This window comes from Cynocephalus volans, chromosome 9 (assembly GCF_027409185.1).
Source record: "Cynocephalus volans isolate mCynVol1 chromosome 9, mCynVol1.pri, whole genome shotgun sequence".
Taxonomy (NCBI): domain Eukaryota; kingdom Metazoa; phylum Chordata; class Mammalia; order Dermoptera; family Cynocephalidae; genus Cynocephalus; species Cynocephalus volans.
This window is the reverse complement of record NC_084468.1, coordinates 128,949,358-129,512,882: the sequence shown is the minus strand read 5'-3', so window position 1 is coordinate 129,512,882 and position 563,525 is coordinate 128,949,358. Positions and strand designations below refer to the sequence as shown.

General features: G+C 37.6%; 4 protein-coding genes across 10 annotated transcripts; 1 reads left to right on the top strand and 3 right to left on the bottom strand.

Annotated features, from left to right (window-relative positions):
• Nucleotides 1–129,121: 129,121 nt before the first annotated feature.
• Nucleotides 129,122–130,783, bottom strand: POU4F2 (POU class 4 homeobox 2). Its single transcript, XM_063108744.1, has 2 exons — nt 130,502–130,783; nt 129,122–130,063 (listed from the first exon to the last, which is right to left on the bottom strand). Exons 1-2 carry the CDS (start codon nt 130,781–130,783, stop codon nt 129,122–129,124), a joined length of 1,224 nt encoding a protein of 407 aa, XP_062964814.1.
• A 94,350-nt stretch (nt 130,784–225,133) lies between these two features.
• SLC10A7 (solute carrier family 10 member 7) lies at nt 225,134–489,637 on the top strand. 6 transcript variants are annotated; one of them, XM_063108332.1, is made up of 12 exons: nt 225,134–225,399; nt 237,647–237,729; nt 244,166–244,302; nt 247,906–247,981; nt 313,558–313,596; nt 412,581–412,616; nt 436,911–436,994; nt 448,326–448,491; nt 449,469–449,520; nt 460,992–461,065; nt 486,552–486,697; nt 489,585–489,637. In XM_063108332.1, the coding sequence occupies exons 1-12, from the start codon at nt 225,300–225,302 to the stop codon at nt 489,612–489,614; spliced, it is 1,023 nt and encodes a 340-aa protein (XP_062964402.1). In that variant the 5' UTR covers nt 225,134–225,299; the 3' UTR covers nt 489,615–489,637. The 6 variants fall into 6 exon arrangements, with proteins under 6 accessions (XP_062964402.1, XP_062964403.1, XP_062964404.1 ...); XM_063108333.1 differs by lacking the exon at nt 489,585–489,637 and adding an exon at nt 489,168–489,203; XM_063108334.1 differs by lacking the exon at nt 313,558–313,596.
• A 24,334-nt stretch (nt 489,638–513,971) lies between these two features.
• Nucleotides 513,972–525,779, bottom strand: REELD1 (reeler domain containing 1). The gene is made up of 6 exons (XM_063107623.1): nt 525,572–525,779; nt 521,456–521,678; nt 519,487–519,650; nt 515,966–516,278; nt 515,404–515,467; nt 513,972–514,580 (listed from the first exon to the last, which is right to left on the bottom strand). The coding sequence occupies exons 1-6, from the start codon at nt 525,777–525,779 to the stop codon at nt 513,972–513,974; spliced, it is 1,581 nt and encodes a 526-aa protein (XP_062963693.1).
• A 20,203-nt stretch (nt 525,780–545,982) lies between these two features.
• Nucleotides 545,983–559,536, bottom strand: LSM6 (LSM6 homolog, U6 small nuclear RNA and mRNA degradation associated). 2 transcript variants are annotated; one of them, XM_063108668.1, is made up of 5 exons: nt 559,451–559,526; nt 552,482–552,554; nt 551,545–551,648; nt 548,232–548,345; nt 545,983–546,325 (listed from the first exon to the last, which is right to left on the bottom strand). In XM_063108668.1, exons 3-5 carry the CDS (start codon nt 551,636–551,638, stop codon nt 546,291–546,293), a joined length of 243 nt encoding a protein of 80 aa, XP_062964738.1. In that variant the 5' UTR covers nt 551,639–551,648; nt 552,482–552,554; nt 559,451–559,526; the 3' UTR covers nt 545,983–546,290. The 2 variants fall into 2 exon arrangements, with proteins under 2 accessions (XP_062964738.1, XP_062964739.1); XM_063108669.1 differs by lacking the exon at nt 552,482–552,554 and having other exon boundaries at nt 559,451–559,536.
• Nucleotides 559,537–563,525: the final 3,989 nt, after the last annotated feature.

The following is a 563,525-nucleotide window of genomic DNA, read 5'->3' as shown; positions in this document are numbered from 1 at the left end:
GCATTCCTTTCTAGTTCTTTGAATCTATGATTCTTAAGTCTGAGAAAACTCTTCTGCTTTTAAATTTCACTTTACTGTAATTGAATTAAAGAAAATTGAAAGCCAGAATAATCATTACAAGTTTTCAAACCATCATTGTCCCCAATATGATTTGCAGTAAATCCCATATAAATAACTCCTTTACATTGTTTTTGCCTTGATATTGCAAATACCTATAGAGGCAGGGAGTGGGAGGTAGAAAAAAGATAAAGGTTTATGAGAGGAATCATTTCATAATCTCAAACAAAATTACTTCAAAGTTCCGTGTACTTTACAATAAGAATTCTTTAAGGCTTTTAGGAGTGACAAACTGAAGTACAGAATTAAGGAAAACACAAAAGAGATAAGGCCGTGAATTCGGAAAAGGTGTATTTCAGTGATGGGCAATCTTCTTTGACCGTAGTGTCCAGATGTTGTGCAGTGAGGAATTTGGGCTTTGAAGTCAGGCCATCTCTTTGTCTGGCTCCCAGCTCCACCACTTTGTAGGTGATGGACCTGGGTAACTTTATCTTCTTCATATAAGAGGAAGATGACAGTTCCTCCTTCAAAAGGTTGCCTTGACGGTCCAAAGACATAACGCATCTATCCGTGTGGAAGGCCCAGTTAGCTGCCTACCCAGTGGCCATTGCACAACTCCCAACGTGCTAACGGAATCTGATGTGCTCTCACTCCTCAGGTTGCCATGTCCGTAGGGAGAGGCGAGGCCTTTCTCCATCCCCAGTGATTGAATATTTACTGTACAAGCCAGTCACCGTGACCTCATTATATTTGCCAAGGGACAGTTTTAGGGAGGGTGCATGACACAATTCTAGTTAATGCTATAAGAGAAGAAAATCTTCTGAGGAATTCCTAGGAAGGCTCCTTCTTTCTTAAAAAGGAGAGCAAAATAAGGAGACTCCCTTTTTCCCGACTTTGAGTATTGATGTGTGAATATGTGATTTCTGGAGCTGCTGTAGCCAACTTGCAACGAGGCTACCAAAATGCTGGGGATGGCAATGAGAAAGCAAAGAAGGAATCTAGATGCTTAATGATTTCCCTGGATGCTAAGTTAACCAACCTTGTAACTACCACCACCACCACTTTTTATATGTGAGATAAATTCCCTATTTATTTTCCAAAAAAAATTTTTTTAAATTGACAAATACAAATTGTATATATTTATCAGGTACAGCATAATGTTTTGAAATATTTATACATTGGGAAATGGCTCAGTTGAGCTGATTAACATAGGCATTACCTCATACACTTATTTTTTGTGATAAGAACACTTTAAATCTACTCTTAGCAGTTTTTCAAAATTACATTACATCTTTATTAACTATAGTCACCATGTTGCACAATAGATCTCTTGAACTTATTTTTCCTATCTAATTGAAATTTCTCTCCTTTGATCAACATCTCGCCAGCCCCCACATTTCCCTATTTCTTAAGCCATGGTTAGCTGGGGGGTTTTTTTGTTACTTGCAACTAACAGCACAGTAACAATAAAATGTCAAGTAGTACTGACATATGTTATCTAGCACAGAAGACTGTAGTTACTGTTGTAGCCCCAGCAGCTAACACAATGCCTGGCACATAATAGTGCTCAAGGAAAACCTGAACTGTGCAACTATTTCATGAATAACCTACTTTTTACAGTAGAACTTTATTAAATATGTTTTTCAAGTGTTCGGTAGTATCTCAAAATCTGATATTCTCTACGAATTTTAAAAATGCCTTATATTATAAATTTACTTGCCTCTCCTCCTGTATTAGTCTGTTTCTGTTGTTTATAACAGTATGCCTGAAACTGGCTGATTTATAAAGAAAAATATAATGTATTGCTTATAGTTTCTGAAGCTGGGAAGTCCAAAGTCCATCTGTTGGTAGCAACAGTGACCCAGGAATTTCACATTGCAAGATAGTGGAAGCAGAGAGCAAGAGAGAGAGAGAGAGAGAGAGAGAGAGAGAGAGACTCTTCTCTCTCTTCTTTTAAAGTCCTCAGAACCACGTCCCTGACCACCATTTTTAATCCATTCATTAGGGCATTGTCCTACAATCCAATCACCTCTCTAAGGCCCCACCTTTCAATTACCACAATAGGATTTCCCACCATCTTAACAGTCACAGTGGGGGCCAAGTTTCTAATACATAAAAAGACACAATTCAAGCTTCAGTGAGTTTTGGGGAACATAATTCAATCCACTATACCTCCCAACTTAACTCCTTTCCTAATGACAACATGCATTCCTTCAGAGCCTCGAAGTTATGAATATTGTCAGGAAGAAATCTGATTGAACTGATTCACACAATATTATGTCTGAAAGTGCTTTAACCTATTCAGAGAAATTAGGGTTGTCTTTTTAATTTTGGAAGATTACCTATGGCCAGAACTTAAGATAAGTTCTGGACAATGAGGCCAATACATGGATCAGTTTTATAAAATCCAAGAATCTGCTCTTAAATTCAACATCTGCAAGCTATTCCTGAATTTCAAAGCTTTCCTTTCTTCCATATGAACCTATACTGTTAAAAAATAAAAAAGGTTATTAGAATTTTTAAATGACAGATAACTCTCTGATGAATCTGATGAAAGCTAAGGTCTCTCTCCTCTCTTCAGAAAAAGGAGTAGTTATTGCATATAATTTCAGATGGTTAAGTAACCATTGCTCAAGGAGGTAGAAATTACAAGTGCTTACAAGTATCTGGTTCTTTTCTGGGCACATGGAAGATTGCACTTCTCAGCCCCTGCAACTGGCCAGGGCTACGTGACTAGTCCTGGCCAATAGGACATAGGTGAAATTCACTGCTGGGCTTAACCATAAGACAGCTCACCTGAGACCCTGCAGCTGATTCTTTCCCTGCTGCAGTGATCATGGAGGAAGCCTTATTAAAAATAACAGAGCTACAAGATCGAAGCAGCCCAGATCACTAAATCTCCTCATGGAGAACAGTTGCCCTGGAAAGTCACTCATATCTGCAACAGACTGTGTAAACACAGAACAATCCTTTATTGTGGTAAACCACTGAGATCTTCAGTCGTTTGTTACCACAGCTTAATTTAGCCTGCCATGACTCCAAAAGTTTCAGGATTCTTCATGATGACTCCCAGGACAGCAGCAGTGGGAGAATTGGGACAGCCATTTCTCTGTATGACAGTTTAAAAACTGTGTGTTTAGGCTATGGGTCTGTCTGTGATTTTTTTAGAGGCAAAGATCCTTAAAATCCTTTGATTTTTACTTCCATTTCTAGTCACAGAAAACAATTTTGATAAGACAAATGGGAAATATAATGTTAAAATATGTTCTCTATATACTCTAGTGTCAAAAAAGCATAATAAGGATATGCATCTTTTCTGCTAATCTTATTTAAATATAACAGATTATGTAAGTGTATTTATTATCTAATAAATATCAAGAAAGAGCTTAGAGACTTCAGTGACTTCTGCAACAGATAAAGAAAATAAAATAATTCCAAAGGTGAAACATGCTGAAAAAGACAAATTGATACTTAATTGTAACCAAATTTTAAAATAAAAGAGACAGCAGAATTTGAGCTGAATTTTAAATTTCCTCATTCAAATACAGTTCACGCATCTTCATATATTTTCTACAACACAAGTGACAACTTTCTTACTTAAGAATAAAGTATTTCTTTAGAAACTAATGCTCACTTCATTGAGAAATAATAATGCAGCTCTAGATCCCTCAGGTTGAAAGATCTTTTTTTTCCTTTTTTCTTTTTCCTCCCTCTGAGAGTTTCCTTCTCTATCTGCTGCCTTGGTTCAATAAAAGAGAATTCTTGATTGCTCAAACAAAAACTGTACTTCTTTTAGATTCCGCTCACAGTTCTTGGTAGCCGATGGTGTTACCAGTTTTAACTTTCCAATGTACACTGAACTCACCACTTCCAAGAAAAATGTAGCTGGGTTTCTCTAATCTAATTTTATTTCAATTTTGTCTTTAATTGCTAGCTTGAGAAGTTTATGAAAAGTTTGTTGTTTGGATAAGCCACAGAAAAACCAGAGGAAATGCTGGAGCTGTATCAGTGGAAGGGTAGGGTCTGATGTTCTGGGAAAACCTAGTTGTCATTCATTTATGTTGTCTCATTCCCTGTGAGGGAAGGGGTCTTACCTCCACTTCAACCTATGTCTTTTTACGTGTGGTCATGGATTCCAAATACTGCACCAATTTAGCTAACTGCTTTCTACCATTGCTAGAATTTGGGGGCAAAAAGATCCTCTCCGAGGTGTGTTTAAACCTTCTTTGATAAAGCTGTGTTAGGACAATTCCAATGATTCTTGATCCATAAGATTCCTTCTGAAAAAAGAAGTGATATGACATTAGTATTTAAAACATGAACATATTGGAGGTATGAGTTTTGTTGGCTTCTAGTTCTTTCTGAACTTTCCCTAATTTGGAGTTCGTAAAAAAATTATATCCATGGTCTTGGAATTCACTTTTCTTTAAATTCCTTTACTCTGTTCTCCCTATGTTTTTAATTCCCAGATAAAAGTAAATGTTCTATAATCTAGATACTTTAGCATAATTAGTAGAAAAATAACTACTTTTCACAACAAATATTCTTTTAGAAACTATTTCTAATGCCTTATTATGATGGCTGACTTTAATAAGAATCCCTGGATATATATTTCAGTTACCATGGATAACGCCTGCCTCCTGGGGACAGGTATGATTTTCTCAGTATAGGAAATATAAGGCAAAAATCTAATGAGAAGAAATTCTACCATATTTTTTTAACTTTAATGTTAGTCCATTCTGACCAGTGTTTTGACCTTCTTGAAATGAATCTTTGAATCTCTGTGATTCTACCTGAACACATTTCCTTTCTGAATCCTCTGAACTACTGCAGCAATGAAATAAATATTAAAAGCACTAACCAATATTCACCATCCCCAAATCCTTTAACACTACAATGTACTCAGATTTTTTTCTTCCTTTCATTTCATTCTAACCTTCAGTCAAAAACTCTAAGCAAATAGATGTTATTTTGTCATGCCCTTAAGGTAAACAAAGTTGAACTTTATCAAACCAGTAGGGAAAACTAAAGTTAGTTCATTTAAGTACTGTGCCTTTAAGCTATTGCATTTATTGACCTCTAACATGGAATCAGGGACCTAAATTGAAAAAAAGACTGGTTAATTCTATCTAGCCTTTAGTGAGATAAGTCTGATTTGTCTTAAGACTATGCATTGCATTGTATCAGCTGCTAATAAAGTATATTTTGCACTCTTGTCAACGGAAGTTCAGTTTAACATTTTCAAAGGTCATGTAGCCTTGCTTATTCTAGATGATAATACCCAGGGAAGTAATACATAGTTTTCAATTCTCCAGGTAGTTTTAATTCAGATATTAAAATAACAGTGGAGGAAAACAAAGTAAAATGAAGATCCAAAACCAGTAGGAAGAGAATTGGTAAGAAAAATTGGGAGAACTGGGTCAACTAACTATCACAAAATTTTGAGGTTAAAAGATATTTATGCTGCTCAGATGTATTTGGCCCAAGTTTTTACCACCACCCACTAACAGGATTATGAAAAGGGGGAAATAAATTAAACAAGAGGAAGCCATTATGTCCAGTCTTTAGGTATTAATTTTCTTCTATCACAATATTAAAAACTAGTTGTGTTGAATACAATGTGAGCAAAAGAAACAACATTTTTTCATAAAAATTTAGTGGGCACAGATAAGCACACTGATATTATGATCTGATCATAGGAATACTTCCTAAAAATAAAGATGTCCAGATAGCTACGTAACTCTCATCTGAATGAATTCACTTTTTCATTCACCTTAATCCAAGGCTCTACACTGTAATCTCATTTGAAAATTTATATGATGAAACGTGAATATAGTATATTTCTTAGTAATTTGATTGGCAGGATATAGCAAAACATTACAAGCATGGTTTTTTAATAATTTACAGTTACTTACACGAATCTACTAAGGTTAGGCACACAATTATATGACCAATTATGTTGAAAATGCAAGTGGATGCTTAAATAGATGACCGTGCCCTGAGGCCCTTCTAGTTGTTTCGGCTGTCTCATTTAACCATGCAAATGTTATTAAGCATTCTTGGCTAAAAAATTTTAAGCATATGCAAGTGTAATTGCATAGATAATTATGCGTAATACTCTCACTTTCTATATCTAACATCAGAATTTTCCTTTTTTTCAATATCAACTTTTTCCTGAGTAGCTTTTTCAGTACAGATATAATTTATAAAAGGTAAGTAGACAAAAACCAACCTATTGCTCTTCTTCAGGATCTTGTCTTGACTCTCTTTTGCACATTAATTTGAAGGAAAAAAAAGATCAAGCCATATACTAAAATTAAAGCAAGTTTAAAATACCTATAAATGAAACCATCTATACTTACAAATAGACCCAATTGAAAGTATAATTTCATAATTATACTTATGGTAGAATCATAATCATACTTATGTTGATCTAAGTCCACATAAGTATTTATACAAACTTGATAAGAGGGATATAAAAGAACTAACTGTCCTGTTGTAGGAATAAAAGTGTAGGTGGCAAGTTTTTCAGATTTGCATATACTGAAGCCATATGACAGCAAAAAAAGTCCAGAAATTTTTTTTTACCAGCACATTCATGTTAATGAATTAATTTCCTGTAATGAGAACTATGAAGGACGCTTTACAATACAGAAACTTGCCTGATGCTATCCCTTGCCAGGTTGTTAAGCACAGCCCTGCTTACCAAGGCACCTGCTCCCCGTGCAAATTTCACCATGTGCGCAGCTGATTGGTGGAGCCTGGTTCACATCACTCCATCCCAGCTGCAAGAGAAGCTGGGAAAGTGAATATTTGGCTTTTTAACACCTACAGTGAGAACAAGTCTAAACTTTCTGTGGAAATGGAGGTTTAGATGCTGGCTGGCAACCTCTTGAATAGTGCTAAGCGCTATGAAGAAAAAATAAAGCAGGGTAAGAGGATAGAAAGGGATTGGGTTTAGGGGAGACTACTTTAAATAGAAGGTTCCAAAGAAGCCCCTCAAAAGAAGCCTTGTTTGAAGAGAAGCCTGATTGAAATGAGGAAGCAAGGCACGTGAATATCTAGGAAGGTGGGAGAAGCTATCCAGGTAAAGCTAGGCGTGTTCAAGTAACGTCAAGAAGACCAAAATGTCTGGAGCAGAATTGAGTCGGGGGAGGACAGGTAAGAATTGAGGTCTGAGGGGCATCCAGTTGATTTAGGCCTTGTAAACCATGGTGATGACTCTGGATTTTATTCTAATGTGATGGAAAATTATCACTGAGGTCTGAGAAGAAGACTTCAAAAAGATCCCTCTGGACATTGTGAAGAATAAATTGTAAAGCATGACCTTTCTCACTAAAATCTACATTAAGAAATACATTTTACCTTGCGACACAGAATACATAAGTGAATCATCAGTTTGACAAAACAATACTTACTATCTGTGAAGCACTCTGGCATTTGTCTATCGTATTCTAGTCTCTAGTCTATGTCACTTTTTAATGATTTTAAAGAAATTATGAGTAGGAGATTCTTGTGAGGAAAAAATGACATTGAAGTTCATTGGCAACTCAAGATATTTTGCTGCATTTTCTATTTTACACAAGTATTTTAAGATATTCTGTGGAAAATTAAAGTTCACAACAAGCCTTAAGCAGTTTCTCGAAGTGCAACTCCAAGACCACTTATGTCAAAATTATCAGTGAGAGTAGGGGTGGAATTTTTATAAGTATATATTTTAGGACCCTACCTTAAAATTCTTGAATAAGAATCTCTAATGACAGGGCTCAAGAATCTGCTTTTAACAAGCTCTCTAGGTGATTCTTATGTGTGAAAACTGTTCCTAAGTTTCTTAAGTTTTTAAATATCACAAGGTGATAGTGCAAGGTTAGCTTTTCTTCATAAACTTGTGTTATTTCTCTACTATATGTAAACCCATTTAGTGAGTCATAAGATAACATTTCCTTATCTCCAAACACATCAAGTTGTATACATTTAAATATATGAAGCTCAATACCTCAATAAAGTAATTTTTCAGAAAAGGATAACATTTCTTAGTACTGCTGAACATTATATAAATTCACATAGGAAATATGGAAAGCACTTCAAGTCAGTGCTTTTATTCATGCGTCTATGCCTTTCACCTCCTTTAGATATTTATTTTTAAATCATCTCAAAAGTTCCTTGAACTCTTTTCCACCCCAATCCCAAACCTGTATCAACACTTGTCACTTCATATAATTTATCAAAAATACTTATTTTTCTCTGCTTAGTTATTTTTCCTTTCCCCTTCTAAATGTTCCTAAAATTTCACTTCTCCAAGAATCCAACCTACCCATGTTGAAATGTGATTAAATACCACATATTCACAACTCCACAATTCTAAGTAACATTTGACAGGATTATTTTTCCGTAGCTTTGCATGTGACTGATTTTCACTAAACATTATGCTCCACTGTGGCACAGGGGCGATTTTCTCACCATGTCATTCTCCTTAGATACTTTCTGGATACAACAGGTTAGATGATTTCTCTAAAAAAAAGTTTTCAAACTATCATTAAAGGGCGTGGGAAATTTTTCTGTACTTGGTACTAAAATGGAACACAGGAAACCCCAGACAATAGCTATATTGTGAACCACACATGCAAAATCAGGTATCAATTTGGTACTTTTGAAGTTTGGAAGAATGCGGCTTAAGATCTGATGTAATAAAGTCATCATATGAAACGTTTTTCAATGTCACATTTACTTTTACTGTGGATGGAACGATGTCCCCCATTTTAGTGACATCGCTGTAGAGAAGGCTATCACAGGGACATTCTTCTCATCCCGACCTTACCTCAAAGAAATCATCTCCCATCAGTTCACCTTCAGAAACAAAAAAGGGATAGAATTCTTATGTGTTCAAGGGGAAACATGGGGTTAAAGTGGACTGAATTTCAGGAAGTGTTCAGTTGACTTGCTATGTGGTGAAAGGCTGTGCAGTCCTAGCTAATGACTTGTAGGTACTGAATCCTCAGGTCTCTCAGGTGGTTTCAGTCGATCAGTTTCAGCAGAATGATGAAAAGGTGGAGATAAAATAAACTGACAGTTGCTACTCATCGTAGGCAGCAAGCTGTACCCAGGCAGCTGAGACCCTGGGAGCCCTCTTTCTCAAACAAAGGCTTTCACTGCAGTGAGCAATGAACTCCAAATTTAAAAAAAATAAATGGGGGCAGATTGGCAGCTGGTGACCGACAGGAGGAGGGAGAGGAGGGAACTGGAAAACACAACAATTGTTGGCTAATTAGAAGCCATTCCCACCTACTTAATACCAACCCATTAAGCAGAAAACACTTTTCATCTTTCTCTCCTGCTACACATGACATTATGCTCCAATCAATACCCTCCCACTGGCTGCCTCAGTGCCCACAAATGAATACACTGCAAGCTTAAGAATGCAGTAATTGATTTGGGACAGTGAAACTGCAGCTTTCACAGAATATTTTCTGAAGATACTAATGCAGTGTTTGTGGTGCTTAGATAAAGCAGTCATATCTGTAAACTGACAGCTGTCAAAAATTGACAAACACAGGCAAAAACCTAAGCATGCTAGACTTATTTAAGCCTTATTAGCAAGTAATTTTGTAAATCAGTTTCCCCCCTTTGGGGGAAACAACTTAAATACTCAGATTAATAAATTCACTATCACTACCACCATTTCCACCCTCTACACACACACACACACACACACACACACACACACACACACACACACCAAATTTTTAAGATGACATATGGAAAGTGTAATTGGGGTATATAAAATTATCTTGCACTACCTTTTCAGCATTATGTTTGGGTAGAATTTTCATTAGTTCCACTTTAAGACTTTGGGAATTTATCTCAATAACACAGATAAACTACTGGAAATGTATCCTAGTGCAATAAGATGCTACTCATGTACCATCACCTTCATATTATTTTGAACAATTTCCCATCCTCTCTAGGTGAGTTTGATGGTTCTCAGAAACAGATTCTATCCCAAACAATATTTACATAGAAACAAAATATATCTAAAATGTTATTTTGGTTTGTTTCAGTTCCATGACTTTTGTAAAGGTTGGATTTTTTTTTTCTGAGCCTAAATATCAGCTTCTAAATTTTGTACAGATTTTCTAACTGATATTAGTCACTTTGCATCCCTGTGCACTCTTTCTGGGACACTGATCACAACATTACTCTAATACGTACAGATGTTGGAGTAGGGAGAAGAAGAGAAAACAAATTGTTCTCCTAATCTCTGTCAAAATAACTAGGAAAGAGTTGAGAAGCCAACAGGACTTCAGAAACTGAGGTTTACATTCATTGTACAGAAAGCTGCTATATGACACTGCCTGGGGGTTTCAGAGTAGGATCTGAAATAGGGCAGAATTTATTGGAAATGATTTGATCAAAAAAGCAGAGCATGGTGCTATGATTTCACCCATGTGCATAAAACAAGTAAGGTAAGATCCAAATTATCTTTTAATATGTGAGGAAAACAGATTAAATTTTACAAGTTGATTCAACTATGTTATTTTAAGGCACATATTTCAAACACAGGTATGATTATTACTCAGAATATTGCCTGGCAGTGCCAGACTTTTATAAAACAGACACCAGCCACTCAAGCATCACCTTACACATATCTGCAAGGTAAGAGGGAGTCTCTAATAATGGTGCGCTGCAGGAAGAGGAGGAGGGAAAGTCTTGCTTTAAAATTATGGCATGAGTACAAAAAACAACCCCTCTCATCAGTTTTATTTCTTAACAAGTATTTAAACTACCAATATCAAGCCTTATAAGTAATTCATAGGAAAATTCTTCTGGTGTCCCAATCCAAACAAGTTTACAATTTCAATTGAGAGTGTGTATTTGTGTCTGCATATATGTGCTTTAATAACCCAATTGTAATAGAAAGAATGTGGTTTCCTCCGTACTACTCATTTAGTGACCTTTAGTTAAATGCTTAAACTCTCTTATTTCAGATTAACTATTAGAAAAATGCAAAAATATCAAAAGTGTTAACATCATTTTAAAATATAATAACAGAACTGTTAATAGAAATGGCAAGTCTTTTATTATTAGGCTACATTTTGGGTTTTGAAACCAGAGAGCTTAAGAAACATGTGAAAGCATTGAAAGGGATTTACAGAATTATAATGAAAAATTTAATCATTTGGAAAATGTGACACATGACTAAAGGTTGACATTCAGTAGACGGTGGGAAAAGAAGGCTCTCTAACGATCCAGTAACTGGCTTCAAGTAGGCGTCGCTAAGGAAAGAAGACTTTCGCAGCTGTCCTCCCTCTGCTCAGAGGATGCAGCAGGAGAAAATGGACTTACAATTACAGCAAGAGAGGCTTATTTTGAGCTCTCATGTTGATTAGAGTGTAAAGTACCTCATTATCCATCAGTTAAACTTTGATGACGTCAACAAGCCAAACATTGTTTGTTGCTGTTGTTTAAGGCAATTGCAACCTACTTTATAGAAGAGTATATTTACCCCTCAATAAGTATATTAAAATCAAGGCAGCAAACTGTAAACCAAGTGACAATATAATAAATAACAATACGCTATAACTAAAAATAAAAAGATTCAAGCACACACACACACACAAAACCATTCACACAAGCATGCAGCAGTCTGGGGCCATTCTATGTGGGAACCAAGGGACATTACAATCTCAATAGCCTCTTACTATACCACATAATTAGCTTTTCTATTGATGACCCTCAGCCACCTAGAAAAGATTAAATTATTATATTCATTTCAGTCTGTTCAAGAATGCAGGGAAATATTAAGGATTTTTTTTTTTTTTTTTGGTAGAACGTTAGTGATGTAAAAGACTCCCAGATTTCTAGGTCATCCTCCATTTTACAGATAAACTCAAGTTCACAGAAGATGAAGCGTACTACTGTTTTAGTCTATTCAGGCTGTTATAACAAAACACTATTAATGGGGTAGCTTATAAACAACAGAAATTAATTTCTGACAATTCTGAGGCTGGGAAGTCTGATGCCAAAGCAGATTCTGTGTATAGTGAGGTCTGACCTTCTGGCTCGCAGACAGTGCCTTCTTGCTGTGTCCTCACATGGTGGGTACTGTCTAGCACAGATGTAGAGCAAACAATCTCTCTGCGGTCTTTTTTACAAGGGCCCTAATCCCATTCTTGAGGGCTCCACCCACACGATCTAATAACCTTCCAAAGGCCCCACCTCCTAATACCATCACCTTGGACATTAAGATTTCAAAATATGAATTTGGGGGGTCACAAGGCCAAACAGAGTAGGTGGCAGGGTCAGAACTTGAATGCATACCTTTGAAGAGCACATCTGACACTCTTTCCATTTCACAGTGCTGCCTCTAACAACTCTACTATTTTTACTTTTTTAGTTTTGGTACTTATACGAGTAAATTTAAGTTACCTAAAAAGTTTGCCATCCACCTTCTCAAAAGATGTTGGAAAAATAAGGGGATACTATGTTTACTAAACAATATACTATATTAATGTATTTTACATTGTATATAAAAATATAGTATTCCCTTATTAGATAGTAAATATAGTATATATTTTGCATATATAGTAAATATAGTATATATTTTTTATATTATATTATACCTGGAATTTAGGTCCTTGCTCAGTCGTGAAAACTAATTCAAGTACTGAGTTAACTGGTTTTTTTTTTTTTTAATTTTATTTTGTCGATATACAATGTGGTTGATTATTGTTGCCCATCACCAGAACCTCCCTCCCGCCCCCCTCCCCCCCTCCCCCCCAACAATGTCCTTTCTGTTTGCTTGTTGTATCAACTTCAAGTAACTGTGGTTGTTATATCTTCTCCCCCCACCGTTTTTTTTGTGTGTGTGTGTGTGTGTGTGTGTGTGTGTGTGTGTGTGTGTGTGAATTTATATATTAATTTTTAGCTCCCACCAATAAGTGAGAACGTGGTATTTCTCTTTCTGTGCCTGACTCGTTTCACTTAATATAATTCTCTCAAGGTCCATCCATGTTGTTGCAAATGGCAGTATTTCATTCGTTTTTATAGCTGAGTAGTATTCCATTGTGTAGATGTACCACATTTTCCGTATCCACTCATCTGATGATGGGCATTTGGGCTGGTTCCAACTCTTGGCTATTGTAAAGAGTGCTGTGATGAACATTGGGGAACAGGTATACCTTCGACTTGATGATTTCCATTCCTCTGGGTATATTCCCAACAGTGGGATAGCTGGGTCGTATGGTAGATCTATCTGCAATTGTTTGAGGAACCTCCATACCATTTTCCATAGAGGCTGCACCATTTTGCAGTCCCACCAACAATGTATGAGAGTTCCTTTTTCTCCACAACCTCGCCAGCATTTATCGTTCAGAGTCTTTTGGATTTTAGCCATCCTAACTGGGGTTAGATGGTATCTCAGTGTGGTTTTGATTTGCATTTCCCGGATGCTGAGTGATGTTGAGCATTTTTTCATATGTCTGTTGGCCATTTGGATATCTTCCTTAGAGAAATGCCTACTTAGCTGTTTTGCCCATTTTTTAATCGGGTTGCTTGTGTTCTTCTTGTAAAGTTGTTTGAGTTCCTTATATATTCTGGATATTAATCCTTTGTCAGATGTATATTTTGCAAATACTTTCTCCCACTCTGTTGGTTGTCTTTTAACTCTGTTAATTGTTTCTTTTGCTGTGCAGAAGCTTTTTAGTTTGATACAATCCCATTTGTTTATTTTTCCTTTGGTTGCCCGTGCTTTTGGGGTCGTATTCATGAAGTCTCTGTCCAGTCCTATTTCCTGAAGTGTCTCTCCTATGTTTTCTTTAAGAAGTTTTATTGCTTCAGGGTGTATATTTAAATCCTTAATCCATTTTGAGTTGATTTTAGTATACGGTGAGAGGTATGGATCTAGTTTCATTCTCCTGTATATGGATATCCAGTTATCCCAGCACCATTTGCTGAAGAGGCAGTCCCTTCCCCGGTGAATAGGCTTGGTGCCTTTGTCAAAGATCAAATGGCAGTAAGTGTGTGGGTTGATTTCTGGATTCTCTATTCTATTCCATTGATCAGTGTGTCTGTTTTTATGCCAGTACCATACTGTTTTGGTTATTATAGCTTTGTAGTATAGCTTAAAGTCAGGTAGTGTTATGCCTCCAGCTTTATTTTTTTTGCTCAGCATTGCTTTGGCTAGGCGTGGTCTTTTATTGTTCCATATAAATGTCTGGATAGCATTTTCCATTTCTGAGAAAAATGTCTTTGGAATTTTGATGGGGATTGCATTGAATTTGTATATCACTTTGGGTAGTATGGACATTTTCACTATGTTGATTCTTCCAATCCAAGAGCATGGGATATCTTTCCATCTTCTTGTATCCTCTCTAATTTCTCTCAGCAGTGGTTTGTAGTTCTCATTATAGAGATTTTTCACCTCCTTGGTTAACTCAATTCCTAAGTATTTTATTTTTTTGGTAGCTATTGTAAATGGGCAGGCTTTCTTGATTTCTCACTCAGCATGTTCACTATTGGAGAAAAGAAATGCTACTGATTTTTGTGTGTTGATTTTGTATCCTGCTACTGCGCTGAAATCATTTATCAATTCCAACAGTTTTTTTGTAGAGGTTTTAGGCTGTTCGATATATAGGATCATGTCATCTGCAAACAGGGACAGTTTGACTTCATCATTTCCAATCTGGATGCCCTTTATTTCCTTCTCTTCTCTGATTGCTCTGGCTAGTACTTACAACACTATGTTGAATAGGAGTGGTGAGAGTGGGCATCCTTGTCTAGTTCCTGTTCTTAAAGGAAAAGCTTTCCGCTTTTCCCCATTCAGGATGATATTGGCAGTGTGTTTGGCATATATGGCTTTAATTATGTTGAGATACTTTCCCTCTATACCTAACTTATAGAGGGTCTTTGTCATGAATGAGTGCTGAACTTTATCAAATGCTTTTTCAGCATCTATAGAGATGATCATATGGTCCTTGTGTTTGAGTTTATTGATAAGGTGTATCACATTTATTGATTTGCATATGTTGAACCAACCTTGCATCCCTGGGATGAATCCCACTTGATCGTGATGAATAATTTTACGTATGTGTTGCTGTATTCTGTTTGCTAGTATTTTAGTGAGGATTTTTGCATCAATATTCATCAAGGATATCGGCCTGTAGTTTTCTTTTTTGGTTATATCTTTACCTGGTTTTGGTATCAGGATGATGTTTGCTTCATAGAATGAGTTTGGGAGATTTGCGTCCGTTTCAATCTTTTGGAATAGTTTGTAAAGAATCGGTGTCAATTCCTCTTTGAATGTTTGGTAAAATTCTGCTGTGAATCCATCTGGTCCTGGGCTTTTCTTTGTTGGGAGCCTTCTGATAACAGCTTCAATCTCCTTTATTGTTATTGGTCTGTTCAAATTTTCTACGTCTTCATGGTTCAGTTTTGGGAGCTTGTGTGTGTCCAGAAATTTATCCATTTCCTCCAGATTTTCAAATTTGTTGGTGTATAGTTGTTTATAGTAGTCTCAAATGATTCCTTGTATTTCAGATGAATCAGTTGTAATATCACCTTTTTCATTTCTAATTTTTGTTATTTGAGTCTTCTCTCTTCTTTTTTTTGTTAGCCATGCTAATGGTTTGTCAATTTTATTCATCTTTTTAGAAAACCAACTTTTTGATTCATTGATCTTTTGAATTGTTTTTTGGTTTTCAATTTCATTCAGTTCTGCTCTGATCTTAATGATTTCTTTCTGTCTGCTAACTTTAGGTTTGGATTGTTCTTGTTTTTCTAGTTCTTTAAGGTGAAGTGTTAGGTTGTTCACTTGCCATCTTTCCATTCTTCTGAAGTGAGCATTTAATGCAATAAATTTCCCCATTAATACTGCTTTTGCAGTATCCCACAGGTTTTGGTATGATGTATCATTGTTTTCATTAGTTTCAATAAATTTTTTGATTTCCTGCTTGATTTCTTCTTGGACCCATGTGCCATTAAGTAGAATACTGTTTAATTTCCATGTGTTTGTATACTTTCCAGAGTTTCATTTGTTATTAATTTCTAGTTTTAATCCATTGTGGTCTGAGAAGATACATGGGATAATTCCAATTTTTTTGAATTTATTGAGACTTGATTTGTGACCTAATATGTGATCTATCCTGGAGAATGATCCATGTGCTGATGAGAAGAATGAATATTCTGAGGTTGTTGGATGGAATGTTCTGTAGATATCTGCCAATTCCAATTGGTCTAGAGTCTTGTTTAGATCTTGTGTTTCTCTACTGATTCTTTGCCTGGATGATCTGTCTAATATTGACAGTGGGGTGTTCAGGTCCCCTGCTATTATGGTATTAGTGTCTATTTCCTTCTTTAGGTCTAATAGAGTTTGTTTTATAAATCTGGCTGCTCCAACATTGGGTGTGTACATATTTATGATTGTTATGTCTTCTTGATGGATCGGTCCTTTTATCATTAAGTAGTGTCCCTCATTGTCTCTTTTTACGGTTTTTAGTTTAAAGTCTATTTTGTCAGATATAAAAATAGCTACTCCAGCTCGTTTTTCTTTTCTGTTTGCATGGTAAATCTTTTTCCATCCTTTCACTCTTAGTCTGTGTGAATCTTTATGGGTGAGATTGGTCCTCCTTTTTGATCCAGTCAGCCAGTCTGTGTCTTTTGATTGGGGAATTTAAGCCTTTTACATTAAGAGTTGTTATTGAAAGGTGTTGATTTATTCCTAGCATTTTATTGGTTGTTTGGTTGTCTTAGGTGTCTTTTGTTCCTTGCTTTCTGATTTACTGTTTGGTTTCTGTGTTTGTTGGTTCCTTAGGTTGTAGATAGTGTTTTTGTTTGCTTGTTTTCTCTTCATGAATGCCATTTTTATTATACTAGTGGGTTTAGATTTTTCTTGGGTTTTTATGGCAGTGGTAGTTATTTTTCAGGAACCAAACCCAGTACTCCCTTGAGTATTTCTTGTAAGGGTGGTCGTGTGGTAGTGAACTCCCGCAGTTTTTGTTTGTCTGAGAAATATACTATTTGCCCTTCTTTTCGGAAGGATAGCCTTGCAGGGTAGAGTATTCTTGGCTGGCAATCTTTGTCTTTTAGTCTTTTGAAAATATCATCCCATTCCTTTCTAGCTTTTAGGGTTTGTGATGAAAAGTCTGATGTTATCCTGACTGGGGCTCCCTTATAGGTGATTTGACACTTCTCTCTTGCAGCTTTTAAGATTCTCTCTTTGTCTCTGAGTTTTGCCAATTTGACTATGACATGTCTTGGGGAAGGCCTTTTTGGGTTGAATACGTTTGGAGATCGTTGAGCTTCCTGGATCTGAAGATCTGTGATTTTTCCTATACCTGGGAAGTTTTCTGCCACTATTTTTTTGAATATGTTTTCAATGGAATCTCCATTTTCCTCCCCTTCTGGAATGCCCATGGCTCAGATATTTGAGCGCTTAAGGTTGTCTGATATCTCTCTCAGATTTTTTTCAATGTCCTTGATTCTTTTTTCTTTCTTTTTGTCTGCTTGTGTTATTTCAAACAGCCCATCTTCAAGTTCACAGGTTCTCTCTTCTACTTCGACAAGCCTGCTGCTTAAACTCTCCATTGTGTTTTTTATTTTGCTGAATAACTTCTTCAGTTCAGCAAGTTCTGCTACATTTTTTTTCAGGACATTGATTTCCTTGTACATTTCCTCTTTCAGATCCTGTATACTTTTCCTCATTTCATCATGATGTCTAGCTGAGTTTTCTTGTATCTCATTCAGTTTCCTTAGAATTATCACTTGAAATTCCTTGTCAGTCATTTCAAGGGCTTCTTGTTCTATAGGATCTAGAGTTTGAAATTTATTAACTTTTGGTGGTGTACTTTCTTGATTTTTTCTATTTCTGGTATCTTTTTCTTGATGTTTATTCATTGTGGCAGGGGGTTTCACAGTCCACCAGTTTGAGGCTAATGACTAACTAAGATGTTGCTGTGGTTGCCAATTTCGTATGGCTCCCTCCGTGACTGCTCAGTTGGCCTCTAGTGCCTTGTGTGTATGGTTGCCTCTGGTCTTGGGCTTCTCCGGGGAGCCACCTTTCTGGTCAGCTTGGACTCTGCTGGGCTGGTGGATCACGTACCACAGGGTGTGTGATCTCTGTTGAGCTTTCATTTCCTGTGCAGGACTTCTCCCTGTTCCATGTGCTCTGGCTCAGGCTGTTGGATCATGCAGTGGCGATCCCACAGGGTGTGTGGTTTCTGTCGAGTCTCCGCCTCCCTGGCCGCACGTCTCCTCATTCTGTGTGCACTGTGCTGGGCTGGGGCGTGTCTTCTGCAACCCTCGTCTATCAGCTGGGCCTTCAAGACCCTGCTCGGCACCGCCTCGCCCAGGAAGTCTACCAGGTTTCTGGTAGGCACAGATGACCAGTCGCTCTGGGTGCCTTTGTAGCACTGTGTAGATCTTTCTCGGGACTTGTTCACCTTTGTATCCCCCCGGCATGGACCGAATCTAGCGTCCACCTGCAGCCAGCTCTCCGGCAGGTTCAATCGGACCTGGGAACTCTCCTACCACACTATTCCCAACCAGAAATTGGTTAGGCTTTTTTCCAAACTGGTGGCCACAGAGATGGTATCTGCCTCCCAGTAACAGGAAGTTTACCGGGGGCCGGAGTCCAGGGTGTGGTGGAGTGACAGTCGGCCCCGCCCGTACTTCCTTGCCCTCCCGACACTGGCCGGGGACGCCCCACACCACCAGCCCCACCAGAGAACCGCGGAGGGAGTGGGAGGGGGGGCCGGCCCGCAGGCCCCGGGTAGCCCCATGCCGGGCCAAGCAAGTGGGAAGGCTCAGTGACGGCCGAGCCGTGCAGAGCTGCCAGCACCTGGGAAAATGGAGGCAGCCCTGGGGCGGTGAGTGAACCGGTGATGCAGGCGGAAGCCGTGTGGGCATCAGGCCTCTGAGCAGGTCTTGGCCAGGGGTCACTCACAGGGCTGTGCCAGGTCGGGAGCTCACTCTCTGCCTCTGGTTTGTCGCCTTCACTGTTCTCGGCCGTTGCCGCCTCGGGCTGTTCAGTCGGTCCCACGGCGCGGCTCGGGCGCTCCCAGGAATCTTCTTTTATGCCGGCCTGGAACCTCAAATCCTGAATAGGGCAGCTGGCCACCTTCAGCACGGCCCCGGCCTCTGGGATCCTGTCTGCATCCACAGCAGCCCTGGCGCCGTGTTCCCTGTTTAGAGACTCGCTTTTGCAGCTAAGAAACAGTTCTTTTCCTGCTCCACACTTCAAATCTGTTGCCTGCAAATGAGGCAGCCTCTCCTGCTGGGGGCAAAGTGGCAGTCAGCCCCCACAACCGGCCAGCAGCAGCAGTCCTCCCTTAAGAGATGGCGAGAGGAAGGTCCACAAGTTTCCCGGCTGCCTGAGGCCCAGTGGCCGCCTTTTCCACTTCAGCTACTCTGCACCAAACGCCGCAGCCACCGCCATCTTGAAAACCTCTTGGTCAATTTAAATAAAACAAGATTCCTTGCCTTCAGGCTCCTATATTCTGTTCTAAATAATCATCCATAGCAAAGAAATAATTACAGAATAAATTGGTTGGATTTGTCATTTTCTACTCTTGTAGATATTTCCCTGTAGGTGTTACAGAGAATTATAGAGTATTATGTTTGTTTTAAAAACAACAAAATATGGGCTGAGCCCATGGCACACTTGGTAGAGTGCGGCGCTGGGAGTGCAGCAACGCTCCCGCCGCGGGTTCGGATCCTATATAGGAATGGCCGGTGCAGTCACTGGCTGAGTGCCGGTCACGAAAAAGACAAAAAAAAAAAAAAAAAAAAAATACTATAATATACAGCATTTTACATCATGGAATAGTGCATTACATTGATAGAAGAAAAATATTTTCGTCATCAATCACTGTCATTTATTTCTTACTAAGCAAAAACCTTGAGCTGGTTGTTGTATTGAATGTGGTATTTGCTGGTTTATTTCTCTGTAAATTTCTCCAACAAAGTAATGTCAGAAAACTAGTTACATAATAAATATTTTATTTCTTAAGTAATTTTATAGGAACACAATTAACATTTATTCTATCTTGTTCTTTTCTTTTTCTCTTCTCTTGATAATCAATACTCCCTTAGGAGTGAGGGTGTTACATCTAAAGATGCCATGTTTTAATTGGCTAAATAGCATGTTTAATAGCTGGCATTGTTTGGGGTTTTTTTGTTTGCTTCCTAGTGGAAATTGGCCTTGAGATTTGCTTCTGGTTGTCATTTTAGATTTTTGTTCATTGAAAATTAAAAGTCAAAGTCTTCTCTTAGCTATCAGAATCTTCATCTAGTTTACTCTAGAATTTCATTAATACTCCATGCATGCATAAAAACTTTTGTAAAGAGGCACTCCATGTGCACAGCTGGGTGGATTTCATTTCCTCAAGATACCAAAGTGAAAACATTTCAAAAGTCCTACTGTGATAAAAATTTCATTCTGGTAGTCGTATAATAGAGGTGAATAACTAGAGATAATGCAGTATTGGAATAGCATGTTAGTGAGTCTGCTTGTTATGAAGTTCTACCGAAACCAGAATATGGTGAGTTGGTTTTATATAATGCTTGCTTTTATTGAGTAAATCTTTCATAATACAGTCTTACATTAACTTTACACTGGGCTGAGCATACACTACAGCCTACCAGTTTTGTCATGAGCATTTCAAAATTTTAATCTTAACCTCTAAAATTACATGTGTTTTCAACCATCATTTGTTTTGAGATATTGGGATTGGACGATATTTTTACTGTGGTTTGAAAACCTCAGTTTCAGTAGTCTTAAGGATATCTTCTGTCAGAGTTTGATTCTCTTAACCCCTTTTCTCAAGTTTAATATGAAATTAATTCATTTCAGTGTGATGCAGTCTAAATATTTTTATTGGATATATATTTTTTGATTGGGAAAGATGTCAAGCCCTCTAATACTGGATTATCTGATCTAGAAATTCTTCTATTCATATATGGTTATAGATTTTATTATATTTCATTTTTTGTCCCAGACACTATATTGATAGCTGTGTTTCTGAACATGTATTTATTTCAAGAAGCTGATGATGTGTTTTTATAACACAGCATGTCTGGTGCCATTTTCTTTTCCATTACAAGTTATTGCCTTTCTTGTGTACTTTATATTTCACATGCTGTATAACATCTAACATCTAACCAGTAAACTACAGTTTATCTAACAATTACTATCCTCAAGTCCAAGATTGTCAGGATATTTTGATGTTTGTGAAACACATGCAAATCCACAAGCTCCACTCCCCTGGGAAGAAACCAAGAGAAGTTATCTATAGTGAGAAGTAAGAGATGTGGATTCTAATACCAACCCAGCAATCATTTACTATCTGATCCTCCATGTTCAAACTTGTTATATGAGCAAATCATTACAAGTTCACAAGACTGTTGAAAGAATTAAGTGTGAAAAACCCTGATACAGTGATATCTTATACATATATTTTAATAAATATTTGTTCAGCAATTTAAGAGATGAACTTTTTACTCCTGAGAAGGCAAATCTAGAGCTATGAGAAGCTGGAACTAGCCCAAGGAAGAGCATTTAATCATAGAGAAGAAATCCCTACAGATATTCCCCACTATGTACATGCCTGAATGTCTTGTCTCATTTGACGAAATGGGACACACAGTCCCTGGAAGAGAGCTGGAGACTGCTGGCTTCAGGAGAAAATGCAAAGGAAAAATGCTTCTTTTTATTTTTGTGCCTATTAAACAATTTAAGCATCTTAAACAATAAGAACATTTATAATGCAGAAAATGATGGTTCTTCTAACAGCTACACACACACACACACACACACACACACACACACACACACATCAAAGTTAGAAAGGTTCATTCAGAAAATTATTCATTTGACCATGCTATACCCATTAAGATATCCAACCCTGTGTACTACTGAAATGACTGGGACACTGTGGTATCTGCCCATACATGTTGCCCAAAAAGCACTTTGAAAAGAGGTATATTCCACTAAGTTCAATTTGGGGGAAGCTGATAGATTTTTAGCAGATTTGGAAGAATATATGAAATCCAGATATTTTATAACTCTAAAATTGTCCTTTCACAACTGTTTAAATTCAATTAAAATATTTTTAAAGTTCTGCTACAAAGCATAATGTCACATTTGTTCCAAATGGGAGAATTTTAGAAGGGAGTAGGTAACTTTATGTTTAAACATTATTTCCTTTTATCTCTCATATTGAAAATTGATACATACTTCAACGTTCTTTGCTTTCTTTTAAAGCTAAAATTTTTAGTTAGAATTGTGTTTACTATCCTTGACATTTCAAGGATAGTAAAAATATATACAATACTTTCAAATTTTAAAATATCCCAATTTTTGAGTCACTATAGGTCCAGAATTCTAAGTAACTATAAATGTCATTACTAAGATGGGGTCGGGGTGAAATATAACGTCTTATCAGCCAAAAAGATTATTTGAATGTAGTGTTGAATTTAAGATTCACTTTCTAGCTTCAGCTGTCTAGTAATAAGAGGCTCTAAAAGCAGTGGAAATAGCAGGTGGTTCCATTCTACATGAAAACCTATAAATTCAATTTACTTTGACTAGCTTCCAGGTTACTCTTCCACTAAGTGGAGATTCAGAATCAATGTAAAGGAAGTAAAATGAGCCCTTGGCAGTTTCACCAGTAGTTGAGAGCCAATGACTGTGGGGTAAATGTAGTGATGCCCAGACTCAGCCAGACAGGACCTAATCTAATCTCATTCTAACCTATTCTAAAACCCCAGATTGTAACAGGCTGTCATGACAAGAATTAATACAGGTATCATGCCATCTATTTTCTTTTCTTTTAATTAATTAATTAAGGAGATATTAAAATTACTGATAGATCTCAAATATTTCTACCACTGGATCTAGTTTAAGAATGTGCCACATATTCTGCTTGAATTTAATTCATATTATTTCAAAGCTTTTTCTAAGTTACAGTAAATTCCTTTGAAAATGTATTACTCCTATTTGTTTATGCTCTCTCATGCTATACCCAAACATTGAGAAAATTAGAAATTACTTGAAAAAATTGGAAAATTAACTGAAAGGAATCAAATTATAAAGGAAAAGCTACAAATTGTAACCAGAAAATCTCCATTGGGGTTGGCAATAAATTACTATTGCATAATATTTTTCAAAAGTCCTCACAGAATAATTCTGAAACGTGATGTTTATTTTATTCTTACCTTATATGTTATCTTTAAAGGGATCCTAACCAGGTTACACTTGGACCAGGTGCACAGCAGATTTTAGTTCTTCCTATCATTGTGTAAAACCGTTGCTTCGCAGTCCATATGTCTTACAGCAGCATTTCAGAACTGCTTTCTACAAAGTTGCTCTTTGTTGCTCATCATTTCTAGAAACGAACTTCAACATACAGTCTCCTTCTTTTCTGATGGAGAAATGTGTACTCACATATGTACAGATGCAAGCATGGATGTGATTGTGCTTGAACATGGGTAGGAAAGTTGCTGATTGTTTTGTACATATGTTCAGTTGCCTTTCTGCAAAAGAGAGTCTGTAAATCTAACCATGCAGAATACAGAAAGCAAAGTGGGAATGAGATTTTTCAACTTAATTCCCACTGAAAGAAAGAATAAATGACATACTGAAGTTCTCACCCTCTCTGAAAATTTGGCTAGCATCAGGATGATGGCACAGATGCAGTGATAAAGAGAAGCAGACTGATTCAAGATATACGTTTGCATAGAACCAACAAGATTCATTGATGGATTTCATTCAGGGATGAAAATAAAAGAGGAATAAAGGATGACTCCTAAATTTTTGACTTGAGTAGAGGTGATTTTGTCTGGAAAGAAAAATATTGGATAGGAAAAATCAAGGGTCTATTTTGGACATGTTATGCCTTAGATGTTTAAGATGTTTATTAGATCCTCAACTAAATATTTCAAGCAGGAGTTGGAGCTCAGAGGGGAAGACCAGGCTGCAGATACAATACTAATTTGAGAGTTATTGCTTATGGATAGTATTGGAAGCAGTGGTACTTGATGAAATAACCCTGAGAGAGTATAAAAAGAAAAAAGAAAACTGACCAAGTTTAGAGAACCAGGGCATTCTACACATAAAAGTTGTGTTCTAGAGGGGGAGTAGCAGTGGAAGGCAAGAAAGAGCACAGATGACTACCTATCCTGAATAACAATACTACCATGAAACACTTTATTTCCATTAAAACGTGGAACAAATATTTTATAAAGACTTTAAAAATATATGACTAAGCTGAAAAAAACTAAGAAAAATGCCCAGAGGCTTAAAACATGATATGCTTGTATGCTTGAGAAATAACAACGAAGTCAGTTTGGCTTAAGAGGAGTGAGCGAGAAGACAAGTGATAAGATATGAAGTCCCAGTGTTAATAGCTGGGGTGAAGTGGGAATGATGCAGTAGAGAGGGAAGATATCATAGTGAAGGAGAGAGAAGACTTGTTAGCACAATGTTCTTGTTTAGACAAATGGAAATGAGATCAACTATGAAAATGACAAGGATGGCCTTCGATGGCAGCACAGACACATCTCCATAAACTTCCAACACAACTATTTACCTTACAGGGCGAGTTAGGTGAGTAGATGTGTTGGAAGTTTATAGAAGTTATAAATGCTCCAGTTTCCTTAGTGAAATAAGAAACAACGAGAGGAACTGGGTGGCTCCATGTGGCTCCCTCACCCTGCCATCTTGGACCCAGGGAGGGGGGGAGCTCCAGGCCGTGCTCCTGGGCCCTGAACTGGCTCCACGCAGGTGAGCCCACCGGGGGTAGGTGGCAGCAACACCAGCCAATGGAACCATGTGGTTCCATGCAGCCCCTCATCCCACGTCAGACTCAGGGGGGAGCAACAGCCTATGGTTCCAACCCACTGAGTTTGGCCTAGCAGAACTCCACGTGCAAGGGGCTCATTCTATGATCACAGAGTCTAGAATGGGGACCAAGGTGGTTTGACATAACCACCACCACACCTACTTTTAAGCAAAGACAATTCACCCCCCACAGTAGCAACCAAGGCCACTCTACAGCCAACCTCAGTGTAACAGAAGAAGCAAACCCCCTACCTAATGCCCAGGCATCAGCAAAAAAACACTAGAAGCACAAACAATAAAGAAGAAATGACACCACTGAAAGGATACAGTAATGCCCCAAAGTCAGACTCCGTGGAACAGGGAATCCTTGAAATGTCTGAAAAAGAATTTCAAGCAATGATCTTAAGAAAACTTGAAGAAATAAAGGAAGACTCAATTAGAGAACACAATGAATAAGAAAAAACATCCAAAATATGAAGGAGGAAATCTACAAAGAGACTAACACCATAAAAAAGAGTGTAGCATAACTTCTAGAAAGACTCACTCAATGAAATAAAAAACACAACTGAGAGCATGAGCAGCAGGGTAGAGCAAGCAAAAGAGAGAATTTCAGAGCTTGAAGATGGTCTTTTTGAAATAAGTCAGGCAGACCAAAAAAAGGAAAAAAGAATTTAAAATAATGACAGAAACCTATGAGAGAGAGCAGACAACTTCAAGCACTCTAACATCCAAACTGTGGGTATTCCTGAAGGGCAGGAGAAAGGAAAAGGTATCGAAAACCTACTCAAGGAAATAGTAACAGAAAACTTCCCAAGTGTAGAGTGAGATACAGACCTTCAGATCCAGGAAGCTCAAAGGTCTCCAAACAGATTCAACCCAAAAAGATCCTCCCCAAGACATATTATAGTTAAATTCGCAAAGCTCAAAGACAAAGAGAGAATTCTACAAGCAGCAAAAGAGAAGTGTCAGGTCACTTATAGGGGAACCCCCATCAAACTAACAGCAGACTTCTCAACTGAAACCCTACAGGCCAGAAGAAAGTAGAATGATATATTCAAAATACTAAAAGAAAAAAACCTGCCAGCCAAGTATTCTTTACTCAGCAAGACTCTCCTTCAGAAACGAGGGAGAAATAGTGTATTTCCCAGAGAAACAAGAATTGTGGGAGTTCACCCCACATGACCAGCCCTGTAAGAAATTCTCAAGGGAGTCATTCATCTGGAATCTGAATAATGGTGACCATATTCACGAATACACAAGAAAGAGCAAAACACACAGTTAAAGCAAAAATGCCAGCAAGAAAGAGAAAGAAGCTAAATCATTCCACCTTAAATTTCCAACTCACATTGAAGAAGAGAAATAAAGGGGAAATAAAGATCAAAAGATATTTAAACCACCTAAACAAGTAGCAATTAAATGACAGGAATTAAACAGCATTTCTCAATAACTGCTCTAAATGTGAATGGACTAAACTCCCCATTCAAAAGACACAGACTAACTGACTGGATTAAAAAGCTGGACCCAAGTATATTCTGTCTTCAAGAGACTCACCTCACCTTTAAAGACACTCAGAGACTAAAAGTGCAGGGATGGAAAAAGATATACCATGCAAATGGAAACCCAAAACGAGCAGGAGTAGCTATTCTTATATCAGACAAAATAGACTTTAAACCAAAAAACATTTAAAAAGGCATAGAAGGCTATTATGTAATGATAAAGGGAACTATTCAGCTAGAAGACATAACAATCAAAAACATGTATGCACCCAATACTGGAGCACCCAGATATATTAAGCAAACACTCTTAGACCTAAAGAAGGAGTAGGACCTAATACTTTAATAGTGGGTGATCTGAACACCCCTCTCTCAGTATGGGACAGGACTTCCAGGCAACAAGTCAACAAAGAGACACAGGATTTAATCTACACCCTAGAACAACTGGACTTCGCCGATATATACAGAACATTTCACCCAACAGCTAAAGAATACACTTTCTTCTCATCAGCTCATGGTACATTCTCCAGGATAGACCACATATTAGGTCACAAATCTAGTCTCAGCAAATTTTTAAAAAATTGAAATCATTCCAACAATCTTTTTAGACCACAATGGACTAAAACTAGAGATAAACAATAAGCAAATCACTGGAAGCTATACAAATACATGGAAAATAAATAATAGACTCCTAAATGACCTATGGGTCCAAGAAGAAATTAAACAGGAAATCAAAAAATTTCTAGAAACTAATGAAAAAAAAGATACATCACACTAAAACTTGTGGGATACTGCAAAAGCAGTACTAAGAGGGAAATTTATTGCAGTAAATGCTTATATCAAAAAAAATGGAAAGACTCCAAATAAATGACCTAATGCTACACCTCAAAGAACTTGAAAAACAACAACAATCCAAACCTAAATGCAGTAGGTGGAAAGAAATAATTAAGATCAGAGCAGAACTAAATGAAATAGAGACCCAAAAAACAATAGAAAAGATCAACAAAACTAAAAGTTAGTTTTGTGAGAAGATAAACAAAATAGACATACCATTAGCTAGATTAACAAAAAAAAGGAGAGAGAAGACCCAAATAACAAAAATCAGAAATGAAAAGGGAAACATTACAGCTGACACCACAGAAATACAAAGAATCATTAGAGACTATTATAAACAACTGTATGACAACAAATTTCAAAATCTGGAAGATATGGATAAGTTTTTAGACACATATAAATTACCAAGACTGAACCAAGAAGAGACAGAAAACCTGAACAGAACAAAAACAAGCAAGGAGATTGAAGGGGTAATTAGCAATCTTCCAACAAAAAAAAGCCCGGGTCCAGATGGCTTTACAGCTGAATTCTATCAAACTTTTAAAGAGGAGTTAATACCAATTCTCATGAAACTGTTCCAAACAATTGTGACAGATGCCACTCTCCCAAACTCATTCTATGAGGCCAACATAACTCTGATACCAAAACCAGATAGACACAACAGAAAAAGAAAATTACAGGCCAATATCTTTGATGAACCTAGATGCTAAAATCCTCAACAAAATATTAACAATTAGAATACAGCAACATATTAAAAAAATTATACACTATGATCAAGTGGGATTCATCCCAGGGATGCAAGAATGGTTCAACATACAAAAGTCAATAAATGTGATACATCACATCAACAAACTCAAGGACAGAGATGATATGATCATCTCAATAGATGCTGAAAAAGCATTTGACAAAATTCAACATCCCTTCATGATAAAGACTCTCAACAAATTAGGTACAGAAGGAAAGTATCTCAACACAATAAAAGCCATTTATGACAAGCCCACCACCAGTATTATTCTGAATGGGGAAAAATTGAAGGTCTTCCTCTTAAGGACAGGAGCCAGACGAGGATGTCCACTTTCACCACTTCTATTCAACATAGTACTAGCTAGAGCAATCAGGCAAGAGAAGGAAATAAAGAGAATCCAGATTGGAAAAAATGAAGTCAAACTTTCCCTATTTGCAGATGACATGATACTATATATAGAAAAACTATATATAGAAAAATCTAAAAACTCTATCAAAAAACTCCTAGAGCTGGTTAATAACTTCAGTAACATTGCAGGATACAAAATAAATGCCCTCAAATCAGTAGCATTTATATACTCAAATAATGAATTAACAGAAAGAGAAATAAAGAAAGTAAGCCCATTTACAATTGTCACCAAAAAAATACAATAACTAGGGACCAATTTAACCAAGAAGGAGAAAGACCTCTCCAATGAAAATTACAAACCACTTCTGAAAGAAATTAAAGAAGACACAAAAAGATGGAAAGATATTCCATGCTCTTGGATTGGAAGAATTAACATTGTGAAAATGTCTATACTACCCAAAGTGGTCTACAGATTCAATGCAATCCCCATCAAAATACCAATGACATTCTTCACAGAAATGGAAAAAACAATCTTACCTTTCATATGGAAAAACAAAAGACCCCGAATGGCCAAAGCAACTCTGAGCAAAAAAAAAAAAAAAAAAAAAAGCTGGAGGCATAACTCTGCCTGACTTCAAATTATACTACAAAGCTGTTATAACCCAAACAGCATGGTACTGGAATAAAAATAGACATTCAGACAAGTGGAGTAGAATTGAGAACCCAGAAATAACTCATCAGGTTTATAGCCATCTGATATTAGACAAAGGCAACAAAAATCTACATTGGGGAAAAGATTGCCCCTTCAAGAAGTTGTGCTGGGAAAACTGGATATCCATATGCAGAAGAATGAAACTTGATATGCATCTCTCACCATACACTAAAATCAACTCAAAATGGATTAAAGACCTAGGTATAAGACCCGAAACTGTAAAATTACTAAGGGAATATAGGTGAAATGCTTTGGCAGTTAGGTCTGGACACAGGCTTTATGAACATGAGCCCAAAAGCACAAGCAGCAAAAGAAAAAATAAACAAATGGGACTATATTCAAACTAAAATGTTTCTGCACAGCAAAAGAAACAATCAACAGAGTGAAAAGACAACTTACAGAGTGGGAGAAAATTTTTGCCAACTATGCATCCAATAAGGGACTAATATCCAGGATATACGTAGAACTCAAGCAATTATACAGTAAAAAAAAAAAAAAAAAAAAAAAAAAAAAAAAAAAAAAAAAAAGACCCAATTAAAAAATGGGCAAAGGAGCTTCATTTTTCAAAAGAAGACATACAAATAAATGGTCAACAGATACATGAAAAAATGCTCAACATCACTAGTCATCAGGGAAATGCAAATTAAAACCACACTGAGATATCACCTCACTCCAGTTAGATTAGCTATAATCAAAAAGACAGTGAATAACAAATGCTGGCAAGGGTGTGTAGAGAAGGGAACCCTTTTGCACTGTTGGTGGGGCTGTAAATTAGTACAACCACTTTGGAAAAAATTTGGAGGTTTCTCAAACAACCACAGATTGATCTTCCATATGATCCAGCAATCTCTCTTCTGGGTATATATCCAGAGGAAAGGAAATCATCATGTCAAAGAGATACCTGCACTTCCAAGTTTATTGCAGCTCTGTTTACAATAGCCAAGATATGGAACCAACCTAAATGTCCATCAATAGATGATTGGATAAGGAAACTGTGGTACATATACACTATGGACTACTACTCTGCCATAAAAAAGAAGGAAGTACTCCCATTTGCAACAACATGGATGAACCTAGAGAAACTTATGTTGAGTGAAAAAAGCAAAACACAGAGGGATAAATACCACATGTGCTCACTCATATGTGGAAGCTAAGAGAGAAAGGAAGGCAGGAAAGAAAGACCACAGTAGTGTGGTGATCCAAAAGAGGGAGGGAACATTCCTAGGGCTACAAATTAGAGTTGAGGGGAGAGGGGGGTGGGGAGGGAGGTTTGGGGATAATTGGGAGGGGACAAAGGTTACAAAAGTAATTTCTGGTAATGGATATGCTCCCACTATGAATCTGGCCCCCACATCATGGGCAGGAGCGGGTACAATCAGCTTTGTATCTCATGAATATTTGAAATAAATAAACAAATATATAAATAAATAGAGAGAGAGAGAGAGAGAGAGAGAGAAGGAAGGGAGGGAGGGAGGGAGGGAGGGAGGGAGGGAGGGAGGAAGGAAAGAAAGAAAGAAAGAAAGAAAGAAAGAAAGAAAGAAAGAAAGAAAGAAAGAAAGAAAGAAAGAAAGAAAGAAAGAAAGAAAGAAAGAAAGAAAGAAAGAAAGAAAGAAAGAAAAAGAAAGAAAGAAAGAAAGAACATCATTATCTAGAGGTCATACCAGGATGTTTAAAGAGAAATGAGAAGGCATGAAATCATTTTCTGGGAGAATGACAGAGTACGTGAGCTGAGTCCTATATGGTTATTCCAAGGCAAATCTAGTGGGCCACATAGGTGTTCATGAAGGACAAAGATAAAAAGGAAAGTGTAGCTGATGACTCCCAAATTGGCAAATCACTAAGGTATTCCCTGAACCTCCGGTCAGTATGGTTAGCTGCCCACTTGACATCTCCTCTAATATATTTAATATCCATTTGAAACTCAACGTGAGCTCTTGATTTTCACCCCAAATTTTTAACCTCATTCCACCCACCATGTGCCCCCAGACTTGCTCCTTGAATAGTCGAGTCTCAGTTAAATGGCAAATTCACTCTTCTACTTTCTCAAGTCATGACCCCTTGGAGTCATCTTCACATCTCTCTTTTCTCAGACTCCACGTCCAGTTAGTGAGCAAATCCTCTTGGCTTCCATCAGGTTGTTAGCTCAGGAACTTCTCTAAAGTGGGGAAATCCCACAAGCATTCTATTTTAAATCTTGATATAATTTTAGTCATACGAACATTGGTATGAAGTTTCCAAGGCACCACATATTGGAGTTACAGTGCTAAGAATCTAGTAAAACAGAAAGAAAATTAGAGGCTTGGAAAACTGCATCTGGAGAAGAGAGGACTGGCAAAGTATAGATAAATGAATAGGAAACAGCCAAGTGAAATGAAATATGAAGGAAGTAGGAGGATTATGTGGGGGTTTCTTCTATGCTTCTAAAATGCCATCTTAGTTATTGGAACATATACATATTTTGTTTTCTCACTTAGAAATTCTCTGCTCAAATAAGAAATATCCAGGACATATAAATAAGGAAGACATAAACTCCTCTTTCCTAATTAAAACAACAAAAAAGGTCAACATGATATGTAAAAACCAGTTGGAGTCCAGTCCTGGCTCTGGCACCTGGCAGATGAGTTGGCAGTGGCATTTCAACTCTCTGTGCCTCAGTTTTCTCTTCTATATTGAGGAAAGCAGACGTTCTGTGATCACAGAAGTATCTTCTTCCTCAGAGGGTCCATGATTCTAGGAGACAGGACACAGAATAGAGGGGACAGAAGTACCCAATACCTACAATCATTCATCCAGAAAAACCTGTAGGTGCTCTGAATTGCAAATCAGGAGCTTGGTTTAAGGTGTATTTTTCATTATGTAAGTTACAATGAGGTATTTCTATGTTCTATGAAATCTGGGTTATGAAAATGACTCAGTTTTCTTGAAGTCTGATACAAAAGGAGAATATTGACATTTTTATATTTTAATCCAGTGCCCTTCCTGTACCCAACCATCTGCAGGAACTGTTTTAGAAAAACTATCTCTTTTTATGCCCTCTACATTTAAAAGTTTGCAGTTGAGAGAAATTTTATATTTTAAACGATATCTCTTTAAATCTATATGTCTTTAGAAATGCAAGAAGTAGAAAACCTGCTTAGAAAGAAAAATATTTTATTATTAAACTAGCAGTTTCAAAAAATACTGAACTAATGAGATCCAAAGCTTTTATCAGTAACTTTAAGTTCAAGGAAATTAAAAAAAAAATTTTGCAGTCTTGCCATCACTTGAGTTTACTGATCACTTTTACACTTTTACAGACATACCCATCAGTTTTATTAGAAACATCTGAACAGCATATAGTCTTTGACCAAAAGCTGACCATAAAACTAACAACTAAAATCCACACACTTCTTAATAATGAAGGCTTAGCTCTCTGCTCCTGGACATATTCACATAATATGCCTGTAAGCTCTGTTCTGTATCCAAAATTATGATAAGTATATTTAATCAATGGTTCCTGTCCTTATCAGAGTATCAACATATCAAAACAGTGTGTACTAATTGGACATAATAACATCTAAGATTTTAGAACTAATATAAAATAATGACTAGCATTTATTGAGCTCTTACATGTTAGGCCCTATGCTAAGCAATTTCCATGCAGTATCTCTTTTTTTCTTAGGAAGATGTTATAAATTAATTATAAAGAAGCTTTTTGGCAGCAGAGACCTTGGATACCCTGCTCTTCTCTGCATTGAGGAGATTTTGGATGTATTCATTGATTAAATGGAACAAATATTATTATTGCTTCCATTTTACACATTAGAAAACTGAGGTTTACAGATATTAGGGAACACACTGGTGAGTGATGGAGCTGGAATCTGCACCAGGTTTGTTTAACTGCAGAATCTATGCTTCAAACCACTATCTTTCCCCTATTTTTTTATTGACCCCAAATATTCTGAATTTGGAGAATCTTATCTCTTAGGAGATTATGCTTCATTTTGATCTCCTTGAAGATATGAATTCAGTTGAGTGTATTTCTGTTAAGCAGTTTATAGTTTATTTATGTCAAAGAAATTACTGGCCCACTCAAGAAAATATTTTCATCTAATTTCTTAAATATTAAAGAGCCTCTGTTTAAAAATGTGAAGATCTTTTCCCATCAAGGTGGCAATAGAAAACTGATGTAGCTTTATTTTGCTCAAAGCAGCATGGTACTGGCATAAAAACAGACACACGTGTCAATGGAATAGAATAGAGAATCCAGAAATCAACCCATACACCTACTGCCATCTGATTTGACAAAGGTAGCATGTCTACATACTGGGGAAGAGACTGCCTCTTCAACAAATGGTGCTGGGAAAACTGGATATTCATATGTAGGAGAATGAAACTAGACCCTACCTCTTACCATATACCAAAATCAACTCAAATGGATTAAAGAATTAAATATACATCCTGAAACAATAAAACTCCTTAAAGAAAACATAGGGGAAACACTCCAGGAAACAGGAGTGGGTACAGACTTCATGAATAGAACCCCCAAAGCACAGGCAACTATAGGAAAAATAAACAAATGGGATTATATCAAACTAAAAAGCTTCTGCACAGCAAAAGAAACAATTAACAGAGTGAAAAGACAACCAACAGAGTGGGCCAAATATTTCCAAAATATACATCTGACAAGTGATTAATATCTAGAATATACAAGGAACTCAAACTTTACAGCAAAGAAACATATAACCCCATTAAAAAACAGGCAAAGGAGCTGAATAGGCATTTCTCAAAGGAAGATATGCAAATGGCCAACAGACACATGAAAACATGCTCAACATCACTCAGCATCTGGGAAATGCAAATCAAGACCACTTTGAGATACCATCTCACTCCAGTCAGGATGGCTAATATCCAAAAGACTGAGAATGATAAATGCCAGCGAGATTGCAGAGAAAAAGGAACTCACATACACTGTTGGTGGGACTGCAAAATGGTGCAGCCTTTATGGAAAATGGTATGGAGGTTCCTCAAACAATTACAGATAGATCTACCATATGACCCAGCTATTTCACTGGTGGGAACATACCCAGAGGAAAGGAAATCATCATGCCAAAGGGATACTTGTACTCCAATGTTTTTTGCAACCCTATTTACGTACAAGAGTTGGAACCAGTCCAAATGTCCATCATCAGATGAGTGGATAAGGAAACTGTGGTGTATCTACACAATGGAATACTACTCTGCTGTAAAAAAGAATGAAATACTGCCATTTGCAACAACATGAGTGGACTTAGAGAAAATCATAAGTGAAACAAGTCAGGCACAGAAAGAGAAATACCACATGGTCTCACTTATTTGTGGGAGCTAAAAATAAATTTTAAAAACCACACAAACAAATAAAGGGGGTGGTGAAGAAGACACAACAATCACAATTCCTTGAACTTTTAAAAACAAGTGAACAGATATGATGTGGGGGGGAGAGAGAGGGGGGAAGAGGAACTGGTAAAGGGTCATGAAAATCAACTACAATGTATATTGAGAAGTTAAAATTTAAAAATAAAATTAAAATGATGTAGGATGTAAAAAAAAAAAAACTGATGTAAAGGAGGGAAAATGGTCTTAGTACTCAAAGTGTAGTCTGTGCCTGGCAGTGTGGACATTAGCCAGGAGTCTTTTAGAAATGTAGAAGCTCAGGCCCACCCAGCTCTACTGGATCAGAATCAGCATTTTAACAAGATCCCAGGATTCTCAACCGAGCTACACTTAAGAATCCTCTGTGAGCTTTCATGAACTAGTGATGCAGAGACCTCACGTCCAGGGATTTGGATTTAAATGGACATTAATTGGGTGGCATTCAGGCCATGGTATTTTTTTAAAGTTCCCCAAGTGAGTCTAAGGAGCAACTAGGGTTGAGAACCACTAGAATTATAAGCCTGAAAACCAAAAGATCTAGTTCTTTTCTCAGTGTTCCCACTAGCTCAAAGAAATCATCTAACTTCTGTAGGTCTGCTTTTTAATCTAGTCAATGAAAATGTTATATACCTGCGTACTTCAGGGAAGTTGTAACAAATAGACACAAAAAGCTTTGAGAGGTTTACAGCACAATTGCATAATATTATTTTTATTGCACTTAACTACATGTATAATCTCAAATCTCATCATTTGAATGTTAGCATTACCCTTATTTTAAATGAGCTAGAGTGTACAGTGTCATTTTTTAAAAGAAATTTATAAATTATGAAAGCAACTGAAGATGTACAAGCTCCTTAAACTACATGAGGAATAACAGAAAAGTGTCATAACTAAACCCAGTTCTGGATCACTTTTGTGCAACACTGATTATGAGCCTAAAGTGTAACTAAGATGATAGTGAACGCAGGGCAAACCCACCTTGTGAAGACAGGCAGCACGTTTGTTCGGTACTGCTTAACTCACAACAGAAATTGGGACTGATTTTCTCTTGTTTTTAATTACATGTAAGATGCTTTTGCATCTACATCTTTCTTCTGGGTGTGCGTAAAAAATATATATGCTTTATGCCAATTTTAGTATCTGAAAGCTCTCATTAAGCAATAGTAGACCTTTATATGACTCTTCCCTTGTGTATTTTTTGTAGGTATATTTTTGTCAAATCCTGTAATTGATCAAATGAGAGAAATCATTTTTTAAAAAAGTCCTAGAAATCAGAAAAATATTCAAAACATAACTTAAAAGCTTGAGTATTTGATTTTTATCAGATCCAGTGTTTTTATTGCTTATAAGTCAGTGTCTATCTAAAAGGAAGTCAAAAATATTTGCAATGTTATGGCTTGCAGAATTTCAACCTCAAATACTAAGAATTTTAGTAAAAACTGTGAGATTATAGGGCAATAGGTAGTTTTAAAAAAAGAAAGATTTGAAGTGGGGAGAAATACTTGAAAGCAACCGTTTTGTTGCTAAAAGTTAGGCACAGTTAATAGGTTAATTTTGTTTATTGAATAAGAGAGCTGATTGATATAGTAATTTCAGTGTTTGCTATGGCAAATATTTAGCTCATTATCAGTTTTAATAGCATTTTGCAGAACAAGCCTTTTCTTGACATCTAGAAAATACTATTAAATTTCCCTGCATAGATACATTGTTATGACATGCAATAACTACATGAATATAAAGGGGATTAATAATTTAAAAGGTGTTAACAAATTAGGGCCATCATTAAAAATAGACTTTGAACCATTTTGTAGCAAAATCAGATTGAGGTAATGCTCTGCTCTTATGATAAAGAATTACTGCATTAATTCTGCAAAGTGAACTTATTGCTCCTATTCGTCTCCAAAACCCTGGAGCATTAAAAGACAGGAAGAATGAAATGATCACTGCATTTTTTTCAGGCACAACAGCTCTAATATTTCCATCACAGTTTCACAGCTCAGCCAGCCTAGTTGTGTTAATGGGAGGGGGAAAAAAACCCTTCAAAATGTCATCTTTTTCCTTAATTTTGCTTTTAGACTGTCATATAAAATTGGGCCAGATTTTCTTGCACAGTTTATAATAGAGAATTTTCCTTAACAGGGTCAACATCAGTATTGACTACATGGCTTAATACTGTTTTGCATCTGACTTTTTAAAATTTAATCCATAAGTATGTTGATGATGTTATTTCCACATCTGTTATCTTACTGATGGCTGGAGTTAATTTAGCTGATGGGGATGGCTAAGTGGTGTCCCTTTCCTCCTTCCTACTCCATGTACATCCCTCCTAAAACTAAGTGATTTTGGATACAGAAGACAACCCCACAGAAGTTGTTGCTTGATCAAGAGAAATTGGTTGCTATACTCTCCGTTTAACACTCAGTTTTCTGCACTACTTCTTTCCTCCTAAAAACATTACATATCATAACCCATTTTGAAATCCTATTGTACTCAATGACAACTAAATACCCTGTACAACTATTTACATAAACTGAAAAGGAAATGAAAATTGTACAGAAATTGCAACTATGATGCATATATTCATAGATTCATGAAATATTAAAATAAAAATGGACCTAAAAGGGTACCTTCCCCAACCCTTGAAGTTTAAAGGTGAAGAAAGAGGCCCAGACAGGTTAAATAGATTGCCTTAGCACACATAGCCACGAGTGATGGGCAGGACCTCTCCATTGTTATTTCTGCAATATCAGCCATCCTTCAGGACTGAAATTCCAGTATTTCTCAATACTGCCTGAGCACTTTACTGATTACAGCTATGAAGTATAACAAACACTGGACTTAGGGTCAGCTGGCCTAGACCTTGAGTCCCAAATAATGCACATATCCTTGAGAAAATCACTTGACCTTTTGTTAGTGTCAGTTTCTTCATCCACTAAATGTGAACAATAATGCCCTACCTTAGGTATGCTATGTGAATTAACTGAGATTATATATGTGCAAACGCAGCAAGCTATAAATCTGTATACAAATATTGGTTATTATCATTAAGAAGGAGTGTCTGCTCCCACTAAATTAAGGCATTTTGTTATCTGGGAGGGAAATTATTTGTTAGCTAATGCATTAGCAAGGCCCTGAAGCATTGGTACAAAACAATGAATTTTCATTTGGGGGAAAAGAAAGGTAGAGAAAGATCTAAGGCACTGGCAATTAGAACAGAACAGTGAGGGACCCAGGGCAGTTGTCAAAAACAGCATAAAGAAAATGGAGGAGATGGGGAGTTCCATTTTACTGGAGAAAATGAAGACTGTAGAGGTTAAGGAATTTGACCTCAGTGAACCAGCCGGAAGGTGGAAGAACTGGGTCTTTGATTCTACAGACCAATTATGATCAACCACAAAGGGAACGATTAAAAATATCATAAATATAGAATGAAATCTTTGCATGAAGATTATAAGAGAACATTCTTTTTTCGTGTCAAAGCGGAAGTTACACATGAAGGAAATCTAGGAAAGCTCTAGAGGAGATCTGTAATGCCAAGTTACTAAAGCAAAAGCTAAATAATGGAGTAGATGTTTTGTCTACAGCATGATATAATGAATGATTCTAAAGAAATTCCAATTGGAAGTTGTCAATGATAGTTTTTTCTTTAATCTTAAACAATTCATTTAAGAACTGACTAGCTCTAATAACACCAATTTCCCCACTACTTGACTGCTTCCCAGTTCACAATCCTTGTAACAATCCTTTCTAACCTAACTAAAGTCCATATTTCCTTCTTGGGTTATACATTTATTGGGAAAAAATGCATTTAGAAATTTATTAAACCTTGTGATTTCATGCTCTGTCAAAGAACCCATAAAACCTAATACTGACATACATCTATACATAATGTCATTAACCCGGTTTTGAAAATCACTACAATGAAATTTAGCAATTATGAGACTAATGGTTTTATCACAAACCCACTTTTAAAAAATACAGATTCAGTTTTCTTGTTTAATTTTTTTATTAGACAGGTAGTCCATGTGCAATAAATATATTGTCAAAATGTTTATTTAGAAACATTTAGCCCTACCTATCCCCTCCAGACAACGAAGCTGTCCTCATACACCAATACAACAAGAATGTTGGAAAGAATTGTAAGATTTATATTTGAGGGTAACTATTGGTGCAAAAGTAGAGAAAGAGAAGCAGCTATGAAAATGGTAACAAATAAAAGAATGGTAACAAATAATTTGTTCTGTGGTAGATGCCAACCCAAAGACCAGTGCTGTACATAAGACCAGTGTTGATCTCCTGATCAATAGCATCTTTCCTCTAGGGTTGGAATTATTTGTTTACATACATCTTGCTCCTCTGTTTGAGATTCAATAATTAGGTATTTCTGGAAGTCAACAAACATTAGTTTTTAAATGCAAACATCTGTATGAACGTTATGGCCATTCATGTATTAGAATCGATTGGCTTAGTCTGAGCTTTTTAACCCTGAGCTGAGCACAGCTGAACTAAGGCACCGAGTAAATGATACCGTGACTCAAGACCTCTCTGCTCCCCACACTTCCTCCATTTCTGAAGCCTCCGACTTGCCCTTAGGGTTCTGCTCACTCTGAGAATTCAGCTATCTGACCTGCACATGTGTTTATTGCAGAGGCCATGTATTCTGAGCAAAGATCACTTCTAGAGAGTTGAAGATTTAAAAACGTTTCAGCCAATGTTATTGACAATTGATTTATATACTTTGAATTTGCACTCCCGGGCCAAGCTTCTTCTTCTTTTTTTTTTTTTTCCCCAGCCACAGAGTATAATCAACATTTAAAATGGTAAATCTGGGCAAAAAAAATCTTTTGAAGGCTGCCTGTCTAATCAATTCACTTATTTCAGGGCCACAGTACATACCAAATCAACTGGAAGTGTCGGTGCTTACATAGGAACAGGGAAAACCTTGCCATCACTGAAGGATCATGTACCTTACATGCAGAGATGCTTTCAGGAAGAAATTACATAAAATGCTCTCATTTTTGTAGGCAAAATAAAAATCAGAATTTTTTAGTTCCAAACTTAGCTCATTCTTTGATTCAGAAATTAAAACCTGGAAAGTCTAATGCATTTCGCCTAAATGTTGGTTTGTGGCTTTTGGTTTCTTTTAAAGAAATGGCTAGGCATTTAAATTATAATTTAATTTTATAAAGAATGACTTTCTGTTAAAATTGTTAGCTCTTTCATGTGAATTTACCTTAATACACACACTTTAAAAAAATATACTGAGGATGTAATGTTATAAATTTTAAAAATAGCAGACCATTACATTTTAAATTGTATCTACATGTACATGTCTTTAAGATCAACAATTTTTAAATAAGCCCTAAAATTCTTCCAAACTTTTAATTGTATTTTTTTAATATCATAGAATGATGAGATAGTATGTTGAGGTCTAACTAATAACATTAATGAAAATTTTTTGGGAACACATAAAAGATACATAAATAATGCTTATGGCTAAACTTAAAGTTAACAAGCCTGTCATGAAGTGAGATGGTAAAATCAGTAAACTGTAAACTGATGATCTTTGTGGAAAAGAAAAAAAGAAAACAAACCCTCTTTACAGTTGCTGTCACTTTTAGCTGCTCTAAGAAAAAACATTCACATTAGTGGTACCTCAGGACATGATCATCCTGTTTTAACCGAATTTATTCAGTACATTTCTGTTCCTCAGCACCATGTCCCCAAGCATTGCTTTACTCAACATTAAGAGCTGAAGTCTGGCAGTGATCCTTTTATTATATTTTGATCATCTGTAGATAAAATGTCAAGCACAGTGATGAAATAAAAGCAAATGATACCTATGTCTGAACATGATTATAAAAGGAAAAACTCTTATATAACTGAGCCTACGTATATGTACTTTCCTAAACCAATTCTATTTTAAAGTGGTATTTTTCTTTTTAAAATAATTATTCTCATTGAAGTACTTATAAACCAATTAAAACCAGAGAACTTAATGTCAGTAATGCCTTCAGAAGTATTACTTATTGGTGTGACTGAGGCTTGGAGCTGTGGTAAGATATGGTACTCTCTGCCCTCCTGTCTTCCCCTCTGGCCCCACAATGAGAGGGGTAAAGGCTGCATCTCTCTCCAGCAGCCCCTTGAGGTTAGCTTAGAGCAGTGCTTCTGCTTTAGAAAAAGCTGTCAGCCCTCTGGGCTACAGGAATATGCTGTTTCTAATAAGAATCTTGCACAAGACAGCAGCTATGAATTGGAATCTATTGTCTCCACATTCCACTTTTGAAATGGAACCGATCACAAGGTGATTGAATACGTAATGCAAAACTAGCTCTGAACGTTACCAAGAATTTCAAATCCATGTGTTAAACTTTCAAAGAGTGGTTTGATTAAGATGCTTTTGGGGTATATCCTCCACTTTGTGCTCTTGAAACATCATTATGTTTCATCACCATAGCAGAAAGTTTAAATTGTAAGAATAGGTGTCGTCATTGTCCTCCCCTCTGGCTTAGCAATAATCAACCCTATTATTTAGTATGATCTTTTCTCTAGAATAAAGTTTACAACTTGCATGGAGTCAGCCTATAAATATTAATGCACCATATCTGAAAGTGGGATAGGCACAGATTGAAAAGAAGAGACTTTCTGGTGAAGTCTATGAGTACAGCACGTTTGGAGGTCACACTGTATGACTTCCACTTTCAGAACTCACTTTAGATGGTGACTAAGATAAAGTGATATCACTTTTATTTCTGTCATCCTGCTATGCTTTGTGACCTCCATCAGTTAACCACTGAAAGATTATACCTTTTTAAAAAAATGTGTCAATTAACCAAATCTATCTGAAAGTTATTAGATATGTACACCTGCTCATTGTGTTACCTTAAGAGCACTACCCTAAATTCAACTGTTCACACACCTTTAACAAACCCTCTCTGGTCTCACAACACTTAAACCTCACAGAAATCTGAATGTGGATGAGTGGAATGTTCTATTATATCTGACACTGCATTCGGGTGAAAGCAGGGAAGCCAGGCATCTGTAACCACCATGCCATGAGCTGGACTTGGAATTACATTGCCATTAACAAAAATGCCTTGTACTTAGCAAAGTCAGAAATAGGAGAGAACCAAAAGTCTGTGGAGATCAAGAAAATTCTTCATCCATAACCTCAAGAATATATGACTCTTCAACATAAAGTTAATGAAGAGATTAAGAAGAGCTTCTCATTCACTTAACACCGTCATAGTTTGGGGAAGGAGAGAAACGTCAGAAGAAAAACACAAGCAACAGAGAAGAGAATTGGCTGAATTCCACATGGCTAAAGAGCCTTGCAAGTCCTAGGAGACTGAAAAGTTGAACAATTAAAATAAAGAGAGATGAGAAGAGTTTTGGGTACCTAAGTCTTAAGGCTGAGTCACCGAAGAGATGAGCAGAACTATTAAAAACGCAAAGAATTGGTGCTATGAAAACTTCATCCCTAGGGAATTGACCATGAGCCCCAAATCCTGAAATAACTTTAACTAAACAACTGCAGCTCGAAGTTGACATAAGTTTTGTTTGGGTTGTCAAATTTGTTAACTGTTGTAGATTATAGACATATATGTTGTTTATATTTTTTTAAAAAAGAAAGGTGTTCATGTCTTGGAAGTGTATCAGAAATCAGACAAAGTGGCAAGTTGTACCTCGGTTACACTCCTTAGTATTAGACGAGCCAGGCAAACTATGAATCTGAGTTCATTGAGAACTCAAATTCTCATCTCCTTTTTTTACTCTGAATTCTTTTATGACTACTTTTCAATAGGTAAAATTTTTTAACTGTAACAATGTGCATATGTCAAAAGTATCTCCTTCCTTAAAAGATATGTGTGAATTATATGTAGAAACTTAAAATATATATATATACACTAAGTACTTTAAACATTTTATCATTGCTTGAATTATATTTTAGGGGAGGCAGGAAATGTGACTAGGCTAGATAAACTATTCCTAAATCCAAAAGTCTTAAGACAATGATCATGTTGTTAATTACTACACATTTTCTTGAAATCAAAATAGAACATACTGCAGTTAATAGAATTACTGTTTTAGTGAGCCCTAATTGTGTATTTAACAGTTGCCTACTATATACTTTGTGTGAGATGTTTCTTTGTTGACTGTACCAGCAGTGGGATCACAGTAAAAACAGATAGCCAGTTTTTACAGACACAGAATACATTGCCTTAAGAGATACTGAAACCAGCAGAGAAAAAAGAAATTACGCTGATCTGATAGATATACTTCTGAGAGCTTTCTATTATATTCCTATCTCATATGTTGTAGCACCATTAAATTCATACATTCAGGCCTGGGAATAAGACTACTCTGACACAAAGTTTGGCTAAAATGGATCTACTGTATTAGTTTTTGTGAAAATGATTAAGCTCTATGGATTTAAGATCAGTTCTATTTTTCAAGCAGTCACAGCCCTATAAAACTAGGCAAATAAACCATAATATAGGAGACAAAGTGGGAGGAAGACTGTCAGAGATAAAATTGAATCGCAAAGGCAAGCAAGCTGCCATAAGACATGGTTTGAGCAAGAAAACAACACAAGGTCATCAATTTGGCAGAGCTGTTGTTTTAATCTGCTAACAAGCAACATTTCTTTAAAGCCTTTTAAGGAGACTGTCTGTCACAAAGTCATAATTTTAATCAGAATTCTTACAATGTTTCCCAAATTCCTAAAGGCAATCAGCTCCACTCAAATTAGTAACTCAGATAAATCACCATTAATTAGCTAATATAAGCCAGCAGGTGGTTTTGAGCCCAGAGACATTCCATGCTTATTTAAATTATGTATACTACACCACACTAAAAAAAGATTAAGTAAAAGAGAGCAACAAAGATAAGTGTATAAAAAAAATAAAAAATAATCTGTTTAGGGATAAGGCTCAACTAAAATCTCCTGCAGCTTTCACATCTTACCCAGAGGAATACAAGCCCGCTTTAACCCCTTACCTCAAAAATATATATATTATTTACCAACATTCAGCTCTTATTTCAACATTGGTTATGCATGCAGTGTACAAAGTGTGCACTGGAAGCTTACTTGAATGCATTTGTTCTAGAAAGATTGCCAATTACCAAAAGAATAGGAGACGAAGAATTGTTTCTCATGCATAATTTGTGACACAGGAGTCTTCTTCATAATCGTATGCCTTGTGTTCTTTAATCGACCTACTCTAATTCATGACCTACTCTAATTCATGTAACTGAGGGTTATTTCCTAGACTATAAAAAAGAGATAAATGCACTATGTAACTGCCTACCATGTAAGATGGTATTTGTGACTGAATGGATAGAAGATAGTTTGTATTAAAAATCCAACTTGTCCGGATGGAGGCAACTTTGCTTATTCCTTTTAGAGAGCTATCCCTTTACTCTCATTAATGTCTCCCTAAACAGACAGCAAAACTTTGAAGTCTACACAGAATACTTTTTGTACAAAATCATGTTAGACTCCAGATACCTAATTTTATTCTGTTTATTTATAACACTATTCATAGTATCATTTTGATTTGCATGGGTATAATGTCTACTTAGGATTTCTAAAACATGGTGTAATAAAATAAGTAGACAACTAAATCTGACTAAAGGCTTTGCTAAAGAAAATCACAGGGTCTCATTCTGTTTAAAATGAGAGTTGAATTTCAGGAAACTATAGTAGGTTAAGTCTGGAGATACATATTTATTTTAAGGTCAAAACTCATTTTGGATTTCAGCTTCTAGAGATAAACTAGCTCCTGGAATAGGGTAGACTTGGTTCGGGGTCATTCTTTGAGACACCTTTGGACTTGTGATGTAGAACCCTAAATTTATGTCTCAATCACATCTAGAAGGGGGAAGAAACCAGACCAACCTACAGAATTGGAGAAGTGAGGAACTGTTCCTACAGCATTTCTCTAAACACACTTTCTTTCACCTGGGGGAGCGCAGGGGAAGAAGAGAGACAACTCTCCCCACCTCTCACAACAACAGTAAGAATTGCTTCAAAATGGTACTTTTTTAAACTAAAATTATCTGGAAAATACTTGTAAGCCAAGATTTCACTGCGTTTGCATGTTCGCAACAAGATCAAGCTAAACAGAAAATCATGACTATTTTAATTTCTTCAAGTTAGGATTCACCATCAAACTGCATAGTTACTCCACAAATGCAAATACTTAACATCATAATGCTGAGCTGACTGGAAAATCGGTAGTAAGTATATCTGGAATTTGTGGCATCTTTAATACGTCTAGTTCTCGATACAAGTCTCCATCCTTTTCCGAACACACTAATGAGTCCTGCGTGTTATAACCCTGGACGTTCGGAGAAGCAAATGCTGACTTGTTGCTCCCTTCATGTAGCCATGCCCTTTGATATCTTTTTTTTTTAAGTTTGTAATAATGCTGTGACTACTGCTGTTCACAAATATTTTATTTATAAAATCTGTCCTCCCCTAGGGCTGGTACAGAGGATCTATAAGCAGAAGGCTAGTCTATAAACTCCACTCACTCTAGGAGACTGGGCTTCTTTCTCTAACATCAATCGCTGGGCTGGGAGTTTAGACAGAGTAAACTAGCTGTGCTTACAATTGCAATATAAAAAGCAAAGTATCTCTTTGCAAATAGGTTTTCCTGTTGTGACATTCTTTAGACAAAAAGAGAAGTACATTTTGAGGTAACAGTGTCCATTCTTTCTGTGTTAGTGCTAGAGGCCAGCACTTAAGGCAAAAGAAAAAAAAATGTTTTAAAAACCTATAACCATCTTTAGATTAACATTTGAATAATAAACCTTACATAGTTTATTATTTTTTCTTTATATATATTTTTATTGGTTATGAATATTCATGAGATACAAAACTGACTGTCAGCACTCGTGTCCAATATGTGATGTACAGATCCATGCTGGCAACCTTCCCATTACCACAAATTGCAATTATGCCCCACGTCCCCCATCCAATTATCCCCAACCTCCCTTCCCATCCCCTTTTCTCCCACTCCATTTTGTATTCCTAGGTGTTCTCTCTCCCTCTGCAAGTCCAACACACCACTGTGGTCTTTCTTTCCCTCCTTCTTTCTCTCTTAGCTCCCACTTATGAGTGAGCACATGCAGTGTTTATCCCTCTGTGCTTTGCTTATTTCACTCAATGCAGTTTCTCCGAGCTCATCCATGTTGTTGCAAATGGGAGAATTTCATTCTTTTTTATGGCAGCGTAGTATTCCATGGTGTATATATACCACATTTTCCTTATCCAATCATCCATCAATGGACATTTAGGTTGGTTCCATGTCTTGGTTATTGTAAACAGAGCTGTGATGAACACAGAAGTGCAGGTATCCCTTCAACGTGATAATTTCCATTCCTCTGGGTATATACCCAGAAGTGGGATTGCTAAATTGTATGGAAGATCTATCTGTAGTTGTTTGAGAAACCTCCATACTGTTTTTCCATAGTGGCTGTACTAATTTACAGTCCCAACCACTTCAGAAACTAGGTCTGGGCACAGACTTTATGAATATGAGCCTGAAAGCACAGGCAACAAAAGAAAAAATATAATTTAAAAAGTTGAGTAGCCTTTACATACTCCACACTGTTGATACTTGACTATGCTATTACATAAATTATTAAAAACATTAGTACAGCATGAGAGTCTGTGTGGGGTGGACAGAAGAGCACAGCTTGTGTATGAGAAGGCCTAAGGTTTCTAAAGACACGAAGACTGTTCTATCAGCTACTGTTTAAGCAACCTTCCACCCATGGAGTATTATGCTTAGCTATTGTTAATATCTAAACAATAATCTAACCTATAGTTCAGACTTCGGCTAAACTTTTGTTTAATAACTGAAACAGGAAGGAAAATGTGTTCTTCATTTCTTCTCTCCCTGGCGCTCAGCCAAACTTTATCTGCTGCAACCAACAGAGAACCAACAGAGAGTGCTGTCTTGGCCAGCTGAGCCGAGATTATTTCCCCCAAAGCCCAAATTTATATGCCAGTCTCAGCTCCATGACTTGGGATTCTCTGCCCACCTGCCAGCATTTCATTTTCTGTTTCTACTTCCAGAAGGCTTTGGTCCTTGCCAGCAAGTCTCTTATCTCTCTCACTTAGCTGAGAGCTGCAGTTGTCTTAGCCAGAGGTCCTGCACTCCCTTTTCTAGAGGCTCTTGCCCCACTCCTGCTTTACTCATCAGTCCACTGATTTCTGGAGCCCTCCCAAATATGCCACTGTCTTTCTCAGACTCTTTGTCCAATGTCCCCAACTGTGAATATGGCATGCACTTGATCAGAATTGGCAGTAGCCTACTACCCATACTAGACATCTAGATGTTGTCATTCAGCCGTATTTGCCCCCTGAATCCTGGTGACGTGTCTGCTGCTGATGAAGGACAGGGAGTCCTCTCCACTTTCCTGTTAACTTTTCAGGTTTTCACTTCTAAAATATTATAGGGTAGGGGACCCACTCCCTCTCCCCACCTCTAGTACAGCTCACACTATCCTGTGGGGATAGTCGTATAGCCCACTAGCCATTAATTCACCAAACATCATTTGAATACGAACTATAACCCAGACATTTTCTAGGCTCTGGAAATATAAAATGAGTAAAACACGATCTCTTCTGTCAAGGGGCTCATATACAGACAAGTAAGCAGATGACAGCATACTTGGATAGTCGGTAAGAGAGGCATATACATCACCTGTGGGACCACAGAGAGGCTGCCACCCACCTGCTCATCAGAGATATTTACTGTGACTCCACCTGTGCTACTGGAGTAATTCAGTAACTGTGTCACCCACTTTGTGGAACTAGAACCCACAGGAGAAAGCAGTTTGGGAAACTTGTAGACCTTCACTACCTAAATCTCTTTTTATCCTAGAAAAAGATTCTGTGGCTTCTGTGTCTGCTACTGTTTACCTATTCACTCTCCATCTGTCTCCTCTGCCTTCCCTGCCCTGTCCCCTCCCCCTCACACACACACACACACACACACACACACACACACACACACACACACACACACACACATCTCTGTATGGGAGACATTTGACAAAAGGCTTCTTCATTCAGAGTAAAAATGAATAACAGCCAGATACATTGGAATGTCATCTGTACAGACAAGAGTATTTCAGAGGATATCAATACTCTTTCCTTTCTCTTCTTCCCCTACCTTACCCCTCAAAACCGTTCTGGCATTGACCCTCTTCCTTACTGATAAAGCAAGTCTGGGTGACTTAGGTTTGCTGGCATTTGCTCCTGATAGTGCCTGAATTCTTCAAATATCCCCTCTCTGGCTCTCTATCCCTTCGTTCTATGTGAGGGAAGCTCTCATTAGCCAGATTTGTAGACATTTCCCTGTGATCAATCCCAGATGTAAAGGTTCCACACACTGCTGATGGAGCAATTCAGTAACTGCTCCCCCTTAATGTAGATGAAATGCTCTCTCAATTTAAAGTGCTATACAGAGTTTGATTTTTCAAAAGGTAAATAAGCAAAATGCTCAGCAGAAGGAAATCAAAGCCATCTATAATAATCCTCAAACTAGGTACATTCACCCCTGAACTGGCACTTAAAGGAAACTGATGTGCTAAAGATATATGAGTGGAGTTGAACTAAATATTTTTGGGGTGCCACATAACCAAAGGGTGTCTTGTTTTCCATGCTTTGCTGTCTTTAAACCATGAAAGGGGAAAAAATGACCGAGAAAAAGCAGTCTGGCTGTGCTGCTCGTTCACTTTTGAACTCTCCAAACCATCCACCTCTAATTCAACCTGACACTGCTAATTTTGGCATTAGAGGTTGAAATGAAAATCAATATCTGTTTTGAGCTTGAAAACAGAATGACTATACCCTGGGTAGAGCATGGCCAGGCACTTATTTTCAGTGATCTGTAAGTGAGGTAATTGAAATTTTCCATTTTAAAGCATTTAAAACACTTATTCAGATGAAATCTGATTGTATTCATGAAATTAATTACGTACTGCATTCTTCCACCCTTCCAGGGCCAATTATACAATGTTTTTCAAGGTTTCTTGTATGTTTTCTTTTTAAAAAACCCTGTTCCTGGGAATGTTTTCCACTTGGGATTTACAGACTTTGACTGGCCCTTCCTGCCAGGACAAAAGGTCTTTGACTAATGTAGGTGAAGAGTAAAAGGGCTCAGGGTCTAAGAACGGATTTCTCTTGTGAAGTCAGGCTAGAAGTCAGTTAATGCTTTTGCTGAAAAAAAGTCCTTTCTGAGGAATTTGCTTTCCCTTGTGTTTCCTGTTATCTTTGTTTTATATTTCCTTTAAAATCTCTCCTGAAAAGCAAATTATATCATTAAAAGATGTTTGATATGTATAGCCCAATCTAATCTAACCTTTATTTCATTCTAGTACTGAGATCAACTGTTTTGCTTTAAAGCATCAAGGAAGAGAAGGGAGGACAAGCAAAGAAAGGAAAGAAAAGGAGAGGAGAGGAAAGGAACATGGGAAGGAGAGAAGAAGGGAGTGAGGGAAGAAGAAAGGAAGGAAGGAAAAAAGGAAAGGAGAGGGAGAGAGGAAGGAAGATTAGTTCATTCTAATGTGTGTAAACAAAATTTTTTTCTAATGTCTTATTTTTTAGTATTTCTTTTATTTTTAATTACTAGATATATTTACTATACAAACCTATAACTATACCAGTCCTGTCTAAAGGATGCGAGGAGTCTGCTCTCACAGAGACAGAAGGAAAAATGAGAAGAGCCCTCATCTGACCCCTCTAGAGTTGGTTGGTAGCCCCCGGCAATACCGTTCTTTTTTTTTTTTTTTTTCTTTTATAGTCATTGTGGTTTTTTTAATTTAATTTAATTTTGTCAATATACAATGTGGTTGAATCTTGAGGGCCATTACCGAAACCTCCCTCCCTCCCAACAACCTCCTATCTGTTCGCTAGTCGTATCAACTTCAAGGAATTGTAACTGTTGTGTCTAGAGAGCATTATATTAAATGAAATGAGTCAGGCACAGAAAGAGAAATATCACATGTTCTCACTTATTTGTGGGAGCTAAAAATAAACAAATAAACACACAAATACACTGGGGGAGGGGAGAAGGAAGAAGACACAGCAATACAGTTCTAAAGTGCCACAGAGACATTCTTGTGGTCAGGTTGCAGCTGAGTATAGTGTGACCAAGTATGCACTTGCTCATAACCTGGAAGTCAGACTTTGGCCAGGTGAGAGCAGCATGTCCAACTATGCCCTTAAGCAAAAGGGCTGCCACAGAAAGGAGAGGTAGATTGACTAAATAGCCTTAATTTCTTGGCATTTTCCAAAATGAATATGAGACACAATGTTTTTTCACTAGCAAATTGGAACAGCTATTTAGTACAAGCTGGATGCTCAGAAACCCTAAACAGAGTTTCGAAAAGAAAGATAGAAGTGGAGAGAGAAGACTCCATGGAGTGGAGGTTCACTGGGCAAATGGAAGAGTGATGTGAAGTGCCAGCTCTGAGGTCGGATGACCTAGGTCTAAGTCATGGCCCCACCATTTACCAGCTGTGTCACTTCGACCCTTTGGCCGTCGGTATATTCATCTGTAATATGAGGATAAAAAATACTATCCTGATAAGTTAAATGAGATAATGCATGTGAACCCATTAAGTTCCTAGAATGCTGACTACCATTATCATAGAGGTCTCTGGGCTGAAAGAACTGGCTTCCTAGCACAATCTCATGAGTTCTAAAATCAAGGTATGTAGTGCGATGAAGAACAAAGGAGAATCACCTAATTTAAGGGAAAAGCTTCCCAGAGTTGTGATGAAATTTGGGTAGGGATTCACCTGGTAGCTGGAGGGAAAGGATAATCCAGCAAGGGCAAAGTCTCGTGAGAAGCTGTGGCATGCTTGAGTGACTGTAGCTAGAACAGGCAGCTGGAACATGTGGGAAATATGGCCAAACTCGTTGGGAATGTGCAAGTGTAACTCTGTGGCAATATAGAGGATGGGCTGGAGATAAAGACAGACCGGAAGCAAGGAGTCCAGCTAGGAAGCTATTACAATAATCCAGAGAAGAGATGACAACCTGAATCAGGGCAATGTCCGAAGGAGTGGAGAAAAGGGAATAAATAAAGTAAGCAATAAAACCTTTCAGTTCAGCATAAAAATACTTCTGATTTGTCATCTAAAAGTTTTACACTCTACATCTGAAAGAGTATTACTTATGCGCTACGTGTTTGCACTAAAATGGCCTCCTTGTCAATATGTCAAAACACAGATTCTTTCATTTGTGGGGCAGAGTAAGGTCACACTACTGAGTGACTTGTCTATGCCAGAAGGATCAATTCAGACTTCAGATCACTGAGACATAAGACGGTTTAGTATCTAATTTAAATTTTCCCTGACGAATTTTAAGCCTGATATTTTGAATACTTTCCTCAATAAAAATGAAGACTTTGTGTCTATCACAGTTACTTATTCAAATACCCAATCTTTCATCAAATATTGTTTCTGCCTGAGCTAGGTGCTAGGACAATGGTGGGCAAAACAGCCAAATAATTAAAGATTCTTATCACTTACTCTTGGTCTTCTATTTTCCATGCTAAATAATCCAATTCCTTTAGTTCCTTCAACATCCTTTTTCTTTTGAGCTACAATAAAGCCTGAGCAAGCTAATGGTTCTAGCTGGTGTAAACAAGGACATGTTTCTCCCTAGACAGTGAAATGTAGTTTGCAGCCACCATCATTTTCCCTACTGTGTCATTAGTGTAGGCTAGATTGCAGTAATAAACAGATACAAACATACTGTGGCTCCATACAACAGAGGTTTATTCCTTATTTATTTAGTAGGCTAAAGAGGTTCCAGGTCAGCATGTGGAGTCTCTGCTCCTCATAATCACTCAAAGACCCAGATCCTTCCATCTTGTGACTCCACCATCGCTCAGGCCCATCATTGTTTGCATCCAACCAGCCAAACGGGGAAGCACTTAGGAGACTTTTTATAGGACTAGGCCTGTAAGAGGCACACTCCACTTATATTCACATTTCTTTGGAGGGAATTTAGTCTGAGCCACACCTAACTGCAAAGGACAGCTGGGACATGTAGTCTAGCAGTGGTGCCCAAACAGGGAGAAAACAAATTTGGTGACTAGCTAGCAGTCTCCACCCCAACTACCTATCACCACCAGCTGTACAACAGAAAAAAGGGTATAGAGGTGCACTGAAATTATTGTTCAAATGTGGGGACTGTAGGCTGGCCAGTTAGCTCAGTTGGTTAGAATGTGGCCTTGTAACAGTAAGGTGTTACAAGGTTCAGTTTCCTTTACTGGCCAGCCACCAAAAAAGAAAAGAAAAGTGGGGATGGAGGCAAAAAAGTATGAATATGTGAATACAACAGAACCAGAACAGATTTTTAAAAATTAAGTGTTAGAACCAATTGCACCCCCCCCACACACACACACCAACCCATACTCCAAATGTCCAAGCAAACAACAATAACCTTTTTCCAGACAGTGCTGAAAAATCATTCAAAAAATATTTACTGAGAGTTTATTCTATGGAAAGCCTTGAGCTAGAATTTGATGGGGAGGGAGTATACAAACCTGAATCATAAATTCAAGAATTTTACAATCATAATTTAGAAGAAAGCCATGCATACAAATAACCAGAATATAAGGTAGGATGTAATATATACTACAGAAGAGAGAAAGTGTTACAGGAGTTCCAGAAGACAGAATGATCACGTTCAGTTGGATGCATAAGGAATGATGTCATGGGGGAGGGACACCTAAGCAAAGCCTTGAAGGGCACACTGACCACAAGCACGTCACAGAGAAAACAGCATAGGCAAAGGCATAAAAGCAGGAAAACATGAGGTGTGTATGAGGATTAGGGAGTAATACATTCTCGAAATAAATATTGCATTAAACTTCGTAACCTATGAAAACAGATGCTAGACCTACTATGGATTGATGTAATAAGCATAAACAATATGAGAGACTGCAAATCTCCAAAGCCTTACTTAAAACATCAATCTTCAAAGTATAGTATTCCTAAGGGTGATACACTCATATTCCAAAACACACCTCATTCAAATAGCAAAATAAATGCTTGTTGTGTGTGCCTACTGTGTACAAGGTAAAAAATTGAAAGGCCATTTCTTAGATTTTAGCAGATAACACTGAATCTTTCTCTACTAATAAAACTCCATGCTGGGTTAAAATTCTTCATTGTCTAAAATTTCCCTTCATGACTTCTCCCAGTCTCTGGGATTCTTACTGAAGTCTAACCTTAAAATGTATTTTACATGTTTTTTCTGTCCTCAGTAAAGGCAGAAAATCATCTCCTATAGCATTCAATGGATATACTATTTTAGTTGAATTCCAAAACATGTTCACTTTTTTCAGTTTTTCTCATAGTCTTCATCCTGCCAGTGAGCAGTTTATATAATCTAGTTATCTATCCAGTGTGATAGACTTCAAATATCATTGGAAATTCCTTCCTAATATCCTTTACTAGTTCCACTTCATCCTCTTGGTCTTTAAATGTTAAAGCTCAAGCTTTTATTTCTTCTCTTTTCTACTTGCACTCACTCACTTATTAGCTTGTTGATTTCATGGCCTTAAACATCATCTCTTCTCAAAATTATATATCCCACCTGGAGCTCTCCCTTGAATTCCAGACTTGTATACACAGATTCCTGCTTGATACAGAGTACTTCAAAAAGGTCATTGAAAGATTTGTATTATGAAAGAATTGAAAGAATTTTATGTTTCCACGATCTTTTTGAAGTACGCTCGTATCTCCACTTGCATATCTAATAGACATCTCACACTTAGGATGTCCGAGATTGCACTCTAATCACTCACCTCAAGTGGGGGTCCTCCCCCAGGCTTTTATATCTCAATTAGTGGGTGCATCATGCCCCATTTGCACAGATTTGAAACCTGGGTGTCATCCTTAATCTCCTCACACCCCTCATCAGGCCTGTGCACAAATCCTGTCAGTTGTTTCTTGAAAATATATCCAGTGTCATGTAACTTCTCTCTCTCTCTCTCTCTCTCTCTCTCTCTCTCTCTATTGCTACCACCCTGGTCCAAGACCATCCCTTGCCCAGATTATTGTAATAGCCTCCCATCCAGTCTATTCGCAATGCAGTGGTCAGAGTAACCCTTCTAAAATGCAAGTTAGACCATGTCGCTCCTCTGCTCAGAACCCTCCAAAGGATTTTCCATCTCCATGAAGTAAAAGCTAATATCTTCACAATGGCCCATGAGGCCCTGCACGATGTGGCTCTCTATAGCCACCCTGATAATCATTTCCATGACTCCCCACCTTGCTTATAACCTTCTCCCCTCATAGGTCTTCTTTCTGTTCCTGGAACGTACTGAACATGCTCCTACCTCAGGACCTTTGGACTTGCTATTTCTCTTGCCTGTGTTGCTCTTCACCAAGGCACTCCCGTGGCTTATCTCCTTTAGGTCTTTAATCAAATATCACTTCATCAGACCACTAAAAGTTGCAAACCACTGCCCGCATCCACCTGTATACAGTCCCTATACTCCTTTCCTCCATAGTGTATATTATATCTGATATATATTATGTTTTACTTATTTACTCTTTAATCACTAGACTTATAAGCTTCATGAGAGCAGGATTTTTTAATTCTATTTTCTTCCACCACTGTTTTATCTCCAAAGCTTAGAACATAGGCACATCATGGCACTCAACAAGTATTTGTTCAATGAATGAGTAATTGAAAGAGAATGATCATATAATCATCTCAATGGATGCTCATGAAACATTAATAAAATTTATTACCTATGCTAGGAATAATTCTGTTAAAGATAATAGTAAAACAAAGATGCCCACTATTGCTGCTAACAAGGAACAAAGCTGATATACAAGAGCTGGAAAAGCACGAGGAGAACGTATGCTTATTTACGTAAACGTAATTACTTGATCGAAAAACCAAGGAAATCAAATGAAAACCGTTGTAAACTATAAGAGAACTTGATAAGGTGGCTGAGGACAAGATGAATGTGTAAATATTAATATTAGTCTAGCTTCTGCTTGTAAAATACTTGAAAGAGTGTCAATCCCACCCTTACAACAAAAGAAACTTTTCTGGATTCGTAAGAGACCCGAGATTGCAGGGCAACCAACCAAAGTATAAGACCAAAAAAAGGGAAAAACCACAACATACCTTCATAAAAATAAAATATTTTTGCATGACAAAAAACACCACAAACAAGTTTAAAAGATTGAAAAATGAACTTGGAAAAAATTATCTGCAGATGTCACAGAGAATTTATCTCTTTTACATATAAAGATCTCATAGATAAGCAAAAGACCAACAATCCAATTTATAAAAGGAAAAGAACATGGAGAGTTAACTGAAAAGTAACTTTTAATGTGAAAAAAACTCTAAACTTTACTCATGATAAGAGAAATGTAAATTTAAAATATAGGAAGCAATTTTTCAGTTATCAGATTGGCATAATAAAATATGCTGGTGAGTATGTGATGATACAGGATCTCCCACATATTAACTGGTGAGAGAATAGATACAACCTCTACAGAGAGCAGTTTTTCACATCAATATTTAAAATGCACAAAGCTTTGACCCAGTAATTCCACCTTTATCCAACAGATACACTGTCACATTCATTCATTCCACAACTATTTAAGCATCTCTACAAGCCAGGCATTGTCCGAGGCACTGGGGATACAGCAGCATCAAAACAAAACGAAGTCCCTTTCCTCTGGAACCTATTCACTAGAGAAGATCTAGACAGCTAAAAAGCAGATATATATGTATTTATTTAATATATTTACATATTATATATATTTACATACATATAACATTGGGTAGTAAAGTGTGTTATTTAAAAAAAAAAACAGAAACTCCACGTGGACATGGAGTGATGGAATGGGGTGATTCTCTTTTAGGTAGAATGGACAGGGAAGACCTTTCAGAGGAGGTAACATTTCAGTAGAGACCTGGATAAAGTGAAGGAGTGAGCCATAGAGTATGTGGGGGTAACAGTCCAGGCTGAAGAATGAGCAAATTCAAAAGCCTTACATATGTGCAAGGATTGATTTACATCATTGTAACAATAAAAGTTGTAAACATTTTAATGTTCAACAGGACATTTAGTGATTGGTTAAATTATAGTACATCCACATGTGGGCTTTTATTCTGCTGTTACCAATGAATGAAGCAATTCCATATATATGAAAAGAGAATGATCAAGAGACTGAGAAGACAGTTGGGAAGTTTCTTACAAAACTAAACATACTCCTACCATTCTATCCAGCAACCAGACTAATTGGTATTTCCCCAAATGAGCTGAAAACTTACATCTACATAAATACCTGCACACTGATATTTATAACAGCTTTATTTACTTACTTATTCATAATTGCCAGAACTTGGAAGCAACCAAGATGTCCTTCAGTAGTTGAATGACTAAATACACTGTAGTACATCCATACAATGGAATGTTATTCAGTGCTAAAAAGAAACGAGTTATCAAGCTATAAACAGACATGGAGAAAACCTAAATGCATATTACTAAGTGAAAGAAGCCAATCTGAAAAGGCTATCTATTGTATGATTCCAACTACAGCACATTGTGGAAAAGGCAAAATTATGGTACCGGATGTCAGTAGTGGGGGAGGCTGTGCATGTGTGCGGACAGGGGTATATGGGAAATCTCTGTACTTTCTGCTCGGTTTTGCTGTGACCCTAAAACTGCTCTAGAAAATAATGTTTTAAAAAGAGAGAGGGAGAATGATATTCAAGACACACTCTTTCTCAAAAAGTACAAAAATATATATGACATTTATACAAATGTAAAACATCAAATGTATTATATACTTATATGTAAATATATATTCTTTTATCTTTTATATAAATGCATGAAATGTTTCTAAGAGAATATCCAAGAAACAGTAACAGTGGTTGCCTTTAGGAGAGAGGAAGAAAGTAGCTGGGCAGATGGAGGATTTCAATTTTTCACTGTCCATTCTTTAAAAAAAATTGTACCACGTGCATGTATCATCTATTCCAAACCAAACTTTTAAAGTAAGAAATGTGATATACAGGGAATAATCACATAATTCTTAGGGTCGATTATTTTCTTTACTCTTTCACAAAAGATTTAATAAAGTCCTTCTATAATAAAGTCAATGTTTATGGACTATTCTACGTATTTACTTTCCAAAGTTGAAACCCCTTTACCATGCTTAGTTTATATTTTACAGTTTAGAAAAGTGGCCTCATAGAGTCATTGGTGATATGCCTAAAGTAGTAGATTCTCTTTAACATAGTTCCAAATATGTTGTTTGTATACCATCTTAATGAAAAATACCCCTCAACTCTGAGCAAGATAACAGGTGCCCAAAAGAAAACAGTAATTTTATGACAATATTTGAGCAAGAAAATAAGTCAGGCCGAGTAAGAGATAACTGAGTAGGAGATGTCAGGGCAGAGACTATGTCAGGGAAATTTTTTAAATAGGTAGTTTAGGTGTATAGATATGAAGGACTCCATTCAAGTTGACATGTCATTTTTTTTTTACTTTCCCAATATTTATTCAGGTGATAAAAGTTACTGACAAAAGACTACTTTTATGGCTAATCCCATGTAAATGAATTAAGTTGAAGAAAAATTTGGTATCATCTTATCACTGAAAAGCCTGTTTTATATCTACCTTTGTATCTCTCTATCTTTCATCAATGTGCTACCCTGCACTGTTCTTACCATCTTCTGATCTAAGAAACTGAGAATAAAAAACCAAATACAGTATGTAGTAATGCTGAATTTCTCCAACACTGAAGAGCATTTCATCTCACATACTGGGAATTTTAATAGCATCCCATTCTTTAAAGCATAATTTATACAATGTCTTCCCACATAAAATGTTTGGTTTTAAAATACAGTACTTTTTTTTTCTCAACCACAGTGCAATGGAAGTAAAGAAGGTAAACTTGAAGGAGGCAGATTATTTGTGTAGTAAGGATAAACGATCTTCCAACTCTAGTATTTCTTCTCTCTTCTCCCCTCTAGGCCCGTACATACTCCAATTACATTAACTGCAATGGGGAAAGGTGACTTGATACCTCTTAGCTCTTTAAATCAACTGATTGGTGAAAGCTAAGACAGCTTGTGTAGCTAAAACCTGTTTCATTAAGACGGGGAGGAAAAACAAATAGATATTTCTTTAAAATTAAAGAATTGTTTTAAATTATTTTAGGAAGTTAAACATAAAGATCTTATTTATTCTCAGAAGCACTTCAGAAATTGTGACCAAAAGTTTAGACCTTCCCTACTTTACTTGTAAGATGAACAAATAATACATTCAAGAGGAAAACTAGTTCTTACAAACTATTTATTATGTACTCTTTAAAGAGTTATCGGGCATATCAAGTGAATAACTTTGTCTTTGTTGTCTTTTATGCTCTCATCTAAACTTTTAAGAATATTCATTCGTTCTGTCTGTCTTTCAATAGAAATTTACTGGTTATCTGCCAAGCGCCAAGCAATGTTTCATTATGTCACATTTTTAAAAGGAAACCATAAGCTGCAAACTGTTCATTCAAAAACATCTAGTATGGACTGCCTCTAAAATATCATGCAAAGTACTGCAGATACAGAGACAAATATATTGCTTTTCAAAAGAGAAAAGGCTGTAATCTGAAGAGGGCAAAGAAAACCACAAAGAGTTTTTAAAAAATGACTTCTACTTATCTATCAGTTAAAATACATACAGAGTTGCATAATATGCACATGTTGAGTCTTGAGAAGACATCTTCTAACACAGAAATTCTCTGCTTTTCAAACTTTTGACCCACTTATCATGTTATAAAAGAATCTAAGTCCTACCACGAAAAATCCAGCAGGCTATTTTTCCTGAGACAAGCATTTAAATGCATTTATATGTATTCTTTTGAAACCAGTATTAGTTTGAAATCCTGTGCCCACTACTAAATTGTTTTAAGAAATTATACGTAAAAATCTTATTTCTTCTCTGAAAACCAAGCATTAGTAATCTAGAAAGTTATGCCCCGATTACAGATTGATCTCCCCACCACCCCCCTCAGCCATTTACTCTTAAATCCATTTAATTTGAACACTGCTACAAACTGTTCCCCAGCACCAATCCTTCAAATGAGTGTATTTCATTCAGTGGGCATTCAATGAATATCTGTCAAATGAATGACAAATACAGATTACCATTTGTGACTGACACTGTATATTCAACATAAACTAGATCCACTCCTGGAAAGGCAATTTACAACTTGTGTCATTCTAACAGTTATTAATAAGAACTAATAATTAATAATTATTATTATTATATTGATAATGAATTATTTCATTCATTATTACACAAGTGAGATCAAAAATATGTTTAGTTAAAAGAGTATCTGCTGAATAACTGGTTTGCTACTTGGGTTCTACAAAACACATGTCATAATGGCCCAGAGCCAGTCTAAGTGGCATTTCAAGAGTCTTTGTGTGTGATTTTTATTTCTCATTGTCCTCACCTTCTCTGAAAAGAATGGCTGATAGCTTTTCCTTGTGTTATCTTGGTTTTTGAGTGTTGCTGTATCAATTTTTTATGATTACCTTACACTTGTTAAGTGTAATTTTTGCTTTATGTAACATAAAAAAAAAAAAAAAACTGTGACATGGTGCCCCATGAATTAACAAGAGTGGCTGGGGAAAAAAATGAATGTTCATGTTTGATACCTTGGATAGGTAGGCTTTCTGGGGATTTTTCTTTAATGCAACAAAAGTGTACCCTTTCTGTTTTCAGAAGTAGTTTCTTTCAGGTTTATACTGAGCTCGTCTAAAGTCATATAACATAAATAAGGGCTTAGTTTGTACATTAGTATTTTACATCTTGTAGTCTTACTAAATCCTGTTTTGATCAATCTGATATTTAACAGATCTGTATTGATTTCTTCTACACTTGTTTATCATACTTCTTTTGATATATCTAGGATTAAAAGCCAAATTAACAAGTGTAATCAATTTTCTTAGTGATAAAGAACAGTCCTCTAGAACCCTTAGATACATTCATCTAGGGATAAAAAACTCAAGTGAAGATGTTGTAATAAATGGATCAATTTATTCAATCACTGGGCATAAAAACATTAGCCCTGGGAAAGTGTTTTCCTCAAAGAGCTTTAGCTACCGAGTTTCACTTGTGAGACACCAAATGATTTGCATTTTTAGAGAAATTTCATGTCTGCAGTGAGCTCCAATGAAAACATGAATAAATTGCTTTCCTTTTCTCTTTTTCTGACTTTATGAAGCTGAATCCATCAGGGGTTGATTCAAAGTATAATGAAATAAAGGCTATAACTTACATGGTAGAAGCCCTGGATTAGGTTTCTCACTAGTCCAAGCTCCGTTGGCATGGCCTACACATCAGATTAGTGGTTTTCAAGGAGATCCCTGGGGTGCGTGGCTATTTTTTTTAACTGCTGCATTAGAAATAGTCTCTACAAGACAAGGAATTAAGTAAACAAACAATGATTAATAACTAAATAGGCTTGCTGTGGCAGTTCTTGCCACAAAGTCAGATAAATCAACCTCTCCAAGTCTAACCAATGCACTTGACTAAGAGGCTTTGTTGTGATCCACCTTCCCACTTCTAAATTCATTGAATAAATAAGGAGCACTGAAGTTATGAGCACGGGCTTAAGATACAAATTGACCTGGGTTTGGAGCTCCAATGAGCCAGTTATCAGCTGCCTGATATTGAGCAAGTTAATCTCTCCAACCTTTGGTTTCCTTGTCCATACAACAGGAATAATAATACCTAGAACATAAGATCACTGAGAGATTCAACATTATTTTTCATAGAAATAGAAAAAACAATTCTAAAATCCACATGGAACCAGAAACACCTCAAATATCCAAGGCAAACATGAGCAGAAAGAACAAAGCTGGAGGCATCACACTACCTGATTTCAAACTACACTACAAAGTGATACTAATTAAAACAGCATGGTACTAGCATAAAAATAGACTTAGCAACCACTGGGATGGAATAGAGAGCCCAGGAATGAACCCACATAGGTATGGTCAATTTATTTTCCCCAAAGTTGCCAAGAACACACATTGAGAAGAGTACAGTATCTTCAACAAAAGTCAGAGAGACTGAACATCTGTATGCAAAAGAATGAGATTGGACTCTTATCTCATCTCACATACAAAAATCAATCCAAAATGGATTGAAGATTTAAACATATGACATAAAACTGTAAAACTACTAGAAGAAAACATAGGCGAAAAACTACACAACATTGGTCTGGTCAGTGATTTTTAGATTTGACCCCACTGGCACAGGCAACAAACACAAAAACAGACAAGTGGGATTAAATCAAAATAAAAGGCTTCCACACAACAAAGGAAACAATTAACAGAGTGAAGAGACAACTACTGATTGGGAGAAAATATTTGCAAGCCTTACATCTGATAAAGGGTTAATATCCAAAATATGTAAGAAACTCAAACAACTCTACAGAAAAAAAAATAATAATAATTTGATTTAAAAATGGGCAAGGGACTTGAATAGACATTTTTCAAAATAAGTCAAACAAATGGCCAACAGATATATGAAAAAATGCTCAACATCACTAGTAATTAAGGAAATGCAAACTAAAACCACAATGAGATGTCACCTCACATCTGTTAATGGCTGTTATCAAAAGATAACAAGTGTTGGTGAGGATGTGGAGAAAAGGCAACACTTGAACACTGTTAGTAGCAATGTAAATTAGTAAAGCCATTATGGAAATCTGTATGGAGTTTCCTCAAAAAAACTAAAAATCTAAAAGTAGAATTGTCAGATGATCCAGAAATCCCACTTCTGGTTATTTACCCAAAAGATTTGAAATCAGTATGTCGAGATATCTGCACTACCATGGTCATTGCAGCACTATTCACCGTAGCCAAGATATGGAATCAACCTAAGTGTCCATCAACAGATGAATGGATAAAGAAAATTTGGTATATATACAGAATAGAATACTATTTAGCCTTAAAAAAGAAATAAATTTTGTCATTTGTGACAACATGTATGGAATTGGAGAACATTATCCTAAGTGAAATAAGCCAGGCACAAATCACTACAGAAGGAACTGCCATACAATCCAGCAATCCTGCTGCTGGGTGTATACCCAAAGAAATGGCAATCATCATGTTGAAGAGATACCTGCACTCCCATGTTTATCACAGCTCTATTTACAATAGCTAAGAGTTGGAACCAACCAAAATGTCCATTGACAGATGACTGGATAAGGAAAATGTGGTATACATACACAATGCAATACTACTCTGCCATAAAAAGGAATGAAATTCTGCCATTTGCAGCAACATGGATGAACTTAGAGAAAATTATGTTAAGTGAAATAAGCTGGGCACAGAAAGACAAATATCACATATTCTTACTTATAGGTGGAATCAAAAACCATCAAACTCAAAGAAGCAGAGAGTAGAACAGTGGTTAACAAAAGCTGGGAAGGGAGATTGGGGGAAAGGGGAGATGATGGTCAAAGGGTACAAAGCCTCAGTTGGGAAGAATAAGTTGCACAGAGTGGTGAATACAGTAAATAATAAGGCATTGCATGTTTCAAAATCTCTGAGAATAAATTTCAAATGTTCTCACCACAAAAAAATGATAAGTATTTGAAGTGATGGACATATTAATTAGCTTGATTTAATTATTTCACATTGTAGTTATAATCATATAACTTCGTACCCCATAAATATAACAACTATAATTTGTCAATTTACAATTTGAAAATAAAAATTATAAATGAATAAAGTGCTAACCACATTCACTAGTACAAAATATGTTCTCAATCCATGAAAACAAGTTTCATTTTTACTTAAGATCTGAATGTTGCAGCTGAATGAAAAACAAGCAGTTATTACTACTGCTTTTACTGAGTATACTATTTTGCTCCTACATTAAATAAAGCGTAAACAAGAGTAAGGTTATACAAAACAGTGATTCTCAAACTTCAGTGAGCAAAAGACTCACCTTGGGATCCGTTAAAATGCAGGTTCTGATTTACTAGATGTGGAGTGGGGCCTGAGATTCTGCATTTCTAACAGGGTAATATTGATGCTGCTAGTTTGGAGGGAACACTTTGAACAGCAAACATACAGATCTCTTGGGAAATGGAGATTTATTTCAAATTCTTATTTCTCATTGTCATTGTTTTAAATAGACCCATTTATTCTTATGAGAATTTAAAAGGAATAATATGAGTATTAAAAAGGAAGACTACCTCACTTGGGCTCTATAAGGTTTTGATTTTTGGTTTTGGTGGGGAAATTGTTTTGGTTTTTCAAGAAAGTTATATTTCTAGAAACTACTTCGCTGCTGATAAGATCCATATTTACTCATCATTATATTTGGACTGGTCATTACATATCCACAACATCTTCTCTTTGGAAAATCTCAGCATACATTAGAAAATTTTAATTTTTGAAAAAACATTAATTTTTACATCTCTAGATTATTCATTAAAAATATCATCTCCGGTTTCAAGATGGCGGCGGCTGCGGCGGCTGGCGCGGAGTAGCTGAGGTGGAAAAGGTGGCCACTGGGCCTCAGGCAGCCGGGAAACTTGTGGACCTTTCTCTGGCCATCTCTTAAGGGAGGACTGCTGCTGCTGGCCGGTCGCGGGGGCTCAATGCCACTTTGCCCCCGGCAGGAGAGGCTGCCTCATTTACAGGCAACAGCTTTGAAGTGTGGAGCAGGAAAAGAACTGATTCTTAGCTGCAAAAGTGAGTCTTGAAACAGGGAACACGGCGCCAGGGCTGCTGTGGATGCAGCCAGGATCCCGGAGGCTGGGGCCGCACTGAAGGCGGCCAGCTGCCCTATTCAGGATTCGAGGTTTCAGGCCGGCATTAAAGAAGACTCCTGGGAGCGCCCGAGCGGCGCCGCGACTGAACAGCCCGAGGCGGCAGCGCCGAGAACACGGAAGGCAACAAACCAGAGACAGAGCGAGCGCCCGACCTGGCACAGCACTGTGAGTGATCCCTGGCAAAGCTCTGTTCGGGGGGTGGATGCCCACGCGGCTTCCGCCTGCACCACCAGGCCACTCACTGCCCCTGTGCTGCCTCCATTTTCCCAGGTGCGGGCAGCTCCGCCCTGCTCGGCCATCACTGAGCCCATTTGCTTGGCCTGGCGTGGGGCTTTCCGGACCCTGCGGGCCGGCCTCCTCTCCCACTCCCTCCACGGTTCTCTGGCAGGGCTGGGGGTGTGGGGCGTCCCGACCAGTTTTGGGAGGGCTAGGAAGTACGGGCGGGCCGACTGTCACTCCACCACACTCTGGACTCCGGCCCCGGTAAACTTCCTGTTACTGGGAGGCAGATACCATCTCTGCGACCACCAGTTTGGAAAAAAGCCTAACGAATTTCTGGTTGGGAATAGTGTGGTAGGAGAGTTCCCAGGTCCGCTTGAACCTGCCGGAGAGCAGGCTGCAGGCGGGCACTAGACTCGGTTTATACCGGGGGGATACATAGGTGAACAAGACCCGAGAAAGATCTACACAGTGTTACAAAGGCACCCAGAGAGACCGGTCGTCTGTGCCTAGCAGAAACCTGGTAGACTTCCTGGGCGAGGCGGTGCTGAGCAGGGTCTTGAAGGCCCAGCTGATAGACGAGGGGTGCAGAAGACACGCCCCAACCCAGCACAGTGTGCACAGAGGGGGGAGACGTGCGGCCAGGGAGGTGGAGACTCGACAGAAACCACACACCCGGTGGGGTCGCCACTGCACGATCTAGCAGCCTGGGCCAGAGCACACGGAACGGGGAGAAGTCCTGTACAGAAAGTGAAAGCTCAACAGAGATCACACACCCTGTGGTACGTGATCCACCAGCCCAGCAGAGTACAAGCTGACCAGAAAGGTGGATCCCCGGAGAAGCACAAGACCCGAGGCAACCACACACACAAGACACTAGAGGCCAACTGAGCAGTCACAGCGGGAGCCATACCAAATTGGCAACCACAGCAACATCCTAGTTAGTCATTAGTCTTAAACCGGTGGACTGTGAAACCCCCTGCCACAATGAATAAACACCAAAAAAAAGACACCAGAAATACAAAAAATCAAGAAAGTACACCACCAAAAGTTAATAAATCTCATACTCTAGATCCTATAGAACAAGAAGCCCTTGAAATAACTGACAAGGAATTTCGAGTGATAATTCTAAGGAAACTGAATGAGATACAAGAAAACTCAGCTAGACATCATGATGAAATGAGGAAAAGTATACAGGATCTGAAAGAGGAAATATACAAGGAAATCAATGTCCTGAAAAAAAATGTAGCAGAACTTGCTGAACTGAAGAAGTTATTCAGCGAAATAAAAAACACAACGGAGAGTTTAACCAGCAGGCTTGTCGAAGTTGAAGAGAGAACCTCTGAACTTGAAGATGGGCTGTTTGAAATAACACAAGCAGACAAAAAGAAAGAAAAAAGAATCAAGGACATGGAAGAAAATCTGAGAGAGATATCAGACAACCTCAAGCGCTCAAATATCCGAGTCATGGGTATTCCAGAAGGGGAGGAAAATGGAGATTCCATTGAAAACATATTCAAAAAAATAGTGGCAGAAAACTTCCCAGGTATAGGAAAAATCACAGATCTTCAGATCCAGGAAGCTCAACGATCTCCAAACGTATTCAACCCAAAAAGGCCTTCTCCAAGACATGTCATAGTCAAATTGGCAAAACTCAGAGACAAAGAGAGAATCTTAAAAGCTGCAAGAGAGAAGCGTCAAATCACCTATAAGGGAGCCCCAATCAGGTTAACATCAGACTTTTCATCACAAACCCTAAAAGCTAGAAAGGAATGGGATGATATTTTCAAAATACTAAAAGACAAAGATTGCCAACCAAGAATACTCTACCCTGCAAGGCTATCCTTCCGAAATGAGGGGCAAATAGTATATTTCTCAGACAAACAAAAACTGCGGGAGTTCACTACCACAAGACCACCCTTACAAGAAATCCTCAAGGGAGTACTGGGTTTGGTTCCTGAAAAATAACTACCACTGCCATAAAAACCTAAGAAAAATCTAAACCCGCTAGTACAATAAAAATGGCATTCATGAAGAGAAAACAAGCTAACAAAAACACTATCTACAACCTAAGGAACCAACAAACAAAGAAACCAAACAGTAAATCAGAAAGCAAGGAACAAAAGACACCTAAGACAACCAAACAACCAATAAAATGCTAAGAATAAATCAACACCTTTCAATAACAACTCTCAATGTTAAAGGCTTAAATTCCCCAATTAAAAGACACAGACTGGCTGACTGGATCAAAAAGCAGGACCCAACTATATGCTGCCTACAAGAGACCCACCTCACCCATAAAGATTCACACAGACTAAGAGTGAAAGGATGGAAAAAGATTTACCATGCAAACAGAAAAGAAAAACGAGCTGGAGTGGCTATTCTTATATCTGACAAAATAGACTTTAAACTAAAAACCATAAAAAGAGACAATGAGGGACACTACTTAATGATAAAAGGACTGATGCATCAAGAAGACATAACAATCATAAATATGTACGCACCCAATGTTGGAGCAGCCAGATTTATAAAACAAACTCTATTAGACCTAAAGAAGGAAATAGACACTAATACCATAATAGCAGGGGACCTGAACACTCCACTGTCAATATTAGACAGATCATCTAGGCAAAGAATCAGTAGAGAAACACAAGATCTAAACAAGACTCTAGACCAATTGGAATTGGCAGATATCTACAGAACATTCCACCCAACAACCTCAGAATATTCATTCTTCTCATCAGCACATGGATCATTCTCCAAGATAGATCACATATTAGGTCACAAATCAAGTCTCAATAAATTCAAAAAAATTGGAATTATCCCATGTATCTTCTCAGACCACAATGGATTAAAACTGGAAATTAATAACAAACAAAACTCTGGAAACTATACAAACACATGGAAATTAAACAGCATTCTACTTAATGACATATGGGTCCAAGAAGAAATCAAGCAGGAAATCAAAAAGTTTATTGAAACTAATGAAAACAATGATACATCATACCAAAACCTGTGGGATACTGCAAAAGCAGTATTGAGGGGAAAATTTATTGCATTAAATGCTCACTTCAGAAGAATGGAAAGATGGCAAGTGAACAACCTAACACTTCACCTTAAAGAACTAGAAAAACAAGAACAATCCAATCCTAAAGTTAGCAGACGGAAAGAAATCATTAAGATCAGAGCAGAACTGAATGAAATTGAAAACCAAAAAACAATTCAAAAGATCAACGAATCAAAAAGTTGGTTTTTTTGAAAAGATAAATAAAATTGACAAACCATTATCATGGCTAACAAAAAAAAGAAGAGAGAAGACTCAAATAACAAAAATTAGAAATGAAAAAGGCGATATTACAACTGATTCATCTGAAATACAAGGAATCATTCGAGACTACTATAAACAACTATACGCCAACAAATTTGAAAATCTGGAGGAAATGGATAAATTTCTGGACACACACAAGCTCCCAAACCGTGAAGACGTAGAAAATTTGAACAGACCAATAACAATAAAGGAGATTGAAGCTGTTATCAGAAGCCTCCCAACAAAGAAAAGCCCAGGACCAGATGGATTCACAGCAGAATTTTACCAAACATTCAAAGAGGAATTGACACCGATTCTTTACAAACTATTCCAAAAGATTGAAACGGACGCAAATCTCCCAAACTCATTCTATGAAGCAAACATCATCCTGATACCAAAACCAGGTAAAGATATAACCAAAAAAGAAAACTACAGGCCGATATCCTTGATGAATATAGATGCAAAAATCCTCACTAAAATACTAGCAAACAGAATACAGCAACACATACGAAAAATTATTCATCACGATCAAGTGGGATTCATCCCAGGGATGCAAGGTTGGTTCAACATACGCAAATCAATAAATGTGATACACCATATTAATAAACTCAAACACAAGGACCATATGATCATCTCTATAGATGCTGAAAAAGCATTTGATAAAGTTCAGCACTCATTCATGACAAAGACCCTCTATAAGTTAGGTATAGAGGGAACGTATCTCAACATAATTAAAGCCATATATGCCAAACCCACTGCCAATATCATCCTGAATGGGGAAAAGCTGAAAGCTTTTCCATTAAGAACAGGAACTAGACAAGGATGCCCACTCTCACCACTCCTATTCAACATAGTGTTGGAAGTACTAGCCAGAGCAATCAGAGAAGAGAAGGCAATAAAGGGCATCCAGATTGGAAAAGATGAAGTCAAACTGTCCCTGTTTGCAGATGACATGATCCTATATATCGAACAGCCTAAAACCTCTACAAAAAAACTCTTGGAATTGATAAATGATTTCAGCACAGTAGCAGGATACAAAATCAACACACAAAAATCAGTAGCATTTCTTTTCTCCAATAGTGAACATGCAGAAGGAGAAATCAAGAAAGCCTGCCCATTTACAATAGCCACCAAAAAAATAAAATACTTAGGAATTGAGTTAACCAAGGAGGTGAAAAATCTCTATAATGAGAACTACAAACCACTGCTGAGAGAAATTAGAGAGGATACAAGAAGATGGAAAGATATTCCATGCTCTTGGATTGGAAGAATCAACATAGTGAAAATGTCCATACTACCCAAAGTGATATACAAATTCAATGCAATCCCCATCAAAATTCCAAAGACATTTTTCTCAGAAATGGAAAAAACTATTCAGACATTTATATGGAACAATAAAAGACCACGAATAGCCAAAGCAATGCTCAGCCAAAAAAATAAAGCTGGAGGCATAACACTACCTGACTTTAAGCTATACTACAAAGCTATAATAACCAAAACAGTATGGTACTGGCATAAAAACAGACACACTGACCAATGGAATAGAATAGAGAATCCAGAAATCAACCCACACACTTACTGCCATCTGATCTTTGACAAAGGCACCAAGCCTATTCAGTGGCGAAGGGACTGCCTCTTCAGCAAGTGGTGCTGGGATAACTGGATATCGATATGCAGGAGAATGAAACTAGATCCATACCTCTCACCGTATACTAAAATCAACTCAAAATGGATTAAGGATTTAAATATACACCCTGAGACAATAAAACTTCTTAAAGAAAACATAGGGGAAACACTTCAGGAAATAGGACTGGGCACAGACTTCATGAATACGACCCCAAAAGCACGGGCAACCAAAGGAAAAATAAACAAATGGGATTATATCAAACTAAAAAGCTTCTGCACAGCAAAAGAAACAATTAAAAGAGTTAAAAGACAACCAACAGAGTGGGAGAAAATATTTGCAAAATATACATCTGACAAAGGATTAATATCCAGAATATATAAGGAACTCAAACAACTTTACAAGAAGAAAACAAGCAACCCAATTAAAAAATGGGCAAAAGAGCTAAGTAGGCATTTCTCTAAGGAAGATATACAAATGGCCAACAGACATATGAAAAAATGCTCAACATCACTCAGCATCCGGGAAATGCAAATCAAAACCACATTGAGATACCATCTAACCCCAGTTAGGATGGCTAAAATCCAAAAGACTATGAACGATAAATGCTGGCGAGGCTGCGGAGAAAAAGGAACTCTCATACATTGTTGGTGGGACTGCAAAATGGTGCAGCCTCTATGGAAAATGGTATGGAGGTTCCTTAAACAATTGCAGATAGATCTACCATACGACCCAGCCATCCCACTGTTGGGAATATACCCAGAGGAATGGAAATCATCAAGTCGAAGGTATACCTGTTCCCCAATGTTCATCGCAGCACTCTTTACAATAGCCAAGAGTTGGAACCAGCCCAAATGCCCATCATCAGATGAGTGGATACGGAAAATGTGGTACATCTACACAATGGAATACTACTCAGCTATAAAAACGAATGAAATACTGCCATTTGCAACAACATGGATGGACCTCGAGAGAATTATATTAAGTGAAACAAGTCAGGCACAGAAAGAGAAATACCACATGTTCTCACTTATTGGTGGGAGCTAAAAATTAATATATAAATTCACACACACACATACACACATACACACACAAACCGGGGGGGGGGGGAAGAAGATATAACAACCACAATTATTTGAAGTTGATACAACAAACAAACAGAAAGGACATGGTTGGGGGGGAGGGGGGGAGGGAGAAGGGAGGGAGGTTTTGGTGATGGGGAGCATTAATCAGCTACAATGTATATCGACAAAATAAAATTTAAAAAAAAATAAAATAAAAATATTATCTCCTAGGTGTTAGATGTGCTTATGGCATAGATTGTGGATGATTTCACAGATATATACTTATCTCCAAATTCATCAGTTTATATAAATTAAATATATACAGCTTTTAGTATGTCAGTTGCACCTCAATAAAGTGGTTTTTAAAAAATCATTTTCTATATTTTCCTGTGTTCTAAAGTAGACTGTTCATGAAAGAACAGGAACATAGAGGCTGTGTAATATCCAAACTCTGTTATTTTTATAAATGAATCAGGAAAAAAAATCAAATATAACAGCATTTAACTTGGTAAAGGAAAATTAATCTTTGGGAGTGAATAATGAAGTAGTTATTGCTTTTTCATTAACTTATCCTCAAGCCTCAGTTCCAGGAAATATATGAGAAGGATAAGTTTTCAAATTAATTGTTTAAATTAGAGACAGACTTTCTCGTTTTCAGATTTGAGGAATCTTGATTTTCAAATCTTGTTTACTTTTCTCTTTATAACCAGAATAGTTAAAATAAAAAGTGTAAACTAAAATGTAAAAATAAAAGTAATAATAAGCATACATCTTTAATTTAATTAATCTTTAACTATCACAGTCTACCTTCAAGTGACAACATTTAAAACATAGTATAAGAATCTTACAATAATGTACTTCCATTTCTCCCTTTCCCACCTTTGCACATAGTTGTCATGTTTTACTTTATGACTCAACTATATTGTTATTTTTGTTTAAGCAGTAAAATATCATTTAAAGAAATATAATAATTTTTAAAAACCTTTTATATTTAGCCATGTATTTACCAATTCTGATGCTCTGCATTCCTTTGCCCAGGTCCAGATTTCCACCTGGTATCATTTTCCTTCTGCCTGAGGTTTTTATCATTTCTTACAGTGTGGGTCTGTTGCTTATGAATTGCTTCAGCTTTTGTCTGTCTGAAAAGTCCTTATTTTTGCCTTCATTTTTGAAAGATATTTTCATTGGGTATAGAATTCTAGGTTTGAAAGGTTTTTTGTTTGTTTTTCTTTTTCTTTAGTACTTTAAGTTTCTTAAGCTTGGAGTTTGTTGAGCTTCTTGGATCTGTAGGTTTATGACATTCATCAATTTTGGAAAATTTTCAACCAGCATTTCTTAAAATATTTTTTAATTCTCCCTCCATCATCTTCTAGAACTCCAAAAACATGTATATTAGGCTGCTTGAAGCCGTCCTACAGCTCACTGATAATCTCTTTGTTTTTAACTCTTTCTACATTTTATTTTTTGTAGATTCTACTACTCTATTTTCAAGTTCACTAACGTTTTATTTTATCTTATATTCTGCGTCTCTACTTAACTTTCTCAATATTTAAAATATAGTGACTGCTTTAATGTCTTTGTTCCTAATTCTAACAACTGTGTCAGTTCTGGGTCAATTTTAATTAATTTATTTTTCTCTTCTTTATGCTTTTTTGCATGTTTTGTAATTTTTTGGATTAGATTCCAGACATTGTGGAATTTTACCTTCTTTATTATTATTTTTTTTTTTTTGGTGCTGGATAGTTTTATATTTTCATAAATATTTTGAGATTTGTTTTTTGAGATGCAGTAAAGTTACCTGAAAACAGTTTCATTCTTTCAGGTCATTTTTATAAGATCTGTTAGTCAGAGTCAGAACCAAGTTTATTCTAAGGATATTCCTCATATCTACAGCAAGACCCTTCTGAGTACTCTACCCAATGCCCTGTGAATTATGAAGTTTTCTAATCTGGCTGGTGATAACAGGTAGTATTCCCAGTCTTCTGTGGATACCATCTACTGTCAATTCATGTCTTTTGGGGGTTTTCTTCTCCTGTCCTTGGGTAGTTTCCTCACATACAAACTCTGATCTATACTTGGCTGAATACTCAAGGTTGACCTCCACAGATCTCCATAATTCTCACTCTGAATAGTTTTCTCCTCTCTGGCACAAGGGTCTCTGTTAGTTTAGACTGCTATATTATTCATGCAAATTACCTTAGACTAGGTGGCTTAGACAACAAACATTTATTTCTCATAGTTCTGGAGGCCAGGAAATCTGAGACAAGGGTGCTAGCATGATTGGGTTCTGGTGAGGGCCCTTTTCCTGGCTTGTGGTGGACTCCTTCTTGCTGTATCTTCACATGGCAGAGAGAGATCATCTTTCTCATATCTCTTCTTTTAAGGACACTAATCCCACTCCTGAGATCTCCACCCTCATGACCTAACCTAATTAATTCCCAAAAACCCTGCCTCTAAATCCCATCACACTGGGGATTAGGCTTCAACACATAAATTTGGGGGTGAAGGGGGACACAAATATTCAGTTCATAGCAGCACTAGTTACAAACTCTAGTTTCCTTGGTCTCCCCGAACCTTCAGCTGCATTTCCTCAACACAGGAAGTCTGCTGGACTCCTCTTGGGCTCCCACTCCGGGCTATGGCTGAAAAACTATTGAAGGAAGGAAGCTGGGGCAATTGTAGGGTTCATATTGTTTCCTGTCTCTCAGGGATCACTGACTTTTGTTTTCTAATGTCCAGTGTCTTCAAAGTTATTGATTTTGTATATTTTGTTCGGGGCAGGGAGGTTGTTTCAGGAAAGAAGGTAATCTGCTTTCTGTTATTCTATCTTGGCTAGAAAAAAGCACAGGATTTGTAATGTAGCAACCATAGGAGAAATAAAAATAACTATATGAAGACATCAACACTATATTTATCTTGAGAAGGTATTTAATGTCTGGACAGGTTAATAGACCTGAATCAGATACTTTCATTAAGAGTTAAGACACCCAGAAGAAGAAATTCAGTAAAATTCTTTGTCAGTATGGTATCTTTGATGCTTCATCCAATTCTAGTTCCATTCCATCTATTTAAGAAAACAGTGCTTAAGGGAAAAAAGAACCTACAATTTTGAGTTAGAATATACTTCTGATCCTCACGTAAATTTTAGTAGTCTTCAAATATTAACAAAAGTGCTTGGAAAGAAAGTTGCTATATTCCAGAATCTGTAATATGAAAGAACATATGTCAGTTTCTGACACTTAAGAGAGTCTGTCCAAACCTGAAAAATGTCTCCTGCCTGAAAAGTTTATATCTTAATTACTATACTCATCAGATATAGAATTGCCACATCATGGTTTCTACTTCAAAACACAGATAGTACAGATTAACTTTTTGTTTGTTAACAATGAAAAATAGAAAAATATTACCAAGAAAACTCATATCTTTTGATAGAGTGAGATTAACTCTATAGTCTCAGGTTCTGGTGCCTAAAATTTTTATAAAACTGTAATATAAGTACCATGAGTAACAAACAAGTATTCCAAAAAAAAAAAAGAGGAGGAGGCGGAGGGGGAAGAAGAGAAAAGAGAAAAGGAAAGGTAAAACGAAGCACTCAATCATATGCCAACATCAAGTATGTTGACCCTTATACTGCACTTCACGTGACAATTTTTGCTGAAAGATAACATTTGCATTTTGTGATTATTATATGCGATTTGCCAAACACACACAACACGAGATCAACTCTCCCACCTTCTTTGCTCTGTGTCCCAGGAGACTGACTTCGAACGGCATCACACAGTCTCACTTGCCTTCTGGCTCCCTGGTTTGGATTTAGCCAAGGGGAGTCACCAGCAGATAAGAGGTTAGGAAGGTGGAGAGGTTAGGATATTATTCCTCTGTCCCTCGCTTCAGCTCAGTTCTGACAACTGTGACACTCTGCAACTGCTGCTTCTAGATTCAGCTGGGTGATCCCTTTTCTAAATCCCCATCTTCCACTCAGGTTCAATAGCACCATCATCTCCCCCTTACCCTGCAGCCCCAGGGATGATAATGGCCTGGCATCCCTCTATTGCTACTCCCTGGGTGACTCAACGCCCCTTATTAGTTTCTTAGCCCTGCCCTCACTTCTTAATAGTCTCTTCATTAAAGTCTCTTTGATATTCCAGTTGAATGTGCCATCTGTTTCCTCCTGACTGACACCCACTCCTCTGTTGTATCAAGTGGGGTGGCTAAAGGAAAGCAAGAACAAGAAATATTAGGAAACTTCCACTTGCTGAAAAGTTCCCTTGATTAGAGAACAGTGCTAATGAGGCCAAAATCAGTGTCTGGCTGTGTTCCAGGATCACAGCCTGTATCCCTGACCAGCCGTTTTGCACACCATTGGTTATGGGGAAGACCATGCCAAAGAGAATACACGAGGCTATGCCAATTCATCACCATTTCTGGGACATAATTCAAGGACTAGCTGTTCAATTGAGATAGCTTCAAAATCGTCTTTGTACCTAAAGGGCAGCTTTGTAATGTGAGTCTAATGAAAATTTTATATATGTTATTTTAAATAATAAAGGCATACTTGTCAATATCTTTTTCAAAGGAAAACTTTCATTTGTTTCTTATTTGTGGCTAATTCATAATAAAATACATTAAAAGTCAAGCTTATCTAAATATGCTTTTATTGGTAATAGCATTCAGTGTTTATAAAAATCCAATATTTAACTCATTAATATTCAACTGTTGTCATTACATAAATGAAATTATGCAGCCATTGTCTAAAGAATAAACAGTTAAATATTTTTATATTTATTTATTTATTGGGAGTGATTTTTCTGATTATTAAGTATAAATCTCACATTTCTAGTTTATATGCATATTTCCTCAAAACAAAACTCTGCTCTCTTCAGTATAGTGGCCTTGCAAAACCATATTGTAATTAGGCCACTGTAGATGTACTATTATATTTATATTGATATACTGGCTTACTTCCATGGTGTTAGTTTTTTATATGATTTAAGTACATGGTGGAGAAGGGAGAGACTTCTGTTCCTCTTACTTTACTGTCAGACTCTTTACTGCCAATGAGAAAGAAGTACTATTTCTACTAAAACGAAATCTATGACTTGAAGTAAAATGTGCTGAAAAACAAAAGCAAAATATCATCTCATCGTTAATAATGGCATAATGCTAAGATCACCCATAATATATGAGTTTTTTTTATACAGTGTTTATTCTTAATTAGTTTTATAAAACATAATCTGGGTTTTATTTTTTAACAAAAGCATTTGAGTCATTTTGATAAGGTCAGCAGAAAGCACAGTCTTTTAACATTAGGTGATCAACTTTTTGACAATGGCAGGACCAGCATAGCTAATGGAATAATAGCCTGCAGGGTCCAGCTAAATATGATATACGAATGTAATCAACCTCTGTGATGACTATTCAAAAGTAATCCCTTTAGCTTTGAACTGCGACATATATTTCAACAAGGCAAAAACCATATGAAGAAATTCTCTGCAGACCACACTGATACAATACAGCCTTCATATCCTGCTCTATGTGTTTGCTGCTTATAGTGAGTTTTAAATTTAAGGTAATGACTACTGTATATTCATGTGAGCATACAACAATACTTTTGATTTGTTGTGGAAAGGTTGAATCCATTACCAGGGGTCTAGTCTATAAACTCTGATGCAACCTTTATGTATGAATTATTATTTACCCTTTTCCAGCGTAAGGCCACTAAAAATGTTTTGCATGCCAAAATTATAAAAATTCATTTACCTTTCCAGTCACCAAACTACCAGGTAATGTTTCCTCCACTTCAATTTATATTCCTTTACAGATAACATTCTTAAAATCTCATTTATATATAATACTGTGTTATATGAAAATTGTATGCTGTTGTTTTCAAATAAAGGGATGAAATGGTGGCTTTATTGCAATTCAGCACTTGCTGGCTTATTCTATTGCTTTAGTACAGTACAGGCTAAGTGGTGGCATAAAGGAGATCCTTCTGTTGCCCACTTGAGAGAATCTACCATGTGAAAGTCTTTACCATTAGCGACTAAGAAGTGCCAATTTCTACAGAAATAGTAGACAGCATGAGCAAATACCACACTTCAACTTTTTATTAGTTCTGGCCTCTATTGTTGAAGAGGTATTGGTCTCAGTCTTCCAGCTTTCTTTAAGTCTGACAAATCAAACATCTCCCTTAATCCTGAAGTGAGCAGGCTACATTTGTGAGACAGCTTCACAGGCATTGAAGGGGGGATGGTCTTCCAGCTTGTCGCTCTACCATTCCCTAGGGCAGGGTTTCTCAACCTTGTACTGTTGAAATGGGCTGGACAATTTTTTGTTGGGGATGGGGTGTGGAATGACTGTCATGTGCACTGTTGGATGTTTAGAAGCCGGATGCCCGGCTTCTACCTTTTAAATGCCAGTAGCACTTTCCCCTCCCAGTTGTAACAACTAAAGATGTCTCCAGACATTTCCAAATGCCTTGGAGGGCAAAGTCATCCCCAGTTGAGAACCACTTCTTTAGGGTTTTGTCACTGTCTGTATGGTAGAATCTGAATGATAGGGTAATTGCTCCATGTTCAAGATTGAAGAAAAGGGAAAGTTCAAGAAGGAGTGAGTGCCCGATGTCTAACACTCAGACCCAGAATCAGTATATATCACTCTGTCTGCTGTCTGTTCATTGGTGAGAACTTAGTCACATGGTTTCACCTAAATAGATATATGCCAATGAGGAAGATTTAGTGGAGAGTAAAAAAAAAAACTGATGAGTGAGAGGCTGAAGGAATTACTAAAGCTATGTCTTGTGTAGGCAAGCAGGGATGAGATCTAGGGAAAACGTAGGGGGGTTGGCCTTAGTTCCTTGATAGTAACAAGACGGAAGACAAAGTGTATAGCACAGAAGCAGGTAGGTGAGTAACTCTTGCCACAGAGCTCGTGGAAGTTTTTCCCTACTGTCTTTTATTTATTCTGTGAAACTGGAAAATAAATCATCAGATGAGAATGAAGATGCAGATGGAAGGCTAGAGGTTTGAGAAAATAGTAGAGAATTAAATAGTCATCTAGGAGAATGGAAGAAGGAAGGGAATAAGAATGTTTAATAGGGTGACCTGAAAGCATTAAAGGCCCACCTAATATTTGTGGCCATGAAATTAAAGTGAGGCCTCTCAGCCCAGTTGAATATGTTCTCCAGAAATATTGAGCTATACAGTACACGAAAGAAACAAACATGGAGTTGGACTTAACTAGGGTTAGAGTTTTGTTGAATGAGCATGACCAAGTGAGAAAAGGGTCAGGAAGTCAAGGTTATGTGCAAGGGAATGGGGGACCGTGGAATTTAACTTGTATGATAAAGGGAGAGAAGACATAAAAATGAGGAGGAACAATGAAAAGATGGTAAGACTGGAGGTCCCAGTGGGGTGGAAGGAATGCTGGGGTGCGGTGCTAGAGGGAGTGATCTGAAAATATAAAAGGCAGCAGTCAAGTAGCTGAATGCAGGACACTGAAATTGAAGGAACTTGTGGTTACTGTTAAAGACAAGATCTAATTGTGACCGGAGGAATTAATGGCTGAGGAAGGTCGAAAGACAAGATCTGAGAGAACAAGGAGCTCGAGGAACTGAGAGCTAGAGTAGGACAGTCTTCCACATGCACATGGAAATTGCTGAATGAAGACAGCCAGTGATGAAGCCAACTGAGAATGATTTCAGCTGCAGAGAGATCACAACAATAGTGATGAGTGGTCGATTGTACGATCTGATGACATGAGTTTTAGGAAGAAAAAGAGGGAGGGCAAAAGTACTGAAGGAACAGTAGCGTGGAAGGAGGACACTGCCCGTCTCCAGGTCCGGTAGTAACAAGAGAGAAAAACAAGCAAAAAGGGCTTCTGCACTGGTAGCATCCTCAGAGGACAGCCAGATATCTGTTAAAGCAAGAAAGTAAATTTAAGAAAATACAGTGAGCCTTATGAAAAATAGAATACAGGAAATAAGGGCGGACATGACTGGGTCTGTAACAAGCAAGGATAAAGAGCATCTTAGCAGATTAGCCCAGTGGATTCAAGTCAAAAGTGAAAGGGCAGATAGGAAAGTTAAGTAACAAATTAACATGTCTATTTTTTATATATATATAATTTTTATATATTTATATATAAAAAATGTATATATAAATTCTATATTGTATATATTTATATACAATATGTATATAAATATATACAATAAATATGTGTATGTTTAAATATATACAGTATAAAATTTATATACACATAAAAAATTTATATTTATATATAAATTATACATATAAGTTTATATAATATATATAATTTTGTACATACATGAATTTTATATATATATAAAATTTATATATAATTATTTATATAATATAGTTATAAAATTTTATTTACACATTAATTATAAAATTATATATATAATTTACATATAAATAAAATTTATATATGTATTAAATATTATATATAATTAAATTTATATATAATATATACATAATATATATGTATATAATTATATACATAAATTTCTCATGTTTGGCTTCATTATTTGGGTACTTTATATTGCTCTCTAAATTAATTTTCCTTCTGAATATTGTTTTAACAAGTCATCTTATCCCCAAAAGATAGCCTTTCCAGTTCCCGTTTTATTATATCACAAGAATTCTGTGGTTTAAGAATTCAGGCAGGGCTTGGCTGGCCATCAGCTGAGGTCACTAAGTGGTACTCAGCAGACCCATGGGCTGGTTTGAAGGGTCTAAGACAGCTTCACTCACAGACTAGAGCCTTGGCAGGAATGGCTGGAAGCTGGGCTCAGCTGGGACTGTCTACTAGAGCATCTCTATGTGGCCTTTCCAGTGTGGCGGGCTCAGAGTGTTAGGACCTCTCATGTGGCGACTTGCTTCCATAGACACAAGCATCCTAAGGCAACCAGGTGGAGGCTGCATAGTCTTTTCTGACTTTGTCTCAGAAGTCATGTGTTCACTTCCTTCACATTTTGTTGGTTACAAAAGAGTCCGAAGACTAGCCCAGTTTCAAGAAGAGGGGAGTTAGATTCTGCTTCTTGATGGGGGGTTGACAAGGTGATAGTGTAGAGGAACATGTGGAGTGGCAGATATTGTTGTGGCCAACTTTGGACAATCTGCCCATGTTATACCCTTATCATGTAGGGATAGATATCCCTGGAAAGGGATTGTCAGGTTCAAGCTCAAAATAACTCTGAACTGTATTCATGATAAACCACTAAATGTATGTGTCTTATTTTTTTTTAGGGGAGTCTGGAAGATCTGCAATGGCAAGTTTATCTCAAAACTCAGAATATTTACATGAACTCCATCGGTATGCTAAATCAAGTAAAAAGTTTCTTTTAAGTACCCACTTTATGCAACATACTCATTCTCCAAACATAAAAAGAGTAGTTTCATTCAGCACTTGATAAATTAACTCTGAAACACTGCTTTAAAAAACAAACAGAAAACCAGATTTACTTTTAAATGCTGTATAAAATTAAATATTTTTAATCTTTAAGCTGTGTCTGAAAATTAAAGAAAGCAAAATATCTTTCAAAGTAAGTGCGTCTCACTTTCTAGCCCAATAGAAAAGTTAACTTTATAATTTATTTTATTTCAGATTTCCAGATAATCAAAAAAATGAAAATTAAGCAGCTTTTGGCTCAACATCAAAGCAAGAAGAAATTTACCGTGTCACCTTAGAGATTGATACCTGTAATTGGAGCATGGTACAAATAATATAGAGTTATAATAAAACTTACTATGACTATGTTCTCACTGAATTTTTTATTACAGTGTACTACTACAAATTTAGTCTAAAACATCAAAATCCATGAAAATAAAATAATCCCAAATGCTTAGAAATATCAACAATTATCCATAAAATAAACTGTAAAATTTTTCCTCATATCACTACTCTACAAGAAAAAGTGATATCGTAGAATCAATATTTGATTGTTTCTTATGGGAAAATAATTACAAGCTTGAGGAAATCTTCTATGCTGAATAAATGCAGGATAATATTTCCTAAAATTCCAGGGAAACTTTTTAACATAGATAAAAGGATTATAAGCAATAAAGACTATCATATTAATAGGTACTATTCAAAAAAGTTTGCTTTACCTGTGTAAGAGTATATTTTATGATAATTTTTGCTGACAGTACATAATCAAATGTATCCATGTCAATTTAAAAAGTTTACAAAAGTTTAAAAAGTTCAGTCTTAGGAGCATTTCTTAATATGTCTTGCAAGTGAAAGAACACAGCTAAAATGGTTACATGTACAATTTCTGCAGATCTACAGGTCTAGGGAAATCCATGAAGGAAGTACATTACAAACAATAAAAACTTTTATCCCCATTTAAACTTGGTCAGTATACAATTTAATTCTGGTTCTTTGGAATGCTCCATGGTTGAAGGGTAGGAGACTAGCCTTAGAAAACTGTAGTGTGTGGGGTCACCTGCCTTCCACATAATAGTGAAGCATTAGCATCTATCCAAGGAGATGATGCAATGCATCAATGCAAATACCAAAAAACTGTGGCTAAGGTGTAGGGGGTGGGGAGTGTGCGGTGGGTTGGTGGGGGGAGTGCTTTCCCATGTTGTTTATTCAATCGACAGAACTAATTTCTACAGCATCTCTGATCCCTGAATGACTTTTTATAGTACCCACAGACTTCCACAGGTTGTTTTGTCCTAAAATTAGAATTAAAATATGTTTCTCTCTTGAAAGCAACCCCAGATGTCTGACTTCAGGCTTAAAAAATATTGAGACAGAGAAATAAGGTGGTCAACAAAGGTCTTTGAGGATAGACCTTCCATAGTGATCACCAGGTCTTCTTTTTCCAGAAATGTTCTTCTTTTGCTAGGAAGGATCATTTAAAAGGTGATGCTGATTAGGAACAAATAGATAGATACAACAGAAAAAAGCATTCAGAAATAGTCTAAATTACATATAAAAATTTGGTATATGATAAAGGTGGCATTTGAAAACAATGGGAAGAGGATGGATTACATAACAAACATTCTGAGACCACTGGTTATCTCGACAGGAACAAAATCCATAATGTGTTCCCTATCTCACATCATCAAATCAGATTTAACAATAAATATATCAGAATTAAACAGAGGGGAATGTTTGTTTCTAATCTTAGGTGGGGGAACACCCTTTTAAGCAAGAAATCAAGGTCAGGTGCAGAATGAACAACCACTACAACTTCTGAGACTGCCTTTAAAAGATTCATGCAATGGAACGGTCATTACACAAAGTCAAAAGACCAAAGACAGAGCAAGAGAGGAATTGCAACAACAACAAAAAAGCTAATGCTTATAAAATAGAAATAATTTCTGAAAAAAAATTAATAAAGAAGCAGAGAAAAGGAGAAGAAAAAGAGAAAGACAACCTGGAAGGAAAAGGACAAAGCATACAAATAGGAAATTTGGAGAAGAAAAAATACAATTAGTTATACATATAGTAAAAGGTAGCCAACCTGGAACACTTGTGTGTTGCTGGTGGGAATCTAGAATGATACAGGTGCTATGGAAAACAGTATGCCAGTTTCTCAAAAAGTTAAATACAAAATTACATATAATCCAGCAACTGCACTCCATGTATGTACCAAAAAAAAAAAAAAAAGAAAGAAAAAGAAAAAGAAAAATTGAAAGCAGGGAGGGACTTGAACAGATATTTATATACCAGTGTTCATGGAAATATTATTTACAATAAACAAAGGTAGAAACAACCCTAATGTCTATTGATGGATAAATGGATTAAAAAGTGTCATATTTACTACAACAAAATATTATTTAGCCTTAAAAAGGAATGAAATTCTGGTGCATACTACAACATGGGTGAGCCTTGAAAATATATTTTGTTAAGTGAAATAATCCAGAGACAAAAAGACAAATATTGTATGATTCCACTTATGAGAAGTATCTAGACTATGAAAATAGGGACAGAAAATAGAAGTTACCAGGGGCTGGGAGGAGTGGGCAATGGAAAGTTACTGTTTAATGGGTACAAAGTTTCAGTTTGGAAAGATAAAAAATTTTGGAGATGGATAGTGATGATGGTTTCACAACACTTTGAATGTACTTAGTGCCATTAAATTGTGCAATTAAAATGGCTTAAATGGTCAATTTTATGTAATGCATAATTTACCACACCAAGAAAAAAAAAATAGCCAAGCCATCTAGAGATGAAGAAAACGCAAATAACCAATAAAATACATATTATTTTTCATTAATCAAATTAACAAAAATTTTAAAAATTGAAAATATCTAGTGTGGCTAGGTTTTAGGATGAAGGGCACTCCATTATCAATAGGACTGGAAACTGGTAAAGCCTTCTGTGAGGTCAGTTGGGATGTACTTATCAAAATGTTAAAAAATAAATATTCTGTGAGCTAATATTTCTACTTCTAGAAATATTTCCTTTAAAAGTATTCAGACAAGTGCATAAATATTTACATATAAGGATGCCAATCACAGATCATCTTTAATATCGGAAAATTGGAACCATCTTAAACATTCATTAACTTGGGAATAGCTAAGTAAATTATGGTACAGCCATCCTACAATATAATATGTAGTCATAAAAACGGTGAGGTAGAGGTTAATATACTGACATGGAATTGTGTCCATAGTATATTGTTGTGATAAAATCAAGTCATAGTCATATACCTAAATGTAAGAGCTAAAACTATAAAATTTCTAGGAGAAAACATAAGTTGTTGTGAACTCGAATTAGGCAAAAATTTCTTGGTAGACAAAATGCACAAACCTTAAAAGAAAAATTGATACAGTGTAATTCATCAAAATTAAAAATGTCTGCTCTTCTAAAGACAATATTAAAATAAGAAGATAAATCACAGACTGGTAGAAAATATTTGCAAAACAACTATCTGATAAAGAACTTGTTTCAAGAATATGTAAAGAACTTTTCCAGCTCAATAATAAGATAAAGAATGCAATTTAAGAAATGGGAAAAGATTTGAACAAGCATTTTACCACAGAAAATACACATATAGCAAGTATGCACATGAAAAGATCCTCAGCATGTTTAGTCATTAGAGAACTGCAAATTAAAACCACAATGAGGGCCGGTCCCGTGGCTCACTCGGGAGAGTGCGGTGCTGGGAGCGCCAAGGCCGCGGGTTGGGATCCTACATAGGGATGGCCAATGCACTCGCTGGTTGAGCATGGTGCAGACAACACCGTGCTGAGGGTTGCAATCATCTTACTGGTAAAAAAAAAAAAAAAAAAAAAAAAGCCACTATGAGATATTGATACATACCTACTAGAATGGCTAAAATTAAAAAGTCTGACAGGACCAAATGCTGACAAGGACATGGAGCAACTGGAACTCTCAAAATCTCTGATGAGAATGCAAAATTGTACAGCTGCTTTGGAAAACAGCTTAGCAATTTCTTATAAACTTAAATACATACCATATGACCCAGGAACCCCCCTCTGAGGAATATACCCAAGAGAAATAAAAACATATGTCTATACAAAAACCTGTATGTGAATATTTATAGTAGTTTAATTCATAAGAGTAAAAAAGTGGAAATAACACAAATGTCCATCAACTGGTGAATGGATAAACAAGTTGTGGTACATTCATAGTATGAAATACAACTCAGTAATAAAATGGAAGCAACCGCTGATAAATATAACAACAAAATGAGCCTCAAAAACATTGTTTCTAAGTAAAAGAAACAAATCACAAAAATTCCATTCATATTCTGGAAAAGGCAAAACTTATAGGGCAGAAATCAGATTAGTGGCTGCTGAGAGCTAGGGGATAGAGGAAGGAAACTGACTACAAAAGAACATGAGGGAACTTCTTGGGGTTAAGGAATTGTTCCATATCTTGATTGTGATGGTGGTTGTGCATCTTTATACATTTGTCAATGCCAATCAAACTGTAAAGAAAATGAGGATAAATTTTACTAAGTAAATTATAACTGAATAAACCTGACTTTTAAAAAATAAAAAGAAGAGGCTATACAGTAGATTCAGCCTGATCATGTTCCTATTTAAATGTAGTTGTGCATGTTTGTGGTTTTATATATATATATATTTATATTTATATTTATATTTATATTTATATGTGTATAGAAAAAAGGTCTTAAATGATCTAAACCCAAATATAAATTGTGACTATCTCTAGGGAATGGGGTGGAGACAATTTTACTTTTTATTTTATATAAATCTGTATTGTTTAAATTTTTTCCACATACATAACTCTATGTGTGTGCATATTTTTAACAATAAACAACATCAAAGACAAAAGATTCTCCTACCTAAGTGAAAAGTGTTTTCTTAACCATTTACAGGACAAACACCCCATCTCATCTCATTATATTTAAAAAGTACTTTAACTATGAGAAAACTTTTTTCCTTATATAAGTACAAATCTGGCTTTGGAGTTCTAAATCCAAATAGCAAATACTTATTTTTTTTTTCCTCTGAAGCCTTTTCTGTAATAATTACCTTTTACTCTATAACGTCTTCTTAATTTTAAGATCCCTTTAAAAGATGTCTGGAAAGTTTTGTGGAAATATTTTTAATCAAAATGCTCACATCTTTTAAAACACTTCAGGGAATTAAATATATCAAACATAAACCTGTCAGGAAGGTCAACAGAAACTAGAATTTACAATCAAATGCTAAACAGCCGCAGTGCTATCCCTTCTGATAGGTTTAATAGAAAGATTTCTTTGGCGCTAGCTACTTAAATTTCAATTTGAGTCCTTTTTATCTGTGAAACTCAAAACAAATCTGAAAACAAAATCAAGGTTTTATGGATGGCAGATGCAAATCACTATTGTATCAAATGCTGGTTCTTCCCTATGAAAGGTCCTTCCACAAATAACGCAGATGGGTCCACTCACTGAGAACGTGTCAGTATTTACAATGGTCCCGAATTCCATTTTTATCAAAATGACGGTGCCTAAAATGCAACATTGTGTAATGTACTATAATTACAATAGCTTTCAGTTTCTCCTTTTAAAAATTGCTAAGATATCGTGCCTGTTTTGGTTTTCATACCATCTCTAATATGATTCCCTGAAAGTGGTGGAGATACAGAAGCATCTCAGCTTACAGTAAACAAATATGTTTGTGCTCCCACAATTTATATAACACTAAAAAGATCTGGTAGATCTGTCATCTAATTTTTAAAGGTCCCTGCATCTCTCTCTTCTCTTCCACTTCTTCCCTTCTCGGGGTGGGGAATTCCTTTCCTCTCGTAGGATAGTTATAAGTGTATCTGCAACAGATGATGGTATATATCAAAATGTAGAAGACATATATTTAGTTAACTTTCAAGAGTCACACTTAACAGTAAAATATAGGGAGTCCTTAGAGAAAGCAATGAACATAACTAAGATGAAAAGCTTTAATGCCTTGTTTCCAATGTTACTTTATCCTTGTATTTTTAAAGTAATGTTTTATAACTATCAGTACTGATATTTATCTTCCCTCACCTCCCCCCACACACACAGCCCACAGAAATTATAAAGTATACCCTAGGGAGTAATGTGGCCATGAAATGATTTTAAGATTTTAATTTAAAAAAAAAAAAATTCTGGTAGATCTATTACATGATCCAGCAATCCCACTACTAGGGATATATCCAGAGGATGGGAAATCATCAGGTCAAAGGGATACCTGCACTCCCATGTTTATTGCAGTTCCATTTACAATAGCCAAGGCATGGAACCAACCTAAGTGTCCACTGATGACAAATGGATAAAGAGAATGTGGTATACATACACCGTGGAATACTACTCAACCATAAAAAAGAATGAAATTCTGCCATTTGCAGCAACATGCATGAGCCTGGAGAAAATTATCCTAAGCGAAACAACCCAGATACAGAAAGAGAAATAACACAAGTTCTCACTCATAACCAGAAGCTGAATCCATAAATAAATAAACAATACAGACAGAGAGACAGAAAGAAAGAAACAACAATCACAGTAATATGTTGAACTTTTAGAAAGAAAGAAAAGAACTGTGGTTACTAGAGGTGGAAAAGGAGAGGTACGGGGAAAAAGGAGAGGGGCTAATGAGGAATTGATTAACAGACAGCAAGAAAGATTGATACTGTAATGATGAATAAGTTAACTATCCTGACCTAACCACCACACATTATACACAGTTATTGAAAATCAATGTTGTACCCCACACGTGTGTATAATAAATTATCTAAAAAAATAAATGAACAAGATAGAGTCACACACAATATGGATAAACCATACAAACAAAATGTTTAATGAAAGAAGAAACACAGAGAATATAGATTGCCTAAGTCCATTTACATAAAATTTTAAAGAGGCACAACTATATTGTTTAGAGATTATTTCGGGTATCAGGAGAATGATTGCAATCTCAGGGGAAAAAAGGTAGAGTGACCAAGAAAGGACACACTGAAGGTCTGTGGGGATGGATGGATTGGAGCAGAACATTGGTAACGTTCTGCTTCTTGGCCTGGATAATGAATTATCTTCTCCACATAATTATTCATTATACTGTACGTTTATTTTGTATGCACTTTTATGTATGTGTGTTCTAGTTCAGAATTTTAAATTCTATAAAATTCAAACATGCAAAACAAGTTTTGGTGATTGTATTAGTCCATTTCTGTTGCTTATAACATAAATATCTGAAACTGAGTGGCTTATAAAAACAAAACAAAACAAAATTACCTAAATTGACTGAAAATGAAAGAAAAAGACCCAAACAATGTAGGCTTAACTAGTAGGTCATTAAAAATTAATTTTTTCTAATAATCTGACATTGGTATCTTAACTGCTCAAGTTCTACCTTAAATAGTTCTTTGTAAAATCATAGGTATCAATTTTACAACATTGCAATTGATAATATTAAGTTCTCCCCAAATTTTTAGTACATGTGGATTGCCTTAATACTAAACACACACACACACACACACACACACACATTTTCATTAGTTACTTACCTGGACAATCTAGAATTTACCAGGCTAAATAAATATGGGCTCAGAGAACAGAAAGCTTATCACTGCCTATAACCCCTAAATTTTTAAACATGTTCTGTAGTCACTAGTTTGAAGAAATGCAAATTAAAACAGCAATATAATACTAATCTTTTGCCTACCATTTCATCAAAAATTATGAAGAATAGGAATAACTGGTGTTAATAATGGGTAAAAAAGGAGGTACACATGTCAATTGTAAAAAGAAAAAGGTAAATTGTAAAACAAAAAATTTAGAGTAATTTGACAGTATGTACCAAAAGCCTTTAAAAACTCTTTTACCCTGTTATTTCATTCAGTTACAAAGCTGTTTATTGAAGTTTCTTATGCCAGCATAAGAGCAAACAAAACAAACAAAACTTAGAATTAATTTACATATCAGTTAATAAATAATTGGTCAAATAATTTGTATTACCTTCATACTGGGAGTATGAGTTTTCTCTTACTGCTGCAACAAATTACTACAAACTTAGTGGCTTTCAGAACTTATATGAAACTGGGCAATTTATAAAGAAATAAAATGTATTTCTTACAGTTTCAGAGGCTGGCAAGTCCAAAGTCCAGGGAACACATCTGGTGAGGGCCTTCCTGGGGGTGGTGACTCTCCAAAGACATGCAGGGTATCACATGGCGAATGGTCTGAGCAGGAGACAACTAAGCTTCTCACTCGCTCTCCTTATAAAGCCATCATAACCATGCCCATGATCACCTACTAAATCATCAATGGATTAATCCATTCACGAGGTTACTGTCCTCACAATCTAATCACCTTTCAAAGGCTCCACCTTTCAAAAACCGTAATTGAATTTTCACCCTCTGAACATTCTTACTTTGGAGATGAAGTTTCCGATGCATGAACGTTTGAGGAACACATTTGACCCATAGCACACAGTGGTGTTATAGCCAAGGCAATATGCAACACATTACTCGTGTGTTTGTGGTGATGCTGGTGCAAGCAGGCCTACTGCAAAACATGAGGGTACTTCAAATAGTTCATGGAAAAATAGAATTAAAGGATAACATGAATCCTTCCATGAACTTTTTGAAGTATGTTTATATGTTGAGGAGAAGTGCTTAGTTTACCCACAGGTGACCCTCCCAAAGGTAGCTCAGACCTTTAAGATAGAAAGCCATGCATTTGACACATTAGGTCTGACCCCGAGTGGAAGGGTTACTGTTTACTTTAGAATTCTTGCATTTTTTAATGATTCCCATCCATTCTCATAGCAAAATAATAGTTAATAACAGTTAGCTAGTACTCACTGCTTGCTGAGTGCCAGAAACAATCCCTTCCTGTCATTTAATTTTTATAATTTTGTGGGTATGGTATTACTCTAATCTCCATTTAACAGATGAGAAAATTGAGGTACAGAGAGACTTAGTAACATAACTAGAGGGTCAACACTCATGAGACTAGTGGCTAGTGTAGATAATAGGAAAATTTACTGCTGTTCTCTTTCATAATATACTTTATTTAACATTACAACAAAATTGCCTATGATGAGTTTCTTAGAAGGTATCCCCATCATTAAATGACATATGACTGTATATTAGTGAATATGTCTAGGAGCAATTCCTGAAATTTATTTATATTACTGAATGTGAGTAAAAGCAATTTCTAAAAGATATACCACATAACATTAATTATTTCTGAAAGGTAGAATTTCAAGAGACATTAATTTCATTTTTTAAATTTTCTTTATTTTCCAGTGAAGATATATTATTGGCATAATAAAAGGAATATATAATAAAGACAAAATAATTCCTGGGCTTTTCTCTCCACTGACCTTCTATGGTCTTGGGGGGAAAAAAATTCTCATTTCTGAACCTCTGTTTCTTAATTGGTAAAATGAACTATATGATATTTTTCATCCTTTCCAGCTCTAAAAATTTCCGGTTCTAAATCTACTCAGGTTCATCCTGGGTCCAAAAAAAAAAAAAAAAAAAAAAGAAGAGAAGAGAAGAAGGAAGGAAACCATCAGAGCCTCATAAAATTAAGTCTTAATTTTGTCCATTTTACACATTGTAGAAAACCATAATTTCCTTTTAAGATGACATAACTTATTCAAGATCGAGCTTCCTAATGTAATTATTTGTTCACCTTCCCTAATTGTCTAAGTGATCTAAGTTTATTCTGGCTTTTAAACTACATGTCTTAACTATTATTATCGAAGCAACAGTGACTGAGGATAGCATAGACTACAGTGAACAAGACAGACAGCCTACATTCATGAAGCCAACAAGTGCAGTGTCCTAACAATACATAAACAAGTACAATGTCTTAACAGTATGTAAATCAACAAGACAAATTATTGTAGCTTGAAGGAAATAAAGAAAATATGATAGAAAGTAATGGAGAATGAAGTCCTTTATGAAGGGGCCATCAGGGAAAGTGTCTCTGAGGAAGTAACTTTGAGCTGAGACCTGTACATTGAAAAAAATGTAGCAAAATGAAAAGCCAAAGGAAGCATTCTAGCAGAGAAAATGGCAATACAAAGTCTCTGAGGCAAGAAAGAATTTGGCATGTTTGTGGAATGCAAAGAGGATGGTATAATCGCAATAAATCAGTGGGAAAGAGTGGCACCAGATAAAGTTAAAGAAATGGATACCAGATCACATACATCTTTAGAAAAGAGTAAGGAATTCAGATTTTATTCTAAATACAATGGGAAGCCATTCAAAACTTTTAAACATATTTTTAAACATGCTTTTTAAACTTATCTATGTTTTTGAAAGATAACTGGCTGTTGTGTAGACAGGAGATTATAGGAGGGCAAGAGACAAGTTAGAAGAAAAAAATCAACTCACTGAATCATTATGCATATCTGTCAAATTGAACTAATTGCATTCCGTTTTAAAATATTTAATATACACTTGTATATTAAACATTTGTTGTATATAAATGTTTCACACAAAACATGGCAATGCTTTTAGAATTAAAGGCATTATGAATTCACTGTAATTATCTGCTACTTAGAAATTTGTCAGAATTTTTGGCTTGAAATCCTAGTGGCTACCATGTCCCATGACAAAACACTTGGTTTACCTGGAGATCAGTTAGAAGGCAACTGCAGAAGTTCAGACAAGAGATAGACAAGAGTCACTAAGAGTAAAAGAGTGTTAGTGAAGATGGACAAGAGCAAATGGTTTAAAATACAGCATTTTTTATGCCACGAGGCATAAAATTTGCTGATGGGACCATGGTGAAAGAAAGGAGGAAGTCAGAATGGCTCCTAGAGTTTTTTTCTTGAGCAATTTGGTGATTGGTGGCACCATGTACTAAGATGGGAAAGACGGGGGGAAGATCAAAATTTGAGGGTAAAATCAAGAGCTTTATTTTAGACACAAGTTTGAGATGTTTATTAAACGCCCGACAGTAAAGGTTGAAGAAACAATTAGACATAAAAACTGAGAACTCACACCAGGCTACAGATATCAATTTGGAAGTCCACAGAATATGGACGGTAGTTAAAGAATGGCTGAGATGAAGCAGAGACAACCAAAATTTAGGTACAGTAAGTTTTAATATAGAAAAAGGAAATCAATTATGTTCATTTATCTTAACATAAAGTACACCAGTACCAAAAAGAAAAAATAAATATAATTATACACATAATTATATATACATGTTTTTATACATTTATGTATATATAGTTACATATACATATATATACATACTTCATGAAAAAGTACATATGTTATAAACGGACATGTTTGGAACTAAAGTTTACAACCTGGAATTCTTTATTAAGTACCAAACACAAAAAAAGTAACTCATTCTCTGAGAGAAATATTATCTTGAAGCATCTAACTTCTTACCAGCAAATCACTTACCCATGAACAGAACTAGCAAAGTCAAGTCAAAAAGAAACACTGTGAGCCCAACATTCACTATGAGCCCAACATTGCCCTACAAGGTAAGTTTTGTCATGCAACACGGAAGCCACTAGGACTTCAAGCCAAATATTCTGACAAATTTCTAAGTAGTGGATAATTATGGTGAATTCATAATACCCTTAATTCTAAACAGCATTGCCATGTTTTGTGTGAAACTTTATATACCACAAATGTTTAATATACAAAGGTATATTAAATGTTTAAAAATGAAATGCAATTAGTTCAATTTGACAGATGCAAGGGGACTTCAAAGAGTGCATGGAAAAATGGAATTCAAAGATAAAAATAAAAAATATAAACTTTATTTCTCAACATAAGCTCCATCAAGTTCAAAACACTTTTGTAAGCAATGATACCAGACATTTATTTTACTCCTAAAGAACTGAGCTTCCTAGGAACTTAACCATGTCCATGCAGTCTTTTTTACATTATTAACTGAAGAAAAATCTGTGTCCTTTAAAGATTTTCTTAAGATTAGGAAACAAACAGAAGTCAGAAGCAGTCAAATTAGGATTGTAATGTGAGTATTTAATGATTTCCCATTGAAATGCCCGCAAAATCGCCCTGATGTGATGAGAGAAATGAGCAGGAGCATTGCCATGGTGGAGAAGGACTCTGTGGTGAAGCTTTCCCAGTCATTTTTCTGCTAAAGCTTTAGCAAACTTTCTCAAAACACTCTCATAATAAACAGCTGTTATTGTTCTTTGGCCCTCCACAAAGTCAACAAGCAAAATGCCTTGAACATCCAAAAAAACTGTTGCCATTACTTTTGCTCTTAACTGGTCTGCTTTCACTTTGCCTGCACCACTTCTACCTCTTGATAGCCATCGCTTTGATTGTGCTTTGTCTTCAGGATTGTACTGGGAAAGCCACGTTTCTCATCTCCTGTTACAATTCTTCGAAGACATGCTTCAAAGGGCCGAGCCCGGGGCGCACTCGGGAGAGTGCGGCGCTGGGAGCGCGGCGACACTCCCGCCGCGGGTTCGGATCCTATATAGGAATGGCCGGTGCACTCACTGGCTGAGTGCCGGTCACGAAAAAGACAAAAAAAAAAAAAAAAATCATTCGAAGACATGCTTCAGAATATTGATCCCACTTATAAATGTGCACTGAAAGTTCTGCTTTTTTCTGCAGCCAATCTGAGCATAATGGTTTTGGCATCCATCAAGCAGAAAGTTTGCTCAACTGTAATTTTTCAGTCAGAATTGTGTGATCTCAACCAATTGAAATGTCTATGGTGCTGGCTATCATTTCTGCTGTTAATTGTCAGTCCTCTTCAATTAGAGCATGAACAAAATTGATTTTTTCCTCACAAATTGATGCAGATTTGAAGATGATGCAGGCTTCAACATCGCCTTGTACCTTCTTGAAACAAGTTATCCAGCCAAAAAAACAAAACAAAAAGAAATTATCAATTTGTAAACTGCTGATTTCCTTGGGGCATTGTCCTCATAAACTTTTTAAAAAGCATCGATGATTTCACCATTACACCACTCAAGCTTCACCATAAATTTTAGGTTTGTTCTTGCTTCAATTTTAGCAGAATTCTTGTTGCTCTGTTAGGTGCAAGTGGGGCACATGCAGTAGAGATTCCATCTGCCCTGGGCAGCTTTCCTAAGGTTTGGGGTCAAGCTTGCCCTGAATCCCAGGTTTCTGTTGTCCCTTGCTGTCTATCTGTAAATAGTAAATCTGTTTCATGTAATGTGTGGTGTGTAAGGGTGTTCTGCCTCGATGGACTCAGACAACTTGGTAAGCAGTGCACAGTGAACCTGATTCACACCTATCTCATGGGTTACAAGATTTAAATGAGTTAATATTTGTAAAGTGCTTAAATAAAAATATTTGATGCATTGTAAGTGCTATATAAATGATAATAAAAAGGATTTTCCAACAAAGTAAAAGTTTATGTTTTGATATACATGTCCCCCTTCCTGACACATAGCATTAACAGAGTAAATATAAAAATAATTTGTAATACATACAACCAATAAAACATTAAATCTAGAATGAGATCATTTAAATCAATAAGAAAAAGAGAATACAATAGAAAAATAGGCAAAGTATAAGAACAGGCAATTCATAGGCAAAGAATTTGAAATAACCAGTAAAAATGTAAAAATATAAACAACATTTCAGTTAATCAGAAAAATACATAGAAAAAATATACACTTTGTATCCATTCAATTTGGCAAAATGTAAAGAATTCTAATAACCCTAGTGTTGATGAGGATGTGGAGAAATAGGACAAACACTTTAGAGAACAATTCAACACTATCTCGGAGAGCTGAACAGCCTTGCACCCTGTGAACCAGCAATTCTGTTTCTGAGCACATACACTAAAGAATCTTTCTCACATATGTGTAAGGAGACAGACTATTTTTTGCATCCTTGTTTGTGGTAAGAAAAAAGCGAGAAAATATGTATTAATATGAGAATGACTACATGTAGCATTCATATTATGGAAATCATATATATAGCAGTTCATGAATGAACTAGAGCTACACATAACACCAAGGACAAATCTCCAAAAACTTAATTTTGTACAAAAAAAAGTATTTTAGAAAGACATGTACATTATATTATTTTACAAAATTTATAACATGAAACATAATGCTATATATTTTACACATACAGGTAAAATAAAAATAGCATGAGAATGATAACAAATTCAGGGTAGTGATTATCTCTATGGAAGAAAAAAGGAAAACAGGATCACGGAGGGATACACAGGAGGCAACAATTACATCTGTAATGTTGTATTTCTTTAAAAATACCTGACTGAAGTATAAGTACAAAATAATATAAAGATTTACTAAAGGAGAGTGGTGGGTGAAAATTATATTTTTCAAACATATATCTATATTATAAAGAATAATTTTTAAGAAGTAAAAAATAAAATCATGCTTTCCAGTTCTTTTTTAAATTTTTTGAGGAACTTTCTACTGTTTTCCATAATGGCTATACTAACTTACATTCCCATCAACAGTGTGCAAGGTTAACATCATTCTTTAGTTACAGTTTGTTCAATTTAGATTAATCTGCTCTTATAAAAAGGTATTGCTATAATCAACTTCTAATATATTCTTAAACCCATGACCTTTTTAGGAGACATGAACATGAAAAAAGAGCATTCTTTGTCCTTCTTTTACCCAGTTGATCTATCAGAGGCAATTTAGGTGAATAAAACTTAGAAATAACTAAATTTCCAATTTAAAACATTAAAGGAGAAACGTAAGTTTCAGAATTTAGTACAATAACTTAGCTAACAATAGAATGTGATTAGGAAAATTGTAGTCACTCCATCCATAAAGAATAAATAGAAACTTTCCTTTCAAATCTTCAAGATTAACAATTTAATTTTTCTTATGATTATCCAATTAGTCAAAATTATATAGGAGAGTTTATTTTCTGAGAACAGGAATAAGCATTTTGAACATATTTTTAACGGATCATACAATCCTTACTCTTAAGAAGTGTACACATGAGGTGAGGAGTAAAGACTCCAAAAAATACACTTTGGAAACAACCATAATGCAGCACATTGGCAAATCATTCAACTCTAGCACCTTGTTTCTAATATCTGGTTCAGATCTCAAGAACAAAGGCACACCACCATAATTCATATGTATAGCACAAAATTATGGCAGAATCAGAAAGTAGTCAGGAAGTTTGGTTTTTGCGCCCCAGCCTTGTACTTCTGTTACATTTTCTCTTTAACAGCTAGACTCCCTGAAGATTACAGGTCTTTATTTATTTAACATACACTATGTGCCAGGTACCGCTATAAGCATGATAGAAGTAATAATTCATTTATATCAGTAAGATTAGGTTAAGTCCTACAGCAGTAAAAAACGACCCTAAATCTCAGTGACTCACAACAACAAACTTACATCGTAAGTTGACTTTGACTGTGGTTGTGCTTCATTTTCTCTTCAGTCCAAGATCCAGGCTGAGGAAACCCCTATCTAAGACATAACCATTCTCATGGCAGAGAGAAGAGAATAACAGAAACATGCCATGGCTCTTAAATCTTCTGCTCATAAATTATATACATCACTTAGACCCATGCTTCAAAGGCCAGCAATGTGACTTGGCCAAGCTTAACAAGGGAATAGGAATGAGCCATCCTCTCATAGAGAGGGGCCATAACAACTTTGAAAATCCAATGTATCATCATTATGTCAACTATACTAGTGTAGGCATTATTATTATCACTTCACAGTTGAGGAAGTGATATAATAATAATGCCTATACTAGTGTAGGCATTATTATTATCACTTCACTACTTAATATGATTAAGTAGCTAGATCAAAGTCATACAGCTAGTAAGTGGCAGAGCCAGAATTTAAAACCCAAGCAATTCATGCTCTTAACTACTAGACTGTGCTAACTTATTATGGTCTTGCTCTATTCTTTTCACCTCTTCAAAAGAATTCTGAAACTTATTTACACAGAAATATTTGACAGGAAAACATTTAAACAGTAACTACCCTAAAGGAATTTGCACTTTAAGGCAACAAAGCCTGAAGAAAATGTTGCAAAGTTCAGACACCTGGATTTCAGAAGCTTGGTGGAGGAAAGCAGCTTTTCTAATGACCTGAAATCACATCTAATACTTGGTCCCTTATTTTTTTTATACACACATACTTAACTGCTGCAGCTTGAGGTCTCTGCTCAACTATCATCTACTTAGGCCTTTCCTCACAACACTATTTTAAAAACACACATCATCATCACCACTACAATAACTACCTCCTTTATTTTTTATTGTTTTTCACTGCTTTTTTCTTCATAGACTACTTCCTAATTTTATCTTACATAATCATTTGTTTATTTCCTTATTATTTGTCTCCCCCATGTAGTCATAAAGTCCATAAAAGTATGAACACTGTTCATCTTATTTATTGTTGTAACCATAGCACCAAGACAGAAACTGACATATGGTAGGTTCTCAATAAATATTTGTTAAATGAATTGATGAATGGAAGTACAAGAGTACTTCGAAAAGTTTGTGGAAAAATGGAATTAAAAGATAATATGAATCCTTGCATGAACTTTTTGAAATATCTTCATATGAGTGAATGAATGAATAAACTCAATGTCTGATACACATAAAAGTGGAGTAAGACTAGCTATGGAAGATATAATGGGGCAAATCTCAGAGGAACGCAGCAAGACATTGTTCAAATTTACTTAAAACAGTATCTTTTATTGAGTGCCATCTATGTGTCAAATGTCATGACTACAAAGAGACATAAAATGAAAGTTCATCTCAGGGGCTCACAATGTAAGTAAGGAAGCCAAATGTACTTACAAAGAAATTAATAGTAGTAGAAGGGAACAATTTTATGATTAGTAAAATATCTTCAAGTAGTACAAGATGTTTCAACTTTTTGCAATAGGTATATAAATATACATATATGTATATATGTATAAGAGATTTTGGTGTAAATATATTATGAGAGATTTTATAAATTTCATAAATTATTGGAATATAGCAGAAATAAATACAGCAGACCCATCAAGATAAAAAGGATTTGCTAGTAATTTATTGTGCCTCAACAGCTTTTAAAAGAAAAAAAAAATCCAGTCTCTCAAAAATGTATCTTAACAATGTCTGGCACATGATAGTAAATTACTAAATATATGAAAAATTAGGAAAATGTACTCATAACCAAAAAAAAGGCAGGCAATAAATACAGATTGAAATTTTCCAGATTAGCATTAGAAGACAATATCTTTAAAGAAGATATTAACAAATTTGTTCATGAGTTTAAAGGAAAAGATGATCATAATAAGTAAACATATGAGGAATCTCAGCAGAGAAATAGAAACTATTTTTAAAAAAGAGCTGAGTGGAAGTCCTAAGCTGAAAACATATGAGGTATGATTTTTGTCTGTTCTGTTTTGTTTGGTGGCTGGTTAGTATGGGGATCCAAACCCTTGACCTTGGTGTTATAACACGATGCTCTAACCAACTGAGCCAACCGGCCAGCCTAAGCTTTTTTTAAGTTATGGGATGGGCTTAACAGCATGTTGAAGACTGCAGAAGAAAGTTATAGTGAATTTGAAGGCAAATCAAAAAGAATTAGCCAATAGAACAGACAGGAAAATGAAAAAAATTAACAGAGACTCAGTGTCCTATGGGACAATATAAAACAGTAACATATGCATATTGTAACTAAAGTCCCAGGTGGAGAGGAGAGTGACAATAAGGCAATACACACACACACACACACACACACACACACACACACACACACACACACACACACACACGAAGAAATAATGGTCAAAAATTCACCAAATGTAATAGAAAACATCAACTTATAGATCCAACAATCTCAGGGAACTCCAAACGAAACAAACGTAAAAGGCAAAAAGCATCTGGGCACATCAAAGTCAAACCTATGACAGCAAAAGTTAAAGAGCAAATCTAAAAGTAATACACAATACAAATAATGTCAAACTTTCATCAGAAAAAATAAAAGCCAGCAAACAATGAAATGACATTTTAAACTGCTAAAGGAAAAAACTGTTAAAAGAGAACTCTGTGTTGAATGAATATATCCTAATGGGTGTGATAAAGACATTTGCGAATGAACAAAAGCACAGATGATTTAAAATCTGCAGCTCTCAACTGCTAATGAACACTGTTATGAAAATAAAGTCATACCACAGACCATGAGATATTATTTACAATATAAATATATGACAAAGGTCTTATATCCAGAATATTAAAAGAACTCACACAACTTCATAATAACAAGGTGCAAAATTTATTCCAATTTAATAAATATGCACGACTTAGACACCTCACAAAATGTTTATGAATGAACAATAAGCACATGGAAAGGTGCTCAACATTATTAGCTATCAAGGTAATGCAAATTATAAACACAATAAAATTTTACTTCACACCTACTAAGAAGGCTATAATGACACTCCCACATTGGATAGGGATATGTGCATTGCTTGTTCGAATGAAAAATGGTATGATCACTTTGGAAAACTATTTAACAGTTTGTTATAAATTTAAACATGTATCTAGGCTATGACTCTCTAACTCCACTATTAGGTACTTATCAAGAGAAAAAAAATGTATGTTCATACAAAGACTTATATGTAAATATTTATAGCAGCTTTGTCTATAAGAGATAAAAAATGATAACAGCCCAGATCACCGTCAGCAGGAAAACGGACAATTTGTGATATACACACAGTGGAATATTACTCAACAATAAAAAATAATAAACTACAAAACACAAATGAATTTCATTACATCAAATCAATAAATTTTGTGAATTCAACACACAAACCATGAAAGAATTTTAAAAACATTATGTTGAGCAAAAAAAAAAAAAAAAAAAAAAATCCAGACACAAAGGAGTACATACCAAATGAATTCATTTATTTAAAATTCAAGAACACAAAACTAATCTATCACAATAGAAGCCAGAACAGTGGTTGCTTCTGGCAGGTGGGGATTGACTAAAAGGGAACACCAAGGGAACTTTCTGGGATGATAGAAATTTTCTGTATTTTGACCAGGTATTGGCTATGTAAGGTCATACACTTTCAAAACTCATTGAATTTTATATTTAAAATCTTTATTTTATTGCATGTAAAGTTTACTTCAATAAACAAAAATCATGGCAGAATTTTCTTTTTTTTTTTTTTTTTTTTTTTTGTCGTTTTTTCGTGACCGGCACTCAGCCAGTGAGCGCACCGGTCAGTCCTATATAGGATCCGAACCCGCGGCGGGAGCGTTGCCGCGCTCCCAGCGCAGCACTCTACCAAGTGCGCCACGGGCTCGGCCCCATGGCAGAATTTTCAAATAACTTGGCAACTCAGTTTTAAAATTTATAAGAAAAGGCAAAGTTTATGAATAGTCAAGACACTTTTGGGGAAAGAGGAGGAAGAGCACAATGTGGGGAAACACTTTTGACAAAATTCAAGATCTATTATAAACCTATTATAATTTTAAAATGTAGTATTGTGAAGGGATAATTAATCAATGAAATAGGACAGAAAGTTCCAGAACAGAGCCACACAAATATGAAACCTTGATTTATGTCAGAGATGGCATTGAAAATCACAGAAATAGACTATTCATGACTAGTTGGAAGAATTCATTATTCAAGTGAAAATAAAACTGGATCCTTATCTTAATACATACACAAAAATCAGTTCCAAATGGATTAGAGATGTGAAGAACAAAACTTGAAAACTTCTGGAGAAAAATATAGGAGAATATTTTTATGACCTCAGGTTAAAAAGAACTTTTCAACCAAAAAGTACTAAACAAAAGACATAAATAAATTCAACAAATTAAATTTAAGAAATTCTATTTATCAAAAGACACTAAAAGACGAGTGAAAAAAAACAAGCCACAAAATTAATAATAAAACAAGGCCAGGCAGAATTTATGAAGAACTCTCACAAAACTATAAGAAAAAAGATACATATATCCCAAAAGAAAAGTGGGCAAAGCAAATAAACATTTCATAGAAGAAAAAAGTAACAAAGAAAAACACAGAAGAAAAGATGTTCAATCTCATTAGGAACATTGTGAGGTCTTTCTTTTTTTATTTGTTATACCTTGGAAGAGGGATGTTTTAAAGTAGAGGTGCACCAAAGACAAATTACAGAGTAATGCTAAATGAACAAATTGTTAAAGCCAATATTTGGCCAAAACCAAAACCAAAGCCTAAGCTCGTTGATTGAACTCCTCAGAGATAAGAATTTTACCCAAAAAGTCATTTTTTGCTACAATTTATCATTAAAACCAGTTCTAAATTTTTTTAGTTTGACATCATATATGAAGAATCATTTCTCAGTACTGTCAGCTGCTGGATTGCTTCTGCATTCACTGTACAGCTTATTTGTGATACTAAAAAGATGCACTCTTTTCAACTGACATTGGTAGAGGAACATGATATTTTAGGAGTTCCTCGTTTTTCTTTAACACTTTTTTCCTTTATTCTTTATATTCTTTGTTACGTCTAGATCAAAGATGATTTATCACAGATGTTGTTGTACATGATTTGAGTTGTTTTCCTGCCTTGTGAAATTTTAACAAGGCAAACTTAACATTTTGCTTTTCATTCATCCTTCAAGATGTGAATAATTCCCAAAGAGAATTTTTTCCTGAAAGACTTGTGGCCTAAATGGAATTAGATCACTAAAAAATATTAAAGGTACAATTTTAAAGATTATCTTCTTTGATATTTTAATGATAATACAACAAATAATTCCAAAGATTCATTCTAATCTTTATGATAAGATTTCTATTATTATTTCTTATATTATTTAAAATGTTATAAATATCTACCACCCTAATAGGATCAAATGTTATTCTTATAATTTTCTAGCTAACATATTGTCTCTTAACTTTAATTTTTACTTTAAATCTATTTCCTTATACATTTATTATTTGAAAAGGTCTAATTAGACAATTTAATGATCTAATTTACATTTTTTGTATATAAAGTTAGCGGTTTTTGCAATCATCATTAATTATTGTTGAATTTTACCCTTGCAATAACATTTACACTTCAACAGACCTATAGACTGCCAATATTTAAACGTATAGAAATATTTTTCATTTCGAAGTACACATAAAATGCATATTTATATTTGAAAGTGAATATTCAGCTAGTAACAATAAATCTGAATTATGTCTTGTTCATGCTGTCAGCAGTGTTATGCTGATACAATGAGATAGTAACCTACAGATTTACATTGTTGATTCTGCAAAAGTTTAGTAAGAACAGTTGAAATAGGCATTTGGCTAGTCAGGCCTCCAAAAGCTGTGACCTAAGCCAAAGAGAAAATATTTGGCCAAGTACTAAGGTTAACGCCTAACTATGGTGTATTCCTAAAAGAAAGTATATAACCAGACATCTATCTATTAGATAGAACCGCATAGCATAGCCACATAATTACATACACAAATGCCTTATCTCCAAGATTTTAATTTCCATCCATACAAAAAATAAACACATAGAAATGAAATATAAAGGTCCTCAATGAAAATGCTATGGTTGTTCTTGTTGATAACGAATTATTATCATCTGTAACCTACTGCCATCTAGAACACTTTGTGGCAGCTCCTCAGGCAACATTCACTCATATCCAAATCCTGTCCCCAATATATCCCCTCATTATAGTAGCACTCCTTCAGAATGGACTTGGACAAAGTGGGTTTCATGGTGAATTCTGAATAAAAGAATAAAAACAAGGTTATTTGAAGAATAAAAAGCATTAATACAAATGAATGAATCATTGGCTTGAATCAAAATGGTAAAAACAGAAATAGGAAAAGACAAAAAATGTTCACAATGGTTTGGCTCAGTGTGTACCCTATTCTGAAGCAAAGAAATTTCCACTTGTAGAGGCGATTATTGACTCAGAGAATAGATCATGATTATAATAAAATAACAAATAATTTGCTTTAAGTCTTTAGACTTTACCCATGTTCAAATTGCCCAACCCTCAAAGTGTAGCAAGAATATGGTTCTCAAACTGTCTGATCTCAGGGACTTTCAGACTCTAAAAAGTTATTGACGATCCGAAAGAGCTTTTATTTATGTGGGTTATATATATCAATTCTTACCATATTAGATATTCAAATAGAAAATTTTTAAACATGTATTTTTAAAGTACCATAATCCATTACATGTTAACATAAATGGCATATTTTTATAAAAGAACATAAGAAACTAATAAAAATGATTTTAAAGGGGGGTTGGAGTAATAAGGTAGACAGAGTCATGGGTGAAAGACGGACTTTGCAATGTACACCTTAGTAGATTATTCTATTTTTTGTACCACAAAAATGTATTACAAACTCAAGACAAAACACTTAAAATAAAAAACTCACAGTACAATTATTTTTTGTAAGCAAACTGACAATTTAGAGTAAAAGGTTAATGGTACTCATTTCTTTGTTATTTTTGTTCATTTACTTATTTGTGATTTTTCTTCTCATTTACTTATTTGTATTTTTTGAGTTTTCTACAATAAATGCATATTACTTGGACAATTTTAAGTGTTTTTGAAAACTTATCATCCCACTTCCCCAAATTAATGGAGACTAACAGGAACATATCCATATAAGCATTTGGGCAACACCAAAAATCTTATGAATCCCTAGACTCCAGAGTCCACTTTTTCCTACATGTGTTCTGCTGAAGTATACCATCAATGAAAAGCATTCAGTGCTTGTCTTAAAACAACAGACTGCTTAAATTATTTTCAAACTATCAAGAGAATTTTTAAAATTTGACCACAATCAATTTACTTTCTTTCCCTGAAACCAATTTTACTACTTATAGTTAATAAGTAAAAAGTTACAACGTAATTCATTCATATGTATTTCAGATAAACAGAAATATCTAGCTTACATAGACTTCCCTAGAATGGTTTTTATTGATAGTCTCTTCTTTACTGCTTAAACTCATTTGGATTCTCTTCCAATGCATGTCCATACATAAAGATGAAAAGTGTAAAACTATTTTATTAGAAATATTGATTTTAAATTTGAGACCGTTGAGAATAAATTGCTTGTTTAAGAAAAGCCAGAGGGGAAACAGCAAACTCGGGGGTTCTGTGTAAATAAGCACTATTAGGGCATGCCATTCTTATAATTTCTATGAGGAGATATCATGCAATCAAGTGTAATTCATGTCTCTGAACCTCTGCTGAAAAGAATATAAGAAATCTGTGACACAATATTGTCATAGTTGATGTCTAGCAGCAACTTAAATTCATGGCACATACATAATATCTACACAATCATTATCCTCCCTCCTCATCCTCTAAATATATGACAAATAAACATTTTGTCAGAATAAGATAATGAAACTCATTCAGAGAATGCCTGTAACATATTCTGAAGAAAACAAAGGGGGCTTTTAATCAGGTCCAATAAGCAATGATCCAGCCAGCCAATATCCTTCAGCAAACACTGTCCTAGCCCCAAAAGGCCCATTCAGTGAGCAGGAAGGATCCTCCCATCAAGTGTCCAAAGGAATCTTTATCAGGGGGTTCTTCCTAGGACATCCTTCAGTAAAGAGATAAACTCATCTCCAGAAGACCTCCTAGGACTCCACGTGGTAAGGATGGGAGTATTCTGAGAAAGTACAGTTTCCTTAGAAAGAAAGACAAGACATGCTGTACAGGATTTTAAGTGTAAACTGGTCATTCTTATTCTACCGAATGCTACTAATCTGGAAGTTTGCAGCAACTATCAAACAAATACATTAATTTCCCTGTTACGTGTTCCACATAGGTGGCTATTACAACAGAAGTCACTTTAAACATGTAAAAATAATCTATTGCATCACATCTCTATTTTTTTTAAAATGAAGAGTATTACAAAAATAATTTCACTGTTTAATCTATGGAGACTTGTGGAGCTACTATTAAGTCCTATGAAGCAAGGACTGAGGGATGTAGGGCTGCTTGTTCCTATGTACTCCATGGCCACTGATGACTATGCTTTTATAGTTTTTCTATCATCATTTTGCATTTTCTGTCATTTGTCTGCTATTTGTTATTTCAATTTCAACTGACTAACGATAAGTGCTTTCTATTTTCCAAACACTGAATGAGGATGATAACAATTAAAGACCTCCCTAACAGAGCCAAATGCTTGTGCTCTTGGACAAGGTCTTGGTAATCAGAGAAGCATTTACTAATTACTTCTAGGTTTAAGTCAAAATATGTTATAGTTGATATATGACTTCTAGAAAAGTGGTGTACTCATTTAATACAATTCCAACCATTTATGGTCATTGTTTCAACATTCTAATCTGCATCTTGTCACAAAAGACAACATTAACTATATTTAAACCAAAATTCTATGTCATAGTTTCTCAAGGTTGTCATTGTTTTTACAAATGATAGATTCAGCCAGTTTCTCAAACACATTCTTCAGAACACAGGATTTTCGTAGGTGATATAGCAAGTGGTACTACACTCAGAACATGATATGTTGGGCCCCTACCCTGGGTCCTCCCCACCATCCTCAGTGCTCTGGCTTTCCTAGGGCTTGCCCCTCCCCAGCAGCTTAGAAGGGCCTTGTCACCCCTTACATGGGTTGTAAGCCCAAAGGATGTGGGGGAGGAGAACTCAGGAGAATATACTTCGGGGGAAAGGGTTGCAGTGTCCACAACATGCACACAAAACTTCTCCTGGGGCGGGAAGGGAAGAGGGAAATGGGGGGCACAAGCAGAGAGCACGGAAAAAGCTGTTCCTTCACCATCAGGCCACAGACCCCAAAGAATCCAGAGATTCTAAATGAAAGCCTGGCCTTCCGGGTCTGGAGACATATTTTAATAATTTGCTAGCTTAACAAATAGCTTTTAAATACTTAGACCCATGATATGTGGGTGCTGATTTGTACTGGTGCTCCATCACTGGCAAATGACTGACCGACTGTAAATTCTACACATTCAGCGAGAGAAAAGCAATCTTTTATCTTGTTCACTGCTCTGTTTCCAAGACCAAACACACAGCTGATGAAATGTGAAGTGAAAAAGGTGCTCCATGGATTAAAAAAAATGTTTGGAAAATGCTGCCTTTTGCAAGTCCTTTTAGAGAATTATAATGCAAATTAGTACTTTAAGGGTTTTGAGAATCCAACCATTTTAATCAAGGCTCCCCCACCTCCCTTTTTTCCCAGAGACCATCTCACATCTACTCTATTGCAGAAGATTTTTAGGAATTATTCAAACCAATGGCATAAATCAACCAGCTTACTTTGGGAGCAACTCAAGGAATCTGGAATAAATATAATGTACCCTCAAATATGGTCCCAGATACAATGTAAACATTACAAAAAGGTAAGAATTACATGGGATGCTCTAGAAGAAAATAAACATCAGAGTTTCCTTTTTGTGAACAAATCAAGACTCCAATGATAGAAAAGCATTGATCTCTTCCTGGAATTTTTCTACCAAAAAATAGAAAGTTTAGAGAGCAATGGAATGAGAGAAAAAACGTTACAAACCTATCATATTAAATTTAAGGTGAAGAGTAAATGTCCTGTAAACTTTTAATACTCATTTGACATTCATGTCAATTTAAAATGTATTTATTTCTGTTTAAAGTTGTCACTAATCTTGATTTAAGCTACCTGTAACCAATTTAGTATTTTTAGTTTAAGCATGGGTATCCATTGTAATTGGCATTGAGGCAGATTATGATTAGCACTTGGTATTAGTCCAGTGTAGAGTATGAAATTTTACTGTAGATTTCTAATTTAAATTGGAGCTACAGGAGAGAAAGTGGGATGAAAGGTGGGACTCTTTCAGAAATAAGCCACAGAAATCCTATTCAGACTAACTTAATCACATAAAAGCTTTTATTGACTCATGTAACTGGAAAGGATATGAATGCCATTGACCTCAGGAATAACTGAACAGAGAAACTCAGATCTCTCCCCTCTCCTTTGTTCCTCTATGTCTTTTCCTTATTCCCTTCTCCCCTCTCCTTGCTCCCCTTATCCTCTCATTCTCTTTTTCTCATTCTCATTTTGTCTCCACCACCCCAACCCACAATGTCTCATCTCAACTTCTCTCAGTATTACCCTCCTTCTCTCTAATTGCAGTTTCTTCCTTAAATCAGGAATCCTGGCAGCAGACAAGTTTCAAGGTATACCATCATAGCTTAGAAATCCTAGAGGACAGACTGTCTCAAGGTTCAGTATATAAAAACTCAAGGAAAGAACTCTGATAGGCCTAGTGTGGGTCATGTGTCCCCATTATATCAATTGCTTAAGACCTAGGAAGGCATGCTACTGCTTGGCTGTACCCTGCTGCCTCCATGGTCACATCACTGAGGTGAGATAAATCCAGACAGGGCAGGTATTCTTACCAGAAGAGGGGGTAAAGGGATGCTTGACATATAGAATATCAGATGTCTCATGTAGACCATAAACTGTTACATTTTTGGAAAGTAATTTGACAACATATATCAAGACCTGTTAAGTCCATGACTATAATCTATGCTAAGAAAAAACTCCAAACCCAGAAGTCATACATATCAAGAGGCTCTATTTATAATAACCAAGATATGGAACTAACCTAAATGACAATCAACAGATGACTGGACAAGGAAAATGTGGTATTATATACACAATGGACTACTCAGACATAAAAAAGGATGAAATTCTGCCATTCAGAGCAACATGGAGGAGCTTGGGAAGATTATGTTAAGTGAATAAGCCAGGCACAGAAAGAGAGATACTGCATGCCCTCAATCATACGTGGGAGCTAAGAAAGAAAGAAAAGAAGGAAGGAAGGAAGAATCACAGTATTATGTTGAACTTGCAGAAGAAGAGAGCAGAACTGTGGTTACTAGAGGTAGGAAAGGGAGAGGGGGAGGGGATTAGGGAGAAATTGGTTAATGGACACAAAGAATGATTACCTTTTGCAATGATGAATATGCTAATTATTCTGATTTGATCATCAAATGCTGTACACAAATACCAATAGTCAACTCCATACCCCACGAATATGTATAATCAACTGTTTCAATAATTTGTGTTTCAATTTAAAAAAAGAGGTTTATTAAACATCATTTATAATGATAAAACTTGTAGTCAATCTAAGATTCCAATAAAAGGAAAACAAATAGGCAAATTCTGGCATATCCTCATAGTAGAATAAGATGTTGCCATAATAAAGAAAAATTCCTGCTGCCTGGAGCCTGTCTACTACCAAGAGTCCTGACCTAAGGAAAAGAGGAAAATGCAAAAATATATATATACAACCCTGGAAAAATAAGAAGATAGAAAAGAAACCAGAAGAAACAATAAACAATTCCAAAATGTTAGTAGACTTTGGATACTAAGATAATGGGTGATCATTTATCCTTTACATCACTTCCTTGTTTTCTATAACAAACATGTACAATTTTAAGATGAAAAACCATTATCTTCGAGGTTCAAAAAACTATAAAACTCAACATTAAATATATCAGATGGTTGTTCTTTGAACTTCTCATCTTCCCAAGTTTACAAAGCATTCTTCAAAACCAGCCATTTATTTCAAAATATTATCCTAAATTGTATAGATCTAATGGCCTTTGCCTACTCTAGGGAAGGAAACAAACTGAAAAGGAACATACAGAATGAGGTACAAGCTAGTCAATTACAATAGGAGAGAATATTTGCTTCCCTCATCTCTTAAAGTCTATGCTATTCAGAGACAAACATCATTAGGCAGCCTGCACAGCAGGTTAGCTATTTCCATAAGGATGAACTTAAATTACTTAGAATGGAAGAGAAACAACTATGCCTTTGTATGACTAAGGCAAGGTCTAGAAACTGTCTCCCCACCTCTACCCCATCCTTCAGGCCTCCCTATCCCTTGACCCCAAGCCCTGATGTATGCAGACCTCACCGGCCCCACTCCCGGTCCACACGTACCCCTCTTTATTCCCAACCGCAACATAACCCCTCTGCATTGTGATTCACGTCACTCTTCAGGTTTCCACTCAGGAGGATAAGGAAGGTCATTAAGAATCATCTTCTAGTCGAAAGGTCAATAAGGCAAGACAGGGCAATAGGGAAGAGACAGCTTCAGGGACAGAGGCACACTCAACTGCTGCCCCAACCTCATTATTCCACCCAGGCAGAATAGACTATTTCTTTGCCATGGTCTGTCAGAGCTCAGCCTCACCATCAGCAAAACGAAAAACTGCTCTAAAACAAACTCTGGCAGAGGTACAGATATAGTGGTGAATATTTGTAACAATTTATTTTGCTTTTACGGAATCTTAATTTCTCATGTGGTCATTATCTGAAGAAAAAGTACATAATAAAGGTTGGTTCTACCTGAAGTTCAATACCAACTATATTGACAATTTTCTGTGACCCAGAAAAAGTCATATCATCTCTTTGTTCCTATGATGTGAGAAGTTTGTACTAAATCATCTCTCAAACTTTTTTTGGCTATAACGTTTTATTATTCTATAGAATTCTTTTTTCAAAGCTTTAGCTACTGTGCTTCAAAATATGGGGCACAGCAAAGCCAACATCTTTTGTTATTGCTTGCTAACTCTCACAGGATAAATTTGAAGCTTTTCAGTTTACCCATGTGCTTATTACATATACAAAGTCTTTAAGCTCATCCATAAAATCAAAATGCTAGTAATAAAAACAAACAAACAAAAAAGCCCTTTCATTTAGTATTTTCACAGAAAATTTTTAGCTATTAAAATTTAGCTAGATGATTAAAATTAAAATTAAAATATTGGCTATAATGTAAAATAGGTTTCAGATAAAGTCTGTGCTAAGGAGAAGGAGGAAGATAGTTTGCAGGGGAGACTGGATGTGGGGGGTAGGGCAGCAGGATGTACAGGGAAGGAAGGAAAGGAGGAGGCTGTTTATTTTTAGACAATGTGGGAATAGACTTTTTAAAAACTAAATCACTAAAGCTCAGCTAAAACTTTGTCATTGGTATTGGAAAAGTACAACCTGGGAAGTCAACTTTTATTACTTTTTATATCATACTTAACACGTACTAAATCCCCCAGATGATAAAGATCAAATTACTTTTATTCCATACACCCATGGTCTTCAGCTCTCTCCCCGCCCTCTGAACAGAATACAGAAGTCCCCCACAGCTGACTTAGCCGGGAACCACGTCCTTGACTGCCCCACCTCCATTATCGACACCAAATGCTAGTCTGCACTATTGAAGGGTCTGAGACTCAAATGGCCAATACCCCACTGTAGATCATGCTTTATGTCGCCCTAGGCAATAGTCTACTTTCATCCTTTCCTTCAATGGACAAAACGTTGCTTTTGCACCAGACTAACCAACTTTAGATGCTCTCCCTCTATGTGATAACAATAAGAATTCTTATTTATTTTTTTTTTAAGTTGACTTCAGAAACAGTGGCCACTTTACTATAAGACCACTCAAAATTAGGAAATTTAAGTGGGGGTAATTGTATGGAGAACATACCCAGAGCATGGACCCCACAAATCCAATAGTCCACAGGTGTAAGTAACTTGAACGTGTCTAGATACATCCAGAAGATGTAAGCTGAATGTGCTCAAATGTCTTACTACTTTGATAAGCACCGCCTGTGCCTTCCATGCCCAGAGGGTGACTATACTGACTGGAGTAGAGCTTCTAGCTCCGTGAGATGCCTCAGATCCTCCATCTCTATATAAATTCTTGCAGCCTCCTAGATCTGCTGAGTATCTCTGTAAAGCCTTACTACATGTCTATACTATCATCCTTAAAGCTTAGTAAACTGTTTTAATGCCTATTATTTACTGTCAATACATGGCTGGGTTTCAGCATTTAAAGAATAACTGAAGATGTGCATCTCTACACATCCCTACAATACGAAAGGGTAAATTAATTAAAAGCTTAACTAATCCTCCTCACCCGATTTCCACATTGCCTTTTCTTGTGGCCTGGCTCCCAGCCAAATCCTGCAGGGCAGCTGACTGCCAAAGCCAGGTCCCCAGGTGCTGGAAAATGTGGGGCAACTGTAGTGACCAGATTATCACACACTAAAAGCAAATCAGAAATAGATTTTTAAATAGATAACTGGGTCTTATTGACATGCTATCATTTTCTTAACTTTACTAGCACTCTGAGGCCCTCATCATGCAAAACGACCACTGCTCACATCCACAATTGTTACAGCATGCGGTAGCTGTTTCTCTTTCAAATATAACACTTTCCCAAAATACTGAACTGACACATTTTTCAAATAATAAAAGTGAAACATCTTTGAAGTGGTAGCACAGAAAATACAATCATGTAACTCCACAAAAAGAGTAAAGGAGATATTATTTGCAAACTACTAAATTCCTCAAAAATGTATTGATTCTAAAAATAAAACCATACCATTTGTACAAAATAAGGAAAGGAAAATTTTTTCTCTTCTAGCTCTAATATTCTGCTTTCTAGACACAAAAAATTTCTATTTTCATTTTAAAAAAAACGAATAAAGTATTTTTTCATTTAGCTGGGAATGTTTATAAGCCTAAAAGTTTTGAGCAAATGTATCAAAAATGGAAAATGCATGCAACGCTCAAAGGAAAAGCAGAATCTTTCCTTGAAACACCACTATAGTCATCTCAATAATTATAGCTTTACATAAGTCAAAATAGGTTCCAAAGAAAATACATTTTTCATTCTGCCTATGTAAATGCAAGGTATGTGTTGAGAAGTTGAAGGGAAGGGTGGGTTTATCATTGTTTGATAAAATAAAAATTTCCAAAATCTTGGTGGGAAAAAAGCATTATATAATTGGGTGTTTTCCAATTGGGTGTTTTGGGTCTCACATCTCACTCAAACCATAAATATAGCAGCAGAATTTCCTAAATTGCAATACATCCAGAACACACCTTCAAACTCAAATTCACATATAAAGCCCCAAAAGTATAAAGGAAACTGGAGAAAAATACTCTGTTCATTTCATTCCTATGCCCTTGGTGATGGTGTCATATTTTGAAGTACTTCATTCTCTGCATTCTGAACTCCTGCCTATCTGGAACATCAAGGACTTGTTTCTCATTCCCAAATTTTTGACCTTCTAGATCCCAGATCTTTGTTCTGTTTCAGAATCCTGGTTTGCTGGAAGCCTGTGTGCCTGCCTAACCAGTTCTGTTTGGCTGCTATTTATATCTTAGCATTATGCCTCTAAAACTAAAGCAATAATTTACTTAACATTTCCCTATCTACACTGTAACCACTCAAGATAGCATAGAATGTGAGTTCTTTCATCTTCAACTTCTTCAATAAATATACAATAAACATACGTAAAACACTAGTAAAATTCTGCATTTTAATTTATTAATACAAAAACCTGATCATCAAAACTAGGAAAGAAATGACAAATGTCTGAAGTGACATATACATTAATTACCTTGATTTGATCATTACACATGGCAGACATGTATCCAAATATCACATTGTATCCCATAAATAGATACAATTATTAAGTGTCAATTAAGGCAACTTTTTAAGAACTAGAAATGATGTCCTCGGCATATCAAGTTACCTATTTTTAAACAGATGCATATGTGCTTTTTCAAATTTATCCTGCAGATAATACACGAACATTGTCAAATAATTTATACATCAATATTATTAATTTTCTAAAGTGATACAGAATGATTACTTTCTGAATTTTGTAGATAAAATAATTGAGAGAAACTGGATTATTTTCCCACCTCCTGAAAAAATAGAAAATGCAAGATTAACACATCAAACCCTTTTATTATCATAGATCCTACCCACCACCTTCCAAAAGGATTTGAGGTTACATACTATAAATGGAAAGAAAGAGAATAAATATTCACTTAGTACATAAAATGTTCTAAATGCTGTGTTGTCTCAGACAATAATTAAAACAATGTAAAAGTAGTATTGGTCTTATTTTGCAGATGAGAACAATAAGATACAGAGAGGTTCCCTTCATAAGATCACACAGCCAGCCGTGTTAAAAAACCAAGTTTGTTCAGAATTTGAACTCAAATCTATCCAAATCCAAAGCCGATGCAATCCATTTCCTCCACAGTATGCTGACATCAGTGTAATAGATTCAAAAAGCACATAATAAAAAACAATTTTTTTAAACAAACAATAAAAAGCAAGTTATAAAAGGCTGGAGAATGAGAAGATAAATTTTCCAAAAGATCTATGTTGAAAAGAGCTATTGCATTTTAACCCCAAATCTTGGGCCTGAACTGTCAGCCAAGGCAAAGAGGGAAATTCACAGGGGTCATAGCTCTCATTTATCTAATAAGAGGAGGACTCTCAGTTTATCAAGAGAAAGAAACAACTTACAAGTTCTAAGAAGGGTTTCTTGTGTAGGTCACAAACTAAAACTTGTGCAATAGAATCCATTTTCTCCTTAACGTTTTTTCAAAAATTGCAGCGATATCATTCATGTAGCTGTTTCTTACAGGGGTGCATTTCTACAGCCAGGTACAGGCGAACCAATAGTGTGTTGCTAGCATAATAAAAGAAAAATAAGACAATGTCACCACACAAAATTTTAATTTCCTCAAGTTATTAGGTCTGAGTCTTCTCTTCTCATCTGTAGCTGATTATTAGCAAAACATCTTCCTGACAAGAAAAAGAAAGGGCCTGCTGCCTCTCCCAGACCAACTGCTGGTCATTTTGAAGTCATTCAGTCTATCAGTAATCAATCAGTCAGTCAGTGAGTATTTACTGATTGTCCATTATGTGCCAAGTACTGTGCTAGGTCCAGTTGAGCTCAAAAGATCTGGTCTGCTCTAATAAAGTTTTCACTCTGGTGAAGGAAACAAACCACTTAGTCAATAAATATTTGTATTTAAACCCCGGTAAGTGTTATGAAGGCATTACAAAGTGCTATGAGAGCCAATAACCGGGGAACATGAGCGAGCTTGCAGCAGAGGCAGGGAACACGTTAAAAAATGCATCCCCGAAAATGTGGGCTACCAGCTGAGATCGGACTTGCTTTTGTTAGGTACATAATGAATCACCTACATTTGTTGATTACACACCATGTGTACAGAACCATCTTAAGAAACCATGAAGTACGCAAAGAGCCTGAAAATATACATCTTCGGAGAAGTTTAAATTCAATTAGGAAGAAATACACGCGAGAAGTTAATAATACAGTAAAACATTAGAGAAGCATTAAATAAGTAGCACAAATAAGTGACAATGGGACAAAAGGACCGAGAAATCATTTAGCACTGGTGTGACCCAGAAAGAGTTCTCAGAGAAGGTAAGACCTGAGCCAAGGCCTACCACAGTGGTTTTCAAACATTTTTGACTAAAACATACAGTTAGAAATACATTTTACACCATGGCCTAATATAAACATACAAACACAAATAAAACTAAAGTTTTATCAAACAAAACTTGCTCTCATATCATATGGCCTACATTGATTGTTTCTATACTACTCCATTTAAAAAATTTTTTTCTTTATGCCAGTCACTAAATCAAGTTCACTACTCTCTAATGAGTTGCAACTCAAAGTTTAAAATTTCAGTCACAGAAAGAATTTCTGTACACAGAAGAGGCCCTTCACAAAGGGAAAGGGAAAGCAGAAAGTAGTTCTTCCTAGGAAGGAAGTCCAAGCCAACATGACCTCCAGCTCCTTCCCACCCCTCCTCCTCCTCTCACTTCCAGTCTTATAACTACCGTAGCAAGAAGGAATCCACACCCAGTATTGGGCTCCACCACATGCACATTGTAACCTTCTCAGAGCCATTGTACCTCACTCCTCTGCTCTACCACCATCACCCCCAACAGCCTGATTCTCAGACAAAATGTGTTAAGCTTCCTCACATGAATATAAGTGAATAGTGCTACTAGAAATATGACAAGATCAGAATTCCAGATCACACCTACATTTCAGGTCCTTGAGGCTACACACTGAGGTTTTGAATTTATCAATGCTTTTTCTCAAAAATCAAATGTAACACCTCAAAATCAGAGATTTAGCTAGTATGTATCTTCATATGCATTGGTTTGGGGGCCCAATTCAGTTTTCAAGGTGAGTCCTTTTATAATTGACCAGACACCAGTTTTGTCAAGACAGAAAAATAGATTCCATGCAGAGTAGGCCACCAATTTCCCATAAATACTATGATGGTCTCTAATTAAAACCCACCAATGTTGATAAGCTTTTTTTTTCTAGGAAAAAGATCTCATTCTTTAGTCACCCCTACTCAGAAGGTATAGATTTAACAAAGGAGTCAAAAATCTGACTTACAGATTTGACCTAGGACCTGAGACAATAGTGCTGAACGTCACCAGCTTCACAAATACTCCAAAGATATTCCCTAGTTTGTTTGTTTTTTGAAGGAAAAGATAGTTGTTAAAATAGATATATACTTTAAAGTATATGGTTTTTAAATACATATACTTAAAATATATATTAAATGTTAACTCAAAACAAGATAATAATCAGCCTGAATTAGGTGGGGAATAGGTTATGAAATACACCTATTGCATTTATTGATGTAAATGATGGAAATACATTTATTGAGCAGGTATTGAAATTAAAGCCAAAATTGATACACATATATCTTGGTGTCTCAAGATATATTCTCATATTTTGCCCTACCCATTTGCAAGCCTCCTTTAAAAATCTGGAAAAATGGTTATCTTCCCCCCACTGGCGAGCATCTGGGAAGTACAAGAGGAATTCTTTAGCTGACATACAAGCCACTGTTTCATAAGCAGCTTCAAGCCTACCCAGTACCAACATTACCAGTGGAAATCCGAGCTACTTTCTGGGATAGCTTGGCTCACTCTGGGGTTTTGTTTGGGGGAGGATAAGGGGAGTGGGGTGCATGTGTGTGCGTGTGTGTTAATTTGCAGAGTCCTGAAGGCGTTTAATGCTCTAAAGCTGTAACAGAAAGGTGATGCATGGTCACTTCTGTCTAAATCACATCCACTCCAAAGGGCAGCAATGTCCCTACAACTGCCATTCTCCTTAAAATGAAACCTGCAAACCAGAATAAGTCCCAATCTTAGGACTGTCGCTCCTCTAAGCAAGAATAAGAGGGTCTCTCTGGCGACCAGATTCTGAAAGTTATCTGTGAGGTTTTAGTGACTAAAAGGAACTGTTCATGATGAGATTTGAATCAGATCTGATTATTACTTTTTTCTCTAATATCAAAGGTAATGGTTAAGTAGCATTGACATTTTTTAACTTCCATTTCAAAAACGGAGACCAGGTTGTTCGACCCGTTTAAAATATTGGGAGGGAAACGAAGCTCGTTGACTTAGGAATCGCTGTATTTTCCTGCAGTGATTGACAGGGCAGAGCTGGGAAGGCAAACCACTAGTGTCACATCTTTTTGTCTCAAGGCACGGAGAGTTGTTTCTCTCGGGACTCTCGGGACTCTCGTTTCATCGGGTAACTTGTGGGGCCGGCTGGATTCTGCGGGGTGGCCTTGGAGCGGAGTCAAGTGAAGCCCGCACGGGCTCGGGCCGCAGCCCAGAGGTCGGCGGAGGCGCCGAGGGCCGGCCTGGGTTTCCTCGGCCGAAGTGGGTGGCGAAGGCAGCTCGGATCCGCTTTGGGAGAAAAGGCGAGACCAGCCGTCGGCAGCGGGGGAGACGCGAGGGCGAAGCGGCCGCGGCGCTCGGGGGCCGCAGCGGGGCGCAGCGGGAGGCGCGGGCTGCGGGGCGCCGGCTGCTGCCACCTGCCAGTCCCCGCGGCCTGGAGGGGCCCCCGGAAGGCCCCGGACCCCCCGCGCGAGGCGGATCGCGGGGGGCGCCTGTGGCTGCCGAGGCTCGGGACGCCCCCCGCGCGGCTGCCCCCGACGGCAGCGTCGCTGCTCCTCCCGAATGCAATTTTGACCGGTGTGTCCCCGGCCGGCCGCCTCGGGCCACGACAGGGAGGTTGCAGAGGCCGAAAGAGAGAAAGGGAATGGGTGGGGGAGGGGTCGGGAGCGAGGGAGCGGTGTCATTTCCACCAACTGGGCTCTCTCCTGACCCAGCCGCTCATCTGTCACCGCTGTCTCATTCCTGTTATTTACATCTGTCTTTAGCATTCTAATTACTCGCTTTATTACTTTAGCCTGGAGGAATCCTGTAAAAAACAACGGAGATGAGGATCCTACCACACAATAAAACTGCCCAAAATCCCCACTGCACATTATACAGAGCACTTGAGAATATTTGTGCTGTTATATGACCTCAATATGTCCTTAAATTGATCTTATTACATCTTTCTCTCTCCCTTCTCTTTCTCCGTGTGTATATAATGAACTCTTTTAAGGTGTGGAATGCAAGAATAAGCTGTTCAACAAATGATGAAAATGAGATTTTTCTTTGTGGGGGAGGTAGAGAGGTGGGAGGTAGAGAAGGCTGTTGAGGTATTTGGACCAGCCCCATACAGGTCCAGGTCCTAGACTCTTGGTTTCGTTTTTACTTCTGTCTAATAGAGTAGAGCCATTTTCACACCCAAGCTTCTAAAGCTAAAAGAATCATGGAAATTGAGAGGAGAGAATAAAATACCTAATGTCTTTCATTATCTTGCATTAATCTCTGAGTTCCCAGAAGGTCCCTGCCGGAAAAGTGAATATAGAGTAGGAATAGAAGTAAGGTTCAAAAATCATGATGGTTTGAATGTTTTCCTTTTTATAGAAGATTGGGGAGCGGGAGTGAAAAATCTAATTAAACCCCTGATAGCAGGATTCACCAGTACACTCAAGACTTGATTCAAAAGGAGGCTGGTACAACCTACCAGAAAATCCAAGACAGGAATGCAGCTTGCTAACTGTTATTTATTCCTGTTAGTGGAATTATTGTTGCACTCAGTTGCAATTTTCTGCCTGTGCTAATGGTTTTCTTTATTGTGTTTCACTAACATAATCTCCTCCAGAAAGAAAATGACAAAATACATGGATTTTTAGATAAATAACTGAGGTAATTTATTGGCCTTTATGCTCTTCTGATGGGGTGGTTGATAGATAATGTAATAATATGTACATAATTAAGCGGGTTTACTGTACCTCAGTCAAAGTAGGTTCAAGGGCAGCATCTCTGTCTTTAGGCCTATGGTTTTCTCAATGGATATTTACTTCCTCCACCCTGTGGAATAAAAGGGCCGACCTCAGGAAGTAAATAACTAGGCACTAAATAGGAAATGGAGGAGAGAAGAGAAAAAGAAAAGAAAACTGGGGAGTTCTCTCCTGGAGGACATTATAGGGTCCATTTCCCTCCCACCCCTTTCTCATACAGTTCAGTAAGCATGGTAAATATGAATTGAGAAGAAAAGAAGGACATATTGTAGACAAACACAGGTCTTCACAGAGAAATGAATGACTTACACCCAGGTTAAGGAGTGGGCCTTCAAAAATGCCCTTGCAGGACTCAAAGACCTGCTGTCAAGGAGACGTGAAGCTTTCTAGCAAATCACTGCTAGTAAACTTGGTCAACAAATGCCCCCTTGCCCTGGCTTCTGGAGGTTGCCCATTCAAGGCGTGGTGCACTTGCTCTTCCAAACTCATCTAAATTACATCAATAACAGAGCGCACTCTTTAATGAGCTCTCAACTTTAAAGACTTGAAGGATATTAACAAGCCGCTTGACAAATGGTGCTTAGAAGCACATTAAAGACGCTGCTAATGGAGCGCATAATGACGGCTAATTTTCGATCAGATATAAATTAGAGCCCCAACAGTTATTTGCCTTAAGGACTTTATGTAAATGATTCTGTTCTGTATAAACTGAAAAGCGAAGAGAGCCCTGCCATTTTGGCAATCCTTGTGGATATGATTAATAGATCTGCAACAGAACCGGGCAGAGACAACTGATGGCATTTCCATGTAAAAGTCAGAGTGTTTAGGTAGTAAATATGATATCTTCTCGGGTTGACGTGTGCTTATTCTTCAAGCAAATGAGTAAAAATGTCCTTGGCACCTCCTCCACGTGATTCAAGAAGCTCACACAAAAAGAGAATCAAGACCCGTCTCCCTTTGACCTGGACCTCACACCCATCAAGATGCCCAGAACAGCCACAGTTCTATCCCTCACTAGAACCCAAAGCTGCTTCGCATGCTCCTAACCACACGTTCCCCACATCACTCTCAGAGACACAGACCACTTTCCTGGGAGCTAAGCCCTATATTCATCACTTTTCAGAATCCTCTCACTGTGAAATAGCTCAGTCCTAGCTTTGCACGCAATTCACATTCTGCAAGAGTGTGCCAGGAAGGGGAAGGGAGTGGGAGAAAGATGCTGATGGCAGTGTGAAGTGGGAAGAGGGAGGATGGGAGAGAATTTTCACGCAGAAGGAATTCAGATAGGAAAGGTCGGAGAAAGTTAATACCTACCTGATTCAAAGTGGAAGAGACACTGTGGCTTTTTTAAATTTTTCATTTTAATTTATTTATTTTTGGTCTGCTGTAAACGCACTCACCCACTCCCACATTACACAAGTTAAGTCTCAAGTCATTAGAGTGTACAAAAGGGTTAGGGGACCGACTCTTAAATTTTATGTCCTTTCAACCTCTTCCTGTTCTGGTAGTTAATGGGAAGCTGGGAAGTGAAATTACCCTAAGATGGTGTTACCTGAGTCCAGTTTCTGCTTTATACCTACTTGCCATCAGCTGGGGTAAATGTCATGTGTAACACTGAGATTGCTTGGAGCTACATCTGGCTGCAGTTGCAGGGATAGCATCCTTTCTTGAACAAGGGAAAGGGTTTGTATGATTGAGTGTGTGAGACCTGAAAAACCAACTAACTCTAGCTTGTCAATGGTTTGCTTATTATGAATTACAAACAAACAAAAACTCAGCTTTGCTGCTGCAGCAAAACCAAGCGCTATTGCATCTCAGGGTAGCTATCTCTGCCTTCCACATGCAGATAAATGTGGATGTGGGGGGGATCATTTTTATAGGCAGTGTTAGAGTTGATACAGAAATCCTGCCTCAATAAGTGAGCTGTTTCTACCAATGACACCACCTTCTAAGATTTCCTCATCCAAGCCATTTGAGTGAGTAGAGAGGAGAGGGAAGAGGGAGGGGGGAAAGAGAAGGGTGAGGGATTGAGCATTAAAGAGACTTTGCCTAGGCTGATTAAATCATTTTATCTTGCAGTAACTGATACCTAATGGCCACGAGTTAAATGGTGTGGAGTAAGGATGCTTCTTACCATCATTACTAAGTTATGAAGTAGTTTCAAACTGAGGTACAATAAATACGATTGTTCTTAGCTTCCATTAAATCTGACTGCTTTCTCCCTCCAAGCTTCCTCTCCAATTGCACACACTCCAAGTGCTAAAAGGACATGCAGGGAACATCCAGACATTTCTTCTACCCTCCAGTTTAGGATTCTGTAGCAATGGGAGCAAATAGAAAAAGCAGCCTCAGCCTTCCCTCTGTCTGACAGTGGAACCCTGCTCATTTATGTCTTTACTGGCTATTTTAGATTTTGTGCTAATGCCAGAATGGGATGGCAAAAATTATGTTTTGGAAAAATAAAACCTACAGTTATGTTAACAAGATAATTAACACCAAAACTGTAGAATTCTGGTCTCACCTGGTTTTGAGAAGAAAAGTGGCTGAGCTTTTCACAATGAAAAGTGGGGTCTGCCACATCTCAGCTCAGAGAACTTGGTTTGCTTTTTCTTCCACTTCTGCCTCCCACCTAGAGTGAATCATTCATAACACCTTTAGGGAATTTTGTGTTTACAGTGAATGAACGCACGTTGCCAAGACTAGTTACCAGTTATCTGGGTACTTTAGCTCTTCTCATTGGAACAAATTGAATATGAGCAATGGGACTGGTCTGGCTGTCCGCACCCATGCCCTTTCTCTTTTATTTTAGCTCCCTTTTCTTTTGCATGTACTATGTCTACACTGCAAGATCTAAAATAGGGCAGTGGCGTATGTGGTCATTCTTTGCATTTTTCCCTCTCCCTGGGAAGAGGTAGAGATCTCCCTCCTATGAGCCACCCGTGGCCCCTCACACACTTCCTCTCTTTCTTATTCACCTCTCAAACTGAGAGAACCACAGGGGAGGAAATAGTCTTCCTGAAAAGGAAAGCAGTATGAGAGGGGGGGAAAAATCAATGAAATGATTTAGGAAATGGAAGAATGGGCCCCTCTGACAATACTGTAATTAAAAGCTCTCAGGGCTGAAAAGTGTAAAGTTAATGAAAGGAAGTGCAAGTTGCTGACCAATTCTCACCTAACCCATTAGGACCATTCTTCAGAAGTTAGAGACTTTATTTAAGGGTGTGGATCCCAGGGTCCTCAAAAACAATTCTCCCAGAAGGAATCAGGCATTGTAGCTTGACAGCCAGGGACTGGGTTCTCTTCCCTGCAAAGATCTAAGACTTTGGAGGTAGAGGAGAAAGCAGTTGCCTTTATTCTGGCTCCAGGTGAAAAAGCAGTCACCTCCAGGAACTGAGATGAAAAGTTTGTCAGCTCACTCATCATTTGTTGGAACCTCAGAGTTGGTACCAAAATGAGACTTGAAAACAGTTAGCCAGATCACCCTTTCTGGGAGCCACTACAAATCACAGGAGAGCCCAGAGCCTGAAGCACTGACCCCTTATTCTGAAGAGAACCTTTGTTCTAATTCTAGCCCCTCATCCCTGCTCATTTCTGACAAGTTCAGCTGCAGGATGGGTCTTTATGTCCTCCCTGGGCTTCCACCTTCAGAGCCAGAAGTGCAGTCACCAAAAGACACAGTGTTGGGCTCTGTGTAAAAGCAGGACAGGTAGGAAGAACACCTGTAGCAAACAAAAGGTCAAAACCTGTCAGGAAATTTCTTTTTAAAAAGTACACATGGAGGTGAGTCTCAAGCACCTTCCCAGGCAAAGCAAGCCACTTGATTAGACTAAGAAAGTGAGATTTTGGGTGAGTTTGAAGTTTCACCATGCATGCTGGCCCGGGGGTTGGGGGGGATGGGGGATGTGAATGGCCCTGAATATGCCTGTGTGTTGCTCCGTGAACATCTATCTGTGTGTGTACATGAGTGTGTGTGTGTGTGTGTGTGTGTGTGTGTGTGTGTCCCAAGTGAGAAGTTTTGAGGAAGATGCCAGAGTCAAAGTAGAGGATCTTAGAATCTACATCTCTGCGGGTATGTGACTTCAGGCCAAGCCCACAAAGGATCGAGTGTACTCTGTCTATCCTCCATGCTGTAAAATGATTTGGCTCAGGCCGGTTCTTAGAGCATCTTTACAATCCAGACCTTGCTTTGCAACACTAAGGGGCTGGTCCCTAGAAAGGGAGAGACACCTACTCCCACCCACAGTGCAAGGAATAGGAGTCCCCAGTTTTATAATTAGGAAAGCGAGAGGCCAGTATTGCAGCAGAAAAGGTGTCTATTCTGGGCAAGTGTCAGGGGCCTTTCTGGAAAATCTTGCCCTTACATTTTGGGCCCTGGATTGCTATTGTATTTAAAGCATAAGGTGACTGTTTTTTGCAAAGGGACCTTCCCACCTCCCTCATCCCACACAGCAGGGCAATAATTCACCAAACCCAGGACCTACTCTGTCTCTGGAAGTCATGCCAGCACCCCATTTAATCTAAATGCACAGAAATGCAAATTGCCATGGCAGTCCACTGGGAAAGTAGAACTGTCTGGAACCTACAAACCCAAGTCATCCAGGCCTTGCAAATACAAACACTACCCTGAGTGAACGTGCAGAGGGCATAGATTTAAGTCTTTCTAATCACAAACCCATCAGTAACTTGTTTTTCAAAAAGCAAACCCCATTAGTTTAAAAGGACGACTTTGGTATGTTACAATAATTTCAGAAACCAATTGGCTTCTTTCAAAAATGTTGTATACATAGTTATTTTCTTGCTGCCTCCAATTATTCAGGGAGACCTATAAGCTACAAACACACCCCACCATCATCTCCAAAGAAAAAACAAAAATACTCACCAATACACACAAATAAGACTTTGAATATGCTCCCAGGGTCCAGAAAATAGAAAAGTTAGGGGAGAGAAGAAAGAGGAACTATTGTAATGGTGAAAAATTATAACTAAAATTTAAGAAGCACTGTCCAGACCCTATGGGAGGGCGAGGTGGGCACTGGCTTCCGTTAGCCACAGAAAAGTCTGGGGGTGGGGGGAGGGCGCTTGCTTTCTGCCGAGTGACAGCTGGAGTAATGGCTGCAGACCCAGTGCGGGGGTGGGGGCGGGTGAGACCGGCCGGGGGTAGGGGGTGAGGGTGGGAGCAGTAATTACCAGCTAGGCTCACCCGCCTCCCTACTTTAGAGCGAACGCGTTCTTTTTGCACGTCCAGCTGCGCGCCGGGCTCGCTGCTCGGCCTCGGGGCATCCTGGAGCCTGAGTGGGGGGTGAGGTGCGTGCTCGGGGACTTTAAACCGACGTTCCTAAAAGGCTTCTGAACTAGAATCTGCCCCGAGACCCCCCTCCTTGCAGGTCAGAGGAGCAAAGGAAGGCTGAGCAGAGACCTCTCCATACCCAAGTCGCCCCCAACGACTAGGCCCGCATTAGGGACCAGGCAAAAAGTGAGGAAGGGGTCGCCGCGCAGGAAACGATCTGTCTGCACAGGACTGAAACCTTGCCACGCGAGCGGAGGAGAATGCGAGGCCAGGTCCCCACCTCCTCGCACTACCTCCTCTCCGGTTCACATCCCCGAGAGCACGCACAAGCTCCTCGGGGCCGCAGAACCCTGAAGTTAAGTGGACACCAAGGGATCCGCGCCGGGAGGGGCGCAGAGGAGCGGAGAGCCAGGGGGCCTGGGTTCCCCACCTCCTGCCGCCGCCTCCTTCCCGCAGGCTGGAAGCCTCACGTAGTCTGGGATTTTTTTCAGAATAATTGATGGGTCCAGTTCTCCTGAGCTTTCCCGGTGAGAGCGCGGCGGACCGCGCTAGAATTTAAATAGGCGTGATTAGTAAAATGCGAGGGGGCCAGGCGCCCGCGCCTCTCTTTCTGCGGGTTCCTGCCTGCGCGCCTGGCCGGGCGCCCGCTCCCCGGGGCTCTGGGGGCCGCGCGGGGCCGGGGCGGCTCCTCCAGCGCGGGAAGGCGGCTCGGCTCGCCACCCCCCAACGCTTTGGACGCTGCCCCTCACCCCCTCCCAACCCGCCTGTCTCCAGCGCGCGCCCGGAACCCGAGGGAAGGAGAGGGGAGTTGGGGCTGCCAGGGCACCCGGGGCCAGCGGCGCACAGCGTTAGGCGGTGAGCCGAAGGGTGGGGACGAGGATTTTGATTTCTCGGTGCCTCTGGAACTCGCGAGGCCCGCACGAAGCACTGGCCTGCAAAAGCGAGGAAAGCTTCCCGGTGACGGCTGCCCCCGCCTGCTGCTGCTCGCTCTCTCCGTTCCCTTCCTCTCTCTCCATTCTCACCGATGACCTGTCTCCAGGCTGCCGAGCCTGAGCAGCCAGGACCGCGGATCTCTGCACTTACCCAAAGCTCTGAGAAGGTCCCCTCCGCAAAGAAGTGACCTAGACTGGGAAAAGCCTTCGCCTTGGCTCTCTCCCACATCCCTATCTCATCGATTTGTTCCTGAAAAGGGGGCTGTGCATTCTTATAACATCTACAGCCAATTAATATTGCATTAACTCTATTAAAACACACACACACACACACACACACACACACAGACACACACACACACACAAGCACCAGAATACTGCACCCTATCAAAGCCATTTATTATTCACGGAAATGTAATTGGAGACCTAAGATATGTGTGTTACAGGGCAATGGAGGAAAACAGAGTCGTGACAATATTTCAGAAAGAAAGGGGATCCGAGGGTACCTAATATTTAATTTCAAGTCTGTGGTTTTTCTAATTCGAGATTAAAAGCAGTCACGTCTTTGAAGCCAGACAGTTGGTATAAATGTACAGTTAAAATATTCTATTCCACAGTCCCCAGACAGAGCTCTCTGTTCGTCCCAGGCTTCATTAAATTTTTATTATCATCCCAGACTAGAGCAGGGAATGAGCGGAAAGACTGTCCATCTAATTGCAATTGATAAAAAAAAGAAGAAGAAGAAAAAGAAAAAGAAGCTCTTCGATTTCCCCCCTCATTTTAATACGTTAACAACAGTTTTCTTCATATGTCCAGGCTTTCCCAGCCCTGTGATGCACACAATCATATTATCACACGGATACATTTTCCCCTTTCCAACAGGCACCAGGATTTGCCCTCTTCTCTGCCCTTTGAGAAGGCCTGGGGGGTTGGTGGGAGTGGAGGGAGAGAGAGTAGGGGAGGCTGGCTCCACAAAGTGATGCTATATGGAAAAAAAAAAAAAGTGACATCAGTTCTTGAAGCATCTGGCGAAAGATCAACGAGAGACAACATTTGCACTAAGCTGGTTCTTCCTGTGGCAAGATGAAAGCATATTGTTGCCCAAACAAAACAAACAGATTATTAGACTGGGCTGAACTTTTCGACAGCCTTTCCACTGCGCGGGATGAAAGCAAAGACCAATATTTTCACTTTATTTCTTTCTGAATGCTGCCCCTCCCCCTCATCAGGGGGGGGGCTCAAAACGTTTGTTCTTCTTGAGCCTTCTTCACGTGCTGCTAATCTGACTGTCACATCGGTCGACTGTAGATGTGTGTGTGTGTGTGTGTGTGTGTGTGTGTGTGTGTGTGTGTGTGTGTGTTTGGGGAGCCCTTCTCAACAAGGGTGCTTTAAATTTTTTTGAAACTGGTGTAAATAAAGCTTTTCATCTGCAGGCATTTAAAGTGCAGAATAAAACCCACAGTTTGCTTTCGGAGCAGCTTCCTATTATCACATTTCCACTTAATTTTATTTCTATTCTCTCCAAGTTAAATAGAAAGACTGGCTCACAGGGGAGCTGCCATGTGCCTACAGACTGAGGATGTCAAGCAGAGAGACTCACTGTGCAAAGTTAATTTCAATTCCCGCGGAGGATTTCACATTCCGGCTGGCTCTGACCCACAGTAATTAGCTGAGATAACTAATGATTACTTACTTATTCCTTGTAATTATCTGGATTTAATAATTCGCTGTGTAATTTATTAATTCGCTCATAATAGACTTTCGGTGCAGGGAATGGCTCCTTTAAAGGGGCAAAGCAGGGAAAATTTAGCTATTTTTTTCTCATTGCCATAAATCTGTCTCCTGACAAATGTGGACTTCAGGAACACCGCAGCTATTCAGAAACATTTGTCTTCTTTTTTGTTCTATCAGGACACCAATCCAACTTTATTCTTCCTTCTGTTGTAGCCCCTCCCTCCAAAGCCAACTGAAAAGAAAACTTTTACGTTCTAGCATGGATTGTTCACCTAGAAATAAAAATTGTTTTCGCCAAACAATTGCAAAGACCAATTTCTAAACTAACTGTCAGGGCTTGGCTAGAAAATTTGAGCTTCATCCTTCGAATAATATGCATTTTAGAATCAAGTGAATTTTTCAAAGCTTTTTCCATCATCTCCTCAAGAGCTTCTCCAGTAAACAGATCAAAATTAATTGATTTATTTGAGGTTTGAAATAAAGTATTTTTGTCCTTAAAATTTCAATTCTCTTGGCAAAATTCCAACTCTCCTGGCAGAGAGAGGTCCCAGGATCCGTTCTTGGTAGTAGAAAGGCTTAGTAATGCACCGTTATTTATTTTTTAAATGCATTTTATAGAAAATAGGATAGTATTAAACTGTCTGTAAATCCTAATTATTTCATTCACTTTTTCAGATTTTTATTATTTTCCCCCAAGCTATGTATCAATGAAACTTAATCTGATAAAGAATTTGACCAACTGATTTAATGTCAAATATCAAAAAGGAACTGCATTCTTTCTGGATAATGTAATGTTTTGGTGTAAAGAATACTTAGCCATCAACCAGGGCTTACATAATCTTTTCAGTTAGTCACTTGTTCCATTTAAGTTTGGCCTTACAGGATCACATTGACCAAAATGTTGGATCATTTGCTTTTAGAGAAGTTAAAAAAAATAAAACTACATAATTCTGAAACATAAAATTTAGGATGACAAAGTGTTCTAATAAAGTCATAATATATATATATATTTCTAATAAAATAGCAGTTGTGGATCTTGAGGAAAAAAATAGGAAATAAGTCATGAATGCCAATGGATTTGATTGATATGCCAGGGATGTATAGAGACATTTTGCTATTTATCCATTTGAGTATTTTGAAAGTCAACACAGAGTGGATATTTCTCAACAATATATACATGGTTGATTTTATTCTTACCTTTAATTTCTGTCTTAAGATGAACCCTCTTCTCTCCAAATCTCTTTGGTTTGGTATATCTCTCCAACTCTGATTAATAAAAACTTTCAGAATATATTTATTTTTAAATTTTTGCTTCTTTCATAAAGCAGGTTGTAAAAACAGAAACATATCCATCTTGTAGGCAAGAAAGTTTTTTTTAACCCTTGTAAAAACACAGAGAAGATGAACTTAAAATGTGATACAGTTTTAAAAGTCGAGGAACACAAGAGACAAAGAATACTTGGTAAATTAGGGGGGAATGTAAGCCTTCATTCTCAAGTGTTGAAGTAAGTGGAGAGTTGTTATGTCACTTTTCTCACAAAAATCTTGGGCTTGCATGCATACACGGCAAGATATTATGTCCTCCAAAATGTACCAAAAAGAATAAACACCTATTTTATTTCTGTTCAATGTATTTCTCGATTTCTACTACTTTTACAGAATTTCTCTCTTTATTGAAAGATGCCATTTGTCGGAATAAGACACAAGTACACCTGTCTGTCTTTCCTCCAACTAACTCCCCTTTCTCTTAACTTTCATACCCTAGCCCCTTCAATAAAAAAACATGTACAGGAAAGGGAAAGTATTATTTATTGAAGATCATTTTAATCCTAGATATGCAAGCCTAATATATTACACATTCAATCCATTCCATTCATTTTCTCCACTCTGGAAAAAGTAAGCAAGCAGAAAGTTCTCTAGCTGACTAGAAGTGCTTGGTCAAACCTGTGTCCAAATAGGGCTGTCGTGTGGTCGCTATCCATGGTGCTGAAACCAGTACTCAACATAATGACATTGGCTGTTTGGAAAGACTCTGAGGGAAATTGAATCTAAGAACAGGGAGGGAAACTGAAGAAAGAACTTTCAGCCTCCAAAATATAGAAATAAAATCAAACCATCAATATCATTATACTTGAATTCACAATTCTTTCTTTTAAATTGCTACAAGTTTAAATGTTTTCTTAGGCATCTGTGCAAAGTATTTCATAATTTCTAAATGGACAGTTACGTTTTGTTTCTTCAGGTGTCTTTCTTATTTCAGTTATAGAAAAAGAGTTCCCTCCACCCGTTCTCCATCCAACTTTCACAACTCTTACATTTGGAAATTATAATCGTTTTCCAACATTTAATCCCAACTAGAGCCACTATAACAATTTTTATTAACTCGTGGGATATTTCCTGACCTCATCTCCAAAATAAGAAACATCCCAAGGCAGCTCCATATCAGAAGGGTCACAGCTCAGGTTACAAGAAGTTCTCCTGGAGGATGACCTGGTTCCTTCCTCTAGTTTGATCTAAAGATTAATATGATGTCTCACACTAATTAACAGTGTGAGATATTAACAATATAAATATCTAACTCAGAGCCGTAGTGGAAAAAAAACTTTGAAAACCTAATATGTTGCTCAACTCTTGAAGGCAGTGAAAATAGTTAAAATGGGTGGAAAAGTGTCTTTAAACTAGGATCAGATAAAGAAATGTCTGTCTTAAATGGGCAGAATTTTCTTACGCCAGTGCTAGACCAGTGTTTGACAGACTTCCAACAACTCTGTTGTTAGGGTGAGTCACAGAAGGGGGCAAACATTTGCTCCTTCTAACAACTCAGAATTTCTTCATCAGCCCCATTCTGCCTATTGCAGCAATGTGAGTTTCCTTAAAGGTTATGGAAAATGAAAAGATAGACAGATAGATAGATAGATAGATAGATAGATAGATAGATAGAGAGAGAGAGAGAGAGAGAGAGAGAGAGAGAGAGGTTTCCCTTATTTGTAAGACAGCAACCCAGATGCTTACTGCTCTGGCTTGGATCTTTGCCCTCTAGGAGTGGTGACTGAACTGAGAACTATGGTAGGCCAGTACCTGGGCCTCAACCAGGGTGCTCTACTACTACAACCAGGCCTTGGCTCTTGCCACACCCAGTCTCCCAGTGCTGCTGAAAAACGAGTGGAGTTCCTTTCTTCCTTTTACCCCTGGCAGATAGGAGGGAATGGGTGAAAATGTTTCCATCCAATATCTCTGTTTGCAAAGACTCTTTTTGCAGAATCATTGCAGATCTGGAGAAAGGACTCCAAAGGAAGTATTTGGAGTCGAATATCATGATTTCATCTGGTAAGAAAATCAAAGCACCGTGTGAGATTAGCTATGACTATTAAAAAAGCTGTAATAAACCCTTTTATTATACTTTAAATGTACTTTTCCGGAGAAACACCTCTACTAAGTCCCAGCCATACTTTGATAACAACCACTCCCTAATGAACCATCAAAATGTGCTTCTGCCTTTAAAAACCTCCCACAAAAATAATTCCCACATAAATAATTAAAACAACATCACATTTTAAAAGCCATTTAATTTTAATAGCATATTTTAATGGAAAAAGCAGCATACTTTGCCAATAAAACATTAAAATCATCTCTTCAGTGAAAGACAAACAACACCAAAAAATAACTTAATACATTACCATAGTAAATAAACCATCTATTAACAAAAACAAGAAACCAGGTCATATACAGAACTCAAGACTTTGGAGAGCCTCAGATGGAATAGCAATACAGCAAAATTTGTAAGAATATATCTATATGTGCATCATTTTGAATGAAATATTTACAGTAGATAAGGTACCAGTCAACATGTACCTAAATTTTTTGTTCCAAAACAATTCTACCAAACAATGTGAATTTACAAGCAGTGCACTGTCTTTCTTATAGTTCAAATTAGTTTCTCTACAAACAAACCTCCAAAAGGAAAAACTGAAGGATTCCTATAAATGTTAAAATGTAGCCAACAACTGGAAGATTGAAATACCTTGGTGAAATCTTAGGATCTGGAGGGCCAACATCGAGTGCAAATGCACCCAGAGCTAGAAAATGATGCATCAGTCATGGTTTCAGCTGCTTTTTTCTCTTCCGTTAGAGGTGTGTGTGTGTGTGTGTGTGTGTGTGTGCGCGCGCGTGCGCGCGTGTGTGTAAGGGTGAGAGAGCGCATGTGTAGTGAAGACAATGTGGGAATCCTCATTAAATATGTAACGAAGTAAATAATACTTCGGACAGTGAATTAGGTCTACACGATTAAGACATCCATTACTGAGTGTTGACTCACAAATCAGAACACTACCAATAAAAACAACGAAAAAACCATCTTCGTTCAAAGTGAGAATATACAAATAGGCCAAAAGGAACACAGTATAAGAGGAAAACTGTAAAAACTCAGTAAACTCCTCCAACAAAAATTTTTGAATGTCACTAGCTACACGTTTCCCCCATGTTTTCAGTCTAAAGAAGTTTAATTAATTAGAATGTGCACAAAATTAAGTTGCTAGAGAGAGAAATTAATAATTTACAGAGGGTTGTTCGTCAATAATCTAGTAAGAGCTTTCAAGATCAGTGAACACAGCAGGCGCAACTCCTTTCTTAAGCATTAACACTTCAGCAAAGGGGGTAAGAACCACAATAAAAATATATATATAATATACAGTGTAAATGCAGAAAATCTGCCATCTTTTTTTTTTAAATTGAAAATACTTTAGAGATGTCTCTCACATTAAGCATCAACTCTAGTTTAAAGTTTCAATCATGAATCAATTTCTGCTTCTGAAAAATAGCTGTAAAGTGTACTTTTAAACTTGAACAAGGGTGATGTCTGTAAGAATAAAAACGAATCTTACTTGATTATTCTTGTGGACTTTTAAGAGGCTGTCTCGTCTGCCTTCCTGCAAACAGCCAGCTCCACTCGTCCTCTGAAGAAGCCAGGGTGGAGTTAAACGGGACAACTTTGCTACAACTTGACGGATCCCATGTTTTGTGTTTCTTTCCTTGGAGAAACCGCTTCACTTTCTCACCGGTTTGGGCTCAGTTGCTCGCTTGTTCGCTCCCTCTGCAACCCTCGGTTTCTCTGAATTCACATTTACCGGAGCTGTTTCTGGTCGCCAAAAGTGGAAAGAAAAGAGGCAGGAAAGACAGGGAAGGGAAAGAGGGGATGCAGAGGGGGCCGTCCCTGGAGAGGCCAAGGGTCTCCTAAATGCCGGCGGAATATTTCATTCTTTTCTGTTTCTGCCTCTGGTTGCAGAACCAGACGCGCACCACGTTTTTCTTAAGGTCCAGCTTCTCCGCGATGGCTGCGATCTTCTCGGAGGAGGGCCGCGGCTGGATAGCAAAGTACGCTTCAAGCGAGCGCTTCTCCGGCGCAGCGATGGACGTGCGCTTGCGCTTCTTCTCTGCGCCGTTGAAGAGCTCAGGCTTGGTGAGCTTCTCGCGGTGGGACTTCTCGGCCTCTTCGAGCCACGCCTGCAGGATGGGTTTGAGCGCGATCATGTTGTTGTGTGACAGCGTGAGGGACTCGAACCTACAGATGGTGCTCTGGCTAAGCGAGCCCACGCCAGGGATCTTGAGGTTGGCCAGCGCTGAGCCCACATCCGCCTGGGTCACCCCCAGCTTGATGCGTCGCTGCTTGAAGCGCTCGGCGAACGCCTCCAGGTCCCGCGGGTCAGCGTCCACGTCGCTCATGCAGCCCATATGCGAGGGCAGCCCGTGCGCGTGGGCCATGCTGAGCGCGGCTTGGTGCATGGGGTTCATGGTGGCCATGTGCGGCGCGTGAGCCGGCGTGGACACCACGGCGCCGTCGGGGCCCGCCATGGCGCCCAGGGCCAGCCCGGGACTCAGGTGCTCCAGCAGCTCGCCCTCGAGTGCCTGGTGCGGCTGATGGTGGTGGTGGTGGTGATGGTGGTGGTGGTGGTGGGTGCCCGCCAGCGCGGAAGGGTGCGAGATGGGCACCGACGAAGAAGAGGCGGCTGACGTGCACGGGATGGTGTTCATGGTGTGGTACGTGGCGTCCGGCTTGAAGGGGCTGTGGTGGGGCGGATGGTGCTGGTGGCTCTTGCTCTGGGAGACGATGTCCACCGCCGCCAGAGCCTCGGCGCGGGCCAGCAGACTCTCATCCAGCCCGCCGAATATATTGCTCTGCAATTGCAAGTAGAAGGCACACATTACGCTCAGCAGGGAATTGTGCGCGTTCTCTCCGGAAACCCCGGGCCCAGCGCTCGACACCGCCGCCGCGCCTACAGCATTCCCAGAACGTTAAAATAATAATAATACTAATGATAATCCTGGAAATAGGAGGTGAGGAAGAGAAGAGGGAAGCCACCAAGAGAAGCCGAGAGTGCAGGAGGAAGAAAGTGAGTCTGCAGACACAACACAACACAACACAACACGCGCACAGGCAACATCCCAGGTCATAAAAATTAATACGAAAGGCAAGACCCGCTGAATACTTAAGGGGGGGGGGATATTGGTTGGAGGTGTAGGGTGATTTGCTGTGCAGACATGAAAAAAACATCAAGCAGATAAAGGGGGCTGTCAAGATGTGCCTTTAAGCGGTGATTATGCAGAAATACGCACCGGTGGGGTTGGAAGACAAGCTCTCCGCATCGCCTCCGAGCCCCCGCTGCCTCCGCCGCTGCTGCCACTGCTGCTGGAGCTACTGCTCCGGCCTCCGCCGCCACCGCCGCCGCCGCCGCCGCCAGCATTGCTGGAGCTGCTGGGGGAGCTGGCCGAGGGCGCCGCGGCTGCCGAGGAGCCGGGAGAGGCGCTGTGCAGTGCCGAGTACTTGGGCTCCACGTGCAGGCTGCCGCCGTGCGGCATGCTGAACGCCTGCTTGCTGTTCAGGGACATCATCATCATCTTCCCGCCCGCCGGGGCGCTCGGCCGCAGCGCACTCGCTGACCCCGGCTGCCTGGAGCCTCCAGAGAAGTGCCGGGCCGGAGCGGGAGGAAGGGCTGTGCTGAGCTGCGCTCACCCGCCGCCACCTCCCGGCTCTGCCCGCCTGGTCCGCACAACGCGCTCCTCCGCCGCCTCGCCGTCAGTCTGAGCGGATGCCGGGCTCCGTTTGGCGCTGGCTGCAGACCTTGGCGCCCGAAACCGCCCCGGCTCCTCGCGGCAGCCGAGTTATACTCCCCTCGCCCCACGCCTGCCCCCGCGCCCCCGCCTCCCGCGCGCCCCCGCCCTCCCTTGCCAGGAAGCGCCGGCTCCTGCTAGGTTTCCAGCGTCGCCCCTTCTGCCTCTTTGCTCACCCCAGGCTCGGGTCCTTTCTGCTCTCCCCGCACCTGCCTCCCGCTCCCCCACCGCACTCGCAGCCTCCCCTTCCTGCCCCCCGCCGGTGCTCAGATGTCGCCGCCTCTTCGCGGCGCCCCCCTCTCCCCGCCTCCAGCCCCTACACACTTTCGCGCCCCTGCTCAACCCACCCGACTGGCCGGGTCCGCACTCCAGTCGCCAGGCAGTGCCTACCTAAGGGCGCACCTCCAGGCCCTCCTGCTGCTTCTGCCGGTCTCCGCCTTGTCAGGAGAGAAACTCCCAAGTAAAGTTGCGGCCCGAGCCGGCCTTGGGCGGATTTTTCCCTGCACTACTTCGAACGCCTCTTACCCTGCTCCCTCCGCCCCCGCCTCCTGCTTACCACTAAGTTCCAGGCCTCCGCCCCCACTCGCCCCGCCCCTCCCGGCAGCTCTATTGACCCTGATTCCCGGCTCCCGACCACCCCTAAGGACAGCCCAGGTCCTACGCGCTGCTCTGAGCTCCCGCCCTGATGCGCTCCGAGGTCGGCGCTCGGCTCCGCACCCCCTCGGCCCGGCGGGTGCCTGGTGCCGAAGAGACATGGGGTCGGTGGGGCTGCAGAGCTTTCTCTCACTCGATTTCTCGCAGCTCTCAGCGGATTGGACAGCCGGGGAGCCAGCTTGGGTAGCCTGTGCGCATGCGACCCCCCCCCCCGCGTGCTCCCCCCACCCCCACCCCCACTCCTCTTGTCCCCCTTTTCTCTTCCTCCCGATCTTCCTCCTCCTCCTCCCTGTATCCAGTACAGTGTGAGCTGGGTCTTGGGAGGATCCACTGGCAAACCTCGCCACTGGATTTATTATTCTTCATTAGTCACAATCAAAAGAAGCAGGGGCAACTGACAGAGGGGAAAGGAGGGCCAGAAATTACAGAGCGCGTGTGCTGCGAATACCGGCCCCCCCAACACACACACACACACACACACACACACACACACACACACACACACACACACACACACACCCTCGGGGACTGGCACGAGCCCCACTTATCTTCATTTCCACAGCGGCTCAGCGCGGAGAGAGCCTATTTTTAGCCGACACTTGGCTCACACTTTTGTCCTAGTGCGGACCACTTTTCCTAGAAGTGGACACACACTTTTAGTTCCAGTTGCAAAAGAAGACAACATCTGCACACACACACACAAGCGCACACATACCCACGCACATGCACGAACACCTCGCCTCTCTCTCTCTCTTAGTTCCCGTCTTCTCTCCACTTCCCGCGGTGTTGGGGGCTGCTGCCACCTCCCCAGAGCGCGGCAGGAGCGGGGTGGAGCGGAGAGTGAGACGAACCCGCGGCCCGGACGCAGGAACTCGCGGGTGGCCCGACCCGGACGGGGGTGACCGGGAGCAGGTGCAGGCACTGGGCGCCTGGGGAAGGCGAGCAGGTGCGAGAGCAGGCGGTAGGCCTGAGAGGCGCTGACGCTCGCTGGGACAAAAAAGAGAGGGAAGGAGAGTGGAAAGGGGGACCCTCGGGTGGTCAGCGCCCAGAAGCCCCGCGGCGGCGGCAAGTAGGGGGCCACCTGTCCACCCCTAACCTTAGCTGGGCGGAATGGCGGGTTCTGCTTGGGAGCGCTATCCTCGGGAAGGCGGCTGCAATGAGCGTGCGGCGGGCTCTGTCCATGGTCCTTAACTCTCTCCGGCTTTCCTGCGCTTTCTCGGGCTCGACTTTCTCTTGCCTTGTGTGGAGGGAAATAACGCAGAGTAGCCAAGGGGATTCCTGTGAGCAGTGCTCCCGATTGTGAGCCCGGAGAAACCCGGACATGGGACTGGGAGAGGGGGTGTTGACATGAATGAATGTGGCTTGTGCAGGACGGTTCAAGTAAGTGCTTAGGTGTTGAATTTCTACCTCGACAACAGCCAGGGTAATTTTAAAGGAAATTTTAAAAATGACATTGTTCAGCTCCCACTGTCTCAAGCTTCGAGAAATGAAATAAATCAAAGTTAAAAGCTTGAGTATCATTTAATTATGGTGCGAATAGCGCTTTGAAAGAAGTAGAACAACATCTCTAAACAAATTATGACTGGGCCAGGAAGGAATTATTAGATTGAAATTTCATTTTGGCTCGGGAGACACCGCGCTTCACTGTGTAATCTGCTATGCCTCATCTGATTTGTATGCTTAATTCAGCTTGACGAATTTATTAGTTTTCATAATAGTGAAAAAATTGAGCAGCACTATGGGCTAATGCATTGTGTGTACTATAAATTGTATGTCATCGTGGAAAGGCTGAAGTCTGTAGAAATCTTTTATTAATGTCGGTACAGAGGGGAGGATTTTTGTGCAAGCCTTGGAGAGGTTCATGCCAAAACTACTGCTGCTGTGTTTCACTGGTCCATTAACATATCGTCATACTAATTAGACTTCATCAGCGATATAATTTCAAACTTCAAATTATGTTTTAATTAACAAGGGTTGTCCAATTTGTTTAATCTCCAAAAGGCTTTGGATGGTCTAATTAGTATAAACTGTTGAGCCTCTCTAAAGCCTGATAAAAATCCATAAAAAATATTTGGGGTGTGTTTTCTGTCAAGACTGTGTAAAGACTAAAGGGCCAAAGTGAGAGTGGAGGACAGAAATAACTGGAATATAAATGTCCTCATCTACCTAGTTCCGCCAGGTTATGATAATAAGTGAATCATAGGAGAAACTTTGGGTTATTGCAACTCCTAAATAGTGTGTTTATGTGTTTAGATAAAGGCACAAGAATCTCAAGGAGAAAAACCACATGGGGAAAAAATTCTTCTCTTTCATTAGGTGCCTAATTAGATGTAAAGCAAAAAGCAACCCTGAGGAGTTTCCCAAGCATTATTGTGGCAACAGTCTGCTGAACTTGAATTGCAAAATCAAATATTTGGGGTGTTTTGAACCTCTCCCTGTCCCCTCCCCCTTCAATGAGCTTAATTAGTTGCAATCGTTGTTTTAATGTATGTTGTCACCTGGGAGTATTGAGAAATGCATATCGTTAATACGAATTAATCTTGATTTTAATAGCAACTGACAACTGATCTCCAAAATGCTAAACACTTGTCACCACTTCATATGGTACATAAGGTAGTATAATAAATTCATGAAAAAGAGAGGGCACTGTTGGAATGACTGGACAAACTTTGTTTGATATGGAAATTATTGACTAAAACTATTTTAAGCAAGAAAATTCCCATGAGAATATTTTTCTGATGACCAAAATCCATATAGCATTAAGTTAATCTTACTATAACTTTTTACATCTCTCAGATATTTCTCAGTGTTATCCCTAATTCCAGCATGTAAAAAAAGGAGCCCTTATTATCTACCATGATAAAGGTAAGGTAAATTAATGTGTAGTTGTAGAGTAATTCATGAGTTTATTCACCTGTATTTCCTTCCCCCTAGAAAACACATACATTTTTAAAAGTCAAATCAAAGAGTCCTTTTCCCCCTCAAAGTGAAAAATGAACAGCAGTGATTGTTTTGCATTAGAGGAAAATGTGATTCTTCCTTCATCACCAAGACTTGCAATCTTGCAATCTCTCCTTTCAGTGTGTCCAGAATACCAACATGTTGCAGTGATAACAATAAAAGCCATTTCGGTTTTGCCCACAGGCATTGCTGCAAAGTGCTCCAGCAAGTGTGGAAGCTGCTGTTTGAGGAAGAAAGACTCCAGTCCCCAAGTTAACAGGGGCCATCTAGGCAAATGAAAAGTTGGCAGTAAACCCAAGGGGTGGAAGCAAATGGCCCAAAATTTGAAACCTGCTTCCTAAGATCTCAACATATCTTTGTATGCCTGAGCTCCTATCCACATGTGCACAAACTTACCTAGTAAATGGAAAGTGAAGTGGATTTTTAAAAGCAACGAGGTGGAAAATGGATCAACCAGGTGACTACAGAAGGAGTGCCTTTCTTCTCACCAAACCTCTTTGTTTGACAATAGCTCTGTCCTGTCTGCTGGCAGGTGTGTACAGATGTGAACAGTCTTTCTCCAGACAAGGAGGAGTCCCTGGAGGTTCCACTGAGGCTTCCAGGCAGCGGGTCCCTGCAGCAGTCACCCCCCCACCCCAAAATCATCCCTTGGCCAAAACCATCCTTAGAGAAGGAATCACTGTCTTTTCCTTGTATCTGGGTCCTAATTTACTATTAAAATTTTAAGCAGTGCATTCATATTTTACCGGACCTAATGTGTTTTATTAAATTTTAATCTATTAAGGGCAGCGTGATTTCTTTGTATTTCAAACAGAATTAAATTGGACTACAAGAAAGATTTCTTAAAAGACAGATCTGGCCCTCTTTGCACACCATTTCAATCTCGGGTAGACAGGGGCTGGGGGAGGAAAGAGAGAGAGCATGGATTCCCCCATCCCATTTTCAGTTATAGGGATTTCAAGTCAACCAATCTGCTTCGGATAGAATCTGCTTCTGAATAGAAGATGAATGCCCCGAGCTCTCTCTGGACTCTGTGGCTTGAGGCAGAAGCGGAGGAGGGAATAAACCCCAGGGAAGAAAAAAGAAGAGGAAGGAGGGAATTATCCCTGAAACTGAGACATCTGGGGGCTCCCAGGAATCTGGCCATAGAGCAAAGTGCTGGGGAAGGAGGGTATCCCTGGGCTTAAGCGTTGAGAAAGGGGGCTGTGTTCCAGGAATCATCGGTGCATTTTGCTCAAATATCTTTCCTCTTCCAAGTATGTCCACCACTACCTCTGTGTTTGTCTCTAACTTTCCCTCTCCACTGGCTCCCCGTGAGCAGTGATCCCTAAATCCCCCTAGATTAGAGGTTCAAAGGAGCTCTTCTTTCACCCAAAGGTGTCAGGTGCCTCGTATGCCCCAGGGCATGGCCTCCTCTCAATTCCTTCCTGGCTAACTCTCACTCCCAACTTCCCAGTGCAAGCAGTCAGCAAGTGTCTCCAGAAATCTCCACATCCAGCAGTTCCCAGGCCCTTCTAGATCGAAATTCAGGCTCACAACCTCCCTCCCTCTCATCAAAGCCAGGCAGAGCTAAGGGGGAGGAGGGAACAAAAGCAAGTGGCTACTGTCGCTCTAGAGGGCAAGCTCTGAGGGTTGTGAACGACTTGCGCCTAGGCCAGGGGCCTCTGGTCGCGTGGGGCTCAATAGGTAATTATGGACACAGGAAAGCGGCGACTCAGGTGTCAAGGGAAGGAGAGGAAGCACGTTAGAAAGGAAAGCAACGGTTCCCTCTTTTCCTGGTGGAGGGAAGAGGGCAGAGCTCAGTTCCAAAGAAAGCAGACTGGGAGGAGGGGGACTCGGGACGCAGCCAGCCCCTGGCCCTCTGGATGTCTGCGAGGCTCCTAGACGCCCTCACGATTCTGCCTGGTGGGGTTGCTGAGGCTGAGTGTGGCCAGAAACCCACTCGCAGGGGCAGCTGATTGGACCTGCCAGTGTCGTCTAACATTGGGAGCAATCGCAAAATAGTCCGAGAAACTAAAATCTGCCAAGGGAAAGAACTCAAGTACGCGGTGTCCAACTCTGCACTCTCCAGAGCGCAGGGGCGCGAATCCACACATTTACACACGGACACACACTCGTGCTCACACACGCACGCAGGCAGACACACACGTGCTAACACTCACTCAGACGCGCATACATGCTCCTCCCCTCCACTTCCCCGAGCCACGCTGGGGTGGAGGTCAGACCTCCGTGTTTCATCCACAAGCAGGCCCCCCTCTCTTTACTTGTCCCACGAAACGGTTACATTTTTTCGCAGTGAATTTTCTTGGTACGTGTGTTTACCTCTTCTTAGAGATAAGTCCAGTCACGAAATCAAACTTACAGCATTGGAACAATCAATGAAGACGTTTGCAATCCATGGCGCCTTGCGCTTCCTGGAACTAAAATAAATGCAAGAAATCGAAACTTAATTACTTGAAAGAAATCCAGAAATCCCTCTGCATAATTTATCCAGTCATTTTTGGTAGCTTTTGTGTTCGGTGCAGTGTATGTTAACTCTACACTTTTGTCTAAGATCTGGCTCCCTGAGACGGTTCCTTGAGGTTCGCTGCCCCCACCCCGGCCCAGAAGTTTTGTCTTGCATTAGGCTCCTACCTCTTGCCATTCCTCAGAGTCGATCTAGTAAAATTCCTTTTCACATGTCACCAACTGTCACGATACAAGAATCCCTGGGGCTGAGTATTGTGTGTAGTTAAATAATTAAAAATCTCACCCATCTTACTTTGTCTTTTTGCTCACTAGGGCTATCGTGTGAATTTGTTTGAATACTACTAATAATAATTTGTGTTAATACTAGCGTTGAATACAGTCATTTTAGTAAATACAAGCCAGGACTACCTTTTTGAGTAAAAAGCACACCATCAAAATGTGCCACTCTGCTGATGATGGAAAAATTGATAAAGAGCTGGACTTTTTCCTTCTCTCCAGGAAAGTTTTTTTTTTTTTTTTCTTAAGTGTCATTATCTTCCTAATGACAAAGTACTAAGAATTTGTTCTGACCAAACTATTCCTCAAGGTACTTAGCTGGACCACAAACCCTGGACATGACTTTCTTCCTCTGATATCTGCTCCTTTTAAATTCACTCATTTTCTCTTCTCCTTTAGTTTCTAATTGACTGAGAATCTTTATACTCATAAAGTGTTAACGACCTCTCATCTGGGGGGCACTTTGTAAACTATATGCTCCTGTATTCAGCTTAAAGATGCTGGCTAAGATCAAAAGACTTTTGTATACATGTCATGACTCTGACATTGGGCACCACTGAGAATTTAGAAATTTGGTGATGACTAATGCTGTGGCCAGTGGATTTCTATAACTGAACATTACCTGAATCCATTAGCATGGTGAGGGTGACTCCAGAAATGCAAGCTTTTTCATAGACACCTCATAGAAATCTGAAGTAATGTTATGAAAGAATGAAAAATACATTGGGGAACAGCTTGGAAACTGAAGTACATTTTGATTTAACTTACATTAACAGAAATGTAATGTAAAAGTGAAAGGATCTAACAAAACCATTAATAATTAAAAAATAATTACAGATAGTCTATCCTTACTATTCATAACCACTCAACACTTTAGACAAAGAAAACGGAATACTCTTAATGGGAATGAGATGTGAGCAGACTGCTAATGAGAAGTTAACCAAGGACCGTGCATTTGTCAAAGGAGACGAGTTTCCTTGTTTCCTCCACCTGCATATTTTTATTCTCGGAGCTAGCTTGGACCTGAATCTTCCATCAGCATATACACTGAGTCTTAGAGTTTATACAATAGAAATCTCTTGAGCAATAACAATATAGACCTTATCAAGTTCTAAGGATCAGTGGCACCAGGTGGTTTGTCTACTATCCTCTTTGACAAATATTTATAGGTGCCTAAGAGATACATGGCTCTGTAACAGATTTTGGTTGGACAATTCCATCCCATGAGGATTTCACAAAGCAATGACCCTCTAAAGGTAGCAGTTTGTTGCCTTTCTCTGTGTGATCACTTTTTAAAGATTAATCACCTTTTAAGGACTCATCATCAAGCCTTTTCTTGTACTCCTCAGCAAAGAGTTGTGCTCCAGTGTTTTTTTTTAATGTGCATTTTTCTGTTACCTAAATTGGGTTTATCATTTCCAGTATGTATTTTTCAATGTCCAAAGACTATAGAGCAGTATTCTGCATATAATCATGCAGTAAACATTTAGTCATACACTAGACCTTTAAAAAGGTGTTGGGAAGAAGATACAGTGAGTCTATTCTGATTTTTACTGCATATTCTTTTCTATTTTGTTTGAGAGACACATGGGACTGCCCCTAGAGTACTCTGTTGACGTTTGTTCGAGGCACCAGGAGGAAATCAAAGCAGCCTGGCGGAAAGCAAACTTCGATGCCTCTTTTCAGAGATAAAGGGAAATCTTACAAAAGGAATGATTTGCAGACATACAACTGGAATTCAATGAAGTCATGGCTAAGGCATCTGCTGGGAAGCCACCAGGAAGTGGAGACCTACAGCCCATGTCAAATCTCATGCATCTAAAGAATCTGAAGTCTCCTTCCTTCCTTCCCCATCCCCAGATGAGTTAGAAACAAAACAGCATGCCTTTTGTAGGAAACAGAAAAACCTAAGGAGAAATGCTAATAGGTTGACTGCAAAGATTATAAGTACTTCTTAGCTATATAAATATGAATTGAGTACATAAAACATGTTAAATTCCTTGTAGGCATACACTTGATATTTTTTACTGCAACAGAAGTACATTACAGCAACAATGACAATAAACTCACCTTTGAACATTTATTCTTTCTTGAAATTTTATATATGGCCTATGATTTGCCTATAAATCTTACATATACAGAAGTGTGTGAATCAAACATAGAATTATAATATTTGTACCCAAATATGTGTTATTGTTTCATTTTTTCTTGATCTTCTTTCTGTGTATATATAGATCACTAAGACATAGTTCAACTAATATGTGCTCTGGTAGATGCTATAGCTTTGTGCCTTGACTAGTTTTTCCTGATATACATATGAGACATCGATTTGCCCTAGCATCATGACAACCATTCTGTACTTGAAAATATTAAGGACTCTCTTCCTCGAAGCACAAATACTACACACTTTGTGATGTCACATGCTCATTGCACCCCTTCTTTGGCTTTCAAGGCCAAAGTGGGCATTATCAACATAATGCTTATCTGCATATTCCTACCTCATATTTTATTGATTTCTCCTGGCCTCCACTGACTACTTACCTAGTCTGGGCCACATGACCAGTCACTTCCATACTGACCCTGTGAGACAAGCTGATCTCTTTACTCCTTTATTTTTTCCCATATCAAACTACCCATTTTCTCCATTTTTGTCCACAGACTGCTGATTTCACTGGAGAGAGTAAGAATAAGATAGTTTCTCTTTAAGCTGTAATTTACTATACGTTCATGCTATCCATCAGTAACAGATATGGTAGCGTGGAACTCCACACCCCTTCCAACCTCCTCCTGGTATGCCTGCTGTAGTGCAGAGCCTTTGAAGCTAAAAACTACATTTCCCAGATTCTTAAAGCTCAGGTACTGGCTGTGACCAAGAGGCAGAAGTATGGGTCATTTGTTCTCCATTGGTATGAATCTAAGTGGAGTGGTACTTTGAAAACCAACAGTTGTGTGCTGCTAGGATGGCATATTCCTGAAGTCTGTGGTTTCACCTTCCTTATTCCACTCCTTTCGGACTGTGGTAGAGCTCCCAGCTTTCCTGGCAAGCTAGTTCTGCTCTGCAGTTCTGGGAGTCATTCCCAGAAGTTCAGCCTAGAGTCTGCTACTTCAGCTTTTCCAAAGATTTGTAAGCATTTACCTGTATTAAATCTCTGCTTACAATAGATAAAGTGGTTTCTGTTACTTGCAGCTAAACCCTGACTGATATTCCAGCCTTAACATTATTTTCTTTACTGCTCAGTATCTTTATTATTCACCTTTAATTGACTCTCCATTTTATTCCCCACAGAATCTATTGTAAACATTTTCCATTTCTGCCATCACGACTTTAAGCATATAACCTCACCTCACAGTTTACTGAGAAAATAGTTTACTGACACATGTTCCCTTAAGTGCTCTTCTGCCACCTAATCATTTTTTTCAGTGTTTTCACCCAACATCTCCTTTGATTTTCCCGTGAGTGTTCACTTCCTCCCCAGATTAATTCTTTCATGTGCTTATGAGTTCTTACCCTCTCACCTCCTTCAAAAATTTGATCTATCAATTTACTCTCTTTCTGGCACCTTCAATTTCTCCTCTCCAGCCTCTCTTCTTACCCTACACATATATGCAAGCTGTGTGGCTCACAAAATTTAAATAAAACAATAACTGTTTAAATTTCTTTCTTCCAATGTCTCTCTTCCTTCACCATCAAATTCTGGAAATGGCAGTTGCATTTACTGCATCCATTTTCTTACCACACAACAATTTCTTAATTTCTGGCAAGATTATTACAATTATTAACTCTCTACTGGTTAGAGAATTATTACCCCTCTCAGGGTGTCAGTGACCTTTTAGTATACAAATTCTGTGGTACTTTTTCCAAAAGCATGGACTTCAAACTTGGAAATTTGTGCTGGCTCTACCAGCTATTGACTCCAGTTCTCACTTTGCCCCTCTGAAAAATGTGAATAATAATAGCATATTCTTCCCCCAGGTTACTGAGTGGTTTAAATGGCATATTGCCTGTAAAGGGCTTAGCATATTACCTTGTATATAATAAACACTTAATAAATGTTAGCTAATAGTACAAACAATATCAACAATAATCCCTGCAGAAAATGAGGGCTGGCAATTCTCTCATTTTTGAAATGAATTGGCATAGATCTCAGCATATGATCTGTGAAGGCAAGATGTACCAGCCTCAGCAGAACTATTCTTTAAACCAGTCTTTGTCCTTCCTTGGTGTTCTTTTCCCACCTTCTCCTGTCCATCAAATAAGGCCAACTCCCCAGTGGCCCCTCCCCCCAAGGCTATTATATAAAAAATGTGGGATTATATGTCATTTATTCATTAACTCAAAGATCCATTCAGAGGAGGGGGTTAATTGTTACTGGTTAAATACATTACTTTGCTCAGGGAGACCCAGATTTTTGTGATTAGGCTTTTCCCACCAGTTTAAAACCATTCCTAACTTATTCCCTAAAAAAATCTTGTTTGAAAGGAAAACATATGCAATATCTAACCTTGCACATATTCAATATGGTTTCTTTTCTCAAGTCAAGAGTATTCTGCACATCTACCTTCTGAGACACTGGGTTTTTTTGTTTTGTTTTGTTTTTGTTTTCTTTCTCTCCTTTTCCTTAGCTACTCTCCCATTTTTGGAAAGGTAGTAATTGCCTAAGAATCTATCAACTCTTTTCATTTCTCCCTTGCTAATTCTATCCATTTTGTAGCTTCTACTGTCACCAAAATGCCTTTCCAAACTATATCACTCTGACCTCTTCTGACAGTCACGTTCCAACATTGTATTAGTTTTTTCCATCTGTGTATCTTCTTTAACTTCAAACTCATTCCCTACAGACCCATACCAATTTATCAATATTTCACTTATGGAATTTATTACTTTTCATTTGTATATTTTTTTCCTTGTCTGATTTCCTGAGTGAGATTGTGAGATCCCAGAAGACAGGATATATGCTTAATTCTTCCTTGTGGCCCCAACATGCTTAGATGGTGTTCTGTATAGAGCAGCTGCTTGATACATGTTTGCTGACTAGCTGAATGGATAATCATTATAATAGCAAATGATATGAATGTTGTGCATTAAAATCTCACTAATGCTTGTTCTCTTTCTCTGGCACTTGACCTAAGTTAACAGGTAGATGACAGACTGAGGGAAAACATTTGCATTGAATAAAAAATTCAAAGAAAAAACTAGATTATACAAGGCATCCTTGAAAAATAACATAAGAAAACAAATAGAAAAGTGAACAAATTACACAAATAGGCAATTTATAGATTGGCAAAGCCAAGTGCTAACTAGGATTGGAGAGACACCAAATCTCACCAAGTAACCAGACAAAGGCTAATTAAAGTAGTGAGACACCACTTTACAGCTATCACCTTTATAAAACTGGAAAGTTAGACAACATCAAAAAGTACTAAGGATGTGGGCTAGAAACCAAAACATAATGTTGATAGACATATAATTATTGGTATGGCGATTGTGAAAAGCAAACTTTCAATCGTTCGTAAAAATGGTCGTGCAAATATGCTGTGGTCTACCAATTACACTGCTGGGTTATACTCCAAAGAAATTTTTCTATATATCCAAAAGGTGACGTGTTTGAGGATGCTCCTATCAGTGTTTTTTATAATGGCAGAGAGGGAGAGGAAACAGATAGAAGCATGACAATGTGGAAAGGCCTTAAAATGTTGAATGAAAACAGAACAAGGTCTATAATATAACGACATTTGTACACATATACAGAAAAAAGTTGTGTATCTTTCAAGGAGATACATATATCCAAGGACATAGTCAGCTCATTAGAGTAATGTCTTAGTTCTTATGTACTACTGTAACAAAACGACAGAGACTGGGTAATTTATAAAGAACAGAAATTTGTTTGTCACAGTTCTGGAGGCTGGGCGTCCAAGATCAAGGTGCCAGCTGGTGAGGGCCCAGTTTCTCTGCTTCCCTATTGCTGCTGCATTCTCCAGAGGGGAGGAACACTGTGTCCTCACATGGCAAAAGAGCAGATTAAGCAAACCCACACCCTCTGGTCCTTATAAAAGGGCCCTAATCCCATCGATGAGAGTTGTGCCTTCATGACTTAATTGCTTCTTAAAGGATTCGCCTCTTAATACCATTACATTGGGAATGAAGTTTCAACATATGGATTTGGAAGGGACACCAATCATTCAAACCACAGCAAGTCAGTTCTATGGGCTGGAGGAAATAAATGTACTAAGACATATCAAGGGCCTTAAAAGAGTTCATTTCCTCCTACAAATCCAACTTCTAAGACTCTCTTCTGAGAAAATAATTAAAAATGCATGGAATGATAAAGGCAGTGTTGTCTATAATAGCAAAAATTGAAGACAGTCTAAATGTCCAAAAATAGAGAAATAGCTTAATAAACTGTAATACAATCATACTACGGAATAATATTCAGGCACTACTATCATGTTTTCAGAGAAAATTTAATGATATGGGAAAATACTATAAGATAAAACAAACATGATAGAAAACAATGATTCTTTTTGCTCAAAATAAGTATACAGATGCACAGAAAACAGTAAAAAATTTAGTTTTTCATTTTACATGTTGCATTGTGAGATTTCAGTTTTCCAAATTGTCTACCAGGAGCTTTTATTCTATTTCTCTTATTACCAGAATTATTTGCATGCTCAGATTTAGATATAGATGTAACTGTCCCAGCTTGCATACTTTTCATATAAGATTCATTGCATCTCTTATGTAAAGTGCTGTAACAAAGTGATCCATCAGCAAAACCATCAGCAGAACTCATTTACTATCACTAGCTGCAGTGAATATTTATAAATTGGAAATGATATTTAATTGACATGAGAAGGTATTTTGCTATCTAAGTTTTATAGCATATATCTGAAATATGGAAAAGCTCTTATACAGAGAATCCAGTTGTAACTATCACACACTTAGCAGGGGATCCCACAAAAATGACCCTTAAATATGGGCCAAATCATTTCAACTGTAATTCATATTGCCCCTCTGCCTAGTGCTGGACCAAGATGTTCCCCTGATGGCTAAGAGACAGCACAAGAAGGGGTATATTATGAGACTCCTTATTTCCACACTTTTCAATATTTATTGCCAAGAAAAATGCATGCTTGCTTAGTTTAAGAAAAAAAATATGTTACTAAGATAGAGTCCAAATAGCATCTCTCTTCTCAGAGGCAGAATCTATTGTACTCTTTACCTGGATTCTCTGGATGGTATATACTTGGAGAACTTCTGTAAACTAGTTGTTGTGAATTGAAAAAGTAACACAAAATGATGATTGGATTTTTTCTGAAGATGGTACAGTTATTGCAATTTTTTAGCAATCCATTAGTTGCAAACACATAGCAAAGTTAGATAAAATATATGAAAAGAAAGCCCCATAGTGTCACGATGAAGAAGGAAAATTTGTGATTCCATCTCAGACATACCAATGACAAGGAAAGTAGACAGTGATTCTTTTTTCTTAGAAATGAAACACGCAAGATTTTATGTCCACGAGTATCCAGGAGGGAGGTTTCTGTTACTTTTGATTAGCAAATTAGATTTATTTACACACACATCACATGATATCTCATGACAAAAGTTCAAGTGTAAACTGGTGTCATTATGAGGACTCCTGCTGTCTCATCAACTGACAAATTCTGTCAGTAATCATACACACAAGCTTGGGTGGCCAGTTTGTTTTAACCTAAGGCAGGAACAATGTGGTTCATATTTTTCTCTTTAACATCTCTTAATGTCCTTTACTTAATAATTCACTCCAAGTTACTAATCTAAGTTCAAATATTTCTCTAATTGAAACTCATTGTGGAGAAACCTGAAAAACTAAAAGATTCTTCTTCCTGATGCTACTTAGAACCAAATGGTCAGAGAATCTATGGTGAAAAGAAAATGGTGAACTAAATAATTCTATCATGAAATTAATTTGTAACTTAATTTGCTAGATTAACATAAATGATTTTCTCAAATTATCAGCCTAATTTCCTAAATGATTTGTTCTAGATAATTTCTCCACCAATCTTCTTTATGTTGATTCTGAAAAGACAACTATTTAATGTTAAACCAAGTATTTTAAATCTAAATAAAGTCTAAAATTAGATTCAGTCATAGTTAAAGTTTCATTTCATTACCATGCAATTGGCATGCAGGTCAATTGATTTTCTTTGTTCACCTCAATAGTTTAAAGTATGTATTGAGCATCTGCTATGTACTAGGCACTATGCTAGACTACCTTGAGACAAAACAAGTATATGCCTGTGACATTATAGTTGTCTGTGTTTGTGATGGGGGTGGGGCATGAAGAAGCAAGCTCTTGAAGAATTACATGGATACCTAGGAAGACCACAAGAAGGGATGGTTGTTATCTCACTCTTTGGCTGGATACTTGCTGATCTTCTGAATTTTCAGGTCCCAATTGGAAGATATGGTGAGTGCATTTTTGGAAGAGCTTTCTGAAGGTTGATGGGACACTTGAACATAAAAATCAGTGACTGCTTCTTATCTGATGATTTCAGGAGGTGAGAAGCTTGCTAGGGGAGCCCACGGGAGCAGTTTGCAGAAGAATATGGATAATATTTCTATATATTATCTTCTTATTCTATAAAATACCCTTTTTAGCAGTCCATTGCTCCCATTGCAGCAACTAAAACAAAAAAATAATTACAAAAATGAAATTTTTGAAGACAATGGAGAACTGTGGAAGCAATGTACTTTGGAAGAACTAAAATTTTATATAAAATGAAGCCCTTTGATAGAATTTGGAAGTGTTGTCCACCCAAAACTCATGTGGAAATCTGATCCCCAGTGTGGCAGTATTAGAAACTATTTGAGTCATGGGGGCGGATCCCTCATGAATGGATTACTGCTCTCCCTGGGAGGTGGGGTAGTGAGTGAGTTCTCATTCTATTAGTTCCCATGAGAGCTGGTTGTTTAAAAGACCCTGGCACCTTCCCTGTCTCTCTCTTGCTTCTTCTCACTACATGATCTGCTTGTACCCACTGACTGCCTGCCTCTTTCCACCAGGAGTAGAAGCAATCCAAGGCCAGTGCCAGATGCAGCTGTCCCAGAATTGTGAGCTAAATAAACCTCTGTTCTTTATAAATTACCTAGTCTCGGCTATTCTGTTATGGTAACACAAAACAGACTAATACACCCTTATTACCTGAACTGAGATCAAAGGCTCCTTTTTTCCAAGGGGACATTTGCTGATTTGGGGCACTAGCTGTAGATCAGACTTGGACTAAGTAGTGGGGCTCTACTGGGGCAGAGATAGCAGAAGAACTTTCATAGCTGCTTGTGCTAGCATGACAGATTGAAACATACAGGAGCAACAAATCCATGGCTTGTTTTCCACACAACATATTATCTGGGTGCTGGGATGGCCAAGGAGGCAAGACAGCTGGGCCAGAAAGGCAGAATGAAATCTCCTGCCATTTGGTAAAACTTAGGGGTCGAAGTCCTGGTAAATTTTGGGCAGAAGGCCGAAGAGCTAGGGCTAAAACCTCTGAATGGTAGAACTCTGAGGGCTAAGGAGAGAGAAACCTGGTAGGGCTCAATCAAAGAAACCTGGCTTCAGGGCCACCTTTGAGATATAGGGGCAACTAGATATAGGGACAACTATAGCATGGCTGTGTTTACATACACAATAAGAATAAGAAAGCTATTATAAGATTCACAGACCCATGAGAGGTACAGCAATTTATTGAGGAAAATTTAGAATGATGGGTGGAGAAGAGGTACTCTTCTTACCTGCTTGCTTATTGTCCAATCAGTGCATGTGAATATTCATTTTTTTATAGTATGCAGGCACCATCTCTTCCTGTTCATGTCCAGGAGCCATTTCCTCATATTCTTTATTGTTAAATATGCTGTTCCTGGCTGATTTTATATCTCCCATCATAAAGAAAAGATAGCTCTTTGGAACCTGTTTGTGTTGATACAACGCAGATTTTCTTGCCTCTGCAGTTTCCTGGTATCATTCTTTCATGCTGGTTGCATCATTGCTCATGCTGCTGTACCATTCATTCTGCTGCCCATGAATGCCACTTTCCGCCAGGAAAAGTGATTCTCTCAAGTGATTTCCACTGATTCTCTCAAGTGGTGTTATTGTGTGCTGCTGATGATGACACAAATGCAAGTTTTTGCCAATGTATGCAGAAAATGTGAATTATAACTTTTCTGGTAATATAAAATTTACTTTTCAGAATTTTATAAAATAAAAGTGAAACAACATATTTTCTGACCATGTTTTATCCAGAAGTTTTTAAGGCCATCAGTGCCTTCCTGGATTGTCATCTTTTTCAGTGTTGACTGACTTCTACACATGATCACCAGCAGAGAGGATGAGTGCGGCCCATATGGGCAGAAAAGAGTGGTCCCATTCACTCAAGGAGGTGTATCCCTCCTTTAGCGTGGCTTAAAATCAATCCAGGAGGGCATGACATCACCACACCTATCTGGGAACAGATACAAGAGAAGATATTGATAAGAACAGCCCTTTGCCAGTGTGGAGCCGTGGTCTCAAAACCTGTCAGAGGAGAAAGGCATGACTATCCAAGATGCTTGACATGTGGTATGGAGTCTACAAAGAGGGAAGGTTAACTATTCTTGGTGCCAAAAACATAGGGCAAACAGTAAAAGATGCCTGGTCCCCCCTTGCCCTGTTCCACTGCCTTTGGGTATTATAGACTAGAGGTGACATTATGGTCAGAAGACAGATGAGCAAAAGTCAATACCCAGGCCCAGATACTCGGTTCAAGCCCAAAGGTTGGCAGTGGACCACAGTAGTCCATATCCCTAAATTCATTCTGTGTCTCATGTGAGTGAGAGTAGCACAAAATCAGAGTGTCATCAGCATTCTGGTGGCCCAATCTTGTACTATTTTGTGAAAGAAATACTATACTTGCCATCAGTAGTGACCCAATTCCCAGGCTTTCCTCCTGGAATAAGAGTCTGGCTGCAGTAATTTAGGATGATCACTTAGGCTCAAATCCTGGAGCTCTTTGGGGCATCTGACTGAACCCATGTGTAGAGTACAGGATCTGAGAGCAAGCTGAGGAGAGAAACAGGCACTAGGGTCCACATAGTTTCCAATATACACATGGGATGCCGCCCACAACCCTGCTGGTCCGGTCCTGTTCTGGGAACAGAAGAGAAATTAGAAAATTCGAGGAAGTGCTTCTAGCAACTAGGATCCATGCAAGATCAGGCCCGAGCTCTGTCTGGATTGCACTGCTGGTCCTGAACAAACCAAGGCATTGGAGGACAATTTAGAAAATTTCAAGGAAGGCACTTCAAAGCACAGGGTCATGAAGTTTGGGGCCTGGTGCAGTTCCCAATTCACCCTGGTTTAGGAGCAGTGCTGACTGAATGGATCATGCCTGAGGATGAAGAGTTTTCTAAACAACATACGACATTTATGAAAAAAATTGCCAGTCATGCCAGGAAATAGGACCAAATGACCAAAAAATAAAAGGGAGAAAAATAAAACAGATCATAGAATGAACCTCCTAGGTGATCAGATATTTAAATGATCTAATATTGACTTTTAAATAACCAAAATTAATATACTTAAGAAACTAGATGATGGTTGTAATCCATAAAAATAAATCAAATGGAAGTTCTAGAAGAGAATAAAATAACTGAAATTAAGAAATCAGTAAATGTGCTTGATATAAAATTAGATACAGCAGAATTGAAGATTATTGGCATAGAATATGGATCTGGACTGAATCATGGACAGAAAGGATAGAGTATGCAAAAAGAACCACAGCTTCAAAAAGCTTGACAAACTTTCAGCAGAATAAATACAAAGAAAATAATATTTTGACACATCATAGTAAAACTGCTGAAAGCAAAGAAAAAGAGAAAGTCTTGACATAGCCAGAAGAAAAACATATGTAAACTTCAAAGGTGTAACAATAAGACTCACAACAGACTTTTCAAGAAAAATATGGAACAAGAGCTTTAATGTGCTGAAGACAGTGATTGCCAACCTATAACCCAATAACTGAGAAAATATGCTTTAAAATGAAGGTGAAATGACTTTTCAGACAAATACTGAAAGAATTTTTCACCAACAGACCTATCCCCAAAGAAATTCTAAAGTGAGTTCTTCAGCAAGAAGAAAAATGATCCAAGAGACAGACATTAAAATTCATGAATAAATGAAAAGCATTGTAAAGGATTAACACGGGGTATTCAGAATTAAAATATATGACACCTAAAGCACAGAAGGGCAGGAGTGGGTTAAATAGACTAAAGTATTCCAAGATCCTTGCATTACCCAAAAGTTGATAAAATACTAGTGTACAGTAAACTCTACTAAGCTTAAGGATGCATGCTACAGTATTTAGGTACCTATTAAAAAAATAAAAAAGCTAATAGAGAGGGGAAATGTAATTTTAAAGATACCTGATTAACCTAAACGAAGGTATGAAAGTAAATACCAGGGAGCAAAGATCAGAGACAACAAACAGAAAACAAACAGTAATATGGTTGATTTAAATCCAAATATACCAGTATTTATAGTAAGTGTTAATGGACTCAGTATTCCAATTAAACAAGCACCTTTTAGATAAGGTGTTGGCAAACTTTTTAGGTAATTGGCCAGATAGCGTTTTGAGCTTTGCAGGTCTCATATATCTCTGCTGCTCTGCCTATTTTTTATTTTTTGTTGTTTATAACCCTATAAACATGTGAAAACCATTCTTAGCTTGCAGACTGTATAACTCAGGTAAGCCAGATTTGACTTGAGAGCTGCAGTTTGCTAATCCCTGCTCTAGACAGTGATGACAATGGTAGTAATAATAATGGTTATTTATTTAGCACCCTCTGTGTACTGGGCACACTTATAAGAACATTACATATATAAGTTCATTTACACCTCATATCAATAAAGTGAAATAAGCACTGCTATAATCTCCATTTTTACAGAAGAGAAACCTGAGGCACAGAGAAGTTAAGTAACTTACTCAAGTCTTACAACAAGTGGCAAAACCAGGCAGTCTGACTCCAAAGCTAACCTTCTCACTGAGTTGATTAGCAACATTTCTAGGTAATGTGTAGTCCACAAGAAAACAGTAGCAATATGTATGATGAGAAGAATCTTTTAGTTAAAGTCTAGAGATCAGGACCAGTTGGAGACTTGAAATATCCTAAACAAGGTCCACCTTCCAGTAAGAATTATTGGTTTTATTTATTCATTTTGCAGTAGTCAGGGCTGTTGATTTACGTCATATCTGGCTGTACCTTGGAATCCATTTTTCTTTATTAAGTCTAAATTTTTCAGTCTTCATGAAAGATTATTCCTAAGAAATCTATTGTCTCAGCATAATGCTGATCTGAGTTGGTTTTTAAGACAATCTGGTCAACTACCAGTACTGCCTCTCCAATCTTACAGTTAAGCATGAGTCATCTGTATAGCATGTTAAGTCCAGAAATTTCTTGCAGCAGTTTGTCCAAACCAACCTGAAAACAGTATGCAAGTTCATAAAGATGCAGTCTACAATTCTACTAGTAACATTTTTGTGTGTTTTAAAGAAAATAAGTATATATCTAAGTTGTTGTTTCTTGCTCAAATTACAGGGCTAATGTCCTTATTAGGTCATATGAATTGTTTAGATGTTTATGAAAGATCAATACACAAATGGTCGTTTTCAAAAGTTTTTAATGTTTTATATTTCTCAAAGATTTTATAGAAGAAAAGTGGACGCAATTGAGATGTACGGTTTACAAGAAGCAATAGCTGTGAATACTGGTTTTACCTTTTTTTCCCCAGAAAAAAATGTTGATAAAAAAATTTTAATTACTCAATAGTGATAGCATAATGCAGTGAATTTTCATTTCAGGTTCAAATGTTTGAATTAATCATTTTATGTAGCATCATTTGAACACTGAAATATTTTCCTATATTTATAATTCAGGCACTAAAAAATATATCTTAGTAAAATTTCACCATACAAAGCCTTGGATAGGAACAATTACAGGGTTAATTTTACCAATAACATTAAGGTATATTAAGCAATATCTTTATGTTCTTATTTAATTTTCCCTGAAAGTTATTTTAGCTCTTAAATGGGCACTAGTGCTGCATTTTAAAATATTATTTTGAACAGAAATAATTCTAAAAAGAAGAACTAAAGCATCAGAATAATAATATAAAGAAATAACTTTTTTCCTTAAATCTCAGCTCATTTTGTGTAACAGCAAAACTTCTAAGTAGATCCCTTAGATGCTGTGAACCCATTAAGTCAACGACATTTTACCACAGTGAACACAGAAAAAAAGAGTTTGAGTCTAGTTGGTGCTAGATGTTTAAGTGCAAGTTTACAATTTACTTTCCCTTACAGGTGAGATGTTATAAAATCCCTAGGGGTAAATTAATTTAAATTTGGCTTGTTTTTATTCTTCATTCCTCCAGTAACTTTAGTCTCTTGCCAAACAACTATCCCTATCACTTCGCCCACTTTTTCTGGCAACACAAAAAGAAACAGGAAATCGTGGAGATGTTTTTCTGAGACCAAACATGTAGGGCTATGGTGGTTGGCAGTTTTTGATTATTCTCTGCTAACAAGAGCCCTCCAAGAGGTTTTAGAGGCAGCACATTTTGTTCACTGAAAGTTTCCTTATAAGGACATTTTCAATGGGAAGATGTCCTGAATACCTCTTTAAAAGAACTAACTGTATCCTTTGCCTTTTCTCATTTTTCCTCCTGATTGCTCCACTCCCTCTTTCTTCCAGGGCCCTACTGCTCCTCAAAATCAGCTCTCAGAATTGGCTCTGACACATTCACTCACATTAAGATGAAATTGATTTACTGATGTATCAGGCAGGTATCAAGAGTCAATTATCTTTTGTGATGGTTAATTTTGTGTGTCAACTTGACTGGGCTAAGGGATGCCCAGATAGCTGAGAAAACATTATTTCTGGGTGTGTCTGTGAGGAGGTGTGTCTGTGTTTCTAGAGGAGATTGGCATTTGAATTGGTGCGCTGAGTAAAGATCATCCAAACCAATGTGGGTGGCTTCTTCCATTCTGTTCAGGGCCAGAATAGAACAAAAATGTGGAAGAAGGGTGAATCTTCTCTCTACGCTTGAGCTGGGACATTCCTCTTACCCTGCCCTTGAACATTGGAGCTCTTCATTCTCAGTCCTTGTGACTTGAACTGAATTAAACCATCAGCTTTCCTGGTTTTTCAGCTTGCAGACAGCAGATTATGGGACTTCTCAGCCTCCATAATCACATGAGCCAATTTATGTACATATATATTCTGTTTCCCTGGAGAACCCTGACTAATGCCCTGTCCTGTGGAAATTTGCATTTTAATAGAGTTTGAAGTGAATCTCTAGCTGTAGAGTGTCCAGCCTTAGCTAGGAAGACGAAGATAGAGAAGAAGTGGTCCTGAAATCATAAAATGCAAATTGTTGTTTATTCTATTTGTTAGGATACACATGGCAAACAAAGGCTAAACTACTTAGGTTTGCTTGATAAAATGAGAGGAGAGTTGACCTATTGCCAACTGAACTTTAACCATATGAACAGGCAAGATATGAAACTGGAGACAATCATCTTAAAACTTCACCATGCATATTGGTATCTACATGCATATAAGATTGGACAGGAGATAGCACAATTGCAAAGGGAAATATACGCTTAATCCAAGCTGGTTTTTTAGAATCTTAGTAGAAGCCACAACAGCTAATAGCTAAAATTATATGAAATTTCACCCATGTTGACCTTTACTTCATTAAATTATTCTTTGCCATTTTTATGGTTCAAACAATAGAGCTGAAGAAAAACATGGCTTTAACATAGTAAAAATATGAGGGATATAGCTGGAATTCTTAAAGAAAGCTCCTTTCTGTACTTGTGCAGTTTGAAATGGCAGCAATTAATTTCTTTGCAGGACCTAATCACTTGCACAAAAAGAAAACATATCATTTTAGATACACAGTCAGCATTTGATTTGATCAGCAAATTCCTAATTTAAAGAAAGAAAAATAGCTTCAGGGCTTAGGTGGGCCAGAGTAGTGAACCATGCATGTAAAATGCTGAGCCTTTGATTAGGAATATAAATAATTATTAGCTTATACCACATGGTGTTTCTCTTTTTTTCTCTTTCATTCTCTGTATCTGCAGGGTATTTTATAAAATTTAACTGTGGGGAGGAGGGAAAGCTAGCCAAGGGGCCCTTGTCCCCACTTACCTCATGTTAACACAGAATTCTGGATGTCTTGCTTAAATGCAGATTCCTGTTATCAGAGGGAAAAGAAAAATCATAAGTGTCAGCTGAGAACAGAATATATAACATTTTGAAGATTCAAAGAACTTGTGTATAGTTCCTTTTTTCTAAAGTGACAACTAATTGTATATTCAAAAACTGAATATGGACATATTCAGTTTTAGGTAACAGCACTTTTATGACAAAATTACCATTGAGATTATGCAGCCTTTTTTCCCAACTTTTTATTTATGGAATTAATTTTAATCAAGTAATTCTTATTCATCTCCAGTGATGCTACTATCTCAGTTTCTTAGTAAAAGAAAAATAGAGTGTATTTTTGCTAAATATTTTTCTGAAAATCAAAACATTGAAATCTGACGGAGTGAATTTTTGGACTTAAGAAATGTACTGTATACTTAAATCTGAAGAAACTCTGCCTGAATATGGAAATGTACATATAGTGTATATTTAGTGTGAAATTTTGGTAATTACTCAGAAAAATTCAACACATACTCTCAGTCTGTTTCCTCTCATGGGAGAGTTAGTCTAAATACCTCAGGATCAAAATATACTGTGTGTCAATTTAAGAGATGAATCCTCTAAACAGAAATCAAGGATTAGAAAGTCACTTTTTATAGAGAGTAGCTTTCTTTTTCTTAAGGACTCAAGTGTCAGACCAGGCCTCCCAGTTCACCGTCTTAATATCTAAAGAAAATTGTGATTACTCAGATGTTTACAGAGACAACAAATGTATACAATGAATGTAACCCTCTGGATAAGCAGTTTATTTTCAGGTAAGTTAAACAAGAAGTAAGCAACAATGAGCAGTGTTGATTTGTAGTTTACCTCCAAGCCCTATCTCTATGGTATAAGAATTTCTGAACCAATGCCAATTGTAATCTCCTTCTTGACTCATTGTGCAAGTTCTATGTCTCTGGCCCACAATTTTTTTCTCCTCTTTACTCTGACCCACACTTATCTAGCCACTTTAAAATTCAAATATTTTCTCAGTAATTTCATTCATTTTATCTGCAATGTTCTAAATTCTAATCTTAGATTATAGGCTTTCTGTTTCATGGCAAGAGCTCATTAACGAAGAGCTGGCTGGTCAGCTTACTTGGTTAGAACATTGCTTTGTAACATCAAGGTCAAGGGTTCAGATCCCCATACTGGCCAGCAATAACAACAAAAAAGTCAAATGTGTACAATGGAATACATGAGACATGCAAGAGAAAGATTCTCCTGGGCACCCTTTCTACATGATTTTTTCCTCCTATAGTATACTTCCTCAAATTATGAGAGGGATTTTATAGTCTACCATGTATATAGATATGAAGAAAAGAAACCTTTAAACCTAGGGCTGTGTAGATTTTCTCCATTATTCAAAATTTTGGTTTCTTTTCATTTGACACAAGTGTTTCTGCTGCTAAGGCGTGTTTTGCATAGTAAAGAAAATTTGGTGGCCATATGGGTAGAAAAAAATAGTAATACGGTCCATATCTATTACAAAAAAAAAAATAATCTTGTTTGGAATCTTATTTCAGAGGTAGAACATATAATTAGAAAGTTCAAGTATAGACGTATGATATAGAAGTTTTTTTTTTTCCTGACCGATAAAGGGATCGCAACCCTCCACACGTTGTGGTCTGCACCATGCTCAGCCAGTGAATGCACCGGCCATCCCTATATAGGATCCAAACCCATGGCCTCAGCGCTACCAGCGCCACACTCTCCCAAGTGAGCCATGGGGCCGGCCCGATATAGAAGTTTTTAAAGTATAGGTGTGTTTAGAAATATTAAGAGATTTATTTTTGAAAACATTTTCAGTTTGACCAACACTGGAGGGAAATTGAAAAATGGAGTTTTAAAGTGTTATATAATCTTCATACCAGTCATTCAAATAGACATACATTGTAAGACAAAAACTTACAATCATTCACTTGACAAAAATTTATTAAATACCTACTATATTCTCCAGATATTGCTTTAGGTGCTATGAAATCAATAGTGAAGAAAATAAACTTCAGAACTTACATACTAGTGAGATAGCCAGATAATTAACAAACAGCCAAATAGATGTATAAAATCTGATCTTTAAAAAAAAATGAAGATAAATAAAAGAGATAAGAGAGATAGACAATATCATGGCATACTATTTCAGATAAAGTGGTTCTGGAAGATCTATCAGAGAATACATCATTTGAATCCTTCAGGAAGTGAGCAAGTCAGCCCTACAGATTTATGGAGGAAGGGCATCCAGGAGGATGGAAGAGTTATGCAAAGGCCTGAGGCAGGAGAGGACATGATTTTTGAAGATTGGCAAGGAGGCTGGTAGGATTAGAGATCAGTAAAAAGTTGGAAAGGTGAAAGAAGTGTCAGGCCTGAGCTCAGAGATTGCCAATAGATAGAACATGGACAGCCTTGTAAGTCATGGTAAAGAATGGAGGTTTTTCCAACGTCATGGAAGCCATTGGAGGATTGAGAGTAGGAATTTAAATGTAATTTGACCTAAGTTTTGATTTTAAAAGATCAGTCCTGTGCCTGCGAGTGTACACCCTGGAACAGAAACTGCTTGTGCAGACCATGTGACAGCATTAATCCTGAGAGGGACATGTGTCAAGCCACCAGTGAGTGCAGAAACTAAGGATAGCCAAATAGAGTACAGAAAAATACACACAGCCACCCCCACCCATCCCCCAACCAAGAGAAGCAAGGACCCAGAGGAGCCTCTGCCTGAATGAAAGAGGAAAGAGAAACTCCACCCAGGATTACCCATTCAAGCTGAAGAGCTTCAGTACACCTCAGTACACCTATCAGGGTCATGGGACAATAGCCAGGGTGCCTACAAGTCCACCCAGGGTTATCCACCTCACCAAGGAGCATCAGTGCACCCATGCACTTCTCCCAAGAACTTGAGATTTTGCCCATGTCCTCAATGACCCAACACAGAGTCACTCACTTCAGCAAGAAACCACTGAGTAACTTAGTGCCTAGGCCACAGAGGCACTCACAGACAACCCCAATGTTGAATATGGCCAGAGTAACCACATGGAGACTATACCACTCCATCTTCCTAGAACCAAAACTGAAACACCCTAACCAACAGTCAATATAAAACACAACTACAGGAGGGAGTCTCTCTCCTCAAAAGCCACACCAGAACAACAGAAGAAGCAACTGCTCCACAAGGTGACCAGATATCAACATAGAGATACAAGAAATATGAAGAAATAAGAAAATATGACACCACCAAAGGAATACAATAATTCTCAACTACCAGACCTCAAACAGCAGGAAACCTTTGAAATGACTGGAAAGAAATTCCAAGCAACAATTGTAAGGAAACTCAATCTTAAGGAAACAAGAAGACTCAGAAAACACAATGAAATGAGAAAAACAGTACATGATATAAAGGAGGAGATTTAGAAAGAGACAGAAACCTTTAAAAAGAATGTAGCAGAATTGCTGGAACTGAAGGATTCATTCAAAAAAATGAAAAATACAACTGAGAGCTAAGGTAGCAGGCTAGAGCAAGCAGAAGAAAGAATTTCTGATCTTGAAGACAGTTTTTTCAAAATACATCAGGCAGACAAAAAAAAGGAATTTTTAGCAATGAAGGAAAACTACAAGAGCTATCAGACAATCTTAAGTGCACAGATATCTGAATCATAGGTGTTCTGGAAGGGAAAGAGAAAGGAAAAGACATTGAAAACCTATTCAATGAAATCATGGTGGAAAACTTCTCAGGGATTGAGAGAGATTAAAAACTTCCAGAGCAAGAGGCTCAAAGATCTCCAATCCAAAAAGGTCTTCTCTGAGACACATTATAGTAAAAATGTCAAAAGTCAAAAACAAAGAAAGAATCCTAAAAACAGCAAAAGAAAACCATCAAGTCACCTATAAGGGAGTCCCCATCAGACTAACAGCAGATTTCTCAGCAGAAGATTTACAGGCCAAGAGAGTATGGGATTATATAAAGTACTAAAAGAAAAAAAGTTCTACCCAAGAGTATTATACCCAGCAAGGCTATCCTTTGTTTCCCATGCAAACAAAAGGTGCAGGAGTTCACCACCATATGACCAGCCATAAAAGAAATCCTCAAGGGAGTCCTGTATCTGGAATCCAAAAAGTGATAATCACCTCCATGGATACATGAGAAGGAACAAAACTCACTGGTAGAACAAATATGCAAATGAGAAAGAGAAAGAAACTATATCTTACCACCACAAAAATCAAACACAAAGGACAAACTGTAAAAGGGAAAGAAAAGAATGGAAGATATTTAAAACATCCATATGAAAATTGATAAATGCCAAAAGTAAGATAATACTTTTCAATAACAACCCTAAATGCAAATGAACTGAATTCCTCACTCAGAAGATATATACTGGCTAAATGGATTTAAAGGCTAGACCCACTGAAATGCTGCCTACAAGAAATTCGCTTCACCTGTAAAGATGCACACAGACTATTGGTGAAGGGATGGAAAAAGTCATACCACTCAAATAGTAACCAAAAACAAGCAAGAGCAGCAACTCTTATATCAGACAAAATAGACTTTAAAGCAAAAATTATATAAAGAGACAAACATCATTATATAATTATAAAGGGAGCTATTAAGCAAGAGTATATAACAATCATAAATATATACACACCCAACATTAGAGCACCCAGGTATATAAAGTAAACACTATTAGACCTAAATAAAGAGAGAGAGAGACCCTAATATAATAATAGTTGGCGACCTCAGCACACCTCTGTCAACATTGGATAGATCATCTAGGCAACAAATCAACAGAGAAACACAAGATTTAAACTATACTTTACACCAGTTGGACTTGGCAGACATCTACAGAACATTTCATCCAACAACTACAGAAAATACATTCTTCTCATCAGCACATGGAACATTCTCCAGGATAGGCCACATGTTAGATTACAAATCAAGTCTCAACAAATCTGAAAAATTTAAATCATTTAAAGTGTCTTTTCAGACCACAACAGATAAAACTAGAAATCAATAACAAGCAAAACTTTGGAAACTATACAAATACATAGAAATTAAACAACATGCTCATGAATGACCTATGGGTCAAATAAGTAATTAAACCAGAAATCAAAAAATTTCTTGAAACCAATGAAAATAAAAGCACATCTTACCAAAACCTAGAGTTGAAATCAACCTAAATGTCCATCGACAGATGACTGAATAAGGAAAATGTGGTATTATATACTCAGTGGAATACTACTCTGCCACAAAAAAGAATGAATTCCTGCCACTTGAAGCAATATAGATGAACTTAGAGAAAATTACGTTCAGTGAAATAAGCCAGGCACAGAAAGAGAAATACCACATGTCCTCACTCATAAGTGGGAGCTAAAATAAAGAAAGAAAGGAAAGAGAGGAAGGAAGGAAGGAAGGAAGGAAGGAAGGAAGGAAGGAAGGAAAGAGAAAAAAGCAAGAAAGCAAGCAAGCAAGAAAGAAAGAAAGAAAGAAGCACAATAATACATTGAACTTTCAAAAATAAAGAGAGAATAGAACTGTGGTTATTAGAGGTGAGAAATGGGGAGGGAAAAGGGGGTTAGCAAGAAATTAGTTAAGGTTGACAAAGATTGATTATGTTTTGTAAACATAAGTATACTAATTATCCTGATTTCATCACCACTTATTATATACATGTATTGATATTCAATTCTTTACCCCACAAATATATATACTCAATTATGTTTCAATAAAAAACAAAGTTAAAAAATAAAAACCTGTGGGATACTACCAAAGCAGTACTAAGAGGGAAATTTTTGTAATAAATGCTTAAAACAAAAGAATAGAAATACTTCAAATAAACAACCTAATGTTACACCTCAAAGAACTAGGAAAAAAGAAAAGAAAGAACAATCTAATCCCACAATTAGTAGACAGAAAGAAAGAATTAAGATCAGAGCAGAACTAAACAAAACAGAGACAAAAAAAAGAAAAAAGAAACAAAAGTTCAACAAAACAAAGTTTTTTGAGAAGATAAACAAAATAGACAAACCGTTAGCTAGACTAACTAAAAAGAGAGAAGACACAAATAACAAAAATCAGAAATGAAAATGAAGACATTACAACCAATACCATAGAAATACAAAGAATCCTTAGAGACTATTATGAACAACTATATGCCAATAAATTTGAAAACCTGGAGGAAATGGACAAATTTCTGGGCACATACAAAATACTAAGACTGAATCAAGAAGAAATAGGAAACCTCAATAGACCAGTTATAAGCAACAAAATTGAAGCAGTAACAGTAGTCTTCCAACAAAGAAGTGCCCAGACCAGATGGCTTCACTGCTGCATTCTACCAAAGCTTTAAAGAACAATTAATATCAACCTTTTAAAACTCTTCTAAAAAACTGAAACCAAGGCCATTCTCCTAAACTCATTCTACTAGGCCAGCATCACTCTGATACCAAAATGAGACAAAGATACAACAACAAAAAAAATAAAACTACAGGCCAATAGCCTTGATAAACATAGATGCAAAAATCCTCAACAAAATATTGTAAACAGACTACACCAGAATATCAAAAAGATTATACAGCATGATCAAGTGGGATTTATCCCAGGAATGCAAGGATGGTTCAACATACACAGATCAATAAATGTGATACACCACATCAACAAAATCAAGGACAAAAACCATATGATTATCTCAATATATGCAGAAAAAATATTTGACAAAATTTGACATCCCTACATGATAAAGACTCTCAACAATCTAGGTGTAGAAGGAAACTATCTCAACACAATAAAAGCCATATATGACAAACCCACCACCAATATCATCCTGAATGGGGAAAAGCTGATAGATTTTCCCTTAAGAACAGAAAGAAGACAAGGATATCCACTCTCACCACTCTTATTTAACATAGTATTGGAAGTACTAGTCAGAGTCAGCAAGAGAAAGAAATAAAGGTCATCCAAAATAGAAAAGGCAAAGTCAAATTGTTCCACTTTGCAGATGACATGGTCCTATATATAGAAAAACCTAAAGACTCTATCAAAAAACTCTTAGAGCTGATAAATGAATTGAATAAAGTTGCAAGATACAAAATCAACATGCAAAAGTCAGTAGCATTTTATATTACAACAATGAATTGCCAGTAAAAGAAATCAAGAAAGAAAGCCCATTTACAATAGTTACCAAAAAATAAAATGCTTAGGAATCAATTTAACCAAGGAGGTGAAAGATCTCTACAATGAGAACTACAAATTGCTGCTGAAAGAAATTAAAGAGGACACAAAAAGATCTAAAGACATGCCATGTTCATGGATTGGAAGAATTAACATTGTGAAAATGTCCATATTACCCAAAGTGATCTACAGATTCAATACAATCCCCATCAAAATACCAATGACATTCTTTACAGAAATAGAAAAAGAAAACAATACTAACATTCATATGGAGCAACAAAAGACCCCAAATAGTCAAAGCAATTCTGAGCAAAAATAAATAAATAAATAAAGCTGGAGGCATTATACTATCTGACTTCAAATTATACTCCAAAGCTACAGTAACCAATACAGCATGGTACTGACATGAAAACAGACACACAGACCAATGAAATGGAATAGAGAACATAGAAATCAATCCACATACTTACAGCAAACTGATCTTCAACAAAGGTGATAAGAACATACCTTGGGAAAAGGAGAGATTCTTCAATAAATGGTGCTGGAAAAACTGTATATCTATGTGTAGAAGATTGAAATTAGACCCATACCTCCCACCATAACCAAAATCAACACAAAAAGGATTTAAGACTTAAATTTGAGACCTGAAAATATAAAATTCTTAGAAGAAAACATAGGGAAACACTTCAGGGCATAGAACCAGGCAAAGACCTTATGAATAAGATCTCAAAGTGTATGCAACAAAAGAAAAATTAAATAAATGGGATTATATCAAACTGAAAAGCTTCTACACAGCAAAAGACACAATCAAAAGAGTGAAAAGACAACCTACAGAATGGGAGAAAATATTCACAAACTATGCATCTGACAAGGGATTAATATCCAGAACATACAAGGAACTCAAACAACTCATTAGTAAAAAAACAATATGATTTAAAAATGGGCCAAGCTGAATAGGCATTTCTCAAAGGAAGACAGAAATGGCCAACTGGTTCAAGACAAAATGTGCAGCATCACTAAGCATCAGGGAAATGCAAATCAAAACTGCATTGAGATATAATCTCACTCCAGTTAGACTGGCTATTATCAAAAAGACAAAGAATAACAAATGCTGGCAAGAATGAGGAGAAAAGTGAACCCTCTACTCTGTTGATAGGACTGTAAATTAGTGCAGCCATCATGGAAAACAGTATAGAGGTTTCCTCAAACAACTACAGACAGAACTGTCAGCAATCCCACTATAAATAGAATACCATCCAGCAATCCCACTAGTGGGTATATACCCACAGGAATGGAAGTCATCATGTGAAAAGGATACTTGCACTCCCATGTTTATCACAGCTCTATCTGCAATAGCTAAGAGTTGGAACCAACCTAAATGTCTGTCGAGAGACAAGTGGATAAGGAAAATGTGGTATGTATATACAATAGAGTACTACTCAGCCATTAAAAAGAGTGACAATTCTACCATTTTGCAGCCACACAAATGAGCTTAGAGAAAATTATGTTAAATGAGATAAGCCAGGCAGAGAAAGAGAAATATTGCACATCCTCAGTCATAAGTGGGAAGAAAAAATTAATAAATTAGAGTGAGAGGAGAGAAAGAGAAAAAGAGAGAAAGAAAGATCACAATAATATGTTGCACTTTCAAAAGGAGAGAACAGACCTGTGGTTACTAAAGGTGCTAAAGGGGGAGGAGGAGAGGGGTTAGCGAGAAATTGGTTGATGGACACAAAGAATGATTATGTTCTGTAATGACGAATATACTAATTACCCTGATTTTATCATCACATATTGTACACAGGTATTGATATTCAACTCTGTACCCCACAAATATGTGTAAACGATTATGTTTCGATTAGGAAAAAAAAAAAAAAAAGGAAGAAAAAATTAAAAATCAGTTTGGTTGCTTTATAAAGAATGGCCTGCAGAAGATGAAGCTGGAAGGAGAGAGACTGGTTAAAAGTATATAGCTACAGTCCGGACAAGAGATGATGACAGCTCCAATTATGACATAGCAATGAAGGTAGTAAGAAATGGTTGCTTTCAAGACACATTGAGAAAGAAGAAGCTATAGGATTTGCTAATAGATTGAATACAAGATGTGAGAGAAAGAGAGGTCTCAAGGATGACTCTAAGATATTTCCGTAAGTAATGGGATGTATGGACATCCCATTTATTGAGAGAGAGAACACCAAGGGAGGAAGAAGTTTAAGAGAGAAAATAAAGAGTTCAGTTTTGGACTGGTTAACTGAGAAAAACAATTAGAAACTGATCTGTGTATACTGCCTGCCGTATGCCTATTTTTTTTTTCATTACGAAGACTTTTCTATTATAAAATAAAACATCCACACTGTAAAGAACATGACATAAATAAAAACAAAATCTGTAAAATCAACACCCAAGTCATTGGTATTTTAAAGCTGTAGCTGGTTAGCTCAGTCTGTTAGAGATGTTATAGCACCAAGGTCAAGTGTTCAGATCCCTGCACCAGCCAGTTGCAAAAAATCAAAAACAAAAAAACCTTCCCAGGTGGCTTACTATGTAGCCAGAGTTGGGAATTATTATTTGGTATTTGGTAATGGTTACAAATTCAACAAGCAATTATAGTCTCTGAGAAAACTTTGGAAAAATCTTTGAGACCAGAGGTTTGGGTTTTATGAATGCATACAATTCTTTTGAATCTGTTGATCAAAATCTTGATTAAAGACAATATTCTGTTATAAGATATAGTAATAAATTGACTTAATATAGTAATTAATTATCAATAAAGTAATTAACTAGCCAAAATTTGTTTGATTCTTACTAAGTGCTTTGAGATGATATTCCCCTTCTTCTGGTTATAGTAGGAAAGGCAGAGCAACTCTATGTGACTCTTTTTCTAATGTTGAAGACTATCTACATTGCATTGTCCTCAGTTATGGGTGTGCTGCCTGGTGAGAAGGGCTAGCAATGTTTGAATCTCCTCTGAGCTAAATAAGCAACCATCTCTCTTGGACTTAGTAAATTGAGGAATTTTGATTAGATCATAAAGTCCCTTCAAAATCTATGTTTCTATGTTTCATAGTTGATTTGACAATCTGAGTGGTGGCCATAGCACAAAATTTCTTAACAGAATTATTAATATCTGTTGCCTTTGTTAGAATTTGACTTGATGATCTAAAAGGAGCATAAAGAGCATCCAAAATAAATTTTTGATTAATTCAGACTTAAAATTGATTGGGTTTTAGGTCACTGATATTTGCTTATAAGCAAAAATCTCTTCACCCACCCAGGTTAACTATTTATTCTTCTCTTCCTGGCTCTGTTTTTCTTCCTTTTAAAATGTCTCATATTTAATAATTGTCTTAATAATGTGGACATATAGTTTACATGTATGAAACAACAAGTCCAGGATATCTAACATCATTTGATCATGTATTCTTCCCTTATAAAAGGTTCTAGCAATTGAGAAAAAAAAGACTCTACACTCTAAAGTAACAAATACCTTTTTTTAATGGAAATTTACATCTTGACCATTTATTCACTATTATAAACAATGCTGCAATGAACATAATAGTATATACATCTTGTAAAAATGTATTTCTGAGGGGATCTCTAAAGCAGGAAATAAAAAATAACAAATGTCATTAAAAAATAAAAGATAATTTATTACATTTTCCTCCAAAGAGAAAAATAAACCATTGACTTTTCAAAATAATCTTTGTGTTTTTTTAATTACAAAGCCCACATTATTTAACGTTCCAAACACCAGAATTATCTTGAAAATATCTTTTCACCAAAAGTACCATGAAACATGGCAGCAGAACAGTAAGAAAAGTGGGCTATACAAAAATTGTTTTTAAAAGATATCCATCACCATTTTGGGCAATGCCTAGAAAAAAGAGGAAACCTATCAATCAATAGCTACTGCATCACACACAATGCCAGAAGCACCTTCAAAAGGTATTAGGAGAACCAATAAATCAGCTAAGATAATTCTCAGATTATTAGGATGGAAAAGGTTTCCTGGCATTTCTAGCTCATCTTGGTGCGCTGATTGCAGACCCAGAGTATTTCCTCTAAGTCCTGACGTGTTTAGCTGCTGTACCCATCTGACATTGGCATTGCAGCTGTGTCTTCTGGGGATTTTTAACTTCATGAGCAGCCAGTGATGAAGGGGTCTTGCTTGGGAGAAGTTTAAACTAATGTTGGGATATAAATTTCAGTATGTGTTTATTTATTAAATAAAGCTTGCTAATTGTGTTCTTCAAATCTTATGTATGTTTCCTAACTTTTCATCATTTTACCTGTCAGTCATTAAGAGAAAGATGTTGAAATCTCCCATTTTAATTGTGCATTTATCAGTTTCTCCTATCGTTTCATACATTTTTCTTTACATATGTTGAGACCAATTTATTAGAGGCATATGATTTAAAATTTGTTATATCTTTCATTTATTATGAAGTGACCTTTTATCATTATATAATGATAACCCTTACCCTTAATAATTATTTTTTAGGATAAAATCTATTTTTTTCTGATATTAATAGAGGGATACTAGCTTTTTCTCAATTTTTTTTACTTTTTAAAAATTGGCTTTAACTTTTTTTCTGTTTCTTTGTTTTTCCATTTCATTATTTATTTTGTTTCTATTCTTTTAGAGGTAATCTTTGATATCTTACCATGGGCACTTAACAATTTGAAAAAGTTTTAAATTAATCAGTATATTAACCCATCTTCCAAAAAGTAGAAGCATCTTAGATCAATTTTATTCCAATTGCCCACTCCCCAAATTATATCAATTTATTTTTCACAGTATAACTTTGGCTTCATGTGGAGAATGGAGGGTGGAAAGAGAAAAAGTGGGTATGAGGGAGCCAGTCAGGAGGCATTGGCACAGGGCCAGGCAAACAATGGTGCAGGCTTAGATGGATGGGTTGGATGCGGTAAGACAATTAAGTGCAATTGTTTCCCAGCATAGGATGGAATCAAAGTACTACCTCATGCAATGTAGCTGGTTTCAATGTGTGTTACAATAAATAATAGCTAAGATTTATTGAGGGCCTGTATGGGTCAGGCACTGCAGTAGCACTTAAAATGGATTTCTTTTTTAATCCTCACAAATATCCTGTAAAATAGATTTTTTGCTTCACTCAGAGAAAGACCCAAGTTTGCAGGCTAAGTATGGGACCACCCTAATGCATGAGTAAGGTAAGAAGCCAGGCCATGATGTGGACAGCAGAGATGAGGGATTGTGATTCTGCACAGGAAGAAAATCATTCCCTTGGGAACCAGCATCCTAAAATCGCTTTGTTTTGTTTGCTTGTTTGTGTTATATTTCAAAGTAAGGTTAAATACCCTTATCTTTCTGTACATCAAACTACAAGGTACATTACAGAATTTGGAATAATCGTGAAAAGAGAGACTCTCGTTTTCTTTTTTTTTTTTTCTTTTCTGCTATCTCAAGAAAGAGAAATAAATATTCAGTTCTTCTATGAATACACTCTACTGTTGTATAATCATACACGGCATCTAGTTTGCATTTTATGATTATTTCTAAGTTCATAGTCATTGAAAACACCCCTTTGTATTAAAAAGACTGAAAAGTTTGAGAGCTGTTTACTGTCTGTCACACATTAAACAATTTTTTTTTTTTTGGTCAATAGAGATTGTTTAAGAGTGATAAAAAATTTCTAATGAGGTACTGATTATGGGTGGTCCCCAATCTATAAACAGGCAGTGTTCCCAAAATTTGTTTGGAACGTCATTTGTATTTCTGTTTAAGCCAATAATTGTAGTTGGCATGCATAGAGTTCATTCTACGTATTGAGAACAAATATGATGTTTTAGTTTTCCAGGAAATACTATGGAAGTAGGTAGATTACTCCCATTTTACAGATGAGAAAACAAAAGCTGAAAGAGGTTTAGTAATTTGCTGAAGATCACCCAGCTTGTAAATAGCAGAGTCGAAATTTTAACCCAGATCAACTCCAAGTTTTGGCCTCATCCCCAGCAGGTTCAAGAAGTCTACTGAAGTCATAAACACAGCATCAATAATATTTGTTAAGAAATCAGAATTTACCTGCTCTCCCTGAGCTTTTCCAAATCCTGAGCATTGACTGAGATTTGAATCTTGTAAGTTTGAGCAGCCCCCAAACTAGAATTTCTCTAAACCTTTCTATAATGACCCACACATGATAGGTGTTCAATAAATACATGAAGAGAGAATTGAATTGAATTCTTTATGGCCAACATGATAAAATCAGAAATACATTTTTCCAATAGATTGCACTGAACGTGTTTGAAGAAGACAGGGTTACAAAGGTGGTCAGCACTGTAGCACATTAGCCTGTACATCTGCTAGGTTCTTACTTTAAGCAAAATACCCAACTACTTCAATAATCTTACCATCTTTATGCTGAAACATGGGTTGCCATTGCCTAAAGAAGAAAGTGCAACCTGTTAGTCACGACCCACCTGGCTCGCCAAGGTCTTGTCTGTTATGTAACTCTTCCATCTTCTTTCTAGCTGTGGTATCTGCCCCAACCTGTCAATGGACTCCCATGTCTCTACTCCTGCCCTTCTATCTGCTGAGAAAAGTCTTTCATTTATCTTTCAAGATAGATGAGGGTCATTTCCACCAGGTTGAAATCCTTGAGTTTCCTCTGTACCTTCTATCAACTTCAATAGCATATTTTGCCAAACTGGCTATTATAAGCCCATTTCTCTGAACTAGATGATGAACTTCTTGAGACTAAAAGTTACATCTTGTTCAGATTTGTATTCTTAATGCCTACCTTATACTAGGTTTCCAACAAATGTTTATTATTGAATGTCAGCAGCATGTTAGGTAAAAGAGAAAATTATGTCAGCCCTGGGCATTAAAAGAACTTGTTGTTTATTTTTTGTTGTTGCTGTCTCAGAAGCAGTCTAAGGTTTAATAATAAAACAGGAACAGTTTGAATACTTTCTTAATACGATACAACATATTGTACGGCAAGCCAAAGGCTCCATCATACTTCATTCATTCATTTACCAAAAGGGATTTATAGAGCACCTGTTCACTAGGACATCATTCTGAATGAGAGAGACAGGTTCCTGCCCACACTGGCCTCACAGCCAAGCAGAATAAACAGGCATGAGATAAATGATCATACAGATTTTTAGGTCAACAATTAGCTTGCCTGTGAAGAAGTGGAGGGTGCTCTGAGAATTTGTAGCAGAAGAACCTAAACCAGTCTGGGGATCAGGCAAGTCTTCTCGGAGGGATGCTTAAGAGGAGACCTGAAAGTTAAGTAGAAAGTGGGCATATTCTGGGCAGAAGCAAGATACTAAAATGAGAAGGATCTAAATGTATTCTGTGAACAGAGAGGAGGCAGTGTGTCCTCTCAACCCTACTAACAATTAAAGAAAAGTGGGTCAAATTTTTAAAAGGACTGATAACCATATCGGATGAAGTGTTGGGAAAGTGAGCAAACACACAGTGTTGGTGGGAGTGTAAAAATTTTTCTGAGGGTAGCTTAGCAATTTGAAGTGTATATAGCTTTGACTCTAAAATGCCAATGTCAGAAATTTAAACAGATCCAGTCAAATGCACAAAGACTTATGTATTCCAGGCTGTTCACTGGAATACTGTTTTTATTAGCGAATATTTGGAAACAATTTAATATTTATCAATAGGGGATTGATGGATTAAATTATAGAATTTAATGGGCTTTAGGAAAGAATATATGTAGCTATACTTATCAATAAGCAAAAGGAGCAAATTTAAAAACTGCATTTATAATATAATCTCATTCTGTGAAAAATATAGTGTGGATTTCCAGTCAAGAGGGTACTAAAACTTTAGCCTTGTTTATTTGAGGCAACTGTGAAAGGAGGTAATTCTGCAAGGAAAAAAATAGGATCCAGAAGGATAAACAAGGTTGTAAGAAAAACAGTGAACACATAAATTGGTAAAATTAATAATAAAAACAATTGGTTCTAATAAATTATAATTAAATTCCAGACAACAATAACAAGAAAAATGACAGAAGGGTTTTCAATGTGCAGTTAAAGCAGGCCAAGGTCTTTGTCTTATTTAGGAAGAATACAAAAATAGTGAATGGCTTGAGATGAGTGGAAAAGCTTGCATATTAAAAATTTAAATGTAAGCACTACTATTTATAGCTACATAAGTGAGTCTAGGAAACATAATACTGAGGAAACAACCAAACAAGTAGTAGAATAATATAGAGAAAATACCATTTCTCTGAAGGTTAAAAATTTACAAAACCTTGTTATATTATCTATAGGTTCAAACATATGTAGTAAAAATATAAAAACATGGATGAAAATAATACATATTAGCCCCAGATGATGTAACTTCTGGAAGGGAAGGAGGGTGGGAGAGGAGTGGGATCATGGAAAGGTACAAAGGTCACAATAGCACACTTTATTTCCTAAAAGAAACCAATACATATCTAAAGCAGATGTAGTAAAATGTTAGCATTTATTAAATCCTGAGGTGGGTCCATGAATTTTGTCAATGTGAATGGTGGCCTCCGATTTGAGTAATGGGGCACTCTGAGTTGAATGCTATACTTCATTGCAACAATGCATACCTTTGAAATATGGTTTATATACCTGTAGTTAGAGCGAAGTGAAATAGAAATGTGATTTAGGGCCTCGCAGGGTGCTTAACTTGGTGGAGCCAGTGTACTTCAGGTCCTGTGCTTGCCTCTGCAGGTCCAGAAACACGAGTTTTGTCTGCTTACCCAGAGGAAATAATCAGGTTTAGGGTCCCTGAGACACACTAACTAAACACAGAAGAGTCGAGGCATTCATTTAAGAAATGTATAACTATCAAAGGGGCCAGGAGGTTCACAAGGAGAGATTACTCTGCTTCTGTAGGATTATCCACATGGAAAACAGGTATCATCCTATTACATATTATTATATCTGTATTAGTGAATGCAAAGCCAGGGATATTCTTAATGATTAGTATTGTTGACTTGTATCCATTTCAAATAGAAGTAATTTAATTCAATAATTATCTGTTGCATCTTCCATAGCCAGGCTGGAAAGACGCACCAGCTGTGATTACTGGTCTGTGCAGCTTCTTCCCATATTGCCCTGGAGACATAATGACAGATACACTCTCTGAGTCTCTGCTCTCTGATCTTCTGCCACACCCCTGATGGAAGTACCACTTTTTTCAGACCAGCCAGGGTGCGATATGTTAGGTTTAAACTTTTCCAGATGCTATTACATTCCAGCCATGCCTTTGTGTGACTTATCCCCACATCAACCAAATGGGACTTGTGTTCTCAAATCCTCTTAGTAATACTCTACAGATAGGTGCTTAGATTACTACTACAGTTCATAATTCTATTCACTATATTGCTGCTTATTAGATTTACTCAATTAGAATGAAATTATTTTTCTTTTTAAAAATTATTTTTTGTATAGTAATACATACACATAGTATGAAATTCAGTAATACAAAAGGATTACAGTAAAATCTCAGCTTCTCTTCCTCCTCTGTCATCTATTTTTTTAATCTCCCTCCAACATTTTTTTTCTTTCTGTTGCTACAATGGAAACTACTGTCACCTGGCGGGGGGGGGGGGTTAGAAAACACTTTCTGAGTTAGGTCCTCTCCTGTGTGTTCTCCCAGCATCCCATACTTACCCCATCCTTAGCACATAGTTTTTTGTTTACTTGCTTGTATCTACCATATACCATAAGCTTCTTGAGGGATGGATTATCTCTGTCTTATTATTTTATTCCCAACTTCTAGCACAGTGAATGAAATAAAACATGTGGTACAATACATATTTGTTGAATTAATAAATACTATTGGTGACTAACATTTACTAAATGTTTACTATAAAATGAATAAGCTATATCGTACTAAGATTATTATTTATTGTAGCAGATGCTATCAGTGCCCACCCATATCCCCCTTGCCTTTACTATTTCAGTACAGACAAAACCAACTTCCAAATGCATTTCTTTGCCTGAGGGCTCTCTCTGACCACCTGAGCCCAAAATGCAAGGGAATTAATGACACCCACCCCCCTGTAATCCTCAACCAGTGACTGATGGGAATCAGCATATAAATACCAGGTTCCCTTTCCCCTAAGGTGGGATAACTCTGAGGCATGTGTCCTACATTTGCTCCCAGGATTTCAAAGCAAGATGAAGCCCTAGTTACCTTTAATGGTAACTTGTTTGAAAATGTACTACCTGACACCAATTTCCTGAAGTTAACCTTGTTGTCTCTAATTGGCCTCACTTGGTCATGTGCCCCTCCTTGAACCAATCACTATCCCTAGAGGGGGGCAAGTGTTTTGATTGGTCAGACTTATGTCACATGTCTGTCCCTGGAGTCAGGGCTGGAATAAATTCTACCAGAACCACAAGGATTGAGAACGAGAAAGGAAAGAAAAGAAAATCAGAGGCCACTTCCAGAAAGCACTATGATTAGATATGGAAGAGCCAAAGAACAGCTATATTCTATTAAAGACAGGACTGAGATTCACTGAGAAAGAAAAAAGATTTTTTTCATTGAGATTTATAGCTGGTCTGAATTATTTATTAGACCTTCTAAGGAAAATAATATTTCTCTATTTTAAACTTTTCCAGAGAGCCTAAAATGAAAGATTCCTTTTTGAAGTAAGATATTTTTCTTTGGTTGGAGAATGATAACATTCACCTCCAGTGAAGCCATAGGCCAAGCATATGGCTTTTATAAATATATTAAAATATTATTCACCTCTGCAAATATACCTGAATGGGCAAGATTTTTCAAAATAATATTTTAAGAGTTTTCATAAAAAGATAAATATTTTGAGGAGCTAGTCCCAGAAAGTTTGAGGTGTCAGCAACTCAACATACTTGAAGTTTCTCACATTAAAAGATGATTAAAAGATTAAAAAGTTCCTCCGCACTTTCCTCTCTACGGTGTTCCTTTTATGCTGTCAGTAAATTCCTTAAACCTAAAGGATGAATATTCTCACTGAACATTCCTATTCTTTTACTCTCCTATCTTTTTACTATCAAAGAAATACTAAATTGTCAATTCAGTATTTTCAAATATAATAATAATAAGAACATTCCCATCTTCGATTTACAGTTTAATTTGCAGACCCATGGCTCTTTGGCTGGATGGGTTGCTCAGTCTTACCTTGAGACTGGATATTTGGTAAACCAACTCTTCAGTCAAGATGCTTAAGGGAGTGCTATCCTCTAAACACATACTCTGAGTTTTTTTCTCCCAAGTAGGGCAAACTAGAAATGCATGTACACTAAGCCCTAAAAATTTCAAAGAGTGGAAAAACCACATATTCTTTCACTAACCCATTTTTCCTAATAATAGTTCACAATAGCATGTGAAATGTTGGTGAGAAAATGTTGGTTAGGAAATTAGAGAATTGGTCAAATGGCACTTTTCCCATCTTTTGAGAGCAGCTTCAAGGTGGGAAAATGACAGTAATTTAAAGACTAAGTCTCCTTCTTGGGCCTATAAGGATCAAGAGGCTGAGTAGAAAGCAATGACCAGAAAGAAAGGTTATACCATTTCTCCAAACCTGGTGTGACATAAAAAATAAAACTGCAAAAACTCCAAAATGAGGGAGAATCAATAGGGAACACTTTAGTGAAATGTTTCAGAGCATAGAAGATCAGCATGAGGAAAAAGAGACAATTTCTGCAAAAGTTAATATGTGCAAAATAGCAATATTTTGCAGACAATTTTTTATTTTCCTTAGAAAAGTATATACTGAAATCTTGCCCTTCCCCTCCAGTGTTGGCTGGGACATTCGTGTAATTGCCTGGAACAGAATTGAAGCCTGCATATCTTTAATTATACCATTGTAAAGGAGAGTAGGCAAGGAAGCTTTTTAACAGAAAGAAAAGACTTTGTGGGGATAGTAATTGCTGGAATGAAATTCTAGTTTGACATCTGTTCCAGATTCACCTGCTGCTGTTGGTTACCTACTTAGAGGCAGCTGGTGACACAGCAAAACACAAGATATGTGAGAGAAGGAGCTAGGAGAACTGAATCTGTCTGTGCCATCTCCACATCAGAGATGTGAGGTCCCAAGAAGTTAATACTTGACCAAAATCACACTATTAAAATACCAGAGTCAATACTTGAACCCAGGCCTTCTGGCTTTCACTACATTTGTTATAAACCCTGTACTTATGTTAATAAATCTAGGATGCCATTAGTTGGTATCTCTTTTTTTTTCCATTTTTTTTTTGTAACAGCCTTATTGAGATATAACTTATACACCATAAAATGTACATCTGTAAGGTGTACTATTCAATGATTTTTCAGTGTATTCAGAGTTGTGCAACTGTCACAACAACCTAATTTTAGAACAGTTTCATCACTCCAAAAAGAAACCCCATATCCATTAGCAGTCACTCTTCATTACATCTTCCCTCCAGCCCCTGGAAAAATGAGGCATGTCTGTGCAATAGAATATTGTTCAGCCTTAAAAAGGAAGGAAATTCTGATCCATGCTACAACACAGAGGAAGCTTGAAAGCATTATGGTAAGTGGAAGAAGCCCGTCACAAAAGATCACATATTGTATGATTCCATTATATGAAATGCCTAGAATAGGCAAATCCACAGAGCCATTGTTTTTTTAAAAAAATTGTACACATAACAAAATTTATCATTTTTGCCATTTTTAAGTATACAGTTCAGTGTTAAGTACGTTCATGTTGTTGTTCAACCATCACCCCTAACCATCTCCCAAACTGTTTTTATAAACCCAAACTGAAACTCTGTACCCATTAAACACTAACTCCCCACTTCCTCTCCCCCCTGTACCTGGAAACCACCTTTCTCCTGTCTGTCTCCATGAATTTGACTCCCCTAAGTACCTAATGTAAGTGGAATCATACAGTATTTGTCTTTTCGTGACTGGCATATGGTACTTACCATAATGTCTCCAGGGTTTATCCATGTTGTACTATGTGTCAGAATCTCTTTCCTTTTTAAGGTTGAATAATATTTCATTCCATGCATATATCACATTTTGCTTACCCATTCATCTACTGGCAGATGCTTGGGTTGATTCCACCTTTTGGCTATTGCGAATAATACGTCTAAGAACATAGGTAGACAAATGTCACAAATATCTCTGAGCCTTGCTTTCAATTTTTGTTTAGTATATTCTCAGAAGGGGAATTACTAGGTCATATGGTAATTCTGTTTTTAATTTCTTTTGAGGAACTGTCATGCTAACACCATTAGCTTTTTAGGCAGTCATAGGAGCTTACAGCATATGAATGCTTCAATCCTATCTATCATTTGAATGTAGGTGGGTAAAACCTGCCTGAAAATAGTTTAATTCCAGGCTTCCAGACAATAAGGTTAGAAACAAGTAGTCTATTCCCCACCACTAGTGTTTCTTTTCATATACTATCAGGTTAATGAAATGTCTCATTTTTAAAAATTCAGTGACTAAAACTGATTACAATCTCAGTTTATTGTCTGTTAACTTAAGGAAAAATTTAAAGCATTACTCATTTTTTAATGACCCTGTAAATCAAACTGTTCTCCATGCTTGAGCACAGCCTGCCCACCAGTGTTCAGAGGAAAAGCCCGTTTATGAATGGGTGGTTTTTGCGTGGCCTGAACAGGATGCTGTACACTGAATTTTACTCAGAGAGGATTCAATTTGCATCCCCTAATGGTTTACTTGCAGTCATGCCCCAAGGCATAGGATAGACTGGATTTTGTATCACTTTATTTCTCTGACTCATGAGGGAACAGGAAGATTGAAGCAGTTTCTGATTCAGAAAGAGGGAGAGGATTGCTACTCATGCCCCCTGCACCCTCCAGCGCTTTCCTTTTCTTCCCTCCTAAACGTCACTCTCCCTGAAAACAAAAATGTTCACAGCCTTAAATTCCTCAAAGTATCCCTGACATTTTCTTTGCAGAAGCAATGGAAAGAAAACCACCAGATGATCCTGCCAGCATGAGTGCCTGTGGGGAGGTCATTCGGCAACAGGCAACACGAATCATCTTCCTGCTTTCGGAGACACACTTCAAGGCCAGCCCCTAAGGTGGGCTCCATTTAAATAAGCCATGTGAATGTTTTCCGTAAAAATCTGTCTCCCTCTCAATGAAACTTACTAAGTCACTTCAAAATTATTTGTTTCTCAAATTCCAGGCCAACAAAACCAAGAATCTGAAGTTCGCGTTTTGTTTTGTTTTGTTTTGTTTAATTTAAAGTTTGCCTCAATTAGGTACCTTGAAACCACTCATTTTCTTACCAAAGAGAAATCATCTGATCCTCCCTTCCAGTCATGTAGGGTGATGTATGTGCTCTCCAGAGAGATGAAAAAGAGGATACCAGGGAAAACATTTGTTACCTTATCCTTTTAGGTGGAGAAACTAATCTGTCTACGCTCATGGTAGACCGCAAGGAACTTCCCTCTGCCTGTCAGTCCATGGGCCCCATTGCATAAACTGACTGTGTGAAGGTCCCCACAAGCCAAGCGCCTGGGGCCACCATGTTTGCATTAGCCTCAGAGCCATCATCAGATGACAGAACCCTGAGCCCGCAGAGCTCCACCTGCTTCCCTCTGTAATTCACTCTCAGCCTCCTTACGGTCGTCAGCCCGAGAATCAACCAAGAATAATCACATCATATGCTCCATCCCTGTTTTCTTCAGCAACCTCAGGAAGGCCAAGACTCCCAGATCATGCCTTCACCCCAGCACTCATCCCCATCAGCCTCTGTTAATCCCACACTAATCCTACTCAATCTTTTTCCCTCTGCAACCAGGGTTCCCTTCTCTGTTCCCTCTGGAACTTGCATCTACAGATCAACAAAATCTCCTATATTCTCAATCTCATCTTGCTGGAACTCTAACCTGGCTCTCCCCTGAGGACGCTGCCTCCCCTATTGTCCCCTCAGGTGGTGACTGTTTTTGTGTCCTACTACTGGGCCCAGAAGTGCTAGCTGTTCTCTGTGCCATCCTTGCCTCTTCCAGACCACGCTTTCTCCATGCAACTCCTTTGAAGTTCATGCCTTTGTCAGTTCCACCCATTTTCTGCTCCCAGTTGCAGTCACCGACAGCGCTCCAGGTCACTCTTCATCCCAGATCACTCTCCATCCATCCTTGAAAATCCCCAGTCTTGGCTCACTGTCAACCTCTCCAGTCATCTTAACAGCACTGAGATGATCCTTCCATGAATGTGAGTCCTGAGGCCCTTGACTACCTCTCTGCCAGGACTTTGTCCTTCACACTGTCTCAGCCACCTACTTTCAAGGTCACCTAGACCTTGTCTTTGCCTTTCCCAAAATTCATTTTCAAGCATTTTTCTCTTCAACCCCACTTCACTCCCTCTAGTATCCTGACACCAACAGTTCTTCAACCCAACCTCCCAAATCCATTGTCTCAACCACTTTTTTATTCAGCTTTACTCCCCTCATGTCCTTACTTCCCTCCTGACACAGTTTAGACTCAATTATCCTCCATTAAAAGCATTTCTTGCACTGCCTTCAACTCCTTACTCTTCTTTCCTCACATTGTAGCTACACGGAAAAATTCGCACTTGGTTAAACCCAACCTCTCCCCTCCCTTGCTGGTCTCTCTGCACCACTGATCTCAATGTGCACTTAGTACTGCTCTGTAATCCCACTCACTTCCCTGGTCCAATCTCTCTTAGTTCCCCTAGATTGCGATTTCTTACCTCATTCCTTTCTTCTTCCCCTCCGCTTCCTCAACTTTCAGTTGATGACCTTGATTCTTATTTCATTGAGAAAATAGAAACAGTCAGAATACCTTTCCCATTTGCTCTTACAATCAAATGTGCAAACCTGCCCATATTGGTACACACCAATTATGCTTTCTCTCCTGCTGTGAGAAAAAAAAAAAAAAACCCTGTTAATTAATTTCTATTTATCCTGTTTAAGGCCAATCTCAAGTTACTTGCATTTCCATTCCCTCTTTCATTCAAAAACCTCACAGACAACTTTGTCCAGGGATTTTGCTGTAAAGAGAAGAAAAGAATGTGCCTGAAGCTCAGTGGTTATGAGGCATCAATTTTTTTTTTTTAACTTAAGTTGGGTGATATTACTGCATGTGAGTATGCTGATGGGAACAATCCAGTAAAGAGAAAAAAAGTCAATGATGCAGGAGAAAAGACCACTGAGGATCTGAGGGGTCCTCCTAAAATGAAAGTCAAATCATGACTGTCTGCTGCTCGGAACCTTCCCACTCACTCCCAAAGTGTGGTCAATCGCTTTACCCTGGCCAAGAAGAACTCAATATCCCTTGACCTCCCCTCTGACCTTTTCCCTCCATCCCAGTTTCACTGTGTTCCAGCAGCCTCCTTGGCCTTGTCATGGTTAACTCCACACCCTGACACACTCCTGCCTCAGGGCCTTTGTACTTGCAGTCTTCTCTATCTGGAACAGTTCCCACAACAAAACCCACTTGGCTCCCTTCCTCAGTTCATTTCAGTCTCTGGTCAAATGCCACATCCTCTGATAAGCCTTCCCTGGTCCTCAATCCAAAACTGCACATCCACACCATGACTAGCTTTCCTTTTATCCAGCATTTTCTTTTTCACAGCATTTGTTATCACTTATTTGTCTTTACTTTATTATTAGCTAACTAGAACAAAACTTCTAGTTTCACTCTGACATTTCACTTCATGAAAGCATGACTTTTTATTTTCATCACTGTAGATCCCTGCACTCCATGCCCTCACTAAATATTTTCTGATTAAGTAAATAATCCAAATGCTGCAAATGCAGAAAATGTTTTTATTTCCTTACTTTAATGAGGCTTTCCCCAGAAACCAGCACCAACTCTGACAGGAATTATCTATGTTAATATTTCAAAAAATCATTTAATCAATATCCAGTAACTACATATTGAGCACATATTATGTGCCAGACATTATTCTATGGGCTGGGGATATAGTAGCAAACAGAACAGACAAATATTCTGTCCTCGTGGATCTTCTAGAAGAGGAGATTGAACAAATTTGCAAATAAGTAAAATACATGGCATCTAAGATAATGTGAAATGCTAAAAAGAAAAATAATGTAAGGAAGGAGTCAAGAATGCCACCAAGGTGATGGGCCTGAGTACCTAGAGGGAGGGGATGTCTTAAACTGAGGTGGCGAAGGCTGCAGGAGAAGGGAACTTGGGAGTGAATATCAGCTGCTTGATTTTCCATATGTTTAGATTGAGATGCCTATTACAAATGTATCCGATTAAAATGTCAAGTAACAGTTGGATATGGGATTCTGGACAAGAGACTTTTTGACATGAAGTCCAATTTAGTTATATTGTTTTTTATCATTGTAATACAAAGAGTTGGAAGCAGCCTATATCAGTCATAACAATCTAGAAATCTTAAGCAGAAATGAATTATTCCGGGGAGTTAGAAGCTCACACAATTATTGAAAGAGTGAACGTCCAGGAAAGATTTTCAGGAAATCCAGAAATGCAAGAGTCACAGAGAAGCACTACTGATGATAATGTTGCACGAGGTCAGAGGGGTATAAAGAAGGCTGAATAGGGGTTTTGAGGAAGTATTAACTTTTGGACTGGTCATCAAAAAGATGCCCACTAGTGAGCCTGTTCATGGTTTGTCAAACAAATAGCTAGGATTGTGATGTCATGAGATTTCGTGCTATTTTCCTACCCTAGTGCAACTCGACAGACATCTAAAGTAGTTCTGTTTAGAAGCTCTTTCAGGAACACAGCTGCATGCTAGCAGTCAATAAGAGATGCAGACAGAGATTCAACTCGGAGTTTGTAAAATGCAGGTTTTCAGCCCATCCCAGAGTTTTGGATTCATTAGGTCTGAGGTGAGTTCCAGGAGTTTTCAAGTACCATAGATGATTTTTCACACTGTCATAAACACTGCTCTGAGTTGTTGTCAAATCAGAACTGTTGATGGGAAAAGCTACTAAGAATTAGGGGTGCCTTTGGTGGTGCTAGGAGCCACTGTCGCCTAAGATTAGCCTTTGGAAGCCATGGATTGCTTCAGTATCAGAGAAAAAGTCTTATTATAAACAAAATGCTGAAGATTTCTGTCCTGCATTATTTTAGAATAAGTCACCCTTAAGAAAGAAGTAGGTTAGAGTCCACTGTCTACCTAATATAGCCGGAGGAAAAATAGAGATTTCTGGGCTTTTGTTGTAAATCTCAATAAAAAGAAGAAATAGCAGTTCTCACCAGAAAATTTCCCAAGTTAAACTCACAAACTCTGGCCTTTGAATCTTTTGCAAATTTTTAAATAATAATCTGGCACTCATATGCTTAATCAGGATGATGTGTCCATGAGAATCTTTAAAAACATTAAGTTTTTCCAGGGCTAGTATTAACTTTCAACTATATTTGGCCAAATATGAGCTATGAGCAGAGGTAATCATATGGCATTTTTAATTTTCAAATAAATATCAAGCAAAACAACTTTATGTGATAGTTGCTGAACTTTTTCTTGATATGGCTAATTTCATTATAAAGGAGATTTTTGTTTTTCCTTAGAGGACTGTGTAATTGAGGTACAGCTTTACTAACATTAAAGAAAAGCTTCAATCATTTAAATAAAACTGGTATGTCAGAACGTACTTGGTATATTTTTCTAAAAAATTAAAAATTTCTACTTACTACTAGTAACCACTTAACCCATATTATTCAGCTCAACCAATTAAATTAATCCCATGAAATAAAATGTAAGATAGAGACGATAGCTGAAATCATTTTTATTCACAACCGGAGACTATGAAGATTCTTTTCACAAGCCTTTAAAAATCTTGTGGGTGATGTTCAATGTACAAGTGCCTATTCAATCTGAGGGTGGGAGTGGGAACCTCCTGATTTGATAATTTTATATAGAGAACATGAGAATAGAAAACCCTCAAGCCATATAAAGCCTGCTGGAGTTTTCACATGCTCATTACCTGAATTTTCTAATGCTGATCAACTGAGGGACATGAATATGCAAAGCTTATAGACTCTAATAAGCATCTGCCTCTTTGAGCCTCTCCTCCTTCTGAAAAAGGAAGTCACTGTGCCTCTGGCTTTCTAAGTTCTGTGCTCTGAATCCCCAAAACAAGCAGGAGAAGAGAGGGGGTAGATTTTTATTTGCTTATTTGTTTTTATAGCAAAAACTGAATTTGCCTTTTTTAGAGCATGTACTTTCACATAAATGTCTGAATTTAGCCAGGGACTTTTCATGCATTTGCCTACAGAATTAGTGTATGTGGTTGTTCCAGAGGCAAAAGAAGAGAAATCTCATTGGCTTGACATCCTGGACTGTTTCAAGTAGTCTGCAAGTTCTTTCAATTTTCTTCTCTTTCTCTGTTTTTTCTAATCCAAAAAAAGGTAAAAGCACCATCATTTCCACTTCATATATTTCCATAATTATTTCTATGCTTAAGTTTTCTGAAAAGTCCCAGTCCTTTCTGAGAATTAATGCTTGTTTATTCACCCTACCAAATATATATGCTATATAAGAATGATTAATCCAGAAAGGGAGATCTCCTAAATCTACCAGCATCCTTTACATTTTACCAAGTGATAGACACACTGCCTTCTGTCCCTCATACCCAATCTGTGACCTCCTCCTCTCCCCTTCCTCATTTTGTATTGAACTGTGAACAGCAACCAAACTATCTTGGGCCAACACCACCACCTACTGGTCATGGTGGCAAATTACTAAAACTGCTTTTGCATATGAACAAGCCATGTTCTCCCATTTACTCTATACCCAAAACTCAGGAAATTGTCTTGGAAATTTCTCTTCAATTGAATATTTTATACACCCATGCATCTCAGTTGCCAATAGATGCCTCAGTAATTGCTTATTTCTGTAAATCACATCCCCGTACAGCTGTGTCTATCCCATTATATGACCCAATCTCACACCTTTCCCCACAATACAAACTCTTCCACTTTGTCCTTTGAAAGTCACTATTTGTCATCAGCAAAATATCCTATATCTTTGAGGTCTTCTTTACATTACCTTCACTTCTTTATTCTAAGTGAAATCTGCAGCTACGAATACTCACTGCCAGGTCCAGGGCATCCTTCTTTCCTTTTCCCTAAACACCCTTGCTTCCGTTGAAACTCAGCCATGGGTTGCTCCCCTGCTCCATGTGTCACCCCACTTCTCTATATGTCAATCATCTACAAACTTCATAATCATTTCCTGTCATTCCTTGAAGATTCTTATGCTGACCCACTGCCACTCTCTCCAACAGTACTCTTCCCTTACTTCTTGGTTGTTTCAATATAAGTGAGAAGATCCTTACAATAATCTAGCCTCTCAGGGTCTTGACATCTCCTCCCACGACCTTGTCCTCTACATCACCCAGGCTGCCTGCTCTTACGGTCATGCCCTAGATCTTATCATTACAAATAATTGCTCTCCCTTCATAATGTTAATTTCAGACACCCTACACTCCTACCATTGCCTCCCATCTCTCCATTTCATTCTAATCATTTTCCAGCCCCAGGAGAAACATCTATACATTGACTTTAGTATTTATCCCTCACCTCCCCATGTCCTAAATTACCTCTTTCCTCAGTTAAGACTCTACAGCTCAACATGATAACCATTACTCACATATATCCCAATTCTCTTGTCCTTCTCTCCCACCATCAAATTTACTTGTTCTTAGTTAAATCCAGACTTCACTCTCTCATTCCCCACTCCTGAACTGTTAAAGGTGACTGAAAGAAAACACGTACGCTTATGCTGACAGATCTTGCTTTAAATCCTGACTATTAACCTCAACTTGGGTCCTTACTGTTGCCAGGGAATTTTGCTGCCTTTGACTAGTCACTTTCCTCTCTTCTTTCCTAGACAACTACTTTGCACCTTAATGTTTTCTTCAAATCTACAGCACCTCATCTCTATTCTCATCTAATTATCTTTATTCTCACTTTGATGATCTTGCTCTTTATCTTGCTAAGAAAATAGAGGGAATTAGAATAAACTTCCTCATGCTCCTACCACCAAATACACAAACTTTCTTCCCTGTATGCCCCCCATCCTGTCTTCCCTTCAGTTACGTTGAATAAATTGTCTCTGCTCCTACCTAAGGAGAATTCTGTGCATAAAATAGTCTCCTCTTCTACTCAAGAATATCCTTCCTGAAGCTGCTTGTCTTCTCTGCATCACTGATACTTCCTTCTCTAACTGGATCATTTTTGTCTTTAAAGATAAAACCCAGGTTTTGACATTCAATGACATACCCCGCAGATATGCACAATCAACTATGTTTCAATAATAAATTAATAAATAAAAACTTACCTTGACCACACATGCCTCTCTTGGTACTACCTGATTGCACCCTTTCGTAGCAAAAACCTTCAAATGGTTGACTACATTTGCTGTCTGTACTTCTCCTAATATTTTCTGAAACAATTCAAATTAGGCTTGTGTGTCCTGCCAATCAAAGACTGACAGTGATTTTTATGTTACTAAGCTAATGGTTATTTCTCAGTTTTCATCTTCCTCCACTATCAGCAGCGTTTGGGTCACTCCCAACTTCTTAAAATGCTTTCTTTGCTTGGCTCTTTTTTGTCTTCCTGTTTCTCTGGTCGTTTCTCCGTCATATCCTGGCTGGTTCCTTCTCACATTCCAAACCTCTATACTTGACAGTGCCGAAGCTTTGAATCCTCAGATATCTCCATTATCACTCACTCTGCAGAGAATCTCACTCCAGCGTCTGACTTTAAATGCCACCTGCATGCAGGTGACTCCGAATTTCTGTCTATAGTCCAGACCTCTGCCTTGAACTCTAGACTCACATAATCATCTTCCCACTTGACGTCACCATATGGAGGACTAACAGGCAACACAAATTTAATACAGCCAAAACTGGACTCATGGTCCCACCCCTCACATGTGTTACTTTCCTGGTTTTTGCTCCTATCAGTAAATGGCAACTCCATTCTCCCAGTTGCTTGAGTCCAACATCTTGAATCCTCCTTGACTCTCTTTTTCAGCTTTTTGTTATGGACATTTTTACGCATACATAAAAGTAGGGTGAGCCTTGATACCTTTTTTTTTTTTTTTTTGCTTCCAACCCACATCTAATACATCAACAGATCCTACTTGTTCTACCTACAAAGAATTTACAAACCACTTCTCAGCACCCTCTACCATTATTACTCCCTTCTAGCCACCACTCTTGCCTGTCTGAACTACTGCAAGAGCCTCCTGACTATTCTAACTTCTGCACATGCCTCTGTATTTTCAACATAACATCCAGAGTCATTCTTCTAAATTCACACAAGCAAATATCACTGCTTGGCTCAGAGCCTTCTTCTCCTCGGGCTCACCGTGACACCAGCATTCTCATCTGGCTGTGCCCGGCGTCCTCTGGTCCTCTGCCACATGTCTCACTGTCTCTCCTCTCATGTCTCCCCATAGCCTGGCCTCCTTTCTCCTCGAACTCACCACCATGCTGTGCTTTAGGGCATTTGCACTGAGTATTCCCTTTGCCTGGAATACTTTTCCTTTACATTCTTCAAGTCTCTCCTCAACTGTAACCTGGTCAACACATCACTCACTGACCACTTCATATATCGCAGCTGTCTTTATCACCAGCCATCACTTGTATCCCTATTTTTCTTTATTTTTTTTTAATGTTTCTTATCTCCACTGACAATATTTATTTGTTTTGTATTTCTTCCCACTAGAATATACACTTCTTGAGAGTAAGGACTTTATCTGTTTTGTTTTGTTTTTATCCAGTGTTTTGAATAGAGTTTCATGCATACTAGGAACTAAATATTTGCTGAACAAATTTCTCTTTTTCTCATTCTGTTTTTCCAACCTTTGCGTAGTTAGCTGAAAGAATCTCTTTCCTCTTCTCTCTCTCCATTTCCATCTCTCCTTTCCCACTTCTCTCTCTTTCATTACTTTTCTTAGCATTTCTGAGTTCCAAAGGAGGAAATATAATCGAAATTGGTAAAGGGTCACAAGAAAGGATTACACTGTGTAATAATAAATATAGGAAAAATAAATAAACAAGAAGTAAATGCTCCAGAGCCCAAATGGGCAATAGATGTATGAAACAGCTGGGAATGGAGCCACCGTGGAGTGTGTGTGTGTCTTACTCCAAACTATTAAAATTTTCTAAAGTTAAACAACACACCTCTAAGGCAGTCTTTGTCCTGTGGCCCGTGAGTTTACCATCCTTGTCCTAATCACAGTGAAGAAGCCCAGGAATAGTGGTAGTGCTATACAGTTCTTGTATTGAGGAAAATTTCTAAATTAAATTTGACAAACTGCAAATACACAGTAGTCACCTTTAGAACTTCCTCAAGTATCTCTCCGATGCTTCATTCACATTAAAACTCTTATTTTATTTCTGTGGGGGACAGTACAGGGATTGAACTCTAGGCCTTGGAGTTATCAGTACCACACTCTAACAAGCTGAGCTAACTGGCCAGCTGTTATCCATGTTAAATTAAACCTACTTTCCTCAAATTCTAGCATTTAAAATGTTTTCTTCAATTTTTCACTTGCATTTCATTTAATATTATAAAATTATTGGTCTACTATTTTTCATAGTGAATTTAGTATTTTATAGTATTTGGTACATGTGTTTTATAGACCGTTTATAAGGCTTCAGACCCCCTAACACAAACATCCAGTGACTCTTCTTACGGGAAGCAGATTAATGAACTGTGATCAGTGTCTATTTTTCCTAAGCAAAGTAGACCAAAATCTGTGTTTGCTTTCAAAAACATAGGCCACAAGGAAAGAAAACACGTCATGTCTGAAAATGCTCTGCTTAAAGTGCCTTTATTTCAAAACCTTACTTGTTTCTTCCTATGTTCCTATAAAAGAACAGAGAAACAATTGCCCCTTGGCAGCTCTCAACAGGGTAAGAGAGTTGTATTGGATGTTCACACAGGGGCACAATTTCTGTGCTAAGAGCTGAAATGAATCAGAACCCAACCCATCACCCTATCCTTTTATGCCTCCCTCCCACAAATCATCAGCCAGTTATGCAAACAAGTCCTGATCCACCTTCTGTTGTCCCTGCAAAGGCTAAGTCCTCTAAAGTCCCTGGACCATTCCAACAAGGGAAGAATTCCATCATCGGGCCAAAGGTGGGTGCAGTATGGATATTATCTGCTTGTTCCTGGGCGTAGCATTTGATAGGGAATAAAGGTCAGGGCTCTTGTTGTCCAGTAATCTCTGTTTCACTGAAAATTTTAAAAATCATGCATTTTCCATCCTGCCTGCTTCACTCTTAATATTACTTGCCTGATCTTAAACATCTGCATTTTGCATATGGCTTCTGATTTTTAACAGCTTTCATTGGAATATGAGTTCCAAGCAGCTAGCTGATGAATGGATCTTTGAAACATAATTCAAGTATAAATGAGAATATCACTTCTTCTCAAACAGGTCTAAATCCAACAGTAGAATTTTCTGGTCAGGCTGGTTTACTGCAAATGAAGAAAAGGGAAGCTGAAGGATGTTATCAGCATAGGCAGCTGGGATAACCAGGACTTCTGAAACACCTGTTTTTGTTTTTATTTTTTTCCTTCAACAGCACAATTTAATGTTGGGGACAAAGACATTTTATAGAATTAACCAGATAATACTCAGACTGGGTCATAAATAGAACTTTATAAGCAAGTCACTCCAAAATGAACCCTAAAAAAATAGGATTTAGATGCAAAGTCCTGAATAAGGAAATTGGCCCAGTTGTGAAATATGTCGGCAACAAACTTCACTTGATACTGGCTCTGACTCCCGAGCTCAGCTGTAAGACCTTCTACTTCTGAGTGGAGTTCTAATATGCAAACAGAAAAATCAAACTATAAGGCTAACAGGAAATTGTATCTTCTCAGAGGTCAAATTTGCTGCAACTTTTGAATAAGGTACAAAAGGGCAAGAGGACAAAGATTCTGGTGAAATCAGGACCCTGTCCCCTGAAGCCAGTGACTGAGTAGGAAAATAATTTCATATCCTCATGCTTGGATTTTAAGTGCAGAAAGCAATATAGTGTGGCAAAAATATGGGACATAAATTTAATAAAATGAGTTTTATGAGATGGAGCACTGCAGAGCTTCCCTAATTAAACTTTATCCTCACGTTAGGGCAATTTTCTTCTTTTTGAAACCAACCTATCCTTTATTTCTTAACGTCCTGTCACTCTTTTTATTGGTAAAGCAATTATTTTTGCTAAAACCAGTAGACAGAGTTCATAAAGTGACATCGTTTTGCCCACACTCTGCATAGTTGAAAGATATAAAGAATAAATATATACTTTTGGAAGAGAAATAGATCACCCAACTATTACTCGTCATAGTAGATTGTGCCCATCATTATAACTTTAAACTAGGTTTTCTGGATGAAGACTGGAAAAAGTATTTGTTTTAATGTAAAATAAATAATGTTTGCTTTTGAAGACATTATAACAAATAGGTCTTAGATTAAAATATTAACTCATAGGACTAAGGGAAGATGTCTCTCAGAAATCCTTACACACATTCTCTTATGTCAGAAAACTGTATCTAAACCAGTCACAACTGCTAAACCTATTTAATGAAAGCATCTCAAAGTGATTTGCTAGCACTCACAGCTAAAATTGCCACCAGTAAATATGTCTGCAGGAAAAATAAATTTGCTATGGAAGTCACTACAACCGTCTACTGTAAAAAATGTATATCAAGTTTCATCATTAAATAACCTTTTCAGCTAATGAAAAGTCAACCAGTTATATACTGAGCACTATACAATGGATTAAGTAACAGTGAAATAGTCCTTTCATAATTTAAGGCAAAAATCCACATAAAAAGATCTTAGTGACAAATGTTTACTCATAAATCACTTGTTTTATTATATAGACTTAACTTTTGACTAGATAGCAAACAGATATTTAGGAGAGAGTTAAGAATAATGAGCTCTAGTCCCTTCAAAAATAGTTGTGTTGTCATTTGTAGGAGGGGATGGAACAGGTAATACCATTAGGCACAGTTTTGCTGTTTCTTTAAGGTAAAAGACTCTAAACTATGAGTGTAGTAATATAGGATACCACATTTTTAAAGTCAATATTTCTCAATATATCATTGTATTCTACCTGCTGAAATTCTATAAAGAAATGTCCAATAATGTTGACAACAGCCTCAGACTATTTTCCTTGAAAAAATAAGAATGATTCTCGTCTATGGCCCACCAGATGCCATATTGGGTACAATTGTTGTAGGGAGACCACAGAACTTCAAAGCTGCTTGTTCAAGATAGATTCATGAAACAGTCTCCGTTTCCTTAACCTGCTTCTATGGATTGTTTTTCATGAAAATAAGATACATCTGGGGATTTTGTCATCCTGAAGGGTGTGGGGAAAGCTGTGTAGGAAGAGAGTGGAAGTAAAAGTGGGAAGTAGATAGGAGAAAAGAACCTGAAGAAAGGAACTCTATCCATTATCATTATAGCTTTTCTCCCAGAAATAGAAATTTTTGAATACAAATATAAGTAGATTATTTGCTTTGGGCTATGTTAAATGGAACCTAAATAAAATGATGCCGTGTTGATTCAATCAGTATCCTTTAGCATCACAATATAGGCCTTCTTAATTTCCAAAAGTAGAATAAAAAAAATATAAAAAGTGATCCAGTGTTCAGGAATATTTTGCTTACTATTTTAATAAACCTTTGTTTATGCCTAGAGGTGCCACTAAAATACCAGTCAGACATTAATATACAGCATACTGGGAACTGGTGTATACAGTGATTATTGCTGGGTGTTTCACTCAAGGCTCCCTCACTACTGTTTATATGCACAGCTACTGGACAGAAGATTTAAAAAATGTTTGTGCTTCATTTATATCCGAAGATTGTTCTTTTCTATACATGGAGATGAATAGCTTTTGATGATGAGGATCAAATAACCACAATTGCAGGCTTTTAAAAATATTTAATGCATCTTTAGAAAGTCTTTCTGTGCTTAGACAATAATATGAATATTTTTTTAATTTGAAAAAGTGACGGAAAATAAAGTGATTGAGAGTGAATAGTATGTTTTGCCCTATTCCAGTCTGTGGCTAAGAGCCTGGCACAGAGTCCAAGGTTAAGGAACTAGATTAACTGTGGAGATAACCAAGCAGGCACCTATTTCCACCTGTGCAAATATATGCCAATTATTATGTACTTCAGAAAATCAATCCGAACATTGCAGTGAAACCTGAGCCTGAACATGTTTGGTACATTAACTCTAATTATAATAATTAGATTATAAATAATTCATCATGTATCAGTACAATGAGTTAATGCCATTACATTACATTTCTTTGATGGGTGATCTTAATTTTTCTCCCCAGCGTTTAAGAAATAAGAATGCTGTCAAGAAGCTAAATCTTTCTTTTAAGTTTATAACGCAAATCAGAGCATAGAAATTGTATTCAATGATTTAAAATGTATTTTTATACTGCTTTCAGGTGCTGGAAGCAAATATCACAGCAGTATGATGAAAATCAGAAAGCAATGCCAGCAAAATGGAGCCATTCTTCTCTGCTAAATGGAGTGCAGAGAGCATTCTTAACTCAAGAACTGGTGGAACTAAGTGAGTAACTTCCCACTGTGGCTCTCAGGAGCTATCAGCAATAGTTCTATATGGCTGCCTGGCATAGCTTTGGAAACGGGGTTATTGAAGACCTGTTTCCTTCACTTTTAAAATATAGGTGACAAAATAAATGAGCCAGGTAAGAACTGAATTTTTCTAGCACCATTAATAATGAAATACGTCTATTGTAATTACCCCAATTATGTGTGTGCATGTGTACACAAACACTAAAAATAAACATTGAATAAAATGCAAAGGGGAAATATGAGCTGTTAATGTCTTTTGAGAATGCAATTCTGGCCATATCTATTAAGATTACATGTATATACACCTCTGCCCACAGCAATCCCATAAAAATAAAACTATCAGCACATAAGGATGCGTGTGCAAGGATGTTCACTGTAGATTTGTTCATAGTGGCAAAAATGAGACAGAGGGAATGGTCCTCACTAAGGTTGTAAATAAGTGAACTGTGGTTCATCCAATCTTATGCATTCACTAAAGAGAATGTGCTAGACCTGTATTAGTTGATTTGGAGGGATTTTACACCAGGTGATCAAGTGAGCAAAACAGTTTCCTAGCATTTTTTATGGTCATGGTAAAGGGATGGAATAAGAGAGGGAGAGGAGAGGAATAAATAATTTAACAAAATGGTTTTAAAAGTATTCTCTATAGAATACATGTAAAATATGATTCTTTTTATTCAAAATTTTATATGTCTGCATATATAAGTCTAAAGAAATGTATTAAAGGATAGTTACCAGAGTGTTAATGATGGTTATCTCAGGTAATTTTTACATTCTTACTTTTTTGTTTGTTTGTTTGTTTGGGCTGACTACTTTACAATAGCATATTTTATTTGTATAATGAGATAAAAAAAAGAGGTTTAAAGAATTATCAGGAAAGCATCAGTTTCAATGTTATAAATGACATTTTTTAAAAAAAGAAAATAAAACAAAGCAAATAGCATTATTCACAGCAGCCGAAAGGCAGATGCAACCCAGTGTCTGTGGGTGGATGAATAAACAAACAAAATGTGTTATATACATAGAATATAATTCAACCTTAAAAAGGAAGAAAATTCTGACACATATTACAACATGAATGAATCTTAAAGACTTTGTGCTAAGTGAAATCAGTCCATCACAAAAGGACAAATATCATATGATTTACCCTGTATGAAATGCCTGCAGTAGTAAAATTCATAGACACAGAAAATAGAATGGTGGTTGCCAGGGGTAGGAGGTAGAGGTGTGGAGGGGTGAGCCGTGGAGAAGGGCAGTTATTGTTATGGGTACAGACATTCGGTTAGGGAAGATGAAAAAGTTCTGGAGCTGGGTGGTGGTGATGTTTGTACAACAATATGAATGTACTTACTGCCACAGAACTGTACAGTTAAATGGTTAAAGTGGTAAATTTTATGTTATATATATTTTCCCACAATAAAAACAATTTGGGGGGTTAAAAAAAAACTTTAAAAACTGTAAACTACCATATATAAAAACAGATTTTTGAAAGGTCAAAAGTAATGCATGTTTTCAAATATAAGGCTTAATATATACTCCATACAACTAGTAAAAAAAAATTTTTTTTAATTTGGCAGGTTTTGAAAGGATTGAATAAAGAATTTACATTATGCTGATATGTAATGGCCTAAGTACAAACAGTAGACTATTTGCAAACCCTAATCCTATTCAAGGGTCCTTAAAACCAACTAGAATATCTGTTAAAATTGGATATTCAGTCTTCAAAATGTGGGGCTTTGGTATAGAAAGTCAGAATGTCTCAGAACCTGTTCCTCCTGGGGCAGGAACGGACATCTTCAGTTCCTTCCAAAGACTCAAAGCTTGCAAGAGCAAGGTTTCCAGTATGCCCCTCAAATAGATTAGAGTATAACTAATTCTTTATTTTTGGCCATCTAAACATCTGTATATATCACAACACAGTGGATTTGTTCCAGTTTTGAATATAGTGAAATGAATATCTTGGTTGCCATCTGTAGAAATAACAATAATGTTTATCATTTGCTGATCATTAATGTCTGCCAGGTACTATGGTAAGTGCTTTCTAAACACCTAATTGAATGCTTCAAAAACAGGTAGGTAATATTATCTTTGCATGGCTTGTATTCTGACTTCATTCAGATTTTCAAATTTCAAATGGCAGCTCCTCAGAGAGGCCTTCTCTAGTCACTCAGTCTAAATTAGAATATCTCAACCAGGGGCTTAATGGTTCTATCCCAGAGCCTCAAAATCTGTCTAGAACCTCCTAGGCAATCAGTAAATATTTGTTGAATAAATGAATCATTTTTACCTCTCAAATAACATAAACTCATTCTGACAGTCAACTTGACTGGGTTAGGGATACCCAGATAGCTGATAAAGCATTATTTTCTGGATATGTCTGTGAAGGGGTTTCCAGGGGAGATTAGTAATTGACTCAGTAGACGGTAAAGAAGATACAATGTGGCAGGCATCATCCAATCCACTGAGGGCCTGGATAGAATAAAAAGGGGAGGAAAGGGAAATTTGCTCGCTCTACTTGAGTGAAACATCCACCTTCTACTGCCCTCACACATCATAGCTGGTTGTCAGGCCTTCATACTCAGACTGAATTACATCACCAGCTTTTCTGGTTCTCCAGCTTGCAGATGAGTGATTGTCCAGGCCTGTTCTAGGCCTTCAGAATGTACCAGTGGAGAAAGAGACAAAGTTCCTGTGTCCTCAGAGCTTACTTTTAGTCATTTTTTTTTTCACATACTTTTCACTGATTGTCAGAAAAAGTAGTAACAAATGTAAGCACTGTCTTAATTTCCTTCTATGATACTTAAAAATGTAGAGAAGCTCCTGTCATAACTACAGAGATCAGGCAAATTCTTTACATTTAACATTTGTAAATATTTAATTCTTTACTTAAGTAGTATTAAATAACCTTAGAGATAAAATGGATTTACTATAAACTAAAGGCAGAAATGACAATTTAATAAAATCATTGTCCTTATACAGGTCATGATAAAGAAATAAAGGCAGAATTAATTTTGATCCCATTGTTTTCCTATTCTTTAGTTGTAGTAATAAATTTTGACATTTGAAAAGTCGTTTTACCAACTTTAAGTATTTTATTTTGTACATTCCCCTCTTAGGAGAAAAAGAATGCTCTATGCACAAACTTTTATTAGGAATTAAAAGAATGCCTATGAACAAACCTTTATTAGGAATCAGAAAACTTGATTTATTTGTTTTTGTTTTTTAACCCAGTGCTAACTCTCAGCAAATACAGCAAACCACCCTGAGTTTCTTTATCACTAAAATGCAGATAACAATACCTGCTCTGTCTATATTACAGGATTGTGAGAAGCAAACAAACTTATGTGGGTTTTCGTAACTGTAAAATACTACTTAAATACAAAATATAATTTTTTACTTGGTACAATTTTAAGAATACAAAAATGAAGTCTCAATAATATCTGATATATATATAAATAGTTTTAGAATGAGAAAAATTAAATTTAGTGATAATTTCCAAATATGCTTCACCTTAATGAAATGAATGTGAGACTCTAAGAATAAGCAATTTCAAGTCTATTTTCAGTCTTTAAAATGGTATAAGGCCAGGAATGACTCAAGAATTCAATTCATTAACAGACCAATTTATCACGTTCATGTAGAAAGCCATATAAACTGGTTTGGGAACAAATATAATTGACTCTGGCTAACAGAATTTCTGTCGTCTTCTTAAGTAGCTTCACATTGTCATATGAGAACAACCCCAAAGCAACTCAGCCAGAGTTTAGGAATTAGGTCTGGGTTGAATCCAAACTCTGTAGTTTACTTTACTAGCTGGGTGACCTTCAGTAAGTTCTTAATTCTTTCTGAGCCTTTGTTTCTTAAAAGGGAGCATAGGTATCATATAGCCAATTCCCAAAACTCAGTGTTAAATCGATTGCATAGATGAAGTCATCTAGAATAGATCCTGGTACAATAAGGTACTCAATAAATACTCATTTCCTTACTCCTTGGTGAAATAAATAAATTTCCATCATCACCACTTCTCCCCAACTCTTTTTGCCAACATTATGTACAGTTAGCAAAGGATCTACTGAATAAATAGGTGAATCAAACTGATTTAATCCTAGGAAATAAAGTTCCTTAGGATGCTTAATGGATTATCCTAATCACTTGAAAGTGCTATAGAATAAACATCAGTTGGTTACTGTTCTAGAATGCAGGTGAGTATTTCAAAAGCAGGTAACAGGATCAACATTTCATGGGTTCACATACCAGTTTGCCTGATGCCTCTCCTCCACTTCCTGTATTAGTGATAGTAATAACTAGTAACTGGGAACTGAACAAAAAAGAAGGGTCTTCAATACCATGGGCTCACTTGGGACCCTTCTTTTCCCATGCCCCATTCTTCTGCCCTCAAGAAAGTGTTATTGTCTTGCTGTGGTATAATTATTCCCCTCAACCCTTTGCCAGAGTCTGAACCCTCATATACAACCTTAATGGGCCTGTTCTTGGGCCTAGTGTGAGTTCTGTTCTGGTCCTCCAGAAATCCTTTGTCTTGGGCCTTTGTGTGATTTTGTTTGAGCACAGGGTCTACTGATGATGGGGGAGAGCAATATGGACTGCTTTCCTTCATGGAGATGTTATAAGGATAAATGAAATGATATTCATACAGCACTTTAGGATGTTCTCATAAAATGCACCTTTGTAAATAGGAAGTATTCTAAAAGGCCAGTGCCTGCAACTTCTATTTAAAATAAAAATTGCTGACAACAATTTCAACCCTGGGAAGTAAACACATCAGCTTGAAATTGAAGTGCATTTTGCCAGGTATCAGCAGGCTGATGACATATCTGTGTCCTCACAGCAAATAAGGCTAAATGCTAGCGTGGATCACTGTGCACAGTTGCATTCACCCATCCTGCTCTGATATTTTAAAGTGTCTAAAGGCAATGGCCTGGTCCTGCGTTCTTTGTGATTCAGGAAAATCTGGAAGTATGGTTCAGTTTTATAACCTCCAAGGGCATTGCTATCTATCTTGAGAAAGCTGAGATTAGAGACATTTTGAGGACCTTGAACTGCAGCAGGATCCAAGCTTGCTCCTGTGATTAATTGTAGACCCTTGAGGTACATTAAAGCTATCCCATTGGGGTTAGTATGAAACCAGATTAAAGTGACCCTCTGGGAAACCTTCAACCTGGAGACAGGAACAACACTCAGCCCTCAGGTGGCCATGGTCTGAGAGTGAGGCCATGCTCCTGGCACATGTTTGCATATGTATATGCAAACACCATATGTTATCTACTTACAGTATACAGAGGATATTCTAACATTGTCACGGGGACACTGATGTGTTTTATACCATATCAAGCAAAATATGGTCTAGGACTAGAGATTACACACTAACTTAGCATCCTGGGTTTAGAGAGGGATGACCTGGCAGCAATGAAGCCTGTGTGAGTTGACAGTGGACCAAGCCAACAAATGCCATGGGGAGAACTAGGAAGAAAATGAGTCTTGGGGAATGCAGCCCTGGGAGATACCCCAGGCAACTATGCGAGTGAGACCTGGCTCTGGAGTGGCATAGGTTAAAGCCACAAAGATTCAGCAGTGGAAAAGTAGGAATTTCAGTAAGAGGCAGAGAGCAATGATGTCAGCCTCCGAAACAAAGCAGCTTCTCAGACAACCATAGCCATGGCCACTACATGTGAACTTGCCTGCTTTTGACCTCATTCTTTCTCTCCTCTGCTTTTGACCTCATTCTTTCTCTCCTCTGCCTTCCCGATATAAACATACAATAGGGTGTCTATTAAAAAATTCACAAAATTAAAAACACAACCTAAAAATAACCAATTAGTGATTTCACTCCTGGTTGCTGATTCATACACAAATACACCAAGTAATATCTCAAAAATAATGTGCTTGTTTTCAGAATTTTGAACTTCAGTTTTGGAGATTTTGTTATTCTTTTTGGATCTGTTCTTAAGTTACTTCAGAGAAAGTGTTAACATTTTGGTGCTTTACTTCTATGTTTTTAAATGAGAAAATTGTATAATATTTGCCCAGTGCAAAGATTCTAGGAAGGCATTAGATGTCTTGCCATCATTTTGTATTTATCATTTAAAAAGTCTGAGACTTTCATCCTATTCTGCTCCTAAGTCCATTTTACAAATATGGATTTGATGTTTAGAATCAGTTTTGACTTTGCTCTCTTTAAGAAAAGGAAGCAGGACAAAACAAGAGGAAAAGAATGACATTTACTGATAATTAACTCTACTGCTAGGTGCTTTATCTGTATTTAACTAACACAACCACCTTATGAAATAGGTACTATTAACCATGACAAATTTCACCAGGAAGCAGAAATGACCCTTGCCTCTCAATGAGATAGCGTGAGAGTTTATGCAATTCTTAGAAGTAACAAGAACATGTTTTTCCTATGATTTTTGAGAATTCAAGTTTGCCAGATGTCAACCCTGCTCCCTGACTATTCTATTATATCAATGAAAAAATGGACTTGTAACTGTGGTTAGGTAATTTACTCAAATGGTAGATGTGGAGTCTGAAGCCTACAGGTTTTCACTCTCTCTTGCATTTTTAAGTGTTTTAAAGTAAGGCATTTCAAATTGGTTTGAGAAGTGCATTCATCTGTAATCACCACTTAGCTTTCAAAATAAATCTTTAGGTAGATGACTAAAGTGATCATGAGAAAGTCATAAAGCATGAAAATGGAATCATTTAAAACATGTTTATTTGTTCCTTCTTTATTGCTTTTAGAGTGTTTGGTTTTAGAATATTCAACAAGTGGGAATAATACTATGCCATGTGACAGACTCAGACTGTTTGCAATGTGGTATCAAGTGAGGAGACATATTATCTCAAGAAAAAGGGTGTGGGGGGTGGTTGGTGAAGCAGACTGCCTACAAAGTACTTTTGTATTTCTTTTCTCTATGCTCTTTTAGAAAGCAATACAAAAACAGATTTATCTTACTTTGGGGTTGGTTATTTTTAAAGTCTCAAGGTTTATACTTCACTTTCTTGGGTTAGATAGTTGGTGGATTTAGGCAGTCTTCTCAGAACATATACTTCAAGTATAGGGATTCAAGTTGTGAAGAGATCGAAATATTTGTCAAATATTCCCAGCTCTTCTTCAAGTTAATCCAAAGATCCATGACACATATCCAGAGGAAATAAAGATTTTCTTCTTTGAGAAAATCCCAGTCTTCTTATAAGTCCATCAAAGTAGCAAACCAGAAGTAGCTTTTTAAAAAGATATTTTTGTTTAAAACACAGTAGATGGCAAATCCACTCCTAGAGCTCTCTGGGGATTTGGCTACCCAAAACCAATATATCACAGAAACATTTATTTTGTAAGTAACATTAATGATATTCTCAGAGCTCTGTGTTTATTGTTTAATACTGCTATCATTTATTGATGGCTAATGGTCAATAAACAGAGCCCCTTGCCTTTACTCTGGCTTCTAGTCAGTATTTATGGATTAGGCCCATTAGTCTCCTGAAAGCCATGGGGACAATGCAGCTGGTACCCAGATGAAGTGAACTTGCAAAAAAACATCCACTGCTTCTCAGGTGAAGACTAAGAAGTGAGCTTGGATGAAAGATGTACTATTGCGGCCACCAGGATGCGCTAAAATAGAAGTACTATGATGACCTAATTAGTATTCCTGAGTATCTAGTAGTATGGCTTACTTTTTAATTCTAGCTTTTAGGACACTAATCTCTAATAGATTTTATATTCTTTAATGTGGTTCCCTAAGAGATGATAGGAACCAGTGATTGAGACCACTTTAAGGAAAATAGATGTTCAGACAGTTTAGACTGTAGAAATAAAGAAATAATAAGAAAATGTAATTACTGGAAGTAGATGGTAAAAGGAAGATGGTACACAATTCAGAGAGAAATACATTACAAGGAAACAATAATTAAAACACTCAAAAACGTTAATCTGTTTACCATACAAGGAAGAAGAAAAATATTTGTGGAATTTTCCTCTTCTTTAATCTTAACCTGAAGATATTTTTGAGTTCTTAAAGTACTGTTCCATTACATTCAGTTTGCAGCTAGAACATGCACAATTAAAAACTGACTTTATCTTTCAAATGAACTCCTAAAGGCTGATCTTCCAATTGTTAAGAGAACTCTAAATCCTTTGAAAGCTTTTATATTTGCTTTCCTAAAACTGAGTTCTGTATCTAATAATTTTCACCATCAAAAGAGTTTTTCTGGGAGGGCATGTCCCAGTGCAGTGAACATGGGAGAAAGAACATTGATCAGGAACAGTGATTGTCCCAGCTCTGTCACTGCACAGCATGTGATTTTTAGGAGGGACGCAATTGGTCCTTGTTGATATAATGGGCATGTTGGAGTAGAATTATTTTAAAGTTCACCTTCAGTTTTAAATTTCTAAAATTCTAGGAAAATGGTGGCAAATTAAAATAGGATTGGTTATCTAACAATCTTTTTTTGTTAGGCACTCGCAGCAGAAACATCTGAATAACTATCAAGCAGGAATGTCTAACTCCTTACTGCAGTATACATTCTCACATAGCTTATCCTCAAAATCATTTTAAATTGCCTTAATTCTCTTTAACTTTACTTATTTCCCTCAGCCATATATTTGTCTGCTGAATCTTTCATATTTGTGTCCTTGATCTTGCGTTGGTTTGATTACCCTGCAATTTTTTCTGCATTTTAGAAAGGAACAAAAATTTATCATAACATCCTCTGGCTACCCAAGGATATAACTTTCTAAATTCAGGTGCCGAATTCCATTGATATGTTTTTTGGCTTCAAGTCTTTATATTGCATTTTCAGGAAAGTGTTGCTTGTTTGGGGCTGATGTAGGAAAATTCACCAGTGGGGTTTAGTAATAAAGTTCCACTAAAACTGCACCCTGCAGTAAACAAATCCGAGAAGTTATCTTGGGGTAGGAAGGACTGAAAAGTTAAAAATTGAAGCTTACAAACTTTAACGTTTTCTTACCTAAGGTATTATAGTACAGGGAGAGAGGAAACAGCAAACTTCTTTTACAAAGGCCAACCTCTGTAATGGGCCAGATAATAAAAAACACTTTGGCTTTGTTGGATGAGAAAATTTCTGTCAACTACTCAATTCTACTGTTATACCCAAAACAACCATACACAATACTAAACAAATAGGCTTGGCTGTGGGTACATTTCAATAGAAATTTATTTACAGAAACAGGGTTGGACTCAAGGGTGTTAGTTTCCCTGCCCCCCTACAGGACAAAGAATGCTAGGCTAGTAATTAGGAGATATGAATTTAAGAGCTCTACTTTGATAAACTATATCAGTTGGGAAATACCATTGGTCCAATTATTCAATTTCTTGCTTCTAGGGATCTACAACTCCAAAAGCCCTTGAAGTAGGGGAAGGAGAAAGTGATATTTTCCATGAAGAATGGTAGTGCATTTGTTTTCTCCCTCATTGTTCAAGAGTTTAAATCTCACTACCCAGAGTCACTCTGAGGCCAAGAGCCAGCCTCACCAATGATCCTAGGAACCCCAGTGTATTTAAAAATATTATTTATAGATGTCTGGCTTGGTATAATTCTAAGGTGTCTTCAGATATAGCTCTGACTTTCTTCCCTCCAAATATGCACAGATTTGATTTACCAAGATAGGTAAGGCAATCACATCAGCAAATTCCAGCCTTAGTTTTCTATTTAACAATCAATCTATCACCAATGATTCCATTTCTACTGTATGTAAGTTCAAAAGATTGTATGAGTTAAAAGCAATCAATTAGGCATCAGTCAGGGTTGGCAATTCACTTTTTTGAGCACCATTTAGATCAAGATATAACTGCTTGCTTTTCTACTTTTCAGAAATGCATAGCACATGATTTAAGATTAAGCTTGTCTATAAGTAATAGAAAACTCAAAATAATAGTGATAAATAAGATAGAAGTTTGTTCCTCTCTTACAAACATACCTGCCTGAAATAGGCAGTCTAGAGCTGGGCAGCAGCTCCAGGAGGCTCTCACCTTGCTTCTCTGTCAGTCTCAGTGGAAGATGGCTGCAGCAATTTCAGACTGTACATTTGCATTCTAGCCAGCAAAAAGAAGGAATATAGAGGTGAATGTCCACTTCCTTTAAGGAACTTTCTAGAAATTAGGCACTGCCAAGTTACACTCCATTGCTTGAACTTGGTCACATGCCCATTTACTGGCTTCAAAGGAAGCTGCAATCTTTTTATAACAGCCATGTGCCCAGCTATAGGCAGGAGCTCTAGCATTAAGGAGAAAGGAGAGAATGGACAAGAGATTGCCAGCAATCTGTACCACCCACTCTAATTACACAGCCCTTATATCAGTCAACCCAGTCCGTTCTGTGAAATATGTAGCCTTTGGGAGCTCCATGAATCTAGTGTAAGGTATACAGGTCTCCAAATTACAGAGACATAAGGCTGTCCAAGTGTTTAGATCTTTGTTCTCCCTTAAATTGGACATACAATTGCAGTTAATGCTCCACCTTAGAGGACACTCAGATATAATAGCTATATATAATTTTCTAAGAAGAGATAAAAATCCCCTCTGGAGAATTTTAATATGTTTGACACTCCTCTCAGGAATATGAAGTGGGCAACCATTCTATAAATAACCTTGCTCTGCCCTAGAGGAAGGCAGGCAGCTATCTTTTCCCTGAAAACCAACATTTAAGAAAAATTACACAGATAATTATTATACTTTAATTTTTTCCCATTAATGTAAGGTGATGTATTTATTTTAAACAACAAAACCTATGTTATTCTTGCTATTTTACACACACACACACACACATATTTAAATTTTCTCTTTTTACCCTAGTCATCCTTCATTACTGGTGCCAAGTTATGCCTCTGTTTTTAGCTTAGCTAGTTTTTCCAAGTACTTTTGTGATATGGTTATGCACAGAGTGTTGGCTTTATTTCTTTTACTCTCTCTATCCTTCATCATTTATTAATGACACAGATTATGTGATGAAGAGTTGTCAACATTATCATTTTTCTATATTTACAGGTATAATAACTCCATTGAAGTAGATTTGTCATCTAATAGCCTTAAATGATCCCACTCTTTCCAGCTGCATTTCCCTCTGTTATTTACTGTGCCTCCCAATAGCTTATCATCCACTACTGTCTACTCTCCTCTTTCCCCTTAATTCCCTGAGACAGATTTCCACTTAAGAGACTGAGACACTATTAGATAGAGAGGCTCTACAAACCACCAGAGCACAAGGTCTTCTGCAAAGAGACACATTCACCCACTATGGGTTAAAGAAAGAAAGCAGCATTACACCTCCCATGCTGCCAAACCCAGTCACTATCAATGTGAAAAGGGCATAATCACATTTGAATTGAGAGAATCTGCATGTATAACTCTCATTAACACGATACAATAGAAACTAAGTGGCTAAATTCCTGTTCAGAGAAAAGAGAAGTGGTTATACTCTTAGTCTAATGTAAAACATGGCTTCCTATATTTGAGTTGGAATTTTCATAACTGTTTAATATGAGTCTGTGAGCTGTTCTGGGGAGAGGCAATATCAAAGAAGAAAACAGTACTCTATCTCCATAAAGCATTTTAACAACGCTCAGAGAAGCAGACTACCAGACATTTATTTCGGAATCTAGCTAGCTAGCTACAATATGTTTTCAAATTACACATGTATTGGTAGTATTCTGTTGTAACTGGCAAGGCCACTATATATCTTTATCTTTGCTATATTTTAAATACAGGAAAAGAAGGCAGCATTTCCTTTCACGGTAACATTCGGAGCTAACAATATTCACTAGTATAAAAAGCATTTCTAATCAAAACAGTTCTTAAATATGTGTTTATTTGAAGATTACATATGTCCTTATGTATTTTTTAATTTAATGAGTTATTACTTCAAATAATTAAAAAGAATACAAATGACTTACATTTCTCAAAAGAAAATAATAAAATAATTTTACCATGCCATATATAATTTTCAAAAATTATCGCCAGTGATAAATAAATTACATGGGTTGATTATTGAACCAAACACTACCTCTAAATTATGTTTCTATGCACTGTCATGTGGCTTTTTATTTTACTTGACTGATTGGAGTTCTACACTATACTTCCAATGTCCTTGTAAGCCCATGCTAAGATTTGAGAAGTTCTTGACCGAGGGTGTGGAAGTGGGTTGAGTTAAAAGTATCGTGAGGACACAAAAGTGTTGGCAGAATTTGGGCAAATTATTACAGCATAGGCAACCAACTTGAAGCATATGGAAGCAACTAGTTGTTTGACTTTGAAACTAAGAATTGCTAGAGACTAAGTTTTTAACTCTTCACTTATTTTTCATCTATCACTTGCTTCATGTTATTATATACTAATTAGGTTCAGAGATTCATTTGCTTGATAGGAACTTTGTTACTTGAGCGTATACTTATCTTATAGCTGTGGTCTGAATGTTTTTTCCCAAAAAATTCTTATGTTGAAATCTAATCCCCAATGTAGTAGTATTAAGAGGTGGGGCATTTGGGAAGTTGTTACATCATGAGGGTGGACTCCTCATGAATGGGATTAGTGACTTCATAAAAAAGGCCCAAGGAAGCTCACTGGCCCCTTCCAACACACAAGGACACAGTGAGAAGGTACTATCTATGAAAGGTACCAAAGATGGAGTCCTCACCAGAGGCCAAATCTGCTGGTGCCTTGATCGTGGACTTCCCAGCTTTTAGAACTGCAAGAAGTAAATTTCTGTTGTTTGTTAGCCACCCAGTCTATGGTAATTTGTTACAACAGCCCCAGTGTACTAAGACATTCATCATGGGAGATATTTATGCTGGTGTCTACATTAAACACTTGGTATATATGTTACCAAACAAGTGAATTGACAGGGTGATATAAAACTGAAAGAAATAAGTTGATCCAGGAAAATGTTAAAAATGTTGAAGCGGTATAATAATTTCTTTCAAAAAGAAAAACTTTACAAATATAACCAACAGATATTGTAACATCAAGGTCAAGGGTACAGATCTCCTTACTGGCCAGCTGCCAAAAAAAAATTGTGTGTGTGTGTGTGTGTGTGTGTGTGTGTGTGTGTGTGTGTGTGTATAAAAATAAAATATGCACTCCTTGCCAGGCTATATATTTTGCATAAGTATTCTGGGACACAACTCCATGAGTCACATATTTACCAGTGAAGAAACTGAGTTTCAGAGAAGTTAAGTTACTTGCCAAAAGTTGATGGCTAGTAAATGGCACAGCCTAAATTTGAAAGCATTTTCATATCTGTTGAATTACTTAAATAAGTTAATAAATCAATGAGTCTAAAACCAACATTTTCTAACCATTTACACTAAGGCTGTCATTCTGGATTTACAACAAAGTCCTGATTAGATGGAAAAGAGAAATCTGAATGTATGAAATGTACTTCAGTAGGTTCATTTATTTTGTGAGTACTTTTTAATTAGTAAAGGCATAAGAGACTCTTTTGAAGGTCTCAGCTAAGGAGAGCAGGGTCATGACTAGAACACAGATGGCCTGACTCTGTCCAATGCAGTTTCCATCCAGTGCTACTTCACTTCCATCCTGTGACAACTGTTACCTTACTTCAGGATACGTTTAACCATTTACAGATGCCCTCAACTTATGATGGGGTTACAACCTGATAAACCCATTGTAAATGGAAAATATCATGTCAGAAATGCATTTAATACACCTAACCTAAACATTACAGCTTAGTCTAACCTACTTTAGATATGCTCGGAACACTTACTTTAGCCTAAAGGTGGGTAAAATCATCTAACACAAAACCTATTTTACAATAAAGGATTGAGTATGTCATGTAATTTATTGAATACTGTACTGAAAGTTAAAAACAGAATAGTTGTAAGGGTACTCAAAGTAAGTTCTTTACTGAATGCGTATCACTTTTGCACCATCATAAAGTCAAAAAATTGTATGTCAAGCCATCCTAAATTGGGTACCATCTGTAGACCTTGGGAGAAGTTAAAGAATCAAAATACACATCTTTTTTTATCATCCACTACAACATAAGATAAATCCTGTATTTTCTTTTTTTTTTTCCACCTCTACATTGTACCCTCTGATTCTACACCAACTATTAGAGTAATAAATATTTACCAAGCACTTATTACATCCCATGGTACTATTTTAGCTGGCGCAGATGACAGTAAGATGAAAAAAGACATAATCCTTATTCTTGAGAAGCTTCCACTCTAGTTGTAGGAAAGTATGTACACAAATAACCTCATGGTAACTGCAACAAAGAAGGAAACACAAGAGAGGGAAAGATTATTTCTTGCTCAAGAGAACAGGAAAAGTTTTTGAAAAAGATGTAAGATTTTATGTGGGTCAAGATATAAGAGAGACAGTATCATTTTTTTTTGACACTGGTTCTATTGCAGATATATTTACTCATTACCATAAGAATCCATAAGAGGTAGTTACTATAATGATCCCCCAAACTGAGGCTGAGGGATAAGTGACTTTCCTAGAGCCACACAGGTATTACAGAAAGTAGCAAAGTCAAGATTTTAACCTGGGCAGTTTATGCTTGGAGACATACTCTTAAACACTAAGGTACACTGATTGGGGTTCTGAAGTCAGACGTACCTAGGTTCGAAGCCTGACATCATTCAAGAGAAAAACCTTTACCTTATTTTCCTTTGTCGTCACATCTATAAAATGAGGAAAATAATATTTACTGTAGTTTGAATGGTGAGGTTGGAGAGTCACTAGGAGAAGAACACCCGGCTGGCCACCAAGAAGTCACAATTACTGTGGTCAGTTCACTACCATTCAGGGTCTGTTTCCCAGTTTTACAGAATTCTTACCCTGTCAGCTTTCCAGAGCTGATCAAACTCAGGGATGCTGTCTTATAAAAACAAAACCTATTGTGTTCCAGGCACCGTGCTGGGAAGATGTTAAATATGACTTGAGCAGAGAAGTGGTGTAATTAGAGTTAGAGATGGAGAGATCAGTTAGGTAGAGCCCATTGTGATGGACCAGGTAAAAGGGAATGAGAAACTGAATTAGGGTAGTAACATAACAAACAGGAAAGACTGGACAAAAGTGAGTAAAATTTTGGGGAAGAAAAACTAATCTAGGTGACTAGTTAGTTATAGATCAGGAGAGGAGGCAATAAAGGAGAATGCTGTAGTTTAGAGTGTGGGTAACTGAAAAGGGCTATATTTTTAAAAAGAGATAGAAGAAGCTGGTTCATGTTTTAACCTTTGTGTTTAAGCCTCAATATGTTTAAGACTCAATAGATATTCACACTCATATATAACTAGTCAATGCAGTATCTCCTCTTCTGGACCTGTCTTTATAAATCCCTGTTTTGTGTTTCACTTTCAGAAATCTTAAACTATAAGATAGAAATGATCACTCTAAAGATCATGTGGTCAGTTCCCAGGTTAATGTGGTTAGGGAATATAGAGGCTTTGCCTGTACTCTAAATTCCTCCAGGCCTCAGTGGATTGAGGGCAAAATTTTCTATCTTCCCTTCCATCGATATAGAAAGGGTCCATATTTACCTTCTGAAGTACTTGGCTACAGCAGGCAGCCCCTTTTTGAGTTTGCTATTGTTGCTGTAACAAACTACTACAAACTTAGTAGCTTAGAACAATATTTATTACCTTACAGTTCTAGAGGTCAGAAACCTGAAATAGGTTTCACTTGGCTGAAACTAAGGTGTTGGCAGGACTGCCCTAATTCTGCAGGCTCTCGAGGAGAATCCATTTGCTTGCCAGCTATTAGAGGCTGCCTATATTTCTTGGCTGCAACTATTTCTTGGCTGCCTTCTACTAATCGAAACACTTCAAATTCTACTTCTATCTCATATCTCTTTCTCTGACTCTACTGCTTCCCTCTTCTTAAAGACCCTTGTGATTACAGTGGGCCCACAAGGACAATTCAGGCTGCTCTCCCAATCTTGAGATTCTTAACTTAGTTACATCTACAAACAAAACCCCTTTTGCCATGTAAGGTAATGCACTCTCAGACTCTAGGGATCTGGAAGTAGACATCTTGGGGAGAGGGTCATTATTATACCTATCATAACCAAACCAAATTGTTTCTTTCTACTATATTCAGCCAGACTGTAGTCTGGGGCTGCAGTTATCTTAAGATTTCACTGGGGGAGGATCTACTCCAAACCTCAGGTCCTGGTTAACTGTACATATTGGTGACCAACTCAACCGTCGGCCCCTCTCTCCTCCCCAGAGGGGGTGGGGGACTGAAAGTTCCAATCCTCTAAACACATGGTTGGTTCCCTTGGAAACCAGTCCCCATCCCGAGGCTATCCAGGAGTTCCCAGCCACCAGCCCTCTCTTAAGCATACAAAAAGACACTCATCACTTTCCAGACTTCAAAGTTTAGGAGATGTGTGCTAGAAAATGGGACAAAGACCAATATGACATACGTATATTTCTTATATTACAATATCACAGAGCCCCTATTTCTCCTTCATTATTAATGTCTCCCTTTCTAATTAATCATCCTCATTGGCATAGGAAAATTTTCTAGTATCACACATCTTCAAAAAAAAAGCCCTCTGAACCAATCTTTCTACAGTTACCATTCAACTCCTCTGCTTGCCAGCATAGCAAAACTTGATTGAGTTGTCTATACTCACCTCAAGCACTTTTCAACTTTTTTCCAATTTGGCTTAAGTATTAATTATCTATTTCTATGTAATGAATTACCTCCAAATTTAACAACTTAAAGCAAAAGTTTCTGTGGGTCAGAAATCTGGGCTTGGCTTAGCTGGATGCCTTTGGCCACAGTCAAGGTGTAGTCTGGGGCTGCAGTCATCTTAAGATTTAACTGGGGGAAGATCTACTCCAAACCTCAGGTCCTGGCTGGCTGTTAGAGGAAGAGATCACTTCCTTGCCACATTGGCCTCCCCACAGAGCAACGCAAATGATGGCAGCTGTCTTCCCTAAGCAAAGGGGCAAGCCTGAAGAAAAAGCCCCAGACCGAAGTCATAGTCTTTTTGTAGACTAATCTTGGAAGTTACATCTGATCACTTCTGTCGTAATCTTTTTATTGGAAGCAAGTCAGTAAGTCCATTCACACTCAAGGGAGGAAATACACAAGGGCATGGAGGTGGGGATCCATCTGAGAAGCTGCCAACCATAGCTTCCATGCCCACCTTTCATACTAAAATTGCTCTTGTGGAGGTCACTCACAACCTGCATGTAGTCCAATCCTCTCAGTAGTATTCACCCCAGATGGCTGCTCCCTCCTTCATCAAACTCTCTTCCCCATCTTCTCTGACTACACACCCTCCTAATTTCCCTCTACCATTCCGGCTGTTTCTTCTGTCTTATTAACAGCATCCTGTTCCTTTATCCAATTTCTTCCCTTTTCACCAACACACACTCCTTAAGCCATTCAATCCCATGGCTTTAAGTACCATCTATATGCTGATGCTACTAAATGTTTGTCTCTTGGCCAAACTCCTCCCCTGATGTCCACATTCACATATTCGGCTACCTTCCTGACATCACTGTGTGGATATATACTGGGTATCTCAAAGTACACAAGGCCAAAAGAGATTTTGTGGTTTTCCTCAAAACTTGTTGCTTTGATTTAGAAAAATCCAGTTTTCTAATGATAGGAAATAAAACAACAAAAGCCCCCAAACCAAAACCAAAGCAACTAACTAACCAAATTTTAGAAAAATCCCAAGGAATCAAGAGAGTTAAATATATCTTTAACACAAAAAATGCAAAAATGTGAAATGATTTATTCAGTGGTACCATAACTTATGTAATAAGAATTTTTTTGTACATCAGAATCATTGGAGACATATTGACATTTTATATGCATGAAACCTATACTTAAAGCAAAACTAAGTCATATTATTCATTAAAGTAATATATCTTTACAAGTAATTTTTTTTTTTTTTTTTTGCTATGGCTATATTTATTACCAAGGTGGGTGTCAAAGGATGAGTCAGATGTGGAGACTGCCTTCAGTGAGCTCACACTGTCTAGAAAAGATAGTGATAAAATGCTAGGAAGTTAGAGAATAGAATGATTCTTTCATAATTGGGAATGATTGGAAAAACTTCACGGTGAAGGAGACATTCATGCAGGAACTTAAAGGCTTGGTGGGATTGGATTTGGACTTATGGAGATAGAAAGAGCCTTCCTGAGGAATCCAACAACATTTAGAAAAGATACAAGAACAGAAAATCTCACCTAAGAGTGTAAGAAGGGGGCGGGGGGTAACAGAAAATCAGACTGGCTATGTCAATCAGGGTATGTCAGAATAAGGAGTTGGTTTTATTCTACAGGAAACATGGAGCCATTCAAACTCTTTGAGTAGAGCAGGGCTATGCTTCTATAAAGGGGTGGGATCTCTGGAGGGTGGTAGTTAACTTGTATCCCTTTATGTTATAGACTAAATGTTTGTGTTCTCCAAATTTATGTGTTGAACCCCTAATCCCTACAGTGATGGTATTAGGAGATGGGGCCTTTGAGAGGTAATTAAGTCAGGATAGTAGTGCCCTCATGAATGGAGATAGTGCACTTAAAAGAGACCCCAGAGAGTTCTCTAGCTCCTTTTCACCATGTGAAGACAAAGCAAGAAAACAGCCATCTGTGAACCAGGAAATGGGCCCCAATCAGATACTGAATCTGCCAATGCCCTGATCTTGGACTTCCCAGCCTCCAGAACTGTAGGAAATAAATATTTGCTAAGTCACCAAGTCTATGGTATTTTTGTTATAGCAGCCTGGGTGGACCAAGACACTTTATCAATATTTTCTGTACACATTGTCTCTCTGGGTAATCTTATCCAATCCCAGGGTGTTAAGAACCGCTCATGCCAATGACTCCAAATATTTTATCTTTAGCCCTGAGCTCCCTCTGTAAACTGTTTAGCCAACTGCCCAATTGCCACCTGAATTTCTAATAGGCACCTCAAAGTTGTCTCAAACAAACTGGATTTTCCTCCCTAAATCTGAAATGATCCCAACATTCGCTCAAACCTATGGGTTTAGCTATAATTTAGGAGTCATCCTTGATTCCTCTCTTTTCCTCACTTGTCAAAATCCAATACAAGTGCTGTAACATAACTGGAAATGATCTACTTTTCTTCTTTTCCACTATCCCTGTCCCTTTAGTGCAGACCAATAGGATCTCTCCCTCGAACCACCCCAAAAGCCTCCTAATGGGTTTCTCTTCTTTAAAATTTCTCCTCCATACAGCAGCCAGAGAGAGTGGCCTTTTAAGAACAATGTTCTTTCCTTGCTTAAAATTTTCTTACCCTTTCTTGCCACAATTAAATGAAATCTAAACTCCATAACCTGGTCTACAAAGGCCCAAAGGATCTGGAGGATTTGGTCCCTGCCCCCCCACCACTGTTTTCTAGTCATATTGATCTTCTTTCTATTCCTTTAACACGCAGTAGTATACAGATTAATGCCCATTCCCCTCCAAAGATATCCACATCCTAATCCCCGGAACCTGAGAATATGTTACTCTACATGGCAAAAGAGACTTTACAGATATGATTAAGAATACTGGGGTAAGGAGATTATCCCAGAGTATCTGGATGTGCCCAATTTTATCAGTTTCCTAGGGATGCCATAGCAAAGTACCAAAAACTGGGTGGCTTAAAACAACAGAAATTGTTTTCTTATAATTCTGGAGGCCAGAACTGCAAAACCAAGGTGTTGGCAGGGTCACACTCTCTCTTAAATTTCTAGGAAAGAATCTTTCCTTGCCTCTTCTAGCTTCTGGTATTTGCTGCCAATCTTTGGTTCTCCTTGGCTTATAGATGCATCACTGTAGTCACATGTCCATCTTTTCCCCATATGTCTTCACATTGCTTTCCATCTATGAGTGTCTCTGTGCCCAAATTTCCCCTTTTGTAAGGACACCAGTCATTTTGGATTAGAGTGCGTGATAATGACCTCATTTTAACTTGATTACCCCTGTCAAAACCTTATTTACAAATAAGGTCATATTCTGAGGTACTAGAGGCTAGAATCTGAACATATCTTTTTTGGGGAACACAATTCAGCCCATAACGTCAATGTCATTAGAAGGGTAAGTGAAAGTGGGAGGCCAGAGGGTCAGTGTCAGAGGGAATCCTCCTAAGAAAAAGTTGACAGCCCATTGCTGACTATGAAGATGGAAGGGCAGTGAGCTGAGAATGCAGGCAGCCTTAGAATCTGGAAAAGGAAAGGCAATTCTCCCCTGGAACTTGAAGAAAGGCATGCAGCCCTGCTAACACATTGATTTTAGCCCAATGACATCCATTTTGGACTTCTGAACTCCAGACCTGTAAGATAATAAAGTTATATTGTTTTAAGCCACTACATTTGTGGCAATTTGTAACAGTAGCAATAGAAAACTAATAAACACACCAAGACCATTCCCACCTGTAGAATATACTATAAAGCATATGTACTCTACAGGGCCTTGTTTTCCAAAGCCTTGCAGTTTCAAATATTGACCTTGCAAGGACAGGAAATTTCCCTCAGATTATAAGTCTCTGTTGTAAGATAAGGATTGTGGCACAGCAGGTTGGTGGCTCAAAGACGGACTAGTTACTGATTGTTATGTAAAGATATTGAGAAATTGCTATAGGAAGGAATGTTTGCTAAGATCAAACTGTTGCTGATAAGACCACTTAATTGTCTACTGGAATGTCATCTGGCTTGTTTCACTGAAAGTTACCAGCCTATATTGTTAAACTATAACCCCACCTTTGTTCTCTTCCTGTAACTTCCTGGTCTGGAAAATAAATGCAGGAAGAGAAACCCAATTTGGCGTCAATTTCCCAAGGAAGGGATGACTCTCACTTGAGTGTCTCAAAGGGAGATTAACCACTTAGGGGCCTGTCACTGCTCAGTAGAGATGGGCTTTGAGTAATCCTTTGCATCTCCATCACCCAGGGGAAGTGGGGTGACAAATCCGTGGGGGGCAAAGCAACACAAAGCAACACCCACCTTAAGGCATTTCCACAGTTTGTTCATAAGTAGTTCCTTTTGTTTATTTTTATTCTGTTTATTTTCAAGTCAGAGACATGTATATTTGTCATCAAATATATTTCACCTTCAAAAAAAGATTATATTTATATGTTAAATATAATCACAAAATTCACTTGAGACTGATTTGACATTAGAAAATAAATATCTGATGAAAAAAAAGATACTGGTAATATTTCGTGGCAGATTTTGTCTTGTTTACCACGACCTATTCTCTCCTCTGCTAATTTTCTACCTCCTCTTTTATCTTATTTTTTATTTATACATATTTATGAGGTATAGAGCTGACTATCAGTATTTGTATACAGTATGTGGTGATAAAATCAATATTAGTATGTTCCTCATTACAAATAGTAATTATTTCTTATGTCCCTTGTTTGAAATAACAGAGGTAGACAGAAAAAGAGAAAAAAAAATTAAAAACCTGAAGAAAATCTAAGAGAGACAACAGACAATCTTAAGTGCTCAAATATCTGAATCATGGGTATTCCAGACGGGGAGGAAAAAGGAAATGGCATTGAAAACATATTCATTGAAATAATAGCAGAAAACTTCCCAGGTACAGGGAGAAATATAGATCTTCAGATTCAGAAGGCTGAAAGATCCCCCAACATATTCAACCAAAAAGATCCTCTCCAAGGCATGTTATAGTCAAACTGGCAAAACTCAAGACAGAGAGAGAATCTTAAAAACTGCAGAGAGGAGTGTCAAGTCATCTATAAGGGAACCCCTTTCACATTAACATCAGACTTTTCATCAGAAACCCTAAAAGCCAGAAGAAAATGGGATGATATATTCAAAATAATAAAAGGCAAAAATTGTCTGCCAAGAATACTGTACCCAGCAAGGCTATCCTTCCAAAATGAAGAACAAATAGTATATTTACCAGATAAGCAAAAACTGATGGAGTTCACTACCACACAACCAGCTTGCCAAGAAATTCTCAAGGGAGTACTGGGTCTGGTACATGAAAAATAACTATCACTACCATGAATACTCAAGAGAGAACAAAACCCACTAGCAAAATAAAATGTTAACAATAAAGAGAAAAAAAAAGTTTATCTACTATTCCAAGAAACCAACAAACACAGAAGACAAACAGTAAATCAGAAAGAAAGAAACAAAAGATATTTAAAACATCCAAACAAAAATCAACATAATGCCAGGAGTAAATCAATACCTTTCAATAATAACTCTTAATGTAAAAGGATTAAATTCCCCACTCAAAAGACACAGACTGACTGATTGGATTAAAAAGATGGACCCAACAATATGCTGCCTTGAAGAGACCCACCTCAACTGTAGAGACACACATAGACTAAGAGTGAAAGGATGGAAAAAGATATACCATGCAAATAGAAACAAAAAAAGAGCTGGAGTAACTATTCTTATACCAGATAAAATAGACTTTAAAGCAAAAAACCATAAAAAAGATCAAGAAGGCCACTATATAATGATGAAAGGATCTATCCAACAAGAATACATAACAATCGTAAATATATATGCAACATCAGAGCAGCCAAATTTATAAAGCAAACACTATTAGACCTAAGGAAAGAGATAGACAATAATACCATAACACTAAGGGATCTGAATACCCCACTCTCAACATTGGACAGATCTTTTAGGCAAAAAACTAACAGAGAAACACAAGATCTAAATAACACTTTAGACAAATTGGACTCAGCAGATATCTACAGAACATTTTATCAAACAAACTCAGAATATTCATTCTTCTCATCAGCACATGGAACATTCTCCAGGATAGACCACATGATAGGTCACAAATCAAGTCTCAACAAATTTTTAAAAATTGAAATTATTTCATGTATTTTTTCAGACCACAATGGATTAAAACTAGAAATCAATAACAAACAAAACTCTGGAAACTGTACAAATACACAGAAATTAAATAATGTTCTACTTAATGACATATGGGTCCAAGAAGAAATTAAACAAGAAATCAAAAAATATATCAAAACTAATGAAAAAAATGACACATCATACTAAAACCTGTAGGATAATGAAAAAGCACTACTAAGAGGGAAATTTATTGCATTAAATGCTTACTTCAGAAGAATGGAAAACTAGCAAGTAAACAACCTAACACTTCACCTTGGAGAATTAGAGAAACAAGAACAATCCAAACCCGTAGTTATTAGACAGAAAGAAATAATTCAAATCGGAGCAGAACTAAATGAAATAGAAACCCAAAAAATGTGACAATAGATCAATGGAACAAAAAGTTGGTTTTTTGAAAAGATCAATAAAATTGACAAACAATTAGCAAGACTAACTAAAAAAAGAAGAGAGAAGACACAAATAACAAAAATCAGAAATGAAAAAGGTGATACTACAACTGATGCCTCAGAAATTCAAGGAATCATTAGAGACTACTATAAACAACTATATGCCAACAAATTTGCAAATCTGGAGGAAATGGCTAAATTTTTGGACATACAAAATACCAAGACTGAGCCAAGAGGACATAGAAAATCTAAACAGACCAAAAACAATCAAAGAGATTGAAGCTGTTATCAGCAGTCTCCCAACAAAGAAAAGCCCAGGACCAGATGGTTTCACTGCAGAATTCTACTAAATCTTTAAAGAAGAATTAATACCAATCATTTACAAACTATTCCAAAAAATTTAAAAAGTGGCCATTCTCCCAAACTCATTCTATGAGACAAACATCACCCTGATACCAAAACCAGACAAAGATACAACAAAAAAAGAACACTACAGGCCAATATCTTTGAGGAATATAGATGCAAAAATCCTCAATAAAATGCTAGCTAATAGAATACAGCAACATATACATAAAATTATACACCACAATCAAGTGAGACTCATCCCAAGAATGCAAGGGAGGTTCAACATATGCAAATCAATAAATGTGATACAGCACACTAATAAAATAAAAGACAAAAACCATATGATCATCTCTGTAGATGCTGAAAAAGCATTTGACAAAATTCAACATTACTTCTTGATAAAGACTGTCTGTGAATTGGGTGTAGAAGGAAAGTATCTCAACACAATTAAAGCCATATATGACAAACCGACTGATAATAACATCCTGAATGGGGAAAAATTGAAAGCTATTCCTTTAAGAACAAGAACAAGACAAGGATGCCCACTATTGCTACTCCTATTCAACACAGCATTGGAAGTACTAGCAAGAGGAATCAGGGAAAAAAAGGAAACCAAAGGTTTCCTGACTGGAAAACATGAAGTCAAACTCTCCCTGTTTGCAGATGATATAATCCTATATATAGAACAGCCTAAAGACTTGAGAAAAAGTCCTCTTAGTTGATAAATGATTTCAGAAAAGTTGCAGGATACAAAATCAGCATGCAAAAATCAGTAGAATTTCTATACTTCAACAACGAACTAGCAGAAAAAGAAATCAAGAAACCTAGCCCATTTACAATAGTCACCAAAAACAAACAACAAACAAACAAAAAAACCCTAGGAATAAGTTTAACCAAGATGTGAAAAATCTCTATGATGAGAACTACAAATCACTGTTGAGAGAAATTAAAGAGGACACAAAAAGATGGAAAGATATACCATGCTCTTGGACTGGAACAATTAACATTGTGAAAATGTCCATACTATCCAAAATGATCTACAGTTTCAATGCAATCCCCATCAAAATTGAAATAACACTTTTCTCAAATTGAAAAAAACAATCCTAACATTCATATGGAAGAACAAAAGACCACAAATAGCCAAAGCAATTGTGAGCAAAAAAATAAATCCAGGGGCATAACACTACCTGACTTTAAACTATACTACAAAGTTATAGTAACCAAAACAGCATGGTACTGGCATAAAAACAGACACATGGACCACTGGAACAGAATAGAGAATCCAGAAATCAACCCATGTACCTACAACCATCTGATCTTTGACAAAAGCACCAAGACTACACACTGGGGAAGAGACGGCTTCTTCAGTAAATGGTGCTGGGAAAATTGGACATTCATATGTAGGAGAATGAAACTAGACCCATACATCTCACCATATACCTAGGTCAACTCAAAATGGGTTAAAGAATTAAATATATGTCTTGAAACAATAAAACTCCTTTAAGAAAACATAGGGGAAACACTCCAGGAAATAGGATTGCATACAGATTTTATGAGTATGACCCCAAAAGCACAGGCAACCAAAAGAAAAATAAACAAATGGGATTATATTAAACTAAAAAGCTTCTGCACAGCAAAAGAAACAATTAACAGAGAGAAAAGAGAACCAACAGGGTGGGAAAAAATATTTGCAAAATATACATCTGACAAAGGATTAATAACCAGAATATAAAAGGAACTCAAACAACTTAACAACAACAAAACAAGTAACCCAATTAAAAAATTTCTCAAAGGAAGATAGATGAATGGCCAATGGACACATGAAAAAATGCCCAACATTGCTCAGCATTCGGGAAATGCAAATCAAAACCACACTGAGATACCATCTCACCCCAGTTAGGATGGCTAATATCCAAAAGACTATGAGTGATAAATGCTGGCGAGTTTGTGGAGAAAAAGGAACTCTTATACACTGTTGGTGGGACTGCAAAATGGTTCAGCCTTTATGGAAATAGTATGGAGCTTCCCCAAACAAGTGAGATGGAGCTTCCCCAAACAAGTGAAATGGAGCTCCCACAAATAAGTGAGAACATGTGATATTTCTCTTCTGTGCCTGATGTGTTTCACTTAATATAATTCTCTCTAGGTCCATCCATGTTGTTGCAAATGGCAGTATTTCATTCTTTTTTATAGCAGAGTAGTATTCCATTGTGCAGATACACCACATTTTCGGTATCCACTCATCCGATGATGGACATTTGGGCTGGTTCCAACTCTTGGCTATTGTAAATAACACTACAAAAAACATGAGAGTACAGATATCACATTGACATGATGATTTCCATTTCTCTGGGTATATACCCAGCAGTGGAATACTGGGTCATATGGGAGATCTCTCTGTACTTGTTTGGGGAAGCTCCATACTATTTCCATAAAGGCTGAACCATTTTGCAGTCCCACCAACAATGTATAAGAGTTCCTTTTTCTCCACAAACTCGCCAGCATTTATCACTCATAGTCTTTTGGATATTAGCCATCCGAACTGGGGTGAGATGGTATCTCAGTGTGGTTTTGATTTGCATTTCTGTATGCTGAGTGATGTTGAGCATTTTTTCATGTGTCTGTTAGCCATCCATATATCTTCCTTTGAGAAAAGCCTATTTAGCTCTTTTGCCCATTTTTCCCTGGCTTACTTGCTTTTTTGTTATAAAGTTGATTCCGTTCCTTGTATATACTGGATATTAATCCTTTGTCAGATGTATATTTTGCAAATATTTTCTCCTACTCTGTTGGTTGCCTTTTAACTCTGTTAATTGTTTCTTTTGCTGTGCAGAAGCTTTTTAATTTGATATAATCCCATTTGTTTATTTTTCCTTTGGTTGCCTGTGCTTTGGGGGTCATATTCCTGAAGTCTGCGCCCAGTCCTACTTCCTGAAGTGTTTCTCCTATGTTTTCTTTAAGAAGTTTTATTGTTTCAGGATGTATATTTAATTCTTTAATCCATTTTGAGTTGACTTTAGTATATGGTGAGAGGTATGAGACTAGTTTCCTTCTCCTGCATATGGATATCCAGTTATCCCAGCACCATTTGCTGAAAAGGCAGTCTCTTCCCCAGTGTATAGGTTTGGTGCCTTTGTCAAAGATCAGATGGCTGTAGGTGTGTGGGTTGATTTCTGGATGCTCTATTCTGTTCCACTGATCTGTGTGTCTTTTTTTATGCCAGTACCATGCTGTTTTGGTTATTATGGCTTTGTAGTATAGTTTAAAGTCAGGTAATATTATGCCTCCAGCTTTATTTTTTTTTTTGCTCAGAATTGCTTTGGCTATGCATGGTCTTTTGTTATTCCATATAAATGTCTGGATAGCATTTTCCATTTCTGAGAAAAATGTCATTGGAATTTTGACGGGGATGGCATTGAATTTGTATATCACTTTGGGTAGTATGGACATTTTCACAATGTTGATTCTTCTGATCCATGAGCATGGGATATCTTTCCATCTTCTAAGGTCCTCTTTAATTTCTCTCAGCAGTGGTTTGTAGTTCTTGTTATACAGATTTTTCACATCCTTGGTTACATCTATTCCTAAGTATTTAATTTTTTTGGTGGCTATTGTAAATGGGCAACCTTTATTGATTTCTCTTTCTGCATGTTCACTATTGGAGAATAGAAATGCTACTGATTTTTGTGTGTTGATTTTGTATCCTGCTGCTTTGCTGAAATCATTTATCAACTCCAAGAGTTTTTTTGTAGAGGCTTTAGGCTGCTCCCTATATAGGATCATGTCATCTGCAAACAGGGACAGTTTGACTTCATCTTTTCCAATCTGGCTGCCCTCTTCTCTGATTGCTCTGGCGAGTACTTCCAACACTATGTTGAATAGGAGTGGTGAAAGTGGGCATCCTTTTCTAGTTCCTGTTCTTAAAGGAAAAGCTTTCAGCTTTTCCCCTTTCAAGATGATATTGGAATTGGGTTTATCATATATGGTTTTAATTATGTTGAGATACTTTCCATCTATACCTAACTTATAGAGAGTCTTTATCATGAATGAGTGTTGAATTTTATCAAATGCTTTTTCAGAATCTATAGAGATGATCATATGGTCCTTCTGTTTGATTTTACTGATATGGTGTATCACATTTATTGATTTGCATATGTTGAACCAACCTTGTATCCCTGGGATGAATCCTACTTGATCATGGTGTATAATTTTGCATATGTGTTGCTGTATTTTGTTAGCTAGTATTTTATTGAGGATTTTTGCATCTATATTCATCAAGGATATCGGCCTGTAGTTTTCTTTTTTAGTTGTATCTTTACCTGGTTTTGGTATCAGGGTGATGTTTGCTTCATAGAACGAGTTTGGGAGAATTGCCTCTGTTTCAATATTTTGGAATAGTTTGTAGAGAATTGGTGGCAATTCCTCTTTGAATGTTTGGTAGAATTCTGCCGTGAATCCATCTGGTCCTGGGCTTTCCTTTGTTGGGACCCTTCTGATAACAACTTCAATCTCTTTTATTGTTTTTGGTCTGTTCAGATTTTCTACATTTTCTTGGCTTAGTTTTGGTAGTTTGTGTGTGCCCAGCAATTTATCCATTTCCTCCAGATTTTCAAATTTGTTTGCATATAGCTGTTTATAGTATCCTGGAATGATTCCTTGTATTTCAGACATATCAGTTGTAATATCACGTTTTTCATTTCTAATTTTTGTTATTTGGGTCTTCTCTCTTCTTTTTTTAGTTAGCTGTACTAATGGTTTGTCAATTTTATTTATCTTTTCAAAAATCCAACTTTTTGATTCTTTGATCTTTTGTATCATTTTTTGGGTTTCAATTTCATTAAGTTCTGCTCTTATCTTGATGATTTCTTTCTGTCTGCTAACTTTGGGTTTGAATTGTTCTTGTTTTTCTAATTCTTTAAGGTGATGTATTAGGTTGTTCACTTGCCATCTTTCCATTCTTCTGAAGTAAGCATTTAATGATATAAATTTCCCCTTTAGTACTGCTTTTGCAGTATCCCACAGGTTTTGGTATGATGTATCATTGTTTTCATTAGTTTCAATAAATTTTTTGATTTCCTGTATTTCTTCGTGGACCCATATGTCATTAAGGAGAATGCTGTTTATTTCCATGTGTTTGTATAGTTTCCAGATTTTGTTTGTTATTGATTTCTAATTTTATTCCATTGTGGTCTGAAAAAATACATGGGATAATTCCAATTTTTTTGAATTTACTGAGAATTGATTTGTGACCTAACATGTGATCTATCCTGGAGAATGATCCATGTGCTGGTGAGAAGAATGAATATTCTGAGGTTGTTCGATGGAATGTTCTGTAGATATCTGCCAAGTCCAATTGGTCTAGAGTGTTGTTTAGATCTTGTGTTTCTCTGCTGATTCTTTGCCTAAATGATCTGTCCAATATTGATAGTGGGGTGTTCAGGTCCCCTGCTCTTAAGGTATTAATGTCTATTTCCTTCTTTAGGTCTAATAGAGATTGCTTTATAAATCTGGCTGCTCCAACCTTGAGTGTGTATATATTTATGATTGTTATGTCTTCTTGATGGATCAATCCTTTATCATTATGTAGAGGCCCTCATTATCTCTTTTTATGGTTTTTAGTTTAAGTCTATTTTATCAGATATAAGAATAGCTACTTCAGCTGGTTTTTTATTTCTGTTTGCATGGTAAATCTTTTTCCATCCTTTCACTCTTAGTCTATGTGAGTTTTTATAGGTGAGGTGGGTCTCTTGAAGGCAGCATATAGTTGGGTCCTCCTTTTTAATCTAGTCAGCCAGTCTGTGTCTTTTGATTGGGGAATTTAATCCTTTTACATTAAGAGTTGTTATTGAAAAGTGTTGATTTACTCCGAGCATTTTATTGATTTTTGTTTGGATGTCTTAAGTGTCTTTTGTTCCTTTTTTTCTGATTTACTGTTTGTCTTCTGTATTTGTTGGTTCCTTAGGTTGTAGATAACCTATTTTTTTTTCTCTTCATTGTTGGCATTTTTATTTTACTAGTGGGTTTTGATTTTTCTTGAGTTTTTATGGCCGTGGTAGTTATTTTTCAGGTACCAAACCCAGTACTCCCTTGCAAATTTCTTGTAAGGGTGGTCATGTGGTAGTGAACTCCCACAGTTTTTGATTGAGAAATATACTATTTACCCTTCCTTTCAGAAGGATAACCTTGCAGGGTAGAGTATTCTTTGCTGGCAATTTCTGTCTTTTAGTATTTTGAATATATCATCCCATTCCTTTCTGGCTTTTAGGGTTTGTGATGAAAGCCTGATGTTAGTCTGACTGGGGCTCTCTTATAGGTGATTTGACACTTCTCTCTTGCAGCTTTTAAGATTCTCTCTTTGTCTTTGAGTTTTGCCAATTTGACTATAACATGTCTTGGAGAAGCCCTTTTTGGGTTGAATACATTTGGGGATCTTTGAGCTTCCTGAATCTGAAGATCTATGTCTTCGCCTATACCTGGGAAGTTTTCTGCCACTATTTTGTTGAATATGTTTTCAACACAATCTCCTTTTTCCTCCCCTTCTGGAATACCCATGACTTGGAAATTTGAGTGCTTAAGGTTGTCTGATATCTCTCTTAGATTTTCTTCAATGTTTTTAATTCTTTTTTCTTTTCTTTTTTTTTTTTTTTTTTTGTCTGCTCGTGTTATTTCAAACAGCCCATCTTCAAGGTCAGAAGTTTTCTCTTCTGCTTCTGCAAGCCTGCTGGTTAAACTCTCTGTTTTGTTTTTTATTTCATTGAATGAATTCTTCAGCTCAGCAAGTTCTGCTACATTCTTTTTCAGGGCATTGATTTCCTTATACCTTTCTTCTTTCTGGTCCTGTATTCTTTTCCTCATTTCATTGTGTTGTATAGCTGAGTTTTCTTGTATCTCATTTAGTTTCCTTAGAATTATCACTCAAAATTCCTTGTCAGACATTTCAAGGGCTTCTTGTTCTATATGATTTAGAGATTGAGAGTTATTACCCTTTGGTGGTGTACTTTCTTGATTTTTCATATTTCTGGTATCTTTCCTTTGATTTTTAGTCATTGTGGCAGGGGATTTCGTGGTCCACTGGTTTGACACTATTGTCTGGCTAGGATGCTGCTGGGGCTGCCAATTTGGCACAGCTGTCTCAGTGTCTGCTCAGTTGCCCACTGGTGCCTTGGGTGCGTGGTCACCTCGGGTTTTGGGCCTCTCCTGGGAGGCACCTCTCTGGTCAGTGCATACTCAGGTGGGTTGGGGATCGAGTTGGGCAGTGGTGGTGAGGCCTACCTGCTGAGTCACACGCTGGCACCACAGGGCATGTAGTCTCTGCAGATCTTGGGCCTCTCCGGCTGGGCGCCTCTCTGATCGGCATGCACTCAGCCAGGCTGGGGATGGAGTCCTCAATGTACTTATTTAAATGTCACACATTGTATGTGTGTTCACTGTGATCTTCTCATATTTTATACTAACATGTTTTGCTTTTCAAATATTTGTAATTTTTGAGAATTCATTATATTAAAAAGTACTTAATTCAAAAAATTAACTACTAAACTATTAAAAAATGCTCTTTCTCTTTTTGTCATGTGAGGATGCAGCAAGAAGATGGCCCCTGCAAATCAGGCAATGGACCCTCACCAGACCCAGATCTGTTGGCATCTTGATCTTGAACTTCTCAGCCATTTGAGAAGTAAATGTTTCTTGTTTAAGCCACCCAGTGTATGGTGACTTGCTACAACAGCACAAACTAAGACACTTCCATGACTATTCAGTTGAAGTAGCCCTTTGTTACCCTCTTTTTTTAACCCAATTTACTTGACCTTTTTTTAAAAAAAATTACATGGCACTATCAGTACTTGTAACTTTTTTTTCCTTATGTCATTATTTGAACACACAAGGAAAGCTGAAACTTTGTCTCTTCCTTTTCCTTTCATTCCGGTATCTAGACTAGTACATAGTACAGAACAGGAGCTCAATAAATATTTGCTGAGTAAATGAATGATTGAGAATTTATTCCATGCAAGACAGAATTCATACACTAACACATTTGATCTTTTCAACAGCTCAATGAGATTTACTACCATTGCATTAAACATAAATTCCATGAAAGCAGACACAGGTATACCTGTAAATTTTTGACAACAGTAACTGTTCATAAATATTATGAATAAGTAAATAAGCCATATTGAAAGAAATTAAGTAGACGGTATAACAGTTTAAAAGTTTAAAAAGTAGATATCTTCTACATTAACACCTATGACTTCCATAATTTATTGTTGAAGAAGCTCAGAGCTACAGTTTGAGCCAACTCCATTTTCATGAGCTCAAACCCCTGTGTTACCTGTCTTCTGGACAGCTCTATTTACATCTCCAGTGGCCCTTGAACTCAAGATATACAAAACTGAATTTTTTTTGATGTTGCTATTGATTTTATTAGCAGTGAGAAATAAAATTTATTTCAGTATGATTTATCATTCATAACATCCATGTTACCTAAACATACCAGACTGAAATGCTATTTAAACAATTCAGTTATATGCTTCATATTTACATATATTAACAATTTTACATGATTATATATCAAAAACTAAAAACTAACTTTCAAATCAATTTTAAGTAAAGCAGACATCTGAGAACTATAGGATTGTATGTTTAGGGATGAAGAGATGAATAGGACATGATATGGAGGAAGGCATGCAGAGCTTCTTTGCCCTCCCCAGGTGTGCCACCCTCCAGGAACCTCAGCTACCCAGAAGCTCCATAGAACTGAATTTAAGATCTCCTTCTCAAATCTACTTTGTAAAGTTTCACTGGCTGAGTGAATGGCACCAGCACTTATCTACCAAACAAATTCCAGACGTCCTCCCTGTTCCCCTACAGGTGACTGGTAATCAATTTTTATTCTTTTTGATCAACATTTTGTATACTAACTGCCTTTTCTAGCTCCATTGATTTAGTCACTTCTTTCTGAACTATTTGTCTAGAGACTGCTTCTAAAATAATTTCTTTAGCAAAATTGGATATTTTACTAATTAAAAATTTAGTGGCTTTCTACAGTATTTAATAAAATCTAAATCCTTTACCACAACATGAGAAGTTTCACATGATCTGTACCCTGCCCAGCTCTCCACCTTTCTAACATCTAACATCACTCTCTCATCACTGACTAGTCTAGTCACACTGGTCTTTTGATTCCATGGAGGGTAAAACTCTTCCCTGCCTGAGCAATAGCTTTCTCCCACATGCCTGTTCATCCTTTGGATCTCAGCGACACCATCCCCAATCTAAATTATTCTCGACATCTTGCTCTTTTCCTTCCACAAATCACAAGCTGTTTGCATCTGTTTCCTCCACTAGATTATAAACTCCATGAGGGCAGACTTGGTGTCTTCGTGTTCACCACTGAATGCTCAGCACCTGACACGTGCCTGGCATACAGTGAAGGCACATTAAATATCTGTTCCATAAACAAATTTAGTATTTATTGAGTAAAGAGTTTATCGTGTGTGTTTAGAGAAGCATGCTTTATTATTTTTTATTGACTCATAATAGTTGTACACATTTATGGGTTACAGTGTGATATTTTGATATATGTATACAATGTATAATGACCGAATCTGGATAATTAGCATATTCATCACCTCAAACATTTATCATTTCTTTGTGTTCGGAACATTCAAAACCTATTCTTCTGATTGGAATTGTGGTTACTAGAGGTTGAGAAGGGGAGGGAAGGGATGGGAGAGGTTGATTATGGATACAAAATTACAGCTAGGTAAGAAAAATAAGTTCTAGTGGTCTACAGTCATGCTAGGCATCTATGATGAACAATAACTTATTGTATGTTCTCAAATGGTTAGAAGAGAGGAGCTCAAATGTTCTCATCACAAAGAAATAATAAAATTTTGTGATGATGGATATGATAATTATCCTGACTTGATCATCACACATTGTATACATGTATGGGTACTCTGTACACCACAAAAATGTACAATCGGTATGTACTATTAAAAAATAAAATAAAATCCACTCTACTATTTGAAAATATACAATAAATTATTGTTAACTATAGTCACCCTACAGTGCTATAGAATACTAGAACTCATTACAAGTAGCTGTTATTTTTCATCCATTAACCAACATCTCCCTATGACCCTTCCCAACTAGAGAAGCATGCTTTTATGTGTCCATTTTGGTTGGGATGATGTCAAGTGACGTGGTAGGGATAACAAAGAGAGAAAATTGAGGGTAAGAGGCAGGGGAAAGAAAAATAATGACAGAAAAAAAAAAGAGTGAAAGGGAAGAGTGATAGAATTATTGAAGAGAGTAATAGAAGAGGAGGCAGGGAAGAGACTTGTAGTGGGTTGGATGGTGGCCACAACAAAGAAAAAATCACATAAAATCCCTGGAACCTGTGAATACTACTGTATTAGTTTCCTAGAACCGCTGTAATAAAGTACTGCAAAGTGGGTGACTTAAAACAACAGACATTTATTTTTTCATAGTTCAGGAGGCCAAAAGTCTGAAATCAAGGTGTCAGTAGGGTTTGTTCTCCCTGGAAACACTGGGGGAAAATCTGTTCCATGCCTCTCTCCTAGCTTCTTGTTGCCAGAAATCCTTGGCATTCCTTGGCTTGTAGCCACATCACTCTAATCTCTACTTCCATCATCACATGGCATTCGCCTCTGTCTTTCTTGTGTCTTCACATGACATTCTTATAAGGACATGAGTAATTGGATATAAGACCCACCTTAATCCAGTATGACCTCATCTTAACTAATTACATCTGCAAAGACCTGATTTTCAACTAAGGTCAAATTCTGAGGTTCGAGAAGGACATGAATCTTTGGGGGCCACTATTCAATACAGCATGGTTATCTAATTTGGAAAAATGACATATACAGATGTAATTAAATTAAAGATCTTGAGAGATCATTCTAGATTACCAGTGTGGGCCCTAAATCCAATGTCAATTGTCTTTATAAGAATCAAACAGAAGAGCAGGGGCAATGTGAAGACATATGGAGAGACTGGAGTGATATGGCCATTAGACAGACACACAGAGGAGAATGTGATGTGAAGACAGAGGCAGAGATTGGAGCACTGTAGCCACAAGCCAAGGAAGCCAATGAATGCAGAGAGCCACTAGAAACTGGATGAGGCAAGGGAAGATTCTCCCCTAGACCCTTAAGAGGGAGTGCAGCCCTGCCAATGCCTTGATTTGGGACTTCTATCCTCCAGAACTGTGAGAGAATAAACTTCTGTTGTTTGAAAATATCCAGTTTGGGGTATTTGTTACAGCAGCAACAGCAAACTAATTCAAGCCTTAACAGAACAGAATTCACAGTGCACTATATTCTTTTAAGTACCATCAAAAACAAAACAAAAACCTTTCTGTAAGTTAGATTCTGCTTTTAACAGATCAAAGAGTTATTAGTAAATAAGAATTTGTGCACAGCTGTAAAGTTAAACCAGCTCAATTTCTGTAAACATAATGTTAAATGACATTTTAATACAAAAATATCCCTTCAATAACTGAAACGGATGGCTCTCTAACTTCTTTACTGTAAGAAAATAAATATGTTGTAAACTATCTTTCTGTATCTGCACTTATCTTCTGGCTGCGTGATAATTAACATCAGATTTTATCACACCTCATGTTCTTCTCTCTTTTCTGGGTAAGTTGTTTAATGTCATCTGTGTCTCTCTATTAATTTCTTTTTATCTTTGATTAACTTTTCTTTATGCTGCCTGATGTATAATTAGATTGGTACTGTGTAACCTGCAACGAGTAGCACAACTGCTTAAAGTGGCTTAGTTTTTGGACAAGTCATGTGATCAAGATAAAGCTAAATTAAATATAGGCAATTCATGATGAATCTCTTTCAAGCTCTGAATAAATTCAGAATTAAAGTCTGGCATCACTAAACAATCCCTTCCAACCCTTAAGTCCGATAGTTAACCATTTAAGTGGTAGATGCCACGCTACTTCAAAACGTCATACAGTGTTTTATTTCTTTCTGTATTCGGGTGCCTAATAGGGAAGACCTGATGATCCTGCAAGGTCTACCAGCAGTAAGTCCATTCATGAAACTCAAAGCCACTGGTCGCCAGGATACACTTCAAGGAAGAAGCTGGAGTACGGCTAGAATTTAGCACGCGAGGCAGTGGAAGGCAGGACTCCCCACCCCTCAGACTCGGTCTCTGACCCAATTCCCAGAGTTGTCCTGCTCTTTCGGTCGGTCAGCTCTGGGGGTCAAGCGACGGCGGGCACCCGTGCCCCCTCCGGACTCGCCGGCGCGGACCCCGCTCCGCCTGCAGGAAGCTTCGTTGGCGAGAAGGGGACTTGAGCACTCACTCACCACCCCTGAAGGAAGACCTTCCCCGACTTCCCCCTCCCAGGGGCAGGTGTTGGCAGGAGAGGGAGTCCGGGCCGAGCGCCCATCCGCAGGCCACAGATCTGGCGAGGTCCGGCCTGTCCTCCTCAGGCTACAGCGGCTGGAAAGTCGGGGTCCTGAGAACTTGGGCATTCGCCCCGCTCACTATTTCCAACCCACCCCCGGGCCTTAAGCACACCCCAGGAGGAAGCCCCTTTCCCGCGCAGACAGCCAAGCGCGTCTAACTCTAGCCGCTCGCGCGGGGAACCGGAGACCGAGAGTGGCCTCCCCTTCCCCCCGCGCACACGTCAACGCCGGCGTAGGGAAAGCGTCGCAATGCCCCGAAGAAGCGCGCCTACACAAAACCTGCACCCCGCTGCCGCAACTCCAACGGAGAAAGCCATGCCTCGAGCGCACGCCAGCCCTTCCCGCGTGCACCTGGCGGAGCGAAAGAGAGGCTCTCGGTGGAGATATGTTCCAGGGGCGCGGGCGGCTGTGCCTAAAGGTTTGATGGAGCGGGACCCTTGATGAGGCTGGGTGACTAGCGCCACACGAAGTTTCGGCGCCCCGCTCATTCCAAGCCTTCCGCGGGTCTCAGAGGCAGCATGTCTGTCAGCCCTACCCGGCTGCCGCCTCCGTTCACCGATCGCTCGCGCTTGCCAGCCCGGCCCAAGTCTCCTTTTCAGAACATCTGCACTTGGGAGCCCGTGTGGGAGCTTGTGCGCGACTATTAGGAGGCGTGTGGTAGTGATGGCGGCGCTCAGTGAGACTTTCCTGTCACTGGATACTACTACTCCCAACCCTCCTCCAAGCCGCCGAGCAACCTCCTGGTCTTTACTTTACGAGTGGCAATTTGACTTGTTCTGCTGCATGTCTGGAGGGATCGAGGAAAGTGTGGAGACGCCTCGGGGATTAAGCAATCGCCGCTTGAAAAGAAAAAAAGCCAAACAAATAAACAAAACCCACCCACCCTAACAAACATGAGGCTGCTGGAGAGAATGAGGAAAGAATGGTTCATGATCGGCATAGTGCTGGCGATCGCCGGAGCTAAGCTGGAGCCTTCCATAGGGGTGAATGGCGGTACGTATTGCACTCTGCCGGCTCCCCCACGGCTCCCACTTCAGAACTAATTTGTGAGTCTTGGAAAGCAGGGGCGACCCTAAACAAGTGCCTGCCTCCCTCAGGGGCACTGACCAGCCCGGTGTGTTTTTTGGCCCTTTTGCTGATTTTCTAACTTACCCCCAAAGGGGACTTGTAATTAGGAATGAGGCAAAGGAATCTGAGCACAGGTTGCCTTTTCCGCGAAAAATTAATGACTATCCTCAGTGTCAAGGAGTGAGGTTACAGAGAATGGAACTTACTCCTTTTGCCTTCAAAGTAGCATCCTATCCCAAGGGATTGTAGGTGCCAGGAGGTCGTGATCTATCTTGGAATGGACCTCATTACCTAGTCTATTTCCGATTCCTCCCCTCCCCACGTGAAAAAAAAGGGTGGGGGTAGACATAAAAGGAAAAAGGGACAGCCTAGACCCCCAACCCAGAATTTTTGGCCCACATGATGGAGAGTGATCATTTGCTATAGTTGCTGCCGCTCCAGAAACTCCCAAGCCGACTGACACGTCGCCCTCTCTCATTACCGGACACTACTTCCGTGTTCTGCCGAGACTCAGTTGCTGCATTCGCCGTCTAGCAGATACAGACTGTGTTAGACTATGCGTAGAGTGTATTTTGGCAAGGAAATGTAGATGGGCTAAAAACATACTTAAATCTCTGAATAGTGGGAGCCTTGTAATGTGGCAATGGTGGGCATTGTGGGAACTCTGGAAATATCATTGGCCCTTTATGTCCGTTCCCCCCGCCACCCCCCCCCCCCGAACTTCAGACAGTCTTTTTCTGTTTTTCGTAAACATTCATTGACTTTCTTCAATTCATTCGTCTTTTGACCTTGTTTGTCTGTTTCCAAGCTTACTGACAGGTTTAATACATAATCATAGTCATACAGCGTGGGACTAATAAGGACAGAAGTTATTTGTACCTTTTTGGTAAAACATGATGGAAGTGAATGAAATGATCTTTCAGGAGAACAGAGGTTTCTTCTCCCCTTGACCCTCAATTTTTCCATTTAGAAGTAGCTTCCAAGAACATTTTTTAAAGGAATTTGTAAAACAAAGATTGTGGAGAGATTAAAGCTTGCTTTAAAATGTTTTTTCTTCTATAGTCAACAAAATGTATTTATCTGTGAGAATAAAGCTGTTATTCCTCGTGGTTTCTCCCACTAAGGGGAGTTTGTCAGTTTCTTCTTTAACATAGCTTCTCTGTGAGTTTTGGGGAGCTTGCAAACGCTGGTATTTCAGGTTCTGTGAAATGAAGACCCACCTTTCCCTGGAGCTAACTGAATTTCATAGTAAGAATTAGAGTGTCTTTCTGGTAATCTGCAGTGCACACTTCACTAGTTATAGCTTTTTGTATTAGATGTATTTGCTCAGTTTTGAGGTGAAATTACAGGTGATTTATGATCTTTAAATGTAAATCTGCAGAGGCTATGTTTGGCAAAATACCTTTTATTTTACATTACCTAAATGATCTGTGGGAAGAAAGGTTTTGAAAGTGAATCATTTTCCTACGGCTTCCCGCCAGTGGCATGTATGAGACAGATTCTGTAATCTTGTCTGCTTATTCACTTGTATGCTGCTTATTGAAGTTTTGGTACCTTACTGCATCTTTAAAAAGTTGCTTATTTTTACTATTCCTTATTTCATTAATATAGGGTAATTAATTTCTTTAATTTAAAAAAGAGTAGAACTTTAAGAGCTAGAAGAGACTCTCAAAGTATTTTAGGGCAACATGCTTCTTTTACAGTTGAGGATACTAAGGCCTGAGGTGACTCAACCTAGGTTAAGTGATCTGGCTTAGGGATGAAGAACCATTGGAGACCAGAGCTCCCTCCACCTTATTTCCTATCAGTTGCAAAATCCATTCTAATTGTCCTGGCAAAAAATCATTAAAAATAAAATAACCATTATAAAGAAGGGCTCTGTATAATGAAGTCATTTCCCATGCTCTGATTTTTCACTTAAAGGAGCACAGCAAAATCAGGTAATACTAGACAACAATGTACTCATATGATTTCTTTGATAGCTGTCCCTGTGTAAAAGTTACTTTTTCTAAGAACAAAAGTTAAACAGTTGTATGGGATTTCCTATATAGGCTGTCAGGTTAAGTTCTTGATATTTCTGTTGAGCTTTTAATTGACCTTTCCAACTTAAAATATCTTAAATAAAAACAAACCCCTAAAAATATTACCAAATAACACTTCCATTCCAGTAGTTAAAACAATCAAATTCTAAGAACAGGGAGAGGAATAGATGCTGAAAATGCTTCTGTCATAAACTGCTCTTTAGAATGGTCTAAAGCATCTCTCTTGGCTTGTAACTTTTAGTCAAAAGGTTGCATTTATGGGCTTTGAGCACTGTAATTGTGATTTTTAATGCATTCACATTGTACAATTTTCGGATGAACAATTTTCTAGACGTTCTTTTAAGTGGGAAAAGTTTCAGTATTTTTCAATTTGTTAAGATGCTTACTTCATCTTTACCTGGATTGATACCTTAATGACTACACTCTATTTTTAAGTGTAAGACCTCTATACTTAAAGAATTACACATATGAATGCTCTGACCTCCCTTTAAAAAGTCTTTACAGGCAATTGGTGAGTTAGTATGGTAGAAAACTTATAGATGTGGAAACCCTAAATATAGAGAAGTTGAACGAATTTTCATATGGGAAGTATAACAGATATTCTTAGTACACTGTTCTTTTAACTCAGTTACATTTTATTTTCAAACATGTAGAAGGTTGGAAATAAAAAGCCATAGAAGATGTAAATATGTAGATTCTGAGGTGTTGAAAATCTGTTCCAATGATGACCTAGGGAAGCCCTGACCTATTGCATACTTTAGAGTTTATGGGAGTTCAGCATTGTGCTATTCATTCTTGGGAAGAGAAAAGTTTGCTTCTTTGGAAGTACAGAGTAAGTTTCTCATTTCTAACTGCATCTTAAATTATTGTTGTTAGTAAGACATTAATCCTAAAAAAGGAAACTGCTTTGTTTTTCCATTAAAAAACATAACCAGATATATACTGTAAGTTAAGTATATTAGCATGAATATCTTAGAATATCTTAGATTAGATTTGGAAGTGAAATTTACTCTGATGATGAGTGGCTTTTGTAAAATGATGATAGATCCTTGCATTTTTAAGTATTCCAAAACATTTTTTCCCTTCCATTAAAGAGCATGGGTTTTGGAGCCCAAAATTTTTTTCAATTTTTTTCCTATTTTTTATTTATTTATCATTATACAATGTATTTGATTTTCGTGGCCCTTTCCATCCCTCTTCTCCCTTTACAAAACTGGCAACCTCAGTTCTGTTCTCTTCTCTTAAAAAGTTCAATGACTTATTGTGATTGTTGTATCTTTCTTTGTTGTTTGTTTGTTTATTTGTATTAGCTCCGACATATAGGTGAGAACGTGTGGTATTTCTCTTTTAGTGCCTGGCTTATTTCACTAAATATAATTTCATTCTTTTTTATAGCAGAGCAGAATTCCATTGTGTAAATATACCACATTTTTCTTATCAACTCATCCAGTGATGGGCATTTCAGCTGGTTCCAACTCTTGGCTGTTGTAAGTAGAGCTGCAATAAACATGGAAATACAGGTATCCCATCAACATGTTGATTTCCATTCCTTTGGGTATATACCCAGTAGTGGGATAGCTGGGTCATATGGCAGTTCTACCTGTATTTGTTTGAGGAACCTCCATATCATTTTTCATAATGGCTGCTCCAATTTACAGTCCCACCAACAGTGTAAGAGAGTTCCCCTTTCTCCACATCCTCACCAGCATTTGTTGTTCTCAGTCTTTTTGATAATAGCCAGCCAAACTGGAATGAGATGATATCTCAACATGGTTTTGATTTGCATTTCCCTGATGCTGTGTGATGTTGAGCATTTGTTCCATGTTACTGTTAACCATTCTTATATCTTCATTTGAGAAACGCCTATTCAGCTCCTTTGCCCATTTTTTAATCAGGTTACTTGATTTTTTACTGATAAGTTTTCTGAGTTCCTTGTATATTCTGGATATTAATCCTTTGTCAGATGCATATTTTGCAAATATTTTCTCCCACTCTGTTCATTATCTTTTCACTTGGTTAATTTCTTTTGCTCCGCAGATGCTTTTTAGTTTGATGTAATCTAATTTGTTCATTTTTCCTTTTGTTGCCTGTGCTTTTGGGGTCATATTCATAAAGTCTATGTCCAGTCCTACTTCCTGAAGTGTTTCCCCTATGTTTTCTTTTAGGAGTTCTATAGTTTCAGGATGTATGTTAAATTCTTTAATCTATTTCGCGTTGATTTTGGGTGTATGGTGGGATGTACAGGTCTAGTTTCATTCTGCATATGGATGTCCAATTTTCCTAGTACCATTTATCGAAGAGGCAGTCTTTTCCCCAGTATATACTCTTGATGCCTTTGTCAAAGATCATATGGCTGTAGGTGTATGAGCTGATTTCTGGGTTCTGTATTCTGTTCCATTGGTCCATATGTCTTTTTTTATGTGAGTACTGTTTTGGTTATAGCTTTATAGTATAATTTGAAGTAGGGTAGTGTATGTCTCTGGCTTTATTTTTTTTGCTCAGGATTGCTATGGCTATTTGGGGTCTTTAATTGTTCCAAATGAATGTTAGTATTGTTTGTTTCCATTTCTGTGAAAAATGTCATTGTTATTTTGATATAGATTGCATTGAATCTATAGATCACTTTGGGTAGTATGGACATGTTCACAATCTTAGTTCTTCCAATCCAAGAGCATGGAATATCTTTCCATTTTCTTGTGTCTTCTCTAATTTCTCTTAACAGCGATTCATAGTTCTCATCGTAGAGATCTTTCACATCCTTGGTTAACTTTATTCCTAGGTATTTGATTTTTTTTAGTGACTATTGTAAATGGAATAGCTTTCTTGATTTCTTTTTCTGCTAGTACGTTCTTGGAGTATTAAAATGCTACTGATTTTTGCATGCTGATTTTGTCTTCTGCAACTCTGCTGAAATCATTTATCAACTCTAAGAATTTTTTTGTAGAGACTGTAGGTTTTTCCATATATAGGATCACATCATCTGCAAACAGGGACAGTTTGACTTCGTCTTTTCCAGTCTGGATGCCCTTTATTTCCTTCTCTTCCTTGATTGCTCTGGCTAGTATTTCCAACACTATGTTGAATAGGAGTGGTGAGAGTGGGCAACCTTGTCTCGTTCCTGTTCTTAAGGGAAAAGCTTTTAACTTTTCCCCATTCAGGATGATATTGGCAGTGGGTTTGTCATATATGGCTTTAATTGTGTTGAGATACTTTCCTTCTATACATAGTTTGTTGAGAGTCTTTATAAAGAAGGGATGTTGAATTTTGTCAAATGCTTTTTCAGCATCTATTGAGATAATCATATTTTTTGTCTTTGATTTTGTTGATGTGGTGTATCACATTTATCAATTTGCACATGTTGAACCAACCTTGCATCCCTGGGATGAATTCCACTTGATTGTGGTGTATAATTTTTTGGATGTGTTGCTGTATTCTATTTGCTAATATTTTATTGAGGATTTTTGCATCTATATTCATCAAAGATATTGGTCTATAGTTTTCTTTTTTTGCTCTATCTTTGTCTGGTTTTGGTATCAGGGTGATGTTTGCCTGATACCAAAAGTTGGGAGAGTTTGGGAGAATGGCCTCTGTTTCAATCTTTTGGAATAATTTGAAGAAACTTGGCATTAATTCCTCTTTAAATATCTGGTAGAATTCAGCAATAAAGCCATCCAGTCCTGGGCTTTTCTTTGTCAGGAGACTGCAGATAACAGCTTTGATCTCTTTGATTGTTATTGGTCTGTTCAGATTTTCTGTGTCTTCTTGGTTCAGTCTTAGTAGTTTGTATGTGTCCAGAAATTTGTCCATTTCCTCCTGGTTTTCAAATTTGTTGGCATATAGTTGTTTGTAATAGTCTCTAATGATTCTTTGTATTTCAGTGCTATCAATTGTAATGTCTCTTTTTTCATTTCTAATTTTTATTTGAGTCTTCTGTCTTCTTTTTTTAGCCTAGCTAATGTCTTATCTATTTTGTTTGTCTTCTCCAAAAACCAACTTTTTGTTTCATTGATCTTTTGTATTGTTTTTTGGGTTTCTATTTAATTTAGTTCTATTCTGATCTTAATTATTTCTTTTCATCTACTAACTTTGGGGTTGGAGTGTTCTTGTTTTTCTAGTTCTTTGAGGTGAACCAGTAGGTTGTTTATTTGCAATCTTTCTATTCTTCTGATGTATTTATTGTGATAAACTTCCCTCTCAGTGGAATATGTAACAATATATTATATATTTATATAATAAATAATGTGTCATTATTTTCATTAGTTTTAATAAATTTTTTGATAATTTGTTTAATTTCTTCTTCGACCCATATGTCATTCAGTAGAATGTGGTTTAATTTCCATGTTTTTGTATAGTTTCCATAGTTCCGTTTGTTGTTGATTTCCAGTTTTAATCCATTGTGGTCTGAAAAAATACATGAAATAATTTCAGTTTTTTAAAATTTAATGAGGCTCGATTTGTGATTAAACATGTGGTCTATCCAAGAGAATATTCCATGTGCTGATGTGAAGAATGTATATTCTGTGGTTGTTGGATGAAATGTGCTATAGATATCTACCAAGTCCAATTGGTTTAGGGTGCTGTTTAGACTTTGTGTTTCTCTGTTGGTTTTTTGCCTAAATGATTCGTCCAATGTTGAAAGATGGGTGTTCAGGTCCCCTACTATTGTGGTATGTCAGTCTATCTCTTTCTTTAGGTCTAATAGTGTTTGCTTTATATATTTGACTGCCCTAGTGTTGGGTGCATACATATTTATGATTGTAATGTCTTCTTGCTGGATAGATCCCTTTATCATTATATTGTGGCCTTCTTTGTCTCTTTTTATGGATTTTGTTTTAAAGTCTATTTTATCTGATATAAGAATAGCTATTCCTACTCATTTTTCATTTCTATTTGCATGGTATGTCTTTTTCAATCCTTTTACTCCTAGTCTCTGTGTCTTTAGAGGTGAGGTGAGTCTCTTGAAGACAGCATATTGTTGGGTGTATCTTTTTAATCCAATTAGTCAGTCTGTGTCTTTTGAGTGGGGAATTTAATCCTTTTACATTAAGAGTTATTATCGAAAGGTGTTGATTTACTCCTGGTATTTTATTGATTTTTGTTTGGATGTTTTAAATATCTTTTGTTTCTTTCTTTCTGTTTTATTGTTTGTCTTCTTTGTTTGTTGGTTTCTTGTGGTGGTTGGATAAAGTCCTTTTCTTTTTATTGTTTGCATTTTTATTTTACTGGTGGGTTTTATTCCTTCTTGTGTATTCATGATCCTGATGGTTCTTTTTCAGGTACCAGACCCAGTACTCCCTTGAGGATTTCTTGTAGGGCTGGTCGTGTGGTGGTAAACTCCTGCAGTTTTTGTTTGTCTGGGAAATATACTATTTGTCCCTCATTTCTGAAGGATAGCCTTGCTGGGTACAGTGTTCTTGGCTGGCAATTTTTGTCTTTTAGTATTTTGAATATATCATCCCATTCTCTTCTGGCCTTTAAGTTTTCTGATGAAAAGTCTGCTGTTAGTCTTATAGGGTCTCTCTTATAGGTGAATTGAAACTTTTCTCTTGCTGCTTTTAGGATTCTCTCTTTGTCTTTTAACTCTGCCAAGTTGACTATAATGTGTCTTAGAAAATGACTGTTCTGGGTTGAATCTGTTTAGGGACCTTTGAGCCTCTTCAATCTGAAAGTCCATATCTTGCTCTATACCTGGAAAGTTTTCCACTATTATTTCATCAAATATGTTTTCAATGACTTTTCCTTTTTCCTTCACTTCTGGAATACCATAATTCAGATATTTGTGCACTTAAGTTTGTCTGCTATCTCTCTCAGATTTTTTTCATTTTTTAAAAATTCTTGTTTCTTTTTTTGGGGGGGGGGTCCACCTGGGTTATTTTGAAAAGCTTGTCTTTATGATCTGAAATTCTCTCTTCTGCTTGTTCTAGCCTACTTTTTAAGCTCTCTGTTTTGTTTTTTATTTCATCAAATGAATCCTTCAGCTCCACCAGCTCTGCTACATTCTTTTTTAGGGCATTAATTTCTTTGTACATTTCGTCTTTCAGGTCCTGGATACTTTTTCTTATTTTGTTGTTTTGTCTGATTCTTCTAGTATCTCATTGAGTTTCCTTAGGTTTATTACTTGAAATTCCTTTTCAGTCATTTCAAGGACTTCCTGTTCTATAGGATCTGGTATTTGGTAATTATTATATACCTTTGGTGGTGTCATATTTTCTTGCTTTTTCATATTCCTGGTATCTCTATGTTGGTGTTTAGTCATCTGGCAGAGCAGTTGCTTTTTCTAATACTCTGGAGTGGGGTTTGCGGAGAGGGAGTTCCTCTTGTACGTATGTTTTATTATGATGGTTAAATGCAGTAGTGTAGTCTCCATGTAGGTACTTTGGCCAAATTCAGTGTTGGAGTTAAGTGAGAGTGCCTCTGTGACCTAGTCCCTAGGACACTTAGTATTTCCTTGCTTAGTCTGGTGACACTATGTTGGTTCATTGGGATGTAGGCAAGCTCTCAAATTTTGGAGGCTAGTACCTTGGAGTCTTGTTACTCTTAGGTTATGGTGGGTGTTCTTTGGCAGGAATGTTGGCACCCTGGCTAGGTCCCCCTTACTTTGATGGGTGCTCTGGGGTATACTAGCACTCCTTGATCTGAATGGGTAACTATGGGTGGGTTTTCTCTTTTTTCTATCCCCTTTCCCTGGGCTCTACTGGTGGCGCTCCTTTTGTCTATGTCAAAGAGTGGTCAGCAGGTCACCTATGAGGTAGCAGTGGCTGCTGATAAGGCAGTGAGCTGTCCTGTGTTAGCAGTTACTATGGTGGTAGTGTCTATCACAGCCCACTCATTCTGCACTGCTGTTTGCAGCAATAGCAGGAAGTGTGGCTGCTGGTGCAGCTGCCTGTTGCTCCAGTGTGGCCTTGGCAGCAGCTGATTGGGCTCTCAGGGGCAGGGCCTGCTTGCTGGGGTCCCATGTGGCTGCCTGTTGCTCTGGCAGGCAAAATTTTCTTCATTTTTTTTAAGGCCAATTTTATTTTGATTGTACTACCCCCTTTCATTTTTGTTGCTAAACATTTTTTTATTTTGTTCAAATGAAAAGTGAAAACATATTTCCAGTTTGAGTTTTATAGCCATCTTGAGATCTGAATCTGGTTATTTTGCTGATTTGGAGGATGTATTTATTAGCTTGAGGAGGAAACAAATATAATTTTTGTATATTAGTTTCAACTCTCACCTCTGTGCAAATATTTACCAAATTTTTATTTCGGCGTTGGGTGACTTCAAGTTCTGCATTCCCAACTTGGGCAATATGTTAGTTTCTCAGTTGATTATGTGTCAGAGGAGCCTTAGGTTTCTCTAAATCAAAATTAATCACTCTTTCCCTCTTACAGGTGCAGTGTAGGTGGACTTGTAATATCCTCACCATCTCCTTTAATAGGTTAGAGTTGTTTAGATGTGCATCTAATATAGAAAGACAGTATACCCTGTCTCTAGAATTTAAAACATTAAAAGTCATGAATTATTCCTCTGAATCATGCCAAATAGCTAATAGTTATGAGTATTTATGTATGTGTTTGTTGAGTGTTGGAAGAGTTAGCTTCTTAAAAATAAAGTTGCTGGTCAACTAAGATAAATGCTACCTCAAAGAAACATTCAATCCAAGTAAATGCTGTGTATATGCTGTGAAGATGCATCTTTGGACATGTCCCTTAGCTCTCACTTGCAACCATATTGCTAACTCTAACTCCTCCTATTTAGAAATTCTGGAGGCAACACTGTGGGTGGAACCACAATCAAAAAAGAATAAGGTCTCAAAAAGCAGGGGATTGGAGGAAAATAAAAATAATATGTTTAAAAAAGCAGAGTATTTAAAATTCCTGGAGGCCATCTACTTCCAAAACAAGGCACATTCGTTTATTCATTTATTCCTTGACTTTATAATCAGCTCCTCTCCTGAATCACAGTCCTCCTCAGCTGCTGAGGAACTATTTCTTTTTTTTTTTTTTTTTTTGGTAGGTGGCCAGTATAGGGATTGAACCCCGGACCTTGGTGTTATTAGCACCAAACTAACTAAAGGAGTTAAGTGGCCAATAGCCATAGAAATATTACTTCTATGTGTGAGTGCTGAAACAGATTCACTCACAAGTATAAACATAATGTACAGTAAACCCTCCGTATCCATGGATTCAACCAACCTTGAATGGAAAATATTTTTAAAAAACAATAAAAATTAACAATACAACAATAGAAAATAATAAAAATAAAAACAATACAGTATAACAACTATTTACTTAGCACTTACGTTGTATTTGGTATTATAAGTAATCTAGAGATTATTTAAAGTATACCTGAAGATGCACATAAGTTATATACAAACACTATACCATTTTTTATCAGGGACTGGGCATCTGCAGATTTTAGTATCCTTGATGGTCCTGGACCCAATCCCCTGTGGATACCAAGGGACAGCTATACGTCTTTTTTAAAGTTTTTGAACAGCCTCTACTGCCCCCAAATGTAATGCCTTTGCACTTGATGTCCTATGAAAGTTCTGAGGAAGAATCCTTCCTTGCCTCTTCTACCTTGTGGTGGTTGCCAGCTATCCTTAGCATTTCTTAGCTTGTGGAATTATTACTCTAGTCTTCACCTGTCTTCACATGGCCATCTTTCCTGTGTGTATGTCTGTGTACAAATTTTCCTCTTCTCGTAAGAATACCAGTCATTGGATTAGTGACCACCCTCATCCAATAAGAATTCACCTTAACTTGATAACCTATGTAAAGACCCTATTTCCAAATAAGGTCACATTCATATATTGTGGGCAGACATGAATTTTGAATTTCAAACAGACACTGCTTAATCCAGTACAAGAGGATTGAATAGAATGTCAAATATGAGATGATCTCCAATTTTAAAATGTTGGTATATACCAGGGTTTCTCAACGTTGGCACTATTGACAGTTTGGACATGATAGTTTGTTGTTGGAGGGCTGTCCTATTCCTTCCAGATGTTTAGCAGAATTCCAGGTGTGTACCCACTAGATGCCAGTAGTACACCTTATCCCTTGAGGTACAACAGCCAAAGAAAGCTTGCAAACATTGCCAATTGTCTGGTGGTGGGGTGGGGCAAAAATGCTGCTGCTGGAGAACACTGGTACACCAGTATAAAATGGCATTTCTCAGAACTGCATCTTTTAAAAGAATTTTGTTCTTTTGTTAACACATTAGGTCTTCAGGCCAGTTGAGTACAAATCACAAATGATACATTAAATATCAAGAATGCCCCTATTCTCACAGTGTTAACACATTTGTGGTGATGCCAGCCTAAATCCAGAGAGAGTTTTCTGAAGGGCAAGGACTAGGCCTGTCTGGTTCACCACAGTATCCCCAGGGCCTAGCACAATTTAATATAATAACAATAATAGAAATATACCTTAAGTACTGTATATGCATTATCTCATTCATATTATGAATGTTCAGTAAATATTTGTAGAAAGAATACTCTTGGGCAGAATTGAATGTATGCATGTTTACAAGCTTTTATTTCTGGTGTCATAGAAGGAATAAAATGGTATTTGCTAAAGAGAAGGGAATCTCTTCCATTTATTCTCTTCTCTGGGTTTGGGGGTATTTTGATTTTTATCTAACAACTGATACCATGACAGATATGATTAGGACCTACTGGAGTACTTCGAAAAATTCATGGAAAGGTTTTTAGTATCTTTTAATTCTATTTTTCTATGAACTTTTTGAAGAACCCTGGTATATTGGAGGATGTTGCCTACCTGCTCTCCTGTTTACTTTTTTTTCTGGCAGTTGGCTGGTACAGGGATCAAACCATGGACCTTAGTGTTATTAGCACTGTGCTCTCACCAGTTAAGTTAACAGGCTAGCTCCTGCATACTTTTTTATTATTCTGGTCTGAGGATACTATGCTGAGGTGGACAGCCAATGTCCATGACCTCTGGAAAATCCTCTCTGGAGTTAGGCTGCATCACAATGAATGCTTAACTCTGTTAGGACAGGAGAACACTAGAGCAACACTAATATTTAGAGAAGTATTTGTTCTCCTCTGATAGATTCTTCTTTCATACCAAGTTGTCTACTGGAAATTCTTTTCTAACAGTAGCTCATTTCTCTCTTTTTAGGACCACTGAAGCCAGAAATAACTGTATCCTACATTGCTGTTGCAACAATATTCTTTAACAGTGGACTATCACTAAAAACAGAGGTACTGTCACTTATGGGGCACATGAAAAGCTGGGAGAAAATTTTAATCTGTACTTACTGTTTTGAAATTCACTGCCCTTTTGTAAGGCTGTTTATAGCTATACTCTGAAGGCGTCATTATAACAGAAGATAACTTAGACTTCTGCAAAGGACTTGTATTTTGTTCCTATGTATTATAGAAACTTTATCCTTTAGCAGCATGGACCCTGAGGATGTGGTTATAATGAGTATGTTTTAATATGGCAACTGAACTGAAGCATCTATTTCAGGTCTTCCGCAAATTATGGTGGTAACTACAATGGTGTCTGCTGTGCCTGGGCACATCTGAGTTGTTGATGTTTATTTGGTTTCCATAACTTTTGTGGATCACTTTTTGTTCCTAGGACTCATGCTGCTTAAGTAATGCTTATTATGTCATAACTTTTAACTAATTTTTAGTTTTAAAAAACATATTCTTTCCTAGCATATCTATTAAATATTAATAGGTGTTTTAAGAGAAATATTGTTATTTTCATACCAAGTCACAATCTATCATGCATACATTTCGGTAATGTTATTTACTGATCCAGATTTCACTGAACATGGGATTCTTTTGGAAGTGAAGAAATTCAGACATTTTTACTTCTGAGAAAGAAATGAGTAGAGTTTATAATGGAAGAAAAAAAGAGGAGAAAATACCCTTTTGCTTTTGAACAAATCACGTAACGTTATCATTCATGCTTATTCTTATGTAGATGGGAAAATCTTACCATAAGAAGGTTTTTTTTTGGAAATGGCTTTAAAAGTAAAAATTCTGGTTTAGCATAATGTCTTACCTTTATTTATTTTATTTTATTTATTTTATTTATTTATTTTGTATGTAATTTGAATGAAGACCAAATTTGATTACTTCCTTCTTAGATCACCCTCATAGCAACATGGAAAAACCTATGATTCTACTAAATTTATGTATTCTGAAGCTATAAGGTTGGTATAAATCTTTTCATGGGGGTATTTTTTGATATACATAGGATCAGCATGTAATGTCTACAAATGGCAAATTGTCTCAAGAATTCTAAATAATCTTGCTGATTACCTACTGTTCTGAAAAGAATTGACATGGGAAGAGATTTCCTAAATATGTCAAATTCCAGTTTTTGTAAACAGTATTGATACAAGAAGACAATCATTAGTCTCACAGGGTATAGGTTTTTTTCTATCAACACCCAAGTTCTAATATTGGTTCTCAAATGTGGGGCACAGTGATACAGAAAGATAATTACTGCTACCATGGTGCCGGACTGATCTTACTTGGAGGTCTTCCTGCTGGCTTTGGCTAATGCTCTTTGTGGAGTAACTGCCTTATTCAAGTCCTCTCCTTGAGATGTTGCTCTAACTACATCCCCTGTGGCAGCTTAATGTTTACAGCTGTTACTTATGCCATGGGAAATCTGGCAAGACTTGATTTCCCTCACTCCTTAGCTTCTTACTTAATGTTATTCTGGAAAGCAGCTGACTTTGGGGGATGCAGAAATTGAGGAAGGAAAAATGCCACAGCTATCAGCATTTCTCTAAGAACCAACTTCTTCTATAAGCACCCAGGAAACCTTTAGAGTCATCCTGCTAGTTCAGATCTAATGATGAAATGCCTTGATTCTGTGCTTTATAGTGGTATCTAAATAGCCATCAAAGCCATTTCCTCAATCAAAGACCCTTTTCAAACTAATGCAACATTAAGTCATTTTCAAAAGCCATTTAATTTAAGATGTCCTAGATTGCATCATTGTGTAATATTAAACCATCTCTAAGCCCTGCTAATTTCCTGGGTAACCTAACTTGTAAATTAGGAGGTAGCAGTCTTGTTATTTATTTTCTAGTTAATAATCCTATGTTACTTTCAGCTGAGACTGCGATTTGTATATCTTACTAGGTCCTAGAATAATGCATTTCTGCACATGGGAGATGGTAAATTGTTACTGACTTGAGTTTATCTGGAAGCATTTATGTTGCAGTTGGTTAGAGTGCAGTGTTATAACACCAAGGTCAGGGGTTCATATCCCCTAACCAGCCAGCTGTCAAAAAAAAAAGAAAGAAAGAAAGAAAGAAAGAAAGCATTTATGTTGGTCCCATTTGAGTCTGATTTATATTGAACATTTCATGTAGTATTACTCATAAACTGACTTAATGATGTGTATCCTAAAATTTATTTTACTAATTTGTTAAAATTATAAAGGGCACTGTGCTAATGCAATGCTAAATCTTCAGTTTTATAACTGTTGATTTCTAGTTTTGCCTGTTGAAATGGTTTCTGAAATTTTATTGTATTGAAATTAAACAAGGTCACATTTAAAATCTATTTTGTATTTAGCTAACTTCAAACCTACAATTTCAGAGGATTTGTCACTTAACAGACTGTGGCAGGGCCAACTCATTTCAAGAAATACCTATTATGGGCCGATGGCTACAGGGCACAGTGCTTGGTAGCAGGAGGCTCAGGGCCTGAAAAAAGGTTGCAAGTAGTGCAGAATATACAGGTTTTTCTTTATTTTCTTAAACAGATTATTAGTTTTTAATCCCATTAGCTGAAAAGTAACTATAGCAAATTCTAAATTTTAGGCCCATGCTGCTAATTTCAAGCCCAGAGCTATGAGGCTGATTCTCAGAAAGTGAGTCAGATAAAGGTCAAATAAGGGTTAGAAGGGAAATTGGTATATAACGAAAATATTTCTATGTCCTAGACATAGCCCTAGTTTTAAGCAATTTTTGATTCTGTCAGTGAGACACTGGTATAATCACTACATTATGTGGATTATCTCCTTAAGGTTATTTTAATGGAATTTGACCTATATTACATGTGAATAAACAAAATGTCACACAGAGTCAACTTTTCAATTATTCATAATGGCACTTATTTGAATAGGTGATCCTAAATTCTACATAGGAATATATGGAATAAACACTATTTTAGATTTTATGGGGTTTACTTGCTTTTTCTTTTCCAGTATTACCTTATTTTATCTTTTGGTTATATGAAGAAGATATGGAAAACATGACACTGGGTTTTTGTGACAGTCTTAAAAATCTTTCTTAGAAACACTTCATGTCTGTTACTTCCCTGTTGTTAAGAGTCCTCTCATGGCCCAATATGGTGGGCTGTTGTGATTCATTTTGCTGGATTCTTTACTGTACCATTATTCTAATTGTTGGGAAAATACAGGAAAATGGTCAGGGCCCTTCAGATGTTCAGAATCTTGCTGACCATTTGATGTAAATATGCATGTACGCCCAGGTGTTCCTTGGTTATTGTCTAATGTAATTGTGCATGTGCACCCAGGTGTCCTGGGTTATGGACTTAAGTATAAAGGACTAATGGCTCTGATACACGGTGCTTCTTGGGACGCTCCGGGAGGCCACTAGGGCGGCTACTCCTAGCTCTGAATAAAGCCTATTAATTTTTTACCCACAGCTCCCAGGACCTTTTCTTCTTACCTAGCTCGTAGACCTCCACGTGAAGGGTTTGTGATGTGGTCTGTACAACAGGCTCTAGGGGGTCTATGAGCTCTAGCCCTACCTAGCTTTACACTGATACAATGTGAATTTTTTCTAATTGTCATTTATTAGATCAGCTAGTGTTTTCTAACTACATTTTAGTTTTCATAAAATTTTTCTGATTATAAAAGTGATATTTACTCATTTTAGAGAGATTGGAAGTAAAAATAACTGCTATTAACATTCACGTGTTTTTTAATCTCTTTTTTAAAACATGTTTTCTATATAGAATATTTTTAAAATAAAGTATTTTAAAAAATAAAATGGTGTATGTATGTATATGTATACACATGCTTGCAGACATTTACACATACAATCTTATCCTATGTTTTCCATAACATGTATAATAATTTTCATGTAATATTAATTTTTCTTCCTTTATATATTTTAAAATAAAATTATTTACATTTTGCTTACTTTTATGAATGTGTGATTTATTTACATAGTTCAGAGTCAAAAGGTACAAAATTATATATAATGAGAAGTCTTCCTTCCACTCTCCACCATATGTCTGGTTCTCTTCTCTGGAGACAACCATTGTTAACAGTTTCTCTGTATCTTTCCAAAGATATTCTATGCAAAACATACACATATGTATCCCACTCCCTTACAAAATGTAGTGTTTTATACTGTTTGGCACCTTACCTTATTTTACTTAAAATACCTATCTTGTAGATGGTTTCATATTAACGTGTAAAGAATCCTGTTTCTTTTTGTATGCCGCTATTGATGGACATTTAGGTAATTTACAAGGCTATGCTATTACAAACATGTTGCAAAGTATAACCTAAGAATTTGTAATTTCCTATGTTCTGGAACATATGTGAAGGATAAATTCCTAGAAGTGGAATTGCTAGGTCAATAGATATTGCAGTTTAAGTTGTGATAGATATTCCAAATACTTAGAATGGTGCCAGGTGCTCAGTAAGTATTTTTTGAATGAAGGAGTGAGTTGCCAGATTGTTCCTCACAGGTTGTGCCAATTTACACTACTATTGGTAAAGTAGGGTAGAGATCCTATGTTTCCATACCCTTATCCATACAGTTTTTAATAGCTAATAACACTCTAGTTATACTTTAACATTTAATTGTTCTCCCATTTTTGAACATTTATGTTGTTTCCAGATTTTGCTCTAATTGATAATGTTGTGTCAATCAATTCTGTGTATAAATGATTATAACCACTTTTTATTGCCTAAGGAGAAATGCTAAGACATAAAATTTTGGGGTCTAAGAATGTGAATTGTATTATAGTCTTTGACGTATATTCCCAAATTACTTTTCAGAAAAGTTAGGCTTTTTTGTATCCCTATTAGAAGTATATGCAGTTACCTTAGTTAATGCATTCTGGCTAATTATTTTTTTTAAATTAAAAACTATTAATATTTAATATTTATTGAATGCTTCTGAGTATACTTAAATGAGACTTGGTTTCAAGACTTGAGAATTCTCTGAACTGCTGGTGCTTAAGTTTTCTCTAGGGTGGTACTTTTAGAATTCTGATTCGCTGTAAGGATGGCTTGTTTTCTCTTAGGTCTAAGTCAAGGACTTACTTGCTTATTTCAAAGGACATACTGTGGCTTCTGGTAGGCACAGGGTTTCCCAGTGGTCCTAAATTAGACCTAGATTGTCAGAAATTCCTTAGATGTCATTAGGGACGTCTTGTGACCAAACAGGAGCTGCTGTGTGTCTTCACACGGGGAGATAGATAGCGAGAGCTGATGAGACAGATCCCAGAATGTGGTACTCAGTGAATGAGTTAGCATTAACTTACTGTTTATTAGACTGATAAACTTTGGCTAATATCTCTGAGGCTGAGGATTTCTTGACCATCTTACTTGAACTAGGAGACTCCTTGCAGTTCTATGTTTCTACCCAGCGAATGTCCGGCATCTTTGAATATGCTTTAATATTTATTTGCTTATTTCAAAGGACGGTACTTTTCCTACTACTTTCTGAATTTGTTTTATTTCAACTGAATAATCACATTACACAGATTCAAATGCAAATGTTTGTTAGTTTATACATAGTTGAACCTCAGAGGTAAACTATCCTTTTTTAGCTGTGAGACTCATAGCATGTGCCTGGTTTGTCATGTTTAATGTGCTTTTCTTCCCTTCCCTGGGCACCAGTCTAATACAATAGGCGAAGCAGGCCTGGGCTCGATAGCGTGACAGAATGGGTTTGATTCTGATCTTCACTGTACAGTAGCTCTCAACCTTAATTTCCTCATCTGTATAATAGGGATAATAATAACTGCATAATGTGGTTGTTGTAAGGATTAAAGTACATAATGTATGTAAGGTGACAAGCTCATATAGCTGGTATTCAGTAAATATTAACAAAGAAGTCTAGTGAGTAGATTTTGGGGGGAAGAGCCATTTTGAATTATAGACTGTCATTGAGGAAAATATTTTTAAAAATTATTTGTAGATTCAGTAACATCTTGCCAAGTTGAGGCCTTATAGGTTTGGTGTAATGGAGATTAATTACTATATTTAATTAAAATGTGATGGATCCTGCTAAAAAAATTTTTAAGATTAATTTTTTTATATAAGTAAATGTACATGTTTGTTTATAGTGTCAACAATCCTCAAATCTATACTGGTGTAAAGGTAGTTAGCTTAGTTTTGGTCCAGAATTTAACAAATCTAAATTGTTAGGGTATATTGTATATTCAAAAGAAACTAGAATATTTTAGAAATTTCATACAGAAATACTTTATAATCATCATGAGTAATTTTCTTTCTCTTAAAGTCTTTCTCTTATGCATATGCTTATAGATAAAAATTTTAATTATGCAATAACTCAAAATTAAAAACGAACTCATATGATGTTATTTTAGAAGCAGTTTCTTTTCAGAAATAGTTTTCTTACCTTTGTTTATTTTGTGTCCTTCATTTTTTCAGGAGCTGACCAGTGCTTTGGTGCATATAAAACTGCATCTTTTTATTCAGATCTTTACACTTGCATTCTTCCCAGCAGCAATATGGCTTTTTCTTCAGCTTTTATCAATCACACCCATCAATGAATGGCTTTTAAAAGGGTATGTTTATCTTTTGAAGAGTCCACTTTTAATGGGGCGTATCTAATGACATATTGTTTCTATTGCAACTGTGTACAAAAGGGCGTACGTGTGCTATTGTGTAAGGAAATAAAAACACTTTTAACAACAGTGTTTCATGAAGGAGGTTCATCAGAGTTGTATATTAAAATATACCCTCATGCTTAAGGTTCTAGAATGGACACTTTTCTGGGAGTTTTAAAGAGTAGTCTTGGGAGAAAAACGGAAAGGACTAGAGGATTTCAGATCTGTATGCATGTGTATAATGCAGGCTGTCAATTGGATGCTTTAACTTTGCATTCTGTATCTTACCAAATGTGTACAGATAATAGCTGAGTATAATATGTGTTTTTAAAAATGTCATATCAAGAACCAATAGTTACTGAGTAACTGCCATGTGTAGGGCACTCAAAGAATAGAAAGAATACTCATTTTCCTTGTCTTCAGGAAACTTCCATTCTAGTTGGATGTGTAGGACGACAATGAAAAGTTTCTTTAAGGCCAAGCCACAGAATGCCTGAACTACTAGGCTGAAGAGTTTGAGTTGAAGCTGTAGATGATGGATAGTTCTGCAAGTGCTAAAACAAGAGAATAACGTGCTAAAAAGTCATCATTAAGGAACAATAATCTGATAGTGTTGTACTTGGTTTGTTATTAGAAGAGTGGCACTTGCAGTTTCAAAATGCTAAATAGAACAAGCAAGCAACTCTCACCTCAGAAAGTTAAACTTAAAGGAGTACACACTTGCCCTAACTTCCTAGGAGAAAGCTCTTTCTGGCTCACCTTCTTCTTTCTTTCCTTTCCCAGTTTGAGAGTACACACTTAATACATTTAACTTGAGGGAGTGGCAGGCTTCTACCTCAGAATCAAGTTTAAGTCATTGAAATAAAGATATTCTGAGCACATACTCCTTATTTTGCTGTGTTGAAGGGACAGAGCAGAGGTTAGAGAGAGCATTCAGCAGGCATTTGTAAGCATCCAGATTTGGGTGAAAAGCATCTGAACAGAGATGGTGGCAGTAGTTACAGAGAAGAATGGAAATTTGGTTGTGGTGACTGAGGGATTTATGAGGAGCAAGTGGAGTCACATAAAAATAACTCCAAAGTTTCAAAATGAGTCATTAGGTAAAAACTGGTTCCTCTGGTAAATTCAGAGGGGAAATTGATTTTTTAGAAAATATATAAATTCACTCCAGAGATCTATTGTACAGCATGGTGACTATAGTTAATAATGTATTATTTATTTGGGAATTTCTAAGAGAATAGAACTTCAGTGTTCTCACCACAAAATATTGATAACTGTGTGAGGAGATGGATATGTTAATTAGTTTGATTGTGGTAATCACTTCACAATGTGTATATATATCAAAACATCATGTTGTACACCATAACTATATATAATTTTTATTTGCCAATCATACCTCAGTAAAGCCAGGAGAAAAAGAAAATATATACGTTCAATTTTAGACATGTTTAGCTTGAGGTGGCAGTCACAAGCAGCCACAAGTTTGGGAATAGTAGTTAGGGCTAGGAGTGTAAATTTGAAAGTACTTCTACAGATTGAAACTAAGATTGAAAAGAAGGCAGGGGAGGCAGCAAAATAGTACAGTGGGCTGGTTAAAAAGATATGATGAAGTCATATCTTAAAAGGAGATATGATGAAGTCAGATGTATGATGATAACCAAGAAAACAGAGTGCCCTGAGAAGCAAGCATGTAAGCAGAGTGAATATGGGGAAAAGCATACTGGATTTGGTGTTTGGATATCACTAGCACCTTTAAGGTTACTACTTTTATTAGTAGAAGGGACAGAAGTCCCATTCCAAAGGAGTAAGGAGAGAATGAGCTGTGGGGTCATGGAAGTGGAACACTCTTTAAAGAAGGTCAGTAGGGTGTCAGAAGGAAAAAAGTAGGATTGTATCTTGAGGAAGCAACAGTACTGATTTTGTAATTAGTTATCTACATTTGTGTGTTGACTCTTCTGCCTCCTTGAAGGCAGGAATGATGTAGTATCCTACAGAGAAAGAATATATTAATATACAGTTTAGGGATTTTTTTTTTTTTTCAAGATAGAGAGAATTCCGCTTCTTTGTACATGGAAGGGAAGGGGTCAGAAGAGAGGGAAAGATTGAAAAAGCTAGGAAGATAAAAAAAAATAATAATAACTGGGAGGATCTGTCCCTACTATTGGTGGTAGGGGAGATAGAAGGCAGAGAGGTTGGAAGAGGAAGCCTAGATAATTCTTTGACCCTGGATTGTTCAACTCAGGATAACTGGCTTTGTGAGTTTGGGCAAGTTACTTAACTTTTCTCTTCAGCTTTCAGTCTAATGAGAATAATAATAGTATTTATCATAAATACTTGTGAGAAAAAAATAAGATGATATATGTAAAGTGTCTAGAATAGTATCTATTACAAGTGGTAAATGCTCAGTAAGTATTAGTGACGATGGTGGTAGACCATAAGGAAGGCTCAGAGATTGGGAATTCATAATAGGACAGACTACTTTACCCTCACTTAGGAGAATAGACCTTAAGAGAAGACCAGATGGAATTGAATTGAGCTGGAAATTCCATAAAATGTGTTCTATTATGTTTCAATCAAAATGAGTTAAACATTTTTATTTTTTTATTTCAGAACTAATATAAATTCATTGCATAAAGTTTGGATAATTCATTCTTACAAAAGTAAATAAAAATCACAGATAATTATACCCATTCAAAATCTGTTTAATTCAGATACTGTGTCCTCTATGCTTTGTATGAACTTTACACTTAGTCTGGCCAGCTACTCACTCTTCCCAGAATGTATATTCTACATGAATTCTGAATAATGTTTTTTATTTTTATTAATTAGATTTACTGCTCATAGTTTCATTTGCTTATCATGCAATTTATTTTCTATCCTAACCTGAGAGAATAGATCTTGGGAGTATGCACATAATTTAATAAAATCCAAATTGAGAATAGATACTAGAATTTACTACAAAGTCTGAATGCAAGAAGTATATGACTGTGTCATGCCTGATTCTATAATGATATTACAACATGAAAATATCTTTTATGAGATAAAAGTTTGAGAACTGCTGTTTTATAGAAAGAAATCTGAAAATGTAAACTTTTGTTTTATTATATATTTTTAAATTTTGGAAGTGATTTTGAAGCTTTAATTTTACCAAGAGACTCCCTATAAAAAGGATAATGAAAAGGTTTTTACTTTACCTGAAATAATCTAAGATTATAAACACTTACCAAATGATTAACCATTTTGGCTGTCTTTCAATGACTGCACTCACTATAACTTGACTGTTTTTTGAATTGTATAATAAGAGTTTAAATACTTTAAAAAAAATAAAATCACCCAAGTCTGTGGAATAGAATGAGAGCATCGAACCCATGCATTTACAGCATATTCTTAGCCATGTTGCGTCACATAGAATTGTATAAACTCAACGGGGCATGTACATCAATAAACACTCTTTTATTTTCATTTGTCCAGCTCTGCTATCTTGAAATGAATGTAATGAGAGCTATTTGTAACTGAAAAAACAAAAGCCTATTTATAATTGGATTTTCTTTTGTTTTTCAGTTTGCAGACAGTAGGTTGTATGCCTCCCCCCGTGTCTTCTGCAGTGATTTTAACCAAGGCAGTTGGTGGAAATGAGGTGAGTTATGGAGGCTAAACATAAGTGCATGCTGTGCTTTTATTTTGTTCAAAACTATGTTTTGAACATGAAGGAGTTATGTGGCAGGAAACTCCTAACCGTAGATGCTTATGCAAGAAGCGAGAGTATCCGTGTATTAGGATGATTCTAAAATTGATGATAGTGAGTGGAATTCAGGACGTCAAAGAGAAGAGCAAAGGAGATGAATGAAGTAGAGATGGTGATTTTTTTCTACTTCAGTGGAAAATTGGGAGACAAAGGACACAGGAGTCCAAGGAAAGGGACAATTTATCCAAGACTCACACTGAGGATGCCCACTATGGCCATCCCTTAGTTCCTAAAAATTTGTAACAAACTAAATTGGTGGGAAAAGGTTCACTATATTAAAGGCAAGTGAAGATGATATAAAAAAGAATAAATTTGGCCAGGTTTTTAAGATGAATTCAAATAAATTATCTAACTACTAGTGAACTGTGGCCAAAAAATTGTGTTTGTACATTGGAGTAACAATTTTCCATTTTAGAAGGTATCTATAGGTGGTTGTTTCTTCGTTGAAAGGCCCTACAACTTCATACTGAGGGACTTTCCTTTGTGAGAGCTTATTCTTCCATCTCTACCTATATTCTCTTTTTCAGAAAAGAATACTATTGAATAAGGGAAGATGTAATGGGTGTTTGCTTCAAGTTATTCTTAGGATTTTGCATTATTAGCATCTGTTCTTAGGATTCTGCTTTTCTAAATGTCTATTTTCATTTTCATTTTTGTATCCACTTTATTCTTTACAAAAATAGTTATGGAGTACCTTCTGTATGGTTTTTAAAAACACGTTCATTGAAGTATCGTTGACATATAATAAACTGTATAAGTTGCAACAATTTAACATTTTGACATATGTGTAACCTGTAAAACCATCACCACAATCACAATAACGAATGTAACCATCACCTTCAAAAGTTTCCAGTTTCTCTGACATCCCTTCCTCCTGTCCCCAGCATTTCTCTTCCCCAGGCAACCACTCATCTGCTTTCTGTCACTACCTGTTAGTTTGTATTTTCTAGAGTTTTATATAATGGAATCATACCGTGTGTATTCTTTTTTGTTTTTTTTTTCCTGACTTCTTTTACTCAGCATAATTATTTTGAGATTCATATATGTTGTGCTTATCAATAGTTCAGTCCTTTTTATAGTTGAGTAGTATTATTTTGTATGGATATACCACTAATTGTTTATCCACTCACCTGTCAATGGACATTTGGACAGTTTCTACTTTTTGGCCATGAATAGCTGTGTACAAACCTTTAAGTGGGTGTATACTCTCATTTCTCTTGGAAGTACTTAGGAGTGTAATGGCTGGATTATTTGGTAGGTATAAATTTTAGCACCTTTTAACCAAGGAAGAATCAGCTATAAATAGTTACAAATCTCCTGTAAATAGCTTTTGAAGTAGACAATTTCTATCAATATACAAGCACTCTTCTTTTACCCGAGGTATATGTTTAACTTTTAAAGAAATTCTAAAACTATTTTCCAAAGTGGTTGTACCATTTTACATTCCAACCAATAGTGAATGAGATTTCTAGTGTTCTACATCCTAGTCAGCATTTAGTATTGTCAATCTTTTAAAGTTTTGTGTGTAGTGATATCTCATTGTGGTTTTAATTTAATTTGCATTTCCCAGTGATTAATAATGTGGAGTATCTTTTCATGTGCTTATTTGCTATCAGCATGTTATCTTTGGTGATATGGCTATTAAATCTGTTGCTCATTTTTTTTTTTTTTTTAATCAGGTGGTTTGCTTACTTATGATGAGTGTTGAGAGTTTTATATATTCTGGGCATACATCCCTCATCAAATATATGCCTTGTAAATATTTTCTCCCAGTCTGTGTTTTGTCTTTTCATTTTCTTACCAGTGTCTTTTGAAGGGCAAGATGGTAGTGGAGGCAGTAAAGGTGATTGGATTCTAGATATATTTTGAAGGTACAAGATATGCTGATTAATTGGGTGTGGGTGTTAAAGAAAAAGAGGGGTCGAGAATGACTCCAAGGTTGTTGGCTGAGCAGCTGAAAAGATGTGGTTGCTTATATGTAGAAGAGTACTATGTGAGAGCATGTTAGGGTAGTACTAGCCTAGGAAGGCTAGGCTGTGCTGGGATCACTAAGAACTCCAAGATCTAAGTAGCTAGACATATACATTTATGTCTTGCTCATAGTACATGTCCATGTGGATCAGTGGGAAGGTCTTTTGCCTTCCCTGATGAAGACTGTTTGATTGGAGGCTCTACCATCTTATAGGTATACCATCTGGATGGAACACAGAACATTTCAGTTGCCACAGCAGAAAGAGAGATCTGAGAATCATAAATGAGTTTTTGCTACCATGGCACTTCTGCTCACATTAAATTAGCCAGACAAGTCATATGTCCTTACTATTGGTTATCATTTATAAGGACTGAAGGAGAAGAGAACTGGATATTGGAGAATACTTGTAAGGTTGGCCATATGGGTAAAGATCAAGAGTTTGTTTTTTCGATGTGTTAAGATGCCTGTTATATATCCAAATGGAAATACCAACTAAGAATTAGAGATATTAGTGCTGGTAGTGTGTTCTAAACTAGGAATATAAATTAGGGAATCATCAGTGAATAAATGATAATTAAAGCCAAAATTGGATGAGACTACTTGGGGAGATAGATGAAAAAGAGAGGAAGTTCAAGGACTAAGCCCTGGGCCACATTAACATTAAGAGATCAAAGTAATGAGGAATGGCCAGCAAAGACAACAGAAAGCATAGTGAGATAGAAGGAAAAACAGGAAAGCATGGTGTTGGGGAAGCCAGGTGTCTTGGAAGCCATGTGAAAAAAGTGTTTAAAGGAGGAGGGTTGCAAATGGCAGAATTTCATTCTTTTTTATGGCAGAGTAGTACTATATATATATATACCACATTTTCCTTATCCAATCATCTATTGATGGACATTTAGGTTGGTTCCATGTCTTGGCTATTGCAAACAGAGCTGCGATGAACATGGGAGTGCAGGTATCCCTTCGACATGATTATTTCCATTCCTTTGGGTATATACCCAGAAGTGGAATTACTGGATCGTGTGTAGGATCTATCTGTAGTTGTTTGAGAAACCTCCATACTGTTTTTGATAGTGGTTGTACTAATTTACGGTCCCACCAATAGTGTAGAAGTGTCCCCTTCTCTCTATACCCTCGTCAGCATTTGTTATTCTTTGTCTTTTTGATTATAGCCAGTCTAACTGGGGTGAGGTGATATCTCAATGTGGTTTTAGTTTGCATTTCCCTGATGATTAGTGATGTTGAGCATTTTTTCATGTGCCTGTGTGTCTTCCTCTGAAAAATGTCTATTCAGATCCTTTGCCCAATTTTTAATTGGGTTATTTGGTTTTTTTTACTGCGTAATTGCTTGAGTTCCTTGTATATTCTGGATATTAATCCCTTGTTAGAAGTATAGTTTGCAAAAATTTTCTCCCACTCTGTAGGTTGTCATTTTACTCTGTTGTTTGTTTCCTTGGCTGTGCAGAAGCTTTTTAGTTTGATATAGTCCCATTTGCTTATTTTTTCTTTTGTTGCTTATGCTTTTGGGTTCTTGTTCATAAATTCTTTGCCCAAACCTAGCACCTGAAGTGTTTATCCTATGTTTTCCCTTAGTAGTTTTACAGTTTCAGGTCGTATACTTAAGTATTTAATCCATTTTGAGTTGATTTTGACATATGGTGAGAGGTGCTTGTCCAGTTTCATTCTTCTGCATATGGATATCCAATTTTCCCAGCACCACTTATTGAAGAGGCAGTCTTTTTCCAAATGTATGTTTTTGTTGCCTTTGTCAAATATCAGTTGAGCTTGGAGAAACTTATGTTGAGTGAAATAAGCAAAGCACAGAGGGAAAAATACCGCTTGTCCTCATTCATAAGTGGGAGCTAAGAGAGAAAGAAGGAAGGAAAGAAAGACCATAGTGGTACGTTGGACTTGCAGAGGGAGAGAGCATACCTAGGGTTGCAAAGTGGGGTGAGGGAAAGGGGGAGGGGGAGGGAGGTCAGGGATTAATTGAGTGGAGGACACGGGGTATAATTGCAATTTGTGGTAATGGGCATGCTGCCAGTATTGATCTGGCCATCACATCTTGGGCACAAGTGCTGACAGTTAGCTTTGTATCCCTTGAATATTCATAACCAATAAAAAAAAAAGAAAACAAAAAGGAGGAGGATATGTTCAGCTGTATAAAAATATGCTGATATAAGTTGTATAAGATAAATTCTGAGACTTAACCACTGAATTATGCTACATGGAGATTATTGGTAACCTTGACCAGAGTGGTTTTAGTGAAGTGTTAGGGAAAAGCTTTTTTGGAGTGGGCTCAAGAAAAAATGGGAAGAGGAGAGTTAGAGACAGGAGGTATGATGACTGTTCTGAGGGCCATTGTGATAAGAGGGATGAGGGAAATGAGGCTGTAATTAGAAGGGGATGTAGGGTCAAGATCTTTTTTAAATTCAGAAATGACACCATGCTTCTATCACGATGAGAATGGTACAGTAGAGACAGAAATATGAGGGGTCTTCAAAAAGTTCATGGGAAGATTTATATTACCTTTTAATTCCATTTTTCCATGAATCTTTTGAAATACCCTTGCGTAGATATGAGAGAGAGTGCGAGCACACATGCTGGAGTAATATCAAAGGAGAAGGAATGGTATTGGGTTGTATGAGTTTCAGTAGGAGCTTGGTCTGTTTATTCATAATAATAGAAGGGAAGGCAGAGTATGTGGATATAGATGCATGTAGATGGGTAGAAGGGACGCACTTGGGAGTTCTCTTCTGATTACTTAGTGAAGTAGGAAGTAAGATCAGCCGCTGAGAGCAATGTTGGGGTAGGTGGTATTAATGTCCAAGAAGAGAGGAGAAAGTATGCATTTAGAGGATAAAGTTGCCATCTAGTTGAGGAGAATGAATTAGCTTGAGAGTGTGGTTGGATTATCAAGCAGCACTGAAGACCCAGATGAGATCCACAGACATACATTAAAAGTAAAGCCAGGTATAGTGGTTAAGTGTTTTCTCTTAGCTACATTTAGCTTCTTAGTATAGGAATAAAACTGGCAGATAGTTGGATTTAACCAGAGTTTCATTATGCTAGGTAATTATTTTCAGTTGCCACATAGTGAGTGTAGTTATAGGAGCTTTGGACTAGTGCCTACTATGGTTTTCTTTCTATTGCCTTGAAAGAATTTTAGAAAGTGTCTCTTTTGGTATGTCTAAGACCAGTTGTAATTGGCTTAAAGGTGTCAATTATCTCTTTCTTTCTAACGTGATTCCCTTAAGAAGTATATATACACATTGATATAAAAGGCTAAAAAACATTTTTGTTCTCAAGTGACTTTTGGTAGAAGTTCAAAGTTCACCTATTTTCCTGATATTTACATTTAGTCTATGCTCTTGTATATATATACATCTTTATATATAATATAAACATGTTTCAGTTATGCTCTCACACATTAAAGAAAATGTGTGGCTGTGCAGCATATTTGTTTTTAATGATTTGAGGATGTATGAACATATAATAGTCATTTCAAATGATTCTTTTGTTTTTATTTTGCAAAACTTAGAAGGGTTTTTTTTTTCCTGTTACTTATACACCTTTCATTTTAAGTGATTATTGGTAAAATTATTGGTCACAAAAAGATTTTGTCATGGATTGAAAGAGTTATTGCATTCCTTTAAATTTACAGCTTGTACTTTGGCAAGGAATAGCCTTATTATTTTTGGTTAAGGTTAAAAAAAATGATTTCCGATTTTATAACTTAAGTCGTTATTGTTTCAGTGAGCCAACTAGAATTTAGAGTAATTTTTAGCAGCAGAAAGAACTTAATGTACATGCATAGCAATGTATATATACTGAAATGCCAGTATATCTTTTGGGTATTTAAATGAGACTGTTTAGGGGGATAGCTGGCTCTCTTATTTTGTGGCTTTTAAATGGTAAACTATTTTAATTTAAATATTGAAACATGGTTTGGTTCTTTTCTGTAATTGTTATTTATCCATTCCAATATTTTAAATGCAGTTTTTCAAAACTGTAAAATTGTAGAGTGTGCTGTTGACATGGTCCACCTGCTGGTGATGATGGTTGTGCATGTGCATGTGGCTGTCCTTCCTTTTTTAAGTAAATAATAACCTCTGAAAGAAAAAAGAAAAATAAAAGAAAAGCATTAAGAATCATAATAGATAAAAGGCAGGACAAGTTAGGAAGGAGTTTTCAGTCATATCTGGGAGTAATATTTATGCTAAACCTTATGTTATCTGTATTTAAGCCTAAGCCTAGTAATTGGAACCATAGGGATTGCCACCACTAATTGCAGTGTACTGATGATAGGCGTGTTATTTATGTTTGTTCGTTTATTTTTTTTGGTCCTCAAAATGAATTCCATGGATCACTTGCATTAGAATTACCTTGGTGATTAGAAAAATAAACTTAAATTCTTCATATCCACCCTAACCTATTAAATTAGTATGTCTGATAGATGGGCCTCAGAAATTTCCTTCTTCTTAAAATTATGAAATCTATTATATCTATAAAAGGTGTGTAAAACACATATATACAGTCACCATCAGCTTTAGAGATAGAATGTGGTATTCAACCAGTAGTTAAGCATCCACTTAAGACACTGTTTTCAGTGATAGAGAGTAAGAAGAATAAGATCTTGGCAGAAAAAGTAAATCTTTTCCTCCACCATTGCAAGGGTTGTAGTTGACACCCCTATAAAAAAAAAGACAGATTAACAAGAGAAAAGCATAATACATTAATTTAACCAAAGTTTTATGTGACCTAGGAGACTTCAGAAACGAACACCCAAAGACCCAGGGGAAACTGTATATTTTTATGCTAAAAAAATATGAAAGAAGTAGGTGGTTGTGGAGAAATATGATTGGGCAAAAGGGGGTATGATCTAATGGTAATAAACTGGGGGGAACTTAGCAGGGCCTGTTTGTTCATATCCTATTTTGTGTCTCTGAAAGACTTTCCATCTTCGTCCCTCAGGACACCTATCACATGAAGATCTTCAGGGAAGAAGGGAAGAGGTCAGACAGATGATTTTATGACCCATCTCAGGGGAGAGCAATTCTAGTTTCTGTGACACACTTAAGGGAGAGAAAGCAGGGCTGGAGGCAGGAGGACAAGGGAAGGTCACATAGACCTTCTTGTTTCTGAGGCCCTTCTGTCTTCTTTAGCTCAAAAATACACAGCATGCCAAGGTGCCATACTTTGGGATACTATGTTCTTGGCCCCAGAAATCTGGCACCTGCCTTTGAGAAGCTTACATTTAGTGTTGTATTATACTATTCAAAATCTCTATTTCAAGTTAAAAACCTCACAAAGAAAATCAAAACAACGTACAATAGTTCTAGATTGACCATTATCTTTGGATTATTTTTTTCCTATTTTAGCATGGAAAAAAAGCAAAAGGCACCCCAAGTAACTTTAGCCCCATCCAGCTGAATGGGACAGCCAGAACTTCAGTTTAGAGGTCTGAACTGTGTTGGCTACTTGTAGGCAATAGGCTGTCATCTTGCCTAATCTAGGATTAAGACAGTGTTCTTTTAATGTAAACATTTAGCTGGCACTTTGTTAAATTTTATTTAGCAGGTTGAAGTATTTTAGAATCCCTTGATAGTCATGTTGAATTCCAAATACATTTTAAAGAAATGTTTTGATTTTAGGTGTAGAAGAAAGGTAACAAGTAAAAGAGTGTGTGTTTGTGCGCATGGGTGTGTTTAGTTTCATCAATGGAGTTGGTACCCAAAACTCCTCAATGAAAATTTAAGAATGTCTCCTGAGCAGAGAAAATTTTACACGTGGTGAGCTCTTTAAGTCATAGACAGAGGTCATGGCAGTCTGAGTGTATTTAAAAAAGGTTTTCTGTCTGCCTGGAAAGCAAATGAAGTACTCATTACTTAAGTATAGCTATGAGATTTTTACTAGGGGTGAGAGATCAAGATCATCACAGTCCAAATGGAGACTGAAAGTTTTATTTCTGGCCAACAGAGAGGCATGAAACATTTCAGGCTTGTTTTGCATTATCAGTGGGGACTTGGTCTTGCTAATCCAATGCATGAAGATAAGAGTCATTGAAACATTTATAAAGGCAGTTAGAGTAGATCTAATCAGTAGAGAGAGGGGACTTGGAGTGAGAAGGAAATCTGTACTGTCAGTCACTGTCTCGGCTTCAGTTACGTGGCCTTTCTGTTCCTTGCCTTTCTCTTCTGTTAAATGGGGTTACTGCTTTTGCTTGCAGTGGAAGGTTAATGACATCCTGGAGGAATCTTATGTCTGAAAAAGGCTGTCAAGTGTTGAGCCTTCTTGTAAGCTGGCAGATGTGTATTTTTCAGCCTCCAGCCTCATGTGTTTTCTGGGAAATGGTAACAGTTTTCCCTCTGACAGATGAAAGAACAGAAGTAGCATCAGCAATACGAAGAATTTCTATGTCCCTACTCTTCTACCATACCTTTAATTGCAGCCGTATCTTCAGGGTTGGGTTAGAGTTCTTAGGATCTAGGAAAAGCTGACTATGTTTTATTTTAAGCTGCTATAAAACTTGTTGAAACATACCTAGATTTCCCAAGATTTTTGTGTATAACTTAGAATTTTTTCACTTAACCCTAATGCCTCTCAAATTGGCTTCCATTTCTACCACTCTAACCAAAAGGATCACCTTAATGGTTAGCAGTGATTTCTAGTCACCAAATCCAGTGGCCTTTTCTCAGTTCTCATCCTTCATGATCTAACTGTAACCTTTGACACCATGGCCACTCACCTCCAAATTCCTCTATTTCCCTGACACTATTCTCCCATAATTTTCTTTCTACATCTCTCATCACTTCTTCTTTTCTTCTTGTCTGGCTCGTTTACCATCCCAGTGGAAGCATCTTCCAGAGGTCTGATCTTGAAACACCTTGTTTAGTCCTGCCAGATTCTTGCTTCTAGTCCTTTTCTCTCTATGGCTAAAGCATGTGACCCCCACCTTTGGGTCTAACTCTGCCTCAGACATTAGAACCAGTCTTGATCTTGGATGAGAAGTATTTAAACAACTCCGTCTTAATACGCTGTGGTACATCACCACCTTTTCTACTAGGCCACCTGACCTTGAGCCTGCCTTAGAATCAAAGCATGTGCTTGGTTCCTGCTTTTACCGTTACTCATCCAGTGGTCTCAGTAAGCCCTGGAGCACTCTGAGCCTTGGTTTTCTCATCTGAGGAGCAATAATATTTGTGTACTTATTTCACAAGATTGCTCACAAGGATCTCATGAGTTTGTATGTGGAAGTACTTGTAAATTGTGAGGGAACATATCAAGCAAGCATTTTGTATAGGTTTGTCACTGATGAAATCACTTGGTTTTCTGAGTCATTACTATTGCTTTCTCAAGAATTTGATCTTCAAAGTTTACTCATTCACTCCATTCATCCATTCAAAAATATATGTGAACGTTTGCTGTAGTTTTTTATATACAGTACATTTATAGAATTTTCAATTTCTTAAGCTATATAAAACAGATAAGTTGCAATATAAGATGGTTGGTGTTTAAATAAATTTAATAAACTGGGTAATCCCCGTTTATAAGTTTGTATTACAGGTCCTCAATATTTTTGTAGAAATATTTCTTGTCATAACCTCGAATACTCATGTCAGATATCCTAGATAACCCCTTCTGGGAATTAAATGTCATGGGAAGCCAAATTAGTAATTGAAAGATTGCTTTGAGAGGTTTTTTTTTTTTTCCTTTTTCTTTTTCTTTTTCTTTTTTTTTGCTTTGGGAGTTTAAAACCACATAAATGGGATTAAATCAATTTACAGGATGTTTCCCTTAAACAGTAAAGCTGGAAAACCATCCCAGCTCTATTTCAACAAACAAGTCACAAGCACAATCCTTTCAACTGTTCTATATAAACACTGAAAATTTGTTATTAATCTAATTCTCCTTTTCAATATCAGAATTTCTGCATATATTATGACTAACAAACATGTTTTTGATAGTTTGTTTTATTTTAATTAGTTACATTTTAACTATCAGTCTTTGTTTTTAGGGAGGGACCTGGGCCCATTAGCAATTTTGAGGAAACACTGCTCTAAACAACAACACGTTTACACTTTTTCTTAGTTTATCTTGTCTGATTAATGTTTATATTATTTGTATTTCATTGTAGAGAATTTGATTATTTTTGTCTCCTTTATTTCCAGATGCTGGGCATGTACCGTTTTTAGATTCGGTAGCTTATCTGTACATTGACTATATGCCAGTTATACATGTATTTGTGTATACTTATGAAGTTGTCACTATTGAAAATAGGAGACTTATTCTCAATGATATACTAAACCATGGAGTTATGGACATATCAGTAAATTAAACCTCAGAAGACTTAGCTTCTTCTCTTGGCCCCATTCCTAAGTAGCTTTGTGATCATGGGTATTCCCTTTTTCAGCTTTTTAAATAATTGTGTGAAGGCAGGGTAGTTTCAGATGAAAATACTTTGGGAAAAAACATAAGGACCAATATAAATGAAAGGAGATAATCAGTCATTTTAAACTATTTGCTTCTTGGGGGAATATGATATACTTTATTGCATTAATTATAGATCTTTATGCTTTCTACTTATTTTTCCTATGAGATTATTTATTATACACGTGTCTTTCATATTAAGGTGTTTGGCATCTATAAGACTGTTTATTAAGAACATCAAAATTGTGGACACAGGCTAAAGGAGTCAGGCTTGACTCCTTTACTGCATTGCTACAAACTTTGGAAACGACCCTTTTAAATTTTACTTGCTTTATAAGGACATCAGATGGTGTCTTGTAAGTATCATGAGATTATCCTGCTTGGTGCAATAAGATTTTCAAGCAGCTTATTCATGGCCAAGAACAGCTAGGTCCAAACTAATGGTCTGAATACAGTGAGTGGGCTGGGCTGTGTTCTAATCAAGTGCCAAGATACTAGACTTGCCCTCTAAATGAGTGATTTTCATTGCTTTTTTTTTTTAAACACACCACCCACAGATAGAAAAAGAAACGTTTCCCACAATGTATTTACTCCGTGTGTAATTTATTCCCTTCCCCCTCTTTTGTCCCCCCTCTTTTCTCTGCCTTTCTCCTTTTCTTTCCCCACCTTTCATTTTGGGGAAAAAAAAAAAAAATCCTAGTCAGTATTCTTCAAATTGATTTTGGGAACCACAGCTTGAAAAACAATGCCCTAAACTGTATTGGAAACTTGTCATCCATATTTTCTCTTTAGTCAGCTCCTTTGATCCTCTGGATAAACTTTTTGGCCTTTGGTCTATGCTTAGAGGGATTTCTGGCCTTTTATTACTTGCAGACAGTTCCTCTGGTGTTGACCCTTAGTCCACCTTTGAGAACTCTGTCTTCCTGGTGAATTCTTCTGTTGCTTATAGTCAGTTGACTTCACCTGTCTACTCCTATAATACGGACCTCCTCATCCCCCTATATCTACTAGCTGAAGCCCCACCCATCAGTCAAGGCCCAGCTCAAATATCACTTCTCTGCCAGGAAGCCTTTTCCTATGCCCAGTCATAATTAATCTTTTCTTCCTTCCGCAGTACAATACTTTCCTTGTACCTCTCTCATGACACACATCCTTATTCAGATATTTTTGTATGTATTTGGCTCCCCAACTAATTTTTGTATTTTCTTTGCAGGAACTACTTTTCTTTGTATCCCCTTAATGCAGTACACAAGTATCCTTAATAAAAATGGCAAACGAGGGTTTGGGGAAGGTAGAGAATGATCCAGTTTCCTCCTAGTCATATCGTGATCCTAACAGAGTTATTCATAGCAATGATGAAGCCACTTACATTGCAGTAATTTTTAAAACTATATGTTCTCCATCTCTCTTTCAAGGATCTTTTCATGTATTTATTGTGCCAGAATAAAGAGGAGATTGAACAATGACTTAGATTAGATATATTTTCTCATTGATGCAAGTCCATTTTAGATCCTGTTAAGAGAGCTTATCGTGGGAATTATTCAGGGTTTATGCTTGCTCAGTACTGTTTCTCATTTAGTGATCCTTCAAATATGGACCTGAGACAATGTTATTAACAAGATTCAGTGTGATTACAGTTACATTACATTCGCACTGGTTTGAAAATGATATATTTTCTCAGATAGGCAGACCATGATAGTTTAATTCTGAAAAAGAGTATGATAAACTATATGAGGTAAAACATTTATATATACTAACCTTTATTTAAGTGCATAATGGTTAGCCTATGCAATGCTTTTCGACTTTTATGGTCTTCCTTATGAAGAACAACAGGGACTACTATGCCTTAACTCTCATTTGTGTTTACAGTAAGCCCCTGTCAAAATAAGCCATCACAAATGCTTATCATTCATTTATTCTTTTTGTTCCTCCAAAGTGTAATATTTCCAGTTTCCCAATAATTGTTTAATTACCAACTATTCTGTTGTGTGTTTGCACACTTGCTGTTAAGGGTGGGGCCACATAGTTATATTTTGATATGAAAAATGAGAATTGACATTATAATTAAACAAAGAGTCTACCATGTTCAGGTGGTCTATGAATTCTGTTTGATGTCATTGTCTTTCTGTAGATAAATAGAATTTTTGTTGGAGGAGTTAAGTAACTCTTTAAAAATTTTTTATTTTCAAATCGTGTTTGAAAATATATCAAAGGGTAAAAAAGGAACTTTCTTTAAGGAACAGTTTGCATGTGGTCAATGAAGTTTTACAACTTCAGGCCCAATTTACAATAAATTGATTATCAGTAGACAAAGAGGAAAGAAGTTAATTGAGTTAGAAGCTTGTTTGCTAAAGTAGCCTTTTACTGGTTTGGAAAAGCCTAATCTCAGGTTTTACCAAGACTTTTAGAGATGTAAAGAAATGCTAGCATTTTTCTACACTTTCTTGATTTCTGATCTGGAAGGAAAAAAAGAAAGAGCAGCAGGACAGTGGAATTACTCAGGACTGCCATGATGCACAATTCCAGGAGGCACTCTCAACTTTTGTGGGCAATTCCTCTGCCCTAAATGGATTTAGCAAGCTTCTAACCTGCAGAGTAAGCTCTTGCCATCAAAATAGTGAGAATAGCCAGTGTCAGTCCTTGTTCTCAGTGCTTTATTGATACTAATTCCTTTTATCCTTACAATAACCTTTTGAGATAGGTACTATTATTATTTCCATTTACCAATGAGAAAACTGACACAAAAAGAGATTAAGAAACTTGTCCAGGGTTATAGAGCACAAAAGAGGAAGAGCAAAGATGTAAACCAGGCACTCTGGCTTCAATGCCTGTGCTCCTCACCTTCCCTTTACTCTCTCTCAGTTAACACTGGAGGTAGGACAAATGGTGCTAAGAGCTCTCAATCCACAGATAGCGTTGTGCCCAAACTACCTACGTGGGAGAAATAAAGGTTGTCCTGACATTAAACCAAAAAGGCAGTAGCTAGGTAAAAACTGATCCCTAAGAAGTTGTGGATATGTTGATATTTCTGTTTGACTGGAAGCCTCCCTTCAGGAAATTTTCCTCCTCTGTCTTCCAGGGCCCTGTGGTATGTATCTCATTGAGTCACGTTTAGCACAGAGCATTGTAAATGCCTGTATATCTCACTGAAGCTTTCATTAGAGGACAGGGAATATGTGTTTCTTATTCACAGTTGTATTCTCTGTGTCTAGTGTAGTATTGGCATATATCAGGGGCACAGTAAAATGTATTAGAATAAATGAATATTTTTGAAGAAATTTGTTTAAACCTAGTCCTATAAGTGTCTTGATTTAAATATGTATTAAAGCAATAATTCACTTTGTCCTATGTTAAATAAACTCTTATAGAAAAATCACGCTACAAAATTGGCTGGCTTTTAATATTTTTGCTTTTCTCAATTATTCACACCTATTCTGCTTTGTCTAAGCATCAGCAGCCACAGCCTTCTAGGGGAAGCCCCACCCCATCCCCCACCCAGATGACTGGCATAATGCCTGGAGTGAAATAAGACTTCTAATGTCTGGAAGGAAATAGAAGACATCTATAGGGTTGATTGTGTATTTTCAAATCTAGTAAGTGTTTAAAAGCATACACAACAATTTTAATAGCTGAAAGAAATCTTTAGTCTCTTTTCTTCCCTTTTTAATTTTGAATGATCTTAAACCATCTAGTTAAGTAAATATCTCATGTGGGAAAAATGCTTTGGACATTAGAAGGCATTAAAAATTCCTGATAGATTTTTTTTAATGAATGATGAGGTAGAATTTCTTCTTATTTAAAATAAATGGTGATTTCTCTATGGAAGTTTCCATATTTATGGCATTAAAATATATGTGAGAATTCTTAGTAAGATCACCTCCTATTGTGATAAATACATTTTTTAAATTATTGTGCACATTTTATAGAATGCTTTTACCTATATTTTCTCTTTTAACTTTCAACAATTGTATGAAATAGATAGTACTGGTATTATATTACCTTGATTTAGTAGTTAGGCAAATCAGGGTTGACAGGTGAGATGACTTGTGCAAAGTCCCACAGCTGAGAAGTCGTGGACTCTTACTCCAGGACTCTTTCATCTCATTATATATTATCTAAAACAAAATCAGCAAAACTCCAGAAATCAACCTCGTAATATCTAGATCTTGTGTGGGTTCCTTGTTAAAAGTATATGGCTTGAGATTTTTCTAAGGGTTGAATGTCAGTGTACTATTGACTTCAGTTATTGAGCACTTACAATTTACAGAGGACTGAGCTAATACTCTGAAAAGTGAGGAGCTAGAGTACAAAGAGGCTCAAACCTAGTCTTCTTTCAGAGAGGTTGATTAAGAAACGGGGAGAAATTGACAGGAACATAAACAACAGGTGAATGTGAATGAGCAAGTTGGGTAAGTAAGGAGAGGGCGGGGGAGGTCTCTAAAGCTTGAGTCAGGCCCATGGGTCCTGGTTGGAAAGTTGGTATTTGGAAGTGATAAGAGTTTTACCTTCTCTCCCAGTGGATAGGGCATTTTTTGAAAGGCCTCCCCTGTGGGGTTAAGATAACACACTGGCTGGAAGATGTAAGAAAACAGGTCTGATGGAGGGGGTGCTACTCAATAATCCTGTCCTGGTGTCCTGGCCAGTAGAACAGACTTACCTGCCTTGGGATCAGGAGAGCAGGTTGGCTTAGGAAGCGGTTGCAACTTGACTGACAAGTTGCTTCCTTATGGTGAGACAAGGCAGAATTATTGCTTTGCTGTGCCCCACAGATAGAAAATCTGAATGGAATAACCAAACACTTGGGTGGTGTGGGTAGACCAGGGGCACAGGCCAAGGCTGTGTTTCCTGCATCATGGCTGTTGCAGAGTTAAAAGAAAAGACTGCCACAACCTGAGGCCGAGGGAGGTTATACGTGTCCATCTCAGGAACTCCCATTCCCTATAGGATGAAAGGTGAGAGCAAAGCTGAGGTTTTTCTACACCTCAAGCATTGAAAGGCGCTTTGTCCTGAATTCCTTTTCGTACCACAGATCCAAACTCCACCAGGATGCCGGTCCCACCCAGGAACACAGCCACACACATATCCCATTCTAATAAATTTAATAAATGGTATCTGAAACTTTAAGATGCCATGCACATTTTTTCTTTAAAATTTATTTGTTTAAAGAGAAAAAGTGAACTGCAATGCTAGAATCCCTACTAGTACTTATACACTTTCCCCACTAAATCCATACCATAGATAAGGTTATATAAAATATTTCCTGGCCGTACATACACGCTGTTTAGTATTAATTTGTTAAATGATTAAATTAACATGTGTGAACGAAACATTATACAATTATATTATTGCTATTACTATTAGAGGACTGGTTTTTAAAATATTTGTGATTGGAAAATGTCTTTTGGGTATAGTTAATTGGTGATAAATTAATCATTGCTCTCTTGACAGCTTATCTGAATGACCTACAGTTTCTAGTTGAATATTGAATTGTCTTATTGAATATCGTGTTATTACTTTGAGAATTAGGAGTTAAATGTAATATTTTACACCTTGGTTTAGGAAACCATAATTTTAGTATTTTCTCTCTTCCTTGGCTGCTTGCTTCACACATTTCTTTTCACCTCGTAAGGCTAGGAAGAGAGAATAGAGAGAATACCAGAATGGTTTACTTGATTTTTTAAATCTTCTTCAGTTTTCATCTTTTAAAAAAAATTTGTTTTACTTTATGTTGTCTGCTTATTTATTTATTTTTATTGAAAAATAACTGATAAACATATTTGTGGGATACAGAATTGAATATCAATACCTGTGTGCAATGTGTGATGATCACATCAGGATAATTAGCATGTTCTTCATTGCAGAATGTAATTACTCCTTGTGTCCTTTGACCAATTTCTTGCTAGCCTCCCTTCCCCTCCCCATTTCCCATCTCTAGTAACCACAGCTCTGTTCTCTCCTGAAAGTTCAACATATTATTGTGATTTGTTCTTTTTCCTTCCTTCCTTCCTTCCTTCTTTTTTTATTTTTATTTTTTAGCTCCCACTTAGGAGTGAAGACATGCAGTATTTCTCTTTCTGTGCTTGGCTTGTTTCACTTAACAATTTTCTCCAAGCTCGTCCATGTAGCTGTGAATGGCAGAATTTTGTTCTTTTTTATGGCCGAGTAGCATGGAGGTTTCTCAAACAACTCCAGGTAGAACTACCATGTGATCCGGCAATTCCACTACTGAGTACATACCCAAAAGAATGGAAATTGTCATGTCAAAGGGATACCTGCACTCCCATGTTTATCACAGCTCTATTTACAATAACCAAGATATGGAATCAATGCCCATTGATGGACGACTAGATAAGGAAAATGTGATACATATACATTTTTCATGTTTGTATTTTAAAAATTTGTGTCTACCTTCTGAGCTTTTCTCCTTCTCTTTCCTCTCCTTTTCCTCCTTTTCTTTGTCTCTGCCTCTCTTTTCTGGTGAATTTTAGTTACTTCATTAATCAAGTCTTAACCAAGCAAGACTCTTTAGGAAATTGGTTTGGTTATCCTAATTTTTACTCTTATGCTTCTTTTCCTACATTTTTTTTTTTTCCCCTTGTGGGAGCAAGTGGTGGAAGTGGGATGGTAGGAAATCATTGACTCCATCCAGTTCATACTTAAGGTTATGGTCTGGTCCCCACATTTGAATCTATCTAAGGCAACATGGAATGTTAACTCAATGGAAGGATTTGATTGATTCATTTATTTTATATGTACTCAATTCATACTTAAGGAAATAAAGAAAATTATTTTTGTTACAAGGAAATTAATTCTTCGTGTCTGTCTCTTTAATTGGATATTATTTTCTCAAATTGACCCTATTTTAAAATTCTTGTTTTTATCATGGTAATTTATAGATAACTCCCACTCTTTCATCTGAATTAAACTAATTTGATACCAGTAACAGTAATGAATTTGTTTTTCTTTTTCTTTCACTCACAAAGTTAATCTTTATTTTTGTGGAAAGGGCAGCTTTAATCTACTCATTTAGCATGAAACCCATATACAGTGCAATTTTATTATTTATAGTCCTTGTGTTGTACATCAGATCTCTAGATTTGTTCATCCTACATATCTGCTACTTTGTATCTTCTGACCTACATCTCTGTGTTCCCTCTCCCCCTCCTGCTAACCGCTGTTTTGTTCTCTATGTCTGTATATTTTAATTTTTTCTTTTTAGATTCTACATAGAAGTGAGATCATACAATATTTTTCTTTCTGTGTCTGGTTTATTTCACTTAGTATAATGTTCTCCAGGCTCATCCATATTGTCAAATGGCAAGATCTCATTGTTTTTTAGGGATAAGTATATTCCATTGTATATATGTACTAGTTATTTTATCTATTCATTCATCTGTCAAAAGACTGTTTGTTTTTATGTCTTGGTTATTATGAATAATGCCGCAATGAACACAGCAGTATAGATATCTTTACAAGCTGGTGATTTCATTTCCTTTGGGAATATGCACAGAAAAGGGATTGCTGGATCATATTGTAGTTCTACTTTTAATTTCTTTAGAAACCTCTGTACTGTTTTACATAATGGCTGTACCAATTTACATTCCCACCAACAGTATACAAGAGCTCCATTTCTCCACATCCTCACCAACACTTGTTATTTTTTGACTATTTGATAATAGCCATCCTAATGACTGTAATGTGGTATCCCGTAGTGATTTTGATTTGCATTTCTAGGTTAATTTAATGATATATGATTATTCATAATAACCTCTTCTGATCCTTTTTATTTCTGAGGCACCTGTTGTAGTTTCTTCACTTTTATTTTTGATTTTATTTATTTGAGTCTTCTCTATGTTTTTCTTATTTAGACCAGCTACAGGTTTGTCAATTTTGTTTATTTTTTCAAAAAACCAACTCTTAGTGTTATTGATTCCTTCTATGGTTTTTCTTCTCTGTTTGATTTATTTCTGTTCTGATTTTTATTGTTTTCTTCTGCTAATTTTGGATTTTGTTTGTTCTTTATCTGGTTCCTTGAGGTGTAATGTAAGACTATGTATTTGGGACTTTTTTTCTTTTTTAACGTAGGCATTTATTGCTATAAACTTTCCTCTTAGAACTACTTTTGCTGCTGCCATAGATTTTGGTATGTTGTGTTTCCATTATCATTTCTCTTAAGATATTTTCAAATTTCCCTTTGATTTCTTCTTTGGCCCATTGGTTGTGGTACTTTTCCAAGATTCTTCCTGTTATTGATTTCTAGTAACAGTACTAGATATAATTTTTATCTTTTAAAATTTGTTAAGACTTGTTTTGTGGCATAACATATGACCTATCCTGGTGAGTGTTTCGTGTGCTAGAGAAAAAAAAATGTGTATTTTTCTTTGTTGGATGGAAAGTTCTGTACATGTCTGTTCAGGTTCATTTGGTCAAAAGTGCAATTCAAGTCTAGTATTTTCTTATTCATATTCTGTCTGATCGATCCATTGTTGAAAGTGGAGTATTGAAGTCCCCTACCATTGTTGTATTACTATCTATTTCTCCCTTCAAGTTTATTAGTATTTGCTTTATGTATTTAGGTGTTCCAATGTTGGGTGCATATATATTTGGATCTTTTTTATTATTATTATTAATTTAGCCACTCTATGTCTTTTGATTAGATTTTAATCCATTTGAGGTTATTATTGATAGGTAAGGACTTACTATTGCCATTTTGTTCTTTGTTTTCTGGTTGTTTTGTAGCTGCTTTTCTCCTTTCTTCCTCTCTTTTTGTCTATTTTTGTGATTTGATAATTTTCTGTAATGCTAAGCTTTGATTTCTTTCTATCATTTGTATGTCTTCTGTAATGTTTTGTTTGATTACCATGTTTACAATGAGGTTTACATAAAATACTTTATAATTATAATCTACTATTTTAAACTGATAACTTCACTTCTGTTGCATACAAAAACTACAGATTTTTAATCCCCCCCACCCCATTTATGTTTTGATGCACAATTTACGTCATTTTTATTGTGGATTCCTTAACGACTTAATGTAGCTTTACTTATTTTTGACTATTTTGACTTTTGACCTTCATGCTAGAGATATGTATGATTTACACACCACCATTGCAGTATTGTTGTGTTCTGGATTTTTATACTTTCATATGTATTTATGATAGTAATTATTGTCTTTTCATTTCTGCTTAAAGAACTCCCTTAGGCATTTCTTGTAAGGCAGGTCTAATGGTAATGAATTCCTTCAGGTTTTGCTTGTCTGTGAAAGACTTTACTCATATTTTTCCTTCATGTCTGAATGACAGCTTTTCTGGGTATAGTATTCTTTTTTTTTTTTTTTTGTCGTTTTTTCGTGACCGGCACTCAGCCAGTGAATGCACCGGTCAGTCCTATATAGGATCCGAACCCGCGGCGGGAGCGTCGCCGCGCTACCAGCGCAGCACTCTACCAAGTGCTCCACGGGCTCGGCCCTGGGTATAGTATTCTTGATTGGCAGTTTTTTTCTTTCAGCAATTTGAATATATCATTCTGTTCTCTCCTGGCCTACAGGGTTTCTGCTGAGAAATCCACTGATAATCTAATGTGAATTCCCTTATATGTGACTTGATGCTTTTCTCTTGTTGCTTTTAAAATTCTCTCTGTCTTTGACTTTTGACAGTTTGATTATAATGTGTCTCATAGAGGACTTCTTTGGGTTGAATTTATTTGTGGACTTTTGAACTTCATGAATCTTGATATCCACAGCTCTCCCAAGACTTGAGAAGTTTTAGCAGTTATTTCATTAAATAAGCTTTCTGTCCCTTTCTCTGTGTGCTCTCCTTCTGGAACTCCCTTAATGTGAATATGCGTTTGCTTAATATTGTCCCATAAGTCCCACAGGCTGTCTTCACTCTTTTGTATTCTTTGTTTTTTCTCCTTCTGAGTCATGTCAAAAGACCTATCTTTAAGTTCAGGGATTCTTCTGCTTGATCTAGTCCACTGTTGAAGCCCTCTACTGTATTTTTATTTTATTCATTGAATTCCTCAGCTCCGAGATTTCTGCTTGGTTCTTTCTTATATCTACCTTTTGTTGAATTTCTCATTAAGATCATAAATTGTTTTCCTGATTTCATTGAATTATCTGTCTGTATTCTCTTATATCTCACTGATTTCCCTTAAGATTGCTATTTTGACTTCTTTTTTTGACAATTAGTAAATTTCCTTGGCGGGGAGTTAGTTATGGAGAATTCTTGTGTTTCTTTGGTAGTGTCATGTTTTCTTGCTTTTCCGTGTTTCTTGTGTCCCTGTGTTGATGTCTATGCTTCTGGTGGTGCAGTCACATCTTCCAAACTTTACAGGGTAGCTCTTGTTAGGAGTCTTTCATTCGCAGATTTTCCTGAGGGTGCTGATTGGGCAGGGTGCAGTGGCTCTTGTTCCTTATGGGTGCAGTGGTATAGTCTTCATGCAGCTTCTTTAGTTTTGATCAATGTTAGTGATGACTGGAGGTGCCTCAGTGGTCTAGGCTGCTGGAGTTTGTGGTAATGATGGTGGCTGCCTAGGTTATTAGGACAAGGGCTTTAGGATTCTTCCTGTTCTTGACTTCCTCACAGTGGGGAGTCTTAGCTGAGGTGATCTCTCTTGGTGTTGGGTCTGACATGGCTCACGGGCAGCCATAGTAACACCAGGATTGAGGGCACAGGTGCTTAAAACTGGCTGTGGAGCTGGGTTCCTATGCTGAGGATCTTTCAAAACTACTGTAGCACTGGGACTTGAAACACAGGTTTCACTCTCTAAGGCATGAATGGATGTAGTTTTCCCATTAAGTCAAGGTCTGTTGCTCTGAGGCATACCTCTTCCACTTCAGGTGGAATGTAGACATGGTTCTGACCCTGGGGGACAAATCACAGCATTGGCACAGCTCTGGTGAAGAAGAGGTGCTCTAGAGGCTTGGGCCCCAGGGAACAGAGCACAACTGTAATCTAGGACCTCGAACCAACAGGGCACAATGGTAGCTTTGGCCCCAGGGGATGAGTTACCATGCAGTGGTGACTCTGAACCATGGGATGGTGAGACACAGCAGTAGTTCAGGCTCTGCGAAGCCAGGTGCAGCAGCAGCAAGGACCCAGTAATGGCAAAGTGTCATTGTGGCTTGAGCCCTGGTGGATGGGGAGCAGTGTAGTGATGACTCCATGCCCCAGAGAAGTGGAGTGCATCAGCAGTTTGGACTGCAGTGGGGCTAGTCCAGTTCTGGAGAGGCAGGGCACTGTGGCTGTTTAGACTGGAGGATGGAGTGGCATGGCTCAGCCAAGGCTCTGGTATCCTGGGATGTGAGGCAGTGGTTCAGCTAAGCCCCAGAAAGTAGGGCTGCATGGTTCGGCCAAGCCCCTGGATCCCTGGGGCTTGAGGGCTGTGTTAGCTGCAGTTCTGAGAGGTGCAACTGCTTCAGTGTGCTAGAGGCCTGAGGTCCTCAGGGGTCAGGGTGCTGCCTCACCTATAGCATGGAAGGGGACAACTGTTCTGGTGTGTAGGAGGCCTAAGGTCCCCAGGTTGGGAACTGCCTCAGCTCTAGCTCCTGGTACATAACTGCTCCAGTAGGCTCTAAGTCAGGAGGCTCTGAGTCCCCTAGGACAGGGCACCACTTCAACTCAGTCTTAAAGGGAGGGTGCACCAGTAACTGGGATAAAGGGGATGCAGCTGCTCTGTGGTAGCATGGCCCTATTGGGTAGGGCATAGCAGCACCTCTGCTCAGGGATGGTGCACTACCAGGTGGATATAGTGCAGTGGTCTTAGGGATGGAGGGATGTAATGGCTTTTTGCCCTCTGCAGCAGAATGCACTCTAGCAGTCACTCCAGTTCCAAGACAGTACAGAGCAGTCGCAGCATGGGCCATGGGGGTGCAGGTACAGCATCAGTTTCTTCTCTGTGAGTAGCTCAGTGTGTTGATCCTCGGAAGCACCCTCAGCTGGGCTCAGAGCCTGTGAGGACTTCAGGAGTCTGCTGCAGTAAAAACTGTAGGTGTCCATGGTGGTGATGGAGACTGCTGGGTTCTTCTTGCTTACCTTTCCCCCCTGGGAGAAGTTCCTCCAGGTTTCAAGTTGATCCCAACTGGGGAAATGGTATGGCAGAGGTGAGGTGTTTTCTTCCCTTCTCTATGCAGCCGTCCTTGGTTTCGGCACTCTACAGGATTTCTGCTGCTGTTTTGTTGTTCTGTGGTGCTCTCCTTTAGTTCTTTTGGTGAAAATGTGGTTGTTTATTTGTTGCTTTGGGTTTCTTTGTTGAGGAAGAGAAGAGTGCTAGCAGATTTTAGTCAGCCATTCTGCTGATGTCACTTCTCTGGTTGCTTTCTAATATCCATTCCTCCTTCGTCTGTAAAACAGAACCCCAGCTTTCAGCTGGGCACGTTACCACCCAGCTAAATACCATATTTATTAGACATCCTGTTGTTTTATTTGGCCACAGGCATAAATTCTGGCCAGTGAGATATGAATGGAAGTATTGTATATTCCATCCAGGATGTCACGTTAAAAGGGGGTAGTACAGCCTTCATTTTTCCTTCCTCCTGCTTGCTGGAATGTTAATTTGATGACTAAAGCCTGAGAAGCATTCTTGGGCCACGAGACAGCCTGCTAATGGTAGAGGAGCAGCAAGAATAGGACTTTGGGTCCTTTAGACTATGGAGCCGCCATACCAGCCCTGGATTGCCTACCTCTGGATGACTTTTACATGATAGAGAAATGAACATCTCTTATATAAGCTACTGTTATTATTATTATTATTTTTGTATGCAGCTAAAACTTAAGCACAATTCATATAAAATACATAAGGGTATAATTTTCAAGTGATAGATGGTAGTAAACTACACTTACCATTGGAACTACTTTGAATAACTTAAAATAATGTAATACCTAGTGGGCACTTTAGGAGCTAAATTTTATTTTATTTATTTATTTTTTTTGGTCTATTATAACTTAATAGTACGTAGTATTATAAAACAATCTCATTGGTTGTCTTTAATTTTCTAACTCTTTGGATTCTTCTAAATTAATATTGCAAAAATAGTTTTGTTACTCAGCTGCAGTACTACTGATACTAAGTACAAAACTCAGGACATTTAGGTGGAGTTTTGGAAATATTCTGAAATCCATTTTGCTAATGTGTTCTGGGACCAATTTTGTGCTGTTTGTTTGTTTCTTGAATGTTGGTGATATAAATGTACACATTAAAGTGTGATTGGTAATGTGCCTCATAAACTTTATGTGTCTTTGGTCAAGGAGAGACAATTAAAATAAAAATCTCTTTCATATTCATTATCCGAATTCTTATACTATGTTTCTAACATTTTTTTTAATAGTGGTAAAATATATATAACATAAATGTACCATTTTAACCATTTTGAAGTATACAGGTCAATGGCATTAAGTATGTTCACATTATTGTGTAACCACCATCATCTACCTCCAGAACTTTTTCATCTTCTCCGTCTAAAGCTTCATACCTATTAATTAAACAAGAAGCCCTCATTTCCCTTTCCCCCCAGACTCTGGCAACCAGTCAATTTTTTGTCTCTATGAATTTAACTACTCTAGGAACCTCATAAAAATAGAATTATATAATATTGTCCTTTTGTGACTGGCTTATTTTACTCTAACATAATTTTCTTGTTTTTACTTTGGAAATTATTTAATCATAAATAAATTATTATTGCATAATGTTTTTTTTTCTTATGTTCACCATCTGAAAATTTTCATCTGTCATGGTAATTATAATAGATGTTAGCAGAATGGGTCATGTTATGATAAAATAGGTTATTAGAATTGTTACCTATGAAATATAGTATAAGATAGAAGTCACTATATAGTTATATGTTTTTATTCTACAAAGACAGTTAAAACATAAAATGAAGAATTTCTCTGAAAAATAGACCTGAGATGTGTGCACTGGGTATTTTAGCAATCTGGTGAATTTTCCATCACCCTGTAGAACAATGTAAATATCATATTTCAGTGTAACATTTAATTTTATGTATTTCCTAAATCTATACTCATGTATTAGAAATAGGTAAAGTGTGATTTTAAGGTAAAATATCAAAGTTCACAAATTAAGCTGTTTATATTCTATTTGTGTAATAAATGGCAAATTATTTTTTCTTTTTCAGACTTTAAAGATTTTTGAGATTGAATAATAATCCCTGAAAAGGTATTAAGGTGTTGATGATTGGTTGTTGCCTTGGCAAAATATTGATGATATTGTAACTACGAAAATAACATTTTATCCTTAAGTGTTTTTGTTTTTATTTTTAAAGCTTGTGTCATTTCTTCTTGCTCCTTCTTGGTTTCTTCAGAGGCACTTTACAGAAGCCCACTTCAATAAAACTTTTCTGATAGATTAAGCTATTAAGTTTCTTTGAAAAAATCCCAGTTAGAAGAAACAGGATAGGGAGTTGGCTTAATGGGAGGCATGCAACTGTGTTTGCAAATCTTAGACATTGTCCCACAGTTTTGGTGTAACCCTTCAGCTGACAATTAAAATCTTTGTTTTATCAGTCATCACCCAACCCTAACAGATGGGTGAAGAATTAATCTGATTTGTATTTTTCCTCACAACTTTCTCCTACATATTATAATATTCCATTATTAACATTCAGTGAATTCTTAAAGATGACTGATGGGCCTTAAAGATACAATATACACATCCTATTTAAATTATGCCCGAGTAAAACCACAGAACAGAAGAGCTCCTAAGACCCCTGTAGAAATTTGAAGAGAATTTTGATACTCTCATCCACTCAAAAAGAAATCTGCTAATACTGTAATGTTTTTTCCCTTGCCAGGACCCTCCTTGCCTGGTGTCATTTCTTGAGCTCTCCTGGGAGGAGATTAGTCTAAAACAACAAAGTAGCCAGATGTCTGGTTCTGAGAGAGTCCCAGAGGCCAGGCTATGGTAGGCAATAGAAACCGCGTGGGGATGAAGATCAAAGATACCTGAGAATTACTTATGGGCACATAGTATGTGTCATTCCCATTATTAACAGTCTGAGAAAATTTGTTTCCCTAATTAACCCTTTTGTTGGAGTAACCTTAAATTTTAGTGAGTATATTTTTGTTTTGATATGTTTTCTTTTGTGTAGTTTTGAGAAATGCACATACCAAAAAGACATTAAATGGAACTCACGAGCTTCACTGAAATCTCTAAGCTGTTATTCTTATCCAAAATCGATATGCTATCAAGTGTGTCATCATTTATCATGAAATAAGTAGGCATTATGGATCTAAGTTAAAATTATAAATCAATAGTTAGGAACTAGATGGTTTATATATATAAAGAGCTGTCTTTACATCCCTAATCCTTACTTTTAAGCACTATTATTTCAACTTTTTACTGTTTTAGAGTGGGGATTTTTAGATCACAGCTTTCTGGTCTTAAAATGAATTCAGAATAAATCCCAGTGGTGGGAAATCTGTACCTTATTAATAGTTGACCTCTTTCTTTTCACATTGGTGTTACTAATGAAATGCTAATTAAAATTTCTTGTTATTCTTTACCTGTTTGCCTTATGGATACAATTTTAGGTTGTTTAGACATATAAAAATTTGGAAAATATGAGTACATTTGTTATTTTAAGTTATTCTTAACTCCAGAGCCTCTAAAAGCTTTTAGTTGAATTTATTCCAAAGGATGGGTAAAAATGTAATTATAACTTTTGATGTCTTAGCCTCTAGATGAGAGAGTATCAGAAGAGTGAACAAAAGATTGTGGTTGACCTTGCCGCTTGTTTTCGTTTCTTTTCAAAATTATCAGGTAACAAAAGCATGTAAAAGCCTTATTCTTGCTTTCCTTGAAATATAATCAAAAACCATTGTTATTAAGAGCATGATTAGTTAGCTTTAGTGCTTTTAAGTGCTACAACACATTCTTTAACATCTAGTAATATAAACTTGGCATAAAAGCTGTAAAAATGTCTTTAAATCTAATTGGAGATATGTGTTAGCAATTTAGTGCAGAGATTTCATATTCTTTGTGTAGTGGTCAAGGCTTCTTTTAACTCCTTGAGGAAAATGAAGCTCCTAGGAGCAGTTTGTAAGTATTAATTGATTTATCTCTGTTTCTAGATTTAAGTATTGAAGCAAGAATAAAATCACCTTCTTTAACAAAAAACTGGAGAGGCAACTGTATTTTTTTTCAGAGCAGAATTTGTTGTTCCTTCAGCGACAAAGAGTGATCTGCGTTTTCACTCTTTACACCTGTGCTTCTGTTACTGGCTACTTCCCTTGTGAATAATACCGTTTGCTATCACTAAATCAGTCTGGTTATTTGTTTTCCTGTTTTGAATGCAAGCTGAGTCAGTTATGGCCACTGTACTATAAATATTTCTGAGCCCCAATTGATGGATTATTTTAAGCAAGTGGTATTCAGAGTAACAAAACACCTCCTAGTACCACGATATTGTCAATTCCTTGGAGTTGATTATAGTAAGATTTAATGTGAGGGCATAAGAATCATAGTTCTAGGACTAAGGTCTAGTAGCATATGCAATATACTACTCAATAGTGGTTCAAAGAGCTGTTCCTGTTTCCCCTCTTCAGGGAACTCCACGTGAGCCTCCCCTTTGCCCCTCACCTCCAAGACATATATGCGCACATGCGTGCACACACACACACACACACACACACACACACAGAGCATACATTTTTGTTTTTATTCTTTTTCTTTTTCAAACTACTTTTTAAATTGACTTGCGAAGTTGTATATATTTATCATATACAACATAATTCTTTTAAACATATGTACACAGGGGAATGGTTAAATCCAGCCAGTTAACAAATACATTACCTCACATAGTTATCATTTTGTGATGAGAACGCTTAACACCCACTCTCATCATTTTTCAAGAATACAAGATATTGTCATTACCCGTAGTCACCATATTGTACAATAGATCTCTTGAACTCATTCCTCCTGTCTAACTGTAATTATGCATCTTTGACCAACATCTCCCCAACTCCCCTTCCCCCTAGCCAACCCAGCCTCTGGTAACCACTATTCTACTATCTACTTCTATGCAAACATCTTTTTTAGATTCACATGTAAGTGTGATCATCAGGTATTTGTCTTTCTATGTGGGCTTATTTCACTTAACACAGTGTCCTCCAGGTTCACCCACGTTGTTGCAAATGACAGGATTTTCTTCTTTTTTATGGCTGGATAGTTTTCCATTGCAAACACACGTTTTTAAGTGGGCATTGGCTAAGCAGAAGACCAAAAGATAACTCCTTTTTTTGTCTTCCAGTAATTGCCAATACTGTTCTCTACTTACCTTTTAATATGTTTATCTTGGGTTGCTTCATTGGCTGTTGGTGTGTACTCTCTCTCTTCCCCCTCCTCATCCCTCCCTCCCCTCCCCATTTACCTTATGGACCATGGCTGCATGTATCATCTCTTTGTGTAGCTTCTCTTCCACAACACTGTTGTGTACAGAGAGAGTTTGATTATGCTTTTAAAAATAGATATCAAATTTAAGAAGGTGAAGAGTGTTAGTTTTCCAGTGCCTGCCCTTTATTTACTCACTCTCCTTCCTAATTCATATATATATATATGTATTTTTTAAAAATTGCGTCCTCCTCTACCCATTCATATTTTCTTTTTCTTCTTTATCTTTTAGTTCTTAATTCTGTTTCTTCTTAGTATCTGTAGCTTTTCAGAAAGGGCTGTAATTTGAAATAAGAGCTAAATTATAAGAGTAGACATGAAGATCTCTTTTTTAAAACTCTTAGTAACTTGGTGTGTAATGACTTAATACTAGAGTGGGTGTTGAGGTAGTAATCTATAAACTTTTTGTGATAGAGTTTTGTGCTAAATAAAAATGCTTGCAGTATAAATCAAGTTGGCTTTATTACAATGTGATGATTTTAATATACATTTAATTTCTCTTAATTTTAAAAACTTCAAGATTGAGTGTTCAGTCTTAAAATGTTCTTTTTAATCTGTTATAATCTGACTGGTTTTTTGGGCTATTTATTTACTTTTTTGCTTGATAAATTTCTCTAGTTTTAATGTAAAGTTATAGTTATCTTCACCTGAGGTTTGGAGTAATAGCTTTGGAACATCTGCTCCTCTTTAGGATGGTGGTCTTTGACTCGAAGTTGCCTGTGAGGCTGACTCAGCAAAGTGATAGCATTAAATCTGGGAAGATGGGAGGCTCCTTTCCCTAGTGCCAATTGTGGGGTAGCATGCTGCTTGGCAGGGTAGTCCTGGAAGGAAAATTACATTTTGGGTACAAAAATGATTAGTTCTTGTATCCTTGTGACTTCTAACTCTATTGTTAAAATAAAGATCAATATTTGAAAAAGAAAAAATAGAAAATTAAGTATTGTCATTGATTGTATCCATGATGAGTAGTTGACAGAAAATAAATGTTTTAAGTGAATTATTTTTTTCTTTTTTCAAGTAAGATTTACATGATTAACTATGAAATGAAATTACAGCCAATAGATAATCAGATACCTAAGAATAATGTTTGGGAAGCTAGGTTTCCTGAAGATATGAGGCTCTGTTATTTTAGCCTGGGGATTTTGCCTGGGGAAAAATGTATGTGCCTCAACAGCTGAAGGGCTTTTCAGGAAGAAACAAAGTAAAATGGCATCTATTTAATGTGTAATTTTGATATTTCATAGTTAATCTTGTCCTTGGCAGAAATGTCAAAATATACTAGCCGAAAACCATCTCTGAAGCTGTATGTACACTACCAAATTGAACTGGGTAGATAAAGTCCTTATGAATCAAATAGTTTTTATTGGGGAGAGGAGGGTCCTTTCTAGGCAATTCTCTGGAGGGAAGGGAATGCTCTGGTAGAATCAAAATGAAGCTGTGGTTTATTTCAAATATAGGAATATATAATCTGAAGAAACTGCTGGCGGGGATGTGGGGGATAGGGGCTAGAACAGGTTTTAAAATTGGTATACCACACTTAAATATAAATATGATTTCTTTCACATGATTTTCTATTTATATTTATTCCCACTTAAAATTTTTTAAATAACACTTTCCTTCATTAATATTTAGTTTTTCGGTTTTTAAGATTTTAAGCTCATCTAATGTAGAATTGCTACTTTTGGAAATGATACTACAATTCTGTCCTTATTGCCTTCTCTGCCATTCTTTAGAGTCCAAATTATTCTAGCTACGTAAGTTGCTATTTAACTTAAAATCAAGCTCTTACTAATGGAATAGCTAGGTTTCTATTTTATATAAATGCTTTTCTTTTGTTTACCCTAGAGTGTAAATGTATTCCTTTAAGGAATTAAACTGGTAAAGTCTAGGCCACTATTTATCCTCTCCCCATATGGCTGTTGTTTATTGTTTTTTAATCAAAAATCAAGTTTCTGTATTTAATGACTTGGAAGATGCATTATATCTTGTCAAAGTGTAAGAATTTGTGAAGAATAAAGAGCCCCTTGAATCCCCAAAACATCAAGAAGTAGATGTGTATAATTTTGTTGTTTAACACATGTATAAGCATTAATATTTATAATAGAGTTCAGTATTTTGTATTTATACTTCCATCAACATATAATATATTATAGTGTTTTCTTTAGAGACTATTAAATAGCTCAGGATTTATTCACAGAAAAAAAATATTTTTAGTTTTTGGGTTTTTTTTTTTCTCTTTCATTTGAATTTTCCCCAGGTTAGTAAAAAGCAAACATTTTTTTTACAGTGAGGGAATATACCTTGTATAAAACCCTGTTTGGTGTATATGGAAGTCATCCAAAGAACTGACAAGTTGCTGAACAGTCACCATCATCTGTTAATGCAATGCAAAAACTATTAATGCTAAGGTAACAGAAGTAACCGTGTCAGTGAAAATCAGTGACGTGTGTAGATATGGCCCTTGATACTTAATTTTTACTTAATTATTAGAATGTACATAAAATATATCAGGTGGTTGGCTTAAATAATAATGTTAGTTCCCTAACATTTAAAATTCATAGATATGTTAGATAAATTCACTTTTTCTTGATTAGAGTATTCATTTTTTTATTAAAATACCCATTAAAAAATGAAGTGGAACATTTCTAGAAACTCATTTTTTGTTTTTAGAAATACTTGATCAGTAAAAGAATGTTTCCCTAGCCTCATGCTCTATTAAGTAGCATTGTTTAGAATACTTCTGAAAGCTCTTTTTACCATATTAAATTAAACGTCAGATTATGCACCTTCTTTGCAACCTTTTTAAAGGGGAAATTTCAAGGAATGAGACTGCTGTGTTTAATTCACTGAACTGAATTATAATTTCAAACATCTGTTAAGGTGTTTTAAAAATGATCTTGTGTAACATGTGGCAATATACCTTTTTTATGGAATATACTCCTTGGCTTTTCCTTACCTTCTACGTATTGTAGCTTGGAAAGAAAACTCACATGGATCAAAGATTCCAGAAACTGGGCAGCACTAAACTAAAATATGCATTTCATATGTGCAAACAGTAAAAAGTATATCAATAGGACAGCTTTTTTTTTTTTAGAGTCTTCAATAATAATTTGAGATTAAAAGAAATAATTTTATTGTATCTTTTGTGATTCTTTACAACTTCAGCCAATTATACTGATCTGTCCAAACACGTTTTACATCAGGATCAGTGTGCACAAAGGCTTATACTTTATGGTGACCTTAGGATATGCTTGGATTAGAATAAAAAACTACACTTAAAGAAGACATTGGTGTTAAGAGTCCCCTCACTTTTGTCTCTTTGAGGAAATAGTAATGGCTGTCATTCAGGTCTTCCTCATACCTCTAGTCTTCTGTAGTGATTGAAGAATCTTTAGACAACTGGTGACCAAGCAGTTAGCTTTTTACCAATTTGGGCTTTTGTATTTGAAATTCACATATCAGTCTCATTTCTGCCTGCTTGCAGCAGAGTGGCCTTTAGATAACAAGACTTTAAAAAGTTAAAAGGCAATAAGTCAATCTCCTGGAAACGATGCAGAAATGTAGATTCAAATCATAAATAAGGAAATGCATTGAGTACATTAAACAGACATAGAAAAATGAATTTCTGTCTTTTGTAGTAAGGTAATTGGGCACCACTGCTTGGCAGGAGCTGGTGCTATTGAGCCAGCTATAACTGCCACAGGTTGATAGGCAGGTGATAAGGCAGCTTCCACCAGGGTCTGCACAGGAGGCCTACCTAATATGCTGTCTGCCCTAAGGGCCTATGGGAACACAGTTGGATTATTATGTTAATGCATGAGCCTGCTGCCCTCTTCCTTTCCCAGCTGGGTTCCCTGTTGTTAGGAACTGCTTTGCACTGACAGTGGAGTAATATGCTTCATGATTGAAAGGGCAAAGGGGCTTGAAAGAAAAAAAAAAAAAAAAGAATAGGCCTGCACAGATATGTAAATGAGGAAAGAGAATCTGTAGGAAGATTTAACTCTAAGCAGAGAAAGAAAGTTTGTTGGAAAGTTCTTCTCATAGAACTCTGTGAAACCACTCATCTTAATTAATTTCAGGCCTTGCTTTCCTTCCTAACACTGTTACATACATACAGTACGTGGAAGTGTTTTCCAAAACGGGCACTTAGGTTGATTTGTTTTAAACCAAGATGCTGTAATATACTGGTACGCAGGTTATAGTGTTGACAGTAGTGCGTTTTTTTGCACCGTCATTATTCTTTAACACTCATCCCTCAGTTATTCCATTATATTTTACAGAAAAGTTATTTTTTAAGGTGCTGAAGGATTTATATTTTGTGTTGACAAAATATATTTTTTTTAAAAAAGAACACTTTTATTTCCCTTTATTTTTGACATAGGTTTAGAAAACTGCATGAACCTATCTTTGGGAGTGGGTGGTGATGGTGGTAAGGAAATGGTTGGATGGGTTAGTGGGGTATTGCTTGGGTTCATGAATTTGGTATGGGTGGTGATTCAAACATTTTGCAGTTAGTTGAGGTTTGTAATGTTGGCACCTTAATGTAGTGAAAACAGTGTGAGCTTTGATTTCTACAGACCTGATCAAATCCTGGCTCTACTAATTAATTACTAGCTCTCTGATTTTAGATAAATTACCTCTCCTTTACCTCAGCTGTAAAATGGGTGTAATATGAATTTTAAATGGGAGGATAATGAATCATTAAGTCTGGCATAGAGTGAGTATTCATCAAATGCTTGCCATAATGATAATACTTAATTGCCACTGTAACAACTATCATATTCAGTTATGAAACCATTATTTTCATATGTCTGGCTGTATGGATTAAAGATTTTATCTACCCTTTTTCAGCAAGCCTTAGCAAATAAAAGTGACACAGAAAAATATTCAGATAGACTTTATTTAATTAAAGGGTTAAAGGCTTCCCCAACAAAATGCTAGGATATGTTCCTAAATAGTTTTATAATAAGCTATATTTCAAATGCTAAAAGAAAACTGATGAAAGAGAAAATCTAGTTGGGCAAATATTCCAGGTAGCTTCTAGATTTACTTTTAGTGTATGCCTGAATTTGGGAAAGTTTTCAGATATCTCTGTGTGTTAACTGTTTATATGTTTGTTTACTTAAACTAAATTAAAATGGTTGGGCACTGTTTTAAATACACTATTTTACTTAATTAGCACTGCACCTATTGCATGAGATAATGTATGAGCATTTCAAAAAACGCTTATGGAAAAATAGAATTAAAAAATAATACAAATCTTCCCATGAACTTTTTGAAGTGTCCTTGTATGCAGAGGTGACGTATGCATAGTACCTGGCACATATGAGAGATTAGTCTTTGTTAGTAGTGCCACTGCACTTTCTATAACAACATACAGCTTGCATTGGTAATGCTTTCCAGATTTATAAGGAGGAATTTCAGAGAGATTCTTAAGGTTAGAAAATGTAGAAAGTTTGGGATTTGTATAGTGTCTATGGGCTAGTATAGGTTCCCTATGCCAGTAGTATGGTTCCCATATATCTGGTGGAAAAGAATCCACATGATTGCTTTCATGAAAATCATAAGTATGCAAATATCCTTTTAATACTCTTGTGAAAACTATATCAAAGTTTGAAGTAAGTACGTTGTGTTGTATCAGAAAAGAGACTCCTTTCCGAAAGATAATTGTGCATTTGACTTTAAAAATTTAGAATAAAGGGGCAAGGAACCAGTTCTATCTAAGCAATCCTTCTCTGTAGTTACACCTAACAAAATCCTTTTATAACATGTCTTTATATTACCCATTTAGTTATATATGTGGGGGTGTGTGTGTACGGTATATATGTGTGGGTATAGATATGTATGCATGAATATATATGTATATGAATATATGTATGTATATCTATATATGTGTGCATCTATATCTCAGAATCGGAAGTATACCTAGGGATATTTCAAGAGGAGCTCTAGTTGAGCACATTTTTTTTAAAGTGGCATTTTAAATAATGCATTAAATTTGAACAATAGTTGTTAAGTTGTTAAGACAGAAGAAAAGGCAGTAAAGGAAGCAGTAAGTCCATGAGATAGATGGAGAAATAATCAAAGGATTATTACACCTTTTTCACACTCTCTATGCTGTTGTAGTTAGAACACAGTTGTGTGTCTGCCCCAAACATAGCCATTGTACATAGAAAGAAGCCCATTGTAGAATTAATAATAAACTCTGTTTTAAAGGAAGTGTAACTTTAATGGAATGCCTGGTTTTCTTTAAAGTGGCTTTGGATTTGACATATGCTGTACACCCTTGTAGGCTGAAATGTTCTTGAGTCACATCTTACATTAAAAAAATTTTCCCAGTTTTTTATACAGAGTAGGAATTCATCAAATGCCTGGGTGAATAACTGGTTTGTTTTTAATGACAGTACTCTGATTCAAGTAGAAGGATTCCTAGTTGATGTATCCAGTGTCCCTTGTTTTCTCTTACCTAGTATTGCTTTCAAGGAAGCATTCTCCATGTGCCCTTTGGCAACCTTGTGAAACTGCTGACTGAGCTAAACTTCCAACCTCTCTGACACTACTGATAACTTCTGCCTCTCCTGACCATCTTCTTGCCTCCATCAACCATCTGTGTCTCTTTACATTCTCCCTGTTATTATTTTATCAGGGGCCCAAGAAAAGCCAGAGTTGGAAAAAAGGTGGGTTAGAAGATACACTTCATAGGAAAGATGCAAAGGTCTTGCCAGAGGGGTTGGTTTCTTCCCTTGTAGAAGCCATTAGCCTCTCCGATGACTATCTGTCCTTCTGGCTGTGTTCCCCCTTCAGCTTTGTGTTTCAGGAAACTTTAAGAGCATCCTGAATGATTCTTTTATTCCAAACTGCAATCCTAATTAGAACTGTTAGGAGCCCCTCCTGCATAACAGGTTTGTTTTCTCCCTGAGGACTTTCAAGATTTCCTCCCAGTGATGGTAAAAAAAAAATTTTTTTGTTGTTGTGGAATATTTTCCTGGGCCTCATAAATCTTTAATTATTAACAAAGAAGTTCTACATAACAGGTTATGATTTTTAAAAAATATGAATTATATTGTAAAAAATAAACGTTGCATTTTAAAATGCTTGTCCCATACCCTTCCTTCTTCCCACCTTAAAATATTTATTTGTCCGTATGTTCCAAATGTACCAGAAATTTTATAACTCTATTTCTGGATTTCTAATTTGGCATGTCATTGATTAATGGTTCTTACCACTTAGTAATGTGATAATATTGATGATGATATAGTTAATAATAGCTAATATTTATTAGGCACTTTCTATGTTAATGCTTTATGTGAACTTCCTTATTTAATTCTCACAAAATCCTTTAATTATGCCTGTTATTGAGACAAGGAAATAGAGGCTTGAAGTATTGTCATGCTTTGCTTAATGATGGGGATACGTTCTGAGAAGTGCGTCATTAGGTGATTCTGTCATTTTGCGAACATCATGCGGTGTACTTACATATACCTAGAAAGTATAGCCTGTATACACCTTCCGCTCCATTATAATTTTATGAGACCACTGTCATATATGTCGTCTGTTGCTGACTGAAACATCACTATCTGGTTATGTGACACATGACTATAGTTTAATTAAACTTATTAGAGGTCCTCTGGCTGTGGAGCTGGATTCAAACTTAGGTAAATTAAGTTTAGAGCCCTCTGGTGCCTGTGTATCTCACGGCTGTTTTAGGTGGTAAACTACATACTGAAATATCTCTCTTCTCACACTTCCCCTCCTCCAATCTTTGGGTTGTTGTAGAGCTAGGGCTAGGATCTGGAGCTCACAGACCCCTCGAGCCCGTTCACAAACCCTTCACATGAAGGTCTACGAGCTAGGTAACCAGACAAAACGGTCCTTGCAGCCTTGGCTGAAGTAGGAATAGTCTTTATTCAGCACACACATGTCTGAGAGCTAAACAGTCCAAAGGAGAAACTCTGAAATGGGCAAAGTCCAAAGAAAAACTGAAACTGAGCAGCTGCCAGCAGAGTAAACATGCTCTTAGACGTGAGCTCTCTGCCGCCAGCCTGCTTCACAAACTGCAGAACACACACAAGCAATTAGCTAGAAAGACATATGGGTGCACATGCACACCAACTCCACCCACACACAACTTGTTTACATGAAATGTCCAGGGAGCCTGACTAAATTATCCTATTTTCCCCACAGTTGTGTCCAGATCTATTTTTGTACAGGGGGTTATGTCACATTAGGCATAATCACTTCATATAGATCAAGGAAGCTGGATCATGGATAAATGGGGGGAAAATATGCTAAAAAGCACAGAAGTTTTTTTTGGTTTGTTTGTTTAACCCTACTTTTCAGAGTTAACTTGGTAGTGAGCTTAGTATCTTGGTATTATCTCACATTGATGATCTCAAAAGAAAAAATAAGATCTAGCCTAACCAGTCCCTCTTTTACTAGTAAGGGGTAGCAGCAAAACTTGTATGGAAGGTGATTAACTAACAGCAAACTGACAATGGAAAGGAGTGAGAGGCAGAACTTATATTTGCCTTAGTTTCCTTGAAGATAAACCTAGCCCTGGAGGTAACAATCTGATAAGTGCACAAACAGACCCTGAGGATAAAAGAAGGAAGTTACCAAGTGGAAACTGGGCACAGATTATTGCACCAAATCTTTACTTTATGATAAAGCCTGACACTGATTGAGAAGATGGTGAAGTAAGTCTGGCTTTCAGATAGCTCTTGGCCTTTGCAGAAAGGGCCCCGAGAGCCCCAGGAATGAAACTTCTTGAAGCATTCTATCCAAGCTTACCACTAGAGGTGAAGGTGTCTCTGGGGCCACCTAAATCCCAGCAGCCTGTGTGAGAGGATTATTGAAAATTGGAAATAGGTGCTCAGTCCTAGGCTTTCTCTCCTCTCGTCCTCCTTTTGCAGCAATAGTACTGTCCTTTAACCTGACAAGAGCACGGGCTTGGGACTCAAAATCCTGCTTTCACCACTGATTCATTTAATTTATTCTCTCAACCACTTAACTTCTCTGAGCCTTTTAACATTTATAAAATGGAATAATACTAACTTACTGTCTGGCATGTAGAAGGTGCTCAGTGTCAGCTTTTTTCTTCTGCTTATGAAATCCTATTTTGAAGGACAAGTTAAAGAGAAGTTAGTCATTCTATGATAATTCCTGGGTCAGAAAAACAGATTTTGTCTCCTGCCCTTACAGAATTTTATGCTTCATCTCTCATTTCAGACTCTGGGAGCTACTGATCTAGGAGGAAAAACACTAAAATTCAGTTTGGTTAATAAAACATCTTGGAAGGCATTTTAAAAACTGTGATGAAGCTAGGTTAAATGGGAGCCAAGTGGGGCCATTTCCAGGGGTTTTGGGGTGAAGCAATTTGTTTTTATACTTGTATCAGTGCTTTTACTCTTTTAAATCTCATTTGTAATCCCTTAGGTTCCATAATAAAGTCTTCAGTACTATACATTTTTATTAAACATCTTTTATGGACTCCAATTTGCATTTCAGAAAGTATAACAAAATGTGTTTCAAATATTCAGTGCATAATTGTGATTAGAACATGTAATCCCTCAAAAGATGTTAATTGCAATTTAAATTCACACTGAATTTAATTAAGTGAGTTGGGGATTAGAAAGTAGATGTAAAGAGTAGTTAAGGGAATACATTTTTAAAAAGCATTAACTTTTTTTCTAAAAAATGTAAACCTCTTTCAACTTTAAGATTAGAAAGATGAAGGAAATAGAGAAGAGGAGGAAGTTAGGTTAAAGGACATCGTACAAAAATCAAACTATATTCACAGTTTGGATTTTGAATTTAAGCTAATTGTAGTTAGAGAAGCAGTGCTGGTTTGAGTAACGTTCTCATTTACATTCTTGAAGTCTTTCAGTACATGTTAACTCGCTTGGTGTCTGATAAAGACTTCAGTTAAACCGAGATCTTGAAGAGAAGAAAAGAATGATTGGGAGGGCCCTTTCAGTCCAACTGTTTGTTATCTGATGCTCCAATCTTCCTTACAATCTCCTTGCCATAAAACAGTCTGAGGGGATGTTTTATGAATAATTAGATGTGATAGGAACGTAGTGCATAGACAATTTATATTTAAGCAGTACTTTCCATAGAGCTTTCCTGTGAAGACTTCACTATATTGATGCAAGTTAACAGTGCCTTGGAAGGAATGCTGATGTCTTATGTTTCAAATCTAATAGTTAAAGAACACTAAAACTTGGGATTTAAGGTTTTAAAGCAGAAATATCTTCTTCCAGTGATTGGAAGAAGAGAGCGTTTAATTATTAAATGTTGAATGAAAAAGCAGTTTCTCAAAAGGCTATGGGAATAACATTGTGCCTGTAAACCTCATTTTATTTATAAATGTTCCTAGGCATCAGTTTTAAATTAGGAGTCAGTTTTAAGATCATCTAAAGAGTTTTAAAAGTAAAAGTATTATTCTTACTTTTAAGTCATTTCTTTATTATTACATGTGTTTAAAAGAAGAGAGTATTAATTAACTTCGTAAACCTATTTTGAATGAGTCACACCGTGAATGTGATGCACACATTTCTGGAGAGACAGACAGAAAATGAGAGAGAACATGTGCATATTAGTTATACGTACTGGCTGCCTAATACTTTGTTGGGCTCTATAAAAAGAAAATTTTTTAAAAAACAAATTTCAAAGTCTTTTAAAATGTTGCTCTTAGTGGAAACATTTCATGTGATGGTTCAGGTGTGAACCTCTGTCTTTGTTTCATAAGAAATTAAGCATCTTTTTTTTTTTTTTTTCCCCTTTTTGTGACCGGTAAGGGGATTGCAACCCTTGGCATGGTGTCGCCCACACCGCACGCAGCCAGTGAGTGCACTGGCCATCCCTATTTAGGATCCAACCGCGGTGGGAGCGCCGCTGCACTCCCAGCACTGCACTCACCCGAGTGAGCCACGGGGTCGGCCCAGAAATTAAGCATCTTTAAAAAGAATCATGTATCTGAGCTTTACATCTGTGACAGAGTTAGTTCTTTGACTTTATCTTTTCTATTGTAAAGTGTAGTTAAGGAAATACATTTTTTAAATGAATAAATAGTAAACTCTATTTTAAAAGAAATAAAAACTCTGTTTTTACCTAAGATACTATCTGCAGTTTTAAGTTATTTAAACTCTCATCCATTTTGCTTGCAACCTAAACTCATTCCTCAGAAATGACTACTTTGATAATGAATGTCATGGGTTCGTTTTCTAATAACATATAACTGCTGTTATTCTCAATGAAACGACTATTCTTTTGCTTTTGGATTAGGTTCACTTTATCACATGAACATAATTTTTGACGAATGGCATATCAAGGGAAAGGCTTACCATTCACTCACTGTTCTAAAGCACATTGCATTGTGACATTGCCTACTCACATACAGTATTCCTCAGTGACTGTATAATAAAATTTTATGTTCTTGTAAGTCTTAAAATTTTTTAATAACTTTTTTTAATTTTAGCCCTGAATATATCCAACTTTTTTCACTACTAAAAAATAATGGTACGATAAAGATTTTTTTAGAGTCTTTTCTTGGATCCATAATATTTCTTAGGAAAATTTTTAGAAGTGGAATTGCTGGGTCAAAACAAAACATATGTATGTACATTTTTGAAGTGCTGATACTTGCCAGCAAGGTTATAAAGGGTGTGAAGTTACCTTTTCCCTGAACTTTCATCAGTCATATGCATAATTATTTTTAAAAACCCTAGCTCATTTGATGGTTTTCTCCCACACTACTTTTGTTTTCTCATCTCAATGCAAATTGGTCCATATTGTAAAGATGAAGAAACTACATAATATTTTATTGAAATATGTATTTAATAAATGTTTTTATTTCATCCCCCCCTCCAATGTCTATTGCTCATATTATAGAGTAAAATCTAGAGGACAACATTTAATAAGTTGCTCTGTTTCTTTTATTTTACTTCAATTAAAAGAAATACACATTGTAGTTACTGAATGGATTGTTTAACTAAATCTCTAACCATGTTATAAATGGTGCCTGTAGAAGGATCTGGGGATAAGACCTTTAAGCTTTTTTTTTTTTTTTAATCATATCTTAAGATCTTGGAGAATCTGAACTTATATAAGAAGGTTTCAGCTACTGTTATTACAGTGAAACCTTCTGAGAGTATCTTCTTAGGTTATTTTTTTTAAAGAAAGTCACTTACAGATATAAAACGTTTGACCAGAAGAAAGCCTCAGGTTGTCAGAGTTACTTATACACCGTTGTTCAGCTGGGCCTCTTTATTAAATCATCTCTTGGCAGTCCATTAGTTGTGGTGCTACAGCTATTGCATGGCCCACTAAGCTAATATACCTTCAATCACTAACAGAAGGATAACCTTAATAAAAATTTGAAGTCGATTTAGTGCTTCACTGCTTGCTGACTGGTGTTTTACTTTTTAGTGTGTCTGTATAATTTCCATGCCATGTATTTTTGATATTCATGTATATCTTATCTACATAGTATATTAGAGTCAAATAAAGATTAATGGCTTAGAGAAGGAAGAGTGTTTGGGATCTCTTCTTTACAATCCTGACTCAGCCACTGTCACACATCATGTGATCTTGAGCAAGTCACTTCCCACATTGGGCTGCTGTCCAGTCCTATATGTAAAATCAGGAAACTGAGAAAATGTTCCCTCGTATTTCTTTCTGTGTTACTTTAGTATTTGTAGAAAATTTAAACTACATTCAATTGAATATAACACTTTGAATCTTTTTTCTTAACTTCAGCTATGATTTTATAGGATCTAAAAAGAATTGCTCCTTTCTGCCCCCTATGAAAGTTTGAATAACTAGGGATGAAAAAGAGAAGATGCACATTATTCGATTGTAAATGATACAGGAGAAAGTTCACTTAAAACCAGTTAGCTTTTAAAAAAGAATCAACATTTTGTAGTAATTACTGAAAAATACATTCAATTATTCTTTATTTTGAAAAATGAAACTGTAAATTATGAAAATGAGCTTATTTTATCATTCACCTAACAAGTTCAGATCATAACTATTCACTAATTCTTACAGTGAATGAAGAAAGAATCAAGTGTTGTTTTGTGATAGCAGGGGTCGATGTAATTTTTCTAAGAAATTTGTGTGATGACTTGATGCCACATCTTTCAGTCTTGTCTGTTTTTGCAGCACAATCATAAAGGTACAAATTTACAAGAAGAATTGAGTCTTCATGAATTTTCACAGGTGCTCTCATTTTTAAAAATATTTTGATCACTCATCTTTTAAGGACCTAGCTATCTTTTTTTTCTCATTTGACTTTGTTGTGATTTCATTGACTTAATAAATCCTGCATCTTCTGTAGGACTTGCAATTATGTGTAGCAACCTATATGTGTTTTTGTAACATACTACTAGGTGTTTATGATATTGTACAGTAAATCTGACTAAACTAATGAAAGCTGAAGTGCAAAGGTAGATATTGTTGTGACTTGAGTGTGGGTGCAGGAAGGGAAAGGGTTTTCTTGGGGATCATATTAGAAACAGTCAGTTCACTAGTGTACCTTTTGCCACTGTGATGTCTCTTGTTTCCTTGTACAATTTAAGTCCTTTGGGGACTTGGAGAATAAATACTTGTATAAGGAAGGCTTGCTGGGACTTACTTTAATTGATATTTTGTAGCATACCCACTGGTTTTATATTTGCCATCTCATTTAATCCTCACAACAATTTTATGAAGTTGGAGGTGTTATTCCCATTTATTGTAATGAATAAATAGAGATTTAATGAGTTTTCATAGCTCAGTATGTAACCAAGTTGTTTTAAAAACATTTCTTCTGACTCCATTATCAGGGCTTTTTTCTACCATTTCACAAATGCTTCTGTGATGATTTTAAATTTAAACTGTTTATTTACCACGAAATCCTTATTATTTTAAAATACATGTAAAACAAGGGTAAATGTAAAACATTATGTAATTATTGAAAAGAATGACTTGAAAAGACATTTTTACAAATCACAAGCAGAGCCCGAACCTTAATCTTTCTTAGATAGTAAGTAGTTACAGTAATTCTGTGGTTTTGATTCATTTCTGTTTATATTAAGTAAAGTCTTACTTATTTATTGAAATTTTCTGTGTAAACCTCAAAACCAAGTAAATATGAAAAAGCCAAGCCTTAATGTCACATGGTTATATTTTTCTACTTTTTGTTGACATGTAAAATTTTCATAGATTTGGAAAGTCGGTGTTGTTTTTTTTTTATAATTTACAGACAGTAAAATTCACCCTTTTAAAGTATGTAGTACAATTAGTTTTCAGAAAAAATATGAAGTTGTGTAAGCACTACCGCAATCAAGATATAGAACATTACTGTGATGACAAAAAATTCTTTTGTGCTTTTTTTCCTTCTCCTTCCTGGCAGTCCCTGATAGCCAGTGATCTGATTTCTGTTCCTATAGTTTTGCCTTTTCCAGAATATTATATTAATGGAATCATACTGTACATAGCCTTTTGTGTCTGGCTGCTTTTACTTAGCATAATGCTTTTAAGATGCATCCATGTTGTTGCACATATCCATAGTTCATTCTTTTTTATTGCTGAATAGTATTCCATTGTATGGAGCGTAATCATAATTTCTTTATTCATTCACCAGTTGATAGACATTTGGGTAATTCCCAGCTTTAAGCTATTACAAATAAAGCTGAACATCTGAATACAAGTCTTTGTGTGAATATATGAATATCTGTCTCTTGGATAAATACCTAATGGTGGGATAGCTGGGTCATATGGTAAGTATATGTGTAACTTTAAAAGAAACTGCCAAACTGTTTTCCACAGTGGCCATATCATTTTGGATACATACCGGCAATATATAAGAATTATACTTGGTCCACATTGTAACCAGCACTGAACTGTCAGTTTCTTTTTAAGTTTTAGCCCTTCTAGTAGGTGCATAGTGGTATCTCATTGAGATTTTAATTTACGTCTCTCTAATAACTCCCGATGTTGAACATCTTTTCATGTGTTGTTTTGTTATTTATATCTCTTCTTTAGTGAAGTGTCTATTCAAATCTTTTGCCCCATTTTTAAATTGAGTTGTCTTCTTATTTAGTTGTAAGAGATTCCTGTTTTTTTAAAAAATATATTCTGCATACAAGTTCATTATCAGATATGTACTTTACAAATATATTCTCCCAGTCCGTGGCTTGCTTTTTTATTTCCTTAACTGTCTTTGAAAGAAAGAAGTTTTAAATTGTGGTGAAGTTCAATTTATCAGTTTTTTATTTTTAAGTTTATGATATTTGTATCCTATCTTAAAAATGTTGTCCTACCCCAAAGTCACAAAGATTTTTCTCTATATGTTCTTCTAGAAATTTTATAGATTTAGCTCTTATGTTTAGGTCTATGATCCAGTACAGCTTGCTTTTGGTATATGGTGTGAGGTGAGTGTCAAGGTTTTTTTGTTTATTTTTTGCAAATAGATGTCCAGTTACCACATATTTTTTTTTTTTTTTTTTGTGACCCGTAAGGGGATCGCAACCCTTGGCCTGGTGTCGTCCGCACCACGCTCAGCCAGTGAGCGCACGGGCATCCCTATATAGGATTCGAACCCGCGGCGGAAGCGCCTCTGCACTCCCACCGCCGCACTCTCCCAAGTGCGCCACAGGGTCGGACCCAGTTACCACATATTTTAAAGATTATCCTTTCCCCACTGAATTACCCTAGCACTCTTAGAATATCTTTAGGTCTGTTTATGGACTTTCTGTTCTGTTCCATTGATCTGTATCCGTTGTCTCTAAGCCAGCACCACACTGTCTTGATTGGTCTAGATTTATATTATGTGTTGAAATCAAGTTGCGTGAGTCTTCCAACTTTCTTTTTTATTCCAAGAAAAAAATTTCTTGAATAATAAGTAAATAAATAAATAAAATTCACTTCTTAAATAAATAATAGTCATCTTGTCAATTTCTTCTAAAAATCCTTCAGGGATTTTGATTCAGATTGCATTCTATCTATAGATCAATATGGAGAGATTTGGCATCTTAATACTGAGGATTCTAATCTATATCTTCCTAGATTTTTAAAATTTCTCTCATCAACGTTTTGTAGCTTTTAGCATAGAAATTCTGCACGTATTTTATTAGCTTTATTCCATATTTCATGATTTTGATGCTATTTGTAGGTGGTATTTTTACTAATTTCAATTTTAAATTATTTCTTGCTATTATATAGGAATACATTGGTTTTTAATAGAGATATTGTATTCTGCAACCCTGATAAACTCACTTATTTCTTGTAGTTTTGGGGGTTAGGGGGTTTTCTAGGTTGATATAATTTGTAAATAAAAACAGGTTTATTTCTTCTTTTCCAATCTGTATACCTTTTATTTCTTTTTCTTTCATTATTGCATGGCTAGGACTTTCAAGAGTCAAAACAGAAGTCAAAGCAGATTAGCAAAGACAATTTTAAAGCGCATTGTCACATAAAAGAGTAAGTACAGATTTCATTCCAAGAGACTTCAAAATCGAAAGTAGTTAGAAGTTCAAAGGTGGACTGTTAAAGCTGGGCTTATGTAGCAAAAATGGGGAAATTGTTTAACCTTCCTGTGATTGGTTACAATCATGTATATTTTCAGAGAGCAGGGGATTGGTTAATAACAATTATTTTTACCATTTTTGGAAGGTGATTTAAGTTTTATTTCTGATTATCAGAAGCATTTACTAGAAATAGCCCAAGTTAAGTTTTGCTTATGTCTGCAAATCAAGCAAGGTTAAGGTTGCTTTCATGGCCTAATCAGCTTGTTCTATTTAGGGAATTTTCATTCCTGGACTCCATTTTATTTTCCATTAGCAAAGTCAAGGTTAGATGGAGGTAGTAGTGAGAGTATACATCCTCACTTTGTTCCTGATATGAGAAACATTCAATCTTATGCCTTTAAGTATGATGTTGGCTGTTTGGTTTTTGATAAAGATGATGCCTTTTATCAGGTGGAGGAAATTTTTATCAATTCTAGTTTTCCGAGTTTTTACCATGAATATATGTTGAATTTTGTCAAATACTTTTTCTACCATCAATTGAGATGATCATATTTTTTCCTTTTTTAAATGTGTTGATAAGGTGAATTGCTTTGATTGATTTTCAAATCTTAAATTGACTTTGCATCCCTGGAATAAGCCCCACTTGGTCATAATGTGTTATTCTTTTTGTATATTGCTAGGTTCAATTAGTTCAAATTTTATGAGGAGTTTTGCGTCTGTGTGCATGAGGAATATTGTTTTGAAGTTTTCTTATGATGTTTTCATCTGGATTTTGATGGATCTTGGACGTGACCAGCGCCATTGTGCACACAGTAAGCACAAAATAGCCGCTGGCCTTGTCTTCCACTCCAGCACCAAACCTCTCTCCCATTACCCTTGCGAGAGCCCCGTGACTTAAACAGAAACCCTATTGCTTCTGCAAGGGCACAGTTCTCCACCGTGGTCGTATAGTTTCCACATTAGCATAATGCCCCTCCTTGATGGCATCAGTCAGTCCTCGGTGCCCTATATAAGCTCTACCACCCCCACACCTGGTACTGCCTTCCATTTTGAGGGTAGCCCTGGGCTGCCTGTCACTTTGAGCGCAGCCCAGCAGATTCTTTTCCTTTAATAAAGCTTGATCCGTACCTGGCGTCTCAGCTCACTTTCTTTTTTTTTTTTTTTTTTCGTGACCGGCGCTCAGCCAGGGAGTGCACCGGTCATTCCTATATAGGATCCGAACCCGCGGCGGGAGCGTCGCTGCACTGCTAGCGCAGCACGCTACCGAGTGCGCCACGGGCTCAGCCCTTCAGCTCACTTTCTTTCAGTTTTGGAATCAGGCTTATGCTGGTCTCATAAAATGATATGGCAAATTTTCTTTCCTTTTGTATTTTATGGATGAATTTTCACAGAATTAATATTATTTCTTCTTTAAATGTTTAGTAGAATTTATCAATGAAGTCATTTGGTCTTGGAGACTTCTTTTAGAGAAAGTTTTTAACCTCACATTTAAAGTCTTTAATATGTACAATGGGCTTTTTAGGTAATCTTTTCTTCTTGAAAGAGCTTTGGTAGTTTGTGTCTTTCACTGAATTTGTCTATTTCTTCTAAGTTGTCAAATTCGGAGCCATAATATTGTTTAGAATATTCTCATCTTATAAATACCTGAAGGATTTTAGAATGTTCCCTCTTTCATTCCTGACATTGGTAGTTTCTTCTCTTTTTTCCTCCAAGAACAGGAATGGACAAACAACGGCTTGCAGGCTAAATCAGGTTTGCTTCATGCTTCTGTATGGTATGTGAGTTTAAAATGGTTTTTATGTATATTTTTTGATGGTTGGAAAAAAAAGTCAAAAGAATAAAGTTTCATGACATGAAAATTAAATTTTAGTATGCACATATAAATAAAGTTTTATTGGAACACAGCCACATTTATTGGTTTATATGTTACCTTTGGCTGCTCTTGCACTATCACAGCGGAGTTGAGCATTTGTGACCATATGGGCCACAAAGGTTGAAATATTTATTATGTGGCTATTGTATATATATATGCATTTTATATATATACAAATATATATATGCATTTTATATATATACAAATATATATAAATATAAAGGCTAGTTTTATATATAAATCTAGTCTTTGTCTTAGGTTCTTGTCACAGAGCTTAAAAAACCTTTGGAATTTCCTGAATGAGAAAAGTGTCTTTGTGATGCTAATGAGGTGACTCTTGGTGGGTCCCTAGATAGCTTCCAGATGATGGCTGGTCACCAGAAAGATGAAGTATATGATTAAAAGGATGGAACTTTCAGCCATATAACCTCTAGGGAGAGGAAGGGGCTAGAGATTGGTTTCAGTCATATGGTCAATGATTTAATCAATTATACCAATGTAATGAAACTCCAGTTAAAAACTCTGGACACCAAAGCTCAGTGTTGCTTCCTGGTTGGTAAACACATTGATGTTTACTGACTTCATGGAGAGAAGGCATGAAGCTCTGCACTCCTTCTAATATTTTACCTTATGTGTATCTCTTTTAATAAAAGTATAATTGTAAGTGTAGCATTTTCAGTGAGTTCTGTGAGTTATTCTTGTGAATTATTGAACCTTAGGAGGTCATGGGAACACCTGAAATTCTAGATAGTTGGTCAAGAAGTGTGGGTAGCTGTGGGAGTCTTAAAGTACACCTGTGGTCTAAAGTAAGGGCCATCTTGTGAAGGATGGAGCCATTAACTAGTGGAGTTTGACACTGACTCCAGGTTATTAGCATCAGAATTGTGTTGTAGTATACCTAGTTGGTATTAGACCAGTTGGGTTAAAACAGAACAGTGACTTTTACAGAAAATGTTCACCAATCCCTATTCTAGTTATATCAGTTTTATTGATCTTTTTCCAAAGAAACAGCTATTGATTTCTTTGCTTTTCCCTATTGTTTTTCTTTCTTTTTTTTATTTCATTAGTTTCTGCTCATATCTTTATTATTTTCTTTCAGTGCTTATTTTGTGTTTAATTTGCCCTTCTTTTTCTGATTTCTAATGCTTTGGAATTGTGCCATCTTTCCCATCTTGGTGTTTGGTGACATCATGTTTGCAGTTTGAAATTGGCCATTGTGGGAGTTATTTACACCATAAAGTCTGGCCAGTTAGCTTAGTTGGTTAGAGCACAGCCTTATAACCCCAAGGTCATAGGTTCAGATCCACCTACTGGCCAGCTGCCCAAAAAAAAGTAAAAGAAAAAAAAAGTTTATACATCATGAAAATCAGCAAATATCACATACTGTACTTCCCTTTATCCTGAGAGCCAGTTGTTAAACATTTAGCACACTGCTTGTAATGTCAATAACACAGCTCTTTAAAAATTCTCTCAGGGACCTATGAAAAAAATAATCTCAAATGAAAAGTTAATTCAGAAAAGGGAAGAAGTTATTAGTGAAAAATGTGATTTAAAACATAGATTTTAAATCTAAAACTCTTTCAGAAATTGTGCAGTCTTTGATGCTGAAGACATGAAGAAAAGGATAGACAGGCACCATTTGTTAGTGATTTCAGTGTAGTCCTTTCTGAACAAAAGTGCCTTGATTAGATGATCTGCAGAAGTCCATTGCAGTTCTGTGAATCTATGGTAAGTTATTTCCCAGAAGATGGTAGGAAAGTTATTTTATTGCTAATGAAAAGCTGATGAGGGAGTTATTGCTGAGAGATTGATCCATTGCCCTCTTATGAAGCTCAGATTCCCAGACCTTATTGATGGAAAAGAGCAGAAATAACAGAGCTAGGTAGCTACAGTCTACCATTTTTAAAAAACATTAGATACTGTGGCATAGGTTATCACTTATGGTTTGTGGAGGCCCTTCTAAACAAAGTGTTAAGGAAGTTCTTGGCCGATTCCTCTCTTGGTGTGCTGAGAGCTTAGTTCATAAGTTGGCATTAAATAGTGCTTCCATTAATTGATTAGGGAAGTGCTTGTTGTGTGTTACTAGGAGATATTAAAAAGCCCATTTTAAAGGAAATTTTAGGAGTTAATTTCTATGCAGCCATAATTCTTTGATATCATTGATCTTGTATTGTACCTATTACAATGTTTGTCTTCTAGATCTTGACTGTGAGTCCATACTCTTTGGACTTACGTAATAAATTTGTGTTGAATGAATAATTAGAGAAGCATTTTTAAAATTCCTTTTTGACAGAAATAGGAGACCCAAGAGATTCAGAACACTTAAACTCCAGGAATATTGAGAAATTGGCATTTAAAAAGATGTAATGTCAAGTACTATGTAACATTTTAAATAAGTTTTGTTCAGCTTAACCTTAGAAATTTACAAGTGCTTAATAAGCTATTAATAAACGCATAGTATGTATTTTCAATTTAAGAGTTACTATTCTGGGTTATACCCATCGTTTGTTTCTCTGAGTATTCAGTGTTACTATAGCAAAGAAGACTGTTTAGGTAGTTCCTTCTTGGTATTATCCTCAATTCATTCAATTTTTATCAGACATTGATTGAGTACCTAATATACGCACAGCATTTTTGAAGGTATGCCTAAAGATTAAAGAGAGATCCTCTAAAATTCTAATTGTACTTAACATATAACATTTATTGTATGATTTTTTTCCTAATAAATACATAATTAGTACAAAAACCTTGAAAATCAAGGAAAAGCACAAAGGAAAAAGTGTTTATAATCCCATCACTCCAACATAAGCACTATTAGTGTTTTGGCATATGCATTTTTTCTATTATATATTTACAAATGTCTATTAAAAATAATGTATAAAATAGGTGGGTGTCATAGGGGGGATGTCTGGAGAAGAGTTCTAGTCTGGCTTTGTAGCTATCCAATATGACCTTGGGAAAGATCCTTTGCCTCTCTCGAGTTCTGTTTCTTGATTTATAAAGGGATTTTCATAGTATCTAAGGGCCCTTTCCACTTGAAAATTCTGATTTCATTGAAATTGAACACCTTTGAAGACTGATATTTCAGAAGGATGAAATTGAAAATATTTAAATCTATGTTCACCTCAGTTATAAGGCAGATTTATAAATCTTGAACTAGTATAAATACTTCCTGCTAATATCACTAGCTTTCATTATCATGAACCAGTAGCACTAAAGTAACAAATTTCTCCTGGAACTGGAACTCAATCCGAATTGATTAATTTGAGCTAGTAAGTTTTTAGGAAAATGTTAAAACAACTCTTTAAAGCTTTTAAGTATGCTACTAGAAATAAGAAATACAGAATCACAATTTTAAATACATGGTATTTTATCAGAAAAGCATACCAAGGAGAAAATCAAAGCAACTATGTTACTTGATTCTTTTTGCACCTGAAGAAAATTGATTTTGCAGTCTCTCTCCCACTCTATTCATATTGTGAAAATGCAGATTTGTATGCAAGAATTATTACATATTATGCACTAAGGCTTTAAAAGTGTTAAAAGTTGTCTGGTTGGTCTTAGAAGGGTCAGTTTGCACATTAAACAATTTTTGTTGAACAGTTAAGATGTCCTTTTACCATTTCGTACTAGGATTTTTGTATGCATTTTAACAGTTATTTAAGAGTCCCCATGTGCTTAGAAAGGAATCTGAATATATGTGCCTTTTTTATAAAAGCCTCAGTACAATGTACGTTATTCCATCAATACCGTCAAATGACTAGGAGCTGTAGTTGGAGCAATATGTAAAAATACAGCTTGTGAAAGATTTCCTTTATTAACTGTCATCATCCACAGAATATATGTTCAAATAAACGTGTGTAATAACTAAATTTGAGATTAATAGGCCCCTTAAGAAACAGCAAAGTCATTCAGAATAGTCAGTGAAAAATAGGCTGTAAGACTGTAACATGCACATATTGTCCTGCTTACGTGCTCTCTCTGGTGTCATTCCCATTTATCACTGTCGGCCGGCTCTGTTCTCATTAAAACACTCTTGCACAAAAGCAACTTAATTTTCTTAAGAGGAGAGGACACCTGATTCAATTTAGTACCTAGAAACAGTAACTTGAATATATTTTTTGCTCGCCTGAATTGAGATGAATAGTTACAAACAAAAATAGCAACTCCCCGCCACCCCACCCCACCCCGTTCACCTCAAGATTAAAGATATTAAATAATTTTTCCACCAGTATCAAGAAATAGAGCTGGAGAAATAGGCAAGAAATGTAAAAAGCATTGGAAAAGCAGCTGGATGTCAAACATTTAACTTGGAGATGTATAAATAAATAAATAAATATAAAAACTTCTGTTAATTTCTGTAATATTTTTAAATCAAAGAATTAAAATGGTCATTAAGAAGATGAATTTTAATGGTACGTGTTCTGCAATTAATCTTTATTTAAATTGGTAATGCCTTGTAACATTGCTATGGTCTTCTTTTAGACTTCTTTTTGAGAAAAAATATTCAATAATGCTTTCAAAACAATGTTCTAGTTTTTAACCATTGCTACTTAAAAAATATAATGATATATGTAAATAGAATCAAATGAAAAGTGCCCCTTAGATATTGAGCATGGTGTATATTCTTGAATTTTAACCGATGTACTATATATTTACTTTTCTGTGGTACGGCTCAATTACATTTACATGTGATATATAAATGTATGACTCAAATTGTACATGTTATGACATTTATATAGTGAAAATCGTGTCAATTAAGTAGTCAGTAGAAAAATAGCAACTAAGTTACTTATGAGAAAACCAATTATAACTGGCTTTGAAAACAAACAGAATAAACACTTCCTAATTCTTTTTTTTTCTTTTTGCCTTTGTATAATACTATGCATAATACCTTACAAGTAAAAAAAAAAAAAGGTATTTCATGTTTCTATATTTAATTGAAGACCAAAGCTTGGAATTCAGTTTTTGATATTTTAGTCATTATATATTTTTCAAACTGAACCTCTGTTAAATAGGAAATAAATATCAAGGCCAGTTCTTTCTGTGAATCAGAGGCTAGTATGATAAAATTCTCATAGTTGAGGAACTTTTCCAGGGTAAGGCAATTGAGCTTTGATCTCCAACGAGCATGACCAGTAGTCAGTTTTGTTTTGGTTTTTTTTTCTTATTTTGCAGTGATGCCACATGCAATGGGAACAAGAGACAGTGCTAAATAAAATTTAGTATGCCTACTCAAATTTGTATCTTAGAGTAAGCACTTTCTGATTTGTCCAACCTGCCCAATTAGTTGTTTATTATTTTCTCCGTTGTTTAGGAACATGATTGTGTTAGTTACGCTTCAAGTAATAGAAAATCAAACTAAAAGTGGCTTAAACAAGCAGGGACTTATTTTTCTCATCTACCAAGGTGCCTGGAGGTAGGAGCTGCTGGCATTTGTTTGTGGCTCAATGATATTAGAGTGGCTGTCTCTGCAGTGCTCTTATGGATGCAAGATAGCTTTCACTGCTCTAGGCAGGAAGAATGGAAGAAGGGTCAACACAAGAAACTAATCTCCCTAAACCCTCACCATCAAGCATATATCAGTTTGTATCTCACTGGCCAGAATTTTGTTGCATGGCAACCCCTAGCTTTTCTTTTTTCATGTGTACTTTTTGTATCTTGTTAAAAAAAACTGTTTCCTTTTCTGACGGCACAAAAAAAGTTTCATATTTTCTTCTAGAAGTTTAAAAATTTTGCCTTCCACATTTAGGTCTTTAATGTGTCTAGTATTTTTTTCTTTACTGTACTGTGAAAAAGCCAGTTGCTTCTCTTCCCTCACTGCTTTGTAAGGACACTCTTGTCATATACAGCTTTCTCACATTGTATAGTTTTTTACTGTTAGCTCCTCTTCAGCTGAGGTTGTTTTTAACTGGGAATCCACTTTGTTCTTGGTTATTGAAATGACCCCAAAGGGAAGTTTTGCATTCTCTTCTTTACAGGCCTTAGGAGTTTTTCTGGTCCTTGATCTATTTTGTCTTTCCTTTAAATTAATCGTCATTTCAGGATTCTTGAATCACATGTATAGTGTAAATTCAGTCTCTACATCCACCCTTGATGCAGGCCTTCTGTTACTTTCTTGCATTTGTACATAGAGTTTTCTAGCTGCTTTTACCCAGGGTGGCCGTTCTTCCAGACTTCCACTCTTTGCTATTGCAGATGTCTGTACTTCTTGTTTCTGCAAAGGCATGAGTCAACATCAGCTCATCTGTTCCACCACTCCTGTCTTGACTACCTTCTGTATGTTTGGTACCTGTTGTCTAGTTTTGTTTTGTTTTAGCTCAGCTATGTATTTATTAGTTTTTTGCTTTTTTAAATTTTAATTTATTAATATGCAGTGTAGTTGATTTTCATGTCCCTGTACCAATTTGTCCTTTTCCTCCCTCCCTTTCCCTCCTCTCCCCACCCCCATCAACATCATATCTGTACACTTATCTTCACAAGTTCAAGGAATTGTTGTGATTGTTGTGTCCCCCTACCTGGTTTATTTGTTTGTATATTTATTTATTTATTTTTGTTAGCTCCCACATATAAGTGAAAACGTGGTATTTCTCTTTCTGTGCATGGCTTATTTCACTTAATATAATTTTCTCTAAGTCCATTCATGTTGCTGTGAATGGTAGTATTTCATTCTTTTTTATAGCACAATAGTATTTCATTGTGTAGATACACCACATTTTCCTTATCCACTCATCCAATGATGAGCATTTAGGGGGGTTCCAACTCTTGGCTATTGTAAATAGTGCTGCAATAAACAAAGGAGTACAGGTATCCCTTTGACATGATGATTTCCATTTCTTTGGGTATGTCCGCAGCAGTGGAATAGCTGGGTCATATGGTAGATCTATCTGTAATTGCTTGAGGAACCTCCATACCATTTTCCATAAAGGCTGCACCGTTTTGCAGTCCCAACATCAGTGTAGGAGGGTTCCTTTTTCTCCGCATCCTTGCCAGCATTTCTCATTCTCAGTCTTTTGGGTATTAGCCAGTCTAACTGGAGTGAGATGATATCTGAAAGTGATTTGATTTGCATTTCCCGAATGCTGAGTGATGCCGGGCATTTTTTCATGTGTCTGTTGGCCATCTGTATGTCTTCTTCTGAGAAATGCCTATTCAACTCCTTTGCCTGTTTTTTAACTGGGTTATTTGTTTTTATTTTGCTGTTAAGCTGTTTGAGTTCCTTGTATATTCTGAACATTAATCCTCTGTCAGATGTATACTTTGCAAATATTTTCTCCCACTCTGTTGGTTGTCTTTTCACTCTGTTGTTTCTTTTGCTGTGCAGAAGCTTTTTAGTTTAATATAATACCATTTGTTTATTTTTGCTTTGGTTGCCTGTGCTTTGGTGATTGTAGTCATAAAGTCTATGCCCAATCCTGCTTCCTGGAGTGTTTCCCCTACACTTTCTTTAAAGAGTTTTATAGTTTCAGGATGTATATGTAACTCTTTAATCCATTTTGAGTTGATTTTGGTATATGGCAAGAGGTATGGGTCTAGTCTCATTCTTCTGCATATGGATGTCCAGTTTTTTTCAGCACCATTTACCAAAGAAGCAGTCTCTTCCCCAGTATGTATTGGTGCTTTTGTCAAAGATCAGATGGCTGTAGGTGTATGGGTTGATTTCTGGATTCTCTATTCTGTTTCATTGGTCCATGTCTCTGTTTTTATACCAGCACTATTCTGTTTTGGTTACTACAGCTTTGTAATATAGTTTAAAGTCAGGTGGTGTTATGTCTCTGGCTTTATTTATTTATTTATTTATTTTTTTGCTCAGGATTGCCTTGGCTATTCATGGTCTTTTTTTATTCCACATGAATGTTAGAATTGTTTTTTCCATTTCTGAGAAAAATGTCATTTGAATTTTGATAGGGATTGCATTGGATCTATAGATCACTTTGAGTAGAATGGACATTTTCACAATGTTAATTCTTCCAATCCAAGACCATGGGATATCTTTCCATTTTCTTGTGTCCTCTTTAATTTCTCTCAACAGTGATTTGTAGGTCTCATCATAGAGATCTTTCACATCCTTGTTTAACTTTATTCCTAGATATTTTATTTTTTGGTGACTATTGTAAATGGACTAGCTTTCTTGATTTCTTTTTCTGCTAGTTCATTGTTGGAATATAAAAGTGCTACTGGTTTTTCATGTTAGTGTTGTATCCTGCAACTTTGCTGAAATCATTTATCAACTCTAAGAGTTTTCTTGTAGTCTTTAGGATGATCTCTATATAGGATCATGTCATCTGCAGACAGGGACAGTTTGACTTCATCTTTTGCAATATGGATGCCCTTTATTTCCTTCTCTTCCCTGATTGCTCTGGCTAGTATTTCCAACACTATGTTGAATAGGAGTGATGAGAGTAGACACCCTTGTCTTGTTCCTGTTCTATGGGAAAAGCTTTCAACTTTTCCCCATTCAGGATGATATTGGCAGTGGGTTTGTCATATATGGCTTTAATTGTGTTGAGATACTTTCCTTCTATACCTAATTTATAGAGAGTCTTTATCATGAATGAATGTCAAAATCAAAGACAAAAACCATATGATCATCAGCTGTGTATTTAAAATGTTGTGTTATTTGTTGAATGGCATAAATTTAAGGATTATAAACCTGAAATGCCTTCTCAAGTACTCCTGTTCTCCACCCCTACCATTTTTTTGACAGTGCCTCTGTCAGATCTCATGGTCTGGTCACTTTTGGTTACAAAAATAGTTTAATAGTCAGTAATTAGGATTAACTTTTAGATAATAAATCATCTATGGCAGTCTAGCTTAAACTTCAAATTACCTTTTCTCTCAACCTAGAGCCAACCAGTGTTTTTAAAACATAGAAAATTATACTTTTTAATTAATAAATACACACACATATGATAAAAATTTTAAAATAGGACCAGTGGGGAAGAGGACATGGTCTGTTTCACTATTTTTTTACTTTCTCATTGTTTCTACTTCAGGCCTTTTCAGAGCCATGGGGGGAAGGAGAGGGGTGGTAGGACAAGTGAGGCAGTGGGACAGAGTCTTATCTTACTGGTACTGTTGTAATATGGCCTTCAATGCCCTCTGTCATAGCAGGTGTCCACCTGCTATCTCTTTTTGCTAGACAGATTAGGGGAGGGGGTTCTTCAGAGTATACCTCTAGCCCCTGCTCCTATTCATATCCCTTTAGCCTCATTGCTGGAGTCTCTTCTTGGGTGTGGTCTCTCAAAATGAATCAAGTTTAAATGCAATCTTTGGAGGCATCTTCTTGGCTCTTCTGAAATTGACAGAACCTTGCCCCATTGCAAAACTAAAGTATACTTTGTGCAACTCCTTGCTCTTTCTGCTTGCCCCTCCCTTTGTGGTCTGTTCTAGGCAGCCTCCCACCTTGCTCTCTAGTTAGGAAGCAAGTACCTGTCTCTGGTTCATTTATATACCTTTCTGATCCCTGCCACCCCAATTCTAGAGAATGTACCAGATGTTTCCAAGAACTTTAACAGAGTGCACCCTTTGTTCCTTGTTGGGTCCGCCGCAGGCCGACTCAAACAGCCCTAGCCTCGTTCCTTTTGGTGAGCGAGCGAACGGCCCGGGATTCCTCTTTCCCTCCTGTCCCCTTTGGAAGGAGACAGGGGAAGAGAGCTGCGAAGAGAGGTGAGCACACCGCTGGCCCCAAAAACAGCCCAGTTAAAGGACACTCAGACGAGGCGGGGGTTCTGTCCAGCGGTTCCATTTATTACCACACAAGCACTTGCTTTTAAAGGCAAATGGGAAAGGGAGGTTTTTTACATAATCTTATCAGCCTAAAGGTCAAGAGAGCATGCATCCTGTCTCAATGCCTAGCTATTGCAACCACGAGTGCAGAAGCGCGTATTTGGCCAATAAGGGCTAAGGCAAGGTTCCCGCAGACACCCCCACCCTACTTCCTCCCGGCGCTGTCCTAGGCTGCCACATTAATACGCCCTTGTGGGCCCATAATGGTGCCGCTTGTAATGTCACTTAAGGTGGCGTGAGTTTTTAAAGCCCGACATATTCCCCCTTTTTGTTTTAATAAGGCAGCTGGAGGCGGCTAACCTTCCCAGCCTCGCCTCCATTCCCTCTGGTGGCTGTGCCTGTCTTAGGTTGTTTCCCTCTGGAAATCTTACCCCTCATTGACTATCCAGCCAAGCGGGAGTGGGGTGGAGCCTTACAGACTGGCGTTGATTTTTTAAAGGGCCATATTGACCCAAGGGCTGTCAGGGTTTCATTATGGGCCACTTCGTCTACCACCTGGGTGAGCATTACGAGATAAGTGGTGTTGCGCCTTATAAGGGACATAACCTGGCAAATGGCGTAAGGCCCCAAGATGAGGGGGCCTGCCAGGGAGGACAGCAGGGTGGTGAGCCACGGGGAACCTGATAGCCAGCCTTGGAACCAATTACTATTGGCTTCTTGCTCTTTTTTTTTTTTTTTTTTTTTTTTGCTTTTCTAATCTTTCTCTAAGCTTAGCTAGGGAATCTTTGACCACTCCAGAGTGGTGGGCATAGAAGCAGCACTCTTCTTTGAGGGCAGCGCATAATCCTCCTTGCTGTAAGAACAACAGGTCTAGTCCACGTTGATTCTGTAAAACAGCTTCAAAAAGTGATGTTAGTGATTTTTTTAAATGTGATACAGACACCTCCAAGCGGCTTGTATGACCTCCCAGGTTTGGTTGACTGGCTCCTGTGGACCTTCCCCGGTGGTAGAGGCCCTTGTCCTTGTTGACCCGAGGAGGGTGGCCACTTGGAGCATCCACAAAGGGTTCATAATGCAGTCTGAAACATACAAACAATAAACTCCTCAGGGTCCTCAGTACCCTGGGTGTCTGGCAAGAACTTAAGATTTTTGGCTGGGACCCATATAGGGGTTGACTCACTGAGGGGGAAGACACAACCAAACCCTCAACCCATAGTTAGCAACGGGTCAGGGCCCCTCCACTGGCCTGTTAAGGGGTCTTTCCACCACACTTGGACTTCCGGGCGCGGTGGTTGAGCTGACCAGTGTTTCTGGAAGGCAGACAGGGGTTCATTTTTGGAAAAATTTAGGATTTTAAAGTTAGGAGTGCCTGTCCCAACTGCTGATGAGGACTGGTGACTACCTCTTTTTGTTTTAATAATTGATTTTTTAGGCATTGGTGATGCCGTTCAACAATGGCTTGTCCTTGGGGGTTATAGGGAATTCCTGTAGTATGTTTAATGTTCCATTGTATTAAGAATTCTTGTAAGGCTTTGCTAGAAAAATAAGGCCCATTATCTGTTTTAATTTGTGCTGGCAGCCCTAAGGTGGCAAAACACTGCAGCAGGTGATTTTTTGCATGCTTGGCAGCTTCATCTGCGTGTGCTGTGGCCCAACACGTGTGTGAATAGGTGTCAACGGACACAAAAACATATTTGAGTTTCCCAAAAGGCGGGAAGTGAGTTACATCAGTTTGCCACAGCACATTAGGCTTGAGTCCCCTAGGATTGACCCCTGGTGGTTGTAAGGGGGGTACTTGCAGATAAGGAAGGCATGACTTGCATGTGTGTACAATCCTTTTTAGCTGTGAAATACGTATATTTGGAAACCTGGCATGTAGGCCTCGCCAGTTTACATGAGTTAAAGTGTGCAGTTGGCTGGCACTATCTATTGTATATATTTTAGGCACCTGAGAGGCAAGAGTGTCTGCCTGGGCATTTCCAGTGGCTAGAAATCCTGGCATCTCTTGATGACCCCGAAGGTGTTGAACAAAAATAGGGTTATTGCGGCCTTGTAAGGTACTCCTTACTTGTATCATAAGGGAGGAGATGGGATTACAATCTAAGCGAATGTGGGCTCCCGGAAGCCCAGGGAGAAGATTGGCCGCATATAAGCTGTCTGTAAAAAGGTTAATGGGGTCTGGCACCTTTTGCAGGGCAAGGAGTATAGCGAGCAGCTCTTTGTATTGTGCCGACCCATCACAGGGGTGAAAATGAGTAGCGGGGGCCGCTGGTGATGTGGTGCGTGGGGGTTTGTAAATAATTACAGCAGCCCCTGATTTGCCACTGTCCGTGAAGACATTGTAGGCGTCTACCAGGGGTTTGGCGACAAAAAGCTGTGGGTTAGTCCATGACAGCTCTTTGAAGGCAGAGACCCATTTATTGTTGCCATAGTGGCAATCAACAACCCCGAGATAGCCTTCCAGAGCCAGTGCCAGCCGGTTTTGATATTGAGCTAACCATGTAAAATCTGCCAAGCAGAAGGGGACGACAATTTTCTGTGGTTACTTTGCGAAACATCTTAGTAAGCATTCCCTTCCTTTCATTATTAGGTCAGTGGCTTGGTTCAGAGTGGTGTACACCCGGGGGGCCCCTCCTAGGGATAAGTGTACCCATTGGAGTGGCTTCCCCCTTTGGGTTAGGGCAGCCATGTATGTGGTGTTAGTGGCTATGAGCCGTAACTCTATAGGGGACTCAGGGTCATAGCGTTTCAACTGGGCACTGTTTAGGAGATCTTGGACTGACTTTAAAAAGCTGTCGGCACTCAGGCGGGAGCATGAAGGGGGTGCTGGGGTCAGAGGCGTGCAACAGGGCAAACGGGAATGAGCTGGCTGATGGAAAGGGGGATCCATGAACGTAGCCAATTTATTTCTCCTAGAAGCTTTTGTAATTGAGGGAGAGTATACGAGTTGGAGATGGTTAGCTGAGGCTTTAATGGGCTAGCCTTTTCTAAAGTTAAAAGTGTGCCCAGAATTTTAAACGGGGGTTTTTTGCCTTTAGCCTTGGGACATTGGCTTTTAAAATGACCTTGTCTTCCGCAACCAAAACATTGTCCCTTGAAGGGTGGGGAAGTATTGTTTCCTGAGGGGATCAGGGTGGTAAATGCCTTGAAGCCTTCGGTTAAGTTTTGTGTCTGAGCCTGCAAGGCTGAGGATAAAGTCCTGGCCTCAGCAACAGCCTTTTTTAGTTCTTTTACAACGTTGACCGGATAGGCCTGAGGGTCCGCTTCCCCCCACGGGCTGCGGATGGCTGGGGGTTCCCAGCAAGCCATGACAGGAAAAACCTGCGGCTCTGCCGGGGATGTTTTTAAAGGTGGACTAGCCTCCTCCACTTCTTCAGGTGCCGCTTTCTCTCCTTCGGCTAAACTTTGCTCAGGGCCTTGCATTGGCAGCTTTGTTTCCTTTTTTCTCTCCTCATCGAACTGCGCCTAATCCCTTTCTGCCCCTTCCTGATGCTCGGGGACGGAAGCAAAGCTTTAGGGCAGAGATGGTTGGGTAGAACCCTAAGGGGGGGTCTAGCCCGTGACTAATCTCATTCTTTCTGGCCAGGGTCTGAACCGGGTCCCAAGTCTCATAGGACAACAAGCTGGACGAAGGTGCCCAAGGGGCAACCTTCACCACATGACGCCAGGCATTGGTGGCCGTGGAGTCAGATATTTCTAGGCCTCTGCTTTTTAACATGTACTTTAGAGCCTTGCAGGCTGTCTCGTCACTCTTTCCACACACACCTCCCATGTTGCCCCATGGGGAAGGGACAAAGGGAGCAACAGGGCAGAGAAGTGCAGGGACTTCCCCCTGTTACGGTACTCACCCTGACACGCAGGCGGATTACTTTACAGCGACTACCGCGGTTGCGGGGGCCACTCCACTGGTTGATCACCCTTTGTCGACCTTCTTTCAGGACCGAGCAGCCGGGGGTCTCACTTGCTCGCCTTTCACCCACGAGTTTTAAGAAACTCCTCACACGGGGCACCACTCTGTCGGTCCGCCACTGGCCGACCCGAACAGCCCTAGCCTCGTTCCTTTTGGTGGGCGAGCGAATGGCCCAGATTCCTCTTTCCCTCCTGTCCCCTTTGGAAGGAGACGGGGGAAGAGAGCCAGGAAGAGAGGTGAGCACACCGCCGGCCACAAAAATAGCCCGGTTAAAGGACACTCAGACCCGGCGGGGGTTCTGTCGAGCAGATAGAATCTTATCAGCCTAAAGGTCAAGAGAGCATGCATCCTGTCTCAATGCCTAGCTATTGCAACCACGAGTGCAGAAGCGCGTATTTGGCCAATAAGGGCTAAGGCAAGGTTCCCGCAGACACCCCCACCCTACTTCCTCCCGGCGCCGTCCTAGGCTGCCTCCTAGGCTGCCGCATTAATACGTCCTTGTGGGCCCATAATGGTGCCGCTTGTAATGTCACTTAAGGTGGCGTTAGTTTTTAAAGCTCGACAGTTCCTGTGGCAGCCCAGTATAGAATTCGTCCCTTCATTAAACATCCAGCATGGGACAGCAATGCCATTATTACTTCTTCGCAATTTCTCCTATCTCCACTGTTGTAGATATCACCCCCATCTCCAACTTGGGAGGTGTGGTGAACAGATCAGCTTTCTCCCCTAGAGGGGGAAAGTCAAAAGACTCACTCCTCCTGGGAATTTCCTCTTATCAATTTCCTCTGGAATTTCTAGTTTTCACCTGTACAGCCTGCATGTGAAGTTGTCCCTGACCCAGTTCTGGTGTCTTTTTATAAGTACTGAGGTATCTGTTATCTTACTATTGAATAGCAGAATACTTGCCACACATCTTCTTAGTTTGGAATATTATTAAAAATTCTGAGACAACCATACATGTCCCATTTTAACTTTTTAAGCATTTTTGTGTACTTTGGGAACCAGGGTGTTCAACAGCAAAAGCCGAAAATTTCATAAATTAACTTCCAATAAATCAGTCATATTCAATATAAATGATGAATTTTATTATTTTTTTTTTTTAGTAGACTCGTCAGGGCAGGAAAAAGAGAAGTGTTGAACTAGCATTATGAACATTTTTGATTTAATGTCATAAGCAAAGACTTGGGCAGGACCCAGCAGTTTTCATATATTTGAAATGAATTTTAAAAAGGGACTAGATGTATTTATGTAACTCCAGAACATGGAACATGGTCAGTGTGCAGCAGTTATGGGAAGTTGTAGGTTTTAGGTAGAACTTTATAATGTTTAGAGCCATTCAGCAATGGAAAATCTTGCTTTTATGAGTTAGGGAACTCTTTGTTCCCGTTATTTTCAATGGCTTTTTTTGAAAGTCACCTTTTTATTCTAAATAATTCCAAGTAGGTTATGAAGAAATTAATTCATTACTGAACTTGCTCAATTGCCAAAAATAATTTAATAAAGACATGCTGTACAATATATAATGAAACATTAGTGAAATACCTTACACTGGGTAAAATTAGATTCATACCAAAAGCAATATATTTTCTAAAAATGTGTAATATAAAGGAAGCCAATCTACTCAGTATTAAAAAAACAACTCAATATGAACTTGTTTCAGTTAGCATTGATCTAATTATTCATTAAATGTGATTACTCCAAGATTCATACTTTGCACATGGGATTTATAAGTTAATAATGAAAACATTACTATGCAGACATTCAGTAAGCACAAGAAGTATTCGTTCATTCATTCATTCATTTAATAATATTTATTGAAGGTCTGCTATGAGCCAAGTGCTGTTCTATGCACATCCTTGAATAAATTAGACAAAATTCTTGTTGTAATGGAGCATTCTAGAGGGGGATTGATTTTGGAAATTGTTACTAGCAAAGGAAATAATAACAAATAAAGTGCTATATTTTAAAGTCAGTGGACTATCCTAGGTATGGCTTCCAGAAGGCAGAGAAAAGGAATCTTATATCCCATGAGAGTCTGATGATATAACCCAAAGGCTCCTACCTTTGGAAAAAATGATATTTGGTGGCTCATGTTTGATATCAGTTCATGAAGTCTGTATTTTCTGTAGCCATGTTTGTTTGAATATAAAAATAATAGTGGGTTCTTTGTTTATTTTCAAAACCAAATATTCACATGCTGTAATCCCAGAAGATGCCCTCTCTTCATCCTGTGGCTTCTTACACCCCCAGCACAATGATGTGTGATTGAAAGGACACACAACCTCCAGCTTGTGAGCAACCAGCAAGAAATATCACTAACATGCAAAGTAGGCATTGAAATCTTAATTTTATTTTAAATTATTTATTATATTTTTAACACAAAGGAGTTCAAAAACCAAATAATAAATGGACTAACATCTCACTTCCCTGATAATTTTTATTAAAATGTAAAAAGGTAAAATGTTAGAAAAAATTAAAACACCAACAGGACAAATAGAACAAAATGAAAAATAAATGACTCCTATCCAATCCCTGTCAACAAATTTAACCATAGTTAGGAAGTTATTTTATTTTATTTGGGGGGGGATTCCTTTTAGAAAAAGTGGTATGTTTTTATATTTGTGTGTGTGTGTACACATGTTTACACAATAGGAATCATACACGCTTTTGAAATTTGCTTTTTCACTTCAGATATCTTGCTTTTATTCATATCAGCGCATGCAGATCATCCTCTTTTAATGATTGCAAAGTATTCCTTATTAATTCTAGATTTTACTTAACTAGCTCTGTTGCTGTATACCAGTGGTAAGTCTTAAAACATTATGCTAAACGTATGTATGAAAGTATATCATAAGAGTCTAGATCTCCTGTCATAGCTATTGCTTGGTTGTGGTACTAGGTGTCAGATCCAGTCTTCTTTGTCGGCCACCTGTCTTTGGATTCTGCCAAGCACATAGGATAACATAGTAGGAGAGGTAGTCTTGGGCATTTCAGGGAATCCTACTTATTTCAGCAATTCGGTGCTTAGGATGAGTGTCATTAGATTCCATCCTTAGAAGACCTTGGACTGTGGTGGGGCAGGGAGGCATGTAAATAGATCATTTCAATACAGTATGACAAGTGCTATGACAGATATAGGCTCAGGATGTTCTGGCAGCAGAAGTAGAGACATGACTCCACCTATAAGTGTGGATGTGTATGTGGATGATAGGAGATCTGGATTTCAATCTCCCATCCAATATAAGAATCTCTTTCACAACATTGTGTTTTACTTGCTTTAAAATGCCTGAACCTTCCTCTTATGATATACTTACATAAATATGTTTAGCATAGATATTGAGGTGGTTGGAAACTTCTTAGGACAATGCCCAAACTGATTCACTAAGATAAATGAAAGTTCCCCGGGCAGAAGAGGGGAGAAGGGCATTTCAGGACAGGGAACCAAAGAGGTAAGAAATAACATTATGAGTTTGGCGAACTGCAAATAGTTTAATGCTGTCAGAATCTAATATTTGAGGCAGAGAATGGGTTGGACAGAGACCTGTACGTGGAGGGCCTATTACATCATGCTAAGGAGTGAATTCCTCCTTATGTTGGAAGGCATGCGTGTCTTTTATACGCTAATTCTTACTCTTTGGAACTCTGGAAATCATAATCCTTTCATATGCTGCAGCTGCACAATTGTGCTTAGTTATCTGTTGCTATTGAGCCCAAGATCCATGGTTCAGTGATTTCACCTGGTCTTCAGCATATCCAGAACCTTAATCAAGCATTTCACAAAAGATTGCCAGAGCTCACTGCACGGAATGATGGTGTAGCTGAGTGAGTTCAAATCCATCACCACTGTAAGAAAACAAGTAAGAATGAGTTGGCCTACAGCATTTTGGGGTACCTAAGATATCCCATCACTGCCATCACTGTCATTTTATAAGCCGCAGAAACACAGCCAGTTCACATAAAATTTATTGCTGTGTTTGGGTTAAAAAAAGGGAACCAGAGGGAGTGGGAGTATGGCAGTTTGATCTGATGTGAGCAGTAGTTAGTTCCAATTTTACTTTGACCTCTAAGTCTTTTTACATCTAGTGATTCCATGATTCCTTAAATGGTAGGCAAAACCACTAGTTATCTAATATAAATCAGTGAAAGGCACTGGAAAGAAATTAATTTGGAAGAGACGTGCTCAATGGGGAGGACCTCATTCCTTTGCTAAAAAGAGAGAGAAAGCCATTTTAAGCACAAAATAGTGTCTAGATGTAAACATTGTTTGTGGGGAAGGTGCATTTTTGTAGAAAGAAAGGCAATTCCTTGTTAATTTCACCACAACTCATTTATTTATACCTTTTTACTTATTTTGCTCCATACATAAAACTTTTTCCTGGAATCATTCATAATGGAATCCCAGGAAAATGTGTTAAGTATGTTGCTATAGTTTACAGTTGTTACCTGTAATGTTTTATTTAGCTGAATCTTTTTTTTTTTTTTTTTCACTGCTCCCTGTACAACACGGAACACCATATGCCATTGTCCCTGTCAGGAAGCAAAGGTTTCCCTTGTCTGTGCCTGTGCTTATGTTTATGCCACAGAGGAGCTGTGGTCCAGTGCCATCTTTTATTGATAGGGCCAGCAAAGGAGAGACATCTAATGAAATTATCAAAGCTTTGAATTAATTATGAACTGGAATAGGAGAGCTAAGCTCTCTGGAGCCAAGGATCTCATTACCCATTCACTCTCATTGCATCCTCTTCCAGAGCAGAAGGCATTTTCAGCTGTAGCTCTTAGCCTGGCTTTGGACTTTATTCAAACTTACTAAACTGACATTCTCTTTTTACTATAGTTTGGCTGCTAATGTCCATGATGATTAATTTAATTCTGCTCTGGATCTGTAAGAGATGTAAATAGGTTTTCTCTACCCCTCCTTTTACCTTTTATTATTTTTTCCTCTCTTTTATTTTCTTTCATCAAATTGGATGTTATACAAGTTTTTCTCTTTTTGGGGTTATATGAGAAGCTTTCGGGACTCTGGTATAGCTTTATGGAATATAGTGATTGATTTAAAGTTAAGAGCTATATTACATCTATGTATTCCATGGATATTTAGGTAAGCACAAAGTCAAATATTTCTTCTTGTTTTAACAGCATTTTTCATATTTCTAATGTGTGTTGTATGGGGACAACAGATCTCACCTCGTGGTTGTAGTTAACAGGACTTATGCTCACTGATGGGGAGCAATTAATGTTTGCCTTATAATTATGTTTTTCCTTCTCCCAGTAATATGAATTTTTTAAATGAATGTCAGCCTCTGATTGTTTAAAGTCTAGTAGCAAAATCAATAACAACAAGGTTTTGCTTTACTATTGGTGATGATTCTTTTGGTACTATGATATAGGTTCCAGGCATTTCATGGCAAGCCTTTTCTGCCTGCTTTTGACACCTATTATTTATGAATTCTTAAGCTGCAGCTCATCTGTCTTAGTAAACTACAGGCCACTGGCAATTTTTGTAAGTAGTGGCTAACTTTGCTTTATAGAGTCAGTATTTTAAGGTTTTGAATAGTGCGAGACGGTAGAATGATAATCTTTGCTTTTCCTATTTCTATTTACTTTCAGTGAGTTTTTTCACCCCATTTATTTTCTCTGTAGGCAGCTGCGATATTTAATTCAGCCTTTGGAAGTTTTTTGGTAAGTAAACATGATTTAATTTATCTATTATAACTTTTGCTGTGGTGTTATTTGGTATGAAAGATTTAGTGAAAGCTGGACTTCTTTTACTCTTTGGTAAATAAAAAGTTTTTGAATCTTTTCATGTGCCATTATCCATACCCTAAGGAAAATTAATTAATTAATAGAGGAAATGTTGTCTTATATATTTTGGAGGCTTGGGTTTAATATTCCATTTAATGGATTCAAGGAATCAATTAAGCACTATGTGTTTCCTTATAGAGGTTATGTCAATATATTGATCATTTAATGAGGTCTTTTAGATTATTATTATTTTGTGTCATGGGACCAAGGATTTTGAAAAGGAAATGTGACCCAGCTAGTCAGAAAGGAAATGCTAATTTACTTGTTGACATGTCATTTATATTGTACATTTCACCGTCAAAGAAGCTACTGTCCTGGATACTTCTGAGAAATCTATGTGAAAAAAAATTTGAAATGAGGATTAACTCATTAATGAGTTAATTACTGAGTAATTTGCAAGAAACTGTGATATTTTTTAGAGATTTGAACTATAAATGATATGTAAAAAGATTCAAAAGTAGTTCAACTTTTATAACTAGAACCAATATAATTACAAGGATGTTATTTTAGCATTTTAATCATTATTTTTAAATAGATGATATAATAAAGACTTAATTTGTGTTATGAAAGAAAGAGAAAGAAACTAAATGTCCTGCTAATTTAATATTTTTATTTATATTCTAAAACTTAGATAAATTTTTAAGAATAAGTTAGAATATTATATTTTTAGGTATATAACTCATTAGCAAATATGTAATACAGTGATTTACAAATAATTGAGAATAAAACCCAGTGGAGTAAAACTGGTTCATGAGTCGAGGTAAAATATCAATTACCTGTGTTTAAAATGCTCTTTATGTCATTTATTATTGTGTGTATTTAAATGTAGTTAAAGCTTTTAAACATATTATTACATAATGTTAATTCTGCATAGTGCTACATAGCTTTTAATGATGTAGCTTCAACAAAATAAGTGTTTAGAGTATATCCTTTTTTAAAAATTAATTAATTATTTTACTTCATCCAATATATAATGTAGTTGATTTTTGTGTCCCTTTACCAATTCCTTAGAGTATATCCTATTTTTAAAGAGGCAATAATGTTTTTCATGATGCTGTATATTGTTATTTGGTTTTAGAAGAGAGATAATAAGGTCTATTTAACAAAAATGATCTGTTGGACTACTTAGCTTAGACTCAGTAGTATTTTAAGTCATTATTTCATGGGTCCAAGTATTATTCTATGTGTTGTCACAATTGTTTGACAGAATATTATTTTGCTGGAATCCAATTTTTGTATATGGTTTGGAATTATAGACATCTGCTATCAAAAACATAGCTGTCTAAGTTGGGTCTCTTACTCTTTAAAACATCTAGGTTACTTGAGAAAATTAAGTTGAAGCAATTATTTGAGTAACTGTTGCAAAATCCTATACACTGTCCCTTTGTTGGAGAACAAGCTTACTAATCAGTTGGAGCTTTGCACTGACTATGTGAATATATATTTGTTCTATCAGGCACAATTGTTTGATAAGGTCCTGTGAAGTAAAACTTGTTCTAGAGGTTCTTTAGGGTTTTTAATATGTTCCATCACTTCTAAGAAGTTGTGCATTCTTGCTCCTTTGTCTTGCTCTTTTTCCTTTCTTCACTTTTTTCTTACATTAATTCAGCTAATCAATCAAAAGTATTTATTGAGCTCCTACCACACAGAAGTAGTTTTCTAGTAGCTGTGGAGGATGCAAAGAAATGTGAGGTGGGTCCCCAGTATGTGTGGAGATGACACATGGAAAAGAAATTCAATGTAAAAGTCAACAAGCTGAACAAAAGATATTACTAGAGATACATGATAGTCAAATAAATGGCACAGGCAATATGCACGCTGAATCAAGTTCTGACAGAAGCGATTTCTCTGAGCTCGGCCTTGAAGTTATGGGTAAGACTAGCTAGTAGAAAAGAGAGAAGAGGAAATGACATGAGCAATTGCAGAGAGGAAGAAGTGTCTTTTTCCATTTTTCCCCTCCTCTTCCTTTCCCTCCTTTTTCTTTCCCAAAGTTGAAAATTACCACAGGGTGCTTGAGAATGAAAATTATGATTGGGCATGTTTTGCTCCAGTTTTATAAGAGAAATAATTCCATTTCTTTTTTTTCCCCCTCTCTTCACCACGATTACAACAAACCCTGGATTATGAACTATATCAGAATTAGATTCAGCTTATTTAACAGAAAAAAATATAATAGTGACTTATAGAAGATGAAAGGTGATTTCTTTGTTATATAAAATCTGGAGGGAAGCTGTTCACGTATAGTGTAGTGACTTTATGGTTTCATCGCAGCTTGAGACTCCTGCCTTTCTCCTCCAACATCCACAGCATGCAGATTCCTTCCTCAAGGTTGGCTCATGGTCCAAAATAGCTGCTGGACCTCCAGCCAAAACATTTGGCTAGCAAAGTAAAGTAGTGGGAAAGGATAAAAGAGCTCTCTAAAAGCTAAGTCTGCTTTCTTTAAACAGCATTCCTGGAATTCCAACACCATACTTGCACCAATATCTTATTGCAGAACTTAGTAATATAATCACACCTAGCCACTGGAGAGGTTGGAAAATGTGGCAATATGCCAAGAACTAAAAATTGGATTTTTGTTACTAAGGAAGAAGAGGAGAATGGTTTTTAAGAGACAGTGAACACTTTCTGATATGAGCAATAAACAACAGTTATCAAGAACTTGAAGAAAGAGATTAATCTCAGTTGAATGATACAAGAAGACTTTAGGGAGAAGTTGGTGCTTGAGTGGGATTGGGAAGAGGTCTTATCTTAGGGGAGGGAAATGCCAAATTATAACCTTTATGTTTTATTTTGTTATTCTTAAAGCGAATATAATAAGTGTTATAGTTATTTGGAAATTTTCTTTATAAGTGAAAAATATCCACCTATTCTTAAAATTTAGGATTATGGGTAGTAGTATGGTTTCTGGAGTCAGACTGTGTTTTAATCCTTACTTGATTAAATACAAGCCTAACCATATAGCCTTTCCTATTTATAAAATGGGGCAATGATAACACCTAAATTATAGAGTTGTGGTAAGGAATAATCTATATAAAATGTTTATATGATATGGTAGAAATAGCTTTGAGCTAAAAATTAGATCTAGAGCTTTTGTCCAAGCTCTGCTGTGAATTTGTGTATGTGTGACTATGGACATTCATAAAATGAAGAAATTGGTTATCTTTGACTAAGCCCTACAAGTTCTAAAATAATACTGATTCAATGATAATTCTCTGATAATGAGTGATCATTCCTTTTGTAAAACATAATAGAATCTGAAAAGGATGTTTATTTCAGATTAACTTAAAACTTTGAATGAAAGGCTTCTTCTAATTAAAGAAGAATTCTTGAAGAAAGAACTCTGAGCCATTCTTGTTGATTTTTAGGCATCTGGATACACCAAATAAAGTACTGTACATATTTATAGCTAGTTTAATAATGTCCTGGGTCTAATTAAAACACAGTGTTTTAAAGAACTAATTGTTACAAAAAATTGTTGTTGTTGTTTTTTAATGTAGCTAGGCTGTTAATGACTAATCATAGATTAATTCAATTTACATAAATTTCAGACAAACAGAATATTTTAAAGTCATACCGCAGAGGATTGCTTTAAGTTAAGAAGTTAATGTCATTATTTCCTCCTCTCACTTAAATTGTATGTTTTACAATAATTGTGGAGCATAATAGGTGATTTGACATTTTCCTCCTGATGAGGTTTTAACTAAATAACGAAATAATTAAAATGCTATCAAAATTTATATATATATCTATATTTTTTCTATGAAAACTATATTTCAAGTTCAAACATCTCACATATTGCTTCTGCATCAGAAGGATATATTTGAAAAATATTGGCAATGTTTTGAAAAATTTCAGTTGAAAAGCTCTTTAATTTTCAAAGATTCAGTTGTGTTGAAAAAAACTTTCTGAAACTAAATTTAGATAATGTATTTGTTAGAATTTTAGCATTTTTGGTTTGGAGGCTGCATTCAGTGTTTCCATGTCTCTAAGATTTGTAGGTTAAAGTTTCAGAAGAAAAGGTAGCACTTTTTCTTTTTGAACTTCTTAACCTATTTTATTTTTGGTAACTCCTGATCTTAAAGGGAAACCATAGTGAGTGACAAAATTGATCATAACAAATTGTGTTTCTCATAAGTATGTTATATAACATTAGAGCAATCCATGGCAACATAAATGTAACAGTTTCTGAAACAGAAGCAATAAGTTATAAGCAAAGTTATCTCACCATTGTGAATGTATAACATCTAATCTAAAAAAGACCTTTCTTTCTAAATCTCTTCATTTAAAGAGTCAAGGAAATGGTTTCTTTCACATAAATCTTCTCTTTTAAAATACCCATTGCTGGAACTAGCAGAAGCTATTCTAAGATGAACAATTTTTCTTTCAATGCCAAGTCAAAGGTTAAAAGGAACTCCTTGCCTTAAGCTCAAAAACTAACAAGCACATATTTTTCTTCCCTTACCCAATTGTTCTGTCTTCCCTCTTTGTTTTTGCTGGTCCTCCATTATTACCTAGCATTGTAGAAAGATTTGAATAGTTAACTGATGTTATTTTGGTTGCTGAAATAAAAGAAACCCCAAACACAAATGCCATGTTTTAATAACTTGTTTATCACCTTCTTCAATTCTTACTTTCTTGTACAAAAATACACAGCAATATTTAGAACAGTCAGAGAAGGAAGCACATTAACTTTGTTATTCATTGATTGCTGCGTGAGACTGCTTTTTAAAAATTAGAGCAAGAATCTCAAATGTTAACAAAGAGGCTTAAGGGTGATAATAGACAAGACTCAACTGTTAATTTGGTTTTTCTTTCACCTATGTCTAGGATTTAGTTTATGGTTATTAAGTATCTTATTTTGTGCTATATTGAAGACTGTGTTGATTTATTTATTTACTATTTTTTTGGCTTAATTTTCTTAAAATCTTAACCAACCCAAATTATTCGCTTGGGGTCTTGGTTTTCCCCAAAAGCTCATGACTTGTTTATAAAACAGGTTTATATTTTCATTAAACTTAAATGCCAGAACAAACAAACTTAATTTTTAAGCAGTATTTAGTATTCCCTTATAGGATGCTATTTCAAGTTCATCCTTTTACTGCTAAGGACTCAATAAAACCAGGATTTTAAATGGCTCATCCTGAGCTTTAAAACTTGTCTTACGAACTATGTTCAGATAAATGGAGGCTGGTTTCCACCTTTACAAAATGGAGCTCATCAGCCTGCTATACTTTTCATTTGATTACCAATTTGGGCAAATGAACATCATAAAAGCTGGATTGCTGAGAACAGACTACTTTCCCTTTAAAAAATACCATTGGTTCAATTAGCAGTGTGACACAAAATAGAAAAATAGCATACATATACTCAGAGTCCATTAGATTCAAGGCGCTTTTCTAGATACTGAAGCAAATATATAAAACATAAATATGTGAAAAAATAAGTAACAAAGATTTAAGAAAGAGGGAAGATAGGAGCTGCCTTCAATGCAGTGTTTTTCAGCATTCAGGCACCATTATGGCTTTTGCCATGTTAGCATATTATTTGTTAAATGCGACTAGAATTAAATAAGACTTACTTTTAAAATGTAAATTTATTTCAAGCCAAACCACATCAACACTAAAAATAAAAAACTATCTTGTCATGAATAGAAGGTATCTGAAATTAAACTGATGGGAAAAACTACTATTAGTTTGTAAATAAACTCACAAGGCTGTGAGTGTGATACCTACCCTCCTTTTGATAAAGGGTAAAACTAGCACCAGTACCAAACCAAGAACTTTTCCTTTCTGCAACTTGAAGGACTGAAAAAGATTTGAAAAGAAAGTAAGTTTAATCACTAATTCTCTGTCCATGTGTTTTTTGAGTCATGTTGCTTTAACTTACACTTTGGGAAACACTGTTTTCTGAGGTCATTTCTCAATCACTTCATCAAAGAGGTGAATTAAAACCATCTGGGGATGTCAAATTAAGAAACCCCCAGAATCAGGGACTCTGACTACCTGAACATGTTCATATTTCTTTCACTAGAATCTTTTCTACATGACAGCTGTCCAGAAAAGCAGTATGCATGTGTGCCAAAGTGCCAAACATGTTTGCAGAGTTAAAAATATGCTCCAGCATTGGCTGGAATAAGGAAACCCTGTGATAGATGCATTTGGGTTGTTTTTAAAACAAACTCTTATCTAAAGCAGTCATTATAAATAAAAAATGGTCTTTGTTACTTAATAAAAATGTATAGAATCTTTACCTACTCCATTTTAACAGCATAATGTTCTATGCTGTCTGACAGGACTTGCGTAGCAAGTAAATGCATTAGTCACAGTGACCATTTTTCTTGCAAATTTGTGACACAGATTTAATTATAGGAATGACCAGCAACTTACAAATCTAATTTTGGTGGAGGCTGAGGCAACTCTTTTTTTTTTTTTTATTTTAATAATGATGGATTTTTTAAAGCAATGATTTCATTACTATTTAAAGAAATCTACTGGTGTAGAACTAGCCAATTGACTGGAGTTATTTTATTACCCTTTACCAAATGCCATGTACTTTCATCTTTATTTTTATTAATTTTTAAAATGTCATCATTCCCAAATTGGAAAATTATTTGCTCCTATATCCACTTTGGTAAAAATAAATAAATGTAAATTATTCTGGACCAGGATGTTTGTAAAGGCCTCCTGAGAAACATGATCCTAGCATTTGGTTAAAACTGAGATTAAATTTCCTTAATTTGAATCCAAACTACTATAGAACTACTTATTTTATGGCTTTTAGTAGGAGCTACTAATTGATTATAATGTGGCAGATAGTTCTCATTTTCTCTGCTTCTATTTCTCCATACTAAAATCTTACCATGATTAATCTATTTGTTGAGCTAATATTTGGGGAGCCTGGGCATAATAGTGTGGTGAGCCAGACAATCAAGTTTCTTGACTTCATCTGCATTACAGATTCTTTTTTTTTTTTTTAGCTTGATGACACGTTCCCGAAATACATTACAGATTCTTAAAGTGAGAATATCAAGTACCAATTGAATGTGTATGTGTGGTGGTGACAGGGATTGTGTTAAATATTTTCTTAGATCTTCTTGAAAGTTTTTTCCATTTTAATATACCTCATTGACTCAGATCCCACTCCCATTCCAAAATAAATCTGGGCATGTGGAGAGAAGGAGGAGAGAACCTGAGAAGGCATAAATTGTATAAACTTGTGGGTTCTGCCAACCAAAGAGAACCTTCTCTTTAATTTCTGGTCCTGAGTGGTGAAAGCAGTGTGAAGACATCCCAGCTCCATCATGGACTTGAGTTTTCAAGTAAACATTTGGAACTCCTTAAAAACAAGAGTGTGTTATTGGAAATGGCAGATTATAGTTTGAAATAAAAAATAAGATCAATTTTTTTAGTTTGGATTTATTGCATGTTGCTATGTGATCTTATATTAATTTTTCAAATAAAACATTTGTGGACTTCCTACTATGTGCTAGGCTCTGGGTTAGTTTCTAGTACTAAAAAAGTAGTTAAATAATATATGATTCTTGCCCTCAAAGAGCTTAAGATTCATGGATTTAAGTAGTGTTTTTAACAGTGTGATTTCATAGACATACTGATTCTGAATCACTCCCAGGTGATTTGGCACCACAAAGTTTGAGGACCAGTCATTTTAACTACAAAACTTCAGGTAAAGTAGTAGATTATCTTCTGTTATTTTCTTTTAAAAACTGTCATTTTTGTTGCAACTCCAAAGAAAACTAGGTTTTATCCTTGAGTTTTTGTGTCTGCTAATTTAGATGTTTAAAAAAATCAGTTTATCAGATAATTCAGTTTGTAAGTATATCAAAAACTGACATAAAAGGTACCATACCATATATAACTTATTCTGTGGGGTGTTATGTTAAAATTAACTTGTTAAAAGCTATTACAGTTGTAATACATGTTTATTATAGAGCTTTTGAAAAATACATATTGAATCACCTGGTTATAACTACTACCAGCATTTTGGTCTATGTCCTGTATAATTTTGTAGATGTAGTCATAAAAGTGGTATTACATGCATGACAATTTTATTTTCTGCTCTTTCCCTTTAACTACATTTGTGAGCATTTCTCTTTATTCTTATTTATACCCTGACAATTTGAGTTTGTTTTATATAATGGATAATGTTATGTATAATATTATTTTGGATAGAGTATTTATTCTTTTACTTTTTTTTTTTTAATTGCTACAACATTTTTGTACCTAAATATTTGTGGTTGTCCCCTTTAATTATCTTCCTTAGGATAAAGTGAGTAAAATGCTACAAACTTTGAAAAGATTGATATTGCTAAATTACTCACCAGAAATATTGAGCTAATTTATCATCCCACAAAGAATATATAGAAACACTTATTTTCCTGTATCCTCACCAACTCTGGTTATAGTTTTGTTTTTTTTTAATTTAACTAACTGATATTTTATCTTTAATTATAATTTTTTGATTGAGAAAGTTGATCTTTTATTATCTGTTTATTGACCATTTAAATTCTTCTATTATTTATTTATTCATATCCTTTGCTCATTTTTCTTATTAGGATGCTTATTTTTGTTTCAGAGAGCTCTTTATATATTGAAGATATGAATACTCTATTACATAACTTACAAAAATTTTTCCCTGTTTCTCTTTAGCCTTCTAATTTTTTCATTTGTGTGTGGGGGTGAAAAGGGGTGATTTTTGATTGACAGTTTAAAATTTCTTTAAGTCAAATTTTTTGAGGTATAATTTTTATATGGAAAAATTTACCCATTTTAGGTGTACAGTTTTGAATTTGACAGATGTATACAGTCATATAATAACCACCTCAATCAAGATAAAGAATATTCCCATCACCTTAGAAAGTTCCTTCTTGCCCAAAATTTTGTAATCAATCCCTTCTCCTATCTTCAGCCTCTGGCAGCCACTGAATTTTTCCCTGTCCTTATAATTTTGCCTTTTCTCAGAAAGTCACATAAATTGAATCACTCAGCATATACCTTTTGAGCCTGGCTCTTTCCTTTAGCATATGCTTTTGTGTTTCATCTATGTTGCTGTATGTATCAGTACTTCATTCCTTTTTATTGCTATGTAGTATTACATTGTTTATCATTTTATGAACTTTGGATTGTTTCCTATATTTGGCGATTATGAAAGTTGCTATGAATATTTGTGTACAGGTTCTTATGTAAATATATGTTTCTGTTTCTCTTGGAGAAACATCTAGATGTGGGATTGCTGAGTCAAATAAGTGTATGTGTAACATTGTAAGAAACCACCAAATTGTTTTCCAAAGTGGTCATACCATTTTACATTCCTAGCAGGAATGTGTGAGGGATCCAGTTGCTTCACATCCTCACCAGCTCTAGATATTAGCAATATTTCTTGTTTTAGCCATTTAATGGGCGTATACTGGTATGACATTATAGCTTTAATTTGTATTTCCAAATGACTCATGATGCTGGACATCTTTTTATGTGCTTATTTGTCACCTGTATATCTTTTTTGGTGGGGTGTCTGTTCAAGTCTCTTGGTCATTTTTTTTAATTGGGTTGTTTGTTTTCTTATAACTGGGCAAGAGTTTTTAAATATGTTTTGGACACTAGTCATTTATCAGATATGTATTTTGCAAATAAACAGTGACTTTCTAGGAGCAGAAGTTCTAAATTTTTATTAAATCTATTTTTTTCTTTTATGGCTCACTCTTTTGTATTCTAAGAAATCATTGTTTAACCCAAAGTCATAAAGATTTTTCTACTGTGTTTTCTTCTGTAAGTTTTAGTTTTCGTTTTTACATTTAGGTTTATAATCTATTGTCAGTTAATGTTTATATATGGTTCAGTGTATGAGTTGGGGTTCATTGCTTTGCAGGTGGTTATAGAAGTTTAAAGTTTTTATGTCTGTCAAATGTATGCATCTTTTTCTTTATGGGTTTTTCTGTTGCCTTTATACTTGAAAGCCCTTTCTTATCACAATGTCAGATAAAAATTCATATGTATTTTCTTTCAGTTTTATAGTCAAAATGCATATATAATATATGTTGAAAAGCTAAGCCCCTCATATGGGGGTTCAATAAATATAAAATAGTTTGAAAGTAGTTCATCTGGTTATGGTATCATTGGTTAAAGAAATCTATTTCTTTTTCTTTTCTTTTTTTTTTTTTTTTTTTTTGGTGGCTTTCCAGTACAGGGATAGAACTCTTGGTGTTACTAGCATCATGCTGTAACCAACTGAGCCAACTGGCCAGCTCAAAGAAGTCTATTTCAGTTTGTTGCTACCCCTTCTGTCCTTTTGGTTTTTTGGGTTGTTTTTTTTTTTTTTTCTTTTTTTCCATGTAAGTTCAGTCTCATAATGTTATTCTCACATTTACATAGTGATATATATGCTTGTCCCTGAAAATAATTGGATCAATATTCATGACTGTTAAAAATTGTTTCTCTATCTTAGGGTATGACACATGACATTAATACAATTACTTAATATAAAATTGTTTGTTCAAAATGTAAAATGAGTATGAGCACAGAAGAGTGATTGAAAATTATAGAAACCTCATTGTGATCTCTATCAATTTAATTTGTAAATATTCACACAAATTAACAATAAAATGTTCCTATTTGGAGGATTATGGGGTAAGGTGAATAGCTCTCTTAGTAACAGAATTTCAGATAGTAGAGGACTTTTTAAAAATAAAATTAATAATTTCAAAAACCTTGATCAGTTTGATTTTACAGGCTGTACTGATCAGAAGAAGATATTCTAGTGATGTGAACATGGTATCTTGGAAATTAGAGTCAAAACATTGTAGGTCTTCAGACTCACATGAACATTGGTTTATATTTTTATATTTTCAACAATAGTTGTACTCTGAATTTACAGTTTATACATTTTCTTTTCTTTCTTTCTTTCCTTTCTTTTTTTTTTTTTTTTTTTTTCCAGAGCCACACACTTGTTTACTTTTCCTGAGTAATTTTTTTGGTGGCTTTTTAATAAGTAGAGTAATTAAATTAAAAACATCCACTATATTTACAGTTTTACTTTATGATAGTGCTTGGTCTACTGGTCAAGATTTGTGGTTTGGTTATTATCATCATTCAGGCAATTCTCTTGCAAGTAGTTATTTTCTAACATTTTCCTAGGTTTTCACTTGAAAGCTCAGTTAATATTTTTATCCATTCATTTTGGAAGGGTAATGCTTATTAACATTACTGTGCTTTTTGTAATTTCCAAGAGCCAAGGGAATGAATCCTATCTTCTTTCTCACCATCTACACAATGTTGTAAGAAAAACGATCATCACTACTGCTTTTATGTGTCACTCCTATGCCCCAGTGCCTTCAGTAGCTCTTAATTTCCCCCCACCTGGTTGGCCATTCAGGGGTTCTCTCATTGTGCTCATCCTCCGCCCCCCACCCCTTGCCTTTCATTTGTGTATTAACTATTGATTTGCTCATCTCCTCCCCCTCCTCTGACACTTGGGCATTTGCCTGCTCCCTCTTTGCTTCCACTGTTCTCATACTTTGCACCATCCTAGCCTGCCCAAAGCCTGTCTCAAAAGAAATTTCTCCAGCTTTCCTTCTATGGTTACTTAGCTTTTGGAATGACTTGCCATCTAGATTGTAACTGGTTAGCATGGTTACTTTAAAATTCTGACCTTCTCTCCCATCTCTGGCACTTCTTGTCCTCATGGGCCTGCTATTTTTCTTTTTATAAAATACTTCCTTATCTTCAAAATATTATATAATTTATTATGTTTGTTGTCTGTCTCCCCCTATTCAAATGAAAGCTCCATGAAGACAGATGTTTTGCTTTGTTTGCTTCACTCATCAACAGCATCTATGGTAGACGGCACAAAGTAAGCACTCAGGAAATATTTGTCAAATGAATAGAAAGAAATCATCCAATGAATGCTATTTTAATCTCTCTTCTTCATATATCTAAGTTTGTAAGATTGCTTGCACATAATAAGCACTTAAAACATACACTGATTATTACACTTTTACATTTAATTAGTTGACAAAAATTCCGACGTCTCTGTTTAATTGGTCATCTCTCCACCAAATTTTTCTTTGCTATGTTAAAGTGATTTTAAATTATAACCCTTTTAAATCTCAGTAAAACATATGCTACATTTGTTTTGCTTTATATTCAGTATTGATTTAGAATGGCAGTAGAAATTCATTCCAACATCCAAATTTGATATTGGGTAATTTGTAAGATTTTCTTTTAGTAATAACTCCTGTGAAGTAGTTACAGCAGATTATCCCTATGTGAAAGATTATAAACCCATATGCTATTATCACTGAAATAATTGATTTTAAATATCAGAAGGTTTTGTATGAGAAATTGCTACAAGTATGATTACTACATATATTTAAATAGCTACAGAGTTATAAGATACAATAAGTGATTTCCATTATATAGCATTGTAGAGAATGGATAAACTGTTGGTATTAAAGGAAAACATTTTTCATTAAACCTTATTCTTTAACAACTTGTAAAATATATATTAAATTGACAAATGAAAGCTGGATTTTTAGACAATGCTGAAAAAGAAACTGTATGGTATCCCAGAGAAAAGAAAAAATATGTCTGAAAAATTAAAGAACAAATGTAATTACGTATAAAAACTAGATCAAAACCATGTATGGGAGGAATTAGAAGTAATTAGAATATATAGGGGGAAAAAGGAAAGAGAAAAATGTCTTAAAAGCCAAGGTGATAATAAGCAACCAGATAACTTGGGCTTGCAATATGATACGACAGCAAATGAAGGCTAATGCAGTTGTCCTTGAGAAGCATCATGTTACAGCCCTCTGCAGCTGAGTTCGGTAGATTCATAATTCAGAATATTGCTTTGACTTTTGTCTTACAAACTTGAAAGAGGTTAAAATGTGTTAAATGAGATATAGAAAGTTAAGAAAGATGTAACTTGGGCTGGAGGAGCTTTGGAGAGTGACATATAGCATGGAGAAAACAAGAGATGGACTTTTAAGATACTAAAAGAAGAGATGAATAGTTAATCAGATATGATTTTTAATAGGAAAATTAGTTCTATTTTCTTATGATAACCTGAAAAATACATTTGTGACATTTATATTTCTGATAGCAGCCTAAAAAGCCATTCAGAATTCGTGATCAGTAGTTGCTGAGGTATACGAATTTGGAGCAGGACAGATTTTTCAATCTTTTCAATAACTAAAATTAGCAATAGGAAAGATTACTTCTTGTTTACAAAAAAAACCCCAGTAGATTTACATGTTACTTTTTCTCTTTTCTTCTTTAATTTTCACTTCTTTAAACTGAGGAGGAAAAAAATGAGTAGTCATGAAAAATATTATATAAATGTAGAGGCTCCTGCCTTTTGCCCTTTAATTCACAGGTATTTCTCCTCAAAGATGGTAGAATCCTGATTCTACTTCATTAAATTTCTCTGTAGAATGTTGGATCCATATCTCATGTAGTATCAAGCCTAACAATTGTTGAAGTCAAAAGGTTAAATTTGCAGCTCTAAAAAAAATTGAATAAAAACTCTCACCAGTGTACATAAGTGGTTAAAAAAAATTTTTTAACTGTGTAACAACAGAAAACATCCAGATGGGAAGAGTACTTCTCTTGTAACAGAATGCTATTGTTCTTTTTTGTGTGGTTTCCAAGATATATTTAAAAAGTAGCATCAAGGTCTTCCTAAGGAGTAATCTCCACAAACAATCCTTAGTCCTGAAACACATTTTCTATCATGTCTGACTTTTTTTCAGATTCTGTCAACTTGGTGCCATAATAATTAAGAGGTTTCAGGTAGCATTGTGCATTTCTGTCTTAGTCTTCCTGTATGTCACTGACCTTTGTCACTGTAAGTAGTGGATCACTTAAAGAATATATTTTGATATGTGTTTTTAAAATACAAACAAACTAGAAGGGGAAGTTTTTCTCCTTAAAGAAAGAGAAGTTGGGTGCCACATAGTTCTAAAGGAAGTTTTTCTTTCTGTGCTGGAACTCACTCTTGATACCTTAAAGATCTGAGAGCTTTTTCCTTGGCTTTGGTGATAGCATGATGTCACCCCTAAATAGAATCATTTCCAGGAATATATGCTGTTTTTTTCATTGTCAATTTAAATCATCCCACATTTTTAAGATACTGAGCTCCTCATTATCAGGGATATAGGTGGCATATGTTTCATAAATTTGCTATGGTCAGAAACTAATTCTGTGGCTCCATCTCATAGGAATGAACTCACATTTATCATACGCAAATAACGATATGTAGAGCAGACTGCCAATTAATTAATTGATAGTGGGAAAATAATTATGGGAAACTCTTAGACACGTGGGTGGATACATTCCCTCTTAATGGTTAAATTCACATGAGAAAATATCTTAAGAAGAAGTTTATTTGGTGAGACTGGGATTAGAGGAAGCAGAGGTAGGGAGATAATTCCCAAGTTTGATTCTATCAGGCTGTTGTAAATAGAATGATATGTCTGGCTCTACAACAAGGGCATTTTGTCCTTGGAAACAGACGGGTCCATGTTTTGGACCAGGGATCTTCTTTCCTAGATGGTGCTTAGATAGGTGTTTGTAATAGTTGCTTTTAGGTTTTTTCTCTCTGCTTCCACTGCTGACTGGTTTTCCCTTTTTATTGACCCACCATACCTTAAAGAGAAGTCTTCCTGACATTGAAACCATTCTAACGTTTTAAAGTGATTTTGCATGTCTTTGCTGTAGGGCATTTCCTTTATTACCAAGTTCAGGAGGGGGGAAATAATTTAGTATTTCCATTTTGTATCAGCTATAACTGCATTAGCCAATACAGTAACAACAAGGCACATGTGGCTATTTAAAATTAAATTAATGAATATTAAATAAAGTTAAACATTCAGTTCCTCAGTCACACTAGCCACATTTCAGGTATCCACCAGTCACATGTGACTGGTGGGTACTGTATTGAAAAATGCCGAGTGTTGAACATTTTTATCATTGCAAAAAGTTCTACTGAATAGCACTGAAGAGAGAGTTTAATAGACAAACTATATCGTGATTATATATTTTTAATATAATTTTGTGTCTATTTTCAATATGTCTTTATTTTTGTATGTTTATCTCAGGTAATAGCCCAACTTTTCATTCCAATCTTCTCTAGTGAATTCAAAGTTGATCATATACACTTGTTCAGCTGTGCAGGGATTTGCTGTTGTTAAGATACTAGTTGGTTAAATATCTAGCACTCAAGCATTTTGCTTACTGAAAAGTGCTCATGAATTTCATTTGTAATTCTCCTTTAGTTTACTAAGAGTGCTACTTTAGGGCATTAGAAAAAACTCTGATACACAGACAAAACTTTTTTTTAATGGTTAAATTACAATTTACATAATTTTGATTTTTTGCTTTCTTTTTCCAATATCGTAATCTTTTGATAAATTAATAATACTGTTTCAGAAATGCTGATAGTGCTAGGAAAATAAATACAACCTCAAATATATGAGAGATGTCCTTGGGAAAATAGAATAATGTTGTAGCTAGAAATGCTGCCTAAGAATCAGTTCATTTTTATAGTCTAAATATGATTTTATTTTTAACTCATGTGACTTCTTCTGTATTTAACAACTGTTCTCATGGGACTGTTAAATTTTTTTATCTGCTTTAACCCCTCCACATTTGAAAGATCATTTTCAGTAAGATTGGTCTTTCTTACATGGTAGTTTGACTGGGTCAGTGATTTTTTTTAACATTTGGATTTCATTGATACATAAAATTTTGAAAGAAGTTTTAGGAGGTACCTAATGTTTTCAATTCTTTATTTTGTTAAACAAGAACTATCATTTGTTATCATTATTTGATGAAAGAATGATCATTTAAACATAAAATCCGAAAGGATGTATTTCAGAATAATTTGAATAAATTAGTTTTATGACATTCATACTACATTCTTCTTCTTTTTCCCATTTATTCCTTTAGTGCTTCTGACTAGTCCCAAACATAAGCTCTTCACTGTGAAGTTACCAACATTTTTTGGTTGGTTTTCTTTTTCTTCATTGACCTGTTTACCACCTCTCTTTGGTTATTTGAATTATAATTTTGAGTTATATTCTTTGCCATTAGTTAGGCAAAGACTGTCTCTATTCAAAGAAATCCTATACATATGCATATAATTTTTACTTGTAAAATTTTCCATGTGCTTCATGGACTTGTGAAAGAACTTCCTAGAGTGTGTTTATATATATTTAAATACATATTTATTCATCTATATTTTTATATACCACTATTCTTATCGTTAGAAGAGATCACTTTTCTTGAATACTAATTTTGTTGAATACTTAAAAGGTAATGGGTTCAGTGTAACTGCTGGGAGAAATACAAAGATGTCATCAAGAACAAATCCTACTCTCGGAGAGCTTACAGTGTAGTAATTAAGAGTATACAAAAGTACATGTAAAAGATTAGCTCAAGTATGGGTGATTGGGAAGACCTCCTAGAAGAGATGATATGAGAAGAAGCCTTGCAGAATAGGTAGAATTTGGGAAAATAATGATATTCATTCCAGACTAAGGGGATCTTACTATTATTACTGATTCTCTACGCAAAAATCTATCTAGTAGGCTTAACTTACAATGAGTTATAAAGTTATTGCCTATAGACAAAATGCAGTATAATACAAAATAATAATCCAAAAGAGACAAGTAATACATAGAAAGAAATCTGGTATAATATTTGTCATAGCTGAATTTCTGTAAGAAAAGTATATTTGACATGAAAAGCCTGCAAATTCATTTATTAGACTTTTTAGTTAATACTTTTACACATGGTTAAACTATAGTAATGTTCTTTTTAGGTAAATATATATATTATATATATTATATTCGAGGCAAAATATATATACGTGTGCGTGTATATGTATACACACACACATGCACACACACACACTGAATTTTAATCTTTGCTTCTGTTGAAAAATAGTTTTTCTTCTAAATAAGTAAAGACTTAATTTGCTACTATCAATATTATTGACATCATAGCACAGCCCTAGTACATTTGGCTTATGATATGGCCTCTAAATTATGTTCTACAAAGTTTAAGAGTTAAAGAAAAACACTGATGTTTCAAAGAACTTACAAAGAATTACATATTATTAGAGGCAATTATACCATACAGGAGAAATTTTCCTTTTTTATCTTTCCTCTCCATTTACATACCTATACCTTCTCTAGAGTTTTTTGTATCTTCATTTTCACAGATAAATTAGATCTTTGTCTATTATTATTTTGACTTAATATACTTAACTCTTTTCAATACTGCAAGCTATTTATTAAGCACATGCTGTATACATATCATTGAATTCAGTTGGGTTACATTCAGTTGGGTGGTGAGGAAAAATATGAGACAATTTCTGTTTAAGAGACTTAGTGTAATTGAAGAAAGGAAACATGCATAACTAAAACACTTGGAAAAAAACACAGGACAAAATATAATTAAGTGCCCAAATGTGTGGTATCATCAATCAACAAAGGGAGAGCAGGATAGGATGAAGTCTTTAGAAAAGGATTTCTGGTGGATGTTAAGTACAGGATCTGGAAAACTGACAACAGCCCAAGTGGAGAAGGTCAGCCTGAGAGTGGATATGACCTGACAAGTGCAGAGACCATGCCTATTATGCTCATTATTACATCTTCCTATATATAGATGTAACAACAAACATGTACAGTGCCTGGTACATAGCAGGTGATCAAAATATAATGAATAAATGAATGTAAATGAATGAATGGTCAGTTGCAGGTGAGAGAGTGGAAAGAGGGACACTTACTAGAGTGAGCCCATTTTTGGTAACTGGTGAAAATTAGGTGAGACAGTATTGAAGGGGAAGGTCAACTTGGACTTGGTACCATGTGAGGCATTGCTGAGGAGTTTTCAAGGAATATATCATGTCAAAAGTGGAATACTGGGAGAAGTGGCCTGTCAGCAATGTTTTTGTTGGTAAGCTGATGAGTGGAAAACTGATGTGTAGAGTATTCTGAGTTCAGACAAACAATGCCAACACCCCAGCTAGAGTCTTTGAACTGTCTTGCAAAGAAATAATCACAAACACAAAAGAAAAAGGAAAACCTTCCTTAGTCACTTATTCAATTATTTAGACAACTAATATTAACCTATTGCCTAATGTATGCAAGGCCCTGATACAGAATGAGGAGTCTCATTACTGTTTTGAACTAGGTATACTTACCTCCCAGCACTGTCAAAGAGATTAAATAAGATCGAGTCTCTTTTTTTTTTTTTTTTTTGTGACCGGCCGCACCGTGCTCAGCCAGTGAGCACACTGGCCATCCCTACATAGGATCCGAACCCGTGGAGGGAGTGCCGCTGCGCTCCCAGCACCTCACTCTCCCGAGTGCGCCATGGGGTCGGCCCAAGATCGAGTCTCTGAAATGCTTAGCAGTGTCTAGGCCATTAGCAAGCATTCATACATGGTAGGTGCTATTATTTTTATTCAGCTTATTTTGGAAATGGTGTCACTCCAACCCTCTCCATCTGTATGGCTTAAATCCTCTCTATAAGCCTTTGTCTAGACCTTTTATCCAACCCCTGGGTATGCTATTTTTCTAAACCTTAGAAGATGACATTTTTTTATGAGAAACTTTAAAATGTATACAAAGTAGACCAAATAATATTAATGAGCCCTGTGCACCCATCTCTCAACTTCAACAGATGTCAACCCAGTCTTTTTTTCCCTCTATGCTCCCACCCACTTTCTCCCTCCCAGGTATTATTTTGAAGCAAACCCCAGTCATCATATCATTTCAACATGAATCGTGGATAGGTAAGGACTCTTTCTTGTCTTTTGAACATCACTGTGTAATGCTGTTTTCCTATTTAGGTACTTATACTGGCCAAGTTTTTCATGAAAATATCAGGGATATTGTATGTTAGAAAGGCCAGGAAATGTGATGCTGGAGGAGAAGGGGACTGAGAAGGCCTGGTAGCAGGCCTGAACCCACCCCATCCTCTTATCAGGTTCTTGATTCTGCCACAGGAAAGAGTTCAAGGGCAGAGTCACAGTAGGAAGTGAGAACAGGATTAATGTAATGAATAAAAGAAACAGGTTGCACAGAGAGTGTGCAGCCTCGCTCCAGAGACCGATCAGGGCCAACACCAAGTTTAATACAAAAATAAGAAATAAATCCTTAAAATTTAGCACAAAGTGCAGTCTGGCTCAAGAGATGGAGAAGCCGCTTGCTGGAAGTAAGTTTGATACAAAACGCATATACACCACAGTGGGGAAGTGCAGGTTGGCCCCAGGAAAGTGAGAAACCACCCCACCTTCTGCCAGGATTCAGCTTTTGTAGTTTCACCATCTAATACATATTCATGCTATCTAATAAATATAAATTCACTTTACTGAGCATGCTTAGCTATTAGGGTTATAAAGCCGTTTTCTGCCGAGCATGCCCAGACACTGGATTTACATAAGTCAGCCCTGTGAGGTCTCGATTTCCCTGCATCGGTGCCAAAAATAAGTCCAACAAGCAACAGTAACTCCTCTAGGGAAGGGCCTAGAGGAGGGGCCTGAGACCTCATGGAATAGCTTGAAACCCAGAGGACTATCCTGAAGCCCAAACCCAGAGAAACTGAGCACCTCCTCTCTCAAATGCTAGGAACATAAAGAGACCTGAGACCCAAAGATCTTAGTATTAATTACTTTGGTGTCATGAACAAAATAGGGAATTTAGGTGAGAAAATAATTTTGAGTGAGATAATTTGAGTATTTCATTTGTCACCTATTAGTTATGTGGTATCCAGTAGCAGACATGGTTGATATCTGTTCTTTCATGAATGAATCTTTATGAATATATAGTCTTTTAGGTGGACCATTAATTCCTTTCTCTTTTTTCTTTCTTAACTTCTGATCTTACCCTTTCTGTGTCCCAGCCTCCAACTCTAATGCCACATCCCGTCATCCCCACACAGTTTTCTGTATACTTTGTAACCTTACTTATCTATTAATTATGTCTATTTGAGTTTACTATTTTAAAAAGCTTATTTTCTTCTGAAAAAGCCCTTCTGACAATACTTAACACAGTGAAGATTAGGCAATGGATAAATATTTAAATGGAATGGATGACAGCTTTGATTCTGATTTCATAGTGTTTTTAGCTTAAGGTACTTTTCAAAGTAAACATGTAAAACAGAACCATAGACAAAGTTCCATTCATCAACAGAACACATAAATAAATGCCACCAGTTCCTGAAATTAAATTTATTAAATTAAATGTGATACTGTAAAATATGTATTTTGGTCTTAGTCTAGTTTTCTGGCATACAGCTCCTGAAATCCTTGAAATCTCCAGGAGAATAAGAGTGTCTTTTATATGCTAATGTGACTGGAAGCCCCCTAGATAGCTTCAGGATAGGGCCTGATCACTAGAAAGGCCAAGGCATGATTAGACAGTTGGGACTTTCAGTTCCACCCCACAACCTCCAGGGAGGGAAGAGAGGAGAGAGGCTGAAGGTTGAGTTAATCTCCAGTGGTCAGTGATGTAATCAGTCATACCTACATAGTGAAGCTTCCATAAAAACCCAAAAGGACAGGGTTCAGAGAACTTTCTGATAGCTGAATATGTGGAGATTCCTGGAGGGTGGCATCTGAAGTGGAGGACAGTCTTGTGGAACTGAGCCCTCAGACTTGGGACCTGCCACTATCTACATAGATAGTGTCAGAATTGAATTGAATTAGAGAACATCCAATTGGTGTTCGCTAAAGAATTGCTTGATGAAAAGGAACTCTCATACATTGTTGGTGGGACTGCAAAATGGTGCAGCCTCTATGGAAAATGGTATGGAGGTTCCTCAAACAATTGCAGATAGATCTACCATACGACCCAGCTATCCCACTGTTGGGAATATACCCAGAGGAATGGAAATCATCAAGTCGAAGGTATACCTGTTCCCCAATGTTCATCGCAGCACTCTTTACAATAGCCAAGAGTTGGAACCAGCCCAAATGTCCATCATCAGATGAGTGGATACGGAAAATGTGGTACATCTACACAATGGAATACTACTCAGCTATAAAAACGAATGAAATACTGCCATTTGCAACAACATGGATGGACCTTGAGAGAATTATATTAAGTGAAACAAGTCAGGCACAGAAAGAGAAATACCACATGTTCTCACTTATTGGAGGGAGCTAAAAATTAATATATAAATTCACACACACACACACACACACACACACACACACACACAAAACCGGGGGGGAGGGGAAGAAGATATAACAACCACAATTACTTGAAGTTGATACGACAAGCAAACAGAAAGGACCTTGTTGGGGGGGAGGGGGGGAGGGAGAAGGGAGGGAGGTTTTGGTGATGGGGAGCAATAATCAGCCACAATGTATATCGACAAAATAAAATTAAAGAAAAAAAAAAGAAAAGAATTGCTTGATGTGTTGGGAAATACCACACATCTGGTGTCAGAAGTATTGAGTAGTGAGAGAGAGTAGAAAAAGAGCTTTGCTTTGGTTTTTCATATCTCACAGATAAATTAAAAATACTCATAAATGAATATCTTCAATTTAAAAAAAAATACTTAGCTTTCAAAATATTCCTTTCAAAATATCCTTACTATTTCACTTTTGAAAATAGTATAAGCAATTTAGCTTTCAGGCCAAAATAGAGATCTATTATTCTTTTTGATGCATGAGTATCATCATATTAATGCTAATTTGGGTTATGTGTATTCATCAAGAGTAAAAATCAGGCTCATTTTAGTGCCTGATTTAAGCCTGCAGTGGACTTTCACATCAAAATTGTAAACCCTAAAAATTAGAGATTTGTATAGAAAGTGGAGATATATATGCCTAGGACTTCAGCTTTATAAAACACTAGTAATTATTAGCAATGGGATCCATTCTGTTAACATTGGACAGCGTTTAAATGTTTTGTGATAATTTATAGGATTGATTACTCCAGCCTCAAGTGGAAGCTTAGGGAGAAGAGTGGCAAATGGTAAATCTTTGTGACAGTCCCTGGAGCAACGTTTCAGTTTGACGCTCTGAGTTATGTAGGTCTCAACCTCTTTTCCTCCCCTAACCCTTTCTGTGGTTCATCAACATCATCATCATCATCCCTTCAGATAATGTCTGTTCAGAAATCACAGGTCCCCTTGGAAGGAGGGGGGGGTCCTGTTACAAGCACGCTTGCTGCAAACCTTTCACCTTGCTGTCAAGGTGACAAATGTTTGTCCTTAAGGGAACACTGGAGGTTAAATCACCAGTGTTTCTCTCACTTATCTTCTTTCCCATACTACACAAGCTCTTAGCCAAATTTGTAGCTAAAAGAATCAGAAAATGAGGCCACTCTTAATCTTTATGGACCTTGTTCAGAGATACATTTTGTGCAAGCTCAAAGCACTATATTATGTGTTGGTGTCTAAGTAATTAGAATTTGCTAAAAGTCATTATATCAGTACATTTTTATTTCAGGGATTATTCAGAAGCAAGAGATTTGGGAAAGAAACATTTAAATTTTAAGAGATTGTATTGGAAAAACTGCAAATACACCTGTGATACATTAAGCAATGACTTATTTTTACATCAGCATGTTTTAAGGCTTTTCACTTCCTCACATGAGAGACACCAAAATTTGTGTTAACCCTGGAGATGGGAGTTGCTCTGGATTTCTTCATCTCCTTGTTGGCTCATTTTATTCCATTCTCCATATAGTAGTTAAAATGGTCTTATAAGATATAAATTGATTGTGTCGTTCATTTTTCTGCTTAAAATCCTTCAGTGTCTTTCCTGAAATAAATACCAAAATCCCTCATATGGCTTACAAAGTCCTGCATGGTCTATGCCTTGCCTCCATCTCCAGCTTCTTCCTGTGCCACCATCTTCTTCACCCACAAGGCATCTGCCATGGGGGCATACTTAACAGTTTCTCCAGTTCATTCATTTAACAAACCTTCATTGAGCTCCTGCTCTGTATTGAGGCTACAGAAATGTACAAAACAGAGGAAAACTCATGGAGCTTACATTCTCATGACAGAATATAACAACTAAAATATATATTTTTACATTTAAAAAATATATATGTGTGTATGTCATGTGGAAAAAATAGAGAAAAATGGTGCAGGAAAGGGAGAAAGCTAGAGGTGTTGCAATTTTTTTTAAAGATGATTAATATTTGTTTCACTTATAAGAGAGCATTTGAGCAGAGACTTGAAGAAGGTAAAGGAGCAAACCATGAGGATATTTGAGGAAGTAGTGTTCCAGGTTGAGAGAACCCAAAGTCCAAAGGTTCTGAGGCAGGAGAATGGCCAGGACAGAGAGGGTGATGGGGATAAATTTAGATATATAACAAGGGGCCAGATTATATAGTTAGGGGACTTTGGCTTTAAATCTGAATGAGATGGGAAGGCATTTGAGAGTTCTGAGAAGAGCAGTAGTATAATCTCTCTTAATGACCACTCAGTTGGGAATGGACTGTGGAATTAAAGGCAGGAGCCAGGAAACAGTTAGGAAATGGTTGCACTAACTCAGTCAGGAGATGATAGTGGCTTGAATCAGGGTGGTAGCTACAGAGCCAAGGTCATTGCAGCCTCAGCACATGCTTGAAGGTTTCCTTAGATTGCTTTTTCATCTCTTCATGGGGCCAACTTCAGTGATCAACTTCTTATTTCCCAAGTTTCAGCTTAAGTATCACTTCTTCTGAGAAGTGTTCCCTGAGCCTCCTTTTCTAGACCATATTCTCTTACTGAATACTCTCCCTGTACACAGTACTGTTCCTTTGAAGCGCTTATCAGAACTTTAGATGATTATTTGTGTAATCTTTTTTTTTAACACCCGTCTTCCGCCACCAGGACATAACTTCTCTGAGGGCAAGGGCCAAGTCTCATTTATATCCTAGCAGAGTTCCTTAAATATAGTCAGATGAGAAAATTGAAAGAAAGTGAGCTGAGATGCCGGTACCATTCAAGCTTTATTAAAGGAAAAGAATCTGCCGGGCTGCGCTCAAAGTTGGGGGCAGCTGTGGAAGGAAGCTATGCAACCAGGGTGGAGAATTGCGCCCTTGCAGAGAAGCAAAAGGGTTTCTGTTTAAGTCAGGAAGCTTTTCATGAACGGAAAAGAGAAGGGGTTTGGTGCTAGAGTGGAAGACAAGGTCGTCAGCCATTTTGTGTGCACAATGGCGCTGGTAATGTCCAAAATCCATCAAAAATGGATATATCCAAGTTTTCCAGCTAGTTAAGGATTTACCCTTTTAAAACAACTCATCTAAAAAATAATAATTTTTTTACCGCATTTAATAAAAATAGTTTAAAGTGCATTGTATGCTCTCCAGTCTTCTGAAATTTTCTCTGGTTTAATCTTTTGTTGATGACTCTAATTGGTCATTACAGTACTGACAATCATACCGTACATTGACTCATACTAACCATGTGGGCCTCATGGCATGGGGAAATGTTGAGGTTTTTGCCTCTGTATTAAGTGACTCCTACACTGCAGTACTTTTTGAGTTAGGGTGTCTGTGCTTTAATTTTTGCCTTCTCCCTTGCTCTAAGATAATCATTCTCACTCAGTCATTCAGCCAAGTGTCTGCTCCATGCCAGATGCTGGGCTAGCCTCTGAATATACCTGGAGTAGGTGTAGTATGCCTGGGAGAGTAGCCCATTTCTGTTCATTTCTATGGACTTGGAAAGCAGTTTGTTAGAACTGGGTTCAAAAAGGAATAGGTTTGGAGCAAGAGAGAGCGTGGGATTTTTCTTCTATATTTGTACAGTGGTATACTTTTTCTGTCTTTGTGTCTCACTAATTCATAATTTATGATATTTCAAGCTGGGTTTAAATGGGTTTAAAGTTTATCATAAATATTCATACTGCAAGTAATTTTGTGGTACGTGTTTTCAGTATACTTGAGAAAGAAACTCAAAGTATTATACTTTATTGATTTAATTACAGATGGAGTCTGCTAATTTTTAATGAATTTTATCTATTCATTAAATAAATATTAGTAATTTCTTATGTATGTATAACATCTTATAGGTTTCAAAGCACTTTTACATAAGTTTTTTCAGACAAGTACCATATTTTTCCTGTGAGGCAGGTGCGGTATTGCTGAGACTCAAGTTTCCGATGAGATTGATTACTGTAAATTGTAAATTGTACTCCCTCACTGTGACTATTCCCTGTATTGTAACAGAGGAAATTGCAACTATGTCAGCCTTGTGGATTGTTGGGTGGATTAAATGAAGTATTTGGTGTTAAATGTTAACAGAGTACATGGCACATTATTAAATACTCAATAAATATTACCTGCCATTATTTTTGCCATTTAATAGGCAATGAAATTGATATTCAGAAAGGTCAAGTGCTTTGTCCAAGCTTATCCAGCTAGTAATGAGAAGAACCAAAGCTAGAATCCAGTTCCTGTTATTTCTTGTATAGTCTACTTTCTACTATGTCATGTAGCTGAAGAAGTTCCATTTTAAACCAGAGGTTAGTTTTAGTTCAAGTTATAAAATCTAGTAAATGTTTCTTTGTTTTAACATATTCTGTAATTCGAAATTTCCAGTACTCGATCAGGCTCACATTCTTTCCTTCTGATGTTAATCTTCATAAATGAGATTTCCCTATATATCCATCTATTCTTTAAGTTTAGCCTTTTATTTCCTTGAAATAATTTGGACCTCTGTTGAATTATTAAGCTAATCTTTGGAAATTGCTTAATTTTTTTTCTAATGTTTTCTCAACCATTCACTGTGTCCTGTTTTCATCAGGAATAAGAGTACTGACTCTGGGACTATTAAATTAAGATTTTAAGGAAGTTTCTGCTCCTCCACTGGACTTTTCCTTCTGTTCTGCCCAACCACTACTGTCAGGTCTTTTATTGATGAGTAATGCACAGGTTCCTGTAGAAGTCGTGGCCAGATATCTATGCAGGCTCTTAGGCATTGTTTTCTCCTTGAGTTCTGAACACTGATAAACTTGATGTCAGCCCCTGGCTGAATCTTAGAATAGATTAGAAGAATTGTAAAAAAGCCTTATCATTGGTTCTGGGTTGCCATATTTTTCAAGTGTCAACTTGGTATCTCCTTGCTGGGGTACGTAGGCTTGTTTGTATCCTCCCTATAGGAGCTATATTTAATGTTTATTTATCTAGAAACCTTCTTCACCAGTGTGATGGTATTGTTTCCTACTCATGTTGAGTATGGCCCGATGTGAAATTTCTGAGAGTTTGCAGCTTCCTCAAGGCTATATGTGAGTAAGCAGTTGATTAGCTCCAGTGTTCTGGGTCCTGAACATTTCTGCTTCATCATCTCTTCCAAGCAAGGACCCTACTATCTGACCTCCTTATCCTCCCCTTCCTCCATGTCTTTCTGAATTTCCCTTCCTGCAGTTCAGAAGTGTAGTCTGCTTGCTCCCTAGGCCATTAAGAGTTTCTTTTTATCATATCCTGAATTTTCTCTCTCTTTGTTTATGGTAAAGATTGGTATTCAACTCTACTGGATTTGGCCCCTAATCTGTAATAGGATTTTAAGAACTTTAGAAAATCCTTTTTCTCTTTAAAGGATACAGAGAATCTCCTTCTAAGACTCTTTTCCCTCTAGGAACTCAAATAAAACTAATTTGACTGTCAAAACTGGATAATAACTTTGGTTCCATATCTATGTTCACCCTTCTCTGGGTGATAAGCCTAATGGTTTAGCTTGAACGGAAAGGCTGCGAGGGATAATAATTACATTTTTTTACAAAAAGAAAAAGAAATAGTTTAATACTTTCATAATACTTCTACTACACGGTTTTGATTTAGTAAGCAAGATTGCTTTAGCAACCTTTGATTCTTCCTGAGTAATAAATTATAACTTATTAGAAGCAGGACTCTGTAGTGAAGTAGCAGCTAGAATGTGAAGTACTGAAAATTGAAACCAGGAAAGGAGAAAATAAAATCATTAAATATGAGTCTATATTGATAGGTCCTCTTGGTTTAGGGACATGTCGCCTTACCTATTCCACTACCCTCTGAGGGGACCACAATACTATACGGCAGAACATGAGAGTTTAATATATAACTTTCATTGTAAGTCATCAATATATGATTAGATTATATAAAGCTATTTTTTAAAAGAATAGAATGCAATAGAATGTTTGAATGACTCATATTTAAAATACTTGGAATTAAAATGTCTTGGCATCTTAAAGGGATCATCTTTGGTTATGTGAGAAAATCAGCTTATGTAGAAAATATTATTCTACAATGATCCTAGATAAATTTTTTCCATATATACATATGGAAAATTTTTAAAATAGGTGGTCCTTTGGAATCCCTTCAAATTCAGTCTAGTTGAAATTGTAAAAATGTGTTTGTATAAGAAATATTTACTGAGTATTTACTGTGTGCCTGGAACTAAGCTAGCCATTGGGAATATAGTGGTGAAAGCTAGATGAGATCCTTGCCCAGATGAAATATACATTTAAATAGGGAGACAGACAACAGATAAAATAAATAAATTATAATTAAGTGCTGTGAAGGAAATAAGCAGAGAGATGTATCAGAGAACCTCAGGCTTCAAGTGCTTTGCTTGAGTCCTTCATATAAAGTTGTATAATACAGAGCATATAACGTGAGTCATTGACAATAGATTGGCTGACAGTCAAAATTTGGATGATATTTGTGTTCACACATTTAAAACTTTAACTTAGGTCATGTTAGGCAGGTAGAGGTAAGAAAAGCATCATTTTAATAACAAACATATAATAATAACAAGCTTAGAAGAGATATTAGTGTACTTTATAAATGGTATCAGTCATTACAGGTAATTTTTTTCCTCCATTTACACCTAAAACAGATACTCATTGCAGAGGAAGTAGATGTTGTTATTTTTGCTATACACAATTAGTATTAATGTTTGAAGGAGAGGAGTTGTATACAATTAGAAATGACAACATTAATTAAGTAACTTGTTTTAAAATTACCTTTTGATAAGATAAAGGAAAGTACCTTTCAGAAGATCATGTGAATCACTCCCTGTCTCTTTTAGGCCAAGTAATTATATTCTATACTATAATTTTTTTGTTAGATGGACAGAGTAAAGATAAAAGACGACTATAAAGATAACAGTGAACTTCACAGCTGACTGAAGCAGGTGTTAGAAATGCAGATGAAGTGTACTGACTAAAGACTATACAAATTTGAAGTGAAAATGCCACTGGTCTGCATGCAGTGTTCTGCACATATGAAGTTTCAGGTAGTTAAATTATTCATTTATTGTGTGAACTAGTTCAGGAATTAGTGAAAAGGTGCCTTCTTCCTTTTATGTGCACTTCACAAGCAAAATGAACTTCATTTTGTAAGTTTTATTCCAGCAAGTGAATGACTTACATCTCTATATTGTATTTTTAAGAAGTACACCTAGAAACAGGTAACCCATGAACTTGTGACAATATAAAACAATAGAAACCAAAAATTATTTTTCTTCCTCACTTTTGTTGTAATGAAAGCCACTAAAGACAAATAAATGTGAAAGTAGCTATCTAGTTATTGCCATCACCCTCGCCACGAGATATTTCTCAAGTGCCTCTATGTGCATTATTCTGCACTAGGCTAGAAGATTGAAAAAAGTAAACCATTTCTTTTTTAATTTTATTTTGTCGATATACATTGTGGCTGATTATTGCTCCCCATCACCAAAACCTCCCTCCCTTCTCCCTCCCCTCCTCCCCCCCAACAATGTCCTTTCTGTTTGCTTGTCGTATCAACTTCAAGTAATTGTGGTTGTTATATCTTCTTCCCCCCCCGTTTTTTTTTTTTTTTGTGTGTGTGTGTGTGTGTGTGTGTGAATTTATATATTAATTTTTAGCTCCCTCCAATAAGTGAGAACATGTGGTATTTCTCTTTCTGTGCCTGACTTGTTTCACTTAATATAATTCTCTCAAGGTCCATCCATGTTGTTGCAATAAACCATTTCTTATATCTTGTTTTTCAAGAGTCATGATGTTCTTTAAGACAAAATAGATATTTTTAAATACCTTATATGCAATTTTAAAGCAGAGTTACATTTTAAGGGAAATGTCACAATTCCTGGAATTATGTCTTCTCTTTTTGCTTATTTTGCTTTTTGGTCTCATGGGCTGGCCGATCTTGTTATAGGACACCATGCTGGTACCTAGAGGTTGATACTAGTGTCAAAACACCTGCTTTTGGTGAACTTAGATCACTTTAAGACACCCAAAGAAGTTTGACACATGTCTGAGAGGAAAACATAAATGCTTAATCCATATGTAAAAAGTGAATAAGCTATGAACAAGATGTGCCTTTGAAAAAAAAAATTTTTTTTATCTCTGTTAAGATTAATAGTTACTAAACTACTGAAATTTTGACTCAGTCTTTACAAATTTTGTAAGTTTAGAATATCTTTCTTTTTGCTTTTAGGATAAAGGGATTCAGAGTCCAACAGACTTAGATTAGAATCCTGTTTCCATCCGTGATAAACTGCGTGACTTCGGACAACTTCATTAACATCTCTTCATCTAAATTTCTCCACATGTAAAATGAGGATAATAACAGTACCTACTCCTTAGGGATTGTTGTGAGATTGAATATGAGCAGTGGGCCTGGCACATTACAGGAACTTCATGTGTGTCTATTTTTCTTTTCATTAGAGTAGTAGCATAGTAGCTTTCCTTGCAGAAAATCTTGCCTCTGCTGTATTCTCATTTTAATTTTATAGAACCATTTGAGAAGTTACAGAGCTGCATTTGAGGGAGGATGTAGCCTTTTTCCAGTTTTAATTGGCTTTGTAGTTAGAGATTTGGGGAAGAGTTTTTGAAGTATATTGCTTTTAATTGGCAGCCTGCTACATGTAGAAAAGTAATAGATTTGGGGTCAGATGTCTTGGTTCATTTCCTGACTCTGTATGTACTAATTTTAGGATATAGATAGGTCATCTAACTTATCAGGGCTTTATTTTATCATCTGTATATTGGGGAAAATAATAATACCTTAGCTATGTAACTTTGCTGGATTACTATGAGAATCAGATGATAATGTGTGTGAGATACTTTGTAACTGTTAAAGGTTCTTGTTTTAGTCCGTTTCCTGTTGCTATAACAGAAACACCTGAGACTGGGTAATTTATAAAGGAAAGAGGTTTATTTGACTTGATTCTGGGACACTTGCATCTGGCGTGGGCCTCAGGCTGCTTCTACTCATGGCAGAAAGTGGCAGGCAGCAGGCGTGTACAAGCAGATCACATGGCGAGAGGAAGCAAGAGAGAGAGAAGGTGCCAGGGTCTTTTTAAGCAACAAGCTCTCTCAGGAACTAATAGAGCAAGAACTCACTCATTAATACTCCCTCCCCCAGGGAGCTTAATCCATTCATGAGGGATCCGCCCCCATGACTCAATCAGTTTCCAACACTGCCACATTGAAAATCAAATTTCCACGAGTTTTGGAGGGGACAACACATCCAAACTCCATTATTCCGCCCCTTACCCCCCCAAACTCATGTTCCTCTCACATAAAAAATACAATCATTCTATCCCAACAGTCCCAAAAGTCTTAGCTTGTTCCAGCACCAACTTAAAAGTCCAAAGTCCTCTGAGACCAAAAGCAAAAGTCCTTCCAGCTATGAACCTGTAAAAGTCAAAACCAAATTTATCTACTGCCAAGATACAATGGTGGAACAGACATTGGGTACACGTTCCCATTCCAAAAGGGAGGAATAGGCCAAAAGAAAGGAAAAACAGGTCCCAAACAAGTCCGAAACCCAGCAGGACAGACATTAAATCTTAAAGCTCCAAAATAATCTTCTTTGACTCCAACTCCTGCGTCCTGGGCACAGTTGGGCAACTGGGCCCCCAAAGCATCAGGCAGCCTTGTTCCCACAGCTCTGCCAGGCACAGCTCAGTGCCACACTGGTGCCTGTGGCTTTTCCAGGCTTGTGTTGCATGTTACCAGTGGCCCTGGAGTTCTGGGGTCCTGGCGGCAGCCCTGCTGCATTGGCTGTACTAGACATTTCCCTGGTGGGGGCTCTCTGTGGGGGCTCCAACCCCACTTTTCTGCTCAGCATTGCTCTAGTAGATGACCTCTGTGGCGGCTCTGTCCCTGTGGCAAGTCTCTGCTTGGGCTTCCAGGCTTTTCCATACATCCTCTGGAATCTGGGTAAGGCTTCCATGACTCCACTGCTCTCACGTTCTGCCGGCCTACAGACTTAACACAACGTGGACACCACTGAGGTTTCAAGCCTCTACTCTCCAGGGCTCCTGCATGAACTACACTTGGGGCCATTCCAGCCAGAGCAGCTGGGATCCAGGGAGCAGGTTCCCGAGGGCAGCTGCACCCCAGGTCTGTCCTCTGGGACAACTCAGTCCTTCTAGGCCTTAGGGTCTGTGATGGGTGGGGCACCCTTCCAGACTTCTTACATGCCTTTAGGGCATTTTTTCCATTGTCCTGGTTATTAGCATCTGGCTGCCTCACTGCCAAGATAATGTCTTTAGCAGCCAGTTTATCTGCTTCACCCTTGCATTGTTCTCCAGCTTTCTGCTTCTTTACCGCACGGCCAGGCTGCAAAGTTTCCAAATCTTTATGCTCTGATTCCCTTTTAAATTCTAGCTTTACATTATGCCTTTGCTGCCATAACTCAGAGTAGGCTGTTAGAAGTAGCCATGCAGCGTTCTTAATGCTTTGCTGCTTAGAAATTTCTTTGGCCAAATGCTCTGGTTCACAACTCTTAAGTTCCAACTTCCACAAAGTCCAAGGGCATGGCCACAACACAGCCAGGTTCCTTGCTATGGTGTAGCAAGGGTTATCTTTTGTCCAGTTCCCAATAAGCTCCTCATTTCCCTCTGAGACCTCATCATCTGCATGGCCTTTACTGTCCACATTTCTATCAGCATTCTGCTCACCACCACATAAGTCTCTAAGACATTCCAAACTTTCCCTTGTCTTTTTCTCTTCTTCTAAGTCCTCCAAACTCCTCCAACCTTTGCCCAATACCCAGTTCCAAAGCTGCATCCACATTTTCAGGTATCTGTATAGCAACACCCCACTCCTGGTACCAATTTTCTGTTAGTCCGTTTCGTGTTGCTACAACAGAAACACCTGAGACTGGGTAATTTATAAAGGAAAGAGGTTTATTTGACTTACGATTCTGGGACACTTGCATCTGGCGTGGGCCTCAGGCTGCTTCTACTCATGGCGGAAAGTGGCAGGCAGCCAGCATGTACAAGCAGATCACAAAGTGAGAGGAAGCAAGAGAGAGAGAAGGTGCCAGGGTCTTTTTAAGCAACAAGCTCTCACGGGAACTAATAGAGTGAGAACTCACTCATTAATCCCCCTCCCCTAGGGAAAGCATTAATCCATTCATGAGGAATCTGCCCCCATGACTCAATCAGTTTCCAACACTGCCACATTGGAAATCAAATTTCCACGAGTTTTGGAGGGGACAACATATCCAAACTCCATCAGTTCTTAAAAGTTAAATAACTATTATCATCTGTAATTTATCATTATCAAATATATCATAGGTGCCCTCCTTACCAATGGAAGATACAATTATGCTGTGAAATATTAAATTAATTTGTGTATTTCCACAGCAAAGGATATCACTTTTTGTGATTAATTACTAGTAAATTAAGTCTAATAATTTGATAATAATTTGATATCTAACTCAGATATGAAATTGATACCATTAAAAAGTCTTGAATACATGTAACAGTATGCTACAATACAGGATTATTCGTGCCATAGACATTTGTTGCTTAAAAATTTATATAATATGTGGGGCAATTGCTCTATTTCTTAAGTTCTTGAGTAGTTAGAAGAGCATGGATTAACCCAGCATAGAATAACTCTGGTATCTTATCACTTCATAAATGTGCTGTTTCTCCCATTTTAAAATTAAGGTATAATTTACATACAGTAAGTTCACCCTTTTTTAGTGTACAGTTCTACAAGTTTTGATAATTGCTTATTATGTAACCACCACCATAATCAAGATAAAGAACATTCCATCACCATCAAAGTTTCCCTGTGCCCCATTGTAGGCAATGCCTCCCCCCACATCCTACCCCCAGCCCCTGGCAACCACTGACCTGTTTTCTGTCCCTTTAGTTTTGCCTTCTCCAGAACACCATATAAATTCACTTATGTATTATGTAGTTTTTTGTTTGACAAATCTGACTTTCTTTTTAATGTGCCATTTTAAGCACCATTTTTTTTTCTTTTCTATTTGGAAGCCAAAGTGTTATTGCACTTACTTTTTAAAAGAGATTTCCAAACTTGCATTTTTTAGAGTGTGCTTTTCATTTTTTGAGAAACACTGGTTGATGTTCTTGACTCATATATTTATAGATAGAGAATATTTAAATATTTCCAAGTCTTTGCCTGTATAAACCCAGTTAAAAACTCCTCCGTGTGTCCCATATATTGAAAAAAAAAAGTTAAATTATCTTTCAGAATGTCTGAAAATGTATTTGTTCCCAGATTTTCAGTTCAGAGTTTTTGCTTTTGTTTTTTAATAACCCAAATCCTGGAATGTAAGAATTTACAATGGCTCTAGGGATTTCCACATAGCTACAGAATTAACATCTAGTACTTCCATAATGTATTAAAATTTCTAGGAGACTAAGATTTGAGCTATGATGAGTGAAATAGAAATTAACAGCATTAAACCTGGTGTCACCCCAGTAAGGCTCAAAGTGGTGAAGATATTAACAGTAAAGCGCTAGATAATCTGGGAAGAACAGGAGGGCTCATATTCCTACAAAGTTGAGAACTATAGATGTTTCTGAGAAAATAAATTGACTTAAAATCTTCCATCCACTAATGCACATCAGTCAACTTTAAGCAATATAGATATTTTTTATCCCTGTTAATAAAAAAATGGGAAGTAGACAATTGCTTATCTTGGTTCTGATGTTCAACAATGTAATCAGGTCCCGGGGTCTTTCCAACTCTGTGCTCTGCCATACTTAGTTCTTGGTCTTTTATCCTTGTGCTTTGTTACCTCATGGTAGCAAGATGGCTGCTGCAGCTTTAGGCACTGTGTCCTTGTTGAAGGTCGGATGAAAGGGGAAATGCATTCCTAGTAAGCTTTCTTCTTATCTCTGTCCTTTTGTGAGGAAGAACAAGCATTCTCAGGAGGTTCTCAGCAGACTTTCTCTAATAGTTCATCGTCCAGAACTGGATTACAGGATTGCTGCTAGAGGTAAGGAAAGGAGAGAAATTGAGTATCTATCAAAGCGAACAGGATTTGGCTTAGAACCATGATTCCTGACCTTTATTTATGACCCTTTATGGCATAAGTAGGAAATGATAACAGCTGTTGTTTATCCTGAGGGTAAACAGAGTGCTTCTGCTACTCTAGGTCCAGGCCTTCTGCCCTGAGAGTTAAGGAGAATCACTATCTTGGCTACCTATCCTGTATTTCAGGCACACATTGGTTGGAAATGTGAGTGGTTTAGACTAATGGTGAGTCATATCCTACACTGGGCATGTAGTTGCTGCAAAGAAAGCAGGGTTCAGTTAGCATTTAAGAAGGTGGCAGTGGCTATTAGATAGGCAATTAATAGAATCTGGCACAGTAGTGTTTGCTTAAAATTAAGTTTGAGAGATCTGCTATACAACACAATGCCTATGGTTGACAGAACAGTATTGTGTACTTCAAAAGTTGTGAAGAGGGTAGATCTCATGTTAAGTATTCTTACCACAAAAACAAAGAGCAGCAAAGGAGCACAAGGAAACACTGGGAGGTGTTGTATATGTCTATTACCTTTGATTGTGTTGATTGTATCAGGAGTGTTTGCATATGTCCAAAGTCATCAAATTGTACACATTCAAATTGTGCATTTCTTTGTATGAAGGTACTTCAAAAAGTTTATGGAAAAATTTACATTATCTTTTCATTCTATTTTTTCACGAACTTTTTGAAGCATCTTCGTATATCAATTATATCTCAATAAAGCTGTTAAAAAATAGTGATATCATACTGTGAAAGAGGATTGCAACTGGAAAGTTGACTTCTTTTTTAGGTATATTTTCAGCCTCATCTGTGATAGTCTGACTTCTGCATACATTGAGTTATGCTGGTAGTCTGCAAAGGGAAAGCAAGGGGTGGGAAAAGGGCCCATCACCACCTGAATTGGGTTTATATACGAGAATCACATAGTAAACTCATAAGGAAGGATCCTAGGAACCAGGTTTTGAGCAGATGGGTGGTAGGTGCCTTCTTGTATGTCAAGTTGCCAATAGTGCTCTCTGGCAAATTGTTAGGTCTCCAGTGTAGTCAAATAGGACTCTCCTTATAAGTTATCCATAGCAGAGAGTAAAGATCAGTTTTCAGGGCTTGACAAGGCTTTGCCCTGCAGAGTACCAAGGAAGATCTTATGGATGAGGATATAGAACTTTAAGTCTTCTATGCTCCATAATAAATTGATGGGGAGCCTAATGTGGATACAGGAGATTAGTTCATATATTAGGTATTTAGTGATAGCCTTAAAAACAAAATTCCTTAAAAACACAAAATTTGCTCTAGAGTAAGAGTTCTTTAGACTAGAGTCTTGAAATCCTAGTAACTTTTGAAAATTTATATCCAAAATTTATTTTATAATTGTGTATTTTTCTAGAGAGAAAGGCTATAGCTTTCATCTAATTTTGAAAGATTAAGAACTGAGAATCTTTTGAATGCTTAACTAACCTAGACTTGAAGCAGTTTTCCAGGTTTTATAAGTTCCTTTAAGAGAACTACAACTCCTAATTGTTCTGTGAGCCTATAATCTATTCTAAGTTACCTCCATTTGTTGTACAAGGTGCTTATGTACAGCATATGTCACAAATGGCTTTATGGAAAATATATGCTTTTCTCTAAAATATTCGTCAGTCCTGAGTCTGCAAATTCAGTTTTTTTCTGGAAGAATATAAAATATATTTTATGCGATGAGCAAAATTAAGCATTATTTTGTAAGTGGTATTGTAAAGCAGCCATAAAACTCTTCCTTCTGTCTCCAAGATTATGTAGAGTTAAGAGTAAGTTACTTAAAATAAACAAATGCTTAATTATTTACTAGTTCTTGCAGAATTTGAATACTCAAGGTATTTGGATATCTACCTGGTTAGGCTTTTAATTATAACAAATAGAGATAGATAGATAGGTAGATTAGATAGAGAGAGATGGATAGGCAGACAGATAGAGATATAGACAGATAAAAAAGAACTATTTTTCTCTTTATAAAATAATTCTCTCAGTTCTTCATTACCTTCAAAGTTACTTCAGTTCTTTAGATGTGTATGTTTAAATCATTTCCCCCCCGTGATGAAGCTGACAGCATTTTCCAAATTGATTTTCTATCTGTAATATTCCAACCATATTTCAAAATTCATTAAATTTCTTTTCATCATTTCTCTGACTCCATTAGTTATGGCAGCATCTCAAAATCTGGTTTTCTCAGTAAATTTCATTATTGTGGTTACCAATTCATTATAAAATGATCAGAGAACGAGGAGAGAGGGAGGAGGAATTGACACATGAGGACAAAATGAAAGATTATAACTCTTTGGCTTATAAAGTGGAAATCTATCAAATCATGAACAGCATGAATAAGGTGAACATGGACCAAAATGGTAGATCTCAAAATAGAAGGTTGAAGGGGTGTTCTTGAAACTTTCTTGAAAAATAAGAAGTAGCATTACAAACAGAGGCAGAAAACTAATTTTAAAAAGCTTTGGGTGAATTCATTTCAGAACCAATGAGAAAGTAAGATGTAGCAAATCTTCCGGTAAACTCTGAACAGATCCTAATTAATTGTAAGTATTATTATGCTAAACATGATTTCTTATTTTTTTATCATGTTTTTTGTGACATCCTCAGTAACAGAATTTTGCGCTGGTTAGGCAGGATGAGGATCTGACTTAGAAAGAGAATCCCTATACTGTTTTCAGATGAAACTGGCAAACAAGACCATTAATAACTAAAGCCTCTATAGAATACATCAGTAAAGACCACATCTTCTGTTCATTCTTACATTCATATATCAGTGAACGAAGTGCTTTTATATCCAAAGTTCACATAATGAAAAAGCAACATATAGATAGGATTTTTTTATGTTTAATATATAAATAATTTTTACAGATCCAGAAGAAACAAATATATATATATATATATATATATATATATATATATATACCCATAGAAAAATGAGCAAAGATCGTAAACTGGCCATTCACAGGAAAACAACAATGAATGAGCAACAAACCTATGATAAAATGTACAACTGCAGTGCAAAAAAATATTTTCCATCTATAAAATTAACAAAGTTTAACAAGATTCACAAGACTATTGTCAATGAGAATGGAAAGACATGGAAATACATACTGTTGGTGGGTGTATAGAGAGGCATACAGTCTTTCTAGCTGGTAGTCTAGTGATATAATAAAAACTAAAAATGCTAAGAGTAATAAAAGCAATAATAATAGTAGCATCTATCAAAGCCACCATGGACTTGGTGCTGTGCTAAACACTTCGCATGTATTATGTTTTTCTCACAATAACTATTATTACTCCTATGTTAAAAATCAGAAGACCAGGACTCAAAGAGTTTGTTTTGTTTTTTTTTTCTGGGTGACACAACTATTAAGTGCTGAAGTCAAGATCTGAACTTTTATCTTTCCAACTCTAGATTCCACAATGAGAACCACTTTGCTGTTCAGCTTGCTCTTGGTGTTCAGTTTCATTTCCAGGAATTATTGTCAAAAGACTATCATCAAATGCCCAAGTTATACACATGAGTATGTGATAGACTTTGATAGTTAGGTGCTAAGAATACATGCAGATACATGAAATGTAGCCTTGGGCATGTTCAAGGTGGTTGGGACTGAGGCCACTGAATAAACCTGGAAACCTGAAAGGTGCCCCTGAAGGAAAGCAGTACTAGAAAAACTTTACTGATTGGCCAAGATAAGTGAGAGTGTCATCTTAGTCTGGGACTTTGCGTGGGAGAAAAGAAGTCTCCTGGGGAAAAATGGAAACTCCATGCCTGGGCCACAGAGGGTTGTTGGAATATGAATTTATACTATTTTCAAAAACTCCACGCCTAGAAATTAATGTCAAAACTAGTTCCAGATGGGAGTTCCAGAGAGAATAGAAAGAATGGCTGAGAATTTTTCAGAATTACTAAGACATGAATCCTTAGATTGAAGTTCATAAGTCTCAAACAGGATAACTATGAGTAAATCCACACCTATATAAATCAGACTTCAGTACAACAAAGACTACTACTACTACAACAAAGACTACTACAACTAATAGTAATAGTACAGCAAACTCTTAGAGGGTGGTTACCTTGTGTTACTAAGCACTTTATATATACTAACTCACTTATTTATAGGTATTAACTCATTTTCAGCATTATATTGAAAAGAAAAATAATGCACAGAAAAGTTATAAAATTTCCCAAGATCACACAGCTAGTATTTGGCCAAGCTGGGATTTGAACCCAGACAATCTAGCTCCCAAGTCTGTGTTCTTAATCACTTCACATACTGTTCAAAGAGAAAATCTTCAAAACAGCCAGAGAGAAAGACAACTTTCTAAAAATCAACAAATAAAAACAACGATTAGTCTGATAGCTGACTTCTCTGCAGCAGTAAGACAGGCCAAAATAAAATAGAATATCTTCAAGGTGAAAAGAAGTAGGAAAATGACTACAGACAGTCATTCAAGAGGGAGGGTGAGCTCTTTCTCTTCTCCCTACTCCCCTCCTGCTTCCTTTCCTTTTCTCTTCTTTTCTTTGTAAGGGTGAAGACTAGAATTAAGTCTTGTGATGTTGGACTGAGGTATCAGTATGGTCTCATATTTTAAAAATTCACATAGGTAGATAGACATACATACACATATACACTCGTATATCTTTCCTACCTGTCTCCACTGAAAGGGCCTAAAATCAGTTTCACCCCAGTAGCAGTAAGCATACCTAGGACACCAGATCTGGGTCTCTAAATGCTATTTTCCACCAGTGGGGTATCATGTCTGCCACTCATTCTCAGTTAGGTATGAAGATAGTAATTGTGTGTCTATCTGTATACCTCTTGTTCTGGTTGTATAGATGTAATTTTTTTTTTCCCATTCTAAACAGGTATGGTACCTAATTAATATCTAAAATAATACCTATTATTATCCTTTAACCTGTTTTTTTTAAAAATGTATCATAAAGTTTATTTTTATATAATTTTTAGCTTAGCTGACCTTTGCAAACTGAACAAAAAATGCTGTTTTAAAGCACCCCAAATTACAAGTAAGTTACACTTGTATATTATTTGACTTATTATTTTCACATAATTTCTTCTCAATTTAATATATTTTAAACATATGTAACCCACAGTGTTTTATAATGGGAAAAGAAAAGTATTTAGAGTCATATAGACTTGGCTTTACATCCCAGTTCTGTTTCTATGCAGCTGTGTGAATTTGGGCAAAATTTTTATCTCTTTTTTTGTCACAGTTTCCTCATCCATGGCAACTCAGGATTGTTCAGGAACAAACGCATAAACATATGAAAAGCCTAGGCAGAGTTATTGGCATGTGAGATGCGTGCAGTGTGTTACCCTCCTTCATTTTGTTTTTCTTTCTCTCACCAAAAGTAGCCATGCTGGTTTCCTAGGCATAGGGAAATGTAAAACTTATTAATAAGGGAACATCGTAAGAGGGCTCTGTTCCTGCCCTTTTGTTCATATTTGGCCTCTTCCCTTGTATCTCATTCTTAGCTTTATCTCTATAATTAAGTCATCCATCATCATCCAGAAGATGAACCAAGCCAGACAGCGACCACAATTTGGAGGGAGGATGGGAGTAGAGCACAGAGAGGATTGTGAAGCACTAAGGATTACTAAGGGATCAGCAACCAGTGTTAAGTGAGGAGATCACAATAGAGAAGTTCTTTGCAACAGAAGACTATTATTGTCTGCTGTTGGAGTAGCTTACAGTCTCTAAGAAAAATGCTGATTGATCATAGCGGAATAGCGGAATGACTCTAGCCGATGCTTCTCTCTGATTCCTTACTCAGCAAGGAAATTTTAGCTGTTCTGAGTCTTGGAGCCATTCAGTGTTTGCAGTTTTTTCTTTCATTGATACGTTTATTTTTTCTTCTTTTTTAGGTATTTATTTATGGTTAACCTTCTTTACACTTTTATATAGAAGTAGGTATTTTCTAAATGTCAATATACATTTTATGCAATTTATATAGCATATTGGCTCCTTTCTATTTATTTTGTATCTTTTTTCTTTTAATATCTACAAGACCAGACTGACAATTTGTGCTTGAAATAAACATTGTAGAAGTGTGGAGGGTAAAAGCTCTTACTGACAGCCTGTCCACTTGTGTCTGTCACCAGATGTGAAATACGAGTCCAGTAGTACCTGAAGTTTAGCCTACTTGTCTGGTTCCTTGGAACCAAAAAACTTATGGAGAAATTCCACAAGTCTAGGACTAGTTTTTTGCTCCCTAGCAAGAGCTGAGTGCTGAAATTCTGAGCCTATATCCTTATTTCTAGTCTCATTCCTACCACAGTGCCTCACATCTAGTAGATGTTCAAAAAATGTTTCGGTAAGTGTTTGTTTTATCAGTGACTCAACAAATAACTTAAGATCCTGCTTTCTAGCCCAGGTATTTACACTAAAGCCTAGAAACAAAAATAGCATTGACTATGAGCCTGGGCTGGATCATGCTCTTGTAACACCTCCTGAATTTCTCTCCAGCCTCACACTATTTCACGTCTCTTCTTCCAAGCAAAATTTGAAACAGCTGTTCTGATCTCCACTTGTAATGGCACCCCCCTACTGACCCCCACCCAATTTACTTTAATTGAGCCTTCCTAGCACTCTTCTCAGCACTTGATTCTGTTCTTGTCAAGGTCACCAGTGACCTCTGCCTCTCCAAATCCAATGGGGTTTCTCTGTCCTCTTCTTATTCACACACTTGACAGTGTTGCGCACAGTTGACCACTCACTTCTTGTAACAAGTTTTCCTCTTCATTTCCATGTCACCTCCTTCTCTGGGGTTTCCATCTGCTTCACTGATTGCTGCTTCTCTGTTTTCTACATGGATTCTCTATTCTGCATAACCTCTGGATGTGAGAGTGTTTTAGGGCTTGGTTAAGGCTCCTGGCCTTTTTTCTGTCCACAATACTTTCCCAGGAAAATTCATCCAATTCCGTGGTTTCAGTAACATCGGAATGCTTGTGCCACCAAATTGGTATCTTCAGCTCTGACTTTCCCCCCAAATGCCAGAATCATGTATCAGAGTGCCTATTTGATGTCTCACCTGGAATGTCTAACAGGTATTTTGAGCTTAGCATGTGCAAAATAGAAGTCTTGATCACCCCATCCTTAAACTGCTTCTCTCTCAATGTTTCTTATTTCAATAAATAGCTCTACTCATTACTTGGATTTAAGAGCGTTCCTTTATTTCTTTCCTTCCATTATCTCCCCCTCCTCACATGTAATTCATCAGAAAATTCTGTCAGATCTACCTTTAAAATATGTTTTGAGTTTATCACCTTCTTTGTATCTTCAGTGTGACTATTGAAATCCAAGATGCCATCAACTCTGCCTGTTGTGCTGTAATTATTCCTAACTGGTTTCCCTTCTTCTATTCTAATTCCTCCTATTATTCCTTCTGTTCTAATACATCAGCTAAAGTAATCTTTGTAGACTATAAACCTTAAATTGTGTACCATACTCTCTCCCGAGTCTTTCCATTGTTTTCTTGTTGCCCTTAGTATAAAATCTAGACTCCTTACCCCTCACTAGTAAGGCTCTGTTATGTAGCCCCACCTAACTCTGTGACTCCAACTTATACTCCACTTCTCATATTCAACACACTAACCTTGTCTCTTCAAACACACCAAGCCTATTTTGTACTCATGGCCCTTGCACTGGCCATCCTCTCTGTCTGGAACATTCTTTCCTCAAATCTTTACTGGATTGGGCTCCTTCTTGTCTCTCAGTATCAGCTCAAATGGCAGCTCCCCAGTGGTCTTCCCTGAGTACCTCCAGTACTTTCTATCACATCAACCTGTTTTATTTTCTTCAGCCAACTTATCACTATCAAAAGTTATCTTGTTGGGCCGAGCCTGTGGCGCACTTGGTAGAGTGCTGCGCTGGCAGCGCGGCGACGCTCCCGCCGCGGGTTCGGATCCTATATAGGACTGGCCGGTGCACTCACTGGCTGAGTGCCGGTCACGAAAAAACGACAAAAAAAAAAAAAAAAAAGTTATCTTGTTCATTTCTCAATTGTCTGTCAATTCCAATTAGAGTGTAATCTCTGAGAGAGCAGGGTTCTTGTCTGCCTTTTTCATTCCAATATCCTCGCTGCTTATATAGTGTCTAGCACTTAGTATGTGCTAAATATCTATGGAAGAAATGAACCATTTTCCAGGACTCAGCTAGAACAAAAACCCTGGGACTTTGAGGGTCTTGCCAGTCACTGGTCTGTGATACCTATTCACATGCAGGGTTTCACTTTTCCCACACTGGCCATTTTTTCTCCTTCTTCTCTCCTTCTTCAGGATAGACTTATCTTTTGTTTCCATCTTTAAACAGCCTTCACAAAGTCACATTTCATCCTTCTTGTCTTTTGATATCATTCAGAGATTCTTTTCTGAAGTGAAATAATTCCAGCATGCTGTGGTCTGTAAGTCCACTTCTTATTATATCAATTTAAAGGACTTCTGATGACTGGTCCAAGCCTTGTCTACTTTTCTTATAACAAGTGTTCCACTGTTGGTGAGAAGTAGATCTAGTGCAGATTCTCCTTTGGTATTTTTGGTTTTTGTGATCTTAATTTTTCTTCTCTTACTTCTTTTGTAATAAAAAATCTTTTTGGTATTACTTCTCTAACTATATCTTTAACCAGGAAGATAACTAAATATTTAAGCTATAATGGATGTTGCATATTCGTTATGTATATGTGTAAGTGTATATAATTACTACCTTTTCCACGTGCCTTTTCCTTATATCCTAATTGATATTTTATTGGCAAAATAAATGTCAAATTGTAGGACACTGACTTATATAAAGAAGTTTTTTTTTTTTTAGTACAAAATAGATTTTTTTTTTCCCTATTCATTCACAGGCATTTGCTCATTCACGTGCATATCAACATATTTTCAGAAATGTTGAGCTGTTCTTAAGAGTTATTGTGTTCTGATTACATGATGTTTCAGAAAATACCAATGCTGTGTCATACCACTTTGAACACTTGTGACATTGTATACATGTGGGGTGCCTGAAGAGCTGACCGTGCTTTACAACTCCACTTCTTAAGCTTCTGGTCCCCAGGATCCCTGCCCAAAATGAACAACTTCTTTTGTTATTGTTTTATCTAGTTTTTCTTTCAGCTTTAATTTTCACTCTTGTTGAATATTATTAAATCATACTCCAGAGAATTCTTAAAAGTGTCTTTTCTGCTCTTCTGTTTTGAATCTGCCTCATATTTAATCATTGTAAAATGACTGCTTGGTCATCCTGTTGCAATATTTAGTTTGCTCTTCCACAGACTTAATGTTCCCCAACATTACTTCAGTGTGAATGGACTGACCATAATGAAGAAGTACTGTGTGGATGATCTCATTCTGCTACTTGAACTTCAGGAGTGGTATTAATGAGAAACCCCACTAAACAGGGTGTAAAGGAAAGCTTCAAGCTCTCTAACTGCTGAAAATCCTATGCAAACTCTCCCTGGTGCAGACTGGAATATAACCATGGATTCTTCAAACTAAAGGATGTGGTGCCCACAGTAAAGACCAGAAAAGTTACTTGTAATCAATTGTATAAATTATTGGAGTTGTATTTCTAAAGCAGACCTACCTTATTCTGAAATTTCTGGATGATTTTGGTATTGCTTGTAGTTGTTAAGTTGAAGGAAATTCCCAGATGTATGAAAACTTTTCTGATGTTATTTTAGCTGACAAATAGTGTCTTAACTTCATTAAAGTCAAAAGTAATGTTTGGGGAGGGTAAAATCATAAATATGATTCATAAATACTTAAAAACAACAACAACAGAGCTCCTAGTTGAATAGAAATCCCACTTAGAATTGTACTTCATTTTTGAAAGAAAAACTTCTGGGATTGAGGGTAAACCAGTTTTAGGAAAGAAATCAAATATTATGGAATTTGGAGATCTAATTTGGTATATATTAGATTAATGCCCTGTAAAATCCCAAAGTCTGAATTCAGTTAACAAAGTGTTTAACTAAATTCTCTTTCTTTTGTTATTTATTTTTAAATCTTGGTGACTTTTCCTTTTACGGGTTTAAACATTTAGTACTGAATTTCTAAAGGGACCAATCCTTCTCTGCTTTTTTTTCAGTGAACTTTTGAGGAAGTAGTGGACGTGAATTTGTGGGTGTGTGAGATTACTCTTTTTATGAAATATACATAATCCCACAATTTTACCAATGTACATATTTTTGCTTACAAATAAGCAGGGATTTAAAAATTTGGTACATAAAGAGCAAGGTTGATAAAGGCCTTTGCATACATTTGTATCCTAATGTGTTTTTGTTTTTAAAAAATATGCCACAGCTGATTGAACTAAATTTGATTTTGACTTGGGCCACACGACTGTAATTCCTTCAAAAGCATGTCAATATGCAGTATATTTAAGGTGATGTAAGCAGCAATTCCTTCTTTATTTAGAGTAATGTAATCTAAAACTGTCAGCCTTTTCTACTTTCATGAGCTTTTGGCTTTCATGCCATAATGCACAAAATAATTCATTTTATTTAGAGCTTTCGGTAAAATGTCCATCACTGGAGGGAAAACTTTTATTTAAATATGCTTCTTCCCCTGAAGTAGGCTTTTCTATCAGTATCTGTGTTTCTTTCCATGTTCTGAGCCCTTTGAATAACTATTGGCTTAATTAGTTATCCCTATATTTAAAAGTTAACATAATGGTTTATTTTTGTGGTCAAGGAATTGGACCAAGCAGGGTGATTCATTTAGGGAACAGAATGTCAAATGATACCAGAATCTAGTTACCTTATCAATCATCTTCAAATGGACATGATTAAGTAACCTTTTGGATAGTAGGTCTGAGCCAGAGAGAAGGAGGAATGATTTATGTTGGAAAGATGTGGGGTGGGGGTGGAGTGAGGGATGGGGATCTTGTAGATTGTCCTATAATGAGAACAATCCATGATGCATATGCAACAAAAAGAAGAATGATCGTTGTCTCAAATTCAAAGGCTATCTTGGCTTATTTTTATGAGGATATCTTACTGATTTTTATGAATGTTAAGTAAAAGTCCAAATTGGGCAAAGAGAAACAAATGACATATATGGCTATCTACAAGGCCGGGGGGAATTTAGGGGATACATTGAAATATTGAATAGCCAAAGTAGTAACACTCTTCTAGCAATGTATTCATGCTGTGCAATGTATATTCATTCACTTGTTTTGGTTTTTTATTTAAGTTATTGTATTTTAACACTAATGAGCCTGTCTGATGTTAGTGTATGTTGGGAGCGAGTATATATCAGCACCTGGCTCCACTTCACCACAAGCAGCCATGTTCATTTATTTGTGAAGTGAATTGTTCTATCTATTATGTGCATCCATTATGAAAAGTGCTGGGGGGGGTACAAAATGTAATCAGATAAAAAGCCTGCCCTGAATGAACTTCTGCTTTAAAAAAGGAGACGCGTACACACAAATATATGAAGTACAAGATAGCAGAAGCTGTGTATTTTAACAGGGAAGCATGTAATGGTGGGACAGGTGACCTGGTAACATGGAGTGAGAGTTCAGAGATTAGTGGGGAAGATGGAACTGATCAGGGGAGGCTTCATGGGAAGAAGTAGAGGTATTGATTGGACAGCAGTATTCCCTTTAAACATTTCTGATAGCTGAACAAAGTTCATTTATGACTAATAATGCATGGGTTTTTTAAAATATAGATTATTTATTTTAAACTCATGAATATGGAGAATATGGAGATGTGGTTAAAAAAAAAAGGGACTTAGGAAGATGTCTGTCTCTCTTCCCAGTTCTTCCATATTTTCATTTGTTCATGTGGTTCATATTTATTGTGTGTGTACATCATTGGGCTCTGTAGGTTCCATAAATCAGTATATTGCTAAAGATAAAATTTCAGACTTCATACATTTTATATTCAGATTATATTTACTATGGGCTCAATTGGACTAAAATTATGTGACCTCACATAAATGCTGATCTAATATGAATGGCTTTTATATCATGATTTAAAATATAGTATTTGTAGTCCTTGAAAATTTTTTCATGGCGAGCTGCCTCATATTTTCAGCCATTTTAGTACTCATTAACCACTTTGTTGTAGAAAGAAAGAATATGAAACAAGACCTATTTATTTTGTTCTTCAGTCACAGCACTGGTAGATAAAATATTTAATGAGGTAGGATATTGAAATAAAGACTTAAATCAGGTTTTCATTCATGTTACAACCATGGATTATGAGAATTTGAAATCTAGGGCTAACCTTGACCAGTCTCCCCAGAGTCGATGGAATTGGCCTTACATATTAGGTTCCAAAAAATTTGCAGTCACTCTGGTTAGATTTCCCAAAATAATATGGAATAATTCTGACTCTGTTTAGATGCAAGAACTAGCATCGAGTTAGATCTTCTATGGGTCTTTATGCCTTAATTATACATAATTTTTCAATGTGATTTTAAATGTGTTTATACTTTGAAATTGAATATAGAAGCTGTCAAACCTACTCTGAAAGCTATGGAGAACTGAATTTTCAAAAGGTGCCCTGAATAATTGCTCTTATTGGTAGGTGCCACTATAGTTAGATGTGCACACTGTGTTGCCTTCCCCTGAAGACCAGCTTTATACATTTCATATTCAGATTATATTTACTATGGGCTCAATTGGACTTCATATAGTACTTAATAATAATTTATACATATTTAAGCTTTCCAAATTCAGCACTTGGATAGGTAACAGCATATCATGAATTGTTTTAAATTATCTTTTCCTTTCTCTGTGTTAGAAATTACTCAGTGTGCCATGCACTCATTCATTCAATAAGAAACATTTATTCACCTCTGTGTTTCCAGCACAAGCACAGTGCCTGTTCCACAATGAACAGAGTATACACAGCTTCTGCCTTTCTGGAAGTTACATTCTCACGTGGAAAGCAAACATTAAGCTACTGATCATGTGACAGGTGTTAACCAAAGAGTATTGGGTATAAGGAGAGAATGTTGTAGGGGAACCATCTCAGTGAGTTCTTCCTCCACATTTACAAGCTGTATGATCTTGCACATATTTCTTAATCTTTCCGGGACTCAGCTTCGCACCTGTAAATGGAGATAAGAATGCTAATAACTTCAAAGGGTGGTTGTGAAAACTAAATTTAAAAAATGCATGTAAAGAGTGGGGCACAATGCCTAACACACAATAATATTTAGTAATTATTACTATTATTATTGTTTTTGGATTTTTTGGGTTTTTTTAGTGTGGGGAGAGGTTCAAAGAATGCTACAATGGTAGGAATTTGCTAAGTGGAGAACATTTCAGAAGAGAGAACACCATGTTCAAAGGCCAAGAGGCAGGATTGCCCGTGATGTTTTCAAAGTACTAAAAAAAGGCCATTGTGCCTTGAGTTCAGAAAATGAAGGGGAGAATGACTTGAGATGAGGCTGAGATAGGCAGAAATAGCTAGATCATGCAAGTAGCAAGGTCCCATGGGCCTTGTTAATGAGGATTTGGGGTTTTATTCCAAGGGCAATAGGAAGAATTTCCACAGGGGGATGGCATCATTAATTTGAGTTTTCGACAGATTGTTCTAATGTTAGCATTGAGAATTGTTCAAAATCTTTCATCAAGAATTGAGGGTCTTGCTCATTGCTAAAGGGACCTTTTGGGGAAAACACTGGTGCATATTTTTGCTAGTGTCATCTTCTTGGGTAATAGTCTTTGGGATAACAGTGGTGACATAATTGACATGGCCAATTTTTCAATAAATCTGAGGGTCATAGGTATGTGAATGTATGTGTGTGTGTTCATATACATCTATGTACACAAACATATGTAAGGATAAAAACATATATACGCACATATGTATACACACACATACATACACATACCTCTAGAGACAACATGTTTCTCTCTCTTCTTTTCTGCCTTTTACCATTCAATCTAAATGTTTTTGAGTTATGGCATAAATGTTTAAGAGATGAAAGATATATATTTACCAGTTTCTTTAATCTATAAGGTATAGTGACATATCATGATGATTACTTTGTATGTGAGAATGAGAACCTATTACGTTATACATAACAACTTCATAACATAGGATTCAAAAATCTCCGAAATTGTAAAGCTACAGCACAATCCTATGTTCCTCTGCATGGCATGATGAACACAGTTGTATGGGTGTGCAAGAATAGATCATACTGAGCATCTCCTGAGCTCCGTTTGCAGACAAGTCGTATCTCCACCATGACAAAATTCCCACAGGATTTTGAATTATTAATGTCTTAGAATCTGAGAGGTTCAGCAGATATGTTCGGTGTTACTGATGGCAAACTTTATCTCTTTTATTTCTGAAACACATAATGAAATAGGGAGCCCTTCAAGTAACTACAGTTAGCATTTAGGCTAATTTTATAGGGGCTGGTGGGCTTGTGCCTTAACGTGCATAAATGCAATTTTTCTCTCTCACAGCAGGTTGTATGGTAGATAGAAGGAGAGTGAATTGGCACTAATTTATGAATCCTTCTAGCCTTCTTGGTGCAATACACCCTGTGAGGGCAAGCTGCTCTAATTACAATTAGGTCGCATAATGAGAGCTTTTAATGACAACTACTGAATAAAGGTAGAGATGTTTGGGGAACTTAGAAAAGATGTATTGACTTTCAGAAGACAATACTTTATCTGCCTTTTGCATAGTTCAGTCCCTAACAATTGACTAGCCACTAAATGAAATCCAGCTTGACAGACGTGCCCCAAATATCTGAGTGGACTATGAACTGAGGGGCTGAGGTACATTTTATTTCTCAACTCAAATTAGGTCAAAGAGTTCAAGAATTCTGTTGGCTTTTAGCAGTGTTTTTACTTTACGCTTTTTCTCCTTGGTGATGGTCACACAGACTGTTTTTCTGCTTGGTAACAAGAATAACCCATAGTCTAGACTGCTCTTTTTAGAGACATTGATTTGCACCATCACAAATGGATACCTGACATTGTTTTCCTCTTAACACATTTGCGGTGTTCAATTTGGGGGGTCCAATATTTAAAAGCTGTGGTATACTTTATGTAATACGTATATGAGAATTATAGTAAAGATTAAAAAATTAGAGAGAATACTAATTGTTATACTAAAGGCATGAGTTTATATGATCTACCTGTCCTTTTCTGAGCAAAGCAGAAATTTTTGTTATAAGTCAAGATGACATATTATTTATATGTCATCTTTTTGTAAACACTTAGACATTTTGATTATACAATACCCAGACATTTAACTAGCAGGATGAGAGTGCCCTTTCAAGCTTTACTATTTATCTCTCTCCTTAATGAAAATAGATCAAGGTCTGTTAATCTGTTTTGGTTTTTTTTCCCTTTCAAGTTGCTATAATCATTAGTTTCTCCTAAAGCTTTTATATTTCCCACTTTTGCAACCATTTTTTTGCATTTTAAATTTTCTGTCTTTATGTCTGGCAAATCTGAAGTTAGAATTAAAAGCAAAAAGTACTTGCAATGCAGGCAACTTTAAACTCAGTAAATTCAAAAAATTTACAAGTAATACAACTGGTAAGGTAGGAAGGGAAAATGACCCATGTTTTCTTGACTCCTGCTGCTCAGAATCTCCCCAGTTCTAGGATTTTGATTTCTACAACTGTCTTTTACGTATTCTGTATCCTCCCCCATTCTTCATCCATGCCTAGTATATTTTAAGCCTTTGAGAGCTATTAGCATTAGCAATATTACAATTAGTAATTGAAACCATAAAACATGATTGATTGCCTTCTGTCAATTTCAATACTGTTTCTTGTGAACAGGTTTGCCTTATAAAGAGCCTATTTTCATTTATTCATTCAATAAACACATGTATTTATTCATTCAGTGAACACATATATTTGTTGACCGATTGTTTGGAGTAAACTATAAAATACGAGCAAAAATAGTCCTTCAAATAGCAGAATCTAGGCTATTCAACAAATTTTACTATTAAACGGTTAAAATCACACCCCCACACTTTAGCAATGTTATGTATGTTATGTAGTATTATAATTTGCATTATTATAACCGTTAAAACACATTTTTTGAGTCACCATAGGTTGCATCCAACTAACATTTATTTATTGAGCATCTATTAAGCTTGGCAACTGGACTAAGTGCTTTTACTTCCACTATCTCACAAATCCTAATAACAGTCCCATGGAGGAATGGTCAAATACATTTTGCAGCTAATGACTGAGGATCATAGATGTTAGTGAAGTTATTTGCCTGGGGTCTCATAGCTAGGAGGCCAACCCACCAACCCTTTTCATTCTAAGTCTGGAGTTCCTATCTATAAACCAACCATTCCCCCTTCCCACCCTGCTATATTAGAAGCTGATTACCCAACTTGGAGACTGAAACAAGGAGAATGAAGTTCTCTCTGGGGTGTTGGTCTACTACTTGTCTGGGGACTACTTACAGCCTTTTAAACAGTTAAAAAATCTCATTAAGAATATATATTTTCTTAGTTGGTTCAGGCTGCTATAACAAATTACTATAGATTGGATGGTTTAAACAGCAAACTTTTATTTCGTGAAGTTCTGGAGCTAGAAGTCCAAGATCAGGGTGCCAGCATGGTCGGGTTCTGGGGAGGGCTTTTTCAGGTTGCAGACAACTGACTTTTCCTTGTATCCACACATGGCAGAAAGAGCTAACAAGCTCTCTGGCCTCTCCCTATAAGGGCACTAATCCAATTAGTGAGGGCTCCCTCATGACCTACTTACCTCCCAAGGCCCCATCTCCAAATGCTATCACATTAGGATAAAGGGTACAACATCTGAATTTGGGGGAAATAAACATTCAGTCTGTTACAATGTTCAAAACTAAAACACAGCAGTGACTTGGCAGAATGTGTATATAATGAAAGGAAAAATGAAATTTATAAAAATTATTCTACACAGTAACTTTTTTCTTTTTTCATTTTAAGAGCAAAGCCTATCACTAACTTTGGCATCAGACTTTAAGAGAACTGAAATAATAGTGTAGTTATTTCAGGTTCCATGCCTAGCTCAGCCAGAAAAGTTGTATGTAGCCCATTGACTCCCTGACTTGTGGGATCTGGGAGACAGATGGCTTTTTTGATAACAAAGGGCCCTGACACTGGATTCCTGTCCTGAGCTTTTTCCAAGGTAATATAAAATGTTTAGCAGAGAAGTCACAGATTCCTATACAAGAGATTTTGGTGGGATTGACAATTATAAAAGCAGAACTGAAATTACCTTGCTCATCACCAGAAACCCCCCTTCCCACCAAAGAAAAAGGCCCTTAATATTACATATGTTTCAAGCATGTATCTCTCTAAGTATTACTGCTGTTTATGATAAATCAAAATGTTAAAAGCCAAAACAATCTATTTACAGAGTCGCAAAGATTATTATGTCACTTTTTGTGGCAACAGAAAGTGTTAGCTCTTCTTTAGTAATCTGTTATCAAGTCTGGGTTATTTTGTTTTTGTTATTATTGTTGTTTTGGCTAAATAGCATTAGCCATTGAAATCACATATGCCTAACCAGGCACAAAGACCCAATTTCAAACAAGTCATTTTACAAACATTTATTGAACACATATTGCAGGTCAGGCAAACAATACAAACAAAAATTCAAAGGTGAACAAGACAAAAATCATAAGTCAATACACTACCTGTGTTACCTTGAATATGGCACTTGATTTTTCTACACTTCAGTTTCCTTTTGTAATAAGGTAATAAAGTGTTTCTCACAAAGTTGTTTTGAGGACTAAATGACATAATGTAAAGTTTCTTGTCCTAAAAAGAGCTATTATCATCAATGTTATCACTACTAAAGTTAAGTAATTGGCATAAAATCATAAAGAAAGTTGCTGAAAGCGTCAGAAGTAGAATGTAAATCTCTGATTCTCTCACAGCATACATTATTCAGTGATTTTGCTGGTTGGTTTTGCAGCTGTTTATCAAGTATCTCCTATCTAAAAGATGCTATGCTAAGCTCTGTGAAAAATACAACTTGCTATTGGATATGCTTCCTGTCCTCAAATGCTCATGGATTAGTACAGGTTTTGAGACATATACCTAAATAGCTATGTTGCCAAGAAGAAAATGGTGAGCAATGTAAAAGAGCCACAGGTAACAGAGGGAAAACTGAGAAGGGAAGATTTTATGGATTAAAGGGCATTTGAGTTGGGCTTTGAAGGAGAGATAAGATTTGGACATATGGAGAATAACAGAAGTACATTCCAAGGAGAGGAAAACAGTAAATGCGTGATATAGGAAGTGGTAAGAGTTCATCAGCTTGGAGAAAGGATCTTTGAAGGGCCAGGATAGCAGGAGGGCATTAAGAGCTACAGAATACATGAATACATATTGAAGTATTTAGGTGAGAAGTATCACAATGTCACAAAGTCTGCAAGTAGCAGAGAGGGAGTTTTGAGGGAAAGATGTTTAAGACAGAGGCGGCAAAATGTTAACAATTGGTAATAGGTGAATACTCCTATAGGTGAAGAATAAATGGGTGTTCAGTATATTATTCTTATGAACTTTTCTGTAGTTTTGAAATTTTTCAAAAAAAAAAGTGAGGGAAAATATCAAAATACATTAGAAACACCTATAATCAATAAGCAAAGGACAGACCACCTAGTTTAAAAAAATGGGGGGAACATATGAAATGAAATGCCACAGGAGAATATAAGAATAACCAATGAACAAATAAAAATATATTCAGCCTTTAGGAGTTAGAAAAATTTAATTTAAAGCAATGAAATACTACTTGTTGGGAAAATGAAACAATTTGGTCAGGCTCCCCTCACCTAGGAGCCAGTTTAGGGGCGGTTCGGAAAACATTGTGTGGGTGGAGTGAGTGCCCCCGCAGGGAGCCACTTTGGCTGGTGTTTACTGCCTCGGGCGCCAGCCCTGCACAGCCATGTTTTTCCAGACCTGCAGCTTCTAAGGACAGTGTGGCTGGTTACCTGGCTCATAGAGTTGCGTGAAGGGGTGACCCAGCCTGGCATGTGAAGGGTTTGTGACCCAGTCTGTGAATGGGCTTGAGGGGTCTGGGAGCTCCAGACCCAGCCCTAGCTCAACCATCAGCCCAGTCGGTGCAGGATCACCGGCAGGTAAAAAAGCCGCGACAACTAGCGTGGTCCCCTAGCTTTACATCTGGCGTCACGAACAGGATTAAGAGCTAGACAATTGGCGCTGTGAGCAGGATACGCAACATCAACCTTAGCCTTAGCCTCACAGTAGTCCTTAGGCTAGCCAGACACTACTTTTCACACATGTGATTATATCATTTTAAGATGTAGTCATATTGTGGGTATCTGGGGGGAAAAGATGTTAATATCAACCTTCCGTGGTTGCTGTATGGATTAGAGAGCGAACATTTGAAGTGCCTGCCACACAGAACTCAGTAACATCTCCTTCTATTGCTATTACGTAACAAAAGATCATCAAAACCTGAACTAGGGTAGTGGCAGAGGGAATGGAAGAAATGGAAATTTCTGGTTTACATTGCTCACCATTTCCAATAGAAATTATTGAAAATAGACCCATAATTTAAAGATTCTTCTTATATAAATGTTATGTTTTAAAAAATTATATTCTTAACTATATGATATAGTCACATTTTATAAAGTATGTAAAGATAAGAAAAATGAACGTACTCCTCCCCAACCTCTCCTTATAGGTAGCCGCTGTGAAGTTTCTCAGGTTTCCTACCAGAAAACACCTATACCAATACTAGTGTAATGCGTGTGTGTGCACGTGTGTATGATTTAAAAATTCACACAAATGATAATATATCATATAAAAGTTCTGTACTTTGCTTTAAAAAACAAAACCAAAAATTCAATACTATCTTCCCTCATTCTGTTTAATGTCTGCATAATAGTTCACTGGCAAAGTATGCCATAATGGATTTAACCAATATCCTATAAATGGACAGGGTTGTTTTTAGTTTTTTACTATTATAAACAACTGGTCGTGAACATTAATGTGTCTTGGTGTTGGTTTTTTGTTTTGGGCTGGTTATTTTTGGAGCATATTAGTAGCATGAATTCCTAGAAGTGGAATTGCAGGACCTAAAAATATTTATATTTTAAATTTTGATAATTTTCCTCTAAAAAGGCTCTACCATTTTACTTTCCTTCCAACAGTTTGTGAGAGTGCTGGTTTCCCCATACCCTCACCAACAGTGGGTATTACCAACTTGTAAATTTGTTAAAAGATAATGTTATTTAGATGTGCATTTATTAATTATTTATTATGGCATTACATATATGATTTCTTGTCATGTACTTATTACAAGTGATGTTGATTACAAGTTTTTCAAATGTTCATTGGTGTTTACTTTTTTCTTTTTTAGTATAATATTCTGATTTTATATTTCTGTAAAATTATGTAATAATTTTATAAAATTAATCTTCTATTTTTGTCCAAATCACTGTATATAGGTTGTCTGATTTTTCTATTAAACCTGATAAAGAGACTAATCTTAACATTGCATAGTTCATGTATTTAGTTCATCATTGGTTTTTTGATCATCTGTTTTCCCAAGGAACAAAGATAGGCACCAAGGATACAAAGAAATGTGTTCATATCTTTTTATCTATTTTCCCATTAACATTTTACATTTATATTATAAATTAGTCATAAAATAATAACCTATGTGTGTGCATTGCAAATATTATTTCCAGTTATTTATCTTTTGACTGTATGTATGATTTTTTTTGTCATCTACGATTTTAAAAAGTTGTATGATTAATCAGTCTTTTCCTTCCTAGCTCCTAGAAATTATTTTTTCTAAATTACCAAATTTCATTTTATATTCTTTGTTAATCCATCAAATAGCAGTTTTGAGCATAAGATGAGATCTTTGACTTCAGTCATTGACATTTGATTGGTATACAGTTTTTTGACAGCAGGAACATAATTTCATTCTGGTATTCCTGTACCATCCTCTTCTGAATTATTTTATGTAGGAGACTATAAATATAATATTAGAACTCAGAGATCATTTCATACAATACCTTCAATGTGTATCTGTGGAAACTGAGACCCAGAGTGGTTGAAGTAACTTCCCCCAAGTTACACAGTTAATCAGTAACAGCATTTGGACTGGAATCCTGGTCTTCTGACTAGTGTTGTTTTTTAAATAAGTGAATAAATACATTTAAAGTACTTAGAACATGCCTGGAATCTAATAAGTGTGCCTTATTATTATCTACTATCATTACTTTGCTGTTGTCATCAGTATCATCATCATTTTTAATAAAGAGCACAGATACTGGAGCCAGGCTAAGATCAGATATTAATAGTGACCTTAATAGACCTTCCTGAGCCTCAGGTTTCTCAGCTGCAAAATGAAGCAGTAATGGAACCTATCTCATAGGGGATTGAAAGAATTAAATAAGTTTTTATATGCAGAGCACTACCTGGATCAAAGTAATCATTATGTAAGTATTTAGTATTATGGACCTGCTCGGTCTCCTAGAATCAGCTCGAACCATCTAATCTTATCTAGTTGTTTCCACCCCCTGTAAGCAAAGTCTAAAGTGGTCACTGAAACAATAAAAATGCTCACTTATATTGTGTAATGAAGTTGCGGAGCATAATATATGAGGAGGCAATTTGAGCTTCCAGTGGTTTCAGAGGCCTACGTGCAAAAAGATGTGGAAGCCATGCATGGGAAGGTAGTGCCAAGGAAATTTCACCAATATTGACTATATTTAATTCCCTCCTCCCTCCCCTAATACTGACATAATTCTGTGTTGAGATATCCTGGGCTCATAATAAAGAAGAGTTTCATGACTCAAGATTGAGTTTTGTGTTTTTCTCATGTATAAAACTACAAATGTTCTGAAGAAGAAACAGGATATAGGTGGCAGTTTTAAGAAATCTGAAATAAATGATGTGATTTTAAATGCATTTGGAATATTTTTAATTTCTTGTTTCTGAAATGTTTTTCTGGAAGGGGATATTACTATGTGAATCGCTTCATACTTAGTACTGCTTGGTCCATCAAGAGCATCTTCTATGCCAGCTGTTTATCATAAAGTAAATTTCATTACTGGGTTTCAAATATGCCCTATCAGCTTCTAAAATATTGGGGTTCTTGCCATTCACATTTAAGTTGAAGGGAACAATTCAAAGTCGATTTTTAAAATATATAGATCTCACCATTTATTATCCATTCCATGACTCCCCTTCAGTAAATTCACTCATTGAGTGCCAACTATGTGTCAGCACTCTACTCATCACTGAAGATACAAAAATGAAAACAGTGCCAGTGCTGCACTCCCTCCCCTCCCTGCCCCAATCCCCGGGAGTCTATAGTCTATTGGATGAAACAGTCATGTGAACCACTAATTGCAGCATGATGATAGTGCTGTGGTAGTGTAAATCCAGCGACAAAGGAAGAAATGACTGTTAGAAATAGATCACTTTAGGGCCGAGCCTGTGGCGCACTCGGTAGCGTGCTGCGCTAGCAGCGCGGCGACGCTCCTGCCGCGGGTTCGGATCCTATATATAGGAATGGCCGGTGCACTCACTGGCTGAGTGCCGGTCACGAAAAAGACAAAAAAAAAAAAAAAAGAAATAGATCACTTTACACAATCCTTGAGCTAATTTTGTCCTACAGGAGAGTAAACAATAATTAAAAATGCCAACATAACTAGAAATCTTTATCCATTTATGGGTGTTATTTTAAACTATTGCTATAATTGCACAACGTGTATAATTTCCATATCATGATAACAGAACACAGACTACTTAGCATTTTTACAAAGGTAAAGACACAATCTTTGCAACAAAGCCCTTTGTTGGATTAGACTTTTTTGTCATCCCATGAATTTAGGAGATCAAATGCCTTCTCTAAGAATGAGAGGCTATTCCCTTTCTAGGTTTAGAAATCGTTATTTTCTGAATAGTCTTCTGTAAACTATTGATACCACAAACGCTTCTTAACCAGTTATTGAAATGTCTGCTTTTGTAGATTTTACACTCTAGGACTAAGCGGTTTTATGACAAGAGAAAGCAGGCGTAGAAAAAGGTATAAATGCTGTCTAAGGTGATTGATAATTTGGCTTTCTGTCTCAGGGGCTAGCTTCTGGAAAGGGCCTTCGAAGAGTAGTTTTAAGAACAATTGCCTAAGGCCATCTTGGGCTGAGCCTGTGGTAGAAACAAAACTTGCTCCTTTGGGGGAAGAGAAGGCTTTGCATCCCTGAAGACTGATGGCTTCTCTTTGATGAAAGAGTGGCATTGACAGAGTGCAGAGTGGTTGATAGCAAATCTTGCTTGTCTCCAGTGAAGATTTTTCTTTGGCAGGGTGGAGGGATTCAAATTGTGAAGTCTATTTGGGATGAGTTATCTGCAATCTCTCCCTATCCCTGGAGAGAATGAGAATGACTAATTGAAGCATCCCATAACAGTAATTGAGATGGATTGAAAGGGGAAATGAGTGATTAACCTTGAGCCTCCTCCTATGCTGTGCATGGTCATGTTAGAGTACGTTTCTGGGGGGCGGGGATCCTTAAGTAGTTCAATTTCACAAAAGTCCACATAGCTCCTATAATTAACTTTCGGAGAAATATGTTTCCGCTCCAACTTAAATTTCAGAAATTTGTTACTCTGTTTTACATCATGCCATTAATAAAAGTTTTTAATCTATGGCTGAAAACCAGAGACAGATTTACTCAGAAGCTAATGAAGTTTAAGCTTTAGGGCCCTCATTTGCATGGGCCCTTTCTAAGCCCTGGAACTAATTTTTGCCTTCCTTTTTTTTCTCAAAGAAAAGCCCCCAAATTGTATAGGCTTCAGGTCCCACAAAACCTGGATCTGTGTCTGCTGATAAAATTTCAATTATAAATGAGTGAACAGGCATAAATTGAAAAGTTCTGCAAAATGATGGCCAACATTTCTTCACTCCATAGGGATTTTGGAACTGTTTAAATTTAATAAATACTTAGGTTTATATCTGTTTACTCTAAATTATTTATTTTTTGAAATTCTGGGAATTAAGATAAACATCGTACTAGCTAATTACATGTTTTATATGTATAGTGATTACTTCATTCTCTCAATATAGTGTTAGTAATGTTAAAAAGGAAAAATAGAAGGGAAAAAAACCCTATGATGTTATAGTATACAGGTACCAGATTATATATTTGGGTGTGTTGGTACAACAACTATAAATAGAATCAAATGGATTAATTTCAGAAAATCTCAACAGATTTCTTATATTCTGACTTGTGGTGCAATTCATCTTCATGATTTTTAGCAACACCTAATTTAGTACCCAATATGTAGTAGGTGACCAAGAAGTATTTACTGAACTGAAACTAAGTATATGTAGTGAATTGAATTACTTTTAAAACTAAAAAGAAATGTTGGGAGGATCTCGCTGTTTGGAAAAAATAAAACACATAACCTAAATATAGTGGTCTGCATACTGATCGCAAGTAACTTTTATAGAGTAGAGCTCTCTGCTTTCCCAGAAATTACATAATCATCTTTTGGCAAGTACAATTAATAAAATATCACAAGCCTACTACCACATTGTTACTTGATTAGTGAATTCATGGTTAATTCAGCCAACCTATGTGCCTTGTCTGAAATTTTATATATGTTCAAAAGATGGGGTTTTTTTTCCCTTTTTAAAAAAGTTATTATTGTTGATTTTGTTTTCCTGCTTTTGACAGGGTTGTAAATTGATCTGGAGATACTAAACGTAATATATACCCATTTTTAGAAAAAATTTTATTTGACCAGTAGGACTTCTTATTATATACTTGTGTCTGAAAGATATCCTTTGGATAGTTTTTTCCCAGTGGATATCAAATGTTGCTTAAACTGCTTTCATAGAGACAGGAGGTTAACTCTCTCTCGTTTGCTCACTCGTTCTTTCATCCCCGCACATACACAACACACACACACAGACAGTTATTTGACAAGCAGATATTTGTGTAGTATAAATCACCGAATGAACCCTGAACTGCATAATTTGACAAGACCTGAGGCCATTCTTCAAGCTATCAGGAATTTTACATCCCCGAGCTCGGAGTATCTGCTGTATTAATGCAATACACAATGGTCAGACGGTCTAGAAATATTCAGTGAGAAAACATGGTCCCTTATTGCCATGCTCTTTGGAGAGAACAAAAAAATATAAAATGGAGTACATTGTTCAGAGCAAACTACTTAGTTGCTAGTATCCACGTTGCCCATTTAATATTTTTTCTTCCAACCGAGCAATTCTCAAGGTTGGGATTTTCATCTTTGGAGAAGCTTCTTTCACCTTCTTCTGATCTTCTCAGTTATTCAGGCAGTTTCATATACAAATACATGAGACAAAATATTTGTTGCATTTTTGACCAGCTTTCCTAGTTCTGAATATGTGTTTGTTCTGCCAGCAACGGCAATTACAGTATAAAGATAACCAGTAACTTTTTTTATTGGAGATCTTTATTCTCAAAAACCTGTTTGTATTGATGATCTTGCTGCAGCTTCTGATAAATTTGCATCAGTAAAAGACTTTGTATTCATCAATTAGGCATAGGGCTGAAGCTGTAAATACATGTATACATGTGTTAAAGATTGTCACTTTTGATAGGACTTGTTGAGAACAACATAGCCCTCTAATATGAGCAGACTAATATGAACTGTTTTGAGCTGTTGGACCAGCAGATGTGTGAAGAAATAGGATCCTAATGGTTTTGTGAGCTAGAAGGTAGAATGAAAGTAATTTGGGCAGCATTCCTAAGTCTGCAATTCTGTCAGGCCAGTTCAGACAGTCTCCACAGGAAGCGGACATTGAGGTCAGAAGTTGGGTCAAAGCCTTTTAATTGTGAGCCTCCATGATGCCTCTGGGCTTGGGTCAATAGCCTGAAAGGCTCTGTTTGTGGGCCTGGGAAGAGTATATTATGGGGGCTCAGGTGGTCTACTGGACTGTTCTAATGCTCAATTGTGAGAAGCAGATTATCCGCTTTGCAGATTATCTGATCTTCTATCATCAACCTTCCCACTGGGCTTTCAGTTGCCTAGGATAGAGCTAAAATGTGAAGTGCAGGAAGTTAGGCACAGTGGGCACTGTGCAATCGCATTACAATACCAAGTGTAAATCAATCACACACAGCTTTGTTAAGTGACTTTATGCTTATTTGGTTTGGCATTGTCTTTATCTTAATATGTATTCTCTAGAGTTCCCTAAACCTCATTTATTTTATTCTCATCTAGAAATCTTTAGACTAGAAAATAGTTGTGTCATGAAATCCAGGAAAAATGCAATGACTCACCTTAACCTCTTTCATGTTCTCTATAATGTAGGCATAGTATTATGATGTAATTTAATTTCTTCTCTGGAAATTCATGAAATTTTTCCAATCTAGGCTGTTCTTGGTTCACAGGTAATCTTGGTTGATCGTGATCCTTTAAGGCAGCTGTAGTTTGGTCACAAGAAGGATTGGTTATGTCTGTGAGTCAGTTTCTATAAATTAGGAAATCACAGCTATATTTGAATTATGTTTTTATTAAATACAAGAACATTATCATCATTCTCTTGTGTTTTCTGACACAAGGAGAGAAAGAGGAGAGAGAGGGAGAGAGAGAGACTATTAGTCTTCTCTGTGGATAGGCAGGTAGTATCCCTGATAAATTGTTGATAAGAAAGTGGATTCATGCCCTTTTTTTTGGCCTGACAAAGCATCCCTACACACTTAAAAGCAAAATGGCACACTCTTAAATGCTCATCTTTGTTCTCATCACCAGATCATACCTTCCTCCCAAAGCACGACTTCCAGTCAGTCTTTTCCCCCCAAAACACATATTCTTTCTCGTGTTCCATTAGCCCTGACATAGATGCTCTAAGAATAGAGAGAGCATTGATTAGTAACAATGAACAAGAATTTTTGGCTACAACAACTCCTTTGACTATCGTTTAAAAAAAATAATAAATCAGTTTTGATGACTTGGTTTTGTATAAGTAGCATCCTTACTGACAATACTGGTATTTAAACCTATGAATTTTGAATTTTGTTGGCAATTTTGCAGTCTTTTACTATTCAACAGATGTCCATTTCATGCCTACTTTGTGCCAGGCACTGTTCTAGATGCTTGGTATAAACAATTTAACAGAACAGACTCAGATCTCTGCCCTTGTGGAGTTTATATCTGTCATATTGTAGTATAAGAAAATATACATTCATGTGTGGCTTAACAATGGGGATATGTTCTGAGAAATATATCCTTAGGCGATTTCATCATTCTGCAAACATTATAGAGTGTACTTACACAAACCTTGATGGTATAGCCTACCACACACCGAGGCTGTATGGTATAGCCATTATAATCTTATGGGACCATCATCATATGTACGGTTCGTTGTCACTGACCAACACATCGTTATACATGTGACACATGACAGTATTTGGTGTCCCCCCACCCCACCACCCTTCCTGGAACAGAACTCCTAAAACCTTTGTAGGTAAAGGTGCTAGAAGAATCTTTTGTTCTAGTATTTGATCTTTGGCCCCCTATTCCTAAACAGTTCCTAAGACCTTTGCAATTTCCTAAGTGATAACATCTGACACAGATCCTACATCTCTTGGAATTTTCTAGGCGATAGGAGCATCTTTTGTTCTAATTAGGCAACCCTTGGTGGGCTCTTGGATAGCATCAGGAGGGGGCTGGTTGCCAGGGGAACCAACCAAGTGAACTTTCAGCCACCCACTGACCCTCAGGGAGGGGAGAGGGGCTGAAGGTTGAGTTGATCCTCTGTGGCCAGCGATGTAATCCATCATGCCTACATAATGAAGCCTCCATAAAAACTCAGAAGGACAGAATTCAAAGAGCTTCCAAATAGCTGAACATGTGGAGGTGCCTGGAGGGTGGCGCACTGTGGAGAGGGCATGGAAGCCCCTTACCCCTTCTTCCATACCTCACTCTGCATTTCTTCATATATATCTTTTCTAGTATCCTTTATAATAAATGGGTAAACCTAAGCAAGTGTTTCCCTGAATTCTGTGAGCCGCTCTAGCAAATTCATTGAACCTGACAAGGGGATTGTGGGTACCCCAATTTATATCTGGTCTGTCAGAAGCACAGGTAAAATAACCTGGGACCTCCAATCAGCATCTCAAGTTGATTGAACACTCATCCTGTATGATCTGACTCTATCTCAAGGTCGATAGTGTCAGAATTAAATTGAATTAGAGGATGCCCCACTGGTGTCCTCTGGAGAACTGCTTGGAATGTAGGGAAACAACCCACACACATCTGATACCAGAAGTGTTGTGTTGCTTGAGAGTGGGAAAAATACTTGGGTTTTTCTTAGCCTTTACAACATCCTACTGGGAGGAGAGAGACAACTTAGAAAAATAAACAAACTAAAGAAGTAAATTACACAGTTCGTTGAAAGGAGATCAGTGCTAAGGAAAAAACAAAAACAAAAAAGAGAAGAGTTAGGTTAAAGAGGGACAGAAGTGCTGGGGCAGGGGTGGTGAGGTTGTAATTTAAATAGCAAAGTCCTCATTTAGGAGGAACAAAAATTTGAGGGCCATGAAGAAGTTAATCATGAGGATTTCTGGAGAACATTCCAGGCAAAAGGAACAGTGAATGTAAAGGTGAGACGTATTTCTCCAGGTATTCAAAGACTGTGTTTTTACAAAGTGGAGCCAGAATACTTTCCCTAAAATCAGTCTTTCATTATCAAACTTCTGTCTATCCTTACTGTTTTGTTTTTTGAGAGAATTTAACAATATTAGAAGCAGATGATTTCTCTCAATGTATCCATATCTCTAGAAATGATAATACACTGTTTTCCAACATCCAAGACATCTTTTTAAATGTCTTGCATCTTCTGAGAAACATAAATCATAGTATTTGTTAAATACTATGTTAAAATATTTCATGTACTAAAACAAATTTAATGCCCTTAGGAATCTAAATGAATACATCTTACTTTTCATAGTAGCTACATCCAGCGTGTCTGTGTTATAAGATGGAAGAGAAAAACATTTATTGAGCATCTATTATGTAATAGGCACTGTGCTAGGTTTTTTATATATGTTATCTCATGCAATCTCTCCATTATCTCTGTGAAGTAAGTGTTATTGTCTCCATTTTGTATAGGGTTCAAAAAGATTAAATCAGTTGCCCAAAACCTCAAAATAGAAAATGGAGAAGCCAGTTCCATTGGAATCAGAGGGCAATGAATAGCACTGCACTTTGCCCATTTTTCTAGCAGGGAGGACCTCATGGTACTTTTTGCTTCCTGTATTTCTCTCACTCTCCGCAGATCAGTGCATGCTGTTGATTTTGCCACATGAATATCTGTCAAATGTATCCACATTTCTCCATCTCCACCACCCTAGTTCAGCCATCGTCTCTCATAGCCTTTCTGGTCTCCTGACTTCCAATCTGAGCAGTGGTTCTCAACATTGGTTGCTTAATACAATAATATGGGTGCTTTTTAAAAAACTGCTGATGTATGGGCCTCACTCCAGACCAATTAAATTAGGATCCTAGTAGAGGGGAACTTGGACATTGATATCTTTTAAAACCTCCCTGGTGATTCTAATCTGTACTCGATGTGGAGAACGTCAGTAAGAGATCCTTTCATAATGTAAATTTTACCATTAAAACCTCTCGGTAGCCTCCCATTCCTCTCAAGATAAAGACCACACTTTTATTGGTGCTTCTTGACCTGGTCCTAGACCTTACCTCACCAGCCCTTATATCATGCCCTGCCCTTGAATTTATTTGCAAATCACATAAAATTATTTTTATTGTATAACTTCAGAGATGTTTGTTTGTAAATCTAATCAGCCTTTTGCTTAAAATGCTCTTCCTCTAGGCCTTTTGTTTGAATACTGATAAAAAAAAAACCCTTAGGTGCACTAAGAAGCTATAAATGATTTAAATGAAATAAACCATTATTTTGTGAAGCAAACAGGACTTTCTGATATGGCCGATTGATATTCTTTAAGACAGACCTACTGAAGGAATAATTGGGTCCTGGCAAATCAAAATTTATATCAGTATTAAAACCTGGAATTACTCAGATTTCTCATTTTAAAATTTACATTGCTGAATGTAACTGAGAATAGAGTAAATAATGACAAAACATTTTGGCAGTGTAGTGATATTTAGTTTTTTAAAATGGTATTTTCTTTTCCAATGTTTGGTGAAACATTAATTTGCTTCTCTGTCATCTCCTGCTCCTGTATGCTGTCATCCTTGCAAAGCATTTTAGTAACTAATTAAGAAAGAAGACAATCTTAATGCCTTCTTTAAATGAATCAGTGTTTTTGTAAGATTAAAAATAAAATGGAGGCTAGTTATTTTATGAATCTGTTATTATTAGATAAGCTAGGTATTATTTTATTCTGTGAGCAGTAAGGGTAAAACATACTGATCTGACTTTTGAGTAGACTAGAGTGAAAGTCTCCAAATTTGGTTGTTCATCAGAATCACCCGGGAAGCTTTTTTAAAAATGCAAGTTTCTCAGCTCCACCTTAAATTTGTTGAATAAGAACCTCTAGGTTTAGGTCCAGGAATCCCTGTTTTTCATCAGATTCCCCAGGGTACTCTGATGCAGATCCAAGTTTAGGAACCATTGGACCAGAATATATTTCGCAATAGCAAGAGACAGAGAATGTCCTGATAGAAGTAACCCATTCACACATTTGGGATAAAATATTGCTTGTAGGTACTCTAAGTGTATCCAGATGCCTGGGAGTCAAATGGCAGAATAAGAAATAACACTCTGATAACCCACACTTATTCCATTTTCCATATGCCTGAGCCATCCCTAATTATCTGGACCTCTCTAATAATAATATAATACTAGGCCTCTATTAGTAATAGCTCTAACAATAGTAGCAATAGTATTTATTACGTGTGAGGCCCTGTTTTTATTTTATTTTTTTATTAATATAATTTTTTTTTTACATTCTATGATGTTGTGGAGCAGTTGGGAGGGAGGAGGAGAAGGGAAAGGGGAAGAAAATGGGATGGAAGAAGGAGGAAGGAGGAGGGGCAGGATTGAGGCCTGTGTCACCCCCCTCATTCCCACAGGGGAGACCAGAGGATTTCCAGCAGTGGCTTGGTAATTGCCGGGCTAGTTGCAAATGTCACAGGGTGTAGCAAAAGCCCTCACTGACCTTCTCCCCCGCCCCCAGCTCAGGAACCTGGAGCCCTTCTTGCTGCAGCTCAGTGGTCGTCGCTGGGCTGGTTGAAGCCCTGTTTTTATATATGTCCAGTCAGTCTTCTGTATCTGTAGGTTCCACATCCGTGGATTTAACCAACCACAGATCAAAAATATTCAGGAAGGAAAAAAGGATGGTTGTGTCTGTATTGAACATGTACAGACTTTTTTTCTTTGTTATTACTCCCTAAACAGTACAGTATAACAACTATTCACTAGCATTTACCTTGTATTGTGTATTATAAGTAATCTAGAGATGCTTTGAAGTATATGGGAGGATGTGGCATAGGTTATATGCAAATACTACACCATTTTATATTGGGGACTTTAGCATCTGTGGATTTTGGTGTCCGTGGGGGATACTGGAACCAATCCCCCACAGACGCTGTGTAATCTCCATTTAATCCCCAATATACCCTATGACTTATGACTTAGGCTGGCTAACTCTATAATTTATGCTGTTAACCACTTTGATGTGCTGCCCCTGAACATACCATGTGCTTTTTATACTTCCATTTTTTTTTTCTCATGGTGCTCCATTTGCTAGGAATCCCTTAGTTCCCAATCTTCTCTACTAAAATTCTACTTGTTCTCATCTTTACTGCCTTTAGACCAGATGAATTGTTCTTGATTTTGTATACAAGGAAGAAAGCAAACTAATATTTATTAATCTACCAAGGACACTCTATAAGGTAGATAATATTTCCTCTATCTTATATGTGGGTAAAATGAAGTTCAAGAAGGTGGGTGCCTTTTCCTAGAGTCCCTAGTATGTGGAGAAAGTAGATTTGAACCCTAATCTTTCTAACTCCCAATCTCTTTATGCCACACACAACACGTTCTGTCCTATGACATGTTGTTCATGTCATATCACAGCACATATCACACTGTAAGATAATGACTTGTGAATTCCCTGAGGGAAAGAAGCATATCCATCTTTGCAACCTACTTCTAGAAAAAGTGCTGTGCATATAATATGTGGTTAAACAATGAATTCTGAGGTTCTTCCATAAACCAGACCTGGGGAATTTTTATGGTGCCATTAAGCACACAGTTGGCAAATGTGGTTAACTTTACTTCCTCCTTCTTCAAAGTGTACAGATTACTTCTCAAGTCATCATGAACATGCCAAATTAACCTCTGAGGGTAGTTACTAGATCCTCTCTCTAGCCATGATGTGATTTAGTAACTATTTGAATTATGATTTCTCTCTTTTTGGAGGAAACACTTGGGAAAGATAAAGAAAGTAAGAAGAAAACATGGAGGGTAAGAAGAGTGGCTTTAAAATAATTCTTATCTTTAAAGAGCCAAGTTTTCACCCATGAAAAATTTATCTGAACTCTGTGGGGGAAGATAAAAACAAAAATGGTTGAATGCTGGTATTTGTTTTGCATGCTTGAGAATTCTATATTCTTCTCTTTGTGCCCTGAAGTTTAACGTAGAAGTGCAGACAGTTCTGATTTGACCTTAAGTGCCTCACCAATCTGCTCAGGGGACTCCCTTTAGGAATATAAGCTGACACCACCTTGCCTGAGCTTCTTTCAATCAATAACATGGCAGAGTACACATGATACGAATAGGCAGACTGATAAAAAAGAAAAGCATATCTGTTGATACAAATGGAACAGTAAATGGACTAGTTTCTATTCAAGGACTTTGAAGGAGAAATCAAGGAGGGAAAAGATGGCCAAATGTGAACGTGCATCAAATTAATTTTTTTCTGTGGGATGATTTCTTTTTCATTACTTGTGTTCAATGGTCAGCTTGTTCTATGCCTGAAAGGAATTTGTTACTCTGATTCTTGGAACAAGCCTCTTAAGAGTGCATTTTGTGACTGTGAATCTACAGTGGCAAAATTGTGTTAATTTGACTGACTAGAAATATTAACCATATTATATCAAATAACTGCCAGAAATAATTCTCTACCATGCCTTGTGACTTTATTTTAATTGATTTTTTTTTACTTTCAGCTTCTGTGATTTTTGTTTATTCTGACACTTATTTATTAAACGTATGAAGAAAATTGTTTTGCAAATTATTTTTAGTGTCTTTATCTTGTTTAAATTGTTGGGTTAACTCTTTTTCTTCAAAATTTCAACCTCTTTATTTTCAGACTCAATACTGCTGATTTAGCTTTTTGGGCCCACTAATGGCATTATTTTCCACATCAGCAGTCTATACAATTCAGCTGTATGCTTAGCAGTATCAGTTGATGTTTCACAAAGATTTGAAAGTCACTATTGAATATGATTGATTGTGTTGAGATATGTTAATATTAGGATTCCTGAACTATGTTATCGAATAAATCCTTCATTGTAGTAACAAAGATAACGCCTCTAACATTACTCATTTTATGTTACATCAGTAATCAGGCCTTAAGAGTAAACCTCATTTGTCTGCTGTAGAGCCCTCACATTATATGAAGTACAAGGTGAAAGTTCACACAAACATCATTTATGATAGTAGAATTTACCTGTCAATATTACCAGCAAATATATATTCAAAGAAAGATAAGCCCTGTTTCCTTTATCAGCCTGTTTCCTTCTCTCTATTTGCATTGGTTGCTGATGTTTAAAAATGAAGCTGTTTCGTTATGTTTATATATATCCGTCCAGACAAGATCAGGTCTGTTTAGGGTGGTATGGCCATAGACTCATAGAGATGGAAAATAGAGTAGTGGTTGCCAGGGACTGAGGTGCGGGGGGATGAGGAGTGAGTGCTCATAGCTACAGGGTTTCTTTTTGAGGTGATGAAAATGTTATGAGATTAGATAGTGATGATGGTTGCACATATTTGTGAATATGCAAAAGACACTGAATTGTCCACTTTAAAACTGTAAACTTGGGCCGAGCCCGTGGCGCACTCGGTAGAGTGCGGCGCTGGGAGCGCGGCGACGCTCCCGCCGCGGGTTCGGATCCTATATAGGACTGACCGGTGCACTCACTGGCTGAGTGCCGGTCACGAAAAAAAAAATAAAATAAAATAAAAAAAATAAAAAATAAAAAAAAAAAAAAAAAAAAAAAAAAAAAAAACTGTAAACTTTATGGTGTGTAAACTCTATTTCAATTTTTAAAAAATCAAAATTAATAAGTAAATATATATGTCCAAAAAGACTAATAATAATAATAATGTTAACCAATATTTTTTGAATGTTTACTAAGTGCCAGGTAGTGTATTATGTAATTAGCATGTATAAATTTATTTAATCCTCCCAGTAACACTAAAGTGTGGAAGAACTGTTGTTATCCCCATTTTATTGAGGAAACGGAGGCCCAGAGAGGGAAGATAAGTTGTCTAGGGTCACACGGACAGTAAGTGGTAGAGCAAGATTTAAGCGCAGGATGTCTGGCCCCAGAGTTCATGCTCCTTATGTGGCGTACGTGCTGGAGGAATTTTTGAGAAATGTAGTCCCTGTCCTCAATGGCTAGCTTTCTCATTTGTTCATATTAATCATGAATAGTAAATTATAGTAGAAGACAGACTAATAAGTGGCAGAATGATTGCCCCCTGATAGGTGCTGCTGGTATTCAAGAGAAAACAAAAACTGGTAAATGTTAGATAGCTCTCACAATAACTCATCATTATTTACTTAAAACTGAGATGCCCAGGAAAAACTTTAAAATTCCAAAACACTGAAAGTTAATACTCGAAGCACTTTTGTAGACTGCAGTATCTTTATTTTTACATGTGACTCCAGATACCTGTAGTAGTTATCTCTTACTAATTCTAATTTACTCCCAGGTTATTTTGAATATTTATACTTTTAGGGAAAATTTCCATTTGTTCCAACTTTCACCTGTAACATAAACTGAATATACATTTGCTAAAAATACGTTACACAATGCCAACTTAATATCTAGTGGGTTTATTCAGGAAGGAAGGAAGGGGCCCAAAGTTGTATTCTTTTATGGTTTTTAAGTCTTCCTCCTTTAAAGTTTTAGGCTGGACAAAATGATCCTTTGTTTTCTTCGCTTAGTCAAGTCAGTGCAGGGTTACTACCTATGTAAAAATAATAACTTGCTAATTTAATGTCAAAGCCTAGAGTGGATTAATTTCACATGATTTGTTGTCAACGGCTTTGGAGATTGTTGGCAGTTCTGGTTAAGTCAAAGCTCTGTATCAACAGTACCATTGACAGAACATTTGTACCATTAAGCCTTCAGACTCTTATTCAGCTGTCAACACATGGGCACTTTCTGGAGCCAAATACTCTCATGCTGTGCACTGCCTGCAGCTCGCCGGAAGCTCAACTTTGACTGAAAGGGTTGTTTTCTCTTCTCTTACTCTTGTTCTCATTTAGTGTTAAAACTTGCTTAAAGCCCTCCTTTTATTGTGAAAAGTACACATGCATGTGTCATCTCTTAAACCATTCTGATGTTGAGGTAAGGCACTCCAAAGAAATGCAAGACATCTTAACGAATAATTGATTAGAAGGGAGTCTGACCGTGTTAATTGTGAACTGCAGTATAATGAATGCTAAAACAGAGTCTTCTGGGTTTTTTTAAAAACTTGGGTAAAGTTTTTAGCACTAAGCCAAAAGGTCAGTGTACTGAGGTGAAATTTAAAGGAGTTTTTGGCTGTGCTAAGTTTTTTAATTGCTTTTGTCATTTACAATAGTTCTTTGATTGAAGTCTCATTTGTTATTGACTATGCATTTTTTTTTGTTGTTTATTTTATTTTTAATGTTTGTCTGCCAGAAGCCATTTTGTGGATATTTATTAGACGTAATTAGTAAGGTACGTTGAATAGAAGAGCCTAAAGAACTAGTGAAAAAAGAGAGGCACAAATGTTGGATAAAACAGTGAATTCTTTAGTCAACCACTCCAGCATAGCACAATGAATCAGAAACTTTCATTCATAGAGGCTGTGACAGTTTGTATTTTAAATTATTCTTTCAAGGAAGATTGTAGAAAAGAGCACCCAAATTTTATTACATGGAAGACATTACCAACAGTTTTAAAATAAAACCGGCATTCATTGTCTCCATCGAAAAGGACCGCATAAACAATTGGAGTTTTGTCAATCTGCACTAATACGTTAGTGAGTAGCCACATGTGGCTAATTAAATTTAAATTTAAATTAATTTAAAAATTAAATGAAATTTAAAATTTAGTTCCTTAGTTGCACAGTGCTTAATAGCTACATGTGTCTAGTTGCTATTATATTGAACAGTGCAGACTATAGAACATTTTATTACAGAAAGTTCTACTGCATAGCACTGTACTGGGCAATAATAGGGAAAACCAAAAGAAGTTTTTGTTTGTTTTATTGTTTTTGTTTGTAGTTACAACTTTAAAATATTCCTTTTATGGAAGTGGGACCTACAGCTCTTAGAAGAATTAATGTGAGAATTTTGGTATTCACCTTACTGTTATGACTAACAGCTCATGAATCTGTAAATACATTATTTTAGTAACTTGAGAACTGAAGAAATGCTGTGTAGATAAGCTAAACCATGTTTTTAGTACAAGTAGCAAATAAAGCCTTGCTTGTAGGTTGGGCAGAAGAAAAAAAAATCTGAATTGGAATTAGAAGTTTTTTTGTCCGTAATGAATTTATAACCCAAAAGCATTTTCAACACAGGAAATTCAGAAGAATTTTTGTCTATGTGATAAAGGAATAGTCAAGACCAAAAACATCTGGAAGGAAATACAATGACTTAAGAAAGTAAATCTGTTCAAATAAAGTGAGAACTTTTTTTTTACATTTTATAAAGCTGTTTTATTATAAAAGCAGTAAATGTCTATTATGTAGAATTTATAAGATATAGAAAGTGTAGACAACAAAATAAAATTCACTTGGAATTTCATCAATCGAGCAACTGTCTTTTTTAACAATTTGGTGTATTTTTCAGTCTTTTCATGGTTAAAATAATGTTGATAACAAGGACACCATTGGCAGCTAAGCGTGGCTTAGTATGTGCTGTGTGCTCTCCATGCATTTTATCATTTAATATTGACAGTAGCCCCATGAGGTAGAAATTACAGGTCTTCTACTACTTTTTCCACATTCAGAAACTGAAAAACTCTAGAAATCAAGAGCAAAACCAAATGTTTGAGTCAGGGCAACATCTGACCTGAAATGACATGCACCTCATTAAATATGAATACTAATATGTTTGCTACAGAATGTAATGTGTTTGATTGTGAAGTGCTTCCCCAGACCCCACTGGGGTGGTTACTTATATAAATACTGTTTATAACCTTTCAAAAATCTGAAGAATTGGAAACCTATCTGGCCCCATGATTTTTACATAAGAAATGAAAAATTGCCTTATCCAACTTTTATTGAAGAGGACAAAGGACATTAGGTAACTTGCCCAAGTCCTCATGGCTAAGAGGAAATAAGCCAAAACTCAAACATACCTATTTGACTGCGGAATTTGAGTGCCTAGCACATTGTTTCATTTGAGTAAAATTGCTGCATATTGAGGAACAGTAAATAAACACCTATCCATCTTATAGAACCTGAGCAGAACTTTCAGATATTGATAACTTAGTAATCATCACCCCCTTTCTTTATCATTAAGTGTAATAATTTTGAAGTATTATTCATCAGTAGCATGACATTTATTAAATTTATTAAACTTCCAAGCCTGAATTTAATTATTTAATGTCAAAACTTCTGTTAACTATGCATTAAGTAGAGATAAACTTTAATGGAGAGTACAGTCATAAAGTCAGCTACTATCAACCATGATGCATTAAAATAATATTTTGATGTATACTTTGTGATGTTTAAATCACATATGTGCTTTTTGCTGTATTTTACTAAGTTAGGTATCCAGATAAAAATTAGAAATTTAAATGCAAATATAGATTCTTGACAAAAAAGGAAGCAATTATCTGTAATATTACCGATTGTATTCAGTGTTTATAAAAATATAAGATGGTGTTTTGTGTTATCTTTTCTGGGAATACAGAAGATATAATAAATGAATAATCATTTTTTGTAAATCATTATATTCCCTATAATAACTGAATCTTAAGCTATAATAATGTGATCTTAATCTATAATAATCAGAGTGAGAATTATAGATTCCTTTGATATTTTGATCAGTTCATGGACCTCATGACTTAAATTGTTACCCAGGATTGTCAGTCTTCTTTTTGGGTGGTCTTCCTCATTGGATACTCTCCAATAAGAGTGGTATTAAAAAAGGAAATGGGTAGGATTGGGCACAGCCTTGATGAATACAACCCCAAAAGCATGGGCAACCAAAGGAAAAACAAACAGATGGGATTATATCAAACTAAATAGCTTCTACACAGCAAAAGAAACAATTAACAGAGTTAAAAGACAACCAACAGAGTGAGAGAAAATATTTGCAAAATATACATCTGACAAAGAATTAATATTCAGAATATACAAGGAACTCAAACAACTTTAGAGCAAAAAAAAAAGTAACAATTTAAAAATGGGTAAAGGAGCTGAATAGGCATTTCTCAAAGGAAGATAGATGAATGGCCAACAGACACATGAAAAAGTGCTCAGCATCACTCAGCATTCAGGAAATGCAAATCAAAACCACCTTGAGATATCATGTCACTCCAGTTAGGCTGGCTAATATCTCAAAGACAGAGAATGATAAATGCCGGCGAGGTTGCAGAGATAAAGGAGCCCTCCTGCACTGTTGGTGGGACTGCAAAATGGTGCAGCCTTTATGGAAAATGGTTTGGAGGTTCCTCAAACAATTACAAATAGATCTACCATATGACCCAGCTATTCCACTGCTGGGAGTATAACCAGAAGAATGGAAATCATCATGTGGAAAGGATACCTGTACTCCTATGTTTATTGCAGCACTATTTACAATAGCCAAGAGTTGGAACCAGCCCAAATGTCCATCATCAGATGAGTGGATATGGAAAATGTGGTATATTTACACAATGGAATACTATTCTGCTATAAAAAAGAATGCAATACTACCATTCACAGCAACATGGGTGGACTTCGAAAAAATTATATTAAGTGAAACGTAAGGCACAGAAAGAGAAATACCACATGTTCTCACTTATTTGTGGGAGCTAAAAATAAATAAATAAATAAATACACAAACAAACGGGGGGGAAGGGGAAGAAGACACAACAATCACAGTTCTTTGAACTATTTAAGACAAGCAAACATATATGATGTTGATGGGTGGGAGGGGGGAGAGGGAGGGGGATGGGAGGCTTCGGTAAAGGAACACAAAAATCAACTACATTGTATATTGATAAAATAAAATTAAATTTAAGAAGAAAAGGAAATGGAAGAGGCTTCCACTGTGTATTGGCTTTTCTTTTTTTTTTTTTAACTGTGCACTTGTTGAAATTTTAGAAAAGCGAGTTAGAATTAGCAACCTAATCCTCTTTGTGATTTTGCTTTGGTCCCTCCATTTTAATTGGTTTCATCAAAATAATTTTTCTAAAGCCTTCCAAATCCTTTCTTCCAACTTATCTACAAAGCAAGAAATAAATAGAGCATTTACCAATCTAAAAAAAAAAAATGTTTGCATCTGTTTGTCATTGGCTCTGTTTAGTTATGCAGTCATCCCTCAATCTACTTAATACTTACAATGGACCAACAATGAGTGAGACATTATTATACCGGGCAATGTGGAGGAATGTAAAAAGATAACTAGTGCATTTGTTTTTAGGGCACTCAGAGAAGAGAAAGATTAATTTTATATTAACTCATTTAATCCTTGCATCAATCTTATGAGGTAGGGATAATTATTATTTTCACTTTATAAATGAGGATACTGCGGTATATGAAGGTTTAACTATCTGTCAATGTCATGATTAACAAATAAATGGTGGAACTAGAATTGGAACACAGGTAGTCTGGCTCCAGAATCCATACTCGTCTATATTTTCAAATGAGAGGAGACATGAACTATGCCTTGAGTGACAGTGGGGAAGATCATCCAAAGGGAGATGTCATTGTGAGCAACTCTGCTCACAATTCAATAAAGGCCCGTTGTGTGCAAGACACTACAGAAATGAGTAAGATACAGACACTACCCTCAAGTAGTTTATAGCAGATCTTTACAATCTTTCTGATGATCTATTTAGATGCTATTTGGTTAAAGAATATGATTTCTATTTGATGGGTTTTTTGGCAGTTTGGTTATCTGTTGTATTTCTCAATGAATGATCAACAAATCACAAAATATTTTACCAACATTTTTTCCTTAAACTAATATTTGTTGAGTGCCTACTAAAAGTCAGGCATTGTGTGGGTGCCACAGAACAGTAACAAGCAAGATAGATTGTATTCCTCTTTCACAAAGTTTGCATCTGGTGGAGAAAACAAATGAGTGTTAAAATAAAATGTGATACATGCTATAATAGGAGAAGATAGGGAACCATGGGAGTCTATGTTAGAGACTTTAACCTGTTCTAGGGACCTCAGAAGGGCTGATGCCTGAAAGATGAGACAGTTAGGAAAAAGTAGGGAGTAGAAAAAAACATGTTCTGGGCAGAGGGAACAGCATGCACAGAGGCTCAGCACAGAGAATAAATGTGAGGGGTGGGTGACTTGATCAGCTTTGTATAGGTTCATTCCTGAGCTCTGAAGACCAGCTACCACAGTTTGAATGCCACTTTACTCTTTCCTTACTAAATGAACTTGAGAAAGTTATGCTTCCTCTTTAAGCTTCAGTGACTATCTTTTTTAAAAAAGAGAAATACAGTGTTGCCTTCTGTGCAATTGTGATCGTGCTTATGAAGTACTAAGCATAGAATAAGTGCTGTAGAAAACTTAGTTGTTATTGACTTAGAGGAACCACCCTGACTGCATGTGGAAAATGGATTGGAGCAGGGCTAGACTGGAGCTATGGAGATTAATTAGGAGGCAGATATAGTAATTGGAGGGAAAAAGAACAGTGTCTTAGAGTAAGGTAGTGGCAGTGGGGATGAAGAGGAGCAAATATATATATATATGAAAGTTATTTAAGAGAGAGTCCTCAATGAGTGATTAGTTGTAGAAGGTAAGAGGGAGACCAGTTAAGAATGACTCCTAGGTTTCTAGTTCTAGATCACTGGGTAGGTACAGAAAAACAGATGAAAAGTCCAAATAAAACCATGTAATGTACAGTTGTGTTAAATCAACTCTATGGATATAGATGAGCTATCACTAGGTAGTCAGTGACAGAGTGAGACTGGAAACACTTCTGACCTCCTGACTAGCATCTTTTCACTAAGACACACAATCTCCAATAGTAAATACCATGTTTAAGAAAATCAAATTATAAGAAAAGTACATCTTTGTGTGAATTTCCCTAGGGCACTCAATGTATATTCAATAATGGAAAGCCTTCTGGTTCTGTGTAACTATGTCATATCTATAATAAATTTAGCTAATAAATTAACAGTGTCTAATATACTCACTAGGAGGATTGTTCATTTAAAAAAAAAGAAAAGATATACTTCTCAAATGACTCTTCATAGTCAAGCCAGATATGGCTGATTTATTGAATAAGCTAGATTCTGTTGGGTGTAAGCACAAAGCAATATTACTGTCACTTATTAGCACTTCTTTACACTTGGTCTGTGAATTCAGTCCTTTCTTTTTTTGCATTAAATTTCAGAATGAACCCATAGTTTTTCCAGTCATTTTCAGGTATTAAAAAGTACAGTCCGCTAGAAGAAAACATAGAAAACATCTTAAGTCACAAAAACATAGCCATATATGAAGATTAATCAATTGGATTTCATTAAAGTTAAAAACATCTGTTTATTTAAAGCCACCATTAAAAGAATAAAAGGCAAACCACAGCCTGAGAAGAGATTTAGAATAAACACACCCTTTGTCAGATATCCGGCAAAAGACTTGTACCCAAACTACATAAATAACGCATACAAATCAATTAAAAATAGGGAGCACAATTTTAAAAATGGGCATAGATTTGAACAGACACATCATAAAAGATGATATCCAAATATCCATCATGTACATGAAAAAGTACTCAGCATCATAAGTCGTCAGGAAAATGCAAATTACAGCCACAATGAACTACCACTACACATGCATCACAATGGCTAAAATTTGAAAAGGTTGTCACAAGCACGTATTAATGCAGATTTCTAGTAACTGGAATTCTCATACATTGCTGGTGGGAGTGAGTAGAAAATGGTTCAAGTACTCTAGGAAACCATTTGGCAGTATCTACTAATGCTAAACATATGCCTACTCTGTAAATTAGCAGTTTTACTCTCAGTATATACCTCACAGCATGAATGCATATGTCTACCAAAAGACATGTTCAGGAATGCTGATAGCAACTTTTTTTTCATAAGCCAAATGGAAAAAAAAATTAAATGTCCATCATCAGGAGAATGGATAAATAAATTACGTTGTATTTATGTAACAGCACACAAAATATGAATGGAAAAGATGAGCTACAACATGGTTGACTCTCACAGACATAATACTGAGAAAAAGAAGCCAGACACAAAAGGAGTTCATATGTATGATTTCATGTATATGAAATTCAAGATAAGAAGAACTGACATGTGATAGAAGTCAGAATAACGGTACCTTTGGCAGAATTGGTATGGACTGGGAGGAAGTACAAGGGATCCTTCTGGAGCACTAGAAATGTTTTATATTTGGATCTGGGTGCTCTTTAACTAGGTATGTGTATGTATGTATGAGATATATATGTAAAACCTTATACTATGTTTGTTATACTTCAATAAGCAAAAAACCTAGTCCAGTCTAATGCCAAGACTCTAGTCTCTTATCTAATTGAAAGCTTTCCCCCTCTCTTCCCCTCCTACATCAACTCACAATCAATAATCCGCAGTATAGAAAGGAGAATTGTAACGAGTTTCTTCTCTCATCCTTGGGTCACCTCTCCCCCATTTGTGAGCCCCTTTTTATCCCCTCTAGGATCAGGCACATGGGAGGAGCAATGAGAGAAGAATGGGCAAAGTCTCATGTGTCTTGAGTTGTAATCTGGCGTTGATGCCCTCTGAAGTGTAGACATCTCCAAGGACTAATTCTTTCTGTCGCGTGGATGCTTCTGTGAGTGATCATCAAATTATGCCCATTTTAAATCTAAGATATAAGGGAATTGATTTAGTTCTCATCTGTTTCAGGCATTTACTAATGCCTTTGCATTGATTTTTAAATATGTTTTCATTTTTACAGAATTTGGCTGAATAATATGGCATGTGATCTAACCTGTATAGTAATGACAAAATGCAACTCTTACACACTCTTTAAAGTAATATGAAGTTATGATATCTTTGGCTACCTCACAATATTTACATGTCATGTAAATTATTTTATAAAAATCAGGCATTAAAAATTCACCCAGAAAATGCTGAAGAATGAGGATATATCTTCAAGAATGTGCAATTCAGGAAAGTTTACATGTATATAAATGATACATTTTTATGTACTGTAGTTTTCACCAAATAAAATCCATATGCTTTTTGAAAACATGACTCTTAGATGTTTAAAAGCTTGTCAAATACCATACAGGAAAAGAAATAAAGTTATTTTACTTAAGGTAAATCAATTTTCCAAATTTTCTCAAGCACATTTATGTAGGTACTGAGAGAAAACAAGAGTTCTTTTTCACGTTTTAAATACACAGCACACCAGCTGCTACCCCAGCTATCCACTAGAGAAAGGGAGAATAACTAAATTTCTGAAGCAATGTGTAGAACTGAATATATTGAAATCCCAGTGAAAGCTTTTGCTGTATTTGGTATAATAGGGAAAATTCCATAAGATATCTTAGATTACATTTTCTTCATGTTAATCTTCGTAGTTCTTGTGCTCCCCTCCCAGGTCAGTTTGTAAACATGCTTCATTCATTTGGAATGAAAACTCACACCTCAGAAGCCAGCCAGGGTTGGTAATTACAAGACATTTTATTTCAAATAGCATGACTACTCCTTATTGTAAACACTGAATCCACTGAATTTGGTTCAGAGAGGTGGGACCTGGTTGACCCCCATTTGTTATTTTTCCTCAAATATGTAAGTAGTGAATTTATATTCTAAAGTGTGTGGTTTTGATGAGCTAACATCAGCCTTTCTTGTATCTGTTTCCAAAGTTTATATTTCTGGTTTCATTTCAAGTGCTTTTTTGAAAGTCATTCTTCATTTATTATAAGAAGTCAATTTAGGTATGAGAATTACTCATCTTTTTTTTTCACAGAGCTTCATCTTTTCACCTATCCTGTGTTTTCTAAAAGTAGAAACAATCAAATGATTTTGTTCCTCTTAAGAAATCCCTGACAGGCCCATGACACTGGCTGCTGCTGTAGCTGTACATTTCTATACATAATTGATGACTTGGGGCCGAGCAGACAGCACTGGTACACAAACAATATAGATTACCATACAGTCTGGGTTTTTAGGCCTTTGAATTTTCCATTTCTGAATAGAAAGAATTCATTACCAAATAACAAAAATTCCAGAAGGAGTAAGTTTACAATAGTAATAAATATTCTTCAGAGGACAAAGCATTGGCTAGCATAGAAGATTTGGATGGTCTTTTGGATCCTAACTTTATTATCCTATCTTCCACTCTAGCCATTTCTCAACTTAGCAGCACAGGTAATGTTTGGTTTTTCTGACATTTTGGAAGTAATATATATTTTTTTTAAGTTTTAGTACTGAGGAAAGTTGAATTCCAAATAGCACTTTTTATATGTATTCCTCAATTTAATTGCCCTTTCTGTTTCTTTGATTTACCAGAAAATGAAAAGGCTAGTAGATGTAACTGGTTATCTTTTCATGAGGATTTTGTGAGAGATTCGTTTCATGGGAGTGGTGGTTGTTAAGTCCCATTCACTATGCCCCGTCTTTCTTTTCCTCCAAACACCATGAGCACTCTTTCTTGTCTCCAGGCTTTTGTACATGCTGTTCCCACCCTGGACCATTTCTAGTACCTCCCGCCTCTACCTTTCTTCTCTTGGCCATTCCTACTCGTCATGCGAGTCTCAGTTTAGATGTTCCCTCTTTCAGAATCCCTTGCTCAGTCAGGTGAGTTTAAGGAAAGCAGCCTTTCCTGTTGTCTGGCCTTTGCCTCTTTACTTTGCCACAACTAGACTATAAGATATTTTAGGATAGAGACCAGGTTACCTTCATCATTATTTTTCCAATCTCTAGGTTATGCCTGACACAGAGTAATATTTACTAATTATTTGTTGAATGAAACTACAAAGATCCTAGTAATATAAACTTGAACTTTAAACAAAATAATGATATGGATTTAGGTTTTAGATGATTAATTTATAGACTACCTAGATTTTCACTTTGTTTTTCTTATAGTAGTATATATTATTAGAAATGCTGTGATAATAGAAAAAATAGATTTAAATTACAATTATACATTTAATGACTCATGAAACTATTTTGTAACTCCAAATGATCGAGTTAATATAAATAAAACCAGTGTTAGTTAAGAAATAAACATAGCTGAAAAATTGCAATTCAGATTAAACCCTGTGGGGGAGAGGGGCACATATTTATTAATTGTGAGGGTTTAGGCAGCTGGCTAGTACAGGGAATGGAACCTTTGAACTTGGTGTTACAAGGCTAACCAACTGAGCTAATGGGACAGCCCCCTACTTCCTTTCTTAAAAATATAATTTCTTAGAAGAGCAAAGAATTTTTCTAAATCCTAATGTGTACTACCTAAAAAAGAACATCATTTTAGTCATTATTTCTTGGACTGTCCTTATACTTTAATAAAATGAACAGATGTCTTTTCCTCTTTTAACCAATGAAGTGTAGCAAACTGCTAAAGCTCTCACACAAAATGCCTGTTTGTTTTGTTGTTATTGTTGTTGTTATTTTCTTAACTCCACTTAATTTCAGAACATACTCCACAGCTCCCCAATAGAGTCAATCATCAGTTTGCAAATTAACTTCCTAAAGTTTGTGAATCGGTTCATTGATTTCTATAAGGAATAATTTTGAATTTCAATTTTATAAATGGAGATTAGGCCCATAAATGCTTTTTCATCCATAAGAGAACTGAACTACAATATAGTGTTATGGGCTCTAGAATAAACCTGTTTGAGTTCAAATCCTTACCTCAAAAATTGCTAACCTCTGTGTGCCTTGTTTTCTTCATCTGTACATGGGGATAATAATTGTGCCTACCCATTGGCTAGTTTTCAGAATTATATTACACTTGCAAAGTATGTAGAATGGTATCTGGCAGGTATGCTCAATAAATGCTACTTATTATTATTATTTTTTATTAATCAGTCCTAGAAATAAGAAATCATTTATTCCTTTATTTAGAAGTATGAATTGAGCTCCTACTATGTCCCAGGCATTTCACTAAGTGCGGAGAATATCAGATGGAGTAAAAATAAGCATGGTCCTTACCTTGGAAACCTTAAATGTCTACTGGAAAAGACACAGACATTAATGAAAGAAGCACATAAATAAATGGAAAATTGCAACTGTGATATGCACTACAAAGGAGATCCATGGTGCCATGAGAGAGTTGATATGGGTAGGAAAGCTCCCTTGCTGATTGAAGGAAGGTGAGATATCTGCAGGTGAGAGGGAACATAGAGCCCAGTCAAGGAATGGAGCAAGGGCCCATGGCTGGAGTATGAAGAGCCAGGTGGAAAATGGGGAGAGAAGAGTTGGAGAGGTTGACAGAAAAAGATCAGACAGGATGTTGTAGTCCACCATTGGAATAATGGTCTTTTAAAACTAATGGGAAACTAATGAAGGATTGCATTTCAGTGTGGAGAATGGGTTAGAGTCTCCCAGAGTACAAGAGGTAAGAGAAGGTAGAAAAAAATGCTGCCTTCCTAGATGTAGCATTGGTCCCAGGCTAAACTTTGAAATCAGAACATTTGCCATTGCACCCTCTGGACTTCCTCTCCATTCCTTCTCCTACCTGGGTCATTCCACTGAGGTCCACAGTCTTCATGCCACTGTTTACCTCTCTGCATCAAGCTAGTCAGACCCTCTTTGCTCACAACAGTACCTCCTGCTCCAAAATGTTCAACCTTTCCTGCTTCTAACCAAATCTCATTCTGAAAGAAGTTTTAGGTTCATATAAGTATTTAGAGGAAGCATACTGAGATGTGAGCAATTTCACCTCAGGAACGGTGTTTTCAAACTTTTTGGACCCCTTTACATTCTTAAAATTTGCAGAGGACGACAGCACTTTTATTTATGTGGGTTATATCTATCAGTATTTACCATATTTGAAATTAAAGCTGCTAAATTATTAATTTATTTAAAAATAATGATAAACCCCATGATATATAAGCATACATATTTCTATGAAAAAATAACTAGGTTTTTCAAAACAAAAAGAAAAACTAGTGAAAAGAGTACCATTGTTTTACATTTTACAAATCTCTTTAATGTCTGCCTTAATACAAGACAACTCATACCTGCTTCTGTATTAAATCCGTTTCAATATCACATGTCATGTAGCCTCTGGAAAACTCCACTGAACAATAGCAGGAGAATGAAAGTGAAAAAGGTAAATAATGTGTTAGTATTATTATGAAAGTAGTTTTTTTATCTCACTGACCTCCCCAAAACGGTGTTAGGGACTCCTGAGTCCCTGGACCACACTGTGAGAACTTCTGCTCCAGAAGAAGACATGCAATTTAAAAACAAGATGCTTATTAAGTCAAAAGACTCACCAGGATGGCATTTCAGATAGTCTAAAAAGTGAATCGAAAGAATTCAGGAAGTGTGGCTCTAATCTATTTCTGCTTTTCACCACGCCTTCCAGGTGTCTGTGTTTGAACTCATTAAATTCTCTGAAAATTCTGAATAGTTTTTAGTGTTGGTAGAGACTACTGTGAATGTTTATACAATATTTGAAATTCCTGAAATGTGATATTTTTGCCTTGGTTCCTGGTGTAAGGATTATTCCCCATTCAGAGTAAGTTGTGATTCCCACATGAGCATCAGGGCACTTAGCTTTCTGTGACACAGCCTTGCCTAGAGACTGTAGCTTCACTGTGTTTGTCTTTCAAGAAGAACTGATTTGTGAGGTGTACCTAAAGTAACAAGGGGGTTTTTAATCTCTGTGGTCTCTTCCAGTTCAGAAATGACATCATTTTATATTATTTTCTCATGTGACACACAGGCCCTTTCTGAAGGCAGCTAAAAATGTTTGGAATGATCATCATTTAAAAATGATTTTGTCTTCTCTCATTGACACACTTGAAGAACAACGTTCCTTTAGATGAGTTTTGTTACATTTGTTAGAAATTCATTTTCATTTATTTTAATCATAACTTGTACCTATAATATTAAGTTCCACTGTCACTATTAGTGGGAACAAATCCTACCATTTTTCATTTATGTTAATCATGTATTTCTCTCCATTTAATATTAAATATTTCACATTTTTCCTTCACAATTACAGAAATACCTGCAGGGAGAGGAAGACGATGCCAATGGAAAAAGACTGATAAATCTGTGCTTCTCTTTGAACCAGTAGCTCATCGTGGACTGTTAATGCTCTATACCACTACAGTTTATCTCTCAAAACTGTAGTAATTTCTGTTCTTTAAAGAGGGGCATACATGAGGGATAAAACATTCAGGAAGGACAGCTGAAAAGTCATTTGCACTCCTTCATTTGAACTGAAATTCTTGTTTATCTTTGAGATGTATTGCTCCTAGATAAATGGTTAGGAACATGTTGGGCTTGGTCAGAAGTCACAAATGAGTGGCCCCAAAGCCACATGCAGACCACAGATGTGCTTTCTTTGGCTTGCACAGTGGGGTGTGTGTGTGTGTGTGTGTGTGTGTGTGTGTGTGTGTGTGTGTTTGTTCACTTTTCATCTGAATTTGAATGCATATACTCTGTGTTTTCTATGTTGCCCCTACTCCCTATGATCTTACACGTAGCCCAGTTCATACATTTACTTTGCCAGTCTGGCCACTGTCAGTATTTGAATTAGCAGCTTCAGCTCTACAACAAGCAGTTACATTGAAGTAAAAAAGAAAAATAGAGGGGCCGGCCCGTGGCTCACTCGGTAGAGTGTGGTGCTGATAACACCAAGGCCGCACGTTCGGATCCTATATAGGGATGGCCGGTTTGCTCACTGGCTGAGCGTGGTGCTGACAACACCAAGCCAAGGGTTGAGATCCCCTTACCGGTCAGCTTTAAAAAAAAAAAAAAAAGAAAGAAAGAAAAATAGAACCCAAGAAGATAACAAAATATACTGTGATATAATAAGTCACCTAATCGAAAATTATTTGACAAGAATATGTAATTACTGATTTTTAAAAATTCTGGAACATATGAAAAAATAACTTTAAAGGTAAATGAAAAATAGTCACTAAAAGGCTAAAAATGACATTTATTATTATATAAAGATTTTAAAAATAACAACACAGGAGTTAGGGCATATTATTATGAAAGAGGGTTGTGTCTTCCTGAAAGAGGTCATCTATCAAAACTTTGCTTTTGCATTGTTACTTTTGTTATTCATGTGGCATTGGTTTATCTATAAAGAATATTTAATGTATATTTAAATACGTATAGAATCAACCACACAACTAATTTGTCAGGTGCAGAACTTTGCAGTGCTGGTTTATCTGGAAGGTCCCACAGCACCACCTAGTGCCCTGTATTTTATTTTGCATAATATTTTTGTAAATTTAAAAATTCTGATGACCACATTTTAGTATCAAATATGGTACTGAATAAATATATGGCTTGGGCAATATTATAAGTAGAATGATATAAATTAATTCCTAATGTTTAATTAAAAATTTTAAGTGGAACTCTAAAAAATAATGTTTGTATAACAACTATTATAAAAATCTACTGGCTAAAAAAAAATTTACTAGTGTCTCTAATTCACAACCAAAGATACTCTTTATAAGATTGTTACATTGTGTGTAATCTAATGAAGCAATTGGTAAGTTTTTTGTCTAAAGCAGATGCTTACTCCTTTTATTTTTTTATTTGCTGTTCTTTAATAAATTGAAGGTAATTTTTCCAGGCTTTTCGTTGAAGTCCATGAATCCTAAGTCTTCATAGATGACACTAATCACTACCATATACCACAGTCTTATCAATTTCAGACAAAATAGTATAACCACTTTTTAAACTGGAATTGTGAGGTATTAAGAGATGGATAAAATATTTCTACATTTAAAAATAAAACAAGTCAAAAGAATGAGGTGCACTTATCTATTCTTTTATGGAAAGAGCTCTAAGAAATCTAATGAAGTGAGAAAAAATAAAGCTATGTGCAGAATACTGTGTATACTATGATTGTCTTTTAAAAACTGTATAAATTTGAATAACTTAAGAAGGCTAGATGGGTGGGTTGGTAGGTAGAGGAATAGTGTATGATTTTCCTATCTGTAAAGAGTTACCAGAAACTGTTAATGTCTCTGGGTTGAGTGGGATGCTACAGAATTTCACTTTTCATTTTGTACTTTTCTATACAACGAAATTTTTTCTTCTAATGTGATTCATTGTATTACTTTGTTTGAGGTCAACAAGGGTTATTTAGGTATTAAGATATGAGCCATTTACTTTTTCCTTGTGATATTTCCCTGTATTAAAAACAAAACCTAATTTTTGAATTTGAAAAAAAAAGAGACTAGTATTGTGACATAGGGTAAGCATTTATCTTATAAGCTTATCCTTTTAAAAGGCTTTGTGAGTATTTTTTGTTATAGAGCGTGTAAGCTCCAAGCAGGCAGAAAATTTTATCAGCTTTGCCACACTGTATCCTTGACTTCTGTAAGAGTATCTGGCACATAGCAAGTGCTCAATAAATTAGTGTTGAATGACTGAATGAATGAGAACATATTACATTGTGTCCAACTATCATGTAGAATACAATATAGTAATGAGATATATTACGGTAGAATTTTACTCTATTTGCATATAAATAATACATATGTATAGTTACATTCTTATGTTTGATGTCATTAAAACATGAACACTGGTGAGAATTAGTTCAAAGTTTATGTAATATCAAAAACACTCAATTATACTTTCAAATGTTTGGGTATAGCCATTTTGCCTTGTTTTGGTTTTTGCCTATTCTTAATAAAAGACTATGCAGCTATATTTGGAATTCAGTCATAATGAAATTCAGTCAACCTGGTTAGTGAAGAACAGCAGTCTTCTCATTTTCCTTTTATATTTCAGTTACTGATGATTCTATCATATTGGCTTAATGGTTGCTACTTTTAAAGTTCCTGCAGTTACACTTATATTAATCATAAAATGCTAATTACTTGTTAAATATACTCAATTACTAATTACTTATTAAAAATTCCATGATATTTTATAGCTACCTGTTAGTGAAAATCCATTCATAGTCATCAACTGTATTGTTTTATTTTAAACATACAGTTGTTCTTACTGATGAGGTATGCATAGATTTTTTTCTTTTTTTTAACTGCCGAAGTGTGTAGAAGTTGCCCTCTACTGGGGAACTAGAAAAATTATGTTGACATAGATTTTCAGTTTCCTTAAAGACTCTTAGTTAAATTCATTGATGTTATTTACCAGATGATCACTTCTTGTTCTCTGGCACTTTTAAGTTCCAAATATATTGAAGTGCTTAGCAGAGTACATTTTAAAATAAATACCTGAGTGAATATACCTACAGCCATTTTTGATTGAAAATATTGGCTATTCTTTCTTAAACATTTCTTAGTAACCACACTCAATAGTTAAGGTCTAGAAGTAATTGTATTGGGATGAGTCTTTACTGAAACATTAAGGGGAATAATCGTATATAATTATACAATCAAAAATGAGTCAGTACTGTTTTTAACAATTCACCATAGGAATTTTGGGGATAAAGGTCTAAGCATTCTCAAAAATTTTTAGCTAGCTCCTTTTTGTTTTTCTGGGTCATAAAGTGAAATTTGATTATGGTAAAGTAATTTGCTTGTTCTATTAATTGTTGAACTTTTTATACCAGAAAATCACATGATCATAAAATGGCAAAGTCCATCACCAGTTCTTATAAACTGATAAGACAGTGTTCTTCCTTTCTCCATCATTGCTTTTTCTTCTGCCTCCAAGAGTTCTGTCAGGCTTTGTATAGCACTGCCCTAGAGAGGTTCAGAGTCCAGGATCCATCTCTAGGTTGTTCGGACCCCAATATCACACTGTATGTTCTTCTTCTTCTACCCACTGATATTTACTAGACATAAACATGTTATTAAGGAGAAACCTGTTTAAAATTGACATCAATGGTGGGGAGTAGGCAGGGAAAGAAGAGACTCCCAAAAGTCAGCCTGAATATCCAAATCCTACTGCCTCTTTGCCTTGGGGATGGGGGAAGGGAGGGATTTGTGGACCATGATGCTCACATGAGGTGCAAATCTTTCTTAGGACCATCGGTTAATTGCCCTTCTTCTCCTGACTGATGTCTTTTTGAGTCACACAATTCAGGGCCAGTTGTCTAAGCTGTAGGAATGGTTCTGGCTGAGGACTATGATTAAAACCAGAGTAAATTAGACCACTGATATATGAGACAAGGCAAGTGGAGTGCAGCTGTCTCCATTCATTTTGTCCATCTTACACTCAGTATTGATCATCACAGCTAGATATAGCAGCAGTATGTACTGTCATCTACACACGTCCAAAAGGAGTGGATGAGCTGTGCCAAACCAACTCATTTCACATGTGCAGACATGGTCTGGTGTTTTTGTTTATTTGTTTGTGTTGAAGGTTTGTTGTAAGTCTGAACAATAGTTTTGATTAAATCATTATTTTGAATGTCTTATTTAAAAGAAAAGCAATTTTTCATTGTTCTAGAAGTTTATTTTAACATCTAGAGGTCTGCATTAAAAACCCTGTCCTCAAATCTCCAACAAATCACTTTTCATTACCTCCTTTCTCCATCCCCATTGACCTTCATACTATCCCTCTCCTCCATCTTCCACATCTGTACCTTGCTTTTGCAAACTTTTGCAAAAGTGTTCTCCCATAGTCTTGTTGCAATTCATGGACCTTTTGCCAGGGAGTTGGGGGGGGTGGGGTGAGAGAGTACTGTTTTCAAGATTTCATTTCCTTCAAAAAGCCCTTCCCTAATCTGTTCTAATTATCTATGTCTCTTTTGCCTTATATATATGATAAATGATAAAGTGCTGAGTAATAGCTTTCATGTCTTTCATATGTGAGTTTTGCTCTACTCAACTGGTTTGTAGGAGGCAGTATGGTATCAGAAATAAAGAACTGGGCAGGGAATTTGAGATACTTAGGTGCTAGTCCTTGTGTTTCCACTTACTCGGAGGCTGTCAGTGAGAGATACCACCTCTTTGGGCCTCACTTTCACAATCTGTAAAGTAAGGAAGTAAGGAGGCAAATTATCCCTAATGTCCCTTTCAGCTCAAAGTCTTTGATTTCTCTAAATTCTCAAGGAACTCTTCACCAGTGTACAAATATGTACTTGTAGAGACCATGGACTCTAGAGCCAGACTACACGGCTTGCTTTCCATTCTGCCACTTACTGCTTGGAAATTCTGTACAATTCTTCTGTATGTGTACCTCAGTTTTCTCCTCTGTAAAATGGGAATCATAACAGCACCTTTCTCATAATTTGTAGTGAGGACTGATTGAGTTAGTACATATAACAATTCTGACACATATACACAGTAGTCATTCAATAAATGTTAGCCTCATTATTATTACAAACGTTAGGGTTTTAAAGCATTTCAGAAAGTGTGTGTTTCTCATCAAATGGTTATGCTGCTCCCTAAGAGAGGCATTCATTTGTTCATTTGTTCAGCAAAAAATGTATGTGCTAGGCACTGTTCCATTACAGACATTAATGAGCAGAATGGCAGAGACACATTGCGTGTTTTAATCCAGTGGGAATAAATATCCAGTGTTACTCTAGTGACCTAAGAGAGTTATTTGGTGCATTATTTTCATATATTCCTCCACCACTGGCAGGTCATAAATGTAATCTTTGACCCTATGTTTGATTTATATTAATATTTTGTATTGATTTCCCACAATCCATTTCCTGAATATCTTTTTTTTTTTTCTTTAACTTTCCTATTTCCTCCTTCCCCCCTTTTTTTCTTTTTAACATTTCTTCTTCCATTTGGACCATCTCCTGACCTCTCAACATTTGTTTTTATTTCTTTTGCTTTGTTCTGCCTCCTGACACTTTCTACAGTTTAACCAGTCTCTATAAGCTTCTTTTTCCCACCTATAAAATTGGGATAGTCAATTTACTGAAATTTTAAATTAGTTAATGTTTGTAAAGCACTTACCACAGTTTCTAGTACATACCAACAGATGTTGGCTATTGTTATGATGGTGGTATTTGGTGTCAACTGAAGCAGTGATTTTAAAGCATGAAATGCTACAAAAGAGATTTATCTTTTTTGAGAGATAAATTTCTTTTTTGAGAGATAAAGAGATCCTATTTATAGGATCTGAGAACTTTGGCAGACCATTGCATAATGTGTGGAACCATCCTCTTGACATTTTAAAGAGAGCTGTGCTCCTTGTGTATAATGTTTGCTGTGCTCTAATGATGGCTGTCCCATGTATTCTCAGGGACAATAAAACTGCAACATCTCATTGCAGCTGTGTGCCCATGATGGAAGCCTGCAGGCCGAAATGAACCCCAGCACATCTTGCCTTAGCTATGAAAGCTTGAGTCTTTATACTCTAATCAGCAGAAAAATAAATTTTGACTTAATGTCCTTTTGCTGCCACCTTGGTCTAATATATACTCTATAGATAAGCATTTTAAGAAGCTTCTTTGGAAAATTATTTATTGCATGTTAAATCTATAAACTTAGAAGATATATACGTGAAAATTTCTTGGAAAATTCCCTCATACATCCCACTTTGGGCTTTAATTGAATTTGAAATTGTTTTTATCACTCCATCTAGATAGAAAAAGCCAAGTTAATAGTTTAATGCATGTCTATGAGTTGACCTAGCTTGAAAAGAAGATTCACTTTTTTAGTTAAAAAGTTAAAAGAGAAATCATGAGTTTGAATGCTGTTTTTCATTTTTGCCTATGTTACTATTATCATCTATATTATTAGCAATGTACATGTTATTCCTCTTTTGTGTTCTTGTGTTTATCCTTTATCTTTTATACAGCTCTGGATATTATGACCCTGAACTCCACACATATTGCCTGCTATTCTGCATTCTTAATTTCCCACTCCCCACTGGCCCCCTCCCTTTGCTTTCATCATCTTTGGCAAGGAGAACCATCTTCAGATTAGAAATGGTAAAGTAAATATTGGCAAAGGGAAAATAGGCCCAAGATAAGCAGACTCTATCTGCTGGCCCAGATAAATAACTTTGTTGTGTCCTGAGAAAACTAACATTTGAGATTGCTGAATCACTATCTTTGACAAATCATAAAGAAAAGAAGCAGAATCAGCAGCTGGGAATGTGCAAATGTCACTGCAAATATCAAAAAAGGGAAGAGTGGATTTTACAACTATTAACTAGTAATTTTGACAATCAGTCTACAGAAAAATTGAAGGAAGGATAATTGAATAGTGGATTATAAAGAGTTACAAAGGAATGTGCTGTAATATTTAGAAGCAGTATGAGTTCACTAAAAGGCAAGTTATTAAAAATAAAAGTTTGTTACACTTCTTTTTGAAATGTAATTGCCAATTCAAAGCAATTGTTTAGATCAGAGATATGCCAACTACAGCGCTGGGGGCAAATCTGACCATGTCCACTTGTTTACTTATTGTTTTTGGCTACTTTCCAGGTTCAACCGCAGAGTTAAGTAATTGCAACAGTATGGCCTGCAAAGCCTAAAATAATTATTATCTGGCAAAACACAGAATAAGTTTGCCCACCTCTGCTCTAGAGTCTAAGTTCATTCTTTTTGAATTTTAATATGCCTACAAATTACCTGTAGATCTTGCTAAAATGCAGATTATGATATAGTTGTTCTAGGATGGAGTCTGAGATTTGGCAATTTCTCACAAGCTTCCAGGTGAGGCCAATGCTGCTGGTCCTCAGACCACATTTCAATCTAGTGAAGATCTAGATTTCAAAAAGATATTTAGCAGATTCCCACATTTTAGAAAAAGAGAGAGAGAATAAATTATGAGTTGGAAATCGGTTCAGTTGGTTAGAATCTTGCTTATTTGAATGATCATGTCTAAGGAGTGCTAGAGTATCAGTGTCACCATAGAGGGAAGGTTTTTTTTGGTCATTTGAAAATGATTATCTGATTATCATTTCCTTATATGTGGATGATAGCTCAGTAATAATATTTGAAAGGAGCAATAATGAGCATGATAACTCATATATTTAGATGACCAATATCAAATGGGTTGTTGGTCTGCTGGACATTTCCTCTGTTGGAAGACAATTCTCTGTGTGTCTCACATTTCCAAACACCTTATGAGCAGAGGTACTGCCCTTTGTTCTTGACTATCTTTTCAGGGATGTTTGGTACACTGATAGCCTTAAAAGGTGGAAATAGTATCTTCCTGTGGAGCAAAGGGCATTTCTGCCCATTATAAAAGATTTGGGTTCCTTAAGTTCCCCCACTGCATGTGCGGGCAGCCATCTAAGCCCATCTGCATCACCCCACTTGACTCAGGAGCTAGCGGAACTGATGCCAACATCATACCTAGGCTGTGAGCAATAAAACCCTTTGGCTCTGACCCAGGAGTCTTGCATGTCTTCTGCATCATACATGTAAATGTGACAGGCCAACTTATCTTCAAAGTATGGTAAATCTCAGACCCTTCACGATGTTAGACACTCTTCCCCGTTAGTCATAACACATGTTTCTAGTCACTGACTTTCCCTTTCCTCTGCAACCCTCTTCTCCTCATTTTAGTCGAACCTTCCACCTTCTACTTAATAGAGAAAAGAGAAGTTCTGAAATGGAAATTTCTTCCACCTTCAAACATCAAGCATACACGCCTGTCTTCATCTGTATCTACTCTATCCTTTTCTCTTCTTTTACAACAGAGAGGTGTCTGTCCCACCTTTCTACAGTTAAACGCTCTAGCTGTGCACCGGAACTCCTTCCCTGCTGCCTTTTTAGGTGCATTCATACCTCACATTCATTTCCCTCAAGTTTCTGCTCTGTTTTTCACCTCCTCTTTACAGCTAGACTTTTTGAAAGAGTTGTCCAAACTCTGTCTCTTTTTTTCTGTCTTCGTTCTCAGCCCTCAATACATTCCAATTTAACTTCCACAATAGTCATTCCATTGAAATTGTTTTCTTCTAGGCCTCCTATGAGTCTCAATCTATATTCTATATTCATTAACTTCCTATCTTTTCTGTAGCAGTAAACCACCAACTGAGGACTCACTCAGCTTCAGTCCATATATCCAACTACTTAATGCTGTTTCTAATCAGAGGACTTGCAGACTTCACAAACGTATCATCTTCCTCAAGAAAAATTAATCTGTTCATCCCCATTTCTACCTTGGCTCAGTAATTGGCTCTATGATCTCCTATTTGGTCAAGAATCATTTAATTCAGAAAACTAAGAAACTCTTTTTCCTTTTTATCACCCCCCCATACTTAATCAACCAGTCTACCTTTCAAATACTTCTTGAATCTGTTATGTCTATCTTGATCTCTAAGGTTCCATTACCTTAGCCCAAATCAACTCCTACCTAGAGTACCAAATAACCTCCTAATTAGTCTCCCTCCCTTCAATCTTCCACTTTAATCTCTTCTCTAAACTACACCCAGAGTGATTTTTACCTAACCACAGATATCATTATGCCATTGCCACAGGCCACTGTGCCCCACTCCCCATGTATGGCTGCATAAATTCTTTCAGTGACTTCCCCTTACTTGGAAATGAAATCCGAACTCCTTACCATGGATCACTAGGCCTTTAAGGTCCTCTCTCACGGCTGCACCCCACACTGTACTCTTCACTTTCAGTTTCTGTGTGTTCTTCTCACTTCCAGACACTTTATGCAGCCTCTCTCCCTGCCTGTGCTTTCTTTCTCTCCCCGTCCTGTGTTCTGCAACTCTTTTGCCTGAAAAACTCCCACTCTTCTTTCAGTTCTCATCTTGATTGCTCTCACTTCCCTGTTAGGCACTCTCATAGCTCACTGAGATATTCATTTTGAACAGTCATCGTTTTAATTGCTTATCCGTCCTCTCTTAAAGAACTCTGAAGGTATTGATTGTGTATGTATCATTCACCACTGTACCTCGGCATTTAATGTCCTGGCAAAGTAGTCACTAAGTAGATATTTGTTGAATATATCAGTGACAAATTGAAATCTGAAAAGGTAATAGGCCAAATCTAATAAGATAATGTTTAATATGAATATATATAAGACACTTAATTTGGTCTGAAAAAAGTCACAATCTTTTTGTGAGAATAAGATGGTAGAGGTATTTCTTAACTGAACTTAGAGAAGAATGAAATAAAATTGTTTTCTATGATGGTTACTTCTTATGGGAATAGACCATGTATTTACCTTTTCCCTACACAAATCATATCTGATATATAGTTAGTGCTCAATAAATGTTTGTTTAATTAAATGTAATGTCATTGAGGCAAGGCAGCTGCCATTCCTGCAAGGACTCACAGGGTGATATGTAACTTAATGGGGTCACCACAAACCAGGTATAGGTCCTTAGCTCTGCATGTCCAGATACTGTCATTAGCATACCTCAGTGTGGTTATGTTCTAGGAGACTGATGCTGCCTAGTCAGTGTGCTCTCTTCCTATGAGAAATACTACTTGGAAAACAAAATTATGATTAAAAGTTGTCTTGGTAAGCATGGTCTCATACTAGAGAGAATTAACTGGATGGTTTCAGTGGCCAGCCTTATCTAGCTCAAGTAGTTTGATGCAGTTGTCTTCACTATAATGCGCTATTCCTAGTAAACAAACCAGAATGCTCATGCCAGCTGCTAGGATGCCCTATTCCCTTGATAAAGCTGTGAACATACTGCTAACTGTTTAATGTGGGCATGTTAAGGTACTTAGTCTGTGAAGGTCCAGTTTTACAGGGTACAGGCAGAGGAGGGGAAAAGAGGCCCTCACTCACCAGTCAGCCATCACTTTCTTTCCAACTGCCCTTCCCAAGGCTCCTAATGCCTCTTTCTTTCTTCTTTAAAGTTAACTCAACTATACATTTTGACATCCATGCTTATAATATCATATTCTTTAGAGACCATATACCCTGACCATTTTGTTCAAATTTAGGTATCTCCAAAATTCCTCATACCACCTCTTTGTAATTTACTGTTTAGGATTTTTTGGCCAGTCTCACTCATTACATATTGGTTTGACATAATTTTAATCTTGAATAAACTTTTCTCTAACTTTTAAAGATATCGCTATATATTAACCACAGGACAACAGAAGACAGCCTGCGTGTTTTAGTTGGCATTTATCTTTTTTTTTCAAGTGATCTTTGCATTAATATAAGAACAAAAGTTCAGACAAAAGGAGTTGTCAAAGTATAGTTTTTAAAAAGTTAAAAAAATGACCGACTTTTTTACACATGTAGAATGAACACAGGACAAACATTTATTTAACTGAATAATGAGAGAACCAGCAGTATAGTAAAATTGGTTCTGAGGAGAAATGGGGGTTGTACAGTTTGTCAGAAAAGCATACTGAAATAAGTTTTCTAAATTAGAGACAAACTGGCTAATTCCTATAGGTCAATAAAACATAACCTTCGTGGTTTTTTTTTAACCAGACAGAAATCATTTATATCTCTACTAGACAAAACTCTGTAAATTAACATGTAATTTCATAGTCTGGGCCTTAACCTATAGCAAATAGAAGTCAAACATAGGTATATTCCTCTAGGTAGTTAAGTAATCCTTGGATTGGCCTGTTAGATAATGCTCCAGGATGACACTGAAAGGAAATGCAGTCCTTTCTTATGCCTCATTTCCAAGTTTCAGTCAATTTTTATTAAGTGAGTTCTGTGGACCCTAAATTCGTCTGAGTGAGTGTATGTCTAAGAGAAGGTTCAGAACTCTACCCAAAGAGGAACAGGGAGAGGAACTGAGGGATTTTAGCCTAAACGAGACTTAGTGTGGGGACTAAAATACTAACAAAAGCTAAACAATAGCTAAAGAGGGCAAAGATTTTATTTACATCATTCAAGAACATCAGTTAAAAGGCCATCACAAAGAAAAAGGTTGAGACTGACCTTAAATTGCTCCAAGGGGAAGACAGGGCAACAATGGGGTGGTTTGGAATCAATATAAGAAAGAGTTTTCTCCTCATGAAACATCTTCAGCCAGGCCATTGTTTGCCTTGAGAGCAAGAGTGTTTTCCATCTGGAAGTTTCTCTGGCACAGGAACAGCAATGACAGCTCACATCACTGGTGAGGATGTGAGGCAGACAGAGAGATTCATACTTCAGATGAGGACTAGACCAGGATGTCTCTAAGATCCCTTGCAAAACTGAGATTCAGTAATTTTGCAAAAACTGAGTTAATGCATTATCCTGGAGACAGGAGCCTAAGAAGTGAGTTTTAGTATCTGTGTGAGCACTGTGGTTGTTGCTACAAAACCTCTTGATAACATTTTCTATTTAAAAAAATTGTTTACTTTAATTAAGTTTACTTTAAATTTTGCCTTTTTTACAAGTCCTATTGCTGAAAGAAGTACATTCAGTTTTGTTGCTTTTTTGTTATTTGGAGTTGTTTATATTTTAATGCAACTAAATCTCAGTGTCTCAGATTTGACACTTTTTTTTCCTTTTCCACTAAAGTCATCAAAATATATTTACCCAGTTACTCACATCAGAGGTGTAAATGGATTTTCTGAAAGTTTTTCAGGAGACAATGAAAGCCAGTCACTTTGTGACTTGACTTCTGCAGGTGTTGCAATCAGAAAGCTTTACACATCATTCTAATCGCAAGGATGCTAAAACTGTCTTGACCTTGAATCTGCAAGGAGGGGGTAACATCTTTTGCTACAAGTGCTCATTCTCCCCTCTTTGGTTTTATCCATTTGTATGGAATTTACTTAGGAGAGAGAAAGGAGAAGAAATCAAATTGAGCCTTTTTTTATACCCAAGAGAAAATGACATGTTTATTTGACTTTCCAGCTTTCAATGATTGTTGCTGTCACAGTTTAAATTTTTAGTTCACCCTTTTTACCATTGATATTTGCAAAAACTTGACTTTAAAAAAAAAAGTATCAGTCATGTCACACGAAGGCTTATTTCTCAATTCGTTTCATGTTATCAAAAAGACATACTGAGCCTTAAGCTCTTCTCAGGTTTACTCTTAAAATATAACTGTGAGGAAAAAGCATAAGATTGCAAAGATTTTATTTACATTATTCATGAGCACAGGCTCTGGAGTCAAGGAGAGATTGAATTCTTGGTACGTCCTCTTCTTGCTTCCCTCGGTCTCTCTGAGTCTTAGCTTCTTCACCCAGTAGATGGGAATAATAATAGTACCCACCTCCCAGTTGTTGTGAGGATTACATAAAATAACATAAAGTCCTTAGTACAGTATCTGACATAAGCACTTCATAAATGTTAGCTATTATTATTTTAATAATAATTATGATGACTTCACCAAAACTTAATTATGGTGCTCTTGTCAGAGTTAATGCATCACAGCCAACTTATTTCCTAATACAACTGAAAAGTATGTTTCAGCATTATGCAATAAAGTTCAGTCTTAGTTAATGAACTTGAGCAGCCATTCTTGAGAAAATAATTAGGAATATTGAATCCAGAATTAGAAAATACATTCTACTCACTAGGTAACTTTTAATATTTAGGAACAAATATTTTAAGTCCTTGGAAAAGCTTCAAAGAAACTATTGTGTGTTGGTAACTACACATTTGAACTATTCAGGCAGGAAAACCTGTAGATAACAGTGCTCTGCTTTTCAGAATGAGGTCATCTCTAGGAATTGATCTTCAACTTGAAACAAAGATTATATAGCAACTAATTAGTATATACATGTCATAAACAGAAATCTGTAGAAGACCATAGTGGTTGCAGAAATCTGCTCCCCAGTGACCAGTAGTATAGTGGAGTCAGTTCTGGACTTAGAATTGGATGAAGTGGGCTCAAGTTCAGGCTTTGCCATTTATTTGCTGTGTGACTTTGGGTTTGGTTGCTTGGATTTTCCAAACCTCAGTTTCTTCATCGGTAAAAGGGGGCTAATATATAACCCAATTCCCTTAGTAGGGAGGCGTCAAATTTTAAAATGTACATGAAAGTGCTTAAACAAAATACCATTAATAGTACTGGTATTATTACTAATACTATTACCATTCCATTATTGCAAAGGAAAATGAAATGGGTTCCCATGTACTATGTAACTCCAGTGTGGCATCAGCTCCTCCAATGCAAGACAAATGTCCCCAGAGTGGTGAATATGCTCATCCTTCTTTCGAGTGAAAAATCTTATTCTATCACAGATATCATGCCTGTTTCTCAGAAGTGTTATAATGCTATTGATATTTCATAATTAACATCAATGCAAGTTTCTATTTTCTTTTACCTGAATTTAGGTGAACTGATAGACAACAAAGGTAAAACTGGTTAGATTAAGCTAAGTCAAATCCATTCTCCTTCTACTAAGTCATTTACCAATTCATTATACCCTTGCTTTAAGTTTTTCAGTAGGTTTCCATTGTTAATAGGATCAAGTCCAAGCCCTTCTAGTGATCTGGTCTCTGACTTTTCACTTCACACTTTTCTTCTGCCCTGCACAACTTTTTATAGTTTTTGAGTACCCCTTCCTCTTGGAATATCCTTATCCTCTTTCTGCCAGATCAGTTTCCATTAATTCTTCAGCCCTGTTCAGTGTCTCCTCCTTGTCATGAAATAATCACTTCCTCCTTCACACCACTTTTTCCCCTTTGCACCAATATCCTTATGTATCATTCTGTATTAAACTTTGTTCATAGATCAGTGTCCCCTACTGGATTATAAACCGTTTAAGAATAGGGATCATGTCATATTCACTCTTAAATCTCCACTGATGAGCAAAATACCAAGCATATCAGTGGATGTTCAATAAATGTTTAAACAAATTGACTTGAAATCTGATGGCTTCCACATAGACTGAAACAGCCAGATATTTTCATTTCCATGTGGCCCTGTAAAGTTTAGAATTCCTCCTAAAGCATGAACATATTTCGTGTCGTTGAAGGACGGTAGCCCTTCTGTGTTAAAAATTATTTCTCCTAAATGTGCTTATGAGAACCTGTTTTGTAGACACCAATAGAGTTGATAAGCCATAATGCAAATTTTAATAAATAGATTTTAAATTATGGCCCTTAAATTATATTATTGTATTCCCTTCTTTCAATTGCAAAAGTTTGTACAATAAAGAAGTATTTATTCTATTATATATTAATAGAATAAGTCTGTATGGATATTCACATATGTATATGCCCAAGAAAGTCATGGTAGCAATGCTCATATAAGGTAAGCCAGTCCCTCCTGGACCACATCTAAAATGATTTAGTTACTATAATAACAAAAGGACTTCCACATAAATATCAAAAGGACCTTTCTCTAAAAGTAATGAAGTGGTCCCAGACCTGGATCCTGGACACCATCTGGATATAGTGTCTCTCTCTCTCTCTCTCTCTCTCTCTCTCTCTCTCTCTTTCTCTCCCTCTCTCCCCCTCCCCCCGACTCTCTGAAATTTTAAAGTTCCAAGTAGAATTCATTAATAAAAATATGAAATATTTTTTCTTATATAAATCATAATGAAGTGTTGAGAGATAAAGGAAGAACTAAGAGAAGCGAATAATGATCTGCTGCTCTAAAACTGAAACCTGTCATGTTTACTCCCAACTCAAACACTTAGTTTTAAAGATTTACCTTCAAGAAACCTAAAAGCTTGTATCCTGCTTCATCGGCAACAGCTTCAGACTGTTCCCTGTCATTGAAGAAAACAAATCTTTTGCTCGTTTCTGCCTAGAGGAGGCAGAGGGACTGAGGTGGTCCTATGTGGCTGAATTAGATGAAAGACTTGCCTTCCACCATGGAGACATGGAGTCTAATCAAGTGAAATGAGTTTTGAGATCCCGGCTCATTTCCTAGGGGAGATCAGTTCACATTACAAAATCATGACATCTCATTCATCACAATTGACGTGGTCTTTGCTCAGGAGAGGACCCCAACTGGGACTAAACCACCTGTCTTCTCTTGAAAAGGGGCACTTTATCCAAGTTAGAACTGAAAGCCTTGGAGTGAGAAAGCTTGCCAGCCACCAGCTTCTATCCATGTGGATGGAAACTTAGGTTTAAAAAAGCAAAGATGAGTTTAAGGAAGATTGGTGGTTGTACTTTAATGATGCCAAATACAAATAATTGTAATAGAAATGTTAAGGCAATATAGTAGGGAAAGCCAAGATTGGGGTTCCTTCTTTTTTATCTTCTAGATTTTATTAAACGGAAGTGAGAAAGATAAGGCTTTTCATGCATGAGAGTTTAAAATGGCAAAGAAAGTATCTTGCTTTCCAGTTTGATGAATGATCGTCATCTTTCTCATTTCTTTCAGGGCATCGTTGTGACACCCCTGCTACTGCTGCTTTTTGTGAGTATTTCGATGTTGTCTTTAATATCTTTTATGAAAAGCCATGTACAACCTTTTAAGAAATGTCATTAGAATAAAAATGAAAATTTGAATTCTTTTGCACCACGTTTTGAACTGTTCTTCCAGTTGAGCCATGCAAGTAATAACACTCAGACACAAAGAAGCTCTACAGTCTTGTGATCCAAGGATAGCATCAGAACCCGGTTTTCAGGCCTCCAACTCCTGTCTAAATCATTAATTATTACAAATTAATGACCTGTGATACATGGCACAAATGTGCTGCTCTTTATTTTCTCATTAGTGAAACTAAAGTGATTGGTAGTGACCCAGCATTTGATAGTGTTTGACAGAAAGGGCCTTAGACCAGGGGATCACAGGAAGCTTGGCTTCCAAGGCTGGTACTAATAACTAGCTTCCTTACCTTGGGAAAGCTGTCTTGATTTTTTTCATTCATAAAATGGGAAACAATAACACGTACCCCAGTCTTTTTCACATGGAAAATGAAATGCTTTAGAAATAAAAAATCCTAGTAGATACAAGCCACTGGTTAACTAAATAAAAATTGTTCTGAAAACAAGAAATGCTAATTAACTGTCTTATTTCTTTTGGCACTAAGCATATGAGAAATTAGATGAAAGATTATAATAGAAATTAATGTTATCTCATGCTGAGCAAAGCATATGCAATCATGAATGATACCTAAAATATTTTATGAACTGCATTTTTTCATACACACATCTTCCAAATATAAATCATTTTACTTATCTCTGAAATGTAGTAGGGATGCATTTCTGGGAATGAAATGTAGCTGTTTGACTAGCACCATTTGTCAGCGAATTAAAACTATGGGGAAAATTTATTTAATTATAGTGTAATTACCCAAGTTGGAATTCAATTAGAGTAACATAGTGAGGGACTTCATTTCTTACCAGCTGAGTAGAAAATAGGGAGGGATAGATATACTACAAAACAGTTGGATTCTGTATCTTTCATGAAAGACATTACCTTTAAGTAATAAACCTCAGCCTTACCCTCCCTTCTGAAATGTTGGCTCCATTCTGACAACATAAGAAAAGTCAAATAACCAGATCATTTCCCTCAGCAGAACAAACCTCATTAATTTGGACTTTGCCAATTCAGAATTTGTAGTGAATCAGGTTGAAACTAAAGTGAATATTTGCATTGATTTGCAAGAAAAGACTTGATATGTGCTTACCTGCTCACTAGATGTGAGGAACTGGAATCATCCCTCATTGTTTTTTTCTAAGACCTGGGATCACAAGTGAAACTTCCTAGGAGCAGCCCTCATGGGGCACAGGATGCAGATCAGTCTGACAGTCAAGGGACTGGTGTAGAGCCCAGCATCTAATAAGTACACAATAAATGGCTGCATAGCCTAAGTTTTCTCCATTGCAGAAGAGTGGCATCTCTTACTCATGCGACTCATTTAAGAACAGCAGGGGAGAAGTTGCAGCCACAACTCGGTGGCTGAGACTTAGGGTAACACTTCTGAGTATCTCAGAGTCTGGAATCTTCAGGACCCTGTTTCAGCTCATGATTAATGAATGAAATGAGTACTTTTCTCCTTCTCCTTCCCATCTCCATGCCTTAGCAAGAAATTTTCTCAGCTCATTAATCCTATGGCATTATGTTATTACAAGCTTTCCCCTACTCACAGTTTCATGAGCTTGTAAGCTTTGGTTGGTTCAACATTTTAAAATAAGAGAGCTACAAGAATAGTAAAAGAGATTCCAGAACCCTCGACTTAAAAATTTAATGCTGTCCCTCGGAGCCAGATGGGCTGTCCCAATAGGTTCAGTGGCATCAACACGTGACCTCAACAAGGACTTCTAGTTTTATGACTTTAAATCACATGCATAGCATACAACTGTTTTTGTTGCCATACATTTTACAAACAATGGGAATTTTTTAAACATTTGGATTACCAGGCCTCATTGCCTGAGCAAGACAAGAACATTTATCAGTATATTTGGATTAATTCTTGGTATTTTCAGTATTCACATAGTTGATCCTTCCAATACTCTGGCCTCCAAATTCCTGACCTCTTCTCCAACAAGCTTGCCCCCCACTTCATCTCAGCCATCTACCCATATAGTCAGACCCTTGACTTTGTTACTGCCAATAGCTTCATCTCATCCCTCCATAACCCGTCCTCAAATGCCTTCTCTCTGACCAACAACTTCTATTTTCATGACTTATCCCCCAAATCAAAAATTCTTCAGACTCTCTGGGCTGGCCAATTCATTTATGTTATCACCTTTACAATGTTTCTAACTTTATCTATGCTACCATCATATCCCATCTTACCTAACCTAGATCTCGTGGTTCATAATTATAATTTCTTACTCCATACACCATCAACAATCTTGGTCATTTCTTACTGCTTCATATTTACCTGAAGCAGATATGACAAAGCACCAAGTCTGCTGAAATCCAACTCTACACCTTCCTGCATATGTACGTGTACACACTGGAGCAAATGCACACTACCATACTGATTAGTCTCATTTGAAATTCATGTCAACTAACTGTAAGTGAGCCAGGCTGTCCTACTACCTTCACCTAATTAATTTACTCTCCCACTCTCTAGATAATCATTTTACACCCTCTCTTTGCCTCTCAAGTCTCTAATGCCCCTTTTTTCATATCAACAAATGCAGAAAGGAAATTAGCTGATGAAGAAATAAGAAGCAGTCAGAGAACTTTACATGATCTCACCTACCTGCATCCATAGCCATATTCTTTGCTTTATGTCCTGTTTCCATAGATAAACTGCCTTTGCTTCCCTCTAAGGCCAGTCCTTCCAGTTATGCCATTCCTTGTTGCCTACTTGACAATATGGTTTACACAAATATTCCTCTTTCTCCTATATTATCAAATTTTCTCTCTCTACTGGATCATTTCCATTAGCATAAGCATTCTGTAATTTTACACATCTTAAAAATTGAACCTCACTTTATCCTACCTACATTCCATTTCTGTGTTCTTTTTATAACAAATTTCTCAAAAAAAGTTAATTAAACTTACTTATCACTCATTCAGTAATATGTACTCAGTTCTTCCTATATGCCAAGTATTGTCCTGGGTGCCAGGGATATACCAGTGAGCAAAACAGATGTTTCTTTGCTCTTATGAAGGTTACGAATTCGCGGAGAGAAACAACCAACAAATAAGTAAAAAATATGGTATGTAAGACGGATGATAAGTGCTGAAGAGAAAAATAAAGTAAGGAAAGGGAATTAAAAGTGCCAGAGTGCATTGGGGGTGAGGATTGCTATTTTAAATAGGGTGATCAAGTTTGGACTCACTGAGAAAATGATATTTGAGCAAAGGACTGGAGTGAGTTTATTGAGGCTAGAGTGTTCCAGGTGGAAGGAACAGCAAATGCAAAGGTCCTGAGAGTATGCCTGATGTCCTTAAGAAATATCAAGGAGGACACTGTGGCTGAATGAAGTAAGCAATGGGGAGAGCAGATAGAGGTGACATCAGAGAAAGGGTGGGGGGCAAATAATGTAGGACGTTAAAGTCCTTTGTAAGGTCTTGGAATTTTAATTTGAGAGTCAAGAAATCATTAAATGAGTTTCAATCAAGGGAATGGCATGTTCTGATGTACCTTTTAACGGCATGATTCTGGTTGCTGGGTTCAGGATAGATCATAAAGGTGACATGGTATAGTGAGGAAGACCAGTTAGAAAGCTGATGCAGTATCACAGTCAAAGATGCTATTAGCTTGGACCAGGTGGGAAGCAGTTGGAAGCAGAATTTGAAAGTAGAACTGAGAGAATGAATGAAGGTTATGAGGGAAAGAGAGTCAAGGATGACTCTAAGCCTGAGAAACTGGAAGGATAGAGTTGCCATTTACTAAGATAGGAAGGTCTGTAGGGTTGAGAAGTTTGAAGGAATTCATAAAAAATTCAGTATTGGACATGTTTAGATTGAGTTACCTTTTAGATGTCCAAATAGAGACATCAGGTAAGCAATTGACATATGAGTCTGGAATTCAGGGAAGAGGTCTGAACTAGAGATTTACATTTGGGAGAGGTCAGTATTGAGATGGATTTTAAGTTAGAGTGGAAGAGAGTGAGAATAAAGAAGGAATGATAACAGAGGACTAATTTCTAGGGCACTGCAGTATTAAGAGATCTGCAAAGAAGACTAAGGAATGACACCAAGAGATTTTGGTGTTCTAGAAGTCTAGCAGAGAAAATGTTTCCAAAAGGGGAAGTGACCAACTACTGAAAATGCTGCTAATAGTTCAAGTGAAATGAAGTCTGAGAATTGACCATTGGGTTTAACAAGGTGGAAGTCACTGGGGACCTTAACAAGAGCTATTTCAACAGAATTGTGTAGTTGAAAGCCTGATTGAAGTAGGTTCAAGAAAGAATGAAGGAAGAGTTAAAGAGAGTGATAATTGATACCTCTTTGGGGGAATTTTGCTGTAAAGGGTGCGGAAAATGGGACAGTCACAAAGTTAATGAAGGATCAGGAGAGGATTCTTTTTTTTAGGTGGGGAAAATTAGGAGCATATTTGTATCAATTGCATACTCCAGTTGTAGAGGGAAAAATTGATACAGGAAAAAAGATAAGAGAATTCGTGTACCCATGTCCTTGAGTAGGAGAAAGGGAGTAAGCTCTAGTACATAAAGGGAAAGTGTGGCCTCCTAAGCATGTATAGTTCATCCATAGTAATGGGAAGGAGGCCATGGAAAATAAGCAGAGTTACAGGCCAGCCCCGTGGCTCACTCGGGAGAGTGCGGTGCTAGTAGTGCTGAGGCCACGGGTTTGGATCCTGTATAGGGATGGCCGGTGCGCTCACTGGCTGAGCGTGGTGCAGACCGCACTGTGCCGAGGATTGCAATCCCCTTACCGGTCAAAAAAATAAAAAATAAAAATAAGCAGAGTTACAATCGAATTGGCTAATGTGACTATAGCAGCTTGTAAATTCTCTTCCGATTGTCTATATTTTCTCAGTGAAATGGGACATAAGATTAGTGGTAGAAGAAAAGAAAGGCAAGGAGGTGTTGCAGATTTAACAAGAGAGAAGATATGAAATAGTTATGTGGAGAGTAGAGAGTGAACAGAATGGGGATATGTAGTGGGGTCCAGCACTACTAAGGGCCAGCCTCAGAGTCTTTACATTTTCTGTTGGTTCAGCCTGGATTTCTTCTCCTAGATGATCCAAGTGGTTCCTTCCTTCACTTTCATCAGGTCTCTGGTCAAATGTCGCTTTAGGAAAGACACTTTTCCTGACTACCTCATATGAAATAATATTCTCCATCATCCTTTTCCCACTTATCATGCTTAATTGTTCTGTATTAGTCAGCATTCTCCAGAGAACCAGAACCAATAAGAGATGTCCATATACACATATATGGAGATTTATAGTTGGCTCATGTGATTATGGAGGCCTATAAGTCTCATCATCTGCCATCTACAGGCTGGACTAGTAGGAAAGCCAGTATTGTAATTCAGTCCAAGTCTGAACGGCTGACAACCAGAGGAACTAATGGTATAACTCTCAGTTCCAGTCTGGCCTGAAGGCCTGAGAACTGGGAACTGGAAAGCTGGTGTAAGACCTGCAGACCAAAGGCCTGTGAACCAGGATCCCCAATGTCCAAGGGCAGGAGAAAATAGATGTCCCAGCTCAAGAAGAGAGAACAAATTTGCCCTTCCTTTGTCTTTTATTCTATTCAGGCCCTCAACAGATGGTATGACGCTCATTTGCATTGGTGAGGTTGTATCTTCTTTACTCAGCCTACCAATACAAATGCTAATCTCTTCCAGACACACCCCAAAATAATGTTTTACCAACTATCTGGGCATCCCTTAGCCCAGTCAAATTGACAAATAAAATTAAGCATCAAATGTTCCTCTTAGCATGTATTATCACATAACATACTAAGCATTTCTTAATTTGTTTATCTGTCTTCCCCAACTAAAATTTAAGCATCATGAGAGAGGAGGGACTTTATCTGTTTTGGTCACTGCTGCAACCCCAATGCCCAAAATAGTGCCTGGCCATGGAAGCTACTCAAAAACACTTTTTGAATGCATGTTTGGACAAATGAATGGATGCATCTGTCCAAAGAGTTATGTTAAGGCTATTTTTAATATTAGTATTTCCTTGATACATGCTCTACCTTCAGTGACACATTTCTTATTATGAAGCTACTTTGAAGGGACTGAGTTCACTTTCCCTCACACTCTATTTGTAGAGAGGTAGCACAGTATGGTGAAAAAGCTTAAAATTTTTGGTTCAATTTGCAGCCAGTACTCATTGTGTAACAATAGATTTTCTCAACCTTCTCAGCCTTGGTTTTTATATCTGTGTAATGAAGATTATGATAAGATGAAATGAATTAATTTTTGTGGACGTATGTTATAAACTGTAAAAAGCCATGCAAATCTTAGTTACTTAAACTTGATACTTCACAGAGAAAAATAGAAAATGATCCTAGGAAGAACATCAAAGTTTTTTTTTGTTTGTTTGTTTTGACCGGTAAGGGGATCGCAACCCTCGGCACGGTGTGGTCTACACCACGCTCAGCCAGTGAGCGCACCGGCCATCCCTATATAGGATCCAAACCTGCAGCCTCAGTGCTCCCAGCACCACATTCACCCAACTGAGCCACGGGGCCAGCCCAACATCAAAGTTTTTCGAAAGCACTCTCGTGAAATGCAGCAACAGGCCAACTAGTTCAGACCTTAATGATGAGCTGAGTCTTAAAATTCAAAACTTCAAGATTCTGTAATCATATGTAATCTATAGTCTTACAATCTTGTTTGTAAATAAGTTTAATTTTTATCATGGCTAACAGTGAGAGCAGTGAAACTTTTCCTACAATATCACCTTTTACTCCTAGGATCCTGTCTTAGTCAATTTGGGCTGCTGTGACAAAACACCAGAAACTGGATGACTTATAAGCAGCAGAAATTTATTTCTCAGTTCTGGAGGCTGGGAAGCCCAAGATCAGGATGCTTATAGATTCATTATCTGGTCAAGTCTGCTTTCTGGCTCTTAGATGGCTTCTTTTTACTGTGTCCTCACGTGGTGGAAGGGGCAAGCTTGCTTTCTGGGATCTCTTTTATAAGGGTACTTATTCCATCCATGAAGGCTCCACTGTCATCACCTAATCACTACCCAAAGACCCCACTTCCTAATAGCACCCCCTTGGGGGTTAGGATTTCAACATGTAAATTTGGGGGAGGGAGAAACATTCAAACCATAGGAGACCCAAAGTTATTTCACAAATATTACCTCAATTATCTTGATAATGTATCTCTGATTTGGCAAGGATAGAAATCATTGTCTTTATTTATATTGTCAGTGGATATACTTCAGTCCATGGAGTTCGTATCTATGAGGATAAGTTAAGGCGTTGTGCAGCTTTAAAAACTGCACTTATAAATTCATTACTTGGAATTTCAAATTAATTTTCTTTCTGAAACAATGTTACAAGTGACAAGTGTTCACTAGCTTTTAACTTCTACAAGGCCAAGAATTTGCCGTGTCTTATTCCTTACCTTATCTCCAAAGTAAAGTATTTAATAAATATTTGTTGGAAAGAGAGCCATTGGGTAATGAATGATTAGAAACATTCAAATGATAAATGAGTGGTTAGAAGGTTAGAATCTCAGCCTGACTCATAAAAACTTAACTTTTATTTGCTATGAAAATAAGTTATAGTTTTTTAATATTAAACAAAATTTCCATCCTTTTACTCAATGTTTGAGTACCTACTGTGCACTGTGAATGTTACGAAGATTAATCTGACATTGATCCTTCCCTTAAAAAGCTTATTGTTTAAGAGAAGATAGGATATATGCACAAATAATTAAAATCCAAGGTAGAAATTATAAGAATCACAAGTATTATGATATTTCAAAGGAGCTAGAAAACATTCCATTAAGTGGAAGTAGTTTGTTATGATGAATTTTGTACTAAGTGAAAATTTTTAATTTGAAGAGAATGAGAAGGTAGATGGAAACTTTTAATGTCTCTCAAGGCATCTCTTGCTTACTTCAGATTTTTTCATTTGCATGGTTCTGATTCTCTGTTATGTTTAACATCCTTAAAAAACTTGCATATCTTTCCTTTCCTTTGATGTGGTTTCTCACTAACACTGTTTAGCAGCCATTATTATGGTCTTTATTCTGCAGCATATAATAGAGAAGATTGAAGGACAGAATTTTGAAACTTGAAAAGTAGAGTGCATGGTATAGTAGTTAAGATGATGGAATAGACAGTCCCTGGTGTCACTCTTTCCCACAAATCAACCAATTTACAACTATTAAAAAGCAACAACAACCAAGCTGGGGCTGCTAGAGTTCAGGAGAAGAGGAGGAGAGACCTACAGAGTTCATGAAGGCAAGAGAAGCCACATTGAGAGAAAGAAAGGATCGCTCGGACCATTTCAAGCCCTGGCCGCTTCAAGGCTTGAGCTGGTGAGCACACGGAGCAAGAGCTGGCAAAAGCCACAGCTGTGCCCTTCGTATGAAGTTGCTTGGAGGCATCAGGGGAGAAGAGGGCTGTGGTGGCCCCAGGCCAGCAAGACCACTAACCGGGTTCCTGTGGGCCCACATAGGAGCAAGGCGCCACAACAACTGAAAAAAAAGGAGCCACTCAGAGTCCAGTGAGTCATTGCAAGGGACCTGTGCATGGCCTGTCCCATGGGAAGTGTTTGGAGTGTGGGCAGCGGGGGAGACTGGCTCACCAGGGGAACATTAGAGCACAGCATGGACAGCTGATCTGCCCTCTAATCAGCACAGGACCACTCAACGGAGACTGGTCAGAAATATAGAACCGCAGGGGGTACAGTTTGCTGAAAAGACTCACGCCCAAACCAGAGTCTCCACACAACCAGGTGCACTGGACCTCACAAGACCCAGAAGTGCTTACAAGGTCAACAATTAAAACCTGAGCTGCACAAAAAGCATTCCCAGAGAATCAGCAGCAAAGCAGCTATTTTGCTCAACCACAGGGCTCAAGTGCTGGTTCCCTTAGGAAGTTCCCTCCTTTTAAAAGTCACCAAAGGACAACAAATTAGTGTCAGTGTATAAGTGGTAGGAACAGTGAATAATCCAACACAAAACTGAAAGGAAAAACAGAATACTCACATATCAGAGACAAAGTTTGATATTAACCAGTAAAGGTCTAACACCACCAAAGAGCACCTAAAACCTAGAAGGACTGGAAACCCCCTGGACCCCAAGCCAGAGAGTGGGGAGCCAAGGGCCTCAGCCATGCCCCCTAACATTTGCAACCAACCAGCGATGACCACCAAACTGCCACAAGAAGTGCCCCAGGCTCCCAAGCCAGGGTGGTGGGGAGCCAACAGCCTCAGCCATACCACTCTGACATCTATAACCAGCCCAGCGACGACCACTGAGCTGTCACAGGAAGCAACCTGGGCTCTTGAGCCAGGGCATTGGGGGGCCAAGGACCTCAGACATGCCCCCCTGAAATCTGCATCCAGCCCAGCAACAACCAAGCTGCTGCTGGAAGCCCCCTGGCCTCCCCTGCCTGAATGAGGGGTATGCCACAGGCCTCGACCATGCTCCCCCTCCAACCTCCTCCTCCTACCCTATTTCCCTCCCCCTTTCCTTCTCCCCCTACCCCTGAACTACTCTGCAACATCTTAGAATGTAAAAAAAATAATAATATTAATGAATAAATTTTTTTTAAAATAATAAATTTTAGAAACTGAGGTGGCGTGGGGGGAGTGGGGGGGGATGAAAGTCCCTGGTGCTGATTTGGCTGTGAAGTCAGGCAGTTGGGTTATAAATGCTGGTGAACAATACTAGGATAGTTGATCAGGCAGTTTGAAAGACCTTCTTCTGTGGACTTCTGATCCCCTGGAGTCTCCTTCCTACCTCACACTTTCATCCCAGCTACATCTTGCTTATTCTAAGAAGAATGAAAGGAAGCAAAGTCTAAACTTCTCTCTTACTCCCTCTGAAAATTAAGAAAAAGGTCAGAGATAACTGTTCGAACTATAGAAACAGATCAGCTTCTATGTAACGGTGACCTAAGGAAACCTGTATTGGATGGTGTTGTCATGGCCTCAAGCCCCATAATTCTGCAAACCACTAGTTTATTTAAATAAGATCATGCTTGGCAGAAGAAGGTCAATAACACTTTGAGCTTGCCAATACCTTAGGATATTTGGCAAGCATTTGCCTATATGCTCACCCATTCAGTATCATGTAAGCACCCCTTAAATAAGCGATAGCACCACTAGCTCTGCTGTTAAATCAACTGATTTTATACAGTTTGGTTTCTTAGAAATCTGGACCCTCATCAAGTAGATATTTATAAAGCCTTGTAATCAGTGAAAATATATACACGTGTGTGTGCACACACACAAACACATACATACACACAATATATACATACCAGACTGTTTCCAGGCTGTGTGCTCCATTGATCAAACTGTCTCTTCTGTTAGTTTCCATTTCAGTAGTTCTTAAATCCTGTAGGTTTGAATTTTTGCAACACTGTGAGAAACCTTCTTTTTTCAGGGTAGGGAGGAGGTAGAATAATTTTTGAGTAGCTATTATGGGTACTTAATACATAATCCCATCTGATGAGTATGACTACCTTTAGATGCAGGTAATATCCTCACTTTATGTGAGAAAACTTAGGTTCAGAGAGATTTTGTAATTCCATTGAGACTGCATAACTAGTAAAGACAACAAGGAACTTTCAGCCTGGGCCTGCCTCCCCTTGAATATTCCTTCCAATTTATGCTTACAGTCTGTTTTAAGACGTATTATCAGCACTCAATTACTTTTCCTTGAACATATAAATTCTAGGTAACAAATGTAAGACAAAAAAGAATAAAGTATAATAATTGCCTTGAAGAAATATAATGCTTATTTGGGTAAATGGGAATCAAGAATATGGAAGAAATTTAGAGGAAAAATTAACTGCTAAGCTATGTGATTCAAACTGAGTTTAATAGAACAGATAGTTATGGGTCAGAGAGAGAGATCAGGGGCAGGTTTCTAGCCTATAATCATTGGTAATTTCCCTAGTAACTGGCTGCCTATGATGGAAAATCCTTCAACTTTTGATCAGTATAAACAAAAACAATGTATATAGTCACTAGCATCATATACAATACTTGATTATTTTTTATATTTTTTTATTATTTGTTCCCAGTTATGGTTGCATAATACATGGCCACATGTGTGAGATGTATAAAATGATAATAAAAAATATAGCACTTAAAAAGAAATTAGCCATTTGCCCCACATGCTTCACATTGAGCCTCTTTCTCCACTTGGGCCCAGAAGTTCTAAAGCAAGTGAAGAAAAATCTCCTCATCTTGAAGCAGGGGGTAGTATATCTTCTAACTAAGGTAGGGCAAGTATCTGAGCAGTTTTCAGGTGCTCTAGAGGTGGCAGAGGTGACAATGATAAACTCTCTTCCCCATTAATGACCACTGACACTGAGAGGCCAATTCCACTGCTGGTCTGTGACTTCTTAAACTTAACTGAAGTGAGGTGAAGACACAAAATGAGCTTGGGGCAGCACTATTTCAGCCAGGCTTTTTCCTTCCCCTTGGTCCCTCTCCAGCACCAGCTACTGGGGGTGCTTCATGTGCAGTTAGGTTCCACCAGCGTCAGAAAGACACTACTTCCTGGCTACACCCTTGCCTGGTAGCCAAGAGTAGAGCACTTCTGGAGGAAGTTAAATGTTTGTTCTATTTAAGGGAATGTTTATCAATAGCAGGTTCTTTGGTTCCTGAACCAAACTCAGGATTGACAAAGCCAAATCCTTTCGTTAGGAAATTGAGAATAAAATTTGTTCCTAGATGCCTCTGAGTATCTCTGCGTCCAGCCCTCCGTGTTCTGGAAAGCTGTCTCTCCACAGCTTTCTTCCTTGAGTTAGGGATAAGCCAATTTACAGTTCATGTTGGCACATTTCACTAAACAGTCTGTGTGTTTTGATTATAGACATTAAGTTTCCATCAGAGTTATTGGAAGGTAATCTTTTCATCTTACGTTTTAAGTTGGCATATAACGTGGGTGAACCTGGAGGACATTATGCTAAATGAAAGAAGCCAAACACAGAAAGACCAATATTATATATCTCACTTACATGTGGAATCTAAAAAAGCTGAACGCATGGAAACAGAGTACAATAGGGGTTACCAGGGATCACGGGGTAGGGGAAAAGGGGAGATGTTGGTCAAAGGGTACAAACTTGCAGTTATAACATAAATAAATTCTGGAGACCCAGTGTACAGTTAATAATATTGTATTGCGTAGTTGGAATTTGCTAAGTGAATAGATGTTAAGTATTCTCACCACACACAAAAGGAGTTAACTATGTGAGGTGATGGATGTGTTAATTAGCTTGCTTATGGGAATTAGTGCACACTGTATACATATACCAATGCATCACCTTATACCTCTTGAATATATACAATATTTTTATTGAAATATAATTGATTGTACATATCTGTGGGGTATTGTGTTAAATATCATACCTGTGTACAATCTGTGATGATCACATCGGGATAATTAGTACATTCAACATTACACAATGTAATCATTTTTTGTGGCCCTTTACCAATTTCTCCCTAACACCATGTTCCTCCTCCCTTTCTCACATCTGATAACCTCAGTCCTGTTCTCTCCTTTTGAAAGTTCAACATATTATGGTGATTGCTCTATCTCTCTTTCTTTCTTCTTTTATTTGTTGTTTTTGGTTTTTTGGTATTTTGGTTTTTGGTTTGTTTGCTTTTTAGCTCCCATTTATGAGTGAAGATATGCAGTATTTCTCTTTCTGTGCTTGGCTTATTTCACTTAACATAATTTTCTCTAAGTTCATCCATGTTGCTGCAAATGGCAGACTTTCATTCTTTTTTGTGGCAGAGTAATATTCCATTGAGCATGTATACCACATTTTCCTTATCCAGTCATCCAACAATGGACATTTAGGTTGGTTCCAACTCTTGGCTATTGTAAATAGAGCTGTGATAAACATGGGAGTGCAGGTACCCCTGGGCCATGATAATTTTCATTCCTTTGGGTATATATCCAGCAGTGGAATTGCTGGATCTTATTTCAGTTCTACCTGTAGTTGTTTGAGGAACCTCCATACAGTTTTCCATAGTGGCTGCACTAACTTACAGTCCCACCAACAGTGTAGGAGGGTTCCCCTTTCTCCATGTCCTGGTCAGCATGTGTTATTATCTGTCTTTTTGATAACAGCCAGTCTAACTGGAGTGAAATGATATCTCAATGTGGATTTGATTTGCATTTCCCCGATGCTGAGTGATGTTAAGCATTTTTTCATGTCTGTTGGCTATTTGTATATCTTCATATGAGAAATGTTTGCTTATCTTCTTTTCCCATTTTTTAATTGAGTTATTTGTTTTCATACTGTTGAGTTGTTTGAGTTCTTTGCATATTCTAGATATTAATCCCTTGCTGGATGCATGGTTTGCAAATATTTTCTCCTGTTCTGTAGGTGGTCTTTTTGCTCTGTTAATTGTTTCTTTTCTATGTAGAAGCTTTTTAGTTTGATATAATCCCATTGGTTTATTTTTTCTTTTGTTGTCTATGCTTTTGGGGTCTTATTCATAAAGTCTGCCCAGTCCTACTTCCTGAAGTGTTTTACCTATGTTTACTTTCAGGAGATTTATAGTTTCGGGTCTTATATTTAAGTCTCTAATCCATTTTGAGTTGATTTTGAGTTGATTTTGGTATATGGTAAGAAGTATAGGTCTAGTTTCATTTTTCTACATATGCATTTCCAGTCTTCCCAGCACCATTTATTGAAGAGGCAGTCTTTTCTCCAATGTGTGTTCTTGTTGCTTTTGTCAAAGATCAGTTGGCTGTAAGTATGTGGGTTGATTTTTGGGTTCTCTATTCTGTTCCATTGGTCTGAGTGTGTATTTTTATGCCAGTGCCATGCTGTTTTAGTTACTATAGCTTTGTAGCATAATTCGAGGTCAGGTAGTATAATGACTGGCTTTTTTTTTTTTTGGCTCAAGATTGCTTTGGCTATTTGGGGTCTTTTTTGTTTCATGTGAATGTTAGTATTGTTCTTTCTATTTCTGTGAAGAATGTCATTGGTACTTTAGTGGAGATTGCATTGAATCTGTAGATTGCTTTTGGTAGTATGGACATTTTCACAATCTTGATTCTTCCAATCCAAGAACATAGAATGTCTTTCCATCTTTTTATGTACTCTTTAATTTCTCTCAGCAGTAATTTGTAGTTCTTGTTGTAGAGATCTTTCACCTCTTGGTTAAATTTATTCCTAGATATTTTATTTTCTTGGTGACTATTGTGTATGGGCTTTCTTTCTTGATTTCTTTTTTTTTTCTAGTTTGTTGTTGGAGTATTAAAATGCTACTGATTTTTTCATGTTGATTTTGTATCCTGCAACTTTACTGAAATCATTTATCAGCTCAAACAATTTTTTTATAGAGTCTTTAGATTTTTCTATATATAGGATCATGTCATTGCAAACATGGACAATTTGACTTTATCTTTTCCCATCTGGATGCCATTTGTTTCTTTCTTTTGCCTGATTGCTTCCAATACTATGTTAAGTAAGATTGGTGAGAGTGGGCATCATTGTCTTGTTCTAAAGGGAAAGGCTTTCTGCTTTTCTCCATCCAGGAGTGTATTGGCAGTGGGTTTGTCATATATGGCTTTTATTGTGTTGAGATATTTTCCTTCTATACCTAATTTTATAAGTCTTTATCATGAAGCAATGTTGAGTTTTGTCAAGTGCTTTTTCTGTGTCTATTGAGATAATTATATGATTTTTGTCCTTGAATTTGTTTATGTGGTATATCACATTTATTGACTTGCAAATGTTGAACCATCCTTGTATCTCTGGGATTAATCCCACTTAATCATGGTGTATAATTTTTTTGATGTGTTGCTATATTCTGATTGCTAATATTTGGTTGAGGGTTTTTGTGTCTATATTCATAGGAGATATTAGCCTGTAGTTTTTTTTTGGTTGTATCTTTCTCTGGTTTTGGTATCAGGGTAATGCTGGACTCATAAATGAGTTTGGGAGAATGGCCTCTGTTTTAGTTTTGTGGAATACTTTTAAGAGAATTGGTATTAATTCCTCTTTAAAGGTTTGATAGAATTCCGCAGTACAGACATCCAGTCCTATGCTTTTCCTTGCTGGGAAACTGCTGATTACTGCTTCAATCTTGTTGCTCATTACTGGTCTGTTCAGGTTTTTTATGTCTTTTGGTTCAGTCTTGGTAGTTTGTATTTGTCCAGAAATTTATCCATTTCCTCCAGGTTTTTAGATTTGTTGGCATATAATAGTTTATAATTGTCACTAATGATTCTTTGTATTTCTGTGATACCAGCTGTAATGTCTCCTCTTTCATTTCTGATTTTTGTTATTTGGATCTTCTCTCTTCTTTTTTTAGTTAGTGTAGCTAAGGGTTTATCTATTTTGTTTATCTTCTCAAAAAACCAACTTTCTCTTACGTTTATTTTTATATCATTTTGGGGGTTTCTATTTCATTTATTTCTGCTCTGACCTTAATTATTTCTTTCCGTCTACTAATTTGGGTATGAATTATTCTTGCTTTTCTAGTTCTTTGAGGTGTAGCAATAGGTTGTTTATTTGAAATCTTTCTGTGACATAAGAATTTATTGCAGTAAACTTCCCTCTTAGTACTTCTTTTGTAGTGTCCCACAGGTTTTGGTATGCTATGTCTCTATTTTCATTAGTTTCAAGAAAATTTTATTTCCTGCTTAATTTCTTCTTGGACCCATTGGTCTTTCAGGAGCACATTGTTTAATTTCCATGTGTTTGTATAGTTTCCAGAGTTTCACTTTTTATTGATTTCTAGTTTTAATTCATCGTGGTCTGAAAGGATACTTGAAATGATTTCAGGTTTTTTTTAATTGGTTGAGACTTGATTTGTAACCTAACATGTGGTCTATCCTGGAGAATGTTCCTTGAGCTGATGAGAAGAATGTATATTCTGTAGCTGTGGGTGAAAAGTTCAGTAGATATCTGCCAAGTCCAGTTGGTCTAAAGTGTAGTTTAAATCCTGTTGATTTGTTGCCTAGATGGTGTGTCCAATATTGACAGGGGTGTGTTCAGTTCCCCACCTATTATTGTATTGGGGTCTATCTCTTTCTTTAGATCTGATAGTGTTCGCTTTATATATATGGGTGCTCCAGTGTTGGGTGCATATATATTTGTTATTATTATGTCTTCGTGGTGGTAGTCCCCTTTATCATTATATAATGACTTTCTTGTTTCTTTTTATGGTTTATGTTTAGAGTCTATTTTATTTGATGTAAAAATAGCTACTCCTGCCTGGTTTGGGTTTCCATTTGCATGGTATATCTTTTTCCATCCCTTCAGTTTTAGTCTGTGTGTGTCTTTACGTGTGAGGTGAGTCTCTTGTAGACAGCATATAGTTGGGTTCTGCTGTTAGTCTAGCTTTTTAATTCAGTCAGTCAGTCTGTGTCTTTTGAGTGGGGAATTTAATCCATTTACATTTAGGGATACTATTGAAAAGTACTGTCTTACTCTTGACATTTAATTGCTTTTCTTATGGTTGATTTAAATATCTTTTGTTCCTTTCCTTCCTTTTTATTATTTGTCTTCAGTGTTTGTTGATTTTTTGAGGTAGTATGGTATAGTTTCTTTCTCTTTCTTCTTTGCATATCTGCTCTACCAGTGGTGTTTGTTCTTTCTCATGTATTCATGGTAGTGATTATCATTTTGGGGGTTCCAGGTGAAGGACTCCCTTAAGGATTTCTTGTAGAGCTGATCATGTGGTGATAAACTCCTGCAGCTTTTGTTTGTCTGGAAAATAAATCATTTCCCCTTCCTTTCTGAAGGATAGCCTTGCCAGGTATAGTATTCTTGACTGGCAGTTTTTTTTCTTTTAGTACTTTGAATATATCATCCCATTCTTTTCTGGCATGTAGGGTTTCTGCTGAGAAGTCTGCTGTCAGTCTGATGGGGATTCCCTCATATGTGACTTGATGCTTTCCTCCTGTGTTTTAGGATTCTCTTTGTCTTTGACTTTTGACAGTTTGACTACAATGTGTCTCAGAGAGGACCTTTCTGGATTGAGTCTGTTTGTGGATCTTTGGGCCTCTTGGATCTGGAAGTCTGTACCTCTTCCAATACCTGGAAAGTTTTCCACTATTATTTCATTAATGTGTTTTCAATGCCTTTTCCTTTCTTCTCCCCTTCTGAAACACCTATGATTCAGATGTTTGTGCACTTAGGGTGGTCTGCTAGCTCTCTTAGATTTTCTTTTCATTTTTTTCTGCTTGATTTATTTCAAAAAGACTGTCTTCAGGATCAGAAATTCTTTCTTCCACTTGCTCTAGCCTGCTGCTTATGCTCTCAATTGTAGTTTTTATTTAGTTGAATGAGTCTTTCAGTTCCAGGAGTTCTGCTACATTCTTTTTTATGGTATTTATCACTTTGTAAATTTCCTCCATCATGTCCTGGCTTGATTTTCTCATTTCATTGCATTGTCTAACTGAGTCATCTTGTATCTCACTGAGTTTTTTTGAGATTGTTACTCAGATTTCCCTTTTAGATATATCAAGAGTTTCCTGTTGTATGGGGCCTGGTATTTGAAAATTAAAGTGTTCCTTTGGTGGCATCATATTTTCTTGTTTTTCCTATTTCTAGTATTCCTTGTTGATGCCTAGTCATCTGGTGGGTGCGTCTTCTGTTATTCTGGGGTAGTTTTTGAGAAGAGAGACTCCCTCATGTAGGTTTGTTATATATTGCCTATTGGTGGGGTGTTATAGTTTTGGTTCCAGGTAGACTCAGTAGTTTCAGTAGTTCTGGGTAAACTCAGTAGTTCTGGGTAGACTCAGTATTTCTGGGGGATGCCAGCAGCTACATCTGTGGCTGGGGCTGTTCATGCAGCTGGGCCCACATAGGTGGGCCTACATGGGAGCTGCTGGGCAGCTGGGCCTGTGCAGGCAGCTTGATGGCTGGGTCTACATGGGTGGGTGGGGCTGCAAAGGCAGCTGGATGGCTGGGCCTGGGCAGTCAGGTGGGTCCTCTCTGGCAGCTGGATGGTTGGGGTCACATGGGTTGCCAGGGCTGCACAGGTTGCTGGAAGGCTGGAGCCATGCAGTCACAAGGCACCAAGCAGGCAACATGGGCTGCACGGTGGGATACACTACACAAGATGAGCTCCTATGTGGAGAGAAGGGCCACAGCTCTTGAACTAGACAATGGCACTGGCAACCACAGCAGCAGTGGTGGGGGTGTGCTGGGACAGGAACAAGAGGAAGGTGACTGCTGGGAAGTGCTTACAGCTGAGCGGATTCTTTCCTCCACAAGGGAGAATTCCCCCTGGCTGATCCTGGCTTTGGAGATGTGGCAGCGGCTGAATCCATGTGCCTGTCTCTCCTCTTTACCACCCTGCTTGGTTTTCATGTTCCATAGGGTCTTCACCAGGCTCCCACTGCCCTCCCACACTCTCCCACCAATGCTACCCTCCATACATAGCTGTCCTTTCCTTGCTCTGATCCCTTTCTGTAGGAAGATCATGTGTTGGGCACCTACCTCTAGTCTGCCATCTTGCCCCACCTCCTATATCTGAATATACACAATTTTTATTTGTCAATTATACCTTAATAAGCTAAAAAGGAAAGATAAATTAGCATATAAACAAAGAGAAAAGTGAAGCTATGTTTTACGTAATTTTTTGTGTGTTTAAACAAGTCTTTTAAAGCCTGTTTTCTTCCTTATTTCTCAGAAAAGGAAAAAGACCATTCATTTAGACATAAAAAAAATAATTTCCTCTACTAAATATATGCTTTCTGTACTATTGCAATTTTAGTATGATGCCTGCAATTGAATTGATATGTCTGTTTAACAACCATGTTTCTAATTTTAATAAAATTAAAATAGTCATAATTACAGAGTCTGTCTCCTGTTATACATCTAACTTGTCAATTTTGTGTAAGTAATCAATTTAGTATCCCTATGAGAGAAGGGGCAGCAGGGAATGAAAGAAAGGCTAAACTATAGTTTATGGTGAAAGATAGAATTCTGAAAAAGTTTTGGGTCCTGGGACCTGGGAAGACACTCTTTTCTGTCTAAATGCTTGTCTTTGTGACAGAAGGAGATATGGGCATTTATGAGTATGTCTGTGTGCAGGTACAAGAAAGTTAGATCCAGTAGTAAGCAATCCCTTCCCCAAAGCTGGGCTCTGTGGGCAATGTGGGAAGGGTGGAAATTGGGCAGGAAGGGAACAAATCCTACTCTATGTCTAAAGCTGCTTCTTCCTGATTTTCTAGCAAAAGGTATTTAACATTAGTCATTCTACAGTATAAATTGTAAATATCTATTCTTATTTTTCCCTGAATGTGGTGCTAATGAAAGCAAAGACCAATCGTCAAGGGTGAATTATTTAATAAAATAATGTTTTAACAGCTGAGAAGAGGCACAAATAGTAGAGACGCCTGTGGCTAATGGATTTCCCTGATAGGAGATAAAAAGCTGATTACACAGCAGAGCAAGTGAAGACCTGCTGCATTAATGGCAATTTACAGGTCAGCTCACTTACAGGAGTGATTTAAAAAGCACCATATGTTTTCTAACTGTAGGTTTGATAACTATGATTCTACGGACAGTGTCTCTTCATCAAGAATTGTTATTTATTTGTCTTTCTGAGTCTGGTTAGTTTGCCCCATAATATTTTACCAACTGAATCCCCAGATTCTTTCCCAATGAAACAGTTTCTTTCTTTCTTTTTTTTTTAATTTTATTTTGTCGATATACATTGTGGCTGATTATTGCTCCCCATCACCAAAACCTCCCTCCCTTCTCCCTCCCCCCTCCCCCCCAACAATGTCCTTTCTGTTTTCTTGTCGTATTAACTTCAAGTAATTGTGGTAGTTATATCTTCTCCCCCCCCGTTTTGTGTGTGTGTGTGTGTGTGTGTGTGTGTGTGAATTTATATATTAATTTTTAGCTCCCACCAATAAGTGAGAACATGTGGTATTTCTCTTTCTGTGCCTGACTTGTTTCACTTAATATAATTCTCTCAAGGTCCATCCATGTTGTTGCAAATGGCAGTATTTCATTCGTTTTTATAGCTGAGTAGTATTCCATTGTGTAGATGTACCACATTTTCCGTATCCACTCATCTGATGATGGACATTTGGGCTGGTTCCAACTCTTGGCTATTGTAAAGAGTGCTGCGATGAACATTGGGGAACAGGTCCAATGAAACAGTTTCTAAATTGAATGGACTGATAGCAGTGAATCCTACTTCCACTCAGCCTTTCTCTGCCAGGTTAGAGAGGTAAGCCAATAGAATGTAAGGATTAATGCAATAGGATGTAAGGATTAAGTGTGAGGGCTTTGGAGCTACACTTCTGGGTTGAGATGCTGGCTCTGTCACTAGCTATGATGACTTTGAGTTGTTTAACTGTTCTGGGCCACTGTTGCCTCATATGAAAATGGGGATGATCATAATAATAATACACGTGTTGAGGATTAAATTATTCAACACACATAAGCATTTAAAACAGTGTCTAGCACATACAAGTGCACAATAAATGTTTTGTTGTAATTATAGGAGACAATTTGTGGGAGCCCAGGCTGATGACTCTTAAATGGGTCTGGGAATTAAGTAGGACTTTGTAATTTACCTGAATGAAGTTGGAAGAATGAAAAGAAAACACTGTCAAGCCTCTTTTTCTACCTATATATTGTAGTCATTCACTAATTGATGGTCATTTGTTGAGCGCCTACTGTGGACTAGATTAGTGGTTCTCAAAGTGTGAACCCCAGCTCAGCAGCAGCAGCAGCATCACCTGAGACATTGTCAGAACTGCAAATTCTCACCAACCTTCCCCATCCCATCATCTCTCCCCTAACATTCTCCCCAGGCATTCTGAATCAGACACTCTGAGGGTGGTGCCAAGCAATCTGTGTTTTAACAAGGCTTCCAGATGTTTTTGATGTGCTAAAATTTGAGAACCATTGCTCTAGATGTGAAAGATAGTCATTCTGCTGGGCACTGGGAATATAAAGGTGAGGAAGGCAGTGTCCTGACCTTCAGTAGTACAGGATTACAGTCTCCTGGGAGAGACAGAACAAGCAAGGATTCTGAAAGGTACTATGGATACACAGAGAACAGTGGTTCACAAAAGAAGGGGTGGCCAATTCAGCATTTTTGGAGGAGGGTTTAGAAAGAATTCCTAAAGAAGCAATGCTTGAACTGAGTCTTGGAAAAAGACTAGAACTTTACCAGTTATAAGTGAAGGAAAGGATTTTCCAGAGAGAGAAGTACATGTCAGTGATAGGCAAGCATGCACACAGACCTCAACTTTTAAAAAGCACCTCCTTCCTCAAGAGGAATGTTTCTGTTTTGTCTACTGTGTCTCCAGTATCCCCAGTGCCTAGAACATACTCCTGGTGCACAGGAAGCACTCAATAACTATTTGAATGATTGAACTCAAAAGTCCTAAATTCTCACATACTGAATTTTCATGAATCATTTCTTCTCAGCGTAAGATGTTAAAACCAACCAACCAACCTAATTGTGAGTTTTCTGTTTTAACGTACTATATTCCTACAAAAAATTAGCCAATGACTGGATTATTTGTTTAACACACTGTTAAAGCATGGGTTGGCAGTATGAGACATATGAGTATTACCTGTAAATCTGCCAGGGTAGCTCAGTGAAGTCCAGGGTTCTTGTCTGATACAAGCTTATTCTGAACCTGAAAACTTTACCTGCAAATTATCGATGCTTCTTATAAATACATTGCTCTTTAGAAACCACAACAGGTTCCTGATTAAAATATGAAGAGCCAAATATTACAGGCAGCATATTTTCTTCTGCTTTAGTTAAAATCAACTCTGCATACAAAATGTTTGTGTCTTGTACTTTTCTAGTCATGTTCTCACATGCTTCCCTGTGCCAGATGTTCACTCTTCTTTCTTCTGGATGCCAGGCATACTTCATATCATCAGAAACTTCCCCAAGGATACCTCTGCATATTCACTCTGACCACAACAACAGGTCTGGTAGCGAATTCAAAAGAAAGGACTTATGCCAAATTAGACTCCAGTACTGAGGTTTCCTCCCTTTCAGAGCCACTTCTGAAGGAGCCATCCTGCGGGATTGCCTCCCCAGCATTTCTGCCATACCTTGTCTGGCTTTGTGTACCCAGTTAATTACATCCCTGGCTAGCTTGCTGTGGTCTGTGATCTGACAGAGCCACAGAGGAGTGCTGCTCTAACCTGTGTTCCAGATCAAGCTGATCAGAGATCACAGGTGTTCTAGAGGACAAAGGGACCTTGGAGATCATGGACAAACTCCTTCTCAACCCGTAGCCTTGTTCCACTGTCTTCTAGGAACGTGAGGTTTCCAAACACTGAACATGATGGATGGGAAAATTAAAATACATCATTATTTTTGAAAACCAAAGTTGAATTGGGTTTTCCTTTATTTCTCTGGGTTTACAAAGGGAATATAGCTTGATATCGTTATTCATTAAAAAGTTTTTAAAACTCTTTGAGATCAAAAGAGGAGCCAGGGAAATATGAGATCACTTGTGAGAGTCCAGGCAGGAATTGTGATCTTTTACGTGGAGGTTATAACTGAATCCTGCTGCCTCTCTCCAAACATTGAAAACCTTATGAATAGAGCATTAAGCTAGACATTTTTGAACTTAAAAGCTTTATTCTTTAAAATTTACTTTTCTATTCATCCAGTGCCTTGATTTCTCTGTAAAATATGTGTTTTTTATTTCAATCCTTGCCTCAGGAACATCCTTAGGGTTAATATTTGTGGAGAGAATATATTTGCTAAGTACCTTTTGCTTCAAAGACATAGTTGCTATAAAATAGGCTATAATTATTAGCTTTTAATACTTTGGTTTTGTATAAAAAGAAACATCTAACATCCATGAGACATGTAACACACCAGAAATCCTGTCTGTTCTTCCCCAGTTGCACTTTTTCTGCCTCACTCTCTTTAGTTGGTGTTGGTTGCGGAGGTAAAGGGCTAGGGGCTACAATTTTTATGGACTAAATTGACAGCCAGTGGTTAGTGTTGGAGCTAGTATTAAATGCATGCAGGGCTGATGATGGGCATACATACATTCTTGAGATTTTGAGCACATTTAGATTGGGGCTGAAGATGGGGGATAAAATTTTATAAATTATACCAGGGTGTAGAAAAGATTTTGGTAAACCACTCATATAGAAATCAGAAATCAGTGAAAACATTGATCTTACATCATTTCATTCAGAGCTGCTGACTTAATTTATCTAAATATTTGATTTGGTTTCTTTGACATTCTGTACCCTCAGTTATCACCACCTCAAGGTCCTTTCACAAAATTATTTTCCAAAAGATATGTGTCCAAGTTTAATTAAACTTAGGTAAATTTGAAAAATGAGGTTCAGTCTGCAGGGGAAGGATGAAAATAAGTTCCAAGGACCAGGGAGATTATTATTGATGGTTGGGGAGAACCTGGGTGCAAAAGGGACTCAAGAAAGAAACATGTATGGAACAGGCTGTTTTTTATCCAGAGAGGTCTGAAAATTAGAAGGTTTTGAAAAACATTAGAAAGTTAATAGGAAGACTTGGCAGTTCCTGGTGGTTGAGGCTGTTGTGAGTGTGTGATTGTGTACACAGATAAACACTGTTGTGCTGCAGGGAAGAGAATCTTTATGAAGCCGAGATCGCAATGGTTAGCAAAGAAAGAATCCAAGAATGAGGAAGGAGAAAAATAGGAATTATGAACAGTGTTGAGGCATACAAATTTATAAGAGGTATATTGAAATTTTAAATTGAAAATAAGTTATGTTTAAGGATTTCCCAGTTGCCAGACCCTGTGTAGAAATAAATTCTAAAAATTCTAAGATTCATTGTCTTTGTTTTGAAGGAGAGGGAAAGTTAGATACTATTTCATTTGCATAAATAAAATATTATCTTGATAAGAGACTGAAACATGCTTGTTTATTTTAGGTATCTACAGACAGATGAAATATAAATCACATAAACTATAATTGTAGGTGAAATATGTGATTATAGATAGGATGAACACAAAATGATTTTACTATTAAATACTTAACAGTTTATTTTGTCTTAAATTTAGAAAATTAGCGGTAACTTTACTTGCTCTTTCTTTGTAGATAACTACCAAATTTTTGGCACAAGTGAGAGAATTCATTTATTGCGTTATTAAATTAACAGCAATTTTGGATAACTGAGTCTAAGTAATTCTAATTTCTGTTTTCTTATTTTACAGCTTGGCTCATCCTCTTCTGTGCCTTTCACATCTATTTTTTCTCAGCTTTTTATGACTGTTGTGGTTCCTCTCGTTATTGGACAGGTAAGGTCTTCCATTCTCTGATATTTTCTTCATAAATCAAATTGTGAATTCCTATGTAATGTCAGGGCAATTGAGAGAAAGGTTATTCAGAAGGAAGAAACAATTAAATGAAAAGATCAGACTGAAAACACAAGGTTTCATCAATCACAATATTCTCATCTTTTCAATTTTTTAATTAATATTAATCTGCTTTGCAGTTAGATATATATAGGGACCCCTGCACAGAATCTTGATTTTTTAAATTTATTATCTCTTCTTTGGAGCTATGTAACTATCTTGAAAATATCTATGAAAATCACTGCATTATTCTGCAACTTCTGATAAAGTCTCAGTATTTATGACCGTTGCTGGAAATAAGCATCTGTCGTTGGTTGGCTTCTTCGTAGACTCCTCTAATAGCAGTAACATTTTGGTCATGTAGTTGATAAAAATAAACATTTAATTTTATTATCTCTCATAACTGGATCTTAGATTTAGAGTTTCCTTTCTCATTCTTATTCAATTGGACTAACAGAAAAAGTTCTATTTTAACTTCTGAAATAGTAAGCACATAATTTAATTATAAACATACAAATTTAAAAGCAAGGGGTTTGTTTGTTTGTTTTTTAATCATAGGAAGCCACAGTAATAGACTTCAGAATATAATGTACTACTTAAAATGAGTGAGTCTTAGGAAAACAGTATATTAGGCCGGTTAAAAGCACAGGCTTTAGTTTAAGTGCAACTAGATTTTAGACTTAGTTCTACCTTTCATTTGCTGTGTGACCTTGGGCAAGTCATTTAATCTCACTAGCTCTAGGTTCACAATTTATTAAATATCATAACAGCACCTATCTTACGCGTTGTTGTGAGGATTAAATGAAATGCTCATAATGCATTCATATAAAGGAGGCTGACACAGGTAAAAATGCTCTATATTTTCCATCATTGTCATCATCATTATCAAATTCCCTGCCAATACAAACAGGAAACAACTCCTTGAAATATTGACTATAAAAAGTAATGTATGTACAGACATGTAATATTTACATGCTGTCTTAAGTCAGGTTCTCTGGACAGTAGACTCTGAGACAGGGGTCTCTATGCAGGACGCTTACTGCAGAGTACCCTTGGGATCAGCACTTTTGGGAGAGTGAAAAAATAGGGTGGGGATGGTGCAGTCCCAGTAAAGGCCCCAGTAGATTCTGTGGGAAGCTCTGGAGCTGGAATAACCCCTCAGAGTTGTCCTGCCTTAAGGCATCTGGTCTTTCCATTCCTGCACTGACCAGTCATTACATGCCATGCGGCTTCCCTCCCACCCCCATGAAGGGTGTGACCTTGGGTGAGTCTGCACTCTTTGGTGAGGCCATGTCCCAAAGAGGAACTCAACTAAGATCTTTCATTCCACCATCACTCTCTGAAGAGATGGAACTGGTTGGAACACCACAGCACCCACTCACTACACATGCATTAGTTATTTTCTTAGATTTAATTTTATAATTAGAAAAGGGACTAAATTTAGTATCAAGAGGGAAGATTTAAAAGCACTCAAAGAATACCATTTCATTAAATATTAAGTGATATTTGAAAAAAATACTGCTCCCACAGTGTTGATCATGTAACAGGGATTCTGAATATATTCTCCATGCCCTGCCTACCTCTCTAACCTCTGCCACATTTCCTGCACTCTAGTCTCCTTGACTCTTTCTCAATTCCTGCTTATTGTTTCTGTTTAGAATGTCTTTCTACCCACCATCCCACCCCAATTCATTGCTCATTTGACTCTACTTCAAACCTTTTTGAACCACCTAATGTATGTTTCCCTGCTCATTCTTTATTGCAAGACCTTGTTTGATTCCTTTCTTGGCCTTACTCACAATATATACTTACCTTTTATTTGCTTGTTAGCTGTTTTTCTCCTCCATTAGACAATAAGCTTCACGAGTACAGAAACTATATTTGTTTTGTTTACCATTACATACCCAGACCGTAGACACCCAATAAGTATGTGTTGAATGAGTGACCGAAAGAATTGAATGAGTGAGAGTTCTGTGATCAGTAAGGGACATGCTTTGTCTTACAGAGGCATAACTGAATCTACCTGCCCTTCTCATCTCTACACAGTTGAAGCTGTGGATAGCATTAGTTTAAAACTATACTTATTTCCTTGGACCTGAAAATAATTCCATATAATAACTTGGGAATTATACATTGTTCTCTTAGTGGATCTTGGAAACATCCCTGTTAATAATAAATGCCTGGCTTAAAACATGGACAAAAAAAATCTGTGTCTAAGATATTCAAGTTTTTATGTATAGGGTCATATAATTTATATAATTAAGGAATATTTATTCAGAGAGAATACTGAATTGTTAGATTGCTCATCCTTTGCATGCCCAGTAGGAAAGTATTCAGTAAATTACAAAGTAATAAAGGTAGTCAAAAAATAGTATAGGTAGTTTTAAAAGAGTATTCTAGGTATCAAAGTACTCTAATGGCTTTTTTCAAATAAGGAAACCTATATGCCTGCATCCACCTGCCCCTTTTCTTATATTATACTCTTAGAAATTAATAATCACTAACCCCAGTCTTCACATCCAGAAACCACTAAGGAGTCTTGCCTTTCCCTCTCCTTACTCCCCTACATCCAGGCAGCCTCGAAATGCTATAATTTCTGTCTCAGAAGTTTTTCACATCTGGCACCTACAGCCCCAGTCACACTGCTGGAGAAGATGACAGAGCTTCATCATCTCTTGTCTAAGTTATCACACCTCCCGAACTTGTGTCTCTGCTGTAAGACAGAAGGCACAATTCCCATCCAATGTCTTTACTGCCTCCAGGGTAGTCCTAAAAAACAAATCAGATCATTATTCTTCTTAAAAACTTCCCTTGTGGCTTCCTGTTGCCAATTCCTTAGGTGGCCCATAAAGCCCTTCACAGTTTGGCCCCTACCTGCCTCTCCAGTGTCACCTCCCACCACAGCCCTTCACGTGAACCCCTCTTTTGCTATGCTCCATAGTCACCATTCCCTCACCTGACCATGCCCGTTCAGCATGTCGTGGCTTTGATCTTAGTTCCATCTCTTCTGCCAGCAAACTCCTACTCACTCCTGAAGATTCAATGCAGATATCCTTCTGGTGTCAAGGCCACTTGCTTTGACTTCCCTGGCCTAGACTAGATTCCAGTTGTCCCATGGTACTTGATTGATAGTATTTATCAGGAGAAATTATAATTTATCCATGAGCTTCGTGGAATCAAAGACTATATCTTCTTAATTTTTCTGTCTCCTTGCTTGTAATGGATACTCAATACATATTTATTTACTGAATCTGTTATTTCATCCTAAGTAATAGTCTCCATAGGTTACTATTTATAGGTGTATTTAATAGCATACTCAGTAGTAGAGTGTAAGTTCTATTTAAAAGATTGACTGAAGAAAACTGAATTTACTCTCAGAAAGCCCTCAGCAGTCATTTTCCCTAGATCTCCATTTGTACAGGGTAATATTTTTAGGTCTTTATGTAGTAGATACTCAATGACTTTTTTCTTTCCTAGCAATCACCTGAAAAACAAATCTGAAAAAAAGTTCTTTTTTTAGGATGCTAGTTCATGGAAAAATAGGTTATTCAGAATTTTATATGAAAGAAGAGCCAGATTTTCAGCACCCTCCCTTGGTTTTAGTCTTTGGATGAGCCGTGCTGTAACTGGCCCACAGGTGGATTAACAGGAGGGATACAGCCATGTTGGGGCATTGAGGCCACACACCTCCTCCCGGGGCCGAGAACTAGCCACGACCCCACCCACATATGTGTATGTCATCTGTTGAAAACATTCGCCTGGGCAGGAGAGATAAAGTTAGCCCCTGATGGAAGCTGCCGGGGAGTGGCCAAGGACAGACATAGTTTAAAATTATTGGAGAAAAGATATTTCCGCGCTCGTGCTCACCGCGTGATTGCAATAGCAAAGCATTAGAGCAAGATGCATGTTCACATGACCTTTAAGATGATAGGTTGAAGTTAGGAAATCCCCTTGCCATATGCTTATAAAAGCAGGTGCTTGTGTGAAAATAAATGGAACTGCTTGACGGAACCCTTGCCGCATCTGAGTGTCTCTCTGTGGGGCTGAATAGGCGGGCGGCATCCTCACCTTCCTCCCGGACTCTGCTGGCCACTAGGATGGCAGGAGTAATCCTACCGGTTCCCTTTCTTGCTCATCCCGTGGCAGGGGGATAACAGGGGCTACTGGGAGGTTCGGGGCCGCTGCCCCTGAGCCCCCAGACAGCCACATATATGAGTAGATCCTATTATGTACCTGCTGCTCCAAGGAGAATGATTCTTAGGTATCCAGTACCATGAAGAAGGATGACAATCTTCATGGTCTGGGGTTTCCAGGACAGGCAGTGCCACCACAGCCACCTGCTCCTATGATCATACCCTTATGGGGTCTTCCCTTACGGTTGTATAGATTGTGTAGTGCCCAATGATGCTACATTGTAAAGAAGTGTGCTTACCTTCTTGCATCATAGATTTGTATAATTATTAGTAAGATGTTCTGGTAGGAGGAAGTAAAGTATATTGAAGAAGGGATTCCTTTTTCTAGTGCTCAGAGAAATGCTATAGGGCCAGCAGGTTTTGTTTGACCTTGATGATGAACCTCAGGCAGCCCACTTCTTAGCCACCACCTCCTCACCTTCTAAGCTCTGCTCAGTAATTCTTCAACCTCAAGACCCCCAATCAACTGCCCCTACTACTTTCTATTAGTGTCCATCCTCATGACTTTACTTCCCTCGTTACCCAGCTTAGATTCTATAGTCTATCATTATAATCACTCCTTTGCAAATATTCTCAACTCCTTCACCCTTTTCTCCTTTAAGTGTATTTCCTCAGGCCCAAACTTGATTAAATCCAACTGTGCCTACTCCGTGCATGCAGTGGAGCTGCTCTGATTCCACAGTCCATCATTATCCTCACTCTGTCTGCATTTCACTTCTTCACAAAGGCCCAGTCGTACTTCTACCTGACTAGCCGAGCTTTGCTTTTAAGAGAACACTTCGTTTTAATCTCATCTTGTTTTAAATTCATGACCCCAAATTTAAAATGTCATTTAAGTCCCAGAAGTCCTGTTCTACTTCTTTATAGTGTTTCTTTCTCTACTCTTCAAAAGGATTATTTCACCTTCTGTATATTCAAAGCCCTTTTACTTCCCCAGTACTCTCCCACTTGCCCATTACACTCGATCTCACTGACTTTGCTTCTATTTCTCAAATATGCCAGCTTTATTCCCGCCTGAGAACCTTTGCACTGGCCATTTCTTCTGCCTGGAGCACCTTGCCACCTTCCACCCCCTCAGAAAGACCTTTGCCCACCTCCCCTCCTCCAGTGGCCACGCAATCATTCAGTCACTATCATGTCATCAAGTTTAAAGTTCTGCTTAGTATGTATGTATCATTATCTGTTTCTTATTTATTTGTTTGTTGTTTTGCTTTTTATTTAACTCCAGTTAGAATGTAGGCTCCATAAGAACAAGAACTTTATCTGCCTACTTTGTCTCTGTATTTATTTTTGGTCTATTGACTTGCCTAAACTGTGTGATGTGACCTTTGAAGACCTTGTTAGAAGTGTTCATATGTACTAGTACAGAGAAAACAGATGCCAGGCAAGGTAGCTAGTTTCCCTGTAACTATGGGTGCCAAATTATGAAAATAAACATTTTAAAGATTTTTATATGCATCTTTTAAAATGAGAGTTTGTCATTACCTGTTAAACAAACAATGGAAAATAGGAGAAGAAAAAGACAAGGAAGTATGAGCTGAATATCTGCTCCATAATCTTTTAGTGACGATAAAACTTTATCATTCAACTTTTGATTTATATTTCTGAGAGTGAATTTTATTTTTCTGTGTTTTCCCCATATAATACCTCTTTTTGCTTGAAATCATTATTGACTTACTCTGATGTGAGGTCTAGTTTGGTCTTCATCACTGCCTGGCTTCTAGACCTAACTTTCCTCATTTGTAAAACAAGTGGTTTCATACCTTCCAGCCCCAAGGTGCGGAGGTGCTGTGATTCTGTAAGATAAGATTAGTCTTTCCACAGATGGTTAGGAGGTTGCTGCTTCTGTCAATTTTAGAAAGAAATAAAATTTGTGCCATTGTAGTATTTCCTCTCCTCTAACAAACTTTCAATATATCTAAGTGCCTGTGACAAATACTTATTTTATGCATTATATTTAAGAGCAATTTACAAATAAACAGTAACGAAATAGCATTTCTACCACCTTTCATTATTTTCTACCACCTTAAATGTTTTTCAGAGTTGCACACTAAAGCCCACTTTTTCCCCCTATAAATTAATAAAAAAGCATATCTATACATTATCACTCACTCGTTCCCTTGTCTTTCCATTAAGTTTTACAGTTTTAGATTGGCCTTTCATATTAAATAGTCTTCAACTAAAGCTAAAGTTAGTGTTATCAATGCTAGAAAATTTTGCACTTTATAAACTGTTTTTACTGCTTCACCCAAATTGCTTTGAGAGAAAGGTAGCTGTTAGGTTATGCAGTGGGATATACTGGTAAACTGTGATAGAAACATCACCAAACTGGAACCTAGAAATAAGAATAATGATTATTTACCATGTACAGGCCTTATTTCTAAAGCATTTGTAGTTATTTAATTACTTAATCCTCACCACAACTACTATTATATCTATTTTTCAGATGAGGCACAGAATAATTAAGATTACAAAGTAAGGAGTGGAGCCAGGAGGCACACGTGGCTTCAGAGTCTGTGACCTTAATCCCTATGCGGTGGTTCCCTCAGGAAAGAGAGATCATATTTCTACTTAACCACCTAACTAGTTTTTTAGCATTTTATGGAAGTTGTTTGGGCTCTATGTTCCTCTGTTTCCAGCTGTGAACTCAGCAGGATAATATCTGCACAACCTTTCTCATGAGAATGAAATGAACTAATAGTGGGAAAGAATTTTCAAAAAGTGAAATAGATAATGGGTGTTTATTTCACCCACCTATTATTATTATTATTGTTGTTGTTGTTGTTGTTTATATTTTTGCAAAGTATATAAAGATTATATTGAATCTATTAAATATTTAATAAAAATATTTTTAATGAAAAGTATTATATAAGTTGGATTAGATTTCATATCTGACTATACATTTCAATAAGACATTAATGAAAAAACAAAACACTTTATGAAAATTTATGGATTTGGTGCAATAGAGGATAAAAATTGAAGAAACAATCTGAAGCCACCTTGAAGAAAAATAAATTTTTAAATTCAGACTTAACCTGAAAAATTGTACATTATATATGCTCACTCAGTGTGGCCAACAGACACATGAAAAAATGCTCAACATCACTCAGCATTCAGGAAATGCACATCAAAATCACTTTGAGATACCATCTCACTCCAGTCAGGATGGCTAATATCCAAACGACTGAGAATAAGAAATGTTGGTGAGGATGGGGAGAAAAGAGAACCCTTTTACACCATTGGTGGGACTGCAAAATGGTGCAACCTTTATGGAAAATGGTATGGAGGTTCCTCAGTTACAGATAGATCTACCATATGACCCAGCTGTCCCTCTGCTGGGTATATACACAAAGGAATGGAAATCCTCATGTTGAAGGGATACCTGCACTCTCATGTTTATTGCAGTGCTATTTACAATAGCCAAGAGTTGGAACCAGCCTAAATGCCCATCACTGGATGAATGGATAAGGAAAATGTGGTATATCTACACACTGGAATACTATTCTGCTGTAAAATGAATGAAATATTACCATTCGCAGCAACATGAATGGACTTAGAGAAAACTATATTAAGTAGAATAAGCCATGCACAGGAAGAGAAATACTGCATGTTCTCACTTATATGTGGGAGCTAGTAAATATAAATAAATAAATATATATATATATAAACAAATAAATGGGGGGAAAAAGACACAGCAATCACAATAATTCCTTGAACTTGTTAAGATAAGTGAACAGATATGATATTGATGGGGGAGGGGGAAAGGAGGGGGTTAAAGGAGGAATTGGTAAAGGGACACAAAAATCATCTACATTGTATATTGATAACTTAATAATAATAATAATAATACACCTTCTTCCTAGTGCTGAGACAATTGAATGATATAACACATGAAAAGCATTCAGAACCTATGCCTGGCACACAGGAAGCAGTCAATAAATGTTAACTCTTATTATCAACATTAAAAAAAATCAATCTATAAATGTAAAGACAGAATTAAAAAAGAAAAACTAAGGAAATAATAAAATTAAGAAAATTGAAATGGTGGATATTATACTTCACAACCATCTCAGTGTATCGGCGTTCTTCACCTAAGAGATGTCATTTTTACAGGTTTCTATGTGGAAGTCATTTAGTAATTGATATGTGGCTCAGCTTATTAGAAGTACAGGGAGTTGAATTCAAGTGTTCCTTTAGCCTATCTTGTTACTTAACCTAAAAGAAAGAAAATCAAAATGTTCAAGGTGAGACAATAAAATAAAAGGCTTCCTTTGGAAGATGATTTTCTGCTGTCTTCACAGGGAAAAGCAAACAAGTTAATGAGGATTTGTCACTTAATTTTGAATGCCTACGTTTCTCTGAACTACAAGGACAAATGAATTAGTATAGATTCTAAAGAAAAATACAACTGGCCACCTCACCAGAATGCCTTTTCCCAGCTCGTCTCAATTTTTTTTTTCCCCAAAAGAGAATTCCAAGGCATCTATATCAGGTTGTGTTGATCTATCTCTGATGAAGTCTTGTTCCCTATAAGTTACTAAAGATTTCTATGAGGCAAAGAAGTTTGGAGAATTTTTAAATGACATGAATTTTTGACAAATGGAGAATGATCATATCAAAATATAAGTTGCGAACTTAGAATGAAGTTTCCTGGAATTTATATCCAAAGCACATCTTGAGGCATGTCAACACTACTTTAGCTAGTTTTGTTTATGAAACATTTTAACACTTTTCTAGCTGCAGAATGCAAAAGCAGCTGCTTCATGAATTTAATTTTAGAGAAAGATGGAAAAGTTCTATGGAGCCTGGCAAGATTATAAAATGGTTTACTTAGAAAACAGACAAATATTACATATAAGACTAAAAATGGTGAAAGACAATCTGTTTTCCCCTAGGCTGTTGTTTCACTTGTGGGTCTGTCCAATTCTTGGCTTTCTAGTTGTTGCTTTCTTTAATTAAGTATCCAGCATTAACCCAGTGATATGTTTAGTAGAAAGGCATTATGGCTAGGAAGATTCTAGACTCGGGAGCCCCTGTTTTTTGCCATATTGAAAGAGTCCTACACTACTATGAGATTCTGAGTATGCAATGAAGAGATTATTAGGTTAACTAAGTCAAATGATGCTTATAAAGTTGGTTAATGATTACAGTTTTGTCTTTAAAAATTGGCTTTGACTTTCAAGTTATACTTCATTCATATTTATTTGTTTATTTTGTTAGAAAGGGTAATGGTGATGGGAGGGGAAGACACTTGTACTTTTGGAATCAGTATCACACACTCTGTACATCCTGTTGCAGAGAGAGAACTTTGTGTTTTTAAGCATTGTGTATTAAAACAAGATTGAAGGACAGCATTGATATCAATAATTCCATGTAATTTCTATATATTTATTTATTTTCTGAAGAAGTTGAGTTGTATTAAATTTGGGCAACTACCAGCTTTATGCTACCAAACACGATAAATTATTAAATGACTTTTTAAATGAAGTCTTTCTGTAGCCTTCTAATAACCACTACCCCCATGGTGACATACCTGAACATGGGGTCACCTGGGTATTTCATGATACCTCTAGCACTACTGTCCAAAATTTGTGTCCTAATACATTAGTCCGTAATACTGTGTAACGAACTGCTCTTACTTTCCTATACACTGCTACATTTTAACTTTAAAGAAAGAAATGAACACTGGATAAATTGCTGTGGTTTGGGAATCACTTCCACCCATTCCCCAAAATAAAACCAAAAAACCACTGTATTTTACCCATCTGTAACTTTAATTACAAGTTCTACTTTTTAAAAAAATTTTAACCACTATTTATCTATATATAACGCACTTTCCCCTTCATTCCCACCCCACCCAACCTTCAAAGTTTTGTACCCGTACCTGGTACCAACTGGTCAACTTTCTGCAAGGACTCTTTTTATTTACACTCTTTCACTTAGTAAGTCCTTGAGAACGGTTAAAGTTGATCAATAGCCATTTATTCAAAGGTTCTATTGAGAGTAGTTTGTTTTGTTCTTGAGTACTTGTAAAGATATGCTATATTGTGAATTAAACCTTTTTATTGACAGAGTAAATGACGACAGAACCGTATCAGCCTTATCAGAAGTTCCCTGACCTCATTATTGCTAATGGATCCCTGCTAATTCAGCCTGTTGTGAAATCTCATGTTCAATTATGCAGGATAATGAGTGACTCAAAACTTAATATGTCTCAACTATCATCCTGATGATAGGGTTTGTACAGCTTCTTTCAAAAATGAAACAAGGTTTTAAGTACAGTGATTCACTTTTATGTCCAAACGAAAGTTATCACCGGTATATTCAGACTGTTCTGATTTTAAATATCTGATATGATTTTAAGATAAGAAAGGATTGCTCTATAACTTTATATTTCACTAATCCTGTTATAGGAAAGTTAAGTCAGATTTATTCATTTTTAAGCGTTAATTCTGGAATTCTAAAAGCATGCAAATGGCATTTGTCTTTGGATTCACAAAAACTCTAGATATTCAGAGTTTGAATTATTTAAACTCCCACAACACATGCACTTTTGCTTTTCAAGCATGAGTTATAATTTAATTAAAAACTTCTGGTGCATTGCTAGCATTTTAAATATTAATATGTTCCATGGATCACTTTCGATTATATACTGTCTTGAAATTCTTGAAGATGTCATATTTTTAAGATTCCCAAAGTTGCACTTGGAATTGTCTGTTGAGGCAAAGGGGACTGTGATAATTACACACATCCATTAGGATCAGCAGAGGAGATAAACTTTGGGGACGCTTAATGGGCATGTCTCAGTGACAGCTAGCAAAGAGCATTTGGCATGATTAAGGATGGATTTGAATGCAGTTGAAAATATACTCTCATTATGGACACCCAGTGGAAGTTGCACTACAAATGTTAAATTCCCCAGAAGAAAAGTGGTGTGGCAGGGAAGCTTTGAAATCCACTGTGGCCATCATCCAAATTATTCTTTCCTTTATGTCTTTCTGCTGTCAGAATCATTTTGTGATGCCCAATTCAACTCCCTGCATCTCTGAAAAGAGGCAACCTGTTGATCTTTGTATTTCAGATTGTCCGAAGATTCATCAAGGATTGGCTTGAAAGAAAGAAACCTCCTTTTGGTGCTATCAGCAGCTGTGTGCTCCTCATGATCATCTACACAACATTCTGTGACACGTTCTCTAACCCAAATATTGACCTGGATAAATTCAGCCTTGTTCTCATACTGTTCATAAGTAAGTTGGAAGGTGGTATATCCTGGCTGTCCCTCAGTCTCTTCAGTAGTAACGTGTAGCAATTTCTGTTCTCTAAATTCTTTCCTAATATTAATCTGATTAGAAATGAATATTTAGTTTCATATTATATTTACTCAGTAACTTTATCATGTGTATTTGTTCTTTAAAAAGACAGCAGTTATGTACTTATGATCTAATCTCCTTTGTATTTTATGTCTGATGCACCATTTTCTTATTTACAATAGTTGAAGTCAGATAAGAGGAGCTTTAATGTCTGTCAGATTCAAATGTTAGATTGAGTACTTTGTCACCAACTTAGTTTATTATAATTTTAAACTGATCTTACCCCCTATTGTGATTTCAAAACAGGATTTATATGGTACTACTATTTTATGAGTAAAATAATCTGGCTGCATTCTTTAAAATGTGAATATTTGTATCATATTTTCTAATAAAAAAGTAAGATCATTTCATTTTAAGAAGCAGCAGACTATAAGATGCAGGTAACTTCTAAGGGGCAAAAAATCAGCCTTTTGTTCTATTTACCCTATAATACCAAGGACAGCATCTATTGATATTATAATATCAAAGAATCTTTTGCTGTTAAAATCAAGATGTTATTCCAATGTATATATTATATGTTACTATATTTCTGCTATTTGCTACAAATATTCATTGTATAAATCTCTTTTTAAATTGAACAAATTAAATAATCAAATCTACATCAAAGGGGGTTTTAGATTTTTCCCTGAGTAGTAGATATTACAGATTGTGTCTGGGATATTGTCAATAAGAACAGGTTGAGTTCCACTAATTTAAATGATTCTATCAGTTAAGCAGTATCCATTGGTTTGGTTTATTCTTTTGTTTTTCTGTTTGAGTTCCCATAAGTTTCAGATAAAATTAAGCATACCAGTAAATATGCTACAGATGCTGTTTTTATATGGTAATTTAGATTCAATTTTTTTTTCCTCCAGTATTTTCTATTCAGCTGAGTTTTATGCTTTTAACCTTCATCTTTTCAACAAGGTAAGTGACTTGGTATCTCTCATTGTTAGTTTCATAAATGTTAGTTCACTTGGCTACTATGCCACTGTACTGTTCTATGTTTTCTCCTGTCTCCCTGACCACTCTGTCTCACTTCTGCCACCCTCAAATTATAGATGTTGCCAAAGGATCTGTCCTGGGCCCTAGCCTCTTCTATCCACATCATGTGCTTTGGCAACCCCCTCCATTCTACTGGCTCAAGCTGTCAGCTTCATACTGATAATTTTCAAGCCTAAACCTTCCATTCCAATGTTTTTTCTGAGTTCCAGTACTATTTTTCACTTACCATTTAGATATCTTCACCTGACTGTGTTAACAAAACCTTGGAGTAAAGGCATTCAAAATGGAACTAATATTTTTTCCCAAAAAGTCCTCTTTCTCTCATTTCTTAACTTATTTTTAGTGGAACCACCATCCTCAGAGTTATTCAGACTGGGGGTATCCTTCATATCATTATTTTTTAAGTTTCCACATCCTACCTCTGTAATGTCTTTTCTGCTCCCAAAGTCACTTGCCTAATTCAGGCTCTTGTTTCCTCTTTTCTCCCTGTGCTATTGCAATGGATCTCTTACTGGAAACTCCATTTCTAGGCCCAGCTTTTCTTATGTGTTTCGTACTGCTTCCAATGACTTGTCTGATAATCTCTCTCTGTTCAGATATTTTCAATGGTTATCCAGTGCCTACAGAATGAATTTTACTTTGGAGGGCTAAGTTTAAGGCTGAGTCTGTAGTCTATTTTCTGATCTCAGAAACCACAACTAGCATTCATGTTGTCTAAGCTTCAGGTTGAGGTAAAATCTTTGTTGTTCCCTGGGAGAACCTCATGCTTTCTCATTTCTGTCCCTTGCTTAGGCTTTCCCCACATACAAATTTATCTCCATGTCCTAATTCATCTTTCCTGTTCTTAAAGACTCACCTCAATTACAACTTCTTCTACCAATATTTTATATTCAACAGACATTACTTCAGCCTTTGGTATGAGAAAGTTACCATAGTGAATGCCACAAATAAGAGATGATTCTGATCCTACATGAGTTTGTAGACTAGATATGAGCAATGATAACGGAGTGTCCTCTGATATAGTAAGCCATCCTGTAGTCAATTCAAAGAAAGCACTCCCAACAACAGTGGTAGAGCAAGGCTCCATGGGATTTGACATAAGCCATAAAGAATGGCTAATTGTTCAGCAAGCAAAGAGGGGTTTCTTGGTGAGAGGAAAAGCAATAATACAAATATAGACATACACAAATAAACAAGACATGGTAGGACAATGGGAGTAGAAGAAGATTTAAAATAGCAATAGTAACTGGAAAGGTAGGCTTGAGCCAGATCGCAAGGCCCTTGAATGCCAGCTGATAGCCATGAATTACCACCAGAGAAAGGGTCTAGGCTGTTTATAAAGCGTGAAATAGTGCCAGAGCAGTGGATGGGTTTAGGCCTCACATTAAGCACCTGGCTCTCACAGCACTTGGTGTAGCACTAGGCTGATTGTGCACAGTCAATAAAAACTTATTGATTGATGTAATTTGAAGCATTTTCCCAAGCTTGAGCTTGTGATTTATGAACTAAGAGCAAGACCTGGAGCCATTAAGTCACAGAGAAAATGTGACTTAATTGAGTAAGTCTAAGAGTAGGAGCTATTTTTAAGTTACTTTTATAAATGGCTTGTTATGTCACCTTAGAAAAGACATTTGCTTTTCAGTGGCTGTTTGTTTGCTGGTCCTTGTGGCAGAAGTGATAATCAGACTTACTCATCCTACCAGAATAGTAGGATGCAGATATCTTGTTAGTGACTGGGAAATTCCTTGAAAAGATAGAACACAGCCAGCCACTGGTAGGATTGCTGAAAGAAGGGCGGGGAGAGGGGGGGATGGTCACAATCAGTGTTGAATTAAAATTAAGAATTTTCACCTTGGAGTAGACTGTACTTTCACAAGGACTTATGGTTTTGAGATCCTTTTCTGCCTTATTCTGTCTTCACTAATGTTCTGTTACATTTTGAATCTCTCGACACACTGTAAGACATGCACATTCTTTGGTAAAAAACGGAATGTAGAGTGGCTATAATCATGCTCCATGGTAATGTTTGTGTAGCTCCAAAATATTCCATTAAAACTTGGGAATTTTTCAAATGGACAAAATTTAGAAGATGATTTTCACATTCTGTTTTCATGTTGAGAAACCCCATAGCTCCTGAGGATTTTATTGCAGGAATGAAAGATAGCAACATTTATTGAACCGTCCTTCATGCCAGGCACTATCTTAGGGATTGTGCATATGTTATTTCATCGAAGTCTGACAGCAAAGACTATCATACTATGCATTTTTATTGCTATTTTGCACATGAGCACCAATGCTTAGTGTAGTTTATTTTAGTAACTTGCCTAAAATCATATTTTAGTAGTTTAGAAACTCAACCACAATCAGATGGCAAGTAGTGTACCTAGAATTGAAATCTATTTTCATATGACATTTTCAAAGCATTTGCCCATGCTTTTTCCTCTGCACTAAACTATTTCAATTACTTTTCAAATTCATAGTACAGTTGTCCCTTGGTATTCACAAGGAATTGGTTCCAGGACTGCTCACAGATACCAAAATCCAAGGATGCTCAAGTCCATTTTATAAAATGGCATAAGTATTTGCAATAACATACGCACACCCTCTCATAAACTTTATATCATCTTTAGATTACTTATAATATCTAATACAATGGAAATAGTTGTTATACTGTATTGTGTTACTTTTAATTTGTACTATTTTTATTGTTGTGTTGTTATTTTCTATTGTTTTTATTTCCTGAATATTTTTGATCCATGGTTGGTTGAATACATGGGTAGGGAATCCACAGATATGGAGGATCGACTACACTTGTTTTGGTTGGGGAATCTGTAAAGAGCGTTTAATTGAATTCTTCACGTTCACACACACACAAACAAATTAGTCAAAGATTCCAAGAGTTTTAACTAGGACTTCATACTGTGATGTCCATTTTTTTTTCTGCTTTTTGTTTTTTCCTACTTGAAATTAGTGAAATGGGCCTCTGTGTGTGTGTGTGTGTGCGTGTGCGCATTTCAATTTTTTCTCACAGATTAGCAAATCTAAAACCAATCTGGGTATCAAAAGGCAAAAATCTCAGCATGGATATCAATCGGCCTTTTTTTGTGCAGCATGTTACTGCACTCTGATGATGGAAGTTTAGCATAAAACCAGGGGAGACCCAGCCTAGAAAATTCAACTTTCCTGCAACACTTTGCTTAGCATTTCTTAGACTTACTGACCTGACATGTCACCATGCTAGTGAGTATTTAAAATAGATTTGAGAGTTATTCTGTGTTCTTATTTATCTGTCAACAGAATAGATTCAGGGTTAAAAATTCCGACTCTTAAGAGTTGGACAGACTTGGGTTTCAGTCCTATTTTTAATAACTTTGTAACTCATGTCAGTTCCCTTGTATATAAAACAAATATAGTAGTAGTACCTATCTCATAGGATTTATTTGGAGAATTAAATAATATGCACATAAAGCAATCAGTATAATGCCTAGCATATAGTAAGTATTCAGCGAATGTTAGCTGCTTAGAATATTTATTATATCAAAATAGTTCATATTATATCAAAAATTAACAATAGAGGAGAGAGAATTAGCTTCTCCAGTTTTGTAATATATTATTTTTTACTTTCCTCTGTCATAATTGCTAGGAAATAAGAGTTGATTCATCAAACCAAGAGTCAGCTGCCCAGAGTGATCTAAGCTTTTTGCAAATTTGGGAAACTATCATAGTTTTAAAAAATGTTGAAAAAGCATAGAAAAAGAAAGCAGTAATTGGGGGTCTTTTAAAAATATATGAAACAGTTTGGCTGGCTGATAACTAGAGTAAAGGAAACCTAGAGTGTCACTAGATTGACAAAAGAAACTGTCAAGAAAGGAAAAGGAAGAAAATAACATTCAAATATTTGTATAGGTGTTTTATTACCTATGAGTACATTTTCATTCAGCTGTCTCAATCGGCCTGTCACCATAGCCCTGGGAGAAGGAAGGTGGGCGAGGGAGACCGCGAAGGAGGAAAGACAGGCATTATTAGTAATGGTAAGTCTCTTTACCATTCCAGAGAGGAGGGAAGCCTCAGAGCTCTGGTAACCTGTTTAGTGCCACACAGGTAGTGACGGACGAGGTCTTTTCCAAAAATGAGCAAAGACAAAACATAGGTACAAAGGTTAACAAAGAAAAGTATTTCACATGAAAGTTTCTTCCTCTGAAAAGAGTGGGCTTAGACAGAACTATCTCAGAGGACATTTTCTGCTCCGCATTCTGTGATTCTGCTAGTAAAACCTGACATGTTTTCCTCTGTGGGTATTGCGAAGGAAGGCAAAATAAATATTATGTGGAAAACACTGATTGAAAGCTTTGTAAGAGAGAATAAAAAGACTGGTTGGGAAGAAAAGGAAATAAACATCTCAAGGGAAGTCAAAGTGATCAAAAGAATTATAAAAAGAGGATAAAAAGAAAATCAATATTAAAAAGAGATAAGGTAGAGTTAGAAAATAGATAGTAATATGATTCCTTTCAGGAGTGGGAGAAGACACAATACAGATGTTAATCTCTGAAAATAATTATAGTCATTACTCCTTAATTGTAATGTACAGGACAATTTATTTTTCTGTGTATTGTCACAACCTTGTGCCATGAAGCCACTCTTGACAGAGCATAGCTGAGGATGGGTTACTTACCAAGATAGCTGCTCTCACCACCAAATTTTGTAGCATGTTTTGTTTTTTATATTCTTTTTCTCAGATGGCAAACTTATCTCCAAAATTTGGGGCAGACTACTTACTCGTTGTCTACCTTTAGGGAGCTTGGTTGACCTTTGTGTGCTTCAAATTCCCTTTTTGGAAAAAGCAGGACAGTAATACTATCATCTCCGTTATAAGGCTGTTCTCAGAAGGAAGAAATGCTGGATGCAAAGTGCCTAGAAAAGCGCACGATCAAGTTTACTGCTGCGGTTGTTCACCGTCACCACCGTGGAGGGTTAAGTGAGTGTCCACTCTCAGCTTTCCCTGCGATCCCGGTGTAGAGCACTCTGCTACTGTACGGCTAGAGTACAACTCCCCCCTACTGAGGAGGAATATTGTTTTTAACCTTCAACATTCCCTTTATATGCCTTAAAATTTTAATTCCCATTTCCCACTGATAGACTTCGTGTCAACAGAACTATAGAGCAGTGTTCCAATTCACACAAGCCAGAAATCTCACAGTGTGGGCCTAGCTTCAGTCTCCTTGCTTGAAACAGAGGACAGGTGAGCATATCTTGCAAATAGCCTCTTTAGCCACATTGTAAGTTCTGCTCTAATGAGTGGCAGCCAGCGCCAGATTAAATCAGAGACTCCTTGACCAGAAAGACTTTGACATATTGGAAATGTGCTTTAATCTGGAAAAGAACAAATATCAAGCAGATCAAAGTTCACTAAGGGAAAAGTATACCGCCAGACTCTCTAGAAAGAAAACTACACTGCACAAATTCAGATGCAGCAATGATTGGTTGTAAACAAGAGCAGGAAAAGACTAAAAGAGTCTTAGTAGTGTTACTAACACCCCAAGCATTGCTCGAGAACATCCCAAAACTAGGCCGGTTGGTTATGCTACATGTTCTACGGTTGCAGGTAGGCATTCCCTCCTACCTGGAAGTTTTTATTCTTCGAGAATTGACTGTATATCATATTCCCAAATCTGCTTATGTCAAGCTTTTCTAATTTCTTCAGGTCCCACGCCTCAGTATTACCTCAGACTCTGTCTGTGGATGAGTGAAGTGCCTCACACTTTACAAAGATAGTAAAATTTCTGACATAAATTGCCTCTGCTTTCTGATTGATCTACCTGAAAATTGTCCATATTTTTCACCCACCCTGTCTACTTTTGCTTCAGTATCAACGCGTCAGCCTCCTCCCTTCCCAAAGCCCGTTGGGCCTCCTCGTCCAATCTCTATTTCACTAATTTCTTAATGCTCCTCTTGGTCTTATATGCTCAAAGTTTTTAATGTCTCTTTAATTCTTCCTCCTCTCTCAAAGCAGTAATAATAACAATAAAAATTTCTGCTAGCATGTATAAACACAGTGTGCCAAATTCTTAACAAACATTGGCATTTATCTTCATGTTGACTATAAGAGGCAGGCAGTATTATCCTCATTTTATAAATAAGTGAATGGGTGGTCTGGATTTAAAATGAGGTGTGTCTGTCCCCAGTGCCTGTGCTCATAAACTGTTGGGAGGGAGTACTGCATAGAGGTTAACCGTTGACAGGTTCTTTCATTCTATCTCCATGTCTCTTCCTTCTCTCTCCTGCCCTCACTATGATTCTTCAACCCCTCCCTGCTTCCTGCCAAGCCTCACCATCTTCAGTCTTGTAACATTGCCAATTACTTCCCCTTAAGAACAGGTCTGACCATGTCATTCTTCTGTCCCAAGTCCTTCAGCAGTTCCCCTTATCCCATCCTATCAAGTCCAACCTCCTGGTCTCAAGTCAGCCTGAAGTATCTACTCTTTGCCATGTGCCCCCTGTACTCCCATACTGCAGTGTCACTATCTCTTACCTAAAATGCACATCTGCACAGGTCTAAACATGTTCTTTAAGGCACAGCTCAATTGTTATTTCCTCCAAGATGTGCTCCATCATTATCTCCTATGCCCCCTGCCAAGCTAGAGGCAATCCTTCTCTGTCAGTGGCAAAACACTTTACTTCTCTCTCCTCTCTCTCTCTGTCTCTTTTATAGAGAGCATATATTTGTACTCCTTTCATATCTCTGCCCATGTGTGGTTTTTTTTTTTTTCAGTTTCATTCATATTTATTTTTGTGGGGTACAGTGTGTTGTTTCAATATATGCCTATACTGCACAATGATTCACTTAGGGTAGATAGCATAGTTTTGTACCCATTAGTACACCATTCTTCCCCTAAATCCCTCCCCTCCTGGCCTCTGGTAACCATCATTCTACTCTATTTCTATGAGAACCATTTTTTAAAATTCCACATATAAGTGAGATCATGCGGTATTTGTCTTTCTGTGCCTGACTTCACTTAACATAATAGTTTCTAGTTCCATCCATGTTGCTGCAAATGATAGGATATAATTTCTTTTTATAGTTGAATAGTATTATATTGTGTATATATACCACAGTTTTTTTTATTCATTCATCCGTTGATGGACATTTAGGTTGATTCCATCTCTTGGCTCCTGAGAATAGCATTGTGATGGACATGGGAGTGCAGGTGTCTTTTTGATGTATTGTTTTAATTTCCTTTGTGTATATACCAAGTACTGGAATAGCTGGGTCATAAGGCAGATGTATTTTTAGTTCTCTGAGGAACCTCCATATTGTTTTCCACAGTGACTGTACCAATTTACATTCCCACCAACAATGTAGGAGGGTTCCCTTTTCTCTTTGTGCTCACCAGCATTTGTTATTTTCTGTCTTGTTGACAATAGCCATTCTAACTGGGGTGAGGTGATATCTCACTGTTGTTTTAATTTGCATTCCCTTGATGATCAGTGATGTTGAGTATTTTTTCATGTGTCTGTTGACTATTTGTATGTCTTCTTTTGAAAAATATGTGTTCTGATCCTTTGCCCAATTTTTTAACTGGTTACTTGGCTTTTTGCTGTTGAGTTATCTGAGTTCCTTATACTGTCTTGACATTAGCCCCTTTCCTGATGTGTAGTTTTCTCCCACTCTGTAGGTTATCACTTCACTTTGTTGATAGTGTTCTTTGCTGTGCAGGAGCTTTTTAGTTTGATGTAGACCCATTTGTGTACTTTTGCTTTAGTTGCCTGTACCTTTATAGTCTTGTTCATAAAAGAGCTGCCTGCTCCCATTTCATGTAGTGTTTTCCCTACATTTTTTTCTTGTAATTTCATAGTTTCAGGCCTGAAATTTAGGTCTTTAATCCATTTTGGGTTGATCTTTGTGTATGGTGAGAGATAGGGATCTAGTTGCAAACTTCTGCATGTAGCTATACAATTTTCCCAGCACCATTTGTTGAAAATCCTGTCCTTTTCCCAGTGTATATTCTTGGCACTTTTGTTGAAAATCAGTTGGCTGTAAGTGCGTGGAAGTTCTTGCCAATGCAGAAAGGCAAGAGAAAGCAATAAAGGGCATCCAAATCAGAAAGGAGGAAGCCAAACTGTCCCTATTTACAGATGACATGATCATATACCTAGAAAACTCTAAATACTCCACCAAAAATTACTAGAACTAATAAATGAACTCAGTACAGTGTCAGGATGCAAAATCAACACACAAAAATCAATAGTCTTCCTATGTACCAATAACAAAATAGCTGAAGAAGAAATCAAGAAAGTAATCCCACTCACAATAGCTACCAAAGAAATGAAATACGTAGGAATAAATTTAACCAAGGAGGTGAAAGACCTCTGGGATGAAAACTATAAAACATTGGTGGAAAAAAATTGAAGAGGACACAGATAAATGGAAAGGTATCCCACGTTCTTGGGCTGGAAGAATGAACATCATCAAAATGTCCATATTACCCAAAGCAATCTACACACTCAACATAATCCCTATCAAAATACCAATGATATTCTTCACAGAAATAGAAAAAGTGATCTTAAAATTTGTATGGAACCACAAAAGACCCCATATTGCTAAGGCAATCTTGAACAAAAAGAACAAAATTGGAGGCCTCATACATCCTGACTTCGTAATACACTATAAAGCTATAATAACCAAAACAGCATGGTACTAGCATAAAAATAGACAAATAAATCAATTGAACAAGATAGAGATCCCAGAAACAAGCCCATGTGTTTACAGAACCTTACAGAGCTCCTTCCCCATTAGGCCTACCATGAGGAATAAAGGGATAAAGAAATATGTCAGCCATGTAGTACAATGTTTAAAAAGCAAGAGTTGTATCACAATATAAATGTCAGGATAAAATGTGGAAACAGTAATCTTATTATACTTGAGTGACACACATCTGCGAAGAATTCTCAAATGAGGTGAGACACCAAATATTCAATTTGGAAAGTTGTTATCTAAAAAGCTTCTGCACAGCCACAGACAGTGTGAATAGACAACCTGCAGAGTAGGAGAAAATATTTGCAAACTATACATCCAACAAAGGATTAATGTCCAGAATATACAAGTAACTCAAATGACTTAAGAGTAAAAAAACAAATAGTCCATTTTAAAAAATGGACAAAGGAGCTGAATAGGTATTTCTCAAAGGAAGATATACAAAGGGCCAACAGACACATGAAAAAATGCTCATCATCACTCAGCATCAGAGAAATGCAAATCAAAACTACATAGAGATATCATCTCACCCCAGTTATACTGGCTAGTATCAAAAAGACAGAGAATAACAAATGCTGGTGAGGACATGGAGAAAGGGGAAACCTCCTTCACTGTTGGTGGGACTGTAAATTGGGGCAGCCATTATGGAAAACGGTATGGAGGTTCCTCAAATAACTACAGATAGAATTGCCATAAGATCCAGCAATTCTTCTGCTGGGTATATACCCAAAGAAATGGAAATCATCATATCAAAGAGATACCTGCACTCCCATTTTTATCTCAGCTCTATTTACAATAGCTAAGAGTTGGAACCAACCTAAATATCCAACGTTAGATGACTGGATAAGGAAAATGTGGTATATTTACACAATGGAATACTACTCTGCTATAAAAGAGGGTGAAATTCTGCCATTTGCAGCAACATAGATGAATTTAGAGAAAATTATGTTAAGTGAATAAAGCCAGGCATAGAAAGAGAAATACTGCATGTCCTCACTCATAAGTGGAGCTATAAAAAAAAAAAAGTAAACAAATAAATAAAAAAAAGAAAGAAAGATACAACAATCAGAATAATTAGTTGAACTTCCAAAAGGAGAGAATAGAACTGAAGTCACCAGAGGTGGGAAAGAGGGAGGGGAACGGGGGTAAAGGAGGAATTGGTAAAGGGCCATGAAAAGTGATTACATTGTATAATATTGAATATACTAATTATCCTGATTTGAGCATCACATATTGCACGAAGGTACTGACATTCAGCTTTGTATTCCACAGATATGTACAATCGACTATATTTTAATACAGAAATAAATCGAACAAAAAAGCAAAAGAAAAATTAGAAAAAAAAAAAAGAAAGAGCTGGAAGTAAGACTGGTTAGGAAGCAGGAACATACATTCTCTTTCAGAGGAGAGGAGACCAAAGGACCATTTAAATGTTCTCCTGCACAGGGGATGAGGAGGAAAAGGATTTTCTTCCCTTCAGTGAGTATATATCAAAGAAAACAGGATGTAGGATCTATTTAGGGAAGATTTTTCTCCCAGCAAAAGTTATGCATGAGGAAGAACTTTCTAATGGAAGTGGTGGGATCTCTTTTGTTAGAGATCCTTAAAAATAGGGTAGATGTTATATCTGCAACTGTTTATATACAGTCAGTTTCTGGAGCATTTTTCTGTTTGCTAGCTCTTGTCAGAATTCAGGGCAGGTAGTAAATAGATGTACTATACCATCAAACCCTGATTCTACAGCAAGGAATAGTTCCTAAAATATAAGGGCACAATAATAATAATTACATTTCTAATCTTTTTGGCTCATGATTTTCTAAATCTCTATAATCTAAAATAGGAAATCCAGTTCTGATAGCCAGCACCCAGTACTAACTGCCCCGCATAACATTTAATCAATTTTGACTAAGCAAGATTTTTTTTATGTTAACATATTATATTACAATAGTACAATGTAGCAGGTAAGAGCAGAGGCCTAGGAGTTAGACTCTATTCGAATCCTGGTTCTGTCACTTACTAGCTAAGTTACATATGAGTCAGTTACATGACTTCTTTGTACCTCAGTTTTCTCATCTGTAAATAGGGATATTGTATCACTTACCTTATGAGGTCCCGTAAAGACCTTAGACAAGTTCCTGATATGTGGTAACTGCCAACAAATTATAATTTATTATTTTTACTACATCATATGATGTTAAGTCTTTGTTCATACAATATATTTCTCAGAAGTGTGTGTTTGCTACTAAAAGAATGTATCTTTGAGAGAAGCATTTTTGAAGATAACATTAATTCTTTCAAGCCACTGGGTAATATCAAGTGATAACCTAGAGACTTAGCTTAAAGAGTTCCTTTCTACATTATTTTCATAAAGTCCTACACCATAGGCTGATTACATATGTGATCTTTGGAGACCTCCATCACGAATTTTTTAAACTGTTTTCCTTTTCATAAATAAATGACTCAGAAGTGGTTTTTGAAAAAGAAATTCAGACACTTCTATACATTTTGGTGTAGAATTACTTCTGTCACCAAGATTGATCAAAGGGATGTTAGTATGAAGGTAAGTACTACATTTGATTGAGGATGTATGAGATAGACTTTTTATAAAAGTATTTGTAAAAAATCTTTTTTTTGTCCCTAGGAATAATTCGGATTTCACACCAGCAGATACAGTGGCTATCATTTTCTGTTCTACACACAAATCTCTCACATTGGGTAAGTGATTCGCAGAGTTTCAAACCATCTATTACCCTCTTATGATTTACATAAGAGTTACATCTTATGATTTTGAAATTCAAGGAACTCTTTAGATTAAATGGAATGGGATATTGTCTACTCTGATAGATAAAGAACAATAGCAAAGTGAGGATGGGTCATTGATTTGAAATACTATTACTTGATTGAACCAGTCTCTGAGGACCTAAATTTAATACTGTAGGATTTAGCTTAATTTGTAATCATGTTTTCAGTTCTCATAAAAGATTATCAGTGTTGAATGTTAACTTTAGAGCTGGTTGGGGAGGGTTCCAGGGGTAGGTTGGGCTGCTTCTCAAAAAGGAATTGGCAAAAACTTTGTTTGGAAGGCTCTAGTATTGCCCCCGGAAAATGTTAACTTCTTTTCTGGAAGCTCAAAGCAAGGTGAGAATAATGGTATTACTCTAATTTGATATTGACATTAGTTTGAAATATATTGCTGAATGTTATATTATTTCTATAAAGAAACACAGTAAGTTATCATTAGCTCAATTGAATTAGCACTAAAATTGAAATAAGTATTTAATGGACAAAAATAGATTAAGAAGAAAAGTGCTATTTTCTACTCGGCTTTATTCAATTTAATGGCATTATCTCAATAACCTGTTAGACATCCAGAAACTATGTTTTTAGTCATTAAAAGTCATTAAGTAATCAGTAACTTTACTGAAATATAAATATACATCTTGCACAAACTCCTTGAGGTGGTAGGCATGTTATGTCAAAAACTCATATTAAAAATTTCTCTACATTTTTGCATGTGATTTAAGAGAATTAAGAATCATAACATTGCTCTAAGTCTGCTTACATTAAAAAACTTCAGTCTATAAACTAGAAAATGAAGACATTTGATAATGTGTTTGCTAATCCCAAACATATTTACCTGATAGTCTGTTGTCTGTCTTACAAAGTTTGGAAAATGATTTAGCAGTTGTTATCTAGGGCTCCAGCTTATTTGAATAAGTTATATACAAACTGTTCATGCATTGTACTATGTTTGGTTTTCATGATAATCATCACCAAATTGAAGTTTAAAAGAGCTTTTTGGAAGCCATATTCCAATCATGATTTTGTGACCCTGGACAAATTAGTTAACCTCCCTTAACCTTAGCTTTTTCATCTGTAAAATGGAAGAATAATACTCACTTTGTAAGGTTATTGTGAAGATTAAAGATAAAATTTAAGTACCTAGCACAATACTTGGAAGATAATAGGTAGTAGTCAGTATATGATAAAGTGTGTTGTCATGATTGTACTGTATTTAGATTGCTGTGGACTAAATGAGATAGCCCACCTACATGCATGCTGTACTGCCTGGCACACAGGAGATACTCTATAGCATTAGCTACTATTAGTCATTATTGTTAACTATATTAGTTGTAACCATTTTACCACTTCCAGAGTTCCAGTCCCCTGACCCCATCTTGTAGATTTTCATGTAACATGTGTGGTTTTGTCTCAAATAAATTGTCTGGCATTTCTTTCTCATGTGTATTATTGTGATGTAGTGTCTTATATTCCAGGACTTCTAAAAACTAAGGGACTTTTATAAAGTTAGGGAATCCAATGGCAGATGCTGCCAGACTCCTCAGATGTGTAGAGTGCAGGGATCAAATGAGACTGTGTCCTTAGAACACATGCTAACCCATGGCTGCAGCAAATATGAGTATGTCTGCATTTCTTCAATGGCTTTTAAACCCAACCCACTCCTAGGGATTTGCTTTTGTCAGGAAAACCAAAATGGATTTTCCTTGTTTCTCCATGATGTTCTTCTGTGCTAGAGCTGGCTGTGTTGAACAAAGCAAGAAGCATACTGCAGTGTGACCAGTATTCTTTTCTATAAGCAAAATACCTGCCTATTCAATTATTGTTTTATCTTTTCATTTTCCATAATCCCAATGCCATACTGTTCTTTATGCTTTCTGAATGCTGATTTTCAGGCAAGCAGATGGGTGCTCTGAAGATCAATCACAAGCAGTTGTTTTGCTAAAAAGAGTTGGGTTAACTTGGATTTTTGTTTGCTTTTGCAGTGTTCTTCCATGGAATAGATACTTAGATCCTCCAGTAAGACACTAGTATGATATCTAAGTAACCAGGTAGTATACATCCTTAGTTACTTCACAACAGACTTAAACTCTCTTGGAAAATTGTAAGACCTAAATACTCAGTTTGGCTGTTCCATTGATACTTCCCCAGGCCTCAGTTCCTTTAGCTCTAAGATTAGGAAATTTTACTTCCAACTGAATATTCTGTCATTCCTTGATTATACCTAGTTTCCCTCCTGCAGTCTCTTAGGTAGCATGTATTAAAATGGCTTCTTTGCTGCTTCCTTTATCTCAGAGAAATCAGCCCTATTTCCACATATAGCAAGGAATGTGTGGATGCTATTGCTAGAAAGGACTTGTTAGGCCCTATAAATTTACTGTTTCCATTTTCACAAGATCCAATGCATGTTTCCCTGTACTGGTGACCTGACATCACTAGTATAAAGGATATGCCATGACAGTGACCTGAGCTACAGGCTGATAATTATCCTAATGGAAATTCTTTTCTGCATAGAAATGAAAGAACATCACACGGTGTGTGAAGAATTCATATTCCAGAAAGCAGGGGACAATTTCAGGTAGTATCACTCACCTCTCACATAAGATGAAATACAACAGATTGTAATATACCTATTTGGCACTTTAAAAATATATCTTTCCCTTTTGCTACCAGTCATATTTCTTCTAGTGATTTTATATATACATATATATAATCTTTGACATCTTCAATAGAATACATTAAGTGAAACTTACAAAATACCATTCATTATTACATCTAGTATTTGTATTTAAGAACAAGTCATTGCAGGCAAATTGCTAACCATGTAACTAATAAACCAAAGATGAAAACTCCTGCTTGAGAATTTCTGAAATTCTCTAGTATATACACCTTCGATTTATTTTATTGTTCTTGCTTTTGCCCTGTCTTATTCTCTTTCATGTACTTTCATCCACACACATGCTGAATTTGATTCATTGCTTTTATTAGTGCATTTGCCATTGATTGATTAGTTCTTCGTATTAGTACTTTTTCTATTGATTGATTGCAGATGAAGTGACTATTTGACCTTTAATTATGAGGCTTCCTATTGAAAATGACATTGAGCTATGGCTTCACATAATCCATCTGGAAAGCCTGACATGATGCCATTCCCTGGAGTTCGTTCGGGAAGACAGAGGAGGCCTGAAGGAAGTGCAGAGCTATCACTGTGCTTCCTCTAAAACAATACTACAGGGCTTGTTTGCTGCTCTCCTATAGTTTCAACTCAGGGTTGGAGGTAATTTTATCTTTTGTCAAGACAGCATCACTTGCTGTGGGTTGCCATAAAACCATGAACTCTCCCAGTTTATTCTCTAGTTTGGTGGTGATATTTGTGTAATAATGAGAAGATATTTTACATAGCAGAGATTGAAGAACAGCTTGTACCCTAGTTAAGAATGACTCAGTGCACAGTCAGTCAATAGATCTCCTCAAGAAAGAAATTAGATCCATGATATCCTGTGGAATTGGTATTTTACTTTTATTTATCTTTTTCTCTGGAATATTCAAATCCCTTTGCTTATCTAGAGTTCCAATATATGTGGAAAACTTCTTCACTACACCTAGCAAGAGAATGTTTCAGAGTATTCCAGGTCCTTAGGTTAAGCAAATGTTTATATTCATTTTTAATATTTTTAAATAGCAAATGAAAGCACATAATCTCAGAGCATGTCAACTGACTATTGGCAGTCAGTGGTGAGATTCCCAATTTTTTATTATTCCCAAAGCATTTCTGCATTGAATGAATGATATCTAAATTTTAAATAGAGTGTCATGATCAACACTTATTAAAGGTCCACTGTATATTCTTGCTATTTATAGACACTATGTACAAAGGCAAATCAAGGCAACTATTCCTCACATTATTTATACTTCGTTATGGGTCTGTGGTCGCAGTTACACAGCTGAACTATAACAAGAAACCATGCATTAAGCTAAAAGCATATAGCTTTTTGGTAGACATAGGATTCAGCAAAATGTGGAAACAGCCCATACCTGATTTTAGTCTGGATTCAAGTTCCAGCTGTCTCAGGAAAAGCCGGAACAAATCACTTAACTGCTGTAGACCTCATTTCCTTATCTGTGCAGTGAGAAGATGGACAAAGTGACACTTGAGATTCCTTCCAGTTTTAAGTTTCTATGAGTCTGTGACTGATATTTCCACTCTATCCAATAACAGTTTTCTTATTATGTGTGCAAAGGAAAAGAGTTTCTGAAAGAAATAGTTATGTAAATAATGTTACAATATTACAGGAAAGGAAATGTGGCTGTTGCTTCTTCCCAAAGAGGTTAAAAATATTTTCACACTCTCAAAGAATGTCATAGGAGAAATAAAATCTTAAAAGGATTTTGTTTCTGATTTCAATGGGAAACTTTTTAAGAATGTTAAGGGATTACCTACAACTTGGGCTGAAAAGATCATTTAATAGCATTTGGGTCATTTTTTCAAGAGGAAATGGAATTGAAATACAAAAGTTTGCATTTCTGATATTCTTTTTCCCCAAAGCTTATCTTATGATTCTTTTTGGCACATAAAGAATAGTATCTTAATAAAATTACCCTACAATTGGGTAGCACTTTTTTAAAGCTCTTAACCCAGTACATCCGTCTCCTGTCTGAAAACCTTGAATATTAGCAAATCAGTAGTTATTATCTTATTTTACATATGAAGAAATGAGAGAATAGAAAAAAAAAGTTTTTTTAAACTTATCCTGACTTCCAGTCAAGATGGCAGAATAAACAGTACCCAGCATCACCCTCTCCCACAATCAACCAATTTACAACTACAAAAAGCAACGACAGCCAAGCTATGGCCACTAGAGCTCAGGGGAAGAGAAGGAGAGACCTACAGAGTGCATGAAGGTGGGAGAAGCCACGATGAGAGAAAGAAAGGACTGCTCTACCTGTTTTAAGCCCTGGCCTTTTCAAGCCCTGGCCGTTTCAAGACCAGCCCTGGTGAGCCCATGGAGCAAGAGCTGGCAAAAGCCGCAGCTGTGCCCTTTATATGAAGTTTCTTAAAGTCCGCAGGGGAGAAGCAGGCCTTGGTGACCACCACCCCACCCCCCCAGGCGAGCAAGACCACTAACAGGGTTCCTGTAGACCCACAAAGGAACAAGGAGCCATAGACAACTGAGAAAAGGAGCCACTCAGAGGTTGGTGAGTCATCACAGGCACCGGTGCATGGCCTGTCCCATGGGAAGTTTTTGGAGTGTGGGGGTGGGGGAGACAGGCCCACCGGAGGAACATTGGGGCACAGCATGGACAGCTGATCTGCCTTCCAATCAGCACAGTGGAGACTGGTCAGAAATATAGAACTGCAGGGGGTGCATTTCACTGAAAACACTCAGGCCCGGACCAGAGTTTCCATACAACCCAGGCCTACTGGACCTCACAAGACCCAGAAGTACTTACAAGTCAGCAATTAAAACCTGAGCTGCATAGAAACCCTCCCTCAGAGAATCAGCAGCAAAGCAATAATTTAGCTCAACCACAGGTTCAAGTGCTGGCCCCCACAGGAAGTTCCCCCGTGTTAGAAGTAACCAAAGAACAACAAGTTAGTTCCAGTGCAGAGTTTAAATGGTGGAAACAGCAAATAATCCAACACAGAAATGAAAGAAAAAACAAAATACCCACAGACCAGAGACACAGTCCTGATATTAACCAGTAAAGGTCTAGCACCACCAAAGAACACCTATAAAACCCAGAAGGACTGGAAGCCACCTGGGCTCCCAAGCCAGGGTGGGGTAGGGCCGAGGGTCTCACCCATGCCCCACCGATGTCCACACCCAGCCTTGCGATGACCACCGAGCTGTCACCAAAAGTGCCCTGGGCTCCCAAGCCAGTGCAGTGAGAGACTGAGGGCCTCAGCCATGCTCCCCCGACCTGTGCACCCAGCTCAGCAGCAACCACTGAGCTCCAAAGATGTCTGCATCTAGCCCAGCGATGACTGAGCCATACCCAGAAGCTCTCTGGGCTCCCCTGCTGGAATGAGGCGAGTGCCATAAGCCTAACCATGCCCCCTTCTTCCTCCTCCCACCCTATCCTTCTCTCCCTTCCCTTCTCCCCCTCGCTCCCACTGCTCTGCAACATCTTAGATTGTAAAAAACAATAAAAATAAATAAATAAATAAACTTATCCTAGGTTATATATCTAACAGAGACTAGATTCCAGGTCTCCAGACTTCTAGAACTGCATTGGATTATAAGATATGAAAGCAATTTGAAGACCAAAAAGTGCTATACTGGTTCCAAGTATTGTAAATGTTTGATCTTGGCATGGGTTTGAATTGTTTTATTAATGGTTTTAACTAAGATTACTTCTGTTTACATTGTTGGTTACAAGATAGTTTTAAAATATTGTACTTAACATCTATAATTGTTCCCATAAACATATATTTCCATGTGGTCCAGTCATAAACTGGCACTCATTACTTATATTTTCTTTTTCTTTTTAATTATTTTTATTTTTTATTTTTTATTTTTTTACATTCTAAGATGTTGTTGCAGAGCAGTTGGGAGGAGAGGGGGAGAGGAAAAAGGAGAGGAGGATAGGGTGGGAGGAAGAGGAAGGGGGTGTTTTCAAGACCCATGGCACCCCCCCTCATTCTGGCAGGGGAGCCCAGGAGGCTTCCAGCGGCAGCTTGGACATGGCTGGGCTGGATGCATACTTCAGAGGGGTGTGGCTGAGGCCCCATCTTGGCAGTCGCTGCTTTTCAATAGTTGCAAATTGGTTGATTGTGGGAGAGGGTGACTCTGGGTACCATCTGTTCTGCCATCTTGATCAGACATTCATTATATTTTCTTTATTATTTACAAAATGTTGTATTCTATTTAAAGCGGGTCTTAGTAAGTCAGCCTTACCTTTCATGAGGCAACACTGTCCATTCTTGCAAACTAAGAGCCAAAGTGCTGTATGATAGTAATCTATTAAAGTGGAAACAGAAATCCAGATTAAAGACAGAAAATAGAAGACTGTCTTTGGAGTATAGCTGTAAATATGTTTCTGTCCTGCAGATTGCCTCTAGAGTTACAGTTATGTAAGGAAAGGCAGTTTTGGGGGCCTATACCGTCTGACATATTCTTAAAGATACCTCTGAAATTTTGGACCCAGTAGATTTTACCACCATGCAGAAGAAAAATGAAGGAGTGTCTGTAATTTTGTGCTGTTTTCTGATCCACATGAAGAAAGGGAGAAATGTAAATTCTCAAAGTGGTACACTTAAGTTCCTCAGAGGTTTGTGGACTATTTTGTTCTGGATTTTTAATTCTAAATTAAAAATTAATGTCTGAAAATCATTGCTAGCCTATCTAGACTTTGTAATCAAAAGTCAGGAAGTCCCCATGATTCTAGGCAGCAAGTAGATAATAAAAGTTCTTTGAAGGATCCCCAGCCTGACCTTCAAGTATTGTTCATCTTGATGATATACCAGATGTTTGCCTGAATGACCAGTGCCCTCACACCCCCAAGCTTTTCCTCTTCCTCCATGTTTTCTATACCAGGGATTGGCAAGCGTTTTTTAACCACAACCTAGATTTAGAGATAGATTTTACGACATGATCCACAATTGATTTTGTAACTCACTCGTGGGTCATAATCCAAGGTCTGAAAATTTTTGCTTTATACCTCACTTAGTGAGAAGGTTTCATGTCCTTCCTCAGATAGTTACCATGTAGGCTTTTGGCTTCTGCTGTCACTTTTTCACTGAACCCAAATTTCTGATACCATGTAGGAACCAGAGCTAAATTAAGACTTAGAGTAATTCGTGATCTGTGTAAAATAAGATACTTTCATTTAGATTCTTATTTTATTCAGCTTATATAGCAGAGTTTCTATCTTTTGTTGATTTATTCAAAATATTTTCAATAATAATAACAGCTAACATTAATTGGGTATTCGATAGGCAAACATTGTGCTAAGTGCTAGTTACATGAAATAATTTACTTTAAAATAATTTTGTGTTGACATTGTGGTGATTATGCATGTACTAGTTAGTTTAAACTTCAGCACCAGGGACAGCCAGTTGCTCTAATGGAAAAGCTTTATTGTAGTGATCAGCTACAGTTTTATCAGAAGGGAAATACTCCAGAGGCAGCTACAACAAATACTTTTATTTATCTTTATCAACAGGAGACTTTACTAATTAGCATAAGGAATTCACAAACAGGTTTTGATTGGTGAAATTACTGACTTGTTAATTTGCATGATAAAGGTAATAAATTGGTTTTCTTAGATATGCAGTCTGCCTAAAAACTTTAGAAACACCTCTCACTTGCTAAAACAATCCAGCAAATGCCATGGCCTGAATGTGAAATCCTCAGGGATGTGCTGGAGGCTTGATCCTATGCAGTTTTATGTCCAGCTACTGTTAGAGGGAATCTGTGGTTGCCTGAGGCTGACTGGAAGGGTCAGTGAATCCTGTTCTTGAATGTGGCTGTGTGTGCTTTGAGAGACCCTCTCATGCAGGGCTATGAGAGCACTTGAAAGGTCAGAGTTGGGACTGCCAGTTTACAGGATAGCATGCATAAACTGTTTCTGTGCTTGACTGCTAGTGCATGTTGCATTAAAAAATACCCGTATGGGTTTAGCTTGCTTTTATTAAAATCTGTAGGCAAGGTTGTGGGGGTAGAACTAACCTTTACCTACCTTAAACTTCTTTTACCACTACACATTATCTGCCAGAGAGAGTCTGGAACTGAGGTAGGACCAACATAGGTCACTTCCCAAAAGTGACCAGCTCACATGACTTTACATGCACCAGCTCACATGACTTCCACAATCACCCCAGATGAGGAAAGTGAAGTTCCAGAATGATCAATAACTTGCCCAAGTCACATGGTCCCAAGTGGCAGAGCCAGAACTCAAGCCCAGACTTAACTGTTAGTCACCATGCTGAGCTATAGTGAGGTTCTGCAGAAAGAGCCCTGTGCTGTGGAACCTCTCAGTCCTAGGTGATCTCTGGGCCCTTCATAATTCTTTGATTCTGAAAGGCTTAGAATCTTGAGCCCTTCAGGTAGATACCATAATATCAGCATTTCTCAAAGGATGGCCCTCAAAATTATAGCAAATTGCTTCCTAAAAAATAAACACATAAATAAACAGATTACTGGGCCTTTGCTCAGGCCTACCAATTCAGATTTTTTAAGGGTAAGACCCTGGAGTCCGATATTTGTAACACACTTCAAAAGAAGGTATTATGCACATTAAAGTGTGAAAGCCACCCCGTTGCCCACATCCACAATCATCTCTCAGCTTCCAGAGGTGCTGGCTCATACCCCCAGGTTCTTAGGGAAGCTTTTGACCTAACAGAATATTCAGTCAGGTTTTGTGTGAGTGCTTTTTGATGATGGTGGGAACCAGTTTGGGTCAACTCTGTATGGTTGGTGGTTGTTTTTGTGCTTTAGCCTTGCCCCGGCATACCCCACTTTTAAGTACTTTTTATCCCATCTTTCACCAAAAGGAGATACTTAGAACATAAATACTCGTAGCACACTACTAAGTATTGTATAAAAATAAGCAATAAAATTTGTTTTAAGAAATCAACTTGGTACCTGCCCCTGATTTCCAGGAATCATTCACTTCCTCATTCCATGGTAGCAGTATATGATATTGTGGTCTGGACTAGAAAGGATGAAAACCTGACTCCAGTTTTTCTAACCTGTAGCTGGAGTTCCCATATTTTTGCCTAAATTCAGATGCCCTTTGAGTTCCCTTTGTACCATGTGGTCAAACCACAGCATTGCAATGTAGAAGTATGCTGATATTTCATAAGGTATAACCTGAACAAAAGAAAACCACCTAGCACTCACTCCAGAAGTGGAGCTTGCTTTCTTTAAGACTATGGCAAGCTGAGGGTAAAATTGAAGCATATTTAAAATAATTTCAGAATGCCTACTATTCGAAAGTTATCCTTATGTAAATCCCTTTATGAAAAGAAATATATACAATTTTTCAAAAACTCTCACAATGCAATAAATACTGTGGAAAGATAAAAAAAGGAAATAGGAGATGGAATCATTGCTTTCCAGAAGTTAGTGCTCTGAAAGGGGCTCAGACCAAATATAATTATGAGCACTTGTCAAGAGTACTTGTAAAGAGACGAAGGCCAGTGGAGGTTTTGGTAGCATCTGAGGTAGGAAGTTTCAGTTCCCATGGCAGTCCTCAGCAGTCACAATTTTCAAAATTTTATGAGTGCTTCAGACCTCATCCTCAATGATTTCAATAACCCTTCCCTGGTTAGTCCTATTGACTACTAAATTTGAGCCCCACAATACTGTTTTATAATTCTTCTTCTAACAACAACAACAACAGTCCTAATAGCTATCATTTTGGGAGTACTCACTCTATGCCAGGCACTGTACTAGGTACTTCACATATACTGTCTCCTTGAAACCTCTAACCACCCTTTAAGATAGTTATTTTAATCTCATTTTGAGCAGATGTGGAACCTGAAGGGGATTCAGGTAAGATCACTTGATCACATAGCTGGCAGGTGACATAGTGAGGATTTAAACCCACTCTCTATCATGAAGGCCTATGTCCTCCCTTTCCCACCTCCCAGTTGTCTAGAAATGCCTAGGAGTGGCATGTCAGCCATCTGCTGCTCGCTCAGTCTGAGTGATGGAGCAGGGGCAAAAGGGCAAGGTGTTTCCATGTGTCAGGTTCTCTGTAGCTGAGCTCCACCTGCAGTTGTGACCGGCAGCTCAATGGCAAGGACACATGAGAAATCTCACACATTGTGCAGTGGCACCTCAAACTGTATACCGAGTCCTTATCACTATACACTTCTTAATGACAGCTCTTTGTGTTAGAAGCTTCTAATTCCATAGTTTCATATTTATTTCAAACTAAAAAACACCATATCATAGAAGTAGATCTAAAGAGATTAATTTTACACATTAATAATCAACTCATGTGCCCTAAGCCATATACACTTCATGCTTCTGAAAGGGAAACTTCACAAGAATTGGGAGAAATACATTCTGTTCTGGAGCTTGCCCTTTCTGGGGAGGCCTTTTCTAGGTCCAGGAGAGCCAGCAACAGCCTATTTCCCAGTACTCACTGTTCATCTGGGCACTCGCTGTCAGTTGCAGAGGGGTTTCATTATTATTGCTATTATTAATATTTAGGAAGTTTGCCTCTAGCAGTACTAAAGTGTGCATCACAAAACACTTGTTTACTGTGTTTGAAGTGAAAAGTCTTACCCAGGAGATCCCATATACTTGAAGTTTTATCTCTCAATTTCAACTTGCAAACGGAGATCCATGAATAACAATTGTACTTTCAGAGTTGCATCTCTCTAATTATTTATTTGGTCGTGTCTCTTCCCAGCAGTTCCCTTAATTGAACCAGACACTATAAACCAGGTTGTGTGTAGTCAATGCCAACCAGCTTCGTGCTTCTTTACAGTAAAGAATAGATGAACCTGAATCTGCAAAGCAAGGGAAACACACCCGCTCTGTGTCCCCATTTACAGCCCCATCCAAGCAACTCTAGCCAGAAATTAAAGGTAACTGCCCACTTTTTAAAGCTGTAGGTACCCCATAGGTTTTTGACAAGTTACCCTGGGGGTAGGAGGAAATATAAAATTGGACCCAACTCAAAAGATTCCTGGGCCCCAGGAAGCCAGCTGGTTTGGAATGTCATCCATACTAAAGCTGAGCATGTTAATGAAACCGTAGCTGTGATGCTTCCCAGAGTACCTTTGCTGCAGGTTTTCTCTACAAGACGCCAAGGAAAAGATAGGTTTAAAACACAGTGTACTGCCTTCGTTCATTCATTTATACTACAAGTGTTTATTTGGTGCCTACTATGTGCCAGGCCCTGTTCTAGGCCCAAGATGTACACCAGTGAACTGCACACAAAAAAGTTCTTGACCTTATCTGGCCTCCGTTCTAGTGGGGATAAGCAGACAAACACAAATATATAGCACATCAGATGGTGATGAGATGGAGAAAAATAAAACCAGAAAGGAGAGTAAAGAGTGCCAGGGTGGAGGTGGGAAGGCTTCGGGCTTAAAGGGCACGGTGGATGAAAGACCTGAAGGCAAGAGGGAACAAGCGAGTGGGTATTTACGGGAAGGAGATTCCAACTAGAAGGAACAGTGCAGGCAAAGGACCTGAGGCAACAGTGTGCTTGGCATGTTGGAGGAAGAGAGAGGCAGCAGGTGCTGGGGCAGAATGAGTGAGGGAGAGATAGAGGAGATGTGCTGAAAGGTAATGGGAGAGGGGGCCTGCAACATTGTGCTAGCCCAACATTGTGTTGGGCCACTGGAAGGACTTACCTCTTACTCAGAACAAGAGAGGCAGCCACTGGAGGGTTTTGAATGGACAAGTGACAAGATCCCACTTCCACTTTGAAAGGATCCCTGTGGCCGCTCTGTTAAAAATAGACTGGGCTTAGGTGGGTGGGAGGGGGAAGCAGTGAGAAACAGGAAGACCAGTTAAGAGGCTTTAATCGAGACGAGAGCTTAGGGTGGTTTGGTCAAAGGTAATAGTGGTGGGAGGGATGAGAAGAATAGGAATCCTTGGCAAATTGGGTGTGTATGTCAGAAAAAGAGGAATTAAAGATGTTTGGCCTGAGGAGCTGTAAGGATGGAGTTGCCGTTTACTGGATTAGGGAAGACTACAGAGGCGCAGACTTTAGTGGTGGGAGAGGGACGTGGGAGCAGATCAAGAGTTCGACTTTGAACATGCTAAGTTTGAGATGTCTTTTCGACATCCAGTGGACGCTGGAATTCTGATCCAGACTGGAGTGTTCTGTCTGTAGATGTTATTTTAAGCTATCAGACTGGATGAGATCATTAAGAGAGCATGGTGACAGAGGAGAAAAGAGCTCTGAGGACTGAGAGCCTGGAATTCTGCAGAGGATAGAGAGGATATGGAATTATGTTGATAATGACATGACATGAAAGTCTAAATCAGCCAGACCTATAGACATCCAAACTTGCAAGCCCATATATTTCTCTTATCTCAAAGTTGAGGTGGACATTAAATCAGAAACTACATGTGAAGCCACTTTGAAACATTAAAAGAAGGGCCTGGCATTTATTTGGTACCTACTATTTGTAAGACACTATATTAGGCACTTAACTTGCCTGATGATGTCATGTAGTCTTCACAGCAACTGTGCAGAATAGCTATTATTGGTCCTATTGACCAAGCCTCGGGGAGGTCAAGTAACTCATCCTAGTTCATACAGTGAGTAGATGGCAGAGCCAGCACACCATGGCTGATCTGTCTACCTTCAGAGTCCTCTTGTTCCTCCTTCTTACCAGAACTGGTTTTTTAACCTGGCTCACATTAGATCCTCCTGGGAGTTGTCCAGCAATAATGATGCCAGGACCCATCCCCGACACCTATGAACTCAATCTCTCAGCATAGACTGAGGCGTCCTATTTTTTAAAAGCACCTGGGTGACCCTAATGTGCAGCTGAATTTGAGAACCACCTCATTAACTAGCTTGCTGTATTTGTATGCATTTGTGTGCTACTGTGCTCCAGAAAGAATGTGAGGTAGCATTATACCTACGCATTTGTTAACAGAATTGACCATTTGTTTGTATTGATTTGTGAAAACCAAAATAATGTCAAAAATCAATATTCAGAGAACATTGAGGAGATGAGAAAAACATCATTATTTCCAGAAATGACTTTTAGGGTTTTCTTCATTTCTTCCTCTCCTAGAAGTCTTCTAAATGAGGTCGTAACTGCCAAATTTTTGTATCATTGAGAATAAAGGTCAGGAATAGGTTATCAGGACATCATCTAAGCAAGATAAACCACAGAAGTCTGAGTCAACCTTTTTAAGAGAGGTGGATCTAAGAACAAATAACTCTGATATTTAATCCCCAAATCAAAACTGCCTTTTCATTTACGTCAGAAGACATCTCTTCTGAGGCTTTTGTTTGCCATAAACACGGTACCATCAAGAAGAAAATGCCAGAAGATGAATAAAGCCATGTTGACAAAACAAAACAAAACAAAAATGTAAATTTAAAATAGTTAATGTGCATTTGGGTCATAGCTTACCCACATTTACCATCTCACTAAGATTTGGAAGCCTTCTGGAAGTTCCACTGTCTACTGAAAAGATTATCTATGCAACATTTTAGGGAAGACTAAGTCTAGGTGGTGGGGCTGATGGCAGAATCATGTCACACCATTAGCTTCTCTTGGCCGCAGACTTAAAAGTTTGAAGAGTTTTTCTTCATTTATACAAAAACACTTCTAAAAAATTCTGTAAACTTAGACGAGGCTTTCCAGAGTCAGTCAGACGGGCCAGTTCTGTGTTGGTGATCGTGTTAAATATATTCTTATGACCTTGTATTATTTTTGTCATGTGAAATTCTCATTCTGTTTTTGATGTTTTCACATCCTGTGATTGTGAACATTAGCCAGATTGTCTCATTAGAGGACTAACAGCTCTTCACTCACAGCCTAGAAAAGTAGAAAAGTAACCTCACTACTTCCTTTCCACCTTGTAAATATAATAAATATAATGGCCCCTCCCAGAAGACACAGCCAGTGTTTGAATGAAGCTTGCATGGCTCAGTTCTCTAATTCATTCCTGAATTCCCCGTTTGCTAATTACTTCTACAATGCTGTCAGGCAGGTGAGGGTGTACTGTCTTCTGAGGCAGAAACCTTCAATTGGTGGAGTTAAATGTTTCATTGTCAGCATCTGGTGAGTTGGCTCAGGCCATTCATTAAACATCTTTTTCCATCAGAACATACCTGTTTCAAAACAGAAATAGAACCAGCTGCTCATTTTGCTCTCTTTTTCTGCATCTTTATTTACATAAAACTTTCAACAAAGTGATAGGATTATAGTAATGAAGGCTAAAACGCAATCTTTAATTTTCTTAATGGACTGAAAATGGTCAACTAAACTTTATTCAAAGCAAGTAGAAGTCCACCAGACCATAAGCACCTTTGTTGAAAGGGTACCTCTCTTCCTTTCAGATTACATTAATTATGTAATATTTTACATGAGAATATTATGTAAATATTATTTTCCTTATGTTTTTACCCTCCATCATTCTATGTTGATATTATCAAGCATCCTTTTCTAGGGCTGCTGAGTCCTCTGCCAAATTACCATTTCAGGTTTTTCAGGCACAAGGTGAGGTGAAGAACACAGACTGGAACCAGTCTGTCTCGCTTCACATCCAGCCTGCATCCCGTTGCTAGCTGTGTGCGGCCTTGGGCAAGTTTTTATTTACTCTCTGCCTCAATGTCCTTGTCTGAATAATGGGGACGGTAACGGTAGCTTTACTCACCTTGTGGATTTGAGAGGTGAGTGAGCTGTTTGTACACTCTCAGAACAGTGCCTGGCACGTAGTAGGCACTGTGTGAACATTCGCTACAATAAGTATTCTGCATTACCCACAGCAAATGAAGACCAAAAATATCATGAACTCCAGACATGGCTTCTGAGTGTAAGGTGTGATTGCTGAAAGACTGAAACATGAACACTGCTGTCTTTTTTCTTAAGATCTTGATTACTAGAAAGATCATTTCTTTCTCTGAATAATGGCCTTGGACATCTAGTTTGTAACCCTATATTAGTTCATTTTTTTCCTCTTCAGGGCCTGTCTTCTTTTTGGATAAAGGAATATTTTTGAATTCCAGTTTTGAAATATGAAGGAAGGATAATAAGTCTCTTAGGAAAGTTTTACACAAACATCTATTTAGCATTTGGCTCCTCACTACACATGAAAAGAAATCTGAGCTTAAACTCTAATTGTAGAGCGGGGCAGTGGCAGCAGAGTGATGCTCAGGTTCAATGGGAAAGCAGTCCCTTCCCGGCCAGAGAGAATGTTTGGCTCCAGTTTGTGTCACAGGTTGGGCTCACATCTCCTGTGTGGATTTCAAAGTGACCCTTTCCCTCTCATATACTACCTACAGAGATAACCATATGACATTTTGCAGGCTCCAGAGGTTGGAAATTAAGTTTCCATTTGTACATATCTGTTAAACTGGTTCAAGATTATCCTGTGTTTTCTGCCACTGGTGTAGCAAAGGGGATGTGTCAGACACCCCAGAGCTGCTGCTGTTGGATTTGTATTCAGCAATTTGGGAATGCTAAATCTCCTTGGATTCCGTGAACCCAACTCTGGGACACTGAGAAAACTGCTAGACAGCTCGAATTCACTGCACCTCACTTTGGATGACTCTTTGTATAAAAAGGGTAAAAATGTTTTCTTCTCTATCTCAGGAAGAAACAGTAGAGGCTCTGATGCTGTGGCAAGGCCATACCAAAGATAGTATGGCAGGAGTTTTCAGCTAAAGATAGAAGGACTGAAAAGAACAGGGAAGTAAGTGAAATGTAAATCACTGGTAAGGGTAAGACAGCACAATCTGCATATTAAAATATCTCAGAGAATTTGAGCAAAAGACCAGTCATTTAGATGAGGGACAATGAGAGCAAGTCACATGATCTGGGACATCCTGTTGCCCTTTCTGGGGAACTCTGCAGAAAGTTGACTTGCCAGCCTTCAGAAGGTTCCAGAATGGATTTGGTTCTAGAAGGGCTGGGGTTAAAACCAGAATGGAATTCCAGGAGCTAAACACCGGCTGAACCAAAAAGCCACAGTATAGGGTAATGCTGGACTGATCCAGCAGGCCTCTGACAGACAGCGTACACATCAACCCGGAAGCGGTGGCTTTTCTTTTTACACCCTCTGCAAGGGGAAGAGAAAAATTAGAATAACCTAACTGTTCACGGAATCCCTTTTGCCTAACAATGTTTTTCCACAGCATTTTCTCACTGCCCTGTGCCTTGAGTTTGTTATTGGGTGGAATTTGCTCTTTGCCTAGCTTTGGCATGGTGTTCTATATCTTCTCTTCCTATTAAATGAGTAAGAATGCAAGCTCTATGAGGGCAGGGAGTTTTGTGAATGTATTCACTACACCTAGAAGTACATCTGGCACAAACTGGATGAATACTTACTATATGCCAGACATTGTCTATTATTTCACTTACTCTTTAATTTTTTTAAAAAGCCCTATAAATAACAGATGTTAAAACTGAGAGTAAACAATTTACCCAACCCAGGTCACATAGGTAACAAACGGTAGACATGGGATTCAAACCTAGGACTCTTAACTCCTGCACCAGGTTTCTTATACTGTACAGCCTCTTGTAGGCTACCAGATATAATAAATGGTAAATCCCTGCATGAAACAACAGCTATTATTAGTGAAAATTAGTTTACTTTAGGACAATCCTAACTGAGAAAGCCTTTTCTAACCAAATTTCAAAATTGTTGTTGTATCTTATCATGGCATTATTTCATGCTCTAGAAACTGTATAGTTGCCCCTTTGTTTAGAAATTGAGATAAATCAGTGGCAGTGACCTTGACTTTCTGTGACTCTTGTTTCTGTAAAGAAAGTCTGGGTGCGTGTGTGTATTTGCACACACAGGCCTGTGTGGTGCATAAGGGACACAGAGATCAGCATTTAGTGATGTCTGGAAAGAGTGGCTGTGTTCCTCAAACACCAACTGCCTTCCTGGATTGCATTATGATTGAAGAGACCATCTATCCCAATGACATTTAAAGACAAACTGAGCTTTTCTGAGAGATTCAGTAAGGAGGAAGAGAGAGAATTCAAGCAACAATGTGTAGGACATTTGGATAGTAAACTTATGGATGTTTCTAACTAAGAACAAACTAAACAAAAGTGGGAAATCACCATGGCAACCGAGGAAAGAAGCAACTGGATTCCAGATTGCCAGCAGCTCTCTCCAGAACTCAGTGAAAAATCTGAGAAAGCATTTAAATGGAAAACAAGTCATGTGAATTCAGGCAAATGAATCTTTGAAAGACAGGAAATGATCCAAGTGATTGGAGTATGCTATCTCCCAGCTAAATGGGATAGCAAGTGCAGTGTTAGACTTCAGAAGACACAAAGGGTGTTTTTCAATACATTTCCTCTCTTACTCCACAGTTTGATACTCATTTTAAATCTCATTTTCCTTTGTCCAGTTTCTTCCCTTCCTGTTACATCAAATATATTTTCACCCTATGAAATACAATCCTCTCCTAGAGGGGTGTGTGAATGTATGCTCCTTAATGTCTAGTGAAGAAACTAGCATTTGTTCTAAATCCTATCTTTTTCAACATAGGAAACATTACTTTAGCACCTATTCTTCAATAACCAATCATTGATGTATTGAGTAGCAGCCCCATGCTTAGGCATTGCAGGAGATTAAAAGAAAAATATAATATGTGAATACTTTGCCTATGTGTAGGGGAAGCCAAAATCTACACAAAGGAAAATAATGGTGACGTAATAGAAAGCTTGATTATGTGATGCGCCTGGGAAGAATGCCTTCATTCTTTGAAAGATGAAGAAATCAATAGGAAAGCCACCTTCAAGGTGGAGAAAAACGCAAAACTGAGCCTCAGTGAAGGGAACTCAGGTACGTACAGAGAAAGGACAAGATCCAGGCAGGGCTCCCCTTTTACACAGACAAGAAGGTGCCAGGCCTAAGCCAGTGACAGCAATTGGCAACTGAAAGTTTGGTTTACTGCAGTCAACATAGCTCAGTGATTAAAAGTAAACCCACTAAGGTCCAATTCTGTCTCTACCACCGACCAGGTGTATGAGTTTGGCAAGTTGCTTAACTGCTCTAACCCTCAGTTTCCTTATCTTTAAATGGGAAAATTGCCACCTCCTGCATACAAGGGCTGTTGTAAGGATTAAATGAGATAATGCAGGCAAAGTCCTCAGCATGCAGTAGTACCTACAAAATGGTGGTAGTAATAATTGTTTTTTACTGAAGTTGAATGGTCAGAGGAGTTGATGAATGGGCACTGGAGAGTCATTGCAGTCCTTGAGCAGGGTACTGGCTTAATTAATGGGGGTTTGGGGAAGATTAATCTGCTGTGGCTGGTAGGACTGATGAGGGTAAGAGTCTGAAGACAGGCAGTTGTGTCAGAGGCTGTACATATATAATCTTGGCTTGATTTTATGAGGAATTAAATTAGGAAGATGGCAGTGAAAACTGAGGGGAAATGGTAAATGAAGAAAGAATCTACAGAATGTGGTGGCTTTATCGAGAGGCAGAATGACAAATGGGATTTGTCAGATATGATCCCCAAGCCTTGAGCTATAGGAACTGGGTAAGCTAGTGACAGTAGGGGCTGCATGGGGCTGTGTGGCACTCACTCAGTGACTCATCTGGGAAGCTGATGTGGTCAGGCAAGAGCTACCAGAAAGCAGCAACCAAGAGTACAGGGACCTTGTCTGTGTTAGTCTCCTATATTCTCAGCACCTAGGGCAGTAATTCACATATAGCAGAGGCCCCAAATGTATCTTTTGAATGAAAGAATGAATGAGTGGATGGTGGGAACATTGTGCACCTTCAAGTAAGTAACCTGTAACAGTGATTGATGTGAAGCAGGTAGTTTTTATGTTGTGAACAATAGAGCAGCTTCAGTGGGGGTTAAATAAAACTCTATATTTAATCTAGGAAGGGGAATGTCTGTTTCTTAAGGAAAAATAAAAAACTGTTCATCCAATAGAAAGTAGTAATGGCTGAAACTTGCACACTGATACAAAGGGAATTTTCTAATTCAGAGAACATGAAATAGACATATTTAAAACGGGGAAAAAAATGTTCTTGTAGGTATTGTTTTATCCTTTCCATCCTGGGTATAGGATAAAAGAAAACCCTTACTTGCTTGTTAGAAGAAGAAAGCTCTTACTTGAAGTTCCTACTTGGCAGATGTCAGTTGAAAGCTGTGCTTATGGAATATGCTGCAGTGTCAAACTCTGTTGGATAATTTTAGACAAATGTGTCATGTGTGACATGGAAATATGGCATGCTGTACATTAGTGATTTCCCAAGTGTTTGGATCAGGTAGTAATGTGCTGAAAGAGTGCTCTTTATCTATCCACGCAGTGTACTTGTAGAGCAATGGGGAAATGCTTTTGGTGGAAATTACTTTAGTCAGAAAAAGAATCCATTTACAATATGTGCCTCCTAACATCTTTCAGACAATGCATTGTATTAAAGAGGCATTTTTTGATTAATGTTTTATAAACATTTTTCAGCATGACAGCTTAAAGTCCCTGTAAAATTGTAAATGCGTGCATAGTGTTCACTTCCATAAAGTCAAATGCCATCTCATAAAGTCTAGTTGAATCCTGTCAACCATGGTGACACAGAATCAGTACCTGGGAGCATTAAAATTAATTTGCTTCATTTATATTACTGCAGTGATAGCAAGATGAAAAGAGTCCTATATTTAAATTTTACTTTAAAAAGAAAACTCTTTCTAGTAAGTTTGTTTGGGTTTTTTAATTATTGCTTTTTTGTTGTTCTAATTAACGAATGTAGTGAAAATGGAGTGATAGTCTGCATACCAACTTGATGATAAAATCTGGAAAAATTCAAACCTATTCATTCAACACATTCCTTTTGAGCACCTACTGTATGCTCAAAGATGAAGAAGAAACAGTCACTGACTACGAAGCTCACAGCTTGGTGAGAGAGGTACACACAAGAAACAGGCGATGATAATAAATGCAGTGAACGCGAGGCTGGAATGCCCCAGCATAGACAAGCATGGAATAGAAAGGATTTAAAGGCCAGCCGTGGAACTTTTTGAGGATGGCTTCCCAGAGGAGGAGATTTAAGAACTGAGGGCTAAAGGATCCAGAGGAGTTGGGCAGGTCAAGAAGTGGGCGATGGGCATTTTAGGCACCAGAAGCCCAGGTACAGAGGTCTGGAGGGGAGACAGAGCATGGTGCATGGGCAAGGATGGGTGGGAGGAGCCACAAGGTGCTCTTCGTGGCTGACCACAGAGGTCAAAGAGCAGAAGAGTAGTGAGATTTAGAAGGAGGAAGGGCAAAAGTCACGGGCCAGGTCATGAAGTCCTTATACACCACACTTATCACTCCTGTGTGATAAACTCTTGTGTGATTTGACATAATCAGATTTGCACTTCAGGTGTTCATTCTGGTTGCAGAGTGGGAAATGGCTTGGACAGGACAAGCCTGAAGGCAGAAAGATGGATCTGGAGACAGTGTGGGAACTGCAACTGAGAGCTAACGGTGCCCTGAAGGAAGGTGATGGGGACAGAGGTGTGAGTGGTCACCCACATGCCCAATAAGTTACGTAAGTGCAGGGTTACATCACATCCTGCTTCCCTTCCCGGCATACCTAGCCCTTTCCAGATGAGTGCTAATTGAATGAATGAGTGAGTGATCAAGTGAATTATCAGAGCGAGTGAAGAGAACAGAAGCTGCTTCTGGAATAAGAGGTACAGCTAGTTTTCTCTGATTTGACATGAAGATCAAATTTTGCCAAATTCATGGCCAGGTAATAGAAATCACAGTATGGAAAGTGCAATGGTTCTTAGCAGGTTCCCAGCCTATCTCTATTGAGTTTCCAGTTGTTGCCCAGCTAATGCTGGGAACATGGCAAAGATGCCCTAAACAGATATTAAACTCACTGCTTCCAAATGATTGCCGCCATAGCATGGGACACTCTAACGTGGAAAAGTTAACTCTCGTTCTGCCTATCCCACCTCCTCTTTTTACTTTGACCTTGGAGAAAATGAAAATGTGCTGAGTAGAAGCTCTGCTAGTATTGCAGGGAGGGGAGGTGGGGAAGAGACTGAAAGAGAGCAGGAAAAAAGAAAGGTTGAGATAAACAGGAGATTGAGAAGAAACTGTAATAACTGAAAAGGAAAGTAGATTATTTAGTGATTTATAAGTAAGGTAGGTTTTAAGACCAAGGGAAAGTAAAGGTTTCCCAAACACATAACATACAACTTGAATCGCTGAAATGCCCCTGCTCCTGCTGAGTGATTGACTTGTGACCCCATCACATGAGAGTAATATACAGAGGACACATAAGAGAGACTTAAGCTTTGATGACTGGAAGCTAAGTTTTATTTCGCTGATATATTATTTTCAATCATATTTTTAACATTAGTCACTTGGGAGGTTAGTAGTAGGAAATTTGATTAATGACTAGCGAGAAGGTATTGCAGGCAAATAAAGTGGTGGGGAGAAATTTCTATTTAATTTGACAAATGTATGCAGCAGCTGCAAGTTATCGTGGATCCCTTCTCTTTTAGAAATAAGGCAAATGACTATCATACAAGGCCAAGTAAGGAAAGGGCCACTACAGTCAGTCAGGAAAACAGAATCCATCCTTTCAATACAGCCAGCCCTCTGTACTCATGGGTTCCACATCTGTGGACTCAACCGACCTTGAACTGAAAATATTTGGGGAAAAAAATTAACGTCTGTACTGAACATGTATAGACTTTTTGTCCTTGTTATTATTCCTTAAATGATACAGTGTAACAACCACTTACCTAGCATTTACATTGCATTAGGTATTATTATTATTATCATTATACGTAATCTAGAGATGCTTTGAAGTATACAGGAGAAGGCGTGTAGATTATATGCAAGTGCTACGCCATTTGTTATAAGGGACGTGAACATCCGCAGATTTGGGTATCCATGGGAGGTCCTGGAACCAATCCCTCATGGACACTGAGGGACCACTGTGTACGGAATTGATTAAACAGTGTTAGAAACTGAAAAGGGAAAAGGGGACAGTGAGGAAACAGGAGTGATAACTGCAGCAAGTAGCTGGAGCTGGGGGGACAAAGAGAAGAAGTTGGGCTTCTCAGAACCTAGAAGCTTGGAGGAGGAAGCAGCAGAGCGGGGACTCAGAGGAAGAGTGCTGCCCCTCTGGTGCTCGTGGCTCTTTGGGACACAGTGAGTTACAGGCTGGAGCTAAGTGCCCATGTCCTGAGGGTGCTGTAGCGGGAAGGGAGCCCAAGCACCTGGAAAGAAATCCCTCCTCCTTCTCCAGCCTTCCCCTAGTGCCCCTATTGGCAGAACCTTGCAGGGAGTGGGAGCCCCCTCTTGAGAGCAGTGTACAGAAGGGTGTGTTTGAAAATGAGAGATAAGAGCTGAAGAACCAGTGCAGGGCCGGAGAGAGCTTCATACAGTTGGGGATTAGTGCCCAAAGAAGGTAGAGGTCACTTACATACTAAAAGCTTCTTGAGGGTCAAGACTTGGCTATGTCTTTGAAACAGGGGCTCGCTTGCCACTGTGAAATCATAGGGAAATCCTGGTGTGGGTAGCAGGGGAGTTTGACGAGGTCTGCTGCCCCTGGAAGTGCTTCTGGGAGGACTTCAAAGGGAAGGAGTTCCAAAAGGACGGCTGGGTGAGAAAGCGTTCTGCATACCAGGCCCTTTTCTGCTTCGATGCCATATGCTGCAGTGTCATGGCATCTGGAACCGACCGTGCCTGACACAGAACTAGAAATTCATGTTGCCTGAGTTGCAGTTTGGACTCCACCACTGGGGAAGGTTAGGGGCTTCAGTTTCCGCATCAGTGACATGGTGAAAGTGGTAGTTTTCACTGCCCTCCAGGGTTATTGTGAGGCTTGGTTCAGTTATCATGGGAAAGCACTTGCCAGAATACGATGCCCATTAAGCACTTGGTATGCACTGACCATTACTACGGCTGTTATTGCTGACTTTGTGTACTTACTTGATCACATTAAAGTGAGTTTCTGATGTTGCTCACATTTAGATATCTTGAATATATTGCAATCCATTTTTGTATACTTATTGTAGCAGCAGTACATGATGCTTTCTCTATGGCTTCGCTTCTGAGCCCACTTAAGCTTGAAGATGACGTGGAGCCCAGAATCTCAGCCAAGAAAAAATAACTCAGGTGATTTAGTCCAGTAGCCACAGTCCTTGAATTTTGGTTATTTTTAGGGACAAAATATCTTCATACTTCTATCACTTCTCCCTTTAGCCTCACTTTTGCTCCACCCCCATCTCCCAATTTCTTAGCACCATCCCTTTGGGCCAAGGAATGAATACCCTTTTTTGGAAACAGGAGGAGTTGTATTCAGGTCTTAATATTTTCTCATCTTAGTAACTTTCCAAAACTGTAGTATCAGATGCTACTTTTCAACAATAAATGAATTTTTAAGTTTATTATTTAGAAAAAAAAAAGGAAAACTCTTTTATTTTGTTTTTTTATATTAGTGTGAAGATAGAAACTGCAAAAATCTAAACATGTATTTTGGAAGCTCTAAGAGACTGTGTTTGGGAAGAGTTAAGTGTTTTCAGTTTACGGCAATGATATGTGCGGCTGTGAAAAAGAAAGCAGCCATGAAATACATTTTTGCATAAAGGTTTGAAATTTATTAGAAGGTAAAAATAATTGAAAAAGCCAAGCCTTGCTTGTTGTGTTATAATAAAAAGTTATTTATATGCCATCATTGTGCACATTTAGGAGCTGAGTTCCTTTCAGAGGTCGTTCTCAGAGAAACAAGAAGAAAGCTAAGCTATTAAATCTGTTCATTTGAAAAAGCTGACATATGGACACAGCAATTCTGAAGACTGTGGCCATATCAAAACAATTGGTAATAATAGCTGAACTGCTAGTATCTGAATTTTATTAGTTACAGAATCTCAAAAAGGGATGTTCTATGGGCAGCGGCTTCTAAAATATACACACCCTGCCCTTGGTATAATACAATGGTAGACTTGCAAAGTAGTATTCATTTATCTGAGTTCCATTAAAACTTCCACTGTGGGGTTTAAACATTCAGCACTGATTTTACAATTCACCTGCCATTCACAAAATTGCATGAGCCTTGCTTGATGATTGTAAAGCACTTAGAGATCCTTGGCAAAGAGGCGCTGGGAGCGCGGCAACGCTCCCGCCGCAGGTTCGGATCCTATATATGAATGGCCGGTCCACTCACTGGCTGAGTGCCGGTCACGAAAAAGACAAAAAAAAAAAAAAGATCCTTGGCAAAGAGAACATGCAAACCGTTTGTTAAGTGTTCATTTGAGTAAAGTACCCTCCTACTTAGAGCAGTATATACCATACGTTATCTTACCAAATCCTTTCAACTCTCAAAAGTGAGCTTTGGGGCTTTGAAATGTTCCAGAAAGGGCTCCCTGAAGACCAACAGACTGTCTCACCACTAAGCAAGAGGAGATTCATTTTTAACCTCTCCTTACCAATATTTTTCAGCCTTCTTAAAGCAACTCCACTACACGCAATCTTCTCTCTTCTCCTTGTTAGACAGGCTGCTAATTTGCAGTAAGAGTTATCAGTGCCCTTGAACACTGACCACCTTTTCACTTTAATCTATTCTAGTCACAGCTTTATTTAGTGAGAGAAAGATAGAAAGATTTGGTGACTTATTTGAGACCTTCCCGTTTCAATTCTGTGAATACATACCGGGAAATGGTATGGTAATAACCTGTTCCAAAGTTCTGATTTCAATGGAACATGTCGTGAATTTGATGACAGACTGAATTTGCCTCTGGGTTTTCTGTCTTCTTTGGTCCCCAGGAGTTCCAATGCTGAAGATTGTGTTTGCAGGCCACGAGTATCTCTCTTTAATATCTGTGCCCTTGCTCATCTACCACCCAGCCCAGATCCTCCTGGGAAGTGTGTTGGTGCCAACAATAAAGTCATGGATGGTGTCAAGGCAGAAGGTAAGGCTCTAGAAAGATCTTATTTGTATCCAAATTAGATTGAAATGCTGTTGCTGAATCTGAACTATTTGTCCACTTCAGTTTTTGCTACATATCCTCATTCTCAGGTACATAGTTTCTTAACTAAATATAGTAGTAATGGGGCATTGATCCATTTTAATTTGAACAGGACAGTTGAGGATTAAACATTTTAAATTATTAAAGAAGACAATTATGCAGTTTTAAAAGGCTTTTTTTTAAATTCACTCATACTGAAGGACATATTGCATGGGGTAAAAGTTCAGTAAATGTACTCAAAATACCTACCCCCTCCACTCTGGGCACATCATTTTAGCCCCACCCAATCTTTAATGCATGTCCTAATTTCACATGCCTTTGTCATTATGATAGAACCTGGCTTTATCTAAATGCCTACTTTTAAAAAAAATGTTCTAGATACATAATAACTTCTTAGTACAAACTGTGTTTAGGCATTAAAAAAATAATTAAGTAGCAAAGGAGTCCACCCTTAGCTCAGAGTCTTTTTACATATTAAATATTTGTGGATTTGACTTCCTAAGTTATCAATCAAAATAAAGTCAACTGGGTGAGTCACAAGACATTTAGATGATGCATATAACCATGGTGGCACTCACAGAGCTGCCTCCTTCTCCGTGGCTTGAACCTGCCCAGGACTTATTTTTGTCTTGTACATGAGGCAGCAACTGTTATCAGGAGATGTGTAGGAAGAAGAGACATCCAATGAGAAAGTGCCCTATGTCATGTCATTAATATCCTAAAAATGGAATGGCCACAGTACCACCTATTGAGCTGCGTGTGTGCTAAGCACATCCCACCCTTTCCCTGGTTCAGAGTATGGATCTTGAGCCAGCCTGCCTGGGCTCAGAACACAGGCTTCCAGCTCTACCACTTTCTCACTGTGTGACCTTGGCATACATCACTTCTCTGCACCTCATTTTCTGCCACTATGTGACTAATGATAATATCTACACCCTAAAGGTGTAGAGGGTTGTGTGGCAGGAGCTTGGTAAAAGGCAGCTGCTATAACTATTGTTGCTGTCATTGTGGTTCATTACTGTCCGTCACGATGTTCATAGCAGGCTTTGCTCTCCCCATTTTACAGGTTAGGAGGCTCAGAGAGTTGAGCAACTTCCCCAAGGGCATGTGGACAGTTCAGTCAGTGCTGGAGTTAAGACTTGAACCCTGGTCTATTTGGCCCCCAAAATCTTCCCCCAGCATCACAATGACACTCCAGAGAGAAATATAACATCACTTTTCAAAAGCCCCCAGAAGCCTACCTGGGAAGTTTAGCCCATCCAACATGTTCGCTAATTCAGTTGTTTAACAGCGTGTTAGTGATTCCTGTTCTGCGCTGGGTACTACTTCGGCTGTGAGCTTCCTGCTCAGAGTTAGGAGAGGACCAATTTAGTACCTTTTTCTCTCCTTTACTAATTATCCCCTTTGAAAACTTCCATTTATATTTACGCTTAAGTTCATCAATGTGTATGTGCATTGTCAGTCGGAATTTGTGCATATAAATTTGGACAAAATGAAGAAAATTATTTGGAAATCCTAATATTCTTATCAATAATATGAAGTCATAGTATAAAGCAATTAATGACAATGAATTTTTCTTTTTTTTATTAAAAATATTTTAACATTCATTTGTGCATATTTGTGCAGTACAGTGTGTTGTTTCAATAAACGCATGTGTGCACAATGATTCGCTTAGGGTAGACAGCACAGCTTTGTGCCTGTTGATCCACTTCTCCTTCCCCCAAAACCCTCCCCTCCCAGCCTCTGGTAACTATTATCCTACTCTCTACTTGTATGAGAGCCACTTTTTTTTAGATTCCACATATGAGTGATATCACGTGGTATTTGTCTCTTTCTGCCTGACTTACTTCACTTAACATGATGGTTTCCACTTCCGTCCATGTTGCTGCAAATGACAGGATATCTTTTTTTTTGTTAATAGCCGAATAGTATTCCATTGTGTTTACATACCCCAGTTTTTTAATCCATTCATCTATCAATGGACATTTAGGTTGATTTCATCTCATGGCTATCATGAGTAGTACTGAGATGAACATGGGAGTTCAGGTATCTTTTTGATATTTGATTTCATTGTCATTGGGTATATGCCCAGCAGTGGGATAGCTGGGTCGTAAGGTAGATCTATTTTTAGTTCTCTAGGGAACTTCCATAGTTTTCCACAATAGTTGTACCAATTTACACTCCTACCAACTATGTAGGAGAGTTCTTTTCTCCACACGCTCACCAGCATTTGTTATTTTCTGTCTTGTTGGTAATAGCCATTCTAACTGGGATGAGATGATATCTCATTGTGGTTTTAATTAGTCTTCCCTCTAGGTGTTTAAAAGCTCTGCAATTTATTCTACAGAGTAACAAAAGCATTTTCAAAAGGGAGACTAAACTGGACAATGCTGTTTGTTTTCCCTTTATATAGAAACCACTCCAAACCAGGAGGTCACTGGCTAACTGAGAATAATACAGAAGGCCCAGAATATTTATGCTTGGCATTTGACCACTAAAATAAATACAAAGAGCCCATCCTCAGGGTATCCCTGAATGCCTCCTTCACTTTGCAAACAATACTGATTAAGTCCCACAGCCACCATCTAGCACACAGCAGAACTGTAGGAGTAGCCAGGCTGGGCTGGGGGCAGATGGCAAGGTCTGCTGGCCAGTGAAGTGGGCAGGTGAATCTGTTTATATCCAGAGGTTTGAATTCTTGGCTATGTAATGCTATCTGGGTGGGCCTCTTCTTCCTTCTAGTGGCATAAATTACCTAGTATTAATCGATGTTTTCACTTTGCTAATGGATCCTGTCCTACTCTGAACACCATGTTTTCCTTTCTTTCAGGGAGTGAAGCTGACGAGGCCGACAGTATAACGAAGGAGACGCACTTTCTGTAGCAATGTACATGTGTACAGGATTGTACATACAAACAGTTCTGAGAACTTGTGCTTGTGAATGTTGCTTCGATGCATATTTTATTTTTTTACACAAAAATATGATATACCTGTTTAAGTGCCTTAAAATGTATTTGACAAGAGCATAATTTCCAAAACATACTTCATTGGTTTCTGCCAGGGGTGGTACAGTATTTTGGTACCTTTTTTTTTTCCTAACACAGGAAACAGTCATAGTAAGTGACAAAAAAGCAAACATGCTTTCCCTGCACCACCTTTTGTGCAATACAGCTCTGTAATAGTTACTGTAATGTTTGAAATGAGGTCACACCGTCAGGAAGATGCCCTTCTGATGACAGTGAAAATTTCCAAAGGCTTATTCACGCAGACTTTGATTTACTGTGTGACTCTTTTTTCTACAACTGTGACATGCCTCTTCCCTATCAACTCAGCAGGGGTCATAGATCGAATAGATGCTGGAAAGCATATGATATCTGCATGCCTTGACATCATTTTTTTTCGACATTCCTTCAGATAGTTTCCACACACAAATTTCTCAGTCCCATTGTAAGAGAGTGTGGTGTTATATGTCTTAAATTTATTATAAGCTGCTTCAAAGAAACGGCCTGATGTTTGAGTTGAGTGAAGTGCGTGAAGTTTTGAGGTAAACTACAGGATTTGGTTTTGGGAGATTTTAAATTATATCTCTCAATATGTTTTTCGTCTTTTTTCTGTAATTTCTTTCTTACCTGTCTTCCAATACATTTGCACACTCATAACAGCCAAATGTGAGATACAAATATGTTGCAGACAGTTTGAGAACAGTGACAAGTAATGATGTATTAATACCCACATTCCACAACTGGGACCAAATTTTTTTTCCTGTTACACAGATGTGCCAAGCACTTTCCAATATGCCCCTTTTTGCCAGAAGCAGCCTATTACATCCCTGAATTAAGCACACTTAAGGCATCTGAGACAATTTATTAAAGAGAATTGAAATGTTTGTAACATTTTTTAAAAAATTAAATCATATTGCTCCTGTGAATATATGAAAATATAAAGGTCATGGATACAAACAAATGTTACATATACACATTCTGTCTAGCCAGATGGAAAGAAAAACTGGCACAGAAAATGCAAAACCGTTCATTAACCAAAATATCAGGTAAAATTAGTTCCTAACTGGGCATCAGCTTTCAAAGGAGTATCCAATATTTGCTTCTACTATGGCTGGAAGAACTTTAACTGGACCCAAATAGAGAATAAAGCAATGTATAGAATTAAGAGAACGCTTTTTCTGTCTTTCCTGCATACCAGTCTGTCACATCCTCTCTGCGTGTCCTTTCTTGACCTGACAGACAGTACTGGCATCCTGAGTGTCACTGAGGCCAAGCTCTATCCTTGACAGCTGTTTTGGTGGCGGTGGGGAAGCCCAAAACAACAAAAATCATTCCTTAGAAACTTAGCAAGTTTATCAGTAGTGTAAACTTATATTATTGTTTCTACCATATCTCATCATTTGTTACTTCTGACATATTTCAATATCAATGAACCTCATAAATTTCACAAGAATTATTCTCTGTGTAAATTTTAAGGCTATTGCCAGACCCTGCAAAAATCTATACTAAACAGGCTTTAGTATATACACTGTTATTAAGAATTTCACTTGTGTCTAAAACTACAGTAATTTTGCTTGATCTTTGTGATGCTTACCTAGGGAGCACAGAAGGGTTTTCGTGTTTTGTTCCTACAAGCTTCTTTGAATTTCACAGTAAATGGAAATACTTGTGTCTGTCTGTCTGTCTGAGCTATCACAAAAGTCTTTCTCTCTAGCATTAGAATATTGATTTCTGCCCCACTCCCAACTTATCTACCTCTATTTTCTAACACCTATACTAGGTGTGATTATGGGATAAAACTCAATTGAAAATGCTATGATAACATTTTACCTTTTGCTTTAAAAAATGTGTTTTGTTTTCAAATAATCTTTACATAGTGAATTTTGGTGGCTTTAGTGATATGTTTATGACTATTTCTTTTTTTACGCAAATGCTGTGGCATATTTTTCCATAAGGAACAAAAAATAAAATCAAAATTTATTTTTGATTCATGCTGATTGGGATTTTATTATTCAGAGCTTAAAATATTTTGTTATGTTTATGAACTGTCAGGCTTTGTTTTATGCATTTGTTTTGTCTAAATGTTTTCATGAAAGAAATAAATTATATTTATGTTTACTCATTTTTCCACCTGAATTTTTTAAAAACTTATTGCTGTGAAATTTAATTTTTTAATAGGTGATGATGTTAATCTTTTCACATGTTCTAAGTTTTAAATTTTTCATGGATTTTTTTAAACAAATTTTTCTTATTCTGTTTAAAACTAACACACCTCTGACCAATGTTCAGTGTTTGTTTATGCTAAATACCAAATTTTTCCAAAGGATTGGTTAAGTAATGAAGGGGATCATTTATGATGAATGGAAGATGAAAATAATTCTATTATTAAACAAGAGATGTTTCAGAAATTACACCAGAAGCTGTGACTTATTTTTAACCTGGTTTCAGATGCACTCGTAATGCCTTCTGAGTGTCTTTAGTTTTCTCTTGATCCGTCCCAGCGCTATTATATCACTGTGCTTAAATAGACATAAACTTCACAGTCTCCCCAGGTGTCTATATTGGTGCCTCCACTACACCATGTTAAAATCCAAAAGAAGCCTTTGCCATTTTATTATAGATATATTTTTCTCTGCATCAGTTTGAGAATCAAAAGACAAAAACATATTCAACATAAGGGACAAAATTTAGGTGATGTGAATTTTCACTAACCTTATATTTTTGAGGAATAGGAAAGATGGAACCTTAGAATGCCTTTCCCAAACCCAGAGTTTGTTTGGTGAGCAATTTACTGTGTCTAGAGTTTCATACTTTTGTGTTCTTGTCTTTCTGTCTCCATGACTTTGAAATCCCGTTCCCCTGGATGCCTGACAGAAGTGTCACCTCCTCCACGGGGCTTTCCTGTCTTCCCAGCCAGTGCTAGACTTGCACCCTTTGACACACCTTAGAACTGTCCCTAAAGTCTTCTGAAACCTTCGCATAACGTCATCATTACTTTATATTCCTTTCTCCTCCAGCAAGATCCCTATTGCCATTTCTCTACAGTGCCTAGCACGATGCCTGGCTCAGGGTAGTAACAAGAATAACATGTACTGACTTCCCAAATTGTGATCTCAGTAGGTAGGACATGAACCTTCAAAATTATGAGAGCTCTCCCCTACATATAGATCATTACTAATTTACATGGAAAACTGACTTTTTTACTGCTATTTCTATCCAGAATGAACTGTGAAGCAGTGCTTGTTTCTACTCATAGAAATGCATTACTTCATAGCTATGCAAATATTAACTCTCCAAGGCAAGACCGCCCCATGTGATATGCAAATAACTTTCATTTTATACGCTTTGACAGAACAATAAACCCTCAATAGTTCAGGCTAAATCAAGTTAGGTGGATCTGAATTAGCGAATACTTTATATACATAAAAAATAAAGGATCTCCTTATATAAATTCTGATATACTACTATAAAAACTAGATTAAAATTATTATTATTGTTGTATCATTGGCTTGTATATAAACAATATACAAAATGTCTTCTAAGGCTTTATTCTCTTTAACAAATCTTACTTACACTATACAACAGTTTTTCTCAAATGTAAGTAAAATACTAACTGCACTTAAAATGGAAAAAAATTCTCATAGACCCTGGAGAACTTATCTTCAGACCCAATTATGAAAAACTGTTAAACATTCAATTCCGTCCCTGTAACGATCAATTGGTGCCAGTGTGCTCGTCACCACACATGCAGATGACGGTGCTGGAGTCGCAGGGCTACGCTGAGTCATGACAGTCATCCAAGGGATCCCACATCTAGGATCCCCTTACAGGACGCTCCAGCACCTCAAATTCCGTGGCCGTTCTCTGCTGTGCCCTCCACTGACCCACACGTGGAACTCGGCTCCAGTCCCTTGGCTTCTGCAGATGTCTGAACACACTGAATGTTTGGGGTTGTACAAACTTAAAATTGAACTAGACGTCCTGCTCCCACCCATTTCCCAACCGCTCTGCCACTGCCACTTCTCACTGACAGCCTTCCCTGGAGCTCCGCCTGCCAGCCCCATTACCAGCTCTTCCCCTCCCCCTCCCTTCTCTTCTCTTTCCTTTTCTCCCCAAACCCCAAATTCACAGAAATTTAGCTATCGCATGCTCATTCTCTAGCTTCCCGAACGTGCCCTAGGGCCTACTTGCAACAACCGTGGGAAGCTTTAACAAGCCATCCTGCCTTAGGTGGCTATAGGACCTCACAGAGGCTTTACAGTTTCTGTCTTCCTCTCGCTGAGGCTGGCTCGTGTGCCTGAACTAGGCCTTGGAATGAGGCAACATGAGGATTCATGTATGTCCTGGACAAGCTGCACCCAAATGTCAGGGAGGAGAGGACGGAGTATGTGGCTCTTCTGGATACACCAGAAAAATGGGCAAAGGATATAAATGGGAAATTCACAGAAGACGAAATGAAAATAGATAGTACACACATTTTTAAACATTTAAACTTACCATAGCTTAGGGGAATATACATTTAAATGAGATACTATTCTTCTCCTATAAAAAAGATTGACAAAATTTTAGAGTCTGATAATGTCCCAACACTGACAAGGGTGTGGGGTGAGGGCACACATGCCCTGCTAGTGGGAGCCTAAATGTGATGGAGTTTGTGGAGAGCTATTTATCAGTACTAGCAAAAGCTTAACTATACGTGTTCTTCAATGAAATGCTCTTTCATTTCCGGGAATCTACCCTGCAGAAATAAACAAGTGCACAAGGATCTATTGACAACGATGTTTTCAGAGCACTGATAAGGCTGAAATTTCCCAAATCAGGGAAATGTTTAAATAATCAATGGTATTATGTTCTTATTATAGAACATTTCTGAGCCATTAAAGAAACGAAAGTACATTACCTTGTAATAACGATATACTGTTGAGTGGGAGGAAAAAGTAAATTTCAGGAAAAAGTACACATTTTTATTCCTGTTCTTACAGATCCCATTTTTTTCATTAGATAAAATATATGTTACATATGTGTAGGGACGCTACATGCATTAAAAACATTAGAAAGGATAATTATAACACACTTATGGAGCTCTTTCTTTGTGCCTGGCGCTATTCTGAGCACTGCACGCCATCACATTTAACCCTCTCAACAACGCTGTGAGGTAGGTAGTGTTATCCAAAACTGAGTCACAGACTCAGTGGCTTGCCCAAGACTGCGAAATTAATAAGTCAGAGCGTTTTATTCACTGTTCAACTATATTTAACAGTGGTAACTCCAAGGAGGCAGAAATGCAGAGGAGGTGTTTAATTTTACATTTTACCTTAATCACACTTTGGAGGGGTGATGATAAGCATGTCACATAAACCTGTCCTACCTCTGCTACTTTATGAGGGAATGGCCTAATTCAGGTCTAGTCCATGTCACATTTGTCAAGCTAAACGTCCTTTGGCTGAGAAAGATGAAGCCTCTACGCGCAGCCTCGGTGGCTGAGGCCAAGCCCAGAGAAGCAGACTGTTCTACAAACTGAGGTGAGAGTTTTAAGTTGAACTAGACAATGTGGGAAGGGGGGCTAAGAAGCCCAAGATGGGGAAGGAGAAAGAAGAGAGGAGCAAAGGAGAGGAGAGGACTCGGCAACGTGGCTAGAGACTGAGACACCGGCGAGAAATGTCTGATGGAAGAGTGGCCAAGGACCTCCTGAAGACAGTAACCAGCTACTGTGTGTTAATACACGTGAAGCATTTAGGAGAAGGCCTGGCACACACTTAGCCTATGTAAGTGGCGGTGGTGGTGGTGACCATTAACATCATCATCATCATTATGAGTTATTTGCCCTTTTTGCAGTTCTAAAACACCTGCACTTCCTCCCCTGCTAAAAACCCTTTAGTAAAGATCTGCTTTACATCAGTTTTTCATTCATTTGTCAGAAAATGAAGTAAAAGTTTCAACATCCATCAAGTGGTGATATAGGGAAAAGTAGACTGTTCCAGTAATAAAGACACCAAGTCTCAGGCAGGAATTCTGTGCAAGAGATGATCATTAGAATGGAAGCTTCTGGAAATCTTGAGGAAAGACTACTTCCCACCAAACATAGAATTCATTCTCAAGTCATTATATTCAAATATAAGTTAATATGTAATCAGATGGATTGAAGGATTGTAACAATATTGCTAATATTCAGTGCTCTGATTTGTAGCACTGCTGATTTCTGTGCTGTAAACACTCCCATGCTGGCTGGTTTCAAGCTACCAACACGTTGTTACTGAAGGCAGAGTTAGGAAGAGATGAGCTCTCCCGAGCTGGGACAGCCGACCAGCCTGCCTCTGCACTGCAGGCCCCTGCCAGCTTCTACTCAAACTTCTTGCGTGTAGACGAAAGAGCAAAATGCCATTGGTAGAGTTCATGTCTCTATTCACAAAACTCAAGTGAGAATTGTGTAACATCACGGGGTTGTTATTAGGATTGAATGAGATAATCCCTGCAAACAGTTTGTCACCATGCTTGGCTCTTGGTACGAACTCAATAAACAGCAGCTATGGTCATTATTCAGCAATGGATGGGACGTGGGCAAGCCGTACTGGCTGTGTGGAGTCAGACGTGTGTTGGCCCATGTCAGGCTCTATTCTGCATGACTTCTAATCTATGCAAAAGGTCTATTACAAAGTCCATTAAATGTCACCAGTGAAGTCAAGAAGTGACCGGAGCATGAATGTCTACTTCATCAGTTAATGAAGACACTGGATTCTGAATTTTAAGACGGGTGCAACAATCCCTGGCTTCCAGAAGGCTTCCCCAAGAGTACTGAGGGGCAAATACATGTTGAAAAGCCCTCTCAGCCCACCATTGCTGCCTGGGTCTTGCTTTTTCTACCTACTGCAAACAACTCCAAGTGGAAATTTTGCCCAACCTCCCCAAAAGCCCCGTGTCTGGCTGTGACCCGTCTGATGATGCAGCCGACAGACAGAGGAACCTTCAGTGATTCTCAAGCTTGGGGCTGCCCCTAGAGCAGTTGCTCTGTGGTCAGGGCCCTCTCTGAGAGCTGCTTCTTGAGCTCTAACCATGTCCAGGATGAAATGTCCCATTTCTGCTCCATCAGGCACCACCATGACCCACGAGCAGCTCTCTGTTCCTTTCACAGGCCCCCTTTTCCACTCACTCCTTTAACGTTACCATTTCCAGGAACTCTGGTCTCACCTTTCTTCCCACCCCATGTGCTCTCCCAGTGGGAACTTCTGAGCTGTTCACACAGCATCAGCCACCTCCATAAACCGAGGCTCCCACATCTGCTGCCCTGAGCTCATATTTCCAATCGCATTCTGGACATTGCCACCTGGGGACCTCTGGGCACCTCTAACCCCACATGCCGTGGATGAAAACTCTCTTTCCCTGTACTCTGTCCTCCCCATACCAGCTTCCTCTGCTGGAAAGGATCCACATGTTTCTCCTGCCCCTCGACCTTCACATCTCACTTCTCATATCCAGTCAGTCACCAAATCCTATTGATTTCATCGGCAAAGCCTCTCCTTAATCTCCACCTTCCTCTTCATCCCACTGCCACGGTCTCAAAATACCTTTTCTAGCTGTTCTTTTTCTTGCAGTAATGCTTCTCCGATCCATAAACCCCTTCGCTGGCATTTATCCATCACCTACCACATACTGAGCGCTCTGCCATGTATGATTGCATTTAATCCTTACAACAATTTTTGACAGTGGTATAATTGTTCCCATTTTACAGGTTAGAAAGTGGAGGCCCATGAGGGTCAGTTCCAAGTCCTACAGCCCGTGAGTGGCAAAGCCGGGACTCCACCTGGGCCTCCGCTAGGCCGACACCTGTGCTCCCCTCTGGCTCTGCACTGTCCCGCTCTCTCCCTCCACAGCCCCCACTGGGAGGCGCGGTCCTGGTTTTCAGGTGCCTTCTGAATTTCTTCACTTGCTTACCAGGTTGTACCAAACTGTCTTTGTCCTTCTCTAAATGATGAATTTCTTCAGTGAGGGCCTTATTTTGTTTCTCTCTGTAACCCTGATAGCTAGCAGAATGCTCGCCTGCTAGGACAAAGCTCAACAAACATTTACTGAATAACAGGTTAACCCTCAAGCCCCTCCACATTGCTTTTCTGATTCTGGAGGACAGATGACTTTGGCTGGTGAAGCACTATTTCTGGAGAGTGGCATGTGGCTCTTAATTCTAATTTGGTAAATGGGAATCTATTGATTTGGGGAGGCTTCTAAAAGGACTTTTTTTTTTCAATGAAAACAATCTGTACAGATAAAGACAATTTGAACCCCACAATAGCTGGGACCCAGAGAATCTTGACCTCAGTAACCCTCCAGACCCACACTCCCATGGCCTTAGGTGGAAGCTGACCGGCTGGCCTATAGGCTGCAAAGGTCCTGGGCAGGGTCAGGCACCCGGCTTGGGAGGCGACACAGCTTTTAGCCCCAGACTAGTCACACAGGCCCCGCTCCTGGTCCTTCCTCCGCCTTCCATTCCTGTTCCCCAGGACACAAGCATCCCGTGCTCACCCAGGGACATCAACCCTTCAGCCCCAGTGCTAAGTTAGGAACTAACGAGACTTCAACTGGATGCGGAAGAAACTTGGGCAGATGCAAGAGAGAGCACTGGGCCAGGCGGGATGAGGACAAGCGGTGGTTATTGTAAAGGGAGCCCTACATCGGGCCCTTTTACCTCTGGGTCACAGGTTCAAGTCCAGCCAGGCCTCGCCTGACAGAAAATCATTACCAGCTTCGTCTCAGGCTGCTTGACAGATGGGAAATGAGTTTCGTGTCCATCCAGCAGCCAAGTGTCCACATCACACTTGGCACTAAGCAGCTCTCGACTCTGTGGAGACAGAGATGTCTCCCGGCAGGTCTCTGAGGTCAGGCCAGGCCTGCATTCGGCATCTCTGTGGGGGCTCCCACAGCCCCCTCCTCTCGCCCCGCTCATGAGCACTTTATTAATCGGTTGGGGGGTTTCCCCCTCTGAAGACTTTGCTTAACGAAGTAATGGAACAACTGAAAAAGTCTCATTTTGCAGCACCGAAATAAGAGCAGCCAAAATTGCAACAAAAAGACATCTAAAAAGAGGACATTTTTATCCTTGGACATAAATTGAGTTCATCACTTCAGTGCCTCAAAATTGTAAACATTTTAATAATAAAGGAAAATTACTTTCAAGGGAATCTTCTGGGACATTCTACCCAGTGCCCATGCTGAACTCAGTCCTTCCCCAAGATGCCCAAAGGCCTGGAGTGGGACCTGCCGACTGCAGGGAGTGGCGGCCTCCCTTGTGGCTCCGATTTCTCCGTAAATACAGCCTCCCTCCCAGAAGGGCAGGAGTGCAGAGCCAGGGAGGGATGGCATGGCTTTGACAGCTAATCCAGCAGCCCTGCCCATGGGGCACTACTGTGGGGAGGCCTGTTCGTGCCAGCAGCTGCCCAGTCAAAGAGTGTTCTGTCATGGTGCTCATTTCAGACACCCTGACACCCTGATGTCCTGACTGAACCCACTGCTTTACAGCCCAGAGAAACCTCGGCTGGGCTGGGCAGGCCTGGCCTGGCCTGGGCTGCGCAGGGCAGGGATGGGCAGTGCAGGGATGGGCTGGGCAGGGCAGGGATGGGCTGGGCAGGGCAGGGCTGGGCAGGGCAAGGCTGGGCAGGGCAAGGCTGGGCAGGGCAAGGCTGGGCAAGGCTGGGCAGGGCAGGGCAGGGATGGGCTAGGATGGGCAGGGAAGGACTGGGAAGGGCTGGGCTGGCCTGGGCTGGCCTGGGTTGCTGAATGTGTCCACATGGAAGTCTCGGAGCTACTGGGTAGAGCAGGCAGGACAGGGCAGGGCAGAGTAGACTTTACCATGAAGCTGTCTGGTGAGGGGCAGTGGGAACAATTCCTTCTAGGGTATGTTATTTTCACCTCTCTTCTTCCCTCTTAGAACCATTTAAACCACTAGTCTAAAGGTATTTCAAGTTTAGAATGAATCCTTCTTTTCTTCCTGTGTACAGAAAAGCCCTGCAAAACCCCTGGAAGAGGATCTACCAAAAACCCCAGACTGTGCTTTCCTTCCCACCTCTAGTGGGAGGAACTCACTCACCCCCACATTCTTCTGGCAAATGCAGAGCATGATTTGACTCAGCTGTGCAGTCCCAAACTCCCTCCTCTCCCAGGGGCCATGAGACCTGACAGCACCAGTGCAGTTTCAGTCTGGGCCCTTGGAGAACTTCATCAGAGAGGGCATCCTTCTTTTCAACTCCTCCCAGGGATCTGATGCAGAGTTGCCCCTCGCCTGTCATCAGGAAACACCCAGGCCTCCCCACCCCAAGACTCTCTGGCTCTGCATAGATGAGCCCCCTGGTCTGTTTGGGTGCATCTCCAGGGAGTCTGCTATCCAGGGATTCCCCTGATCAGCACGAGACAGACTGCATTTTCCCTTCTGTTGACTGCAGTCAGCAGATCATAGTGGACGGGCCCCTACCAGAGTGGGGTGAGGATTCCCACAACCTTAGTGTTCGTTCAGCTAGTGAGATTGTGGGTGAGGTGCACGGCGGGACCTTCTGAGCAATCTCTAGGAGCAGAGAACCAGGGAACCCACTGCCACATTTCCATCCCAGGAGACTCATTTTCTCCTGCCCACTCTGTCCTTCCAGCTCTGCTTGTTAGGATAGGAGTGAATGGTCCCTTCATTTGATCTCCATCTCATACCTTGGTTGGATGAATTGGGGAGGAGAGACTAGAGCACAGGAAGAGGCACAGAAGAGCTCCCAGGAGCGTTTGCAGTAGGCCTGACCTTTGCTCCCACCTTTCTCACGTCTCCAACCTTCTTACTGCCTTCAGCAGAGTTTTCTGGAGCAATCTGACAGAAGCAGCCCCAGATCCCCAGTGTGCGCGTTCCCACCCTCTGGCAGACACCTTGGTTTTATCAAGCAGAGGCAATCTCTATTGTAGCTGTTGCTGTTCACATACACCAGAAGCTGGGAGTACAGATTCCCTGCTGAAGCCGAGTTTCCGTGGGCAAGCGCAGTATCCACACGCACGGGCATGGCTCGGCACATGGTGTTATCTTCCCTGAAAGCTGGACGAGGGCTGGCTGCAGCTCACAGGATGGAGCAGAACGGGAAGCAGGGTCTGCAGCCGCCCTCTGGGGAGCCCGCCCCGAGCCCCTCGGCTGTCTGCCTCCCCCACCTTCTCTATGCTGTAGCCTTCAGGCCACGGAGGAACCCTTGGGGCTCACTGCAGCCCCCTTGCCTCTCCGAGAGCCCTCGGCCCCTTCCCCGTGCAGCCGGCAGGCGCCGGCACAGAGGACACGCCGGACACGCCGGACACGCCGGACATGCCTCCAGTGCTGATGTCCCGGACAGAGAGAAGCCCTTTGAGAATCGCTCCTGCGCTCACTGTGGGAGTCCGCAGAGGGGACCCAGGGCGGCAGAGCGGGACGGCCCCCAGGGGGCGCAGGACTTCCCGGGGAGGGGCGCCCCCTGCCGGCCCAGCCCCGCACCGACACGCTCCCGGGCCGGGAGGCGGCCGCGGGGACAGAAGGATGCCGCTGCCTCTGTGCTCCCCCGCTCCCTCCTCGGGCTGAGCTTCCGCGAGGAGGAGGAATAACTGCAAGTGAAGCGCGGGGCTTGCCTTGACCGTGAGAGAGCTTCTCTCTGAGGGAGGCAAGAAGCCGCCTCCCCTTCACGCCCAGCCCGGGCCGGGCACACGACAGAGAGGTGCTCAGTAACACGACGCGGGGAAGTGAGCCCAGGCTAGCCCCAGCCTCCCTGGGGCCGCCTCTGTTGTGCGACCCCGTTCCAGTCGCTTCCCCTCCCTGGGCTTGGCTCCTTCTGCAAGACGGGGATGATGCTAACAACCTCTGCCCCTCGGGGCTGTTTCCAGGATGAGATGAGGTCACTCACATGAGGCAATGACGTCAACTCTAAAGGGTGCTGCAGATGTCAGGAGGCGAGAGCTGAGTGCTGTGCGAGGTCGGGCCCGGAAAACAGCACCTGAAGCGAAGGCCTCAGGAGCCAGGTTTCTCTCTGACCTTCTCCTGCCCTCCTGTCTCTCACCCCTCATTCTCCCGTGAGGCGAACCATAGAAACTAGAAGTCCTCTTCCCCAAAGCCAGCCATTAGCCTGAAAATAATATTCTCACCTTCCCCTCTCCTTTCTGTGTCACAGCTGTCCGTAAAGAAATGAAGACCTTCATTCCCAAGGGGCCCCGCTCATACCCAGAAGGAAGGAAGGCTGCAGAGAGAGGCCCCGTGGGGTCTCCCCACCCAGTTACCTCTTTGTCCAATCACATTTCTACACGAATGTCCGTACCTAGTAGAACCTAAGCATAAAAATGCAGTTTTATCTCTATCTTTGGGTCCTCAATCTGAAGGCTCCTGTGTCACATAAAACTAGGATCAAATGAATTTGTTATGCTTTTCGCTTTTTAACCTGTCTTTGTTATAGGGATGTTGGCTTCCGATGGGAAGGAAAGAGATTACTCCCCTTCTGCCCCTATGGTTCCAAATATGCTCCAGAAATAAGGTTTTTGTAGCTAAAAAGAAGTTCAAATTTATTGGTTGACATTCTTTTATTCATTGAGTAGGAAATCTAATTTGTAAGAATAATCTTCTTCTCACTCCCGCCCCCTACCACCGATGGAACCCAATGGAACTATTTTCTTTTTGAGTGGGGAAAAATGTGTGTGTGTGTGTGTGTGTGCGTGTGTGTGTGTGCGCGTGTGTGTGTGCGCATACATAATTGTATATATGAGGGATCTTCAAAAAGCTCATGAAAAGATTCATATTATCTAATAATTCTATTTTTCCACAAACTTTTTAAAGTACCATCGTGTATATATATTTTTTTTTCCCCAAATTGGGCTGTGGATTTAAAAGGGGTGCTTACCACTGCCGTAGACAGCCCCAGCTACACAAAATGTGCCCAGCTGCTTTCCAGCGCCAACACTTGGCCTGTCTTATTTACACTTATTTACATGTCAAGCGAGATCTCCATGGCTGCCTGCCTGGAAGCCCTATTTTGAATTGTTTGACTCCCAGCTGCCCCTCTGACCCCTCCTGGCTCTTTTCTGTGGTTTCCAGCACTGCTAGCTTGTGAGGGAAGGGCAGAGAAGCGATTCCATGAGGGGATCTCAGCAAAGGCTGAACTCAAACCAGAGGCCCCAAAAGGCAGGGCCTGGCAGCCCCTTCCTAGGTGATTCTCCTTAGCCACCAGGGCTGGCCCAGTGCAGAGAGGAGGGGGTCTGGGCTCCCGCCAGCTTCACAGCTTGTGCTGCCAGCTGCATCCCATGTGGACAAAAGGACAAGGAAGAGGAAAGCAGCTGCCTTTATGCTCCTCGGCTTTCATCTCTAGCTGAGCTTCTGCAAGAAGGAGGAATAGTCCCAAGTGACGACAAAGAGCTTACCCTGAAATTTAGATGGGCTGTTTTTTGTCTCTGTTTTGTTTTTTTTTGTTTGTTCGTTTCTCTTTTTAAAAACAGCAACATTTCCTAGACAGAGCGATAAAAAATATATCTGTAACTATTTTCCAAGACTGCCCTCTAGTGGAAATCTGGAGGCAGTAGCAGGTCTTACAAGTAAGTGCCTTGGCTTCCAAACTTCGGAATAAAAATAAGCACATTCAAGTGAGACCTCCTTCACACGTGATCTAAAAGCATATCACGTTTCTTCCACAAGTCCACAAAATGTCACATGCCTTGACTGGAAACGAAGCCTGCCTTGAGTCTTTAAAAAGAAAACATGCTTTACTTTTTTAGAACTGGACATCATAGTGTTATATGTTCAATATTTTTAAAGTGCAGGGAAGTGTGTCGAATTGGACAGTGGAAGAGACCCACTGGCTGTATTCCTAGGCTGTGTATGTGTTACCGGCCAAGTGCTTTTATTTTGGCTGAGGAAGGAGCCAAGGCTGCAACAGCATCCAGCCCTGAAGGCCACACACACTGCTGGGATTTTACCTTAGAGGATGTGGGACAATGAGTCATTTGTGCCTCTTCCCGGTTCTTCCTGGCCAAGGTCAGCTTTCCCACTGAAACCAAGCAGCTTGGCCCAGGGCCCATGCTGTCTGGAGCCTTTCAGTGGTGCAGGGCCCAGGGAGAGGGTGTGGCCCCATCCCACTCCCCCCAGCCAGCCCCAGTGCATGCTCTGAGGCGGCCCTTGTCCACGTCACAAAACCTCATTCACTGTGCTCAGTTTGGCAGGAAGGGCCTCCTGGCGGATCCTGAGATAATCAGTTGTCCTAAGTCAAGGTTCCTGGGCAGAATTCTACGAAGAGGAAACTTGCACCACTGTCACCCTTTTGGGTGAGCTTTCCAAAGATGATTAATTTTTATCTGTTTGGGTTGTTTTTGATCTCTTGTAAACCACTGCTACTAGTAGGAGTAATAAATAGCTGCCATTCATTTATTTGTTCATTCAACAAATATATTTTGAGCTCCTCCTCTGTACCAGGCACTGGTCTAGACTCCGACCACCAAGACACACAAGATTCCTGATCTCATGGAAATTACAGTGTAATGATGAAGACAATATACAAATAAACATGAGGGCACTTCAAAAAGTTTGTGGAAAAATAGAATTGGAAGATAATCTGAATCTTTCCATGAGCATGTCAAAGATCCTCCAAATATCATTTCAGTAGCTACAAAAGAAACTCAGTGTGATAAATAACGAGGCTATTCTTACTTAGATAAGGTATTTGGGCAGAGAACTCTCTAAGGGTACATTTAAGCACCTATGACATGCTGAATGTTTACCATAGTAGGAGTGGAGGATGCAAAGTTTAAGTAAATGCAGTTTGTGCCCTCAAAGGATTCAGAGCCCAACGGTGAAATAATAATTTCATAAGATTTCAAACAGCTGAGCCCCAAGATCATCAATTGCTCACAACAAATCTGCCAAGTAAATCATGTCATCCCCATTTTACAGATGGGAAAACAGAGGTTAAGGGATATGAAAACACTTGCCGAAAGTTGTTGAGTTCATTAATAGCACTGTCAAGATTAGAATTAAGGCCTGTCTTGCTCCCATATATTTTACCTTATTTTTTTTTTCCTATGTCACAGGAGGACGAGCTCAGTGAAATACCAAGATCAGTCTCAGCTCACAGTGTTAAACACACACAGTGCACTGTCCCCCGTGGGCTGACAGTAAATGGCTGCCCCTGTCTCTCCGCACCTGGCTAAAAGGCTCTTTGCTAGAGTGCAGAGTAAGGACTGAGACGGCGCGCTGGCTATCCAACCACCACATGCGTGGTTGCACTAGCTTTGACAGTGGTACGCAAATCTGGCAGTTGATTTCAGACTCCCTCAGCCTATGTCCTGAGGAGATGGAACGGACTCTCTCCTCCATCAAACTAACTCAGATCTGTGTCCACATGCAGGGTTCCTCTTTAGCCTCCCTTCACGAGACATCTCTCATCCAGAGGTACAGGTCTCCTGGCTCCGGGAAAAAGACACCCTCCACTTACGCAAAACTCATCATTGACCGGACCCTGAGCAGGAACAAGAAGGAAGGAAAGGCCACCAGAAGTGACCCTTGACTGTTCCTCAGCTGCCAGTGGAGAAGGGTGGCAACCCATGGCGTGCTATGTGCAGATAGAAGCATGATGGCTGGAGCCTCCTTTTCTCTGAAAGCCATGTTGTCACACTCTCTCTCCCAGTAAAGCAGAGGAGGACAACAGGAGCAGCTCCTTGGGTGACAGAGTTGTTGATTTGGTGTCAACTAAACAACCTGAATCTAGAGAGAACAGGTTATTCAGAGCAGGGGCGTTCAAACTCCAAGGTTCTCAAACTCCAAGGACTTCAGGGAAGCATTTTTGAGGAGGTAACAGAGGGACAGGTAAAGGAGAGGTGACAGAGCAAGACTTCCTTCCCACCCAGATGAGCTGTGCTTTGATCTGATTCATGTACTTGGCTTCCATGAAGAGCAGATTCCTTTTGAAAAAAGGACTTCTGATGCTTGGAAGAGGGGAAAGAGACGGATTGAGGTGGGGGCCAGATGTGTGATAGCTCCAGCTTAGTGTCAGCTCTAGGATGCTGTCTGAAATCGGATGATGTGGCCACCCTGCCATTGCCCTCTCCTTCCAGGCAGGGTCCACGCCTTACTTCCTTCTGTGTCCCCAACCTCCAGCACACGTCCTGTCCCATGGTGAGTGCTCAACCAGTGTTTGCCTAACTGATCCCAATTAATCCAAGCCCCAGTTAAGTCTCCAGTTTAGGATTTGTTTTGTTTGGTCCTTTTAGTCTAAGCCCTCTCTTTTTATTCCTTATTTCTTGATGTTCAACCTCTCCAAGTTGTTGTTTACTGACCCCAAAGAAGGCTGGAGATAGGTAAAGAGGTTTCCTCCAGGACAAAAAGGAAGCCCACGGAAAGGGATTACTGCTGCCTCCCCGGGGCTATTCTTCACAGACAGTTGCTGGTTCCACAGGCACAACTTCTCCTTTACACCCAGGAAGAACTGGGAGCATGCTGGGCGCGTCTCCTGCCAGAGCAGTGCAGGATAAGCATGTGCCTGGCAGCGCGGCTCTTGGAGGCCTGGGAGGCAAGGCCCCTCCACAGCGGCCTGATTATGTAGAGACTTGTTTGTATTACTGAAATGCCTTGTTTCACTCATTATCCTTCATTCAGTAAATCATATTCAATTTCTGCTACGTGCCAGACACGGTGCTAGATGCTACGAGATAGAGCAGAAAACAAACACACTCGCATAAGAATTCCAGCCCTTATGGAATTTATGTTCATCAGCATCCAAAGCAGCGGTTCTCAGCCCTGGCTGCACTTCAGAATCACCTGGAAAGCTTCAAATAATATGGATATGAACTCCACTCCCCCAAAATCTGATTTAATTGGTGTGGGATCCTGATGTCCTGATATCGGGAGGATTTGGGGCTAGCTGAGAGTGGCTCTGAGGGTCTGTGGAAAGTCTTTCCAGTTGTGCAACTGACCAGTCTCCCTCCTCGGAAAACTATTAAAGTTGGACTTTCCCCTGCACCAGGCTGAGGGAGGAGAGGGGAAGTACACCACTCGCTTTTTGTTTCTTCTAGAACCTCACCACAGCTTACTGTTTTACTTTTATTTACTTAATTTCCCATATCACGAGCTTTTTCTTCTGAAAGTCAGACCTTGATGATTGAGGTCAAGCAATCTGGATTTCAAAGATGCCCAGCACTGCCTTCCCCTTTGGCCACTCTGCACCAGTGATCGACTGTCTGGGACATTTCCCCCTTGTGTTCTTCCCTCTCTGTGTTGCCTAGCCAGTGGCTCCGCAGCCTTCTGCATGGCTCTGGTGGGTAGCGGGGACCCACGAGTGGGAATGCAGGGCCTCTCTCCTCTGAGCCCCCTCCTTCTCTAATCCCATGCAGCATCGCTCTTTTTAGTGTCCTCACCATTTTCCACCCCCGGACCTATCCCTTCTCCTGCCCCAACTCCATTCTTTAAGCTTCCTCTAGACTTTTCTGTCACTGGGGCCTAAGCTCTGGAGGAGAGAGAAGGCAGCCTGTCATTAAGCCTCTGGGGTGGAAACTGGACTTCATGAAACTCTCACCAACTTCAACCATGTCTGGCCAACAAACAGATCTGCAAAGTGTCCCATTAACAAGCATTAAAGAGAGAGAAAACCATGATTGTTTATTTGTTTGTTTGCTTTAAATCAAGAGGAGTTGATTTCCAACCCTAACGTATCTGAGCAAGCAGGGACTCCACTTCATCAGAGGGCCGGGGCTTACATATGCCCTAGAAATAATAGTAATAATGACATAATAGTACTAATGCATGTGCTACATTTGGAGCTTGAAATGATCAGTGACATTTCCCCTGATGAGGTTAAATGGTCTGGTTCTCAGGGCTGTGCATTTGCATAATAAAGATCAGAAGTCACTGCCTTCTACATCTCTCTCAGCACCAGCCGCCTGGTGTCCTTGATTCAGGGACACCACATCCTAATGTACTTCCATATGCCGTCCTGTGCAGTGATTCTAATCTTTGGCTTGCATGTGAGATGTCAGCTTTTTTTTTTTTGGTCTGGTAGAACAACAAATTATGTTTCTAAACGAGAAGGTGCCGTCAGTAATGGATAATATAATCTGAAAATGCAGAGGCAACATCTGTGACCCATGGCGCTAACCTAGCAAGCTCTAGTCTACTTTTCCAGCCTATCAGTTGATAGGAAAACATCACTTTAGATATAATAATTAATCATTAGTCAAAATGGATATCCCCATCGGTTCCTTGCCTCTCAGACAACCCCGCCTAGCCTGACTATAAATCAGGGAAATACATTCTTTCATATCCAGTGGACTATATTTCCAGGCAGCCTCTTTCCTCCATAAAGTAACAAAACACTTTGCAGAACCGTCCATCATCAGCTGAGGGGGAAGATGCTCCTAAGGTGCCATTTAGAGGAAGGAAAATGCAGAGCTCAGAGAAAGTGGTCAGACGGTGGCTGTAAACCAGTGCGAGACACCGTGCAGTGGTGGGCTCTGAGCTGGGTGGCAGGATAATGACCGTCAGCACGTTCCCCATCCAGGCCCACAGGCCCCTCTCCCTGTTTTTCTCTCTCCTCCTTTCAGCTCACTGCTGGGGCCCTGGCCAGGCCCACCACAAGTGACCAGTCCCCAATGTCCCATCCTCCTCCTTGCTCTAATGGCAGCTATGGATAAATCATTCCAGGCCATTTTTCTGCCTGATTCCAGACTCTCTCTGGATCCACTGAAATATTTACAGCACCCAACACACTCCAAAAAAATAAATGAGCTGCCAAGTATGGTGGAAAGAAAAGTGGGCTTGGAAGTCAGGATGGGTCGAAGGAATCCGAGGACCACCCTAGATTAGCTTGTTGCTTGACTGTGACTTCTCAGTGGCCTAGTTCTCCTCATCTGTAGGAAGGTGCTAGTGGTTTTCAGTCGTGCTTGTTGGAGCCCTGTTTCTGAGGCAGTGCCACAAGGTGAGGATAAAGGACGGATGGGGAGGAAGGACGAGGGAAGGAGCCCCACACTTCACCCATAGCATTCCCCTTTTATTGTTTTACTGAGCAGGTTTTTAGAAATTCAAAACCTCTGACTCAGATAATCTTTAAGGCCACTCCCATTTTTAAATCCTATGGTTCTCTATCTCAGTACTGCCCTCTCCATCCCTGAACATGGCAATATTTTAGGAAAAGCTGTTTCATCTTGGGGCCTCTAACTGTGTCTCTTAGTTATTAGAGCAGTGGTTCCCCAACAGTGGTAATTTTGCGTCCTCCAGGGAACATTTGGCACTGTCTGGAGACATTTTTGGTTGTTCTAACTGGCGAGGAGAGAGCTAGTGGCATCTAGTGGGTAGAGCCAGGGACACTGCTAAACATCCTACACTGCACAGGACAGCTGTGGGGACAAGAATTATCCATCCCCAAATGTTGGTAGCATGGAGGCTGAGAAACCCTGTGCCAGGCTAAGCTAACTGAAGAAAATATGCTCACCAGTGGGCTCCTGATTGGGAAAACTCCATTCAGCTTTCCCTCTGCCTCAGCTCAGATCCAGACGTTGAATCTATTCTCAGCCCTTTCCTGCCAAGATCTCCCTGGAGCCCTGGATCTGAGACACAAGAACATACCCTGCCGTCAGGGCAGTCACCCACAGAACTCTTTAGTTCTCCTCTAGTAGGGAAACCTGCATTGCCTGGTTCCCAAGCACCTTGGAGCTGCCCAGAGAGCTACACATTCACCTTCAATCCACATCAAGAGCTAGTGATAGTGACACAAATACTGATCTTTTCATTCACTCATTTAACAAATATTCATTGATTACTTACTATGTGCTAGGAACTATGTGCTGGGGATATAGCAAAGAACAAAACGAAGTCCCTGCCTTTATGAAACATCCTAGTCTGACGGGGAGACAGAAAACAAGCAAAACTATAAATAAATATATGACTCAAGTGGTAATAAGTGCTATAAATATTATACAGCAGGAGAGGGGCGTAGAGTGATAAGAGGTTGCAATGGTCAGGGGAAGCCTCTCTGGTGAGGCATTACTGGAAGAAAGTTCTGAAGGCTGTGGGTGTCTGGGCGAGCAGGGTTCAGACAACAGGAACAGCGAGAGCACGTGCACAGAGTAGGGCCGCGCATGCTTACTGTCTTCATGGCAGCTCAGGGAGTTTGCAGGAGCCAGAAGAGGTGATGTCGGAGGGCCGGGTCTTGCAGGACCTAGTCAGCCCAATCAGATGCTCATACTTTATTCTGAGAGAGACAAGAAGCCATTAGAGAATTCAGAGACAGTGAGACACAAACTGATTTATGTTTTAAAGCAAAAAAACCCACCGAAAAACATTTGACAGGCTGCCATTGTCCTGGACTCTCCAATCATTGTCAATGGAGCAGGAGTCTCAAAATGCTCACATGTTCTTTTTGCACTTAAAGAACAGAATAAATAAACAAAACATTCGTCTTCCTTTCATCATAAAGGTCCTCCTGAGACTCTAAACCAGAGATTTCAGTGGTTGGTTTTGCAACACCTGAGGCTGGATAGAGCAGAGTGCTTCAGAATATCTTAAGAAGTGCGGACAAGTTCTCAAGTTTAATAAAACAAATTAATGCAAATTTACTTCACTTGGTTAAAAGAAATTCCTAGCCATGTACCACTATTAGAGGAGGGATAGGTTGGAGTGAAATGAAATCCAAACACAGAGTCTGCATTCCAGAAAGTCTGGGATCACTGATTTATAACTGAGGTCCAAGACAGGGAGAGGGTACGATGGTATGACCATCAGCTGTAATTTATTCATAAATTGCCAGCCCTTCCTAGACATCTTTTCAAATAAAATGTGACATTTGCTTAAATATTTACTGGCTTGCTGACCTTTGTTGTTTTTTGTTTGTTTGTTCGTTTGTTTGTTTTGCTAGAATTTTTTTTAAAGAAAACAAACACTGTAACAGCAAATTAATGCAGACAGCCCCAACAGTGAGATGGCTCAGCCAAGCTGAGCTTAACTGTATTAAGTTGTAATTTACCAAAATTATTTCCATGGAGGAAAATTAATTGGAAATATCAGAAATAGTCTCTAAATGCAAAAAAGTTAAAGGCTCAACCCTACCCTGATTCCACGGGTTATTAAATTAGCACAATAGATGTAAAACATTTGTTTAAAATATAAAGAGTTTTCAGGCATTGTTTTTCCATTATTTTCCCTTAAATGTGTGTTTAGCTCCAAATCTCCTTTCCTCCAAGAAGAGGTTGGCTAAACAATTCTGTAGCTGTTCCTACAAAACAAAAAAGTTATTTTAAGATGTTGTATTTGAGTTCTTTGCCTTTTTTAACTTTTAATGGCTTTGTGCTTTAGTAAGAGCCTTCAGGTTAACACTTCCTACTCACTCCTCTCTGGGGCTTCTCTGAAGCCAGGCTTAGAGGACCTTCAAGATCACAGTAACAGAGGGGGTTTGTGTCACTTGACTACAGGCCTATGGACTCCAGCTGCCCTTGCCAAAAATGAGTTTAGTCAGAATGTTGCAGCAAAAATATCTGATCCGTGGTAGGAATTGTAACCAAAGGCTACCATGACAACTAGCCTGGTGTGAAGGCCTCAAGTAGGTGGGCTAGGGTGGGGGGAGGGCTGCAGAGGGCAAAGTTGTCATGGAAAGGAATGACATTTTTTGGTAGTCACAGAATTTCTCTAGATTTAAAGACAGTGTTGCAGCTGCAATATGACATTAATAACAGTGGCATGTCAATTAGTTAGTATGGATAGCTAAGTGCTGTACGTGCATTCAGTCATTACAACAAAATGAGGTCAATAATTTTGTGATCCATTTTTCTCTGATGAGGAGGCTGAGGCTCAAAGATCCAGCTAAGCCTTCTGCTTCACTTCACTACTTTGCCTGAGCTAGAAGCCCAGCTAGCTGGAGAAGAAGGCACACCTAACCTGGAAATCTGGAGATTTCTCTCACCCCTTTTGATGCCATGCAGGGAAGGTGACCCAGGGCATCTCCCAGGGATAAATGGCTTCTCCTTCCACTCTCACATGAGCAGGTCAGCAGTCTAACAGAAGGTGTGGTGAATTAAAGAGAGCTGCAAAGTCTTTGCCACTTCTCCTACAAAAAAGCGAAGTCTATTGCCCTTTCTGTTGAATAGCGAGGGTTGGTCCTGAGAAGTGCTGTGTCCACTAGGGAGTGGCAGAAGGGAAACCATGTAGCTTCCAAGGCTAGGTCTGAAGAGATCACAGCTTCTGGTTTTGTGTGCTTGGAACACTCCCTCTTGGAACCAGCCACACAGTGGAAAAAGCCACAAAGACAAGAACCAAATCACTCCCCATGTTCATCAACAGCCCCAGTTGAGCTCCCAACCTACAGCCTACACCAACTGCCAGCCATGTGAGTGAGTCATCTTGGATTTTCCAGCCCATTCAACACCACACGAAGCAGAAGAGCTGCCAAGCTGAGCCCAGGCACCCCCCAAATAGTGAAAGAGAGTAAATGGTGGTGGTAGTGATGGTTTTAAATCACTAAGTTTGGGGGTAATTTGTTTTACATCAGTAAATAATTACCAGTATGCTTACACAGGAAAATTCCCCCTTGGACAGGAAAGGTCTCGAAGGTGCTGTATTCAGGTACACCTGGCTGTAATATGGTGTGGCCAGGTGAAAGCTTGTCAGTAATGAGTTCCTCGTTTGCTCCTTGGAGAGGACATCTTTTAGAAGGGTTGGGTATGTAAGGAGGGATATCTGTGGCCCCACTGGAGTACAGTACATTTGTTTCTTTCCACGGCATTCCTAGAACAGTTTCATTTAGGAACACACAAATTACCTAGATCTCCATGTGCCTAATGATTGGAGCCAGGGAATAGAGCTGCCTAGCACAGAAGCCAGGAGGAGAGTCTGGAATTGATGATCAATGAGCTAAAGGGGACTGGAAAAACAGCAGGAGCTATCTCTTTCCTACACACCCAATTTTTTTAAAAGTGGGTTATTATTTATTTTATTATTATTATTATTTTATTTTTTTTTTTGGTGAACTGAGGGTTCAAGACGCCTTGCTCTCCTTGGAGTTACTGAACTTATTCCTCATTAAGTTGTTATGAGGATTTAATGTGAAAATACATGCAAAGTTCTCAGAACAGTACCTACATGAGTTAGGTGCTCAATAAATAAGCACGGTTTCCGAATTTGTAGTGGTTTTGTTTCCACATCAAAATAGATTGTGACTCTGTAACAGGTTTATGTCTGAAAAGGCAGCTTTTCTAATGTGTGAATTAAGCAAGCATATTTAAGAGTTATATTCAAACATGTTGTTTTGACCTCATATGGTATCTATAGAACCATTGCTAAATCAAAACGATCTTTCTAAAGTTTCGAGAGCAGATCGATGGTCTTCATCCATGACGCTCTCCTCCTGATATCCCCTGAAAAGACAAGTAAAGGCTATTCTTCTAACTGTGCTGGTAAAATAATGTTTTTCAACCTGATCTTTGACAAAAGGCAATATGTCTGGTAGCTGCTGAGATATGCAAGTCTTTCCATCAAGAGTAAATGGATGGGACAGCTCAGATCCATGTACACCTGAAGAGGCTAGCTGACCCCACTCTGGTGTCTGTAGCCTTGGGCTGCATGTATGTGTTTTCCCAAAAATGTGTTCAATCAAGCTCTCTGAAACTTTCCTTACTTTGGATCAATTTGCATGGCAGATTTGCCAGTCCGCTGAGTTTCCAAGAAGACTGAATACACTTGCATTCATCTACTCAACTGAATCAGAACGCCAGCTGGTTTTGAACTCTAGTTTTGAAAAGAAAACTCCTTTTGGGGTGGTTTAGAGTTGCAGAGTGAGGCTGCAGTTCTTTCTCCTGCAAGGGACATAAACTCAACATTACTTTTTTTTCAAAGAGTTAGAGGAGATGAGGCTGAGACACTGAGGAGGGACAAAATTTCTATTTCTGTGGGTTCCTTAAGGCAACAGAGGAAGCTTAGCAGCCACAGGAGTCTAGTTAATGAGTGGGTTATACAATATTCATTGTGTTGAGTTTAACTCTTCAAACAGAACGTCTAATTGCAAAAAGAAAAAAAGAAGCTAAATTACAGATGTTAAGACAACAAAGCTCGGGAAGAACTCCCTCTGTTGATAAAACTGTCCTTTTGCTGTTTCCTCCACAAAGTGCACACTGACGGGGAGGTGCAATGAATCCCTGTGCTCATCAGGAATTCTTATTAGCTCTGTTCCGACTGAGACACTCTGCAGGGTCTAAGGAGGGCTACTGAGAGGCCTGGTATGACGGTCTTCTCACAGGACTGTTTTCTTGCTACCCACAGAAGGAGTGATCCAGTTGCATTCTGCTTGAACCAAAACAAAACTGCTCTCCCCAGTCTTCCTGACATGCACGGTCTCACCACTGTCGCTCCTGGCAACAGCATCTGCAGCAGGCTCACTGAAGGACACTTCGGTCCGCATGTGACAATACTGAGTGTGCAGGTAGTGAAGGCCAGCAGCCAGGGCCATGCCCAGGGTGGCTGACAGGCAAAGCAGGATTCCCAGCTGGGGAGCCCTGAGCTGGATCCCCAAAGGGGCACTGCCTCCCTCCTGCCCAATTTCAGGCCTTGTGTTGGTCTTCCTGGGGTGTCCCACTCCACCCTCTCCATTTCCTTTCCCCGCTCTGGACTCCTTGTGCTTTGACTGAGGTAAGAAGCTGGCAGACGGCCTTGATGCTTCTGACTGGCCAGCAGGAGCAGGTGGCCTGGAAATGCCCAAGGCATGGAAGACAGGGGTTGGGTTGGCTGCCCCAGCCCCACTCCCAGTGAGTGCTTCAGAGGCCCAGTGGTGTTGAGCATGGGTAAGATGGACGGTGAACAGAGGAGGCCTTATCACGGTCCTGTTAGAGGTCTCTGTCTTGTCCTAGAAAAACAAAGGAACAAAAAAAGCCAAAAGGGCTGGTCTTCTCCCCAAGCTGCCACTAAACTTTGCAATTGACCTACGTTTCTTAAGGACTCCCAGGCAGCAGCTGAAACCCAGCCTCCTGTCTGCTCCTAAGAAAGCTCAGAGTAGATAAACACCCAAGGAGCCAAATATGCACTTGTTATTGATGGGGATGGATGGAATGGCTAATGGAAACCCCACAGAGAGCACGGAGGCCAGTTACAAGAATAGACTTAGAATCATTTAAGAGGTTTCCAGACCTATGTAGGTGATTGTGTCATCTCCGATGGCTGAAAGCTTTGAGTGTGTCTTTTTATCATAGGACCCATACAAGAGAGACCATTTAATCTTACTGTAGGTTCCGATAAATTTAAGTAAGAATATTACACCATGTTTTATTTTGTGTTTCTTCTAAGACTTTAAAGGAATAGTAAGTCAGTGGGCATGTATATTTTATATTGCCCATTGATCTAACCTCTGGGACCATACATGGTGGTTTGAGGCCAATGTTGTGAAGGAAGGGTAAAAGGGGAGAGAAGAGAGGAATTATTAACCAAGGCTAAGTGGGAGAACAAATCACTAAACCCATCAATTTCCACAATTGCCAATAACTTCAGAGACACTGCCTATAATGGAAAGGCTGGTATTGATTAGTAGAAAGATACTTTGTGTATATCGTACCCTTGCTTTCCTCTTTCTGACTTTGGCTACTCGTCTAATAGCTCTGTTTTCCCAGCCTGGAATTTCCCACTCTGGGGTCAAAATACCAGCCTCAACCCCCATTCACAACTCAGGCTCTTACCTGTTCATCCCTGTCTGAGGACAGGCAAGTTTCCAATGAATCAAAGCTTGGTTCATCATGAGTCCTAAAAGAAAGAATAGAAGTTCTTAGAAGAGGTCACTAATATTGGGCCAAAAAGCAATGTTTCCTACTACCATTGTGCGTACTGACGAAATCAGATTTCCGTAGAACAATTCCTGAGTTTAAAGTCAAGGGCCGGAGGGTAGAGTGGGGGAGAGGTGAGTGAGGATGGTAGCAAAGAACTCATCAAATGCTATCATTTTTTATTTTATATAAAAATATATGGATATAATACTATAAATATATTTTAAATATAAAAAATTATATTATTTTATTTATAGCAGCATCTCAGAGATCTTACCCTGTCCAAAAGAGTACAGTTTCCCTGGTTGATTATCATACCCAGCCCTTCTGACCAGCAAACTTTCTACAGACAGGGTTTTTCACACACTTGAGAATACTATGGCTGAGATCTTTTTTGTGTCAGACTCTAAATTAAGTACCCCAGTGTTTAGCCTAGCCCCACCACCTGTACTGCATGGCCCACCCCATCACTCATTACCTATCATGGATGCTAGGGCTGGAAGCAAAGCCCTCTGAAGAGAATCTCCTAAGAGCCACAAGCCTCTCCAGTCCACGGGCATCCAGGGATGGTTCTAGGGTTGGGGTGCTGTCCTGGCTGGGTCGCCAGCCATCACTGCCTGTAGTAGCTGTGTGGGAAGACGGTTGGGACAGAGTCTTTGCATCCCCGGGAAACTCTGTCACCCAAATACTGTCAGGAACAGGATCCAGGTTGTCCTCTTCTGCATCTCCAGTAAGGGCAACAGCAAAGACATCTGTGCGCTGCTGCAGAGGAGTGATGAGTGCATGGGGAGCTAAGCAGAGGCCACAGAACCACAAAGAGAGGGTGAGAGTGTTTTCCCTGCATTCATTGGTACAAACAACTGCAATGATGAAGAGCAGCGACTAATAAGCTTTAGGGACAGACCATTAAGTGTAAGCCACTCAAAAATGTCAAAGGAAGATGATCTGCCTAGTGATACAAGCCCCTGACCAAGCAGCAGCGCATCCAATTTCTTACATCTTTTTAAAGAGTATGTCCCTGTCCCTTCTGGGCTTGCACATTCTTAAAAGCCACCATTCAGGGAATGTAGAAACCACTGTGACCACTGTATCTTTTCACCTCTGCCTTCCAAACACTGCTTCTAGCTAGAAAAAAAATGGAAAAAGAAAAATGGAATCCCACAAATCAGGTTTTTAAAAGCCCTAGAACTATCTTGCCATATTATTAACATTAAAAGTTTTCCTGGTGATGATAAGAACTTGAGCGTCCACTACAGGTGAAGACGAGACCACTGCTCTCCACAGCCGTTCCCCATCTGAGTGCCCATCTGTGACCAGCTCACATGACAGCCCAGAGCCTTAGAAATAGCCACACGCAGGGCAGCAAGCAAGAGAGTGCAGGTTTTAGCATCAGAGTACTGTCTGTGTTCACTTCTCCACTCCGCTAGTTCCTGGCTTTGGGGGAGTCCTCTCAGAGCATCCGTTTCTTCATTTGCAAAATGAGGCTAATAATCGAGTTGTTGAGGGGGTGCAATGAAGTTACTGAGGTCGAAGCACAAAGCACAATGCCTGGCACACGTGTGACGTGCACCCTGACGATTAGGATCACAGCAATGGTGTTGATGAGGCCAGTGCTAGCAGAAGGTTCTCTGGCCAGGGCCCCAGCTGAGTTGACTGAACCTTCTTTTGGGGGAGTGGGTGGCCCTTTGTTCCAGTGTTTTCATCACTCAGAAACACTGAGGTGAACAAAGTAGCCTTACTCAGACACACAGAACATGGTAAACAGATGGTTTTAAATTCCTGCATGAACTCTAAGTTCATTCGGTATTTTCTGCAGACCTACTGAGTGCTGGGTATTGTTATGGTTGCTGGGATGCAGAAGTAAGGTAGATTGGTCATTGTTGTCCTGAATTCAAAATCTGGAGAGACCCTTAAATGACCAACCACACAGAATATAATGTGATGACCACTTTACCACCAGCACTGAGGAAACAATTTTACTTACTGCTATGATCTGAATGTGTCCCCCCAAAATTCAGATGTTGATACCTAATCCCCAATGTAATAGTCTTAAAAGGTGGGGCTTTTAGAAAGCAATTAGGTCATAAGGGCTCTGACGCTCATAAAAGAGGCCTGAGAGAGCTTGTCCGCCCCTTCCGCCATGTGAGGACACAAACTAGGCGCCATGTATGACAAATGGGCCCTCACAACACACCAAATCCACTGGTACCTTGATCTTGGACTTTCCAGCATCCAGAACTGTGAGCAACGAATTTCTGTTGTTTATTAATTACCCAGTCTAAGGTATTTTGTTACAGCAGCCAGAATGGACTAAGACATTTGCCTACCAACTTTTCCCTATGGGGAAAATTTTCTCAAAGGAAATACTGTAACTGTACCTCGAAAGATATATACATTATCACGAAGAACAGTCCAGTCTGATGAAATGACAGAAGGGAAAGCATGGAGATGTGTAATATCATACCTAATAGGGTGGGGTAGGACCCCAAAGTGTCTTGCAGGTCTGTTGGGAGACATATTTGAGAAATACAATATACTATTTTCCCAGTTTTGAAAATGCATAATTTACATTTGCCTAGGAAAGTTTTCCTACTGTTAAATCTATTTTACTTTATTAGATGACCCCTTCCTAGCACATGCATGTGCACACACACGTGCACACACATTTCTTTTTCCTTTGGGAGTTACTAGGGTTTGTGCAGAGGAATGGGAGGGAAAGCCAGGCTGGGGTAAGAAGAGGAGGAATGTGGGCAGCATAATAAGGAGGTGACCCTGTGACCCCCAAGGGTTGAGTTTTCCACAGGGTCAGGTATCAGAGAGGCTGAAGGTTCAACATGATGCTTCTTCCTGAAGCCTCACTTTTATTCATGCCCATATTAAAACAAACATGGTTATGCTTGGGAATAGAATGCAAAATTTGCATGATTTATAAAATAAAACATGAGACTTCAAACACATGTTGGGTGTACAGGGTCTTCTCCAGGACATATTCTCAGACCCTGAGATCTGTACTCTACTTCTAGGAGGGCCTTGGTGGGATGGTTAGAGGAGTTATGCTAGGCAATGGGAAAAGACTGAGGTTTTCGGGCAAAGGCAGAGAATGGACGGTTGCCCAGATTGCCTTCGTGACTGGGTCTGCTAGACTGAGCACAGGCAGGGAATTAGATTGGATTCTGTCCTTAACATATTTGCAAAGAATAAAAGAATAAAGGGAAATGGGATTGAATGGATTAAGGATCAGATCTTCTGTGCATGTGATTGGATGTTATTATGAATGCATCTGCTCGGGGCACTTAACTAGAAGTAAACAATGAAAATGAGTTCATTATCACCAGAAATTTTCAGGTAGGTCAAACATTCTCTAGCTGGATAGGAGTTTTGTTGTCTTGTTTTGCTTTCCTTTTTTTCTTTTTTTTTTCAGAAGTTCATGGGCCAATAGAGTATATAATGGTGAGCAAGGAAAAAGTCCATTTCCTTTGAAAGAGCCTCTTATTCCTGATTCTGTTCTCCAACCCATGCTGCAAAGAGCCATTGGAAAGTAACAATAAAAACTGGAGGAGTTTTTATAAAAAAAAAAAAAGAAGAAGAAGAAGAAGAAAGAAGAAAAAAGCTCAATTTCTATTTCGTGCTCCCTGTGCAGCTTCAGGGAACTAAGCAAAACAGCTGAAATGTTGTGATGACAGGTAAGCCTGGGGATAGAAGGTGTGTGCTGTTTTTTGGTATTGCAGCACAGCGCTAACTCTCCGCCCCAGGACCCAACTTAATTTGTTAAGCTGAGCCAAAGTGTGCTTGCTGCAACAAACAAAGCAACAGCAAGCGTTCCCTCCCTCTCACTACCTGTTATCACACCCCCAAGAACTGCTGCATTTGGCCAAAGCAGGTGTTTATTGCTTGTTTTGCAGGGACAGGAAACCGGCAGTAGTGACTTTTAACTGAAAATAGATAGATAACTGTAAAAATGATGACAACTAGACTAGCCAATACAGTGACAAGCTGTACCTGGGGCAGTTCCTTCAAAATCACCTGGCCTCTGCTGAGGGGTTGGCATCAGTAATCCAGCCTCCACGTGGTTGTCAGAATGGGCTCTACTGTGTGTCTGTTGAGACACAACAGATGATTCAATCCTTGCCCAGTAAACGAAATATGACTGGACTACTGATAAACTGTGGGAAAAGAAAGAGCAGAGTGATTCATGGATTTTGTTTCCCTTAAATAATACCCTGGGCCATCCTAATAGAAAAGAGAGAACACACTAAAAGATAAAAAAGAACAAAAGTCTAAATGAATGGAAGAAGTAGGGGGAGATTATTTTATTACCCTTTGAGTGACTTCATTCTTTTTTAAACACAAAAACTCAGTAGCTGCGAATAATTAGAATAGAAGAGGATATCTACAAATCAATTACCCTCCTGAAAAAATATAGTCATTAAAAATCTCATTTTGACTAAAATATGTCTTCTTGAACTCTTTACACTTAAAAGGTTTCATCTTCAAGTTTATTATTGAGGATACACCGTTAATTGAAGATTTCATAATTCTATTGCACGATCGTACAATTCTATTGTAACTGTAGATTCCATTGAAAATTAGAGATAAATCATTAATATTCTAAGCAATATTGTGAATACATAATGCCTTTCTTCAGTAAAAATTACTTTCACAGACATTATGCCATTTGTCTTACCCCAAATTTCACTGAGGTAGGGATTATTGGCAAGTGTCATTTTTTCCCATTTTAAGTATTCAGAAAGGAGTCATAAAAATGTGATTAATTTAACTGAAGTCACACAGAGAGTCGAGGTGCAAGTGACGGTCATAACACAGGCCTCAAACACATGGTTTCCAGACTCAGTCAACATTATCATGGGCAAGGATTCCGGGAGGTGAGCACACAGGGTGACTGTGGGAGAGGCTTCTGATCAAGTGACTTAGCTCCTTTTTCTGTCAAGTGGAGATAACGGCTTTTAAACTACTTCCTATGTAGCACATAGCAGCTATGATGGAATGGAATTCCAAAAATAGGAATGGAGGTGCTTCGAGAAATAAAAGTGACTGTACAGGTTTGAGGACTTCAAACAACAGACATCCTCTGTATTGGATCACCAAAGGCATGGGTAGAAGCTGGTTACACCAACAGTTAGGTGGGTACTGGACTCATCAAATAGGCAAAATCATAAAGGCAGCGTGTTTCCTTCTTGCTGACCTGTCTGTTGTACCAGGCCACCAGGAAGGGATGGAGAAGAGACACTGTGGGGTGCAGCCATAAACGTCATCTGTCTTTGCTCCCCAGTGCAGAGGGGGAAACCTGGAGGGGAAGTGTGGTCTGAATGGCCTCCACCCCAGGCACAGTGTCCCTCATATATTTATAAGGGTGTGCGGAAAAGAAACTGAGGAGCACACACACCCTCTCCTGAAAGAAGAGGAAGAAAAAACTCTTGGTAAATGCAAGTGTCTGAAAAGAATGACAAAACAAACTACCTCATTTAAGTGATAATGATGCTTATGTAGTGCTTACTGTCACCCAGAGCTCTGCCAAGCACTTTGCACAGAAAGGCTCTCTCCTCCTTCCACACCCTGTGAGGTAGCTGCTGTCATTACCATGCCCATGTGACAGACAACGAGCCAAGGCACTGAACCCAGGGAAGTGTCCATCTGTCCATCTGCCTCTGTCTCTCTTTCTGGGTTCTCTCCCTACTCTCCTCCCACCTGCTCTTTAGTTTTCTAGTCAGACTTTCCCGAAGAGATTGGCCAAAATTCCTCTGTGCCTAGGGAGGAGGGGTTTGGAGGCAAACTGTTTTTTTAGCTACCCTCTGCATAGGCTCTCTAGGCAGCCCTGTGACACCTTCCTTGTTATAAGGTGGCTATATAAGGAAGGGAGACAGGGATTATGAAGAAAGGGAAAAGAGGAGCTACCCTCTACCCACAGTGAAAGACTCAGTTACTAAGAAACAGCACTTCACTCTCGTACAGGAAGTGGACGTCCCCCACAGGCTGCGCAGGGGCCTTCCACACAAATGAGAGCTTTCTCTTCGGGGATTTGTCAGAGTGGGTGACCGCATCAGCCTCTTCAAGACAGGTCATCGGTTTGGAATGAGGAGGAATGAAAACAAAAGTGCCAGCTATTTGACGATCGGACACTCTCCGAGCCTGAAGTAGAAATCCCATGAAATCACGACGGCTGCTCACAGTCACTGCAACAGAAAATATCCACTCGAGGTGAACATGCTTGCTTAGTTCCATTCGGTGATTTTATACGGGTATTTTCAAAACTAAGAGCTTAAGGCCAGCCCCCCAAAAGTAAACAACTCGTGTGGGGGGGGGGGGTGAACTCCTATTTCACACCAAAATAAATTCCATTTGGATCAAAGGTATATAAACACGAAGTACAAAAGAACTAGAAACATTTAAAAAAGAAAAAATTGGAGTTAGGAATGCCTCTCTGTGCAAAACCCAGTTGCCATAAAGGAAAAGATGAATAATGTTTGCTGTATTTTTAAAGATCTGAGTATAGACCAAATGAAATGACAAATGATAATCTAAGAAAAATATGTGCAAGACATAAAACAGACAAATATACATAGAGTTATGGTGAATCAGAAAAAGATAACCCTCCCTCAAGATAATAAAAGGACACGAACAGAAAATAAAACAAGGATCAATCATAATTTAAAAAGCAATTATAAATGAGACACTATTTTATACCTATCATATTAGAAAATATTAAAATGTGTGATTATAACCAGTATTGATAGAACTATGGAAAAATTAGTGCACTCATTCACTAGTGCCAAAACTATAAACCACGTCACTGTTCGGGGGTAACCTGACATGTTCCATATTTAAAATGCAGTTACCTCTGATATATGCTACACCACCGGTGGACCCTAAAAACACAGTAAGTGAAATAAGTCAGATGCAAAACAAGTATTATATGATTCCACTTATGTGAAGTACCCGGAGTCAGCAAATAGATGCAGACAAAAAGATTAGAGGGTTAGCAGGGGCTTGGGGGAGGAAGGGATGGTAAGTTATTTAATAGGTACAGAGTTCCAGTTTGAGATGATGAAAAAGTTCTGAAAATGGTTAGTGATGATGGTTGTATAACACTGTGAATGTACTTAATGCCACTGAGCTGTACACCTAAAAATGGTAATTATGTTATGTATATTTTACCACAATGAAAAAACACACCCTCAAAATGCAGTTACCCTTTGATCTAGAAATTTCACACCTAGGAATTTTTCCTACTGACATATCTGAATAAATAAATATAGCAAGCACTGACATTCACTACCCAACAGACTTTCTCCAATTAATCTCTGCTAACAGAACCCAGATGTTACATTCACGTGGCAAGTGGAGACCTCTTGCTCTTCAGGGAAGTTAGGCTTCGTACTCTCCCCAGGGGATGAATTATGATTAGACTAATACCAGTGTTGGTAATTCTGTTTCCCTTCACCAGTGATCCAGTTCTGGCCAATGAGGGCAAATCCGAGGAGAGGGCAGGTAATTCCTGAGGATACATCGTTTTGCCTCAGACCCTTTAGTCCAGTTTTCCTACTAGTGTGAGGCCTAAAACCACAGCAGTCATCCTGAAACTGTGCAGTGACAAAGGGACAAAAACCCAACTAGCTGATGTTGGCAAAATAGGAAAATGGAAAAACCTTAGGATCTAGATGATGTTATTGAATGGTTTCACCAAATACTGAAACTCCAACTTCAGACTTATAGGAGAAAATTAAATGTCTTTTTTAGTTCTAAGTTTCTGTTAATCAGCTTTTCTGATACTGGTGACTAAAAGAATCCTGACTTATACAATGAGCAAAGGCATATAAGGATGCCCATCCAAGTTATTTATAATGCCAAAAATTAGAAAAAGTGAATACCCATCTATAGGAAAATAGTTAAATCTATCATGTGATTTTTAAACAAAAGACTGTCATGAAGTTTTGAAGATTAGCTATGTATATGATAAAAGATGTCAACATAATTCTTAGGTGAAAAATATAGATGTTGAACAGAATGATTTAATCTGTGTCTGCTTAAGGTTGTATTCAGTAGAGATCTCACACTCATATATGCTTAACTGTGTGGCTCATTTCTGAGAAGATGTGCAAGAAATTTAACAGTAATTACCGCTGGAGAATTTAGCTCAGTGTCCAGAACAAGGGAAGGGAAACTTTACCTTTTATTTTATACTGTTTGGTACTGTTTTAACATTTTTAAAACACATACAATCTTTAAGGTATTTTAAAGTGTTCTTTAAAAAAAATTTAGGCACTTATTTTTAATTGAATGAGTAATTAAAATCAGGGTCATACCTTTACAGCTAAATGCAGCTTGGTAGCTGTGATCATTTTATTTTTCATGCATTTGAACTTCTGTTAGTAAACATTTGAACAAATACTTAGAATTAGAAAACACTAAGCATTGTGCTAGGCATTGACTCTACGTCTATGAACAGGATAACATCATCCTTCCCTTCAAGGAGCTCACAGATCCCAGCAAGAAAACACTGTATTCACAACATAATAAAGTAATAACTGACTCTCACTCAATCTGTGAGGTGCTCTGCTGAGTCATTTATTACATATTCTGTCTTAGTTCCAGTTATAATTCAAGGTTTCCCTCAGGACACCTTCAGAATTTGGGTGTCAGCATATTTTGGGTCATTTCTACAGATTTTCCTCCTTGATGTAATGTTTTGATTCTTACCATTTTTATTTCCCTAGCCACAGAACACTGGGGTGCCGACATACCGATCCCTTCACGTTGGGCATGGCTGGGCACATACTGGAGTGGTTGGAGCCCCCCAGAGAAGTTGCCTCCTTCCTTGAAGAGACTCTTGCACTTGCCCCAGTGTGCTATCTTCATATTACCATTTTCTAGCTGTGTCATGATATGACAAAGTATGGGAAGAATAGCTACCAGGCCCATATTCTACATACACATATTTTTAACACTTATCAATAGAACAAAATGATTGGATAAGACAATATTTATAGAGTAAGTTTCATTTTCGTTTATCATTTGTAGTTCCCACCAAAAGAATTAGCAAAAATCAAAACGGGGTCGAGCAAGAACTGCAGATGTGCTTGCTTTCACCCCTGGCTGCATAGTCTTCTGTCTGCACTTGGCTACTGTCTGCAGCCCCTTAGCTTTCTTCTTTGCTTTCTCTACCTGGCATCTTGAGAGCTTGGTCCAAGGTGAGCAGGCGTCCTCTGAAGTGTGTGTAGGCAGGGGAGGGAGGACTACACGCAACCAACAAATACCCCATCTCTGCATCCAGAGGATGCAGAGGTGTGTTTCACATGGTTTCTCAGAGGGTCCCCACTGGAATGATCCCCAGTTGTCCCCAGCAGTGACCTTCTCGATTTCATACCCTTTATTGGCATCTCCTGCTTCCGAGTTCTCTTCCCCTCTTCCTCACCTGTGTGTCCTGGGATCATCTCCCACATAAGCTACCTGCACTCAAGTTCTTTCTCTGTTTTTACATCTAAACTAAAACATCAGGAAATGCTCTTTTCACCCCCAAAATAAGTTTAGTTTTATCTTACATTTTTAATTTTTTAATTGTATAGATTTAAGGTGTATAAGATGCGCAACAAGATGTTTTGATATACTTATAGAGTGAATTGGTTACTACAGTCAAGCAAATTTACATATCCATCATCTCACTGAATGTTCAATGGATGAATTTTAGTTTTAAATAATGATTAAAAAGTATATTTCCCATATACACGAACATGATACATGAAAGTTGTTCAAGATAGCTATATTTATATTTATGATAAGATATATTGACATCTTATGATAAGGATAAAATAATTCTTTATAATTATATATATCTTTATAATGTCAATTGTGCCCTCCTTTTTTATAAACATTATTATCAATACAGAGTTTAGTTATCTTGTGGTTTTCATGACACAAATATTTCATGCTTATTTTTGGCCAAATAATTGCTTCTTAGGATTAAGCCAGACTTTAGTCTGGGAAACTCCTGCCTGGGACAAACACAACCTGGAAGAGTCTACTGGGGCTTTGGAGCGCCTCAGTCTCTCAAAGCCTGTCCCATATGTACCTGGAATCTTGTCACCTGGTGAGTAGGAAGAGATGCTGGTCTGGATGGTGATGCGGTGGCTCCTGTGGTGCTGAGGCTGGGCTCCAATGTGTTTGGGCTGCATGTCCTCACAGGTCACCACGCTGGCACCGTGGGAAAAGGCAGCTGAGCAGGAAGCCAGGCAGAGGGTGGTACAAGCCCAGCCTGCAAGGGTGGCCTGGACCCTCATCCTGCTTTTTCCTGTATCATGACAAATGACAGCTTCAACCCAGGTGCTATTTAAAAAAGTGAGATGAAGTCTTTCTGTATGTGACTGACCTGAATCCCACACTGCCTTTGCACCTGACATACTTTTAATGTTGCCTCCTCAGACTGTAAGTGCTCGAGGTCAAGATCAAAAAATCAGTCCAGGCTATAGGAACTGTTACATGTCCAAACATTTTCTTAACTTCTTGTAATTTTCTCACAACTGTTTGAGAGAGAGATGCTTTAATTAAATCAAAGAAGTAAGACCACAGAGTGTTTGTATCCTAATGTGAACTCCTTACAAGCTGTCTGATATGCAAGGGCAGTGTGAACTATAATCCATTATTGCTGAAGTAGACACCGGTAGATTCCTGTATGGTCATCAGTTTGGCACATGGTGGCTTGGATTAGCATCTTATCTCTACCATTGCAAATTACAGAGTCAAATGCTACAAAATTTCTGCCAACTATCAATTATTTAGAGGCAATTGTTAAGTTTGTAATGCTTGGATATCTCCTTGCACTTTTTCCTACTGTTTTTTGTTATTTCATCACTTTTTGCAAAGAAGATGAGCAGAGAAAGTTAAATCCAAGCTGATTCATTCTCTACCTTATTGAATATATAGGTAAAGTATTTGGCTCAGAAATAGAATACAATGATTGGATAAAATAGCATTTATAGAGTAAATTTCATTTTTGTTTACTACCACTAATGCCCATCAGCAGAAAGAATTCAAGGTTGACAATGTAAAACAAACTGACAGATTAAAACGAAGTGAGTGAGAGCAAATGAGACAGATGAGAAGCCCTCTGAATAAGCATTCAGGACTATCACAGTCATTTTTTATTGTTCTTTGTATTTATTTTTTATAGTCCTGTACACAGGCATTTCAAAAGTTTGGCTAATATTTTGACCTAAAGAGCAAAGCAAGGCAATGGGAGCCTTCCCCATAAGGTGGTTTTAAAAGGTAAAAATAAAATCCTAAAAATGTAGTGGAACTAACTATAAAAACAGTAGACTAAGGAAATAACCTATACAACCAAATAATCACATGTCATCCACTCCCACCCCATCTTCATCACTGCCACCACCCTTATACTGATGAGACACAGGGACACAGGAATATGTGTCCCTCAGCTCTTTTAGACTTGTCTTAGGAGTCCTTCAGACAATGCCTTTCTCTTCTAGGTTTGTTTTCCATGAGGCTCTCAAAGTCAAAAACCTCTACACCACAAGGAACCATGCCTCCAGCTTCCCCGGACACATTATGATACAATGAACAATGAGCTGTAAAAGCATATTCTCAGTTGAGAGGGCCCAAGGCCCGTCCCATTTTCCTTCATGAGGGCCACATGGAAAATGCCCCTCGAGCCCTTGTTGATGATGGAAGGTCTGCTTTCCAAAGACAGACTGAATACAGGTTGCTATGAAGGAAGGGGTGTGAGTGCCACATCTCACAGTCACAGCCACAGTCATATATGCCACCCTTCCCTGCCTTAGATCTCACTGTTTTTCCTTTCCCACCAGCACCTTGTTTACTTGAACCCCGAAGAACATCCACTTACCTAGGAAACACACTTTCCTTCAGGCTTGATGGAATGATTTCTCCCCCGAGAGTTGCAAAGACACATCCTTTAAACAAAAGTCTTTTCTTCTCCCTTCAGTTTTTCCTTTAATGGGGAGGATAACAGCTGTTACCACTAATCCTCAGCATCTACAGGAACCATCCCTCGGTGTCTAAATCCAGCCTAAATCGTATTAGTTTTCTCTAAAACCAACATACACACACTCACACACAGTTTCCAGCCACATCATTGTTCAAGGCTGCATGAGGAACTAGAAGGAACTGGAACTGGTTTTGCACATGACTGGCATTGGCATTCTCGGCAGAAGACAGATGCCTCCATCCTGGTCTCCCTGCCAAGGAGAGAATGTTTGAATCAAACACATCTCAGCATTCCCTGCTTCATGAGTCGATGTGGGCTGGAGAAGTTATCCTGGTAAAGAGGGATTGATTGATACCACGGCCTGAGAGCAATGTTTGGCACAAAAAAATACCACATAGCACAGTCCTCCCCCTGTCAATTGCACTAAAGCTGGATTTCACAAATCTGCATGTGTATGAGAGTCACCTGAGACACTTGATAATCGCACAGAACCTAAAGATCAGTGGTCCTCAAAGTGGGGTCCCCAGAGCACTACATCAGCATCACCTGGAAGCTTGCAACAGGAACCATGGGGATAAAGAATGAGGAATGGACTTGGTGGATCGTTGGGAGGTAGACTTAGTAGAATTTGGTGGCTGACTGAATGCAGGGTGTCCAGGTGAGAATCGTAGAATTGGCAGTGCGTGGTGATACGGAGTAGGGGCACCAGAGAGACCAACGGTCTAACCATTAGACCTAGTCTCCACTCCTGAAAATCCTAACGAAATAAGTGACAGGCAAAAGCACTGGCTTAGCCTTTCATGGCAAGTATAAATGAGACTATCCGCCCTACAAACACCAAGTAATGTTGAGCTGCCTTGGCCGAGGACTCCAGTATTCCCCACACAGAGTGAAATCAAACAAATTAAATCTGGCCCCTTTAAGGCTCTGTCCCACTAGGAAGGAGGAAATCTCAATCTCCCACTGAGTTGTGAGAAAACCTGGGAGATCTAGAAAATTAGGGTAAGGGCCTTCCATTGCTGCTATTACCCTATTTTTTTAAGCTCATGTGGTCACTCGAAGGCTGATAGCTCAAAGGCTTCCATTGCAAAGAAGGGGCTCAAGGCTTCAGCGAGGCTGAGGGCTTGGCACCAAGGGCTCAGCCTCCCCAGGTGCATATGTGGTCTTTCCTCTCTGAGGTTCCCCCTCACCCCACAGGACACTGCTACAGACTCCTGCTGCTATGGGAAGCGTGGCAAACCTCTTCTCCACTCCCCTCTGCTCCCTTTCTGGACTTAGGGACAAAAGCCTCCCTACTCTTCTTCCTCCCCACCCTTACTCGCTCACCCTGGGGTCACTCAGTATAATCACCTACCACAAGTAGAGGGATAACTTACCAATACCTCTGCTTTGGCCCCGCATCACAAAATCCCCTAAATTAGGGGTTCTTAGAAGGCCCAACTACCAAGTTAGAAGGGGGGGAGGTGCAAAGAGGTAGAAAGAGCACATCTCAATGGCTCAATAAATAATCCTGCCATTCACTCATGAAACATTTCTTGTTGGTGCCAGCCACACCCACAGCCTCTGCTGGGCTGGCAGCAAGCCCTATGCCATTCTCCCCACAAAACTGGTTGTACCAGGGCAGCCACCTGATCACAGGGGAGGGTCCACCTTAGGCAGAGCTGAGCCAGAAACTCTTCCTCGGAATCTGACTGAGAAAACATAGAAGGCAACTCTATACCAGTGCTGGCCAACAGAAATATAATGCAAACCACGTACGTCATTTAAAATTTTCTAGTAGCCTATTAAAAAAATAAGGAAAAAGGAGCAAACGATATTTATTTTAATAATATATTTATGTAATTCAATATATTGAAAACATTGTCATCTCACATGCAATCAGTATAAAAAATTATCAGTGAGGTATTTTGCACTCTTTTTTTCATAGCAAGTATTTGATATCCAGTATGTATTTTACACTTACGGCACATCTCAGTTGAGACTAGCCACATCTCAAGTGCTCAGGATCCACATGTGGTAAGCCAGAACTGTACTGGGTGGCACAGGTCTGTACCGAGGAAGACGGTGAGCATAAAGGTCATTACGAGGGGTCAGGTGTTATGGACATGTTGTATCGTGTGCAAGATATGTAAGAAGAGGCAGCGTGACTGAGGGGATAAGATTATAATGAGCCATAACAGCAAATTCATACAGTGCTTATCAGTGTAGCACTATGCACTGTTCTAGTCAACTCTCTAGTAAATGACCTTCCACTATGAGGTTCGCACTATTACTACCCTATTTTATGGGTGAGGTAACTGAGTCACAACATTTCTGTAACTTGCCAAAGTGCACACAGCTTTCAGGCTGTAATAGACATGGTTTGTCACCACAGCTCTGCCACCTAATAGCTTTGTAACTTATCACAAAATGAGTATAACTACAGTTCTTGTACCGCACCCCAAAGTGCTTGTTTCAGTGAGGCAAAGAACAAATAAGCAGTTAGCACTTGGCGTGGGGTTTGACACACAGGAAGGGCTCGATACACGTTTTGTTTGGGAAGGAGCAGGCTGGCAAGCTACAGAGATGATGGGGCCTGTGCACAGAGCAGTGCCATGCTCCCTGAGAGGTGGTGAGAGGGCAAACATGAGAGAGAGCCAGGGAGGGCTGAGACCCATACCCAGAGCAAGGGCGTTCCCGCCCTGCCAGTGCGCACCCGGAAAGTGAGAAAACAATGTTTTGTCGTGAATTTGCTGAGGTCCTTTCGTACTAGCAATGTGGCTGGACTTGATATATTAACATGACTACATCTAGTACATTAACATCCCGTGTCCCTGACCAGAATGGTTATACTAATGTCACACACAGGGAAAGTCTCATGGTGGGTTTTATGGTTATAAATCACACATGTCGTGTCCTTTGGCAAATCACTTAACTGATCGCTTAACTTCTCTGGCTTGCCTTGGGTATAAAATAAAAGGTTTGAATTAAATAATCTTTTAGATTCCTTCCAGCTAAAGAATAATACATATTTTTAAAGGTTTATTTTAGTCAAAAAGGTATAAGGATGAGCTACTCTGAAATCATCTTGAGAAGACACGGATTAAAGTCTGGCACCTAATTATAACCTGAACCAACACCATCCCATGTCACTTATGGTTTAAGAGCCACCCTTGAAAAAGCTTAAAAATGTCCACTAAATCCCCCAAAAGGAAGAACCTGTTGAGCTCGCTATTCCAGTCCTGTTTCTGGGTCCATAACTCCAGCAGACTAGTGGACATGTTCTTCATCTTCAAAGGCCTCTGGAGATGGAGAGCACACCTTTGTTAACTCATGAATGACCTTTTCTATCACAACATTCTTCCCTTTTCATACCTTGGTCATGAATTTCTGTTGAAATTGACCAGTGTTTTTACACAGCCATTTGCTATTCTAGTATGATTATTATGATAAGCATTTCAATGTTTAGAGAGATTTAAAAAACTACAGATTTCTGCTGCAACAATCTGTGTAAGAAAAGTGAAAATTCTCACAATTCTCTTCCAACCCTGATCTACATAAAAATAGGTAATTGATAGACATTTCTGTACATTTAGCAGGCCTGCTGACTTTTGCTTTATCCTCCATGCTACTGTGCATTTTCTTCCATTAAAAAAGGAATGGTTTAGTGCTTTTATTCTACCCAATCATCCTCTCCTTCATTCTCCCTGTTAAAGAACAATACAGACAAGCAGGACTTTAAAACTAATTAATATTTGAATGCTTACTATTTGCAAAGCAACACATAAGACAGTCTGCTGATATAAGAAAGAATCAATGGGATCTTCTCTCTAGGAGATGACATTTTACTTGGGGTGAGGTAGCAAGTATAGAAGAATGAGCTCTGAAGTCAGACAGCAAGTTAGCTGTGTGACCTTGGACAAGTTAATGTTGGTGAGCCTCGGTTTTCCCATCTGTAAAATGCGGAGACTATATTAGATTTCTCACAAGGCTGTTGTAAAGACTAGATGCACTAGCAGTGATGCATAGAAGTAAAAGTTATTATCAGAAGAGAGATCAAAACCAGGCTACCGGAATCTGGGATACCAGATTATTTCAACTAGAGGCAAGAAAAAAGATAATTGATCTTAGAGGTTAGGGAGAGTTTGGATAGATGGGGAGGATAATAGGACATTCAAAGTAGGAAGGACAGCTTGAACAAAGGTGTGAAGTGGGAGGAACAGATAGCCTTTATTGTAATTATCCAGACATAAAATGAAGCACTCTTGACATAGGGTGATGGGGACTGAGATGTTGATAGAGTAAATGGAAGTAAAAGGAAGAATCAGTAAGATTTGGAAACTGCTTGTATGGAGACAAAGGAGGGGTCAAAAAAAATGACTGGAGTTTATAGAACCTGGAAAAACAGTATTATCTGTATCTGAAAGAGGGAAGGTGGTGTTCATATTACATATGCTAAAAATGTACTCTAAGCATTCATTCATTCCTTCAGCCAAACTTTACTAAATGCCTACTATGTTCAGGTCATGTGCTCAGGGCTGGGATATAAAGACAAATAACAGTCTCTGTCCCTCCAGGGCTGGTAATAGAGACTAATGCATCAGCAGATAATTACAACACAATGGGTTAAATGATTAGGAGAGATATGATCACATATTGTTATAGCAGGACAGAAAAAGAGTACCCTGGAGTTAAGAATTTCCTTTTCCCTATTCAAAAAACCCAAACATTTACATCTTGTGATTGGATGCCAAAAATTAGTCTCAGAGATAAATATTGAATTATTCTGGGGACTTCTACATGTATTAATGTTTTGTAGCATCTTTTTAGGATTCTATACCATGTATATCCTTTATCCTCATGTAGGCACTCGGTCCCATATACTGCCCTGGAACTTTATGTATGCCGTCTTTTTCTACCAACCTAGCGCTAAACCCCCAGAAGGTAGGAGTCATCTTAAAATTGCTTAGCTCCTGTGTATAGCACAGTGCCATGCACATCATAAGTCATCATAGCACAGTACCATGCACATCGTTAAGTTATCTGTTAAATAATTAAGCACAGACATAAGCTAAGGAAGATCAAGGTATATGCATCTCTCTGTTCAGAGCTCTATGTGTTTCATTTATTTTGATACAACCTTCTTCCAACTTTTAAAGCAATGTAGGAATAATAGCTCTCATTTATTGAGCTCTTATCATGTGCCAGGCATACAGCTAACACTTTACCTATAAGAACTCATTTAATCCTCACAACGACCCTATAAAATGTGTTCTAATTCCTTTCCCATTTTACAGATGAGTAAACTGAGACATACAAAGATTAAAATAACTTGTCCGAAGTCACATTGCTAATGAATGGGAGAGCTGAGTTCCAAATCCCTGAGGAGTAGCTCTGGAGCCTGTGCTCCTAATCTCTGTGCTGTTACAATTGCTTTGTCAATACACAGAGAGTGGTATGTGATGGCTCTAAAGAGCTAATTAAGGATACGGGGGTGGGCAAGACCTGTTTCTCTGACAGTGACTAGAGTTTGGAGGGCCACTCTGGGTAAGTAAGAAACCTAACGGGAACTTCCTCTCTCTGCAGACCTCAAATCCGAACCCTGCAGACCTACCACAAACAGGAAAACTGACTTTGGAACCCATTATTTCAAAACATGCATGTAAAAACCAATGCAGCATAACCGGACCTCAAGAGCCCTCAATATTGAATACTATCAAATGTTTTTCCTTCCTTCCATCCATGGCAGATTTTCTCAAATTAAAGAACACTTTTTAATATCCTAAGTATATGTTTTCTTTTTTTTTTTTCTTTCTCTCTTTTTAAAAAATAATGTAGCATTATGGTTGAGTATCTAAATATCATCTTTTATTTTCTCACCCTCCACACTGCCCTTTTATCATCCATCACAGAAGCAGTCACTGTAGTAGGGTTTATTCTCTATTTTTTTTTTTTTTTTTTTTTTTTTGTGACCGCGCTCAGCCAGTGAGCAAACCGGCCATCCCTATATAGGATCCGAACCCGCGGCGGGAGCACTGCTGCGCTCCCAGCGCCGCACTCTCCCGAGTGAGCCACGGGGGTCGGCCCGGGTTTATTCTCTTTTAAAGAAGCAATCCAAACCTCTAATCCACTCAGCAGCAAGAAGCAGCAAATTGTTTGGTTAACCCTTGCTCTCCCTTGGCAATGTGGATTTGAACATGAAAGTCATCGAGATTTTTAATTTTTTCATTGTAAATATTTTTCAAGGCACCTACAAAGACCGAACTTCAAAAATGGTTTTCTGATTCACTTTCAGACCATTTCTGCAGGACAATTTCTATTCTTCTTGTCTGACCCTCAGCTCCAGAGCCAGGCCCAGATTTCCCCCAAACCAAAGGGTTATCACAGCCCTTTCTTCTACTAAACAGACATCTAAAACTGAGGGGCCTAATTCATGGGCCTCCTGTTATTGCTGGTCTTGGGCAGCACCCTCAAGCCCCAAAATGTTAGCACCTGCACTTACTGCCAGGATCTAAGCCAGCTCTCATGAAAATAAACTGCCTGGTGACATTGAATTACACCAGTCCTCTTTGTACACCTCCAATACATGACAATGGCCCCATCTTCGTGAGTTTGAGGCACCTCAGAGAAATTTAATAATTTGCTTGCAGCCATACAGCAGTATAGGAAAGCTGGAAGTAGAAATACCAGACTTCCAATTCCCTGGTCACATAAAAATGTTCTATTAAAGTTAGCAAAATCCATGTAGCAATAGCACCCTTTAAAGTTAAACAGAAGGTGTACCATTGGCTGAGTCAATAATACTGCTTTAACACCATCTTTTCATTAAACATTATGCTGACTTATTTCCTTATCTCACAAGGTAGAGGAGCAGCAATATTTAGCGTAGTATTATTCCTCCCACCAAAGTACTTGTATTTTCTTCCCAAAGCTCAGTTCACACAGGTTATTACTGAAAGATCTATATAGTTAAGCAGAAAATACTAATTATTTGATACAGTTCAAGTTTAAACAAAATTCAAATATGGCAACTCTTAATGTTTTGCTTTTCTATGTCATGTGCATAGAAATAACACAATGTGAAATAAATAAGATATAGAACAGCCCCAAGAATTTACTCTAAATAGCCATATTCTTTAAAATGTCATATAGTATATAAATATATCACTTTTTTAAAAAAAGCTTTTATCACCTGTGAGGATTAATTTTATGTGTCAACTTGTCTGGGCCATGGGATGGCCAGATACCTGGTTATACATTACTTTTGGTTGTATCTGTGAGGGTGTTTCCAGAAGGGATTAGCATTTGAAACTGGTGGACTAAGTAAAGCAGATGACCCTCTCCATGTGAGTAGGCATCATTCAATCTATTGAGGACCTGAATAGAACAGAAAGATGGAGCAAATTTGCTGACTGCTTGAGCTGGGGCATTGCTCTTCTCCTGCCCTTGGAGCTTCTGATTCTCAGGCCTTCAGATTCAAACTAGAATCAACACCATCAACATTTGGGTTCTCAGGCCTTCAAACTACACTGCTGGCTTTCCTGGGTCTCTAGCATATAGAGGGTAGGCCACGGGACTTCTCAGCCGCCATAATCTTGTGAGCCAATACCTTATAATAAATTTTTTTCTGTATCTCTCTCTATATACATATATCTATATATCTCCTATTGATTTTGTTTCCCTGGAGAACCCTAATATACCACATGTGTTATTATTTTATTTTTACTAGATTTGTTAATGGCTTAGACTCATTATAAATGGATGATTGGCCCAGGCTTAGTTTCCTAGTAGCTAAGTAAAAAAAGTAAACATAATTAGCTGCCTACTTCTCATTATCTTTATGGACCATATGAACAAAAATGGGCTAAAACAGTGCAAGGATAACCAGGTGGATTCTAAACTGGCTGGAGGAACTCTCCTAAAGGACGCTGATTGCCAGCTCCATCACATCAACTGGACAGGGGCTCCCTATGCCTCATTCTCTCCAATGCTGTGTGAGGAAGGTATGGCAGGCATGCACCTCTGGCCTGTGGGTCACCAGCTGCTGGGAGGAGCAGGCAGATGACTGCATGACAGAATAATAATGAAAAATGATCTTGACAGGCCAGAGCAATGAGCTGAATCTAACAAGATGAAATTAAACAAGGACAAATGTTAAGTGCTTTTCTTAGGTCAGGAAAAAACGAATGGCACAAACCCAGGATGAAGGAGATAGGGCTCACCAGCAGGCACTTGAAAAAAAAAACATTTGGAGTTTTAAGCTGAAAACATGCCAATAAAAAACAAAACAAAAAAGGTTTTTAGTGCAATTTTTGTCTCCTGACAAGGAATATAATTGTCCCATTATACTCTGAGATTACTAGTCTACATGTGAAATTAGATTCTGGGTGGCCTACTTTATTTCTAGAAGAAAGAGTATATGCCAACATTAAAAATAATTTTTGAAAAAGCAAAGTAATCACTGATAAGCTCCTCCACCTAACGGAGCTATTCCCGTTGCTTGCATGTCATTTTTCCTGTTGCATGCTACACTTTAAAACACATATAAAGGAGAAAATAAATAAAATGGAATAAACATACACAAACTGGAATACATTTAGAAGCGCGTGGCCATGATGGTTCGTAGACTCCAAACCATGCATTTCTGATGAGTTAGTTGAACAGACAGTGATGTTAATCTTGAGGGGAGAAGATTCATAACAGCTTCTTCAAATATCTGCAGGGTTGAGATTAGGCTTGTCCAAGGTAAACTTAAGAGTTATAAAGAAAATAGCATTTGTAAAATCTTCCAAGTTTTCTAATGTGCCTTCTCTTTTAAAAAAATTGATTTTACCATTATAATAGGTATAAGAAAGTATTTGATTTGTTATTAATAATATTTCCATTTTTTACAGATAAAGAAATTTTGGATTAAAGAAGTAAATAATTTGAGCAGGATCTTATGGCCAGTATGTGGCAGGGCTGAGACACAACCAATGTGCTCAAATTACAGTGAGACAAATTTAAATTCAGTATTAAAAGAAAAAATCTTCCAACTAGTCAGATCTGTACAAAGACAAAGAAGATGCCTCCAGACTTCCCCGTAGTGTCTATTAACGAAGCAATGACAGAAAGGTATTTAAGAATTGGCCATAGCAGTGGCTTTCAAATTTTTCAACCACAAACTGTAGTTGAAAATAAATTATATAACCAAGTGAACACACACCAAGAATAAAGTGGAAAAAAAACTTTAACAAAAATAATACTAATAATTGCTATAAATGGTACACTTTGGGTTTTTTTCTATTTAGTTTTTTTAAATGCTGACCGCTACCCACTAAGTTGATTTCGTTTCTCATGCCATGTGAAGACTGAAAAACGCTGAACTAGGAACTATTTAGTGAGACTGCGCAGGCGGGCTAGAAGACCAAAAATTCCTTCCAACAATGAGATTCAATAATTCCAGATTTCCTCCAACTGTTATGCAGCCTTAAAAAAAGCAAAAACCTTAAATTGAAATGTTCTTTATCTCGTTTATTGCTTTCTCTTATTCTAGCTTACTGAACTTTTTCACTCTTGATTCTATTATTCCTAATATTATCTGACCTTATCTATACTATTATACCATGTGAAAATCTTATTCCTTTACCTGAGCAACTGATAAAAATATTAAACTGCGTAGAACAAGACGGTTGTGACACATTTTAAGTAACGTTGTTCACACAGCTTTTCTTTTCCAAGAAATCATATACAAATCCTCCAGTCACACTCACTACTATTTTATTTTTATCCACAAAGTTGAGAAATTTCGTTCAATGTGTTAAGAGAGACCATGATTATGACATAGGGTGGCTGGTTCTGAGGATCAAATGAGACTTTATATGCTGAGTACTGTAGATAGAGCCTGGCACAAGGAAACTGCTCAACAATTGTTAGCCAGAATGATGCTGATGGTGGCAATGGTGACAATGATGATATGATTAAGATATTCCTCTAGTTTAGTAGTCTAGAAACTACACTGATTAAAATATTCTGTGATCTTGACATGTCTTCAAGTGAACATACTGGTTCCTAAAAAAAAATCACCCCTTTTTTTTTTCTGTCTTTTTAAATTCTTTTGAGTATTTCAAGGTTTTAGCATCGAGTTAATGGTCTGTTGTTTCCCTACCTTTTCTTCCTTTTTTCATCCAGGGCATTTGCTCACCTCTCATCTTCTACAATCTCTCACAGGCTCATAATAGTGTTTCTTGTGTCACCTGCAAGTCGTTCTGTGTAGTGGAATGGAATTCAATGTCCCTGAACACTGGAGTTAACTTATAGGAGGTACAAGCATCTGTATTTTGGTGGATTCTGTTTCTCTCCAGACAAGTTTTCAGTTTGGAGATTATTCTTTTTGAAGAATAAAGAAACAAAATAAGATCTGAGGAGCCCAGCCTTCACACCATCTATTAACACCATGCCACTCTCATTACCAAGTGTGCTTATCTCTTCATTGTTCACTTCTCTCTGAAAAGCCTCAGCACATTTGGGGGTTTCGGCTCCTTTTTATTACATTAAAATTTTAATTGACAAATAATAATTGTACATATTATATATTTATGGGGTACAATGTGATGTTTTGATATATGCTTACATTGTGGAATAATTAACAAATCTATCACCTCATATACTTATTTTTTTGTCGTGAAAACATTTAAAATCTACTCTCTTAGCAATCTGGAAATATACAATGCATCATTATTTATTATAGTCACGATTCTGTGCAATAGACCACTGAAGTTTATTCCTCCTGTCTAACTGAAACTTTGTACTGTTTGACCAACATCTCCCCTTTCCCCATACACTCCTGTCCCCAGCCCCTGATAACCACCAATCTTCTACCTCTACAACCTCAACTTTTATATTCCACATATTAGTGAGACAATGCAGTATTTGTTTTTCTGTGCCTGGCTTATTTCACTTAGCATAATGTCCTCCAGGTTCATCCAGGTTGTCACAAATGACAGAATTTCCTTCTTTAAGGCTGAATGGTATTCCATTGTGTATACACACCAGTTTCTTTATTTATTCATCTGATGATGGACACTAGATTGCCTCCATATCTTGGCTATTAACATGGAGTGCAGACATCTCTTTGACATACTGATAAAGTGGAATTGCTGGATCATATGGTAATTCTGTTTTTAGTTTTTGAGGAACCTGCATATTGTTTCATAATTGCTATATTAATTCACATTCCCAACAGTGCACAAAGGTTCCCTTTTCTCTACACCCTCACCAACACTTATATTTCATCTTTTTAATAACAGCAATTCTAACAGGTGTGAGGTGATATCTCATTGTGGTTTTAATTTGCACTTTCCTGATAATTAGTGATAATGAGCATTTTTTCATATATCTGTTGCCCATTTGTATGTATTCTTTTGAGAAATCTATTTAGATCGTGTATTAGTTCATTTTTGTGTTGCTATAACAGAATACCTGAGATTGGGTAATTCATAGAGAAAAGAGGTTTATTTGGCTCACAATTCTGGGACAGTTGCATCTGGCACAGGCCTCAGGCTGCTTCTACTCATGGAGGAAAGTGGCAGGCAGCCAGCGTGTACAGATCACATGGCGAGAGGAAGCAAGAGAGAGACAGAGAGGAGGTGCCAGGGTCCTATAAACAACCAGGTCTCATGGGAACTAATCATGAGATCTCACTCACTAACCCCTCAGCCCCAGGGAGGGCATCAACCTATTCATGAGGGATCCACCCTTATGACCCAAATACCTCCCAACACTGCCACATTGGGCAAAATAAGCTTTGGGGGGACAAACACATCCAAACTATATTATGTCATTTGCTCATTTTTTAATTGGGTTTTCTTGCTATTGAGTTGTTTGGGTTCCTTTTATATGCAGATACTTCAAAAAGTATGTGGAAAGATTCACATTATCTTTTAATTATATTTTTCTATGAACTTTTGAAGTACCCTCATATTTTGGATATTAGCCCCAGATGTGTGTAATATTTTCTCATTTATTTCTCAATATATCAGATGTTGCAAGTACTTTCTCCCAATCCATGGATTGTGTTGTCTGTTTATTGTTTCCTCTGCTGTGCAGAAGCTTTTTAGTTTGACACAATCTCATTTATTGATTTTGGCTTTTATTGACTATGATTTGGTGGTCATATCCAAGAAATCTTTGCCCAGACCAATGTCGTGGAGCATTTCTCCTATGTTTTCTTCCAGCAGTTTTATACTTTCAAGTCTAACTGATAAACAAATTTAGTAAAGTTGCAGGACACAAAATTGACACACAAAAATCAGTAGTATTTCTTTACACTAACAATGAACTATCTAAAAAAGAAATTAAGAAATCAATCCCATTCGTAAGAGCATCAAAAAATTAAAATATTAAGAGTAAATTTAACCAAGAAAGTGAAAGATCTATATACTAAAAATATAAAGAATCAATGAAGGAAATAGTAGGGGACACAAACAAGTGGAAGGGTATCCCACATTCATAAATTGGAAGAATATTGTTAAAATATTCATAGTACCCAATCTATAGATTCAATGCATTCCCTATCAAAATCCCAACGTCACTTTTCATGGAAATAGAAAAAACAATCCTAAAATTTGTATGGAACCACAACAGACCCAAATAGCCAATGCAATCTCCAGCAAAAAGAACAAAACTGAAGGCACAACAATACCTGACTTCAAAATCTATTATAAAGCTGTCATAATCAAAACAGCACAGTATTGGCATAACAACAGACACACTGAACAATAGAAGAGGATAGAGAGCCCGGAAATAAACCCACTCATTTAAGGTTAATTAATTTTCAACTAAGGTGACAAGAACACGCAATGGGGAAAGGACAATCTCTTTAATAAATGGAGTTGGGAAAACTAGATATTCATATTTAAGAATAAAATTGGATCCTTATCTTGCACCATATATAAAAATCAACTAAAAATGGGCTTGGACTTCTTGACATATTCAGGTGATAAGTGGTTTAAAGTCTCTGGAGCCAGACTGCTAAATCTCACTCCTGCCACTTACTAGCTGGGTGATGTTGAGTGACTTCCTTCCCCCCTCTGTGCTTCAATTTTCCTCATGTGTAAATGGAATAATGATATCTACTTCATAGGGTTGTTGTGAAGATTAAATGAATTGTAAAGAGCTTAGAATAATGGCCAGCAAAAAGTAAGTTTTGAATATGTGTTAGCTACTTGTTTTTTGTTTGTTTTGGTGGCGGCTAGCCAGTTACAGGGATTAAACCCTGGACCTTGGTGTTATCAGCATTGCACTGCCAACTGGCCAGCCCTAGCTACTCGTATTATTACTTGGAACTCTCTGAAGTCCGTCCTTCTCTTTCAGTTTGGAGTTTGTGTACAGGAAGAAACTTTACAAAGGTTCTTAAAGTTCTAACGTCTCTTCCCACAAGATTATGGATTTTTTTTTTGCTTTTGGGGGGTTTCTTCCCCCTGAACTTTTTGATATCTGCTTTCATAAAGGCTAGGATACATGTCTGACTACACTTAACATTTATTTTATCACCTGGTCTACATGCCAAGATGACAAAGTCACTTTCTCTCCCAAATTCCCAACATTTCCCCATCAGTGAGCATTCCCTCCTTATGAGTCCAGTATCAGCCATCCTTCGTGTTTCTTCTGATTTCTAAGCAATGTAGCCATCAGCCAGGCAAGCCAAAAATGCATCATATGGATAGCTTGCAGCCAGATGAACTTCCAGCAGATGTTAGAAAATTAAGGATGCTATTGCACTGTGACTTGCCTCTGTCAGTGTTTTAAAACTTTCAAATAATAATAATGAGCCTGATGTTGAGGATGAAAGCAGTTCTACCCAGAAGCAAAAATGTTTGCCAAAGACCTAGGTAAATTATTTAGGGACATAAAGACTGTGTTTCTGTGTAATTATTTGGCAGCAGGAAAACAGCAAATGAACACCAATATGCCAGGCACCTTCAGGCACTGGATATAAAAAACCAAACAAAACAGAACTCTGCCCTCAAGGAGCTTCCAATACGTAATGGCACTAAAATTAACTCAGTTTCATTGTTTCAAATTTAAATTATAATACTGTCTCTCACATACAACAAGCCTTATAGGCAAAACTTGAAGAGTTCCTTAAGTCCTAAAGCATGAAGGTCAGTCACATTCATCTACCAGCTGCTCACGAGGTCACCAACTTGCAACGGTAACTCCAGAGCATCCCTTTCCCCTCCACAGAGAAAGCTTGGTGAAGGGTGAATTCGTTAAAATAATAAATTTATATGAAATTCAGAATAAGGGTAATGTGGACAGAAATAATGCCTGGTGGGGAAGGAACTGAACTCTAAAAGTTGCTCTCTCCCATAAAACAGAAGAGGAAAGAGGAAGAGAATGTTAAATTTGGGTAAGTTTCACTTCATTAAAGGAGAACAAAAGATGGCAACAAAAGTAATCATATTAAATGTCTGCACTGGTTTTTAATAAAAAGAATGAATTTTAAATTATTTGCCTGATGGCTTGATTATTTAAACCTGGTTTTCCTTTTGATTAAAACAATAATTTCATTTCTCTGAATATGCAAAACAGATTCATTTAGGTGACCACAATGAGCAAAATGAGTGCCATCTATTGGCCCCTGTAGATGTGGAGCATAAGTGAGAATCATTTGTTGTTTCAAACCACTGAGAGTTGGGGGTTGTTTGTGATCGACACACTACTTGGGGGAAAAAAAATTGTCCTTTATCTTAGCAACATCCACTCAACTATACATATTACAAATTTTTAATATTTTTCTCCACTGTTGCAAGTTCAGTAAGACTTCTATTTGATATAAACACTGAAGAGTGATTTGTAATACTATATACACACGATGGTTATAAAACTATTTCTCTAAAATTATTTTATGTAAGCTTCTCACCAACTGGCCTCTCCTTTATTCCAAATTATTGGTATAATATTTTGCCAAATCCACCAGCATCCACTCCATTATTAAAAACTTAGGATAAATGGAGTCCATATGATATGGATTTGAACATTTTTGTAAACTAGGCCTTGAAAACTAGCCTATCCCAACTGTTCTGGTATTTTATGATTTTTATGAAATTCCTAGATGTCCATCTTTCTATCTGCTATAACTCCAAAATTAGTACTAAGAAAAGCAAATCCTTCAATCTTGCAGCTAATCAAACTTGGTCTTCAAATAAATACCCAATATGCTTTCTCAGTTAAACGATAGAAAAAGCTGGCTTTTGCTAGGTGGGGGAAAAAAAAAAAGAGTATAAAGATGGAAGGTTGAACCACATGGGCTGCGGGGAAATAGGGGATAAACAGATGGAGATCATTAGATTTCAAAATTATCCTGTCTTGAGTTTATCTGGAATTTCAAGACATGAACATACAGTTGAGATTATCAAATCCATTCAAAGTGTTCAGATTTTAGAAGAATTATTACAATTTTGGCCCAATTAAAAAAAAAAAAAAGATTATTGATAGCACCATCTTTCCCCTACAACTACCCAAAACCTACAAACTCAGTATGGAGGGCACAAATGATGTCATTTCCTTTTTTATCCTGCACATAAGGCATAGCACAGTACCTACAAATAGCTGTTAATCAATAAATGCTAAACTGATTTCTGCCACTACTTTCTCAAATCCCCACTCCCTGGCCACCTCCCCCATCTTTTAAAGGAGTGACGCAGGCAGAGAGGAACAGAGCAGGTATTAGTTAGAGCTATCTCCACTGTCTTGCCTGTCCACTCCTGCAATCTCCCCCCACTCCCCTTCAGCTAACTGGACTCTAGTAGTGAGTCGAAGCTGGTCAGTCAACAGAGAAGATACTCACGATTGCATTGCTGTGTACTGGTACAAACAGGCAGCAGCTATTGGAATTAGAGGATTTGCTGAATATTCACCCCCAGAGAGGTCAGGACTAACCGTACAACTTTTAGGTGAAGTCTAGCTCAACAATGATCAGGGGCAACCTTAGCAGAGACAGTCAGGAACGTGCTGCTGAGCATAGGGCCTCCTGAAACAAGGTCAGGAGAGAGAAAAACTGCAGTTTGTCTTTCACCAACAACTTCTTTTCATGGAGGAAAAAACAATGGTTAGTGCAGTGTGGCTGAAAATAGCAAGGCCAAGAGCCAGCCAATACTCTGGGGGATCATTTGCTCTGAGGACAAAGGTCAGTGCAAGGATGGGCATGTCCGACCACCATAAGGGAACAGACTGGATCTTATTCCTGGAATGCTGTACTGAGCTCACCTGTGAGTCAGTGTGATAATCTTCCCCCTAGAGGCTGCTTCTATTCTTATAGATTGTAGCCTTCAGAGTGATAAGCCTTACACACCAAGTTGAGACTGCCCTGTTTTTAGAACTTAAGGAAATCCCTTAAGCATTTGTTACTATTTATCACATAATTAAGCACTGCTAGCATGCATTTCATATTGCCTTGAGCAAAAAGCTTAAGATGTAAACCATCTCTAAATAACATTCCCTTCCTGAATGCTGAGATGAGAACATGAAAATCATACCACATGTCTGCCATCTGTATTTGTACTTGTCAACAGCTCTGTTTTGGGATAAACAATTTTGAAATAAGAATCAATTCAACTTGTTGGAAGATTAGCCAAGGAATAGCTCAAAGTCCAAAACAGAACGTGAAGTCAGATAGTATAAAAAATAAAGCACAATTTTGTTTCTCACTAAACATTCTGTTTTGTCACAGCCCAAGAGAAAGAGCGTGGCAGCTGAGATTTGGAGGCACAGAGACATGGAAAACGTATTTGCTCAAGTGAAAAATCTTCAACCTAGAACAAATGTCTTTGCTACAATACAACTGGAAATCATTCACTGACCTCTAGGAGACCACAGTTAAGAAAAAAGTAATTTTAGCATTTACACTTTGTTTCACAGTTCTACTACGTAAAGGCATACACGGGGGACAACTTGCACTGGTCCAAGTGCATAATACAGTTCTTTATTACCATAAAAACGGTGGCATTTCCCAAAGTCGATCTTGATTAAAAGTAGCTGCATGGTTGAAAACACTACTCTACTGTAAAGCTATTAACTAGAGAGATGGCAAGGGGAAAATAAAGACATATATCGATGGGGAGGTCAGGGAAGAAGTTAGCAAAAAACAGGATGCTACAGATTGGTGGGAGTTAACAATGGAATTGCTTTTACAGGCGGCTGATGTAAGTGAATGAAGGGACACGATAACCTAGCAGCCCCACATATTCTACAAAACAAATGAGAACATGTATGCTCCACTTAGAGGGACATCCATTTTCTCCTTAAAATAAATCATTTATAAAAGAACAAATTGGTGACTTGTACTTACAGACTGGACCTTTTTCAAGCCCCTGTCAAGAAGTGATAAATTATTGAAGCATAGCATAAAATATTTTATTTTCAGTGTGCACACAGTAAAACCTTGTGAAATGTTTCTATTCACCTTTCCCGAATTAATTAAAAAATAATTGTTTCCAATTACTCTCTGATCTCTAAAATAAAACAAGACAAACACCACAAACACCTCTCCAGAACCAGCACTACCCCTCCCCGCCCTCCTTTCTGATCCTGCCCCCATATCCTTCAACCAGACACTTGTTTCAAATCACACCACCAGATCCCGAATCAAGGATTCTGTTTAGATTGTGGAGAGAGATAAGAGGGAGGCCAATACAATGTTCAAGCAACTGTCAGCTGTTCATTCAACCACAGGTCCTAGATATATTTGTTGTTCCTGGAGACAGTGTAAACTGTTCAGAGAATAAAGCAGGGTTGAGGAAAATTCATTAATAAATTGTGAAAGTCTTCTCAGCAGGAGTCACATAACCTGGAGGAGCTGCCTTGTGCCAGACAACATGAAAGCCTTGTACTCTGCTCCAGGACGTCACAAACACAGCTCTGATTTAAAAGAAAGGCTTCCCCACAGCCACTTGTTACACATGAGTAAGAAGAAATTCTTCCCCAAACAGCTTAGCAAATGGAACCTGAATGAGTTTATAAAATCTAGGATTTGCTTTAATCTAAATGCCAGAGATGTACAGGAATGGCTCCTCCCCTGCTGTGTTCATAATCCGAGAGAAGAATATTGATGCCAACGCTTCTCAAAGGGGGCAAGAAAACCAAAAACATCTACATGCACAGGGCAAGTTGTAGGATGACTGCTGACAGGAAGGTTTTCACTGAATGGGCATATTTTTAATATTTAGAATCTCTCCCCCACTTAAATTCAAATTCCCACTCTTTTTGTGGAAATGCCCCATTCTATTTTCTATTTAGATGACTGAATCAGTGGCTGAACTTCTGCTCTCCTGGTCCCTTTTTATAGTCTCAGAATGAAACTGCATGCCTTTGTAGAACATATTCACCCAAGTATTTTTGGATGGCAAATAGAAGAGAATAGGATAAAGAAGGAAACGTCTAAAATGTTTTAATTATATGTCCATCATATGCTTCATTTTAGTCAGCCAAATAAGTAAGGCAAATCAAATGAAATGACATTGCTTCAAACTTAAGTTAAATAATCTTACAGGAAGACACAGATTTCATCTTTTTTTTATTTTTGGTGGCTGAGCATTACAGGAATCGAACTACTTTGTCTTTTTTAAAAAAATTCCTTTAGCACTGTGTACACTGACACAGAGGCAAAAGAAAATGACTGAGACTTAAATGTGAAAGAACTCGTACAATTAAATCCACAATTTTATACACTTATCTTACATGTAGGTGAAAAATCACCAACTATTATGAAAATAGGACAAATTATATCATAAAAGAACCAAAAAATAGAAAAAAAATTCATAAAAAATATATCCAGCTATGAAAAGTAACAGTTCTCTTGGTGTCTTCACATCCTTCTCTTCTGTGTACTTATGTACAACACTGAAAAGAAAAAAATAAATAAACTGAAAAAAAACTGTTCTTAGGTTTCACAGTAGCAAGTTTTAAAGACAGATAGATTTTGGCATGACAACTGCAAATTTAAAAGGACTTCTCATATCATACAATTAAGTCTAGAAGACTAGTTTTATGAATCTAGAACTGGGTTTGGTGTCGTACAGATCTGTGTCCTAATCTAATCTATGTACCAGACTGACTGCAAATTGTGACCAGGAAAATAAAATACTATATATATGAAAGTCCCCAGAGTCTAAGAATGCTTTATAATTGGAAGTATAATAGTTATGTTTTTAGGCAAGTAAATTAGTAAAGCTGGCAGGCTAGACTTCAGGTTAAGTATAAATAGCATATTTCATCCATCTCCCCAATATAAACTCTAAACTTGCTGTTTACCTTTTTAATTGCAATAAGATAAACAAGAGCTTATGAGTTTATTTTTTTTAAAGATACCAGAGTTCTTATTCTGAATTCCCTGTTAGAGTTTCAACCTTTTGGGTTATCCAAATTGCTTAACTAGTCCTGTTATAACCACCAAACTAAACTCTGTAGAATAAATGGTACTTAAGAATAAGATGAAATTAGATAACTGGGTCACTCTGGTCAAGCTTTTACAAGATGGGTATCTCCCCTCCCATCCCCCATGACCACTCAGATTCTGACAGGTTTGTTCAAAGTGAACGTTAAGAGATGTCTTGGTCAAAGAACACAGCACAGCTTAATCCTTTTTAAGAGCCAAAGCAGTGAATTTGAGACTCTAAAGGTAACTGTCATTGATTACATAATGGAAAAGGTTATATAAAGGGAAGCATCAGAATGCCAGTAAAAACAACCCTGGGAAACTAGACAAGTACTAGGGATAACGTGCATGTTAAAGGATCTACCCTCTATCACCACACACAGAACCTGCTATTGACTGTTGTTATTAGCTGTCCCGAGATAAAGCAAGATCATAACATTTCTTAGTAAAAGGAGGAAGTCAAATTAGAATGATATGAAAAACAGAAGGTACTGGAAGGACTAAAAAGCAAACAAAAGATGTAAATAAAGATATGATATGAAGAAATATGGTACTCTAAGAACAGAGGATGGAATATTTTATTGTAAAAGCCAGAATTTTTTCTTCAAAGCAAACAGATCCAACTGTTAAAGGGGTTAACTGTTACCCAGAAGTAAAAATACCAATTAAAAAATCCGAACTCAAGAATCCCAGATCTCCATTTGGGGGATGGGACCAAAAAGGAGATTGGTCAAGGAGTAATTCTCATAATTTTGATGACTTCCCCTCCCCACCAAAAATTAAAATATGACTTTATTGATAATTTGTGTTTTGAGATGAGGTACTTAAAAATAACCACGATAATCATAGCAATATATTAACTGTTAAAAAGCTGAGTAACTTGAGAACCATATTTCCTATTTTGCCATTTTTGCCAAACTAAAGGGTACAAATTTCCACAAAAAGCATCTGAATGTTTAATAGAGAAAAGGACAAATAGGACAAGGTAAGTGTCAAATCATAAAAACCAAAGATAGCAGGGAAATGGTGCCCATTCTTACAGCTCCAATTTCCAGGGTGTGAGAGGCAGGAATATGTGTTGCAGGGATGTAATAAACTATATTCAAGAGAACAGGGTTCTGGGTAAGGATACCATGCTCCCAGTTCCTCATCAGTAAAGGAAAGGAAAGAGAGAATTTCTAGTTTCAAAATTCCATGAAGCATCTAAAAAGGAATTGGTCACATCAAAGATCTGAGATATAAGTACTTAAAAATAAACAAAACAATTAAAACTGAACTTTTAAATTATCTAGAAAACCCTCTGGTGATCCTGATTACAAACAAAATGACTTATTTTGGATGCTGTACAACTATAGAGGGAAGAAATATTACCATTGTTTCCTCGGATAAATGCATCCCCATACTTATTCTTCAGTTGTCCATTTACATACTCTTCTGTCTGCTCCAGAGCTATATTCATGTAGCCATCCAGGCAAGCCAGGACCCCTGGAGACAAGATTTAGTCAAAAAGAAGATACTTGTATACAAAGCAAATAAGAATTGAAAATTACAGGGTATACTAAGTGCTGACAATCTCTTTATTCATTAGCTCTTAAATGCTTAATATAAAAATTCATGCTGTAAATGAAACTCAACAGACTCAAGCATAAAACAAGCCTTTACTCTATGCCAATCTGAATGAAGGCAAGGAAGCATATAAGGTGAAAGCAGTTACGTACACACTACTACCAAGAAAAACAACAAACTGTCACTTTCTCATGCATGTATAATCACAACAGCAATTTTTATAGCCTTCACAAAAGTCACAGAATAAGAATAGCCCAACTAAAATACCATTCTTTGAAAGCTAAGGACAGGAGTGGACAATTATGCGTGAACAAATGATCCTCAGTTCCAGTGGCATTTCTTACTTTAGCCATTAAGTAAAATATGGATCTGGCATATTTATTTCATTCTTTCACAACATCTACTGCAGCAGATGAATGTATACCGGGGTTAAGAGGAAGTCTCCACAATCTGTTAAAATAATAAAAGAGGAGACAGCAGGTGCTCCTGAAAGAACATCTTAAATCTGTGACTCACAGTGAAGAGCAGCTTGAGAATACAAGGCAACATATTGCATTATAACACATCCCATTCTGTTTTGTTACAGTCATAATATTTTCAAATCAAAAGTAATAGAGAAAAATGCCTAAAAACGCTCTAGGGAGCTTTCAAGGAAACAAACAGTTTGGGTGAATTTTTAATTGTTAAGATGGTATAAATTCTGCAAAATTTGACCTAATGATTTTTCTCAAAAGATAAAAATCTGTAAGCCTCTAAATCTCAGTCTCTAAGTCAGAGTAGTATTTTCTAGAAAAAAAAACTAAGTAAAACAAATACTAGAGATTTGATCCGATTTGCCAAGTCAATAGTTTCATGTAAAGTCTTAACTTCATTAATATGCCCCGCACTCTCTGCCTCTGCCCCCATTATACTCTAAGCAAAAAAGTTTCTTTTCAAAATTGCATATGTGTGATGAGAGCACAGACATTAATCTAACAGAATTATGCTAGAAGCTGTAAACTTTAAAAGAATCAGAATGGATTTTAAGCAAACAAAATGTACACTTCAAATCAAAATATCTATTCTCATAGCAAAAAAATTTTTTTTTAAAAAAGTGCCCAAGTGGTTAAAATTATAACCCCCTCCCTTCTCCAAGGAATAAACTACTGTAAATAACAGAAAAAAAGAAATTTTCTTCAAACTTCAAGAGAAACTGCTACAGAAAGATGTTAGTTTTTTTAAAAAATTTAACCACAAAATAGGAGCATTCTTTTAGTAAGATTCTCTAATTGTATAAAACATTTTGCTTTAATAATATAGAGACCATCAGCAGACATTGATAAAAGGAGAAAAATTACGGTTACTGCCCATGTAAAAGGCTATTCAAACACATTAGCAAACAAAGAAAATATAAATAAAATGAGATAATATTTGTTGCCAATTAGATTGGAAAAGATGAACAAAAGCTAATACAAACGTTGGTGAGAACATGGAAAAGGATAAACCCAAAGCCAAGTGCCTTGATGGAGGACTATTTGACATAGTCTTTGACTCAGAAATCCTAGCCTAGGGAATTTATTCTAAAGAGATATTTGGACAAGTGCTTAAGATGTATGTCAAAGGAAAAAAGTTGTTTATAATAGCAAAAAACTGGTAAACACTAAAATGTCCATTAATAGGAAATTGGTTAAAAACAAAAAAAACCTACGGTACATACACTCAAAGGACTCCTATGCAGCCATTAAAATTTCTGTATAGTCACAGAACTAAATATATTTTTAGTGTAAAAAAAAAATCAGGTTGATTCCATTCATGTATAATTATGCTTATATATAAAAAGGTTGAAGTTGCTATGGCTGATTATCTCTGGATGGTAGAATTTGGGAAATTTTGCTTTTTTCTATATACTTTTCTTCATTATTTGCTTTTAAATTTCTAAAAATAAAACAAAACTAAAATATGTACTACTTTTATAAATAAAAACATTTTCTCTAAAAAATATAAAGAAAAAAAGTTCAAGATGGTTGATCTCTTCAATAAAGTAGGTACTGAGAAAATACTGAAAACACAATGTTCCCACCTTAATCAACTATCAAATGTACTCAAACCCTACAAGTCTATTATCACCTTTGGGCTCAGCAAAAGTTCATAGGTAAGAAGCAGTACATAGAGACTTCACAATATCTCAGCAGTCAGTATAAACCCATTAGTTCCACTATAAAAATCAAATAAAACTGGAGATACGTTATTAATTTCAAAGAAACTAAAGCAGTACATAGAGAGCAAAGTGGTTTCTTAACAAGGCTTCTGAGTCAAGCTTGAGTTTAAATCCAAGCTCCTCCTTTAATAGGTGGGAATAATCAACAGAGATCTCAAAGGATTTATGTGAAGATAAAATAAAAATGTGTTAAAGTGATTAGCACACTCTGAGCACATATTAAGCCCTCAATAAAATTATGTTTGCATGTGTGGAAAAAGGAAAAAGCTCAAGAGATTACTATCATTAATTATTCAGAAAAGAGGCCAAGAAAAGGCCACAAAACTCTGCTAATAAGTTATATATACCTGTGAAATATTCCAGGTAACATATCTTAATTTTGGAAGATCAGGAATTTTATAACTTTAAAAAATGGAACTGGATATTATTCCTCTCACAAAGTTAATTTCAGAAATATGACCTTCTTTTAAAGAGTATTCTCTACATGAACAGAAAGGCATTTTTGGATACCCCACATGTTATATGTGTGAAGTTCATGTTGTAAAATGATATTGTCTAATAGTCACTTACTTCTGCAAAAACAAATGCTGCTGTACCAAAGTGTTCATCAGTATCCAGTTATTCATACCTGACGTGACTGGGAATCACTGGCTATTACCAGGGAACTTAGGCACACATGATCTTAAAGCAGGGACAAGAGACTGAAGTCACACAAATCACACTGGAAGTAAGAAGCACACACTCTGTCAGAGTTTTCTCTCTAAAAAGAACAATCTCGAAGGCAAAAAAGAGATGGGCATAGAACAGTTGACAGCCAATGCTTTTTTGGTCTACTAGGTACATTTAAGAGGTTAATAAGAATTGGTAAGTCACATTCATTTATTTAGTTACACCAGTGAGGATTAAACGTGAAAATATTACCTCGATAATCCACTCCAGAATTTAATTTTACCACAACTGGACGTCCAATGATTTGCTTTAAGAAGTCACTAGGGGTTTGCTTCCGCAGACTCATTTTAACAATCCTGATCGGAAATATGAAAGAGAGCAACAAAAGTGAAGACAAAAGTTAATTATTCAACAACAACAACAAAAAACCCTGAAGCTCTTATATAGGAAATCAAATATCAAAGCCCTTTATAGGAAACCAAATATCAAAGGACCACATATAAAGACTCAATAGTATTACTTCACTACTGTTATATGACAGCTAACATGTTTTCAGTATTTACTATGAGCCAGAAACTAAGCTAAGCATTTCACATGCATTATTTTATTCAGTCCTCGCAACCTGCTCTCAATCAGTTGTCACTCCCACCTCACACATAGTATACCATCACAACCACTACTACCTCCACCATTTACTAAATGCTCATTTTATGCTAAGCACTCTGATAAGATCTTTATAAACATTATCAAATTTAATCTTTACAAGAACCCTGAGAAGGACTTAATATCCATTTTGCTGATAAAAAATAAAGGCATAGAAAGATTAAATAATTTGTCCCAAAATGTGATGAAACCAAAATGAGACGGAACATTCAAGCTCAAATTAATAATATTTTAAAGTCCACATCACATAGGGTAGGCACCTTTATGAACAACTGATGCCTAAACGGTTTCTCTGAAAACAGTAACTATAATCATAATTGAAAGCTAATACTTGAATGTACTACATGCCAGCACTTTTCCAAGCACTTTGCACATGTTAATCCATTTAAACTCACTACCCTGTGAGGTAGGTATTGTTTTCATCTTCATTTTACAGATGAAGAACTAGAAGGAAAGTTAAACACCCTGCTCAAGGTCACGTAGCTAGTAAGTAGATAGCCAGGCCATGCTCTTAATCACAACTTACACAGCCTTCCAAAAGTTGCTAATCCAGCCAATGATTTTGAACTACTTCATTATGTCTACAGCAGATATATGCACTAAATAATAAAGAAAAAAGTCTTAAAATTCAGGTATAATAGGAGTCAGAAATAGAGAAATAGCATTACACACACAAATCAATCATATCAGACATATAAAGTTGCCCATCGCTTCTTTCAAAACTCACCTTGTCATATAACAGTTATCTCTCTAAAATATTTTGGTAAACAAATTAAGAAAACTCAGTTACTTAAGCAAAAACTGAGAGTAAAAAGACTTTGGAAATTAATTTTTCTCTTTCAGTCAAATTCAGCATCACTATTATTTAGAAGCAATACAGCATTGAGACTTAAAAATTAGTATGGATACAGTATCTTGAGAACTCTCCTCAAGAACTCAAGTTGTTTTTTTGTTTGTTTTCAATTAAAATATTCATTAAACATTGTTCCATAAATAGCACTGATTGTTTCATTACAAGTATATCCACTCAGTGATCTGAATTTGGGTTTAGGATTGTTGTTTGGAGATGTTTTCAAAGTGAATCCATGACAGTTCAGCAGTTTGGGTAAGCTGAAATGCTAGGTTATTGGTTTTTCATTTGTTTGACAAATATGTGCCTGTACACACTATGCAAGGAAATTCAAAAACATGTCATACACAGAAGCTCTGACCTTAAAAATCTTAGAATTTAGAAGATTTTAAGCTCTTATTTAAAGGATGTAAGTAAATAAAAGTGATCACAATTTAAGTAAAATAATTTTCTTCAGCCAAGAAAAGTCAACATTCTAAAATTTTAAAAAAGTACAAATTTCACAGACTATCATTTGGACCATCCACACCCCACTCTCTCAAGTCTTGAAAGATTTTTTTAAATGTGATCAACTGATTATTTTGCTCAGCAATTTTTAATATAACCTTTCCACTGAACTGCCGGCTTAATTTTTTTTTTTTTTTTAGCTCTGCAATCTCAACAGATAACTAAAACTACAACTACTATTTAGGACAACCACTATTTATTTAGGACTCAGACCACCAAACAATTCTATTCATGTTGTTTTGAGTACAAAGAGAAAAGTTACAAAGTAAATGCAGTAACAGATTCAGTACCTTTAATGAGTTTAGCAAAAACAAACAAATTTTCCCATTCATCTATAAACTACCTTATTTATGTCTTGAACATGTGCTGTTTTGTGGTTAAACACTTCTAGAGACACTATCAACTCTGAAGGACTGACAGAGACTCAACTCATGAGTCTTTGGTTCATTTCCTATCACAGATGCCAAATGCCATCACACCATAGTTTCTTCATGTACAAAACTAAGATAAGACTAGCTGTTTAGGAGAATGGATAAAGAAAATGTGGTATATATACACAATCAAATACTATTCAGCCATAAAAAAGAATGAAATCCTGTCATTTGCAGCAACATGGATGAGCCTGGAAGAAATTGTTAAGTGAGATAAGTAAGGCACAGAAAGATAAATACTACATGTTCTCACTCATATATGGGAGCTTAAAAAAAAAAAATTGAGTTTATAGCAGTAGAGAATAAAACTCTGGTTACCAGAGGCTGGTAGATGAAGAGGGGAGTGGGGGGAATAGCGAAACATTGGTTAACAGATACAAAATAAAAGATAGGAAAAATAAGTTCTAGTGTTGACAGTAGTGCTAGGCATCTATAATTAACAATAATTTATTATATGTTCTCACATGGCTAGAAGAGAATTCAAATGTTCTCCTCACAAAGAAATGATAAATTTTTACAATAGCGGGTATGCTAATTACCCAGATTTGACACATCACACACTAGTATACATGTATTGAAATATAACTCTGTAGGCCATAAATATGTACAATCAACACGTGTCAATAATAAAAAAAAAAGACTAGCTTTTTATTCTGTTTTTAAAAACCCACTAAAGTGCATTGTGATGTGAAAATTTAGTTCACAGGAATATTAACTACTTTAATTATTAATAATTTCACCTACTCCCGGAGTATTTACAGTTCAGGATAAAAAAAATGGAAGGAAAATTAAAAGTTAATAACAGGAAAAAGAATACAAACCTAGACTATCAGTTGTTTGACAGTATTGGTTATTTTAAAGATATTAATATTAACTTTCTGTGCCTTCATAAAAATCACAGATGTTTTTCTAAGCTCACCAAAGACAACACCACTATTAAGTCTCATTTTTATCCCAATTAATATTAATCTCTTCCTGAAGGCAATCAACACTTCAAACTTTCATGGAGCACCTAAGTGTCAGGCACACAGGACTTGGGATATAACACAAATAAGACATGGGCCTTGGGCCCTCAAGTTTACACTCCTGAGGGGGTTAAAAAACATGGAAATGTAGAATTTTACAAAAGCTATATGTATTCAGGTAGAATTATGTACAGAGAACTCTGCAGAGAAGACTCTCTTAGACCAGGCTTGGTAGATCAAAGACAGATTTCTGGAAAAGGTGGTATCTGAGTTGAGTTTGAAGGCAAAGGAGGAGTTCATCAGCTGAAAGGAAAGAAGTCTTAGCAAAGGCACTGGACAATGTGTTTGGGTCTGAAGGCAAAATCGACACAGGCAAGGAGGTAATACAGCTACAGAGGGAGCAGCACCACATTCATGGGGAGCACTGGCTTGAGCCTCCAGGTCAGTTTCCCAAATTTGAATTATTTGGGTCATGTGGAGATCCTACTTGGTAGTTCTGGATTAGGACCCAGGAATCTATTCACACAAGCCTATGAGATTCTTATAAACTGGCAAGTTTGGGAAATATTGCTGTCAGTGATAGAACACAAGAGAGGATTTTAAGTAGGCATTTGCATGGGTTCCATTTTCTGCTTTGTGTAGCAGAATGGAGATCAGGCCACCTTACTTAGCTCTGGTATCATGCAGTTGGCCTTTGGTTGTATTTGATATAACTGGTCACTATTTATTCTCTTTTATATTCTTTACTTTTTTTTAGAAGGGGCTTTTCTCCCTCAAAAGACTGTAAGTCATCTGAAAAGAGGGGCTAATAACAAGCTTCTCATTTGTTCTGCAGAATATCTAAATTCTGCTAAATCTCTTGAAAAAAATATTTTTAAAGTTATTTAGAATGAGTATGGTCGCCTCAAACACATTTTATCCATCACTTTAAAAGAGCCATATCTTTCACATTAGTCTTCATTAGGCTTCCTTGGTACTCCCTGTTACTTAATGACTTGCCCATAAATCCATGTTGTATGAGTAAATTGGTCTTGACACCACAATTTTTCCCATCACTTGGCTCAAGTAATTTTAAGTTTTCGTCTTTTAAATTGGATAAGGCAGAAGGAACAGTTCAGACAATTTCTGAAAAGATAAGATTCTTGAACCATAAACACATAAGAGAAAAAAGATCTCTTTTCTGCAGGGTCACCTTGGTAAAACTTCTCCCTTAAAAATTAAAGCCATAATCATCCTCTATGCCTCCTCTCCCTCCCCTGACTCCTACTCAGGTTTGTTTCAAATGATCTATTTTCATAAATGGCTATTAAGTCAAAGGCAGTATATTTTCTGCCAGAAGCTACTGAGAGCTATAGTTCAAGAACATCTGCAAACTGCCCTGCAGATATTTTTAGTAAAAGAATGGGGGAAAACGAATCAAATTTTAGTTATCCAACTATCTGTCAGGCCATGTTAGATGCATAAGCAATTCACATAGAAACTCTATAAAGTGGAAACCAGAACTAAGGCTTGACTCCAAAGCCTAAACTCTTTAAAAGGTACAACTGTCCTTTTGAACATGTCAACATTCTCCTATGAATAGCCATACAGACAGTAAGAGAACTAGCTGGAGAGTAGAACTGGAGAAAGAAATACCTAAAGTGTTGTAGTACTGTAAATCAGCCTGCAAAGAAAGATAATGGTCAAGCGAAAATAAATGTATCTAATGTGATTTTGAGTTATGCCATTGAGCAGAAGACATGAAAATACTTATTTCTTAGCAATGTTTACCTGTAAACTTTCACCTATTCCTGGAGTGTTTACAGTTCAGGGTGAAAAAATATGAAAAGCAAAAAACTACAAGGAAACATAACATTAGAACCCAAGTAAATGCAGCACTGAATAGTATGTCAGTGTCTGAGAAGGGCATCAGACACTGAGAAGAACAGCTCTCTAAACAGCTCCCTCTGAGAAAGTGGAGTGCCCAGCTGTCTTTTGAAGGCTTGATACTAATCCCTCCTCCCCAAGCAGTAGGGGCTATTTCCCTCCCTCTCTCCCAAGCGCCAAATGAATCCACTCAGAGCACCTCTTTCCACTCTGAGTCATGGCCCTTACCAGGCTGTTTTGTAATTTTCCTGTTTGCTAACTAATCCCCCACAGTGAGTTCTAAGCTTCTCAGAGGCAAGGAAAATATCTTCCTCATATCATATCCCTAAGCACATTGCCCAAGTTTGTGGAAGAGATATTCAAGGCCATTGCGAAGCAAAACCCCTGTCCCATCTTCTCTCCCTTGCCTGCCCGGTTACAATGGCTAGTACAGTAGCATGCATGTACTTCAACAGTACTAACTTAGTAATAACTCTATTACTGACCAAATAAGACAAAGACAAAAAAGAGAAAATAGAAACATTTTTGTGTTATTCAAAACTGAGCCGCATCCAAATTCACAAAAATGCTTCCTAAAATGCAGATTCCAGAAGCCTACTCAGCCAAGAGGCTCTGTAAATTACATTTTATAAAGTTCCCCAAGTAATTCCCATAAGCTAGTAGCTCCCAACCAGGGGCGATTTTGCCCCCACCCTTGGAGATATTTGGAAATGTCTGGAGACATTTTGGATTGTCATGACTGAGGAAGGTGGTGCTACTGGTATCTCTTGAGTAGAGACCAGGGATGCTGCTAAACATCCTACAATGCACAGGACAACCCTCCACAGCAAAGAATTATCTGGCCCAAAATGTCAATTGAGGTTGTGAAACCTTGCTATAAGCCCTAAAATCAAAAACCATTGTTCTCTGGTTTTAAAGCAACAAGAAGTTTTAAAGAAATCTTCAAAGTACAACAAATGAGAACTAACAGCTACATTCTAACCAGATGATGGAGTTTAAATTATAACTTATTAGGGATATTTTATTCCCTTATGTAGAGAATCTGAAAACAACCATCGAAATCTGAAAGAGGTTGTCATTCTAAATAATGGATTTCTAGTCCTGGCCATGAAAATGGTCACTTTCCCGTATTTCAGTCTTACAGGTCTCTCAGATGATTAAAACCTGTTACTCAGTACAATTTTAAAGGGAGAGAATAATCCAGATGATGTAAACATCTTTTTAAGTTCTATATTTGGTATGCCACAGTTCAGTGAGAGACCACCTGATGCAGCATAAAAAGTACTCACTTGGGAGGCTGGAAACCTGAGTTCTAGTGCCAGCTCTGAAACTTAATTAGTTGTGTGACTTGGACAACTCATCACTTTACCTCTCATGGCCCCAGGTTCCTGATCTCACACACACACACACACACACACACACACACACAATTCCTGGTCACACACACACACACACAATTCCTGGTCACACACACACACACACAATTCCTGATCACACACACACACAATTCCTGATCTCACACACACACACACACACACACACACAATTCCTGGTCACACACACACACACACAATTCCTGATCTCACACACACACACACACACACACAATTCCTGATCACACACACACACACACACACACACACACACACACACACACACACACCCATCTTGCTGGCTGATATGATAGAAATGTATACGAGCTACCATACTTTTAGTGAAACAGGCAGTAATATATAAATGACGTAAACTACGAAAATAATCTGAAAAACAATTAGAAAAAGTTTATCAAAATATTATCTGGATGCTAAAATGAAGCAAAAACTCAAACACTACCTAAATGCCTCACAGTAGGTACCTGGCTGAATGATTTATGGGACCTACACAATGATGAAATAGGCAGCCAATCAAAAGAAGATACAAAACTAGAAATGATATTTAGGAAAAGTTTTTAAATGGAAGTGGAAAGTTATATTGCTAGATGATAAAATAGAAACAGTCTTAACTCAAATAGCAACTAGAACATACAAGAGAAAAAGATTATAGGTGGAACAGTTCCGTGAGTGTTCTTTTCTTCACTAAAGCCTTCTGTATTTTCAATTTTTCTACAATAGTCATGTATTACTAAGGGGTGGGGTGGGGAGGAGGTCACCAGTCACTATCAACATTATCTGCACATCATCCTAATCCCAGAAACCTTAAACAAAAATACCTTCTAGGCACGCGCGCGCGCACACACGTACACACGAAAACCTCTGGTGGGAGAACTTAAGGCCATGCAATTGTGGGGATTCCCAACCTGACAATTCGGTAAGATGGGCTAGTCCAGCTCTTAGCTCCTGGGGTCAAGTGCAGCCACCCCGACGTAGTAGTGGAGGTCCCACAACCGCCTGCAGCACTGGCAGCCCTGTGAGGCCTGGGCTGGGGAGCTGCTTTACCGCCCATCCCCACGTTAGCGGCAGGGTTCCCAAGGGAACTTCAAGAACCGGGACCAGTCTCGGAACCAACTCAGTGGCAGCCGGGAAGGTGCCGCTCCTCCCCGCGCGGTCTAGGCGCTGTCTTCGAGGACAGCGGCTCTCAGGCCGGGCTCAGTAATCCCGGCGCCAACCACCAGAAGGCTCCCGGCCATTTCAGGTGCGGAAGAGAAAGAGTGCGAGCGGCATTTCGCGGGAAGCGGCCACCCGGCGGGCTCCAAGGTCCGCGCTCCCTTCCCGTGGCCCCAACACGCTCCGGCCAGGCCCTCTCCGGGTCTGCACGGCCGGGCCCGAGTACGCTGCAGCCGCCGCTCCCCGGACGCTGCCCGCTGCGACGGAACACTAGGGCGTCGAAGCTGGGGCTGCGTGCAGCCTGCCCCTCAGCCCGCGCGGCCGGCGGCTCACCTCGCGGCCGGGATCCAGAACCCTCACTCCAGGCTCCCACAAGGCCGGCCTCCGCGGACAATCGCAGCGAAAACCGAAACCGCCGAGGCGGCGGCGCTTTTCTGCCTCAGCCAATCATTGCTTTCCACGGCTACGGCAGCCCGCGGGGACCTCAAAGGCTGGACCGCGCTAGAGCGCGCAAATCCGAGAATTCTGATTTGTCTAATGGCAAGATTGGTGTAGACGGGTTAAGTAGACAGCGCTGGTGTTTTCTCTTTTAACAGAAAGCCGAATACAAACATAAACCTAACACACTGGAAGTGACCTTTGGGGACGGATTTCTTTGCAGAAGTTTAAGAAATAACTTGAAGTCATAGGAAACTGGATTTACTACTAAAGTAATAACTGTGCGTACCCAGAAATGTCCTTGAATAAATAAAGCAAACCGCCTCAAGTCTTTAAATGCACCTTTGGATATTGACTAAATATGGGAAGACTAAGTCATTTTTTTTTTAATTTTATTTTGTCGATATACATTGTAGCTGATTATTGCTCCCCATCACCAAAACCTCCCTCCCTTCTCCCTCCCCCCCTCCCCCCCAACAATGTCCTTTCTGTTTGCTTGTCGTATCAACTTCAAATAATTGTGGTTGTTATATCTTCTCCCCCCCCCCCGGTTTGTGTGTGTGTGTGTGTGTGTGTGTGTGAATTTATATATTAATTTTTAGCTCCCACCAATAAGTGAGAACATGTGGTATTTCTCTTTCTGTGCCTGACTTGTTTCACTTAATATAATTCTCTCAAGGTCCATCCATGTTGTTGCAAATGACAGTATTTCATTCGTTTTTATAGCTGAGTAGTATTCCATTGTGTAGATGTACCACATTTTCCGTATCCACTCCTCTGATGATGGGCATTTGGGCTGGTTCCAACTCTTGGCTATTGTAAAGAGTGCTGCGATAAACATTGGGGAACAGGTATACCTTCGACTTGATGATTTCCATTCCTCTGGGTATATTCCCAACAGTGGGATAGCTGGGTCATATGGTAGATCTATCTGCAACTGTTTGAGGAACCTCCATACCATTTTCTATAGAGGCTGCACCATTTTGCAGTCCCACCAACAATGTATGAGAGTTCCTTTTTCTCTGCAGCCTCGCCAGCATTTATCGTTCATAGTCTTTTGGATTTTAGCCATCCTAACTGGGGTTAGATGGTATCTTAATGTGGTTTTGATTTGCATTTCCCGGATGCTGAGTGATGTTGAGCATTTTTTCATATGTCTGTTGGCCATTTGCATATCTTCCTTAGAGAAATGCCTACTTAGCTCTTTTGCCCATTTTTTAATTGGGCTGCTTGTTTTCTTCTTGTAAAGTTGTTTGAGTTCCTTATATATTCTGGATATTAATCCTTTGTCAGATGTATATTTTGCAAATATTTTCTCCCACTCTGTTGGTTGTCTTTTAACTCTTTTAATTGTTTCTTTTGCTGTGCAGAAGCTTTTTAGTTTGATATAATCCCATTTGTTTATTTTTCCTTTGGTTGCCCGTGCTTTTGGGGTCGTATTCATGAAGTCTGTGCCCAGTCCTATTTCCTGAAGTGTTTCTCCTATGTTTTCTTTAAGAAGTTTTATTGTTTCAGGGTGTATATTTAAATCCTTAATCCATTTTGAGTTGATTTTAGTATACGGTGAGAGGTATGGATCTAGTTTCATTCTCCTGCATATGGATATCCAGTTATCCCAGCACCATTTGCTGAAGAGGCAGTCCCTTTGCCAGTGAATAGGCTTGGTGCCTTTGTCAAAGATCAGATGGCAGTAAGTGTGTGGGTTGATTTCTGGATTCTCTATTCTATTCCATTGGTCAGTGTGTCTGTTTTTATGCCAGTACCATACTGTTTTGGTTATTATAGCTTTGTAGTATAGCTTAAAGTCAGGTAGTGTTATGCCTCCAGCTTTATTTTTTTTTGCTGAGCATTGCTTTGGCTATGCGTGGTCTTTTATTGTTCCATATAAATGTCTGAATAGTTTTTTCCATTTCTGAGAAAAATGTCTTTGGAATTTTGATGAGGATTGCATTGAATTTGTATATCACTTTGGGTAGTATGGACATTTTCACTATGTTGATTCTTCCAATCCAAGAGCATGGAATATCTTTCCATCTTCTTGTATCCTCTCTAATTTCTCTCAGCAGTGGTTTGTAGTTCTCATTATAGAGATTTTTCACCTCCTTGGTTAACTCAATTTCTAAGTATTTTATTTTTTTGGTGGCTATTGTAAATGGGCAGGCTTTCTTGCAGGAAATCAAAAAATGTATTGAAACTAATGAAAACAATGATACATCATACCAAAACCTGTGGGATACTGCAAAAGCAGTATTGAGGGGAAAATTTATTGCATTAAATGCTCACTTCAGAAGAATAGAAAGATGGCAAGTGAACAACCTAACACTTCACCTTAAAGAACTAGAAAAACAAGAACAATCCAAACCTAAAGTTAGCAGACGGAAAGAAATCATTAAGATCAGAGCAGAACTGAATGAAATTGAAAACCAAAAAACAATTCAAAAGATCAACGAATCAAAAAGTTGGTTTTTTGAAAAGATAAATAAAATTGACAAACCATTAGCATGGCTAACAAAAAAAAGAAGAGAGAAGACTCAAATAACAAAAATTAGAAATGAAAAAGGCGATATTACAACTGATTCATCTGAAATACAAGGAATCATTCGAGACTACTATAAACAACTATACGCCAACAAATTTGAAAATCTGGAGGAAATGGATAAATTTCTGGACACACACAAGCTCCCAAAACTGAACCGTGAAGACGTAGAAAATTTGAACAGACCAATAACAATAAAGGAGATTGAAGCTGTTATCAGAAGGCTCCCAACAAAGAAAAGCCCAGGACCAGATGGATTCACAGCAGAATTTTACCAAACATTCAAAGAGGAATTGACACCGATTCTTTACAAACTATTCCAAAAGATTGAAACGGACGCAAATCTCCCAAACTCGTTCTATGAAGCAAACATCATCCTGATACCAAAACCAGGTAAAGATATAACCAAAAAAGAAAACTACAGGCCGATATCCTTGATGAATATAGATGCAAAAATCCTCACTAAAATACTAGCAAACAGAATACAGCAACACATACGAAAAATTATTCATCATGATCAAGTGGGATTCATCCCAGGGATGCAAGGTTGGTTCAACATACGCAAATCAATAAATGTGATACACCGTATTAATAAACTCAAACACAAGGACCATATGATCATCTCTATAGATGTTGAAAAAGCATTTGATAAAGTTCAGCACTCATTCATGACAAAGACCCTCTATAAGTTAGGTATAGAGGGAAAGTATCTCAACATAATTAAAGCCATATATGCCAAACCCACTGCCAATATCATCCTGAATGGGGAAAAGCTGAAAGCTTTTCCATTAAGAACAGGAACTAGACAAGGATGCCCACTCTCACCACTCCTATTCAACATAGTGTTGGAAGTACTAGCCAGAGCAATCAGAGAAGAGAAGGCAATAAAGGGCATCCAGATTGGAAAAGATGAAGTCAAACTGTCCCTGTTTGTAGATGACATGATCCTATATATCGAACAGCCTAAAACCTCTACAAAAAAACTGCTGGAATTGATAAATGATTTCAGCACAGTAGCAGGATACAAAATCAACACACAAAAATCAGTAGCATTTCTTTTCTCCAATAGTGAACATGCAGAAGGAGAAATCAAGAAGACTAAGTCATTTTTAGCAAGAGATTGTTTCCATGGCAATTTGGGTTTTTTGTTGTTGTTGTTGTTTGGTGGCTGCCGGTATGGGGATCTGAACCCTTGACCTTGGCGTTGTAAGGCTGTGCTTCAACCAACTGATCTAACTGGCCAGCCCCCAATGGCAATGTTAATTGATAAAAAAAAAAATAATGAAAATCACTAAAGTAACTCCGAATGATAATGACATTAACTGCATTACATTACAAGCTAGTTCCAATCGTAAATGGTGTGCAGACATTATTTAAGAGCTGCTAATGGGAACTTGGTTTGGAATTTTGTGTAAATTCTCAATATATCTTGCT

Bases quoted from the DNA above. Each gene is read 5' to 3' on its own strand.
- LSM6 (XM_063108669.1), bottom strand. From the start codon at position 551,638: ATGAGTCTGCGGAAGCAAACCCCTAGTGACTTCTTAAAGCAAATCATT. The intron at 548,346-551,544 runs GTAATATTTTCA...TCTTGTCTCCAG, and splicing joins TTCTGGAGTGGATTATCGAG to GGGTCCTGGCTTGCCTGGAT. The intron at 546,326-548,231 runs GTAATATTTCTT...TTTTCTTTTCAG, and splicing joins ATTTATCCGAGGAAACAATG to TGTTGTACATAAGTACACAG.
- REELD1 (XM_063107623.1), bottom strand. From the start codon at position 525,779: ATGAGGGTCCAGGCCACCCTTGCAGGCTGGGCTTGTACCACCCTCTGC. The intron at 515,468-515,965 runs GTAATGAGTGAT...TCTTTCTTTTAG, and splicing joins AGCCCTAGCATCCATGATAG to GACTCATGATGAACCAAGCT. The intron at 514,581-515,403 runs GTAAGAGCCTGA...TTGTTTTTCTAG, and splicing joins CCTCAGACAGGGATGAACAG to GACAAGACAGAGACCTCTAA.
- SLC10A7 (XM_063108333.1), top strand. From the start codon at position 225,300: ATGAGGCTGCTGGAGAGAATGAGGAAAGAATGGTTCATGATCGGCATA. The intron at 436,995-448,325 runs GTAAGGTCTTCC...TTTGTATTTCAG, and splicing joins TTCCTCTCGTTATTGGACAG to ATTGTCCGAAGATTCATCAA. The intron at 486,698-489,167 runs GTAAGGCTCTAG...CCCTTTATATAG, and splicing joins GGATGGTGTCAAGGCAGAAG to AAACCACTCCAAACCAGGAG.
- POU4F2 (XM_063108744.1), bottom strand. From the start codon at position 130,783: ATGATGATGATGTCCCTGAACAGCAAGCAGGCGTTCAGCATGCCGCAC. The intron at 130,064-130,501 runs GTGCGTATTTCT...TTGCAATTGCAG, and splicing joins CTTGTCTTCCAACCCCACCG to AGCAATATATTCGGCGGGCT.